A 540151-nucleotide genomic window follows, 5' to 3' on the forward strand; every position below is an offset into this window, starting at 1 on the left:
GGGTCCATTAATCTCCATGAGTCTACTCCATGAGTAAAAGTTAAAAAAGGTAAGGTAAAGGACCCCTGACAATTAAGTCCAGTCGTGAACGACTCTGGGGTTGAGGCGCTCATCTCGCTTTACTGGCCAAAGGAGCCGACGTTTGTCTGCGGACAGTTTTTCCGGGTCATGCGGCCAGCATGACTAAGCCGCTTCTGGCGAAACCAGAGCAGTGCATGGAAACGCCATTTACCTTCCCACATTACCTATTTATCTACTTGCACTTTGACGTGCTTTTGAACTGATAGGTTGGCAAGTGCTGGGACTGAGCAATGGGAGCTCACTCCGTCGCGGGGATTCGAACCACTGACCTTTGCATACCTACTTGGGAGTAAGTCCAATGGGGCTTACTTCTGAGCGGACAAGTAGTACAGTGGTACCTCTGATTACGAACTTAATTCATTCCGGAGGTCCGTTCTTAACCTGAAACCGTTCTTAACCTGAGGTACCACTTTAGCTAATGGGGGCTGCTGCGCCGCCGCCGCATGATTTCTGTTCTCATCCTGAGGTAAAGTTTTTAACCTGAGGTACTACATCCGGGTTAGCGGAGTTTGTAACCTGAAGTGTTTGTAACCTGAGGTACCACTGTATTGCTGCTTGAGATCTGAAAACCATGGAAAGAAAAAAACCCAAAAGATAAGCTGTTCCTTAAAGGACAACCGTGGTTGTAAGACTCTTGCTTGGGTAAATACCTCCACAACTCAACATAATCAGACATGGGTTACTAAGGCAAATGACCATTAAATCACCTGGGAATGTGCCAACACTTGCTAAAGCTCCCAACTTTTACCACACATTTGTGGAAGACAAAAGATTAGATGGTGTATGTATTAATCTAGTTGATCAACTATATGGTCAGAAGCCCGGCCACATGGTAATATGGTTGTCAGTACTGGCTCACTGGGGACGCAGGTGGCGCTGTGGGTTGAACCACAGAGCCTAGGACTTGCAGATCAGAAGGTCAGCGTTTCGAATCCCCGTGACGGGGTGAGCTCCCGTCTTTCGGTCCCAGCTCCTGCCCACCTAGCAGTTCAAAAGTGCAAGTAGATAAATAGATACCGCTCCGGTGGGAAGGTAAATGGTGTTTCCGTGCATTGCTCTGGTTCGTCATGCTGGCCACATGACCCGGAAGCTGTCTGTGGACAAACGCCGGCTCCCTTGGCCAATGAAGCAAGATGTGCGCCGCAACCTCAGAGTTGGCCACAACTGGACCTAATGGTAAGGGGTACCTTTACCTTTACTGGGTCACTGTTCCCATGCAGAACTGGGTCATTCAGTTCTTTATCAGGAAGGATGTTTCAGAAGAGGAAAAAGTGGATTTTTTAGTAGTATGCGGGCATCCTGAGACATGCAAGGGTATAATGATGAACATTGGTCCTTGCTGAAAATATCATGAGATTACATTGTTAGCTTGGTGTGTGAGCATTTGGAACTGTTAGGTTATATAACAAGGGGGCGTCGTGTGTATATGCCTTTAATTACTTGTGCAGAAGGGAAAATCTTAGCAGACACATGTTTTCTCATTGCAGTCATAGGCAGAGAAAAAGTGGGCGAGATATTGTTCCAGAGGGGTTTCTCCCACCCATGAGCTGTAGTCATCCCTTTGCCCATTCCTCTTGTCTACTTCATGTGTGTTGAATATGAAATCCTACTTGCTACTGAATGCACATATCATTACACAACTGTGTGAGTCTTCTATCCTATCCCAGAATGATAGGATATAAATGTAGTTATGTCTACGTCCAGGGCTGAGCTCCAAATTCCACAGTCCCCTTGCCCAGGCTAGAGAACTAGCACTGAAGAAAAAGGTGGGGCCTTGTGGACTTTTATAGTACTTGGTTGTGCCCAATATTTGTCATACTCTGGGCAGACCAATTGAAATTAATAGGCATAACTACCGGTAAGTTAGAGGACTTAGTTGGAGACAACCCATTGCTGCTGAAATTCCAGCAGAGAGACTGCTCTTTCTCAAAGGCTTTGGAAGCATCTGCTGCTGTCAAAAATCATGGTTCAAGTTTCTTCCTCCACTGCCATCAGTCTGCAATGGCTTAAAGTGCTTTACAGTGTTAAGACTGTAGGACCAGCCCCAAAGGAAAACTGGAAGAGTACCACTCTGCTTTGCCTGTTTGCAATTCATGGTCCTGAGAAAGCTGCCATTTGGCTTATCATCTGACATCAATAATATTCTATGCTTTAAACACACACACACACACACAATGCACAAATCAACAAATGTATTAATGTTATAACTTGTTGCTGGGCAACACCATTCCACCACCATTTTGTGTGCTCATGAGTACCTTGCTGAAAAGGTTGTCTTTTTGTCTGAAAAGGTCAACAAGTCTGGAAAGAATCTTGCAAATTGGGATAAAGTGCCCTTGTGGAAACGCTCTATTGAAATGGACAAGGAAATGTCCCCACCCACTATTCACTTGGGAGTGACCTCTTAATGTAATTCATAGGGATTATTTACCCATTCTCCAGTTCCTAATCTAATCAAAGAAACACAATCTCCCATTGGCTAGCTATGAAGAGTTCCAAGATTTTGAGTACATCTTCAAACTCCCATCTTCAACAGGAACAAGACAGTGGTTTCTCTTTTGTGTACCTGGTGGTCTTGTGCACATTCCAGGATCACCCTGAGTCATTGTAATCAAAGACTCGAGCTGCCTTGCAACCCCTGAACTCAACAAGTTTCCCTTTGAGTCCTCCATGATTCGCCTTCCCTGTGCTCAATATTGCTGGTAGACACTCTGCCCAGGTTTTTGGAGCTATCACTCGGGTGCTTATTCTTGCACCTCTGAAATCTTAAATTCTGGTGGGTTCCAGAAAAGGATTCTGTTTTGATAAACATAGCCTGACTTTGTTTGGAATCCCAACATTTGAGTGCAATCCCATTTCCAGTGGGTTCTGTGCAGGAAAACCTTGCTGTGTCTGAGGGAAGTATCTTATTTTTGCCTTCTTTGGGTATCTACCCAGATGCTAAGGAATGAAAGGGTTTCACAAATATTCCACCTTCCAGTGAATAGGAAGTTCAGGGAAGTTTTTAATGTGTGATATTTTAGTGTATTTTTTGTTTCTGTGGAAGCCGCCCAGAGTGGCTGGGGAAACCCAGCCAGATGGGCGGGGTGCAAATAATATATTATTATTATTATTATTATTATTATTATTATTATTGAAAGGCTTTGGGATGACTGACAAACACTTGGTGTGTGTATCGATTTTATCAACCCTGTGGAATGATGATTTCTTTTACTAATGAGATATTTATTTCACTAATTTATAAACCCATTCACAGCCCGAGGCCATCAAAACGGTGTGGAGTGGGATTGCAAATAAGATGGAACAAATTCTAAAAACAATTAAAACGATTCCTACAAGCTCTAAAAGCCAAAAACCTGCTCTTACAAACTAAAAAACCCCACCAACTTTCTCAGTCATACAAATAATGTTTTATAACTGACTGAGTCACACCTCAGTGAAAGCTTAAACGAAGGCATTTTCACAGAGCATTAAAGCAATTAACTTCTGTAGTGACCCAGAACATTCTGTGATTGACCAGAAGACAGCCATCTTTGAACAAAGGAACTTCAGAAATAAACTCCAATGTGGAAACTACTGAATTACAGTTTATCAAGAAGTTAAATTGGATGCATTTGGTTCTGAAGAGAAAGACAGTTTAGCACAGCCACTCATTATTGAGGGGACGTGCGTGGAACAGGTCTCTGTGTTTCGATTTCTGGGAATGGAGTTGAGAGATGACCAAACCTGGGGGGGAAACAGCAAAGACCTGATGAAGAGAGCACAGCAGAGGTTATATTTTCCGAGAATCCTCCGGAAAAACAATCTCTCAAAGGACCTGTTGATGGCATTTTACCATTGTACTGTTGAAAGTGTATTAACTTATGGTCTGTGTGTGCGGTTTGGGAGCTGCACGGTCAAGGAAAAAACAATGCTGTCCAGGGTTGTAAAGACTGCGGAGAGAATAATTGGGTGCACTCTTCCCAACTTGGATCAAATCTATGCTTCCAGGTGCCATAAGAAAGCTGCGGGATAGTGCGCACCCCGGAAATGATCTCTTTCAGCTTCTACCTTCTGGAAGAAGGTACAGGGTTGTAAAGACTAGGACTAGCCGCCTGAGAAACAGTTTCTATCCAAATGCGATTTTGGTTTTAAACACAGTGTAAGGAGTCTCTATGGGAGTATACTGTAAACGGCGTTTCCGTGCGCTGCTCTGGTTCGCCAGAAGTGGCTTAGTCATGCTGGCCACATGACCTGGAAGCTGTATGCTGGCTCCCTCGGCCAGTAAAGCGAGATGAGCATCGCAACCCCAGAGTTGGCCACGACTGGACCTAATGGTCAGGGGTCCCTTTACCTTTAACTTATACCACTTGCTAGAAACTCCAGGAGGAAAGAGTATCTAGTTGGCCACTGTGAGAGTAGGATGCTGGTCTAGGTTGGCCACTGGCCTAGGACCCTCGTACCTACGGGACCGCCTCTCCTGGTATGCCCCGTGGAGGACCTTAAGGTCCATAAAAGCAATACAGTGGTACCTCGGGTTAAGTGCTTAATTCGTTCTGGAGGTCTGATCTTAACCTGAAACTGTTCTTAACCTGAAGCACCACTTTAGCTAATGGGGCCTCCCGCTGCCGCCGCTGTGCGATTTCTGTTCTCATCCTGAAGCAAAGTTCTTAACCTGAGGTACTATTTCTGGGTTAGCAGAGTCTGTAACCTGAAGCGTATGTAACCTGAGGTACCACTGTACTCTAGTGGTCCCGGGCCCTAAGGAAGTCAGATTAGCCTCAACCAGGACCAGGGCCTTTTCAACACTGGCTCCGGCCTGGTGGAACGCTCTGTCTCATGAGACCAGGGCCCTGCAGGATCTGATTTTCTGCAGGGCCTGTAAGAAAAGAGTTGTTCCGCCTGGCTTCTGGCTTGGAATCAACTTGATCCCCTCTCCCTCCCCGTTTCCTTTTTCCTTTCACCTTCTGTGATGGAACTCCTATTTGGGGACTTCCCTGGCTTTTTTCCTGGCCCACATGGGACCAGTCTGGATAGTTGGCCTTGGTGAAGATTTGACATTTTCACTCCCAAAAAGTTTTTGATTTGAGTTTCTACTGAAATGAGGCTGCATTTTAATGTTGTTTTTTAATCTTGTTTTTAAGTTGTATTTTAATCAGTTGTTTTATATCTGGTGTTAGCCGCCCTGAACCCAGTCTTGGCTGGGGAGGATGGGGTATAAATGATGATGATGATGATTATCCATCCAGCTTTTCTTATGCTCTTATACCGAGCATACACAGTTCAGCAGACCAGATGCTCAAAGCAACTGTACAGGAGTTCTTTAATGTTGATTCCTTATTCTTCATAACATTCTCATTGATTGCTGCTTTGTAGAAAGAAGGGCAGGCATTATTCAATCTCAGACAGCTGCAAATGCCAATAAACTCTTGCTCATTGCAATGAACTATATGATCAAACCAACTGACGGTGCAGTCTTTTGTTTGGTATCTTCTCTATTGGATCCATAAGATCTCCCGATTTAAATTTGCTTCTTGCAAAAGTTGGTTGTTGCTATGCAGTGTTGCAGGAAAGAGTAAACTCACCCCGAAATATGATAATTCAACTGGTCTGCAGAATAATGTTCATGTGGCAACGTTCTGAGCTAAGAGAGAATCCGCAGCGCTCACCCACATTGAAGTTTAATGTGGATTTGAAACCTCTTCTGTCTTTTATATTTTTGTGGCATCCACACAACATCTTCCTCAGAATGGCAGTCCATATTTCCCCCCTGCTAAATTTGGATATTCCTGATCTATGGATAATCCAACAAGAAAACCCAATAAAAAATGTGTATGTCGCTTGACTGTGGACATACTGAAGTGAATTATCTGGGTGTCTTTTTAACTTGTGCTGTAACATTTTGTTGGGTGCCATCCATTGACATACCGCCCCCCCCCCACTTCCATTTCACACAAAGGAAATGATGCAGCCTTTCCTTTACAAGTAGCTGTTGCTGAAGGCACACTTGCAGTATTTTAATTTTTTAAAATAGCTATTTTGTGCCAAAGGCCTCTAGCACAAAACAGCTGCATTAAAAATAAAATTCATCCTTGCAGGTATCGGAGGCCAGAAAGGGAAGGAAAAGAAATACCTGTCTTTCATGGGAGTGACTATAAATCCTTTTTGTGCAAACATGGTATTTAAAATAACTTGTATTTATTCAAAATATATATTAAATGAAAGGTGTTCAGACACAGGTAAACAAATGCCCATGTGCATGTCTATAATATACCTCAGGTTTTAGGAACTTATGGTGGATAGGAAAGGATTAAGTGAGTGGAGAACAACCCATAGCATGAATATGTCCCATCACATACCATCCACCAAAGTGGATAGGAAACACTGAGATTTTGGAGGCATTGAACTGAAAGCACTTCTGCGTTGTTGAAGATGCACAAATGCACACATAGAAACTGGGGGAATGTTCAGGGAGGCAGGAGAGGATATATTGTTTATTAATATCCTTTCTAACTTGCGCTATCAAGTTCTTTTACTTAGCAGAGTTTTACATTCCCCTTTTAAATGCACAGTGGGTAGCTGGTTGCAGGCTTGTGTAAGCCTCTCACTATTAAGTTCCTGGTAAGATCCCTTATAGGGACACGGGTGGCGCTGTAGGTTAAACCACAGAGCCTAGGGCTTGCCGATCAGAAGGTTGGCAGTTCGAATCCCCACAACAGGGTGAGCTCCCGTTGCTCAGTCCCTGCTCCTGCCAACCTAGCAGTTTGAAAGCACGTCAAAGTGCAAGTAGATAAATAGGTACCACTCTGGCAGGAAGGTAAACGGTGTTTCTGTGTGCTGCTCTGGTTCGCCAGAAGTGGCTTAGTCATGCTGGTCACATGACCCGGAAGCTGTACGCCGGCTCCCTTGGCCAGTAAAGCGAGATGAGCGCGCAACCCCAGAGTCGGTCACGACTGGACCTAATGGTCAGGGGTCCCTTTACCTTTTAAGATGCCTTATATCCCTCTTAAAAGAATAAACACACGGCAATCTTATTTAAAGTCAATAAAAGACTTCTATTGGCTCCCTTAATGCAGACTTAGTTATAAGTAATATACGCATGTGGATCTACCCCATATGGGGAAATAATCCCAGGGACTGCAAGCTACCAGTCACTGCAGTTCACACGACGAAAGAAAGATGGGAGAGAGTGCTGTATGCCCTGTCTTTTTCTTACCTGGACAGGTAAGGTCACGCCCCCCTCTAGTCACATGCAAAGGAAGTATGTCCCAGCCAGGAGGAAACAGGAAGTTTTCGACTGGCTGGACCAAACATTCCCTCGCATGTCCACTCTAGGAAAACAAGGAATGTTGTACTTGACTGCTACTTATGTATCACATCCCACAGAAACAGCGACCCAGATACACATGAACACACTAGTGTGGATGCACCCTCAGAAAACAGATGGACATTTCCTGAAAATTAGCAAATACTGAACCCATTCAAACCAATGTTTCTTTGGGATGCAGATTCTAGCACTAATCCTAAACCAGGATTACCTAGAAACAAATTATGCTCATTTCAGGTAACTATGCTGAAGATTGCAGTCTCTGCTATTATTGCTTTCAGCTACTCTGTCTTATGTACATGTGGTGGTTATTCCTTCCAAATTCTTGCCCTTCTGCTTCTTTGTTTGCTGTCCTCCCAATACTTCCTGAATTACTCACCTTGAATTGACTCACATTGATAGTATCGGACTCACCTTGAAACTTCTTCTTACACCTTTCCAGAGGAATTGCAGGATACTGATCAGAAGCATCACTTCCTTAGATAACAATATATTTAAGAGCAGCTTGATCTGAAAAAAACCAGCAGGTGACATTTATTCACAGCACATGTATCTTCTAGGTATGATCTACAGACTGAGCTCCTGTTAAGGGGCTGGACTCGAAGGCAGTAAACTTTGGCAACTCTACTCAATAAAGCTTCTAGATAATGCCATCTAAGCCTACTTTATAATTAAAGGAATTACAGCCAGTCTCATATTATAAACCTCCTCTCAGATGATATAGCATTCCTGCTGATGAATTGCAAGGAGGCAATCCCTAATGAAACTGCTAAAGGAATGTGCAGAAGTTTGGTTGGCCCAAACACCAGCCATGATAAATCAGAACAGAAGTATCTGCATCATTCTGGTATGCCCCACAGAGGACCTTAAGGTCCATGAATAATCATAGTTCCCGGGCCCTAAGGAAGTTAGACTATCCTCCACCAGGGCCAGGGCCTTCTCAGTGATGGCTCCGACCTGGTGGAATGCTCTGTCCCATGAGACCAGGGCCCTGCAGGATTTAACTTCCTTCCGCAGGGCCTGTAAGAACGAACTATTCCGCCTGGCTTTCAATCTGAACCTAGCCTGATCTTTTATTTCCCTTCCTTCCCTGCCCCTCCCCTTTTTATGAAGATTACCCACTCTGGGATCCCACAGCTAATTCTCCTCGCTGGCCCAAATAGGACTAATTTAGCCAGCTAGCCCTGGTGATCATCTAATGTTTATTGGATGGATTTCCCCCCTAAATTGATTTTTGATTTTATTGTTATTCACGTTTTTATACTGTATTTTATGCTGGGTTTTTTGTAGCATCAATTAAGTGTTTTAAATTTGTTGTTAGCTGCCCTGAGCCCAGTTTTCTGAACCGGGAAGGGCGGGACATTAATAAAAAAATATTATTATTATTATTATTATTATTATTATTATTATTATTATTATCTGAATATATAAAAAAATACTTCCAGGTTTGCCATGTTTGCATCCTGAAAGATACACAACCAGAGGTGTGCGTATCTAGAGGTACCACCGTAGTTATTTATTGCCACCCCACCACCGCACTTACCTGACCTGGGGAGTTCGGATTGCAGGCTCTACTGGTCAAAATGGGAGCCTCAGTCCTTGTCCTCTCCCACTGGAAACAATCCAGGACTTCTCCAAGAAAACACATGTGGCAAAAAGGAGCATTAGGCCCTGGTGGGCCGCCCCCTTACCCACTTGTGATTGGCCAAACAGATAGCCAGTCAATCGGGATTTTTTTTTTAAAAAACAATTTTTTCCTGCCTCACTTCTCACGCCTGTCTATCTGTGGCTGCCTAGTCTTGTCCTGTGGCCCCCTGTTTATGTGATTTTCACCTGTGGCCCCCATGGAATATCCTGGGGGGGCCCAGGGGGTCATATGCCCCCCCAGTTGGGAAACACTGATCAGTCTCAGCTGATCTGCAGTCTGCCCTGTGGCGCAATAGCTACTAAACTATTTTGGCTGAAATCAGGGAGGCCAGCTTAAATTCACTTTATTGTTAGCATCTTAAGGTAAGGGTAAAGGGACCCCTGACCGTTAGGTCCAGTCGCCTACAACTCTGGGGCTGTGGTGCTCATCTCGCTTTACTGGCCGAGGGAGCCGGCATACAGCTTCCGGGTCATGTGGCCAGCATGACTAAGCCGCTTCTGGCGAACCAGAGCAGTGCATGGAAACGCCGTTTACCTTCCCGCCGGAATGGTACCTATTTATCTACTTGAACTGTGTGCTTTTAAATTGTTAGGTTGGCAGGAGCAGGGAACGAGCAATGGGAGCTCATCCCATCGCTGGGATTCGACCCGCCGACCTTCTGATCAGCAAGTCCTAGTGTCTGTGGTTTAACCCACAGCGCCACCCGCGTCCCTTTGTTAGCATCTTAACACCTCTCAAACTCAAAAATATTTGCAAGATTCCTTCTCTTCTGTGCTGATGAGGTTGTGAAACAACCAGTTACCAGTAATTCATTGCATGTGGCAGTTCCTTCAGAAAGATCTTACCACCTCTTTATTGCTGGCAGCTTACATGGAGATTACACAACACCAAACAATCTAGTATTGAGGAGTAATAGCAATGACTTTTCAGTATGGAATTTTACATTGATGGGAAAACTTTTGCATCACATCTGGTTGTCTTACTAAACCAGACTCTCTAAGTTTGTAAATGAGAAGCAATCTTACCACCAGAACTTATCCTGTTCATCTGTAATTCTAGATCCGATGGCAGAACAATTATGCAAGAGCTTTTCCTTCTGGACATGTTGCTAAATTACCTTTATTTTCCTATCCTTTATAAATTTAAATCCTCTACAGTGAAGTTTAACTTGCGCAGGATGGCCCAAATAAGTTCAGCGCTAACTTTCTTTTGCTTGGCACTTAGTTAAATACAACCCACACTTATTTAAAACTTCAGTTTTTAAAAAGCAATCTGTAGTTACAAAGTTTGGATTGTGTAGCATCCACAGTCCTTAAATCAGACAAAAAATGATAGGAATTAAAATTAATGGCAGTTGACCATTAAATAGTCTCTCCCAAATGTTGTAACATGCCCAAACATTATTTACATCCCAGATCTAAAAAATAGATGATTTTAAAAGATAAGGGTGGAAACTTCAAATTTATTTTCTACCTGTCCAGCAGGTGTCAGTGTGTGATTTAAAAAATAAAAAAATAAAGAAATGTGTAAATTCACAGCCATAAACCCACAAGAAACATTGACGAAAATATCCTTAAATAATGAATTCCAAAGGAATGTCTTGATATTATCAAATCCCATTTTGTTTTAGTGGCCAGAAGCGTAACCCTAAAGGAGTAGTTGTTGGTCTCCACCTGCCATCAGGCCCAGCCAACATGGTCAATGGTCATGGAAGATGGAACTTGTAGTCCATAAATTTTTGGAGAGCCACAGCTTCCCCATCCTTGTCCTAAACATTACTCAGAAGTAGCAATGCCAGTTTTGCTTCTGTTTCTAATTTTTAAGATCTTGAATTCCATTCTCCACATTTATGCAGCAATTCCAATTTTTTAAAAAAATCTGAATGAAAAGTCTTCACCATTTTAGTGCAAATTTCTCCAAACACATTTTTGCAACCGGTTTCTTCTTATATAATGTATTTTTGTATGTTATCTTCACTAATGTATGCATTTTATGCACACCAAATAAATATTTATGTTAAAACATTGGTTGGGGAATTGCATTGCAACATTTGGATAAGCATTAATTTTAAATAATCGCTGTGTTTTAGTTCTCATATTATTTCAGCAAGTGTGAATTTTATATAGTGCCTTTATTGTAAACTGGATTGAATCTCTACCCTATGTAGGTATAGGATTGTAGTTTCAGTCACTTTCTCTCAAAGGCAAATGGGACAGAACAGCCAACTGCACACACATTTACACTTCACAGTTAGTGAAAAGCCTCCCAAACTCTGGTGATCTAAAATAATAAAAAGCTACCACGAACCTGCCAGAGGCATGCAATTGTGGTCATGCTGTATCAAGACGCAGCTGTGAAGAGACGCAGAGACATTGCTGGGGTCAGATTCATCTACAGGAATTACAGCCGTACCTCAGAAGTCAAACAGAATCCGTTCCGGAAGTCCGTTCAACTTCCAAAACGGTTGACTTCCAAAGCGTGGCTTCTGATTGGCTACAGGAAGGTGATGAACCATTTGTTGTTGTTTAGTCGTTTAGTCGTGTCCGACTCTTCGTGACCCCATGGACCAGAGCACACCAGGCACTTCTGTCTTCCACTGCCTCCCACAGCTTGGTCAAACTCTTGCCGGTAGCTTCGAGAACCTGCTGTCCAACCATCTCGTCCTCCGTCGTCCCCTTCTCCTTGTGCCCTCCATCTTTCCCAACATCAGAGTCTTTTCCAGGGAGTCTTCTCTTCTCATGAGGTGGCCAAAGTATTGGAGCCTCAGCTTCACGATCTGTCCTTCCAGTGAGCACTCAGGGCTGATTTCCTTCAGAATGGAGAGTTTTGATCTTCTTGCAGTCCATGGGACTCTCGAGAGTCTCCTCCAGCACCATAATTCAAAAGCATCAATTCTTCGGCGATCAGCCTTCTTGATGGTCCAGCTCTCACTTCCATACATCACTACTGGGAAAACCATGGCTTTAACTATACGGACCTTTGTTGGCAAGGTGATGTCTCTGCTTTTTAAGATGCTGCCTAGGAAAGCCAAAAAGAGAGTGAGTTTGTCCCAGACAGCAGATGAGTTAGTTAGAAGACAATGCCAGAGTTTGAAGTAGAGTTTTAGAGTTGGCCTAGGGGCGAAGAGATGACAGGCTGTAGAAGGTGGAGAGGAAGAGCACAATGTTTGCTTTTCTGCTGGAATCCAGGGCTGCAGCTATGGGAGAAATAATACCTTTTTCGGGTGTTCATAGAATCATAGAATCATAGAGCTGGAAGAGACCACAAGGGCCATCGAGTCCAACCCCCTGCCAAGCAGGAAACACCATCAGAGCACTCCTGACATATGGTTGTCAAGCCTCTGCTTAAAGACCTCCAAAGACGGAGACTCCACCACACTCCTTGGCAGCAAATTCCACTGTCGAACAGCTCTTACTGTCAGGAAGTTCTTCCTAATGTTTAGGTGGAATCTTCTTTCTTGTAGTTTGGATCCATTGCTCCGTGTCCGCTTCTCTGGAGCAGCAGAAAACAACCTTTCTCCCTCCTCTATGTGACATCCTTTTATATATTTGAACATGGCTATCATATCACCCCTTAACCTCCTCTTCTCCAGGCTAAACATGCCCAGCTCCCTTAGCCGTTCCTCATAAGGCATTGTTTCCAGGCCTTTGACCATTTTGGTTGCCCTCCTCTGGACACGTTCCAGTTTGTCAGTGTCCTTCTTGAACTGTGGTGCCCAGAACTGGACACAGTACTCCAGGTGAGGTCTGACCAGAGCAGAATACAGTGGCACTATTACTTCCCTTGATCTAGATGCTATACTCCTATTGATGCAGCCCAGAATTGCATTGGCTTTTTTAGCTGCCGCATCACACTGTTGGCTCATGTCAAGTTTGTGGTCAACCAAGACTCCTAGATCCTTTTCACATGTACTGCTCTCAAGCCAGGTGTCCCCCATCTTGTATTTGTGCCTCTCATTTTTTTTGCCCAAGTGCAATACTTTACATTTCTCCCTGTTAAAGTTCATCTTGTTTGTTTTGGCCCAGTTCTCTAATCTGTCAAGGTCGTTTTGAAGTGTGATCCTGTCCTCTGGGGTGTTAGCCACCCCTCCCAGTTTGGTGTCATCTGCAAATTTGATCAGGATGCCCTTGAGTCCATCATCCAAGTCGTTGATAAAGATGTTGAATAAGACCGGGCCCAAGACAGAACCCTGTGGCACCCCACTAGTCACTCTTCTCCAGGATGAAGAGGAACCATTGATGAGCACCCTTTGGGTTCGGTCAGTCAGCCAGTTACAAATGCACTGAGTGGTAGCATAGTCAAGACCGCATTTTACCAGCTTCTTTACAAGAATATAATGGGGCACCTTGTCAAATGCCTTGCTGAAATCAAGGTAGGCTACATCCACTGCGTTCCCTTCATCTATCAGGCTTGTAATTCTGTCAAAAAACGAGATCAGGTTAGTCTGACATGACTTATTTTTCAGAAATCCATGCTGACTATTGGTGATCACAGCATTCCTTTCTAGGTGCTCACAGACTGTTTGCTTAATGATCTGCTCCAGAATCTTCCCTGGTATTGATGTCAGACTGACTGGGCGATAATTATTTGGGTCCTCTCTTTTCCCCTTTTTGAAAATAGGGACAACATTTGCCCTCCTCCAGTCTGCCGGGACTTCGCCTGTTCTCCAGGAATTCTCAAAGATGACTGCTGGGTGTTGATGCTGTGAATCCCTTCATCATAGCTAAGGTTGTATATATGTGTAAATAAACTATATATCCTAAAGACTCCACATTCCCTTCTGTGCTTCATTCCCAAAAGGAAACATGAACACTGGGTGAATGCCATAAACTCCCCCAGGAATCTCACACTGCCCAGAAATTGGGATTGTGCAACTATATGTTAAGCTCTACATTACTCAGGCAACATTGTAGATTTCTCCCTTTTATGAACACAAAATATCAAACTTAAGAGGTAGAAGTGGATTTTTAAATGATAATTAAGTAGAAGTGCAATTTCAGAAGATGGTTTAACATGGATGAGTAATAGTGAAATCATTACCAATGAAAATAAAATATGAAACACCACCCAACTTGTGATATTTCATACTGTTCTATCTTGGAAGAAGAGCAAATGTTCCCATTAAAACTAGGGCTACAATGTTTCATTACAAAAAAAATTCCTTCCAGTAGCACCTTAAAGACCAACTAAGTTAGTTCTTGGTATGAGCTTTCGTGTGCATGCACACTTCTTCAGATACATAATGTATCTGAAGAAGTGTGCATGCACACGAAAGCTCATACCAAGAACTAACTTAGTTGGTCTTTAAGGTTCTACTGGAAGGAATTTTTTTTGTTTTGACTATGGCAGACCAACACGGCTACCTATCTGTAAATGTTTCATTAGTTATTAATCAGGTAGCTGATTGGAAAAAAACCTACAAATTTATTTCCTACAGAAAGCAATAGCTCTTCTCTGATTTTTGCTTTCAGGCAAGCAGATGTGTCTACCATTTAAAAGCAAAACGAGGCTTTTGACTTCAGAACTATTGCTTTTACTTGTATGAAATGTAACCAACCAACAAAATACAACTTCAAAGTCCCTTACTTCCAAGTAGACATGGTTAGGCTTTCAGCCTGATGGTTCAGTCCTATACATATCTACTGAGAAGTACACCTTATTGAGTTCATTGGAGCTAACTCCTAGGTGCATGTGCATAGGATTACACTTACCTGGGAGTAAGCCCCATTTAACTCAGTGGTACTTATTTCTGCACAGACATGCACACAATTGCACAGTACAGTTTCTTTAATCAAGTGACACCTCTGGAGAAACCATATAGTTTCTTTATGAGTAAGATCTGTCTCTGGTTTTTTGTAATAATATTAGGGGAACTCTTCTTATATATTTGGCATTCTAAGGAGCACAAGCTAGAAAAAAAAACACACAGAATAATGGAAATCAAGCCTTCATTGTTGATGCTACACGTCACTGGATTAATAAAACTTTTTTCCCCTGGCAAGACTGCATGCCTTGGATGTCTGTTAATGGAAAAAAATCAGCTGAAATTTCTGCCTGTCAAGAGCCTTGTTAGAGAAACAAAATTGGCAACCCTACTGCATTACAGCAAATGTCATCAAATGTGATGTTTCAGCTGGGGAGCTAAATATGCATTTTAAAAAGAGAGAGCCTGAGATGGATAAATATTTGCCAGAATGAAAATCACAGGGCCACATTCCTTGCAATTCATTGTTCCCATTTAAGTTCATGATCACAGGCCTCATGTAATTATTCTCACGAAAGAAATACAGGGCAAATAACTGTATCCGGACGGCATTTCCTTTGGTTGATATTAGCAAATTGATTGCCTGTGTGCATGACTAATTTTGATTAAAATTGCTTCATCTGAATACCAAATCGGAGGCCTGCACTTTCATTAATCTGTGCATTTAGATAGCGCTATTGGATTGATATATTTTTATTTAAAATTCTAAGAAAGCATGTGAATATCATTCTAGTAAATTTTAATACTGGATAAAAAAGGCAACAGAAATATGAAGTAATCCATTGCAGTTTTGTAAGAGTTTGAGGTGCCAACTGACCAGAAGCCTGCTCCCATGTTATGACCTAAGTAAGATTATAAATTGATTAAAAAACAACAACCTAATAGCAGTTTTAAAAAAACAAAACCCACAGCTGAATGTTTTCAGACTATAATAAAATGGGGGAGGTTTGGCTATATTTCCCCCCTGCTATGTTTAGGCATATGTTCTATCATAAAACAAGACAACAATATGCACTAAAATTACCGTATTTTTCGCTCTATAACACGCACCCGACCATAACACCCACATAGTTTTTAGAGGAGGAAAACAAGAAAAAAAATATTCTAAACGAAACAGTGGCTGTATGATTTTTGTGGTTCATGCTGTGGCCACAAACATGTGATCTGACGGTGAGTTTGGGGTAGCCCAATGCAAAAATCCTGAGGATCCATGTGGATCTGTGCTTTGTAACCACGTTTTAAGTGGGGAGGGAAGGAAAAGCACTCAAGGGACAAGGAACATGTGTGGGGTGGGTGGAGAAGGATGCTGCTAATAATGCAGAAGAGCGGTATAAGAGGAGAAGCAAGCAGACTCAGCTTCTCTCCCTCCTCCCCGGCTCGCTGAAAAACTTTGCTGCTATTTAGCCAGCTGAGTGGGGAGGAGAGAGGGACAGAGACCCTGCTTGCTTTAAAGGAGCCAACCGGACAGGAGCTGCTTACACTCGTGTAAGCAGCTCCTCTCCTCTCCCACTTTGCTCCTTTAAAGCAAGCAGGCTCTCTGTCCCTCTCTCCTCCCCACTCAGCGGCTCTTCTCCCGCTTTGCTGTTTCAAAGCGAGCCACGGAGGAGGGAAGGAAGGGGAACCATGGATCCTCTGCTCACGACTGCAGCAGATCCCCCCCGCCACCCGTAGGCATTCGCTCCATAACACGCACAGACATTTCCCCTTACTTTCTAGGAGGAAAAAAGTGAGTGTTGTGGTGCAAAAAATACGGTAATTGTAGCTTTAAAAGGTAACAGAAGAGTTATACTTTTCTCAGTATTGGACTGTTATGATCTAATTCATGTGTGCATGGGTTGAATGTAGGTGCACAGGCCTCAAACATTTTCCTCTGTGAATATGTTTAGGCCGAGGCGGAGTCATTACTTGGAATCAGATACTGTTTAGGAACATCATGTGCACCTCCCAAGCGTGAGACGCAAGTAAGTTATTATGTTGTCTCTTATTTCTGACATTTACACTTTGTTCCATCAGTTTAGGCTTACGTAGCCAAAATGACGGCACCCACACACAAGAGGGAGATATCAGTAGGTGTGGAGGGGGACTCAAGTTTTGCAGAAGTAAAAAACACACCTTTCAGGGTTCCCTTTCCCCAATTAGAACTAAGCATGCTAAGTGCCTATGGAATTCAGACGGCCTGTTTGGGGTGTGTGTAATGGAAAACCAGATAGGAGGGGCAATGTAATGAAGTAACAGGAATCCTGAACAGACGCATACCACACTGCAATGTATTAGGGTTGCCATATTTCAAAAAGTAAAATTATTGAGCTTTTTTTGGGGAAATCTCCTCCCATAACAGCTTTCACAGCTGTTTCCATCACATTCCCATACATCCAAGTTTCCCCAGACATTTTGCCGATTTGCCAAAATTCCCCCGACACCATTTTTACACCAAAAACCAGGACATGTCAGGAATTTTCCTGACGTATGATAAGCCACACACTGTATATAGTAGAACCCACTTGTAATTACAGTGGTACCTCGGGTTACAGACGCTTCAGGTTACAGACTCCGCTAACCCAGAAATAGTACTTCGGGTTAAGAACTTTGCTTCAGGATGAGAACAGAAATCACACGGCGGCACGGTGGCGGAGGTGGGGGGCCCCATTAGCTAAAGTGGTGCTTCAGGTTAAGAACTGTTTCAGGTTAAGAACGGACCTCCAGAACGAATTAAGTTCTTAACCTGAGGCACCACTGTACTTACTTGCAAATTCCACTGTGCTATATCTTTGTATCTATTTTTAAAGTCTGATCATTTGTAATTGTAATACTAAAATAAGATATGCTATTACTTGCTGAAATCTAAATTATTCACATTATACTTATTGTTCATGTGTAAATTAGATACAGTAAGAGTGGGTTGATAAGCAAACTGAAGTTTGCTGCCAAATTTGGCAGCAAATTAGCTGAGTTTAGTAGAGATTGAGAGTGAATATACCAGTTGCGTCCCAGTGAATGTACTAGCGGTAAGGTTATTATAAATTCAATTTATTATCGCTTTATCTTGGCCAGGGCAATCCAAAGCGACTTGCCAACCAAGAAATAAACTAACAGACAGAGATATATACATTAAATATATATACATTAAAACCAAGAGCAAAAAGAAACACAGCAAGCCCACAACTTGCAAGCCCATTTAACTTGGGTGCATTCAGCTTCATGCACTTGGCAAATAAAAAAATAAAATAAAAAGAAAGGAAAGGACAAAAAGCAGGAAAAAGACTTTGGCAATCCCACCTGCCATTGAATCCAATGGATTTTGATAATATGCGATTTTGGCTTTAGGTGTGATTTCCATAACATAACCCCCACGTAAATTGCAGGATTGAGACATTCTCTTTTTACAGAAGCTTGATGGAATTAATGATCTTTTAGACCTTACAACTGATTTGTCCAGTTGCCCAGTCATTGAGGGGGATGGAATTACTCCAGGATTCCTTTTCCTTGCAAGGCCCCATGGGGAAGGCTGCTAACCAGCACCAGTCCAACTGACTGTAGTAGTTTCATTATTAGAGTTGTGGTTACTTAACAATTAATCACCTAGCAAATATTCACAAGTATGGTTGAACATTGAACAACAGCTGTCATTTTCATCTTAAGTTCAATCTTTTTCAAATTTATGTAAAAAAAAACACCACAAATCTCTCTGATCTTTCAATGCACTTACAGCACAAGACTTTATTCGCCCCTACTGAGTAGATACATATAGACTGACTCAACAAGCATATTGAGGGATCAGTGTTTTTCTGTACTATTTAAATGAATACAGTGGTACCTCGGGTTAAGTACTTAATTTGTTCCAGAGGTCCGTTCTTAACCTGAAACTGTTCTTAACCTGAAGCACCACTTTAGCTAATGGGGCCTCTTGCTGCTGCTGCTGCGCTGCCGGAGCACAATTTCTGTTCTCATCCTGAAGCAAAGTTCTTAACCCGAGGTACTATTCCTGGATTAGCGGAGTCTGTAACCTGAAGCGTATGTAACCTGAAGCGTACGTAACCTGAGGTACCACTGTATATGTATTGAGGGAGATATATGTTCAATGAAACTCACTGTATGCACTTGGACAGGACTGCAGCCTTCATTGGAATGAAGTCTCATTGAAATCATTTAGATTTAGTTGCAGCTAAGGTTGCAATCCTAAAATGAATTATCTTGCAGTTAGTTAGAAGTCTAGAGGTGGATTTAGTGGAGCGCTACTAATTTGGTGGCACTGGGCGCAGAGCCTCAGGGCCACTAAAGGGGTCCTGCAACTATGATGGAAGGCAAGAGGTAGTGTTTGTGTGTGTGCACCAAATTTTGGCATTGCACAAGGTGCCACTGAAAATTGAGGCCCCAAGATCTGCAACTGCTAAGTCCCATTCAGCACAACAAAAACTTATTTCTGAGTAACCATGCAATGGGTTGGGCTGAATACCCATTCAAAGGGGCTTTATTCCCAAGTCAGTCGGGTTAGACTGGAAGTTGCTACATGGAAGGTGTCATGGGCTTTGAAGACACTCGAACTCAGGACACAAGGGAGAAACATGCCAAGAGGAAGGCACGCTTGGGAAATCCACACCGTGATCAACTCCTGCCCGGAAACCAATGTCCCCACTGTGGAAGGACGTGTGAATCCAGAACTGGACTCCACAGTCACTTACGGACTCATTGTTAAAACCATGTTTATGGAAGATAAAGTTACTCGGCTACAAGTGATTGCCAAAGAAGAAGAAATGGAATGTAGAAATGCTTACTTCTGATTAAACATGCACAAGGTCAGGCTGCTGAAAAGGTGGCATATAAGTTTTAATTATTATTTTGTTTGCATCCCTGTTCCAAGAGACAAGGAAGTGCATCTCCAGGCTGCAGTGCAGAGACCACTAACTTGAAACCTGCCTTGGTTTTGCCTCTTTGTTTATTTGGGTTTTAACCCTTTATTGTTGTATTATTTTATTGTTAGCAGCCCTGAGCCTGGCTTCGGGCGGCGGGATATAAATAAAAATTATTATTATTATTGTAAACCGCCCAGAGAACTTAAGACAATTGGATAGTTTAGAAGCGTAACTGCTGGTGAATAGGCCAACTTATGTGTTTCCATCTTATCTATTGGGTGGACAAGATAAATAGGCAATTGTGAGGACCTTCCCTAAAGAATGCTGTGTCTTCCCAGAGAAGAGTCGGAATCTTCAGTTTGTTTTTATGCGTTTTTATTCATATTTAGGCCTCACATAACTTTATTCAGTTGCGCACGGATTCCTTCCCTTTCTAATGTTTTGTGTTTTAACTTCTGTTTAAGAGAGGATCCGTTCCTGGCTCTCCGACGGGTTCGCATTTTTATTTAGCTCGTTTCTTCCGCGAACTCGCCTGGGCCTCGGACTGGCGGCCCTTACTCTGCCCTGGATTCTTCACGAGGCCAAACTTTGCTTTTCGCCCCGCGAAAACAGACAGTTGAGGGCCGGTGAGGAAGAAAACTCCTGCCGAACTTGTCCGTGGCCCTGGGCGGCCTCTCCGCGCCTTCGCCTCCGGCCGGTGAACGCGACCCTCCTGCGGCCCCGGCCGGGCCCTGCGGCGGCCTCCTTTCTGGCGGATCCTTTCCCCTCAGAACGAGCCGCCCGGCGCTGGCTCGGGCCTACCCTCTTCCCGCCTTTCCTAGGCCGCGCTGCCTTTCGCCTTTCGGGAGGAAGGGGGCGAGAGAGAGGCCGCCGCCGCCGCCGCCGCCTGGGCAGGTGCTGGGCAGCTCCCGCCCTCCGGCCTGAAGGAAGCCGAGGCTCCTCAGAGGCGTTTCTGGGAAGGGCCCTGCCGGGGCAACGAGAGGACGCGGGGGCAACCGAGCCGGCCGCCGGCCATGTAAACCAGCGCAGCCCTCGCTGCGGGGCTCGGGCAGGCAGGCAACCTGCGTGCGCGGCGGAAGGCAGGCGGGCTCGCTCTCCCCTTGGCGGCCTCAGTAAGTAGAGCGAGGAACCCGGGAGAAGGAGGAGGAGGGCAGCGTGCATGTGTGGATGCGTGGACGCGTGTGTGCTCGTCGCCCTGCTCCGACGTTCTCTCTGGCGGCGACTTCCTCCTCCTCCTCCTCCTCCTCCTCCAGAAAGTCGTACCTGCCGCTCATCCAGCTCCTCACCTTGGAGGAGGAAAAGCGGCAGGCAAAACTCTTCGCCTAACTTTGGGGTAGTTGGCTCTCTCCGTCTCTCGGCAGTGAGAAAAGTTTGCTGAAAAGTTGAATGATCGGTTGGGCCTCTCGCTGGTCTCGTGTTGAAAATTAGTTTCATTCTGGTGCGCTGCTGCTGTAATAGGGAAATCGGGGGAAAAGAATAATAATAAAAAATGGATGTTCTAAAAATTAATCAAAACAAAAAAAATTCCTTCCAGTAGCACCTTAAAGACCAACTAAGTTAGTTCTTGGTATGAGCTTTCGTGTGCATGCACACTTCTTCAGATACACACGAAAGCTCATACCAAGAACTAACTTAGTTGGTCTTTAAGGTGCTACTGGAAGGAATTTTTTTTTGTTTTGACTATGGCAGACCAACACAGCTACCTATCTGTAACTAAAAATTAATGGTTGGAAGGGTGTTGTGTCAAAAAGGCACACACACACACGGAGGTTTTGGTAGATGTAAATGAAACTTTTTGCTGATTAAGACAACCCCCCCCCCCAACACACAAATTTTTCACTGCTATCCCTGGTCTCAAAGAGAGTAAGAAATAGATTGTGAGAGTAGTTCTGTATTTTTGTGTTGGAAGTTATTACAAATGTAAAGGGCACAAAGTGTTTTAGACTCTTGCCCTGCGTTTCTAAGGCTTTTTGTAGTCTCTCGAACTCTGCCCCATTATTTTAGGCTCCGGTTTAAGCTCCTGTTCCTGGAAATGTCTTTACACAATAATAATAATAATAATAATAATAATAATAATTTGTATTTGTACCCCGCCCATCTGGCTGGGTTTCCCCAGCCACTCTGGGCGGCTTCCATAGAAACCAAAAAACACTAAAATATCATACATTAAAAACTTCCCTGATGTCTTCTGAATGTCAGGTAGTTGTTTATCGTTTTGACATCTGATGGGAGGGCGTTCCACAGGGTGGGCGCCACTACCGAAAAGGCCCTCTGCCTGGTTCCCCTGTAGCTTTGCTTCTCGCAAAAGCAAAAGCTCTATCCAAGGGACTGTGGAGAGAGGTATAAGTATTTGCATGGCTAGAGATGGCATACATTAGGGCATGGGCGAATGCGTTTTTGAAACACAACTCTCCTCCTTGGGGTTTAGGAGATGTCAGGCACGGTTTCTTTGGAGGTATATTTTAGTAATAATAAAATTCAAATGAGCAGTAACATATTCAAAGTTATTTGTGTGTTTTGACATTCATTTCTACAAATGAAGACCAGTTTCCTCCTTGGTCAGTCTGTCACACTTACCAGTGTTCAATACTAACTTCATTAATGTTTTTCATAGCACATTAGAGGCACAAAAGAGAAATGTGGTTTTGCAAAATGCGTGTTCAAGAGGGGTGTTCAGCGGCTCTGTATAAGCTATCACAACTCAAACAGGTGCCTTGCAGGTGCTTTTTCTTGCCTAAGTCAAATTGTGCCTTTAGCAAGGTGTTCTGAGTTAGAGCAAGGACTCCCTGAAGGCCTTGCTTTTCTCTGTTGATTTGGGTCACCAAAAAAGCAAATTGAAGCAAATCGAAATTGATAAGGGAAATGCCCTGTGAATTGAAGTGCAGGAGAGGAGTAGCTTCTTTTGATGAACAGATCTAGCTTTTCATCGGAGGCAGTTATTTTACCAGGGCTCTCCAGTTACTGTACAGTGCTTTTGGGAGATGGATGTTGACATAAATAATTTGTTCCATGTGCTTGTTGCAAGTCCGTCCAGTCCCTGGCTTATTGTTCCAGGCACATGTGAAACTGTCAAATGTTTCATATGAACATAACCATGAGTAAGGCTCTTCACTTTATTACACGCTGTTCTATTATCTTAACAATACAAGTAACTGCCAGATTGTTGGGCCCTGCATGGAAATGCTGGAAGCAATACATGTGCATTTATAGGTTCCCTTGTCAATGGAGTATCTTGGTTGATTTGTCAGTGCCTTGTCTCACCTTACGATGAAAACAACCATTGCTCTATGACAGGGAGGATTCCTTGGCCTTGGTGCAGCAGTTTGGTGGTTGCAAGGATGAAAAGGACTAGCCTCCAGTGTTTGAGATCCAGGAGGCCTTTGGGTGCATTGAATATGCTTCAGATACATAGTGTGGACCTGCTAACCAGTGATGAGAGTAGCATCCCAGGTTAGATAAGAATTGCATCGCTCATATGATGAAGATGGATGTTCTGTCTTAGTAGCTGAGTGCGGGATCTTTCTGTATCCCTGTCAATTGCAAGAGATACTTAGCATTCACAGCCAAGTGCGAAGCAGAGTAAGGACCAGCTTCCAGACTTCTTAAAACATTTTAGTTACAGCCTTTAACCGAATCATCACCTACTCATTTTCTTTTCCACCACATGCTTGCCTCCTTCAAGGCACAGCCAGAGTTCATGCTCAGAGAGAAGTGGAAGATGTTGAGTGGCTTTAAATTATTGATGTTGCTCCTTGCTCCGCCTTTCTCTTATAAGGTAGAGAATACGGCTGAAATCCCTTGCTGTCAGGTGCCGGCTGGATCCAAATGAGTTCGCTGCTGTGACTGCACATTGTCTTTTGTTTTGTTTTGCTTTGTTCCCTTACAGAGTTGCCCTTGCAGGTTTTTATGTCAAGAAAATAAAGGTAAAGGTAAAGGGACCCCTGACCATTAGGTCCAGTCGTGACCGACTCTGGGGTTGCGGCGCTCATCTCGCTCTATAGGCTGATGGAGCCGCCGTTTGTCCGCAGACAGCTTCCGGGTCATGTGGCCAGCATGACCAAGCTGCTTCTGGCGAACCAGAGCCGCACACGGAAATGCCGTTTGCCTTCCCGCCGGAGTGGTCCCTATTTATCTACTTGCACTTTGATGTGCTTTTGAACTGCTAGGTTGGCAGGAGCAGGGACCGAACAACGGGAGCTCACCCCGTCACGGGGATTCGAGCCGCCGACCTTCTGATCAGCAAGTCCTAGGCTCTGTGGTTTAACCCACAGCGCCACCCGCGTTTCATATGTCAAGAAAATACTTTCTGTGAATATGGCAAATTGTTTCTACCACAAAGATTGTTTCCCTCCCCCGCCCCAGCAGAGCTTGTTAGCTTCAAAGCTCATTCTTGCCTCTGACAGAATTTTACTAATTGACAAAATCATTAGAGGTGACTTGGTTCATCTTAACAGCAAGCACTTTTTTTCTTCTGGGAAAATACAATGTTTCAGTGATAGTAGCAAATTCCGTAGTTCAGGACAGCAGTATTTTGGGACAGCAAAATATCTTCTTGCAAGTGGGCCCTCTTCAAGATTTTTTTTTGGGGGGGGAAGGGCACTCAGATTTGGGTGGGAATAACCAAAAAGCATTTCGTTGTGGGTGACTAGCTGTCTTGGTCTAGACTAGTACCCATCAATAAAAAAGCACATGTCTGGAACCTGTAATAGTTTTATTAAAAGACTGCAGATCTTCTCATCAATTGATGGTGTGTACCATCTATATTCTTGCAGGCCCCAAAATCTTCCCTCCATTTTTATTTCCCAGAGCAGTAGTCTGTAGATGCATGCTCTATTCCAATGATCTTGGGTGCTCTGCATCGCTTCTGTTACTAATAACATATATCAAAAACAAGCCCAGTTCCTCCATTTGTTGACTTCCTTAGATTGCTTGCTTAAAAGAGGAAATACTGGTTCATATAACACTAAACCATCCACATTTTTGGATGACTTAGGCTGCATATGCACCATAGATTTAAAACACATTGCTTCTTAAAGGAATCCTGGGAACTGTAGCTTTGTGAAGGATAAACTATAGTTCCCAGGAGAAGGGGGTGGGGCAAATGTACTTTAAATGTATGGTTTGTATGTAGCCCTAATGGCTTGCATGCTCCTCCCTCCTTGAGTCATGCTTGCTTTTAGTTTCAAATAATCTTGGTGTAGTGAGTCCTGGTTAGCAACAAACAGTGGTTACAGTAGTTGCTAGCCAAGCCAGCTGCATACCATAAAGGTATGGGTAATCAACCAGGCTTGTTTAGCAACTAACCATTGCTTGTTTTAAACCAGGATTCCTGGCTCGGGCATAAGTAGCAGTGTGGAATAGGAGCATGTACTTCAGTTAGGCTTGCTGAGGCTCATTAACGTGATGCTCAGCTTTGGTTTAGTATAATGATAATGATAATGATAATAATATATTACTTTTACCCTGCCCATCTGGCTGGGTCTCCCCAGCCACTCTGGGTGGCTTCCAACAGGAGATTAAAAATACATCTAGTGTTAGATCTGAACCAGACAGTTTTACAGCTTAAACAACATGGTGTGTGTTTATCCAATTACAGTAGTACCTTGGTTTAAGAAGAGTCCGGTTTAAGAATGATTTGGTTAACAAACTCTGCAAAACCGGAAATAGTGGTCTTGGTTTGAGAACTTTACCTCGGTCTAAGAACCTGAAGCAGAGGCTCCGATACTTTGGCCACCTCATGAGAAGAGAAGACTCCCTGGAAAAGACCCTGATGTTGGGAAAGATGGAGGACACAAGGAGAAGGGGACTGCAGAGGACAAGATGGTTGGACAGTGTTCTCGAAGCTACCAGCATGAGTTTGACCAAACTGCGGGAGGCAGTGGAAGACGGCAGTGCCTGGCGTGCTCTGGTCCATGGGGTCACGAAGAGTCGGACACGACTAAACAATTAAACAACAACAACAAGAACGGAATCCAAACAGTGGAAGGGCACCAGCGGCGGGAAAGCGCCTCAGTTTAAGAATGGTTTTGGTTTAAGAACTGACTTCCGGAACGGATTACGTTTGTAAACTGAGGTACCACTGTACTGGTTGTTATTATCAACAAGTTACTAGCAGGCCAGTGTTTCTCAGACTTTTTGAGCTCAGTCCCACCCTTCTAAGCTTGATTTAACATCTAGCTTCCCCAACCCAGTAGCAATAATTTGTTCTACACATAAGCATGTTGTGTGCATTCAGCCTGCTGCTATGTGCAAGGATCTATGGGTGGGCTCATGAATCCAACATTGGCATTAGAAAAAGAGTAGGACAGAGCATCTCTGATCCCTCCTACATCACACATAGGGAAGTGCCATTAGTACAAAGCAGATGCACTCTGCAAAATGTATTGGGATGGGACAGACTTCTAGATCCAACATGGATCAGGGAGGACTCTCTGTCAGGGGGCATTTAACCCAGCTAAATCTTGGTGGCGGTTGGGAGGAGGGCTGCACTTGCCTCAGAGTCGGATCCCTCCCTGGAACTTCACAGAATCCACTCCCAAGTGTTCTGTGCCTCCCAAGGAGGCATGGTGCAGTTGGTGATCCACTAAACTTAGAACAGTTTATTACCAAATATGATTCACAGTCTGCTGTTTTCCTTTATGCTGAATTAATTCATTTCCTATTTATTCTTTTGGGCAACTTTTAGCATATGTCTCCACATGTATGCGTGAAAAACCGGTTCCTCTTTTAAAAGTTGCTATTACGGTAAGCATGTATTTGACTGCTCGTAACAGGAAAAGCATCAAATATATATATATATATTGCAATCCTCTTTATAACCAAGTGGGTTAAAGTTTCCTTCCTGGTTACTAGAGCACTTCCTTTGCATCTGGTTATGAAGACAAACAAGAAAAGCGGAACAGCCTACAGAAACTACTCTTCATGTTGTGAATGATTGTCATTTTAAAGCAGCCAGACTTAAAATCTGTACAGATGAGTCTTTTCCAGGAGCTCAGTTTCTGCTTTGCAATTGGAGGTAATGTTTTGTTAAATGTTGCATCCGTGTTTTAAAATGGTGTTTCCTATCAGCTGGCTCTTAGAAAACTAAGAATGCTGTTCAGTAATTTATGCCATCCCAATTTGGGTTGGTTGTGTTCCCACCTTTCTTTTGAAAGCTTTCTGGGGAGTTAAAGTCGGGGAAGGGGTTACTGACAGGCAGGTTTGTGCATTTAAAATCCATTCTGGAAAAAATGCTATTGTTGAGCAACACAGTTCTATATAAGAAGGGGAAACTAAACCAGGGATAGTCTAGGTTGGATAACTTTCATTTCATTTGATGCAGCAGAATTGAAACAGTAAGGACATTAGCAGATAAGGTGAAAGACAGAATGTACTTGAGACAAACTGGGGGGGAAATCCAACCTTCTCTGCTTGTGGCTGCTCCTTGAAAATAATATACTGGACTAGATGGTTTTAGGTCTGATCTTAACTTTGTTGTTGTTGTAGTAGTTGTTTTAAAAACCTCTTGTCTGTGCATTTCAGATCTTCTGTGGAGTCTTTACCTCTCTTTGACAAGCTATGTTATTTTGACAATGTTTGTGTTTCATTGTAAATGTAGTCAATATAGAGAGATATACATGGGACAGCTAAATTATTAAGTACATACTTTCTGATCTGCATACCGATTCAATTAGTGAGCAAAGGCATTGTTAAATATTATTGTTATCCAGGAACACGAGGCTGATAATTCAAGAGTGCTTCTAGGGTTTTAGCATATCTAGGAAAGGTTGCCAACTTAAATATTTGGAAGGTTGTGCTTAATTTCCTATTAAAGAAAACTGACATAAATTGTGGTGTTGATGGGATGGGAAAGAATATTAACATCTCTTATGCAGGGCTGTAAAAATATTTTCAGTTTCCAGGCTTCAGCTTTAGTATTTTAGGAGCCAGAATAAAAACTGTGTGGCTGAGCACAACCAAACCCTGGGGATTATTTTTTTAAAAAAACTTTGGGTAATTATCACAGTAGCCTAGCAAACATTATTTGAATGAATGACTTGCGATTTATAATTTAACATTATTATAAGGGGCATTTTGGGGTGCTTTTTTGAGTGCTGACTGTGTTTTATTTAAGAACCAACCAAGCAGAAAGTCTAAAATTAAAAAAAAAAAAAAAAGATAACTGAAGCTGCTGAATAGCAGAGAAAATGGTTCCAAGATGAAGTTCTATTCCTGAAGCTAAGCAGGTTTGGGCCTGGTCAATATCTGGATGAGTATCCTGTTCTTCCGTTGTTTACACAGTCTTTCCCTTGATCTGGAATTTCTGTTTTAGTTGCTGTGTGGTGTTGTTAATGAGCTTGCTTTACTGTATATTTTAACAATTTAAATGTTTCTGTAACTTGCATTTATACTTTGCAAATGGCTTAGAAGCCAACATATGAGTTTGTTGATGATATAAATGAAATAGAAAGCATTCACTCAACCAAGAAAGAATCTCTTTAACCTTGAGGTTTAGGGTTCACAGACTCAAATCTGAAGTTTGAAGATCAGTGTAGTGTTGTGGTACAATCTGAAAGCTTTTCCATATGTCATCTGCTGCCGTTTTGAGGCAATAGATTATATATAAAAACCCTACTTTGAGTTGGATCTAGACATGCCCTTCTGCAAATTAAAGAGCTCCTTTCATTGACAGAAGGGATTCTGATCCAGTAGATCAGTGGTTTCCAAAGTAGGTGGGGGGCAGTGGGATTACCAGGCACTAGGAAGCAAGTGTGTGTGTGCTGTAAGTAAAAATGACTCTCAGACTTTGAAGAGCTGGTTTCACTGGTTTAAATTCAATTTTGTTGGATAAAATAAATATAAAATTCCACTGGATTTTCAATAAATGTAAAATTAATGTTTACTGTTTGAATTTTATTGGGTTATTATCTTCCCTCAGGGGGGAGGGTGTTCAAACTGCCGTTTGGAATAATGGTTTTCATAGGAAATTTCATAGGACAGGGGGCATTGAACCAAGGGGGTGGTGGTCCAAAAAAAGATTGGGACCAACTCCAGTAGAAGCTCCCTTTCAGCTGCCCCTTTCACCAGGGGGCAAAACAAAGACCCAGTTTGGCACTCCCCATGCACATTCGCATACACACAGGCTGGGAACCTCAAGGGCACCTCTCTGGAGTCTTCATCTGGGGCAGAAAACCTGGCTAGCCCCCACCCCACCTTGTACTACTCCCACCCTATCCCAGATGGTACCCCAGCCCTCTGATATGCTTTCCGAAGGGCATGGGATGGCTGCAGGGGAAGGCGAAATCAGGAAAAGTTGTGTCCTCTGTTGCTAAGAGGAGAAATCCATTAGTGGAACTCCACTTATGATTAGTGCGGATACAACCCATTCTATCCAGACTTTTTAGCTGGGTTGCATCCAATTTTTCCTGAACTTAAGCTGTTTTAAATACTATTGAAGGCACTCAAAGGGACTTAAAAATGTTTTAACTTTGGCTGGCTCATGTCTGCTGTCATTTATGTAAACCTGATGGTGAAGATTGAATTCAATGAAAATGCAGCAGCAAAAAATTAACTGAAAATTAAGCAGAACTATGCTGATAACGGGACGCGGGTGGCGCTGTGGGTTAAACCACAGAGCCTAGGACTTCCCGATCAGAAGGTCGGCAGTTCGAATCCCCGCGACGGGGTGAGCTCCTGTTGCTCAGTCCCAGCTACTGCCAACCAAGCAGTTCGAAAAGGTGTCAAAGTACAAGTAGATAAATAGGTACCGCTCCAGCGGGAAGGTAAATGGCGTTTCCATGCGCTGCTCTGGTTCGCCAGAAGCGGCTTAGTCATGCTGCCAACATGACCTGGAAGCTGTATGCCGGCTCCCTCAGCCAATAAAGCGAGATGAGCGCTGCAACCCCAGAGTTGGCCATGACTGGACCTAATGGTCAGGGGTCCCTTTACCTTTACTATTTAATAATTAACAGTTCATGCCTTTTTAAATGTGCTCCCTCGGCCAATAAAGCGAGATGAGCGCCGCAACCCCAGAGTCGGTCACGACTGGACTTAATGGTCAGGGGTCCCTTTACCTTTACCTTTTTATGCTGATAACAAAAGACTAAAAATGACCTGCTCTTTTCTCTCGTGTTCCTAGTCTTCCTGTGGTATGGAGTTGGTGAGCAGTGAACAACCTGTTGTTATGAGAGACGACAACAAACGAAGAAGGAGAAGGATGAAGCCACACTCCACAGCAAGCAACTTGTCTTCAACTGAATTGATATCCATCGAGTTCATTCTACCTACAAGCAACATGCTAATAGATATAGCCAGCAACTGTACAGTAGAGCAGATGAAAGCACAAGTTTGGATGCGAGCAATAGAGAGGAACCAGACCTCGGATTTCTACCATAAATTCACTCCAGATCAATTTGTTCTTCAGTACCAAAAGAAGGGACAGTGGTATGAAATTTATGACAAACATCAAATAATACAGACACTTGACTGTATATTGTATTGGAAAGTGCTACAGAAGAAAGTGGGCAAAATTCACGTGATCCAAAAGCAGAAGCCCACAGAGGACGTTCAGAAGTTTCAAAAGCAACTCAATTATTTGATTGGCTATGATGTTACTGATGTCAGTAATGTTCACGATGACGAGCTGGAATTTGCTCGACGCAGGTTAGTCACTCCACGGACAATTGAAGTAACCTGCAGAGATCCAAAATTGTATTCAATGCACCCTTGGATTACATCCAAACCACTCCCAGACTACTTGCTTAGTAAAATTGTCAATAATAATATTTTAATAAATATACACAGAGGGACAACTAGCCAAAAGATTAAAGTACCTATTGAGGACAGTCCAGATCTCATCCTTCAGAGTTTTTTCACCAAAATGGCAAAGAAGAAATCTTTGATGAATATTCCTGAAGATTACAGTGAGTTGAACTTTGTTCTGAGGGTGAGTGGCAGGGATGAGTATATTGTAGGAGACACACCTCTCAAAAACTTCCACTGGATAAGGCAGTGTCTCAAGAATGAGGATGAAATTCACTTGGTTCTAGATGAGCCACCTGACCCAGACCAGGATGAGGTGCAAAAAGAGGAGTGGCCCTTAGTGGACGACTGCACTGGAGTGTCAGGATACCATGAACAGCTGACAATCGATGGCAAGGATCATGAGAGAGTATTCACTATATCATTGTGGGATTGCAACAGGAAATTCAGGGTCAAAATAATTGGCATTGATATCCCTGTGCTTCCAAGAAACACAGACCTTACTGTATTTGTTGAGGCTAATATTCAACATGGCCAGCAGCTCCTTTCACAGAAAAGAACGACAGCTAAACCATTTACTGAAGAAGTCCTGTGGAATATGTGGCTTGAGTTTGATATCAAGATTAAAGACTTGCCCAAAGGGGCCCTTCTGACCCTGCAGGTATATTGTGGCAAAGCACCAGCTTCGTCTGCAAAGGCTAACCTCCATTTGCATGATTCCCCAAGTTCTGACGCTAAATGCAAAACCCAGCTTCTCTATTATGTAAACATTTTGTTGATAGACCACCGGTCCCTGCTCCGGACTGGTGACTACGTGCTTCATATGTGGAAATTTCCAGGCAAAGGGGAAGAGCAGGGGAGTATAAATGCTGATAAGCTTACTTCAGCCACGAATCCAGATAAGGACAATTCCATGGCTGTCTCCATTGTCCTGGACAAATACTGCCACCCCATAGCCTTGCCCAAGCACAAGGTAGCATCTGATCCACAAGCGGACAGGGCCAGAGCTGAAATGCCCAACCAACTGCGCAAACAGCTTGAAGAGATCATAGCCACTGACCTGCTTAATCCACTTACCCCTGAAGACAAAGAGTTACTGTGGCATTTCCGATATGAAAGTATAAAGCACCCAAAGGCATACCCTAAGCTGCTTAGCTCTGTGAAATGGGGACAGCAAGAAATAGTAGCTGAAACATACCAATTATTATCCAAGAGAGATGCTTGGGACCAAAGCAGCTTGGATGTTGGATTGACAATGCAACTTCTAGACTGCAACTTTTCCGATGAAAACGTGAGAGCGATGGCGGTGCAAAAACTGGAGGGTTTAGAAGATGATGATGTTCTTCATTATCTCTTGCAGCTAGTTCAGGTATGATGGATATATTCATTCCATTTTTTCTTTTCTTTTTAAGGGAACATGAAAAGCTTTGGGCAGCATGATGGGCATACATCTATTGCCTGGTGCACCTGAATGTGTGAACTGATCATATTGCTTTTCAGGTCCCACTATAAGTTGGAATGAGGAATCTTTTTCAGCTTGAGGTGGACATTCTGTTCTGAACAACCTCACAGGGGGGACATGTCAAGGGTGGGTGGTGCCAGAAGCAAAAGTGGGTGGAGCAGTTAATGTAAATTTCACCTTTATGCCAGCTAATTTCCACACACACTCAAGCAAGAAGCATTATCAGGGTTCAGGCAGAAATGCTCAGGTTGACTCCTGGACTTGAGGTTCTCCAGTACTAAGTGATATGACTTATCTCATGTCTGTTGTGTCCATTCAGAAGTCCAAGTTTCCAATTGATTTTGCAGCCATCCGTTGCTCAGCATAAATGTATGGAGTAGTCAGTATATCCAAAGTTCTCTTTTTAACCACAGAATCTTTGCCTGTGTAAGAGTAGTAGAACAGCATTCTACCCAACCAATGTGCTTTTGTATAAAAAAGGTAAAGGGACCCCTGACCATTAGGTCCAGTCGTGGCCGACTCTGGGGTTGCGGCGCTCATCTCGCTTTATTGGCCGAGGGAGCCGGCATACAGCTTCCAGGTCATGTGGCCAGCATGACTAAGCCGCTTCTGGTGAACCAGAGCAGCGCACGGAAACGCCGTTTACCTTCCCGCCGGAGCGGTACCTATTTATCTACTTGCACTTTGACGTGCTTTCAAACTGCTAGGTTGGCAGGAGCTGGGACTGAGCAACAGGAGCTCACCCCGTCGTGGGGATTCGAACCTCCGACCTTCTGACCAGCATGTCCTAGGCTCTGTGGTTTAACCCACAGTGCCACCCGCGTCCCATGTGCTTTTGTATACCTATCCCCTATAGGATTCTTGTTTTGCTGCCGGCTTTTCTTTGTATGTCAACCACCTTAGTATATCTTCTTGAAATGAAAGGAAGTATATCAGTTGTTTTAATAATTCCCAAGGGCATAATTTAAAGGGGGGAAATGCTAGCTTGTGTTTAGGTCAAATTAGCCTGTGTTACGCTAAAAAATGACAATTCCTCTTGTCAGCTGACAAATGTACCCTTGGTAAAAATGCCCCAATGTGGTAAAATTGCATGTTACATCTTAAAATGAAATGTGTTTCAGAACACAGCAGCTTCCTGACTTGTCTCTGTGCACACGTTTGCAAGGTTCTTTTAACACAAGAACCCTGTGGAGAAAAGTAATTTTGTGTTACTTTATTATCCTCAAAAAGTAGTCACATGAATTTGTCTATTATCAGGGCTTTGGAGATTATGAAATTGATGGACCAAGTGGCTCTTTACTCTCCTATTATAAAAGGCAGAATGCTGAGGAGTGGCATTGCAGTGAGAAGTTGAATAATCCCTGCAATTGCTGATATCACGTGGTCTTGTAACTTTTATTGGCAAATGAAGTTGCTCAATCATAAAAAAAAATGATGAAAATGCTTTTGAATTTGGTGAGAATTCTACTTTTGACACAATCCTGTCTAACACCCCCCTCCCAAGTATTTCATTTGGGCTGCAATCCTAACCCCACTTATCTGGGAGTAAAGCCTGTTGAGTTCAATAGGACCTCCAAAGTGGTGAACAACAGATCAAAATGCAGTAGGATAAAAACACATCCAAATTTACTAAACCAAGACAACAATCCATCAGTCAAAACAGCAGGAATGTGAAATTGGGGAACTCATCAATTGTGATAAAAAGGGAGAGTCAAGCCAGAAGAATATCTCTCTTTTTTTTATGGTGTTACAAGCTTGGTGGATCAGGGGAATGCTGTGGAAATAGTGTATCTTGATTTCAATAAGGCTTTTGACAAAGTCCCCCATGATATTCTTGTGAGAAAGCTGGTTAAATGTGAGTTTAATGAGATAACTGTTAGTTGGATTTGTAGCTAGTTGACTGACTGAACCCAAAGAGTACTCATTAATGCTTCCTCCTCATCCTGGAAAAAAGTGAAAAGGGGGGCACTGCACGGTTGTCCTGGGCCTGTTGTTGTTCAGCGTCTTTATAAACGACTTGAATGAATGAATTGAGGAGATGCTAATTACCGTATTTTTCGTCCCATAGGACGCTCCGTCCCATAGGATGCACCTAGTTTTTTGGGGGGGAAATAAAGGAATTTTTTCTCTCCTTTATTTCCCCCCCAAAACCAGGTCGGGGAAACCAAACCACGTTGGGGAACAGCGGGATGGCGGCGCTCCACCTCCCCGCTGTCCCCCGAGCTTGTGGGGCTGGCCGATGTCTGCAGCAGGCTGCTATCCGCAGCCTAGGGAGCCCTGCGGAAACTCCCGCGGGCTCCCCAGGCTTGCTGATAGCTTCCTGAAGCCTGGAGAGCGAGAGGGGTTGGTGTATTCGCCCTATGGGATGCACACAGATTTCCCCTTCATTTTTGGAGGGGGAAAAGTGCGTCCTATAGGGTGAAAAATACGGTAAATTTGCAGATGACACCAAACTGGGAAGGGGTAGCTAATGCTGCAGTAGACAGAATTGGAATTCAGTATGACCTTAACAGAGACTTGGACCTAAACTAACAAAATGAAATTCAATAAGGACAAATGTAAGGTTCTGCACTTAGGCAGAATATAAGATGTGTGACACCTGGCTTACTAGTAGTATATGTGAAAAAGATCTAGGGGGTCTTAGTGGATCACAAGCTTAACATGAGTCAACAGTGTGATGCAGCAGCAAGTAAAAGCTAATGCTATTCTAGGTAGCATTAATAGAGGTACTGTATAGTGTCCAGATCAAGGGAAGTAATAGTACCATTTTATTTTGCCTTGGTCAGATCACACATGGAATACTGTGTCCAGTTCTGGGTGCCACAATTTAAGAAAGGTGTTGACAAGCGGGAACGTGTGCAGAGGAGGGCAACTAAGATGATCAAGGATCTGGAAACCAAGCCTTATGAAGAATGTTTGAGGGAGTTGGGTATGCCTAGAAAAGAGGAGACTAAAAGGAGATATGATAGCCAACTTTGATTATCTGAAGGGCTGTCACATGGAAGATGGAGCAAGCTTCTTTTCTCCTACTCTAGAGGGCAGGACTCAAACCAGTGGCTTCAAGTCACAAGACTAAATGACTAAATGTCAGGAAGAACTTTCTGACAGTACGAGCTGTTTGTGGAACAAACTCCCTCAGGAGGTTGTGGACTGGCCTTCCTTGGAGGTTTTTAAGCAGAGGTTGGATGGCCATTTGTCATGGATACTTTAGCTGAGATTCCTGCATGGCAAGGGGTTGAACTAGATGACCCTAGGGGACCCTTCCAGCTAAAATTCTATGATTCACTCCCCCCACAGCTCATCGGACAAATTTGACAGGGGGTAGAGCTGTCCACCTGTCAATCACCTGAAGACACATTGACACCAGGTGATTTTTTATTTTTGCCTGCCGCTTTCAAAGCACTTCCTTGCCCAGTGCTTTGTCAGCCAGCTGACTGGTGGTGCCTGCAAACTTGCTTTTCTCTGTCCCACAGTTCAGGTGTAGGGCAGCTTGGCTGAAAGCAACTAAAACATCATTATTTGCTCTGGCATTTCCAGGATGTTAGTTGTTGACAAGGTACTAAGCTGTAGCTTTGCTAGAGCTTTAAGAAGTGGTCGTTTTACTTTCATATTTTTATCTGCCCTTGTTCTGCCTTGCCACACTTAGTAAAGGGACGATGGATTCTGAGTCAAAATGGTCTGCATGTTTAACTTTCTGATTGTGTCTTTAAAAATCAAAGCATAATCAAACTCATAAACAAATTGTATGTGTGTGTATTCTATCCTGCCATGAACCCCACCCCTGGTTACGGTCACCTTAATAATCTTACATTGTATTTGACATTAATGGTATGTAGACCAAAAAAACTGGAACTGGAAAGAAAAGAGGTCTTTGTCTCACATACTGCACAGAAATTAAATGAAATCAATCTCCCCTTACTTTTGTTATCTGTTTTTCAGGCTGTGAAATTTGAGCCTTATCATGACAGTGCATTAGCCCGATTTCTTCTAAAACGAGGCTTGAGGGTAAGTATTCTAAACTCCTTCAAGAAAATGAAATGTACAAATACCGCCAGAATTAAGACTTTTTAATTGAGAAGATAATCTCATCTTTTAATACGTTCTCTTCCTCCCACTCAATAGAACAAAAGAATAGGACACTTTTTGTTTTGGTTTTTGAGAAGCGAGATTGCACAGTCCATGCACTACCAGCAAAGGTTTGCTGTGATCTTGGAAGCTTATCTGAGAGGCTGTGGGAAAGCCATGCTGCAAGACTTCATGAAGCAGGTTCAAGTAACTGAGCTGTTGCATAAAGTGACAATGGACATGAAGTCAGTTTCTGCGGAAAAGCACGATGTCACACCTCAAGGTACTTGCAGATCTTCTAAGCGCAATCTCACCTGTATTTGAAGCTTTTATTGTGTGTAATGCAGGGATAGGGAAGCTGTGGCCTTTTGATGTTTCCTGAACTACAAATCCCATCATCCTTTGCTATTTGGCTTGGCGCTCGGGGGTTGATAGGAGGTAGAGTCTCAACAATTTCAGGAAGGCCACCAGCACCATACCTCTGGCGTAATGAAAGGTAACTTGCAAAATTCTGTGGTGCCTTTGCATCCTTGGTAGGCAGTGCAAAATGGAAAGTTGCAAATGGTTCGCTTTTTGTTTTTATATGGCTTATGAAGACCATTTCCCCCCCAACCAAGTGTTTCATTCATCTGCTATTTTCAGAACTTTTTATGGTCTGCTCTTTTTAAACCATTGCATTTTTACTGGTGGTTTAGTGCTGCCATACTAGTGTTGTGTGTGAAATGATGTTTTGAAACCATGTATGTTGTTTATTTGTTCTCTTGGATGTTTCTTTGGTTGTCTTAACAGAAAAGCAGGATTAAGAGAATAATAATAGCCGCCACCCCCTCATTTAGAGTAGCATCTTTGTTAGCATTTTCAATTCAGATGAGATGCTAATACTATGGAGTCCGCCACAATAAGTGTTCAATCTTGATTATGACTCCATAAACCAGGCATGTCCAAAGTCCGTTTCAGGGGCCTAATCCGGCCCGCCGGTCAGTTTAATATGGCCCCTGTGGCGGTTTATTTCCTAGGGTAAAATCTTCAACTTCAATCCAAAAGAAGCTCAACAACTCCAATCCTAAAAAAAGTTCAACAACTTTGGGGTAAAATCATAAGAAAAGCTCAACAACTTTGGTCGGCCCTTTGTTCGGCCCCCACGGCTCTTCACTACATCAAATCTGGCCCTCTTAGAAAAAAGTTTGGACACCACTACCATAAACAGTAGTGGGGATCCTCCTGCCCATGGGCCTAAATTAGACCCCCCCAAACCACCCTATTTGTCCCATGTGGTCATTTTGGCCAAGCTATGATGACCAGTTGTGCTACTAATTTGGCTAAACCAAAAAAGAGAAAAAAGCTGCAGCCGCCTGCAAAACCCAGGCCTTGTATAGAGATCTGTGTATTGCTTTGAAGTCCCACTGACCAGCTGATTGTTGGGGCTTCAAAGCACCGCACACCTCTCTATGCAAGCACTGATAATAAGCTGATAGTTGAAGTTTTCAGGAGCTCTGCACAGCAGGCTTGCACCCATTCTGTTTAATTTCAGACTGTATGGGACCAAGTTTGTTTCAGACTTTCATATTCTGCTTAATTTTCTGCAATTCTAAACATTGTACATAAAGCAATCCACACAAACCCCTACAGTAAAACGATAAAAAATGATCATAAAATGGATGCTTAATATGCCTTAAAATGCCTGCTGGAACAATAAAGTCTTAGTCATAAGCCTGAAATTTAGCCTGTTTAATCTCAGTTGGGAAGGAGTTCTGCACAATGCACAGCTTTCAGTGGGTCACCTGATGTTATTGTGACATTAGGTGATTGATGGGTGAGTGGTCCTGCCCAGTAGTCAGTGTTGGCCCATGGAGAGATGAAGTTCTATCGCTTTAGCTGGATCTGATTCTCCAACCTTAAGATTGGAGGCAAACACATCTTCCATTGGTACAGACTTTTATTATCCACTTCTGGTTAAGAAGTAGGCTGGCTGAGTGTTGCGTACCATGGGACTAGCAGTCTCTTGTCCAAGTTGCTGTCCACTGTCTCCTGACTAATGGTTTCTGACTGCAGACCTTTTTTTTGTTAATTGTCACTCTTCAGTAATCGCACAGCTCAAACAGAAACTTGAGAAGCTACAGGACAGCAAGTTTCCCGAATGCTTTAGAGTTCCATATGACCCTGGTCTGAAAGCAGGAGCACTTGTGGTAAATATTATTTTCTCAAATAATGAACCTGGGTGGTTGAGTTGTGAGCAGGACTGGAGAAGAAAGTAGGGTCCCTGAGAAGCATGAAGGGGAGGTATCAGCATGATCAGGTGAACCCTAGGATATGCAGATGTACAAAACATTTGGTTTTTTTTAAAAAATCCCAAAGATGTGAACAAATGAATGAATAATGAACAAATGAATGGAACGCCCTCCCATCAGATGTCAAAGCAATAAACATCTACCTGACATTCAGAAGACATCTGAAGGCAGCCCTGTTCAGGGAAGTTTTTAATATGTGACATTTTAGTGTATCTTTCATCTTTGTTGGAAGCCACCCAGAGTGGCTGGGGAAACCAGATGGGCGGGGTACAAATAATAAATTATTATTATTATTATTATTATTATTATTATTATTATTATTAACTGCTCAGTGAGGACTGAGCATGCTCAGTTGTCTCCAGGAGTCATGGAATGTTGAGAGCCAGCTGGAAAATAAAACCGGGAGAGAGTAGAGCAGGGATGCTAGTCTTTTTCGCGGGGCCCAAGGGCTACATTCAAAATTAGCTAACACTTTGAGGGCTGCATCTCTCTATGGCACCCTTCCCTCAACACACTTCCACCCTCCCCTTCAGCAAGTTAATGGCAAGAGCAATTTCTCCATTAACTTGCATGTAGGCAAGAGGAAGGTTGCAGCCCTGAAAAGGGGGGGGGGGCAAATCCCCCAACACGGACCTTGGGCAATGTGAAACACCCACCCCCCCAATATAATTTTGGCAGATAATTTTAAAGACAGTTTTTTACATTTATGAACTCTGGGGGTATATCCATTACAGTGGTACCTCAGGTTACATACGCTTCAGGTTACAGACTCCACTAACCCAGAAATAGTGCTTCAGGATAAGAACAGAAATTGGGCTCCGGCGGCGCGGCGGCAGCAGCAGGCCCCATTAGCTAAAGTGGTGCTTCAGGTTAAGAACAGTTTCAGGTTAAGAATGGACCTCCGGAACGAATTAAGTACTTAACCCAAGGTACCACTGTATTTCAAAATGACTGTTAGATTTGTTAATCTTTGGACATCGGTTCTGGCTGTAGGAAATATATGAATGTGTATCTTGCAGATAGAAAAGTGTAAAGTAATGGCATCCAAGAAAAAACCGCTTTGGCTAGAATTCAAATGTGCAGATCCCACGTCCTTATCCAATGAAACGATTGGCATCATCTTCAAACATGGAGATGACCTACGACAGGACATGCTTATTTTACAGGTATTATCTGCATTATGTTGTGTTGTGAGTTTGCAGGGGCGGAGGTAGGCCTGTACGCAAGAGCCTTCTAACCACTGGGTCCAGCAAGTGTTTAAAATATAAGCCAGGCTAATTTCCTGATTGCCTGGGTGATGGGCCATTAAGAGAACAAAGGAAAGGGAACTCTGTGCGAGAAAACAGACTGATGGGCCCCCTCCTCCAGCTTGCAGTTAGGGTTAGGGTTAGACAAAGCCAGAGTTTAGAGTTTGCATTGGTGTGACCTAGAAATAAAGCAGCAAGCGGGACAGAGAGTCAGAGCAACATTTGAAAGCAATGTTTGAATCCAAAAGTTGCAGGTATGGGAGAAACAAGACCCTTTTAGGGTGTTAATGCTGTGAACCGCTTCATTGCTGGCTCAGGTTGTATAGATGTCATTTTTTGGTCATTTTTTTACCACAGTTTAATGCTTTAAATCGTTGTTTCCAGACATTTGAGACTGGGTACATAATAATTACAATGGTACCTCAGGTTACATACGCTTCAGGTTACATATGCTTCAGGTTACAGACTCCGCTAACCTAGAAATAGTACCTCAGGTTAAGAACTTTGTTTCAGCATGAGAACAGAAATCATGCTCCGGTGGCAGCAGGAGGCCCCATTAGCTAAAGTGGTGCTTCAGGTTAAGAACAGTTTCAGGTTAAGTACGGACCTCTGGAACGAATTAAGTACTTAACCTGAGGTACCACTGTACAGGCATACCTCAGAGATACTGCAAGTTCGGTTCATGGGCGTAGCCAGGATTTTTGTTGCAGAGGCAGCCTTTATATGTTAGGAGGGGCAGAACCTCAGTTAGTGAAGTATTTTAATTGATTTTTATTGATTGGGGGGCAGCTGGCTACACCCATGGTTTCGTTCCAGACCACCGCAATGAAGCGAATATCACAATAAAGCAAGCCCCACAATGCTCTTGGTTTCTCAGTGCGTATAAAAGTTATGGTTACATGGTCTGTTAACCCCTTGGCTGCAGGGGCGGGGGGGGGGGGGGCAACTCCAGTCCCAGCCAGCTCCACTCCTGTGGTCAGAAGAGGTCCTGCAGCAGCTCCAAGAACAATGGGGAAGGAATCCTAGTTGCAACTGCAGGATAGCCCAAGTAGTATTGCTTTCAAGGCGCAGTGTTGAACCCCTTCTCTATGTTTGATGAGAAAGCATATGGTGTTTCCTTATTCTGACTGGCTTGGAATAGTGTAGGTTCACCCAGCTTCTGGTTTCATTTTTACGAGGAATGTCTCAGCCCTTCACACAAATCAATGTCTTATGCAGAAAGGTGACAATGAAATCAGGACAGAAAGATTTGTATACATTTCACATTTAGCTTTTTATTCTGAAATCCTCTGCTTCTCCGTAGGCTTGCCCCTTCTACAAAATGGATATGTCTTAAATCTTTTTTGTAACATTAAAACTGCTTCTTAATAGTTATGCTTAAACAGTGCAAGCCTAACCGTGTCTACTCGGAAACAAGTCAAGCTGGATTCAGTTAGGAATAGGATTGCAGCCCAAGTCATTGTTGTGTCTTTTGCTTTACCAGATCCTTCGAATCATGGAGTCCATCTGGGAGGAGGAATCCTTGGATTTATGTCTGCTGCCATATGGGTGCATTTCTACAGGAAATAAAATAGGTAGAGCATTTAACAAGATCAAAACCCCACAGAACTATCTGGAATTGGGATTTTATTTTTATTTTTGTGTGGGGTTCTGTTACACACCAGTCCTACTTGACTTCCCCTTGCACAAAGAGACCCTTAACCTCAGGGTCATGGGTTCAAACCCCACGTTGGGCAAGAGATTCCTGTATTGCAGGGGGTTGGACTAGATGACCCTTGTGGTCCCTTCCAACTCCACAATTCGATGAATACAATAGCAAGGTTCTATGAAAGGAGTATGCATGGAGGAGACTATGTTGAATGCTTTCTGTCGACACTTGCTATCATGGGAATTGGGGTTGCTTGTGTGTAACTTCCACCTGCTCCAAACTGCGTGAGGCGGTTGGGTTTTCCCCGGCTGAGCAGCCCCCCTTGGGCACGACTGCTTCAGTCGCTGGCAGAATCCGTCAGTGGGCGTTTCCTAAACTTCCTCCAACATAAAAATTCCTTAACGGACAGCCTCCTTCTCGCCTCTCTGCGCGGCAGCCTTCTGCGCAGAGTGGGCGTGCCTATCGGTGGTCCTCCACTCTCCTCACTGACCTCACTAGAAGAGTCTCGGAGCCTTCCCTCCGAAGAGCTCTCAATCCCTTCTTTCTTCCTGGTGTCACCTTGCCTTTCTTCCCCAGTGGAAGCCCTCTCTACCCCTGTACTGGTTCCCTCTCCGGCATCACTGGGGAGCCTAGCCTCTCCACTCTGCTCTGATGTCAGTTTCCTGACACTTGCCTTTGTGTAATTTTTTTCTCTGCTTCATATGTGCATCAAATTCATGTCGCTTGACCATCTTTGAAGTAAACTAGAGCAATGCATCAATGAGAGCAAGTTGTGCTTGATCTGTGTGTGTATCAAACATATTCCTGCTCAGGTACATTTTTTCAGCTATTGCTGTCATCTGTTTTGAAGTTGTTTTTTCTCCCAACGTGGAAGTAGGCAATGACTCTCCTTCCTCCCATTCTATTTAAGCTACACTTGGCAGAGTTCCATCTCTTTTGGGGGGAGTGTCTTCCGACTGTCCCAAAATCAGCTGCATAAGGACTTATGTTCTTACATGCAGATGAATTAATCTAATTTCACAGACATGCCTGGGTCTTGAACTTTTACTGGTTTTTATTTTTTATTTTTAAGAATCCCTGTTAATTGCTTGAATAGAGTAATGGGGTTTTCTAAGAAGGAGGAAGTTAGATATTCTTGTGCCCAGAATGACTGTAGACCTGAACATAGCATTTGGTTCTGTGAACCCATTACATGGGGAGCCTGGGGAAAATCTGCAAAGGCTAAATCAGACCAAAGTGTTGCATTTACCACCAACCTTTTTATTATGATTGCACAAACAGTGTGGACACATAACTGCTGTTGTCATTGCCATGACTGACAATCTGTAATATACTCTGCAAAAAAATAAATAAAATCAGGTTTGCCTTATTTTAAGAATCCTTGCAGGAGAAATAAAATATCTAGTATGAGAATACTAGAAATTTCATTTGTCTTTTACATTGTAATGTTTTTTTCTTTTTTGTTGCTTATTTTTGTTATAAATCTGAAAATCAATAACAAATTTTGAAAGAAAAAAAGAGAATACTAGCAATTTCAATCCTGGCATTGATCAGGAATTCAAAGAAGAAGAAATTTCTTTTGATCAGTTTTGAATCTGGTTCAAATCAGTTTTGAAAGGTATAGTCCGCTATTTTGATTCAAAAAGTTATCCTGTTGAATTCAAGCACAGGAAGAAACCTGCTCACTGATCTCAGAAACTATAATGCAAAACTTGGTCGCAATGTCTTAAGAGATGTCTAAGTGCATAGAGAATGGAAAAACAGCATTCTGAAATATGTAGTAGAATATTAGGATGCCTTTAATTTTTATAGGAATTATTGAAATTGTAAAAGATGCCACGACGATAGCCAAAATCCAGCAAAGCACAGGTGGAAACACAGGAGCCTTTAAGGATGAAGTATTAAACCAGTGGCTAAAGGATAAATGTGTAATTGAAGAAAAGGTGAGTTATTTCTTCTTTTCACTGGTTTAAAAAAATGTAATTATTATGAGTACAGTGGTGCCTCGCAAGATGAAATTAATCCGTTCCACGAGTCTCTTTGTCTTGCGGTTTCTTCGTCTTGCGAAGCACGGCTATTAGCGGCTTAGTGGCTATTAGCGGCTTAGCGGCTATTAACGGCTTAGCGGCTTTAAGAAAAAGGAAACAAACTCGCAAGAACTCGCAAGACGTTTTGTCTTGCGAAGCAAGCCCATAGGGAAATTCGTCTTGCGGAACGACTCAAAAAACGGAAAACCCTTTCGTCTAGCGAGTTTTTCGTCTTGCGAGGCATTCGTCTTGCAGGGCACCACTGTATGTTGTTTTTTAAACTATTTTTAAATAGTTAAAGTAAAGGTAAAGGGACCCCTACCATTAGGTCCAGTCGTGACCGACTCTGGGGTTGCGGCGCTCATCTCACTTTTTTGGCCGAGGCAGTGTACAGCTTGTACGAGTGTACGAGCAGTGTACGAGCCAGTGTACAGGTCATGTGGCAAGCATGACTAAGCCGCTTCTGGCGAACCAGAGCAGCGCACAGAAACTCCATTTACCTTCCCGCCGGAGTGGTACCTATTTATCTACTTGCACTTTGACGTGCTTTCGAACTGCTAGGTTGACAGGAGCAGGGACTGAGCAACGGGAGCTCACCCCATCACAGGATTCGAACTGCCAACCTAGGCAAGTCCTAGGCTCTGTGGTTTAACCCACAGCGCCACCCGCGTCCCATTCTTACAGTAGTTGACACAATTCCATTCCTACCAGGAGCACTCAAAGAAACCTTTGGAAGATCCCAATACCACTTTTCAGTGAAATGCCAATTCTTGTGTGAAGCAGACTGTATATAGAGTGTACTCTTTACAACCTCACTCTACATAACTATGTATAAAGTTATTGATACAAGAATTGTTACATTTTAATACATCGTACTTGCTTCAGATAGGTGCCCTTAAAACTTTCCATTTGAGTCTGACTTGGGACTTGAGGAAAAGCTCCCCATTTTCTTTCAGCTTGCTTTGATTAACTTCTCTGTCTTGCTTGTAAAATGGCCACAACGATGAGCATACAAAAATGTTAAGAGGTTGTATCCAACTCAGTTATACTCCGAGGAGGCCCACTGTAATAAATAGACCTTAGTCATGTCCACAGGTGGCGCTGTGGGTTAAATCACAGAGCCTAGGACTTGCTGATCAGAAGGTTGGCGGTTCAAATCCCCGCGACGGGGTGAGCTCCCGTTGCTCGGTCCCAGCTCCTGCCGACCTAGCAGTTCGAAAGCACGTCAAAGTGGAAGTAGATAAATAGGTACCGCTCCGGCGGGAAGGTAAACGGCATTTCCATGCGCTGCTCTGGTTCGCCAGAAGCAGCTTAGTCATGCTGGCCACATGACCCGGAAGCTGTACGCCGGCTCCCTCGGCCAATCAAGCGAGATGAGCGCCGCAACCCCAGAGTTGGCCACAACTGGACCTAATGGTCAGGGGTCCTTTTACCTTCACCTAGTCATGTCCATTAATTTCAACAAGCCTACTCTCCAAACAATTACTCATATTGGATGCAGCCCATAGTATTTATTTGTTGGCCTCCATCTGTCTCGGGAGACAATGGAAGAAGGCGACTTTGGGGATAAAGTCAAACTGTTGGAGAGGCTATAGAGGCTGGTAGGGGAGAGAAAGGTTTTGCTGCAGGTGGGGCAGCTGAAGGCATCTGGTTTTGCTTCAACAGCTGCATCAGTTCTTTGAAAGCAAAGTTTTGCATAAGATGACATATGGTTGTGAAAAAAGAGCATTTTATTCTTTATAACAGTGAAATTTTGGCACTAAAGTTGATCATGGAAACACAGAAAGCTATCTTGCATTGAATCAGACCATTTATCCACCTCGTTCAGTATTGTCTACCTAGGCAGCCAATTGCTCTCTCGGACTTCAGACGACGACGACAACAACAACAACAACAACAACAAAAACAACAACAACATATTATTATTATTTATACCCCACCCATCTGGCTGGGCTTCCCCAGCCACTTTGGGCGGCTTCCAGAAATAATAATAATAATAATAATAATAATAATAATAATAATAATAATAATAATAATATTTTTTTATTTATACCCCGCCCCTCCCCAGCCAAGGCCAGGCTCAGAGCGGCTTACAAGCAATAATAAAAACAAGATGAATGATTACAACTTAAAAACAAAAATAAAATACAACATTAAAATAATGGAACATTAAAATGTAGCCTCATTGCAGGAGGAGAAGGAAAAGAAAAAAGAAAGAGAGGGAGGGAAGGAATCAAATTGGCTCCAAGCCAAAGGCCAGGCGGAACAACTCTGTCTTACAGGCCCTGCGGAAAGAAATCAGATCCTGCAGGGCCCTGGTCTCATGAGGCAGAGTGTTCCACCAGGCCGGAGCCAGAGTTGAAAAGGCCCTGGCTCTGGTTGAAGCCAATCTAACTTCCTTAGGGCCTGGGTCCACTAGGGTGTTGTTATTTATGGACCTTGAGAAAATACTGTAATACATCAAACATTAAAAGCTTCCCTAAACAGGGCTGCCTTCAGATGTCTTCTAAAAGTCTGGTAGTTGTTGTTCTCTTTGACATCTGGTGGGAGGGCGTTCCACAGGGCGGGCGTCACTACCGAGAAGGCCCTGTGCCTGGTTCCCTGTAACTTGGCTTCTCGCAATGAGGGAACCGACAAGGACTTCAGCAGCCCAACGTGGAGATGCTGAGGACTGAACCTGGAATCTTCTGCATGCAAATCATGCGCTCTGCCTGTGAGCTTTGGCCCTTCGTTACAGCTGCTTTCTTTAATTTATTAGTTTCAGGCAGCCGTGGATAGATTTGTGTACTCTTGTGCTGGTTACTGCGTGGCAACCTTTGTCCTTGGAATAGGAGACAGGCACAATGACAATATTATGATCACAGAGTCAGGTGAGTGTGTTTTGCTTTTGTTCACACCTGAGTGGCATCTATTTCAATGTAATTTGAATGCAAGCCTGCATTCCACTGCTACTATTAATGTAAGTGATCTTTACTGTCTACTGTTTACCATGACCTCAGAATTATTATTCTTACTTTTTAAAATGCTGCTACATGCCTTGGATTAGAGAAGAGGTTAGGTGTTGGTTAAAACCTGTGGGGAAGAACTGGTGACTGGAACGTGGAGAAAATGAACCTGAAAGTACAATGTTTGTGTGAAGGCAATTGCAAGACCATCCATCATGCGCTCCTTGCCCATAACTTGGGGTTTGCTTCACAGCTCCCCTAACAGACAGACTTAGCAGCGAGCCAGTCTAAGATTTCAGCCCTCAGCAGTGGCAGAATCCAAGCTGCCTGTCTTTTTTCCTTTTAAAAATCCATCCTTTGTGTTGCTGAAACTGCAAACCTTTTAAAACAGTTAAGCAGTTGCACAACTGCCCTGGGAACTTGGTGAATGAGGTATGCTGATGTTTTGCATCCTGGAAGTGCTCTTTCCTTATCTGGCTCCCCTTTCCTGCCACATTTAAGCTAGCCCTCTCAAATCCTGCAGAAACATTTCCCACCCCCAGTCTAGAGCCTAATCCAGAGAAAAATGTCTTTTTAGAAAGCTGTAGATCCAATATGGGACCTCCACTTTTAGAATGTTATGTCTGTCTTTGTCTTTCATTATCAGAAAGGAGAGAGACCTGCAAATTTTCAGTCATTAGGTTGTAAGAAAAAGTAACCTTTGACAAAGTTAAGAGAGCTATTTCCATGGAAAGGTAAGGTCAGTAGAGTTGGGTGGGAGAGAGGCTGAAGAGGGATGACAGTTTTTGAGTCATACAAGACGCACTTTTTCAAACTATATCCAGGTCAAAAAAGCATGCAAGATCGCAAACTAATTTGCACCTGCAATGAGGTCTTTTTAATGACCACTAAGCATCATATTGATTTCTCCTTCCAAAGGTAATCTATTTCATATCGACTTCGGCCATATTCTTGGAAATTACAAGAGCTTCCTTGGAATTAATAAGGAAAGAGTTCCTTTTGTATTAACACCGGATTTTCTGTTTGTCATGGGAACCACTGGAAAGAAAATGAGTCCCCGCTTTCAAAATTTTCAGGTATAAAAACAATAACCCATGAGTGAACCTTATAAGAGAAATGTGCAGTACACCTTAGATTTGAATGTTAGCTGCAACATGTTATCATCCAACATTGCAAAATAAGTTGACCGAGATCCCTACATTTGAATCTGAAGGAAGGGGAAGAAGATAGCAGAGGAAGGATTTTAGGGGGAGGGGCAACAAAATTATTTAGCGGCTTCATGCTTTTTCTATTCAGCAGTAGACCATAATATTCCTTGAGTTTTTAAAATGACAACCCATCTATTCCTTTGTGGCAAGGCTAACTACCCTTTACCCCATATACTTTGTGTGGAGAGAAATGTTGTACAATCGATACTAGATCCGGACTAGCAGTACTGTAGGGCTGCATCCTACGCCACATTTCTACACAGCCATATGCAAATCTAAATGTGTACAACAGAATAGCACGTACAGATGCATGTCCTTGTGTGTGGGGTTGTCTTCAGATTCCCCCTGTTTATGCATGAGGTATGTGAAGAGACTCCCTTAATTATATTGGAGCATTTGGACTCCGCCTACCAACTGAAGCTCTCAACGCAGCTTGCAGTATATTAAAAATGCAATAAAATAGGCAATGGTGCACTAGTTACGAGAGTGGGGTGAATATGAATATACAAACGCAAGAGGCTGCGGGGGCACAGATATTAGAAACCTCTCTCCGTATCCTCTGATGTTCCATCTGCCACTCTCCCTGCTAAGAATAGAACTTGGGTGATGGGTGGGGTCTTGAAAAAGCAGTCTCTCCTCCATTTCTGCATCCTTTGACTTGGAAGCACCGACTGCTTCTGAAACTCTGGGTGCTTCCTTCCCTATTTCGTCAGTCACAATAGTTGACCCTCAAGTCATTAGCTGTAATTGTATGCACATGGGGATTCACATGTCAGTGGTTGACATGCTCTGAATTCCTAGCAGTCTGGAGTTCCATGGAAGTTTATTGGGGATTCCTCACAGGAAGCATCAGGAATGTTGGACAAGCTTCCTCGAAAAAGTCTTACATACTCTTGCTGATCTCCTTCAATCTGCAGTTGCAAATGGAGTCCTGATTGCATGCTCCACCCACCCACTCAGCTTCTTCAGGGCAATAGTGAAACCCAAAAAAGTGTGGCTGGCACCCCATGTGAACAGAATGTGCTCCTTCTAACATGCCTCTGGGTCCTCTGCAAAGCTCCAGGGTTCCTTGCCAGATAAATCCCATGCAGAAAACGTTCCATGATGGACGGAAGTTAGGTCTGTGGCTTTCAAACCAACCCAGAGCAATGGCTTTGCAGAAGCACAAAAACAACTGTGACAAAATTAGGTGGATTGGACTTTGTGCATCCTTTCTGGATCCTCTGGATCTATGTAGACTCTGTTCTCCAAAGTATCACTACACCCTAGGGCTGCTGTGTGAGAAGAATGGGTAGAGTCAGTGGGCGTAGCACCCATTGGAAGTGCTATTTCACACGTTTAGATAAGAGGACTGATTTTGGGTACCGTTTTTTCTGACTAACCACAAGTCTCTTCATAGCCTATAGTCATTTCAATGAGGTTTGTTTGTTTGTTTGCCTCTAAAGGATATCTGTGTGAGGGCTTACCTTGCTCTTCGGCATCACACAAACCTTCTCATCATCCTGTTTTCCATGATGCTGATGACTGGAATGCCTCAGCTGACTAGCAAAGAAGATATTGAGTACATCCGCGATGCACTGACGGTTGGCAAAAACGAAGAAGATGCTAAGAAGTATTTCCTAGATCAGATCGAGATTTGTAGGGATAAAGGGTGGACTGTGCAGTTCAATTGGTTTCTGCATCTTGTGCTTGGAATCAAACAAGGCGTGGAGAAACATTCTGCCTAATGGTGAACGGATGCACACATAACTAGAAAGTAACCTGCTGTTACAATCGGTTCTTAGCCTTTTGGGCCACCCCAGTTCCAGGGACTTTCCCCTGCCTAAAATCCAACTCTCATTAAAAAAAGAGAACTTTTTGTCGAGGTGTTGATACAGCACCGTGGTTGATTTAACATACACAAAAGCCTTGTTGAAATGGCCTTCATGCTCCCCCCTTATTTGCCACAGGTGTTTAATAACCTATTGTTAGAATTTAGGTGGTACCACTGCTTTGCTGATTGTTTTGTGTAGCTCCTGCAGCAGGATAGAAAGAAAGACCTTCTGAAAATACTGGACCATATGCAGAATAATTTTTAAAGTAATTTTTTCTCTTTCTCTTTTAATTTTTAAGTAAACTGTAATTTACAAATATTTTCTCTGAGATCAAATGTAGTGTGAGCAGGTGTCCCCTTGTGAACTTGGGGTTTCCTTCCTCCTCTCCCACCTGAAGCCCCCCAAGCCAGCTCCAGAGGTTGGAGGACCTTCCAGATAAGGAGAGATGGAGGTGGGCAAAGAGAAGCTGGAAGTCCTGCTCTCTGCTTTCATAATATTAGCAAAGGGACTCCGTTGTTTTAAGGGTAGGAAGTTGGAAGAGGAAGCATCATAGCGGTGTCATTCTAGGTCGAGAAATCCTCTCTGTTGCTGGGATGAATATTACACACAAGACGAATCATTCATCTATCTGGAAACTGAAGTGCCACTGTCCGTGGATTCCTCTGGTAGCCAATCACAGAGTGTTTCAGATCATCCCTTTGAAGAAAGAAGATGGAAGAGCAAATTGCAGGAGCCAATTTGCATTGGTGGGGGGACAGGGACTGCTAAGGTTGATAGGTAGTAAACAGCTGATCCATTCTTAAATTACTTGCAACCACTGCCTGTTAAGTCTGTACCTATTATTACTCTACGTGTGGAAGGATAAAATCTCTGTAACAGGGATTATTTGTCCAAGAGAAGCGCTGATTGGAAAGTAATTTTACCCATCTAAATTTCATTCTTGGCAGTGTCGGTTAGGTTTAAAGTTTTCAACCTTTCTTCCGGAGTTTTTTCCCCTTTTTAAAAAGTGAGTGGTAGTTTTCATTGCCTGGCGCAGTGATATATTTATACTAATTAATAGTAAACTCAGTGAAATATTAACTTGTATTTAAAAGCTTTATAATGGTGGTACTAGAAGAAACACTGTCCAAGAGCCTCTCCTTCATTTACCAAATGTTTTGACAAGCCAAAAGCTTATTTATTTTTCTCAGTGCCAGGTGTTTTAGTTTTCAAATACATACCACTGCCACAATCCAGAACCACAATGGTCATACCCAGCTTAAAAAAGAGTCCCCCCCCCCTTATATATAGTACTGCACAACAATCAAAACAGAATATAAAGAGACTATATATTAAATATAACTACTAGGGGTGGTATTCAGAGTAGATGCACTATAATTAATGAACTGAAGTTAGTTTTGTTCATTACTTTTAATGGGTCTACCCTGAGTAAAAAGTAGTTGAACACTACCCCTAGGTGTGTTAAGATCTTCACTAGGAAGATGGGGAGAATTTTATAATTGATTCTAGAACTGTAAAATTACAAGCATTGCTAATAATACAGATGTTGTCTGAATTGTGTTTATATAGCCAAAGCAAAAATGGCTTGAAATTCTGGCTTCCATGTGTTATGTAACAATTGGTATGTAACAGAGTATGTATGTTAAATGTTAAAAAGCGTAATAGATTTGGCTTAATCTTTTTCTCATCTACATGAGTCACTTAACATGGTGACCCAAATTAACAAAGTAATGTGTTGTGACTCTTTATTAAGAAACTCTTTCTTTCCTTTTCCATTTAAATTGTTGTTTTATGTGCAGTGATTTCTTATACAGTATTAAGTAATTTTGGCTGAAATAGGAAAACATATTCTAACAAAGTTGCTTGTAAATGTTTTAAAACTCAGAATGTGTACTGTAGGCTTACAGTTTTAAAAACTGTGTCCTAATTTTGAAATGATTTGCATATATGATTGATTAAACAATACTCATATACCTCTTTTTCTCTCATAATTTTATTTTAAAACTCTGTAACTATGAAAATATTTCATACTGATTAGGAAGAAGTGAGGTTTCTAGTTTGTCCTTGCACTCTTTCTGCTGCATTAACATTCACACACATGAACAAATAGCACAGGAACACTCACTATTGGCTGAAAATGCCCTAAATAATATCAAGTGCTAGAGTGCTAATATATGGTAAATGGCAGCAGGAACATTATTTCACCCTAACCACCAGATATCTACCAGTAACAATTACAGTAAGTTGAATAACTCTGCATAACTTTTCTAATTTTGCATTAAGTATTTTCTCATTTGTAATAATGTAATCTGCTTTTGTTTGCCCAATGGATACCTTACTCAGCAGCACTGCCTCTGGCTCCTAAGATTTCTCCAAGAATTCCTCATCTATTTCAATCTCAACCCTAGAGCTGGATATACAGGTCTTTAAAGCTAGGAGGCCTAATTCTGTAGCCAGTACTATAGGCTGTGGCCCTTGGGGCTAGATCCTTTCCCAGTAGTTGCATTGTGAATGCCCACGGCCGTTAGCTATGTGAGTTTGCACACTGCAGAGAGAAAGGGCTTGTGGACCCTTTTGGGTGTGACCTTTTGTCCAGCATTGAAGTAAAACCAGACAACAGACCAAAAATATTCTTTGGAAGGATTTAAAATGAGACATACTGCAAAGCTGAGGCCAGCTTAGCAACTTTGCTGCCAAGCTACAGAAGCAAGAACACTGCATAGGGACAAAGTAAAGTAAAGGTAAAGGGACCCTGACCATTAGGTCCAGTCGTGGCTGACTCTGGGGTTGCGGCGCTCATCTCGCTTTACTGGCCGAGGGAGCCGGCGTACAGCTTCTGGGTCATGTGGCCAGCATGATGAAGCCGCTTCTGGCGAACCAGAGCAGTGCACGGAAATGCCGTTTACCTTCCCGCCAGAGTGGTACCTATTTATCTCCTTGCACTTTGACGTGCTTTTGAACTGCTAGGTTGGCAGGAACTGGGACCGAGCAATGGGAGCTCACCCCGTTGTAAGGATTTGAACCGCCAACCCTACGCTCTGGCTTAACCCACAGCACCACTTATTATTTAATAAGAAGCTAATATTTAATAATTTTAATTTTATTCAAGAGGGACGCAGGTGGTGCTGTGGTTTAAACCACAGAGCCTAGGGCCTGCCGATCAGAAGGTTGGCGGTTCAAATCCCCACAACGGGGTGAGCTCCCATTGCTCAATTCCAGCTCCTGCCAACCTAGCAGTTTGAAAGCACGTCAAAGTGCAAGTAGATAAATAGGTACCACTCCGGCGGGAAGGTAAACGGCGTTTCCGTGCGCTGCTCTGGTTCGCCAGAAGCGGCTTAGTCATGTTGGCCACATGACCCGGAAGCTGTACGCTGGCTCCCTCGGCCTATAGAGCGAGATGAGCGCCGCAACCCCAGAGTCAGCCACGACTGGACCTAATGGTCAGGGGTCCCTTTACCTTTAATATTTAATAATTAACAGTTCATGCCTTTTTAAATGTGCTTGTGGGAGGGGGGCTATTGGTTATATTATGTGGTTTTATTCTGTATTTTACGTATGTTTATGCTGTGAACCGCCCTGAGATCTTCAGGTGAGGGGCAGTATACAAAATTAATCGATTAATTAAGCAGCAGGGAGACTAGGCCCCCTGGCCACGCTCCAAGCTTCATGAACCTCCTGTCAGGAGCAGCAGCAGCATCTTCTGCCACAAAAGACGAGCAGAGCTGCCAACTGGCCAGAAAGAAAAGGCGAAGGGAGGGGAAACAGGCCCGGCATGTTCCTGCGCCTTTAACAGCAGCCTGCTTTGTGGGAGGCAGCTTTTCAGGGAAATGGCAGCTCAGCCGATTTCTAGAAACCATGCAGCTGTTTCATAGAAAGAGGAGCTGGGGGGGAAATAGTAAAAAAATAATAATATGGCCAGCAAGCCCAAAGCAGTCCCCGGGGGACTCTTCCATTGCACTATATTGACTTATCATGTAAGGCTTTTCCCAGCGCCCCGATGCAGCCCCCCAACTCCAACCGGGCCTTGCTCGCTCGCTTGCTCGCGTGCCTTCCTCCGATTGCATTTGCAACGCTGCAGCAGCAGCAGCCGCCGCGCGCGCGGCGGAAGGTTGTCATGGTTTCGCGGGTCACATGCGCGCGAGGTTTCCCCCAGCGCTGGGGGGCGGGAGATGCGGCTGCAGTCGCCGTCGGGACTGGCTCGTTCCCGGCTGCTGCTGCTGCTGCACGGAGCAGGGCGGGGGTGCAAAGAACCCAAGGCAAGCAAGCAAGCAAGCAAGCCAGCTAACCGGCAGCAGCAGCAGCAGCAGCCTTGCAAGTGCAGCCTTGCAAGCGCCCGGTTGCAAGCTCGGCGGGGGGGAGCGGGTGGCTCGGGGACCCCCGCTGGGCTCCCCCCTCCTCCCTCTCCGCCCGCCCACCTGCCTTCCTGCCCCCCCCCCACCCCGCGCGCTCCCCCGGGATGAGCATCTCCGTCCCGGAGGGGCTGACGGAGCTGCTGCAGGGCTTCACGGTGGAGGTGCTGCGGAGCCAGCCGGGGGACCTGCTGGAATTCGCCCTCCAGTACTTCGGGCGCCTCAAGGCGGAGGCGGGTCCGGGGGCGGCGGCGGGGGGGCGGCAGCAGCAGGAGGACGGCCAGCGCCACTTCAATGCGGGCCCCCCCGAGGCGCTGCGCAGGGCCCCCTCCGAGGGCGGCCGGGGGGTCAACTTCGCCCAGGAGCCCATGCAGACCGACTCCGAAGCGGACGACGACGAGGAGGAGGAGGAGGCGGAAGGATTCGCCGGTAAGCCCAGCCTCCGTCGGAAAACGCCCCCCGCCAAGGGAGGGCGAAGGGGGGCAGCGGAGGCCACTCCAGGCCGGGGGGGGGGAGTCTGCTTCCAGCCCCATTTCCCCCAGAAAAGGGGGACAGGGCTGACCCCGAGGTGCAGGTGGGGGGACTGGGGTGCCGCCCCCTCGGGTCGCCTTGGGGTGGCTTCGCGGGAGGGAACAAAGGCAGCGGGTCGTTTCCCGCGAGGGAGTCTCTTCCTGCCCCCCCCAAAGCTGCATTTCTGCCAGTAAACTGGCTTTGAAGTCTATTTTTTTTAAATTAAGTAGTATATAAATAAAATAATAATAATAAGAATGCAGGATATTTGCCCCTGCAATCTTAGTCGTTTCTTAAGCTACATGAACCAACCTCCCCCCACCCCAAAAGCTGTCAGATCCCCTCATATTTGGCACCACCCAAGCAGTTAAAGGTTCCCAGGGGCTGGGTTGCCAGCTTTTGGGCTGGCCTCTGCTCCTGTGCCCTTAGAAGAATCGCTTGCCCTGCAGATCAGCAGTTGGAGTAAGTTGGGGAAGTTTTCTGGCCGGGCGCTTAGGTCTGGAAACCCAGAGAGGAAGAAGGTGTGGGGTGTCTTTCATTCACAAATTTGGGGAGGAAAAACAATTGTTTCCTTATGAATGAAACCGTTTGACACGGCTTCTGAGGCGGGATTTTTTCTTCTCTTCACCGTGTGAGCTGTCACTTGGCAGATCTCGCCATAGGGCAAGTAGCCATATCTTTGGTGATAGTCAGAGACATCTTTGGGAAGTGGAGGAGCAGGCCTTGGCATACCTGAGCAGGAAGCTCAGGATTTAGGGTACGAATAGCAGCATCTCCATACCACTCTCCTTTCCAGGGATGAGCTGCGTGAGAAGCTGCTCATGTGATGTGCAGCTCAGTTCTGCTTCTTTGGATTTCGAAAGCCCCCCCCCCCCAAAGCTGTCCTAGAGGCAGAGAAAGAAGGAGAGGCGTGATGAGCTTGCTGGCTTGTCACCATCCCTGCCCACTCAGTAATGAGGGGCTGTTAGCAGACTTATTCTTCGCAAACCAGCAAGAGGAAATGAGTTGCTGGATGCGGAGCTTTCTGTTTTCCCTTTGCTTCCTTGCGGATAATCTTCCCTACTTATCTCAAATAATGGAAGGACTAAGCTGAACCAACCAAGCTGGCCTTGGTGTGTTGAAGGAGAAGGCACTAACTTTTTGTTTTTCTCAGGTATCAGATGGGAGCAATGACTCCCTCTGAACACATTCAAATTCCCTTCCCTTGACAATTAAGGGACTCGGATGGCGCTGTGGGTTAAACCACAGAGCCTAGGACTTGCTGATCAGAAGGTCGGCGGTTCAAATCCCCGCGACGGGGTGAGCTTCCGTTGCTCCTGTCAACCTAGCAGTTCACAAGCACCTCAAAGTGCAAGTACAGTGGTGCCTCGCAAGACGAAATTAATTCGTTCCGCAAGTTTATTCTTCTTGCGAGTTTTTCGTCTTGCGAAGCACGGTTTCCCATAGGAATGCATTGAAAATCAATTAATGCGTTCCTAGGGAAACCGCTTGCCAGGCTGGCGGTGCGGAGAAGGGCTTTTCTCCCCACCGCAAGCCTTCAGGACAGGTACGGGAACAGAGGGGAAGGCGCGCAGCGCTTTCCCTCTGTTCCCGGGGCTTGCGTGGGAGGAGGGTTTTTCCTCCCTACCGCCAACATTCAGAACAGCATTCTGAATGTTGGCGGTGGGAAGGAAAACCCTCCTCCCACCCCAAGTCTTCAGGAAAGCCATCCGAAGCCGGGCGGCGGGAGAAGGTGTCCCCGCCCCCCCGCCCGGCATCGGAGCTTCGTTCCGATGGCGGGCGGCGGGAGGAGGTGTCCCCGCCCCCCCGGCATCGGAGCTTCGTTCCGATGGCGGGCGGCGGGAGAACGCGTTCCCGCCCCCCCGCCCGGCATCGGAGCTTCGTTCTGATGGCGGGCGGCGGGAGAATGCGTTCCCGCCCCCCCCGCCCGGCATCGGAGCTTCGTTCCGATGGCGGGCGGCGGGAGGAGGTGTCCCCGCCCCCCCGCCCGGCATCGGAGCTTCGTTCCGATGGCGGGCGGCGGGAGAACGCGTTCCCGCCCCCCCCCCGCCCGGCATCGGAGCTTCGTTCCGATGGCGGGAGGAGGTCCGAGGACAGTGGGGAAGACACGCTGCGCTTCCCCGCTGTCCCGGAGATTTCCCTATGGGCTTTCGTCTTGCGAAGCAAGCCCATAGGGAAAATCGTCTTGCGAAGCAACTCGCAAACGGAAAACCCTTTCGTCTAGCGGGTTTTCCGTCTTGCGAGGCGTTCGTCTTGCGGGGTACCACTGTAGATAAATAGGTACCGCTCCGGCAGGAAGGCCGTGCGCTGCTCTGGTTCACCAGAAGCGGCTTAGTCATGCTGGCCACATGACCCAGAAGCCGCACACCGACTCCCTCAGCCAATAAAGCAAGATGAGCGCCGCAACCCCAGAGTCGGCCACGACTGGACCTAATGGTCAGGCGTCCCTTTACCTTTACAACCTCCACAAATTTGGGATTTGGGGAAGATATAGAAGAAACAGGGATAACCCATATTTGTGGGTTTGTGCTCCAATGTATATATATTTCTCCCTGTCTCTCTCTCATGGGTTTCTCAGTTTTGGGGTGGCAAAACTATACCAAAATTCAGAAAAGTCTAGGAAAGTATTGCTTCTTTGTGCTTTGAATAAGCATAGCTAGGAACAAGCTGGCAGTCGTTGCAAGCAGTCATTTCAGGAGATGATGTTACTTGCAAAAGGGCTCATTGAGTGATGGTGGCTAATTTTTCCTTTGTTTTCCCTCCTCCTTGGAAACACACAAAGGGCTTTGCAACTGCTAGCAAACCTATATTGATCAACAGTTCCGTTAATGTGAAAGTTGACACTTTCTAAAAGGAGGATGAGGCTTTAAAGGGAAAGAGAACAAGCAAGGGTAGCGAGAGTGCTGGTGCAAAAAGCTGAGAAATGTATTGGTTGTGCAATGGGGAATATCCATTCAAGAGCTGCTGTTGGGGGGTTTGTTGACTGTAGGGGAATATGTCAATATTTGGCCTATGTCTTTAGTTTGTTGTTTTTCCAGAAATGGTTAGTTTTGTGATATTTATCTGTAACTGAGATCCTCTGTTCCTTCATGGTTACAGGAACCACAGTTGTTTATATGGTTCCCATGTGGATAAACTGCAATTTATTGTGGGAACCAACACTCATAGATGTTTTGCATGCCTTGGTTTGCTCCCGGGCGTCTGTTCAGCAGCGAGCTGAGGCCAACCCTGGCTCTGGGACTTGTGTATCTGTATGATGTTCAGGTTTATTGCATTCACATGCTACGTTTTAAGTCAAGGCATAGGCAAACTCGGCCCTCCAGATGTTTTGGGACTACAATTCCCATCATCTCTAGCTAACAGGACCCAGTGGTCAGGGATGATGGGAGTTGTAGTCCCAAAACATCTGGAGGGCCAAGTTTGCTTGTGCCTGTTTTAAGTAGACATATGAAACACCTTCCACTAGGCACCTCGGTGGTGCAGCACCGTGACTGTGAGGTTAAGAAAGCCACGGTTTTCAGGACTTTGATGCAAAATGGGAGAGTGGGTTTGTGGGATTTTGTACAGACTCGCTATGTAATATGGCATCCTCAAAACAGCTGACTTGCTTACCCTTGCAGCTTGGAAGATGGTGGTAGAGAGGACTGTAGGTGGCGAATCAACATTTTTGGAGGCTCCCGTGCATTAGAATCAACAACCCTGGGCTTCCCTGTAAATAGAAATCTAGCCTAGCTGGCTGTGGGTTAGAACCTCTTTCCCTGGTTACCATCCTTTATTTATGAGTGCCGTCTATGTGCAACGTGCACGAAGCTTACCACGAAGAGGTATGACAGGTCCCTGCCCCGGAGGCCTTCCATAGAAACTGAGAAATAACAGAAGAAGGGGGAAATGGAAGCACGTATGGATAGACCGGGGAAGAATGTGCGATCATTTCAGTGGCTTATACTTTGATTTAGTAGGGAGCAGCAGTTGGGAGGGCAATGGAGGAAGACAGTTAATAGGGATGAGATAAAGAGAAGTGGCAGGGTGGTGCAAAAATCTGCTTCCTTGTTTTAGTTTTGTTGCATATGCAGGCAGTCTTTTTTTTTTTATAAATGTGGGGAAGCATTCAGAAAATACATTCCCTTCTTGCCGCCAGAAGGGGCACAGCTTTCTCTATCAACTCAGGTTTGCTACCTCCTTCTACTAAGTGTGAGTCCATGGATTTAAGACCCGTTCTGCACATTCCATAGGTAAAATGGTTGGAAAATGGACCAAACCTTTTCACTTTGTAGGCATGGAAACCGATGCTCCTCTTCGCACACAAAAAAAGTTTCCTGAATGTAGTAAAACTGCAAAGCTATTCAGAGTTTTCCTCCCTAGTTTACTTAAGAGGAAGATTATTCAAAAGTACGGCACTCCCTCTCCCCCCCCACCCCACCCTGGTCTGAAGTGGCGCAGTCCAGAATTCTACCACATTCTGTGAAATGTGTAGAACTCTAAATGATGCAGGTATCAGAGCCAATGATATGGAAATTATTCTTCTTTTAGAAGCACATTGTTCCGTACAATTAATCAGCAGTAATGAATATTACACAAGTCAACTGGAACGAGTACAAATTGAAAATCAAATAGTCAAAACAAAAAGCAAAGTTGTAATTATTATTCTTTCAGGTAGCTAAATCTAGGAAGTGCACATATTTATGTGTGCAGCCAGTGGCGTAGCGTGGGGGGTGCAGGGGGGGCCGGCCGCACCGGGCGCAACATCTGGGGTTAGGGCAAATCCACGGGTTAGGGGGCGCAAATCCACGGGTTAGGGGGCGCAAATTACTTGCCTTGCCCCGGGTGCTGACAACCCACGCTACGCCACTGTGTGCAGCAATTCAAGCGTGCCCAAATTTGTATATTGAGAGTTTTTGGTGCCTTCATTCCCCCTCCTTACAATTGAGCGCGCATGAATGAGTTGTTATATCTTAAAATATTTACAGGTATTATTATACAACAATTTTCAGGCAAAGGTTTGTATGTTTAAAACATACTGACCATGCAATCCTATACTTGGAGAAGAAAGTCCCAGGTGGGGGACTCAGGTCGGTGTGTAGGATTGTTGCATTTTTTTGAATGTCTTTCCCCATATGAAATATTTCCTATAGCTAATTATGGCTCTTTACTGGAGAAAAAGTTTTTTTTTGGGGGAAAAACACTTTTCTTTTTCAGTTTTTGAATATACCTATAACAATCACCATACAGTGGTACCTCGGGTTAAGTACTTAATTCGTTCCGGAGGTCCGTACTTAACCTGAAACTGTTCTCAACCTGAAGCACCACTTTAGCTAATGGGGCCTCCTGCTGCTGCTGTGCCACCGGAGCACGATTTCTGTTCTCATCCTGAAGCAAAGTTCTTAACCCGAGGTACTGTTTCTGAGTTAGCGGAGTCTGTAACCTGAAGCATATGTAATCTGAAGCGTATGTAACCCGAGGTACCACTGTATACCGCATTTTCCCATGTATAAGACTAAGTTTTTTAACCAAAAAATTAGGTTTAAAATTGGAGCTCGTCTTATATACAGATAGTGCTGAGGGGTGTTTTCTTAATTTGGAGTCTCCAAAAATAGGGGGCGTCTTATACATGGAAAAATACGGTACCTCAACCGCTCAAGAAACAGTCCATGCGTATACAGTATAAACAATATAGTCAAGCATTAAGCAAGTGTTTGGTGTTTGTGTTCTTTGGTGTTGTGTTATCCTACCTGTAAGAGCTGTGCCTCTAGCGCTTCCAGTATTGTGTTAATATAATTCTAGCTGCAGAAATGAAAAAAGAAGAAGTAGGTCTTTAAACAGTAAATTCTTAGGATCATTTATAAACAAAATTTAATAAAGCTAGCCTTGGATCAGGCTGTATCACCAGTCCCCTAAGAGAAGGGAAACCACTTCAGCATGTGAAATTAACATTGCAAACTTCCCTTAGGTTTTGTTTTGTTTTTAATTAAAAAATGTAAATCAAATGACCATGCTGAATTGGATCTTTCTCAATTTAGGGCAGTGGACTGCGTTCCAGAAAGCATGTGTTGTCACCATTGATGGCACGAGGGGATTGCGTGTTCCCAACTCTGCTCAGAACGTCTCAGGTGCTGACAAGCTGAAATACTTTGGGTGCTGAAATTTAGTACTCAAAGTGATAGTAAAACACAGGAATGCATTAAAATCAAATATCTTTAATACGGTCAATGACCAGCAAGCAACACAGGAATGCATTATGGTGGCTGTGCGACCGTATAGAGCTAATGGGTCCCTAAGGGTCAAAAGGAGAACCAGGACTTGCCTTAGGGGAAATTGCTGTTTGCCAACCAACCAAACTATCAATGGCTGCTAGGCATGTTCTCAGCCTTCACACTTAGAGGCAGTCGTGCTTCTGAATACCCATTGTGGGGAACCACAGGAGGGAGAAAGCTCTTTTGCTCAGTCCTGCTTTTGGGTTCCCTGCAGGCATCTGATTGGCCACTGTGAGAAAGGGATGCTGAAATGGATGGACCATTGGCCTGATCCAACATGGTCCTCTTCTGTCCTTCTGGCTTATCACAAGCCTGGAGCAAGCTGTACCTTTAAACCACTTGTAACGGAATAAGTGTAAACCTAACATTCCCACAGCTATGCTCTCCGGGAAGGCAAATCCTCAGCTTATCATTATTGTTTCAGTTGTTATGCTACAGCCAACAGTTACAGTGGTGCCCCGCAAGACGAAATTAATTCGTTCCGCAATTTTTGTCGTCTAGCGAATTTTTCGTCTTGCGAAGCACGAAATCCCATAGGAATGCATTGAAAATCAATTAATGCGTTCCTATGGTCAAAAAAAGTCCAAACAAAGCCAAATTTGGTACAACAACAGTTTATTAACTGCTCTTTAAAGTCACACATACTGTAAAGAGCAGTTCAAAAATTGAAGGGAAAATAAATTAACTTTATAAACAAAACATGTCTTTGTTTTTAGACAAAGAAAACAAAGTCGCGAGACGTTTTCATCTTGCGAAGCAAGCCCATAGGGGAAATTCGTCTTGCGAGGCAAATCGAAAACGGAAAAACCTTTCGTCTAGCGAGTTTTTTGTCTTGCGAGGCATTCGTCTTGCGGGGCACCACTGTACATGTGCAGTTGGGTGAAACTGTGTAGGTCTTGATTGGATAGTGCAGATGTGCACAGCAGCTCTGAACACTCCTGAAGCCAATTATATCATCTGTGAACCCCGGGAGGCCGGGGGAGAAAGCCACCACACAACCTGAAAGTGGAGGTGCAAGCTTGAGAGAGAGAGAGAGAGAGAATGGATTAAAATATCTACATTATGGCTGTCAAATTTGTGACTTACGGTAATGTTAAGAACTCGGTTGATTTAACTGTTGGTGAGTGAAGAACCTTGTCACATTGTATTTGTAATGGTGGATTTTTTTGTATTTATATGTTAATTTCTTATTGTAGGTGGTTATGCTCAAGAATTGCAAGTGGACAGCAGTAAATTAATACTTTCAGTGACCTGATTCTTAGAGCACAGTTATTGTAAACAATGTCTTCGTGCTTCAAAACTATCTTTACAATGACAGAAAGCCATTCTTTTAAATTATTTGGTTTTCTGTAGATATGTTAGCAGCATTTATAACTTCCAAGAAATGATTTGGTAAGCACCACAAGCATAGGAATGAAACTGCCTTAAAATCCTCAATTTCCTTAAAGAGATTTATTATACAAACAGAAACTGACCTGGTTTTGAGTCTCAGTGGGACTTAACTTCTGAGCAGAAAAGTATAGGATTGTGCAGTTGAGCTTTCAAGTTCATAGACAGGAAATATTAAAATAAGGCGCTAGAAAATGGATTTATTTTACGGGGTTGTAATAAAGGTGTACAAATAGCCACTGATAACAGATATAGTTACAGTTAATTGATATATATTTAGCTTCAGTGGTGTTTAAGGTGCTATTCAGAAACTTTGGCCATTGATGCCTTTAAAATATGGGCCTAATTTAAAAATCATTTACAATGTGTGTTTAGACATACTAAAATGTCTGAAATCTGGATCCTACTCATTTTCAGTTTGTTTTACGTCCCCTGCTAGTTTCTTGTTGCTTTATTCTGTGCTTTTTTTCTGTAAAGACTGTGTAATAAATAAATTCATTTTTCTTTTGCCGTGTATTTCATAAATCCCAGAACTGGGCTTTCTCCATAGATCACTTAAATAGCAGGATATGGATGAGATTGTTAGTTTCAGTTTCATGCATATTCATCCCAAGATAAAAAAAAAACAACAAAATTATTTGATCAACAACTGCTGCCTTCCCACTGCACTCAGATTGTAGCTAAGAGATTATGAAATTAATGCTAGGATTTATAGAATTCTGTATGCATTTTTAAAAGCCAGAGTTTCAAAAACAGCACAAAAATATAAGTGTTTATGAATATGAATTTCATTGTGTATTTCTTTACTTTTAAATGGGCTTCTGTACTCCGGACTAGTAAGAGAAACGCTTATGCGTAAACATCATTCTGTGCTAATCATAGCAGGGACACAACTGGCTGTACATTCCTCATATGCATTACATTACTCTTCCAGGCCTCATTAAAAAATCTGGATACATCATTTAATTGAGATGGAGATCCTCATGTAGGACCCCACACGACTTGTTGTCTGCAAATGAAGTTGAACTGGGGCCATAGTCTTTTGCATTTCGGGGCTTTCAGAAGTAATTATTTGATGTTGTGCTGAATGTGTTACACCCGGGGTAGTCAACCTTTTTATACCTACCACCCACTAATGCATCTTTCTTGATGGTAAAATTTCCTTACCGCCCACCAGTGCTGGATGGAAGGAAGATTCAGCTTGTGCTGTAGAACCCACTACCGCCCACCTAGAATCCTGAAACGCCCACTAGCGAGCGTTAGGGACCAGGTTGGCAACCCCTGTGTTACACAAATTGATTGACTAGAAAGAACCCCAGGGCCAGGTAAACAAAGTGGTAGAAACGAATGCATTTCTTTAAAAAGTGGTTTAGCAAAATCATGGATTTTGTTGTTGTTGTTTTTTAAGAATTTTATTAGGAATTTCAACATAAGAATTTATCCAAAATACATAATCTTCTTCTCTCCCCCCCCTCATTCCCCCCCCAAAGAAAAACCCACCCCACCCCCAGACTTCCCTCAGCTCCTCTCTGATTTCTCAACACATAGGGTTCTCTGCATATTATAACATTGTATGAATCCTTAATTTATCTATCTATCTATCTATCTATCTATCTATCTATCTATCTATCATCTATCCATCTATTACCAATAAAAACTTTGTGAATGTTTATTCAAAACCTGCCAAGGAGTCCAGTTCATTTTGTTGTTTCTTTAAGTACTTTGTAAAAGGTTCCCATTCTTCTTTAAAGTCACAGTTGTCCTTGTCACGTAGTTTGTGTGTCAGTTTCACCAGTTCTGCATAGTCCATCACTTTCTCTTGCCACAGTTCTTTAGTCGGGATTTCCTCATTCTTCCATCCTTGTGTTATTAGGACTCTTGCTGCTGTTGTCGCATACATGAAGATGTTTTTTAGTTTCCTTGGCAGGTCTTTTCCTACAATCCCTAGCAGAAATGCTTCAGGTTTTTTTTACAAACGTTAAATGGAACATTTTCTTCAACTCATTATATATCATTTCCCAAATTTTTTGATTTTGCTGCAATCCCACCACATATGGTAAGCAAAATCATGGTTTGACTCTGGCTGGATCCTCAGGCTCACACAATCATGCCCTGGTTTCCATTACAGGCTTGCAAGGCAACACAAACCAGTATTTGTCTGAATGAAATGGCAGACTGGCATGACTCAAACCAGGAAAGGTGGGAGGAAATGGACACATGAGGGGAATAGCAAGGAGAAGAGGAATCTGAATGTCCAGCCAAGGTCTGTGGTTTGGTATTATGTCTGAGCTACCCCTGTGATTGGAATCCTCAGACTAGAGTTGCAGAACCGCTTGTCTTCTGGCTGTGCTCCTGTGCATGCTAAGAACTGTGTGACAGGGAGAAATTCAACAGTGTGCCTGCTGGAGATGAGCTGCTGTGCTCATTTGGCCTGACACTCCTGTTCAGATCCTGGTATTGCTAAGAAAGAGTTAACTCCAACTCGCTCAGTGTGATTTACTGCTGGCTTGCCCCTGACAGAAGCAGACTTTCCCCATCACAGTACTGAGCGGTACAGGTGGGAGCATTGCAGGGAAAGGGAGAAGCATCTGACGGACTTTCCCATTCTGTGCAACTCTTAAAAGCCTAGGTGTCCCCTGAGGCCTAAAGCAAGTTACTCGTTCTAGTCATTCCACATAGATGCGTGTATAAACCAGTATTTATCCATTAGTGAGCCAGGATCCACCAGGGGTCTTCGACCGCTTTCAGGTGGTCCCCAATGCCACTGTCTGCACAGTACCTTTTTCCTTGCCTGTCCTGCCCTACTAGCTTCTCAGCTGGACCAATGCCAGAAACAGCAACTCCTTGCGTCCTGAGTAAAGGTAGTTTCAGAGATGGAGACGTTTGCAGGCAGGGAGGAGGGGAGGAAGGTAGCTCTCCTCCGAGAGGAAAGGGACAGAGGAGTTGTTGAAGGAAAGTGGAATACGAGAAGCAAGGTTAATATTTAATAATAAACTGGGAATAGAAAAGGGTAAGAGGAAGTTTGCTGTAGGAGAAGGAAGTTCATGTAAAAGGACCAGGGAGGAGCAAAGAGAGAAACTGGCAGGGTGGGGGGGGGGTTGCATAGGGTACAAGTTAAGTGTGAAAGGAACATTGGAGAAGAAATTCCTGGAGATGGGTAAAAATACTTTGAGAAGCATGTAGGGATGTGCAGGGAAGATATAAAAGAAAGAAGCCTTCTCCACTTAGGCCTCTGGATTAACCATTTTGTGATTGGCAAACCTCAGTAATTTTTAGCCATCTCAAGTGGAACCTGGAGGTAGAAAGTGTGAGAACCCCTGTACTGTTGTTAGCCGATCTGAGCCTGGCTTCAGCTGGGGAGGGTGGGATACAAATAAAAGTTTGTTTGTTTGTTTGTTTGTTTGTTTATTATTAAGGTAAAGGGACCCCTGACCATTAGGTCCAGTCGTGACAGACTCTGGGGTTGCGGCGCTCATCTCGCTTTATTGGCCGAGGGAGCCGGTGTTTGTCCGCAGCCAGCTTCCGGGTCATGTGGCCAGCATGACTAAGCCGCTTCTGGTGAACCAGAGCAGCACGCGGAAACGCTATTTACCTTCCCGCTGGAGCGGTATCTATTTATCTACTTGCACTTTGACGTGCTTTCGAACTGCTAGGTTGACAGGAGCAGGGACCGAGCAACGGGAGCTCACTCCGTCACGGGGATTTGAACCGCCGACCTTCTGATTGGCAAGACCAAGGCTTTGTGGTTTAACCCACAGCGCCACCCGCGTCCCTTATTATTATTATTACTTCTGTTGTATTTTTATGCTGCGAATGACCTTGAGATCTAAGGACGAATGGCAGTATATAAATTTAAGAGATGATGATGATGATGATGATGATAATAATAATAATAATAGCTGAATATAGATGGAACAAAAATATAAGACAAATCTAATATAAAGAACGCGTGCATTTCAACCTGAATACATTTCAAGCACTGAGTTCTGCATCAAGGAACAACAAGAAGTTTGCTTTTCTGATTCCCCTCCCACCCGTTGTTGAACTAGTTCTAGGTGTTTGTTTTTTGTTTTTGGTGCTGCCTGTTTGGTATAATGTAAGTGAAACAGCATTTTTCTCTTCTAAAGAAGAAGTGCATTGTACAACATGATTTTTAGTTTACATTTTAATAGACCGGGATTTATCATGCGTGTAGGCATAATTTCAAGTAGGGCTTTCTTGCTTTTTAATTGTTGAACATGAGAGCCCATTTCAGCGGGTGCTTCTCTTCCACCAGGAAAATGTACAAATAGGCTGACACTTTACCTCCATCCCATTTCCCAGGAGGTCCACATGAGTGGGAAAGGAAGGAAGGAAGGAAGGAAGGAAGGAAGGAAGGAAGGAAGGAAGGAAGGAAGGAAGAAAGAAAGAAAGAAAGAAAGGAGGCTCTCTGTTCCAGTACATTTACGAGACAGTTCCCAGATCATAAAATAAAATGGTTGGGTTTTGGGTTGTATTCAGCATTAGACACTTAGGATAGACCCATTGAAATCAATGGACATGGCTAAATTAAGCCAGTTTTGGTGGGTCTACTCTGTGTTAAATCTAGCTGGGTAGGACCCATGGGTTTTTATTTTCTTTTTAGAAGAGAAGAACTGAAGGGAGGAGGAAAAGCTTAGAAGTAGATTTCCCCCTCTAGGACAGGTGGAGAAAATTGGTCGTCTGCAGTTCTCATCAGCCCCAGCCGGCATTGCCAATATTTAGGGATGATGGGAACTGGAGTCTAGCAACATTTATAGAGGTCTGCAGGTTCCCTTTCCCTGCTCAAGTGTAAATTATTTTTGCTAGGAACAGAATACTTTGGGGAGAAGAGACCACACATTCACATGTCTTAAACGGCACAGTAAATGGATGGTTAGGAGGGAACCATTATCGTCCTATGATCTAATTCTGCCATAGCGAGCATCTTTTAGGGAGTGCCATCTCTGTTCTTTCGTTTGAAAAGCTGTTGGAGGATAAAATGTGGTTGATCTTTGGGAAGTGCTTTTTGTGGATTGCTGCGTTTTAATTGCCTCAAGTGTTTACAGTAAGTGATAAAGGAGAGAGTATGAGACAGTGATGTCACCAAGTTCAGTGTTAGAGATGGAGGCAGCTGATCTCTTGCTGTTCCTCTCCATTTTGCCGCGTGTCTAGGGAGGTTTCTGTAAATCTCGGCCAAAGGGGAAGTGGCACAGCCATTACTGTTTCTTGCCTTATGGAAACGCAGGAAAATTGTTGCAAGATGCATGCAGTTCTGTTTTTCGCTTCATCTTAATGTGATCTCTCTTGTTACATTGCTCAGTTCCGAAGCAAAGCTTTTTTGAAATGGCCCCAGTGCAGGCAATAAATAAAACATGTTAAGAATGTCCTTGGTTTGGAGAAACCCAGTTCATATTAGATTGTTGTGCATGCCATAGAAGCGTTCGTCTGTTTCTCATTTCGAATTGGATTTTTTTTTGTTTTTGTATTTTTAATGGCCGAATTGTTTTGATTTTTTCTAAGCATTAAATTTTAACCTAAGCCACACTGTTGTAGTGCAAATGCAAAGCTCTGAACATCTTCAAGAATATCCATGTGTATTTATACCCTAGTTGGGTGGGGTATAAATAATAAAATTGTTATTGTAAGTTCTTGTTTTATTGAAAACAAGAAAAATAATTTTACAGTGGTACCTTGGGTTAAGTACTTAATTCATTCCGGAGGTCTGTTCTTAACCTGAAACAGTCTGGGAATCAGTGTGTTTTTACATGAGTAGAATGTGTCCTTTTATTTAAAATGCATCTCTGGGTTATTTGTGGGGCATAGGAATTCGTTCATTTTATGCCCTCAAAATATAGTCCGGCCCCCCACAAGGTCTGAGGGACAGTGGACCGGCCCCCTGCTGAAAAAGTTTGCTGATCCCTGTTGTAGAGCTTTTGTTACCTGTAGTGAACTTCATCATTTGTTTGTTTTTGAGGTCATGGTCTCCATGCAAATGAGTTTTGTGGGTTTTCATTGCATTTCAAGCTGTACCATGGGAAGTGCAAAACAAGTTTTCAGAGGCACAGCCATGCTGCAGTAGATAGGTGTATATTTTGATGTGGTTGTTCCAGGCACATGTAGGATGCTCTGGGGCATGAACTGGGTGTGGGTGCATATCAGGCATCGGTTCCTGGCTTCTTGTACCACGAGGGCTGCTGGTGATGGGATCTTCGCATAGTTCTAGCCAGAACATTGGCCCTGGGAGTCGGGTGACCTCAGAGAGCCTATCTTGTGCCACTGCCTGCTAGAAAACTTCCAGAGCTGAGTCTATCCTTCAGTCAAGACAGTTAATAGCTGATGAGACCTACCGGTTTTACTTCTCTGCACCATCAGCTCAGTTGAGCACATGCCTTTCTGCCTGAGAGCATTAGAAATATGCACCTTTGTAACCTGTCTCCTGTGAAACTCATGGATCTTTTTCAATAAATCTTTTGCTGTTTGCATATTGCCTTATGAGGAACGGCTAAGGGAGCTGGGCATGTTTAGCCTGGAGAAGAGGAGGTTAAGGGGTGATATGATAGCCATGTTCAAATATATAAAAGGATGTCATATAGAGGAGGGAGAAAGGTTGTTTTCTGCTGCTCCAGAGAAGCGGACACGGAGCAATGGATCCAAACTACAAGAAAGAAGATTCCACCTAAACATTAGGAAGAACTTCCTGACAGTAAGAGCTGTTCGACAGTGGAATTTGCTGCCAAGGAGTGTGGTGGAGTCTCCTTCTTTGGAGGTCTTTAAGCAGAGGCTTGACAACCATATGTCAGGAGTGCTCTGATGGTGTTTCCTGCTTGGCAGGGGGTTGGACTCGATGGCCCTTGTGGTCTATTCCAACTCTATGATTCTATGATATTCTCTCTCTCTCTCTCTCTCTCTCTCTCTCTCTCTCTCACACACACACACACACCATGACTCAAACACTAGAGTGAGCATCTCTTGATATGTATTTGTGTGTGTGTGTTTGTAAAGCATGCACAGGACTTACACCCTGAAGCAGTTACTACCTTCCTTCCTTCATTATTTTGTGTTTATAGAGTTATCGCTGTACTGAATCAGGATTGGAGTCTGTGCTCATGTAGCAAAATATAGTAGCAAAAGTCTGCTGTATATATTACAGGCTTAGCGCCTGAGAGCCCCAGTCCTGCCACTCACCACCTGGACTAGGGCAGGGCCTGACAGGCTCCATAATGGACTGCCGCCACCGCTGGGCAGAGAGGGCTCTGTTGTTGTTGTTGTTGTTGTTGTTAAATTGCTGTTATTTTTTACCAATGTCATTTTAAACTGTGATATTAATGCTGTATTCTTAGTTTTAGATTTTGATTTATGTGGAAATTGTTTCCCATTTCATTGTGCATTTTTTAAAAAATGTGGTTTATTTATTGTTTGTGACTTTTGTAATTATGTAAATCTTGTCGTGTTGTAAGCCGCCTTGAGCATTGTTTTTAACTGTGGAAAGGCGGCATACAAATAAAATGATGATGATGATTGTATGTACATAACCTGCCCAGAGCAGTATGGGGGGCTGGTTTCCCAGCACAAGGTACGGTTTTCACATAGAAGATCTTGGATTCAGTCCCTGGAATCAGCTGTTAAAAATATTTTAAGAAACAAGGTTGGGTACCTGGCACCTTAGACAGCAGTGGACAGTACTGGAATTAGGTAGACCAATGATAGGAGTAGGTATATAAGGTAGTAACTTCATATATTTTGGAAAACACGTCATGCTTCTGCCAGTCATGTTTAGGGAAATTACTGCATCTACATCTTGTGACCTATATTTGTTTGATATTACTGTGCCATACAGTGAAAATGCAGAGGCTACTTATGAATTTGTAGATCCCAGCTGTTTAGTGTGAGATTAATGAGCTTCCCCTCCCATAGTTTTCAGAACCGAGGCCCAATTTTTTCAATACTTGGCAGATTTTATTTTACTAGAATTGCCTTCTTTTATATTTATATTTAACACTCTGTCAGAGATCAAAGGGGTTGCCTAGTAATATTTGTATCTGATCGCTAGGGAGAAAGTTTCCAAGCTTTCGATCTAATTTGTCTGCTTCACATGCCTAGGGGAACTTATTCCTAGTCTTCCCTACCAGTTCCCCTCCTTCCTAAGCAAATGCAAAAGGGGATGAGAGCTGACAGCAGGAAGAATTCCCTGCAGGCAGGAGAGGCCTTGTTAATTTATCCTGAAAGTCTGGACCCTGGATTTTTAATTTCCTTCTGAGATAAAATTACTCCCCCCCCCCCCGCCGACTTGTTTGGGAGGATTGGACCTTAAGGATGAGGCCTTCAAGGCCTGACTTTGCACCATTGAATCTTCATGATACCAGTTTCTCCACTTGGTTTGGGAAGTAGGAATAACTGGTAGGGGATGCTGGAATATGAAGCAGAACTGAATTTCAGAAGGACGTTGGTGTCAGCTTGTAATGAGGATGGGATCTGGTGAATTCTGAATTTACTAGATCCCAACTATAAGTTTGCTGACACCACTAACAGGAAACAAAAAGTTTGTTTGTTTTTTGCTTTGTGAAGAGTGTGTGTGGCATGTACATGTTTGAAAAAGCAAGCTATAGGAATGTCAATATTATTTACAGAACACCTGATCTTTATTGTTGGCTTTCAAAGTCAACTAACTTTGTTTGTTTGTTTAGCAGCTCCACTGCTGTTGGATGCAAAATTATTTCTGTTCGGTGCCAGGAGTTGTATCATTGATTTAAAAATGGCTTCTATCTGAGTTTAAAACCAGTCTGTGGCCCAAAAGCAAATTATAGGAATCAATATGAATTCATGTTCATTTCAATATATGAAAAGGCTGCACTATTACTAAGAGTAGTTTTATTTCTTAAAAAACCAAATACATTCTTACTAGCTTATGCCCTATCAACTATGTGAAGTCTCCAGCCTTTACTACTTCCACAGAAGATGTTTTCAAGATGGCACCTGGTATCTGATGTGTCTGGCTTGGTTTTCTTTTTTATGGTGGTGCCATTGTGTTTTAAGATGGTGCTACTCTAGAGAAACCTAAGGGGCTGCTTTAGGCACCTACCACTGTCTTGAAGTATTATTATTATTATTATTATTAGTAGTAGTAGTATTACCTGTCCTTCACTAGGGCTGGGTGATAACAGCTTTTTAACACCACAGTGTATCACCAGCTAAACATCACAATATAGGGATACATCGCAATGTTGAAAAGCGGAGGAAGAAGGAAGCTGCGTTGGCCCCCAGCCCCACAAGGCCACAATGCAGCTCTCCCCCCCCCCCCCGGTGCTCTGGGCGCTGGTGGTGGAGGGACTCAGGAATGGCAGTGGTTTCACCTGTGATCTACTGCTGGGTGAAGATGCCATTGTGCTTTGACCCTTAAACCTGTCCTGGGCGAGGATCGCTACATCACCCAGGCCTACTTTCCCCAGCAGGTCCCAGGGCAGTTTACAACAATTTTAAAATTCAGTGTTAAAAACAGGTGAGACAGTCACAGGAATTCTGAAAACACACACCTCAGGTCTCAAAGTCCAGGGTGAAGAGGTGTGTCCTCAACATTCACTGAAAGCTGTGTAGTGAAGATGCCAGACCCACCTCTGTCGGGAGGGAATTCCACAATTTAGGGACAGTAGGGTTACCAAGATGGCCCCCTCTGCTGATCTGAACACCTGAGAGAGGGTTTGCCGGGAAGGAGGCAGTCTCTCGGATCATTGTGTTTCAGCAGTGGAACAGAGAGGTGTCAAATGGCTTGGAAAGCGTTGGGGTCGAATGCTAGAAGGGCAGTCCCTGTGGGTGGTTATTTGGTCTGGCACAGAACGGCCCCTCTCTTTTCCTTAACTTCATTCTGTTTGGGGGGCAAATTGACACAAACATCTCTGCATAGGCCTGTCTACCCCAATCTATTGTCTATGTACAATCTACACTCTATGTACAAAGACACACCTTGTGATATGGGCGCCATTTTGTTCCTAGAGCAATGTGAGAGGACAGCAGCTTTCCTATTCTAGATTACATCTAATAGTGAAGAACTGCATAGATCACCTGGAGCATTTTTGGCCCATTTTGTGTAGTTGGAATCAAACTCTCTAGTTGTGCTGATTTTAATTAATAAGTCACCGTTGTGACTTTCTTGTACTCAAATGGCTGCTATTGATACTGGCAATTGTAGATTTTTTTTTTACACCCTGGGATATAAAGTATAGGAGCAAAACTTGGGGGGGGGCAATAGAGGTCCTATAATTCATTACTTGTGAAGGGGTAATATATGATTTCTGAATCCAGGTAATTGCTTCTTTAGAAAAGACCAAATGAAGTTGTCAGTGACCTATGTCGGACTGCTACGGCTAATGTGTACAGTGGTGCCTCGGAAGACGAAATTAATCCGTTCCGTGAGTCTCTTCGTCTTGCGGTTTTTTTCGTCTTGCGAAGCATGGCTATTAGCGGCTTAGCGGCTATTAACGGCTTAGCGGCTTTAAGGAAAAGGAAACGAACTCACAAGACGTTTCATCTTGCGAAGCAAGCCCATAGGGAAATTCGTCTTGCGGAACGACTCAAAAAACGGAAAACCCTTTCGTCTTGCGAGTTTTTCGTCTTGCGAGGCATTCGTCTTGCGGGGCACCACTGTAGTCACAATGTGAAACTTCGTGACCATGTGTAGGTTCCTCCTCCTACTTAACAGATGGTTGGTAGTGAAGGATATTGAATGAAATAACATATACAAATTATATATATATATATACAATGGTGATGGTTGCTGAAAGAGATGTAGATGTTTGAGTTATTGCAAAGTTCCAGATCTGCCTAATAGAGTGGTGCCTCAGGTTACATATGCTTCAGGTTACAGACTCCGCTAACCCAGAAATAGTACCTGCTGCAGCAGCAGGAGGCCCCATTAGCTAAAGTGGTGCTTCAGGTTAAGAACAGTTTCAGGTTAAGAACGGACCTCCGGAACGAATTAAGTACTTAACCTGAGGTATCACTGTACTCCATAAATATTTATTAAAATTCTGCACAATAGCCAGGGCATTAAGTATATGTACTGAATTTCAACTTTCAACTGATAGTTAACAACTGAGTGGGGAAAGCACATATGCCATGAAAACAATGTAATGCTGGAGCTATCATGTTTAGCAAGTAGTAGAGATAGTGTTAATTGGAACAAAATGCACAAAGAGATAAGAACACAGTAAACCCTTTAAAAAAACATTTTCTCATTGAGCAGGGCAAATTCTAGTTGCAGCTGTCTATCAGTTGTGCTCTGTCAGGAAAATTGCAATGGGATCAAGCATGTTGCAGGAATGGACGGGCTCTTGGCATCTCTCACACTCTCCCCCCATCTCTGAGCTGTGCTTCCATGTTCCATGTTCTCCCTTCCCTCCTTCTGTTTCTATGCATAATATTAAATTTTACCCGCTTGGATTTGGCTGAGCAAGTGACGTCATCGGAAGAGATGAAGGCTACCCTCCCTCTCTCCCCGTTTATTATGCACTTCAAATACAGAAAGGGAACCTTCCTCCTGCTGCTGTAATATTTGCCTGTCTTGGAAGTGGCATGCATACAAGGAATTGCAGGCGCTGATGCAGTAGAAGCATGCCTGAAGCTTCCATAAGGCAGAGTAGATTTTCAAAGATTCTCAGCTTTATGCAGCCCTTGCTTAGGTATGTAAATTAGGTGCACTTTGGGGTCATGCTGTGGCATCCAGTTAGGTACTTGGGTAAGCACACTAGATCTGATAGCTCCTGCTGTCTTCAGTCACAGATGCTGCATGCAGAGAACTTTGAACACCTGACCCTCTTCAATTAGCTGCTGCTCGGGTGCATAGACCTTAAGAAAAAAACGTGGCATGCTCATAGGTGCAGAATACTTTTGATGACGCAAGTCAGTCTCCCTAGCAACGAAACAATAGCATAGCACTTTCTCTTTGAAAGGCAAGAACATGTGCCTGAAGAAAACTGTTTTGTAGTGTAATTATCAAGTTTATTTAAACAGAAATGCTTGGGTTTTTCACCACCATTTATGTACAGATGTCATGCTTTCGTTTTGCACATAAGCAGATTCAACAGTAAGGCAAAAGAACACAACAGAAATCATAACACCGGTTGAGCTATAATATTTCAAAACTGACTTCCTTGTCTAGTCAGTGAACTTTGAGGTTTGCTGCATCTTTCTTTTTCTACCGCTGTGCAGCCAGTGTTTCAAGTTAGAACAAATGTTTTTTCACCACTGCCATCACTTTTGTTAAACTTGGGTCTGAGAGGTCCTTTCCCCTTTCTCCAAACTTCTATGAATTCAGTAGCTGCAGTATGCATGCTGAATTGTCCAGCCTCGAGGGATTCTGTCTTCATTTCAGCGGGAGAGGAAAATTCGCAGGAGTGAAAGGTGTGTTTATAAACCTATCCTCTCCATTAAATTGAATGCAGACACCTGTTTGCAGAAGAAGCCTTCCTATGGACTAAGAGCCGGGTGACCTGGACTCCACCATTAAGCTCACTGTGTGAACTTGGGCCATTCACTGCCTCTTAGTTTAACATACCTCACATATATTCCACTGTGAGTACAAATGGAACAAATAAATGCTTTAGAATTCAGTGGAACTAGGACGACTGTGGAGAGATCCTAAGTAATCAATATCTCAGCTTCATCTGTCCCCGCAGTGAATGGGGATGACACTGACCTACTTAGAGGGGTTTTGTGCAAGGGAAAATAGAGACTGTTAAAGTCCAGTGAATGTCCTGGGAGTGTTCAGTGCTATAGTTTAGCTATGGAAGCACTGAACCCCATGAAAATCAATCTTTGCTTTCCGAAAGAATTTGTGGAAGTCTTTGTCCATGGAGTTTTCTTGGCAGGGATACTGGAGTAGCTTGCCGGTTCCTGCTCCAGGTAGATCATGTTTGGTCAAAACTCTCCACTATGACCTGTCCATCTTGGTTGGCCCTGCACGGCATAGCTCCTAGCTTCTCTGAGTTATTCAAGCCCCTTTGCCATGGCAAGGCAGTGATCCATGAAGGGGCCTGAGGGCACAAGGAGAAGGGGACGACAGAGGGCGAGATGGTTGGACAGTGTTCTCCAAGCTACCAGCATGAGTTTGACTAAACTGTGGGAGGCAGTTTTCAGACAGGAGTGCCTGGCGTGCTCTGGTCCATGGGGTCACGAAGAGTCGGACACAACTAAACGACTAAACAACAACAACTTGTCCCAAGTGATATGAGCGATGGACAATGCACTCTCTTGTCAAGGTCAAACCATTACCTGGTGAAGTTTGGACTGACAGTGGCAATTTCCCTCTGTAAGTGTGAGGGGCTACTCTGCCTCTGGAGACTCATGGAACCTGATGTGTTTCCTGAATGCTGGGGGGTGGGGGCTTTGCAGCCAAGAAAGCTGACAGACATGTTGGTGCTCTGGTCTTGCTGTGGAACAGTTAGATGAAACAGAAAACGTTCTTGCTCCTAAGAGTTCTCTCCAGTGTTTGGGTTCCTTGGAATTCTGGGGAGCCTTGAGCTATGAAGCAAGACAGACAAAGAGTAGAGAGCATAGGTGGCAAAGCCCACCAAACACTGGTTAATGCACAAAATTATGCTTACCATGTGGCAGTGTGGGTTGTGAAGATGGCTCATTTTTACAGCTGGCATTGCACCCTCTAGTAGCCAGCTGGCAGAGTTATTTTAGAACATCTGGAGGTCGCCGACTGTCAAGAACCGGTGGGGCTCTGAGGGGTGTGTGGAGGAGGCAAGGGAGCTGGAGGAAGATCTAGAGGGAGAGGCCAGGGACTTGTGGGGTTCTTTTCCCACCCATGAGGCAGGACTCGGGGCTGGGGGAAGAGGAAGAGTCGGGGCTGTCAAAGGCAGGGGAGGAGTTGAAGGAAGGATCAGGAAGGGAAGGAAGAGAACAGTCCCTGAGAGAATCTGGCCATTACGATCTTCTCCACCCCCTCCTCCCCTGTCTCCAAGGATAATGAGGGGCTTAAATTGCCAGGCGCAGCAGCAGCTACCATGCCAAAGAAGTCTCAGGCTGATTGCGCAGCGCACATTTCACTCTGGTGAAGGGATTTAAGTTCGCGAGAGGCGTGGTTACGCTGTTGCTTCAGTGGTCCACTTCAGGGCACTAGCCTGGGGAGTAGGTGCCTAGCTAGCTACATAGCAGAAATGGCTTGTATTTCCTGTGCACCTTGGGAGATGCTGTAATTGAGTACCTTGCCAATAAAGAATTAAACTACCACCCATTTGTTCTCCTTTGGCTAGGTGTGCTCCCTTTGCTGGGAAGGAACATCTGGAGCATTTGAGGACCTGATGTGGCTATACCCTTCGAGGAAAAAATTGCTCAACTTCAGAGTGACCTTGACGCTGCAGTTACAGATGGGTAGCCGTGTTGGTCTGCCATAGTCAAAACAAAAAAAAAAAAAAAATTCCTTCCAGTAGCACCTTAAAGACCAACTAAGTTAGTTCTTGGTATGAGCTTTCGTGTGCATGCACACTTCTTCAGATACACTGCAGTTGTTGCAATTCTGTTTATTTATATCCGGTCTTCTTCCCTGCCTGGCTGGACACAAGGCAACTTACAGGCAAAACCTCAGACGTCTGCCATTGTTTTAAACCACCACTTCCCCCTTCTTATTGTCTCTGCCTTCTCATTCCCATGCCATGGCTACTTCTGCTGTGCAACTTGGCTTCTCTTTTGCTTCCTTCTCCTACCCTGACCTCTTGTACACCCAGGATTGTGACGCTGCGCTACAAATCCTTGAATGGAGGTTGCACGTTGACAGCATTACGTTTTTATGTATATAGGAAGAAGGAGATGCTAATAAGAATACTTGTGAGGTAGGATGATGCGTTTCCCACAGCAGCCTCCTCATGGCCGTCCTGTAAAACGAGTTGCTGGTCTGGTGTATACAGCAGAGAATTGCTCTCCATTTCCCCCCCCCCCCCGTGTTGTTTATTCTGCCTCTCTGTGTGGCCCCCCCCACCCTGCCCTGACTTCCCTAAAAAAGATCACAATAGTTTCAACACCCTGGATATCTTTAAAAGCAGCAACTGTACCTGAGCTTTCTTGTAAAAACTGTGTTAGTATTGGAGATTTGCAATCCCCTCACCCTCGTATTGGAAATGGCCTTAATTAAAATGCCAAGAGGGTGGTTTGGTTTTCATGGCTATTCCCTTGCTGTCTTCGCTGTCTCTGCCTTTTGCTGCAAACAGCAGTCATGGTTTTGTGCAGCAGGACAGAAAGCAGTTCCCTGGGGACCAAAATGTTTCCCCTGTTTGCCAGAGTGAGTTGCGCTTTAAAGCAAACTGTCACTGAAGGTATCAGCTTGAATCTCTTAACCAGAGAAGATGGGTGCTGTTTAGTGGAAAACAACATTTGTCATATTTTGGTTTCTTGCAAAGTTCAAAATAGATATGAAGATGGTAAGGAAGTATTAGCTGTTGGGTTAGACTTTGCTCATTTGGAAGCTGTTTTCTATGGTGTCACCAGCTCTTAAAGCCTAAAATCACGTGTCAGCTAAAGTTATTGTTGTTGGCGTAATTGAATAATCTGCTTACATATAATACTGATGGCCAAACAGGGTTATATACTGTTGGTAAATTGAGAGTTTGAAAGGGCTGTATTTGATTGAAAGAATTTGGAATTCGTTATACATTATTTTTTAATGTGCTTCACAGTCTTGGTGTTGCCTTCCCAGCAGTTCTCTTGGTTATAAACAACAGAGTCTTGCGGTATCTTTTGTGTCATAAGCTTTCTTGGGCAAGAGCCCACTTCGTCAGATGTATGGTTTATGTACCCATAATACGGAGAGAAGGGGTGATCATGGGTCCTTCTTACAGAGCGAGGCCAAACAGTGAAGGATTACTTTGCAGAGGACAAATGCATTTGAGAATGAGATCAAGTCAAATGAATGAAAGACCCAGTCGGAATAAGCATCACCCACTCCCAACTGCTCATGAATTGGCAAAGCAAAATAAGAAACACACACACAAAAACCTACAAAGGAACAATAGTTCACTTGGAGTATTGCAGGGTGGGAGTCAGGCTGATGTTTGAGAAAGTACTTTATACTGGTAGTATAGTCCAGTAATATTTCACTCCTATGGTGCAGGTTGGGGATTTGAGTGATGATGAGATGGTACAGTCATACCTCGGGTTACAGATGCTTCAGGTTGCGTGTTTTCGGGTTATGGGCACACCGAAACCCGGAAGTACTGGAACGGGTTACTTCCTGGTTTCAGCACTCGCGCATGTGCAGAAACACCAACTCGCAACCTGCGCATGTGCAGACGCGGCGCTGTGGGTTGCGGATGCTGCGGGTTGCCAACGTGCCTCCTGTACGGATCACATTTGCAACCGGAGTGTCCACTGTATTCACAGCAACCCTGCAGTGTTGTCCATTGCTGTTATACTTCCCAGCCCACCCCCAATCACTGTATTAGCTTTTAAAGCCATAAATGCACTTGGTTCAAGGTACCCTTGGGAGAATGGGACGCGGGTGGCGCTGTGGGTTAAAGCCTCAGCGACTAGGACTTGCCGATCGAAAGGTCGGCGGTTCGAATCCCCGTGGCGGGGTGCGCTCCCGTTGCTCGGTCCCAGCGCCTGCCAACCTAGCAGTTCGAAAGCACCCTCGGGTGCAAGTAGATAAATAGGGACCGCTTATCAGCGGGAAGGTAAACGGCGTTTCCGTGTGCTGCGCTGGCTCGCCAGATGCAGCTTGTCACGCTGGCCACGTGACCCGGAAGTGTCTCCGGACAGCGCTGGCCCCTGGCCTATAGAGTGAGATGAGCGCACAACCCTAGAGTCTGTCAAGACTGGCCCGTATGGGCAGGGGTACCTTTACCTTTACCTTTTACCCTTGGGAGAACCTTCTCCATATACCCTGATCTGAAACATACACTAATACATTTTGGTTATGGCCTTCTTTGAGTCCTGTCCTTTATTTAAATTAGCTTTGCAGGAACAAGGCCCAGGGCATTCTCAACAGTGGCAAAATGCAAGTTGCCCATTGGGTTAGTGCATTGAAGAAGAATGGTGTGTCCAACAACTTTGGCTCCCCTAAAGAAAAAGCTCAGCATATAACATATTTACCCTGCACCCCCAAAACCTCAACAACTTTGACCTTAACCCCAAGAAAGGGGGTAGATCACTGCGCAGTCTCTTGGGAGTTGGCCACCCCTAAAAAAATCCCAAACCCCTTTAATTCCAGCTTGTGTTTTGCAGCTGCATTGTGTAACTTTAAATTTTTTTAAGGCTTCTAGATTGTGGGTTTCATTTATTCAATTATGTATTAATGGTGGTTGTTTCTTTTGAATGGTGATTGCTAGTTGCCATGAGGCTCTATTATGCCACATGGCATGATACATATTTCAAAATAAATATGTAACATTTTGATAATGGAAGGGGCTGTTTGTGCACCAGCCAATCCATTCAGTAGGGAATGGCCTGTGGGTGCAATCCTGAGGTGAGTATCCTATACAAGGGAAGGTGCAGATACTACAGGAAAGAGCAGCTGGAGAACAAAAAAGAATCATATTTTGCATTTTGTAACATTTCTCCCTTGGTAACATTTAATAGTAGTGTACATCTGTAATTAGAAACGGAAATTTCAAAGACACAGTTGAAATTCAGTGACCTTACTCATACTCTTTATTAAGTGCAGAGTGGGATTACTATAAAGGCAGAATGAGTATAAACACTTTAGAAATAGTTTGCTATAAAAAAAAGAGGGGGGAAATAGATCGTTTACTGTTTATGTTGCTACTCCGTGACTAGTTATCTGCTGTACCAAGTAACTGAAAATTCAAAATGTATGAAAGGTGTTTCATCACAAGTTTTGTAAAGGAGATCTGGCCATGGACATCTGCTGGTCTTTCCGGAGTGGTGGTACAGAAAATACTGTACATAAAGCATAAGTAAAATCTGAGAACAGGCCTGCCATTTCTGGTGCTTTGAGCAGGGGTGAAGCCTGGCTAGGCCTAGCCTCTGAGAAACTTGTATTCCAGGTCTATCCCTCCTTTAGTTCTTGAGAGGTAGACCTGGCAACTAGACCTTGGGTTTGATTCTACTAAACAGCTGGAGCCGGTACAATAGGACTTCCCCCCCTTCTCCTCCTGTGCTTCCCAAGTCTTCACTGAAACCCTCAATTCTCCCCCTTCATCCCTTCGGTAGTTGCAATGCAGCTACAATCCACTTCACAGCTCCCTCCCTCATTGCCCTAAAAAATGCAACTGCAGCACATCAGGAAAGGACCACTGGACTATAGGGTTGTTACACTACTCAGTCTCTCCCCGCCCCCCATAAAATGGGCTGAGCTACTTTGGTCATATGGATGGGAGGGGAGCTGGAGCCCAGAAACCCAGAAATCTGGAAAACCACAGCTTCCCCATCCCTGAGACTGAGAATTTGAATCTCAAGAGTTACTACTGGCTGCCTGAAGCCAGTAGCCACATTTTGAGGAAGTAAGGCTTTATTTTTTATATATATTTTTTCATTGTGCCGATGCTTTTTAACTCACTGCACTCTTCACATCATTTATGAAGTGATGCACATCATGGAACTTTTTCTTTCAGTGCAAATTTAATTGTGAGCAATACTTCACGTTGCAATACTTTACATTAAGAAATGCTTGTGTCAAACTTGCAGATAAATTTTTGCAACTATCCCCCTCCTCTCAAGTCATTGGAAATGAGGTCTCAGTGGAGGGTCACAGTGTTATAATGCTCTTTCAGCTGTCTGTGCCCTCACTTACAGCCCTCGAGAGATCTAGCATGGCTACTCTTCTGATAGAATGTGACTTTCCCCGGCCTGGAGTTCTGTTATTCAGGACCTAGCCTGCGTTAGCTGGCAAATGGCTGATTACACTCCTGAGTTAAAGTCCTTGCACATACAAACAATAAGAATGACATTGTGAATGAGTCCTTACATAGGCAGGGAAAAGACAATGTGGTTTTGAAGGTTGGCGGACTGTGGATTAGAGGGACAAAAGAGAAGTAAATTTCGCATGACTCACGCTGGTCCCCAGAATCGTTGCTTGCAAGTCTCTCGTTCTTTTAAATTTCATCATGAAGTGACATTTTGAGAAATTTATTTTACCGTTGTATCTATGTATCAAGTGCACATTTCAACAAATATATATATTTGTACACACAAACAAACTGTAGTAACTGCAGTATGTTAGAAATGTACTTCACATAGCTAAGAGATTGTATTCTGTAAAGTACTCTGTGAGAATTTTCTAACAAAACATCTTTTTTGTTTGTTTGTTTCTCTTAGCTCCAGTCATAAACCGGTTCATTAGAAGGGCGTCAGGTGAGTTTCCTGTATTTGCATGCTTTTGTTGTTATTGTAACAAAGCTCCCCCCTATTTTATTTAAGTATGCTAATATTGTCTTATAACGAGAGAGAGAAATCAAAACGCTAATCAAAGAAAGGGATGTAAAATCAAATATTAATTCATCACGCTTAATGGTGCTTTGTTTAGTTTTTAAAAAAAGCTTTATTAAAAACCTATGACCGACGTGTGACTCAGAAACTGCAGATGGTTCTTCTGATCCTTGTTGGAGTAGAAAGTGAAATGTCACTAGCCAGGGGACAGACTGATTGGGAAAGTTGTGAACCACAGCTCACGCCATCGACTGCTGTGACAGGCCAGCTCCATCAGGCCTCTTCTCCCCTCAACTGTCATTTGGGGGCAGCCAATCTAGCTGCCTAAATGGGGGAGATGGGAATTAGGTCTCATTTCATCACCTTCATCAGGTACCTCCTTCCTCCAAACTGTGCCAGCTGGCCATCATAGGAACATCCGGTGTTGGAAATTGGTGCCCAGGCTTCCTCCCCTCTTTCCTCACTGCCCCTTGGGTTTTTCTCATTTAAATCTAAGGCCTGTGGGTAGGGACTGTCTTGTTTTGATTGTATGTAAGCTGCTCTGGGATGGGACGTGGGAGGCGCTGTGGGTTAAGCCACAGAGCCTAGGACTTGCCAATCAGAAGGTCGGCGGTTCGAATCCCCGCGACTAGGTGAGATCCCGTTGTTTGGACCCTGCTCCTGCCAACCTAGCAGTTCGAAAGCACGTCAAAGTGCAAGTAGATAAATAGGTACCACTCCGGCGGGAAGGGAAACGGCATTTCCGTGCGCTGTTCTGGTTTGCCAGAAGCGGCTTAGTCATACTGGCCACATGACCCGGAAGCTGTACGCCGGCTCCCTCGGCCAGTAAAGCGAGATGAGCGCTGCAACCCCAGAGTCGGTCACGACTGAACCTAATGGTCAGGGGTCCCTTTACCTTTACCTTAAGCTGCTCTGGGAGCCCTTTTGGGCTGTAAAGCGAGGTACAAACGCTCCAAGTAAAATAATAAATAAAGCATTGGACATTTTGTAAGTTTACAGCATAGGTGTCCAAGTGGCATGAAGAGTTTTGAAGTGGCTGTTGTGCAGCAATGATAGAAAAACATGTTTGCACCTCAGAACGCTCAGATATTTTCATCATATCTAACATACAGGAGAACACACACACATATTTTCTTGATCAAGGAGACATAAACACATACCGTTCTCTTCCACAATTATTTTCAGAGTGAACAACTTTATCAACCTGCCACCTTCTTTCCCCAATGTCAGAGACCAATATGAAGGCTCACCAAGGATTGAACTTTAATACTTTTATTCATTTGAATCAGGCTCCTAAATACAAACTAAAAGCAAAAATATGAAGATGTTTCATTTGTGACTGAATGCTGAATAGATTTAAGCCTTCTGCTCTGTAAATTTTGATCTAGGCAACCTCTGCAAATCTAGTTGCCGGTTTATCATTTTTCTATATAGTCACCCAGAAAGTGAAGAATATTGCAGAGCTCATTATAAAGGATCTGTTGCAAAGTGCCAAGTTACTTGTGAAGGACCTCATTTGTATTGTAAAGTGTTCTTTACAGCCAATAGCATTGTTTCAGCCAATAGCATTGTTTCTTTAACTTAAATGAAGGTGAAGTTTAAGCACAACAAAAGCAAAGTTGGGAAAAACAATTTCTGTAAATCTCCTAAAATCAGAATGGTTGTTCAACTGTTGACTGCAAACACTTCACTGAGTCTTTCTTTCTTTCTTTCTTTCTTTCTTTCTTTCTTTCTTTCTTTCTTTCTTTCTTTCTTTCTACATTGGATCTGCTTTACTCTCTTTAAAACCTAGTGATATATTTGTAATATTTTTGCTTTGAGTTTCCGTATTGGATGCACGTTCAAGGATTTCTTGCTTTTTCTTGGCACAGCTACCAATTAAATAGCCAGAGGTTAATTGCAGAAGCACCTGCTGACAATAATGTAGGCTGTTAATTATTTAGCAGATATTCCAGTCTACATACTGTGACTATTAACAACTTTTTTTAAAATATTGCATAGCTATAATTGGTCTCAGCAGCTGTGATGGCACAGTTCCACACAAATCAATCCTCTGCAAATCTTTATCTTTCACCCAGTTTGCTTCCTTTAGCACTACTATTGCCAACCCCAAATAGTTTCTAAATCCAGGGGATTTCCACCCAAAATCATTTAGAGTTTAGGGTTAGTGTAAAAAGCTGCTTGACAGTGAAATGCTTGAAAACAGATCTGGTGTGCTGCATCGCGGCCTCAGGATTGAAAGTGCAAAAGTCATTTTCCATAGCTAGTTACAGACTTTAACGTAAGAACAGCAGTTTAAGAGAGGGGGGATTTGTAGAATAAGTGCCATTTGGTATAAACAAGAATTTCCCCTGTCCTGACTTTGACTTATGGAGCTTGAAATGGTTTAATAAGGAGACTGAGACGAAGTATGACAGCTATCTTCAAATATCTAAAGGGCAGTCCCATGGAACATGGAGCAAGCTTGTTTTCTCCTTCTCTGGAGCCAATGGCTTCCAAGTTACAAGAAAGGAGATTCCAACTAAACATCGGGGGGGGGGGGATTCTGAAAGTAAGAGCTGATTGACAGTGGAATGGACTCTCTCAGAAGGCGATGGACACTCCTTCCTTGGAGGCTTTCAAGCAGAGGTTGGATGGCCAATGCAAGATCTAGTTGAGATTTCTTCCAACTCTACAATTCTGTGAGTCTATGATTCTATAAGCCCCAGTGAAGAGGGATCTGATTTAGCATTAACAGCGGTTAAGATTGGTGTAGCTGTAACCCTTAACCATGGTTTAGGCATAGACTGTCAGGGAAGAATGAATGTGAGGAAAACGAAGTGTGTGATAACCTCTTGCCAGATTGAAGACACTGTGCACCATATCCTGTATACTTCCAACCTCGGGACTGATGCTTCTATTGATTTTCATAATTTTCTAGGAGATCAGTCAGATGACTTCGAAATTACATGGTTGCTGGCCAGGATAAACAAATTTCTTACCTATAGAGTAGCTTTATGTTCACTAGCAGTGAGAAACGTATTGTGAGCTACTTTAAAAAAATAATAATAATTAAATGATTTGGGGGAATGCTCCCATTTTAAGTTTTGATAAATTGTACTTCTGAAAATTGATATGTTTTAGCTTATTGTTGGATTGTCCTGTTTTGCTTTCTTGTGATCTATATTGTAATGGCCTGTTTGCGACAAACAAGAAAAATCGGACTGATGGATGCTACTCGCTGCTTCCAATTTCTTAGGAGTGGCAAGAGACTGGAAGCAATAGGACTGTACTGGGTCTGCATGAATTGTACTGTTCAGATGTAGCTAAATTAGATAAATGAATGGAAGCCTTCACATTCTTGTGCTCTTATCTTTCATGCTACATATGCTGCTCGTTTGTTATAGATTCATAGCTGGCACGACAATACTCTTCCCCTCTTAACAATCTTTTGATTCTATAAACAAGCTTAGTGAGGCTGCACAATATTGTTGGCGAACTGTTTTTTTTTTAAATTTTTGGTGGCATTCACACAAAGAATGAAACAATGTTAGGTGCTTCTGAAAGGAGTTGTTTAAAGTATGTGGCAGTCACAGTGATCACGATTGCACATTCACTGCAATAATACAAGACTTCAGTCAATACCATTCTTTCAAGGATACTGAGAGACCCATGGTACTCTGCTTTGCTGTTATAGTTTATTAAATAGTTCAAGAGGGGGGAAAGCTTGGCTGCTAGATTTCGCAGTTGGGGCTTTTCAGATTATTTACAATAGGTTGTAAAGGTAAATGTAAAGGTACCCCTGACTGTTAGGTCCAGTCGCAGGCGACTCTGGGCTTGTGGTGCTCATCTCGCTCTATAGGCCGAGGGAGCTGGCGTTTGTCCGCAGACAACTTCCAGGTCATGTGGCCAGCATGACTAAACCGCTTCTGGTGAACCAGAGCAGCTCACGGAAACGCCGTTTACCTTCCCGCTGGAGCGGTACCTATTTATTTACTTGCATTTTGATGTGCTTTCGAACTGCTAGGTTGGCAGGAGCTGGGATTGAGCAACGGGAGCTCACCCGGTCGCGGGGATTCGAACCGCCAACCTTCTGATCGGCAAGTCCTAGACTCTGTGGTTTAGACCACATCGCCACCCTACAACAATAGGTTGTAGTCCTACTCAAAGTAGGCCCCCCCAAATTAATAGGCATGACTAACTTAGGTCCATTAATTTCACTGGGTATACTCTCAGTAGGATGGTTTGATGTGCAGTATTCATATGAGTTTTAATGCATGATTAATACTAATAGCTCTATGTGCATCCTTCAGAATTCTTTGGTGTAGGGTCCCCAATAATTGTTAGATGAGGAAATGACAAAACCTCATTTGTTGTAGCTTTTTAGAGAGGTGTTTGCTGTTGAAATGAAATTACTTGGAAATTTTGTAGGAGCAAACGCCCCCTATTTATTTATTTGTCAGTTTGGAAGCCTGTGATATATCCTGAACATTAAAACAAGGAAAATAACTTTGGAGTAATCAGACAGTGCCATAGGACATTTGGGAGGAACACAGACCTCTGGAGAAACAGGGTCAGCATGTCTAGGTTAGCAACGCAAATGGAGTTTAATGTTAGCAGGAATTAATTTAAGCAGATAACGTTGTATAGATTTATGTCCCTGAGCTGAAACGGGGAAGATATAAATAGCGTTTGAGGGTTAGAAAGTAGGCAATGCTTTTTCTGTCATATTCTCTTGACGAACTTCTGAGTAGTTGAAGTTGATGTGATTCAGGTGCATTGCAGGTGGAGGAAATTGTTTCTAGCAGCTGTGCATATATCTCATATCAAGACAGTTACCTGTTAAGGACCTGATACCACCCTGGCAGCAGTGATACCAACTCAGGATCCTTGGCACCCCACCCTTGAGTGTCTTGTTCCATGACAGTGGAACGCTTCTTCATGGCAATGGTGACAGTGACCCCTTCTCTGGCCTTGAGCTTGCCATTTTGCAGACACTTGCTGGCAGGAATTCCATCAGCAGGAACCCCTCCCCACAACTGGCAGCCAGTGGTAGGGTAGCTTAGCCAGGAAAGCTGTGTGGAGGGATGTCTGCGTTCACTCTGTGTACACCCTAGCCCAGCACAACGGGGAGCAGGTTGGGTTGTTCTGTTGGTCTGTCAAGGTTTGTTTCATGAGTGGAAGCTAAGAGGGTATTCTGATTTGCTTTATTTTTACCTGTTCCTCATTACAAACAGGGAAGAAAAGTTGAAACACCTAGAATTTCCCCCTCAACTGTCAAATGGTGTAAAGTGAAATTATGTACAGCAGGAAGCTTCCCCCCTCCCCCCTCTCCATCCCTCCCTCCCCCTTTTATATTTCTAGTGGAAAACTAAAAACCTAATTAAACTGGATGAGTGCTAACAGCTTTCGAGGAAAAGCCTTGAAAGCAAAACAAACACAAAATGGAAGCCAACATTTCTAACTTGATGAATATGGTTTGCTGTTTTTTCATCACTCATTAGTGTGCTTATGTAACGTTTAGCATTAGTTTGTTCTAATTAATGTTCAGATGCTAATAGTTATGCAACCATGTGAAAATTTGCAGTTCCTGGTGTAGTTACATGTTTTCTCAACGTCGTTCAGATAATCGGCTTATTTGTGCTTACATGACAATTGATACTCAACCCACTTCTTCTGCAGTTTTTGCTCATCCTCTTCATCTGCTCATATTTTTATAACCATAACACCAGGCTAACATAAGAAGAGTCCTTCTGGATCAGGCCTGTGGGCCATGTAGCTAAGCAAACCGTTCTTACAGTGGCCAGTCACTGTCAGATGCCCACCGTTTCATTTTGTGAGCTTCTGCTTAATTTACACAGAAGTCTTCTGCATCTCCCAGAAAGTTTATTCCCAAGTATAAGGCACTCTAGGGTCCCCACAGTATGAGAGTTGGTTTCCAAAAGGATTTCTTTTTTTTTTTACTCCCCACCCTCCACATGAGCAGGAACAGCTCATTGGGTTTGAATTTTCTCTCTGTAAATTTATTATTTAACCTGTTAGACACAAAGCTAAATTCATAGAACTGGAAGGGTCCATGAGGATCATCTAGTCCAATCCCCTGCAATGCAGGAACATGCAGCTGTTCCATTTGGGGATTGAACCTGCAACCTTGGTGTTATCAGCACCATAGTCTATCCAGCTGAGCTTATCCAGAGTCCTGTAAGCCCAAATTGCTTAAGATGGACCATAGCATGCAGAACATCCCAGGTTCGATCCCTTGGCACTACCAGTGAAAGGAATTGGTTGATTTTTTAACACTGTACAGTGGTGCCTCGCAAGACGAAAAGAATCCGTTCCGCAATTCTCTTCGTCTAGCGGTTTTTTCGTCTTGCGAAGCAAGCCCATTAGCGGCTAAGAGGATTAGCACTATTGGCGATTTAGCGGCTTAGCAGCTATTAAAGGCTTAGCGGCTTAGCTGCTAAAAGGCTATTAGCGGCTTAGCAGCTTAGAAAAAGGGGGGAAAGCGGGAAAAAACGCAAGACTTGCAAGACGTTTTCGTCTTGCGAAGCAAGCCCATAGGGAAAATCATCTTGCGAAGCAACTCAGAAACGGAAAACCCTTTCGTCTAGCGGGTTTTCCGTCTTGCGAGGCATTCGTCTTGCGGGGCACCACTGTATATCCTGCCCTTCACCACAAGCGAAGTCTGGCCTTGATGGCTGGGGCTAACGTGAGTAAAAAAAAAGTGAGTCTGTGGACGAACTCCGGGCTCCCTTGGCCTGAAAGTGAGATGAGCACCGCAACCCCATAGTCACCTTTGACTGGACTTTTTTTTTTTATTGAAAAGTTTTTATTGTTAAAATAATTCAGCATTAATACACATATATTGCAAATATACAAGCATACAAACATACATTTCATACAATCCTTAAAAATGTTCAAACATACCTACACTCAATCCCACAGATAATTCCTTTTCCCACCCCCATCCACCACCCCTCACCCCACCTTTGTGTTAGACTTCCAATCTACTCAATTGCAATTTCTTTCCACTTCTATTACTTTCTTTCACACACCTTTAACCTAATTTCATACTTCTTTTTCTATCACACATTGTTATCCATCTTATTTAGTATTTCAGTATTTGAAACAGAACTTGTTTATTCTAATAGGAGTTCTGATTTTTCAATATGGTTTTGCAAGTATCCTTTAAACACCTTCCAGTCCCTGTCTATCTTCTCTTTTGAGAGCCTTCCAAATTCTCCCATTGTTTTGGATATATTATAGTACTCCAATAATTTGGCAAGCCACTCTATTATTATTTTTATTTATATAAAAGCTCTTTATTTATACAATAACTAAAACACACACAAAAAACACAAATACAAAATTACACACAAATTACAAACATAACCATAGACACATAATTTTCTTGGTTAAACAATACAACATCTATTGGTCTTAACACTAAAGACCCAACTTCCCGTCTATTCCATATTTCAGATTCGTATTACTTATTGCCAATACACATTTTCATAATTAAACTATATCTCAATAAATCTAATTTCTTCTATCTACCTAGCAACTATTACTGAAGTTCCTCAAATGCTGCAACAGAATTTAAACTACTATATTTATTTTTCAGATATTCTTTAAAAACCTCCCATTTAGAAACAAATTCCTGTTTTGATTTATTCTTTATCTTTTCTGATAAACCATCTAATTCGGCATATTCTGTCAGTTTTTGGATCCAATCTTGTATAGAGGGGATTTCATTACTTTTCCATTTTGCTGCGATCAAAACTCTTGCTGCCGCCGTCGCATATAAAAAGATACCCTTCCTCTTTTGTGGAATATCCAAATCTGTTATTCCCAGGAGGTAGGCCTCTGGTTTTTTATTGAAAGAGATCTTTAGCATTTTTTGCAGTTCTGCATGTATACTCTCCCAGAATACCTGTACTTTCCTACATATCCACCACATATGATAGAATGTTCCTGAGTCTCCGCATCTCCAACAATTACTTGACACATTTTTATACATTTTTGAAAGTTTCCATGGTGTTAAATACCATCGATGTTGCATTATTTGAAAAAAAAAAAAAAAAGGCAAGCCACTCTATTTTTGTCGGTATAATACCACTTTTCCAATTTTTCGCAATCAATAGCCTTGCGGCTACTGTTGCTTATAAATGTAATGTCTTATCTTCTTCCTTTAGGCTTCCTGGTACTATTCCCAATAGAAAACCTTTGACTGGACTTAACCATCCAGGGGTCCTTTACCTTTATCTTTAATGTGAGTCACAGTCCAAAACATCTGGAAGGCACCGTGTTCTTAAAACTGAAGGAGACAGTTATGCAGTGGGTGGACCAGCGATCTGACTTGGCATAAGGCAACTGTATGGTCATTGCAGAATATATTAATGATGAACACGAGTGCCCCGAACATAAAGTCCAGCCATTTCACAAAGCTGCTAAGTTGCTCAGCACCAATGTGCTGATTTTAGAAAATGCCCCTAATTGAAATGTCGGTGCACGCTGTGCTCCTTGATGGAGCTGTGGTCATCTGCATTCTGACTTCCTCAGTTCGTGATTTTGGAGGGCCTTAAGCAACTTGTGTCCTGTTCCCAAACACAGGTTCTTGTCGATGACCGTGATCAATGAGGGTCTTGTGGCCTCATCTTGCTGTGGAGCACCTCCCAAGACCAGAACAGGGCAGGATTAGACGGATGAGTCTTGTCAGAGGAAGCCCGCACAAGGACTTCTGCTTGTTTGAAGGGGCTTCTCCTTTCCCCTTCCCCTCTGTTGCCCAAAATGATCTTTGGAGGAATCCACAGATTGGATGATCTGGAGGGAAGAGAGTGGAGATACGGAAATGCTTGCTATGATGGAACCATCGACATAATTTTACGTTGCATTCCTTCCACAGTCCCCATTTACTATAAACTGTGCCTAGATTATTATTATTATTGTTATTGCTAGGTGTAGGGAGATTTGAGAACAAAATGGTACAGAAATGAACAATTGAAACTGAAGTATTGCTAACGTCTTGAGTGTTTTCAAAAAATATGCTAAAGGCATTCGTGTGGAACAATTAATGTTCAGCATTGGGGAGAACCCTTTGAGGTGATGTAAGCAGGTCTCTTGGATGATGTAAAAATTATTTCGTATAGAAATAGAACTCTTTTTCTATGAGCTTAAAGATGCTATAGGCATGTGTGGAAAAACACTTGAAGCAAGCAGTATGAGAGAAATCGTTCGCCATCTTCTGAGAAGATGCCCCTGATAATGAGGGCTTGGCGGAGTAGCAGCTCTCAAATTGCTTCCATCCAAGTAAGCCTAATTATTGTACCAGATATTTATAACCAGTGGGCATATTGGATTGGGAACATCTCCAGTGGAAATGAATGGGAGCGTCAGAAAGCAGATCAGCTGTGCTTTTGTATAATTCTCATTCTTTTAAATGAAAGGGGCTTGTGCATGCAAGACCGCTGCCCGCTCTGGATCAGTTAACAGATCAGCGTTGTTATGCCTGCACTGGGCTTAAAAGTAAGGTGGACAGCTAGTTTTTAAACTGCAGAGTCTCTGCCAAATATTTGCAGCTGGCATTGCAAATACATAATGGAAGAAATGTGTTGCTCACCTGATAAAATGTCCTGGAAGACGTGGTTTCTTTTATTGTTTCGGTAGAGTCTTTGCTTGCCAGAAATCCGCTGTCTCCGCTGAAATGGTATATTTCATATTTACTGCAGGCGTTTGGGTCAGACTGAATCCTCTCTTGTCTTGCACGTAAAACTGAATCCTTTCCCCCCAGCTCTTTACTGGCGCAGTAGAAAAGAGGCTAGAAATTGGGGGGCGGGGGGGGGGAAGAGAAATACTGTGTTTCTTGAGACCTGATGTGAAGGAAAAGTTTGTTTGCTGAGCAGTTTGAGTCGCCAAGTGTTTTTTCCCCTGCCAGCAAACATTTAACTTCCAACGGCTCCTGGTGGGCCACAGTTCCAAGGGAGGCAGTTGGCAGTTGGGGGGGGGGGAGTCACCATCGTGTATTGTGTGGTCCTTAACTGAACTTGTTCTTTAAAACTTGTGTGGTAATTTTTGTTGTCGTTATTAGTTAAACTGGCATGTCTAGAGCTTGTGGCAGCAGTGAGTGGAACTAAGCACAACCAGGGGCTTGACTTTTCCGGCTAAAATTTAAGTTATGAAAAAGTCTTAATTTACCTTGTTAATTCACAAAATTTTAGCGATGAAGGTGATGAAGTAAGCTTTTGGAAATCAAACTCAGTTTGGAAAAGCAGAATAATGAACTTAGCAAGGAACATCAAGATGCTGAAGGCATCAAGGACCAACTTGAAGCAGAACAGTATTTTTCCACACTCTATAAAACACAAGTTCGAGAACTAAAAGAAGAGTGCGAAGAAAAGGCAAAGCTCAGTAAAGAAGTGCAAAATAAAAAATGCCAGAGTTGCAGGACGAAAGAGATTCTTTGGCAGCACAACTTGAGATCACGTTAACGAAAGCCGATTCGGAACAGTTGGCTCGCCCCATTGCTGAAGAACAGTACTCTGATTTGGAAAGGGAAAAGATCACGAAGGAGTTAGAAATTAAAGAAATGATGGCAAGGCATGAGCAGGAACTTGCTGAAAAAGATGCCACAGTAGGATCACTCGAAGAAGCAAATAGGACACTAACTAGCGATGTGGCTAACCTTGCAAATGAAAAAGAAGAACAGAATAACAAGCCCATGTGTTCATTCCTACTCTATATCACTTTCCAACAAACCGTGAGGTTTGTATGAAGCCGTTACGGCGCATGTTCAAACCACCTCCTGCTCTGGAACCACACCACTGCCAGCAATTAATATGCAGCAGCACCAGTACCTGCTAAAATTATGTGAATTCACAAGGTAAATTAAGATTTTTTCGTAACTTAAATTTTGGCTGGAAAAGTCAAGCCCCTGGTTATGCTTAGTTCCGCTCACTGCTGCCACAAGCTCTAGGCATGCCAGTTTAACTGACAACAACAAAAATTACCACACAAGTTTTAAAGAACAAGTTCAGTTAAGAACCACACACTTCATGGTGGTGACTCCCCTCCCCGCCAACTGCCAACTGCCTCCCTTGGAACTGTCGCCCACCAGGAGCCCTTGGGAGTTAAATGTTTGCTGGCAGGGGAAAAAACACTTGGCGACTCAAACTGCTCCGCAAACAAACTTTTCCTTCACACCTGACAGCTGACAAGATCACGAGTAGAGACATGAAACACATGGAATTGTATAGTAATCTGCTAACTTTCAAACATGGCTATTTTAAGCTTTTAGAGCCTTGTTTATAACATCTGGAAGTAGGACAGTGTGAGTTACAGACGGGCCTTGGGACGCTGCAAGGGGCAGTGAGAAAATGAAGGGGAAAGGGCACAGAAAGGAATGTTACCCCCCACACCTACACAGCGGGTTGCTGTTAGTCCCAAACTAGGTCTTCTCATTAAATAAAAAGTAAACATAGGTTCTTTGATCAGATATAGTCATGGTATAGAAGGCAGCCCTGTTTAGGGAAGTTTTTAATGCCTGGTGTTTTAATGTACCATATTTTTCGCTCTATAAGACACACCAGATCACAAGACGCACCTAGTTTTTGGAGGAGGAAAACAAGACAAAAAAAATTCTGAATCTCAGAAGCCAGAACAGCAAGAGGGATCGCTGTGCTCTAGACATGCCAGCAATCCCTCTTGCTGTTCTGGCTTCTGGGATAGCTGTGCAGCCTGCATTCGCTCCATAAGACGCACACACATTTCCCCTTACTTTTTAGGAGGGAAAAAAGTGAGTCTTATAGAGCAAATATGGTATTTTTAATCTTTGTTGGAAGCCACCCAGAGAGGCTGGGGAAACCCAGCCAGATGAGCGGAGTATAAATAATAAATTATTATTATTATTATTATTATTATTATTATTATTATTATTATTTCTTCCTCCTTCAGTTGCAGCCCCTTACATACTACATGGGACCATTTTGTTACCTCACAGAATAGGTGGGAAATTAGCAGGGCACCAGGCACATTTTGCGTCTAAAAATTCTCCATTTGCGAGCACCTCATAAAGTCTGGGTGCCATTTTTTTGCGCCTGGCCGACACTCAAGGACTGCTTGACGCCTTGAAGTCTATGTTAAGGATAGACAATATGTTAAGGAGTTTAACAATAAGGAGTTGAGCGTTTTGAAAACTGAAGCACGGTACCAGTATTTTTATTGTAAACACGAAATTGCTAAAAATGTTGTCACTTATGTGAACTGCTTATTTTGCTTATCAAAAAAATAAATAAAAAGTGTTGCCGACCCAGTGGCGACTAGACATTCTGTTTTGGTGCCCACAACCCAAGTCCCAGAAGCTATTTGGCTCCTAAGCTTTTCTTTCCCAGTTTCTAACACTGGGCAGAACTGTGGATTCCTCAGGATAGGTGCCCCACAAGTGAGAAAACATCCTTCTTTCTCCGTTGGTAGGCCAAGCTTCATATAAAATGCTCAAACATTCATCTGTGTAGTGCTTTGTAGGTTAGACAAATGGTGTTCTGTTGGGTTCCGTGGTAAAGAACTCGTTTCAAATGATGTTGGCATCTGTCTGTCTCTTTGGGGATGAGGTCAAGCTGTTGGAAGGTTGCAGCACTCGCTGTGGCTCTAGAGACCAATACGGGAGAGACCTGTTTCGTTGCAGCTGGGGCAGATGAAGGCGTCCAGTTGTGCTGCTGCAGATGTACTATGGCGTTTCTTCTCTGCACTCCTCCTGGCAATCATTCCTCCTCTGGTCACTTGTTATGGATGCCTGACCTGACGCTCTCCAGGCACTGTGGTCATCTGCAAGGGATTCCCATAGGGCAGGGTTGACGTTGCCAGCCACACATCCTTGAGTGGTGTTGCTGTGCTTGCTGGTGAACGTTGGCATGATTCTGTGGTTGCGCATGCATCATGCTGATCTCCCCACTCCCTCACCCTTCCACCTCCCAGTTTGTGCAGCAACACCATTGGCAGGAGGCCATGTGCATGGTTGCACCCCCTCCTTTCCAGGCTCCCCTGCTTTCAGGTGTTCATAACATTGCAGCCTCAGGCTGGATTCAGCTCTATGTATGTTTAAAAATCTACTCTATCAAAATGAAACCAAAGACTGACCACTTACATGGAAATTTGCAGAACGGTATTCTGCGTTTAGTGGGAAACCTATTAAAATCACCAGGATGATCTGTTATGAGGAACTTATGATTTCCCCTCATCCTTATTTAATACTGTAGAAATTATGACATTCTTATTGATTCAGTTCATTTCCCCATCTTCTGATTATGTAAGTGATCTCATGCATTATTTATTGGGCATTGAAATTACCCTTAATTTTTCCTTTCCACCGAGAAGATGATTTACAGTATGAATAACATTACCTTCTCTGTATAACCTTAGAGCCACCTATTTCCATCTTGATTAGCTTCTAAAGTAATCTTATTTCCATTTGTTCTTGCGGTAAAGGACCTATTGTACTTCAGTGATTGATGCAGTTCTTTTTGAATTTCACCTTGCAGAAAAAAATGACTGCTAAAAGCCCCATTCTCCCCAAAATAGACACTGTATGTAGATGCATGTGCAATGGTACAGCTGCTTAAGCTTTGGGTTTTTATAACTTTCCCCAAATGTTTACATTATTTGAAGCTAGGTGGCTGATGACCAGACAGAGAAGGCCTTTTCAGGCAAGCTGTTTATGGAGTGGCTTGCCTGGTGCCCAACTGTGTTGTCTTTTTTTGGAGTTAGGCAAAGATTGTTTCCATTTTCCCAGGCCTTCCATCGTGGAATGTAACTAGGCTGATTAGCTTTTATCCTTTTGCTGAATATTTTTTCCATGCGGTTGTTCCATGTATATACTGTGACTGTTTCTATTATTTACCTGTATACCACTTTTGACAGTTTTATTAAAGGGTAGCCTAGAACTTTTTTTAATAAACAAGCAAACCCATCCTCACCTCATTATGATTTTTGTAGCCACTGCAAACATGATGTTTCCAAAATGGAATGCATGCATATACTCTTGCATACTTAAAATAAGCCATGGGAGAAAACAGTAGTTGGTGGTACAAGACTGCCCTCAAATGAGAAGAAGAAGAAGAGTTTGGATTTGATATCCCGCTTTATCACTACCTGAAGGAGTCTCAAAGCGGCTAACATTCTCCTTTCCCTTCCTCCCCCACAACAAACGCTCTGTGAGGTGAGTGGGGCTGAGAGACTTCAAAGAAGTGTGACTAGCCCAAGGTCACCCAGCAGCTGCATGTGGAGGAGCGGAGACGCGAACCCGATTCACCAGATTACGAGTCTACCGCTCTTAACCACTACGCCACACTGACTCTCCATGAGAAGTACATGGAGCCCCAAATGGCTAAGAGCCAAGGCTCTAAACAGAGTGACGAATTCAAACTGGGGAGCCCGGGGTAGCAATGTATCCTGCTTTTCAGAAGAAGGTCCTCTGTTTCAAGGGCTGTCTGGTCCAAGTCCTGTTGAAAGATAAAGGAGAACAGCAGGGCCTTGCCTACCAGCAGTTAACCCCTAGGCAGAAGAATGAGCAGGTCACATGATCAGAGTCTTCCCCCATGTGATGAGAGGTATTGCATTTCTGTTTAAATTCTGGTTTCTGAATTTGCATGCATGCATATAACTTAGTATATGCAAGGTTAAGTTCTTTTTAGTCCTGTCCTTTGGTGATGCATGAGGGACCTCCCTAGGGAGACTAGAATTCACATCTCAGCTCTCCTGTGCACTTTTGTCTTGGATATGTCAGTGCTTCAGCTTTAAATTTTGGAAAAAGAAACCTCACTTGCAGGACTGATGTGAGGATTAATGAGGTGAATGGTTGTGTATATGAGACCTACAAAAGAAAACTTATAAATGCAGTTATTTGGGACTGCTGGCTGCTAAGGCTACGAACGTGCAGCTGTCAAGTGACAACATAGGGGCTATGGCTGATGGTGTTAAAAATGCTTCAGGTCAGAGGTTTTCAACCCTTTTGGGTCCACGGCTCCCTTGGCCAACTGCATTCTTTCTGTGGCAGCCCTGTGGGACTCAGGAGTCCAGTTGCGTCACCCCTTGCCTGCAGAACTGGCAGCCTCTCACCCTTTTTAGAACACCCTCCCTTGTGGAATGTTCCCTCAGCCTCCCCTCTCCTTGGGAGTCCTCTGGGCAGCTGCTGCTGCTACCCTGGTCTCTGAGCTGCTCTCCCTGCCCAGCCCCAAAGAGAGGTGCCTCCATACACTGTCCTGCAGGGGCCTGGGACTTGTCTGTCCGTTCCCAACAGCAAGGGCTGGCGGACTGGTTGGCTGGGCCTACCAGCACCCCCTGGCCAGCCCCAGAGGCACCATTTACCTGCTGAGCTTGTAGCCAGGGCTGCTGCAACAAACAGTTGTGCAAGCCTTTGGGTGGCAGAGATGCAAGAGGGCATCAGAGGATGAAGGGAAGGGAAGAGGGACAGAGGCCAGTGTTGCCCGCAGCACCCCAGACCGTCATTCAAGGCACCCCAGGGTGCTAAGGCACACTGGTTGAAAACCACTGTTTTAGAGCATTTGATTTCCCTTGTTTAATTTATATCAGGAGCTACTGTTGAACATAAAATAACTTTTATGACTTCCTTCACATAAAACATATAGTCCTGGATATGCTCAAGGATTTGAATAAGAAGAAATTTAGCATTTCTAAGGCAAGGTAGTCCTAACGCAACGCTGTGCAGATTGACAAAGAAATACCTTCTGTGTGGAAGAAGTATTGGCTGAACTTTTATGTTACGATATATATGCAGCCAGATACCAGATGTGAGATATTGTAAGCAAACAACTACGCTTCTGGCGAAGTGTGCAAACATGGCTCACAGAAGAACGTAAACCTTGGTACAGCTTCAAAAATGGCGATACTGCCAGTTTGATAAACAAATAATTGGTGAGGAATGAACTGTGGTGACTTGAATCTTGGACTGCAACGTTTAGTTGGCTGATTGTTTCAATTTAAAATATTTTGCTTAAAAAGGTGTGCCTAAGTTGTGCTGAGAAAAACCCATACACAGAAGGGAATGCCTGTTTTAAGATGGTGCCTCTTGCAACATGTATTTAGTGACATAATGCTATGCAGACATTTTGTGATGGAATCTATTGTGTTACGGAATGTGAAATAGGAAGTAGGAGAGAAGATGCTTACGTAGACATGGCTGGTATTCAGACTTCTACACCTAGGGAATTAAAATAAAATCACAAGTTTTGAATATGGTGCTGTGTGCTTTCTAACATATGACAGACGGATATAGGCAAATTCCTGGATGTGCCCAGGATGGCCACACTAGTTTGATAGAAGGGATTTGTGCATTAGTATGTGGAGCCAACCCATTCCAGTCAGGACTCTCGGGGGCATCTGTTGTGTGTGTCATGGTTCAATCCTGGAAATGTTGGTGCTTAGCAATGGATTTTCTTCCATTGCTGGGACAGAACTCCAGCACATGCACAATATAATAATCAAGAACCAAGTATTTCTAAGCATTTGCATTTTGCATTTTTTTGTGTGGCATCCATCTTCCTACTGCTTCATTCACATGATGGCAGCAGTAGAAACAGGCACGCAAATGTCGCTTCGGTGGAGCATCTATTTTATACCTCTTCGCCTCTTGTTGCCATGCGCAAGCCAAATCATAGGGAAATAGCAGTGAGGTGTCTCAAGAAATACCGTCAAAACTTGTTCTTTGCACTGGGGAAAAAAGAGGGTTAATGAACCCTTTTGCCTGCATCTCAGCTTGCATGAGACAAGAGTGTTGGGTAATGGGATTGGCATACTACCAAGGTGCTCACTTTGAGGCCTGTGTTTGTTTGAGCCTGGTCTAAATTTATTGGAAGAATCTAGAAGATATTCCATAGGAAAGATTGAAGGAGCTGGCTTCTTTTGGCCCAATGAAAGAAATATACAAAGGGAATCATATATTTGCATAAAATCTCTCTTTCTTTTTAAATATACCGGTACTTGTTTTGATTTGTTCATTTCAGGTGCTTTTCTTTCGAGAAATGCAAGACGATAAACAACAAGCTACAACAAAATAACACAATTCTAAATGTTCACCATTGAATGTTGGTCTCAAAATAGAATTCTGAGAGCATTTGGTTTGAAACTCAGTTCATATTTTCATTGTTTTTGTAGTGTGCGCAGAAGCTTATAATCCTGATGAAGAAGAGGATGAAACTGAATCAAGGGTATGTTGACTTTGTAGACTAAATGTATGTTTGTATTATTGGAAGACAAATTCAGGAAATATGCAAACACACTCCTTAATAGAAGTTGTATCACATAAGTTTTTGAAAAATGTGTTAGAATATAAATTAAAAAACCCTTTTCTTTCACCGTCATCTTTATTGTAATTTCCCTTTGATAGGAATCAAAGACTAAAGTTTCCTTTCATCATTCCTGTGCTGTGTCTTTTTAATTTGAGATTGATTTAAAATTCTCAATTTTTCGCTGACAATATTTGTTTAGTAGTATGATTTATATCTCGCTTTCCAGGAGTGTTCATCTAAATTGTCCTTTGGCCTCTTTTAGGATCATTTTTCTTAAGACTAAGAGAAGTGAAATAGAAATTGCAATTATTTCTTCCAGATTATTCACCCCAAAACAGATGATCAAAGAAACAGACTGCAAGAAGCTTGCAAAGACATACTTCTATTTAAGAACCTAGATCCAGTAAGTGGTGACTTTATTTCTTTTAACGATCCCAGAAACACTTAAGAGATTCATCTTTCAGGGAAATTCTGAGATGAAGCATGATTCTGGGGTTTTGTTCCTTTAACAACAAATCATTGTGAAAGTTGGTGTCAATATCAAGAGAACAAACAATACCAACATTCTTTTAAGATAAGCTGTTAGAATTGGTATATTCTTTGTTTCCGAAGGCCCATGTAGTATGAATGTGTTTGCTTGTATGAACTGGATATATTATAAAAGTTGTTTAGAGTAACATTGATGTCACTTAATCTGTTTTGCATTTTTGCCTAGTTGCTCTACTCCAAACTTAATACAGTGGACGCTCAGGTTGCGAACGTGATCCATGCGGGAAGCACGTTTGCAACCCCCAGCATCCGCAACCCGCAGCGCCGTGTCTGCACATGCGCAGGTTGCAATTCAGCGCTTCTGCGCATGCACAAAGCGTGATTTAGAGCTTCTGCGCATGTGCAAAGCGCGATTTAGCGCTTCTGCGCATGTGCAAGCGTCAAAACCCGGAAGTATCCCGTTCCAGTACTTCCGGGTTTGGCGGGATGCGCAACCCGAAGCATCTGTACCCGAGGTATGACTGTATGCATTTATTTTTAACCATCTAGACACAATCTGCTGCCTTTCTGCTAGGGGCTGTGTGTGTGTCGAAGGCTCCTGCTTTGATGAAGATCTGTGCATTGTAGCAGAAAAGTGGAGTCCTCAAAGCTATAATAATCATGCTTATGAGCTGGGAATGGGCATAGCTCAAAGGTAGCTTTGAAAATAAAAAGGTTCCAAGTTCAGTCCTTGGCTTCTCCAGGTAGTGCTGGAACGCTGTCTGAAACTCTGAAGAGCCACTTTCAGTCATTGTAGACTCTATTGACCCAGATGGGTGAATGGCTTGACTCAGTACAAAGCAATTTCTGGTAGTCTGATATTCATGTATTGCAGGGAGTATTGGAGTCAGTTCTGTAATGTGGAAAATCAGTGCACAAAGGGCACTAGCATATAGCAAGTAGAGTTTTACCTTGGATCCCGAACGCCCTGGAACTCGGACGCTTTGGCTCTCAAACGTTGCAAACCTGAAAGTGATTGCTCCAGTTTGTGAACGTTCTTTTGAAATCTGAGCATCTGGCAGGGCTTCCGCAGCTTCTGATTGGCTGCAGTATCTTCCTACAGCCAATCAGAAGCCGTGATTTGGTTTTTGAACATTTTGGAAGTTGAACAGACTTCCGGAACGGATTCCATTCGACTTCCAAGGTACAACTGTATGGATTAATTTCACTCTGTTTTTGTAGCATTTGTGTCACTATTGGGTTGACTGTGACACCTATTAAATACTGTGTCTTCTCCAGGATCCCAAACTCTTAGTGGCAAGCACCTCTGCTACAACTGCTGACTGTGACAGCTGTCAGAGATGATTGAGGTGCAGGGATGGGTGTCTGAAGGACCTTTTTTGTGGATGGGTGTGCAAAACACTGGTGCAGGGAGCAGGCTAATTTTTCACAGAAAAAAACAGTGCCTGTGCATTTTGCCTTGTATCTCAGGTTCTAAAAATTCTAGAAGCTTACTCTTTTAAAAAAATGGAAGCTGGAAATCTGGGGGTTATCCAGGAGGCACATTGCTCCCTTGCACTCTCCCCCCTCCCCGCACCATGGATGCCCATGTGTGCAGGGGAGATTTAGGAGCAGCATAGGAAAAAGGAAAGGACTGGTTTCTCCCAGGGAGATGTGTCTCCCATAGTTGCAAATTATTGCAGTAGCAGTAGGTCACAGGATCCTTCCATAAACCTGAATCATCTGCTTTTGGTCTAGGGTAAACTGTATAGTAAGGCGAATATCCCTTTCCTGTGTACCTGCACCTCTTCCATTGCAGGCTGAATGCCAAATTACCACCAGAGTTGTATATGCTCAGCAAGCGTTGAACTTGTGTATAGCTACTGGATCTGTCTCAACATCACATCCACGTTTGCTGTGGAAATTTGGCACAGGCTAGATTTTTCTAACGCTTTGTGGAGGTAAATCACCGTGGAGGTAAATCACCATTATGACACATAAAAATTTGGAGACATTGATTCTATTTTACACAACCATACTTTTGAAACAAGAAGGAATTGTTCACACATTGTGGCTGCAAACTTTGTGTGTGTGTGTGTGTGTGTGTGTGTGTGTGTGTGTGTGTGTGTGTGTTGTATGTGTACTAAATTTTACCCCTCCCCATGCCATGTAGTATTTCACAGCATTTTGAAATAAGCTTGTGTATAGCTGAATTCTTTATAAAAACGTGGGCTGTGAGGCTGCTGAATGGAAGACAGCAACATTGCAGCTGATGTTCAGGGCTGGTGGTCATACGAAAGCACACAGAGAGTGTAACAAGGACTGAGAGATTGTGGGGGGGAGGGGGGGGCTCGTTTAATCTCACTGTAAACAAGTGGTACAGTGACAATAAAGTATTTCTATTCTGTTTCTATTCTATTACAGAACCCTGAATTGTAATTACTTTTCCTCCACTTTGAGGTCGAATTTTATCTGAAGTGCACAAGTAAACAGTGTTCCCTTGTATTAGCTCTTTCTTAGAAAGCAAGCAAATGGTGACTTACGGATTAGTCAGAACCATTTTGCTTCAGTGTGCAGTCTATTTGCATAATATGGGAACAAAGCATCATCTATACTGAAATGTGCGAAGGGATTTTGTGGCAGCAGCAGGGATGACGAAGCCCGTGGCATCTATTACTTGAACCGATGCGAGGTCTTAGAACATTTACAAGGCTTAAATGCAGGGGAATGAAACACAGGATGTTTGAGAAAGTGAAAGGTCAGTTTGGCTGGTACTGAAACCATAGGGGAGAGAAGGAGATTTGAGGTGGGGTAGGGAGGCTCAGTGAGCAGAGGCAGGGAAGGTAAGTAAGTGTTGGCAGAAGCAAAGCACATTGTTGGCTGCGGACCTAAATACAGGAACCTGAGGGAAGAATAGATGGAGTCAGACACAATTCTGCAGAGAAGATCAACGGTTTTAAATTAGGAAGGTGTGTGGAGCAGGCCGGGAGAGAGAAAATCAAGGGTACTGATCTGCACAGGGTCCTGACTAGGAGCTAGGATGGTGGAATAAAGGCAGGCTTGAAGACACAATGCAAAGCTGAGAAATAAGGTTGAAGAAAGTTGGGGAGGGGGATGTTGTGACTAAAGGACTAGAAACAAAAAGGCCTGTGAGGTGTTGGCAGAAGGGGAGTGGAAAGACCAGAGAGTTTAGAAAATGGGGGTCAGAAAGCCAATGGGGGAGCATAAGATGGCAAGGTCCACATCTTGAGAAAGCTCCTGTATTTTTAAGGGCCACATAGAAGGTGAAAATCTGCCAAGCATAACCTTTCCCATCGCTGCACTCAGTGACATCTCTCCTTCCAGTTCTGCTTTTATGGGTCTTGGGGTCTCCTCCTGGGGGCCATTTAATTCCAACTGTCAATGTTTACAATTGGGATGGCCCCTAGCATGAGGCAGGTAGTGTCGAAACCCAATGAAAAGATTGAGAGCAGGTCATTGGCGAGGAGCCAGGCTAGCTAGTAAGCACACAAGAATAAACATAATAGAAACAAATGAAAAATACAACAGGCTCCCCATCCCTTCATGTTATGCTGGTTAGCCAGAAGTACTATTTTCAACACACACACACACACACACAAAATGCCCTGCCTGGTATGCCAGAATGTTGAGATAGCTGGATTAGCTAGCTAACTCAACCTTGCTCTTTTTGCTTTCTCAATTTCAAATTCTAAACAGTTCTGCTGAATAGTTAAATACAGTATGTGGTTATTAAGAGAGACAGATTTATTACGTATTTTGTCTTGAATGCCTTTTAGTTATGGGTCATACAGTACCAGAACCTTGGTGCCTGCCCGTAAAACAAGCCTAGAATGAGAGACTTGGGTGATATGAGCAGGTTTTAGGAATTATCTTCGTTGCGAGATTTTGTAGGCGATCCACAAGTTTGTTTGGGTCTTGGGTGTGAGCCTGGTAGGTGAGAGCCATGAGGCTGAGAGGTATTGAGGGAGGAAGTGTGTTGGAAGAGCAGGAAAAATTATCTTTGTATATTTATTAGTAATTCATGTGAATGGTTTTATTGTGGATTTTTTTTTAAAAAAATTTTTTTTTATTAAATATTTTCTTGAATTGGAAAAGTGCATACAGTGTCTCAGTTTTCCATTAATGAAATCTTTTCTACAGATCAGTTATATTCGATGTGAGACACTAATGTTATAGACAGTATAAGTTTGCGAAGAACAGAAGGAGAGAGAGAAAGAGAGAGAAGGTTGGGGTAGCAAACTTTTTGTGGGTTTTTGTAAAATTTGTTGTTGTTTCCATTTGCTGTACAGTCAAACCTCAGCTCCCGAACGCCTAAAACCCGGAAGTAAATGCTCCAGTTTTCAAACGTTTTTTGGAACCTGAACGTCCGACGCGGCTTCTGCTTGAGTGCAGGAAGCTCTTGCATCCAATCGGAAGCCACGCCTCGGCCATCAAACATTTCGGAAGCTGAACAGTCTTCCGGAACGGATTACATTCGACAACCGAGGTTTGACTGTATAGTGGTTAGAGCATATGGAGCAGTAAAGAAATGGTCTAAGTAAATCATGATTATCCATCTTTGGGGATACTTTTTGTGTGCACAAAGCCCTCATAGTGGATGTTGCCGGAAATGTACTGTGCCGGCATCTTCTTATCTTGTACATGTGACATGATAGGACACACATGCAGCCCAAGGCTTTGCTGTCTGTCTGTGGTGTAGGTGTTATGTACTGAAGTTCTCACCCTGGGCCAGCAGAGGGATACTGTAGATAGTTATGCAAATGAAGGATCGAAAGTGACGTTCAGTGATTGGCTAGTTTGTATGCAAATGAAGGATCGAAAGTGACGTTCAGTGATTGGCTAGTTTTAGAAAGTTGCAACAGTTACGATTGTTCTGGAGCTCTATATAAGCAGGCTGACTGAGCTCCTCAGTTCAGTTCTGTTCCAGCTTACAAATAAAGAGCTGCTTTGGAAGAATCGCTGTGTCGTCTGATATGTAACAATTTTCCCTGCCTGAAAGTTGCCGCCTTTTTTGGCAGTGGGGATGAAACTCTGGCTGTGTGTCTCAATCTTCCCACAGCTTCTATATTATGGCTTTGGACCCTACCCTTGGCTCAGCGTACCTTAAACCCTTTCGCATTGCTGGTTTGCAGTGGTTTTTAAGCCTCTCTTTTTTTCCTTTTCATTGACAAACTGATTATTCTTAACTGCTTGTGTTTTGCAGACCACTTTTTCTTAAAATGGATAGCCAAATGGGTCTTTGAATCTACTGAAGCTGGTTGCACTCATAAAAAAGGCAATTTCCTTTGGGTTAAAATTTAAAATTTGAACAGAAAAATGGGCTCCCTCTTTGAAATGTGCTGAAAATTTTCATATGAACAAGTTTTCTCCAGCATTTTCCTCTTTATTTTCATTGGCACTTTTTTTTTTGGGTGTGTGTGGGGGGCAGTCCTAGGATGTGTCTAGCAAAGAACAAACAATGCCCTTTCAGTCCCCTTGAGAGGCTACCAGAAACTACCAGTGGGCTGCATGAAGTTTTCCTTTGTTGTAATTGATGCCACTTTTTTTTTTTTTTTTTATAAAAAGCACATCACTTCATAACAGTGTTCCTGAACTGAGTATTGTTGGGGAGTGTGGAAGAGGAAGATGATGAAGATATTGACCATAGTCTAGGAAAGGGTTACAGGTTACAGACCAAAATTTAGTGATACCCTTTCTGTGTGTTGCGTTTTGGTTAAATGCTGATTTCATGCTGCTGTGTTATCAGAGTTCAACCAAGCCATCAAGAGAAAGCAAACATTTAAACTCACTGGTGAAATTGGCCCTGGTAGATTTTTAAGGTGTGTTGTTTTTTTAGAAGTTACATTTTCAGTTATAATTTGTCACATACGATCATTGAAGAAGCACACTCCGAGTGCATTGTGTTGGAGAGGCCCTATCTATACTATAAATGGCCTGGGGGTCGGTTTGTTTTTCGTTTTCAGGTGGACAGGACCGCAATCTTACATCTAGAAAGTCAAGGAAAATAATTGTTCAGGTGCACATGAGCCCAAGACTGAAGCAAACATAATATACTGTACTGCCAATTTCTTAGTCATAGTTAAAAGATCAGGGACAGGCTGAGTGCTCAGACCCTGTTTCCTTTTTGCCTCTCTTCATCTGCATTATTATTATGTCTGCACTGTGCTGATCAGGTTTACTTTTACCCTTGGTAAGCCAGCTTCAGAATCTGGTTGGAGAGAGAATGCTATATCACTGCTGACGCTGGAAGAGGAAAGGAGCAGGAATTTCCTTCAGAGAGGGTAGGCATGAGTGAGAGGGAGTCTGTCTCCTCATCTGCATCATGTCTAAAACAGACCTAAGTGCCAGGGTAATAAACACAACCGGGGCTTAGGGAAGCAAATGCATGCCACAACTGGTCACAAAAATGAGTCATGTTTCCCCCCCTTCTTTTTTTAAGTCTTAAGTCATTGCATTTGAGAGTAGCCTTTAAATTAGCTTCTTGGATAGACATGGGGATCGTGGAACTGCTCTGCGCTCCTGGAAAGAAAAGTGAGCAATAAATGCAATAAATGAATTCATATTCTTGATTAACAGGAGCAGATGTCTCAGGTATTAGATGCCATGTTTGAAAAGTTGACTGAAGGAGGGGAGCATGTCATCGATCAAGGTGATGATGGAGACAACTTCTATGTAATTGATCGGTAAGTGTTTTTATTTTATTTGATGTACAGCGCGGTTGTGTGGAGGGCCTGAGAGTCCCAACATTATTTGGAGAAAATCTGCAATATTTTATTTACACTTTTTATTTCCCCAGTTTATAAACCGCTTCACGGCACTAAGCCATCTAAGTGGTCTACAATATAAAAATGAGATAAGTATTTCTAAAAGCAACAAAACCTTCCTTACAAACTCTTAAAACCAATAAAGGCATTTCTGCAGGGGGCCTGCCTAATTTCAGCTGGTAATTGATTCCCGGGTGCTGGAGCTGCAACACTACAAGCCTGGTTTCTGTTGAAAACTAAACACAGCTCTGGGGCATATAGTACTGTCAGCGGTGCCTTGGGCAGAAATCTATGGGGTTAAGTGGTCTCTTCGGTCTCAATGCTAAAAGCAAAACCTGGAAAAGGCACCTGGGAGCATACTAGCAGAAGTGTTTTATGATGTCAATGTGATGCCTCTAATTATCTAATAAGGGGAATATTATGCAAGTATCCATACCTGCACTGCCTGTGGTGGGTTGCTCCCTTTACAGTGGTGCCCAGCAAGACGAATGTCTCGCAAGACGAAAAACTCGCTAGACGAAAGGGTTTTCCGTTTTTTGAGTCGTTCCGCAAGACGCATTTCCCTATGCGCTTGCTTCGCAAGACGAAACGTCTTGCAAGTTCTTGCGAATTTGTTTCCTTTTTCTTAAAGCCGCTAAGCCGTTAATAGCCGCTAAGCCGCTAATAGCCGTGCTTCGCAAGACGAAAAAACCGCAAGACGAAGAGACTCGCGGAACGGATAATTTCGTCTTGCGAGGCACCACTGTATTTGGCCATATTTCCCTTTGCCCCTGCCAGAGCAATAGTTGCAGCATCTTCTTCACTGGCACCCAATATACAGCAAACAACCCCCCACCACACACAACCAGTGCTGAGTTACCAAACAGGCAGAGAAGGCACCGGCCTACGGACCCCATGCCTTTTAGGGGTCCCGCGACAACGGATCAAAATAATATTGATTTGATCTGGAAAGAAAATTGCAATCAAGCTTTCTTAATTCAGTGTTATCCCACTAGAGAGAGTGCACGAGGACACCCCCCCCCCGAGATTTCGACTGCCTCCATAGGGTTGAATCCAGCACTGCACACAACACACACTCCTTTGTGCAAATCACACCCACTCGTGCTCCTCTCACAATGCGCTTCCCAACCACAGCCAACCTGTGTCACTGACAGAGGACATCTGATTTGCCTTGGCTGTTTGTATTATAAACGGCCATGCATGGCAGAAATCAGATGAATAAAAAGTATACTCTATGAGCAATGTAGTGTGCACAATCCAATGCAGTGGTGCCTCGCAAGACGAAAAGAATCCGTTCCGCGAGTCTCTTCGTCTTGCGGTTTTTTCGCCTTGCGAAGCAAGCCCATTAGCAGCTTAGCGGATTAGCGCTATTAGCGGCTTAGCGGGCTTAGCGGATCAGCTGATAAGCGGCTTAGCAGATCAGCTGATAAGCGGCTTAGCGATCAGCTGTTTAGCGGCTTAGCGGATCAGCTGTTAAGCAGCTTAGTGGCTTGGGAAAAAGGGGGGGGAGGAAAAAAACCCTGCAGGAACTCGCAAGACATTTTCGTCTTGCAAAGCAAGCCCATAGGAAATTCGTTTTGCGAAGCACCTCCAAAACGGAAAACCCTTTCATCTAGCGGGTTTTCCGTCTTGCGAGGCATTCGTCTTGTGGGGCACCACTGTAAATTAACCATGCCAATTGTGATTATGTCCATAGATTGTATCCATATATGTATCATACAGACACTCTTGTAGTGGAGCCGGGATGGGCTTGGGGTTCCTACTGAATGTAGATCCGATAGCAAGGCCAGGTAGTTAAACATGTAAAGTGGCCTATTGCCAAATGAGACTATGCTCCACCTAAAAAAATAAGAAAAGTATCTGGGTGGTAGGGTTGAATTTATGCTTTATATGCCCATTAGAAATTTACTTTTTGGTGGTGTGAGCTTGGTTGAGATTAAGAAGCAGTTTAAGCCTGCGTGCTTTAGTAAATAACAGAGAGATAGAGCTAGGAGACTGGATTCAAATCCTTGCTCTACTGGTAACACTGTGGATCTCGTGGGTGTCATCATCTCTGCTGTGGTTCCGCATTGTACAGTGGGGGGGGAAAATGAATGCTGCAGAGTAAGTGTTAAATTTTGGGGCCCCACCCCGCCCCTTAATTCTGATAATGAAGAATGCATTTTTGATGTAAGCAATATCAGCATTTCTTTTACTTTTAATCTTTCCAGCATTGCACATGCAATCTGTGTTCACTTTATGTATATCTTATAGAGGGACGTACGATATCTATGTGAAATGTGAAGGTGTTGGAAGGTGTGTTGGCACGTATGACAACCGTGGGAGCTTTGGTGAGCTGGCTTTAATGTACAATACTCCCAGAGCAGCTACAATCATTGCTACCTCTCCTGGTGCTGTGTGGGGTTTGGTAAGTTTAATTCCTTTGTTTTTTTTTTTTTTTTAATAATGTTTATTAAAGATTTCCAAAAAAGTTAACAACCCAACAAAGAAAACCACAAGAAAAACAACAGCAAACAAACATCAAAAAATCTCAATAGAAAAAACACCCAAGAAAAAGAAAAATACAACAACAAACAAAAAAATTTAGTATAAAAAGAACACTCTTTCATTTTGATAACTTTCAATACCTTATTCTCATTTACTTCCACCCGCCTTCCCTTCTTGTATTCCAATTTAAAAATTAGTTCAGCAAGATCATTAACTATTCATCTTAAGCCTTTATCCTTCTCTTTATAATCTATTTATCTTGGCCACTTAAACCCCATCATTTCATTTTTAATGCCCTCAGCATTCATAGATTTTACAATGTTTTTGTAGATAAACTTTAAACTTCTTCCAATCCTCTTCCACCTGCTCCTCTCCTTGATCTCGGATTCTGCCGGTCATTTCAGCCAGTTCCATATAGTCTATTACTTGCATCTGCCATTCTTCCAGAGTGGGTAGATCTTGCCTCTTCCAATGCTTTGCAATAAGTATTCTTGCTGCTGCTGTGGCATACATAAAAAAAGTTCTATCCTTCTTTGACACCAATTGGCCGACTAAGCCCAGGAGAAAGGCCTCTGGTTTCTTCAAGAAAGTATACTTAAATACTTTTTTCAGTTCATTATAGATCATTTCCCAGAACGCCTTAATCCTTGGGCACGTCCACCAAAGGTGAAAGAATGTTCCTTCAGTTTCTTTACATTTCCAACACTTGTTATCGGGCAGATGATAAATTTTTGCAAGCTTGACTGGTGTCATGTACCACCTATAAATCATTTTCATAATATTTTCTCTTAAGGCACTGCATGCCGTAAATTTCATACCGGTGGTCCACAACCGTTCCCAGTCAGCAAACATAATGTTATGACCAATGTCTTGTGCCCATTTTATCATAGCCGATTTAACCGTTTCATCCTCAGTATTCCATTTCAACAGCAAATCATACATTCTTGACAATATCTTAGCATTGGGTTCTAACAATTCTGTTTCCAACTTTGATTTTTCCACCTGGAAGCCATTTTTCCTGTCCAAATTAAAGGCCTCTCTTATTTGAAAATAGTGTAACCAATCCCGCACCTTATTTTTAAGTTTCTCATAACTCTGCAATTTCCACCTGTCCCCTTCTTGTTCTAAAATTTCCGAGTATCTCGGCCATTTAGATTCCATGTTAAGCTTTTTCACGGCTTTGGCTTCCATTGGCGACAACCACCTAGGAGTCTTATTTTCTAAAAAATCTTTATATCTATTCCAGACATTAAACAAAGCTTTCCTTACAATATGGTTTTTAAAACCTTTATGAACTTTAGCCTTATCATACCACAGATATGCATGCCACCCAAAAGCATTATCATAGCCTTCCAGATCCAAAATGTCTGTGTTCTCAAGAAGTAGCCATTCCTTCAACCAGCAAAAAGCTGCTGCTTCATAATATAACTTAAAGTCCGGCAGGGCAAACCCCCCTCTGCTCTTAATATCAGTAAGGATTTTATATTTTATTCTGGGCTTTTTGGGTAAGTTTAATTCCTTTGGACTTGTCCTATCAATGGGTTTTTAAAATATGTGTGTGTGTGTGTGTGTGGTCCAAAATCAACTTAAGTATACACAAATGTTTCATTAGCTGCTGTGTTTACATAATCGTACAAATTATCGTTTTTAACCTGCCATTTTAACTTTGAACTTTAATACAGTTTTCTTTTCTTTTTTTAAAGGACAGAGTCACATTTCGAAGAATTATTGTAAAAAACAATGCCAAAAAGAGAAGAATGTATGAAAATTTTATTGAGTCGTTGCCCTTCCTTAAGTCTTTAGAAGTAAGTTATGTTATTTGTATTGTTTCATTTACTCTAACACAGTTATTTTCCTTTCCTTTCACTTCCGAAAAGGTGGGGTGTAGGTTTTTTGTGCAAATACATTTTGGTGTAATTGATTCAACATCTGGAATAATAATGGGGAATTATTTTTTAAAACAAACGCTGTGCATGCCTTTAATAGATTTGCTATAAAGAAAACCTGTTTTACTATGTGGTATGTTTTTGTAGTCCAGTGATCATTACTTATCATGTACGGATTCTGTTTCCAGGTATCTTGTCCATTGCAAGTCTCCATCCCTATTTTTTTCATTAGGTGTGCCTCTTTAAATGCTTTGGTTGGTCGCAGTTGCTTTTCTTCAGGTTTCAGTCCATTGCCCTAATTCTCCATGTCTGTAAGCCATGGGTAGCAAACTTCAAGCCTGGGTGCCAAATGTTCATTCTCCAGGCCGTTCGATCTGGCCCTCTCAACTCTTCCCAGGCCACAGATGTTCTTGCCTGGCTAGAATATGTCATTGAACTTTGATAACATCTTTTCCTTGTCTGGTTGGAGGGCAGAGATAGGTGTGTGACTGTGTGCAGAAACTAATCTGCTATCGAAACGTAACGTCCATCACTGACATGAGATCCTTGTGAGGTATCCTCAGGCAGTGGAAAAGAGAAGCACACATATCTCCATATTTAGCTGTGCAGTGTTGGAGGTTATGCATGTATACGTTAGCAAAATTCGTCTTCCTTTTTTTGGTTAAAGCTTTCGGAACGGTTGAAAGTGGTGGATGTGATCGGCACCAAAATATACAAAGACGGAGAACAAATCATTGCTCAGGTATGCCTTTGTGTTCTGTTTGGCTAGTTATTCAGTAAGTATAATGACTTTATCTGCAAGCAGATCACACATAAAAGCATATTGGACAGCCTCAAACGTTGAAGTACTGAATTATCTGACATACAAGAAATAGCGGCGTAATCTAAAAGGCAATTACAATGAACACCAGAGTTCTGGGAAATGAATTCAAAAGATAATTTGAATACCAATAATTAAACAAGTACATAAATTATGCAGTCAAAGGTGTCTCTTTATCTTATTGTATGAAGCCATGTGATAAACCACCTATGGTTTAGCTGCTTTTGTTTTATTTTTGAAACATACATGATAGCCTTTTAAATTCTTTTCCTCCAGGTGAAATTGCCTGTACAAAGCAGCAGTGTAATTACTTCAGCATCAGCTTACATAGACCTCCTACTTTGCTTCTCCACGGACTTTCTAGCCCACTGGACTACTTGATAAGGCCCCTTCCCATCCCTGACCCTGTGGAAAAGCAAAGACTGTTTATGCATCCATGCATGTGTGCATTTCTCTTTTTGTTTGGGGAGGGTGACCCACGGAAGGGAGAGAGAAGCAACCAGAGGGGGTGATGCCCATGGCACTCTCCTAAAACTTCCAAATGGGCCCCCAAAGGTTGGTGACCACTGCCCCATCCACTTCCTGTTTCATTTGACTTCATGCACAGGCTTTTAGCAGGCTCTTCTTCTCTTTGGGTGAATTATGCCACAAAAAGCTGTTCAGCAGAGTGATTTTTTTTTTTTGAAAAACATTTTGCTTTATTATATCTCTATACCGTACTGGCCAAGTTCAGATACAATGCTAAGCCAGGATTTAGCATTACGGGGTATGATCCTGCCTAAACCACGGGCCTAAGAAAATAAGAAGAGCGCTATTGGTTCAGCATTCCATCTTCTTCCACTGCGACCTGCCAGATTGCCTATGGAAAGCCACCAAGCAGGGCATGAGCACAAAAGTACAGTGGTACCTCTGGTTACAAACTAGTTCTGGAGGTCCGTTCTTAACCTAAGCCCGTTCTTAACCTGCGGTACCACTTTAGCTAATAGGGCCTCCCGCTGCTGCTGTGCCGCCACTGCCGGGCAATTTCTGTTCTCATCCTTGGGCAAAGTTCTTAACCTGAGGTACTACTTCCGAGTTAGTGGAGTTTGTAACCCGAAGTATTTGTAACCTGAGGTGTTTGTAACCCGAGGTACCACTGTAATCACTTATGATACTCAGCAAGTATTATTCAGAGGCAAACTCTAATTAGCTTTCTTTTAAAGTAGGTAAGGTAAAGGTAAAGGACCCCTGGACGGTTAAGTCCAGTCAAAGGCAACTATGGGGTGCGGCGCTCACCTCGCTTTGAGGCCGAGGGAGCCGGTGTTTGTCCACAGACAGCTTTCCAGGTCATGTGGCCAGCATGCCTAAACCGCTTCTGGCGCAACAGAACACTGTGATGGAAACCAGAGCGCACGGAAATACTGTTTACCTTCCTGCCACAGCAGTACCTATTTATCTACTCGCACTGGTGTGCTTTCAAAATGCTAGGTTGGCAGGAGCTGGGACAGAGCAATGGGAGCTCACTCCATTGCGGGGATTCGAACAGCCGACCTTCTGATCGGCAAGCCCAAGAGGCTCAGTGGTTTTAGACCACAGTGCCACATGCGCTCCTTTTGAAGTATGAACCATGGACTCAAGGAACTGTGGTTTCTTCTAACTGTGCTTGGTTAATGAACCAGGACATCAGATGGTGAGCCTAGTTTCTTAGCCAGACTAGCTGCAACAGCTCCTCTGTGTCATGATCACTGTTGCCCTTGGAAAAGTAGTCTCTCTGTTGTTCTGAGCAGGATGGACAAAGTAAACTTAACATTTTTCTTGGCGTAGTCCTTGAGAATAGTTAGCGAAGGAACACGTAGAGAAGGCGCTGCTTTTTCCCCCATTCGGCGCCTGTTTAATTTTTTGTTTCACCTGGGAGAATCTCATTGTTTGTGCATGGTTTATTTCCACCAATTCTCAGAGAGAACACTGTGAAGAGGACTCTTCCGGATTAGTTGCAGGCAGATGAAACTCTGGCAAGCTGCTGTATCCGCTGCCCCACCCTTCCAGGCCCTGGCTGTTCTGCCTCTGCTTCCTCCTTTACCCCAAATTGATATTTGAGGATTGACTGAAGGAAATAACAGCTGAATTACACATTATGCATTCAAAACACATGGGAACAGACCCAGCATTAATTAGGCTTGTTTTGATTATAAGGATGTGGAAGCTGCTCAGTTGTTTATGAGAAAAGGAAAGGATAATTTCACACTGTCACACTGATAAATGTTTTTGGTTTTACATTGTTCGTATGCTTGTTCTTTTTTTAAAGCAATAGAACTACTAAATAACTACATTCATGTTTTTCTTACGGTGTTTCTTTTTTTAAAAAAAACAGGGAGACATGGCGGACTGTTTCTTTATTGTTGAATCTGGAGAAGTGAAAATCACAATGAAAAGAAAGGTACATATTGTATTAATGTAACTGAAAAAAACTTGAAATTTTTTCTGCTTCTTTACATGGTAAAAAGAACATTTGTGCAACTTTAATGGCATATTTCATTTATCACAATGTATTGAATATTATATGGGCTGTAACCCATTGTTTAATGAATGTCTGACTTCTGTACCTTTTGCTTCTATACCTTTTAGGGTAAGCAGGAGGTAGATGAAAATGAAGCGGTGGAGATTGCCCGGTACACTAGAGGACAGTATTTTGGGGAACTTGCTCTTGTAACTAACAAACCTCGAGCTGCCTCAGCATTCGCACTCGGTACAGTCAAGTGTTTAGGTAATGCAAAGTTATTTTATTTTTGTATTTGCTTTATTTTATGTAGTAAAGAGAATACTGCAGTTTCTGTTGGCTAGCATGCATACTCTGTAATACGTATTTTCTTATACCATAAAGCCAAATTTCATTAGCTGCATTAAGTTCAATCAACATATTAGAACTTAACCTGTTCCTATTGCTATGATACCTGGTGATATTAGAAGAATCCCTTTATTTACAATATTATGAACACAGAAATATTTTAACACCTTTCAACATGTTGTTCGAAAGTTGTATTCATGTATGGAAACTGTACTCTGTGGTCCTCAGAAACCTTAAGAATATTTTACTTCCTTGACAAATTAATATTTGGACTCATTGCAAGCTTCGAGGGGTGACGTATTTCTCTAACAGCGGATTCAGAGCTAAAATGATTTGAGTAATTGAATACATATTTCTTCTTTTTCTTTAAAACAAGATTATAGACAGATTGACACATTAGAGCAGGAGTGGACAACTTTAGTTGTTGTTGTTGAGGACCGCATGATGCTGGTGTTGGGCAAAGCCAGATAAAATGAGGTTGCCCACCTTTGTGTTAGAGAAAGCAATGTAAACACCATCACCTGTATCTCTGTTAGTCTTCATCCTGAAAGTTTTGGAATACAAAGTTGGATCCAAATATCTGCACCTAAAACAGATTTTAAAAATGATGATGATGATGATGTAGCTATACTCATGAAAAAAATGACTCAAAAGTGACTGACAAACAAAATAGAAATACTTTTGGAGATGGACAGGGATTTCTCAGTTGCAATACCTAATGCGCTACTTCAGATGCTGCTGTAGGAGGTCTCCTGGCTTTTGGTTGAAGGCTTTTTTGAGGACCACAGAGACTGCAGTGGGAAAAGCACCGTTGGTGCATGCAAGGACATGGCTATTTTAATCTCGCCGTGCTCTTTCCAGTTGTAGTGATTTTAAATGTGTGCATTTTAAATAATCTTCCTATTATCGTCTAGATTTGGGACTTCTTCATTCTCTTTCTTTCCCCCCAAATTTTTAGTTATGGATGTACAGGCATTTGAAAGGCTTTTGGGACCTTGTATGGAAATAATGAAAAGGAACATTGCGAACTATGAAGAACAGCTAGTTGCTCTCTTTGGAACAAACATGGACATTTCCGATCCCAGTGCATGAAGTGCAGAACGAAGCCACACGATCTGTTCATGAGAAATAGCACAGTAGTGGTTAGTCCACTGATAAATGTGTCTATCTTTCTGTAGATGCTAAGCATTTTTTTGTGATTTTACAGGGGATTGGGTTTGTTGGCATTTTATTTTATTTTCCCAACTTTTATTTGCGTGTCTTTACACTGTCGTTCAAGTGTATAAGTGAACACGGCTGAGAAATTATTCTGTTGGCCTGACCTTAAAGGATTGAGCCCACCAGTAACTCAGCTTCTAGGTAACACTCCGAAAAGATCAACCCCATAAGTCTTTCATTTTTCAATGGGAATTTGCAATCTTATGTGCAGTTTTTGGGTTATAACCATTTGACACCTCTTAAAAAAAAGACCATGTCTTCTATAATAAAGTTACTAACATTTCTTTTAAATAAGTCCGTGATTGCAATCCAAACTCTTTGTGCATACTAGCATGTCTCTTTATTTTACCCCCCCCCCCCCGCCCGCCCCACCCAAAGAACGGGTCTTTGCTTTCTACTTTTGGAGAAACATGTTTGTTGGCAAATAGCAGTGGTGGCTGTTAAGAGAGCTCCGCTTCACCTAATAATTGAATTGCAGCATATCTGTGGAATAAATGCATTCCTACTTGTTAAATAGTTAACGGTTTTTGTTAAATATCTGGAGGTAAAAAGAATAAATAGGTGTTGGTGGGGTATTTGCCACTGACATAAACTAAAGTCAGGGTTTCGTCCATATGTCAGATAAATGTGGTATATTGAAAATGTTAGTGCACCAGTGTTCACAAGTATCTAGTATAGAAGGCTATATATTTGGCTTGTTGGCTCTTTGAACGGGCTTTATTTAAGGTGGTATTTATAAAAGTAGTTACCAGAAGCCTTCCAAACAGCAAACCATGGCTTTCTATTCATGATCAGTTTTATGAGCTAGGTCTGAGATTAGCTTTGTATTTTTGTTTTTAAAGTCCACTTGATTTTATAATAAGATGTCAGATTTCATTTAGGTATGTATGAAAGATACTGCAATACCTTACAAGATGTGGAAGATTTATGTAATGCATCTATTTTTAGTTGCACTTGATTTATATATGTGGTATTGATTATTTAGACTTGAGCTGGATCTTCACTGAAAAAAATTAATTTTGATTTAAGAAAAAGTAACTTTGCATAGGCAATGGTCATAATCGTGTATATAATTTGCATAAAACATAGTCTTCAAAGCAGTTTTAATCCTGGTATAATCTGGGATTAGTCACAAGGATTGCAGTGTCAGAAGAAGGATCCTCAGTTAAACTGAATTACCTGGATTTGGGGTGTCCTTATTCCACATGGTTTTTTTTCTATTCCCTTTTAAAAAAACAACAACACACAATTATGTTTACTTTTTTGAAAAGATTCCCCCTTGTTTCACATTCAGCGAACTTGGACAGTCCCTACCCTATAAACTGGTTTTAGCTGAAATAATGTAAATGGTGCCTTAGGCCACTGCAGCTAAAGCCAGATCTAATCTGGTCATGCTGTCCTCCACCTGTCTCTGGTGCAGGGATGTGCTGGTTTTCAGTGAATGGAGTGGTTCAAGGAACTCATGGAACAGGGCCACAAAGAATGTATGGAATGGTCTGCAAGGACAAAGGTCTAATACTGTAGCTAGATCTAATTTTTGCCTGCTACAGTCAATCTAACCAGTTTGATTCAAAATAACCATGAAGAAAGAGTACCAGTTTTTAAAAAGTGTCGTCTTCCTTGGAAAAAAGGCTATCACTCTGCTTTCAACATAGAATATTGTTTTAACCAGCCTTGTAAATAAGCTTACAAAGTGTTTAACTAGCCTGCTAGAGGCTAACAAAAGAGGGGCAATGAGCTCTGTCCCTCCTCCAGCAGCCCATTGCATTTCTGTGTTGTGCCATCTTGCTGGGCACAGAGTAGTCCACTCGCTTGTTAGCATAGATTTCCATGCACTCAACCACACAGAATTCATTGTCACCTATGGCTACCAGGCTAGTGCTTAAATACAAGGCTGGCACACAGTGATTTCTTCCATTTTGGGCTGGAGAGAGAGTATTAACCTTGCAGTGCATATGTACGTTAGTATAACAGTATATGGAACAGCTAGTGATTGGTACAAATGAAGAAGAAATGTACAAGGCAGATATTATACAACAATATTATCAGTGTTACATAATTTATATCATATGTTGTGATATAAATGACCAAGTGTCAACTTTTTACATAATCTTCCCGATAAAGCTCCTTTGTTCTTTGATTTGAAAAAGTGGTTGTGTTGTATCCTAGGAAGAAACATCACAAAGTAAACTCTGTGGCCTGGATGCAAAGAACTACACTACTAGTTTCATATGCGGAAGGGAGCGTGTTTCTTGAAAAGAAGTCGTCTGTATTACCAAAAAAGGGACTTTCAAAAGCCATAGAGTGTGGCAAGTTCGTTCTTCAAAGTAAAACAAAATCACACCTGCCGTAGCTCTTTGGATCCTGACCAACAACTTTTATGTTTCTAACTGATTATTCTTAAATATTATGTATTAGTTCAGTGGGGTGTTTTTTTGGGGGGGGCACATTATGAATTACCTATGCGATAGTGAGTTCCACTCAAAGCCTAAAGAAACACCAGTGTCACTTCTGTACCTTTGAAATATCCTAGACATACACAAACACTGTAAGTATTGGACACTAGATTCAACATTTCACAAACCACACTATGCACCATTAAGATTTCTGTAGAATTCCTCCACCTCCTGCAATGAATATTAGGGCTGCAATGCACAAATGCACGCTTCCAGTCACTGAAAGCTGGTTTGCTTCTGGTAGTGTGTGGATTTAAAAATTAAGCCACCAGGATCTTACTTGGTCCTGCCCCTTAGGAAGGCATGATCACACATTAAATAGGACAGCCATCTGTAAGGGGAAACAGGTTTACGTGTACAGAACTATCCTATCATGAGTACAAAAGACTGGGATTTTTGCGGGGGGAGGGTAGTTTGCGGGGGGGGGGGGGGGAGGTCCCAGCAGCTAGTCCCTGTCTTTTTGTGCTGTGTGTGTTAGTAGATGATCACCACTGTCAGCTTTGAGAGTATCAATGGTTTGTTAGGCAGGGCCCAGGGAAGTGCCTCTTCCCACCCACCTTCCAATGCTATCAGAGCTGGGAGTGATGATCGACTCTTGGGAGAGCTCCACAAGCACAGATTGGATGTGTGGCCATCTGTCTGGCGGCTGTTGACATTGAGGTCAACAATGTGAATAGTTCAGCTGGGAATGTAGAGTAGCTTATCTCGCTAAGGATGTTGCATGCTATGGTTTGGAATATGGGTACCCAAAGTAGCCTAGGCAGTGGGGCTTTGTGACAGTCCTTCTCAGCAGTGGGGTTGCCCGTGGACCTTGTTATGGCATAGACAGAATCAGGCCTGCCTTGGTTTGCCATTGTGCATGCTTCCTATCTTCCAGCTCTTTTCTTGGTATGGCCAGTATAGTGCAGAAGTTGAGTCTTCATCCACGAAAAAGAGTTACATTTCTAGATAAGCCATGAAGAAATTATCACAAGATGTTGTTGTGATAAATGAATACATAAATGCACCTTGGGAAATGTGGGGGGGGGGGGGGAGCCACACAATTGTCCTTTGACCAGGGACATCTTACATTTATGTGGAAAGGGAAAGTCACATCATGATATGTTCGTAGTTTTGTATTCCAAATGGACTTCTATATGTAAAAAAAAGAACATTTGTTTGTCTTTTTAAAAGTAAGATTCCCATGCACACATACCTGGAAGTGTGTACACCCAGCGTGCTTGGATTGTACATTGTACAGGGGTGCCAACTTGAATAAAATATTTGGGGAGGGCAGTTAAGCCCCACCCTGCATAATCAACCACAAGACGTGGCACATGCACACCATTTGAATGGCAATATCCATCAACTTTTGGGGGGTTACCCCCTCAAATATTTTATTGAGGGGGGGCGAAGGGATCTCAGCCCCTAGGAGTTGGCTCCTGTGACCCTAGTTGTGTCTAGCACACTCCCAATACCACCTGGAATCCTCCTGTTTTATGTAATTTTGGTGTAGAACCTGCACTCATAGGCCAAAAACTGCACAGTTGTTACACCTCAAAATCTGGGATTAAAGATCACATGGCTTGGAGTTGCCTTCATTGAAAAGTTATGAGATTCATTGAAATGTGAGATGGTGGCACACATGCATAGGGCTAAGAGTTTAAATATTCCAAATGATGGAAGATTTAAGTAAAATGGCTTGAGCACATGCGTTGCATGAAGACGGTTCAGTTGCTGGCACCCCCAATTTGAAAAAAGGATTTGGTGTAGAAGAATGCTATCTCTGCCTGAAGCTTTAGAAAGCCGCTGCTACTGTATCTCATACTGAACTAGGGGGACCAATAGTTTAATACAGTAGGTATCTTCCTGTGTACAAATGTCACTGCTGTAAAATTGTGCCACTTCTTCCTAGAGAAACTAGCTAAAGCCTAAAACAAGAATATATTCCAACAGCATCACAACACCTTCCTGTAAAGGATGATGTTTAGAGGCCTGTGTTAAATTAGCCATCCAGGAGCATATAGAGGAAATAACAGCTGTATTTTAAACCTAATTGGTTTTAGGAGTTATTGCTTTTGATACGTGTGTGTGTGTTTGGAATACTTTTAGAATATGGAAAATAACAATCTGCCCTGCACCTTTTGGATAGAGCAGAGTTTTAAAAACAACAAGGAAATATTCTTAATTTCCCTTAAAGACGTTTGTGTGCCACTCCCCTTTCCTGAATGTTAGTATTCTGTCTTTTTATTGATGCCTCTTTTTTATGGTACCTACAAATTGTGGAGATTTACAATGTACAAAATTAATAAATAATTTTGAATATAGAATATTTGTCATGAGTCTGTGGATTGCATTATCAGATCAGTTCAAACCTTTCATACATCTGCGTAGCAGCAGCCCTGGATCTTTTGTGAAGCAAAGAGCATGGTTGGTATGACGTTTATTCACATTGTTGTTGAATTTATATATGAACAAGACACTTGCACTCCCTCTGCTGGGCATGATTTGAGTAAGAATGTTTGAATTGGTGTCTTCCATTCTGAAACTTCCTGAGAGCCCATATGGAATGAGCCTTACTAATGCCAGTGAAATTTTAAAGGGTGATAAGGAACATCAACCACAGCTGTGTTTGAAATATTTCTTGTATTTTAGATACCTTGCAACTAGTTAGCTGTAGAAACCAAATACTAACATCTGTTCCAGTTCAACCAGCTAGCAAGAGAGCCTAATGACTGTTCTACTTAACTCCCAAATTAGTATGTCAGTCAGGGCACCTTCTCACGTTGCCTCAGGGACATGGATGACCATTTCTGTGACAATATGTTGCTGAAGTAACTCTCTGTGTATTGGAGCCAAGTGAGCAGGGGCCAATCATGTGGATCATTTGCATCTGATCATTGTCTTCATTCCCAGCCAAGTAATATGGGAAAGGCCCACAAGATTGAATCTGTGTTGGTGGTTCCTGTTGACAGTTAATGCACCCTGTTTATATTTGTGTGTGTATAGTAACTTTTTATTTTATAAACAATAAAATATAAAAATATATTTTATTTTTATATAACTTTTGTAAACAAAGATCATAGGAATAATGATACAAATGAATAGATTAAGTCTTCTATTTCATTTGTATATCAACTACAGAATGCACATTTAACTGGTAAAGTTAAAAAAAAGTATTTTAAACATTTCAAAAGAAAGCATTACAAAAGGAAGTATAATATAAAATGCCCATTTAAAACAGCACAATTAGTAAGAGAATAAAACATTATCATAAGCATAGAACGTATCTGCTGCTGTTGCTGCCAGCCCTGCCAGTGGTAGTTCTCAGCCAGGCTCCCAAGCCAGGTTGAAAAAAGCCCTGCAAGGCAGGGAACAGGTCTTCCAGGATTCACAGCCAAAACACACTCTCCTTTTTATAGCTTTCCTTTACTGTTCATCAATGATCCTGGCATATGCTTGGGCTTGTTTGTAACTTCCCTAAGCTGCTGTTTACATTTTAATTTCTATTATGTGCTTAAAAATAACCTTCAAGCATGCTGGGGTGATTTAATTCTCCTGACTCTCCTTTTCAACTTCCTTCTGAGATTTCTTCTCTTGAAATTTAGGGCCCCTCTGGACTGGTGGTTTTCGGTATGTGTATTCTGCAACATGCACTGATGGTGCATTAAAGATGGGTTCATACTGGATACATTGTTCTGGTTTAATAGGTGTCCCCCGATATTCCTGTACTGGATTATTGCCATCTGTGCTATAGCACAAAAATAGACCCCAGAACTTAGAAAAGTTAAAAGATTTTAGTGTGAAACTATGGGTCATGCACCTATTTTGAAAAAAGCAGTATGACCACCCCAAAACATATGCTGCTTCAAATGCTACTCTCAACAGAGAGAAATGGAGCATTCTGCATAAAACACTTTGGCCTTAAATAATCAAAACTGATCGGAAAACAATCTTCCAGCGGTTTGGTTATTATACCAGCTCTTCATTCCGGATCAATCTCTCTCTCTGATATTTTTTTTAAAAAAGTTTATTTGCATAATACATAATATTATGATTATTTAATTCAATAAGACTTCCTAAGCATACACATATAGAGAGTAATGACTTGCTTTCAATTGCCTGGAAGTCAGGGAAAACTCGAACGTGATTGGGCTTCTTTTGAGTGGTATTATCTGCATTGAACCATCTCTTTTCCTATCCGCTCCCCTTCTTCGAGACGTATCTACGATATGGAGAACAGGAGCGCTCCTCCTTGCTACTGTGTTTGACTTAAAGGGTCCCTACAGGGCCACAATATGCTGGTTGAAGAAATACACGTGTCCCTAAGAGTCTTGTTTACCAACGACCGAGAGCCTTCTGGGAAATGGTGTTCATCAGCCCTGCGCTTAGCTAGCTTATAAGGCGAAGAGAAACAACAAATCCCACTGTCCTCTGCGGCTCGGGAGGCTGGCCAACACCTATTTACGACTCTGCGTTCGGGATGACTGGCAGGGCCTCCCGTCCAACCGAAGGCGCGGAAGGACATCAAAACAAGTCTGTTTTCCACGGAGGAAACCTGACAGGCATTCGCAAGATCCAATGAGCAGAGAGAGGCATTTGATGGGCGTCCGCCGGAGCCATTAGGAGCCCAAAGTCCATAAAAAGGCGGGCGGGGCTTTCCCGAGAGAGAGAGAGAAAGAGAGAGGGCGGGGAAAGAGAAAGCTGAAGGGAGTCCTGTAATGGCGACGGGTTTGGTAAGTAGCGAGAAGTTTTGGAGCGAGCGTGAGGGGCGGTCAGGAAGGGAAGCGGACGGACAGTTAGGAAATAAGTTGTTTTGAAGGCTTTTCTTTCCCGCCTGAGGGCCGTCGCGGTGGGGCGGGCAGAGGGGAAGCTTTTTGTTGGCGGTCACTTTGTGAGGCGCCGAAAAACGGCTGAGGAGAAAAGGAGGGGAGGAAGCAGAGGGCGCGACTCCCCGGGGGGGGGGGGGAGAGACCCCCTCCAATACGGCAACGGGCAAACTGCCACAGGCGAGGGGGGCGTTAGACCCGAGGAGAGCCCCCCCCCCGCACTTCTGTTCCTCCTTTTTTGCCCCCTCCGCCTCGCCCTGCGTGAAGAGACCCGCTTGCTGATTTGGCCAGCTGAGGGGAACGGGCCCTTCTCTCGACGCCCGAGAGCGTTTCCCCCCTCAGCTGTGGGGCGCGGGCCCCTTTCCCCGCCCCCACCCCAAGCCTCGTCCTGTTGTTACGCACTTCTGAATGAATGGGGCCTTTGGGCGCATGCGCCGTGTCCTGCGAGGAAAAAGTTTATAAACAAGGGGCGAGGGGGGGGGAGAAGCGCTCCTCTTCCAGGCAATGGTCCACGTGACCAGAGAGGGGCGGAGGGAGAGGCGCTCCGCCCGGTTTTCGGCGCTCTGTTAAAGGGACCAATCGGAGCCCCGCGGCTCGTGCTCTCGCGCGTGACTCCCAACCGCCTCCCTCCCCTCTCGCCAGGCGCGTGACAGATACTTGGCGAACGGGCGGCGCGCGAGAGTCCTCCCCGCCCCCCCCCGCCTCCTGTTCTTGTTTTGCGCAGATCCCGAGACGCTGCGCGGGGGGGGAGGGGCGGGGGGAAGGGGCGGGGCTGACAGTGACAGAAACGCAGCAGGAGGAGCTAGCTGGATCAGGGCTGGCCGCCCTCTTCCACTTTCTCGGCTTGTATAACAGCGGGAAGTGGCATCAATTAAGTAACCGCACAGCTGTATCCAGCTTCTCTCTCTCTTCTCCCTTGTGCAAACCCTGCATGTTTCGTAGAGTCGTAGAACAGACTGTCGGGTTGGAAAGGACCCCCCCCCCCCCCAGGGTCATCTTGTCCAGCCTCCTGCAAATGCAGGAATCTCAACTAAAGCCTCTCCTCTACTTTAGAACCTGTTTTTTTTTAATTAAAAAAAGCATTGTGTGTTTGTGTCGTGAAGCATCCTGAGATCTATGGATGGAGGGTGGCATTCAAATTTAATAATAATAATAATAATAATAATAATAATAATAATAATAATAACAACAACACTATTCAAGGAAGGAGAGTCCAAAACCTCACGAGGGAGACGGTTCCACTGTCAGAAAGTTCCTCCTGTTTAGTCAGGATTTCCTTTCCTGTAACTTGAAGCCATTGTTTTGGGTCCTACCCGCTGGAGCAAGAGAAATTAAGGTTGCTCCATGTGACAGCCCCTTAGATATTTGAAGACTGCTGTCATATCTCCTCTCCAAGTCATTATTATTGGACTAGACATGCCCAACCCCCTCAGCTGTTCCTCATAAGGCTTGATTTCTAGACCCTTGATAATGTTCCTCACCCTCCTTATACTTTGAGCTGCGTGAAGATGGCAAACCAAATAGGAGCCAGAGGGGGTGCACTAGGCCAAGCATGGCTGTAGGGAGGGCCAGAGGGTCACTGGTGGCTACTGTTGTCTCTAGCTGTGAAGATACCATTGTTTCTGCACTGCCCCCCCCCCCATTGACCTTTTTGGGGGGCGGTGAGGGAACACTGAATCCACCAACTGAGAAGAATCTTTCTGTGATTTGCCTTGTGCAGCTTTGATGGTTGCTGGTGAATAAAGTGAGACAGGAGAAAGCTTTGTGGTGGTGGTTTCTTCTTCTTCTTTAAAATAAAGATGTGTGCATGTTACAGGCAGTGCTGGCTCACTGATACATGTAAAGGTATCTTTGACAGCGGGATACTTGTTTTCAAATGCACTTGATTTCCTTGCCTGTTACGATTTTAAGCATGCATCATTCACACGAGTGTCCAATTGGAACATGTGAAGCAATCTTAAGAGTGCACCTGTTGTTTGTTTATAATGTTGAATGAATTGAACACTGCCAAAACCTACCTGAAATGAAATGCAACAGTTTTAAAAATACAGTGGATATCTTAAGGTGAATAGTAATGTAAAATACAAGTTTATGATAAGAACTGCAATGTCAAGTAATATTGCATCAGATGGGAATCTCATCTGCTAGCTAACTGCACAACAGAGGTTGTGAACTCATCTGCAAGTTAAAGGTTTTAAAATATTAAAAGTTTTTATTTGTTGGCAGAATGCCATCAGGGAAGTAGCCATGCAGATCTTCTTTGGGAAGGCTTTCTTACAGTGAGTGGTCAGCAGCATCTTTCTACACTGTAATCTTGCCCATTTTCATATTGTGTACTGGCATGTGAATATAATTTTTTTCAAATTAAAGAAACAATATTCAATCAATAGTTAATTCTTTTTTAGAAAATTCTTAGGACAATGGTGGAAAAGCCATCTGGATGTTTATATAATGACTTACAAGTTATTAAGGATGAAAACAGCATGAGGAAAGAAAGAAAAATCCTACTCATATAATAATAACAATTAATAATAATAATAATAATAATAATAATAATAATTTATTATTTGTACCCCGCCCATCTCCCCAGCCACTCTGGGCGGCTTCCATAGAAACCAAAAAACACTAAAATATCATACATTAAAAACTTCCCTGAACAGGGCTGCCTTAAGATGTCTTCTGAATGTCAGGTAGTTGTTTATCGTTTTGACATCTGATGGGAGGGCGTTCCACAGGGCGGGCGCCACTACCGAAAAGGCCCTCTGCCTGGTTCCCTGTAGCTTTGCTTCTCGCAATGAGGGAACCGCCAGAAGGCCCTCGGCGCTGGACCTCATTTGCATTTTTATGCCTTATTTGCATTTTTTGTCTCAAAATTGATACCTATGTGTGAAAGCTGGCATTGTTTTTCTCTAGTGGATGGGTTCAGTTTCCTCTGTAGATCTGCGCACACCTGTATATTGCTTTCCGAGCAGTCTACTCTGATTACTGACTAGTGGAGAGCTTGGCTCTGTATCCAGCCAGTACGTGGCTCTTGAGCCCCTTCCACGGACCATTTTGATAGATGGGTGGGGTTGCCCACTTATCAGTCAGTTGACATCAAGTGACCCCACAATCCTCATTTTAGGCAGCAAATGACTGCACTATGGAATTCTGTAAGAATGATTGGAATTGTTACTTAAAAAAACCTTTTCCTTGTGGATAATTTCTGTGGGCAAATTTTGAATCACAAAGTGGAGGGGGACAAGATGCAATTCCTGCAGGGACTCAATTTGGCTCTTTGCCTTGCTACAGTACTTGGCTTTCTTTCTCTGAAAGGCAAAACAATATGCTAGTGAGACCTGAAACAAAATGTTGCAGTATGGAGTGTTCCTGCTCAGGTTCTAACCAGCCATGTCCTCTTCTAGGACACCCCATTCCATTTCCCTTCTCCCTCAGTTTTTGATTCCTCCTCCCTGAAAAAACACTTGGGATGCTCACTCGTCCTCATTGGTCTGTGTCTAAGTCCCCTCCCCCTGTCCCCCGTTAGGGTTTATTCCTATCTTTCTTTTTAACTAGTCCTGGAATTCCCTTGCGCATGTTCCCTCTTATTTCTTAGAAGAAGCCCCATTTTGGCTACACTGTGGTTAGCACTCACCAGCTGACTTTGTTGTTAGGAGTGATGTTGGGATATGAGTTTAAGTTGTGTATTTATTCAGTAGCTTGAAGATTGCAAATTTTGTCTTCCAGAGGTTTTTTTGTATAAATTATGGCTGAATCTTGCTGTTTACAGACTGATTCTGTATTTCAAGATGCATAAAGGAAAGTGTTTACACATGATGTTTGATTGTTGCTCTTCTGCCTTGGTTTTAATTTGTAAATTATCCATTGCTATCTGACATATGCAAAGACCTTATGGCTGGCTTTTGTTATTACTCAGAGTAACAAGTTATTGCTTTAGAAGGGTGTGTCATTTTAGGGAGTGAAACTTAATTTTTGCAAATTTCTTCAGTGAGCAGCCTTACAAATAATTTTTTGGGGTGTGAGGAATTCAAATCTGCCATTATGTTTGTTATTGGACAATATTTAGCTTGGTAAAGCTACTTTTGATTAAAAAACAAATAAATTGGAAAACCAAATAATTTTAGTTTTCCCTTCTGAGAATGTTAAGTACTGCTATAAAATTTTAGTTTTATATACATAAAACATCCTACTAAGTATACATTACCTTGAAATCATAAAACAACATTAGACAGTAATGACATCAGTTAATAAGAAATTTAAACAACAGGTTTCATCAAGTCTTGCTTTTATTCATTCTTGGATATCAGCCATTGACTTGCTTCTTGGCCTCTAATATAGCCCTCACTTTTCTCATGTGTATATACCCTGCCTGCTGCCTCTGTGACTTGTTTCTCACACCTCTCTATAAGACTGAGAATGACAGGGCCACTGTGGAACTTGCATTGGCTTGCCAGTAAACTTTTTTACTTCTGCTGTAGTAAGTTTACATGCCAAAGGAGGTTCATACACCTCGCCAGACCAGTCTTGTCAACTCCCAGCAGGGATGAAGCACTGGGGTTTATGGAAGGTGTCTTCCTCGGACATATAGGAAGATCTCCCAGTGTGTAATCTCTGCCCCTCAAGTCAACATCTGAGCACAAAAGTGTCTGGATTATCATTTTGCTGAATACATACTATCCTGCATGCTGAATGGTTGGCCAAGCAGCATCCACTACAGCCGTCTTTTGCAGCCTTAACTCACCACAGCTGAAACTCTGGTCTTTTTCAGTGATCAAGCTAGCATCCATAAAGGCAGCAGTGGTTATGGCAGCTGTGGCCACAGGCCAACACCATAGCTGATGCTTTGCGTAGCAGCATTATGTATTTCTAATGTGTTGCACTCTTCTTTTTATTAGAAGTGGAAGGTGTACTTGGTTTTCCAAATGTCAAATAATAACTTCCATCATTTCCATCTTTGGCATCAATGAGGGTGACAAAAGAACTGTTTGCTCAGTCCCACTTGTCAAGCATTTTAGGGTAAATGTCAGTTGCAAGACTGGCTGTTGGGTAGTTTCTGACATCCTCACCACTTTGTCCTCTTTGCAGAAGCCCATCACAAAGTTGGGAGTTCAGAGTTCCAATTAGGTTGCTCATATGTATGTTCCCAGCCTTGTTCTCTGTTTAGAAGCCATTGTAGGTCAAATCCCTATGGTTAGGATGGTTGTAGTAGTAGAATTATAGAGTTTGAAGGGCCCCTGAGGATCATCTAGTCCAACCCCCTGCAATGCAGGAATATGCAGCTGTCCCTTATGGGGATCAAACCAGCATCCTTGGTGTTATCAGCACTGAGCCAGCACTGATGTTTTTAACACACTGATGAAGATTCTTCAACCCTGTGAAAGAAGCAAAATACTCCCTTTTCTGCCTCAAATTCAGATAAATTGAATTTAGTTAGAATAGCTCTTACTATAAAACATACCATTCCATCATTTTAACCAATGAATGCAACATATTGTTAGCATGGTTGTATAAAGAATCATGCTGAGATGTTACATTTGATGAATTGTGTAGTCTGTGTAGAACAATAATGTCAGGCAAGAGTTAGCTATGAGTCTTGGAGACATTTTAATTGGCAAAAATTTTTATAGTGAATTGGGGGTGATAGATCTTGGTAATCCATCTTCATGCAGTTGTAACTGTAGTAACTTAATGCATGTAATTTTCTCATTCTGCTTAAGTCAGATAATCTGAAACATCCTACCATGGTTTGGGAAGTTAAGACTAACCAGATGCCTAATGCAGTGCAGAAACTCCTGTTAGTGGTGGACAAGAGAACTTCAAGGATGAATGAATCATTGGAATTACTGAAGTGTAATGAGAACCTCCCATCTTCTCCTGGATATGCATCTTGTGATGAGCACATGGAGCTTGGTAAATACTCTGGCTTTCTTAAAATAAACTGAGTATGCATTTGTGTTACACAATGAGATTCATATAGCATTCATTGGGTACCATTCAATTGTATGTAGAGTTGAGAGTGGGACTCATTTAGCCCAGATACTTTGGCCAAGATCTAGAGTGCATATTGGGTCTATGCAAGGGAATTAGGCAAACTTGCTGAATTTTTATTATTGCATTCCCTTGAATGACTTGATTCTATGCCAAAAAAACAAATGCGTTTGGAAACTCCCTTCAGTTTGCCATGGAGGGAAGGAGCATTGTCAGCTTGAAATTGCAGAGAATGCTGTAATAATAGCAACATGAATGTGCTGGAAGTTGGCCACAATTGGTGGATGTCTTCTGCTTCTTTGCTGATGCCATATGATTTCCTCATTTTTTAGAAGACTGTTCCCAAAGGGTGACAATATACCTTTCACTAGATGAAAATACCAAGATAAGGTTGGTTTCAAAGACTCTGGGCATTGCCAATTCTAGATATTCTAAATAATATAATATCTGTCCTATTTGAGGAAATTGCACATGAAGCTCCACCTCTGTCAATATCTGCTTCAGTCATGCAAATATGAGGTGGTGCACAAATGTTGGGTTGAGTTCTTCATTGCTTGATATTGTGTGTTCAGTGTAGTTTTTATGAAGGGACCCTCCAGAAACATACCAAGTTGCTTGCTCTGGAGACTCCTGTGTTTAAACATAAACTCAGATGGGACAGTTCAGAACCTACATATATCACCCTCCATTTCCAATGCTGCTGGCATAATTTGATAATCCCTGGCCTACGGGATAAGCAGTGTCAAAATCCCAAACTGCGTCAGCAAAAGCCTTTCCAGAAACAGACAATACTGGTGTAGTTAGAGGTGTGGGCTCCTTCCACCCAGCTCAGGACATTTCATGTTCCCATTTTGGTGTGATGGTGCAGTGATGGGCCTTGAAGGTAGGAAATGCCCATGGACAATAGGAAATTTGTCGTCATCCCCCCTGAATCATAATAGCCGGGGAGATCGACCTTAATTGACCTCTAGACCTTAGGTTGTGCTGGTCTAATCCGTAGGAATCAATCAGACCATGTGCTCTTCTTTGCAGATGATCTTCCTGAACTGCAGGCTGTTCACACTGATTCTACCCCACCTGCACTTTTCCAGCTGAGTGCTGATGTCTCGCATCAGGAATATTCAAGGCCTTCATGGAACCAGCATACCTCAAGCAGCAGTTCAGAAAATGCTTATACTTGTGAGAATGGAGTGAACTGGTTGACAGAATTGGCAAACATAGCTACTAGTCCACAGAGTCCTCTAATGCAGTGCTCTTTTTATAACAGGTGTGGTGCAGATTCACATTTCTTACATTTCTATCCATTTTGTAGCTTGCAGCATTATTCATATTGTTTAAAGAGTTTTATTTTGCATTAAACTTTGGGATACTACCCTTTTACAACTGGAATCTCCTTGCATGGGTGGTTGTCTAAAGGCATAGCAACTGTTTTAAACATGTAATAACATGAAACAAAAAATTTAATGGTAATTGCAGAGTCCCTGTTTTTAAAGTAGGCTGTTGACAATTATCACGTTTACTTGCTTTAGCAGTTTATTGTTTAAATTTATTTTTGCTCCTTCTATTTGTGTGCCACCCAGTCTACTTGCTTACGATCTAAATAAACCAAAATGTTGCTCGCTGTTGCTTTGGGCCCCTCAGTCACTGTTCTGTAGCTGAAAGGGTGGCAGGAGGCTGGAGCTTCTAGGCTGCCCTGCCATGTAGAACACTGTAGCTAAAGGGCTGATTCTCCCTTGTGTCCCCCAGCTATAGCCTGGCATAAGGAGGTCTTCAAGGAACTTACTAAGTTTATTCCCCAGCCCTCCTTTCTTTGTAGCAATGAGCATTGGTTGGACTACTTGCTGTGTTAACCTCTTTTTCATCTATGTGTTTTGGTAACACTGGGGCAGACTGCTGCGGTGTGATAATAGTAAAAAATAGTAAAAAAATTGAGCACAGTATTTGTTGATGAAACCAAGCACATCATAGAAATGTTAGCAGCATTATGTTCTATTGCCAAATACGCAAAGGGAGAAAAGACCTCGAAGTTACAGAGTATAATTTATTGGCCAAACACATTTAAAGATTTTTATTTTTTCAGGAACCACTGATTTTGGTCTGTTCAAAGAAGCAACTAAGACATTACTATCTCAGAATTGTCAATAAATTACTCTTGGTGTACCTGTGATGCTTTTCCTTCTTTCCTTCCTTGAGCAATATCTGCTTATATATATATATATTTAACAATTATTTCCTAGATCATCTCCTGTTCATCTAATAGCTACAAGCAAAAGTTTACATTCCTATGCACGTCCTCCACCAGAATCCTCTCAGAGTGACTCTGGTTTTCCTAAGCATCACATTGATGAAACACCTGTCAGACATGAAAGGGTAAGCTTTGTTTATTGAACTAGCTAAAGACCAGATTTAAACTTTTTAGAAATTGAAATAGCTTTACTTTGCCAGTTGCTCATTTAGATTTTTTACTTGTTTAGTGTTGGGAGCAATCTTTGTGGTAGCGTACATAGCTTGAAGAGCTCACAATCCAAGGGAGGTACAGAATGAACTACAAAAGACCAAGCTTTATGATGTTCACTATTTTATGCTTGGCAAGTAGATTAAAACATGAGAGAAGCTGTGAAACAAAACATCAAAACACATGGAACGTTGTCTTATTCATTTCTGCTACTGTCAATACAGAACATTGTATTCTGGTTCTTAGGCCAATTTAAAACATACATTTTTAGCATCACTTATTTTTGAGAACAGTTGTCTTGGCAGTTTTCTGTTTGCCTTAATCATGTTGCACGTGTCATTTTGTCTAGCATCAGGGGGACACACTAAGGTGGGGTGAGCTTTGTGTGTGAGAGGGAGAGACAGACAGACAGGCAGAAATGAGGAAAGTAGCACAGGAATGCTTAAATATGGAACTGGGTCTTTGGTTTGTGAAAGATTTGTTCCATAATGTAGTTGCTACAAAGAGTCATATAAAAGATGTAAAATTTAAGAATACTTGGGAAAAGACATGGCAGTGATTAAGTGAAATATTAGAAACCACATGCAGCTTGGTTTTGCAAGAAACTGTAAAATATTCATATTGTCCACCTAGAAATATTTATTTAAAAATCTTTATGTGGCTTTGTTTTCTCAACAGACAAATAGTGAATCAGAGTCTGGAATTTTCTGTATGTCATCCCTGTCAGATGACGATGATCTAGGATGGTGCCACTCCTGGCCTCCAACTGTTTGGCATTGTTTCCTTAAAGGTAAAATGCCATATATTACATGGCAGGATTTAATAATTGGTTTTGTCATTTTGATGACACTAATTTTCTTTTTAATAAAACTTTAGGAACACGTTTATGCTTTCATAAAGGACGCAACAAGGAATGGGAGGATGCTGAAGATTTTGCTAGGTCCACAGCCTGTAAAAATGAAATGGATGATTCAGTGAGTACTTACAAAGTAAGTTTTTCTTTTCATATTCTTTTGTAATGACCACAGCAATTTATCAACTGTTTGCCTGAGTTAATTTCTAAACGTTGCATGCTTTAAAGAGAGACAGACAGCAAAGGAAAGCATTTACATGCAGCCATCTTAGTAGGGTAGCCTGTGAGGAAGGGGTAGAAAGGTATGGTTGGCTACTTGGCTGCATATCCAGGAACAATGGCAGCTTGCGCAAGACAAGCAGCTGATGCTAAACTATTTGGCGATAGTGTCAAAGGGAAAGTTTCCTCGTTTGAAGTGCTGCTGCAAACTAGGCTGATTACATATGAAGGAACTCCTGCCTGGCACGTCTTGCCCATTGTGGCTGATCATATATGTAGTAAACAAATCTAGTGACTAAAGTGAAATAAATGTTAGTGGCTGAGCCAGAAATATTGTGAGAAGGAGAAAGTGACTGTTTTTGCCAAACAAATTACACACTCTTAGTTCTTTTAGGATGAGAGTAGTTTCAATGTCCGTAGACTCACGTGTTCCTTGAATAACCAAAGCTCGCCTGTTCTACAGGGATATGGATCTGATGGTTTGAAGTTGATATCCCATGAAGAAAGTGTTTCATTTGGCGAGTCAGTTCTAAAATTGACTTTTGATCCTGGCACAGTGACAGATGGCTTGCTTACTGTAGAGTGTAGACTAGATCATCCTTTCTATGTTAAAAACAAAGGTAAGAATTATTATAACTATTGTAATGCATGTAGAACATCACTGTACAGTATATTCTGGTAATCCAGCCATCCTCTTATTGCCATAAACTGTCAGAGTCTTTCTACCTCTGCTTTTAAAAAAACCAATCTATTACCATGTCAAAAACTTTCTTCTTCATCTCTGCAGTCTCTTCTGTCTCTGTGCAGAAAATGTCTAAAACTTCCATGTACATCCTCCTCAGTTCTTTCAACCTCCCAGCGTTAGTACATTTAGCGAACACCTCTAATACTAGAGACTTTTTTCTGAGGAAAATAAAACCTTGTTCCAGCAGGCTTTTGGGAACTGTCAATTTTTAATGGAAGGGCCAGTATCATACTGTTTTCATTATAATTATTTGTATGGTTTTACCAGATTTTTAAAGATATTCATATGTAAATGTTTGATTGTTTTTTAATTACTGCTTTTTCTAAGTTTCTAGCACTTCTTTATTTTTATGTTAGCTGCCTTGAGTCCCTGTCAGGAAAAAAGGCAGGATATAAATAAATATAGAACAGCAGGCTTATGTTAAATGCAAATACCTGCTGGAGAAGGAGGTCTGGAACTCTTCTGGCAGGTTCCAGCATGGTAGATACCTATGTGTAAATTAAAGCGTTTGCTATCTCTTGCAATGAAACTCATGTAGCATCCCAATGGTGAATATTTTGATTGCCATGATGTTATGCTGTAACGTTCGTTTGGTTTGTGCCATCTGAACTCCTTTATGTGCAGGCACAGCAGGTCCTAGGGTACTGGAAAAGTTTGATGTCTTCCATGATACTGAAAATCAACTGTTACCCTTGTATATTATTTGAACAAATGAAAGCATTCAACTTCTGGGAAGAGCTTTATTTACCAAATAACCCCTGATCCTACTAAACTCAATTGTGCTCAAGTTCCCTGGAAAATAGTGCTGTTTGCATTTACTCCCAGACATTATTCAGTTGCCTCACTGATTTCAGTAGGAGTTAAGCATGACTAACTTTAGATAACATCATACCCATGACTTTTTGGATATTGATATGGAGCAGAGGGAAAGCCGTAAGCTCTTAATTGTGCAATATTTTCCTTGCTGTAAGTGGTGAAGTCCTGTTAGACTATCCACTCCTTTGGTGGTAGGATATGTTTAAAATAAGCAATTAAAAAAATGATGTGAACAACAATTTTTTTCCTGTTCTGAAATACTGAGATTCTAAAGCCTCTTTCTCCCCTTTCTCTACATATGTGGTGACTCCATGGCACTTTGGGCAGGTTCCTTATGTGTTTTATTTCTAATTGTAAAACACCTAGGGGAACACTAAGGGTGCAATCCTGGAAACACTAAGGGTGCAATGCCCAGGGATCATAGGATATATTGGGTCTCCCTCTCTGACATTAGAGATTCGATGCCACACTAGAGAAAGAAATTTTGTGTCAGATTTTGCCCCCACCCTGGCGCAGAAACCTCTTGATGCCCTAGCCCAGCCCAGAATTGGGCATGTTGAAACTGGTTCAAAGGTGTGTCAGGGAGGGTTGGGGAACAGCTTGGATCAAAAGCTGTCCTGATCCCACAACATGCTCCCAAACTCTGGAGAGATAAGAGACCAGGTCAGTAATTGATCTAAATCTCTCTCAGTAATTGTTATCCCAGTGTTCACAATGGGAGGGAAACCGTGGAAGGGAAGAGAGCCTGCAAAACAGATGAATGTGTGCAAGAGCATTCCTCCAACTCACTTTTCCACTCTTAGTGAGAGCCTGGCAGATCTTTGTCTGATTGCTTAAATCGCCTTCATATTCTTGACATTTCGATTCTAAATACATTTGCTAAGGAGGAAGCCACATTTAACACAGTGGGGCTTATTTCTGAGCAGATGTATATAGAATTGTGTTTCGTGCTATTGGGACTCTAAATAAAGAAAATCTGAGTTGCTGGACTATTTATCTAATTCAAGGTTTTTTCCATTCAGGCTGGTCATCTTTTTATCCGAGCCTGACTGTGGTTCAGCATGGAATTCCATGTTGTGAAATGCACATTGGAGATACATGTCTACCTCCAGGACACCCTGATGCCATTAATTTCGATGATTCGGGTGTGTTTGATACATTCAAAAGGTAACTCTTAAGAATGGAGAGTATTTTATTTTATTTCAATTGTTTTTTTGCTACCTTGAGCACTGATTGGTGGAAGAAAGACACATGAATATAACTAATAGATAAATAGTGTAAGTATCAAGTTAACTATTTCTCCATGGTTTTCTTAGGTGTTACTAACAATTTGTTGGTTCCTTCTATTCCAGTTTAAATTTTAAACACACACAAAAAACAGTCAATGATGTTTCTCAGACTTTATGAATTTATTTTTCTTACAGTACCTTGAACAAGTAGCAGATGATGACAATCTTAAATAAAACTGATTGTGCGGGGTTTTGGTTTTTTTGTAAAAAAACTTTTAGAATGCAGTTTAAATACAATATTGGGTGTTATTTTTGGAAATGTTGGACACATGAACTATATTTTAGCAATTTGTTTTCTTTATTCATGGTTGACTGCATATCAGCTTTACCTGTAGTATCAATAAAAAATCTATAGAATTATCAGTTTTCTTCCACTAGGGGGTAGGAAACGACCAGTTTCAAGCCTTCAGTTAGAATGTGTGGCATGAATAAGAGATGAATTTACCTCTAATTGATATACTAAATGAGATGGAGGACAAGATCCAGCAAATGGGAGCATTGTTAGGTGTTATTTGAGAGTTGTGATGTTAAATTCTTGAGAATAATTTTTTGGAGAATATTCTCAAGAATATTCTGGATAATATTCTTGATTAATATGAATATTAGAGAATTTTAATTTAAAATAGGAGATTATTCATTTTAATGCATTGAAAATGATATAATTTTAATGTACTGAAAAAGTTATAATTTGCTAATATACATGTTTATTTCATGGGTAAACTTGTTCAGATGGCAACCAAAAACTGTACAGATACTTTTATTCAATGCAGTGAATTCGTATTCTTTGATATTATTATTTTTTTGCACCAAACTTGAAAATTCAACATGAATGACTCATGTTAATCACTAAGCCTGCCACTAACTTTGAATTCTAATTATGTTGTTTATGTATGAAATGTAGCTTTTAAAGTAAAGGGACTATAAAAAAACTCAGGTCCGCTACATGAGTATGTTATTTAATAAGCATATCTACATGGTACAGTATTTTCAGTGCAACACTAATACAATCAATATAAAGTTTAAAATAAATGCTATTATTTCCAGAAAATAAAACACAAATAATCAGTAATGACAAGTGACATAACACCAGAAATGCAAATTGCTATCTGCTTAGACAAGTAAGGCAACATACAATGTATTTAAATTATAACTGATAAATTGTCACAAGAAATAAATTTATTTTAAAAATAGGCTTTAAGTAACAAGTGTCAAATGTTTACAAATTTATATTGACTCCTCAAACATCTTAAGAGGATAAGTCACCATCTTCATCTCCACTGGTAACAGAGCTTTCAGTTCCACACTGATCATCTGATCATAGAACAAAATTGATGGTTGTGTAAAATTCACCGAGTTTGTTAGAAGCTGTGTTTTCTTCTTCTAGGAGTTTTAAGTTATTTACTAGATTTTTATAATGTGGGCTGTAAAACTGGTTCTTACATTAGAATTTACAGTTTGGGGAGAATAGTCTCATTCTCGAGATTATTCTCCGGAGAATATTCTCACCTCACACCACTATTTGAGAGTAAATCTAGACTTGAAAAATAAAACCAGCAACTTATTTTTTAAACGGATTTCTCCCTTTCAGTTATGATTTTACACCGATGGATTCCTCTGCGGTTTATGTGCTAAGTAGTATGGCTCGCCAACGCCGTGCTTCTTTATCTTGTGGAGGATCAGGAAGCCAAGACTTTGAAAGATCAGAATGCAGTACAAACTGTGGACCTGCGCAGTCATCACAGATTTCACCCAATTCTTTGTATAGTAAAGCCAGCAAAAGCCACAGCTCAGGGACTGCAAGTACTGTGAATGCCACTTCTCCCAACAAATGCAAAAGACCAATGAATGCCTTCATGCTTTTTGCCAAAAAGTACAGAGTAGAATATACTCAGATGTATCCAGGGAAAGATAACAGGTAAGAATGTGTATGCTTCTGATTGTGATTTACATTTTAAGTGCAGAGAGTTCAGATGTGGGTTGCTGGCCTGATAAACGAAATATTATTTTCATTGGGGTCCTTCAAAATTGCCTTTGAAAATGATTCCAAAATGGAAACTTGCATATTGATGTGGTTTGATGTAATGTTCTTTGTACAACCAAGGGTCAAGCAGTGGGTTTGTAGAAGTGCTTAAAACACAGTTTCCCGGTTTGCATCTCATTGGAAACTGTGGATTAACAAACAAAAGAAGTTTTCTCTAAAAGAGCAGAGAGTAAGAAGCACTCATCATTAAGGGACATCATGTCTGACTCAGTGAATATTGTCAGTGGCAGCATGCCCTATTACAGTGCTATCGTCATTTTTGATGGATGGAATGGGAAGCAGGCGGGAACAAAATTATGACGTGGCATAATTACAAAAAACTACATGATTGCTTGGCTTATTAGTGTCTATTCCTGGCTAACTACATACTTCCATGATTATGGGGCGTGTTTAAAGATGTGGTTGCTAAACCTCTTCTTCCCTTTCTTTTCTTCAATGAATGGATAGCTAACCTCTGGTCATCCAACTAACTCCCATCAGCCGGTCAGCGTGGCCAACAATTGAGGATGGTGGGAGTTGTGGTCCAGCAGTACTGGAGGGCCGTAGGTTAACCATCCCCATTTTAAATTTAGGAACACGTGCTTTCAGTTAGGAAAGTGGTGCTTAAACAAAGGGAACAGATCTCAAGATGCTTCATTGTAAGCTTGTCTCAAAGTATGCATTATATAAATCAGGCATAGGCAAACTTGGCCCTCCAGATGTTTTGGGACTACAACTCCCATCATCCCTAGCTAACAGGACTAGTGGTCAGGGATGATGGGAGTTGTAGTCCCAAAAACATGTGGAGGGCCAAGATTGCATATGCCTGATATAAATGGTAGGTGGTGTTATTGTCATGCATGGCAGAAATGTTATGTATTCTAGGCTGCAATCCTACAGACACTTATCTGGGAGTATGCACTGCTGAATAGCAGCAAAGGAGAACTATAGCAAGGCACACAACAAACTGGTGGTTGTATTAATGTTGAATTTATTTATCAGTGGTTTCTTATATACTGTTATTAAAGTAGCCACAAGCAGTATGTTTTGGACACATCTTTATATGCCTAAAGCAAAGTACATACATACTCTTCCAAACTCTGCAACTTTGGACTGGCCCAATGTGAACTTGCAGACACATACTGACTTCATCCATTATTTTAAGATTAGTTGTCAGGATAAGTGGAATAAATATAAAACACTTTATTGTGTGAATTATGGTAATAGATGTCTAATTGAAATGTATTTGTATTCAGCAATAAGGAGATGCAAGCATAATGGGTATTACTGTATTTTTCGCCCCATAGGACGCACCAAGTTTTTGGGGGGGAAATAAAGAAAAAAAATTCCCCCCCCCCAGGCGCTTGCGGGGCAGGCAGCGGGGAGAAGCGCTCTTCTCCCCGCCGCCCGCCTGCAGACCAGGTTCGGGGACAGCACGAAGACGCGCTGCGCCTCCGAGCTGTCCCCGGAGCTTGCGGGGCAGTCAGCGGGGAGAAGCACGCGTCTCCCCGCCGTCAGCCTCCAAACCACATCGGGAGACAGCGGGATGGCGGAGTTCCGCCTCCCCGCTGTCCCCTAACCATGTGGGGCTGGCGCTGCAGCTCTCCTGAAGCCTGGACAGCGAGAGGTGTCGGTGCGCACCGACCCCTCTCGCTCTCCAGGCTTCAGCGAAAGCCTGTATTCGCCCCCTAGGATGCACACACATTTCCTCTTCATTTTTGGAGGGGAAAAAGTGCGTCCTATACAGTGGTACCCCGCAAGACGAACACCTCGCAAGACGGAAAACCCGCTAGACGAAAGGGTTTTCCGGTTTGGAGGCGCTTCGCAAAACGAATTTCCCTATGGGCTTGCTTCGCAAGACGAAAGCCCATAGGGAAATCTCCGGGACAGCGGGGAAGCGCAGCGCATCTTCCCCACTGTCCTCGGACCTCCACCCGCCGCCCGGCATCGGAACCAAGCTCCGATGCCGGGCGGCGGGGCCGCGAAGCCTGGGCACGCTGATCTCAGCGCGCACAGGCTTCGGCATGCTGGCAACTCTCCGCAAGCAGCGGGAGCGCTCCCGCTGCTTGCGGAGAGGTCTGCGAAGCCTGTCCAGGACAGCTTTTGAAGGGGGGGGAAGCAAAGACTTTCGCCCCCCGCCCGCCTTCAGAAGAGGTCCAGGACCTCTTCTGAAGGCGGGCGGGGGGCGAAAGTCTTTGCTCCCCCCTGCCTGCCTTCAAAAGCCATCCGGGACAGCGGAGAAACGCGCTGCCTTTCTCCGCTCTCCCGGGAAGGCAGGCAGAGGGGAGCAAAGACTTTCGCCCCCGCCCGCCTTCAGAAGAGGTCAAGGACCTGTTCTGAAGGCGGGCGGGGGGCGAAAATCTTTGTCCCCCCTGCCTGCCTTCCCAGGGGCTTTTAAATCGCCCTGGACAGCGGAGAAGTCCTCTGCTGTCCCGGGCGATTTTAAAATGCCGCCCGCCAGCATTTTAAGATTGCCCCGGACAGCGGAGAAGTCCTCCACTGTCCCGGGGTTTTTTAAAATGCTGGGGGTGGGAAGAAAAGCCCTTGTCCCCCCCCCCCCAGCCTTCAGAAGAGGTCGGGGGACAGACTGTCCCCGGACCTGGTCTGAAGGCGGTTTCCCTAGGAACGCATTAATTGATTTTCAATGCATTCCTATGGGAAACCGTGCATCGCAAGACGAAAAACTCGCAAGACGAAGAGACTTGCGGAACGAATTAATTTCGTCTTGCGAGGCACCACTGTAGGGCGAAAAATACGGTAATTACATATGTAGAAGTCTTGAATATTAAGGCCCTGTAATGAGCTGAATGCTTTGCTCTACCATCATCCATGCTTACAGAAAAATAGTTTTCCAAATTTGACAAATTACTTACAAATATCTTCAAAATCATGTAGGACTTCCTGCCTTTCAGTTAATTCAGTGTCACAGGATAATAAACAATTGCACCTAGCTCGAACAAGGACATTATCTCTGAACACTTGAGTGTTTTCTTGTATATAATTTTTATCCTGTGCTATCCTCAGAAAGGAAATGGATACTAGAAAATGTTACATGTGTTGCTGGATTCTTGCATTGACTATTTCCTAAATATTTCTCCTGCAGAGCCATAAGTGTGATACTTGGTGACAGGTGGAAAAAAATGAAAAATGAAGAAAGGCGGATGTACACATTAGAAGCCAAGGCCTTGGCTGAAGAACAAAAACGTTTAAATCCCGACTGCTGGAAACGGAAACGAACAAATTCAGTATGTTTTTCCTCTACTTTGACATTTTAGTGCACATCTTGGTGCTTGGGAATTCACATAGAATACTTCAGAACTGCAGGGCACCCGTCCCTACATTCTCTGTGAAATTTGAAATATAACCCCATGTTTACCAGCAGGCTTTTCCTTTCATAGGGAATTCATTTGTCCATGTTCAAAGTTACCCTTTTCATGATACTGTATGATAATGCACAAAAGGTGGGGTAAAAAAGTCTCTCTCTTTTTGCATTTCCCCATGTAGATTTTAACATCTAAAGGTAGGGGCAAGAATCTGAGTTGCTTATAGCAAATGTCTAAGAAAACTAATCTGTGTATCATCCTCATTCAAAAAGTCCTGCTTTCCCTGGTCATATACCATATATTGCTCTGTTGAAAGAGCAATATTTTGGCACTGACCAAGTACTCAGCCTTATGGCAGTGCATCCGTCATCCCCACTCCCCCCCATCAATTTATTAAATTGATGCCAGCACTGCCTCAAGCCATAGAAGCCAGAGCCAACAAAGAGAAAAATATTTCTAACCAATAGGTGAAGCCGCAAACAATAGGTGAAGCCATAAACTAGCTAAAGTCTACACAGGACTATAGAAAGGCTCTGCCTTTTACATTCTGGGCAGGTTTTGAAACCACCTTACAATGGGGGATAGGAATAAAGTAACACTCATTTTGCGATAGGTGCTTTAAGGAAAACCAGTTGTAGAAAGTATTTATTATGAGTTGGATCCTTAGGTTCCCTTTTAGACCAAATATTTCTGTTGTAGGAAAGGAACCTGGATCCAATGCAATGCTTTTGGATTAAATATATTGGCACAAGATGACCTGAAAGTTCTTCCAACAGGGTTGCCATTGGGGGTTTTTGTGTGTGGTTGTGCTGAAGCAGGTAATATATGTGCAAACTGAGTCTCACACTCAACGCATTCATCTTAATTTCTGGTTCTCATTTTTACAGGGTTCACAATAACATTAGATCGGAATTCTTCTACAAATACATAGTGGAAGAAGACTTGATGATCAAGAATTCATGATTTGTTGTGAAGGTGCGACCATAAAATACTGGCAGCATTGAGTTGTTAGGAATGAGAATTTGCTTATTACAGTAGAGCATTAAGAAAGCTAAAAACTATCAGCATTTAAAAACCAAATTGCCTTATTTTTCTTCCAAACTACATATATGTCTATCAGGTGTAATAGGCTTGAAAATGGATATCCTGTGGTGCTAAAGAATAGTAGGAAGAGGAGCTTTGTATAAATGTTTATTTTTAAGAAAAAATGCAAAAAAGGGGAATTTTAAATATGTAACCTGTTTATACATTGATTCTTATTGCTGATTAATATGTATTGCACAAACTATGTAATTAACTACAAATCTGGGAGCTGGGATTTTCTGACATAATATATGAACTTCTCGTTTGCCCAGTGCCAACAAGTTACCAGAATGTGTGGCTAAGTGGATAGGAAATGTATATACTATATGTATACTATATGTAGCAAAATTGTTATCTTTTTGGGAAGATAACACATTTATAAATTATTTGAGGTGTGATCTCTTCCCAGCAAGAATAAAAAGGATTGCAGAATTGCCAGGGCTCTTGATAAAGGCCCAGGGTTAAATTCATTACTTGCATTATCCCAAAAGAATGGTGCTTCTTCTTGTGGTGTCACCATTTTATTCTTAAAGGGGTTTTTTTTGCCGGGGGGGGGGGGGAGAGACGGGTGTTCCTATGCTGCATATTTTAAAGATTTTATTTTGCCATAAGACATCTTTTATGGTGGGGACAAACTTTGCACTTACTGTAGGTGCAACATTTGCACTTTACTGTTTCCCCTCCATCTATCTAAAAGTAGAGGAAATATGTTAGATTTATGGCTACTTTTGCTGTGAACATTACAACATAGCTTTTAATGTTACTAAATAAAGAGTGTGTTTCTGTTTAAGAATCACAACAATAAATTTCAGCACCTGACATGTCTATGATGTTGCTCCTATGATTTTGCACACTATATTCATGTATTTCAAATAAATTTGTAAAATGTATTGTCTAGTATTATGTACATCAAATGAGTTGTGACTAAATGCCATTACCCACCTATAGGATTGCTACATAGGAGGAGCACTTAAAGCAAGAATGCATAGGATTTTTAATTAAGTAGATTTCCACTCAGAATATAGCATGAGTTTAAGATAAAAACATTGTTACTTCAATGTACATGGAATAAAGAATTATGTAATATGAAAAATGCGACTTTAAACCTCAAGGATTGTTGCCAAGAAGTAAATGTGTATTGTATACACAAAAGGTTTTTCTTGTTGTCAGCTTGGAAGCTCTTTACATGAAAATCTTGTTTCAGTGTCTCCAGGGAAAAGAGCCTTTTTGTGATACAAAATGCTTTGGTTTCTAAATTAAAAAGTGACATTAGAACAGCATTTAAAAGTTTTTTTATTATATATGGAAAGCTGAAGACTGCATAGTGCATTTGATTTCCAGACATTTAAGTATTGACGTCTTATAGTTCTTGGTAGGTTTTGCAAAAGTCAGGTGCTGTTTATATTAATTCTATGTATTACCCTACCAGTACAAATTAAATATGTCAGAGGAGTTTCCATACCTTCCAACGAACATTTTACTGAAGAGTAGACAGTGCCTTCTGTAGCAGTTGTACCATTATGGGATAGACTGGAGCAAATTCCTTTCCTTCTCTACTTCTTACTGACTGAACATAAGCTTCCAGTGCACCTCTGTTTAAAGGAAAAAAACATACTCATTAGAATCGGAAGTGTTTGTTATGTGAGCCTCTAACAACAAACTATATGGATCACACTTTCAATTTTGCACATGTTATTTTGTACGTCCATTCCAGCCCATTTCCACATTAAGCTGTGATTTCTGAAAGAAATGACTCTCTATGAAAATTTGTATTTAAAAAACTTACTTGATTACAAAACACATTTAAAGACAGTATTTTTCCTCCGTACATGGATTTATAAACTTCTTTGATCATGCAAAACTGTATCGAAAAATTCAGAAAGATGCAAAACCTAAAAGATAATTATATTCTCAACCACATTATTATGGCAGAACGTTTTAACTGGATCAGCTCACTTGGAAATGCAGCTTGAACACAATTTGGTCTGTAAACACCAGGATGCCACTAATGAAGGGACTGAACCTATGACCACCGTAGGTTTTGCAACTGAAAAGGATTACAGCTATGTTACAAGAACTACGGGCTTGTGAGGAAGGGCTGCATAAGGGTTGTCTGAAGTGGGTAATTCTGTGCCTTCCCTACACTGACAGCATACAGTTGCAGATATTACACAGCATAAATAGAGGCACTTGTGCTCCCAGTACAAAATTGTCCATAGACGACTCTCTAACATTCTGATCTCTGCTGCTATAGTGAAGAAGTAATCAACCAATTTTGTGGACTAAAAAAGATAATGAAAAGAAAAGCAAGAAATCCAAAGGAGATAGGAGGCAGTTGTGGCAACTGTTTAAGCAAGCAGTTTAACAGAATAACACACTAGTATGAGCCCCTGTTCTTTTAATCCAAATGATTACAAAAACGATTGTGCACAAGTCAGAAAGTGCAGTACTTAAGAGAAGTCATTTCAAACAGCATTGGAGCCTGCTCAAGACAAATAATAGCAAACTAGCAAGAAAATAATCATTTTATGAGCTAAAGATATTTTAGTCCGCTTTTGCTATCTGCCAATCCTGTTATGCACAATATACCAAGTAGGTTCATGTATAGGCAAACAGTCTAGAAAAAGTCATCATTAAAGCATGTTTAGTTAGACCAGGGGTCAGCAAACTGTTTTAGAAGGGGGCGGGTTCACCGCCCCCCAGACCTTGTGACAGGCTAGACTACATGCACGCGTCAGAGGGGTGCTTCTTTCCCCCTCTTTCTGCAGCCCCGCCCCATCCCCCGTTTTCCTACCTCCTCCGCCACTCTGCGGTTGGGAGCCGGCGGTGGTGGCAACACCTCTCCTTTCCGGGCCAGCTTTCCTGGGCACCAGGCGTGGGGCCAGCGCCCATCACGATGCCCACAGCGAGGCCATGGACGGAGAGGCTGGCGGGTGGGTGGCAAGTCTGAGCCACGCCTCAGCGCGCAGGTGACAAGGCTTCAGATTGGCTGGCACCAATCAAAGCCTAGCTCCCTCCGCAGGGTGGGGAAAAGCCGGGAGGAGGCACCGCCACGTGTGAGGGGGGAGGGATGGTGCCTGAAAAAAATTGCAAAAAAATGGCGCAGCCCGAACAATCGCGCTGACCCAAGCGGCGATTCCAGGACCTTCCATGGGCCGGATCCAGAGGGCAAATGGGCCTGATCCAGCCCGCGGGCCTTAATTTGCCGAGTTAGAGCAACCAATACCTCCAAAATGGTATCTCAGGTACGGCCAATCTAGGTTTCCTTAGATTGGAATTTAATGTCTCCCTTAGCTAGTCTGCATTGCTGTGTAACGCAGTCAAGGCTGCCAGACTGACATAACATCTCTTTAGGACAAGCTGCTCCTCACATTTCCAATAGCATGTTTTTACCATGTAGGCAGCTATGAGAAGGAATGGTGTAAAGGCTTATTTCTGACACACAAACAAGGTGAGGCCTGAATCTATATTTACTTTTTCTGCAACCACAATCACTAAAACCATAAAGCTGGCATGCCAAAACTCCCTCACCCCTGAACATCCTCACCAGAGTTTCCTTCCCAACATCCCCTCCAACAAAGCAGTGGCAGAGCTCACTGGAGTGAGATGCCACCTGTATGTAAGGTTTAGCATAGTCTCAAGGGGCAGCTTGCTCCACACTGCTTACCATGCTCCCTTTCTTTGACCAACAGCAACTAAATGGAGAACCACACACATTCAAAAATGGTCAGCATTCCACTACTTGTTTCTCTCTGTTTCTACCAAGTAACTGTTTAGCTCATCTGAAGCGTTTGCTAGCTGGTGGTCCTGTTTAGTAGAACACAGCTAACTAGATGGCACAATCGCCACAAGGAAACGGAAAATGCATATCCTACTTGGGCACGCAGGAATAACAGCAAAGCTTCTTGGGCACTTGGGAATGTAACAAAACGTGTCAGACAAACACTGTTGTAATCCCTGCCCCGGATAGGTACTTGGAAATGATTTTGAACCTCTGCCAGAGGCTTGAATAAGAATATTAATATTTCCTACGTATACAGTGGTACCTCTAGTTACGAACCTACTGTATTTTTTGCTGCATAAGACGCACCTTTCTCATCCTAAAAAGTAAGGGGAAATGTCTGTGCGTCTTATGGAGCGAATGCACTGGACGGCAGAGGGATCCCTCGGCTGCTGCTACAGTCGTGAATTGAGGGATGCCTCTGTAGCCAGAGCCATGGCTCCCATCTGTAACTCGCTATGAAGAAAGCAGAGCAAGTGCCGTTGACACTCTGTGCAGCTCTCGCTGTGTCAACGGCTCTTGATTTGCTGGCTTTACAGCAAGGCGGGAGGAGGGATGGGCAAGTGAGAGCTGCACAAAGTGGGACAGAAGCCATGTAAGCAAGAAAAGTGAGAGCCGCTTACACGCTCTGCGCAGAATATATTTTTTTCTTGTTTTCCTCCTCTAAAAACTAGGTGTGTCAGGTGAGTCTTATGGAGCAAAAATTTTGGTACTTCGTTCCGGAGGTCCATTCTTGACCTGAAACTGTTCTTAACTAGAGGCGTGCTTTTGCTAGTGGGGCCTCTTGCTGCCGCTGCGCTGCCGGCACACGATTTCCGTTCTCATCCTGGGGCAAAGTTCTCAACTCGAGGTAACTCTTCCAGGTTAGCGGAGTTTATAACCTGAGGCGTTTGTAACTCGAGGTACCACTGTACTCTTTTTCCTAAGTGTTTGCATCCTGTGAAATAAGCATTCAAGTATGATTCAGGAGGAGTCATCACTGCCCTTATTCTTAATTTTAGCTGCTACCTTAAGTAAAACAAGCTCCAGCAAAAACTACTGCTTGGAATCACAGCACTGCCTATATAGTTTCTTTCATTTGTTTAATTGTGTGTGCATGTGCATCTATACCTATTCAGAGATGTGTGTGTGTGTTGCAGTCTTTAAATTAATATATAAAGCCATTTCAAGAGTGCTTTAATTTTGTTCCGTATAGCTTGCTCACTAAGCTCCTTCTCTTCCCTTTTTAGTTTTCTAAACACTCTAGCGAAACAACCAACTTGATCCCAAACATACTTAACTTGGAAAGCAGTCCTGCTGATTTAAGTAGAGTTTCTGCTGCAATTCTTAGGATTACAGCCCAGGAGGCACTGTATCATTCAAAACATATCATAAGAGCCAGTACTGCACAGGGATACAAGTAGTTGAATCCCCAAACAGCTATAAAATAAGTAAGATGACATCTTTATTAGATGAATTTCTCCTGCAGTAGGAAATAAGAGAATTCTGTGTAATTTGAAATCTGGCTTGCTTCTGCACCAAAGAAGGTCTAATAAAAGACTACCTTGCTGGTCTGGAGTTAATCCCTGAAACCAATGCAGCTATAAATGTCTTGAAGAAGCCCTAATAGAAGTTGTTGCTTAGAATACACCAAAGCACTTCCACACATGGTTGGACAGGGACAGCAGGATGTACAAACGGTCAACAGCGGGGAAGAAAGAGAAAAGTTTCCAAGTTGCAATACTGCAGTATTTCGAAACTTAATTGGAAAAAAAAGAGTGTTTTACCGTATCAAAATGAGTCTGTCCTTCTCAGATGGATGGTCATCAAGCCACCGGGAATAACGTGCAATGGTCCACTCTGCTCTCTTTCACAGGAAATAAATCAATACAAATAAATATTATGTCTAGACATTTTCACATACTGGGCAAAAGTTAATGGCAACAGCCTTTCATGGGTTGGTATACAGTAATCAGTAGCAATTCATAGATTGTTTAGTGCTCATCCACATAGGACTGTAAAAAAATAGTTGCTTCTCCACAGCACTTTGGCTTGGGCAACTGTTCTGGAAACATGTAAAAGAACAGCTCAGAACAAATTAAATGGCCACTAAATTAGTCTTGGGACGCAAGTGGCACTGTGGGTTAAACCACAGAGCCTAGGACTTGCCAATCAGAAGGTCGGTTCGAATCCCCGCAACGGGGTGAGCTCCTGTTGCTTGGTCCCTGCTCCTGCCAACCTAGCAGTTCAAAAGCATGTCAAAGTGCAAGTAGATAAATAGGTACCACTTCAGTGGGAAGGTAAACGGCGTTTCCGTGCGCTGCTCTGGTTCACCATGCTGGCCACATGACCTGGAAGGTGTACGCCGGCTCCCTCGGCCAATAAAGCAAGGTGAGCGCCACAACCCCAGAGATGTCAGTGACTGGACCTAATGGTCAGGGGTCCCTTTACCCTTTTTAAATTAGTCTCAACTACGGATTAAACAAGAGAGGAGGAAGATGTGGCTCTACATGTTGATAGACTAGAGTCCTCATCATCCCTGACATTGTCCAGGCTGGCTGGGGCCGAAGGATCGCAGTATCATCTCGGATGATTTCCTCTGTGGCTGTTGAATTGCAAAAGCATTCTATTGCCAGAAGTTAACCAGGATGGAAAATGCCTGCAGCCTGCCGTGATCTCATAAAACCAGCCCCACAAGCTGCAACTTGAGTATAGCTACGAAACAGGATTGGCGACAGCAATTTAGGCAGCCCTGTTTAGAGAAGCTTTTAATGTTTAATAGGTTATTGTATTTTAGTGTTCTGTTGGAAGCCGCCCAGAGTGGCTGTGGAAACCCAGCCAGATGGGCGGGGTATAAGTAATAAATAATTATTATTATTATTATTATTATTATTATTATTATTATTAGAGATAAATGGTTTTCTGCCACTGGTGGAGTATATAGTGAGAAAAGGCTGCGTAAAGTAATTACCTGGAACGGGGATTTTAATTCAGGTGGTGCTCTTGTAAATAAGAACTGAATAACGGTACTGAATGGAATGATATCTCCCACGGCCGGACTATTGATGATATGCTCACTAGTCTGGAACAGCATTGGTCTGCGGGGGATAAAGAAGAAGTTAAGATGATACAGTTAAAAGGAAAGAAGATTATGCCTCCCTATAATTTATTAGGAAAATGCCTCTTGTGGTGGATTAAATTCCACATTGCAACAGGTATTTCACCTTTTCTCATAGGATTGAATGATGGCCGTTCACTTGCATGGGAAAATGCAGACACACAAACAAGGTTGGAATGGGAGTTGAACCTGCGGTTGCCTCTTCGAGTCTCCCATTTCTTGGCAAATGTTTTGCCTCCACCCATAACAGTGTTGCCTATTGCAGCTGATTTTGCCCCACAAAAAAGGGCCCACAAGTATCGGCCCACAAAAGGAGAGAACCCAAGGAAGGCTTCATTTTATCCATGCCACTCTAATAACACACACAGCACCTTAAAAACCAAAGCCTGTTCCTTTCCATGCAGCAGTTGTTTTCTGCTTTGCTTCATCGTCATTATGGAATTTGGTAAGTGATTGTTTGTAGTAACAGCAGCTTATTATTTAATTAAACAAAAACACTGCATCTCAAATCCTCTAATATCAGGGTAGGGGGCTCAGTGTAACCGCAGCTCATCAGCATAAGAACTGAGATCCACAACAAAAAGCAAAAAGGTGCAATTTAGCTGACATTTGCATGACAAAATTCTCCCAAGTTATAGTTACACTCTGAATAAAATGTTCAAGGAAAAAGCACTAATTTGTTGGTAATTTTCACATGGTGCTGCCAGAAGGTTTTAATTAAAAACCCAAATAAATTGGCAACGATTTAAATTCTTCATTACCTGGTGCCAGCTGTGAAAAATATTTTGAAGGCAATATACCTGAATGATCTTAGGAGTCTGTAGGATATTCCCAGATCAGAGAGCCGTCTGCAGAGGGGAGCGACTGCTAACTCCATCTGTCAGAGAAAACGAATTGCACTTCAGTCAGATATTCAAAGCCCTGGGCCAAACCAGCCAGTCAGGAATTGGGGAAGGCGGATTTTCAGCCAGCAGATTTCATGAACCAGAACCAGTTTTTACCAGCAGAATTTCTGGCAACAATCTGGCAACAACCTGCAACCACGGGCATGCAATCAGATGGAATGAACCCATTCCAACCATGGGATGAAGCCATGGAATTGGAAAACCAATGTCACTGCTGTTACCATGTAAACAGAACCACCATCAGCTATTTTAGGACCACCAGGAATGAATCTCATTTTACTGCCAAATTAAGAATATACCAAGAAAGAAAAGCCCACAGTTTATTCATTTATGTCAGATGAAATAATAACAGTAATATAAACAACCAGCATCTCCTCTGCATACACAAGAGTTTTTTCACTGGCTTTTGGAAAGAAGAGTATATCTGTACAATCAACCCCTTTGGTTTGTGTGTAATTTACTCTATCCAAAAGAACAATATAATTTCTTACAGTCCCTAGGTTAAACATTTGGCAAATGAAGAGTGGATCTTTTTATTCTAACTAATGGAGATGCGATTACTATTTTTGCTTGTTAACACGTGTCCATTTTCCCCTCTACACTAATCTCGCAACTCTTGTCTTAAAAGAGTATTTTTTTCACAATACTGAAAAAAATATTGTGGGGTTTCCTTCCTCGGTTCTGACTTCATTATGTTCACATTTCAGTCTCTTAATCATACAAAGCTGCACAGCTTTTAAAGTGCAAAATATGACTTGCAACCTAAAATACTCCAAATTACTGTAACCTTAGCACACTTGGCTTTCTTATACAGCAACAAAGCTCTTCATAATGAGGAGGTCAGAATGTACAACAATTCCCAGATGATGTCTCATGATATGTATAAATGTCAGGGAAATGTCATTTCAGAGTACCTTACTGACCCCAGCAAATTCTTTCCAGGCCAGACGGAATTGTGAAAATTGAGCCAGGCATTCAGCACAAGCCATTCCCCCCCCCCCCTTTCCCCATATCTTTCAAGTTCCTATCTTTACAGACATCAATGTTTTGACTGCTAGATATAAAAACAGTCAAATTCCCCAGTGATTAGGGTGCCCTGGATGTAACTTTAAACATTTTGGATATACATCCTGTCCACCATTTCTAAGGTGAGACTTACAAATATCTCCCTTTCACACTTTTCTAATTTAAGTTCAGTGTTACTAATAGTCTGTAGACTTCAAATGCAAATATTTGGAAAAAGAAACTTAAAAGCATAAGGAAGTTCATAATAAGATGATCTTACAACCCACACTTAGCATGTTTTATGCATTTTTCAGTGTTGGCGCCTTGTCTCCTTTACGTCATCCCAGCAAGGGATGCCGGGCACCAAAGTGATTTAGTACATATATATCCTGCCTTTCTTCCATGCTGGAACTTGAGCTAGTGAACATGAGGCTCCCATCGATGCACTGACTAGACTTTCTTAGCGTCAGAGAAGTAGCTGCATTATGTGTCCTCAGAACAGACACAACTTTATCTTTTTTAGAACCAAAATACCTATTAATTTGTTCAGGAGTTTCAATATGTGTGTATTTTCTTATTAACTATTGGTTTTCCGTAGTTTGTTATCTTGGTCACTAATGCTTTGGTGGTTTAATATTTTCAGTATGGCTGACTGAATGCTCTTAAGTATTAATCTCTCTGAGAATCCCAAGTGGAATACAAATGTATGTATACATAAAATTTAAAAAAGTACTGGAAGTAACATAGGTATCTGGCCCTACACTGTTTCAAGGACAAATGTAAAACAGAATGTACATTTATATATATATGTTCCAATAACTGGTGTGCCTTGGACTATGTTGTGTATCAAAATCAGGGCTCTAGCTTACTTTAGGAATTTCATTATCTCTCACGAATGAGTCGCCCAGGGTCAAAGAAGACATGGCTTTAATCATGTTTTTGGTTATTTTTAAGGATGCCCAAATACTAAGTCCCAGCTACCTTTCTTGAAACTGGCATGAAATGGGAGGGCTATTGAGAAATAGAAGGAATAAACCAAAACAAAGCAAGAAAAAATCAAAACAGTTTGCAATTCAGTTTTCAAATGTGTGCAAAAAAATGCCTCTTGAGCAATTTGCAGACCAACTGCTGGAGAGGCAAGACTGCAGGGAAAATGTAGGAGATGGGCAGGGGGAGAATTAGAAACTAGAGATTCACAGGTTTACTTAAAACTTCCCTCCCAAAGAACAAGAGCACAGAGACTGCTAGCGAGCGAACATAATAAATATGTTTTTGGAAAGATAATGGAAAGACTCATTTTATGGTTACAACCTGGGCTTTTTTTTCAGCCGGAACTCAGTTCCAGCACCTACAAATGCCATTTTTAATCTTTCTATGGAAGAAACTTGCCACCATTTTTTAAATTTAATTTTATAATCTGGCTCTCAGTTGTTCTCCACAGTCCCTCTAATCTATGTAACTGCCATAATACAGACTAAGGTTTCTTTTCAGCAGTACACTGCCACAGCCTCAAGGTTTCTGCTCTCAAACTCCAATTTTGGCAGCTGAAAAACATCCAACCAAATCTAACTAATCCTAATTTATCACAGTCATTATAACTGGACTCTGCTTGTTATGTACGCAGAATTGAAATAATTTTAGATGGAGAACAGCTTATGGAACAGCAAAGCAGCATGTGTTTGTATGTCTTGGGGCATAGCATTTCTAATTCAATGTGTAGTTCGGTGCATATGAGGAAATAAAATCAACACTGTCTCCCATTCATCTATCTACCTGTGCAAAATCAGCAGCAAGCCGCATTTTTCCGCCTTCGCCGAGAGGCCTTAGTAGGCTGGCATTGCGAATAAAAAGCTCAATTGCTCTCTGGGCAATGGCCTCTGTGCTCTCATAGACAAAGTCGTAGCATTCAAAGTATCTGAAGTAGTCATTCATGACTCTCGCGATGAAGCCCTGTAGTTCTTTCATGTACAGAGAACAAGGGACATCGGGCTTTTCTGAAGTGGGTAGCGACCTATAAAAAAACAAAACAAAGAGGATAACGAATGTTAATTTCATGTTTGTATCAACTTTAACCACGTCACTGCGCTGCTTCACCTTTGTCCTGTGACAGACAACTACAATGGCTGCATGCATCACTACATCATATTTATACAGGAATAAGCTGTGTCTGAAACACCTTTTCCTCACGTTAACTGCAGTTTTGCAAGGAAAATGTGAACTGTTCTAGTGGTGTTTTCTCCTCCTCTTCCCCCCCCCCTCCAAGTCTGGAGTATTTTCATCAGCCGGAAGCTGAAAAGCTCTAAATTTAAATGGCACAGCTGTTGGTATAATTCTCTAATAATAGACCACATCATACATATTGTGGTGTTAAAAGTCCAGCCTGCCTCAAAACCCTCACTAAGTCTGCTCTTGACTTAAATTGCTCAGAGATTATATGCACAGATGCCTCCAATCTGGGCAGAACCAGTCCTCCAGGATACAAGGTGTAGTAGCAACAAGGCAACAGCGGAGACCAGACTTCAAGCATCCATATCTCAGAGGATTTAGTCAGTAAAGTGAGTCAACAGGTCACATTAGAAGTCTTCTGGTCCAAGCAATTGACCTTCCCCCCCAATTCTGTTCAAAGTGGCCCCACTTTAGGAAGGACTGAGGGCCTAGGTAAGTTCCAGTCATATATAATAAACCAAAAACGTTTTTCAGAAGTCCATGTTCTCCCCACTGGATTCCTTCATAGAGGAGGATAAGCAATTACAGTCGTACCTTGGAAGTCAAACGGAATTCCTTCCAGAAGTCCGTTCGACTTCCAAAACGTTCGGAAACCAAAGCGTGGCTTCTGATTGGCCGCAGGAAGCTCCTGCAGCCAATCAGAAGCTGTGGAAGCCCCATCAGGTTCCAAAGAACGTTCGCAAACTGGAACACTCACTTCCGAGTTTGTGGCATTTGGGAGCCAAAACGTCTGAGTACCAAGGCATTCAGGATCCAAGGTACGACTGCACAGCTGAAGCAGAATGGAGCTGGGACAGAAAACTTCACAAACTTCTCTCAAAACTAGCATTCATTGTACTTCTGAGTACTTCTCCATACAAACCCACCAAGGCAAGATGAAGGGCAAAGCTACTAACATTTTTTTTGGGGGGGGGGGAGGGGAAACAGGCTAAGAACTAAAGGATGGAAGCCTGAGTAAGACTGCTTGGCTCATTCAACAAAAGACTTAAATGCCTGCAGTGGGATTCTCTTACGCCAACTCAACTAATAACCTGAGCAAAGTGATGTTCGCCTCTTAATCCAGAGATGGATTAAGACCTTTAGAGGTCCTTAGCACTTAAATTTTTTTGGTGCCCCATATATATCTAGCTCAAAATGTAAACAATAATAAACCGTAAAATGAAATTTTATTTCTCGAAATGAAATGAAACCTACTGGAAGATGGAAAATGTTGATTTCTGTATACTTCCACTTCATTTATATGTGAAAAATGTTCTCCTATTTTCCCTAACTAAAAAGTCTTTGATCAGATCCTCAAAACAAATCTTATGCAGCATATCTGCTTCTATAATTAGTAGAGATAGGGCGTCCAGCCTGGCTAGTTGCATAGTTGTTCTGTTGGGATTTTTTAATATACTTCAAGTCAGAAAATGAACGCTCAATTAAGCAATTTGTGACCATTAATGCTAAAATGCTAAAACCATTAATGCTAAAATTAATGCTAAAAGTCTGGCAATGGACATTATCTGTGCTGTCCCCCTTCCCCTGATGCCTTAAGCACGTGATTATTTTACTTAATGGTTAATCCAGTCCTGCAGACCTTCAGAGAAGGCCCAGGTTCCCCCAACACGCCCAAATATAAGTGATACGAAAAGAAATGCAAGTGGAATCCCTGCTCCCTATCAACACTTGGGAACTTTATAGGAGAAAATCTTTCAGGCTTGAAAGACCCAGTGAAGGGAGAGACAACTGAAAACCTGCTTCTACGTAAACAGAGATCAACCAGCATTTATTTCTTGGAAATAATTTTTTTTTTGCATCCAGTCAATTCTCACACTCTACTGTAACTTTAAATGTTAAAAACTAAATAATAAAAACAAGTGGCTTTTAAAAAAACCCTCACTGGAAAATCCTCTTCTCACATTTCATTTTAAAAAGTGTTATCCATATTTACTTTCCAGGCAGACAAATAATTTCGGCAGCCAGAAGTCCTGTTCCTTCCCCCACTAACAGCACAGGCTGGCCGCTGAGGCAAGCACTTTTGCCGCAAGGTAATAAATCTCCGGGGTTTTCGATATGGTGTCTGTATCGTACACATGTCTAAAACAACACTGAGGTAGTGACTCCATTACCCAGAAAAGTCCTCCTGATGCATAGTGATGATAATAGCCTCTATTGAGTCTCCAACCGAGTTCAGCAAAGGTTGCACAGCATTTCCCATCAAATCATAGACTGTCTACAAGAAGGATAACCAAGGAGGAAAAAGAATGAGTAAAAAAACCATACAAGACATCAATATGCTGTCCATGAATACCAAGAGATAAATAAATTAGAAAAACTTTGTCAAGTTAATTGTGAACAGTGCTGTTTTGTGCCATGACATAGTTTGTATATTCATACAGATATATCTATATAGATGTGTTGTGCAATATATTTTGAACCTATATATACATGAAAAGTTAAACGTACAGTGGTACCTCGCAAGACAAATGCCTCGCAAGACGAAAAACGTCTTGCAAGTTTGTTTCCTTTTTCTTAAAACCGTTAATACCCAGGGTGCATTGCTTGAAGAGGTGCAGTTGCACGTGGTGTGGTAGCCTTTTTTGAGGTTTTTGAAGACTTTGGTGATTTTTGAAGCTTTTCCAAAACTTCTTTTGAAACCGTGCTTCGCAAGACGAAAAATTCGCAAGACGAAAAAACTCGCAGAACGAATTAATTTCGTCTTGCGAGGCACCAGTGTATTGTGCAACTTAACTCGAAATCTTCCCAACTCCTTATGTGGAGCAGTGGCTGAACAAGGGCCAACAATAAAAGAGTCACTTATAACAGGACAAATTCTTCAGGGAAGTATAACATGATGTGACAACCGTTTCAAGAGCTTTCTACAAACTGAAGTATCTGACCGGTATCTGACCAGTTCCACCATTCAAATATGTGCGCTTCCTCTTGTGGTAGTTTTTAAATTATGCTGACAATATCGTTTGAAACTGGGGGCTTTTCCTGGAAAGAAGAGCAGGCCAATATATTCTACTATTATCTTAATATGTAATTAAAGATCAACGTAATGAGGTCTCGGCTCCATCCTTCAAAAGAGGCGGTGAATGTTTTTCTTTCAACCTACATCATTCACACATTGAAAAGCAGTGGATTGGGAAGACCATGGATGAAAGCAAATGGAAAGCTGTCTCCAGGGAGAAGTTAAACGTGAAAAATGAAAGCACCAGGAAAGAAGAATCATCACTTTTAATGGTGAAAAGGTAGGCAGTTTTCCTCTGCCTTGCTATCATTCAAGCGCTGCCTAACAGCCTCTGCTAAACGTTGAGCACTTAGCTAATTCATCCTCACCTAACACAGACAGCAAATTATCTCAAGAACAAACATGAATAGATAGGTTTTCCTGAAGGACACAACCACAAATGTTGCAAGCAAATGAATCTGGCTTAGTTTAAAGTGGGGGGACGGACACACAGCAGGTTTCAAATATACGTAATATTCGTGACTTTTAATATTCACCTACCTTCAAGGCTGTGCTAATAGTTTCCTCTGAAGAGGCTGGAAATGCACTTTGGCAGGATATTACCTAAAAAGAGAGGCAGAGATGCTCAATCATATAGTGAGACCCTGGTGAAGCCAACGTTCTCTTACTGCTGCTCATCGCTGGGCCCCTCCTTGGCCATGTTCTGGGTCCCAGCACATGTTGGTCACAGGCCTCCTCCCTCTAGATCAGGGATCAAGCGTCAGAGCGTGTGAAATAAATATCCTGTTTATTTGATTATGGATCTCCAGAGGCTAAGCCAGCAAGCAGGAATCTCCCATCACAATGGAACCCTGCAATCTCTATAGTCTCTGGCAACCATGAAAGCCACACACTGACTTGTGCATGGATAACTAACTGCATGATATACATAAAATGCCACAAAATGTCACTAATCACACAGTTCCTCTTGGACCTCCATGATTTTTAAATACAGAACTGAAAAAATTCACCTCCTAAATGCTTCTATATCTTTCCCCCCGGCTGACAGCCTTTTAAAAAAAGCTATGGAGCCAACATCTTGTGACACAAAAACCCATCTGTTCCTCCATAACTATTTCTAACTTGTTCAGCGTTCACATTCAAGTAAGGTCCCAGCAATTTCTTTTCCAAATTTCATATCAAGATTTATTTATTTAGTGTGTGTGTGTGTGTGTGTGTGTGTGTTTGTGTAAACCAACACAAACATGCCAAAGTGAAAGTGGGTAACACGAAACTCATGAGAATGATTTACACTCTGCCACTGCAATGTGAATACAGGATATAGAAATCAGTGATTTTAAAATATTTGTTTTTGTTTCTTATGGTTTTAAGGTATGGCTTTTAACGTAAACACTAATTTAAATGCTATGGCTGACATTTGAAAAGAAAACCAGCTAGTTCTGTGCGTTTGAGGGGGGTTTTGAGTTTGTGCTTTTCAAAACCGTGTGGCAATTCCATACGACAACTTTTCCCAACCCAGTGTCATCCAGATGTTGTAGACTACATCTCAGCATCATCCTTGATCGTGGCCAGACTGCCTAGGACCACAACAGCTGGAACACATCAGGTTGGGCAAAAGTGCCATAGGGCAGCCAAAGCAGTCTCAAAACGGAGGGGACTTTCCAATGAAATTTGTGACACGGCATAGGGGACGATTGTTTAAAGGGGCTTTGGAATCCAAAATACCAAGGCTTGGATCCGAGCTCGTATCACTTCTCATACAAAGCCCTAAGGGGTTCTTTTGTAATGTTCTGCAACATAATTTAGGCAAGTGAATTCAAGGACATATACAGTATTATCCTGAACTCCATTACAGTCTCCTAAATTAACAGAAAACTCAAAAGATAGCATCTTTAGGAGTAAAGCACTAATAAGCGAAGAAACAGTAAAGAAGGCAGACATAGCAAATATATGAGAGAGCGATTGGTGGGTGGGAAACTGGGTTCTAGCCCATTATTCACAGAGACCATTTCAGAAGTGTTTACAACATTCTCTCCAATTCAATTCAGGATTTGTGGAGAAGAATTAAAACCACAACTTAACAATGGTTATGTTTAAAGTATCCCTGCCACTTACTTTAAGAACCGACTGGTGTAACCTGTACAATGAATTCACTACAGCCACGTTTCTTCTTTGACCTTCTGTTAACGGCCCAATCACCTGGCTGGCTTCTCCTTGTGTCGACAGCTGCAAGTAAAGCATACAAGTCATGCAAACTATTTCCTTTTAAGTACACTAATCCAAATAAATACAATTCTTCCCCTTAAAATGGAATGGGAAAATCAGGTTGCATTTAAACCATCTTAATTCCCAGCACAGAAAAAGTTGTCGGAATCTCCGCTCGACCGAGCTCTTCCGACGTGATTAACGACCTGCGCCTTTGATAAGGCTCCAAGCACGTTCCCATTACGCAGAGTATCCAGCACAGGGACAGGGAAGAGACGAGAAGTTTGAGCTACATGCTAAGACTTTTATTGCTAACTACGCAGACAGAAAAGAAATATACATGCTCTCTCTGTGAAAGCAGAGAGTAACTCGAAAACAAAGGAACCGGAAACCAGTAATGTCACATCCGTCTCCTGTCTTCCGTGAGACTTCCAACAGTATGGAATCTCTGGAATGCAAAACAGAGTCTTGTGACTCCAAGGACTGCAAAGGCAACACATAGAAACCAACATCCTCCCCCTTTCTGTGAACACCACTGGGCAGTGTGTCAGTACAATCTCAGTACAAACCCAACAAAAGTGTCTTGAAACTGTTTGGGGTTTTTTATTTCTATGGAAAATAACTTCCTGAATTTCAACCTTTAGGGTTGCTTATTCTCACGAGCTGTACAGGCGTATGAAATTATTATCTAAACAATGAAAGCAAGTGACAGGTTCTCCCAGCAGATTCAGGACCTGCAGGACTTTGAAAGCCTCACAGGGACACACCCAAGAGCCGGAGGAATTTATTTTTCCGATGTTACGCAGGAACAGGAAAAATGCAGAACGATGCCACACTTCAGGCAGGACCATCTCTGCATAATATTGCCAGCAGGAAGAAAAATAGCAACTACAATCTATCAAGCGCGTGAGGCCACCCAATTATATATGCCACAGGGAACTTACCCAGTCAACCAGGAAACGTTAAGTTGAGAAACAGCCAGGCTGGTACAATTAAAAAATAGACTCAAGCATTCCGCACCATGGGCGACAGATACACTCACTGTCCCAACCTCCTAATAGGTCACCAGTAAAAAAACCAACCTAGCAACATTGAAACATCAGGGAAAATCCTGAATTAAGCTTTAGCAAATAAAAGCATTATTTAATATTATTTCACAGCAATTTTTCAGTTGTCAAATAATGTTCCAAAACAAAAATGTACCTGTAGTGAATAAAAATATTGCTCTCTCAATACTGCAACCCCATGTCTCAATTCCAAGATGGTTGTCAGGGGCTTACTAACACCAACCCGTTCCTTCAGGTGGGAATTAAATTCTGACAGAAAGTATCTAAATAGACATGCACAAATCTCCCTTGGAGTATTTCACCTTCAGGAATGTTATTCATTCTATTCTCCACATTGCTTCGGCAGAAAACACATTTTAGCAGAGCATACTGTGATGCAGATGGCACGTAGCACAGTTAAGACCTAGAAGCCTCAGGACCTCTGTCAGATAAAAAAGAAGAAAATCCACTCATCCATAAATAGGGCTCTATAGTTTCCAATAGCATTATCCTTTCAGGGACCATCGCTAACCTCAATCTGATTTGGGCAGACTTTGATGTTGTTTTGCGGTCTGAATTGAACGCTGCAATGAGTTTTGCAATGAAAATTAGGTGGGGCTCAAGTTTTTAAAAGGGAGGAAGAAAAAAGGAAGTTCACTAAATTTGCCAGTCATTTAATGCCATTAAGCATCTCAGACAATGCATCAAAACAGAACCATTCCTTAGACTAGATACTAATTTCAGTACCCTGAAATTCATTAATGTCTCTTCCAGTAATCTTCTACCGTTAAATCTCTTCATGACAAGAGTCTGAGAAGCAGAGACAGACTTCGTGGGGAATGCAAGCGTTAGGAGGTCCAGGAGCTGTAGAGTCCTTGGCTGGTGAACGGGCAAAATCGTTTGCAGTAGCAGTCAAGCTGATTTCAGACAAAGGCAAATGCTTTCTTTTCATCTGTTTCCAGGTCCACATATTTTGAGTAAAACACCAGTAGTTGCTCAAATGTTGACGAAAGAAATGCTGGAGCAGCTTTTGGGAGGGAGGTGAAAGAGCTTGCAGGGAAAATAGGGGACTATATCAGAAACCCAGAGAGGTAGGCAGGGTATAAATTATTATTATTATTATTATTATTATTATTATTATTATTATTATTACTACTACTACTACTACTACTATTCAAATGAACTCTGCTCGCAGGATGCTTAGGCCACCAGGATCTAGGTAAAATTTCAATATTTTATAAATGGTTTTTATGAAACTGTTGATAAATGTAAGTTTGGTCTTAAATTATGATGGGTTAGGGCAGTGCTGGACTGCCAAATAGGCAGAGTACCTATCTATGGGCCCCACACCTTTTAGGGGCCCTGCGACAACACATCAAAATAATATTGATTTCATCTTGATCTTGTTGGTTGGTAAAATAAAAAATATATTAGAAGATAATCTGCTAGGCTCCTTGCCCCGCAAGATTCTGACTGCCTTAGAGGCCTCCACAGGGTTAACTCTGGCCCTGGGCTAAGGCCTGAAAGACCCGAGTTCAAATCCCCAGTCGGAAGCTCATTGGAAGACCTTGGCTAGTATTTCTCTCTGATTAAATCCACCTCACAGGATTTTCGTGGGGAATTAAATGATGAGTGGTTGAACCCATGTACATCAACTTGAGTTTCTGGGGTTAAAAGGTGGAGTATCTGTGCAATAAATAATTTGCAATCCAGGAACGTTTGAAATACGAAGCCTAGTGGAGGAGGAGCAAAAATCAAGGGAAAAGCAATGCGGGGAGGGAAGGAAAGCGAAGCCCCGCTGCTGTTTTACAAGGCAGGGTCAATGTGGCCCTTGGGCAAAGCGGTGGCAGCAGAAAAGCAATAGCTTGCTGCTCTCCAATAGGCTTGCTGCTCTCATACACAGGCTAGGAGAAGAGCAAGTCTATTCGCCCACAGTGTAAAGCAGCAGTGAGGCAGCAGCTTCCTTCCTCTTCCACCTCGATGCTGCGTTTCCTGGGTGCTGCCCGAAGCAGCTAACTCACCCCATTCATTGATGGGCCGGCCCTGGCTAGATCAACAGATATATGAGAGAAACTCATCCTTGAATGTGTCAGATGCTAAATGTCTGAGACGTGCGCAGCAGAGTAAGAGCCCCATGTCGTTAATTAAGCGTTAATTGAGTCAGATAGAGACTCAATTTCATAGGCATCCTCAGAGAGTTTTGTGTCTACCCAACCGTATTCTCACATTTCGGGGAACTGTAAATCTTGATCGTGAACCTTTCAAGGTTTCATGGTTCTAAGGTTCTAAAGAGAATGGTTTATACTGGCATGAATCAATTCAAATTTCCCATTTTTTTCTATTTAAAACACACACACCAGTGACTTACATTTCTAAGTGGAAAGAGAAAGATGTACACGTGTTATTCATAATAATAGTAGTGCATGCATATTTCTGAAGTGTTCAGGGTATTTCATGCGCATTAACAGTTCAAGAAACCCATACAGTAAGCTAATGCAATTATTCAACATTACAGTTGAGAGGTTGAGACAGGCTGCCTGAGATAGGGAGAAAATGGCTGAGGTGATATTTTAACCTGGGGCGTTCAATCTCACAGGTCATTCCTTTCAATGATATTACACTAGCTCAATGCTTAGAGCAGATCAAGAAAGGCTTCTTTCATGTGAGCTGAACGCCAATGAGTCACAGTGAATTTAAATAAAATAGATTTTATGGAAATATTGCTTTTGCACTGTTTCTAGTAAAACAAACTTGAGTTTGTACTGATTCCTGGAACATATTGACTGTTTCCTGTAAGTCTGGATCAATTAATCAAGTTTTGTAATGGACTTGTTAAGAGTGATGATATTGCTGATATAGTTGTATCGGCTGCAAACCGTTTTGAGTGCAGGATTTCAGAAAACAAGGTACATAAATAAACATGACTTTATGGTCTTAAGAATATCTGTCATAAGACACTGCTGTAGAATTTAAGAATCAACAGATCACTTTGAAATTTGGAGGTTTATTTAAACTGAAAATGGTACAACGGCCAAATTAAGAGCTGGTGCTTCTGATTAAGATTGTTCTGCAAGAGACCCAGCATTGATGTTTATGGGGTATTTAAAGGGACTTGGATGTTCCAAACAGAACAGACCATGCAGAAAGTGGAAGTTCCTACCTTAGATAGATAGATCAGTGTTTCCCAACCTTGGGCCTCCAGCTGTTTTTGGACTACAACTCCCATCATCCCTAGCTAGCAAGACCAGTGGTCAGGGATGATGGGAATTGTAGTTCACAAACAGCTGGAGGCCCAAGGTTGGGAAACACTGCGATAGATAATACTTTATTCAGCTATAAGCCCACAAGGTAAAACCAATCAATAAATAAAATAGCATTTTACATTCTAAAATATCAACTAAAATATTTCAACGCATAATCTCCTTCACATTACATACAATCTCTAGATGTACCATATTGTGGCCTTGAATATAAAGATGGTGGATAGAGTTTACTAGATTTTTAATAGTCATGCAGCATTCCATGAAGTCTTTTATATGAAAGAACTGAATTCAGGAATCTGGCAACCTGTAATGTTCTATAAGAGTCAATGTCCTGGAGTAGATAGGCTAGATGTAATTCAGGTGGTTTAGCAACAGTTTCCAAAATGATTGAACTCAGAATCCTACCTTTAAGGTGGGGCTTCTGAAAGATGTGACCCACTCTGCTTTTAGGTTTTGCAGAACAAGCCTTGTAGCCGACCAGAGTGGCTGGGGAGGCCCGGCCAGATGGGCGGGGTACAAATAATAAATTGTTAAATTATTATTATTCTATTGCCTCACCACAATATTAGGGAATATTAGGTTGAATATATATATATATGTTTAAATAAACAATTGACCAGTTTATCTCCTGATGGTGCTTCCCCAAAAGTTCTTCCTTGTGACCCTTCTGGAGTTAAAAAAAATACAGCCCTTGACTGTGTGAAAATTATTTTGATAACTCATAAAATCAGCCTTTGGCAATCCACAATGTGTACAGTTTTTTAAGTCCGTACACTCCTATGTCTATGATTAAATCACAATGATGTGCCTTCATACGACATAAAAATAGTATTATGGATTCATTTTAACGTGTCAAATACAGAACTCCAATTCACACTACAATTGTTTACCACTCATAATGGCATATTAATAATAATCTTTATTGTGGTCCAACGACCCATAATATGGATTCAGAATAAAATACAGATTCATACAGACACCCCCCCAGGGAAGGGAGACCGAAGCGTTATTTGTTTAGTCATGGGTATGTTGATCTTTAATTTGTATGACAACTGAAAGAAACTTTGCCATGGCCACTGTGATATCATTGGACTTGTCGTCCAGAAGGTATTTGGTATAGTAGATTGACCTGGCCGATTTGCCAATAGTGGTTTAATCAATAGTTCCCTAGGTTGGTCATATTGTCCGCAATGCAGTAAAATATGCCTCATGCAGTCGACGTCCTGAGAGCATACACAGATCCTATTTTGGTAAGGGATACCTCTCAGTCTGCATAATGCCATATTTTGCCATCTTAAGCATGCCAGGTCTTCAAATTAAATACAGTATATGATATGGACAGTAACAGATGTGTCACCCAGAGAAAAGGACTAATGAGTTGGTGGCATTGACTTGTGGCTCAGTTGCTGCCCTTATGCTTATCTAAATATTTTCTGAAAATGTCACTTTAGGGCTTTTTTTTTCTTTCTGTTTGCAAGCTTGCTCAATTTTATTCTTTCTAGCAACTTGCAACATTGAGCAATTAGACAAGAGGATTAGATTCATTTTCCTCGAGCTGTCAGACAAATCCCACGGCTAAAATACAACCAGCATAATGATTCATCTTTGATCTGCATATAGCTTAATGTAGCACTTTAAAAAAAAACAACCAAATAATAAAGGTAACTCTTAGTAATGTATCCTATATGTGATGCTTCCTAATTTAGACATTATTTCTGTCTAATTCACCACTAAAAATCCAGGCTGTAATTTCCTTAAAACTGAAACTTGGCAGACAAAAGCAATTCTTCCAGCGTTCTTTCCTGCGCCATAAAATAACATTCCATAATTGCAACAAAATTATACCAGATAGAGGTCCATCCCAAATAAGTCACAGATGGCACTTGAGACAAGTACTCCTGAAATTAATCCAGGTGTAGAACTAAGGGAAACACTGAACCAAGAGAATAGTTTTCCAAATGCACAGACACTCAGGGCAGCTCTAGACGTGGTTTCAGACAAGTGGGTACAAGAGATACCAATATATCCAGCCCGTAGTCAGGAAGGGCCCCTAAATCTGAACTTTCAGTGAAAGAAAAAAAAAAAAAAGCAAGTCTCTAGTTCTCCTAGAAATAAAGTTATGAAACAAAATATGCAGGCATCATTCTAAGCTATTTCTGTAAGATGAACCAGCCTGCCTGCTTCCACCTTTCAGTGCTTTTAGCCAATGAGTGAAATCAGAGCTATGGCTGACAAGTGAGTTGCTGGACATCAGGTAATAGGAATCACTGATGTCCTAAAGAGCTGCAGTTTCCACCTCCTGTTTACTCTACTTTGACTCCTTCAATTTGCGGTAATTTCTCTGTTCTTGGAATCTCTGCAGTTTGACCTTCCTTCCTTCCTAGCAACTAGGATGCATATTTCTTGCGATGGGCTCCTCTGAGATCAGGTACTCCCTAAAAGTTTTTCTGTCGATACTACCACACAGTAAGAAAACCGCCAGCCCCAGCAAATTGCGAATGTGAAAATCTGAAAAGAGTTGGGAATTCCGATTTGAACAATGCGGGATGGGGCACAGGGGGCTGCAGGAAAATGTGGGGGATTGCCTCAAATTGGGCAATTTCTGCCCTCCTCCATTAGCTCCCTGCACCTCATAGCTCATTATTTAAAGGTAAAGGGGCCCCTGACCATTAGGTCCAGTCATGACCGACTCTGGGGTTTGTGGGATTTGGAACTTAACAGGTTAAGTTTTTCCCATGATGCCACAGCATTCTGACATCAGTTTTTAGAAGCTGGGAGGAGCTGGGAGGAGTTACGTTCAGGTTCTCTCTGTGTGTCTGAGAGAGAGAGGCATGTTTGCAATGGCTGCCAGCAGCGATGGCTGAACTGTTTCAATAAAGAGCTGTAAATAGACAAACCTGACTGTGTGTGTTTGGCAAAGGACGTGATAGTTTTCCCGCTGTGTCCAACTCTGCTAAGCCGTGAACTGGAGGGAGCAACAATGGCGCAGCTTTTGAAGAAGTGTGCCGGACCCGTAGTAAACTGCTGATTGACGTTCGTAAAGTAATCAGAGGTCACGGCTCATCGATCTAGCTCGGCAGATCGAATTTCGCCACAGGTTATGGGTACTTAATTACCGCTTGTAAAACTATCACGGGAGCTTTGAAGTTGGCGATCTGAGAAACGGAAGCTGGCCGGAGGTCGGAGGCTGCTTTCAGTGTGTCTCGCCTGATGTCGTGGTGTTTGCCTGCGTCTAAGAGGCAAAGAAGCTGCTGAGAGAGCTAAAAGCTAAGAGCAGCTGGAAAATCGTTTCTCCACGAAGAAGGGAGAGCCAGAGAAGCTGAAACTGATTGTAAGTACAGCTTGGGGCCCCTTGGGAGAACGGGAGAAGATGGCAGAGAGCCAGGACATACCGGTGGAAAAGCTCACTCTAAAGAGTTGGGCAACCTGGAGGCAAAGAATAAAGGGGTGGTTCCTGGTCCATGGGCTTTGGGAAGCAAGCCAGAGGGAGCCACTACCACCAACCCCCAGCGCTAAAGCGGCTGGAGACGTTGCAGGCTGTGAAGCTGCGTTGCCGGAAGATAGCCAGCAGAAAATGCAAAGAGAGCTGGATATGCTCAAGGCATGCGTTGATGCATCGCTGAGACCCCACTTGGAGGGTGTGAAATCAGCGTGGGCTGCCTGGAATGTGCTGAAAGGTTTGTGCGAAGTTTCAGCGGGAGGCCAGGGCCCTGCAGACGCTGGACTAGAAGCCCCTATTCCCCAATCAGCCTCAAGGAGCGCTGATGCGCAGATCGGGGGGGCAAAGAGTTCCAAAGGCAAGTTTAAAGGACTTTCCACTTGTGCTGAAACGAAGAGCAGCTTCAAGGGGGGCGAGGCTGGTGGGAGGCGCCGTTCCAGAAGGAGGAAGGCCAGGCCAGCTGGGAGCCCCGGGCAGTGTTTTTCCACTGAAGTTCGTTGTTGCTACATTTGCAAGTCAGCTGACCACGTACGTCGAGATTGCCCCCACCGGAGCAGAGAGGCAAGGCAGGAATTTGCCAAGGACACTTCTCATGGGAACCAGTCGGGTTTCCATGGCAACAGGCCTGGGAAGACAGGCAGGCGTGGAACTGAGTCTGGTGGACGTGACAGACACCAGGAGGATTCTTATCAACTCACAGCTAGTCTGGCTTTGTCTGAGGCCAGCTGTGGGACAGGCTCAGAGCTTTGTTTTGTAATTGACTCTGCAGCAAATTGCAATTTGATTCCAGATACCCCTGCTGTCGAGATGTGGAATTGCAAGGCAATTCCGGCTGGGAAAACTGTACTTTTTGCAAATGGACAGAAAAAGAATGTAACTAATGCTGGCAAAATGTATGTTTCTATTTTACAGGAGAAGTTGGACTTTTGTACCGTTCCTGGGATGCACCACTGTCTTTTATCTGTGCCTTATTTGTTGAAAAAGGGGTTTAAGGTTTGTTTCGAAGATGCTGTCTGCACAATCTCCAAAGGAGGGAGGATATTTGCCAAGGTTGAAAAGGGGCAAAATGATCTCTTTGTTCTTAAAACACCTCTGGAGGGTGAGGGGAAGGTTGGGAAAGCACAGGCTTTACGTGCAAAAATCAACAACCACGAGCAATGTGCCCATGCGTGGCATACAAGAACAGCTCATGGTTCCCTAGAGGAACTACAGGTGCTGCCGGAGGTTTCCAAAGGTTGTAAAATTACAGAATGTGGACATGCTGTAAGTTGTGAAACCTGCAGGCTGGCAAAGGTAAAAGGGTGCAGTTACCCAAAGGTGAAGAGGGTAACCGCAAAACCTTTTGAACTGGTCCACATAGATTTGTGGGGTCCTGTAAGGGAAGCAAGTCTGGGAGGTGCAAGGTTTCTCCTGACGGTGCAGGATAATTTTACACAGAACACTTGGACCCATGGTATCAAATCCAAAGATGATGCAGCACAGCTGATCAAAAGATGGATTGAGGAGGTGGAACAAAGATTTTCCACCAGAGTGCAAGCGGTGACCAGTGATAGAGAAGCTCAATTTACAGGGTCTGCTTTGCAGAAATTCTTTCACAAGAAAGGGATACGTCACACAGCGACTTCACCCAATCAGAGAGGGGTGGCAGAGCTGAGAAGTGAGGCTCTGGTTCAGGCTGCACAGGTGATGCTGGCAGATGCTGGGTTACCTCCAAGGTTTTGGCTGGAGGCAATCAAGTATGTGGGCTTCACCTGGAATCGTACCTACAATTCACTGGTAGGTGACACACCTTTTGGGTTGTTGCATGGCAGGAAACCCCAGGTTCATTTTTTGCGAATGTTTGGTGCAAGTGCGTCTGTGCCGGTACCTACTGCTTTGCAGGGGCCAGATGGATCCAAGTTCCAGAAAATGATCTTCTGCGGGTATGAGCCAGCAGCACGTGCATGGAGGTTTGCATATCCATCAGGTGATCAGAGTAAGGTGCTGATCAGTAAACACGCTGAGTTCTATGAGCAGGATAAAAGGTCAAAAACTGCTGTCCAGCGTGATCTGCTCTCAGAATGTCTGTATGATTCTGAGGAGGAAAGGGAAGCAGAGGCTGATCCCAGTGATGAGGACCAGGTCCAGGATCAGGGTTCAGAATCCGATGATGACGATCAGGTCACTGACCAAAGTCAGGAGCAAAGTCAGGAGCAGGATGAGGTTTCGGTAGCTTCTCCACAAGATGTTAAGAGAGCACCCAAAAGCGAGCCTAGTTCTCCTGTGAGTGTAATGGAAAGGATTCGAAAACGCTTTAAGTCAGAGGGGGAATCCCGTGATGCTGAGGACACACCTTCTGGTGGCGGTGAGTCAGACGTAACATCTGAGTTTGTGCCTAGAAGGTCCAGTCGCACAACAAAGGGTGTTCCACCTGAAAGATATCAGGCCACAAGTGCGTGGATAAGTTTCGCACAGTGTGATTCTGAGAGTGTTGAAGGGGTTCAACAGGTGCCTGGGAAAAATGCTGGAAAGAGGCACAAGGCAAAGGGAAAGGTGTTGAACTCAAAAGGGTCTTGTCAGAATGTGCGGCAAAGGGGGGTGTGGGATTTGGAACTTAACAGGTTAAGTTTTTCCCATGATGCCACAGCATTCTGACATCAGTTTTTAGAAGCTGGGAGGAGCTGGGAGGAGTTACGTTCAGGTTCTCTCTGTGTGTCTGAGAGAGAGAGGCATGTTTGCAATGGCTGCCAGCAGCGATGGCTGAACTGTTTCAATAAAGAGCTGTAAATAGACAAACCTGACTGTGTGTGTTTGGCAAAGGACGTGATAGTTTTCCCGCTGTGTCCAACTCTGCTAAGCCGTGAACTGGAGGGAGCAACAATGGCGCAGCTTTTGAAGAAGTGTGCCGGACCCGTAGTAAACTGCTGATTGACGTTCGTAAAGTAATCAGAGGTCACGGCTCATCGATCTAGCTCGGCAGATCGAATTTCGCCACAGGGTTGCGGTGCTCATCTCGCTTTATTGGCCGAGGGAGCCGGCGTACAGCTTCCGGGTCATGTGGCCAGCATGACTAAGCCGCTTCTGGTGAACCAGAGCAGCGCACGGAAACGCCATTTACCTTCCCGCCAGAGCGGTACCTATTGATCTACTTGCACTTTGATGTGCTTTCGAACTGCTAGGTTGGCAGGAGCAGGGACCGAGCAATGGGAGCTCACCCCGTCGCGGGGATTCGAACCACCGACCTTCTGATCGGCAAGCCCTAGGCTGTGTGGTTTAACCCACAGTGCCACCCGCATCCCTAGCTCATTATTTAGGAAGGCCTTAATTGAGTGGGACATGGTTTCATGTCAAAGCAAAGTTATGCCTTTACCCGACAAACCGTTTTGAGTTGGAAATCTAATCTGGCCTGGTTGCATGCAAAATCACCACCAACTAATGAAGATGAAGGAAAGGTGAATCTGAGAAGGAGCAAGTGAGTTATCTGTTCTCTCTCACATTTAACTGCCTCTGCACGATTCATTAATTCCAAAGCTGCTTTTGGCCTCCCTTTGCAATGTTCCCCTTATATAAAGTGAACACAGCAGAGTTTTATATATATATAAGAGAAATAGTACTGTTTTTTTAAAAAGGGCAACTAGAACAGCATGCAGACAAGGCAAAAAGACAGCTCTGTGGAGCACTCTCTGTGGAGGCTAAACATCAATGAGCTTAAGAGAGAGAAATAACTTAATTGACAGAAGGAATTTCCCTTTTACTGCAGACACGACAGTAATTCAATAGCCATGTTCTCCCTGCTTTCTTGGAAAATGTTCACAAAAGCTTATAGAAAAAAAAAATTCATATATTCTTCAAAATATTCTGCTTTTTTTTTTGCTCACTTGTGATGTTGGGCAGATATTTATCTCTTACAGAAGGATAGAAAGAAGCTAAAGAAAATACACGAGTAACGAGTACCTAAAAAGCAACGTGGCAATAATTATTTTTGTTTATTTTTGTATCCTTGGGGAAAATGGGGAAGGGTTTCTTAGACTCTAAGGAAAGCGTTCCTCATTTCTAGACATCTGAATTTTCGTCTTCCCAGCACAACACATTTTTTATCTATGTGCAGCAGGTGGGCATGTTAGTGTATTTCAATCCACCCACATGGGAAGCTTAACAGAAATAGCATCAAAGTAAAAGAACATACAGTACTTATAATACCACTCACATACTGCAAGCTAACTGCAGACATAACTCAAAATGAAGGAGAAATGGTTTCTTTTTTTGTTGTTAAGGGTAGTCATTTGGGGAACAATCCTTCATTGACAAAGAGAAATTGGGTTACTTTGTCCATTCTGACTCTAACATCTAAGAAATCACTGTATGCTTGTTTGCCATTTTTGCCATATTATGTAACCATTTTCCTGATTAATGCTTTCCATCAGGAGGGAGATTTTGCCACGGAGGCACTCCCACTGCCAAGGAGCCCAGCGCAATCTGGGTGGCATCTGCTACAACGCTGCTGCTCTGGAAAGTTTAAGAAGTGCTTTGCGGGCCTGATTTGGGCCCTGCTGTGGGATGCGCTCAGGAGACCCTTGACCCGCGTGGTGGATGCTCTCGAAAATCCAGAAGCAGTGTGAGCCCGCACAGATGGCAAGATGGCAAGTGCATTGGCAACATGAGACCATCTTGGGGCAAAGTCCAGCAGCCATCCTTCCATCTTGCCTTTTGTTTGGCCTTGTCGGCTACCAGAGGCTTCAGACACCTACCGGCCCAAAGACACCATCCAATTCATGAGCAGCTAGATGTGGTGGTGGATGGAGGGTGAACATCCATGTGCCAGGGAAGGACACGGTGGACAAAGAGGGACATGTTTTGGTGAGGCCATCTGGGTGTGGCCTACAAGCTCTGTCTGGGTGTAAGGACCCAAGTATTGGCTTCTTCTTCTTCTTCTTCTTCTTCTTCTTCTTCTTCTTCTTCTTCTTCTTCTTCTTCTTATTTATTTATTTGTATCCCACCCATCTGGCTGGGTTTCCCCAGCCACTCTGGGCAGCTTCCAAAGATGAAAAATACATTAAAATGTCACACATTAAAAACTTCCCAGATGTCTTCTAAATGTTAGGTAGTTGTTTATCTCTTTGACATCTGATGGGAGGGCGTTCCACAGGGTGGGCGCCACTACCGAGAAGGCCCTCTGCCTGGTTCCCTGTAGCTTTGCTTCTCGCAACGAGGGAACCGCCAGAAGGCCCTCGGCGCTGGACCTCAGCATCCAGGCAGAACGATGGGGGTGGAGACACTCCTTCAGGTATACTGATCTGAGGCCGTTTAGGGCTTTAAAGGTCAACACCAACACTTTGAATTGTGCTCGGAAATGTATGTGAGATTGTTGTCTCTGGCAGAGCGTGAGCAGGGGGAGGCCGCAGGTAGACCAAATGTAATACCTTCCACTGAAGGCAGACCGTCGGGCAACAAAAAAGAAAGAGGGGGGCTTTTTGTTTTAGTTTTAGAAGAAAGGTAGGTAGGTGGGAAGGCAGGAAGGGTGATTGAAGGCTGCCACTCCAAGGGCAAGGTTTCAGATGAAGGGGGAAACAGAGGAATATGACAGAAGGAGGAGAATAAGGCCAGAAATGAGAAGAGGAAAAACAAATTTAAAGCCCGAAAGAGAAGGAGAGTGAGAGCCAAGAGCAAGAAAACTGATTGGGAGCCGCCCATTTCCTGAATCGTCCCCCACCCCCCCGCTTTGTCATCAGGGTGGAGCCAGAGCCCAACTCAGCGACTCCATGACATACAAATTGGTCCAACCAAAGACAGACCACAATCCAATGTTGCTTATTTCAAACGGACGGACCAGAAAACACACTCAGAGAACTCCCCCTCTGAGCTATACTTGTGTGGCACTGTTTTCCTGTGAGGAAGCCGAGACAGGTCTCAATGACAAAAATGGATTGGAAAATAAATTAAAGTGACCTGGATCTATTTACTTCTGGAATCAGAAGAATTCCCCTTCTCTCACCAGTATTTGTGGGATAAGCAGCCTCATAACCAACATGCTTACATAAGCTGTCCTGCCAGGCTTAGCTCACCTTGAGAGACTATATAATCAAGTCTTTGTCCGCCCCGCCCCCTGAAAAGCTCAGCATGTGTTCCATCTTAGCCGCATGGCTCTAACAAACCTCCCTTGAGTTCCTATACCAATAATTTAGGAACTTTCACCACTTTGTAAGTAAGCCACGTTTTACAGCCTGTGCAACTTTCTGAGTGCTGTTGCTGTACGGAAAAGCACATGAATCTGACCTTTGGAGAGTTTTAGACAATTTTAAGCTTACCAAATGTGTTGTCCTTTAGAACACACAAGGGCATATTCTAAAGGTCTGTATTCCCCCACTTTGCTTGTGTCCTCACCATGGAGTACTTGCCCCAAACCTGGATCCTGGCATTCAGGAATTCTTTCTTTATATACCTATTTTATCCTTCCACCAACAGAAGTAGTCTTCATTAAACAGCATTTAGCCAGCATGAATGGTAACTGCAACATCTGAAAAAGAACCACCACTCACTCCTTCTGACTTCCAAGGATATGGGCCAATGGAAGACCCAATGCCAGAGCCAGACATCTGCCTTCACCGTCTTCTCACATCAGCTGTGGAGGCCCAACTCAGCGACTCCATGACATGATGTAAGTAGGAAATGAGCCAAATCAGTAGGGGCTTTGGAAAGGACACCATCAGCCATGTTTCTATTGGCAGCACCTCCCAATAAAGCTACATGACAGCCGCCAATTTACAAATCAGGAGGCATCTAATCGTTTGGGTGGTAACACTTTTTATCGTCTCCCTTCTGTCATGGCAACCACGACCTACACATATAGAATTCCCCAGTCGCTTTCAACCCATGGCTAGGGGGTGCAGAGGCGTCTTCTCCTGCCAATTTCTTTCCCCGTGCTGAATTACAGCACAGCTCAACAAGCAGACCGCATAGTCTACGTTTGTCAGAAATTAATCCTAAGTAAAAGCGGTGACAAAAAAGGCTGGGTTCTTAATTAAGTGTGCACACTCAGAATGTAAGCAACAGGCTTAATTAAAAGAAGATCAATGAGCGACTGTGCTCAAAGAAAATAATATATTAGGATGCACAAATGACAAGTGGAGCAAGCATTAATATTTTAATTTGAAAAATTGCATGCTCGTTACTACGTTGCCGGCACACTCTGTACACACAACTAATGAATAGCCCAGACAAAAAAATGGCACTTTTGTGCGCATTCTGATAACACAAAGAGGCACATTGTTTAGGAACATAGAAAGCTGCCTTTTGCTGAGTCAGGCCATAGGCCCATCTAGTCTAGTTCTGTCAACACTGACAGGCAGCAGCTACACAGGATTTCCCAGATAATTTTGAACTCTGATAATTTTGCCTAAGTGTAATTTTAAAAAAAGAAAAAAAATGTATTTCAAAATGTTAGTTTATTTCAACATACACAATAAAGAATGGTGGGAGGGTTTTGTTTTTTGTTTTGCAAGGAATTGGCTATATTTATGGAGGATGGGTCTATCAATTGCTGTGGTTGCCAAACAGAGCTTACATGTACAAGGACTGTACAACTGACTACTAGCTGTTGGGAAATTTTGAAGGTTGCCAACACCATGCCTTGCTTATAAGCATCTTTGAGGCACTTTGCTCATGGGGAAGAGAAGCCTGGACGGACTGGTGTTACCTATAAATTCTCGTGTAAATCTATCACAGATTTCATTTGTGACAAAGTGTGTGTGTGTGTGTGTGTGTGTGTGTGTGTGTGTGTGTGTTATCAAAGCAGGTTGCAAGGCAAAAAATAATATATGGTAATTTACAACAAACATAATTTCCTCCAGGCTACAACTTGACTTTGAAGCAATTAGCTCAGGCTAATCTTGAAAATCAGATTAGGCACACCAACTTGATTGATGATGGTGACATATTAGCACCTCACTTCCTAGACATTTTCTTCGCATTATTTGTGTTCTCACTGACTGTGCTTTCAATAGGCATTTCCTTGCTTTCCACACCCTTGGCAAAAAGCAACACCGTTTTCTACAGACCTGTAAGAAGAAACCTACTGGAGGCTACATAATGAAGCACATCTACCTATTGAACGCAAACTCTTACAGCGTTTACAGCCACTATTATTTCCTTAAGCCACATTATTCCCTTAAGCCTCCATTGAGATCACAGCACCAATAAAATGGGTTGAGGAGAGGGAAAGGTTAAGAAAATGCATCCCTCCATTTTTGAGAATGAGCTGCTATGAATTTCTACCATTCTAACCCTACAGGGACAAACATTCCATGTTGCCTTTTTTTCTATAGGTTATCATATTGAAATAGTTAAGAGACCGTATACAAGAGGTCCTAGGTCCCCAAGTGTTCACTAGGGTCAGTTCCTCAGCTACTCCACTGAATCCAGACTTCTATTAAAATATCTCCTGACACCATTTACGGATTCTCCCTGTATATTCTTACGCAGGTACACCAGACATGCAGGGTTAGATACATAAACCTGAGAATACGCTCAGACCGGAACACTGAGAAGCAAAATGCAAACATATACAGGCTTAAGGGGGGAAAGCAGCCAGAACAAGGAGCCATTTAATGCAGAAGGCTCCTATCCTATCTTAACATACCTGACCTTTTCTCCTTAACTCTTTCCCATATCTATTTCTCTCATCTCGCTCCCTCTGTCTCTGCCACTCTCTGCCAGCTGACACAGTCACAGTGCTCAGGTTGTTCCAGCGAGAAACTTCTTCAAAAACCAATCACTAGTGGTTGATTAATTTGATTGCATTTTATCCAACTCTTCCTCTAAAGGACTCAGTGTGGTTTACATGGCATGCTTCTAAATCACCAGGGTAGGTTAGAGAGTATATTGTATTTAATTATGGGGTATCAGAGTTTTTAGGGGGCTAACCAGGCTGGGATAGCAGACTTGTTGGTTTTTGAATGTCTGGTGTAGATTTTTTTCAATTTCGTTGTTCTGTATGGGACAATGACAATAAAGATTATCGTATCATATCGTAACAAGTGGCCTAAGCTTTCCGGCACGGTGGGGATTTGACGGTGCGGTCCCTTACCACTCTGTGTGCAGCAACACGCACAGGAAAACACGGCAATCGTGCAAAACTGCAAACCCTTCTACTTCAGGGGTAGGAATCAGATTTTAGCAGGTAATGCTCGAGGCACTATGAAAACTCTGCTAGTTTGGATGCACCTGCTCTGTTCTGACTGGGTCAGGCTTTTCATCTGCTTTGTGTCTCTGTGTCTGAATGGCTACTGGCACATGAACACGAGTCTCTCGCAACAGAAAGGCAGCTAATACATTTTAAAAATAAAAGCATAGGATTTAGAGGAACTGGCTTGTCAGTGACTGTGTAGTACAACCAGGAAGGATGGGGGCATGCACAAGCATTTTTTTCACGCAACCCGAGGCGCTTCTACATATGTGTCCCCTGTACAAGCCCAGTTTCCTGGATTTCGAAGGCTGTTACTGTCACATGCTGCAAAAATATCACCAATATAAAGCAAAATGGAAGCAAATTCAATGCAGCACTAAGAAACGTCCCATCAGCTCAAGGATTTCTCCACACACAACAGAATGTTCTCTCCCTCTTTGCACCATCCCTCCACCATGCAGTCATACCTTGGATCCCGAACGCCTTGCAACTTGAACGTTTTGGCTCCTGAACACCGCAAAGTGAGTGTTCCAGTTTGCGAATGTTCTTTGAAAGCCGAACGTCCGATGCGGTTTCAGACTGAGTGCAGGAAGCTCCTGCAGCCAACTGGAACCGTGCCTTGGTTGTTGAACGTTTTTGGAAGTCGAATGGGCTTTTGGAACGGATTCCATTCGACAACAAAGGTACGACTGTATATTCCAGGTTTTTGTCCAACCGTCTAGAGCAGATGGGGAGGGGGTGCAGGGTGCATATTGGGAGAGAATTGATGGATGGGGGAGTCATGTTACACTAGCACTGATTGCTATAGGCATTAATTCCCTCCCAGTGGCACATTGGAACATTGTAGGAACACGGGATAGATCATGGGTAGGCAAACTAAGGCCCGGGGGCCGGATCCGGCCCAATCGCCTTCTAAATCCGGTCCACGGACAGTCCGGGAATCAGTGTGTTTTTACATGAGTAGAATACATCCTTTTATTTAAAATGCATCTCTGGGTTATTTGTGGGGCATAGGAATTCGTTCACCCCCACCCCCCACAAAAAAATATATATAGTCCGGGGCCCCCACAAGGTCTGAGGGACAGTGGACCGGTCCCCTGCTGTAAAAGTTTGCTGACCCCTGGGATAGATGTGTTAGTGTTCCTAGTCTGAAGATGAGTTTAAAGTGTATGGTGTTTTCCCTACCAAAGTTATCAGGATTTCCCACCCCAAATCCCTCAAAGTTATCTTTCAGTGATGGGCGTTTGGCAGCTTAGAGTCACAACAGCTTTGAAGGCTTCATACTTCATCAAAGCTAGCCCTGAAGAACAGGGCCTTCAGAACAACTGATGTGAAACAAAAGCAGCAGCAGCAGCTCCACATTCCTGTCAGTGTTTTTTTACAATTTGTTTTTATTCTGAAACCACTTGCCTCTTTTGAAAGCAGGCTTCTTTCTGAATCACCCTCAACATGGCTCTGAAGACTGAATGACACATGCAATACGAAACTCCACAGGCCCTGAGGCCTTCTTAGCATTTATGGCTGCCATGCCTGCTTTGACAATTCACTGACAAAATCATCTTGGCTTGTCCTTAGAAATATTTTGTATTACAGAAACTGAAGGCTGTTTATTTATTTGCAGGAAACTAGTTTTGTACTATTCTAATTTTTCAGGTTTAAAACACTGTTCGCCAACATGGCATCCTCCAAATCATAGAATCATCAAATTGTAGAGTTGGAAGGGACCCTGTGAATCATCTAGTCCAGGGGTGGGCAAGGTTTACCTCGCCTGGGCCAGTTTACTCCAGCGGAGATACCTCTGTGGGCTGGATCGTGCATGCCCGCAATTTCCGGCACCTGCGCAGACATGATTTCCGGCACCACAGAAGCGAGTCTCCGTGCCGCGCTGGTTTAGCAAGGATTTGCCAAGCAGGCAGCTCGGTTTGGGGGCAGCTTGGGGACCAGTTAAATGATCCCCATGGGCTGCTTGTGGCCCATGGGCCTTAGGTTGCCGACCCCTGATTTAGTCCAACCTAGTCCAAGGTGCAGGGGTCGAACCTGCAACCTTGGTGTTTCCAGCACCATGCTCTAACCAACTGAGCTAGCCAGGCTCATAATACTATTTGGATTACAAGTCCCATCATCCTTGACCATGCTGACTGGGGGTGATGGAAGTTGGAGTCCAACAACATCGGGAGGAGCACAGCTTCCCCGGCTCTCCTACAAAATGCAGTTGCAGGTCTCTGTGTTCTGAGTCACAGCCTCCATTATCACTACATCTGTAGGATTGGTGAGAGGCATTGCAAGTTTACTTAACACCACGCCACCCTTTCTAGCAAAATCTTTCATGATCCACCATTTTGGGTGGGGAGAGTTTTCCATGCCTGCAACAGAGAAGCTTTCTGTAAGTAGAGAAGGAAATCCACCACTCAATCCTGGGAATAAGACTGTGCCCCGAGTAATTCTGATCCACAAAATTTGAAAATGCATAACTGGAAGTATTTAAACGTTTCAGCTGTTCAAACTGCACTGCTGTTTTTGAGGAGCACTGATGACAGAAAGAAACACATTTTTAAACCTAAAATGATTTCACAACTGAGAATTACTTACAAGCTGTTCAGACTTCACACTAAAGAGCTGTATGGTCTTTGCCACATTTTTTGATACCGCCAAGGTGAGATTTGGATCTACAGCAGCCACATTCAGCTCACTAGAAACAAAAGGCCAAAAAAATTTGACTGTTTAATCACGATTCTTCAATTGTTTTCTTGCTATTTTAGACACCAAACAAGGGGGAATAACATCTTCTACACACACTATGTTAGGATAATGAATTTAATTCATCTAATTCTGAATGAGGTTATGCACCATTCACATAGTGACTTTCTTTTGTACTTTTTTACTTGTTCACAAATAAACTGTGCTTTAAAATTTGTTCATAAATGATCTAGAGTTAGGGGTGAGCAGTCAGGCAGCCAGATTTGCTGATAATACCAAAACGTTCAGGGTGGCTAAAACACAAAATGAATTGTGAAGAGTTTCGGAAGGATCTTTCCAAACTTGGTGAATGGGCAGTAAAATTTGATCACAGATTTGTTTCTCATGTGCAGGAGAACTCTAAGGTATCTTTCATACGCTCTCCACATCGTAATGCAATACCACCAATGCATCTATGTTAGCATTCTATAGGTCACAAGAGCAAATATGGATACCCTTCTTCATCAGGTCTAAATTCAATCTATGAAAGGAAATATTCTTTTTTTAAAAAAAGAACAGCTTCATGCTTTCAAAACAGTTTGACCAGCACTTCACGTTCAAAATTGCAGCACAGCCACCCATGTGACCAGAGAGAGGTTATGATATAGAGACGCAGGGGTCAAATAATTCTTCTGTTCTGCTTTTTGGTCTTCCCATCCACATAGCTTTTTAAAATTTTATGCCATAAGTTCAAAGCTCTGTGCCACTCTAGATCAGCCTTTCCCAACCTAGTGCCCTATCCAGGTGTTATTGAACTACAATTCCCATTATCCTTGACCACTGGACATGCTGTCCGGGGATGATGAGTCTCGCAGTCCAAAACATCTGGAGGGCATCAGATTGAGTAAGGATATTCTAGACTCTTCTTAGATCATGATTATGTCTATACTTTCATCTCCCTTGGAACAATGTGGCATATCCTGAAGGGAGGGATAATGTTCATATTATGAAGTTTTAATTCTTCCAAAGACATTTTTCTCCAGACCTCTCCCTCAACCATTACCTCACAATTACTTTCACACAGTAACACATGGTGAAACATATAATGTAGGGCTGGGCTCTAACAATGCGGCTGGAACGTTTATGTCCACTCCCAGGCCAGGAAGGGCTTAGACACCTTTTCTTTTTAAACTACCTTCAAATTCAGAACAGCAGCAGAAATGTCCAGAACAACATCTCCAGGAAGTAGAATCTAACGTGTGCAAACACAGAAAGAAGGTCCAACAAAACTACCTGGGTTTCTCCAGTTTGCACAATAAAAATGCATGAGATAAGCTCTGATTTAATTTCAATGCTAATTGCTTGGATAATTAATGAGGAATCAATCATTTAGCAGTAATGAGCTTCCATTTCCTAAACTATAATTTAGGGAGAGAGGAAAATCACGCTGCATGTTACGTCCCAAAATTTATTACCAACACTTTACCTTGCAATGGTTTTGATGATGCTGTCAAGCTCGTCAGCTGAAGGAGGGTTGCGACCTCCAGGGGGAAAGACGAGGTTGATGGGGTCAAAGAGCCGTGATAATGACTTTGACAGGTAGGCAGCTTCATAAGGTTGCAAAGAGTCTTTCAGGGATATTTCTGGACTGAGTAGTGGGGAAAACGGGTTAAGATAAAATATATTTCCTTTTTTCAAACAAAGCAACAACAACAAAAAAAGCAACCAATTTGGGGTTGGACTAAAGTCTACCTTAAAGGAAGACCATCCCTATTTTCTCAGCTCTTACTCAAATTATTCTGAAGGCATGCAGAACCTTTAGAGTAATTTCTAGTGGGAAAGTATGCAAAAGCCTATAAAGCAAGTATCCCGACTTTAGGAGCAGCTACACTTACTAAAGCGTTAATTGGCAGAGATGTGTGTAGCTCTAGGAATTACCGTATTTTTCGCTTTATAAGACGCAGCAGACCACAAGACGCACCTAGTTTTTGGAGGAGGAAAACAAGAAAAAAAATATTCTGAATCTCAGAAGCCAGAACAGCAAGAGGGATCGCTGCGCAGTGAAGGCTTCTGGGATAGCTGCGCAGCCTGCATTCGCTCCATAAGACGCACACACATTTCCCCTTACTTTTTAGAAGGGAAAAAGTGAGTCTTATAGAGCAAAAAATACGGCAATCTTCTCCTTCAAAATGCATGAAATGTTCAATTAGCAAGCAATTTTTCTAAATCAAGGTCTTTCTTTGAGACATTCAATGTTAAAAACGGAACATTTCCTAACTTAAAGTTTGCTGTAGTTACATATGCCATACACATTATATTGTTCTGCTTTTAGTATAAGAGGCAAATTTGAGTCCCTGACCCCAAATGATACTGAGGAACTCATACCAGCTTCTAACCCGGAAGTGAAAACCCACTGAATACATTACCCCCTGTCTTTTATTACCGACCCACACATAAGGACCCCTCAACCTGTACTTTCAGGAAGCACTGTATAACAGCAAACTGTTGTAAGGAATTTTAGAGATTTCCCAAGACACTCCAGTGGGTGTCTTGCACGGGCCATGAGACAGAAAACAATATAGCATTGCAATCTCTATCAGAATTTTAATAAAGTTTTTTTAATTCTCTGGGGACAGTAATGTAGAGAACCTGCAGCCCTCCGGGTGTTCTGAAACTCCCATTAGTCTCAGTCAGTATGATCAATGATCAGGGATCATGGGAGTTCAGCAACATCTGAAAGGCTACAGGTTCCCCAACTCTACTCCAATATCTACAATGGTCAAATGGTCCCCCCTCTGGAATGAGATCAACGTTTGACACAGTCAGGCCAATGGACGCATTCAGTCCCAGAGAGATGTTGCTTTGGGGAGCTTTAGTATGACACAGTTTGAGAACTCCAGGAATAGAGTGTGTCAGAGACAGCCCACTGATTCAGAGCCTCGCATACGAAATATCTCACAAACTAGACAGGTGGGAGATCAGAAACCCATTTAACGTTTGTCTACTTCTGTCCAAGCCCATCAACACTGTACAGTACATGCTATCAGGAGCAGATTCAGTGGTCTAGTTTGCACATCACAATATATATCAATTAATGGTTTACCATGAATGTTCTGAGCAGGGCTGTTGTGCTCCTACTTGCTACCGCACAAACGGAAACAAACAAAAACCCCTAGCTTAGTGTTATGTCCGAGCCACATATCGTGGTTTGTTTTGCTCCAAAAAGCCACCATCAGTGAGCCAACAACAAACTTTGGCTATAGGCTGAGCTTCATTGGAAGTGAAACAATCCCCAGTTCTGACATAATGCTAAGCCATGCTCATGGTTTGTTTCCTCAGCGCATTGGGGTGTTGAGCATTCAAGGTAAATCATTTACTCGTTTGCGGCAAATCATTACCTGTGGTTGATTCTAGCTGTGGTTAAAAATCATGTGCACTGTAAAAAATAATAATGCCCAAACTGGTAGAATGAAATAGCACACTGTTGTTAATTAAAATGTTAAAACAAAATGCTCTATGTTATGGCCATATGGGGAATACAAATCTTCAGAGTCTAGAATTTTCTATTTTCTAATTATATATACACAATATACATACTCATAATCCTGTTTCTTTTGCATGAAAATGTCCTGCGTATCATCTTCTATCTGTTGAAGTTCTGCAAAGTGCTCGGCAGTGCCATTTGTAATGAAATTTCTTTGAATATTTTTGCTATATTGTTGAATACGCTTCCAGAAATCATTGTAGAGCCTCAGTAATTTAGGGTATTCGCCTTCAAAAGCTTGTTTCAAAAACATGGAAGCTACAACACAAAAAAACCAAACAAACCCATAAATATTACTTGGAACAGCATATCAGTTTCTGTAATACCAACAATTCTTGTCATTTAAATTCAACATAATACGGACACATAATATTTAAATAAAAGCAGTCCTTATTAGAAGGCCCGTATGGGTGAAATTTCATCCCAGAATTATTTTCAAGAGGAAATTGGGTGTCCCTCACAACCTTACAGGATTGCTTTACAAAACACTATTCAGAGTTTTTTTGCAGTCCTAATACAATGTTCCATCCTGATCTTCATTCCTTCTTTAGTGTTAAATCTGCTTCTTTATAAAATAGTTGCCAATCTCTCAATGAGAAATAATTTTCATTAACATTAGCAAAGGAAAATAAAACTTCTTGTCTTCTAAACTACTGGATGGTTTGCGTATAATGCTAAGCCGTAGTTTGTTTAACAAACCATGTGTTAACAATGAATCATCTCACAGATGATTTAAAAATGGCTTCAATTTGGTGAGTGTCCTGGGGAAGGGGTGGTAACCAAAAAACTATGGTTAAGGAAGAGTGCTTGACACACATGTTAAACAAAACAAAGTCTGAAAGCCAACAACGTGCCATGACTTCACATCAGAGTTTGTTGCCAGTAAACAAAACATAGTGAAGTCAATGAACAGAGTTCCCACATACTACTAAGTCATGGTTCAATAAACTATAGTTGAATAAACCATTGTTTAGCATTTTGTGGTAACTAGGCCAGTATCACTACCTTCTCTCAGGGCATAATTTGACTAAGGATCTATTTTCAATATAATGACTCAACTCTGAAACACAAGAAAAGATTAAAGTGTCCCTGAGCAAATGTCCCTCCCACTACTGAGTAACTATAGAGACCCAACAGATACAGCTAAGAGGTAAAGTCTCTGAAATCAGATGGAAGGATTTCTAGATAGGTTTTCCCCCTGCAAATTAAACACTGTGTCCCTTCTCAGTCACCAGCAGAATTTCCACATATTATTTAAAATATCATTAATCAGAATATATAGACATGTACCTCTCTTCACAAGAGAGGCTGATTTACAATTTGTTATATTTTTCTGATTTTGAATAGAGCTACTGCACTTATTTTGCTAAACCCTACAGATTTATTTCCAAGGTTTAGATTTCATACCTTTTCGAGATGGATTTTGCCAAGCGCACGCTAAAGTTAGGAGTGTCTGAAAGCGGGCTTGTCTGTATGCATGCCTAGTGTGTTTGTTGGTGACTAAATGCTCTTAAAATTACTAAAAAGAGCCCAGCAGCTTCATTGGATACATGTATAATAAACAAGTTAAAATACTCAAAGAGTGAGAGAGTAACAAGGAAATGAAATATTATTGCAAAAGACATAGGATGTACAGACACAGCTTAGGCCTGAAACATTTGTGGGCCAAGTAAGGATGGACAGTTTTTACATTTCTTTATAATTTACCTTACAACCCTTTAAAGGAGGATTAGACAAATGGCTACGCTCTCCCTCTACTGCTGGAGGCAGTAATACTTCTGAATATCTGTTGCTGGGAAGCAGAGGAGTGGCCCTGCATTCGAATCCTGCTTGCTCTTTTCCCACGAGCAACAGTTTAGCCATTGTGAGAACAGGATGCTGGACCAAATGGGTCATCCGTCTCATCCAGCAGCCTCTTCTTATGATTTTACAGCCACATTGGGGGGTGGGGGGAGAAGGAATAATAATTGGAACCACAGAAAGATACGAGTTCACTGTCCCAATCATAAAAATCTCCCCCTCCCTGAATTTGCTATTTGTGCCGGCAGGAACACTTTACAGGCAGAATTTCTGGAGTGGGGAGTAATTTGTGAGAAATGTGGTAGGGTTTTTTTGGGTGGGGGAGAGGTTAACACCCACACCCATGGCCCCAATTTAGATCGGAGGCCCTGTGGCTGCTACTGATATCAAAAAATTCACACATCTCCCTCATGACATGTAGCTTGATCCTGAGGAGGGAACTGATGCAGCCTGAGTCCAGGACCCGGCAGCTATGAGGAGTCCTCTGCGATTCCAATTTCTTTCCAGCCTGACAGCGTATTTTTTATTTAGCAATGGCGAAGTATATTTGACAGTATTAGGCAGTCACTCAAATTAAATTAGATCACTTGGTTACTTAGCAACTATACAAAACAACTGCGTACAAATAGAGCAATAGGCAACTTTCACCGTTTTTAAAAGAGGGGCTTGAAACTTCAAAGTTGGTTACAGAGATGCTGTGCAGTTGCACAAAGTTAAGATTTATCTATAAGCATGAAGGAAAAAATGCTAGTAAATTCACAAAACTATTGTTGTGCGGCTTCAGTATCCGTTTCACCTGAAGAAAAGATACACAGTCTTTGACATTCTTTGACTAATGTGGAGCAATACAAAACAAAACAAAAAAACCTTTCCAAGTTGCCTTTTTGTCCTGTTTTCTCCGAAGGATTTCAGGACAGACTACACAGTAGGTCAGGGGTTGCCAACCTTTTTTTGGGGCCGTGTTTCAAATTTTGGGAGAGTGCAGGGGATGCCAGTCACAAAATGGCTGCCACGGGCCACGTGTCATAGCAACCACCCACGACAACCTTGTGTTTACCACAGGAATGTCCCGATTGTGGAGCTCACACAATACTGCATAGACTGATGGTGCTGCTGTCTAATAACAACAGGCAGTGTTCTTCAGTGCCATGAAAAATACACATGGTGGCCATATGACACTCACTCTCATTTCAAGGTACCTGAACATTTTGCCTCATAACTTTCTTTCTAGAGACTTCTTTATTTTAATGAAAGCTCAGAATCTGGGGAACTTAGCCAATGAAAGCCTTCACGGCACCATGGCATCGATGGGCAAAAGGGTGGCAACCTCTGTGGCAGAAAGTAATGGTGAAATAACTGGGGGGAAAGTCGCACATGTCCAAGTAGTGTTTTGAACCCGTATCCCCCTAGTTACACCACATCAGCTCTCACACTTTTCAAATGTTCTTTGATTCTTGACATGTGAACAATGATCTCTAAATGGGTGTTCAGAAATACTGATACATATTCAATGACAAATATTTATCACTAATTTTCCAAGAGATTTTTTTTTAATTGCACATACCACACAGGGGCCAGACAAATGTTTTAGTATAAAGGGGGGGGGGGAGTAAACTGCCATTATTCAGTTACTGCAGTGTGTCCTGCGCATTTCTTCAAAGTAGCATAGCTGGTACTCAGGATCATGCAAAACCCAATTTCCTCAAGGCAGCGCTTCTGTTGTAGGAAACGTGATTTCCTGAGCACTGAAACTGCGGCATTTTAATGTTGAAAAAAGATGTTTTCTCTTTCCACCTAGTGCCACCATGAATGCTGCGTGGATATCGTGGGCACCTAGTAGATCAGCAATGCAACTCTTCACTACCTGCATTATTTTGTGCAGATTTCCAAGCAAGCAAGCAAAAAAGGCAGCCTATTAGTATTACTGTTGTTATTATTATCACTATATTAATTTATATCCTACCTTTCCCCCGAAGCTCAAGGTAGCTTACAGCTAAAACACCACAGAACCACCTCCTCCCTATTACATTTCCACAGGTATTTGTTTTTTAAACTCAGGTAGGTAGCCGTGTTGGTATGACGCAGTTGAAATATATTAAAAAAACCTGTCCAGTAGCCCTTAGAGACCAACTAAGTTTGTTCGTGGTATAAGGTTTCGTGTGCATGCACACTTCTTCAGATACACTTCTCTTTCAGTGTATCTGAAGAAATGTGCATGCACACGAAAGCTTATACCAAGAACAAACTTAGTTGGTCTCTAAGGTGCTACTGGACAATTTTTATTATTTTTATTTTTTATTTTAACTCAGTTTGTGAAAGCTACATACTCTGCTACTTCAGCAGAGTAGGGGACATCTTCCCTGCATGCTAGTGAAAAAGCTGCTTCCTGCTTTTGCTAGCGCATGGGAAGTTGTCAGAAGCTCTGAAGACAGGCATTCCTCCCCCATGCTGAACCGAAGGAGTGGATATATTGCTTTGAAGGAATTGCAGGAGAGGAGACAGTTACATATTTTTTTTAAGGGGGGGGGGGAGTGTTGATTCCTACCAACCCACACTGGTATTTTATTGAGCACTATTTGGCTGGGTAGCGGGGGCGGCAGCAGTGGCGAATTCTACAGAATTAACATATTTTCAGGATAAATGTAGAAAACAAAAGAATCACACAGGCCGGACTCAATACTTACAGTCGGTTGCCTTCTGAAACTGGGAGGCAAGAGTCTGAGTCACTGCCGTCCAAAACGTGCACAAAATGTCTGACAGGCCATCCTGGGAGAAAAAGAGGACGAGAGAGACAAGTCAGAAATGCCCCAAATTTACAACTAGGGATACTGTACTCTTCCTGCCTCCCATGGAAGGACCACCAGAAGCTGCCTTAAACCGAGTTCAGGCCATTGGTCCATCCAAGCAGTATAAAAACACAATCTAAGGATTTGGCATATTGACTGTAACCAGCAATGCACTTGACCAACAGCACTCAAAAGCGAGAGCATGGATGGGTAGAAAGGTTTTCAGAATGCACCGAAAACACACCATCGCCGGCACAGGCCTTATTTCCAGGGGGGGAATTATTTCATGAAGCTTGGAAGCCAGGTGAAAATTACACACACACAAAGAACGTTAAGTCACACAAACAGCGACTGAGAGAAACATTTGTAATGCTGTCTGTGAACTCAAGTAACAGACCGATTATCATCTTGTAATACAATCCGCTATAGTGGAAGCCGCTGACAAGATGAGTAATGGACTGCATCCGATTAACTTTTCAGCTCAGTGGAAATCGTTTCAATCAAACTCCTACTCTTTTAAAGAGCAATACAGGACGAAGGGCATCAGCCTCTTGTGACCTGTAAGTGTATTTCAAGAGCACGGGAGGCTTTTTGCCGAGTCTGGTAACCCATTTCCCTCAGAGCAACACAATGAGTTCTCCCTTCCACCAGCAGCACACACAGGTGCATATATAAATGTAGTTTCAACACACACACACACACACACACACACACACACACACACACGGGTGCGATCTTATTTGTGTGCTTTTAGATGTCCTCTTCCTTGAGTCTTCTGCTCTGCAGGCGATGTTTTGCTCCTTTCCATGGCCATGCTCCCCTTTACTGCTCCCAATTACCATATTTTTCGCTCTATAGGACGCACTTTTCCCCCTCCAAAAATGAAGGGGAAATGTGTGTGCGTCCTATGGAGCAAATGCAGGTGCGCACCGACCCCTCTCGCTCTCCAGGCTTCAGGCAGCTATCCGCAAGCCTTCAGAGCGCTCCAAAGGCTTGTGGACAGCAGCCTGCAGCCTGGTGAGCGCTGTGCCAACTCCCGCTGCGCTCGCCGGGCTTCAGGCAGCCATCCGCAAGCCTTCTGAGCGCGGCGGGAGTTCGGGCTTCCCCCTTTCCTAGTCCCGCAAGCTCCAGGAGCGGAGGCGAGGTTGCGCGCAATCTTGCCACCGCTCCTGGACCTGGGGGGGGGGATTTTTTTCCCTTTTATTTCCCCCCCTAAAAACTAGGTGCGCCCTATGATCTGGTGCGCCCTATGGAGCGAAAAATACGGTAAGTTGTCTTGAGACACTTATGTGCACTTAGAGGTTATTAAGGTTAGTATTCACACATCAATTGAATCAATATTTATCTTTTGATTTATGCTTATGACCACCCAATATTATTCCACTTTGTACATTTTTATCCTTCTGTTTTTACGGACTGGACCGCTATCCTATTTTATAGTTGAATGAGTCTATATTTTTCCTGTATTTCACTGTAAGAATGCAAGAAGAGACTGGTGGATCAGGGCCTTTCTAGTCCAGTATCTTGTTTCCCACAGTAGAAAATGCTTACACAGAAGCTTATGTCTGCATAATGCTACATAATGCACATTGATTGACTGAATCAGATGCCCAACCTTTTCAAAAAGCAATAACTATAAATATAAGAACGGTTCAACACAACAACCCGTACATAAAATCAATTTGGATCCAGGGAAGATATCAGCTGGGATAAAGAATTTAGAAGCCTTATTGAAAGAGGAACGTCTTTAGCATGTGCCCAAAAGCCAATGGTGAAGGCGTTTGTTTGCAATGCAAGGAGTGGGAGTTCCAAAGTGTAGGTGCTGCCACACTATAGATGTTTCTTGGGATGGTATCTGCAGGGTGCCATCTCCTATAAAACAGAGATATAATTTAGGTATGTAGGGCATGGGTTGGCAAGCTTTACCTCACCTGGGCCGGTTCACTCCAGTGGAGATCCTTCCGTGGGCTGGATTGCTCATGCGCCCACAATTTCCAGCGCCGTGGAAGTGAGTCCCCGCGCTGTGCCGCGCCGGTTCAGCACAGAACGCGGGGGCTTGGTTCGGGGGCGGCTCGGGGGCCAGTTAAATGACCCCCATAGGCCGCTTGTGGCCCATGGGGCTTAGGTTGCCTACCCCTGATGTAGGGGGTGAGGTGATCTTTCAGGTATGACAACACTTTGATGACTTGCAACCAGCAGATAACCCCAAGAGTGGTCTACAAGTCTCCTTTAGCTCACTGACTCATTGAAAGTCCCAACTATAATCCAAATGTGCTCTTAAATAACTACAGATATGCAATGTGTGGCAATGATAGAGAGGTTCCTAATCCACTGGCGCATGTTCACTTGTGAAACTAAAATTCTCTCACTATTCTGATAAATCACAGAACAAACGAAAGCCATAGGAACAAAGGTTCAAAGTTACACATTTCTGCATTATGCAACATTATGCAATGTTGACGGTTTTGCCCAATAAATTTCCAGCTGGAGGTTCCAAGCAAACCAGAAGTACTACATCTGCTGCAAGCATTGTATCACATGCAGATGCAGATGCTCACATCAACAGTACAGGCTCCAAATTTAGCGTACTGCTGCCTAGTCACAGGATTATGAGATTATTCCTGAAGGCAAAAACGGCTGGTAGTGACAGAAATGTGAACCTACTTGTTCACATTAATCTATCCTGATGCCACTGCTCTAAAGTATAACTGAATGTTCCAGTCAATTACTACCAAAGAATCAATGAATTCCTCAGAACCAGCCAAAAACCTGGCATACTGTGTCATCTGTGATAACAAGCAATGACATTACAGCTGCAATCTAAAAGTCTCATTTCAAATTATTTCTTCAACATTAAGACAGAACAAGTATCCTATTTTTAGACAAAACGTATTTATCTGCTCATTTAGAAAAATCACAAGCTTGCTGTCTGTCTTTTGCAATTAATCTATATTTGAAAGGAAAACCTAGTATTACTAGTGAATTTCTATCTATCAGTCCTCTTCAAACAGGCAGGTGGTGCCTATCACTAGTCTACTGGAACGCTAAGCAACGTGGATTGACAATGCGAATATTCACAGAGGTCTCCCCTTCTTCTTTAGTTATGGAAAGTTGCTTCTTGTACAACAACAAATCTGCAACAGAGCTGGAATCCTCCAGGACTATTTGTCTAATGCATCACCTTTTAGGCTCCATCCCTTAAGCAGGTGGGACAGTCCAGATGATCAGGTTACGGTAAGTGTGAAATGCCACACACACACCCTTTCTCAGGTAGGGTAGAAAAGAGGCAAACCGCCTGACGAAGCAGATTGTGGGCCACCAAAGCTTAGGCCATAATAGACGTGTTAATTCTATTAAGGTGTCACAAGACTCTGCTGCTGTTTCTGCTGCAAATGACAAAGATGGATACCCTTTCTGGGGGAAATTACATCAGCGGTGTGAACAGGGCTCACCAATCACATTACTCAATGAGTCCATAGAGGTTTCTCAATAAGAGCAGGAAGAGGTTTAATTGCAGAAGCAAGATATGACTGCCCTCCCCCTCGAGGGGACGGGGAAGGAAGAGAACCAGCTGCAAAGTAAAGAGACTGGAACACTACAAGTAGCTTCCAAACAGGAGAAAAATCAAAAGCCTTCCAGCTTTTTTAACTCCCTCCAGCTGATGGTGGAAATTTACTACTGGGAATTGAAACAGAATCATAGAGCTGGGAGGGTTGTAGAATCGGGAGGGACTTCAAACGTTATCAAGTCCAAACCCTGCAAATGCAGAAATCTTAACTAGATCATGCATGACAGATGGCTATCCAACATCTGCTTAAAAACCTCCAAGGAAGGAGAGTTCCCCACCTCTCATGGGAGTCCGTTCTACTGTCGAATAGCCCTTATTGTCAGAAAGATCTTCTTGATGTTATGCCGGAATCTCCTTTCTTGTAACTTCAATCCCTTGCTTCAGGTTCTATCCTCTGGAGCAGGAGAGAGAACAAGCTCGATCTACAGTAGTACCCCAGGTTACAGACGCTTCAGGTTACAGACTCCGCTAACCCAAAAATAGTACCTCGGGTTAAGAACTGTGCTTCAGGATGAGAACAGAAATCGTGCTCCAGCGGTGGGGCAGCAGCGGGAGGCCCCATTAGCTAAAGTGGTGCTTCAGGTTAAGAACAGTTTCAGGTTAAGAACGGACCTCCGGAACGAATTAAGTACTTAACCCGAGGTACCACTGTATCTTCCATGTGGTAGCTCTTTGTTGTTGTTGTTGTTTAGTCGTTTAGTCGTGTCCGACTCTTCGTGACCCCATGGACCAGAGCACGCCAGGCACCTCTGTCCTCCACTACCTCCCGCAGTTTGGTCAAACTCATGCTGGTAACCTCGAAAACACTATCCAACCATCTCGTCCTCTGTCGCCCCCTTCTCCTTGTGCCCTCCATCTTTCTCAGCATCAGTGTCTTCTCCAGGGAGTCTTCTCTTCTCATGAGGTGGCCAAAGTACTGGAGCCTCAGCTTCACGATCTGTCCTTCCAGTGAGCACTCAGGGCTGATTTCCTTAAGAATGGATGCGTTTGATCTTCTTGCAGTCCATGGGACTCTCAAGAGTCTTCTCCAGCACCATAATTCAAAAGCATCAATTCTTCGGCGATCAGGTTAAGAACAGACCTCCGGAACGAATTAAGTACTTAACCCAAGGTACCTCTTTAGATCTTGGTAGCTCTTTAGATCAGAGCTTTCCTAACTCTTTGTCGCGACACGTTAGTGTGTCGGCTGCAGTGTGTAGGTGTGTCACGCAAACGCTCCCTGCGCTCCTCCCAGAGCTGGAAAGGGGTTAGTTTGACCTCTGGGGTGTGTCGCCAACATGAAAAGTTTGGAAAGCTCTGCTTTAGATATTTGTAGATGGCCATCTTATCTTCCTCCCAGTTTCCTGTTTTTCAGGCTAAACATATCCAGTTCTCTCAACCGTTCCTCCTAAGGCTTGGCTTCCTGTCCCCCTTGATCATCTTGGTCGTCGTCCTCTCAATAAACAGAAACAGCAAAACTCAAATTACTTAGCACTGGGTAGGAAAAAAATCCTGTGGATAAGTTCTTCCATTTTGTGCCAAGTGACTACTTGGGGGTTGTGATTGTCGTGGAGAACATGCTTGATAAATAGACCCTCTGGTGAGCATTATGACAGATCAATAGTTAAAAATACAGATAACCAACAGCTACCATTACATCCTGGGCAAGGTTTAAAATGTAAAATTAAAATGACATTCCACTTGTGCATTATTAGATGACTACTTGCAAGTGCTCAACAGTGTTATTTATATATGAAAAATACCAACCCTTACTATGACACACTGATTTCAGTCCTCCTTTTTATACAGCACATAACACAGCCTCCAGGAGCCGTTTGATTAAAACAATGAAAAACATTTATTCTCTAGCCCCTTTGAAATGTGAAGCTATACAGAGAATATTACTGTGCAGTTCATCTGCTACAGGGTCCCAAAACAAAGCTCTTAATACTAATGTGGACAGCGTTTTTCTAATCACCGAGGCCCCAAAGGCAGGTTTGGAAAAAGCATCTTGAAGACAAAAGACCTTGGAAGTTACCCCATGAATATTTGCAAGCCATAACATAGGGCTGCAAAAGATTTAACAATTCTGTATCGCAGGCCTCGTGGGACTGAGCGAAGGAAGATCCGTACACGCTATTTCTATAGCAACGTGACTTCCAAATGTGAGACTCCGAGCAAAAGATATCATTTGCAGTAGTAAAAAAAAAATGTCAGTAGAGGAACTGTCAAGTTCCCAATCACCTCAATCCACCCTTTATTTCTGTTTGTGGAGTTTTGAATCAGATTTTATATACATATGTATAATGCCTATATATTTATGCTCTTGTGTATATGAAATATAGTGTGGTGGTCACACAATCAATAAACACCGCCACAGTTTTGAAGAGGGTCTTTTGTTTTGTTTCACTGCAGGCTACGTTTCATTATATTCAGTGCTTTCCAGTGGCAAAATAACATTTTACAAGGTAATCTCTTTATGTAGGTACCAGGGAGAACATGGTTTATATATTTTTGAATATTGCTTTTCAAACTAAAACGAAAAAGTCAGGTGTGTGTCTTTGCTTTTTAATCTGCGTACAGATGATTCCAGGGGGATATTATTTTTATACGGCAATGATGTCTAAATCAGGGATGGGGAACACTTTCCCGCCTGCTCCTTGGCAACGTTCTGGGGAGCACATGACAGTGATGGGAAGGATCAGAGGCAGAAGTGGGGGTGGCCAGTGACCAATGTGGGTGGAGCTACGGCCATTGACTTGCATTGCAGAGTCTCCAAGGAGACAGATGGGCATCTAAAGTGGAATCGCAGCTGTTGAGGAAGATAGATGTAATGCTAGAGTTGACCTCGCCACCAGTAATTAGCAAACAGAATGTAAAATGCAGGGTTTATGTTACCATCTCCTGTGAGAATGGGCAAACGGCCCTTTAAAAATGGACAAGTTCCAATGTGTTTTGTTGTTGGATCAACTTTCTAATGTGGACACACAAAAATCCAACCTTCTCTCCTCTTCCAGACACTTTACGTAGAGTGGAAACGGATAGTATCATATGTGAAATTGCTTTGGCTTTTTAAATGAGTATTAGAATTTCCATGATTTATCAGCTTATTTTTATCTACTGGCAGCAGACTCAACAGATCCTGCACTCCCATCTGGCTGTCCCTATTGCTCAACAGACACTGAGGGTATGCTTGCATTTCTAGATTTTAGCGGCTTGTTAGGCAGTTCCAAAAGTCCTACCTAGCAGCTTGTGACAATACAGTGGTACCTCGGGTTAAGAACTTAATTCGTTCTGGAGATCCGTTCTTAACCTGACACTGTTCTTAACCTGGAGTACCACTTTAGCTAATGGGGCCTCCCGCTGCTGCCGGACCGCTGCTGCGCGATTTCTGTTCTCATCCTAAAGCAAAGTTCTTAACCTGAGGTACTATTTCTGGTTTAGCAGAGTCTGTAACCTGAAGCGTCTGTAACCCGAGGTACCACTGTATGTTAGATAACTAGGGGACTTAAGAAAATACATGATAGCCTTATTTCAGTAGCAGGAGCAAAAGGCAGGTTTTCAGCACACAATACCAATCCATTTGTGAATGTTAAGGCCAGTGCACATTTGGTTTGGGGTTCAAATAAAACTGCATTCTGTTAGAAGTTCAGAGAAATAAGCACTGAGACAGAATAACGACCCGCCCCTCAGCCAAATAAATGCCAAATTATGGTATCGAAATAGACATGCAAATGCAAACATGTTCATTTGAATGATCAACACTCTTTCTTCTATTGAGTTCTCTTGACTAGTATTACACACTCTACGTTCCACATGAGCATGAATTCACAATAAAACAAAATATTGTTGAATTACTTAAACTAGGATTTACAGTGGTCCTCTCTAGAACAATATTGCTAGGGAAGAGCAGGAATTTTTAAGGGCATCTCCCTTCAAGCCATCAAAAGTGGGTTTAGGGAAGCTTTAAAAAGGGGGTGTATCAGTCTATTTAATCACCCACCCATCTTCTGGTCCCAAAGACACATCTTTGGACATACAACCAAACCGAGCAAATAATATTTTTAGAAGTGCGGTGTTCATAGTGACCAGCCATGAAAAAAAGCCAACCCTATTCCTCATCACTTAGATTTTCACACATAAATGATTTGAGAATACTGAGCAGCCAGAGAGATCTAGGATGACACCATTTTGCAGAGGGAGAATGAGCATGTGTCACTGAGCTATGAAACGTCTTCCTCTATGTGCCAAAAAGAAACTTACAATGTCAAACACAGAGACATTTTTTGGGGGGGGCATCTCCCAGAACTCCAGAAAATGAGTAGGGCACAAGAGCCCTTTGCAGTAGCAATGCTAATTCTTGCAGGGCAAGACTTATGCTTCCCTTTCCCTTGCCATTCTACCCTTGATCATGCTTCCCACTAGTTTACCCAAGGCAGGTCCCTGGCCTATAATTTCCTGGCATCAGTGTGTAAGATAAATTACTATTACTATTACTTGAAGAAACCAGAGGCCTTTCTCTTGGGTATGGTCGGCCAATTGGTGCCAAAGAAGGACAGAACATTCTTTATGTATGCTACAACAGCAGCAAGAATACTCATCGCAAAGTATTGGAAGTTACAAGAACTACCCACCTTGGAAGAATGGCAGATGAAGGTGATAGACTATATGGGACTGGCAGAAATGACTGGCAGAATCCGAGACCAGGGAAGAGAGACAGTGGAAGAAGATTGGAAGAAATTTAAGGACTACCTTAAGAAACATTGTAAAATTAATGAATGTTAGAATGACGTTGGTTTAGAAATTATGTGGTTTCTAGCGGTAATGGTTAAGTAAAGAAAAGAAAGGTTAAAAATTTAAATGAAAAACAAGGGTGAGGATTTGCTGAATTAATAATTGGAAATTGGAATACAGAAAGGGGAGGTACGAGGAAGTCGGGGAAGTAAGTTACAAGAAAATAAGGGATTGAAACTATACTTGTTTTTGTTTGTTTTATTGTTCTGTTTTGTTTTTATATAATCTTTGAAACTTCAATAAAAATCTTTAAAAAAAATAAAATAAATTACTATTACTCAGCCCAATGCCTTGGGAAGGGCAGGCTGTAACTCCTAACAAAGACCACGTAGCTGTGAGAAGCTTCTCATATAAAGAGGGTATGTTTCCTAGGGTTTTTCTTTTAAGTCGATTCATATGAGAAACTGCAAAGAGCATGCAGCCGCAAGAAACAAGTTTTTGTTTCTCTGTTTAATATTCATATTGCAAACTATTTGCATAAACGGTCTCTCCTCTCCATTAAAAAAAATTGAATCCGTTGGAATTTATAGTCCAGCACATGGAACATTTTCTCTTTCCCTTTGCATAAAATTTGAACTTGAACATGAAGAGAGGAAGGGGCTCTCCTTCACAAATTATGATAGATGAACTGATTGGCTAGCACTGTTATTGGCCCTTGGGAAGATCATTCATCAAATTTGTCTAAATAAGAATACAGCACAATACAAGTGAATGGATAAGAATAGGTATTCAGAGGGGAGCTACTGTAGGCAAAGGACAGCCGTGGATTGTTTATCAAAGAGGGAATTGCCAAAAAGGAGAGAAGCAGATGGCTGGATCATGTGACAAACCATACAAAGACACATTATTATCTTACTAATACATAAGATTAATTAGCCAATGCACACAGTATTACGGCGAAAGATAACACTGATCATTAATAAAGGCACGTAATGATATTTTATTATTCTTTCAAATATGACAAAAAAGCAGTCATCCCAAGGGATTGGGCCCAAATGCTGCCATGTGGGGATGGGGCAGTGTTTATGCACATCTCTTGTTGGGTTATCAATTCCTCCCATACTTCAGTCTCTTGCACTCCCTAAAAGGCCATTCCACAGAGTTCCCCATCTACAAGACGGATGGGGCTTTTTTGCAGATGGATACCCTATCTGAAGAAGCGTGCATGCACACGAAAGCTCATACCAAGAACTAACTTAGTTGGTCTTTAAGGTGCTACTGGAAGGAATGTTACACTAGTTTGCATCCAAGGCAAGGAGAACAAGCAAGCAAGATATTCCTGGTGCTTTGATGAAACTGGGCTACTTCATCTACAACTGCACACAAGGGATTCATAGACCAGGCCATCCCTGCGCTAGCAGGCTAACACCGTACACAAAGCGACAGAGGTCCAGACACCAGTCCCACAAAACATCAAATGGTTAAGTTCTACTTGCCTGAAAGGTACACATACAAGCTAGCCTTGTCTCTGTGCCCAAGAGACTATAGATCAGTCGTAGGCAAAGTCGACCCTCCAGATGTTTTGGGACTACAACTCCCATCATCCCTAGCTAACAGGACCAGTGGTCAGGGATGATGGGAACTGTAGTCCCAAAACATCTGGAGGGCCGAGTTTGCCTATGCCTGCTATAGATCTTGAATCATCCATCAATGCACACTGTTCGGGCTAGTCTATGTGTCACCACTATTTCATTACACACTGAAATACCAAAAAGTGAACACTCCCTGTCTGCTGACATAATTAAAAAAGGCAAGTTACCTTTGCAAGAATGCACTTAGTTAGAAGGAAGAGATGTGGTGCAGAGGAAGGGGCCAGGAGAGAAGCGTTACCTTTGCTAATTCTTCAATGAAGCACACCTGTGTAACTGGATCTCTTTTCATGGACAGTACTTTCCGCAGATGCTGCACCTGAAAAGGAAAGATGTCATTTTCAGCCCAACTCGCTTCTGCATTTCACGGTGCCCTCCAAACCGTGCCAAGCCAGAAGAGGATGTTTAAATAGCCAAATACCTGCCCACAAGCTGCACAGATTTGATCCATCAGCTTTTCCATATTGGTCCACAGAGCTGCTCTAAAGGCCGCCGTGTTTCCTGGTGTTGGCATAGATGCTCTTCCAGGGCCACCTGTTTTAAGAACAACCTGTCTCAAAAAACCTAAACGACAACAGCTCAACTTGGGGAATTGCTACACTTAGGATTTTAAATATCTGGATGCACAAGAAGGGATGTACTGGAACTGGTAGAGAAATGGAAAGAAAGAGGTCTTGGTTCAGAATGGTGCTAGAGCAGAAATGGGCAGCCTGTAGGCCTCCAACGTTGCTGAACACCAGCTCCCATCATTCCCTGATGGCTAGCCATGCTGGCAGGGGCTGTTGAGAGTTGGAGTACAATGACATCTGGAGGGCCACAGGTTCTGGGCTAAACTCCCAACTCTATGACTGCATAAAAGTCTTGGATTTATACCTAGGAGTTTGGGGCACAGATCTCCAGTGAGCCATGAACTCAGTGGATGGCTCTGGGCAAGTTAACAGTCTTTGGACCTCGTGAGGATGTTGCAAGGACAAAACAGGGTAACTCTCATATATACTACCCTGAGGTACTTGGGGCAACAGCGGAATATAAATGTGGCCAAAGTAAGTAACAGCTCCTTCTTCAGACATGGAGGCCTCAATAAATCTCTGCCAGCACACAGTGAACAGCTAAATCGCCACGTTTTTCCAATGCATGTTAACTAAAGGTAACCATTTCTGAAGTGTGTCCATATATCAGTGCATTTTTTATTACAGTGGTACCTCGGGTTAAGTACTTAATTCGTTCCAGCGGTCCGTTCTTAACCTGAAACTGTTCTTAACCTGAAGCACCACTTTAGCGAATGGGGCCTCCCGCTGCTGCTGCGCCGTCGGAGCATGATTTCTGTTCTCATCCTGAAACAAAGTTCTTAACCTGAAGCACTATTTCTGGGTTAGCAGAGTCTGTAACCTGAAGCGTATGTAACCCGAGGTACCACTGTATTTTGGATTTTATTTAATTTTGAAGTTCACAAACCACCCAGAGGATCTGGCTGATATGCAATATAGAAGTGTCATGAATAAATAAAGTTATATATTTGATATGTTCAGAAGTAGAACAGAAAGTCAATATTACACTGCTATTTAAACACTTTCACAAAAGGAGCTCCAAACTCCGTAGTATAGAATGGTAGAGGAGCTATTGCCTCCTTCCATTGTATTTTATTTTTAATGGGGAAGAATTATAAGCCCTTTTGGCACATGCCAAGAGAAATTCCAAGAGCTAAAGCAAATGTCATTTTAGCTATGATGAGGGTCACAAGTCTAAGCGCTAAAAATGCCAGCTGAAAGCGATGCTGTGCTATGTGTGTGTGTGTGTGTGTGTGTGTGTTTCTCAATTGGGGGACGTACTTCTGAGTAAATATTGTGCTGTTGCAGTTACTATGAGGCACCAGCTGTTGACATTACTTGAAATCTGGAGGGAAGGAGAATACCGTGCTGCAATATTAAGTACAACACGTTTGAAGTGAGAATGACTTGGAAATGGGCCAATTCATTTACCTCAATGTGACTTTTCCACTTCGCAGCTTGCAGTATTATCACATCCGAAGAAAAGAAACAGCTTACCAAACAGTAAAGTGTGATGAAGACGAATATGAACATGAAGAACTGTATTAGATTCTGCTTATGGGAATATAATGTCCAATTACCAGGCACTGTATTAATACAGAAGGGAGAAGGCATAGTACCTCTAACCGCTGTCTGAGAGGGCTGAGTCAAAACCTTAATATCCAAGGCATTGTTGATGTTCTCCTCCAAGGATGTGCAGTAACCATCCACAACGTTAGTGACGGTGACTTTCAAAGTGCCAAGGTTATAGAAAACCTGAAGAGCCGTTCCAACTTGGGTAGGATTCTAGACAGGAGATGGAAAGAGCCACAGAAAGCAGAAAGTGTCAGTACGTTAACCATTCATTCATTCATACGTACAGAATTTGCGTACCACTTAAATGTAAATGTGGGTAAAACCTCAGCGCCTAGGACTTGCCGATCGCATGGTCGGCAGTTCGAATCCCCGCGGCGGGGTGAGCTCCCGACGTTTGGTCCCAGCTCCTGCCAACCTAGCAGTTCGAAAGCACCCTTAAGTGCAAGTAGATAAATAGGTACCGCTTTATAGCGGGAAGGTAAACGGCATTTCCGTGTGCGGCTCTGGCTCGCCAGAGCAGCTTCGTCACGCTGGCCACGTGACCCGGAAGTGTCTGCGGACAGCGCTGGCTCCCTGCCTCTAGAGTGAGATGAGCGCACAACCCTAGAGTCTGTCAAGACTGGCCCGTACGGGCAGGGGTACCTTTACCTTTACCTAAATGTATATAAAACCTTGAAGTGGTTTACAAAGGATATAAAATATACATTCAAACTGTCAATAAAAAGACCAAAGTTAAAAGCAAGTTTTAACCCCCCCCCAAATATAAATAAAATAAACCTGTAAAATGTACATTACAAACTAAAATCGCAGATTAAAAGACACACCAACTTTACAGTTAAAAGATTGATTCCTTGTGTATGGGGAATGAACACTATAAGGCACTTGCAAAAGTTGTAGTTTTACAAACAAACAAACAAACAAACAAGCAGTTGAGATGGGATAAATAGCGTAAGCCAATACTCCAAGTAAACCGGTCCCAAGGCATTGGGAAAATGCAAATGGGACAGGCAGTATCAATAGCCCCAACCACCTAAAAGTAAAGGAATTACAGTGACCAATTCACAAGACAGTGTTCATCACAACACAACCCTGATATTGGTGAGCTCCAATAGACCCATTGGTTTCTACTAAGAAAGAGATGATTCAGAACTCTCCTACACCCATTTCATTCTATAATGACGTTTCTGAACATGTGGACTCTTTTCTCAATGGCAAATAAAGCAGTTAGACTGTTATCTCAGTAACTTAATAACTGGCATCCTGATCCTAAACACATCTGCCGCCAAATAAAGACTGGTTCCCGTAATCCTCAGACTTACAGGCTATTTTTAAAATGGAGTTCGCGTTCATTCTCTCTCATGCTGGTAAGTGAGATCACTGCCATACATTTGAACTGAGCTGTTTTGCATGTCGCAGCAAATGCTTATTTATTTCAGTGCAACTTATTGAATGAAAAGATCCTTGGATTGATGCTTTGCCGTCCTTTACAACAATGTCACAGGTACTGCATTCATGAGAGCACAACTCGGGGTTCCTTGGCAGTCTTCATTCCTGAAAAACTCAATAGCAATATAGCTAATCTTTTTACCATATTGACCTGAATATAAGCTGCACCTGAATACAAGCCGCATCTTTAAAATTGGAGGGGGGGGGACACAAAAAAAGGAGATTATATCCGAACATAAGCCACTCCATGTTACGATATAGAAGCAATGCAGCTGCAAACTGCTAGCTTGAAAACAAAACATGATGGGAATGTTGGGACTGTCTGTGGGAAACAGAGGGACAGTCAGTTCACAGGGCAATGCACCGGAATTAGCTCAGAGTGTAATATGAGCTCTTCCTCTTGTGTATGTACAGGAAGTAGAGGAAGTCTTTGTCACTTGACTGCTGGAGTTTGAAGAGAGCAGACATGTTTTCTGTAATGCTGCAAAGACAGAAATAAAAGCATGTAAATACATTTCTGTCTATCTCCTTTTCCCTGCCGGGGGAGCAGGAGGGAGGGGGTGTGTTCTTCCCACGTTTGGGAAGAATCGCCTATCGAGACCTAGCCTGGATCTTGCTGGGGAATGCAGCCAGGGAGGTCAACAGGAGACCAAGCCGGGTGCCTGGGAGAGTTGCCAGTTTCTCCTGATAAAAGCTTGATTTCCGACACTCCATTCCTCGCTGCTCCTGGCTGCGTACTGGGGGTGGGGGAGCCGCACTGCATTGCCAGTGAACTTTCCCCTTTCTCACTCTCTCCCTTCCCGGCTTTGGGGGAAAGGATGGGGACTACACACAGGGCAGTCGCCACTTTTCCACGCTCCTGGCACTGTTTGCCCTGCGCTCCTGGCTGCATACTGTAAGGTTGCGAATATAAGCTGTGCTTTAACTTTTCATGGTCGGAATTTGGGGGGGAAAGTGAGGCTTATATTAAGGCCAATATGGTACAGTGGTACCTTTGGTTACAGACACTTCAGGTTACAGATGCTTCAGGTTACAGACTCCGCTAACCCATAAATAGTACCTCGGGTTAAGAACTTTGCTTCAGGATGAGAACAGAAATCGTGCTCCGGCGGTGTGGCGGCAGTGGAAGGCCCCATTAGCTAAAGTGCTGCTTCAGGTTAAGAACAGTTTCAGGTTAAGAACGGACCTCCGGAACGAATTAAGTACTTAACCTGAGGTACCACTGTATTTGCAGCCACCCTGACGAAAAGGTTGGCTCTATCTGACAAAACCCTCTCCAGGAATTCTTCACAGGTCTCACTTTTTTTGGAATCTCTTGCTGGGGACAAAAAGCTTTAATGATCATGCTGCTGTGACTAAAACCAAAATGCCTCCTGTGTTGCTTAGTAAAAGCAGCAGCAGCAGTTTCAGGGGGGGAAAACCCTCTTTCAAGAGATCACTGAAAGAACACACATCCAGTGCCTCAGCGGGGCCAAAGCACAAAGGGAGCAGAGCTACAGTCGATTTCACATGCACACATACCTGCGCATGCAGAAGTATCACATACGGACTTTCTCATCCCCCGTTAGAATAACAGAACTGCAGAGTTTGAAGGGACCCAAAGGGTCATATAGTCCGAAAAGGATCTAGGAGTCTTGGTTGACCACAAACTTGACATGAGCCAACAGTGTGATGCGGCAGCTAAAAAAGCCAATGCAATTCTGGGCTGCATCAATAGGAGTATAGCATCTAGATCAAGGGAAGTAATAGTGCCACTGTACTCTGCTCTGGTCAGACCTCACCTGGAGTACTGTGTCCAGTTCTGGGCACCACAGTTCAAGAAGGACACTGACAAACTGGAACGTGTCCAGAGGAGGGCAACCAAAATGGTCAAAGGCCTGGAAACGATGCCTTATGAGGAACGGCTAAGGGAGCTGGGCATGTTTAGCCTGGAGAAGAGGAGGTTAAGGGGTGATATGATAGCCATGTTCAAATATATAAAAGGAAGTCACATGGAGGAGGGAGAAAGGTTGTTTTCTGCTGCTCCAGAGAAGCGGACACGGAGCAATGGATCCAAACTACAAGAAAGAAGATTCCACCTAAACATTAGGAAGAACTTCCTGACAGTAAGAGCTGTTCGACAGTGGAATTTGCTGCCAAGGAGTGTGGTGGAGTCTCCGTCTTTGGAGGTCTTTAAGCAGAGGCTTGACAACCATATGTCAGGAGTGCTCTGATGGTGTTTCCTGCTTGGCAGGGGGTTGGACTCGATGGCCCTTGTGGTCTATTCCAACTCTATGATTCTATGATTCTGCCATGCTCTCCTCAGCGGGTCTGTGCGGAGGCCCTCCTTTCCCTAGGAGCTCGATTATTTACTTTAGAAACCTTTTCAGGGACTAAACACACACACTCTTCAAATGTGAGCAGGGGCTTCTTCATAGCAACGTTAAGAAGCAGAGCACTTTACTGGCAGCTGCGGTGGCTCCTGGAGTTTCTGGAGCACCAGAAACGGCTTCCAAAAACCCGCAAGAGCAGCAGAAGGTCACCCAGCTGAGTGCTTCCACATCTCCTAAGCACAGAGGAAGAATCTGGAAGAGCCACGAGGCCCTGAAACTGCCAGAACAGCGTTCCATGGCCAACGTTACCCTCAGTCCACCACTTTCACATGCAGCACCGAGAAAGAGGAAAGAAATGAGAGGAGGCAGCAGTAATGTGGAGAAAGAGGGAGGCAGCAGTGAGATGTTAGAAAGCGACTGGAAGTGGTTTCGGGATACTGGGAGAGACGTGGTGGGCTGGATGGGAAGGCCTGGCAGGTTAGGTTTGGCCCATGGACAGGAGGTTCCCCGCCACTAGTTTAACATGTACCACCAACACCTGCGGGACGCGGGTGGTGCTGTGGGTAAAACCTCAGCGCCTAGGACTTGCCGATCGTATGGTCGGCGGTTCGAATCCCCGCGGCGGGGTGCGCTCCCGTTGCTCGGTCCCAGCGCCTGCCAACCTAGCAGTTCAAAAGCACCCCCGGGTGCAAGTAGATAAATAGGTACCGCTTTATAGCGGGAAGGTAAACGGCGTTTCTGTGTGCTGCTCTGGTGCCGGTTTGCCAGAGCAGCTTTGTCACGCTGGCCACGTGACCCAGAAGTGTCTGCGGACAGCGCTGGCTCCCGGCCTCTTAAGTGAGATGAGCGCACAACCCTAGAGTCTGTCAAGACTGGCCCGTACGGGCAGGGGTACCTTTACCTTTACCAACACCTGACTAAATGAAACATTTCCCTGGTTCTCAAGGAAATGAAAGAAGGCCCACAACATGCAATCTCTAAATCAGGGGTCAGCAACCTTTTCCAGCTGGGGCTGGTCCACCGTCCCTCAGACCTTGTGGGAGGCCGGACTATATTTTGAAAAAAATAATGAATGAATTCCTATGCCCCACAAATGACCCAGAGATGCATTTTAAATAAAAGGACACATTCTACTCATGTGAAAACACGCTGATTCCCAGACCATTCGCAGGCCAGATTCAGAAGGCAATTGGGCCGCATCCGGCCCCCTTACCGGTAGGCTGCCTACACCTGAACTAAATCATGTGCTAATTAAATTGAACTAAAGTGGGAGCTGTGGGCACACTCTATGAAAAGCAACTGTCCCCTCTATCCGGAATCGCAAGCATTTCTTAAAAAATGGTATCTAACAAGCAGGCTTCCTTTTGAAATCCTATTGAATTTGTTAAATTTGTTAAATTGAGTAAGCGTTGTTCTGGCAAAATCTTTCCTTTCCCCCTGAAATTCCAGCCTTAGAAAAAGTTCTGTGTGACTTGAAAGCTTGATTCCAGCATTCCATTAAAAAGAAAACTGCAGTTATTACATGATGGCCTAATCACGTACTACTCTCATCATTTGATGACTTCTAGCAAGAAAACAATTACATCTCCACAGCAAGGCAGGTTATTGATGAAAGGACATTTTAAAAGTGTGATAAAAAGGTAAAGGGACCCCTGACCATTAGGTCCAGTCGTGACCGACTCTGTGGTTGTGGCGCTCATCTCGCTTTATTGGCTGAGGGAGCTGGCATACAGCTTCCGGGTCATGTGGCCAGCATGACTAAGCCGCTTCTGGCGAACCAGAGCAGCACACAGAAACGCCGTTTACCTTCCCGCTGGAGCGGTACCTATTTATCTACTTGCACTTTGACGTGCTTTCAAACTGCTAGGTTGGCAGGAGCAGGGACCGAACAACGGGAGCTCATCCCGTTGCGGGGATTCGAATCGCCGAACTTCTGATCAGCAAGTCCTAGGCTCTGTGGGTAAAGGTTATTAACTGTTTGTAAATGTTTGTAGATTGCAATCCACCTACAATCTACACTATATGCAATTTTAATATAGTGATCCCTATGGGTAACCAAAAGTTTACTAACAGCTGATTAGTAGCATTCAAGCTCTTTACCTACTTTGTCAAAAAGTCAAAGAAATAATACAGGAGCATTCCCGCCCCCTCCCAACCAATTCCATTCACACTTATAGGGAGAAAGACAAACTTAGGGTTCTCATTTACATTAATGATTTGAGCAAAGATTAATATGGAGTACAAAGATGTAATCTTGTGCATGTGGCATAAATTTCACCAAGAGCACTTCTGCCTCAATATGCAATTATTCAGAATTTAATGAGCAGCCTGGAGAGAAAACAAGATGGAGAATGTATAGGTCTAAAGGGGATCATGCAGTAGAATAAATAAGTGAAATCAGATTATCAACCCAAGGAGAAAAAGGAAGAAGAATTATATTATTTTCCCTTTGCGGGACCTCAAGGGTCATCTGACAGAGTTTTGACTCTGCTGTACACAGATGTGGTCTACTAATGCTGCACATGTAATCATAGCTCACCTAATTTAATTACTTCAGAACCTGTTAACAATCAAACAGTCAACAGCCCAAGACACAAATGGAATTACATAGACTGGGGGAGAAAATAATTTAACACAATACATCTTATCAGGAAGGGATGAGCTTTAACAATTATAAACCTTATTTTTGAAATGAGCCAGAGAAATACAGAGGTTGCCAGATTAAATTACTGGAGTAAACTACACAGGAATATAAATCAATGGACGAGGCAAACAAAGCTCTACTCTTTATGCCTGGTAGGAGTGTGTGTATTTCATGTAAAAGCGGGGAGAATTTGAGGATGTGCTTCATCTTTGGTGAGGTGAAAGGTCAGGAAATATTGGTCAGAACTTGGGTAGCAGCAGCTACTGCATAACATCACAACTCATAGCACTGGGCTGCTTTCGAAAGCACTTCCAGGGTCTAGTGCAATTATACAAGAAAGGGACACTATTGCTAAAACACAGAACTACAATGTCATTCCAAGCTATGACTAGTAACTAAATGATTGGAGATGAAACACATATAGGGACGCGGGTGGCGCTGTGGGTAAAACCTCAGTGCCTAGGACTTGCCGATCGCATGGTCGGCGGTTCGAATCCCCGCGGCGGGGTGCGCTCCCGCCGTTCGGTCCCAGCGCCTGCCAACCTAGCAGTTCGAAAGCACCCCCGGGTGCAAGTAGATAAATAGGGACCGCTTACCAGCGGGAAGGTAAATGGCGTTCCGTGTGCGGCTCTGGCTAGCCAGAGCAGCGATGTCACGCTGGCCACGTGACCCGGAAGTGTCTGCAGACAGCGCTGGCTCCCGGCCTATAGAGTGAGATGAGCCACAACCCTAGAGTCTGTCAAGACTGGCCCGTACGGGCAGGGGTACCTTTACCTTTACAATGTCATTCCAAGCTATGACTGGTAACTAAATGATTGGAGATGAAACGCATCTTAAAAGCAGCCACTAAAGAACAAGCTATGCCCATGCAGACCCAAGCACATAATTTTTGGCGATGTGTTTTTGCTATATTTATACCACCTTGACTGCAGAGATGAGACAAGGTATAAATTAATTAGTTAGGATGATAAATCAACATGAAGCACAGCAGACAGACCTGCCTGCTTGCCTCATGTGGGATGCTAAGAGAGTTACTAATTATATTTCTCTTTGGAATTGGGGTGAGGAGTGTTAATAAAAATCTCATTTCATTGAACATCCAGCTGCGTATTTGTATTTCATGTAATGCTAAGATGATTACACAAACTTGCCTTCATGAATAAGCTGAAAAAATGTGTTTGTTCATCTATCTATAAATAGACACTGCTCATGTCAGGAAAGTCTTTGTGTAGCTTTTAGATCAGAAAGGGATCCTACTTTTAATACTCTCTAAAGCAATATCTCTAAAGCAGGCTGTTAGCCAATATTTCTTAGGGAAGCTCTCTCATTCTTAACATTTTTCAGGCAGTGTGCCCGGAGCAGTGCAGATTAACCCCTGGGCAAAAAGGAAAGCAAATCTGGGCAAGACTAGGACATGGAATATATATGCAAGCATTTCCCAACAAGTTCTCCAAGAAAATCAACTGCTAAATTGAATAAAAAGTTTTTTTTAAGTTACTATAAATAGTTAAAACAAATATTTTTTAAAATCAGTGATTTGTCTGATATTTTTAATCACAAAAACAGATGAATGTTGTTATGATTAAACTAGAGAGGCTTACCTATTTTGCAGGTGGGGGAGGAAAGGAAGGTATCGCAAAAGTAGAGTGGGGGGAATGGAAGGAGTTTTGGGAACAATGAATTCTTACACATGAATACTGAAGCACGAAGAGGTATTTGCTAAGCAGCATGGAAAAGAACAGACCAGTATTTGCAAATGCCCCATTATCCACTCCCTAAACCTTTCGTTCTAAATTTGAATTTATGAGTCACAGACACCTACTACACAGACATACAAACCATGCCTCTCCATTTTTGTTGAAAAAGTGACATAAAGGCTTGGGAGTAATAGGATGGAGAATCTCACTAGCCTGAGAAGAAATGAAAAACACTGGGAAACAAATGAAATCCTCATTGTTCATTTAGATTACACTAACCAACATACATAGGGCAAAATGGCCTTATCAATTCATGAAAGCAAATGAAAATGTACTTTTACAGTTGGGCTGTTGACTGAAGGCCGACACATGACTGCATGATTGTTTTCAATTCACTGTCCCACACAAGCTGACATTCCCACTCAAACTGGGGTGTAGGAACTGGTCTTATTCATTTCTGTTTTATTTATTTGGGTGGGATGAAAACGTAGAACAAACAGCATATAGCTTGAACTACAGGTTTTGGTAAAGTATCTTAAGAGCTGTCTCCTCCTATACAAGTCCATGTGAACATGGAGGTTAGCTCCTGAGGCTCTGTCCCTCTACCACAGGGGTCAGCAAGCTTTTTGGGGGGTGGGCTGGTTCACCACACCACAAACCTCCTGGTGGGCAAAAAGGGGCTGCTTTCAGGCTGCTCGTTCCTCCTCCTCCTCCAGCAATGACAGCGGCAGAGGCGGTGGCAGAGGAACAGCAGCCCGAAAGGACTACTTTCAGGCTGCTCGTTCCTCCGCCGCTGCCGACAGCCTCTGTCGCTCGCAGTGGCGGCAAACAACTTGCTCCAATAAGGGGCTGCTGGAAATGTGCCCCCTTCCTCCTCTCGGCCACACGCAGCCGCTGCTCGCCCATTGGCCAGGGCGATTGGCTAGTGATTGGCTACACCAGGAGGAAGGAGGAAGTTTCACCGTGGTGAGGGAGAGGAGGGAAATGTCAGCGGGGGGGGGGGGGGATGGCGCCCGCGCCTGAAAAACAACAACCACAGAATCCCCACGCCAATCCACGGAACCGGCCATGGGGCTTAGGCTGCCGACCTCTGCTCTACCACCATGAAGGACTAAGGCAAAGATGGAGAACATGTGGCCCTGCAGATGTTGCTAAACTTCAATCCTCTTCATCCTTGACCATTGGCTATTCATCCTTGACCATTGGCTGGGGAAGATAGGAGCCTGAGTCTAGCAACAACTGAAGGCCATAGGTTCCCCACCACTGGACTAGGCCTTCTTTCGTGTGGAGGGCTGCCTGGCTTGCCTTCCGGTGGGAAATTTACATTTTTCTATTTTGGCAGGCTTTCTAGGAGCTGTATTTTAATAGTTTGCTGAAGTATTTACATATTTCAAAACTTCTGATTGCTTAAACGGTCAGGATAAATCAAAGATGGGGAACCTTCCGGGGTGCATGGGATCTCCCACCGGGGACATGGGAGATTTGGTGCTTTGAAGTCCTTTAGTTGGGACCTCAAAGCAAGTAGAAGATAGCAAGGTGCTGCTAAAGAGAACATTTCTGCTCCTTCTTCCTTCTGAAGGAAAAAATACCCTTCTAGTTAGCAGTGCACTGTTGACTGCTACATGTGGGGCCAAATGAAGCAGGTTTAGGTGCAAGAGAGCTCTCACATGTACCTAGGCTGCACAGCATCACCCTCACATCGTATCAGGGATCCTGCTCGCGCCAGGCAAGAGGAACTGCGAGCAGCCAGAATTATGTGTGACTTCTCGGAGGACCAGACCGCTGATTTCAAGGCGGCTTTCCAGCTCTTTTACAGAACTGGAGATGGGAAGATCCTGTACAGCCAGTGTGGCGATATCATGAGAGCCCTGGGCCACAATCCTACCAATGCTGAAGTCATGAAAGTTCTGGGGAACCCCAAGAGTGATGAAATGAATGCAAAGACACTGAGCTTTGAGCAGTTCCTGTCCATGATGCAGACCATTGCCAAGAACAAAGATCAAGGCTGCTTTGAGGGTTATGTGGAGGGGCTGAGGGTCTTCGACAAGGAGGGCAATGGGACGGTCATGGGAGCAGAGATACGCCATGTGCTTGTCACCCTAGGGGAGAAGATGACCGAGGAAGAAGCAGAGATGCTTGTGGCCGGCCATGAAGACAGCAATGGCTACCTTAACTATGAAGAGTTGGTGCGGATGGTTCTGAGTGGCTGAAGACCACCTCTAGCTTCTCCCGAGAACCTCTTCCAGTTTATCCTTAAAATGTTTGTGCCTTTTTATCTGTGTCTGAAACTACTTTTGGTTCCTTCTTTCTCCAACCTCTTGGTTTAGTCCTTGAGGCGAGGGCTAAGGAAAGGAAGAAAAAAGCATTTGTCTGAAGGGGGTGTTCCTGAAGGGCAGGGAAGCAAACTGCTGGCTTGTCTTGCATCACTTTATTTCCAGAAGAGTTCAGCTTATTTCCTCTTGGTTGCTTTAATAAACTGTTCCCAAAAATGTCTTACTAAAAAAATAATAATCAGGGGTCCTGTTCAGCATTGGGTATTGTTGTGAAACAAAGTTCCCTGCAGAAAGCTCTCTCACACCTCCAAGACCAATCCTGCTACATTGGCTACATGATCCAAGTACGGTTGTATGAGCTGATGGGCAGGCGAGCATGATAGGGGGGAAATTGGACCCCCCCCCCCAGTTGGCCAAGATGAGTCAGATTAAACAACTCAAAATGTAGGAAGATGGCCCCTGTTAAGTATTAACAGTTTTAACGACATGCCTTATGATGTATTTAAGTGACCCATTTTAAACCCTTTTTCTGGGATGGTCAGAAAGGGTTTTAGGCCCCACAAAGTCTGCCAGATTGGGTAGTTGGGAATTATGCACCCTAGGCTCCAACAGATATTCTTGTTTCATTCATATACCTTATGACAGTGATGGCCAAACTTGGCCCTCCAGCTGTTTTGGGACTACAATTCCCATCATCCCTGACCACTGGTCCTGTTAGCTAGGGATCATGGGAGTTGTAGTCCCAAAACAGCTGGAAGGCCAAGTTTGGCCATCACTGCCTTATGAGGTAATATCTAGCTCCAGAAAGGAATTTTGGTGGCCTGCCACCCCTTAAGAACCCAACGGTTGCTCATAAGACCGGTAGTTTGGGAAATGCCATAACCTTTGTAAGATGCCTAGATCACGAACCCTTTTGATAGTACAACCTGGGCTCTTAAGACTATATGGGAGATTACGGCTTTGAGAGAAGCTGAGCATGAAAGCATTTTCTGACATTTGTGAACACCATTTTTCTACGTGTCTAACGATTGTTGGATTTTCTATGCTTTGTATAAAAGGTAAAGGTACCCCTGCCCGTACGGGCCAGTCTTGGCAGACTCTAGGGTTGTGCGCCCATCTCACTCAAGAGGCCGGGGGCCAGCGCTGTCCGGAGACACTTCCGGGTCACGTGGCCAGCGTGACAAGCTGCATCTGGCGAGCCAGAGCCGCACACGGAAACGCTGTTTACCTTCCCACTAGTAAGCGGTCCCTATTTATCTACTTGCCTCCGGGGGTGCTTTCGAACTGCTAGGTTGGCAGGCGCTGGGACCGAGCGACGGGAGCGCACCCCGCCGCGGGGATTCGAACCGCCGACCTTTCGATCGGCAAGCCCTAGGCGCTGAGGCTTTTACCCACAGCGCCACCCACGTCCCCTTATGCTTTGTATATGAGCCAGTAAAACACACTGGAAAGATCACAGAAATGCACCGAAGATTAATTCCAGTACTGAACTCACGGATCTCTAGCCCTCGGGGGCACAAGTTATGCTGCTGTCAATGACCTGTTTTCCCCGAGTGAGTTATTTAAGTCCAACTTGTAACATGCCATATGGACAATTTAACATAGTTAAAACAGAATCCCAACTTCTTTGTTTAATTATGCTGAAAAAGAGGGAGGGGTGAGATCAAGTACTGTCCTCACTGAGTATCTGCCTATCCCAGTCCTCCTCCCCAGCTCTACTGTCAGAGTAGATGCTGAAAATCTGGCAAGCAACATTACTTTTTAAACAGCTCATGATTCTCTTTCGTTTGAAATGCTGTTGTCGTGACAGGTTTCTGTGGTACTTGCTTGCAACAGTCGCTACTTTCGCCTTCTCCATTTCTATTTTAAAAATGTAACTTGTAGCAACGACAACAGAAAAACCTAATTGGGGCGTGTGGCTACAGAAGCACCGAAAGATCAGCAGGGAAACAGGGGGGAATTACTTCAAAAAATGCCAGGGGGCGAGCTGTTCACATGCAGTCCACTCCTCTCCTATTGCAACTTATAAAGAACTCGAATAATTTCCAAGTCCCAGATTTCCCCCATGGGTTTCAAGACTCTAGTAGAACATCGCAGAAAGGGGATGGAAAATTAGACCATATGAAGAGTTGAAAGACAAATTAGATGGATGGATACAATATCATCAAATTAATGCACTGTGGTATGACCATAAAAAAACAGGGATGAGTGGAAAAAAGTCCAGATACCAGGTGGAAATCTTAGAAAGTAACACTAGACTTCTATCCAAAATGTATAACCAACTGTTGGATTGGGAAACTAAAGATGAAGAAGTGAAAGGAGTCATGGTCAAATGGGCCAGAGACCTTGGATATAACCTGGAATATGACAGATGGGTAAAACTTTGGAAGAGAGGTATGAAGTTCACAGCATGTGCTGCCCTGCGAGAAAATATGGAGAAAATGATGTATCGTTGGTACATCACCCCGGCAAAACTGGGGAAGATGTACAAAACCGGAAACAGCACATGCTGGAGATGTAAAACCAAAGAAGGAAATTTTTTCCACATGTGGTGGACATGTGACGAGGTGAAAAGATTTTGGGGACAAATTTATGATGAGTTAAAGAAAATATTGAAATACACCTTCCCCCAAAAAACTGAAGCGTTCCTTTTAGGTATGATCGGAGAGGAGATTAAAAATGAAGACCAAACATTTTTTCAATACGCAACGGTGGCGGCCAGGATTTTATTAGCGCAAAACTGGAAATCTTCTAACACCCCCACCGTTAGAGAATGGCAAATGAGACTATTTGAGTATATAGAGTTAGCGAGAATGACACAAAGAATTAGGCATCAAAAAAATGTGAAGTTAAAGAATGATTGGAACAAATTTTTAAGCTATATTGAAGTTAATTTGGGAATTACTAAAATCACAGTGGACGGAATCTAATACCTGCGATGTATAGAGCTAATATAATACAACTGCAGAAAGGTTACAAGACTACCTAACCCAAATCCGAGATGGAAGGAGGTCAAATGTTTGTAAGTTTGTCTGTTTTGTGTTGATATGTGTTATTTCGATTGTTCCGTTTTGTTTTTCTTTTGTTTTTCTTTTTTCTTGCTTTTCTATATCTTTTAAATGTTTGTGCGTTTCTTTTTTTGTTTTTTCGATGTAGCTTTTTAAGAACTTAATAAAGAGGATTTAAAAAAAAAAGACTCTAGTAGAACATCACAAAGGGACGCGGGTGGTGCTGTGGGTTAAACCACAGAGCCTAGGACTTGCTGATCAGAAGGTCGGCGGTTCGAATCCCCGCGACGGGGTGAGCTCCCATTGCTCAGTCCCTGCTCCTGCCAACCTAGCAGTTCAAAAGCATGCCAGCGCAAGTAGATAAATAGGTACCGCTTCGGCGGGAAGGTAAACGGCGTTTCCGTGCGTTGCTCTGGTTCGCCAGAAGCGGCTTAGTCATGCTGGCTGTACGCCGTCTCCCTCGGCCAATAAAGCGAGATGAGGGCCGCAACCCCAGAGTCGGTCACGACTGGACCTAATGGTCAGGGGTCCCTTTACCTTTACCTTAGAACAGAAAAGCATTCACTGAAGCCCGTGACTGCAAAGGAATATGGAGTAATTTAAAGATAGATAAGGACAGACATCTATCTAACATAGATGAGGATAGAGAAGGGTTGTAAGGGCAGCGGAGGGGGACCTGAAAATTCCCCAGCCTCCCCCCCACCCCCGGGCTTCACCTTTCTAGATATGGAATAGTTCATACATTTGGGAATGATCAGAATCCACTTAGTGCAACCTGGACATTTAAGGCTAACACTCACAGAAATATTTGGCCGTCAAACTTGTGCATCTTTGTAGAGGAACTTAGATATATTTGTTTTGCTTTATTAGATGGCTACTAGATTAAAGGGACGCGGGTGGCGCTGTGGGTAAAAGCCTCAGCGCCTAAGGCTTGCCGATCGAAAGGTTGGCGGTTCAAATCCCCGCGGCGGGGTGCACTCCCGTTGCTCGGTCCCAGCACCTGCCAACCTAGCAGTTCGAAAGCACTCCCGGGTGCAAGTAGATAAATAGGGACCGCTTACTAGCGGGAAGGTAAACGGCGTTTCCGTGTGCGGCTCTGGCTCACCAGAGCAGCGATATCACGCTGGCCACGTGACCCGGAAGTGTCTCTGGAGAGCGCTGGCCCCCGGCCTCTTGAGTGAGATGGGCGCACAACCCTAGAGTCTGTCAAGACTGGCCCGTACGGGCAGGGGTACCTTTACCTTTACCTTTACTAGATTAAAAGAGGAAAAGAGATGCGGTTTCTATTAATAATTTGCCCCATTGATTAGAACAGGGGTCAGCAAACTTTTTCAGCAGGGGCCGGTCCACTGTACCTCAGACCTTGTGGGGGGCCGGACTATATTTTGAAAGGGAAAAAACCCAAAAACAAATAACCCAGAGATGCATTTTAAATAAAAGGACACATTCTACTCATGTAAAAACACGCTGATTCCCAGACCGTCTGCGGGCCAGATTTAGAAGGTGATTGGGTCGGATCCAGTCCCTGGGCCTTAGTTTGCCTACCCATGGCTTAGAAGAATGTCCAAAATTCTAGAAGACTGAAAACCAGAGACTGCAAAACTAGTTGCAAAATTTTGCACAACAGCCTACAAAACATGGCAGTTATTCTTAACTACTGGATCTACATAGACTTTTTATCTCTCTTTTAAATCACCAAGCCTTCAATTTTGCTTACTTACGATTTTATTTTATTTTATTTACCGTATTTTTTGGCCCATAGGGCGCACCTAGGTTTTTTGGGGGGGAATAAAGAAAAAAAAAATATTTTCCCCCCCAAGCGCGGGGCTGGGGTGGGGGAAGCCCGAGCTTCTCCCGACCCCAGCCCCCAGAACAGGCAGCTCTCCAAAAGCTGTGGGAGAGTTGCGGGACTTCACACAGCTCTCCCATGGCTTGCGGATAGCTTCCTGAAGCACCGACCCCTCTCGCTCTCCAGGCTTCAGCGAAAGCCTGCATTCGCCCCATAGGACGCACACACATTTCCCCTTCATTTTTGGAGGGGAAAAAGTGCGTCCTATAGGGTAAAAAATACGGTATATCAGTACCTGTGGTATTTGTTGTATTAAATAGAATACAAACTGGTTTTTAACTGTATGATCACACACACACACACACACACACACACACACACACTCTTCTCCATGGTTTTAGGTCTTTGTTTAATGTTTTTAGAAGAACACCTGGGATGTTCTTCAGTGTACATGTTGGAGCATAGGAAAAGGATGACCGATCGATCAGCTTATAACTTTATGAATTTTTACTCTTTATAGAGTGCTACAAGAAACTGTTGCTTTTGTTAACTCAGTGAGAGATTTACCTAATGGAACACAGAAGGGTGTAAATTCTAAGGTAAGTATGTTCACTTCAGACAATCTTCTGAACCATCATTTGGAAGACTGGAAATAAGCTACAGTCGTCCCTTTCTTGTCCTTGTATGTGCAAGTAACCTCCTTCTTAGTTTGTTGTTTAGCACTTGGCAAAATTTGCTGCTAAATCCAAATGAAAAATGATGGTTTGTTTGCGTCCTCTGAACCAGAAACTACTTCCAAACCATCATACCTGATTTTGGCTTAGAAGATTCTCTTTGTGACGCATAGGATAAAATTGGTATCACATAGTGCAGGCACGTCCAACAGGTAGATCTACCGGTAGATCACTGGACGTCTGTGGTAGATCACTGGTAGATCACTGGCTCTCCCAAAGAAGCTCAACGACTTTGACTCCCCTAAAAAAGCTAAACATTTTAGCCCTGCACCCCCCAAAAAATGGGCGCTTTTCTTTTTCTGTAAAAAAAAAAAGCTCGCTAAGTATGACCTGAACCCCTAAAAATGGACCTTCCTCCTCCCTAACAAAAGCCTAATAACTTTGGCCCAGATCCCTAAAAAATAGGCCTTCGTCCTTCCTAAAAAAAACTCAACAACTTTGACCTGAACCCCCCAAAATGGGGTAGATCACTGCCAGTTTTTAACTCTGTGAGTAGATCGCAGTCTCTTGGGAGTTGGCCACCCCGACATAGTGGACCATTTCATGGAATACCCTGACATCCATCATATAATATGCTTATGGTTATAATTTCTGAAGTCACTGGGAAATGAACCCAAGGCTTGATTAAAATTGTCTGGCACAGCATGGTTGTTAATGGGCCTGTTCCAGAAGATGTCCACTTCCTGTTGAGTTTCCGGTGTTTACCGAAGACACTTATTTTAGCAGGCATTTAGAGCAAGCTTTTCTGATGTTAAGCTAATTTAATTTAATGTTTTCATTTTTTTGCAACGTCATTGTACTTTCTTTAGAAACCACAATGTTAGGTGTATGAAGTGATGAAACAAACAAAACAAGCAAGTAGGGAGATGAGATCTGCCCTCCTCCCATTACCTGACTCTAACCTAGATAGCATCTTAAAAAGCAGAGACATCACCTTGCTGACAAAGGTCCGTATAGTTAAAGCTATGGTTTTCCCAGTTGTGATGTATGGAAGTGAGAGCTGGACCATAAAGAAGGCTGATCACCAAAGAATTGATGCTTTTGAATTATGGTGCTGGAGGAGACTCTGGAGAGTCCCATGGACTGCAAGAAGATCAAACCTATCCATTCTGAAGGAAATCAGCCCTGAGTGCTCACTGGAAGGACAGATCATGAAGCTGAGGCTCCAATACTTTGGCCACCTCATGAGAAGAGAAGACTCCATGGAAAAGACCCTGGTGTTGGGAAAGATTGAGGGCACAAGGAGAAGGGGACGACAGAGGATGAGATGGTTGGACAGTGTTCTCAAAGCAACGAACATGAGTTTGACCAAACTGCAGGAGGTACTGGAAGACAGGAGTGCCTGGTGTGCTCTGGTCCAGGGGGTCACGAAGAGTCGGACACGACTAAACAACAACAGACCTACAGCAATTGAAAGAAGCCCCAGGCCCCCACTGATCAGAGCACATAATTTCTGAGCCCCTCTGCAAGAAAGCCCAATTTCTCCAATCCCACATTTTTTAAGACTTCAGTTGTGGCAGCATTTATCTGATTTGGAGACATGCTTGGAATATATAGCAATGAGGGATCTGAAGTGGTAATACATTTTTCATGTCCAGGGAATACATGGACAAACAGTTGATGCGGCCATGCCAAATAATGTTTTTCTTCTGACAGATGTTTTTAAGTGCAAAGTCAGAACAGATCGGGGGGAGCAGAGAACAGTATGCAATGACAAGTCAGTGCCAGGATGCTGTCAATCTACTGCATGCAATGTCTGAAACAGTGATTTCTTTCCCCTAATGTAAGGGAACACAAAAAGCCTACCAGCTCAATGTGAATCCCCTCATATAATAATATGGGCAGCTGTGGTTAACCAATGCCAGTTCTGCCACGGGCACTGCAATCTGTTCTCGGTAAAGTAAATTCCATACCCTATCTTGAAACATTTGCCACCTTTCACAAAACTCTTGGGATTAACAGAACCCTCTGGCTACATGAATCAAATTTAAAAAAAAACCCCAGCAATGCGAAAACTGTTGGCATCTTGGATTAGGAATCAGCAGTTGTTGGCTCAGATGGGACGCGGGTGGCGCTGTGGGTAAAAGCCTCAGCGCCTAGGGCTTGCCGATCATAAAGGTCAGCGGTTCAAATCCCCGTGGCGGGGTGCGCTCCCGTTGCTCGGTCCCAGCGCCTGCCAACCTAGCAGTTCTAGCGGGAAGGTAAACGGCGTTTCCGTGTGCTGCGCTGGCTCGCCAGAGCAGCGATATCACGCTGGCCACGTGACCCGGAAGTGTCTCCGGACAGCGCTGGCCCCTGGCCTCTTGAGTGAGATGGGCGCACAACCCCAGAGTCTGTCAAGACTGGCCCGTACGGTCAGGGGTACCTTTACCTTTACCTAGTTGTTGGCTCAGGGCTGCATCTGATGGAATAGCTGCCCCCAGATGACAGTTGGGGCGGGGGGCTGGCCTTTCACAGCAGAGCCGATGGAGAGAACTTTGCTTCCCAGCACTCCTGCTAGCGCTCAGCACTGGCACTCAAATGGACAGGAAGCCTGAAGAGGGACTTCCTGTAGTCCACAGCAGCCCCCTCCCTGACCCTCAAGTCTTTGCTATTATTGACTGGTACCCAGGACAGCATAGTTGGAAAAGCCTGATACTACCCATCCAGGTTCCAGTAATACGTATCAGTCATTGACAATCAAATCATGGATAAGGGAGATTTTTAAAACTGATCTAGCACTCAAGATTAGCACCGGCAGGCGAAGGACAGTTTGGAAACTCAACGAAGGCCAAAAGGCATAATCAATCTTCCTCTTACCCATGTTGTTACACCCCCCAATTCCATCTCTCCCACCCTGCGACCAATATGGCAGGGACATTCCCATCCCATCATGTCCATTACCTGCATGGCTCAATATCCCCAAATCAACAGAAACAATAAAACCTAGGAAGGGGAGAAAGCTCTTTCTCATTTATGGCCCCCCCAGGGCCCAATAAGACTTCCCACCATCCTCATCTCGCTAGGAAGCTGCCAGTTATAACCCAAATATCAAAAAGATTTGCTGCCGTTTTTCAAAGAGGCCCAAGGCAAAACTTGGACAGCAGCAGCAGCAGCTGAGAGAAAAGTAACTGAAGAATCAGAGTGCCAGAAAGCTGAAGCTGAGGAGCTCTTGTGCAAAACCAAGTGTAGGGGGCACCCATTTCTCACACCCAAGATTAATAATAATAATAATAATAATAATAATAATAATAATAATAATACCTTTTATTTATATCCCGCCCTCCCCAGCCGAAGCTGGGCTCAGGGCGGCTAACAACAATAAAGCTGTTGAGCTGGAGAAGCCTGGTACTTGTGAGTACAGTGATACCTCGGGTTACATACGCTTCAGGTTACAGACTCCGCTAACCCAGAAACAGTGCTTCAGGTTAAGAACTTTGCTTCAGGATGAGAACAGAAATTGTGCTCCGGCGGCGCGGCAGCAGTGGGAGGCCCCATTAGCTAAAGTGGTGCTTCAGGTTAAGAACAGTTTCAGGTTAAGAACGGACCTCCAGAACGAATTAAGTACTTAACCCGAGGTGTCACTGTAACACCTGGCATGCTTCATAGCTTCAGTAATTAAAGTGAAGTCAGCCTCACATCTTCAAAGATGAGCACCTTAAGGATTTCCCTTTCAGATGGTTCACAGTTGAAACTCAAAAGATCTTTTGCACCAAAGGCTATGAAGCTTAGCAGACAGCATAGCCAGAGGCAGAGTCTGACTCACTAGGAATTTTAGCAATGAGTATGGACAACTTACTCCTGAAATAAGAGTGCTTCAAACTATGTTTTCTCTAGAGCTGAGCCAAATTAGGGAAGGGTAGTTTGCAAACTGATTTTCTCCCCTCTTCAACAACCTGGAGGGAGGCTGGGTTTTTTCCCCATGGTGGACGTGACAACTGCAGAGAGAAGCTCCCTGAACAACCCATGCCCCTCCACCTGTCATTCAGACAGGCTGCTCTTCACAGTTCCAGCGGCACTTGCTCACTTCAAATCAATCTTTTTTTCCTAGCAACAGGGGCACCGTCACATAACCAGTTCTGGCAATGTAACAGTTGCCTTGCCGCATGACAATATCACTGTCACTAGGAAGAAAGCCAGGGGTGCAACCCCAGGGGGTCTTGGGGGGGAAATACTTTAGACTAAAAGTCCCTATTTCCATGCCAAAACGTTGAACTAGAGCAGGGGTCAGCAATCTATTCCACTGTCCGTCCCTCAGACCTTGTGGTGGGCCGGACTATATTGTGAGAAAATAAAAAATAAACAAATTCCTATGCCCCACAAATAACCCAGAGATGCATTTTAAATAAAAGCACACATTCTACTCAGGTAAAAACACACTGACTCCTGGAACGTCCGCAGGCCGGATTTAGAAGGCGATTGGGCCGGATCCAGCCCCCGGGCCTTAGTTTGCCTACCCATGAACTAGACAATGCTGTAAGCTGATATGAAAGTCTGCACACTTTCAGAGTTTTGCATTACACGAAATAAATACAGCTCAGCTAATGGAAAATATCCTCTGCTAAGGTCCAAGCTATATGAAAGACTGTAGTGGCTCAAATGAATCTGCTCGGGTTTTGAGATCTTCGGGGAAGACCCTTCTCTTAGTCCCGCTACCCTCATAGGCATGCTTGGTAGAAACACAGGAGAGGGCCTTCTCAGTGGCTGCTCCCAAACTCTGGAACTCCCTTCCTGGAGAAGCTAGACTGGCTCCCTCCTTGTTGTCCTTCCCTGGGCAGATGAAGACCTTCTTGTTCCAACAGGCTTTTGGAAACTGACTGCTTTTAATGAAAGGGTGCTGCCATACTGTATTGTAATTTTTGGTATGTTTTAAACAGATTTTCATATATGTATATGGTATGGGGAAGGGGGGGGTTATTGGTTCGTTTTTGTTTTTATTATGTATTTTGCGTTTTAATCTTGTACTTTTATGCCCAGAAATCTATATATGAAGGGCGGTATATAAATTTAATAAATAATAATAACCCTATCAATATTTAATTGCATTTTCATGGTGGATTTTAAAAATCACTAGTGGTTTAGCTTTGAGTCCCATCAGGGGAAAAGGCAGGGAATAAATAAATATGATGATGATGATGATGATGATGATGATTTGTCTTCAGGAAGCTTCAAGACACAACTGCATGGAAATTTATTTAAAAGGGTCTTTCAACAGGCATGCCACACACACCTGACACTATAAGCACTAAAGCCTTCTGCCTGTACCTGGCTCAATGGCTGGTCCCGTGGCTGAGAGGACACGTTCAGAGTTGGTATGTTTTCTAGCCCAGAGGCAGCTAACAAATTCTCAGGGTGGTGATTTCATGGAAATTCCATTTTCTGCAAGTTTGGTTTGCTCCATGACGGCATACTGTCTTTTTTCATTTTCTTTTTTTCCCAGCTGGTATAGAAATACCTTAACCATTCTGGGATACAACTGTGCATTTCTCATTCCAAATGTGAGATGCAAAACACCTTTTGATACTTCTATATCAACAAGGGAATTTGGGGTGATGTACACAGCCAATTTCATGTTTCTAAGTGATGCAGAGTTACCCTCACAATGTTGAGGCACCCACAAATGAGTCAGTCAGTGTGGCTAAGGCTAAAGTGTCTTTAAACTACACAATAATGAAAAGAATCTAATATATATATATATATATATATATATATATATATATATATCAGGAACTATTTTTATCTTTAGTTCTTCTTCTATGGCACAGCTCTTTTACAACGTTTTCCAAGAAGTACAGTCCCAATACTTAAAGGAAAGCGATAAACACTCGCTTGTCTCATGTCTCATTTAATAACTACTGTAGGCAATTTACTTTCCCCTTAAGTATAACCAATTTTTAAGTGAGTAAAGATTTTTCAAGAGCCCAAAGGTTAATGTTTGTTAAGGTTGGCATATTCCAATAAAAGGCATGGTTATTAATGCTTGCAGGTAGCTTACTCTTTTTCTGCCCGAAACGTCCTGTCACCATTTGCTTCTAGGGAATATATAATTCAGATATTTAACAAGGTTTTTAACTGGTTCATTGTAATGCAATTGCTATTAACAGGGGATCATATTTTATTTTAACCAGACAAGGTTTTAAGCCTTGTCTGGTGATTATGCAGAGGTGGACATTAAGGAAGCCTGTTGTGACTCATGGGACCAAACACATTTTGTCTTTTAATCACTGAAAATATTTGGTTGTTAGAGCTGCATGATGCAGTTTAATACACGTGGCTATAGAGAAACGTGAGAAATCACTGCTCTTCTTAAATGCTAGTACTAGAAAGGACTAGCAGTAAACGTCAGTGGTATAAATATATTAAAATGTGGTATTCTGAGTTTTAAAAGTTAAATATATATTTTTTGTAATACGGATTATCCATACAGGAACGTATAGCTAATTATGATAAAATAATGCTGATCATACTTGAAAGGTTTTTAACTCTCATGAGCTGTGGTTGCTATCGACTGTAGCAGCTGCTTGAAATATTCATAAAACTTCTTAGCCAACCTAAACCACACTTTATATGTTTCTCAACCATTATGAGTTAGTTGTCCTATATTGTTTCATCACACTGCTCACCCCCATTTCAATTTTTATTTTTATTTTTTAAACCTCCTAAGCTGTCAGGGGTTAAATTGATCCAATTCAAATGAATGGGAAAGTACCAAAAACTTAAAAGAACTGGGATTCCCAGAAACTTCTCAAAAATAGGGTGGGGAAAATAACTCCGCACATTATTTTGCCTGTATCATATATTCTGTTTCATATTTATATTACTTCAAGAGTACGGGAGTAGATTTTCCCCGTTGCTGTGTTTTTCAGTTAGATTACTGCACACACCAAAACAAAACTAAGAATCATTCCAAAGTCCTGCAGGAGTCCATAGACTCTTAGTCTGTTAAAACAGGGCACTTTTTTATGTATTACTTGAATTTGTTACCTGCCCTTCCTCCAGGAACTACAAGGCAACACATGAGGATCATCCGAGCAATGTCCACATCCAAACTTGCTTGGCTTTCACAAGATTGCTCTATCATATGCATTCAAAGCATGCCTTTGGTTGGTTTACATGTGGAACATTTTCTTCCCTTCCCTCAGAAAAAACTGGAAACTGTTTAAAAGACCATGGGCTCTGATTTTAGTCTAGAATTTTGATGGAGCTACGGATAGTGAAAAGACATGTGGAGAGACTGAGAAAGGGCAATCATAAAGGCCTCCCTAAACTCCCCTTATCTATTTGATTCTCCCTAAAAAGTCCTAAATAATGACCGTTCAATTAATTAAATTCCTCCGATAAAGTATCACAGAACCGTGTGTTTCATTGGGTTTCAAATGCAGTTTGATGTGACAGTATAGCCAAATCTACACCAGCCTTCACAGATGATCTACAGGTAATGTGTGCTAAGTTAATACGAAAAAGCAGTTTCTAAAGGAAAATGATTTGTAGTTTTTGAAGCCCTATTCTCCCCAAGCTAAAATTCAGGACCTCTGTCTGGTCTGCAAACAGGGCACATTTTTTTAGATTTCAACAATACAGAAACATGGATAAGCAAGGATCCCCCCCCAAAATTTTTTTATTCAACCTAGAGTCAAACATTCTATCATCTGTTCCTATGGAAACTAAAAAGATATTCTAGGTTATATCACTATCAGCTGATTATACTGCAGAGAAATCTGTGGTTTATTTTAAGCCCTGGTTTGGAAAGAGATGTATTTTCAGTACATAATGTTAGTCTGGTTTTTAACTCCCATACTTGGCATCTCAGATTCATTAGGATGGAACTTCAAAATGAGCTTTACAATTTTCAGATTATAACTAGTAACAAACAAAATTTTACATCTACTCAGGTCCTATGAATAACACAATTAAATCCCTCTGTCAAAGAGTACGGACAGAGACCAAAGTATACGTTCTTGCTAGGAATTCTCATTGAAACCAATGAGATTGCTTTACAAATAGATATCAGGTTACACATACGTTTTGGGATACAACTTAAGCTATGTGTAGAATGCTTAACTTTCTGGACATGGTTCATACACTCCCCAAAAGCTGCTCATCCGTGTTTGTGTGTGCAGTCCAGCTCATTTGCACTGTAATGTGCAATGCTTGCTGCCATATACACAGTACCCCCCACAGGGATACAGATTCTGATTTGATGGAAAGGAATGAGCAGGCCTGCTCCTCAGATTATTCTCTTCTTTGACACCAGAAGCAAGGAGACAGCGACTGGAGCTTGTCTACAACTGCAGCACTGTTTCATGAATGGAAGTTTGCACAGTTCTTTCCCCCCTTGACATAGGAAGGTTCAAAATGCCATTTAGAATAATTGCAAGGTACGAATAATTAATTGCTGTTGGTTGTTTTTTGAAAAAGGAACCATGTACTAAGAGGCTAAACTTAAACATTCTTCTGGAATGCGGGAATACCATTACTAAGTAAAATCAGTTTAGTGTAGTGGGCAGAACTAAATATTAATCAGGGAGACTGGGGTTCAAATGCCGCCTGAGCCATAAAACTTACAATCTCAGCTTCACCTCTTTCATAGGGTTCAGAGGACAAAATGAGTTGCCCTGCCTATTTCACCCTGAAAACATTTGAGGAAGGCAAATTACTTTAAAAGTAATAATCTTAAAACTTAAACTTTTCTCCCTATGCTTAGTTAGAGCTGTAGCTGAACCTTGCCATTTCAGAATCTAATAAAGCCCAAATGCAGCACATTTTCTTCTCTCTTTCTCTGCCATTTCATTTAGTAAACAAATAATAATGTACACTGGGACGCGGGTGGCGCTGTGGGTTAAACCACAGAGCCTAGGACTTGCTGATCAGAAGGTCGGTGGTTCGAATCCCCACGATGGGGTGAGCTCCCGTTGCTTGGTCCCTGCTCGTGCCAACCTAGCAGTTCAAAAGCACCCCAAAAAGTACAAGTAGATAAATAGGTACCGCTCTGGCGGGAAGGTAAACGTTTCCGTGTGCTGCTCTGGTTCACCAGAAGCGGCTTAGTCATGCTGGCCACATGACCCGGAAGCTGTACGCCGGCTCCCTCGGCCAATAAAGCGAGATGAGCGCCGCAACCCCAGAGTCGGTCACGACTGGACCTAATGGTCAGGGGTCCCTTTACCTTTAATAATGTACACTACAATGCATACATGAAGAGCTCGTTAGCTACAATTACACATAAGAGGCTGCCTATCATATGAAAACTTACAGCACAGTGTTTTTTTACATGGGGCTTTTTCCTTGTGGGGGGGTCGGTGCTTGTTCTTGCGCAGAAGAATCTCTGGAAGGAAAATGTCACGCAGAACGCGGTCCTTTGCTTGGAAGACTAAAATGCAACAAGCACCCTTTCCAGCAGGTTCAAACAACTGGCTTCATAAATTCTTGCCAGATAGGCCTATCTAAATAATTTGTCTAGCTACTGGTGCTAAATGGAGACAGCTATTTGATTACAAGGATCCCATTGAGAATTGTTAGGCAAATAACAGTAAGTTTCAGACAGCGCTGCTTAACAAGCAAACCATCGCCAAACTTTCTGATGGTGTCACGGAGTTAAGTGGCACTTAACCAGGTGTTTAAAAGGTGTAATGCTCTGAGCCCTCCATCTTTTAAATAAAGAAAGTGGCAATGATGGATGTTAATGAGTGCCACGTTGAGTCTCTATTCAGCACTGCTACCTATTTTAGTCCAAGTCTTTTTAGACTTTATTAAGTGTCCCATTCTCTCCTGGAGGACAATAAGCTGCTTAGCAGTGGGCCCAAATTAAGAGTCTTCTATTGTACAGCAAAGGGAATGGAGTATAATAGCCATAATGTTGCAAGGACTGAAAAGTGCTTTATTGATAATAGGCCAAGTGCTATTCTGGCTCACCTCAGCCCTTATATGTCTGAACTGGGCTTGAGTCCAATTATATTGATCGCTAATGATGTGAGGGCAAGTTTAACACACATTTTGTGGTACAACCCCTTGCAGGGATTGTAGAATAATGAGCGGGCCATGAAACACAGCGCGTTTCAGAAGTTTTAAGGTGAAAATATTTCACGTCTGCAAGGTTAATAAAAGGTAGTATAAAAATATAGCATCAATTTGATTAGCCAGAACCTAAGCCTTGAATGCAAATGTTACTGGTTTATTTTATCAATCTCCTTTCTGTCCAACCCTGTTTTTATATACACGCTTGCCAGCCTGGTAGGCTTCAGATGTTTTGAACTACAAGTCCCATCAGCCACAGTCAGCGCATGTCTTATATAGCTAGAAAGTTCAATTACAATGTTTTTTATTATTATTTTTAAATACAAATATCATTATCCCTTATAAGCTGCAAAAATCACACGCTAAGAGAAAATTATTGAAAAATAAAGAAATCATTCGCAGATTAAACAAATTTGATAGAAGAACATCTGAAGGCCTTGTCTGGGATCTTTAAAAGCCGTTTGCAAGTATTGTACTCAATAGCTTTCATATCAAGCTTTAATTCAAAAACAAAACCAAGTCTGACCAACGTTACAAAAAATGTGAACAACCTTTGAGCTCTCCACAACTCTTCATCGCGGAAGATGTTAGGCAAAGCAAGGGGTGAGAGGACCTTTTCTGACACGTAAGCATAATTAAGTAAGCAGCAAAATATAAATCTCAGAAAAGGTTTTCTGTTCTAATCTGTTCTCTTGTGAATTTATATGGGCACCATGATAAAAGCAGCAGCACATGGCAAGGCAGTCAACAGGGAAGATTCTGTTGTCGTTGTTGATTTCTATACCGCCCTTCATCCTCGTACCATAGGGTGGTTTACAATATAAAAATACAAAAATGCCATAGTAACAAACAAAAACAAACAAAAACGCCATAGGTAAAGGTAAAGGTACCCCTGCCCGTACGGGCCAGTCTTGACAGACTCTAGAGTTGTGCGCCCATCTCACTCAAGAGGCCGGGGGCCAGCGCTGTCCAGAGACACTTCCGGGTCACGTGGCCAGCGTGACAAGCTGCATCTGGCGAGCCAGAGCCACACACGGAAACGCCGTTTACCTTCCCGCTAGTAAGCGGTCCCTATTTATCTACTTGCACCCGGGGGTGCTTTCGAACTGCTGGGTTGGCAGGCGCTGGGACCAAGCAATGGGAGCGCACCCCGCCGCGGGGATTCGAACCGCCAACCTTTCGATCGGCAAGCCCTAGGTGCTGAGGCTTTTACCTACAGTGCCACCCGCGTCCCCAAACGCGGGTCCCCAAACGCCATAGTAATAAATAAAAACAACAACCCCACACAAAGTTTAGAAGGCCATAAGATGGTTTAATTAGCCTGGGGCCTGGGAGAAGAGATATGTTTTTGCCTGCCGCCTAAAGATATGCAATGGAGGTCCCAGGCAAGCCTCCTTGGGGAGAGCATTCCACAAGCAGGGAGCCACTGCAAATAAAAATAAAAAAGGCCTATTCTTGTGTTGCCACCCTCCGGACCTCTCATGAAGAAGGCACACAAAGAAAGGTCTCTGGTGTTGGTTGCATGGTCCAGATCGGTCCATATGGAAAGAGGCGGTCCTTGAAATATTGCGGTCCTGAGCTGTGTTGAAGGCTTCGTAGGTCAAAACCAGCACTCTGAATAGGCAACAGATGGTCTTTCTAAAAGGGTTCTTTCTAAAACATTAATCATCTACGAGGAGGGAGACCAGGAGGGTGGCTGGACTCAAGCATGTGTGCCCCAATCAACAAGTAACCAACATTGCTGTGGATTTAAGACTAGTGTGGAGAAAAGACAGAAAATTCCTAGCCCTCAACATGCCAAGCATCAGACCAGTGCTAAGAAAAGCTTCTGTGCTCCAGCCCTTGTCAGTCATTCTCTTAGAAGCCAAGGGGCAGCACTAAGCACACAGCTTCCAGTCTGAAAGCATAACAATCAGTTCCCAAGTTACGATTCAATATAGTCATACTAATGCAAGCAAAGTGAACTGGTGAACCCCTGTTCAATGAGTTCCATTTCACCACACTTAAAGAGCAAAGTTTTATTCATCTGCTTTCAAAAGAAAGCGAAAAGTATTTTTACCTGAGTCTCTATTCCTTGCTCCAGCAACCGCTTAGCCTGGTTTTCGACCTCCAGTCGAGCTCTTGCCATAAAAAGCAGTTCGTTTTCAATTACTTCTATTCCAGAGAGATCCACTCCTTGGGAAAGGTAATCTATAAAAGCAACAGCATTTTTACATGTTATTAGAAAATTCAAGCAGCAACGATAATGAGAAACATTAAATCTGCTATGTATTGTTTCCCGTTGCATTTTCCTGCACAGAACCTGACATCAGTATGCATTGCAGGGTTTATTCTGCAAGGAATGGAAGAAAAGCCGCTCATCAGTATGTGAATATCCCAACGGCAAAAATTGTGCACTTATTTATCAGCTTTTCACTAAGAAAAGGAACTGTAAGTAAGTGTTCCAATGCTAGTACAGTAAAAGTGGGCTGGATCCATTCACAGAAGGGATGTTTTAACCAGCCACACTAGTTTATCCATTGCCTTGTGCAGGCATAGGCAAACTCGGCCCTCCAGATGTTTTGGGACTACAAGTCCCATGATCCCTAGCTAACATCATCATCATAAACTTTACTGCGCTAGCCAAAGGCCATGGCATCATTCACAAAGGGAGCAAAAAATAAAGCAACAATAACCATAAAAACATCAGGCACTGCAGACACAATAAACCATGATCACTCTCCTAAAAATTATTTGTTGCATACGACAGAATAGCAACAGGTTCTCAGGTAGAATGTGCCAGCTTAAACGTCCGAATCACCTTTGCAATTGACCACTATTTTATCCCTAGCTAACAGGACCAGTGGTCAGGGATGATGGGAATTGTAGTCCCAAAACATCTGTAGTCCCAAAACATCTGGAGGGCCAAGTTTGCCTATGCCTGGCCTTGCGGGACATCTTCAACCCTACACAAATTCAAAGTGGATGAAAAAGGTTCCTCACCCCAGTATATGGGAAATGAAAACAATTTTTATTTAAATGTCCATGCAGTAATATGAATCAGAAGCGTCCTTGCAGGTGCAAATCATGATGCATGTTGACTTAACCTGCAGTCTTGCAGCTGTTGTAATGCATGCGCAAATCCCACTGAAAAACCACCTTATCTTACACACATTAAACTGTCACACAACTGCAATCAATGTTCTAGAAAGAAAAACAGCAATATCCTTATCTTTGGCTGAATCATCGTAAATGTTACTAGCACCTTGTACCTGCCAAGTTTCTTTAATAGAGCCATTTTAAAAAAAAGTTTCCTTCAATAAACAATTCCATATTCATGTTTTAAAAGGTCTCTCGTAAAAACAGCACAGCCTCGTCCGCTAAGGTCCCACAAGATTTCATTTGTTTTGATGCATCAGGGCTTGCTTTTGCCCAGAAAAATAAATGGCCATAAATGCAAAAAGATTCAGAGTGGTACCTTGAGAAAATTCTTTTTTAAAAATAATAATAATGTTTATCAAGTTTCCAATTTTACATTTCAAAATAAACATTTTACAAACTTTAAGATATCCCAGTGACCTCCCTTCTTCTCCTTCATGGTTCATTTTACATATCATACTTTCCTGCATATTTTAATGTAACCATTCAAATCAGTTTTCCACTTTTACATCTATCAAAAATTATTTAATCTGTTGAATTTATCTTGGTGCTGCCACTGTTTTCAGCTGTATGCAGTTATTTTCCATATATTCAATAAATGTTTTCCACTCTTTAAATACATGTTCTTCTTGCTCTCTTATTCTGGGTGTTAAATATTCAAGTTCTGCATGTTCTGTCAACTTAAGTTGCCAAACGTCTTTAGTTGGGACCTCACTCACTTTCCCTTTGGGGGATAACAGAACATGGGCCACGGTTGTTGCATACATAAATAACCTTTTCTGACACCTAGGAATTTCAGTCTGGGTTATACCTTTACCTTTTTACATGTCCACCACATGTGAAAAAAGGCTCCATCTACTTCTTTACACTTCCAACACGTATCTGATTCTGTTTTATAAATCTTAGCCAACCTACTCAGAGTTAAATACCATTTATAAATCCTTTTCAAATAGTTCTTTTTCAATGAATAACATGAAGCAAATTTCAGGTCGCGTTTCCAAAGTTTCTCCCACAATCCATATTATGTCCTATATCTATTGTCCAATGTGTTACTGAAGCTTTAACAAGCTCGTCTTTTGTTTCCCATTCTAATAAAAAATAATACATTTTAGAAAGAGGTTTATCCTTATTTTGTAAGAGTTTTTTCAAATTGTGAGTTTTAGAAATCCATTCTTTCTATCTAATTTAAACATGTTGTATATCTGGTGATATTGCAACCAATCCGTAACTTGACTCCTTAAGTTTTCCATTGATTTCAGTCTGGTTCCCACCCCACCCCCACTCCATAAAACCCAGCAGTTCCCAATGTCTATCCATATTAACTCTCTTAATTGTAATTGCTTCAATGGGAGATAGCCACAAAGGTGTTTTTCTTTCCAGCAGATTTTTATATTTCTCCCAGACTCTATACAGATTATTCCTACGAACGTGGTTCATAAAACTCTTATGGGTTTTAGCCTTCCAATAGCAAAGACATGCATGCCAGCCAAATATTAAATTATGATCTTTCTAAGTCTAAAATGTCCGCATTGCCCAATACAATCCATTCTTTTAACCGACAGAAACAAGTTGCCTCATAATACAATTGCAAACGTGGCAAGGCAAAGCCTCCTCTTTCTTTTGTATCTATTTAATTATTGGCTTTTTCACCTGCCAGATGAATTTAGAGATATTTTTCCCATCCTCTGAAGCAGCTTAAATTATTTACAACTAGGATTGATTGGAATAAAAACAGCATATTCTACCTGAAATTCTGCCTAACAGGGAGAGATTCATTCTCCCCCATATCTCCAACTCCTTCTTAACCTCTTTCCACAGTTTAATATAACGCACCGTGAGAAATTCCATACTCAATTCTCCACTTTGATTCTACAGGAAATATTACGATCCAGCATTTGGAGCATGAAAATAATTTCCTCTTGCTCAACACTGCTTAAATGGATGATAACTGAATATTGCCTGTTGCTCTGAAGGCACTGAAGTGCATCATGGAAGATAGAGTAAATAGCCTTTACACTGAAGACAGTGAGTAGCACCTCTCTGCAGAAACATGTTACAGCTACATTTCTTCATGCTGCAGATAATATTCTTCACACCATAATATGCCATTAAAAATATATTAGTCACTCCATCTGTGCCTTCCCCGAATATTAAAACTGTGTACTTCACCAGACGGAACAAACTTCAAAATTTGTGTCACCTTCTGCAAATAGATAGTGTGCCTCTACAACCACAACAAAACCATAATCTGCCTCCCAATCAATGCCTTCTACTGGGAGTGGGGTAGACACCAATCACTATATATTTTCAGTATTAAAGGAAGTATAATGTGAGTGCGTATGTGTCCTGAGTACATCCAGCCGCAGGAGGAGAAATGGCTGATAATTTAATTCTTTATTAATAATAATAATAAATGTTATTTATACCCCGCCCTCCCCAGCTAAGACCGGGCTCAGGGCGGCTAACAACCAATACAGTGGTACCTCGGGTTACATACACTTTAGGTTACATACGCTTCAGGTTACAGACTCCGCTAGCCCAGAAATAGTGCTTCAGGTTAAGAACTTTGCTTCAGGATGAAAACAGAAATCGTGCTCTGGAGGCGCGGCAGCGGCAGCAGGAGGCCCCATTAGCTAAAGTGGTGCTTCAGGTTAAGAACTGTTTCAGGTTAAGTACGGACCTCCGGAATGAATTAAATACTTAACCTGAGGTACCACTATAATAAAAACAAGTTGATTGAAATACAACTTAAAAAACAAGATTAAAATACAACATTAAAACATTAAAATGCAGTCTCATCACAGGATGAGAAAGGAAAAAAGAAAGAGGGGGAGGGAATCAAATTGATTCCAAGCCAGAGGCCAGGCGGAACAACTCTGTCTTACAGGACCTGCAGAAAATCAGATCCCGCAGGGCCCTGGTCTCATGAGACAGAGCGTTCCACCAGGCCAGACCCAGTGTTGAAAAGGCCCTGGCTCAAGGACTACTTACAAAAACAATATAAGTTGCATGAATGTTAAGAATTTGCACGATTCAGAAAATTTCAGCTCCAGCAAATAGATTTTGTGAAACAGAAAATTAAGCTATAAGCAAGAAAAGGTCGAAATTTAAGGTAACACTATGTTTAAATTTAAGGTATGAGTAATTGATAAAAACTACTTTAAATTTAGAAGTATAATATTTGGAAAGTACAAAATAAGGTATGAAATAAGGTAATAATTTGCTGATATTTTTATTATAAATAATGCAGGGTAAAGGAGATGTGAGGAAGTCCAGTTAGTTATAAAAAAAAAATGTTTTGAATGGTTGGTTCTTCTTAAAATTTTTTTATTATTTCTTCTTTTTCTTATTACTTCCTTTCTATATTGCTTCTTGGTGTATTTGTCTTGTAGTCCTTTTTTGTCTTTTTGTTTATTCTTTCTTTGGTGAAGGGATTTCGTATGTATATTGCTTACTGTGTATTTGAAAATTCAATAAAATATTTTTTTTTAAAAAAAGAAAAGGCCCTGGCTCTGGTTGAAGCCAATCTAACTTCCTTAGGGCCCAGGACCTCTAGGTTGTTGCTATTTATGGACCTTAAGGTCCTCCGTGGGGCATACCGGGAGAGGCGGTCCCGTAGGTACGAGGGTCCTAGGCCGTGAAGGGCTTTAAAGGTCAAAAGCAGCACCTTAAATCTGACCCTGTACTCCACCGGGAGCCAGTGCAGCTTGAAAAGCACTGGGTGAATATGCTCCCATGGCAGAGACCCCGTGAGGAGCCTCGCTGCAGCATTCTGCACCCGCTGGAGTTTCTGGGACAGCTTCAAGGGCAGCCCCGCGTAGAGCGAATTACAGTAGTCAAGCTTGGAGGTGACCGTCACATGGATCACTGTGGCCAGGGCGGGGCGGGAAAGGTAAGGGACCAACTGCTTGATGCGGCGAGGGTGGTTTATTGACAAAGCACATGCTTATGGGAGCTCCTAAGGTGCACAGAATATGCGCACACACTTTTGGCGACTAAGTAGCTGGCAGCCCCTCGCCAGGCTTGCGATCCGAGATGGATTGTTGGCACAACAGTATAACCAAGCTTCCATCCAAACTTAAGTACCGTCCTCTGATGATGGCCTGCACAAGCAACCTGCAACTTCTCCTACACAGCAGTCATAGCTGTCAATGTTTCCCTTTTATTAAGGGAAATTCCCTTACAGTGGTGCCTCGCAAGACGAAATTAATTCGTAACCTCGTAACCTGAAGCGTTCATAACCAGAGGTACCACTGTATGCATGTTGAAAGTCAAATGCACATGCGAGCAGTATTATGAAGACCAGATTGGAAAGCATAATAGCTTTCATTTATACAGGCATCTAATTATATGGAGAATTTGAATTATAGCTAGCAAATTAATGATTTATTATTTATGCATTAGGTCGTCAAATGCCGCTTCATCATAAAATACTTTCTATGATACTCACAGAACAGGAAAGCATCATCAAGAAAAGCAGCTAATGCTTTTGAAATAGTTGTTCTGGTTTCCATGACTGAACATTTCACTGGAAATAAGGGCATTCTAATACCAGCTCTCCCCTCCCACCAACTCATCCTGTGGTCTTGCTATGTCACTCCTCTCCTCCTTGGTTGTTGAAGGCGTTCTGTCTTTAAAACAGGAAGGGTCTATGGCGCACTACAGCGAACAAATAAGAAGGATGTTCTGGGCTAGAGATTAAAGCAAAATGTGAACAGTAAGGACAAACCCATAGAGCCTCAGACTTGGTGGTTTCTTCCCAACTTTGGAATCCCACACTCCTTGAGGTTCAAATCAGGTGGGAATTCAGGAGAAAGATGAATTGCAGAATTAGGGAATTTCCAGTATTGCCTAATGGATGCTACTGTGAAGGTACAGCTTTCAGGATGCTGTAAGTGTGCTGGTCCTAGCAGCAGCCACCATTTAAGAGCGTCAGAGGTTGCATCTCCAGGTCTGCCTAGACCAGGAGCCCTCTTAGACTACTCATCTTCTAAAGCCCAACCTGGACCATCATGTATGTGTCAAGGTAGGCCAGAAAAAGGATCAAGGAAAAATACCCTGTTCAACAGGTAACTTCTAAAGGTTGCGTGTGGCCTCTCTTCAGCTGCCCCTCAAAATTTCCAAAACACCTCGCCAATCCTTGAGAAGTAGTACTGGCGGTTGAAAAGAAGCAGTTCTCTTAAAATGTAAATAAGGCATGGCATCACATTTGTTGTAGAACATTCACTTTGTCCTGCAAGCTGAGTAATAAAATCCCCCCTTTTGTTTAATTCTATTTTGGTATGCACAAATAAAAGTATCCAGCTTCGGTTTAACTGACCTTGAAACATTTTCAGGAATGTTTAAAACAACCAGCTTTCTAATGAAAGGGACATCTAATCTAAATTCATTCCTAAAGGAACACATCCAATAAGACACTGCCTGAGATTTATTCCAGTGGCTTTTGCGGCCTGAAAGCTCCAAGTTATCTAGCAGTAATTTAGGGGAAGTTTCCTGAAAAAAAGAGGGCATCAGCAACATATAAGGGCAATTTTAAAAAATGGATTGCCAGATTTTTCTGGTCATGTATTTGGAGGGTTGCCTGGTGATGCAGATGAATACCAGCAACACTGCCAAATACCACCCATGGTTGACTGGGGAAGGTGTGAAACCTCTAGCCATGACTGGAGGGTGATTTGTAAAGTAAGTGTACCTGGGAGGATTCACTCCGCTGGTAAGCCAAAACTGTAGATGGTATCTGTGAAGGAACTCCCAACAGAATATATTAAAAGCCTTCTATGAACCCAGCAATGGTACCTGTGAAGAAACCTCTTGTTCTGCCACTGCTGTCATATTCAGAAGAAACCTATGACCGTTTGCCCTTTGACAATCCACACCTAAATCCTACCCAAGCAGGGTGAAGCATGATAGTGGTTCATATACTTAAAAAAAAATTGCTACATGGAATTGCTTAACACCTAAGCCGAGGAGATAATTCAACTCTAACTTGCACCTCCATATGGTTTCCAGAGCAGAGAGATACATGCCTCATTCATTCTCTTGGGCTCTCAGAAATTGTCAAATCTCCCAGCAATAGGGACAAGACTTCTGATTACTACTTCTTTTTTTTTTTTTACATTCTGTACAATAGCCACCAGGACCAAGGTTTTTCCCAGCCCTATTAGCTTTATGCTCTGTTCTATTTTTAGATGTGTTAAGGAAGATCTCAAAAGAAACTGCGCTGCGCTTCAGACAGATGAGAAAGTTCAGACTGACAAGGAGAATTTCCTTGGAAGAAAATCCGTTGTTGTCCCTTCTCTTAAGATATTGTCCCCTTTGTATGGGTCTGAATAAAACTACTTAAACAGTCCATTTATATTTTCAGGGTTTTTTTTTGGGGTTTTTTTAACCTATAAGCTAAGTGCCTGTCAGCACGATCCCCAGACTCCCAGAACAATTGCCAGGTGTGTTTAATTAGGAAGGTTCCCCTGCAGAACCTTAACTATACTTAGAGATTACGTCTTCCTCTGTGTTGGACGGCGGATAAAAATGAGTTCCTGTTTCCCAACAGATCTTTGTATTTGTAATTTGAATCAGGTAGGTTCAATTCAGTGTGTACTGAATTGTCCCTTGTATGACAGGCCAAGAAAAAAAAAGTATTGGGAAATATTCGGTCTAAATTAACAACCTATTCTGACCAAGATCATCATTAGTTTTTTATCAGAAGATCTTTACCTTTTTGTGACCCATAGAACAGGTCTGTCTGCTTTAGCTGCAAGGAAATACTGGGTGGGGAAAAAAGGGGGAAATATCAGGATGCCTAGGGGGGAGCTTCCTAAACTGATAATAGAACTTTTGGGAATTTTGTTATATTGCGATACTTTTTAAAATAGCATTATTTTATTTCATTGTAATTTGTTTAACAGAAATTGTATATGGAAGCCGCTGCTGATAATAATGATGAGGACGTTGGTTTGCCCTGCAGTCAGTTTGTTTACGGCAAAATTACTTGGAAACAGTTCATTTTTGGGTCAATGGTATTCACCTAGGCCAGGGGTCAGCAACCTTTTTCAGCCATGGGCCGGTCCACCGTCCCTCAGACCATGTTGTAGGCCAGACTATTGGGGGGGGGGGGGGATGAACGAGTTCCTATGCCCCACAAATAACCCAGAGATGCATTTTAAATAAAAGGACACATTCTACTCATGTAAAAACACGCGGTCTGCGGGCCGGGTTGAGAAGGCAATTGGGCCGCATCTGGCCCACGGGCCTTAGGTTGCCTACCTCTGACCACCTTTGATTTCTCCATTCTGATACAAAAAGCTCTTTAGCCCTAGTTTTCTCCTAGGAAAAAGGAAAGTAAATTATGTATCGCCATCAATGGTAATAGCCAGGGAATCAGTCATTCAGCACTCAAAATTCCTGAACGCACAACATCACAGTATGAAGACATGCAGCAATGATGTATTGAAGTGCCATAGAGGTTTTTTTTGCTCCACAGCAATGCTTCCCAGGTCAACAGATAGAAGCATCAGAACACAGGCAGAAATTAGAATGGGCCTTACAGATGCTTGCAGAGTCTGCCTGCCAATGGGAATCTGGAGACAGTTTTCCAGGCACTGTGACAAAAAGATGCAGTCTCTATTAATAGGAAGCAACTCAGACAACCCAAGAGCCCAGGTGTCACATGGACAAGTGCACGCTAGCCCACGTAATGGATCGGGTTCTACCCAGCACATCTTTGTTTAGGAGTAAATCCATAACTTAATCATCTCTCTTTTGAGACTGTAATATTTTGATACTTATAGGAAAGTATGGTACCCTCTCTTACTTGGCTAGACATCGGCACCAAAAACTTGGCCTAAATCTTTTGCAACCAATTTACATTTGGTTTTGGCACTTGTTTTGTGTAAGGAATCAATGTCAACTCTCTTTTTATGGATATCTTAGTAGTTGCTTGTAGGCTGGAAAAAGCTTTCACGTTCCTTGTTAAAATTTTAAGGAGGAGCCTTCTTATGTTGCAAGAGGGTTAAATGCTGTATCAGAACATTATGGGCCCAGGATGTGTATTGGGGTTTACTCATCCAATTTTATTCTGTAGCATGCATCCAAGTGCAATTCTTTATTTTCTCTTCTGATTCTCTGTGAAAGAAAAGAAACCTGAAATCTAAATTTATATGAAAGTACAAAACCAAAGATTGAAAAAGAAAACAAAAATTAAAACAAAACTCAGAGCAGAAACACCCCCAGAACTGAGGGTCCCATTCACTCTCCTATGACACAGGTTGGCCTCATGGAAAAGTCTCACCTGAGATCCTCCCCTATAATAGCATGCTTACTTCTACAGAGAAGGTTCCCGAGGACACCAAAGAATCAATGGATTGCAACCTATTAGTATCATGATGCTCTCAACATGACAAGGGAAATGGGGAGGGAGAAGCAAAGATGGATAGCTACCCGACCTCACTCTCCAACCCTTCTGTCAAGCATCTGTTTCAGATACCAGATCCAACCCTTAGATTGAAAGAGAAAAGTCAGAAGGAACACTCACACGCTATCATACTAATCTGCAAGTAATGTCTTACATTGCTGAAAACAGCATTTTCACATTTACATTACATTCCTTTTTACATGCATGAATATTATATTTTTTTAAAAATATTTTTATTGGTTTTTAACATACAAAATTATAAAACATACCACACAATTTATCCCAAATACATTCTTATTGGACTTCCATCAAAACCTCTGATGCATTTCCTAACTTAATATTGCCTTTACATTCTTAACTTATGACGTCTCCTTCTCCATTTTTGCAATATTTCTAATATTATTCCTCACAGAACTTCTTGCAAACCTACAAACACCGTCTGGTCGTCACAAATACTTTTCAAATAATCCGTAAATTTACTCCAGTCCTTGGTAAACTTCTGGTCCCGCCGGTTTCGGATCCTTCCCGTTAGTTTGTCAAGTTCCGCACAGTCCATTAATTTCATCCTCCATTCTTCCATCGTTGGTAATTCTTCTTGCTTCCATTCTACATCTTCTACATGCATGAATATTATAGGCTAAAGCAGGCTTCCTCAATCTCGGCCCTCCAGATGTTTTGAGACTACAATTCCCAGCATCCCTGACCACTGGTCCTGCTAGCTAGGGATCATGGGAGTTGTAGGCCAAAAACATCTGGAGGGCCGAGGTTGAGGAAGCCTGGGCTTAAAGCAAGATGTAGCAAACTCTAGAGTTAGCAGCATTCATAATCTACAGTCTGGGAAAGGGACAAGACTTTAGGTCTCTTAGGGGAAAGGTATTTTGGTAATTAAAATTACAAATTTCTTGATGTGCTAACGCTAAACAGCTTTTTAAACCCAACAGCGGAGTTGCTGCTTAATGATCTATACACATTTTAAAGCAACATTTCAAAAAGGTAGTTACATAACAGGCTTAGCCGGAGGAGATAAAACCAACAGCCACACAGCAAGTTGTACAGCAAAAAACAGTTTTCTGAGTTGGCAACTATCCCTCCCCCCCCCCCCAAAAAAACTTGCCACTTTGTCCTTCCACTTATCACAGTCATAGCCTCAAATTCTACACAGTGACACTTCTGAAGACTGCAGTGGAAGGGGTGGGGGGTTAAGTGAAAAACAAAAAATGACACTGAAAAATAATCTACTAGCAACAAATTGTATTAAATTTCAGTTCTGAAGTAGCGGTAGGAAATACTTCTGCCTGTGTGAGGCAAGGGCATCCAATTTTCTACAATTCCCCCAACTTCAGCCATCCGTGCCCCCCGTAAAGCTATTCCAGAACAGAATGGGATATGACACAAGTGGGGATCTGTTTAAAGTCTAAGGGTGGCGTTCCCTTCTCGCCAGGGGAGAGCAGCGCCAAGGGCAAAAGTGACAGGAGAGATCAATGGGTGCGAGTGCAGTATGTTAGTTTCTGCCCACACACGAACACACACAATGTGCCCCACTCTATCCTCCATCTGGGCAATCGAGGGGCACAGGCAAAAACACTTCAGAGGGGTACAAACCAGGGCTAGTGAGGGGAGGAAAGAAAGGTGGCCAGAGGAGAGTCAAGAGGATCAGACAGAAAGGCCTGGAGGACCACATGGGGGCTGAGTGGGCCCCCTGAGTGGAAAAGCTTTCTGCTAAAAGGACCACTGGATACAATCCATTGTGCACAAGCTTACATTTCCATGAGGACCGCTTCTAATAGATAACTGCATTATTCTGAGATCTTATTAGCGACAGGCTGCCAAAATTCTGGGTATTTCCGGATGAGAGTGTTCATTCACTTGGGGGGCAGCTATTGTTGTTATGGGTTCCCGGCGGTTTTGGATTTGTACACAAAATGCAGTACTGTGCCCTTCCCTACCTCAATAACACCTTTGCTTCAGAAAGTGTATAGTGTCTGTTGGAAATATGAGAAAGAAAGGACATCCAATGCCCTTCTATAATGTGTTTTTATATTGTGATTTTATGTTGTTGTTGATGATGACGACACCTTTTGGCTGATGTCCACTAATGATGGGCTACAAAACCAACATCCCAAACGTTGCCCAGTTTTTGGTCTTTTTTATTTATTTAAACAATGCCGTGGGCTTCATCCCGCTAGTGTGCTTTTGACAAATCTCTCTACCTTGCAAACTGTCCCTGCAGGAGATTTCGTGACAAGAAGAAGGGTGCATATTATTTCCCCTAGGAAGGCTATGGAGACTGTCTAAATTGCCACCTAGTCAAGGCTACCACTAGCCTAAGAGGAAACCATGAAAATCAAACTAAGCCACTAATGCTATGATTCCATTATTATGAAAGTGGCTTAAAATAAGATAAAAGTCGCTAATTACTGAACTTATTCCAATCTGTTATCCACTGTGGAATTTTCCACAAATAATGGGCTGGTTGGAACTGTAAGAGCTTCACACTTTGCAGCTTAGCTTACTTAGAAGAAGATTCAGGTTTTTGAAGCCTGTGTTTGAGCTGGTGCACCACAATTTACTTCTGCTCTCAGGTGATGACACATTGAATCATGGGTTAAATCAATAAGGTGGCTTGACAGAGCCCTGGGGAAGTAGCTCTTACTTGAAACTCCCCAATTCCTTCCTTCCTTCTGGGTGCGGGTTGCAGTTTGGGTAAAGGAAAAATAAACATTGCCGCTTCTGGCCAGCTGGGGCTTCAAAGTTCATGGAGCTATCATTTCTCACAGTGCCAGACATAGTATGTTTCTTTCTCTCTCTCTCTCTCTCTCTCTCTCTCCCCACCTCAAAAGCTACTTGATTTGTGTGGGATCTTTGGCACTATGGACCAACAAGAGCCCAATCAGTCTTACTGTGACATGCTCCATATAAAGTGCATATTCTTTATGATTACAGAGCAGTCCTGAAACTAAAAAATACAAGTATCTTTTTTAAAAAAGGAGGTACTCTTGAATTTTTTGTGGAAATCTATTGTGATTGGCTGAGTCACATGTTTCTCTTGTTGAATTTCAAAGATTCAGTTTCCCATAACTACTGTAGAGTAGACTAGTAGGTCGACTACTGCATCCAGCCAAGGTGCAAGGTAGGGTATAGTCTTCCTTCCTTCCTTCCTTCCTTCCTTCCTTCCTTCCTTCCTTCCTTCCTTCCTTCCTCTATGGGAGCTCCAGGCTCTTCTCTGGGAATTGAAATGAATTAGGATCCAGCAGATCATAATTCAAGGCCCTATTCTGGCTACTGCTGGCAGTGGTAACATTTGATCTTTTCCCCTTTCCATGGCTGCAGCGAGGAAGCCACTCATCGGTGGAGGCAGAAAGAGGTCAGGAGGCAGGTACACCTGCTATATATCCTTACCTGCTGCAGCAGCAAGGATTCGGGACTAGGTCTGCAATGCCCAGTGTGGAGAACATGCTTTGCACACCTAACGTACCTGGTGTAGTAGGGCTGATATAATCCTCTCCTTAAGACCTTGAAGAGCCATTGCCTGTCTGAGCAGAAAATACTGAGCTAGATGGAGCTATGGGTTGACTCAGTATAAAGCGGGTTGAGGCACATTTTGTTTATATTTATTAGTGACTTCATAAACAGCACTCTCTAGGCAACATACGAATACACTGAATATAAAACAAGATTAAAAACACAAAAGCAGTTGAAAAACAGGATCCAAACCCAACATAAAAAGAATGCCACCCGCAACATATAATTTAATACATAAAAGAGGCAAAAGCACCTCACAAGTGAAAAGGACTAAGACAATACAGTGGTACCTCAGGTTAAGTACTTAATTCGTTCCGGAGGTCCGTACTTAACCTGAAACTGTTCTTAACCTGAAGCACCACTTTAGCTAATGGGGCCTCCTGCTGCCGCCACGCCGCCGAAGCCCGATTTCTGTTCTTATCCTGAAGCAAAGTTCTTAACCTGAAGCACTATTTCTGGGTTAGCGGAGTCTGTAACCTGAAGCGTATGTAACCTGAGGTACCACTGTACTAAAATCCTTGCCTGGCTGCTAGCAAGACACTGATATAGGTGGCAAATAAGCTTCTCTGCAGACAGTGTTTCACATACAAGCAGCCCAGAAGACCTTCTCCCTTGTAACCATTTTTGTCACCGGACATTATCAACCGCTGATTCCTCTCCACCACCCTGCCTCATAACTGAAAATTATGAGGTAAAAAGGTAAAGGTAAAGGGCCCCTGGACGGTTAAGTCCAGTCAAAGGTAAAGGTAAAGGGCCCCTGGACGGTTAAGTCCAGTCAAAGACAACTTTGGGGGTGCGACACTCATCTCGCTTTTCAGGCCAAGGGAGCCAGCGTTTGTCTACAGACAGCTTTCTGGGTTATGTGGCCAGCATGACTAAACTGCTTCTGGCACAACAGAACACCGTGATGGAAGTCAGAGTGCACAGAAATGCCATGTCCCTTCCTGCCACAGCGGTACCTATTTATCTACTTGCACTGGCGTGCTTTCGAACTGCTAGATTGGCAGAAGCTGGGACAGAGCAACAGGAGCTCACCCTGTTACGGGGATTCGAACTGCTGACCCTCTGATCAACAAGCCCAAGAGGCTCAGAAGTTTAGATCACAGTGCCACCTGCTCCCCTATAAATCACTGCTATAAGTAATGCCTGTTTGATGGCTAACAGATATTAAATTCTGGAAATAATGAGGGAAGAAATGGATCTGAGAAGCTGATAGTTGAGAAAGTAGATATAACGTGCTTTTTGGAAACATGGGAAGGAAAAGGAAGACAGGGCAATGGAACAAGGAAGAGAACAACAGGCTGAGATAATCAAATAACATAAAACTAAAATGAGTATGCACAGCCTGGACTCATCAAACAAGAGTCATACATAACAAGTCATTTTCCACTTCAAATATTCCCTCCTCCAGATATTCGAGCAGTCTCTATTACTTGTTAATATCCCATGCCCACTAAGTTCCCACTCAAACTTCTGAAGAACATCTAAATAATGCTTTAAGCATCTCAACAAAGCTTTTATATAAAACTACAGGTTGCAAATAGATATTACCGTATTTTTTTCACCATAACACTCACTCTTTTCCTCCTAAAAAGTAAGGGGAAATGTCTGTGTGTGTTATGGAGGGAATGCCTACAGGTGGCATGCCTACGGATTTTCCTCCTCTAAAAACTACGTGTGTGTTATGGTCGGGTGCGTGTTATAGAGGTCCTTATGGAGCAGAAATATTTGTTCAACTCCACTACAGAGGCATTCTTCCTAAAATGATTCATATAAACATTAAAGTGAAGGCAGAGGGCTTATCTACACTTGCAAGACAGATTGCTACGTACCATCTATCCATAAAACTATAAACAGAAAATATGAAAATCTGTGTAATCCAATGCTTCAGTTTGGCTTAAGGCTAATGCCATTTTTTCCAGGAACTAGACAAAGATTGGGAATGGATCCATGCACATGCCAAGATTGATAAACTGAACAGGCAATCTTCTACAAAAGATACATATGGCTGGATCCAAAACTCTGCAACTTTTACAAAATGCAACTTTGGGGACATTATTTGTGATTTGTACTATACAGCACTTGTGTAAAATCAGGAAAACCTCCCAGTTAAGATTTCCTTAGACGCAATGAGTGGAGAGAGTAATAATTTACACATTTGTTTTGGTTACTCTAATTTAATTTCTATTTAAAGCCTCCCATCTTCCCCCAGTTCAGTACTGTTTAATTAAAACAGTAATTAAAACAGAATTGCTCTAAAGAACCCATTAAAATGTTTTTTTAAACAAAGTAAGCAGTATTTAATATTTTAACAGGCTTTACTAGAATCATGTACGACTGACGGAAGGCAATCAAGTAGTAGAAGACGACAATGGATACATTTTCTACCTCCAGAATCTCTCATTATAAGTGTACTAGATGCATTGATCACAATATATTCCTACCATCACCATTAGCTGTCCGTTGGATCTTCAAGAGAAGCTAGTTAAGCACTTCCCTGGAAGTAAGTCTCATTTAACTGAGTGGTGAATACTTCTGGACAGTCATATACAGTGGTACCTTGGGTTACATACGCTTCAGGTTACAGACTCCGCTAATCCAGAAATAGTGCTTCAGGTTAAGAACTTTGCTTCAGGATAAGAACAGAAATCGTGCTCCGGTGGTGCGGCGGCAGCAGGAGGCCCCATTAGCTAAAGTGGTGCTTCAGGTTAAGAACAGTTTCAGGTTAAGAACGGACCCCCAGAACGAATTAAGTACTTAACCTGAGGTACCACTGTATAGGTAAAGGTAAAGGTACCCCTGCCCGTACGGGCCAGTCTTGACAGATTCTAGGGTTGTGCGCCCATCTCACTCAAGAGGCCGGGGCCAGCGCTGTCCGCAGACACTTTCGCAGCGCTGTCCGCAGACACGTGGCCAGCGTGACATCGCTGCTCTGGCGAGCCAGAGCCGCACACGGAAACGCCATTTACCTTCCCGCTAGTGAGCGGTTCCTATTTATCTACTTGCACCCGGGAGTGCTTTCGAACTGTTAGGTTGGCAGGCGCTGGGACCGAACAACGGGAGCGCACCCCGCCGCGGGGATTCGAACTGCTGACCTTTCGATCGGCAAGCCCTAGGCACTGAGGCTTTTACCCACAGCGCCACCCGTGTCCCTTTTATAGGGACCACTGTCCACTGTATAGGATTGCACTATAACTAGCCATGACCAGTTTGCTAATGCATGATAAAATAATACAGAGCCACAACGATTATTCAGTCACTGCTTGGCAGTACCTGAAACTGAGCCACGTACAGCCACAACAATTTAAAAACAGAAAGTACGAACTGCATCCAGACATAATTCTCTGCTAGTTGACAGCCAAAGCATCTGTAGCTATGTACCACTGAATGTTAGATAAAATATATTCCAAGTATAGATAGGATAAGAAGAAAGGAGGACAGAGAGCATCAAATCACTCCCCTGATAAATCATATTCTTACATGCAGTCACATTGTTTCTAACTGTATAAAAGCCACCAATAACCTGCAATAGGACTTAAATAACAGAACTTAAATTTTAGGACGTAACTGGACAACCTTTCTGCCTCTGCAAAAAGCAAAAGGAAGTGCAGCAATGGGAAACCAATGTGTTATTCACATCTGCTTGATGGAAGTGAAAAAACGCCAAGAGGACAACATATTCTGAACAGAATTTGCAGCAGCAGAAACTGCCTCATAACAGAGTCAGCCCACCTGTCCATCAAGCTTAGCATTGCCTCGACTGACTGACTGACAGGAAATAGCTCTCCAGGGTTTCAGCCACGAATCTTTCCCAGCCCTTTCTGCAAGATGCCAGGGATTGTTCCTCCCTTTCAACATCGTGATGTATCGCCGGGTCGCAATATTTGGCTGGTGATACATCGTGATGTTGAACACCTAACATCACCCGGCTCTATCTCTCACAAAACTATGGTTCATCTGGCCAACAGGCCAGGAAGCTACCAACCTATCCTGCTCCCATCAACTAGAAAAATAGCACTGGTTCCTGGTATTAAAAGCAATATTGTCAATTAACAATGCACAATCTGTTGGAGGGATTTGGGGATACATCTTGTAGATAACACTGGAAAACAAGTTGATGAGATGGAAAAGAGGTGGACTAGGTTTCAGAAATATATTTCGCACAATTAGATGACTGAGCGCTTGGGGAGTGAATGGGGTAAACAGGAAACATTTTAGGAGAGCATTTGTTACCCTTCTCTGTCATCCGCATTGTAGGCGACTGAGATGTAATAAACACTATGACCCAAATTTTGTGTGGAATCTGAGTGTATCCCACAGTTCTCCGCAAAGCAGAAGGGCCCCATGGCAGGAATATCAATGTGAAATGATTCCCTGACAGAAAGAAGATTTGAAAACTGTCATAATCAATCTCTGATACCCTCAAATAGGGAATGCTTTGAATCATTCATGCGAAATAAATAAATAATAATGACGATTTATTTAAAATGCAACACTGGAAAACCTATTAAATGGGGAACTACCATGAAGCCTTGTGGGACAATATATGTGTTCAGTATTTTGTGCCAGAGGATTCCAATTACCGTATTTTTCTGTGTATGAGACTAGGTTTTTCCCCTAAAAAATAATGTCAAAAATTAGGAGGTGTCTTATACACGGATACATCTCCCCCCCATTTTCTTAAATCTGAGTCTCCAAAAATAGGGGGTGTCTTATACATGGGGGCATCTTATAGACAGAAAAATATGGTATATCAAAGGATCTGGTACAAATAACAAAATCAAATTAGTCCTACTGAGACTTAAGAGCAAATCATAAGCAATTCTAAGTGCTGTGGTCTAATTTTAGTATGACACGGGCAATGAAAGCTATTCTGTTGTTTTGATGACTGATTGTGGGGGACGAGCTTATTCATTCAATGGATGCTTCAGAAAGCAGGTGGTGAAGAAGAGTATTGAGGGACAAATAATGATTTGATTTGATTTTTGCTGGGAACACCAGAAGCTTGTGTAAAGACATGTAAACAGAAACAAGAGATAAAATAATGCCATGGATTGCATTACCAAAATGTTTCAAAACCTGCAGTACAAAATGTTGTACGAAGTATATATTTCATAGACAGAGAAATAGGTAAAGTAAGATTTTCCTGAGTTCTTGATAAGGGGAGAACATCAGATATAATTAGCATTTTAAACTGAATTCCACAGGAAATAAGGCATATGGGGCTTTCATGCAGGGGACCTTAACAAAATTAAAAGGAAGGAAAAATTCTTTGAGAATTGGATATGAATTGTAAGCATGGTCTAAAGAAACGAAGGGGAAAACAAGGGTTCAACATGCTCAGGCATAAATCTCACTGGATAATGTTGGGCGGTCACTGTCTCACAGCCCAATCTGCCTGAACAGGTTTTGTTTTTTTTTTGGGGGGGGGGTTGTTGTTTTTTTAGGAAACACCACATGTACCTCGTTAAACTCTACCAAGAAAGGGTGGGATAGAAAATGAAAAAAGGTAAAGGTACCCCTGCCCTTACGGGCCAGTCCTGACAGACTCTAGGGTTGTGCGCCCATCTCACTCAAGAGGCCAGCGCTGTCCGGAGACACTTCCGGGTCACGTGGCCAGCGTGACATCGCTGCTCTGGCGAGCCAGAGCCGCACACGGAAACGCCGTTTACCTTCCCGCTAGTAAGCGGTCCCTATTTATCTACTTGCACCCGGGAGTGCTTTCAAACTGCTAGGTTGGCAGGCGCTGGGACCAAACAACGGGAGCGCACCCCGCAGGCGCTGGGACCGAACAACGGGAGCGCACCCCGCTGCGGGGATTCGAACCGCCGGCCTTTCGATCGGCAAGCCCTAGGCGCTGAGGCTTTTACCCACAGCGCCACCCGCGTCCCATAGAAAATGAAAGATGACTGCAAAAAATCAAAGAAATCCACAAAATGGAACACATAATGGATACAATATCCATTGGAATTGGGAAAAGTTCAGAAAAGCGAAAGCAAAATGATCAAGGAGATAGGATGGCTCCCCTATCAGGAACAATTGCAGCATTTAGGCCTTTTTAGTTCAGAAAAATAAGGCGAGCAAGAGGTAACATAACAGAAGTTTAAAAAAATATGCATGGCATGGAGAAAGTGGAGGAATTTTTTTCTTTTTTCTCTCAAGACATTAGCAGGAATGTCTTGAGGGAAAATGATGAAAACAGGTTATTTATTGAGACAGAGTGACTTTTGCAGCTGTTGTTAAAGTGGCAAAACAACGAAGCACGGGACGGGGCAATGGAGATATTTCCGGAACAACAATGGGATATCCGCTCCACCCAAGGCATGATGGATAACAGCAACAACAATAATGTGTAGAAGTTATTAATACTGCAGTTGTTGTATAATGGATTATTATTATGACCGGAATGTAATGGAAATTAATAAGATTTTGGAAAACAGAAATAAAGCAAAAAATCAAATCACGCGGGGTGGGATTTATCTAAATTATATAATTCAGTATTTGAACGATTGATATTAATAATTGTATTATAAACTGGTACTGTTATAATGAGGCTATTATTGGATCCACTGTCAAGAGGCAGTACGCCTCCAAAAACCAGTCACAAATGGACAGAATACTGTTGTACGTTTCCGAGCACAATTCAAAGTGTTGGTGCTGACCTTTAAAGCCCTAAACGGCCTCAGTCCAGTATATCTGAAGGAGCGTCTCCACCCCCATAGTTCTGCCTGGACACTGAGGTCCAGCGCAGAGGGCCTTCTAGCGGTTCCTTCACTGCGAGAAGCCAAGTTACAGGGAACCAGGCAGAGGGCCTTCTTGGTAGTGGCACCCGCCCTGTGGAACGCCCTCCCACCAGATGTCAAAGAGAACAACAACCACCAAACTTTTGGAAGACATCTGAAGGCAGCCCTGTTTGGGGAAGCTTTTAATGTTTGATGCAATACTGTATTTTAATATTGTGTTGGAAGCCGCCCAGAGTGGGCGGGGTATAAATAATAAAATTATTATTATTATTATTATTATTATTATTATTATTATTATTATTATTATTATGCTGCTCACGTCTTGCTTATGGGCTTCCCACAGACATTTGGTCGGCCACTGTGAGTTCAGGATGCTAGACTAGATGGGCTACTGACTTGTAGCAACAGACTCTTCTTATGTTCCTAGCGTACGTGTTGCAAAATTCAGTTCAAAGTTCTGCCAGCAAGAATTCAATCTGAGCCGCTATTCCTGCCATTGCTTCTGCCCAATCTCTACTGACAGAGGCTGATCCGTCTCTATTTTTCCGTATGTTTCCAGATACGCAGTCTTTTATTAGTCACGCCGAGTTTAATGAATCTGCCGTGTCCTGCTAAGCGCCATTTCGAAATAGTGTGAAGATAAACTTAAAACTCTGGGGGGAAATAGAGGAAAAGAAATTTGTGAAGGGAGAATTTAAAGAGAAAACTGGATGCGTTTTAAACAGCTGTACCATTCTTTTCTATCTCTAACCCAGTTACTCCTCCACCACCACCCCACACAACAGATTTGTAATAAAATAAAATATTGTGAAGGCTGCAATGGTGATACCCACTAGCACTCATCTTCCATCTGTGCAGCCTTTTCTTCTTCTTCTTTCCTCAAAATGACTTCACTATGAGCATCTTCATGAGGGGAAAGGCGGAAAACGTACTCAATAAAACATGAGCAAACAACAGAGATTCAAGGTATGTTTTCCTAACACCTGTTGGAGTCCCTAGCACAGTTTGCTTTTATACATGTGAATGGTGTCTAGAAATCAATATACTTGCCTGAAGATGATATCTGCCACCTTATATACCTGCCCATCTCTAGACTCAGAGGCTTAAGCGGAAAATCTGATGTTCCTGCTAGCTGAGCTATTGGCAAAAAAGCTCCTGAGCAAATAATCAATGTGCTGCCGCTGAGAAACTGCCAGTGGACTTGCCTCCGTTCTACAATATCCTAAAGACAAGATCTGATCATCTGGTGCTTACCATCACTATTTCATAGCTGGCTTATATCAACAGATAAGAGAGAATCTCAGCCATGAATCTACCCTATAGTCTGTGTCGTTTACAGCTCTTGAAAATGCACAAATAAATGTACTGTTCGTGTACTGTGTGCTGCATATGAAACTGCAGTTATATGTTGTTCTTGCATTTACATGAAAACCAATAAATTTATATATATATTTTAAAGTTCCCTATAGGTAAAAGTTACAGTGTCTGGGCTTTTTAGGTAAGAAAAAATGAGAAAGGCAGAGGTATAAAAAATAATAATAATGCATGATATAGAAAAAGTAGTACTGTGTGGTAACAGTGCCAGTTGTGACAACTCTTTCATGATAGCTTATACATTTGTATTGTTCCAAGACTGGGTCAATTGTCAATTGTAGCACAAAAGTTTATCTGCCCAAGTGTGCATAGTTCTAGCCATGTACATGGTACTTTACAAAGAATGAGCAAGCAGGTCGCTGCCTCGAAGGACATGCAATCTAGGAAGTGTATGGTTGAAACCAGCAACTGAAAGTAGAGTATAAGGTATCAGGAGGGGAACTGTGATGACACCCTCCCTTTTCCCTTCGCTAATGCCTGAATTCATCCACCTATTGCCAAATTGGGTTAAAGTGAAACAGAAGAGGAAGCAAATTGACACAGCAACATGGAGGCTTGGTGCCCCAAATAAACCAAGCGGTTAGAGCAGCCCTTCTCAACCTGTGGGTCTCAAGATGTTGTTGAACTACAACTCCCATCACCCCTAGTTAGCAAGGCCAGAGCTCAGGGATGATGGGAGTTGTCGTCCAACAACATCTGGGGACCCACAGGTTGAGAACCGCTGGGTTAGAGGCAACCTTTGTAGTGGCAGTGTTATCTGATCACAAGGTGTATGCTCCAATCTATATCCAATCCAAAACCTGGGATCCATAAAAGTACAGCTTTGGACTACCCTCAATGGTTTTGGTCTATCATTTTTCTGGAAGCACTTGAAGTTCAGAACATAAACCAACCTATGAAGCCACACGATCCAGAGAAACCGTATTGATTATCTTGCTTCATCAACAGCCGATACAAGCATGCTGAAGAAAGGGGAAACCACCAACTTTATAAACAAGATGGCCACACAATTAAACTGTCAGCCATTTCACTTTACTCAGGCAACAAATGCATTTGTCAATATTCTGATTTAAAGAGGACCATTAATGTACAGCATCTGAACGTATTTCCAAAAGGCAAAGAGATTCAAGTTATGGTTATGTTTCTGACATAGAAGCCCAAGTGTTTCACACAGCAACAAGGGTAAGGATGCTCACTGAATCTGATGGGAGAATTATCAGGGACGATCAGAGACCTGCTGCTCTTCTAAAAACCCAGAATTAGAACTAGAGCAGTTCTAAACAGACGTTTCCCCCCCTGTATGCAACCATGTGAATAAATGCAAAGAGATCCAGCAACAGCCCCCGATTCAGCTTCCCTTGGTTACATTTGTCAAAACTAGATTAATTACTGCTTAATTCCTCAAATCCGTCTGTTTTGACTCTAGCACCCAGCAAATGTAGTGTCATCTATTTTCCTTAAAAGCCTTATGGACATGGATGATGTTTCTTGTACAGAATGTATATTGAAGACAATTGACTTTATATTAAAACAAAGTAAACTAGGCAGTAGACACAGAGCACTCAGTATAAATGTACTGTTACTGCCATTCTAGGAACAAAGTGTGAGAATACTAGTAATAAATATGGATGGACGAGCTCATAGATTGAAACTGAACACAAGATCTGATGGATGGTTTTAATTACTTTTACTCATCAGTTAACAAGAGAAAATTATTGCCACCGATACATTTTATTTGGTTGCCTAAAGTAAAACAAGGCACACATTTGTCATGGACAGACACATGCAGCAACATGGGTTAGTCAGTGAATCCCATTTTAAGAGTTACTTTTAAATTCCGTTTATTTTTCCTCATATACTGCAGGGGGAAATGGAAAGATGTATAGACATGAGTTCTGCCATCTATACTTCAACACACTGCGATGGGAAGTTGGAGATTGTGGTTCACTATTTGCAAACTGGGTCAAATTAAAGGATAAATCTATATCCTTTACATGCATGTTAGTGAACACTGTTGGACAGTTGAGGTTGTTGCCCAAGATCTCCATAACGGCCCCATGTCACATTAAAGTAGGATGAGCTCTCCATTTCTCAGTTATCCCCCAGTTACTGGGTGGTCTAAATGGGTCACACTAGTATGTGACCAGGAGACAGGATAAGGCAAACACAAACAGTGTGTCCCCACGCTGGCTTGTGGCTCTATATTATTTTAGTATGACAGTAGCCAATACAAGGGTCCACCAAATATGACCATTTGGTACTAAAGGTTCAAATATGAAGATTTTCTTCTCATGCGTGAAAGCAGCCATCACATGTGATCAGTACTTCTCAAAAAAGAAGCATTCACAGAATGTTTTGCACGCTTTGTGTTGACTTGAAGGACCGATGTGGCTTTTTCAGTGGAGAAATTCTAGGTTTCTATCAAAATACTTTCATTCCTAGAAGAAACCAAATGACATGCAGTGCGATGGCAACTCATATGAGGGCCACGTTCCAGAGGCAGTGCACATACGCAAAACCGTGCATAGCCCAAAGCTGCCTGCTAAAAGCAGGGGAAGCCCCACGCAGAGGACCTCCCTATGTTGTGAGATGAGTGGAAAGTGGTGGAGCCAGAAAGAGGAAGGTTCTTCTCTGCTGTGGAAAGAAGGAGGAAAGAAGGAGGAAAGAAGGAGGAAAGAAGGAGGAAAGAAGGAGGAAAGAAGGAGGAAAGAAGGAGGAAAGCAGGCAGGGAGAGAAGCTGAGGCTCCATTCCATATTCATTCCAGCTTTTTCTTTGCCTGCAGCTCTGTCAGGCTCTTTCCACTTTCTTCTTCCTTAGCTGCTTCCAGCGGCGTAGCTAGCCGCTGGGTGCCCAGTGCGGCCCATGCGTCCTGCAGCGGGGGGGTGGGGCGAGCCAAGGCTTGGAGTCCTGCAGCCTCCCCCTCAAAAAAGCAGCATGGAGCTCGCAGGCTCAGAAGAGACGTGTGGCTCAGGCACGCTGCAGGCCCAGTGCCCCCCACCTCACCTAGCTACCAGTGGCATAGGAAGGGTGGTTGGTGGGTGCGGGAGTTTGTTTCCCCCCCAAAATAGTATCATGAGCCCAATTTTTAAGATGCTTTTTAAGACGCTGTCTAGGTTTGTCATTGCTTCTTGGGGGAAAAGCAATGACAAACCTAGACAGCATCTTAAAAAGCAGAGACATCACCTTGCCAACAAAGGTCCGTATAGTTAAAGCCATGGTTTTCCCAGTAGTGATGTATGGAAGTGAGAGCTGGACCATAAAGAAGGCTGATCGCCAAAGAATTGATGCTTTTGAATTATGGTGCTGGAGGAGACTCTTGAGAGTCCCATGGACTGCAAGAAGATCAAACCTGTCCATTCTGAAGGAAATCAGCCCTGATTGCTCACTGGAAGGACAGATCCTGAACCTGAGGCTCCAATACTTTGGCCACCTCATGAGAAGAGAAGACTCCCTGGAAAAGACCCTGATGTTGGGAAAGATTGAGGGCACAAGGAGAAGGGGACGACAGAGGACGAGATGGTTGGACACTGTTCTCGAAGCTACCAGCATGAGTTTGACCAAACTGCAGGAGGCAGTGGAAGACAGGAGTGCCTGGCGTGCTCTGGTCCATGGGGTCATGAAGAGTCGGACACGACTAAACGACTAAACAACAACAACAACAACCTCTTCTGCCACTGCCTCTGGGAAAGCCGTTGCAAGCACCTATCACTGAATTTGCACCAATAAAATGTGTGTGTGTTGCAAATGCACCATATTCCCAAATGCACATGACTTGGGAATACTGTAATGAAAGTGATCATTACTTTTTTGAGCTCTGAAAATTGACACGTGGGTAAGAACGTTAGAGCCAGCGCCAGTTTTATACAGCACGAATAGCCATGCTTAACATGTACTAAACAGAAATGTTTCGTACCACCGTGTCCCCAATCCACCTAAAGTTCGTGGGGTTTAAGATTGTGGTTAACACGCAAAACTACAGACACCAAGCTTCCTGATATGGAAGGTGAAGGATCCTATTCATGTAACCACAGGGTAATAGACTATTTCGGTTCTGTTTTTATTTTTATTTAGATTTCTGAAGCACCCACCCAACACTCCAATTGGTTTCATAACCATTATTAGAAAACCCACACTAATTAGATTACAGTTGTTGGGAGAGTCTGTAGAGCCCTTAACACAAGGTCAAAAGCACTCTGCACAGAGAACATTGTTTACTAGAGGGCCCGAGCACAATGTTGCATGAGTCCTGTTTTCTAGAACAGCAGTGATCAATAATAGCAGAACAACATTCAATATAAGACTGTACAGGGAACATGGACTAAACCCTCCTCTCTACAAATATATGCATACTAATAGCCTAGTGGCTATTATATGTAAAACAGCATGCATCTAAAATGTTTATGTGTTGCATGAGAGGTCACAAATTTACTCATGGGGGAGTATTCTTTCAAGAACAATGCTCAATAATACTTTACATCTCCTCATCGTCATACAATCTATCTACCATTTACACTGAAAAAATCAGTATAATAAAGTATGTCAAGCACCAGCAAAACAGGAGAACTGTGACAATTTGACAAGAGGAAGAAACTTGTTGAAATGTTCTTGTAGTTCCACCCCCCCCCCCCCAGCTTTTCCAGCATAACAATTGAGCTCATCTCTATTGAATGATTTACTCAATAACATAAAATTTCCTGGCTAAATTGCCCTCCTACCACAAAATCTCCACTTTGAACCAGAAAATGATTACAGAGTCAAGAAGAGAAGCACTAATATGTGTGTGTTTGTATATGGGTATAGAAATTATTATTATTATTATTATTAATTAAATTTGTACACCAACTTATACCCGTAGATCTCAGGGTCGTTCGCAGCGTAAAATCACAAGAGAAAGGGTTTTTATCCTAGCCTATGTGCCAACCCAGACTCTAAAAATCAATTTCTCATATATTACTTATCTACACAGACAGTTAGTTGCTACCAATTCATTTGCCAAGCAACCCTAGGAATCATGGTGAAACTGCAATTAAATGTGCAGGAGCAGTTTTAAGGAGGCAAATTCTACACTAGGGGGAAATTGGAGTTGAAGAAGAAGAAGAGGAGTTTGGATTTGATATCCCGCCTTTCACTCCCTTTAAGGAGTCTCAAAGCGGCTAACCTTCTCCTTTCCCTTCCTCCCCCACAACAAACACTCTGTGAGGTGAGTGGGGCTGAGAGACTTCAGAGAAGTGTGACTGGCCCAAGGTCACCCAGCAGCTGCAGGTGGAGGAGCGGAGACGCGAACCCGGTTCACCAGATTACGAGACTACCGCTCTTAACCACTACACCACACTGGCAGTAATTGAAAGTATTACTGCTAGTGACCTACTGCTCTTAAAAAAACAAACCTTGGAATATTGTAAAATTCTGGTCACTTATCTCAAAAAGGATACTGCAGAGCTAGAAAAGAAAACAAAATGATCAAGGGTCTGGAGCACCTTACATACTAAAGTTTGGGGGGCTTTTCAGCTTAGAAAAGGTAGTGGAAGTGGGACACGACAAAGGTTTTAAAAATTATGAATAGCATGGAAATTTATGGAAGTAAAAAGACAGAAATGTCTCTGTTATAACAGTAGAACTCACTGTAATCTTCTGAAATGTTTTGGTAGTAGAGTTAGGACACACAAAACGAGGTACTACTTCGCCAAGAATATACTTTATGCAATTTACCCCTGTAAGATGTGGTGGTGTCCTTATCTTAGATTTCTTCGAAAAGGGCGCTTTAAAAGAGGATTAGACAAAACCATAGAGGAAAATCAATGGCTATTAGTAAGGATGGATACCGGGAGCCTCCCAGTACAGGGGGCAGCATGCCATGAATTCCAGTTGTTGGGGATGACTGCTGTTCTCATGCTCTGCCTGTTGGATTATTTTTATGTTCATATACAGTGGTACCTCGGTTTACGAACTTAATCTGTTCCAGAAGTCCGTTCTTAAACCAAAACCATTCTTAAACCAAGGCACGCTTTCCCTAATGAGGCCTCCCGCCGCCGGTGACCTTCTACCGTTCGGATTCCATTCTTAGACCAAGATAAAGTTTTCAAACCAAGACACTATTTCTGGTTTTGTGCTCTCACTTCCATACATCACTACTGGGAAAACCATGGCTTTTACTATACGGACCTTTGTTGGCAAGGTGATGTCTCTGCTTTTTAAGATGTTGTCTAGGTTTGCCATAGCCTTTCTCCCAAGAAGCAGGCGTCTTTTAATTTCGTGACTGCTGTCACGCAAAAGCTTTGACAGTAAGCCAAAATCTGGGATGGCCACTTATCCTACTCCATTTGTGTTGTATGTCCCAATCATAGCTGAGGGTGGGACAAGAGATGTGGCAATGACATGCTTTGGCTGACTACTAGCTTTCCAACTTCATGAAAAAATGGATGTTCAAGAAAACCTGGCCCCACCAAATTGATGTCCATTTGAAAGAAAACTACCATTGTAGTATGTAAAGACATCTTCCATTATACATACATTGTAGTATGTATAGACATCTTCCATTAGCAACTCCTTTTCTCTTTACAGAGTATTTATTTTTTAAAATTTAAAAACTAGCCCCCTTACAAATGTGCTGTCTATTGTGCATTTTTCGGTTTTTCCAGCAGTTTACAGCTGTGATCCAAAGAAAGCACTCCTGTACGTCTGCAGTTCTTCCAGTTACAGTACCTACACCTAAGGAATCAAGCCAACCATTAAAAACAGATAACAGGTCCCTGGGTTTTTTTTAATGCCTGCAATGAATTGCAACCCACATCTACATACCCACTAACAGAACATAATTTTAGACTAATCTATTCTTAAACCTAATAAAAGGCATTTTCCAGGTGTGTCTTATCCACATTCTAGATTTAATAGCACATCCTGACTCATTCAAGATGGTCCTAACAGAACATCCTGACTCTCTGGTTTAATTGCTCATCATATAGCTACCACTACTCAAGTTCCTACTCAGAATTGAGCAAAGATTAAATATTAAGTTAAATGAACATGAAGCTGTAAGACAGATAAGATGTGCCAAAGAAAATAGAGTTTAACAGAATCATGCATAAGAACAATATTCAATGTCCTGCACTGAAGGAGAAGTAATATTCACAGCTTTCACATTCAATACATTTCTCAGTGAAATCTATCAAACTGCAATATGCCAGAACTTCTGGAAACCACAGTTGACAGACTATATAAAATCAAAACTAAATGAAATTCATTTTCCCTACTAATATCCTAAATACCCCAAGTGATTCCATGCCAAACTCTACTTTTTCAGTTCCTACTTCCCATAAATATACGATATTGGCTAAGATTTAGTGCCATTAACTGAAGAGAATAGATTTTCACCTGAGAGGTAGATGTAAAGCAGACCCTAAAGCATGTGCGAACAACACATTCGTCTAAATATAATATATGCAATATGATATATACCTGCTTTCCCCTACTTGTGTGGTCTCATGTAGCACATCCACTATTCTGCACCACACACACACACACTGTGCAAAATGGGGATACTAAAACTATTATTCTTTAATCTATTCAAGGCATCACTTTAAAAAATAGCCCTTTAAACAGAAGCTTCCTCTAAAAAGAGAAAAAGAAAATTCACTCCCATATGCATGAAGCACAGTTTAAGCCGAACATCACTGACCAATCAAAATTAGTGAATGCACTGCATCTCTCTGCAGTGAAGGGAAGCGACAAGGTAGGCTGTCATTCTGCTCAGGCTGCCCGGAACAAGCTTTCCTAGGCAGCCAAAGCGGCTCCTCTTCCGAAAGCCTGCGCTGCCTCTGGAGACAAGAAGCCTTCAGTATGTTAAATGACTTTCATTATGCATTTTCAGATGCTTATTGATTCTACGGTGGGAAGCGGGAGACTGCAGCAGGCTCAGAAAGCAGCACTGCATGCTGTGTGCATGTGAACAAACAGCGCGGAAACAATGGCACAGCACAAGCGCAAATTTTCATTAAGGTCCTTTTTCGGAGAAATGCTATTCACCCTCTTCCCCCTGTACTCTGCTAACAAGTGAAAAAACCAACAACAACCACCAAAAAACAAACAAACTATGAATCCCTCCAAACTGGAACTGTTCCACCGGCTTCGGGAATTTATTGAATCCTCAATAGAGGTAAGGCACATTCCTTTTTACAATACAGAGCCTCAGCGGTAGCTAAGAAACAATGTTTGTGAAGGGGAGAGAGACGACAGGAGGTTCAGCTTAAAATTCTGATTTGGCTTCCTGCTTTTATTTTTGAGGACACACAGCATTCAAATATGCCTTCTTCCATTTAAAAGGATGAAATCCTTCAACAGTGTTTTGCCTGTAAATTCATGCGATCTGGAAGATTACAGTGTCTGTACCTCTTAAGGGATGGCACAGCTTAGGTTTCGGCTGCTAAATAGTTCTTAACGCAGTTAAAATGCTTTCTTCTGTCAAGGCCATTTGAAAAAAATATATATTAGGCAGCAGCATATGTCACTAACAAATTCAAATATCCCATAAAGGATCATAAATGCTTTTTTGTGGGGGATGGGTTATATGACTAATCCCAGGTTGCCTATGGGGAAATTGTGTGTGTGTGTGTGTGTTTCTGTTAAATGCTTTGCTACTGAAGGTATGTCTGAAGAAGTGTAATGCAAATAAGCTTACACAAAGTAAGGAAATCAAAATGCTACTTATAATTCCTACGAAGCAGTGGAGACTTTTACGTGGTCACATGAAGCCAATACATTAGTATGTAAACTAGTCTATTGTTAAAGCTGCATTCCACAGTACTTATGAATTATTGGTTTTTTTAATTGTAGAAACATTCCTCCCCTAACTACTACTGTATCCTTGGCTTTAACGTAATCTTAAAATATATCCAGTCTAAATGGATCCAAATGGAAAGGTATTTCAGGATGGGGACGAACAGAAGAGAACTACCATATTCGGAAGTACTTAAATAATTTTGTTAATGTTATATACTCCTACAGAAAACAATTTCACACTGTCTGACAGAAGCCATCTTTCAAAGTGTGCAATGATATGATACTAGAAGCATGTATTCAGTCATAATTGTATTTAAATGATTATAGAATCTCTGCTTTTATCATGTTTCATCTTCCTTTTCAAGGGAGCATATAATCTGATTCGGTTTTATTACCAACGACAAGAAAAACACAGTCGCCTGCAGATCTTCACAACAGCTATCGGGATGTGCTTATTATAATATATGTTTTTAAACCCAAGGAGTTACAAGAAAGTTATGGATCTACATTCCCCCTTGAATGGCGTGTGATGCATATATGGACACAGGACTAACAAAGGCACCTGCTCAAATACTCAAGGAGAGAAGATTAATTCAGTGGCTTATTGCTGAAGCAAAATGGTGAGCACCTCTTGCAAACGGATTTATAACATAAAACCAGAATTGTGGATTTGGCTGACGAATGAAGAAACAGTAACACAAATTTTCCCTGAAGGAATATCTAGATAAATACCAGCATGCTAAAATTTGGCTCCAAGTATGTCATATACAACAATAAAAACGCCATTTGTAGCACTTAGTACAGTGACTAAAGTTTAAGGGAACTATCCTAACCAGCTGATGTAGTTTATGACCCGAGTTATAGTAGCTGCAAATGAGCACACAGTAACTGGATTAATGCAACACACAGCAATTTTTGTGGCAAACCCAGGACTCCACACTAACGAACAAAAGTACCACACAAGCCATTGTACAACTCTAACAAAAGGGCATTTTTGAAGTCCAGTGTTAATTTCTATCCTGCAGCTTACATTTTTAGAAATGTAATTTTTAGAAATTAAAAAGTGGTGCCAAACAATGGAGAAGAGGCTAGAAATTATGAATCACTCACAAATGAGTTGCTGTCCACCGGTGGCTTTTAAAAGGGAGAGACAACTCATATACACCAGGCTCTGGTCTGTAGGAACCTATAATTAAGCCTTTTTGTTCAATTGTGCTTTTTTTTTTTTCATCTGCTGCTGATGTGCTGAAAACAAAAAGAAAAACTAAAATATTCTGCAAGGCTGGAAACAGATCGCAGCCATCTTTCTGTTGCCAGGTGAAAACGCATGTCAAAATCTGTCAGTGACACCATGTATGAATTTATGAGAAGCTGCTATAGTGAGCTGAAAGGCCCCTGAGGCAACAGAAAACAGGTAGGTCAGATGTTGCATGCACCCAACCTCTGTTTTAACATTTGCAGAAGAAAAGAGCACAGCTCTGGGTATGCGTTTCATTTTAATTACCTTCCCATCTTGACACCTCTGCTTTTATTTAACTGAACATCTATCTAACTGACTGGTGTGACAAAGACCTAATGTTTAATCTGTCTGTCTAAAAGTTGGCACATGGGGAATTTTTCCATTTTTGTAAGATTTCAGTTTGCATGTTCCTGCAGCTTAGCCTAGTAAAACAGGCTAGGTTATACAGTGTGCCTTGCTTCAGCTAAACTACCTCTAATCTTTCTGTTAACCACTGCAAAGGGTATATAATTTACAATACATTTAGAATAGCTGTAAACATGTCCCTATGGCTAAGACCTCATAAACAGAAGAAATTGCCATCTAAGACATTCAAAACTTGCATCTGGTGATAAGAGTAACAGCTAGTATTTTTTAAAAGGTTTTCTGCTTTATTTCCTAACCAAAACTCTTATAGTATAAAAATCATTGCCCTTCTTCAATAAATATGCCAGCTAATAATTAACCAAAACCCCAACCTATTATTGAAATTTCCGAGTGAAAGGACTAACAACTGTCATTTTATTTTTAAAATGTTTATTTTACAAGGGTGTAAACACGGATATGAAACAACCAAGACAAATCGGTTTTTGCCGAAATATCTTGCGCAGCAACTCTATGCACGTTTACCTAGGAGTAAGCCCCAGTGACCACAATGGGACTTACTTTTGAGTAAATAGCACTGTCAGAAGGCCTAAGGCACAGAAAGTGGTTCACCTTTCAGAAGCAGTCAATTAGCAAGCACCTAAAATTATTATTATTAAATATGTGACACTGGAATCATAAACTGCCCAGGGTGTGGTCATAGCAGAAGTCATATTGCCACAATTAATGCTATTTCAGTAAACTGTAAATCTTCAACATGGGATGGAAGACGACTTTTACAGTATTTTGTGCAGAAAACACACACAAATGCACCACCCACTTGACCCTGCCTATGTAACCCCACCATGACAAAATATGTATTCTTGTCTAACAAGATGACAAAGATGTTGTGATTAAATTCTCCTGCTTCATGCAGCTCAACAACTCAAGACTATGAAGCCAATCTCTCTGCTAGCAGCTTGAATTTCCTTGCATGGAACATGCTGGGCACATAAAAAAGATGTATCAATAGTTTATGAAACCAGTGCAAGAGACTGTGCATACATTTGCAAATCTTTGCGCATATGTGCAAACATTCAGTTATAACTGCACAATCAATTTATATGCACCCACAACATTTTACACGTATTGATACATCAAAGACAATCACTCGATACAAGACACCTTCCAAAGAGATAGCAGTAGACCATTCCAATAACATGACTGTAATCTAAATAAATGTTTCAAGGTGGAGTTATCATCCAGAGGAAGAAATGCAAAACGCATGTTTCTTTGAAATAAAGCCACCTCCCTTTCCCCACAAAAGCTTCATATAAAATAATATGGCTTAGTTTCCAACAAGTACAAAGGTCAAAGCTGTGCATGCAGTTTGCATTGCAAATGTTACAGCCTTGTTTTAAAAAAAATTCTTTTTTTACTGCCTTCAATTCCTGCAAGCTAAGTACAATTCCAAAGTCACCGTGTGTTAATTAAAAGCTAATAAAAACCAAAACCTGCTTTTCTGTAGACGTGTAAATTATGACGAGCATCCAAAAACCAAACAGCTTTATATGTTCTCTCTCATCTTTCAGGGCAAAACAAACTTCCAACCAAAGAATGTGTTTCTCTTCCATTCTAGAAGTCAACATGCAGTCTGAATCCAACATTACAGTTCGAGATGCCATTGACGACATCGACACAAATATGTACCAACCACTGTCTTATCCATTAAGCTTTCAAGTTTCTCTGACTGGATTTCTGGTGCTAGAAATTGTATTGGGACTTGGCAGCAACCTCACTGTCTTGGTACTTTACTGCATGAAATCCAACTTAATCAACTCGGTCAGTAACATTATTACAATGAACCTGCACGTCCTTGATGTAATAATTTGTGTGGGATGTATCCCTCTAACTATAGTTATTCTTCTGCTTTCTCTGGAGAGCAACACAGCACTGATCTGCTGCTTCCACGAGGCTTGTGTCTCCTTCGCAAGTGTCTCCACTGCAATCAACGTCTTTGCTATCACTTTGGACCGATACGATATCTCTGTGAAGCCTGCAAACCGGATCTTGACGATGGGAAGGGCTGTGACGCTCATGACATCGATATGGATCGTCTCTTTCTTCGCCTTCTTAATTCCATTCATCGAAGTGAATTTCTTCAGTCTTCAAAGTGCCAATACTTGGGAGAATAAGACGCTCTTGTGCGTCAGCACCAATGAATACTACACAGAGCTGGGAATGTACTACCACCTTTTGGTGCAGATTCCTATATTTTTTTTCACCGTTATAGTAATGTTAATTACGTACAGCAAAATCCTCCAGGCACTCAATATCCGAATAGGCACAAGGTTCTCCACGGCACAGAAGAAAAAAGCAAGGAAGAAAAAAACCATTTCTTTGTCCACGCAACATGAAACTACTGAAGTATCCCAAAGCAGTGGAGGGAGAAACGTCGTCTTTGGCGTGAGGACTTCCGTTTCTGTTATAATTGCCCTACGGAGAGCTGTAAAGAGACATCGCGAAAGGCGGGAAAGACAGAAGAGAGTCTTCAGGATGTCACTGTTGATCATTTCAACTTTTCTTCTCTGCTGGACGCCAATTACGGTTTTAAACACTACCATTTTATGTTTGGGCCCAAGTGACCTTTTGGTAAAACTGAGGTTATGTTTTCTAGTCATGGCATACGGAACTACCATTTTCCATCCTCTACTATACGCATTCACCCGACAGAAATTTCAGAAAGTTCTGAAAAGCAAAATGAAAAAACGCGTTGTTTCAATAGTGGAAGCTGACCCCATTCCAAATAATGCTGTTATACACAACTCGTGGATAGAGCCTAAGAGGAACAAGACAATTACTTTTGAAGACCATGAAGTAAGACAAAAATGCCTAGTACCTCAGGTTGTCACAGATTAGATTTCAGTATGCACTGAATCATTTAATAGGAAATGTTAAGAAGAAGCTGAAGGAAATACTGCCAAATAAGGATCTTTTTTTTTAAAAAAAATGGACGATAGAATTGGGTAGACTGTAAATGTTTGACATGTGCTAAATAGATAAGGCCTGTATATTCTATTTCTTCATTAGTCAAGGTGTGTGTTGCATGGCAGTTTGTTAAGAGTAATACCATGGAAATATTTTGTCAATATGCTGTCCTCCAATATACATCTACGTAAATATTTTATATAAAAATAGCCTTAAAAGGTGTACACTTTTAAACATATATATATATTTGAGTTGCTGTAAATATATAAAGCTTTGTTTTTAAGCTTTCTGCCACCAAAAGAGTTTATTGGCTTGACATAACTTGTGTGACATTAAGGTTTTTAAATCTTTCCAGATGGCTCTCTTCTGATATATCAAACTATATTAATGAACACCAAACTTTTTTTTATCGGAGCCAGAAATTATAATTATGTGTCCAATGCATCCCACACATGTTCATCACCCACCACATCTCTGACCTAATCTAAGGAATTATTAAATTTTAAGTTTCTTTAAAGCCGAAACAACCTGCCCTTACAACTAGTTTTCACAGAAAAAATAGACAACCTCTCTCATAACATAATGTTAATCTGTTACAGAAATGGTTATACGATAATGCACTTAAGTGTGAAGTAAAATGGATGAAATAAGGAATGTTCTTCCCATGTTTACTAGCCACATAAACAAGCCTTAATTATGCTATTCTGATTTTAAAACAATATTTTCTTCCTTCCAGCACTTTCTACTAAGTGTAGCATTGCAATCAAAATGCCAAATTTCCAACAGTTATTTTCCACAAATGCATCACAGGGCAGCTACACAAGTGTTATTATGAGCCCACCCAGACATTAAATTTGCAGTACAGCATTACTTCATTTGATTTGTAGGATCCAGATATCTGCCCTCAAGGAAGGCAGGATATTGCATTTTCCTACCGCTCAAACTAGCACGGCACCTTGTCCAATAACTAACAGGGTAATTGCAATTTGGAAGGTTATCAGAATCATAGCTGGCTGCATGATTCCAACTCTCCCCCACTCAGCCTGAAAAGAAAGGAATTGCGTAGGGACCCCCATTGATCCTTTATCATTCTGTTCTTACTACCGCTAGTTAACCCTAACCCTTAAAGTACTGTGTAGAAGAGACATTTGAAATGGTAAACTTGCAGTGATCCCTTAATCTTAAACCAGATGTGATATTGCTGCATTTCTGCCAGTTACCGCACTGATCAACACTGGGCGCACCCAGCTGTCATCATCGCTTAGGCCAGGGTTTCCCAAACTTGGGTCTCCAGCTGTTTTTGGACTACAACTCCCATCATCCCTAGCTAGCAGGACCAGTGGTCAGGGGTGAGGGGTGAGGGGTACTGCAGTCCCAAAACAGCTAGAGATTTGACTTAGGAAAACCCTGGCTTAGACCAACTGTGAGGTGTAGAACCCAACACTGTACTTGGGGTACAGTAATTTGGATCCTTGTCCCTTCAGAGCTGGGGGACGCGGGTGGCGCTGTGGGTAAAAGCCTCAGCGCCTAGGGCTTGCCGATCGAAAGGTCGGCGGTTCGAATCCCCGTGGCGGGGTGCGCTCCCGCTGCTCAGTCCCAGCGCCTGCCAACCTAGCAGTTCGAAAGCACCCCCGGGTGCAAGTAGATAAATAGGGACCGCTTACCAGCGGGAAGGTAAACGGCGTTTCCGTGTGCTGCGCTGGCTCGCCAGATGCAGCTTGTCACGCTGGCCACGTGACCCGGAAGTGTCTCCGGACAGCGCTGGCCCCCGGCCTCTTGAGTGAGATGGGCGCACAACCCTAGAGTCTGTCAAGACTGGCCCGTACGGGCAGGGGTACCTTTACCTTTACCTTACCCTTCAGAGCTAATAAAGACCAATTTCTGATCAGGCTCAGCAATGCTTTTGGGAGAGAGGTGAACACAGCCCTCTTTTAAAGAGGGGTTTCTTATATTTCTTCCTCAAGATGTTTGGGTGACCAATCTAGGATATTTTCCCCTGGGCAGCAGGAGTGAAACTGAACAAGTGATGTTGTAAGAACTCCACGCATTTCCAGATAAGACAGTTTTCTCTGCTTAACCAATTTTAAAAAGACTTGGGCAGCCTTCATGTGGACATTGGAAGGAAAAAATCCAACCCACTGCCCTTTCCTTCCAATGATCTTTGTGCACTGATTCTAGAGTGGATTTAGGATAATCTTGCAAATGAATCAGCTACCTGGTGTTAGGTCTGTTTGCATCAGAAGTCCTGGTGCAGACCCAAGTTGTCAACCAATCTGTCCTGACCTGGCACTGCTCTGATCTCACCAAGAGACTATAAAGCCTAGCACCAGCCAACATGATGCTTTGTGAAACGGGGTGTGTGTGTGTGTGTGTGTGTTGAATTTCAATTAGCACCTTAAATTAAGCTCCCCCCCCCTTTGTCACGGGTTTTCAAAGGACACCCAAAAGGTACAGATCAGTCAAGAGGTTTTAAAAGTCTTATCAAAGGCAGTGTAGTAGATGTGACATACCGTATTTTTCCATCTAGAAGACTCCCCCATGTATAAGACGCCTCCTATTTTCGGGGAAACAACCAATCGCCAGTCCACCCTCGGCACTATCCGTGTACAAGACGCCCCCGAATTTTTGACATTATTTTTAGGGGGGGAACCTAGTCTTATACACGGAAAAATACGGTATATGGCAAAACCAAGATAGTGAGATGCATACTGCAAACACCCACACACAGTCACTTTCAATTTAATGGGGATGCTATGGAATGGTGTCACCACCGTCCTGGCACATTTAGAGGCACAGTCTTCTTAAAGGTTCCTTGCCTGGCCCTGTAAACAAGGGAAGGTGTATGATGTAGCCTCTGACCCCCTGCTTAAGCCCAGCCTCAGCTATGTTCTGCTTCTCTGGCTGCCCAAGCAGCTTCAGAAAGTTGAGAATACTGGACTTAACAAGGTAGTCAATATGTACATGGAATTGCAGCCTTCACAAATGCCAGCTTTTATGAAGTCACCCGAGGGAAGATCTACCCCATCCATATAAAGCACAGCCAATGCACATTTAAAGCACACAACGTGCCCCAAGGAATCCTGGGAACTGTAGTTTCCCCTTCAGAGCTACAATTCCCAGCAGCCTTAACAAACGACATTTCCCAGGATTCTTTGGCAGAAGCAATTTCATTCATGGCTTAGTAGGTAGAGTATGAGACTCTTGATCTCAGGGTTGTGGGTTCATGTTGGACGAATTCCCACACTGCAGGCGGGTTGGACTAGATGACCCTCGTGCTCCCTTCCAACTCTACAAGTCTATGACTCTAAGTTATGCGCTTTAAATGTGTTTTGGGTGTGCTTCCAATGTATGCTGCGGATCTGCTCTGAATCCACCCTAGGTTTTCAACACGGAAAGATGACCAAGCTGTCTGTAAGATGTTGCGTTCTGGAGACCCGCAAAACACACACACTGCCTAAGTGTATTGAATAAATATTAAGCCTAAGTTCCAAGAGTTCTGGACAACAGGTGGCACGACGCAAAGCGCACACACACAAGCTGCAGCTTGCCAAGCCTAACACAACCCACAGGCCACATCCTGCGGCTTGGCAAGTGATTTAACTATCTGTTTTCGCTGCCTACCTACAAATTGTCAATCAGCGATGGGCCATCATGCATGGATGGCAAGATGCATTCACTCTGGCCACAAGTTAGTCGCGCAAGACGGCCTTTAAAAGCCCTGCATAAAAATTACTTATGCAGCAAAAGGCAGGTCTTTTAAAAGACAATACGGTTACTGAGCAATTGCAGCAGAAATTATTATTAAGAATATTTGGCAGGCAAGCTAGCATTAAAGACGACGTGATGGTAGAAGTGGGAGGAATCAATGTATCAGAGTCTCAAGTGTTACCAAAACCTAAACTAAACTAACTAAATGCTAATGCTAACTAAAACTTATCAACCATAATGGTAGCTCCTATAACCCCAGGAAGGTTAGGGAGAACTGGTTCTTCTCATGGCAAACAAAACAGATTAAAGTAATAACAATGGCTCAGCATTCATCAAGCATTCGTCATAACCTTCTTTGGAGCAACTCTAAATCTTTCATCTGACAGAAGGCAGACAGCACCAGTTCTCAGTTATCTAGAAAGCAGGGCTCCACATCAATGCAAAATATTCTCAATCACTTTAAATCTTATCCCTGTCTTGTCTTTAAGGGAGACTGAGGTACAGCTACTGTCAACTTACAATTCTATGGCTTCTCACACGAGAGATAATAGCCACCTTACAATGACAGGCACAGATTTGTAACACAAGCAAGTGTAAGTTAGCCTTTAAAAGCGACGGACAGAATTAACAGAATTCGCTAGCACCCCTTTCCAATAATTTAGTCAAGAGGCAATATGTGTAATTAGATGTACTGACAATAGGGAACCGGAGCAGGTTTTGGTAAGAACTATATCACAATTAGCCAGTACTGTACATACAGATAACTATACAGGTCTTCCTGGTGAATATACCGTTCTGGTGACGGGTTCATTCACTGCCATTGTATACTGTATGTTGTATTTTTTTTTTATTTCACAACAAAGAAACGGAACTCTCTTCTCTTCCCCCACAGCCACCTACAACCCCCCGCCCCCAAATCCTCTCACGGGTCCCCGTGAAAATGTGGGGCTGGGCTTGGAGGGGCTAGGAAAAGTCAGTCCTGTCCCAGCCTACAATGTTCAGGGAGGTCCCGGACCTTCCAGAGAGGCTTCTGAGGGTGAACAGGGAAGTGCAAAGGGAGACAGGATATATACTTTCAACAACTCGCCTGCATTAATTCCTCTTACGGTCTAAGCCAACGATACCAATTCAACAAGACTAGGTTTCCTATAAGCAACTGTTTGGATCTTGCATGTGATTCTATCATCATGTATCCGGTGGCAAAGCAACATCTCTACGGTGGAAGGAAATTAAATGTTGTACAGTCGTACCTTGAAGTCAAACAGAATCCATTCCAGAAGTCCGTTCAACTTCCCAAACATTTGGAAATCAAAGCGTGTCTTCCGATTGGCTGCAGGAAGCTCCTGCAGAAGCCGTGTCAGATGTTCAGGTTCCAAAGAACATTAGCAAACCGGAACACTCACTTCCAGGTTTGCGGCGTTCAGGAGCCAAAACGTTCAACTTGCAAGGCATTCGCAAACCAAGGTATGACTGTACAAGGGTTATAATCTGAAACAGACACCTAAAAAGAGGCAGCTACCGGATCTGACATTAGATTGTATGTACTAAAACACTAGATTTTTAGGCGGACAGCCTCCTTAAATGTTTGATAAATGTGTTGTGTTTGCAATATCATTTTTCGCCAGCACTGCTTTTGCCTCAACAACTCTGCAATCGCTCATGGTTAAAGGGAACAATGGTCATATCAGATAGCAAGTCCTTGTTCCTCTTATCAGTCAGATGAAGGAAAATAGTTGATTGCTCTTTAGTTATCTGACTACCATCTTTAATTCAAATTTCCTGTCCTCCTCTGACAGATGGTTTTAACTCGATAAGTGTACAGCCAATAATAGTGCCATATTTTACTACCAAACAACATTTTTTAAAGTGTTCTAGAGTTGCATTGGGTTGTTCCAAGTGCCTGCTGTAACAATGTTAGCCTAGGTACAGCATGCCTACTAATAAGTAAATTGCATTGAGTTCAGTAGGATTTACTCCAAAGTAGTGTGTTGCACAAGGCAAATTGTGAGTTGCATAAGACTGTTCAGCTGATCATATTTTATCTAATCAGCTAAATATATGAACAAGTATTTCGCTCTTGTAGGCAGCTCCTTTCTTCACAATGGGAACAAAATACAGTCATACCTCATGTTAAGTCCGCTTCATATTACGTTCTTTCAGGATAAGTCCTGCAGCGACCCAGAAGTACCAGAAAGGATTACTTCCGGGTTTCGCCACTTGCGCATGCGCAGACGCGCAAAATGACGTCACGCGCATGCGCAGAAGTGGCGAATCGCAACCCGCGCGTGCACAGACGCAGGTTGCGTTCTGCTCATGTTGCGAACAGGCCTCCGGAACGGATCCCGTTCGCAACCAGAGGTACCACTGTAATAAGTAGAAGATCAGGAAGTAGTTTCCCTATCCGAACAAAATAGGAAACTGTACTTAACTGAAGACTTCTTAATTTCTCAGTTTGTTCTTTGTTCCCCCCAAGAGCTACATGAGTAACCAAAAGACTTGTTCATGTCTCAGCTTATTAAACAGAATTAGGATCATCCAAACACAGTGTCCCAAAGAGCAGGTTGCTTCAGCTGCAACGCCAAACCAGTTCGGCATTTCTGGAATGAGCTCGGCGCTTGCACACTCCCCACCACCGAATTCACTTGACTAGCAAATTCCTGGGTTTTGGAAAACCATAGTTTGCCCCCTGAACAAGCCTCACAAACTTCTGGAGCATCCCTGTACCATTTTGTACCCTTCACAGTCAAGGTTACGAACTGTGCAGAGAGCCACCAACTTCAGAAGAATGCTCTTCAGAAGATCTCTCCACTATAGATTCATCAGCCTTCACAGCAGAATCTATGGAGATCGCAAACCTGTCGTCCTCCAAACACAAGGTGGGTTTCTTACATCGAGAATTTGTCTTGTGTTTAACAACTTGCCTGGTAGCCAGAACCAACTGCAACTTCCATGCAGGCAAGTAAGCAAGCTGGCAGAGGAGACACAACCTGCTCTACCGCTCTTCTGCCAGCTTGCTTAGTTTCCATGCCAGCCACAGAGGAAGGGAAGTCTCTAACTTCCTCCACAACAACCATGGAATTGCACTGGGCAGAGGGGGTGGGGGAAATGGAGTCATTTTTTTAAAGTCTTCTTTCTAAGAAGCCAAACAGTCTAAGTAGCCAGGTTCACCATGTTGGAAGGGCAGCTTGTGCAAGCTGTTGTTTCTTGTGCAAGCTAGTAACTCTTGTTGGGTTCATCTGCAAGGCTGGCTCACAGAAAGATGCTCCCTGTCCATTTAGGTCTATACCTCTGAGTTTAAGCACATTAAAAAGTAGTGCTCAGGGTAGCTATTGATTATCTCCTCGAGACTCACGCAAAGATTGCCTTACAGAAGTGGGGCAGATCAATTTTTTAAAGATGTGACTATCCAGGATCAATATATTTTGCCAACAAGCTAAAATCACCCTGCACAGATCTTCAAATAGAACAAAAGCATTCTGACTCAAACACCACCTTGACAGAGCTATTCAGCTGCTATGTGTCGTTAAACACAGGCATCCATACCTTAGGGGACATTTATAATGATGCTTCTTTCAAATCCTTTGACACTCTCTGGTGTGAAAATGGGACTTTCCAGCGGTCAAGCACAGCAGCACTATCAGATCAGAAACTGTTTTGGAATGGTTTAAGGATGAAACTAAACCCAAAACCAATCTTGTATGCCATCTGGGTTGCAGTGACAGAAGAATTCAAAAACAGCGACAGAGAAACAGGTTTCCTTTCATGCTAGTCAGCTGAGTATATGTTCCCCCAGAGAGAATAAGGGGTTTGAAAGAATACTATTCTTGCAATTATCTTAGCAAAGATATGTCTCATACAATATGCTTTAGCACCTATCGCTTGAGACAACACACACACACACACACACACACACACTTGGGTAATACATCTCATTTGGATTCAAGGCAATTTCAAATGATTAAATCTTGTTAAGCCACTAAAAAGACAAAATGTTTGCTTACACAGAGCAATTTAAAATCTTCAGTTGTGACATTCCAGCATATGAGCAATAGCCTGTAAGATTCCATTCCACCATTTCAAACAGGCTCTTCAGAGGAGTGAATAAACCCTATTCTAATAAACACATTTTGAAGCAACCATGAAAGCTAAAAAAATAATCTAGTAAACACACACAACCCCAGGTCTCAGTTGCTCTCCAGCACAGAACCATTATTCAACGACCTTTTTTTTTTTTAGTGATGGTTATAAATGTTTGTTTTTTTGTGCATTAAAGGGAAAATTACATAGTTCATATCATACAAAATTATACCAGGAGGCACTTCCCTCAAAATTCTATTATGGATTATATTCTGAGTGATTTCATGTACATAAATAGCTTGTGTGAAGGACAAACACTGGAGTGATATGACTTTGGTCTTAAATACTATTCTACTTTACTCGAAATGAACTAACATGCTACACTGGCCCAGTCCTGGATTAAACCAAATTCACTAACTGAAAAACGCAGAAGCTACTTTCTCTCCCATTACCTAAAATTTAAAGGGCTAAAAAGGATCTATGAATTTCTGGTGCTTTACTACACTGATAAGTGCACAGATATTTTGATTCGACAACTGAAGCTTTCCATAACATCATTGATAGAAAGTGTCAGTGGGACAGGGAAAACTATTTAGGGTACTTCTATTTGCTACTTAGCTTCCAGGGATCCTGGTAATCCAATTAAGGAAAATCATACTTTGGGCTCACTTTGGGCGGGCCCAGTTAAGCACCTCCACCTGCCTGAGGGAAGAGATTGAATGTTGCCATAGGAACAACAGGGCAATGATGCTCTCCAGGAGTGGGTAGACATTACCCCAGTCCCTTGCCTGGTTGAAGGTGCCATCATCTGGCAAATAGAACAGCCTGGGTTAGTCTGTGTATGAGGCGACCTGGGAGCTGGGGCTTTCTCTGTGCTGAAACCAAAAATGATGGCTTTGGGAAACGTGCCATAAACCTGATGGGGAACCAAGATCTATTGGAGTGTTAATGCTGTGAGCCCTTCCATCTTACGCTCAGGTTGTACATACGTGTAAATAAAACCTGCCTGGAACATGTGAAGAAATAATAATAATAATAATAATAATAATAATAATAATGATGATAATAATAATTCTTTTGAGCATGTCTTTGAGAAATAGAATCCCAAAGGTTTTCTGGATGTGTGGAATTTTGAGATGGTTAAAAAAAAAAACACCTCAACATGGTGGCACTTTGAAAACAATACAGAACATATTAAAAATACAATAATTAAACAGACAAACAACCTTCTGTAATCAATGGTACCATAACATACCATAATGGTACCAAACATAACTGCTTAGTGCATAGGGTGATATATAGCATTTATACCCCAATGTCGAAGCAGCAAGAGACTTCAGAAGTCCCAGGACTTACCCAGGATTCTGTTTTCTTACAATCAAGGTCAGTGGAGACTGTGGTGTCTTTAAGATGTATGGTTCACTAGTAATCACACCTCCCACCCCTTGCAACAAATCAAATTCACCTTAAGATGAACCGGCAGGGAACTGTAATAATAGCTGGACATTCTTCTCCCCCACTACAGCTAAGCACACTAGACTGATATGGGCAAGTGTGAGGGGAGCTAGCCATAACGCTTGTGATCTAGTACATATTGTGGGCTTCTTTGCAAGTCTGGAGCCAAGACACAGCCCTGTATTCAAACAGGTAAGTTTGATGAGGTCTGAGGACACTGCTCTTGCTTGTGGAAAGGGCGCCAGAAGATTTATCAAGGCTAGTCAAAGATCAAAGTTAACCGGCATTGTAATGGTCTTAGGGGGAATCTCAGGGGCTGTGCTACATTCATGGCATCAAGACAGGGTGTCAGGAGTGCGTGCAGGAGCCAGGCCCTGGGACCAGCAGGACTTCGCAGGACTGGGGCCTTCCTAAATTTGTTCTGAAGAGGCAAGGCGCGGCTGCACAGGTGAGGCCGATTGGTAACTCACAGCACCTGGTGGCAAGAGCCAGGAATGGATATAAGGTCAGCATTTCCCTTCGGCTCTTTGCCACAGCAACGCGTTTCCTGCCTTGCTGCATTTGGCTCCTTGACCCCTTGCCTCTTGATCCTCGGACCCTTGACTTTGTGACTCCTTGCTTCTTGATCCTCAGACCCTTGGCATCTTGACTCCCGGCTCTGTGACCCTCGGACTCTTGGCTTCCGGACTCCCGTTCCTGCTCCCACCTTGCCATCTTGGACCCGGTCCCGATGTCCCCAGCCAGGACTTCATTCGCCCGTGAACCGGACCGTGACACAGGGGAATCCCCTCTTACGCAGGGGTTCTGTTCCCGGGACAAGAGCAAGTGGGGATTCCCCCATTCCATTCTGCCCCCTTTCGGCAAGGAAAACGGCGCATGCGTCAGCAGGAGTGTGCTGGTTGCATGCAACTGGGGAGACGCCCGTGCCTAAACGATGCTGCCAATGTGCTACTGTGCGCATGATACAGAGCTTCCTTACAATAAGACGACCATGAATGAAACAAGTTATGCCCAGGCCTGTGAAATACTAGCAAGCCACCAGATTTTATTCAAGGAATATACCAAATGCATTTGGCTCCATTTATTGTTAACACCATAGTGTTTTGAGCCCTTCATTTGGAGGTTCTTAGATATTTCCGGCCTCATCCTGTGAGCAGCATGCATCAGACCTGCCTTTTATGTAAGGTTCTGTTTTTAGCTTTTAATCATTTTGGTTTTAATCTAATTCTATAACTTGCTTTGGATTACTTTTTGTAAAAGAAAAGCAACTAATAAGTGCTAACAACAACAGTAATAAATAATAATTGTTGTTGTTGTTGTTACTCTCCTCCCTATTCCCCTCTTCTTTTCAAGCCACAATTTTTAAGTTTTGAATTGATGTTGAAAAATCCTCTTTAGCCATACATGCTGAAAACACATTACCTGCTAGTAATTGATATATCCCTCGTTTTTAAAGAAATTTATCAAACACATAATTGCTCCAATTTGCATTCTCTTGATTACTTTATTCAAATCCTTCTCCATGATTTCCTCCCCCTTTCCCTTTCCTTTCCTTTCCTTGTGTTCTCTTAATTAAATTATAGGGGTTATTTTTAGACTCAGTGGGCCTTTTATTTTATATCTTATACAGTAGTGCCAAGTATATGCACTTAGCTAATAAATACTAACACTGCATTATGCTGGAAGCCGTTTCAGTTTCAAATTTCAATTTCGCTGCAGGATCCTGGACGTAACCATGGTTCTCAAATCCACAGCTTAGGCGCATACTTGCATTCATTTTATCTCAGGCCGGCAATGGCCATACACAAGTGGTGAAGGATGTGTAATCTTGGAGCATAAGATTCTCCTAAACCACATCTGTTTTTCCTTGTTGCGCACAGACGATAGAGCAGGGATAACCAACATGGGACCTTCCAGTTGTTGTTGGAACTCCCAATTGCCCGCAGCCTCAATCAAATAGCCAATGGTCAGAGATGAGGGGAACCGTAGTTCAACATTTGGAACGTTGACTACCCCTGCTATAAAGTGTAAAAAGGTAAAGGGACCCCTGACCATTAGGTCCAGTTGCAGACGACTCTGGGGTTGCGGCGCTCATCTCGCTTTATTGGCTGAGGGAGCCAGCGTACAGCTTCCGGTCATGTGGCCAGCATGACTAAGCAGCTTCTGGCGAACCAGAGCAGCGCACGGAAACGCCGTTTACCTTCCCGCCGGAGCGGTACCTATTTATCTACTTGCACTTTGACGTGCTTTCGAACTGTTAGGTTGGCAGGAGCAGGGACCGAGCAACGGGAGCTCACCCCGTTGCAGGGATTCGAACCGCTGACCTTCTGATCGGCAAGTCCTAGGCTCTGTGGTTTAACCCACAGCACCACCCGCATCCCATGCTATAAAGTGTATCTGATGTCAATAAGCACTTTGGACTGCAGATCACACAGTTTTAGCTTCCTTTTAGATTCCCAATGTGGGGGCACTATTATGTTTTTTTTGGGGGGTGGGGGTCTTACAGGGCAATCCTATGCATTTCTGCTCTGAAGTAAGTCTAATGAGATATAGTGGTACCTTGGTTCTCAAACGCCTTGGTACTTGAACAACTTGGAACCAGAATGCTGCAAACCCAGAAGTGCTCCGGTTTGCAAACCTTTTTCGGAAGCCAAACATGCTCCGTTTTGAGTGTTTCACTTCCAATTTGAGTGTTACGCTGAGGTTTGTCTGTTTTTGCTATTTCTTTTGCGTTTTTGTTTTTGTGGTTTTTTGTTTTGTTTTTGTGACTGTGTGGAACCCAGTTCAGCTATTGATTGATTGATTGATTGATTGTGTGACTGCAGTACATTGTTTACTGCTTTCATTCTATGGATCAATGGTCTCATTGGATAGTAAAATTCATGTTAAATTGCTGTTTTAGGGGTTGTTTTTAAAAGTCTGGAACGGATTAATCCATTTTGAATTACTTTCTATGGGAAAGCGCGCCTTGGTTTTGGAACGCTTTGGTTTTGGAACGGACTTCCGGAATGGATTAAGTTTGAGCACCAAGGTACGACTGTATAAAACATGCATAGGATGTCAGCCAACTTATTATTATATTTATTGTTATTTATGAAATCTGCATACCACAATTCTTCCGAAGATCACAGGGCAGTTCACAACACGAAAATACAAAATGAGAACACAAAATACGTAATACAAACAAAAACAAGGCAATAACCCCACTCCTACAAACACATTTAACTTACCCAGGAGTAAGCCTCATTAAATTCAATGGGACTTACTTCTGAGTAGATATGCATAGGCTTGCACTGTCCTGTTAAATTTCTCAGACCACTGTTTATCCTCAACGCACTTTCAATCTTGTCAGTGTATTTTCTCATCACAGAGGCCAAAGATGGTTAACATGCAGCTTGGCACTGTTCCAAAACTTTCCTTAAGTATGCTGCAACTAACCTGACCACTAAGGATAGCTTAGTAACTACTCCACAGATCACACAAAGGATGTATGTTTCCTCTTGAACATAAGCTGCTTTAGACTGCAACCCTAACTTCCCCTCTTACCTTTAAGTAAGCCCCACAGAATCCAATAGAACTTACTTCTGAGTGGACGTGATTGGGATTCCGTCGTTACTCTCAATTAAAGTACACAATGACCTTGTTAAATTTTAAATGGCACACAATGACCTTGTTAAATTTTAAAAACAACGCACAAACATTTATAGGTACATGTATATCATTTGGAAACTGGTGGGAGTGCAGACCCAAGAATGCACGTTCTTGACTTCTTGAAGTTTGCCCCCACAAAACCTCCTCTCAAAGAGAAACGGCAAAAGTACGGATGCACACACATGTAATGCAATCACTGATTTGGGATCCGGAAAAGGGATACTGATTTTGAATGATTAAAGCTGAGGCTGGATTATTATTTTTTTACTAAGATGCTCACCTTCTCCCCCACCCCCACACAAAAATATTCAGGAACCCTGGATTCATTATTTTATTAGTAATAAATATGAATTCTGCCAGGAAAGCCAAAATTCTGCTTGATAATGAAATAGAACACCAATATGATTCATTTAGTAACTCAGGCTTGGTTTTCCCGCCCCCATCCTCTGGTTAAACATCTTTCTATAGTTAGGCTGAACGGAACACTCACATTCCACCAAATGCATTAATTGGCAATAAATCCCTTTGGGTCATTATACCAATCATATCCAAAATTCAGCTGCACAAAGAATACACTAGCTAAGCCAGCAAATATTATTCATGTGATAATCATTGCACATTACAGGCATCGTCGTAGTTTCGGTTCATTGAACAGCTAGTAGCATAAGCTTAATTTTTGCACAACGCTGCGATAATTACATGGTATGCTTGCTGTTATTTCCTACAATCTAACAAAACTATAATGAACATTTTACTGTACAGCTAGATGAGTAACCCTCTTGTTTTTGTTTACAATCCATCCTAAGGAGTTTTGTGAATGTGAAACATCTGAATGGTGAGAAGGATGTGGTATTTTGAGCAGAAGGGAAGGAAAGAAAAGTAAGAAAGTTATGGGGTGCTATGGAAAAGATCCCCAGCTTATACAGAACATCACAGTTTAAAAACACTGCCTTGGAGGTTGCAATCCTATCCCCGCTTACCTTGAAATAAACCCCACTGAATCATTGGGGCCTATTTCTGAGTACACGTGGTTAGGATTGTAATGTTAGTTATTGTACAACCTTGACCCAATGGAAAAGGAATTCAGTCAGTTAAGCACCTTGAGAACCAGTAGCCGATTTCTGTTTTGCTGCCTAGTACCTGCTGTGATAGGGACGCGGGTGGCGCTGTGGGTTAAACCACAGAGCCTAGGACTTGCCGATCAGAAGGTCGGCGGTTTGAATCCCCGTGACGGGGTGAGCTCCCGTTGCTCGGTCCCTGCTCCTGCCAACCTAGCAGTTCAAAAGCACGAAGTGCAAGTAGATAAATAGGTACCGCTCCGGCGGGAAGGTAAATGGCGTTTCCGTGCGCTGCTCTGGTTCACCAGAAGCGGCTTAGTCATGCTGGCCACATGACCCAGAAGCTGTACGCCGGCTCCCTCAACCAAGAAAGCGAGATGAGCGCCGCAACCCCAGAGTCGGTCACGACTGGACCTAATGGTCAGGGGTCCCTTTACCTTTACCTGCTGTGATAAAGGGACACAGGTGGCGTTGTGGGTTAAACCACAGAGCCTAGGACTTGCCGATCAGAAGGTCAGCGGTTCAAATCCCCGTGACGGGGTGAGCTCCCGTTGCTTGGTCCCTGCTCCTGCCAACCTAGCAGAGATGAGCGCCGCAAACCCAAAGTCGGTCACGACTGGACCTAATGGCCAGGGGTCCCTTTACCCTTCACCTACCTGCTGTGATTCTTGCACAGCAATTCATAAGGGGTTTGATCCTGGCACTGCTGTGTGCTACACTAGAAACACCCTACCTGCTAATTTTTTGCTCAACTTAAGTAGGATACTTGTGCAGCAGGTCAGAACCATTGGTTATATGAGGCATAGGAACAGTAGAAGCATTTGCCCCCTTCACACTTTATAATCGCTTGAAGGGGGTTTGCTGCAATTAAGGAGGAGCTGGGCTGCACTGCTGCCTCTGATGCTACACAACTTACTTCCACCACACTCAACATCTACACAATGACTTCAGCAACGCCTTTTTATGCAGGCTTTCCAGGCATCATGGAAGCCTGATAATGAAGTTTCCATTCATAGTCTTCCCCACTACACACATCCACACATAAGGGTTGGAGAGGCCATGAGACACTAGGGGGGCCATCCTTTTAATCACGTGAACCTGGTGCTTTCAGATCAAATGGAAGCTTTCCTGCACTAGGACAGCTTGAAAAAGAACCAAATATTGGCCAATTTCAAGGAAGACATTGAACTTGCTTGTAATACACCTTGTGATTGTCAAAGACCGGAAACAAACCGTGGGAGGTGGTCAGCCGCATTATGCCTTCTGTATGGACTTTCTGAAAGCATTGGGTTTGACCGTGGTAGAAAACAAAATCCTGAGCCTTCATCTAATAAAGCAAGGCGATTATTACGTCAAGAGTTGCACCCTTGTGCATCACTTGATACAGGCAAGTTACAGTGGTGCCTCGCAAGACTAAATTAATTCGTTCCGCAAGTTTTGTCGTCTTGCGAGTTGTTCGTCTTGCGAAGCACGGTTTCCCATAGGAATGCATTGAAAATCAATCAATGCGTTCCTAAGGAGACCGTCGGGGACAGAGGGGAAGCGCCGCGCGCCTTCCCCTCTGTCCCCGGACCTGTTTTAAAGCAAGGGGCAGCGGGGAGAAGATTGCTTCTCCCCGTTGCCTGCCCCTTGCTTCAAAAGAGGTCCGGGGACAGCGGGGAAGACGCCAGCATTTTAAAAAACCTCGGGACAGCGGGGGACCTCGCAGCGAGGTTTTTTAAAATGCTGGCGGGCGGCAGCACTGCCGCCCGCCAGCATTTTAAAATCGCCCCAGACAGCGGAGAAGTCCACCGCTGTCCCGGGGTTTTTAAAAAACCTCTCCGCCCCCCCCCCCCGCCAGGCTTCGGAGCAGCCTTCCGAAGCCTGGCGGCGAGAGGAGGTCTCTCCGCCCCCCCGCCAGGCTTCGGAGGAGGTCCGAGCACAGTGGGGAAGACGCACTGCGCTTCCCCGCTGTCCCGGAGATTTCCCTATGGGCTTTCGTCTTGCGAAGGAAGCCCATAGGGAAATTCGTTTTGCGAAGCGTCTCCAAAACGGAAAACCCTTTCGTCTAGCGGGTTTTCCGTCTTGCGAGGCGTTCGTCTTGCGGGGCACCACTGTATATGATCGCTCTGGAGAGATAAAGGGTTGTTTGGTGCTAGAAATATATTAAAGTGAGTTCTACTCAAGTACTTTACCATGCCTTCCTCTTCATTTCAACCCCCTGTGGTTCCTCAAAATCGACTCTTCGGAACTGAGAGACCCTCCAGTACCACCTGGGATGTGATAAAGCGGTGCAGCAGGACTGGGAGAACTGGCAAAACTCGGGGAGAGGGCTACCGTACACATGCAGAAGTATCTTTCTGTTTTACAGAAGGCTCACTTAGATCCAACTCACACAGCACACATTATTGCATTGTAAGTATAATAGATAAAGGTGATTAAAGACAAAAAAACAAATTGCCCACAGATGCTTCTTCATGTTGATCAGTTCACTGCAATCTAAACTACTTTACCAAGGTGGCACAAACCACAATTTGAGCAGATATAACACCAGAGAGGGATGCTATGTCAGGCAAGCAAGCAAGTCAGCATCTTCCATTTCCCCCCCTGCTGATCAACTTTGTTGAATTAAAACATCCAAAACAGAGGGTAAGGTTTAAAGAACTCCAAGATTAGTTCAGCAGTCATACCCTAACGGCAGTGTGCAACTCATTAAAAAGACAGCAGTACATATATATAAAACCAACTAAAGCACGGATACACTATCTTCTGTTATTTAAGTTTTTACTGAATTTAATTTTGTAAGATAAACGGGTACCATACACTAACCTCAACCCATTCCATGTCCTAACCTCCGAAGGCCTGACTGAGGAGGTATGTCTTCAATTGCCTCTCAAAAAAGTATAGCGCTGAGGCAAGATGTACCGTATTTTTTGCTCTATAAGACACACTTTTTCCCTCCTAAAAAGTAAGGGGAAATGTGTGTGCGTCTTATGGGGCGAATGCAGGCTGCGCAGCTATCCCAGAAGCCAGAACAGCAAGAGGGATCACTGCGCAGCACTCCCTCTAGCTCGTCTAGCTTCTGGCTTAGCCCCTCAGTCCCTTCCCCTACCTCCAGCAAAAGCCCCCAAGAGCCACGCTCTCTTTAAAGAGCCGCGCAGAACGTGTGTGCGGCTCTTGGGGGCTTTTGCGGGAGGTGGGGGAAGCACCGCACATATGCTCCATGCGGCTCATGAAAGGGAGTGCTGAGCACAGCCTGGGATGCATACAGGCTCTGCTCAGCACTCCCTTTAAAGAATTTTTTCCCCCTTGCATTCCTCCTCTAAAAACTAGGTACGTCTTATGGTCAGGTGCGTCTTATGGAGCAAAAAATACGGTATCTTAGTGAAAGGATGGTTTTGGAGCAGTTACCGAGAAAGCCGTGTGCGCCTGCTCTTCACAGTAGGTCCCCTGCCCCATATCCCAAGCACCCATACTGGGCAGCACCCAACACAAAACAGGAGTCTGCAGCAAGCAGATCAGGCGCCTGGGGCGGCACACATTCCCTGCCCCCAGGGGTGGAGCCAGCCACCTGAAGGACGGGGCGAGCTGGGGCAGGACACTCCATGGGGCCTCCGAGGAGTCTGCCTGCCCCCTCCTACTCAGCTGCCCTACAACTGAGGGGGAGGTGGCGGGCGGACTGTTTGGGGCAGCGTGGAGGCTGCGGGCGCCCAAGTCACCGCATCACTCCCAGGAGAGACGTGTGGCTCGGGCACACTGCAGGCCCGCAGTGAGTGCCGCCCGCCATTTTGTCACCCCCCCTCAATGGTGACACCCGGGGCAGCCCACCCCCCACCACACCCACCTTCCTCTGCCCCTGGTCTGCAGCCAGAAAAAAAAGCAAATCCCTGTGTGTGCAGACAGAAGTGCTTTAGGTACATGCACATGAAGTTTTCCAGACCTCAGCCATGATCTAGTCAGTGTTGAGGCAACAGTCACTGAAAACTCATCATGCTGACTGTGGACAACAATCTCTGAATGTAACATATAAAAACAGAGCTTAAAACGTATAAAGGCAGCTCCGAAATATCTGAAACCGGTCTGCATCCATCAAATTCCCACCTCTAGAAAACTGAGAATGTCATCACCATAGGTGTTTTCATTACTGCTGAATAAACCCAACTTAAGAATTGTATTTTCCATATAGTCCATTACCCCTGTAAGAAATAAGGAAACTACCGTATTTTTCCGTGTTTAAGACTAGGTTTTTTTACCTTAGAAATAATGTCAAACATTAGGGGACGTCTTATACACGGATACATCTCCCCCCATTTTCTTAAATCTGAGTCCCCCAAAATAGGGGACGTCTTATACATGGGGGCGTCTTATAGACGGAAAAATACGGCACATTTCCCATACCATTTTTTTTAAAAGGAAAAAGCATTTCACATTAGCAAATAGAGCACCACTAAAAATGACCAAGTCAACTCACCAAGCTCATTGAGGCTCTGAGCAGCTTTTGTTATCTCTCTGCTTCCTCCCTGCAACTGCCCTTGAAGTCTCTTGCTGACATACAAGATGCGCATTATTCTCCGCAGCAAGTCACAGGAAGCCTTGATAGGGAACACAGTTTAGGAATATATTCAACATGTTACATTATTATACAGTTGTTAAGTACCAGCTGTGGAAACACAGTACACATTTCTGGCCTGACAATAGGCGTATAAGATCACATTATGGTTCCGTTCATGGTTTGATATCATCTGGAATACACTATCATAAAAACACGCCACAGAGGGTTGTAACTACAAGCTGCTCTGCAGGGAGGGAAGGGCATTTAGTCACAAATGCACAGTGAGGGAATTCTACAGATAAAGGCTGCAATTCTGTTGTGATAAAACCATGGAGAGTCTTGCTACAGACTTCAAAAAGAAGCAGGCGAAGGCTTAAAAAGTGCAAGTCTCTCTTCAAAAAAGCCCAACCCAAAGCAATTCTGGGGAGCGGGATCTAATTCTGCATGCAAATTTTCACAAATCAGCACAACAATCACATTATCAATCCTTTTATGCAGGAGCCTGAAGTATACATATATACAGTGTACAAACTTTAAAATGACAGTAATCAAATTTAAATTCAATCTTGGTTTTTTTATTTCCTGAAACCAATTATTGTAAGTGCCTGGTTTAAAATGGTATCTGAATGCAGTGCTAATAAAATCCCTACTCAAAATCTCTCAAAACAAAATTTACTTATTTCTCCATCAAACATACTAAGTTATAGCCAACTTTCCGCAGGTTTATAAGAATAAACCAGGGGTATAAATGTGTGGCTTTTGACGTCCAAGTTCATAAATATGAAAAAATAGATCATAAATTTTACCTAAACTGGGAACTCAATGGCATGGACATTTATATCTGGTTTGGATGGAATGCCAAACCATAGTTTAGTTTTACTTTTGCTTCCCATCTCCTCCCCAGCACATCCAACTGCTTCTCAAACCAGAAACTATGTTAAGTTTCAGCTAGGTTTATTCCAGGGACAGCCAACATGGCAGCTTCCAGAGGTTATTAGATTATAACTCCCATCGTTCCTAATGCTGGTTGGCTCTGATGGGAAATGGAGCCCAACAGTATCTAGAGGGCCACAGGTTTCTCACAGTTCAAATGAAATTAGAACTAATTCGGGGATGGGGAACCCATGACTCTCCAGATGCCATTAGAATACAATAGCCATCATCCCTTAGCCAGCTGGCTGTGGCTGATGAGAGCAACAACATTTTTTTGGTTTAGGTTCCCCAAACCTGAATTAATGCAGGTTGCTTGGTGACCTAAAATGTGTAGAAAGAGAACCAAACATAAATCCACAACTGCTATTCTACCAATATCTACTCTATGATATGTGAGTGACATGACCACTGGTTAATGGAGTATCATAAATTTTAGATCTAGTTTCAAAGAGTATCTATTCCAACGGTTCCTGCATCCAATTAGTACTATGCATGCTTGTTTGGTAAATGAACTAATCGGCGGAAAGCTATTTAAAGTAACCCTTTTTTGTGGGCGATTTAAGTCACGATTTAAACCAATTATTTATATCCATCCACTCTGCGTCACATAAAAATATGCAAATTGGGGAACATTTAATTTGGCAGCTGAGTTTCTGCACGCTACAAATATGTATAGGCTCTATGCAGCAGAGATACATGGAGAAAAAGTGTGAAGCCACAAGGAAAGAGCCCTTCTCTCCTCCAAGGCCCGTTTATATTATTTATTATTTATTGAATTTATATACCGCCCTATCCCAGAGGCCTCAGGGTTGTTCACAGAACAAAATCAAAATATAAAACCGCAAAATATATAATCAAAATAAAAACAACCACCCAATAACACACCCCTTTATAAGCACACTGAGCCATTTGGCAACTGCCCTGAGATCTGAGAATGAAAGGTGGTATACAAATTTAATAAACAAACAAACAAACAAACTACATCTCTGTTATCACTGTCCCAAATTGCCACAGAAGATGCATGAATACTGCAATCATGTGGGCCGGGCTGATTACATGAGTGCTTCCTATAAAAATCACTATGTTTACTTCTGGCGCAATTGGCCCACCCTCAAGGCTGCAGGATTCACACACCCTTCAGTTGTTTGAGACAGAACTATGGAGAAGCAGCACCCAGAGAGTTGGTGTGGGAGTGAGCACAAGTGCTTAAATGCTCTACCGATGTTTAATGTGTATTTTCAGCTATCTGATACAGTGGACGCTGGGGTTGCACGTTCGCAACCCTTAGCATTCGCAACCCACGTCTGCGCACACGCAGATTGCAATTCGGCGGTTCTGCGCATGCGCAAAGAGCGACTTATCGCTTCTGCGCATGCACAACCGCCGAAACCTGGAAGTAACCTGTTCCAGTACTTCTGGGTTTTGGCAGTCCGTAACCCAAAAAAACACAACCTGAAGCGGCTATAACCCGAGGTATGATTGTATACTGAAAGATACGTCTGCAAGTGGACCTACAGAGTGCTGATGACAGCAAAACTCTGCTGGTTTCAGATTCTACATTACATATTCCATGATATGCAATATTTTTGTGCATTGAATTAAAGAATACCAGCAGTCTTTAACAAACTACAGTGGTACCTCGGGTTACAGACGCTTCAGGTTACAGACTCCACTAACCCGGAAGTAGTACCTCGGGTTAAGAACTTTACCTCAGGATGAGAACAGAAATTGTGTGCCAGTGGCGCAGCGGCAGCAGGAGGCCCCATTAGCTAAAGTGGTACCTCAGGTTAAGAACGGTTTCAGGTTAAGAACGGACCTCTGGAACAAATTAAGTTCGTAACCAGAGGTACCACTGTACAATCATGGTCCTAAAACATTCAAAGGTGAACAACCTATTAGAACAAGTGATTCAAAATCTGATGCCTTGGTAGGATTTGTGGTCTAGACAAGGCAACTTTCGGTAAAGCACAAGTCTCATATGTTTAAAAAAAACCACACCCTGAAATTACATCTGAGCTCTGTGCTTCATCTAAAGTTGCCTAGTGACAAATATTCCCTTCAATTTCATAACAGTTCTATATTATATAACATGCACTTCCGACATTTTGACTGTTAATGTAATCTGTTGAGAGCACTATCTATGCTGCTGGAAGATGGGGGAAAAAGAGGCATGTGCAGATTTTTTAAATATATTTTCACACAACTCAAAATGTTATTTTAACTCATTACAGACACAGCCTGGAATATGGTTAACTGACATAAGCTCTTAATCACTACACAGTTCGAGCATAGTAAAACGCCTGCAATTTCAGGGGGAAATACGTATTACAATTTTCAGGAGTTCTAGAAGTGCCAAAACATGTCAAAGAGTAGATCAAGCAAAACCTAAATGTTAGGGCAATTGTCTAGAGAAGAGATTTGGGGGCTGCTGAAGCTGAGTGGCTAAATTAAAACAGAGAGTGTGTTATGCTTGTTATACAAGCCGCGAATTATTCTGTTAAATCCAAATAAGCATATAGTCAAGCTTTGCTACCTCTGCACCACCAAAGGGCATCTCTGTCAATGTCAACTCAGCACAATATCTATTGGGTTCAATGCTCAAGAGGCCTGTAATTTTATTTTATTTTAAAGCGAACAGGAAACATTCTGCTCTATGAAGGTAACTATGGTTTTGTGCATGAGGGACAGAAAAGCACCGACTAGAGTTTTGGTTGAAATAGTCAGAACTGTGTCCACAAGTTGCGGTAAAAAAACACAACTTGGTGAAAAGCATATGAAGCTGGGGAAAGCTTGAAAATTTGTTTTGAACTATCTAAGACTTGAAAAACAGCAGCAGCTGAGGAATCCAAGTTCATTGCTGATTAGTCAATCAATTTTTAAAACATTTTGCCAAGTAAAGAAAAAAATAAGGAGTGCTCCCGGCATGAGAAGGCAGCTACATAACCCTAGACAAAGGATGCTACAAGGGAGACACAAGAGGAGATAACCCCATATAAATTACCTCAGTTGAAATGAGCAATTACAGATATGGAAGAAAGTTTGTGCCAAGCGCAAATTTGCTTTGTGAGAACTTATTTTTCCTTTCCACAAGGATTTATAAAGTGCACGTATTCCGTGGTTTCAAGACAACACTCCCAGAATAAATATTATTCTGGGAGTGTTGTCTTTGGAGTCCGGTCCCCACCACTTCCAACCAGTAACCATAGCAACACTCTGTCAGAAGAAAAACTACAGAGTTCTCTCTGGCCACCATTAAATCTTGTTCATATATCGGCTCGACTGTTGCAAAGTTGCAAAGAAACACTGCCTGAAATGCTTCTGAACAACGCATCTACTATTCTCAGCAGTGTTGCATTCCTGTCTACAGGAAGAAAACCGTCCTTTTGACAGAATCGGTAGATAGTTCTTTGAACCGCTTTCCCCCTCTCCAATCAAAAGAAATGTTATTCCTGGAGGGTAAGGAAAGAAAGATGCCTGTAAACTTACCTGAAGCCTTGCTAACTGTGCCGTACGGGACACAATTTTGTTGTAAGGATCGATTATTTTGGCTCTGATTCTGATGAAAAACGAAATATGTTTTAGAAATCACTGGAGTGCAGAAGGACTTAAAACTACTAAATCATTGCTATAGGGATGGCATACCTGTCAACAGTACTCTGCAATGCACTGATTCTGGTCTGCATCATTTGAAGAACACCTGAATAAGAGAGCAAAAGCAGCATTTCAGAAGCACACAGCTGACAGAGAGAACGCACCTTTCCCCAGTAAAACGCCACATTTTAAAACCAAGCGAGGAACTCAAAATGGTAGTGGCAACTTTGATCTTTAATCCTTCCTATACTGTTTTTCGGCGTACAAAGTACTTTATTACTGCAATGAGTAGGAGCGCTTTTGAAGATGGCTTAGAAATGGTGTTACTAAGGGCAGAATTCAGTGGACATATTGCTCACTGAGGCAAGATAGTCTGAGTACACAGCACCAATTCTGGCCCAACTAAACCGGTTACCAACTAGTTTCTGCGTACAATTCAAAGAGTTGGCTTTGACCCTAATACTTCAAAGACCCCCTCTCTCCATATGAACCAACCCAGACCCTGGGTTATTCATCTCTGAGGGAGGTGCACTACTTGTTCTTGGTGCACCAGGTATAAACATTACTATTCACCCAGACCTTTGGATTTCAATTTTCTATTTATAATTTAGTGGGGTGAGGTAGAGCTGGATCTGTTTTCTATTTCTATTACTTGTATATTTTTAAGTTGTTTTATCCTTCTTTTTACCCTTGCTTTTAATGTTCATTTTTGTAAGTCTCTCTGAGGTTCATCTTCCGGGGGGGGGGGGGGGGGAGCAACTAATGAAGACAATAAATAAAATAAAACGTATTGCTCTTAACACATTTACAGCCTCATCCTAACCATTTATACACAAGTGCAAGTACCACTCAATGGGATGTACCGTATTTTGCGCCCCATAGGACGCACCGGCCCATAGGACGCACCTAGTTTTTTGGGGGGGAAATAAAGAAAAAAAATTTATTTCTCCTCCCAGGTGCGGGGCTGGAAGAACCAGGTCGGGGAACAGCGGGAAGGCGCACTCCGCCTCCCCGCTGTCCCCCTAGCTTGTGGGGCTGGCGATGGGGAGAAGTGCGCTGAGCCCGGGACTGGAGGCAGCTCTGCGCAGCCATCGGGAACCGGGCGGGACTTCGCGCCCCGCTCCCGATGGCCGCGCAGAGCTGCGCTGAGCCCGGGACTGCAGGCAGCTCTGCGCAACCCTCGGAGCCGGTCTCCCGAGGGTTGTGCAGAGCTTCCTGAAGCCTGGAGAGCGAGAGGGGTCGGTGCGCACCGACCCCTCTCGCTCTCCAGGCTTCAGCGAAAGCCTGCATTCGCCCCATAGGACGCACACACATTTCCCCTTCATTTTTGGAGGGGAAAATGTGCGTCCTATAGGGCGAAAAATACGGTACTTTCTGCCAAGTACATTAAGGATTGTAGCCTTAATAACGGCAGCGGCAGCAACAACAATATTTCTTATTTATACCCCGCCCATCTGGCTGGGTTGCCCCAGCCACTCTGGGTGGCTTCCAACACATATAAAAATAATAATAAAACATCAAATATTAATAACAAGTATCTGATCCAATATAAAAGTCACAATCACTTTAAAATAAACATATCAAATGAAGCAATATTCAATAATCCATTAGAATCCAATTGTTGTCGTTGTCGTTTAGTCATTTAGCCGTGTCCGACTCTTTGTGACCCCCAATAGTAAACAGTAAAATTAAACATGAGCAAAAAATAAACAGTTTACACCTATCAGTTACAATAAAGAATTACTAATTTATAATAAATAAAAGTAACAGCAAATCACAATGCACAAAACACCACAAAGCCATGAAAAAGGATCCAATTGAGAAATAAGGACACACAACTTACAATTTTTACAAATATATATATCCCTGAACTCCAGCAGCTTCTGCTGTTTCTAAAGTCATGGTCTAGGAAAGGCTGCCTGGGCTGGAGGGCGGAGCAAGGCAGGTGGGAAAAGCCGTTGCCTGATGACCAACAGAAGGTCTCTCACCCTTAATCACTCAAACTACTATTGTGAAGGAGGTCAAGTAAACAAATGACAAGCCACCAAACACTACCCAGTGAGCTTTATGGCCAAGTCTGAATTTGAACCCAGGACTCTCAAATATCATCTATAAAACAAGCCTAGCAATTACTCTAGTAATCCAAGCTGAAACTTGGCAGGCTGAAATCTGAGGCCGGTTACTCGAAAGTGCCAAGTTCTCTTGACATCTCTATAGCTACTAATAGTATTGTGCTACATTTAGAATCTGTTTAGAATCCATTATTGCCTAGAATTCATTACTTCCTAGAAAATCAATCAAGGCCATTACAAAATAAGTACTAAAAGAAAATCTGAAAACTGATTAAAGACATAAAGAGTATACTGAACTCCCTACCACCACGACTCAATATATTTGTATTCAACATCACTAAGAATATTTCCTCACTCCAGAAATCCCAGAATTTTTGAGAAGATGACATTGCTAATATGCCAGAAAATCAACTTTTTTTTTAACCTTACCAGCTGATTCTTTTTTTAACTTGGAGAGTTCTACTGAATTCAGTATAAGTAGTCTTAGGATTACAGTGGTACCTCGCAAGACGAAGAACTCGCAAGACGAAAGAGTTTTTTGTTTTTTGAGTTGCTTCGCAAGACGAATTTCCCTATGGGCTTGCTTCGCAAGACGGAAACGTCTTGCAAGTTTGTTACCTTTTTCTTAAAACCGTTAATACCCAAGGTGCATTGCTTCGCAAGACGAAAAATTCGCAAGACGAAAAAACTCACAGAACGAATTAATTTCGTCTTGCGAGGCACCACTGTACAGCCTAGCAGACCAATCCTTTTCATATTTAGGGCACTTATGTACCTATGGAGTTATGTTATCTAAGGGGGCATCACAATTTCCTCCCAAAGAGAACAGCCAAATTTCAGCATATCTGAAGCAGTGCTGATCTTTTGTTGTAAAAGTACATGCTGCAACTCAGAACGTTACATTATCTGTTCAATCTCATGTAGGAGTCCAGTTCTATATATGTATCTCTGTAGGCTCGGCATGCCAGGGTGTCTCAACAAGAATTTGTCATCCCACACATTTGTCAAGGCTTAGTCATCTATACATCAAGGAGTTAGGATTCAGATAAAATATTATGCATTATTTCATTAGACAGGGGGCATAATCAAATTAGGGTTGCTCTCTGCTCATAAGCTCAGAATCTTTAAGGAGTGTTCAGGCTTCAAGAGCTGTGTCCATAAAAAGTATGAAAGTTTTAATTTTTTTTTTTTTAAGCTACCTTCTCCCCCAAGGAGCATGAGGAACAACACATGACCCAACATCCTTCTATCCACACATCAATCTTTCTTGTGGTCAAACACCGGACAGTATCCACACCGTATGGCAGATTCTTTATTTAACACTTCTAGACTGCCTAGGGCACCACTGAATGATTTAAAATGCTGTAATAAACATCTTACACCCAGCATGAGCCATACTCATTGAAAAGCACTGAAAACAAGGAACTAGATATAATCCAAAAGATTAAAAAACAGATTGGAGACACTGAAACAACTGGCTTCTCTTTTTTTTGCTTGTCTTTTTCATTTTCGTTTTGCAAACGGAAATGAAATTCCATTTAAAAACCATCAGGGATGGAGCTAGTTTCTTTCAGGAAAGAACTCAATAAGCAGGACACTGCCACAAAAGCGGTCCTATCCCAAGTTCCCTCCAAGAAAACCTCTTCTGGTGATGGAAGCAAGGACTTGGTACAAGGTCCCTCAGCAAACTGGGCCTTCTGGCGGTTCCCTCATTGCGAGAAGCAAAGCTACAGGGAACCAGGCAGAGGGCCTTCTCGGTAGTGGCGCCCGCCCTGTGGAACGCCCTCCCATCAGATGTCAAAGCGATAAACAACTACCTGACATTCAGAAGACATCTGAAGGCAGCCCTGTTCAGGGAAGTTTTTAATGTGTGACATTTTAGTGTATTTTTGGTCTCTGTGGAAGCCGCCCAGAGTGGCTGGGGAAACCCAGCCAGATGGGCGGGGTACAAATAATAAATAATAATAATAATAATAATAATAATAATACCACAGATCTCCCTCCTCTATGCCCAAAACCACACAATTTGCCCATAATTTCTTGCGTGGCTGAGGAATCATTTCCAGAAATATTGAAGCCGTGTTTTTTCCATTGGGGTATTTTTTTAAAAAGGGGGGGGGGATGCAATACTGTAATGTTCTTTTCAGCACTTTTTACAGACTGAAAATCACTTTCTTGTTTTAGGAACATAAAAGGCATCATGTATAACCAGAGGCGGCCACCTCCAACTCCCCAATGGTGCCCTCCCCTTTCACCATCCAAATGCCCTGGCTTTCGGCAAACTCAGCAGGAGCCAGGGAGTTCTGCAAAGCAACACCGCTTGGCTTCTCCGCCTGGGGAGAAGGGGGTGTTCTAGTGGCAGCAGAAGCAGTGAGGCAGCTGGAGAGCCACCTCTTGTCCTTCCACCACCTGAGGCAGGTACTTCACCCTCTTCATAGGTGAGCCGGTTCCCTGTATAACTTGGGTTTGCCACAAAATTATCACGTCTGGTATATTAAAAGTAGCTTATTCAGACTATAGGGACGCGGGTGGCGCTGTAGTCTAAACCACAGAGCCTAGGACTTGCCGATCAGAAGGTTGGAGATTCAAATCCCCGTGACAGAGTGAGCTCCAGTTGCTCAATCCCTGCTCCTGCCAACCTAGCAGTTCAAAAGCACCCCAAAAAGTACAAGTAGATAAATAGGTACTGCTCCAGCGGGAAGGTAAACGGCGTTTCCGTGCGCTGCTCTGGTTTGCCAAAAGCGGCTTAGTCATGCTGGCCACATGACCCGGAAGCTGTACGCCGGCTCCCTTGGCCAGTAAAGCGAGATGAGCGCCGCAACCCTAGAGTCAGCCACGAATGGACCTAACGGTATAGGTAAAGGTACCCCTGCCCATACGGGCCAGTCTTGACAGACTCTAGGGTTGTGCGCTCATCTCACTCTAGAGGCCGGGAGCCAGCGCTGTCCGGAGACACTTCCGGGTCACGTGGCCAGTGTGACAAGCTGCATCTGGCGAGCCAGCGCAGCACACGGAACGCCGTTTACCTTCCCGCTGGTAAGCGGTCCCTATTTATCTACTTGCACCCGGGGGTGCTTTCAAACTGCTAGGTTGGCAGGCGCTGGGACCGAACGACAGGAGCGCACCCCGCCGCGGGGATTCGAACCGCCGACCATGCGATCGGCAAGTCCTAGGCGCTGAGGTTTTACCCACAGCGCCACCCGCATCCCTGCCAGAGGTCCCTTTACCTTTACCTTTATTCAGACTATAACAACAAACTGAAAATTTAGTTTTTGTTATAAATGGTGCTATAAGCTGCTCAACTATAAATAACCTGGCATCTCTTGGGTTTTTCCAGTTAATGGGAGGGGAGCAGGCCAAAAAGAATAAAAACAGAAACAATCAACATTATAGTAAAACATATTATCATTTATGCCTCCACAGCATCAAGCAAACATAAAGCACTCGTTTCCATAAATAGCTGACCAAAAAAAAAAAAAAACAAACAAACAAACAAACAGAGAGAGAGAGAGAGGAGGGAGAAGAAAACTCAGTGAATGCTACATGACATTTAATCAGTCGCTTTTTCTAAGCTATCCCTGTCCGTTTCTGTTTCTTCGTAAAGAAGCAAATCTTTTTCACAGATCTGCAATCCGGTATACTACCATAAATATCAGCGCCTGCTAAGCGCACTTTTAAAAACTTGCATTGGGAAATCAGCATTAAAGTGTTCACATAATAATGCCCAGTAAACGGAAGTGCTGTTTACACGCAAGTAATGGCACAGTGAAATCCTACTCCAAATAAGTCTCACTGAGTTCAATGGGTCTCACTCCCAGAAAGGTGGATCTAGGTTTGCAGCTTCAGTGAATTCAGTGACTCAAATGAACTGCAAATGTGAATAACTGAAATAAAAGGAGATGTAGTGCAATATTTTTTCCAAATGGTAAAATATCAACGTACACGTGTGTGTGTGTGTGTTGATTCAGGTGGGTAGCCGTGTTAGTCTAATGTAGTCAAAATAAATACATATTTTTAAAAAATTCTTTTTAAAAAAAACTTTTAAAAAACTCTATTTCTTTACTCTGTTAATTCTTTCGATTGAAAAGCTGCTTAATTACCCAAATCTGCAGTTCATTCAGGTTCTCAATGGTTTTTGATGTAAACAACACTTCTATTTAGCCACAAGTGACTATTAGACAGCATTATATGAACAGCTCCACCTGCTGACGAGTTAAGGAAGTATACTTTAACCTGACAAAAGGAAACCCGACGGTATGTTAACAACTAGTAACAAAACGATGCAATTAAAACTCCCAATAGTTTGATAAACTTTTTCCGTAAGTCCACTATACTATGATTTCAGGCCTTTCAAGGTTTTCCAATTTTGTGATTTTTTAAAAATGTAGTTGTGCAGCATTATAACAAAGGTATAGTGATTTACCTGAACTATTGTTCAACTAAGTTCTGCTCATTAGTTACGTACTGTGTCACGAGTTCAGTGTTTAAACATTCCCAGCCTTTTAGTATTATTTTTATTAATCAAATTTGTTTACTGCCCTGCATCCGAAGACCCCAGGGCGGTTCACAATAGAAAAATACAAACATATATATATATTATTTCAGACTCTGGATTAAAACATTAAGGATAAATGGAAGAAAAAAACCTTTTCAAAAATGTTTTATCTTTGGTATTATATCCACATTAAGATCCTAAAAATGTAGAGCTGTTAATTCCAATGATTAATGATACAATCAACTTAAATTGAGTTTTAAGTGCATTTGACAGATATGTAAACTATATAAATTATTATTAATTTAAACGATATCGTAGGCTGATTTACTTGTACTTCTAAGCTACATTAAGAACACAATTAGGAAAAACTAGCAAGAGCTAACTAGAAAAATATTAAATAAACACTCAGATAGTAATCAGAAAGTACTGGAAACAACATAAACTCACTGGAAGAGTGGCAAAGGAAGTTTTGGTATAGCATGCTAATAAATAAGCTCATATATTATAAGGGACTTTGAGAAGATATGGAACCTGACCATCGTTTATGGGAAATTGGCATAGCTTTGAGATTCATTAGAACAGAAGCAAACTACATAATTTTGGTTCCTCTTCCAAAGCCCCACCCCTATGCAAATGGAAAAGAAACCCACTCCTAGGATAAGAGATTCTTTGTTAATATTATAAAGTTAATAAACCATGCTTACCTTCCAGAGATTCAATGCCAGTTGCTTGGGCTAGCAAGTCCTCATGCCTTGCAACTACCTATAAAATAAGACTATCAACTATTATCAGAAGAAGAATACAAAACAAACACTGGTTTGCCATGCGACATGGAGCATGCTATCTCAGAAATGCAAGTTTAAACTGCCCTTCAGTTTGCTGAATTTGTTGCATGGTTGTCTGGATCTTGGCCTTTCTAATTCGCATTTCTAACGCAAGTAGCATGACATAAAATTTTAGGGCAGCCCTGATAATATTTCACTCATTATATAACGACAGAGCACTAAACCACTAGCATTAAACATACAAGCAGCAGCGAGCCTCAGACTTGAACACAATTGCAAAGGAGGAGATCTGAAACTTCCACTTCCAGTTTTATACTAACCAGAGTTTATTGTTACATACAAACCAAGAGGTTTCGTTTTAAACTATGTTTAATTAACAAGTGAGGCTTATAAACCATGGTTTGACCCTGGCTTGTTTGAACAAATCATCATATAATATACAGTTTACCAGCAAAATTGCCTTACCCCGTATAAGGCCACTCGGCAGCTCTAATCTATTACAGATGTCACATATCATTTGTTCCAAATTTGTAATAAATTTAGCTTTTAGAGTGGCAGTACCCACACTCTGAAACTTTCTGCCTATGAACATCAGGCCTTCACTGTGGCTTTGGGTGCCTGCTAAAAACATTTCTGTTTAGGCAAGCCTATATAAACATACGTTTTAATCTGGCTTTTAGCTTATTGTTGATTTCAATTATTTCTGAAGATAGTCTGTAACTGGTTTTTAAACTAATAATGTCATGTTTTATTCTTTTTTGTAAAATGCTTTGAGGTTTGGCTTTTAGTTTTGTGGAATGAATAAATAATATAAGCAGAGTTCCCTCACACCAATTTAGATATAGCAAGAAATTCTGATTAAAAATGTAAAACAGAAGCAGAAGCACCCAATCGAAAGCACCCAAATTCATGGCCTGCTGCTACTAGTGCACGTAACTACTAGTGTACGGTTTGATATTGCATGTGAAAAGCGTCATAAGAGTAACTGGGCTTCCAATGAAGCCTTACAATAAATACCTTACAAAGTATCCAGACTCCACAGAAAGGCAAACCAACTTGGTTTGCGGCACACAAAGGATCACTGCCTGCCTTTTCCTTAATAACTATTTAAAGGACACATGTTAGAGCTGGCAGGAAATCAATATTGCACCGCACTGCTTACTGACAGCTTCCATTCTAAACCAGAAGCACTCAACCTTGGCTAGACTCAGAGTAAATATATTCAGTTATGAGAAATGCACCTGCACATTGGTTAAAGGATAACCTCTGGCAGTTGTTATAAACTGATTGAAAACTGACATTTTATATCAAAATCAAAGAGTGATTATTGCCTACTATAGGTTTCTAGTCACCAGCAATAAACTGTTAACCCAAAAAGTTAACCTATGCGATTCAATTTCTGTAAGTTGTGTGATTTGTGCTTATATTGTATTGTGATGGCTATTGGCTATAAACAATAAAAATCTATTGATTGACTGGTTGATTAATTAAGTGTGAATACCAAAGTGAAGTTCAATTTCCCATTCAATACAGAATTTCCTCAACAGAATCTACTCATGTTTACTTGTTAAGATGCTGGCAAATATTTTAACAAGGATAACCGTATTTTACCTATAAAGGTAATTCTAACTAATCCTGAATTCTCCTGTCTTCTCAGTTCAAACAATAGCCACAATTAAATCACATGTTCTACCATCACAAAGCATATTTCTCCTGTTCCAAATTGCATTGCACAGCTCTTACATCAGGACTCGGGCATTCTGTTAACAAACATTCCAAGAATTCATTTACATGTAAGAGGACAAACCACATTCTTAAAAAAAGAATACTAATAAGCAAATACAATTGGTTTTGTGGATTGCATGCTGGGTCATAAGAAGAAATTCTGTTTTCCAGCACTGGCACAGGCTCCCTGCTCTGTGCTCAAGGAAGATCCCATAAAGGCTCAGGAGTTTATGTAGCAAGTACAAATATAACTGCATATCTTGGAAAAGTTTTGTGTGCCCAATAAAGTTAAGTGAGCTCTGAAGCCTCTCTTTAAGGCTGAATGAACCACTTGGATCATCCCAATGTATATAAGGCAAACCAATTATCACTATTCACATTGTGTGGACGGGCACCTTACATTCACAGCTTAACTTTGCATTTATTTCTCCATTACCAACACACAAACATGTATAGCTATAGATTACTATACACTTACAATAGCTACAGCCCATTTTGGGGAGCTTACACACTGACAATTATCATCATAACACTGGCTATGAGCCAACCATATTAATGTTGCCTGTGCATGTTTTTTTGAAAGCTTTCTGTAGGAGGCAAAATTTAACCATCAATTTCCCATATATACATTCATTGACAGAAAGCCTCTTCAATTAGTTAAGTACAGTGGTGCCTCGCAAGACGAAATTAATTCATTCCGCGAGTTTCTTCGTCTTGCGATTTTTTTCGTCTTGCGAAGCACGGTTTCGGAAAAGTTTTGGAAAAGCTTCAAAAATCACCAAAGTCTTCAAAAACCTCAAAAAAGGCTACCACACCGCGTGCTATGAGTTGCTCCTCGAAGTCAAGTCGCAACTGTATTAACGGTGTTAAGAAAAAGGAAACAAACTTGCAAGACGTTTTCGTCTTGCGAAGCAAGCCCATAGGGAAATTCGTATTGCGAAGAACTCAAAAAACCAAAAACCCTTTCGTCTTGCGAGTTTTCCGTCTTGCGAGGCATTCGTCTTGCGAGGTACCACTGTATGACATTCCTTTTGGGGCAGGTCTAAAAGCTGTAGAGTCGAACAAACAATTCAATGCCGTTTCAGAATCTCAGCTGCCTTTATGTATAGATTTGGGTGATACGCGTGGCACTTACTTGCAAGTGCAGCTCTTTATCCAGCTGACTAATCCCTTGAGCAAGTTTCGCTAACTGTTCGGCTATCACAGCTTGATGAATCGATTGCGAGGTGTACGCCTTCACGTCAAAATCTTCCTTCAAGAAGTCCGCATAGCATTCTGAAAGAGACGCAAGAGGAGAGAGAGGGGAGGCTTGGCATCTTCTTTTCCGGACACAGATAGTCCACGCTCTTTTTTATTATCATTTCGCTCTTGAGCAGGCGGAAACCTCCACCGAAAAAGAAAAAAACCAGTAATAATCAAGTAGTTCCCGGGGGGGGGGGTCCTTTCTGGCCACTCCATCAGCTGCACTCTGTGAACTTTTTGCAAAGTTGCAGGAACTCAGGTCCCCACCTAAAAAGGAGCCCTCAGTAAAAAACCCTGAACACCCTGAGCCCTTCTTTGTCCAGAGTCAAGGGCTGCTTTTCTCGGTGGCATCCCTTCAGGGTGGGAAAGGAGGCGAAGCTCGGAGAGAGCAGCGCCAGGGACTGGGCGCAGAGCCGCGCAACCCGCGCTGGTCGCAATCCTAAAGCGCGCGCAGCCGGAAGTTCTCCCCACCGAACCCCACGCGAGGCCAACGGGGGTCTCCCTCCGCCCCGGCCGCCGCCGCCGCCTCCTCCTCCCTCCTCTCGCCCAACTTGCCCCCTCACCGTCTCCTAGCAACTCCCCGGCCGCCGGGTCCGGGGCTTCAGCCGCCGTCGCCTCAGGGGCGCCTCTCTTCCCTTCCATGCTGGCACAGGTGGGTGAGCGTCTCCGCCGTGACGCACTCAAGCCGCGACGGCCGCCCTGTCCTTCGGCCGCCCTCACGGGGCAACCCTAGAGATAGGAAAGTCTAGAGGCGGAACAAAGCCTTTCTTCTCCGGGCATCTCTCGCACGGCCTCTTTCCCCCCTTCCGCCGCAGGTGGGCGAGTGGGAAGAGCAAAGAGGCGCCGGGAGCAGCGGGGGGAGTCTCTGCATCGGGCTTTCCCGGCCTGGAATCGAACGCTTCAGTTTCCAATGCGAACTGTGTGGGATTGTCAACATAGAGGTGCTAAAGGATAGAGCGATGCCACCCTCGCGCTGATTTCAGTTATAGCCGTTATGGATCACCCCTAAAGATCACCAGTGTTGAAGCAACGATTCTTCAACATCAACTTCGTTGGACTGGTCATGTTGTCGGTGGTACCTCGGGTTAAGTACTTAATTCGTTCCGGAGGTCCGTTCTTAACCTGAAACCGTTCATAACCTGAGGTACCACTTTAGTTAATGGGGCCTCCTGATGCTGCGCAATTTCTGTTCTCATCCTGAAGCAAAGTTCTTAACCTGAAGCACTATTTCTGGGTTAGCGGAGTATGTAACCTGAAGCGTCTGTAACCTGAAGCGTATGTAACCTGAGGTACCACTGTATTCCAAAGCAACTACTCTATTCCAAACTTTAAAAGGGAAAGCGTAATGCTGGTGGTCAACAAAAGAGGTTTAAAGACTGTCTCAAGGCAAATCTTTAAAATGTAGTATAAAGGTAAAGGGACCCCTGACCATTAGGTCCAGTCGTAGCCGACTCTGGGGTTGCGGCACTCATCTTGCTTTGTTGCCAGGGAAGCTGGCGTACAGATTCTGGGTCATGTGGCCAGCATGACTAAGCCGCTTCTGGCGAACCAGAGCAGCGCACGGAAATGCCGTTTACCTTCCCGCCGGTGTGGTACCTATTTATCTACTTGCACTTTGACGTGTTTTCAAACTGCTAGGTTGGCAGGAGCAGGGATCGAGCAACGGGAGCTCACCCCGTCGCAGGGATTCGAACCGCGACCTTCTGATCGGCAAGCCCTAGGCTCTGTAGTATAAACACCGACAATTTGGAAACACTGGCCTGCGAGCACTCCAATTGGAGAACATCCTTTACCAAAGGTGTCATGGGCTTTGAAGACACTCGAACTCAAGACACAAGGGAGAAACGTGCTAAGAGGAAGGCACGCTTGGCAAATCCACACCGTGATTAACTCCCGCCCATGAACCAATGTCCCCACTGTGGAAGGACATGTGGGTCCAGAATTGGCCTCCACCGTCACTTACGGACTCATTGTTAAAACCGTGTTTATGGAAGACAATCTTACTCGGCTACGAGTGATCACCAACGAAGAAGAGGTGTCGTGCTATCCCTGGACTGCAGATTCCTTCCCTGCTTGTTTATATGGTGGGTGAAATTAGGCAGTGAGATACTAAGGCCCTCTTCACATCACAAAGCCACTATGATACCAACTTAGGATACATTCTGAGGTTTATAGAGTTGTAAGGGGACCCCAAGGGTCATCTAGTGCAGCCTCCTTCAATGCAGGAATCTCAACTACTGTAGATCATTCATGAGAGATGGCCATCCAACCTCTGCTTAAAACCTGGTAATTACCTGCTTTCCTGGTAATTGCTCCTTCCTGTTTACTCACCATCTCTAGCGGCTTCCCAGAACTATTTTTAAATTGTTCAAGGTCACACCTGCAATTCTCAGCTCAGCCCAAGAGTGAGATTATTTCCTCTCTCCCAGACTGAGCAACCAATTTCCCTTTCCCTTTCGTCAACCTTCCCCTTCCCCCGTACAGCAAATCAAAGTACAGTAGCAAAAAAATTAAAAGGAAAAAGAAAACAAATAAGAAACTTCAAAAATAACTCAAGTAAAATACAGAATTAAATTTTGTTACAACCACAACAAAAAGAAGAGAGAGGGGGGAAACACACAGAGAGAAATAAAAATGCAAGTCAAACTTTATTTCTGTAAAACAAAATTATACTTGTCTTCTCCATACAGTGGTAATTGAGAATAGTTCCAAAGTCCCTATTTCGGCTTCTTAGTTTTTGTACTCCAAATGGTTTGAAAGTTAAGTCCCAAATATGCTGGAGTTCCAGTCCTTAAGTATTCCTAGGCTGGTAAGCTGGTGGCACTGAGGCTGGTTCTGAAGCTGTCCAAGGATCTCTTCTGCTTTGGGGATTTTCCCCTCAAAATACCGAGAGAGTTCTCCTGCTTGCTCCAATTATATGCCTCCCAAAATCTGGGTGCTGTCTTTCTTCAACAGATTTTTTTCCACCCTCATTCAAGGTCTTCTATAATTATGTCCTCTGGAAGTGAATGAAAAAGAGAGATTGAATTAACAGCCTCTCTCAACTAATCCTGCCAAACAATACCCAAACCCAAGGGTCCAACCACCTCAGCTTTTGTAGCTGGAGTCAGTCAGGGCCCTGCCTACTGAGGCGAAGTGAAAAAGGCCTGCAAGGCACAGCAAGAAGGCCTGGGAGATCTTTCTCAGGAATGAACCATAACACTACTAAGTGAAAAGTCCCCAGGGTGTGGAGATTCATTTACCTTTCTCAGGTGCTGGACGAACATGGGACTGGTGTCGGGCTATTGCCTTCTGCAGAGGAAAGAAAAAGCTGGATGAGACGCCTTTTGCGAAACTACAAAACCCACCATTGACAGGTGCAAGGGATGCACCTGTCAAAACTAAGGATGACATGCTTTTGGATAATATTTTTTATTTAAATTTCTAATAAAAAACTAATGAAAGAAAAAGAAAATATCAACAACCAGGGCTGTAGCTGGGGGGGGGGTGAGGTGGGCCCCTGCCAGGGGCACAGGCGAGGGGGGGGGCGTAAAATGGGCGTCAGCCATCGCTCCCTGCCCACAGCCCAGTCAAGGCGGCGAAGGGGGCGCGCTTCTGATCACCTCAATCGCGGCGTAGCTGGCGCACAGGAAAGCTGATAGCTGCCACACACGTCCATTTGTGATCCTTTTATTTCTTTAAACCAGATGGGGTACGTGTTAAGTCCTTGCAGACTTTAAATAATAAAAATAAAATTAATAAGAAGAAGAAGTTCCCCTCCCCTCTTCTCTCCATTTTTAATCACGGCAGGACATTCAAATTTCATCCCTCCACCTCGATAGTCTCATTCAGATTGCAGCTCACTGTCCACATTTCCTCTGGAGGCGTCTTTAATTTTGATCCAATATATCAAGAGGTGAAGGAGCTTTGCCTCTTCCAAGGGCAGCCGTGGAGCCTGCCTCAGCGGCGCAGGGCTTGAAACCAGCAGGAGCAGCCACAAAGACGTCCACAGGTGCCTTGTCCCCCGACTGCCTTCAGGGGTTTTTAGAGGGTTTTACAACCTCAGGTAACCCCCTCCCCTCCGTCTGAGTCTGGTCCCAGAATGGGAGAGATGTTGTCATGGCAGAGACCAGAACCGGAAACCCTACAGATCTTCAATAATGATGTCCTCTGGAAGAGAACGGAAATGAGAGACTCTCTCAAGAAAGCCCTCTAAACATTACCCAAATCCAAGGGTTCAGCCACCTCAGCTTTTGTAGCTGGAGTCAGTCAGGGCCCTGCCTACTGAGGCGAAGTGAAAAAGGCTAGCAAGGCACAGTAAGAAGGCCTGGGAGGTCTTTCTCGGGCACGAACCATAACGCTACTAAGTGAAAAGTCCCCAGGGTGTGGAGATTTGTTTACCTTCTTCAGGAGCTGGCTGAATACGGGACCAGTATCGTTGGGCTATTGCCTTCTGCAGAGGAAAGAGAAAGCTGGATCAGGCGCCATACACGTCCCGGTCAGGGGGTCCAGGGGCATGACTAGCTGCTGCAGGAGGAACAACGCTAATTTCAGTCCTGTTATCTGCGGAGCTCCGAAGCCTGCTTGCTAAGCCATCGCCATCTTGGAACCACTAGAAATGCTTCCTCTCCTCTCTCAAGTCAGTAGCATCTTCATCAGCCCCACTAGGGTGGGTTTCCGGATGCTGGACCAGATGAGCCTTGGGTCAGTTCCCGCAGTCTGGCTCTTTTGGGGTTTTTTTACTAGCTCCCCCCCCCCCCACAAATCCTATACCCTGAGCTGCCCCCCTAGCCTATTCCTGCCTTGCCCTTCCCAAAATGGTGCAGGGGGGTTACTTCCTCTCCTGGTGTCACAGGCTCCTCCTTGGGCTACAGCGGGGCCACTTTATTGCTCCTTTTCACCTGAAGAAAGCTCATTCTCCTGAGCCTAAAAGAGGTGATGCAGAAGAGAAATACGTTTAGCCTAATAGAGAACTGCCAGCACATTCTTCCCTCTTTCTGCAGTTGAACTGTAGGACTTCATAACAGCTGCAGAGAGGCAGCCAAGAGCATTCAGGGCTTGGAGAGAAAGGAGGTACCAGCTCCTGCCATTCCAGGACGGAGAGAGCCTGGCTACCCTAGTTCAGGCCCTGATTGCTTCAAGACTGGATTGCTGCCATGCACTGTATGTGGGGCTTCCCTTGTGCTTGGAAGCCGCAGTTAGTGCAGGACGCTGCAGCGTGAGTGCTGACAGGAGCGAGGCCTTGTCGACATACGTTGTTTTACCTTGTAAACTGCTTCACTGACAACCTTTCAGTGTATGGCCAGTAACTCCCATATACAAACCCCTTTAAGAGGGGACCCTGGAATCGCCACCACAGGGGGGGGTGAGTCACTATTTCAGCCCCCCCCCCCCCAATTTAGGGAAGATAGACTAAAGGATTCTGCAGGCAGTGCAGCTGTCCCATGCAAGGACCAAGCCTGCAACCTTGGCATTATCAGCACCATGTGATAATGAACTTATGGGAATAATTCTGGGGAGAAGGAGATGGGGCAAAGAATAGGATGGGGCCCCACAAACTTACCATTCTGTCCCACGAAGGACAAGTCCGCTGATCCTGCCTTCCTCCTGGATTTCTGGAATTGACCGCATTGTTGCTGCTGCCTCCGCCTCCTATTTAAACAGTCCCTGCCTCTCCTAAACCAAAGCCTCTCCTAAATCTCCTTCTGCACTCCCACCTCTCTCTCTACCTCTCCTCACTATCCCACAATGGACACCTGTAGTTGGTGGCTCTTAAGGGAGAAGCAGGAGATGTCACAAAGGAGGGCAGCTAATTGTTCCCATGGCAACCCACCCACCTGGACCCTGGGCCAAACTCCCCCCCCCCCCATGTTTCTTCAGAACTTTGAAGCACCTGCTGATCTTCTCTTTAGGAGTTCATGTTTTTATATCAGATCATTCTTCATTCAGCCCCATTTCTAAAAGGGAGACAATCCCAACGTCCCTTGAAATTTCTGCTGGGTTAAAGGGTGGGCAATTTCAAAAGCCTTTATAGGGGCTTGCACCCTTGCTCTGGGTCTCTCCAACCTCCTTGCAAGGAGGGGGAGGGAACTCTGTTGCAACAGGAAAATAAAGATCTGCCTTGCTTTCGATGGATCTTGCCTCCATCCATTCATCTCTGACCGATCATGGACTTAGGGGAGACAGTCCCTTGGGAAGTTGGGCAGCAAAAGCCAACCCCCCCTTTTTTCTATAACACTGTGGAAACATTCCTCTCTCGGCATCTGGGCTTCCAGTATCACCTTATGAAGCAGAGGGGAAATAACAGGCAGGGATGTTCGTGAGCCTGCCTGGTGCCTGAGGTCCATCAATATTTTTCCAATAAATGCAATAAGAGCTGCATTGGCAGTTGGTACATCCAGGAGGCTGGGGAAGAGACTTGCCACCATTGCCTTCTCGGACATTTGATTTTGCTGCCGTCAGCCTCTTCTGGTGTAAGGATATGGGCACCAGCTGTATGTCCATCTGCACCGCTTCTCTGAACTGAACCAGACTGCTTGGAGTGCAGCAAGAGCAGTACCAGATACTTCCTTGTGAGCCAACTCTTGTTTTCCTATGTATTTATGTACTTAAGCCTAGATTGTGGTTTGTTTTTGCATTATTGAATTTATTCCATGTTTGCCAAATTGTTGGTTTTTGTCCTTTTTGGAATTTACTGATGTGTTCTGTATTTTGATGTTTTGAAGACTGTGTCCAATTCTGAGCAACGCAACCTTAAGAAGGATGTTGACAATCTGGAACATGTGCAGATGAGGGCAACCAAGATGATCAAGGGGCTGGAAACCAAGCCTTATGAGGAATGGTTGAAGGAGCTGGGTATGTTTAGCCTGGAAAAGAGGAGACTGAAAGGGGATAGGATAGCCATCTTCAAATATCTCAAGGGTTGGGCTCAGGCTATATCATCTACATATAAATTGAATTTAGACACCTTCCTACCTTAACAGCCTCTAGTATTCTGGTAGTTCTTACAGCTTAGCTAAGGGCTATATGGATAAAACAAATAGCAAAGGTGAGAAAGGACAATCTTGTCTGGTGCTTCTATTCAAATAAGCTCTATCCAAGTTAACTCCATTTTAGTGACACGTAGGCAGATCACACTATCCTAATAAACAGTTTCCAATAAAATGAAAACACAATAGTAAGCAAGAATAAATATGCTTTTGCACTTTACTATAGCTTTTACTTGCTTGAGCATATCATGTTGAAAATTTTATATTTATTTATTTATGAATGGAACATCTATAAGTATATTTTTTTCATTCTATAATTTTTCCAATTCCCTGCTATGTTTCATGTTTCATTGCTTGGGAGTGGGAAGAGTAAAAAAGAGGAGCTCAGAAATATATTGTGTAAAACTTTTATTATTTTTAATATAGACATATACATTATACATATTTATGAATGAAATGGTGGTCTTGTATAGCTGTTGAGAAATATACTGACAACAGCTTTCTTCCTTCATGCTGTTAAATGAATTCAGCAGAACCATTAATTTGAATTTGTTTTCACATAATAAGGCACTTGTAAGAGTGGTGCTTTTTTTAGATACACATGTGATAGGTGGCCTAGGAATTCTTGGATTTTGATCCTCAAACCATACAAAAAAACCACTATTCACTAACACAAAATACATGCCGTTAGAATGCCTTGGTGATTAGTTGCTCTTTTGTTTATCTCCAGTTATTATTACTAGCTGTACATTTTTTAAAAAAAGTATTACCAAATCAAGATTTTAATCCGACATTTTAAGTTGACATAATTGTACCGAGAACTAATATAACACCGTCATTATATGCCCTTTACAACAGACTTCACCCTAAATGCTTATTTGCTCATGTAGCTCCATTTAGGGACATGTAGGAAAGTAGTATTTCATTCCAGATATATCATAAATGATTTTTTAAATAGCAGAACAAATATTTGTTATTTGCTGGAATATTGTATTGATTAATGGTTAAAAGAGGCAGGGCTGATTACAAGACTGAAGCCACGGGTAGCCACAGGTGCCACAGGAACCAAGAGTTTGTGGCACACCTGAGCAAGTAAATAAAGGCACCAAGTCTATTATGGCACAGAGCAAAACCTGGGCTCCAGGCCTGTCCTTCCAAATATGTGCAATTGCCCTCCATGATTCGGTACACAAGGGGCAAAAATACACCAACGCTTGGAGCAGGGCAATGGGAACACTAGGTATGTACCATAACAGTACAAACTAGAAATGGAACTGCCTTATAATTTGGATTTGACTTAGAACACACTTTCCAAAAAGATTCGCCACTGCTGGTTTAAACCATCCAAGAAAATCAATGATTTCAGACTGCAAGGCATATCCTGAACTAATGAGTTAAAGGCATCAGGTCACCAGCTCAGAAATAAATGATTGGTGTATCCCAAGCATTTTTATGCATACTTTTGTGTTAGCAACTTAGAGCCCACTGTTGCTCTCCAGGAAAAAGGTTCCTAGAGCTTATTATTGCATTCTTTATTTGTCATAAATAGTGTTGCCTTCATGGCAGTAGCACCTAAAGGCAGCCCTGAGAAATAGAGACATCACATTCTGCTTTGTATTCTACAAACAGAACCTTAGAACGTAATCCTAAACAAATGTGTGCTCAGAAGGAGTCCCATTGCACTCAGTGATGCTTACTCTCATGTAAGTAAGTTTAGGATTGCAGCCATAATTGTCTTCCAAATCCTATGAAGATGGACAAGAGGCACTTAAGAGATTGTCTTAAGAGATTTAGATTGTCTCTTTAGGTCCAATGCAGAAAGGGATCTAACCATGATCTCGATGGCCCTTGTGGTCTATTCCAACTTTATGGTTCTATGATTCTATGATGGCTTCTACCAAGAGTTCACCATGGTTCCCACTTATTAAAACGGAGCATACCCTGGCCAATTACCTGTCAAAACTCTCACTTGCCATGCTTAGAATCACTTTCACAGAATTATGATTCCAATCAATGCCCTCGGCGGTGTTGGATGGACGCTACGACAAAGTACATTATGAAGAGAGACTTTGTCTGTGTGGGCAACCCTGTGTAGAAGACCTGCGCCAGTGCCCTTTATATATAGACCCAAGAGACCGATTCATAAAACCCCTGTTTCCAAATGGAACTCACTTGAATAGGGTGGAAAGGGTGAAATGGCTGCTGAGTGATACTGATGACTTTGTAACTTATAAAGTAGCACTCTATGCATTGGGAGCTAAGAAGATCGGGAGGAAAGAACTAGATAAAATAGTGGTCAACTGCAAAGGGGATTCGGATATTTAATTTGGCACATTTTACTAGAGAATCTTCTGCTATTCTGTTTTATGCAACAAACAATCTTAGTAGTTGTGACCGTGGTTCATATTGTATGTGTGGTGCCTGATGGTTTTTATGGTTATTGCTGTTTTTCCTTTTGTTATTTTTCTGAATGATGCCATGGCCTATGGCTAGCGCAATAAAAGTCTATGATGATGATGATGTCTTCCAAATTCATATCAAGTTGTTTTTTTGTTTTCTTTCTTTCTTTCTTTCTTCTTTCTTTCTTTCTTTCTTTCTTTCTTTCTTTCTTTCTTTCTTTGCTTCTTGTTTTCGGTTACGTGCATTGGAATAAAATTAGGACACAAATACAGTTGTGTGTGTGTGTCCTCCTCACTTAGAAGCTGGGAGCCAGTTTTGCTATATCTATAATGATCTTTCCATTTCCCAAGTAATTGAGATACAAATTTACCAAATAATGTTAATCAAGAATACTATGTAAAAAGAAAAATTAGAGTCCGAGACACTTGTAGCATAAGATAAATATTTTCTTCTAGTGCAAAGTTAATTGTTTCAATGATAAATATGCTTTTAATATTGCTTCCGCTTTGCCAGAGTTCACAGATACGATAAATTCAATATCCTTCCTTCATGAAGCAAGCCTGCGCATAGCCTGGTGAGATTTTTTTAAAAAAAATAATGAGAGAAACATTATTTCCGAAATGACCTTCTGATTTTCAAAACTCTTACAATATTACACACTTACACTATATTGTATACTTGTACTATATTACAAACATACAAATATATGATTTCCCCCAAAGAATCCCGTAAAAAGTCTCTGTTAGATATTCCTATTAAACCTGCTTAGGTTTGTGGTATACATTAGCCTTTAATTACTCTTTGAATGTAAGACCAATCTCCAGAAACATCCCTGTAAGCAGCTCCATAGAAGTGAACAGAAGATATGTAGAAGCTCCTGGAAGATCGTGGCCTCTGAGATGAATGAGCTATTTTAGACAAGCTATAAAGCCAGAGCCATTTCCCCAACCCAGTTGACAAAATTAAACCTCAAGGTCATCATGTATGACCAAAGCAATATTGCAACCAGCTAACATCCCCTTGGTACACAGGTATCTAGATATAAAGCCATCTGGTGTTTTTACTAAACAGGCCCTGTATGTTTTATCACCATTTTATGAAAGGGGGGGGGGGATACGTATGCTTTGTACTAAAGTAAAACATACCTCTTCCTGAACATCAAGCTCTTCATTCTGGTTTGTTTCTGTAAATTCTATCGGTTCCTTTGACTCCTGCATTAGTGAAATCTGTACCAAAATGTTAAGAGTTGTTATGAATGTGTAGACAGGAAATGTACCACAATGCAGTTGATTAAGGGACTAAATATAAATCTCTGATACACTTTTCGTTAGTTATTTAATCGTATGAATATATCGCATCACAAATCCAGAGGCATCCTGAATGATTTGCAAGAAAAACACAAAATACAGAATAATTTCAGTAAAACAATACAAACATAAAATAGTGAAAGAGTTCATCCAAAGAAAAAGAACAAAAAGCAATCACTGAAGCCTTCAGATGAAGTTATTAGGAGCTCTGATGTCATATCTTTTTATTCCCTAAATATGACTTTGCCGACCTGGTTAAGTTTGCACAAAATCAATAATGCCAAATGCTGAATCCATTTTCATGATTTCTAAAAATATCGGTGAGCTATGGGTGAAGTCTAAGGGATTCATTTATTTAAAAAACAAACAAACCATGCTGAATCCAAGGTTTTGGAGACAGCAATAACAAACAATATTGAAGTAGCTTGCGATGACAATACTATCCATGGTATGTCCACAAGATTGTAATTGAACTGGTCCTTAGAGGCCAACTAGAAGAAAATATTACAGAATGAGGAAGGGTTCCTCATAAAGGTTTGCAATGTACCATCTGGAGTAGATAGATAAGTTTTATGACATTCTTATACAAAGCACACATTTGTCATACAAACACTTTGCACATTTTTAGGTAAGCCAGGTATAGGTTTTAAAAATAAATAATAACTAATGTTTTCTTTGTTGAACAAGCCTAGTTCCTTGTGGATGTTGGCCTTTCCTATAAAACGAGGTTTATTTAAAGTGGCTTGGATTCAAAGGTATGAATAAAACGACATTTGCACTCATGAAAGGTGGGAGTCCTGGCCAGACCCCTTGCTGCCCTGAAGGGTCCTCCGATTCAAAGGACAAGGTTTAGAGGGGCATTGGGGTGAGGGGCTGCAATGCGAGGAGGAGATAAGAAAGCTTTGTTCTATGAATGGAGCTCTCTGCTCACAAAAGTTAGGCTCCAAGCCAGTACAAATAAATTAATGAAAACGAAGTTATGTTTGCTCCCTACCTTTTCAAATATAGGATCCTGGATGTCTCTCTGCATGCTCTGATTCTGTATGTGGAGTACGGCATCATGTACGGTCAGGAAAAACATGTCCTTTTGAATGGAATCATCAAAAAATGCGCAGTGGTCCAGTGTTTTGATAATGTGCTCTGAAGAGTTGAAAACAGCAACAACAACCAAATAAAAAGCAAATTGCATACTCAGATCAACCCCAACATCACTGTGTGCAGAACCTATTCAATTTTTTCCCCCTTTTAGCAAAATTATAAGTTCACAGCCAACCTCCTCCCGCAAAAATAAATAAATAACCAAACAAACAAACAATAAATAAACATAGCCCTGTATGGTCAAAATGATAAATAATAGCTCTCATCGTATTTTCAGTGTCTCCTCATCCTATATGCATCAAGCTGTTTTACTGTATTTTATTAAACTCACACAAAAGCCACAATCAAAGACTAAAAAGAAATGTTCTTCTACCCCATATAATAATACATATGGATTAGTAAATAAGTTGGTCTTTACAGGACCCTTATACAAATCTTTCCATAGAAAAATAAGCATTTACAGGACACTCACAACTTAAATGCATTTAACTTGTGCACATTCAGTTTTACACAACTGGCAATAAAAAAAATATTTTTTTAAAAGGGTGGGCACCCAGGGGAAAAACTTTGGCAATCCCACTTGCCATTGCACATAATGTGTTTTGACTATGCAATATGTGATTTTGGCTTTAGGCACTATTCCTGGAACATAATTCCCATGCAAGTTGAGAGCTTAGTAAAGGACCCCTGACCATTAGGTCCAGTCGTGGCTGACTCTGAGGTTGTGGTGCTCATCTCGCTTTATTGGCCGAGGGAGCCGGCGTACAGCTTCCGGATCATGTGGCCAACATGACTAAGCCGCTTCTGGCGAACCAGAGCAGCGCACGAAAACGCTGTTTACCTTTCCGCCGGAGGGATACCTATTTATCTACTTGCACTTTGACGTGCTTTCGAACTGCTAGGTTGGCAGGAGCAGGGACCGAGCAACGGGAGCTCACCCTGTTGCGGGGATTCGAACCACCGACCTTCTGATCGGCAAGTCCTAGGCTCTGTGGTTTAACCCACAGCGCCACCCGCATCCCTAATTGAGAGCTTACTGTATGGTAAAAACCCTAATCTGTATTGCAGGGTCTATCTCCTTAATGATTATTTCCCCAATGAGCTTAGTAATTAAGTTCCAAAATTCAGTTAGTATCAGGCATTTCCACCAAAGGTGCATGTATGTGCCTCTGACACCGCTCCCTTTCCAACAGTCACGATAGGCTGCAGACATTGTGTGCAAGATCTGCATGGGGCTGCAGATCCCCTTGTATGACAGTCAGTGTATCTGCTATTTGTCCCATGGTGAGTACCCTTTGGTAAATAGCAGTTTAAAGATTATTTTAATCAGGAAAACATCAGAAGTATCCCTGGTCATTTCTGACCGCCATGGTCCTGGTTGGATTCTGCCTCTCCCCACAAACTGGTGACTGCTAGCAATCTTTTCAAAACAGCAGGAGATCCAGTCACAGATGTCCAGACTTCATGTCTAATTTGGTTCTGAGAGCGAAAATATCCCTTTCCAAGCTAGTAATGCACCAGTCCCTAGTAGAGGCTGTCTCTTTGTTTCCCTTCTGTTGGTTTATCATTAATATGCTGTTCACTCCAACTAGGTCTGCAAGATACTCAGTAATTACCGTATTTTTCCATGTATAAGACTAGGGGTTTTTCCCTTTAAAATAATGTCAAAAATTAGGGGCCGTCTTATACACGGATAGTGCTGAGGGTGGACTGGCGGTTGGTTGTTGCTGCAAAAATAGGGTGTCTTATACATGGGAGTGCCTTATAGACGGAAAAATACGGTATGCAGAATCATGAAGAAACCCACACCTCTCTATTATATGAATGTGAATCTGCCTTCAACCAAGTCAAGCTTTTGGTCCAACTAGTCCACTATTTACTCCAACTGTCAGAAGTATTCAGTGGTCTCAGGCAGAGAACCTTCCCAGCCTTGCCATATGAGTCCTGTCTAAACCAGTCCTTTCTACCAGGAATTGCTAGGCCAATGATGGTGCGTGCAAAGAATACACTCTGCTATGTGGCTTCTGCACTTAGTTTGCTACTCTGAATGAACACAGTCCATTATTAGCAAATGGGTTGATATCTGTTTACCTAAATGTGATGCGATGTACACTCTCACATCAATCCTTTCAAATTCTTTGACAATCTGAAAAGAAAAAGGTTGGGGTTATCTTAAATGTATACTCAAGGACATTTTCTGTAAGTAGCCTGTTCCTAGAACTGATTGACACCACATTTCAGCCCACAGTTAGTGTAGAACAAAATATGGCTCTATTAGGGCCATGCAGGCAATTAGGACTTGTTCAGTTGTGTGCCCAATTCACAACTGTATGAATGGTCTTTTAAAAAGTAAACAGCAGGTGTGGGGACCATACCTCAACTGGAAAGGAGAGCTTTTCCTCCATTGCAAATTGCAGGTGGAAGGAGACAGTTACTGTGGATCAACTTTAGCGTGGGGAACAAAGTGTTTAAGCCCCTCACTCCTTCTCATAGTCACAAATTGAGGTTCAGTCCCCACACACCTGCTATTTACAATTTTTATAAAATGTATGATTGCTTTCTTTGACACCACCACCACCACTATCTGTTTCATCCCATGCAGGGATTAAGGCAACTAAATACTCCACAGCAACAGAAAGGGGCACTCAGGAGCAATTGCGCTATTAGCGCATCTCACCATTCCACAGGTCAACAGGAGCACTAACCATTTCAGCCAGAAAAACCCACATATTGCACATGAATCACAGAATGGTCTAGCAATCCCATAAATTCAAATTATTATGTTCTTTAAAACTTTTTTTTTAGTAAGGTGATAAAATATTCTTACTGTTTTCATAACTCTCACTGCTACTACATCCATGAAAGACACAGCTCCAAAGTCGAAAATCAAACTGTGAAGAGACACTTTGGGAACATTGACTTTGACGGGGAGTTCTGCATTCCAGTCCACTTGGATTTCTACTTCTCTAGTTGGAACATCAAGGTCTTCAGGATCTTCTGGGTCCTCATCAAATTCAAATGCTTCATTAGTCCTACCAGAATCGCTGATGATACCATTCTGATAAAAAAAATAAATCATAGTATATTCAGCAAAATTCTGATTAACAAACAAAACTGTAGACTCCCCCCACCCTAATAAAATATTTTAAACCGTCTTTCAGGTTTTCTTTATATATGACCCGAATGGGCATTGGGACTCAATATTGAAGCCACAATTATTTAACTGTCATATTGTGTTTATGCGTATAGGCACACATCATACACACAATTGCATAAAAGAATTACATTTGCTATACTGCATGCCAGGAAAAAAGGAAAACAAATCATTGGGCTGTTTCCAACATAAGTTAGTCTTCATTGACTTAAATTCATTGATTCCAGTGAGCCCCCTCTAAGCATGACATAGTCAGAAACAACCTGTTATTTATACAAGCAAGCAAACATCAAATTCTGTGCCCAGAAAAAAAATATGGAGATATAAACGTTGAAATTCTCAGGAACGTAGATCCTTCACTGTTTTCCAGTCTCCACTATGCACAGGTAGATGAGCACAATCCTGACTATATTTCATCAGTTAACGAATTGTCATTGAACATATACAGTACAGAGAGGCAGGAACAAAGCTCAGGAAAGGCATTAAGACAGCAAAACAACAATATAAGCTTAAAGTGGAGAATTGCCTAGCCGATTACAACACGAAACAAGTGTGGCAGGGACTGCAGCACCTAACCAACTACAAGGGCAATACAAGGAACACGGTTAAGGCTGATGATGAACATCTTCTTCGCCCACTATGAGGTAGAAAGATCAAGTATCACGGCTCCTGCCTGCCAGCCTATAAACTCTCAGCCATTTATTCTATATGACCATCAAGTGAAAGCTGCATTGCGGGCGGTGAATCCCAGTAAAGCTACTGGTGCAGGTGGGGTGCTGGGGATAGTGGTAAAAAACTGTGCTGATCAATTAGCAGGGGTCCTGACAAGGATTTTTAACATCTCCCTGCAGACTGCTTGTGTACCACCATGTTTGAAAGCAGCCTCCATTGTCCCAGTTCCAAAGAAAACAGCAATTAACTGCCTAAATGACTACAGACCCATTGCATTGTATGGGGGGGGGGTCGTTTAATTTCACTGTACACAGGTGGTGTAGTGACAATAAAGGTTTATTTGTTTATTTTTATTTATTGACCAGATTCCACTCTTGAACCAGCCAGTAAAGTTGAGGTTGCTGATCCTCTCACTTGCCAGGTTAGAAAAGGGACCTGCTCTTCTATTTGAACTCTATCCACAGCTCAGTTAGTTGGGTCCTGAGGATCCAGGCTACCTACATATGTGTCTAACACTGTTATCCTATGCTCACATATCTGGGAGCAGACATGCACAGGCCGAGTTACCTTCTAGCTCTGACCCTAGGATCTCTAATTTAACCTGGTTGCCTGACTTGCTTGCTCCAGTTCTTGTAGCACTGTAGCAATGCTCTCTGTCTGTCTGTCTGCCCCTCTGTCTCTGTTCATTCCGCCAGAACTCCCTGTTTTTCTGCTCAAGAAAAGCGTAGTGAGTAGATGTTGTCCAGAAAATGTACAGTGGTGCCCCGCAAGACGAATGCCTTGCAAGACGAAAAACCCGCTAGATGAAAGGGTTTTCCGTTTTTGAGTTGCTTTGCAAGACGAATTTCCCTATGGGCTTGCTTCGCAAGACGAAAACGTCTTGCGAGTCTTGCGATTTTTTTTCGCTCCCCCCCCCCTTTTCTAAGCCGCTAAGCCGCTAATAGCCTTTAGCCGCTAAGCCGCTAAACCGCTAATAGCGCTAATCCACTAAGCCGCTAATAGGGTTGCTTCGCAAGACGAAAAAACCGCTAGACGAAGAGACTCGTGGAACGGATTATTTTCGTCTTGCGAGGCACCACTGTATTTGGTAACAGAGTTGGTCTCTCTCAGACGACACTCCATTTTTATACCAACAGAAATCACAGAGCATCTCCCTGGCAAGATCAAATTTCTGATCCATCCCCTCCCATTTAGATTTCCTGCTTCCTGTTACAAATATTAGTAATTTCTTGCTGCATTCTTGCTGCATAAACAAAATAGGGAGGCAGATACAAAACCAGCGCTTATATTTCAGGCCCGTTGTTTATGTTTGAACCATGGAGTAAAGAGGGAATAATGATACTTTACTTTGGTCGCTTTCAGTTTTCCCTTCTTGATTAGCTTCTGTATCTTCCTCAGAGCCTTTAGCCTCTTGTTATATACCCGCATGGCATCAAATCCCACCTGCAGAAAGCAGAATTGAACAAATATATTCTATTATTTGTGTTAATGGTAAGCTGGGGGGGGGGGACACTGGCCACAATCCATTGAAATCAATGGGCTTAAGTGCATTGTCTTTTTAAAAAATCCATTGCTATCCCACATTTCCATTATGGAATTCAAAGCAGTATGCATAATTGAGACACTGACTAGATCAGACCTGCTTAGCTTTAGCAAATTTAACACATCCTGTTTCTTCAGACTGTCCCTGGCGATTCTGCCCTGTCTTGTTTTTAGAGATGGACAAATCACTATTTCTGGTCTGTGTCAGTTTTGCAAGTAGTTATTCAAAAGTCAATTCAGTTCCACTTCCACATTAATCTGTGCATTTTTTTTAAAGGAATCTGTATGGAAGTTCATATTTAAATAATACACACCATATTTTTCCATGTATTTGAGTAAAAAAGGAGTAAGAAATTATATTTTTTGAATACAAAATGGGGGGTTGTCTTATACATACATACATACATACATACATACATACATACATACACAATCCATACTTGGATTGTGGCTGCTGCACATAGGAAGTGTTCAGAAATATCACAGGCTACTCACAGTGGATTTGATGCTGCTTCTCAAACCATCAATGTTAGCATAAAATATTGGACTTGAAAATTTGAGAATCTTCACTCCTTCTGGTTCAACAACCTGTTACAGAAACCATTTTTCAGTTGAAATGAGCATGGATTTGTGTGGGTTTTTCTGCCACTCTGCTAGAGCCGGGCTGCTAAATTGACTCCTTTCCCCTTTTGATCCCTTTTAACCACTCTGCTAACATTATTACTTCCCTGACAGCCTACCTTTCACCTCTGTCTCCTGGAATACCACAGATCTCTTCTCCAAGGTCTGTTGCAAAGTCATCAGGTGCAGTTTTAACCACTGAAAGGTTACCAGAAACTTGGGGGATAGGCCCATTTAGGGAATGGGTTGGCCATTCCATCACAGTTGCTCGTACAAAAAAGTGTACTTTATTGCAGAAGAAGGATTCTAAATATTTGAAGAATGAGGGCACCCCCCGCAACTCTTTACGCAGGGAATATAGACGTTTCTCCACTCAAATCACAAATCATGGTGCAAAAAAAAGTTGATGCAAGCAATACCACTTCATCTTTTGCAACGATGCCCTTACTTCAGCTAGCTAGATGGATCACTGCATTCCTACCCCATCCAGCAAGACTTCCCTTCCTCACTATAATATTTGAACAATTGCCATCCTATCACTGCAGGATAAAGACTAGTAAACCCCCAAGCAACTCTAAAAAAATAATAATCTGATGAAATATTAACTTATTAGAAAGTCTTACATTTTTGTATTCTTTGATGTTCTTATATAGGTCTGTGCCAGGAATGCTGCCAAGGCTACCCCAGGAAGGACTGACAAAAGCAAAACAAAACATTGATCAAAGTACATAACCTAATGTTAAATTAATGTATTATACAGAACAGTTTGTTGCAAGTAAACATTGGCTGAACTGCTATTAATTACTTAATCTGTAAACTAGATAGCAAGACATGGAAAGTATTAAAAAAAAAACTCATTACATGTGAATTGACAAGGACTTACTTATTTTAGTAGTGGAATGGTTCTAAAACCTGATTTTATGAGGACAACTATTCTGGCTTCCTTGTTGTTTGTGGACTACCACGTTGTCTTACTTTACAGCCAGCTATGAGGGAGGATCATGAAACACTTTAGAATTAAAGCTCAACCAGGGCATTGATCTTCTGTGATCATGATCCAATTTGTTTGCACAAAACACGTAGAGCAGCACCCATGTTTCTTGAGTCTTTTTTTTTTGCCCCAGTTTACACCTCCAGCGAAATCAAGTGGTAACACTTTCCCTAGATTCTTCCACTTTGGATAGGTGTTTGAATGCTAACCCATAAAAAAAAGGATTTATACCCTTCTCACAGACACAGAAATTTTCTTTGTTGTTATTATTTTTACAAATGATTCACCCCAAGATCCCAGGTCAGGTTGCAACAAATAAAAGTCAATATTAAAACAGTTTGAAACAACTTAAAATGCAATTTGTTGCAGTAGAGAAGTATTAAAAAACAAAAATCCTCAACATCATCTAAAAGTAGAAAAACAGAAAAATCTCCCCAAAGATACAGAAAGGTGACTTTGATTCTGCAAAATGCATAAACTGTGCCCTAATACTTTGCTTTATTTACACAGCTCAGAGTTTTTTCAAAACAATTCCCCACAACCTGGTACCCTCCAGCTTGAACTCCAACCTGCCCAGTCCAAACCAGTGTAAGCCAATGGTCTGGGATGATGGGAGTTGTAGTCCAACAGTACCTGGAAGCACCACATTGAGAAGCCTGGTTTAAAGCATCCATTACAGCCATCTGCCTGGCTGAAAAATATGCAACTTGTAATTCTAAAATGAGAAGTGGTGTCATGTTTCTGTGCCCCTTAGGAGAGCATTAAACCACTGGTATTTACGTAATAATAAGTTATCAATTAACCGGACAGTATAATTTTTGCCATGAAGGAAGTGTGCCTTCCTGAGCTCTGTGGTGGGATCCAACACAATCCACACTGACAACTCAGACATCCAAGTGCAGCATCCTTTAACAATTAACTATTAATTTTACCATAATTCTCAGTCTTTATCTCAAATAATACTTTCCCCGGCATCCCCCACAACAATAGAGCCACTTCAAGTTTCTAAAGTGTGTGTCAAAGCAATTGAACTATTTGTTGACTTCCATTCCTTTGACACCCCCTGAACTTTCTTTGAGCTAGCCTAAGCACGAACTGATTTAAATTCAGTTCACTCCCCCAAATATTCCACCTAATCTTCCTTCATTTACATTGGAGATGGGGAACTTGCGGTCCTAACAGGTGTTGCTGGACTCGAGTTTCCAGGCAGCACAGTCAACAATGAGGGGTGATAGGAGTTTGAGCCACAACACCTGCTCTACGTCATAAGCAGAATATGTTAACAACAGGAATTCTTAAAAAAGAGCAGCCAATGCAATGGAACAGTGCAGGGCTGCTGCCCTCTCAACAGCAGTAGCATCAGCAACTACCAGGATGAGGCAGGGTGGCAGCAAGGACAGAGCTGTGCAACACCGCTGGAGTTATGAACTGGCTTTGCCAATGCAGCTGTGCTGCCCCAACCTCACCCCCACACTGCCTTGCCCTGATACAAAGATTTCTGGTACTAAAATGAATCTGTTATGCATCACAGTGGGTCATCTCTTTAGAATGTAAACGTTCTTCTTCAGCGTTTTTCTCTACGATTATCACTGTAGCCTCTAGGAGCACTTCAAAGAAGACCAAATGTCAACAGTGGTACCAGAACAGAACAGATCTGTCTATGCTTTCTTTCAGGAGCTTACTGTGGTTTTGACTCAAACTATTTACAGCCTGTTGGCCTAGTTCTGTCTGCACTATTCCAAATTATCATATCTATTTATGCATTTTCTATTTTCTCATTCGTAACGGGCTATGGGGAAGTAATTTCAGCTGTGTGCGGCGTGATTTGTATTTCATGTTCCTTTTCCAATTTTAAAACTAGTGACACTGTTTGCTTGCAATAGCAGAACAATAGTAACTTGTGTCACTCTTCTTCTTTTGTATTCATTTATTTACTTGTCTTCTTGGGAGTGCAATGGCAGAAACTGCCCCTGCCTATATAATAGTTACTTACAATTGAACTCTCAGGACAACCGTCAGCAGTGCAAACACCAGACCAGCAAGTAACCCCAAATCTAGTCCCAGAATGATGGACGCTATACATGTGAAAACCCAGATCATCTGGAAAAGAAAACACAAGAAAAGTCCCATTAGTAGACAGGGTGATTCCAGCCAACCACCGAAAGCAGACTTTTGTAGAGCAGAGAAATGAGAAAATGCGAGGAAGCAGCTGGGGCTGCCTAACTGACATGGGAGGAAATCCCACAGGCATGGCAGGGAGTGTTATTTCAGAGGAAACATGCAAACCATGCTAATAATAATAATAATAATAATAATAATAATAATAATAATAATAATATATCCCTCCATACAGAAATCAACCATGTTAGCCGAAAGGATTCTAATCTAGCCTTCTTACTAATTGGTTGTTTTTCTGTGTGTAGTGAATTTTGCTTTATAAAAAGGAGTCATGTGAATCTCCCAGTGCCATGCCCAGCCTTGACTTGTTGCCAGACAGTGACTCATTGGAGGATAAATGTGACCTCCAATTGACTGAATACTTGAGGGATCTAACAGAGTCTGCCATCACCAGTCCTGAAGGAATCTGTCTGGAACTTCCTTCAAAGGATCTTCTTGACGGACCCTCAGGATGGATTCCAACCCAAGTGTAGGGTTGCCATATTTCAAAAAGTGACAATCCTGTAATGCATCCTCACTTTGTCAGATTTTTTAATGCAAAATCTCCCCCCTATTTTTTCAGGAAAATCGCCAAAAAACCAACACTTCCAATATGGACTGCCATACACCCGAGGTTTCCTGGACATTTTAGTTGTTTTTTGAAAATTCCTCCCAGGCACCATTTTGGGCAGATGAATCCCAGCTATCTCCGGGAAATTCTGGACATATGGCAGTCCTACCCAAGTGCAAAAATGTCCCCGGTGGGGTCTGAGGGAGAGGGCAAGCCACCCCTCACAACCCTTTAGAGCACAGAAATCCAAGCATTCAAGCCACTGTCAAAAGTCACTGTGCAGCTAAGGTCTCCTTATGAAGAAGGGTGCTCTCTAAGAGGAACAGCTTTCAGAACAGCCTTAAGCCCCAGCAGCAGTGGGAGGCCAGGCTATATCAGCCCATACATTGAGCTTCCCAGTTGCTGGAGCAACACCAGTTTCTAGATCTCTAATCCTGAAACTTACCTTGTCTATACTGGATGAGTTTTGTTTTTGTTTTACTCAAACCGATTGCTTGTCCCTAAAGCTGGTTTTGTCTTTAGCTGTTTACACACCATACATTTAAAGGACAGCACTGCCCTCACCAAATAATCCTGGGAACTGTATTTTGTTAAGGATAACTGGGAATTGTAGCTCTTTGAGAGATGAACTACACCTCCCATCATTCTTTGCAGGAGAGGGAAGTGCTTTAAATGCATGGCGTGTGTACAGCCATTGGCGTTGCATGCTTGGCTTAGCCTATCATTGTCTTGGCAATCTCATAGGGGAGGCCTTTGCTTCAGTGGATTGGGCCTACACACCGGGGGTGGCCCAAGGTGTTTTGACACCTGAGGCAAAATGCCCCACTGCTGCCTCCTGAGGTGGATGCAGCTCAAGTACTGCTGTACCACACCAGTGAGAACTAGGTCTATGTACAAACATCAGAAGAAGAAGCCACAGGAAATTGTTTGTCTCCTGAACCCTCAATGATTTGGAAACCAGACATAGTAACCAGGGAATCCAGCACTGTACATTGGTGCATTTGTTCTATGCAGGACATTACCCGCCCCCCATGACTTGAGATTCTCAATTATTTATTTATTGTGAATTAAAATGAAAAGCAAAGGGTAAGCATTTAATTCAAAATATGAGTTGACGGTTCACACGTTAAAGAACTCACAGCATCTGCCTTGCTCTGCCTCCACAAACGGGGTACGTCAAATATTTGCATGAACATCCCTTTCAAGTTGGCAATGACCACAGCTGCCAACACAGACTGCAAAGAAGGAAAGACACATTAACCTGTATTGTTCAAGGAAAACACGGGCAGTATGTGTATTTGCATGTTAGTCTTTGTGTGTGAGCAGGAACATGAAGATAGCAGGGGGATGCGTTCTGTTTATCAGGAAGCGGACTAAAACATTACTTAAGTTTATGCACCCAAAAACGGTGCGATGACAAGTGCAATAATAAAATACCTTCTGCAAAGGTTCAAGCAGTTTCCCCAAGGCTACAATGGCAATCAGCACAATTCCAGCTGAGATTATTCCAGCAATCTGAAAAAGATGTTTTAGACAATAAGGAAACAGAGTTTCTATAATGTATGTTTTTTGTATAACAGGCTTTAGTAGGCTATTTATTCTTATTATAGACTGTGGGTTGTTGTTGTTTGGTGGGGGAGCACAGGGACAAGTTCAAAAGCAATTCAGTTACCATAAGCAAGTTTTTACCTAAGTGGTATAGTGGTAATTTTTTAAAAAAGTGGATGTTTTTAAACTTTCTTTCATAGGGGTATGCCAAATGCAACAGCAGAGTCTTGTATGCATTTTAATGTCCTTCCTAGCTGCAGCTGCTTTCTTTTTAAAGTACTACTGACTGACTGTGAATGTGAACTTGCGGTCATCTGATTAGGTAAAGGTAAAGGGACCCCTGACCGTTAGGTCCAGTCGTGGCCGACTTTGGGGTTGCAGCGCTCATCTCGCTTTGTTGGCCGAGGGAGCCGGCGTACAGCTTCCGGGTCATGCGGCCAGCATGACTAAGCCACTTCTGGCGAACCAGAGCAGCGCACGAAAACGCCGTTTACCTTCCCACCGGAGCGGTAGCTATTTATCTACTTGCACTTTGACGTGCTTTTGAACTGCTAGGTGGGCAGGAGCAGGGACCAAGCAATGGGAGCTCACCCCGTCACGGAGATTCGAACTGCCGACCTTCTGATCGGCAAGTCCTGGGCTCTGTGGTTTAACCCACAGCGCCACCAGTGTCCTCCAAAAAACCCAGGTTCCTACTTGAGACGGGCCCCGCAAACTTTCATTTGAAACCCCCTTAAGCTACATACTCACTTAATACCTGAGTGATCAACGAGGCATTCAGATGACTGCCCCCACCCCCAACATCACTGTATTTAATCTGGGCTCAGGGATATTATTTATTTATTTATCTATCTATGGAGTTCCTATTGCATGCAAGTTAAGGTAATACCATTCAGGTGCTATAGTCTTCTCTTAATGTGCCCCCTTCGTTTTATGTCAGGGAAGCTGGTGTCCAGGAAGTCAATGAAACGTTTGGCTTTCCGTTCAGAAACGCCACCCACAAAATCGGTAACAATGAGATTTCGAAGAATCACTGTGCGCTAAGCAATACATGGATTAGAATTGTCTTTATTGTTTATTCTGCTCGAGCGGAATTACCTGGGTTTTCCCACCAGTGCTTTCTTGGACTGCTGTGCGGGACAGAGCAGTGGTGGCAACGAAGCAAGAAAACGCCCCTGAAAAAATATTGCTGATCCCAAAGGCAATAAATTCCTAGAAGGTTAGAAGATCTTGGTGTTAATACAATTTTTTTCCTAAAAAAAAAAAAGCTTTCTCTTACACAGTGGCAGAGCTCCATGCTCCAGCACCGGGGGCAGAGAACAGGTGGGGGCGGTGTGCTCCCCCTGCACTCCTCTTCCTCTGCCAGTGCTCCTACACATAAACATTATTTTGAAGTGTAAATTGGGAAGGACTAGATCCAATTTCAAAACTGAATCAAATGAAGTTGTAGCTGAGCTTTTATGGTACATTTGAGGTGCAGTAATTTTTCTTAATAGTGTGGAATTATCCAACAGCATACAAATCAATATGGCTAACCTGATCCAAAACACCCACCCGCCCCACTCACACATGAAAACAAAGACCACCACAGCCAACCACAAACGAACAACCACACCCTGGGCCAACCCCAACCTCTCTCACCACCAAAGGAACACAAGTGAACAACAGAGAACCTGCACAAGCAACGCTGACACCAAACCCCACATATAGTAAGTAAAATAGAAACATTGCCACCCCACCCCACCCCATCTCCCCCCACCTCTTTCCCCCGTTTTCTTCCTAATGTCTCAACAAATGAAACTGATTTGTAAAAATGTCACAGGGGGCGGGAATACGAGAGAGAGACATTGCACACACTTTTGTAAATCAAGAAAATCTTTAATAAAATAAAATAAAATAGTGTGGAATTATGGAACAAGTTCCTTTTTAGGACTTGACCAATGGCAGAGCTCTGTAGGCTTATGCATAGCTGTTCCTTGAAACAGACATATAAATGTAAAGACACAGCTGTTAAAGAAGAAACAATGGGAAGAAGAAGAATAAAAAACCCTAATTGCCTTAAGAAAAAAAAATATGCTTGGCAATTCCAATTGTTTAATTTGTACTTGCCCTAGTTCCAGATACAATATATTGAATATTGCCATAGAAATAGCCTTCATACCGTCTCAGATATGCATTCTTATATACTACTCAAAAAAGATAGCAAAGATAAATGCTCCATTAGAAATCTGGTTCAAGCAGAATCATAAAAAATAAAAAAAATATGGAGAAAGAAATACTTCTTCCTAGCAGCTAATGTGAAAGTGAATTGCATAAAATGACAGGGCAATCAAAATGATCAATGGGTGGAGCAATTCCCCTGTGAGGAAACGATGCAGCATTTGTTATTTTTTTTTAGTTTAGAGAAAATATGACTAAGAGGTGACATGACTGAAGTTTATGAAGTTATACATGGCATGGGAAAGTGGATAGAATAAAAGGTTATCCCTCCTTCATGGCACTAGAATTCATGGATATTGAATAAAGCTGAATGTTGGAAGATTTGGGGCAGGCAAATACTGTAATGTACTTCATCATGCAGCAAATAGTTATACTGTGGAACTCTCTCCCACAAGAGGCAGAGATGGTCACGGACTTGGCTGACTTCTAAAGAGGATTGGACAAATAATACAGAGTTGGGGGAGGGTTCAACATGGGTCTGTTACTGGTACCAATTCCATGTTGCTCTCAGATCTAGTTCCACCCTTGATGAGAAACACTGGTGCCATCTGTGGGGGAGTCCTGGGTGCCTGAGCATACACAAAATTTTGTTGGGACCTTCCTGAAGCTGTGATGGGTCCCATTGGGCCTTCCAGAGGCTGCTGTGGGTCCCATTGGGCCTCTTCCTGCTGTGTGACATCACACACATGCCATTCACGTGATGTCATAGGTGTGCGCCGGGCACCCACAAAGTGAGGCAGAATCCGGCACGCCTTATGGGAAATAGTCTATTACTCATTTAAATCTGACAATTGAATTACTTATTTTCCTAATAGAACCACTAAGTTACTTCACCTATAATCACCACCACAATGGCTGAAAAATAAGTGTACTCCTCTCCATAAATAAGATTCAGCTTTCGCGTCACAGTTTATAAAAAGTAAGGTACTTTAGTTTCACATACCTGATTTCCATCAATAGCATAGTCGTATTTGGTTGCATACACTTTGCCCACAGACACAGCTATTGCATAAGCAACAATGGCAATGGAAAAGGCAGATGCTATCATGTCTCCAAACATGCTGACCGCTGGAGGTTCGGGAGGCAAAAACCTATATATAAAAAAGGAGGAAAATATATGTGTGTGTGCATTTGTGTTTTTTCTACAAATACTATGACTAACAAATTATTATGATGGCATTTTTCGACTCTATAATGAAACAATTTGGGGAGGTGGGGATGTAACCCATTGGTGCTTCTCCCTGCAGTAAACAGACAATATTTACTTGTAAAATTATTTGTTGCAAAATACGTTATATATTCTTCATTTAGTTGGAGAGCCCCAAAAGGCAATAGCCACTTGTAACATGAAAGTCCTTCGGATAAAATGCATTACCAACTGTTCATAGTAAATGTGCTTGCAGTAATGGCAGCATGATTCCACTTGTCTGTCCCACAGCCATGCCCCCATGTGTTTACCCTACTGCCTGAATTGTATGCACCTGTGTAGTCCAACAAGCACAACTATCTAATAAGGTTATTCTCTCCATCCAGCCAAATACACCAAACATGTCTTGGATTCACGTTGGGTGGAAACCTTAACAATTTATTTGCCAAGCTGCTCCTTTTCCCCGCCCCAACACCCCAGCCTCTGCGTTTTCTCTTACAGCTACTTCTAATATTTTACCATACACAGAGCAGGGGAGGGGATGTGAAGATTGGACCTGGTTTTGTTTCAGCATATGTATATATTCATTGTGCAATTCTACCAGCTGGAGTTTAGCACATGATGTAGTCAAACTGACTCCACTTTCACTTGATACATGACTGAGCTGTCCTTCCCCCCCCCCCCCTACATTCGAGTTCATCTATGTCAGCTGGTTTGGGTGTGGTGCTGATAATGCCAAGGTTGCAGGTTTGATCCCTGTCTGGGACAGCTGCATTGCAAGGGCTAGATCAGGCACCCCCCAACTCGGCCCTCCAGATGTTTTGGGATTACAACTCCCATCATCCCTAGCTAACAGGACCTGTGGTCAGGGATGGTGGGAATTGTAGTCCCAAAACATCTGGAGGGCTGAGTTTGGGGATGCCTGGGATAGATGATCCGCAGGGTCTCCCTTCCAACTCTACAATTCCATGATTCTATGTAGACAAAAAATTATGTATGAAGTGGCTAAACAGTTTCTATTAAAAGCTGAGCCATTAGTGTGTCCTTGAAATGTAGCTGCCCACCGAATGAACAATCTGCACTCACCCGCTAGGAATAGATTTAACAATGCCTGCATTGTACTTTTTCTCCAGGTCAACACCATATGAAATGCCAGCGGCGACTATTGTCTAGAATAAAAAGAAATAACATCATGTTGTTGTTATGAGTTCAGGGTGTTACACTGACTGCCAGACCCCTCTCATCCCTGGATCCAGCAAGTGTTAATCAAGGCTTCTAATTCTTGGAATAGCCTAGCTAGCTTCCTGACAAGGCGATAGCCTGGGTGATGAGCCATTACAGTGGATTAAGGGGATTACGGTGCTCGGTGCGAGATGGCAAACGGGTGGGGCCCCCTCCGTGAGCTGGAGAGAGAGTCAGAGAAACATTTGAGAACAATGTCTGATTTCTTTTTGAATCCAAGGCTGCAGCTATGGGAGAACCAAGACCCTTTTGGGGTGTTAATGTGCAAATAAACCATATATCATAAAGACACCACAGTCTCCACTGTGCCTCATTCCCGAAGGAAACACAAACCCTGGGTAAGCACTTGGGACCCTTGGAATCTCGCACCGCTTGGAGATTGGGGTGGATTGCGACACTACGAACAGAGAAAACAGATATTGTTCTCCTGTCAATCGAATCCCTTGAGCTTAAAGTAGTTGTCTTACCACAATCACTTCTATAGGAATAGGAACAGGGATCTTGTGTCTGAATCGATCGTTTATTTCCTTGACTACCATACAAATAACGATGGTCAGCAGGCCAGCAATGAGATCGGCAATGTTGGTTTGTCCAATATTTTTAAATATATCAATAAGGGTCTAAAAATAAAAAAAAGACAATGTGAAATGCTGCCATTCAGATTGAATAAACCACATTCTCATCTAAGGTCCCATCTGCACTATTCACTTAAAGCTGTATATTACCAGTTATGACTTCACTGGGAAGAGTGATTGGTTGTCAAACCTGTAAGAGAAACAGGGATCTCCTAACAATTCTCAGTATCCTGAACAAACTAGGGCCTCCAACATTGTTTTAAGGGAAAGCCATGACTGTGGTATTATACCACCCTAAATTAAATAGTGCAGATGGGACCCAAGACACAATAACGATTACAGGTTCAGGAAAGCTCAGAAACTAATATCTGCCAGCTACTAATATCTAGAGCTGCAAATACTAAAAGAAAACAAGAGCCAAGGCTGCAACCCTATACCTGGGAGTAAGACTCCTTGACGTACTTCTTAGAAGACAAGTATGTGATTGCGCTGTGAATCTCTTGTGTCTGTATGAGTGTGTTTATCACCTTATATACGAATAGCAAACTCATTCTTTGTGTGTGGGTGAGACCAAAGCACAAGCAAGTGGTATCACAGTACAGTGGTACCTCGGGTTACATACGCTTCAGGTTACATACGCTTCAGGTTACAGACTCCACTAACCCAGAAATAGTGCTTCAGGTTAAGAACTTTGCTTCAGGAGAAGAACAGAAATTGGGCTCCGGTGGCGCAGCAGCAGCAGGAGGCCCCATTAGCTAACGTGGTGCTTGAAGTTAAGAACAGATTCAGGTTAAGTACGGACCTCCGGAACGAATTAAGTACTTAACCCGAGGTACCACTGTATTGCGGGGAAGCCCAAGGCTTGCAGAAGTACAAAAGAAAATTAGGAGGGAGGGGATGTAAGATGGAGAACCCCATAAAACTGTTCAATGAGGACTGAGCATGCTCAGCTGGCAGGGAGCAAAGTGGGCATGGCAGGTTGACCAGAATCCCAAAGACAAGTGCTCCAAAATGCAACATTGTGCTGCAAGTCCCACTTGTGTCAGGTAACAGCAAACTCAGGTAAAAAAACAACAAATGGCTGTGTAGCCAAAAACATATCAACATGTTTGGGAAATCCTAAAGTCTGAAGTAGAAGAAAAAATATTCAAGGGAGCAAAACCAAAACTAAACCCAAAACAGCCAAGGAGGAATGAGTAGGCTCACTGGTCACAGAATGATGACTAACTGTTGCAGGAGGCATAGAAAACGGGAGGGAGGGGGAATGTAGTGGAGCACCCTGAAAGGAGATATGGCTGGCTGAAGAACTCCACGCTGCAGCATTTTGTTGCCGGCTCCACTTGTATATAAATGCATACAGTGATCTAATAGCTAAATTAACATCCACTTGGCTGAAACGCTAGCTCCAACAGTCTCCTCCCTCAACTGTCATCTATAGCAGCCGTTCCATCAGGCCAAGCGCAAGCCCCAGCTCAGCAAGACACACTTACATAGATTATGGAAAGGACCCCATTGTAGTTTTGGGTTGGGACATTTAAGACTATCTTCAGCTGTGAAACGAACACTTGAAATGCTGCAGCTGTTGTAAAACCCCCCACCAGTGGGTCAGCAAGATATCTCACGATAAAACCAATCTGAAGAAATCCGAACACTAGCTGGAAAAAGAAGAAGCACGGAATAGTTTTATGAACAGTTAGAAAGCATTAGAATAGCCCACGATTTAAACAAAATTCAGGATTTAGCCACCTAACATAGAATGATCAAGACTCTTCTTTTGTCTGTTTTAATCTCTTAGCTCCAGTTTATGCAATTTATTTATTTATTTGTATTCTGTTGTATAAAAACAGTAAGGATGAGCACTAAATAAACAGCAAAAAAATTAAAACAATAAATAAAACTAGCAGCATGGAATGTTCTCACCATTTAATAATTGAAAGTCTAGGAAAATATCTAGGTTTTCATGTGGCACCCAAGACAATCAAGTGGGTGCCGGGCAGAAAGACTCCCCAAAATGGGGTGCCACAACTGAGAAGGCCCTGCTCCCAGTTTTAACCCACCACCCCTCTGCCCATTGGGTCACCCAGAGGAGAGCCTCCAATTATCATCTCAGTACATGGCCAAGCTGGTGAAAAGATTTCTCCACGTATCCTGGTCTCAACTTATATAGGACTTAAGAGTAAGTACCAGAATGACCAGCTGTATGGATTTACATGAAGGCCTTGCTTGTTGTTTTTAAATAGATTTTCAATAGTTCTTTTCTCTTTTAATGGTCTGGCCTTTAAAATGATTGTACTGAAATGCAAGAAGACTAAAAAGCCATTTTTTTCTGGCTGCAGGAAACAAGAAACAAAATCCAAGGCTTTAATCCCATGACATAGGTAAAGGTAAAGGGACCCCTGACCATTAGGTCCAGTCGTGACCAACTCTGGGGTTGTGGCACTCATCTCGCTTTATTGGCCGAGGGAGCTGGCGTACAGCTTCCGGGTCATGTGGCCAGCATGACTAAGCCACTTCTGGCGAACCAGAGCAGAGCACAGAAACGCCGTTTACCTTCCCGCTGGAGTGGTACCTATTTATCTACTTGCACTTTGACGTGCTTTCGAACTGCTAGGTGGGCAGGAGCAGGGACCAAGCAACGAGAGCTCACCCCGTCGTGCGGATTCGAACCGCCAACCTTATGACCGGCAAGTCCTAGGCTCTGTGGTTTAACCCCATGTTTAATCCCATGACATAAAAGGATACAAATGCTTGTTATTCCCAAACTGTGCAGAACAATAAATGTGAGGCAAGCAAACTTGCATTCTACTTTATTATTTGAGTACATTTTGGCTCTAGTTGAGGAAAATAGTGAGTGTTTAGCATGAAGCTGTTTCTTCTGTTACTTCACCAGTTCTTTCATAAAGTATAAAAGCAGCAACATTTGAGACAGTTTTATCCAATCCGCATTACCTGGAGAATGCCAACCAAAAAAGTGATGGTGCTGGCAATAATCACTCTCTCGGCATCTCTTGATGCGATATCTATAACTGTTTGGTTCAGCCCTGTCATGTTGCTGCTGACCATGTGGAATTTTTCATCCGGCGCCATGCTCAGCACTACTGAGCCCACCATCAAACTGACCACTGGAAAAGGTCCTGTTGGGAATAATTTTATATATTTTACATAGCATTTCTTCACAGTGTGTTTCAAACGGCTAACAATAAAACAACAAAATGAGCTTAAAATGTAGAAACACTGAATTATACTAAACATCCAAAGGAATAATAAAACCAATGTTTCATGAGATCCAGAGCCGAGGGCCTTCTGGCGGTTCCCTCAGTGTGAGGTGTGAGGTTGCAGGGAACCAGGCAGAGGGCCTTCTCAGTAGTGGCGCCTGCCCTGTGGAACGCCCTCCCATCAGATGCCAATGAAATAAGCAACTATCCTACTTTTAAAAGACATCTGAAGGCAGCCCTGTTTAGAGAAGTTTTTAATGTTTAATGCTGTATGTGTTTTTAATGTTTGATTGGGAGCCGCCCAGAGTGACTGGGGAAACCCAGCCAGATGGGCAGGGTATAAATAATGAATGATGATGACGTTGCTGATGTTTTGTCAGTTTAAACAATCAGGGTGCTGCTCAGTGTTAGCCATACACAGTGCAGACCCATTGAAATTAATAGGCTCGAGTTGTCAATTGATTTCAATGGGTCTACTCAGTATACCTGAAGGAGCGTCTCCATCCCCATCATTCTGCACGGACGCTAAGGTCCAGTGCCAAGGGCCTTCTGGCAGTTCCCTCATTGCAAGAAGCAAAGCTACAGGGAACCAGGCAGAGGGCCTTCTCGGTAGTGGCGCCCACCCTGTGGAACACCCTCCCACCTGATGTCAAAGAGATAAACAACTACCTGACATTCAGAAGACATCTGAAGGCAGCCCTGTTCAGGGAAGTTTTTAATGTGTGACATTTTAATGTATTTCTAATCTTTGTTGGAAGCTGCCCAGAGTGGCTGGGGAAACCCAGCCAGATGGGCAGGGTACAAATAATAAATTATTATTATTATTATTATTATTATTATTACTCAGAGAATGGCTAACATTGTCTATCACCCAAAGCTACCACAGAAAAAAATGATTTAAGATCCAGATTGTCATACACATCATAAACTAGAGTCCCTGAGTGTGTGTATTTTCTGCATTATTGTCACAGCTGTCTGTCATACAGAATTAGCAATTAATGCGCTGAAGTCATCATGCTGAGTTTAAAGTGCTTAACTATTACATTTGGACCTGTGTGAACCTAAATGAATCAAAACTGGCATTGAACCTGATGTCTTGTAAAAAACTCTGCTAAGGAGCAGTACCAGCAAAATAAGAGATTACAGACATATAATGTAGGCATCAAAGCTATTTCCAGTAGTCATGGCAGAAAGATAGCTCAGTTGGTAGCGCATGAGACTCTCAATTTCAGGTTTGTAGGTTAGAGCCCCACATTGGGCAAAAATATTTCTGCATTTTGGGGGTTAGACTAGATGACCCTTGTGGTCCCTTGCAATTCTACAATTCTACACTTTGTGAAAATTATAGTATAAAGGTCTACTCAAACAAAATAAGAAGATGTCACCATAAAAGTATATTAGTAAACTGGTTCCACTAAAACTACTGTCTGAGATATTCCAATACCTTTGAACAAGTTTAGCATTCTGTAATTAATAGTTGGCCGATAGTAACATGAGAAATATGTAATTACCAACTGAGATGTGTCTTGATGTTCCCAAAAAGAAGTATGTCAGGATGGGGAAAAAAGCAGAGTAGAGACCATATCCGACAGGAACTGCAACCAGTAGTGCATATGCCAAGCCTGAAATGATAGAAAATAAAGTATTGTATTGACTAATCTTACAATAGACTCTTTTGATATCTACATCAAGTAGTACCTTTCTACACAGGTATTATTGACGTCTGTATTCCACATTTTAAACAAAGTTCCATGTACAAATAGGAGCTGTTCGTGTTTTGCAAGTTAGCCAGATTTTCAGCTGGATCCTAGCTTATTTTGCTCCAAATGAAGTTGCAGCCCTGAACTTCTCCAGATTGCTGACGAGTCTTTTAAAAAATGGTTAAGTAAATCAGGGCAGTGACCCACAACTGAAAGACAGAGTTTAGGCAACTTCATTACATTCTAATCCCCACCCCCCCTCACCCCGTAATAATAATAATAGGAGAAAGACTGGATCTCTCTTACCTTGTAAAGTAGCCACAAGTCCAGTACTGACACCGGAAATTATATCGCTGATGAGCCATTCCTTCACTCTGTACTTAGGCAGCCATTCCAAAATAGGGAACAAGGTCTTGGTTACCTGAATGGCTTTTCTTCTTGAACAGCTGCCAAGGACAAAATGTTAAATTGCTCGAGTCGTACTGTGAAATGCACCTGCTCCCCTGCCATGGCCCACCCTCCTTCGATCCAGGATTCTTTAATTTCTTAGGTGTCACCTGCCCCTGCCCCCCGCCACCAAACCCGTGATGTACGGCCAGCCGGTCAGTCACCTGCAAGTTTTCTGGACTCGTTCCCGGAGTGTTTTGGGCACCACCAATTTCCTCTCATTCTCCTCTTGAAAGGTAGGCTCATTGTACACGGGCCGGGACACCACATAGCGACTGAGATCCGGGAGGGCTCCATCGCCTCCACCACCTGCGGCCATGTCCCTGCCCTGCCTACAGGTGGAAACAATGAAGGAGAAGGACAACGTCCCCTAAGCACACGGTCTCCAGAGGCAGCCAGCCATCAAGGACAGCATGCCCTGCGAACTTCGCCCACACCTGGGAGAGCCAGGTGAAGCCGGCCTCTGGCAACACAAGCATCTTCCCAGGGGATGGAGCTTCCCAGACGGCCGGCTCCTGCTCCTCTTCAGGGAGCCTCCAGCCAGCTTCTCCCTTCTGGTCAAGGGAGCCCCATTATTTTGCTCTGAAGGCCGTCTGACACCCACTCCCCAAAAAAGACACCCCCAAACTCCTCAATCTGATCACTAAGGCCTCTGCTTCTTCTTATTTTCTTTCCTAAAAGCCAGAACATTCTGCACATGGGGGGGGGGGGGGAGAACAGCCTGAGGAACTTCCTCACATGGAGAGACACGGGTGAGCCATTCTGACGATATTGTGGCGCCTCTTCCTTTAAGGAAAGGGCCAGGGGGGGAAGCAAATTCTGTTTTGTCTACTTAGGATATAAGCTCCCTCTTTCTTTCTTTCTTTCTTTCTTTCTTTCTTTCTTTCTTTCTCTCTTTCATCTCCCCTGCCCCTTTCTTGTGTGTCAGCCTGCGCTAGCCTCCCTCCCTCTCCTTGCGCCACAGTCTAGCCTAGACCCGTCTCCCCCTAACGGGAGTCTCCAGCTGCTTTGGGACTACAGTTCCCATCATCCCTGTCCGCTGCTTTCGCTAGCTGGGTATGACGGGAGTTGTAGTCCAACCGCAGACCACCTCGGCCTCCGCCCCGCGCGCTCCCTTCGCTCCCCTTCGCGTCCCGCCAAATCCGCGCTAACCGCGTCAGCTGCTCCCGCGCGCTCCGTTCCCACCGCTCGCCACCGCTCGCTGCCTCTTCGCCTCAGCCCGCTCTTGCGCGCCAAGGCAGCGCCGCTGTCCGGGTCCTGAACTACTTCTTCTCCTTCTCCTTCTCCTTCTCCTTCTCCTTCTCCTTCGTGCCTTTGAAAGAAATATGGGAGCGCACCTCCTTCTCCTCACCTGCGCTCGCCCCCAGAGCCCCCAGCTTTGGCCGAGGCGTGGGACCCGCCCGCAGCATTTATACAGCCCGCCCAGCCTCAGCCGCTTTGCCTTTATTTACAGGCAAACAGAGGCGATGTGACAGGTTGCCTCGCTGGCCGCCTCCCTGCCTGCCTCCCGTTACCTGTTTCCCATTCTCAACCCCATGAACCTTTGAAGCGGAGCTGAAGGAGCAGTTTCAGGGACATGACTTTCTCTGCCCCTGGTGCGTTCCAAAGTTAAGCTCTGGGCTGGCCCATATTCATTCATTCATTCATTCATTCATTTGCAAAAATAAAAAAAAAATAAAAAAGCTGTGCTACCAAGTTTAAAAAAAAACCAAGGCAGCGAACAGTGTAAAATCAACAACAAAAGTGAGTTCATAAAATATGAACAAAACACATCACAGATCACTAGGTCGGATTAATACATTGAGATGGCTGGATCCATAGGAACCAACTCCTAGCGGCCAAGGTCCCTTTAACCCCCTTCCCCCAAATTGAGGGAATCAGGGGCCCCAAAATTGATGGACATTTTGCCACATCATGTGACTATGTGGATTACCTGAGGCCCCATGTTTTATTCAATGTGGCACCCCTGGGATCACCTCCTGACAGAAAGCGTGGGTGAATTGGGGAGTTTTAAACAGGGACCTAAATGTCAATTCTATAAAGGCCCTGGCCTTTATATCTCAAGATACTCTTAGTGGTGCCATATTATCTCCATGTCCCCTTTGAGGTCCACAATAAGGATCTTCAGTCAAAATCCAAAATCTGCTTTGCCACTAAGAAGCGGGTGCACACCCCACCTTAAGTTTTGAGCCACCGCAAATCAGACACCCGCAAGTCTAGGAGGGAGTCCTCTATGAAAATCCCTGCGCCACTTCATTTTGGCCAAACAACCTCCCCTAGTGACCATGTAGAATTGAGAAAAAAACTAGGAGAAGGGGGCACACCACAAAAACCTTTTTGGCCAGCTCATATCATGGACGTAACAAGGAGGAGATTGTAGTTTTGGGGTACCCTAGCATCACAACTGGCCCAATGCTTGCTTTGGGTGCATGACATCGTCAAGTATATTACCCCATTCAGTAATAGTCAACGTATGGGGGGGAAATAACAAGGAACTGAGGGTGCACCCCCAAATTAAGCTTTCAAGTGCTTCACATTATACACTGGCACCAGCGAACATGTTTCCTCTGTGAAAAACCCTAGAAAAGCATCCAGCCCAAAATCTTCAGTTTCACCCAGAAATCACTAGCCTACTGCCTTTGTACCAATAATTGCCAATGTATATAGAAAGGAATAAGGAACTGGGATGCATGCATACCCTAATTAATATGCTGAGAGAATCAGGAGGTTGTTGCCTTCAAAACACCAATATTTTGTGTATGCTAATGTATCCTTGTCCTCATGTTTGTTTATATTTTTCTTCAAGTGCACGGGCTCCTTTTCCTTTCTCTTTGTCCTGATACAAGGCATATGATAACAGGAACTATAATACAGTAGCTATTAGTTACTTAGACTTTTGCTAAAGGAAAAACTGGATACCAGTTGTACAAATCAGCAGTTTTATGTGTTAGCAATATATATATAAGTAAGTTGCACATTGCAGTTAGTGTTTTACTATGTATCAAGGAGACACCACGCTTCGTCATTGCAGAAATACTGTAGAAGGTAGGCTTGTAGTTACTGGAACTGTGGCATTTGAAACTGGAAAATCCCAACCCTACATTTGGTCCCAAAACAGTCACCACTTCTACTCCTGCGTATTTTCTGTTATGGTAGCCTTTCCAGTTTGGCTCTCCACACTACCACTATGACTCAAAGCCCAAATTTAACAATTCTTCCATGTGTTTGAACTAGTATTCTTAATTTGTATGGAAGTTGTAGCACAAAGTTGAGCCATTTCATAGTTGCATGCTTAACAGATCCTTAGCTGAAAGGGACTCACAAAGTCCCCTGCACAAATTGCTTATGGAAATAATATTTCCCCAGCTCTTGCAGTTTCCCAGGGTTGTCAATGCTTCTTTTCAGTTGGCAGTGACCCTATTAGTAAAAATAAGTGGACACTCTGCATCTTTACTTTATTTGTTCCTTATATGGTATATTCACAAATCTGCTGGCTGAACCAGATGGATAAATGTAAATATAGATAGGAACTGTCCCAATAGTAGCAGAATTTGAGTTTTGTTGTAATAAATATATACATGCAGAACATTACAATAATGGGAAGTTATCAGAGTACGAGTTACTGTGGCCAAACTATCCCTGCCTAGGAACAGGTGTGGCTTGAAAACCAGCTACAGAAAGGAAAAGACACTCTATGTCACTGGAGATTGTTGGGTCTCTAGTGACAAGGTGGAATTCAGGAGAACCTTTGCTACACGCCTGCTTCTTCCAGAGGAGTGCAACAACATAAAAAACAGAGCATGTTTCTTAATATTGGACTGTTGTTCATGTTTATAATAACCGGATAACCTCTTTTGGACTTTCTGCTTGGAAGGAAAAATGAATGAAGTTGAGATGCCCAGATGAATGAAGACTGGAAAAAACATCGCCTAGCAGAGGAACAGCTGGAGTTTAATTTGGATTTAACATCTATTTGGAAGAATCCTTGTAGATATAGCTGGCAGATAGTGGGAAGTCCTTTTTACTCATTTTAAATATTTATTTTCCTTTTAATTCCTTTTCCTCTTCTGTTTCTTCCTTCTGCCGTTTTTGTTTCTGTTCTGCCTCAGACTTTTGTATTTTGAATGTCCTCTACTCAAGAGTTAACATGCAGGTGATGGTTAGTTGATAAAGGACCCTGTGTGAGAGACAAGGAAGGTCTCCCAGGGTGGGAAGGTGGGAGAAGAAAGGGAAGCTCCCAGGTGAGAGCTGGGAGGGTTCACCTTTCTCTGTGTGGGACAATAAATAAACCTGTGAAAGAGGACTTTCTATTATTCTCCCTCCCTCTTTTTTGTTTATATTAGTTTGGTTGACATGGAGAAATAGGGACTGATTATACGTAGACAAAGATATCAACATACTTCCATGTGTAGAAATATATAATAATTTGATTCTAAATTAGATCCTACAATTAATTTATAGATGAGAAAATTTACTCATTACTTCAAATCACAACACCTTATGTAAAACTTTCTGTGTGTTTTTTAAATAGCAGGTTCTTCTTACTGTATTCAATAAAAATAGAGCGAATTGTCATAAACTTAAGCTTGTCATTCTCTTCTCTCTTCTTCTAATAGTCTTTTTCCATTATGACTTTTTTCAGTTTTTTTCTGCCTGTTCACCTACAGAAGGTATTGTTTGTGGTGCTGAATTTTATTTTGTTTCAAATATGTGATCAACTACGATGTTTACTAGCACATTTGTATGACGCCCTTCACATGGATAGGAAAGCTACTACCTATTTATCACCACAGCCAACTTTTGTATCACCTGCTGCTAACATCAGAATAGTATCTTTTTCAGGAGATGGGACAGCATTTCTCAAACGGTAGACTGAGGACCACCAGTAGTCCTCAGTGGCACAGTCCACCCAGTGCCTCCTCATCTGCCCTGTCCCCCAGGCATGCTGCAGCCTTGGGGCTGAGGCAGAGGTTCAGGAGGTGAGGAATAGAGGGTCTCCCTTCCCTAAGAGAAAAGGGCCAGAGATGAAGGAAACCAGAAAAAGATAAAAGGCTGGTCTTTCAACTGTGAATAGAAATGCTTTTATTTAAAAATAAAAGTAAACTGTGAATAGAAAAGAACTGGGTGTAAAGTTTTAAGAACTCCTGCTGAGTCAAAGAAACAACTCCATAGCCACACATATGTAAACTATCCGTCTGTGTACATCCATCTCAGTTTGTACATTTTTGTACAGTTCCTGAGAGGTTTTTTAACCACTGTATTCATGTGATGTAACTACTGAGGGCCCCATAAGAGAGGGAAATATCAGTACAGCAATTCATGTCCCTACTGGGAGAAAACTGACTTTTAAAGAAACCAATCCCTTTGTGACAGATGAATGGGAGAGCAATTAATGTGTGTGTGTGTGTGTGTGTGTGTGTATGCAAAACAATTGACCAGGAACTTCTTATAAGCCATTTTCCTTTATATTTATTGGAATTACATGTGCAGCTGCAGTTAACTTAAATGGAGTCTGTGCCATTGTGCATACAATAAAACCACTAAAGGCAAAGTATTTGGATAAACTATTATCTTGTCTGGGACCATCTTGTCTCATCATATCAGTTTGCTTGGCCTTCCCTCATTGATGTTTCACCCATGGACAAGACCTTGTAGATAATCCCCTGCTCCCCTGATTTCAGGTGTGCAAGACACAGTGGGATTGTGTTGTTCCATATTACTTCAAAGAGTAGCACGGGGAATTGGTGGGGAAAGGACAAGAGCTAGCGCAAACGGAAGTTCCATAAAATCCCAAACAAATGCACTTTCCACTGGTTGAGATTTCAAGTATTGCACATAAAAACACAGTGGTAGGCAAATTTCATTGTGAGGGGGATCATATCTAACCAGATCCTCAGGTTGTATCCTCATCCTTCAGACTAGCAGTTGTCACAGAAAATATATATTGTCACAGCAATATATCACCACTACAGGTCATGGAGTAGGCAAGATCTTTAATGCAAGAACTCAACAAACGTATTGTCATAACTTGGCAGTGCCTTTACTAAGTTTTGCAATAAAAAATTTGGTGTTCAGTACAGTCCCCAGAATTTGCAAGATCAGCTTATTGGAGTGCATCGTAATGGTATTTGAACAGCAAACATTTGGGCGCAGGTTTCAAGAGAGAATCAGCAGGCTCAAATGCAACAGATTTCAATTTTCTCTCATATGCTGAAGTAACTAGAGAAACCCAAAACACAAAATTTACTTACACAAACAACATTCTCCCCAACAAGCTCAGATGCATATAAACATGAAACTCTGCATACTCATTGCACTTTTTGGTATTAGTATACAGAAGCACCATTCTAAATCTTTGATTGTTATAAATTAAAAATACCAGTTCCTCCCTTACAGAGTGTACTATAGTATTTATTTGGGCTAGTTTTGCCCAAATTAATTCTTATGGAATTATTTCACTGTCACAGGAGCAAAGTAAACACAGCAGTTTGTTGTTTATGAATTCCAAGTTAAGACACGTAGGAAGATAAACCAAGCTTAAACAATCTCTTTTATTAACAAATCAACATCCAAGCAGCATACTGGAACCAATGTAAAAAAAATAAAAATAAAACCTTTCAGTTGCAGATAATGAAGGTTTTAAGAAAGAAACAATGTCACAAATAACTAATCACCAAAAAAAGCCTGTTTTGTAAGTTACATATATGTGTTTTTCAGGGGTATCGCCCACTGCAGAAAGAAAATACAACATATTCAAATTCTTGAATACATGAAGTAAAGTATACTATAGTAAAAATCTAAAGATGGGGAAAGAAGAAACTCTCAACTATAAATAACTGTGCAATTAAATGTGAAGTCCTTTAAAATTTATTTTAATTCTTTTTACTGTTTGTCAAGTTATCTGGATGTAGCATGTTTCACTATGCTTATTCTTCTAGCATCATGGTTTGATGTAGTTAAAAAAGCCTCTTCTACATTACTATAGCTGGCGGTTGTACAATCTCCTGCCTTTTTCAGTGTAAAACAGTGGATAGAAGCTGAACAGTGGTTAATGGAAATTTCCATTCTAAACTGCTTTACATTTTCCTTATAGGCTTAAAAAGATTCTTCACAGTATACTGACAGCACACCGCTTACTGGTCTGCATCCAAATAACCACACAAATAAAGCTGTGTGCTCAAAGGAGGTATGGACTTGTATTTCTTGAACGCCAGCCCTCCATGAGACATGGCAAATCTCTTTTGCAGCTTAATGGAGTTTGTGTGACATGCCATGGGAATCTGCCATTCAAATAAGAACAAGAACAAAAATCAAAGCAAAACTTCCACTGCGCCTTTGACACAGGTAAAGTAGGTCTTTGGATCCTAGCCACTATTTCCATTGCAAAATAAAATATGTTTGGCAACCTAGCGTTTCAGCTACAAACGCAGAGCATTTCCCTTTAAAGAAAATAGACCTTGTTTTTACAAAGCTTAGGAGAGTAAAGACAGGAACAAGAGACGATTCATGTTGATGCACGTGTATTAATGATGTCCTTGTGCTGCATTTACTGGCCTTTCTTATCACGTTTTCCGCCTGAAGAACACTGTAAAGGTAAGGAGACACATGTGAGAAAAGGAGTGAAGCTATCTTTATACAGGGTAACTTGTGCATCAGGATGACCACAGAGTTAATGTGTGCACTATGGGCTGCCAATCCCTGGCATGTTTGGAAACCTGAGAAACTATTGTGGGCACCACTCATCCTCCACTGCAAACACACACACACACACACACACACACACACACACACACCAGTGAAACCTCTCACACATGCACAGTCCGCCTCTCCATCTCCCCACCTTAAAAAAAGGTTTGAAAAAGGCTGCAATCTTGAGGAAGATGCGAACTCCCAACAATGGCTTGGGATAGGAAAAGCTCTCTGCTGTAGCCAATAAAATATTTCATTCAAGCCTAAGTGTGGCAGGGGAGGGGGGTTGCAGCGAAGAAGGGAAGGCTAAGCTCTCCAGCTGTGACTATCCCCTCTGAAAATTGTCTCCTCAACAATTAAGCTTCAAAGAAGCCTTCTGTTGGCTCCAATAGAAGGCTTTTTCAAGTCTTATTGCAGTATGAAGGAGCACTGTCAGCATAAAGGTGTCACAAAATTGCCTCTCCGCCAGTGCAATTAGCCTTGTAAAAAGTACCCTAGTAGCTACAATTGATGGTTTTGCTCAACTCTAACTTGTTTATTGTGAATATTCCTATCTGGGCTGTTTTGTTCCTCCCAGCTAGTGGGCAGAAGAAACAAAACACAATCCCAGGTTTAACATTATGTTGGAACCAGGGATCAAAGCATGATTAGTAAGCTGAGAGCAAACCTTGGCAAAGATCATGGCTTGCTGGGAGTGAAGCAAACCATGATCTTGAGGTTTAAACCTATCTCTAGTTGACTTTTGTACTGATTTCAAAACTATTTTCAGCAGTTTTCATGGTATGTTTCCAAACTGTCCTGAGACGCACATGAAAGGCAAATTATAAATTAACAAAATTAAGAAATGGTTTAGGCATACTGTTGCTTGTTTCCTCCCCATGTGAGTGGAAAGAAGGGGTGACATACTTGCGTATTGTAAACCATGATGGTTTATGGTTTACTGTGACATGTGAACCAAATTCAGAATCTTTTTAAAGAAGGGGAAACCCCCTTTTTGAGTTTCTTCCTCTTCCTCAGTGCTACTATTCAAGGAACATACAATATTATTGATGAAATAATTCACGTTTGTTTTAAAACAAAGTAGGTTCCAGTTCAACAACTGTTCTGGGAAAACTTAAGAGTTAAGTATTCTCATTATTCTGAAAGAACATTGTCCAGACGTACACAGAATTAAAGATTGTTGTCTGATAAATTTTCTTTTGGATCCAACACACACAACACGGCTAGTCTAATTCCAGGAAGTCTTGCTCGAGCAAATCAACTGCTTCTACCACCTTACCTGCATTTTGTTGTATTCTTTTGTAAGTTGGTCATATTCTTTTCTAAGGCCTTCACACCGCTTCTGAGTTGTAGAAAAGTCATCTTTGGCCTTGCTGAGAGCTGCACAACACAGGAGTAGTATTATTCAACACATGAATAACAGCATTAGGACAAAATATTTATTTGTGCATTAAACGATACCTGGTTTGGTTTTCGTTTTGTTAAAAAAAGATTACAGTGCTATATAACAGGATAACAAATGACTGTCACATGCCAGGAAATCCTTGCCAATGGGTGAGCTGCTTTTACACAACACATATTAACTGCATAAGGGGGATACAGCAGAATGCTGAAGTTTGTGTGAAAAATGTGAAAGGTCAGCTTGGATGAGAAAAACGTCACGTCTAGAGACCTGTGTGCTGATGGGAGGAAAAAGGAGCTTCAGGTGCTGAAAGGAAAGTGGCGTAGGGAACAGATGAGATAGTGAAGCATTGCTGCAAGTTCTGTTATAATAGCATGGTTTTGGTGGTGCAAGACTACTATATATGATTTAATACATCAAAGCCTTCCTATTTTATAATACATTGTAAAAAGTACCATTAAGAACATTATCCTCCTATTTTTAGAATATATCACAAGGTGGTGTAAATCTTAGAAGCAATTGAGGGTTAAAAAAATAATAAAAGTAATTGGCTCTATAGCATTTATTCATGTTAAAGAAGTTGCTATTATATTAGATTGCAAAATCCATTTTTCGGTAACTTGATCCAACAGTAACTAATTACCGAGTGTTTTATGAAGGACTGGCAAGGTGCTCTAGTTGTAACTAAAAACAATCCTGTCTTTAATCATAACCAAGATATCTGGAGATAGTTGAAGGTGAGCACAGAAAAACATTTATTGCATTGTTGCTATGTTTTGACAAAAATACACTTGTGACAGGATGGGTGAGGTCTTCTTAGCAGAAGAATGTCAAGGTCCAGCATACGAAAAACCTTCCTCAGTCTAGACTCAGAGCTGTAAGATGACATTCTGGGGGAGTTAGTGGGATGTGGGTGGGCAGGTAAGCACTACAGTGCCTATATAAAACTGCATGGAATATTTCTTTTCCGGGGCTGTTTTCCAATGATACCAGATTGTGAGCAGTTCAGAATTCCTAGCTTCTTCTGTAGCCTGCCTGTCTGTCTCCTGGCCCCATTCCACTTCAATCTCCGCTTCACCCTGTTACCTCTACAGTTTCCAACACCTCCTCCTCCCAGTCTTCTCCCTCTAACTACTCCTCTCTCTTTTTTAAAAAAATGATATTTATTAAGAATTTTAAAATTACAAAAGAGATAAAGAGAAAAAGAAGGGGAAATAAATAAAAACAATAGAAAGACAAACAGCAGTCAAACAACACAAATTGATAAAGGTCAAAATCAAAAACCAAAGGAAAACACATAACACATAAAAATCACAAAACAAGAATAAACCACAAAAATTTAAAAACAAATCCAATATTCCCAAATCCTTAACTGTCATGTCCTTATTTCATCGACCTCCTCACACCTCCCTTTTTTGTATTCTAGTTATTAATTATAACAGCAAATACTTTCCATTTTTCATAATATCCTGTCATTAAATTACGTTGATCTATTTTAACCTATATTACATAAAAAACCCTAAAATTTAAAACTTAAGTCTTATTCATACCAATTTCTCCTAACCTTAACATATTCTTGCAAAACTCTTTTTAACATTTCTGCTAAAGCCAAATAATTTCATTCCAACATTTTTCTAATATTCATTAATTTTCCAGAACAATCCTAAATAATTTTTTTTTTAACTACTCCTCATTGCCCCCCCACCACTTCCCCAGCTCTGAGCCTTCTTCCCCTGGGGTGCCCCTTGGGGGTTCCCCAGCTGGGGTCTTCCACCAGCATCCAGCCAGCCCATGGCATTATGCTAGGCTCACTTCACCCTATATCCTAATATTCTAATGAAACATAACATAAAATAGTGTTTAAGTGTACAAAATGGTTATACACACAAAAATACAACAAATTTAATACTGGCATTCCATTCTCTTCAAATATACCACGTACAACATGATGACACCATTTCAGTTAGATTTTTCTGTTCTCAGTGTCCTTAGAAATAGGAAGCAACCTTCTGCGGACCTACTCACTGAAATGGGGTAGAATTGCCCTGAAGTTGCCATAAGGCTGGGTTTTCATTTTACTGCATCTGAGTGGCGTATTTGAACAGCTTTTTACATGCTATGAAAAGGTTATTTGTCCCAAGCCACATTTAGCAGAGTAAAATAGATGCACTTCAGTAGAACTTGCATTAAGCTTCAGTCGAAACAAAAGGAAGTTGTTCGGCAGTGCCTGGAACACTGCACCCTAAAGTCAGCAGTGAGTTGTAGGTCCCTTGAAGGTGAAATATTTTTGCTACCTGTAACAGAGTGCTTATTACCACATATACCCTATAATAAGCATTTGCCAATGTAGTTCAAAAGACAAGCATGCGTTACAAATGCATGTGAGCTGTACAAATAGCCCAGCCGAATGTCTAAGGATTTTACCCGGGTATAGGAAAAACTTATTTTCAAACTCAAACTAGGAGTGCCTACTGCTTGCTAGTGTTGGTTCACCAGCTATGGGCCATTCCTGGACTGGGATAGTCTGGAATCAGTAACCCAGGCTCTAGCAATCTTACATTTGGGTTACTGTAATGTGTTGTATCTGGGGCTGCCCTTGAAGACTGCCTGGAAGTTGCAGAATGAAGCTGCTCAGTCAGATGGGAACGTGTAACACCAATCTGAGAAGCACTGCAATGGCCATCTGTGTGCTACTGGGGCGGGTTCAAGGTGCTGGTGAAGGCTTCTAAAGTGTATATATTACAGGGCTTATATATCTACAGAATCGACTTCTATAAAATAAGCCAAGTCAAGCAATAAAATCAGCAGGGGGTTCTCTTATGCCCTAACCCCCAAGGATTCACCATACAGGGATGCACAACAAGGCCTTCCAATTCTGGAAGCCCCTTCTCCTGGGATATGTTTGTGTTGCTTGCTTTATTGTGATCAGATGTCAGTTGGTGGGGTTTTTTTACTCTGGCATTTTACAAATACAGTGGTACCTCGGGTTAAGTACTTAATTCGTTCCGGAGGTCCGTTCTTAACCTGAAACTGTTCTTAACCTGAAGCACCACTTTAGCTAATGGGGGCCTCCTGCTGCTGCTGCGCCGCCGGAGCACGATTTCTGTTCTCATCCTGAAGCAAAGTTCTTAACCTGAAGCATTATTTCTGGGATAGCAGAGTCTGTAATCTGAAGCGTATGTAACCTGAAGCATATGTAACCTGAGGTACCACTGGAGAGGCTAGATTATTTCAATACTGAACAGCAACAGATGGCTTTGCTGTGTTTTAATGGTTCTGAATTTTATAAATATTTTCAAGTATGTTGGCTATTGTACCTCTTTATTGTAGATATTTTGTACATCGCCCCAAGCTCTTTTGGCATAAAAGGAATGAATAAAAATGTTTCGGCTATCTGATGCAGAGGCAATGTTGGCAATTTAGTTGCCAACTACTGTAAGACTATTAAGACTGACATGAATCTTTAGGATGCCAGAGCACAATTCTGCTTATATATAAAGAGTGAATGGACTTTGCATTTTATATGTAATGCTGGGTTTACATATAATACACGTTCATGAAAGAATGTATAACCTAACACCAGTGGCGTAGCGTGGGGGGTGCAGGGGGTGCCGGCCGCACCGGGCGCAACATCTGGGGTTAGGGCAAATCCACAGGTTAGGGGGCGCAAATCCACAGGTTAGGGGGCGCAAATCCATGGGTTAGGGGGCGCAAATTACTTGCCTTGCCCTGGGTGCTGACAACCCACGCTACGCCACTGCCTAACACACTACAGAGAAACCAGAGGCCCACAGCCCAGGCTTTAGTTAACAAATTCCCTATGCACTAAATGGGCCATCAATAGACTGTGGGAAAATCTCCTCTCCCCAAGCTGTCTTCTGCTTGCCCCCCTCTTTCTCCAACCTCCAGCCCATGCTTTTCTCCTGTCTTCTGCCAGTTACTACTCACCCCAACCACACTCTTTCCACCCTGAGCTTTAACAAGATCCCCTATCTGACACTTGCCCTTCCCTGAGGCACATGCTGTTTCAATGTCTGTCCATCCTCTTTCGTGGATTTATTGCCTGCTGAGAGGTTCATGGTTGCCAGCTCAGTAAAACGTAAGATATGGTTATATATTCCCATGGCATGTTTATATGACAAACAGAAGCCTTATGGGTAGCTTTAGGTTAATTCCCAGTCATTTGAGAACAGGACATGATACCCATCATTCAGCCCGCACACTGAGATCTAGCTCCAAGGGCCTTCTGGAAGTTCCCTCACTGAGAGAAATGAGGTTACAGTGAACCAGGCAGAGGGCCTTCTTGGTAGTGCAACTCCCTTCCATCAGAAGTAAAGGAAATAAATATCTGACTTTTAGATGACACCTGTTTGGTGAAGCTAATGTTTGATGTCGTATTGTGTTTTAATTTGTTGGAAGCCGCCCAGAGTGGCTGGGGTAACCCAATCAGATGGGCAACATATTATTATCATTGTTGTTATTATTTTTATTATTATACCTGCTGCTATATATGGGACACTTCCTAGATGATTTAGAGCTACTGGAGAAGTCTGGAATCAAAGCAACACAAGTTTTACATGATTCTTTATCATTGGCTCAGTGAGAAAGAACAAACCGCAGTCCATATGTAACCTTTCTATGCCCCCTATTCATAAAGTAAATAAGCAAGTTTGTCAACTTTTATAAAATGACTTTAAATTATTTGGGCCCCCTCTGATGCTGAAACTCTGCAACATAACTGTGCAACCCACCTGTGTACCCTCAAAATCAGCTGGAAATGGTTAGGTGCACATTTGGAGAGCTGTTGGAGGGATTGGGGCAGAGAGAAGATAAAAGTCTTGTTGTGCCAGCAGAACATAATTCAATCCTTTAAATCTGAATTTAAGAGCCTGTTTTTAAACTTTAAATAAGACAACTGCCTGCCATTGGTTCTTTAGAAAAATGTCAGTTAAAAAACTGAACACATTCAGGAACATCAATATTTTCCCTCTCTTGTGTCAGTTCTAGTGTCGAATTTTACAAAGCTACTTTCAATTTTGATCATAAAAATGACTTTGTTGTTGCAACATTATAGGTTAACTTGCTGCATAGCTGCCTGAATGAACAGAGAAAAACTCTATAGGAAAGAGTTCATCAAGGAGAACAATGTTATTACATTTATTTTGTATACAAGCTATGTCTGTTTATAAGAGCCAGCAAACATTGTGTAAACGTTACTTTTCCCTCCTCATTTGAAATGTCATCTTTTTTTGAGAACACCCGATACACAGAGGCATGTAATTAAAACTCATAATTAAACAGGTATACCATTGTGTGTTGCAAATATTTATAAATGAACACAGGCATCAATACTGCTGCTATTAAGCATTTTTATCACATATTTCAGGGGCTTAAATGCACACATCAGCAACCTTTATAAAATCCCAATGGGCCAATATTCCCATACAGTATTGCAGATAGGGATGATAGACTGTGAGAACAATGACTTGCCAAAGGTGTCTGAATTCAGAATTGTCTAAAGTGCAGATGGAGTTCCTAATCATAACAAATCATAACAGCTCTCATGCTTACATGATTATCTAGTAATTAAGTTTGCGTGTATATCAGGGAGGGACAACATCGTCTGACCACCTTGACTGGAGGAGCTGGCAGTGTTACAAGTGCCACATAATACCTGTTCTGCATTTGTAAGAACTTGATCTTTTGGTGGCAGCACCTACACTTTGGAACTCCCTGCCTATTTATATGAGACAGGAGACTTCACCGTACAGTGGTGCCTCGCAAGACGAAAAGAATCCGTTCCGCGATTCTCTTCGTCTAGCGTTTTTTTCGTCTTGTGAAGCAACCCTATTAGCGGATTAGCGCTATTAGCGGTTTAGCAGCTTAGCAGCTATTAAAGGCTTAGCGGCTTAGCTGCTAAAAGGCTATTAGCGGCTTAGAAAAAGGGGGGGGAGCGGGGAAAAAGCGCAAGACTTGCAAGACGTTTTCGTCTTGCGAAGCAAGCCCATAGGGAAAATCGTCTTGCGAAGCAACTCAAAAACGGAAAACCCTTTCGTCTAGCGGGTTTTCCGTCTTGCGAGGCATTCGTCTTGCGGGGCACCACTGTACTCTTTTTGCCACCTACATTTTGTTTGTTTGTTTCTTTATACAAGTCTAGTCATATGTTTAGAAAGTAGATGCAAGTTTTACTCTGTTTTTAGACTCTTTTTAACACCCCCTTCTTGGGTAAGATGCTTAAGAGGGTGACAGGCAGATAGCACCAGGTGCCCTTAGAAGTGAAATAACTAGACCTATTTCAATCCGGGTTAGGCTCACTTCTAGCCCTGAGATGACCTTGGTCACCCTGACAGGCACTTTTCGTTGGGACAGAGGGAAGATATCCCTGTTGATTTTCCTTGATCTTCCTCAGTGGCTTTTGTTACCATCAACCATGGTATCTTACTGGATTGGCTCTACAGGTTAGAAGCTGAGGGTGAAATGATACAGTGGTTCCATTTCTACCTACAGGACAGATTTCAGAAATTAGCAGTGGGTGACCTGTGGATCCTCTAAGGCAGTTGTAGTTTGGGGTCCCATAAGTTTCCATCTTGTCCCCCATGATCAACGTCTATAAAAGCTACTATGGGATGCCGTCAGGGGATTGGAAGAAATGTGCCAATGGTACGCTGGTGACACCCAGTTCTAATTCTCCTTGAAAATGATTCAGAAGCCACATTTAGTACAGAACATGGCTGCCAGAATGCTGACCAGAGCAGGTAGCTAGAATCACTTTCACACTGATTCTGAAAGATCTGCATTGGCTACCCATATATTTCAAGGCTGAATTCGGGGTACTGACAATAAGTACCTTTAACAACTTGGGACCCAAATATCTGAAGGAATTCTTCTCCCTGTATCAGCCTACCCATATTTCCTTAGTTTCAGGGGAAGCTGTGGTTGTTGTCACACCTTTTGGAATAGTACACTAAGAGGTGATTCATGGTGGCACCCTGAATTTGGAATGCCCTCACCCTAGAAGTACACTTGGCATTGATGCTTTCATTATTACAGGGCCAGATAAAGACTGATCTGTTTGCCCGAGCCTTTGCTGGATGCTCTCAATGGTGTGCTGCTGCAATTAAGGAGACTGGGGGTGGCTCCATGGGTTTTATGACTTATAATTTTAAAGATGGGTTACCCTCTCTTTAATTCTAATGGAATTCTTATGCATTTTTAACTATATTGCACTCCTCTCTGCACAATCAATACACTGTTTTACTTACTAAGGCTTTAATGTTTAAAGCACAAAATTGTAGTTCTGGATATAAAATCCACAGAAGATGCACAATTTCTCACAAAGAAAATGCTTTGTTTAACTGAGATTCCTGGCCATGGGTCCACTGAATTTCGATAGTGCTCTTGGGCACTTTCAGAATTCTATGGATGGAATTGTAGCTTTAGTTTCACTTGGAAACTCTTTCCACATAGAATAAAAATGTGATGGCAGCATTATTTTAAAAGCCTCCAAAATCTGGATACAATAATCTGTATTCAGCTGAGAGATTCACTTGCAGGGCTGGTAGTATAAAAAAAAAACATTTTGAGCTTCCTGAATGAAAATCAGAATGCAAATGTTCATGTGTTCTTATTTCTAATCAACCTCACAATTAAATATTTGTAATCACTCATGCTAACTGGCAAAAATTTGAAAGTGTTCACTAAAGTCAGTATAAACTAGGATAGAGAGTTGTTCCAGCTAGGATTTTGAAATGGATGCATTTGTAAGTTTGCTTTAAAATACATAATGGTTATGCAATGTTCTGCACACAGCCAAAGAAGTACATTTTAGTTGTCTGGGCTTCACAAGGTCAGGAGCAATGCTATACAAGACCTTCATTTCAGCCTAGTAAATATACAGAAGGTTAACAGATCTTGCAAGATCCAGAACTAACACACACGACCAGGAAAAAATCTGCCTTATCTCAGTGTTGTTTCATCAAGACAGCCCAAGTCAAACACAGAAGCAAACAATAAGTGAGGGAGGGTCTTGTTACGAGAGGAGGAGAACAATTTTGGGTCTCTTCTGTTCCTCTTAAAGAAATGTGACTTTCAGTTCATAACTTCAGACAGTTTCTTATGTTGTACATTTTAAAAGTAATTTCTTCATACTAGCACAAAGACCTGACCTCAGGCCCAATCTTTATGTCTTTGGTTTTTCTGTTATTGGTTTTCTTCTGCCCTTGCATGGCACAAATCTGGGCCATCACCCAGCACTTTACCGACAAAGAACCTTTTATACAATCTTTTATGGTCAAAACCCTCTTTTGGGGGCTTTCAACAAAGAAAACCACAAGATAAAGCAGTGTGAAATGGCAAAAAGTACCATGTGAAGTTTTCTTTAATTCGTCTTTCAGCTTTTTCACTTCTTCCTGTAGCTCTTCATCGGACACTTCTCCCCTGTCACATTTAGCTTTCATTGACTGGTAAAAGGAAAAAATATTAGTTACTTTTCCTGATTACAATTACCGTTTCAAAATAATTGTAACAATAAGAAAAAGTGAAACAGGTGCAATAAAAATCAGAGCCAAACCTACATTTTGCTTTTTTCCTTCAATGGTGATTTGGAAGAAACACAGTAATTTGCATAGCACACATTCTGCTCCCCTAGACCCATCATTTTATAAACAAAGGTTCTCATTTGATTTTCCCTAGTGCTATGAATGCTTCTGTATTAACCTTTACCTGATACCGAATAAAGGCCTTTGCTGCTATGGACTTCTTATCAATTCAAAATATTAGAGACCAACCCAATTTCTAGAATAATATATTTACATATGCTTTAACAAAAAATACATGAAAAAAGCATTAATTACTAACTTACAGTTACAGATATATGTTAAAATCTTTATAATTAGTAAGTCAAAATGTTTGGCGTCTTCTTCATTTTGTTCAATTTGACACTTTAACTATATTTGACACATTCATCTCTTCTTGGCCTTGCCTTTTTGAGCCTCCATTTAATTGCCACCGTAACTTTCAATTAAGAGCTCTTTCAAGCAGGGAATCTGGACAACATGCAAGGATGTCCAGCTGCTTGAGTAATAGGACTTTTGGCTTCTCCCCCCCCCCATTCCCCCCAATCTAAACTGGAAGGTCCCCCAACCTTCCAGTGCAAGTTTTGGATGTGCATAGGGAGTGAAGAGGAAGGATATGCCTTACTGTAAGGCTATCAAGGGGTTACTTGAGAGCAATCAGGCAAATGCCTCCCTGGTCGGCTGTAAAGCCTCATTATTGGTGCCAAAAACCCTTCACCATGCAGAGCGCCACTCTCCCGTGGCTGGCTCATTCACTGGCAGAATCTGTGAGTGGGCGGTCCTTAAACCTTCCCCAGCAGAGTAGTTTCTTGACGCCCAATCTGCGCTTCCCCTCTCGGTGCGGAAGCCTACTGCGCAGGGAGGGTGTGGGTAACGGAGGACCTCTCTCCTCCCTGCTTTCGCCAGGCAAGGTGTCCTGGCACTACCTCGCCTCCTCTGAGCCCTGAAGCTCCTCTCCACTGGAGGCGTGGTTACTCTCCTCCGCTGAGGAGGTGCTGCTTCCCACGATCTTTGGGGGCTCTCTGTAATCCATCCGGCTTTTCCCCTCTCGCCCCTGAGCTGATGGCAGTTCCCTGACACTTACTGCATGACTGGATCTCACCCCTGGACCATTTTACATATGCTGTAAAAAGCCATGAGGATTCATATGCATTTCTTAATTAAGTATTTGCCTTCGCCTGCATATTGACATTGGAAAGCTCTTGTTTCCTGCGCCTAATAGTGGCTACACAGAATTTGGCAACATTGATCGTAATTTCAGGAACCTTATCTTCTACCAAGGCTCTCATACGTTGGGGTTCTGGTACATTTTTAAGCTTTTGTAGAACTGGGGCAATAAAGGTCAGGCGTAGATCCTCGTAGTAACTACAGTGCAGCAATACATGCAGACTTGTTTCCACTTCCGATGAGCCACATGGGCAAACACGTGACTCATATGGTTTGCCCTCATATCTGCCTAGCAGCAGGGCAGAGGGCAGAACGTTAAATCTGGCCAGGGTAAAGGAGTGTCTGTACTTAGGTATTTGTAAATCAGCCAGATAATTTGCGGGTGAGAACCCTCTTCCAAAGTCTCTAATTGTGGCATGTTTATCCATTTTGCCCATATGACATTGCAGCTCTATGTCCCTAATGCGTTGGAGCACTTGACTTCTGGCTCTCTCATATCCTGCCGCTATCAAGATCTGCGGGGAGAATCCCAAGCTTCTTATCTTTTCAAACAGGGAAGCTTTCCAGGTAGAATGAAAGGTGTCTAAGAGTGTTAAAGGAGCCAAACCGGCCGGGGGAAAAATAAGTTTTAACCAGTAGTGTATCTTTAGAATCCACAACCGCGCGTTAACGGGTGGTTTTCCAACTTCTGACAACTCACTTTAATCACACTAACCCTAATCTTAACCTAGCACATCTCAAAACTAATGCTAAAACAATCTATTAGCTGCAGAGATTAAGCTACTGTTGTGCTCTCCCCCCCCCCCCAAATTGATTTTGTGCAGGTTGAAAAAGACAGAAGAAGCATAGAGGAAACACTGGAGGATGATTTTGACGGGAACAACATGCAAATGACCCATAAACAGCAAGCAAACAAAGCAATTCTACAACAAACAAACACCTAGTGTAGAATCACTCTTGGTTTACACATGCAGCAGAATGAATGTGACCACCTCAGAATATGAGACACGCTGAAGAGAGGGGGGGGGGGGAATGAGTTGATCAAATTCTGAAGATCAGACCTTTTTAAATGATTCCCTGTATTAAGAAATCTCTGTACGAAGAAAACAAGCACAGAACTGGAGTCCCTCTCCAGAAGTGACTCCGTGTATTCTAGCATCATGTTCCTCTAGACTAGGCCCATGAGGAAACAGCGCCAAACAGATTCTGAGCTGCTGAGGGAACTAAAAAAACTTTGTTCCACTTTTATACTGCTTGAAAAGTGATAGAGATATGGATTTTAGTGTGAGCTCTCTAAAAAAAAATCCATGAGGTCTGAGGGTCTTGTAAATTACTGTGCAAAATATATTACAAAAATTCCAAACAAGCCTTTCAGTATCTATACAGAAAGGTGACGGATGATTAAACAATATCACCTCAATACTGCAAAATGTTTGCTTTATGGCTTTAGGACAAATTGTTATTGTCATGGGGGCGGGGGGCTGGATAGCACCCAGGTCTAATTTACAAGGCTAGTATGACTTTCTTTAAAACACACACACACGCTTAATACGATGGCCAAACTACGAGTTGTCATTGGTTTACCTGAAGTGGCTTGTATGAAGTGGGACAAACCACAACCTGCAGTCAGGTGACATGCTAAGCCAAACCATGGCTTAGCTCACATCAGCAACACTACAGACAGATCAACGCAGTCCCTTTCTCCTCTCCAGGAACTCTCATACTCACGCATTCACGCTTAGCTTAGAGCAGCATGCGAACCGGGTCAAAGTGGTAAAATGCACTTAAAAACAAAACACAACCCATTCAACTGTGAAACATACTTGAAGTTTTTCATTCTCTTCCAAGCACTTCTTGGCAACTTTGTTGATATTTTCTACTTCCATTTCTAGAGCTTTCTGGTCTCCCATCTTTTTTGCCAATGAAGTGATAAGGGAAATGGTACGTCTCAGTACACTGTGGAAACCAGAAAAGCCATGAACCCATTAGAAAAGAATACAATATCAATGTATAAGTTGTGTTATAATTTTTTTTAAGTCTTCAATAACTTTTTACTTTAAATGCTGAGAAAAGATGCTCTTTTATGTGAAACATGAACTGCTTTATTTTTTAAGATGCTATTACAACGTACAGCTGAAACAGGACCTAGATTGGCCAGGTGCTTTGAAGTCATTTTATCTAAACACTAAATGTGAGCCCCAGTTATTGCCGCATAGCCACCGCTATTCAGAAAATAAAAATACTTTCTGATAATGTTAAAAATACATCTCATTAGCCACCATTCTTTCCCCTGGTTTAGTGTCTGAACTCCACAACAGTAAAGGTAGTTTCAGTTTCGCTAGTTGCAGTTAAATCAGAGAGCATAGAAATCCTATACGTACTCACATTGTGCTCGGGGAAAGAGATACACCAGTTATGCCAACGGAATGAACTTAGTATGTGGAGAAAGGAGAAGCAAACAAGGAAATGCCAAAACTGACATGTTGTGGCCCTAGACTGCAGGAGTACAGAATGGGTGAGGAACCTTTTTCAGGAGGAGTGCCGCCTTATCCCAGAGAAAAACTATCAGTAACTATTCCACCCACACAAAATCACATGCAAAAAAAGCTATTTTTTCATTACAAGAGATGCATACATTTAATTCTTAGTAGCTCCACTAGAGTTTCATCTTTTACTTTCCTCACAGGCTTGAAAGAAAACAAAGTTCTCTGACAACCTTTCTTGGGCCTGACTGTGCGCAAGGTAGAATCTCAACAGTAATCCCAGAAGAGTGCAAATAAGGTCAATGTACTGCTGAACTCCAAGCTCTGTTTTATAGCTATTTAAAATGCAATTGCAGCCTGAAAATTGCATGAAATTGCAACATGCATGTACTACTTTTTCTGTACTACTTTTTCCTATACTTGCGAGGAATGCAAGTCTGCAGAGACATTGCTTTGATCTACTTGCGGAGGAATGAGCTGCAGTTGCACAAAGGCAAAGCCCTTTCTCCTCCCTACTGAACCATCAGGTTATGATTGCAAGAACTGGAGGCCAGATAAAATCTGCCTGTGGCCCACATTCAACCTATGGGTTTCCCATGCTTGCGACATACAATATAGTGTTGATTTCTCAGTTTACTTGCCAAAGATCCAGGACAAACCGCTGCCCTCCGGAAATCCCCCCCCCCAAGGCATCACATCCTTTGAAATCCCGGTAATGTCCAGGACAGGGGTCAGCAACCAAAGGCCCATGGGCTGGACACGGCCCATGGAGGTCATTTGACTGGCCCATGAGCTGCCTCCGAACTTGCTTCCACGGCACTGAAAATCGCGTCTGCACATGCGCAGAAAATCGTGGGCGCGTGTGCAATCTGGCCCACAGAGGGATCTCCACGGGACCGATCCGGCCCAGGCAAGATAAACCTTGCTGACCCCTGGTCCAGGACATAAGGCAGCCCTAAACTTCTATACTGCCCATGTCCTGCCCATGTCCAACCCGAGACTCTAACCGATTTTGGCTGCTTTGCTAATGTTCTACCTGTGCGTTTGGGGTATTCTATCAGAATATCTGTTGTGTTAAATCCTAGAGTCATCCAGCTTCAGAATAGGATTTTAGAATACAATCCTATTCAAACAAACAGGATCATAGTACCATGGGAGGTACATATGAGAACCTTACTAGCAAGCCTTTCATCTGCAGAAAAATTATGATGCAAGAGGCGGTGTTTTGAAACAACCGATACTACCATCTGTCTTCTGAAATACAGTGGTACCTCTGGTTACATATTTAATTCGTTCCGGAGGTCCGTTCTTAACTTGAAACTGTTCTTAACCTGAAGCACCATTTTAGCTAATAGGGCCTCCTGCTGCCGCTGTGCCGCCGCCACACAATTTCTGTTCTCATCCTGAAGCAAAGTTCTTAACCCGAGGTAATATTTTTGGGTTAGCGGAGTCTGTAACCTGAAGTGTATGTAACCCGAAGCGTATGTAACCCGAGGTACCACTGTAGTACAATTCTGTGAGAGGACTGTATAAATTCAGAATACAGCATTTGGGGGAGTCATATTCATTTCCCCATATTCACTTTAATATATCCTTTTTAATTATTTACTTCCATTAGTAAATCTGTCTCTCTCAAACATGCATAAATTACCATTAACCTCCATTTTCGCTCACCCAACTTGCATATTATTATGTTTACAAACTTGGGGTTTGAGTCATGCTTCCCCCCCCCCCCCATTTTGGACCAAGTTTCTTACAAGAGGCACAAAACAGAATTACTAAGTAGTAAGTAGTACATAACTATACTTACAGCCAAAGAAACAGAGAGAATCCTGAGATATAAAGATTTCGTTGTGACCGAAAAAGTTTCATCTGAATGTGATCCAATGCATTGCCACTTCTATGTGCAGTTTTATCACTTAAGTTAACATTTGAGTATTTCCTCACCTCTCTTACAGCATCTACGAGTAAAAAAGAGAGAGTTACTTGCCTTTGTTTTCCGTTGCCTTCTTTTATCAATTATTGTACACAATGCTTCTGCATCAAAAAGCTTTTGTACCCCACCCCACCCCCCGATAAAACTTCTTTAACTTTTATTAGTATAGCTGCCCTGTTCTGGCTACTGGCAGTGGGAATCCCTCTGGCAGTAGATTTGTACTTTCTGTGGGCACAGAGCAAAGACTTTGACTGTTTATCTAGTAATGACCACGGAAATCATCTGTAACCTACAGCAAGCTTTATGATTAAGCAATTTTATAAAATAGTAATGTTACTTATATTTTAAAAGGATGGCTTTTCTTAACAGATGTTTAATATATAGCACTTAAAAACCACAAGCTACAAGATATAGCTAACTTTGTAATCATCAGGGAACACATTCAATTCCATATTTAGCAGTAGCTTTAAAATGCAATGCTCTTTCCCTTCCTCCAAAAAAACAAAGTCAGTGATGACAGAGCTCAGTAAAATTCCCAGAAACCTCACTGCACAATTCTCTTAGTTCAAGCATTAGTCCAAAGAGAAATAGCGCCACCTACTGATTACTTCAAAATCACTTCCTACCACAAGTGTTCACTGGGTCTCCCATACCAAATCTGAATTCTGTTTTGTTATCTGCTAACATGCTAGCAGAACACGGCTTGTTACATCCTCAGGTTCTAAAAGTGTAACATTAACTTTTTTGTTTGGTTTCTCAAACTATTCACAGCAAAGATAACTCACAGTAAATATAGTAATCCCTCAAACACATTAACTTTGTTGGTTCACTTACATGCATACGAATACTAATACAAACAAGAGAGATTTCCAACTCACCCAGAAATAAAACAATTAACAGAACTATAATTGTAAGGAACCCCTTGTTCCAATAGTTTTTAATTCTGCTCCACACAGAGATCATAAAAACCTTCTCCCATCTGTAAAACAAAATTGAAGTGTTTCAAAGAAGCTTCATTTGTAAAAAGACTACTGTACTATGTAAGCATTTTTAAAGTGCACGCTATAATCCACTGAATAATTTTTCAGCACCTTTTAATATTACAGTACAGTGCAATGGCATCTTGCACAGGGGTTATGCGTGGAGGGGAAACATATATGCAAAAATATGTACTGTATATTCAAACCACCCCCTTGGAACCGCCCCCACATGACCATCCTCACCATCCAAGCAAGACAGAGAACTTTTAAACGGGAGGTGGGGTGTTGTTTTTGTTTGTTATTGTGGCATGCATTTTATATTGTAAACTGCCCTGTGATTGTTGGATGAAGGGTGGTATAAAAAGTTAATAAAACATCATCATCATAATCTCTCTGCCTTGCTTACCAGGCTCTGGGGTGCTCTCACAGAGATTCTGGGGTATTCATACAAGATCTTGCAGGACTGCCCAGGATTTCATGAGAGCATTACAGAACCCGGTAAGCAAGACAGAAAGCTTAAAAGCTCTTTCCGTGCTGAGAAAACCCAGTGCAAAAGGCGTTTTAAGATGTCCGCCTTCTGTGTAATTAATTTGTGGGATTTCAGCTGGCCAGCTTTCAACTGCATAAGGCTGAAATTGTGCAAGTTAATTGCACACAATATGCAATCGTAATGTACAGCTTGAAATGAAAATGCAATTTCTCTGTAGTTGTAAGTATACAGTACACGAAAACTCTGCAATATAGTACAGACAGTATTACTGGGCCCAAACCCTGAGGAGGTTCCTGTATCTCCAAGAACTGACAGAGAGAAAATCCCTTTGTTCATCACATTACAGCTACAATGATGGTAACAGGTATAACTTATGGAATTCAGAGTCTAGACCTGCTAAGGCTGCTTGCTTCTAATGAGATAGACTAGGTATCTTTAGCATCCAGGTTTAATGAGACTAATTTGCTGCTTTCAGATCCTCTTAAAGCCTTATTCTGAAGACGAAAATCCCTTGATGTGTGTATTTAAATCACACCTTCAATTATCTTATTAGTAAAACTATCACAGTAACATGCATAATCAAACCTTCAACTGGTGGCATTGATATAGGTCCTTTATTGCATCTAGTCACTTTTAGCAAAAACTGTTTTTTAAACAAAGCTAAAATTATACTAAAGGAAAGAATCTGAGAAGTAGGCTTTATATTGCCTAACTCTGGATGACTAGCAGGAAAAGCAGCTCTGAAACTACAGTCCCTGGAAAAGGACAAAGGTCTCTTAATCAGCAACAAGCAGTTAAGAATGAATGTTGATGACCACTGCTGTGAACATACCAACATATTATAGATAGTCTGATTAGGTTAGCATGCATGTAATGGCTCTTTTCTTGGCTTTTAAAAAATTGCTTTTATTTGTTTTATTTATCCTGTCAAGTTGCTTTGACACTTTTCTTTTGTATAAAGCGACTGGTAAATGCTAATGATATAAATAAATAACACTGATCTTCAAATCCCAATCAGTGTTCCTTCCTAAGTCTTAGGATAAGGTAAAGGTAAAGGGACCCCTGACCATTAGGTCCAGTCGTGACTGACTCTGGGGTTGCGGCGCTCATCTCGCTTTATTGGCCGAGGGAGCCGGCGTACAGCTTCCGGGTCATGTGGCCAGCATGACTAAGCTACTTCTGGCAAACCAGAGCAGCACACGGAAACGCTGTTTGCCTTCCCGCTGGAGCGGTACCTATTTATCTACTTGCACTTTGATGTGCTTTCGAACTGCTAGGTTGGCAGGAGCTGGGACCGAGCAACGGGAGCTCACCCCGTCGCGAGGATTCGAACCGCTGACCTTCTGATTGGCAAGTCCTAGGCTCTGTGGTTTAACCCACAGCGCCACCCGCGTCCCAGTCTTAGGTTACTGGTGGCAAAAAGAGCAGCTGCTGAGTTTTGAAAACCCCTTTAGAAATCTGAGGTTGCAATTTCTCCTAGGAATAAGCCCCATTAAACTTAATGAGACCACTTCTGATCCAGCTTTTGACTATGAGGCATAGTCAAAATTCCATGTGAATTATCTTTGCTTTATCTTAGTTTTCATATACACAACCCTTTATTAATGTTGATGATATAACTTACTTAGGGAATCTAAGATGATTAGTGTTTGGTCAGCTGGCAACTTGTCAAGGAGAGTTAAGAAAGTTCCGCCTGTGCTAAGAATTTGTGGCAGCCCAAAGTTGTGTGTCTTTGTTTTCGCAATTTGATCCTTTTACCCCAAACCCGGCCCTCCAGATGTTTTGGGACTACAATTCCCAACATCCCTGACAACTGGTCCTGTTAGCTAGGGGTGCTGGGAGTTGTAGTCCCAAAACATCTGGAGTGCCAAGTTTGGGGATGCCTGTTTTACACGGTTTTGTAGTATTTTATGCATTGTGATTTGCTGTTATTTTTATTGATTGTAGATTGGTAATTCTTTATTGTGGCTGATAACTGTGAACTGTTTAATTATTATTTATTGGTGTTTAATTTTAGTGTTTACTATTAGAGTCTGATGTATTGCTGAATGTTGCTTTGTTTGATATAAGTTGTTTATTTTAAAGTTATTGTGACTATTAATGTTTGGTGCTTTATTATGTTTTTATGTGTTGTAAGCTGCCCAGAGCGGCTGGGGCAACCCAGCCAGATGGGCGAGGTATTAAAAAAATAATATTATTAAGTTACTATTATATAGGTTCTCTTCAGAAAATATATACAAGCAAACAGCACGGTATTTGTATTCTACTTATTGTGATGCAAAGAAGAACACCGCTACCATGACCAAAGATTCTAATACGTCACCTCTGGCAATGGACCACTATCAATTACTGTTGTCAATGCAATATTAATTCTGATCAAGGACCACACTTGTAAGAAGCTCCTCTGAGCATCATCAGCAAAACAATGGTATTATCATTACCACCATGTGACAGATGGAATTGTAAATCTTACAAATTTTCAATGCCTGTTATATGCTTTTATTAAGATTATTGTGGGAGCTGCATCAGACTTTAAAGAGGTAGAATAAAAAAAATTAAACAAAAACACACACACACACACAAAATTAGGAAAAAAAACTTAACAAAGGTAATGCATACAAATAATAAATAAGAGTTTTTAAAGTTGCCATTTTGATTGTTTTATCACCAGCAGGCATTCTTCTCACTGGAAGTAGTTCAGCTTATTTTATTTATTGCTTTGGGGAGATTCAGCACAGCTATTTTGTCTGTTATGCAAAGATGAAAGATGTGAATACATATCGGCCCCTGGAGTATCAAGTCAGCTTTTTAAACGCTCTTATAAATACCGATGAATGGAACCTGTGGGCTTCTAGCACAAAACAATTTGCAAAAGGCAGTCCTAAACCCCGCTGCCAATGTTGCAATCCGACCTGTACTTTCTCTTTCCATTTATTTTCTGATGAAACGGGCGGTCATTTCCCCTGCGGCAATATCCTTACCTCAGAGGAGAAATAATCGGGAGGCAGAGCAAGAGTAAGATTGCTATTTCGGCATAGAGAAAGGCTGCAACAGCTGTCCACTGGAAAGTCATCTTATCTGTGAGGGATCTGCAGAGACGGAAAAGCCCCGGTTAGAGATCACCATGGTTTCAAAACAGACAAGGCAGGCTGAAGAGCTTTGGATTAATGCGACCCCCAACACAAACAAGGGCTTCCGGCGTGACAGTTCAACATTGGGCAAAATAAAAATAATATAATATTATAATAATATAATATAATATAATATAATATAATATAATATAATATAATATAATATAATATAATATAATATAATATGATAATATAATATAATATAATATAAAAAATAAACTAAAATAAATAAAATAAAATAAAATAAAAGGGACCCGCCCCCCCCCAAGAGAGCGATCTATGGGATATGGGGAAGCCCTGCAGTCCGCGTTCAAACGACCCCATTGCCGCCCCCGAGTTTGTCGACCGGAGTACAAGGGATGAATCCGATTCTGTCACGCCGTAACTGCCACAGATACGTGTCGGGAAGAGATTTCGTTCTCCTCACACGCACACGCGCCCCTTCCCCACCGACCCCGGGGTACAACACGCCCCTTCCCCACCCCGGGGTACACAATACTCATGGCCCTTTCACGCTTCAAAATTCCCCTCCGCCACCAATTCTGAGGGGAAGCCTCTGCAGCCGTTGTGGGCGGGGGGGGGGGAAGGACCGACCCCGGGTTAACTTTCCTCTCTTTTACCCCGCTTTCCAAAGAGGCGCTGCTGCTGCTGCGGCCTTTTCCCTCCTGCCTTCATCACCCGAAGGGGGAGAGGCGTCCTCCGGGGTCCTGCGGCCTCGACCCGCAGCTCCGCGAGCGCTTTCTGCCCGCCACACGCGAGTCGTCGTAGTCGACGGCGGCGGAAACTGCGGGACGAAGGGAGGGGAAAGGGAGCCGCGGCTGCAGGAGGCCGGGCGGGCCGAGCGGCGGAGCCCCAACAGGCGGCTGGGGAGAAGGCGGGGAGCGCGGGCCTGGCAGCGAATGGGAGGCCTCGGCGGCGCTCGAAGCCCCGGCGGCGCTTTCGCTCGAGAGGAGGCCCGAGCCCGGCGGGGAAGGCGGGCTGCGTGTGAGGGGACCGAGGCGGACCCCGCTCGGGGTGGCGTGTGGGGAAGACGGCTTCCCGCTCCGTGGGGAAAAGCGAGCAGGCCTCCCTTGCCAGGAGAAAAGCAACAGGCCCAGGGAGATGGTAGAAGCTTACTCTCTCATTCCCTGGCCTGCTAGTTTTCTTCGTGCAAGGGAGGCACGGTTTAAAACAGGCATCCCCAAATCGGCCCCAGATGTTTTGGGACTACAACTCCCATCACCCCTAGCTAACAGGACCAGTGGTCAGGGATGATGGGAGCTGTAGTCCCAAAACATCTGGAGGGCCGAGTTTGCCTATGCCTGGTATATGGCAACTGAGCCCACAAGCTATTAAGAGGTCAGTGGAAACATAAATAGGACAATCGCTTAACTGCAGTTAAGAAATCAAAAGCAGGCTCTCTCCTCTTTTTCCACCACAAATCCCACCCATTCATAAAAAGGTCAGGGATGTTGGGAATTGTAGCCCCAAAACATCTGGAGGGCCGAGTTTGGGGATGCCTGGGTTAAAAGTTACAGCCTCTGCATTCGCCGGCTATTCTTATTTATTTCATTTATTGATTGAATTTATATTCCGTCCTCTACATTGCTGGATTTACGTATAAGCTAAACAAGCTATAGCTTAGGGCAGGATTCTTCAACCTGCGGCCCTCCAGATGTTTTTGGCCTACAACTCCCATGATCCCTAGCTAGCAGGACCAGTGGTCAGGGATGATGGGAATTGTAGTTTGAAAACATCTGGAGGGCCAAGGTTGAGGAAGCCTGGCTTAGGGCCACACACTCTTGGGGGCCCCAAAAAAATTAAAGGGGAAAAAACTGGATGTACATTTCCAAAATATAAGATAAAAAACAAATAAAAGAAAACCTACATACAGCAACAGTCTTTTGTGCTGTGTAGGCTCCTATGATGTAAGTCCAGTTAAAATATAGAGTTTGGGATATACTCGCCGTATAAGATGACCCCCGACTTTTGAGATTTTCCTGGGTTAAAAAGTTGCATATGTCTTGCATATATAGAGAAGGCCTGGGTCTTCTCTATACCACCATACCATGACTGTCCTGGTCCAGATCTATCAACCTGACCTGCCCCATAGCCAGGAGGGCAGTTATCTCTATCCCTATCCTTTCTCATTGAAACTCCTTCTCAGATCACTTAAACATACCATCTTTTCTCAAATCTCTTAGTCAAATGTATTTTTCAACCGTTTTTTATTCCATTGTTTAATAAGCCACGTGTATACCATGTCAGATACACGTAGGACACCAAAGGAGTGCTTGGTTCTAAAAATCTTACAGATATCACTTTGAAGGAACTATATGTAACTAAATGATCACTGAAGATTTTAAATTGGCTATTAGCTACGGGTCTCGAGTACACCCTATTGAAACAAATGTCGACGTGAAGTGATATTGCATGGACCTTAATAATCTCAGGCACGACTGCGTCCAATGTGACATTTGTACAGCTTTATTATTAAGAACATGTTAAAACATTGTAAACACATTCATCTGAGGGACTCCGGTAAGAACAATTCAGAGATAAAAACATTTTTCATATATAAAATAAAATATTCTGAGTTTAACGTCCCATTGTAGAACAATGAAATCGAAGTCTTTATATTTTAAAGTTAGTGCACACCGTAGTTATTTCTAAGGTAGTCTAAAACAGCCGATGTACTTGATAAAACATTGAAAACTTTCTTTTCTTGCTTTGAAGTAATCCTTTCCAGCATGTACATTAAATGGTGGTGAAAGCATGCAAAAGGAGTCCCATGTTCAAGAGCAATATCGACCCAGTCTTGCAGGCACCGCAGAGGCGTTTCTTCATAGCCTGCAAACATGGCAGGATTGGCTAAAAGCCCCCTAGCAACCATGATACCTAGCATGGAAAGGAATACAAACAATAAATTAAAACTACACATGATTTATCTTATTTGTTTAAAGGCCCTGTTTTGGACACATTACCATGGGAGTTTAGTTAAATCAGATCCCCTTAGAAGGTGCAAGTCTAATAATATGACAGTGGCATTTTTGTCAACAGGGCTTAACAAAAGGCTTTGGTTATACGTCTAAATGGGAGGGAGGGAGGGAAAGAAAGTAAGAACAAATGAAAGATGGAACATACTGGAAATGGGAAGAGAGGATGTAATTTGGGAGACTCCCTTCAAACACTTAAGGTAAAGGTAAAGGTACCCCTGCCCATACGGGCCAGTCGTGTCCGACTCTAGGGTTGTGCGCTCATCTCACTTAAGAGGCCGGGGGCCAGCGCTGTCCGGAGACACTTCCGGGTCACGTGGCCAGCGTGACGAAGCTGCTCTGGCGAGCCAGCACCAGCGCAGCACACGGAAACGCCATTTACCTTCCCGCTATAAAGTGGTACCTATTTATCTACTTGCACTTGATGTGCTTTCGAACTGCTAGGTGGGCAGGAGCTGGGACCGAAAGACGGGAGCTCACCCCACCGCGGGGATTCAAACCGCCAACCATACGATCGGCAAGTCCTAGGCGCTGAGGTTTTACCCACAGCGCCACCCGCGTCCCTTCAAACACTTACTTGTGAGCAATTTCTATTGAAAACAGTGGGAGTTACTTCTAAGTAAACATGCATAAGACTGTATTGCAACACAGTGGAAATTTTTGTAAGGCACTTTGAGTCTCCAGCATGTACTAACTCTGTACAGTGCCAAATTAAGTCCTAGGTCATCTAAATATATTTCAGCCCCACATCGGTCCAATTTAGAAATACTGCGAACACAGATTTTTTTTGCTTTCAATTACAACCGCACTTATTAACATACTTATAACTCTGACCTAAAGTTAATTTTGTCCTCAGTTCTTTCGCAGTGAAAAATAAAGCGATAATCTCTGTCGCAAGATCACTTTCCCACACGCCTGCCAGATAACCTTTCCATCTGCTACAGTTGATATATGCATATTTTATGTTTAGCCACTCTGTTCTAGTTCACAGATTTACTTTTTGACCTCCCAGTATGCTACACTTTTATGTATTCACACATTTACTTTTCTTACAGTGATCCATGCGACAGTCACCTCCAGGCTTGACTACTGTAATTCGCTCTACGCGGGGCTGCCCTTGAAGCTGTCCCAGAAACTTCAGCGGGTGCAGAATGCTGCAGCGAGGCTCCTCACGGGGTCTCTGCCTTGGGAGCATATTCACACAGTGCTTTTCAAGCTGCACTGGCTCCCGGTGGAGTACAGGGTCAGATTTAAGGTGCTGCTTTTGACCTTTAAAGCCCTTCACGGCCTAGGACCCTCGTACCTATGGGACCACCTCTCACGGTATGCCTCACGGAGGACCTTAAAGTCCATAAATTGCAACACCCTAGTGGTCCCGGGCCCTAAGGAAGTTAGATTGGCTTCAACCAGAGCCAGGGCCTTTTCAGCACTGGCCCCAGCCTGGTGGAACGCTCTGCCTCACGAGACCAGGGCCCTGCGGGATCTGATTTCTTTCCGCAGGGCCTGTAAGACAGAGTTGTTCTGCCTGGCCTTTGGCTTGGAGCCAATTTGATTCCTTCCCTCTCTTTCTTTTTTCTTTTCCTTCTTCTCCTGCGATGAGGCTACATTTTAATATTTTAATGTTTCAATGTTGTATTTTAATGTTGTTTTTAAATTGTAATCATTCAACTTGTTTTTATTATTGCTTGTAAGCCGCTCTGAGCCCGGCCTTGGCTGGGGAGGGCGGGGTATAAATAAAAATTATTAATTATTATTATTACAGTGAAATCTTATGCATGTTTACTTGGAAATAACTGCTCCCAAGTTCAATGGCGTTTACGCCTCAGTAACTCTGCTTAGAATTGTAGTTTAACAGTGCCATCCTACGCCTGTTTACTTGCAAGTAAATTCCGCAGTTTTCAATGGGACTTCCTCCCAGGTAAGTGGGCGTAGGACTGTAGCTTTAGAAACATTGCTTAATAGATACTAAGTGAACCAATCCATTAAAACTACCTTCCATCTTAACTCATTTCTTGCAAACAATTCAAGTTTAATGCCAGGGATAAAATATACACATATATTTCCCATTTATTGAGAGGGCAGAGCCCAAATGAGCCCACAAGTTGTTCTTACCATCTGTTCCTGTTTTTTGATGCACGTCCTTCACATCTTTTAAAGATTTAATGTCACCATTAGCTATAACCGGTATAGACATACTTTGTTTAATTATTTTAATTGCATCATAGTGTACTGGCTGGTGTCTTTCTTCTACATTTCTCCCATGGACTGTAATCCAGGACACTCCAGCTGCTTCCGCTTTCTGACAAAGGTCTACAGTTCTCTTTAGGTCATCATGAATCCTAGCATTACAAATAACAAAAACATCAAAATTCAGCATGTATTATCTGAATGGCATGGAAAAATGGCACAGAGTTAAGAACCAAGGAAAAATGGGGAATGTTCAAAAATTTAAGAATTATATTTCAACTGATTAATTAAATTTTTTAAACCTATTTTAGTTGTCATTGTTTGCTTTTAGAGTGCCTTGAGACTTATGTGAAAGGTAATTAATAAATTAATGAAATAACACCCGCCCCCCCTTTTCATTTTATCCTCACAAAAGTCGTGTGAGGTAGGTTTGGCTGAGTGACAAATAAGGAACTTCCTCTACACTTGGGTCAATTACACTTTTAATGTATTTTTTATGTAGGTGGTATCAAAACTTACCTTATCTTAATAGATACTGAAAACATGGGGTTTTCCACTTGATTTCTGACCAGCCTCACCATCTCTTGCACCAGTTCTGGTTTGTTTATTAAGCAAGCACCAAAACCTTCTGCCATAGCCCACCTTGAATTGAAATAACAAAATAATGTTTGCGTATTAGAATAAATGGCTTAATTTTTCCTTTTACCATTCTTGTGAGGAAGCAAAATGACGACATGAGGGTTTCAGGAAATTCAGACTACTTTTCTAACAAGTTTCCTTTGTTATAGAAGAATTAAACTAGGGCTGCCATATGTCTGGATACTCCTGGACATTATGGGGATTTCAGAGGCAGAATTGACGTCCGGGGGAATTTCCGAAAGGCAGTGCTTTGTTCTGGATCTTAGACAAGTCAGTTGAAAAATTGTTGGTTTTTTGGTGTTTTTGTAAAAGAAAGCTCAACAACTTTGAGGTTCGTCTAACAAATTTTAAGGTAAAGGGGACCCCTGACCATTAGGTCCAGTCGTGACCGACTCTGGGGTTGTGGCGCTCATCTCGCTTTATTGGCCAAGGGAGCCGGCGTACAGCTTCCGGGTCATGTGGCCAGCATGACTAAGCCGCTTCTGGCAAACCAGAGCAGCGCACGGAAACGCCGTTTACCTTCCCGCTGAAGCGGTACCTATTTATCTGCTTGCACTTTGATGTGCTTTCGAACTGCTAGGTTGGCAGGAGCAGGGACCGAGCAACGGGGCTCATCCCGTCGCGGGGATTCGAACCGCTGACCTTCTGATCGGCAAGCCCTAGGCTCTGTGGTTTAACCCACAGCGCCACCTGCGTCCCCTCATAAGTTTATAGTTAGCCTCTATTTAATGGTTGGTTTCAGTCAAACGTTGACACAGAAATGCTCTTCCTGAAGTTAAATCATTATCAACCAATTACGTTAATTGTGAATTCATAAAAAGTTATATAATTTGAGGCCAGATTATTCAGAGGCTTGCCTGTACCTATGCAAACCTGTAGGCCTCAGAGACCATGCTTGTAGGCCCACAATTAAGATCTATTAGGCTGGCAGGCCTGTTCAGTGGTAGCTCTATTTTTGCAGCTCTACTGGTTTAAACTGTACCTTTATTGTTAAAATCTGCATTTTAATGGATTTATGCAAATGATGCTAGGCTGTATATTGTTTTTGGACTGCTCTTTAACATTTTGTAATAGCAATGAGATGTTTTTCTCGTGTTTTATACTTTGTTTATGTCCAGAAATGCAGGATATAAATACCTGAAATTTAAAAAGTTAAACAGTTTACTCATTGCTCCCTGAGTTTCTTAAAATTTTACCTCTGTGGACAGCCACAATTTACATCTACGCCATCGGCAAAGGGACTGATGATACAAGCAGCATCGGCTAGAACTTGTGCATCTTTAGCGGCAAACTGAACAATCAGAGGGCGATCACCTGATAAAATGACATTTCATAATCATGAAAAAATACACCACATATACACGTACAATGTATTGGGTTTGATTCTAAGATTTATGGTTAATTTAAGGATATTCATGGGAGGAAAACTTTTCTCACACACCCCAGCTCTGCCACCCACCAAAGGGGCAGGGACACTCTTGAACAATATGGGATGGGGATCTGCTGAGAGAGGGAGAAATCACTCAAAAGTGGGCAGGGTTCGGGTCAAAATTGGGCAATTCTTCCCTTCTGCAGGAATGGGGCCTGCCCCCCACATGCTACTTTGATCAGGACGACCCTCTGGGAAAGTGTTCAGAGGGTGCAGGTGGCTGTAAGAGGGGGAGAAAATGGAAAACTTTCCTTCCACAAATTTATTTCAATTACCTTAGGATGTAAATCATGAAGTCTTGATAATTTTTCAAAATAAGATGTTGCAGATGGATGGCTGAGGGTGCAAGACAGAGGCTTGCTTAACGTCGCTTACTGATTTTGTGCGAGATTCGATTCAGGAATGCCCGGATTTCAGGCACAGTCTCTTAGGCTACCACCCTATGCACCAGGGGTGGAGAACCTCTGGCCCTCCAGATGTTGAACTACAGCTCTCATCCGTCCCAACAAGGATGGCCAATGGCCAGGAATGGCAGGAGTTGTACATCTGGCCAAAGGTTCCCTGCACATTTCCCTGGGAGTAAGTCCCAACTCATTTAATGAGACTTACTTCTGAGTAGACATGCATAGGACTGGACTGTTAGCTGTTATACTACATTAACACATAGAACCTGCGGGTAAATAATAAACTGAATAATAATAATGTTGCTAATAATAATAATAAATAAGTGAAGAAAGTGGGGAGGGGGAAGCTGGGGACATTATCCGCAAAAGTTCCCTGCTATGCCAGAACAACCATCTATAATTCCGTGTCCTTACTCAAGCAGTCAAGCCTCATAAAAATGCGGGCATATGTAGGGTACAGAGAGGAACAGCATGCCATGGGCTGGAGCATAATGTGTGTGGTAGTAAAATGTGTTCTATCAATTATTGCATGGCAGCTAGAATTTGTGATGTCAAAAACATGTCTGGATTTTGATGGAACTAAGGAGGGAATCCAGCTGTTCTGGTGATGCTGCAATCCTATGCATGTTTACTCAGAACTATAAGTCTTAGTGCTCATTGTATATAAGACTTTAGCTTAAATAAAAGTAATTTCGTAGGACTTTATACAAACCCCGAGCTAAAGGAGCATCAAAAAATGGCTCAAAGTGGCCCTTGCATTTTATCTAATGAAATCTGAAGAAATGCAAAGACAATACCCTGGTTTGTAGTAAATTCACTGTGTCTAGCTTTTACAGATCTGACAAAATCGGCCGCAACAATCATTGGAGTGTAGCATAAATCACAGTCGTATTTCCGGACTAACGTTCTGAAAGGCAATCTGAAAAACACAGAAAGATCTGAGAAACAAGAAGTACTAATTTTAACGAAAACACTTTTCGGATAAACAAAATGTATGTCATTTTGGTGTTTTGTTCCGAACAACACTAAGTGCAACAGAATCACTTCTCGTATAAAGAGAATGAATTTTTATAATGGCTTCCAAATGCTCTTTTTCCATAAGCGGCCAAAACGGGGGGGGGGGGGGGGGGAGCTAAGATAATGCCATTCTCAAACCGCGTATTGTGGAGTTAGCAGTTCTGTTTATATGTTCAAATGATTCAACAGGCTGAGGCACATTACGTTTCATTGTGTGGCAATTGGAACATTTATTTTATGCGATATCTCAAAAATAAAAAAAATTCATTAGGCTATTCCTGGGCAAGTGTTCTGAGTACCTTCCAGCTGAGCTGATAGCACAAAAGGAGCTAAGAGCGAGGCACCCATCCATCATGCCTGGACTCAGCTCCAGCCAAAAACTATACAGTAGTACCTCAGGTTAAGAACTTAATTCGTTCTGGAGGTCCGTTCTTAACCTGAAACCGTTCTTAACCTGAGGTACCGCTTTAGGGAATGGGTCCTCCCGCTGCTGCCGCGTCGCCGCCACATGCTTTCCATTCTCATCCTGAGGTAAAGTTCTCTACCTGAGGTACTACTTCCGGGTTAGCGGAGTCTGTAAACTGAAGTGTCTGTAACCCGAGGTACCACTGTAGTCCCTCCAGGTTAGCAACTGTCATAACAGGAGCTGTACAGTCGTACCTTGGTTCTCAAACTTAATCCATTCTGAGTGTCCATTTGACTCCCAAAACTGTTCAAAAACAAGGCATGGCTTCTGACTGGCTGCAGGAGCTTCCTGCACTCAAGCGAAGCCACGTCGGACGTTTGGCTTCCGAAAAGCATTTGCAAACCGGAACACTCACTTCCGAGTTTGCGACATTTGAGAGCCGATTTGTTCGGGATCCAAACCGTTTGAGTACCAAGGTACCACTGTACTTCTAAGAAAGGGAGGCAACTATCTGACATCATTCTGGTAACCAAGTTCAGCTGTCTTTCCTGCTCTAGCTGCTGCCATATTGAAGGAAAGAGATTAGATGAGTTTCATCTGTGCAGCACAGTTCTGATTAAAAAGTACATTCCCACCAAATTGTCAAAATTGGGAATATCCTGCAGGCAACTGCAAAATACTTAACACATATTTCTTTGTTGATAAAGTCCTAGAGGAGACTGTGAATCGGCCTCCATGTGTATAGAAGCCTCCAGCAATGTTTAGAAATTATCAATTTTGACAGTTGCTTCAGCCACTCTAGCAACCCATTGCTGCTGTTGTCACTGCTCACCTACTTGAATTACTTGCTGCAGTCCGTAGCATTCACATCAAAGTAGACCAATTGGCTCAAAGCCTTGATAAAATGTGATTCACAAACAGAACGAAGTACTCACAGCTAAGCGAAAGCTAAAGCTCCTCTGCTGGCTAGCAAGGCCGCTCTTATACCTCAGTAACTGTTGCTATATTCCATTGCTGTACTGTGTACTTTGGGACAATGGACCGCAATAAAGCTGTGTGTGTACTCACAGCTAAGCTAATTTAAGTATAATTTTCTTGGATAGAATTGTTTATTACAGCCCACGAAAATATGTGAATAGGAAGCAATCTGCAAATGGCACTTACTTTGAATATCTAACCATAGGAGCACATATTTTCACAATAGTCTCAGAGTGAAACAAATCAACTGGATTTCTTAGCGGACATTGAAGGATTTCTCTGGACTGACTACTCACATAAAAGTTATCGGGCCACATCTGCAAAACAAAAAACACGAGACAACTGAGAAAAAAGCAAACTCTTTTAATCTTGCTAAGCTTGCAGCATTACCCTATTAATTGCAAACAATTGTGTGTGTTTTTTAAAAAAATCCCCTTTGATCAATAGCTTCAGTAACTTCAAGCTCTATAAGACACTTAAAACATATTTTACAGCTTCATAGCAGTGTCAAAATAAGCCAGGCTATAGTCAGAAGGGATTTTGCCCCTATGAGCCCTCACCACAAAGCTTTTTTTCTTTTAACTATTTGCATACACATCTGAAGTCGTCCCTCACCAGATACCAAAACTGGCTAACAGAACTGACAATCTGACATCCTGATTCAACAGAGCTGCATGTTTCAACGGATTGGAGTCTCAATGGCTGAAATTTCAGAGGGCCTACTACGTTGGTCAGTTGCAGCAAAAACAAAGTACCGTATTTTTTGCTCTATAAGACTCACTTTTCCCCTCCTAAACAGTAAGGGGAAATGTGTGTGCATCTTATGGAGCGAATGCAGGCTGTGCAGCTATCACAGAAGCCAGAACAGCAAGAGGGATTGCTGCTTTCACTGCGCAGCGATCCCTCTTGCTGTTCTGGCTTCTGAGATTCAGAATATTTTTTTTCTCGTTTTCCTCTTCCAAAAACTAGGTGCGTCTTGTGGTCTGGTGCGTTCTTATAGAGCGAAAAATACGGTACTTTTAAAAACTAATACATTTTATTGCACATAAGCCTTCACGTACTACGGCCCGATTCAAGCACCACACACTCTTTTTATTCTGGTGAAGTGCTCCACTCCTTGAAAGCTCATGCTGCCAAAATAGCGTTGGTTCGCCATACAGGGCCAGCCCAAGACAATTTTGGCAACTGAGGCAAACCACAAAATATTGCCCCCTCTCCTTGCCAGAGAAGAAGTGGTGAGTGAAGATCCACTCCAGGAACAAAGGGATGGGGGATAAAAAGGGTTCCTGGGATAAATCAGTCAATAGAGCTTGAGACTCAATCTCAGGCTTGCAAGTTTGAGTTCCACGTTAGGCAATTGGACAAAAAAGATTCCTGCATCGCAGGGGGGTTGGACAAGATGATCACCACCACAACCCACCCTTTGGTCTGGGTTTCCCTTCCAACTCTATGATTCTGTGATCTACATCAGGATCTGCTGCCCCCGTGGATTCTGCTGCCGGAGGAGGTTCCCCCACCTTGCCTCAGGGTGGGGCCGGCCCTAAGTAGCCACAATGCCCTTGTCAACTTGCTGAGGCTGCTTTTAATGGACGAGACTCTGAAATCGCCACAAATTGTACGACCACAGAGCCTAGGACTTGCTGATTGGAAGGTCGGCGGTTCGAATCCCCGCGAGGGGGTGAGCTCCCGTTGCTCGGTCCCTGCTCCTGCCAACCTAGCAGTTCGAAAGCATGTCAAAATGCAAGTAGATAAATAGGTACCACTCCGGCGGGAAGGTAAACGGCGTTTCCGTGCGCTGCTCTGGTTCACCAGAAGCGGCTTAGTCATGTGGCCACATGACCCAGAAGCTGTACGCTGGCTCCCTCGGCCAATAAAGTGAGATGAGCGCCGCAAGCCCAGAGTCGGCCACGACTGGACCTAATGATCAGGGGTCCCTTTACCTTTAGGAGCCTTTCAATAGCCCTAACCATTCATGGGGGTGGGTGAGAATGATGGGCAAACGCTTGATCAAAACACAGCTTCTCCCCTAAATAACAGAAGAAACGTCCTGAGCAGCAAAGAAAGATGACGGAAAAAGAACCAGGACGTCAGCAAAAAAAGAAAAAGCCCGCGAGAAGCTCCTTTGGGGATGTGACGGCGGATTCTTCCCCGCGCCTCCAAGCCGTGGAAGAACACTACGGAACGCTACCTTGACCCTTCTGGCCCTTCCGTCCTTCCGTAGGGCCGGAGAGCAGCCGGTTTCAGCGGGAAGAGAAGGCGAGCGTCCTGAACGAAACTAAAGGGAGACCATAGAAGCAAAAGTATAGAGGGAGCAAACAGCCTCGATTTCCGAATTATTATTTTTAAGGCGCTGCTCCTTTATTACCTCGACATTTCTCTCTCTCTCTCTCTTTTGCATTGGGAGTTACCGCGGAAAGTTACCGATCGGGTTTAGGGCGGAGGTAGCGTTAAATATAACGAAGAAGCGAAGTCAAGTCAGGACCTTAGTAGTATATACGTCTAGGGTTTGGTGTATCTACGGGAGGTCCCGGTTGGAGCTTATGTGAGGCGTCTCAGCGGGGCCGGCCGTAGACTTACCAATACTGCAGAGTTACGCAAGGTCTGCGAATTCTGGGTTCCTTCGGAAGCGAGAGCAGCCCTCGTCTAAACAGGGACATCGTACGGTGGTGATAAAGCCGCGTTGCTTCGGGTCGCGTGGGCAAGCAGGGCGTAAAAGCATTTTGGTGATAAACTGTTCGGGTTAAAAAGCAAAAAAAAAAAAAAAAAAAAAAAAAAGTTTTGGAAGTATCTGAATCCTGCACACAACGGACCGCAGGGATTATTAGGCTGGAGTTTGGAGCGAGACTGAAGGGCGGCGACTCTGGGCTGGAAAAACCGAGCCATGCTCACCCGGTCCTCCTGCTCAAGAGTCGGACGGAGCTGCTACGGATGAAGCCTCCTTCGCTGAGACACAGCCACGGCAACGAGGCCCTGTTGACACCTGCAGGGCAATTTTTAGAAGGACTTAAGCCGCGTTTTCCTTAAGAAGCAACGCCCGCTGCCGCATTATTTTCACTTTCCAATTCATTCATTTCATTTAAATACAATATAAGTACAGCAGCTTGTCCAGCGGCGCATACTTTTCAAGTTTCGTACGCAGCACATGACCAAGGGAGCGCAAACATCCATCCTGCCTCTGTAGCAAACTTCTTCTTGAAGGAGACGCCCGATTGCTACCCAGTCACATTTTGCACTAAAAAAAATAGATATATCAGATATATCTATTAAATTTCCAAAAATTTCACATATACATTCCCATCCATAATAAGATCTTCCTTCTGTTTTGTCGACTTCCCGTTCCATTTTCCATGGTGTTTTCTCTCCCCCCTTTGCAGCACCCTATTTCCCCCCTCTCTCATTCCTTCCGCTGCTCAGAGTTTAAATCCTTCACAGGCTCCCGTTCCCTACATGGCACTGCCGATGGACATTCCCGCCCGAAGGAACCAGGAAGCGGCCCCTCCGGCGAACGGTTTCGCCTCTACTTTCGCACCTCTACGTTCCCCGCCGCCTCTCGCGCTTCCGGTCCCGCCCATCCTGTGGCCCGGAGGCGACTTCCTGTCCCAGAGTACCTTACACCGAACCATGGACCACAATGGTGAGTTGGGGAGCGGGCGGGGGACCGGGCGGGCCAAGCGGGAGCCTCGCAGCTTCCCCGCCCGCCCGGCGGCGGCGGCCTCCCGCTCCGTCTCCGCCCCGACGCGGAACCGGTAGCCGGAGGAGGGCGGCGGGGCCTCGAGGGCCGCGGCCTTGTTTCGAGCGGGAGGGCGGAGCGGTTCGAAACGCGAGGCCTGGGCCTCGGGGGGCCGTCAGGCTGCGCTAGGCCGCCCGCTCCCCTCAGCGGCGAAGGCTCGCGGCCCTTACTCTCAAGTAGGCCCGCTCCCCTCAGCGGCGAAGGCTCGCGGCCCTTACTCCCAAGTAGGCCCGCTCCCCTCAGCGGCGAAGGCTCGCGGCCCTTACTCCCAAGTAGGCCCGCTCCCCTCAGCAGCGAAGGCTCGGGGCCCTTACTCCCAAGTAGGCCCCGCTCCCCTCAGCGGCGAAAGCTCGCGGCGCTTACTCCCAAGTAGGCCCGCTCTCCTCAGCGGCGAAGGCTCGCGGCCCTTACTTCCAAGTAGGCCCCGCTCCCCTCAGCGGCGAAGGCTCGCGGCGCTTACTCCCAAGTAGGCCCATGTCGGGCCGCCGTCCTCCGACGGGGGTGTGAGGGGAGGCTGCTGACCTGCCCGCCTCGCGCCTTGACAAGCTTTGCGAGGCGCCGCCTTGGGCCGCCTCTGGAGGGAGCGGGGCTTTAAGGCTGCCCTTTGCTGGCCTCCTCTCTGCTGAGCCCTTCAGTGGTCCTCCTAACTGGGGTGGCTCCCCCTTCGCTCCCTCTATAGCAGGGCAGGCGCCCCTCCAAGCAGGTTTCCTCCTTCCGCGTGAAAAGCATCAAGGAAAGGGGCTTCCCCGCTGGCCCCAGTGCCGGATTTAAGAATCAGCCACACAAGTGATAGCTTAGGGGCCCCATTCTCTTGGCCCCCCCCCCCAAAATTAAAGTAAATAAAACCTGAATGTGCATTTCCAAAATATCAGATAAAAAGCAAATAAACTTTGTACAGCTTTCCAGCCCAAAGAAGCATCAGCTGCTATATGATTTATGCTTAATTTCCTGTGTTTTGATAGCTTTTTCCGGGGGACCGACCGTGCTTGCAAATACTGGACGCCTCTTTTCTTTGGAGCTTCTGCCGCAGGGTCACTCCTGAAGTCAGGCTTTCTCTTCGCGGGGAGGGAAATCTGTGGTCTCCTTCAACTGCGGAGACCCCTCCAACGCCACAGCGTGTCCTTTTAGATGCAGGAAGCTCTCCTGAACCTTTTGGGGGTTGTGAAGCCTAGCAAGCCCCCTCTCTCACCCCTTCGGTGAATGCTCACCCCTCGGAACTCCCGAGACGAGCGTCCAAGAGCAATCAGCAGCAAAGTGGAAGTCCTAAACTTTGATAAAATACATATTTTGTTATGTGCAAATGGTTTTAGATACCTATTAGGTCCATAAGTTACCCTATAGCATATATTCAACGCAAAAAAACAGCGACAATTTGTTGTTGACAAAGGACAGCGGGACATATAAAGGGCCCCGTTACCTTCAGTAGCTTAGGGCCTCATCAAACCCAAATACGGCCCTGGGTGGCCCGTTTTCTGTACGTGCAAATGGAAGTAGTAGCCCATCTCCCCACCATCACCACATTCCCTGCTACATGTGGGTTGAACATGACTCTGAAAATAATAATGATAATAATTTACGGAGTTTATATGCCACCCAATACCCGGAGGTCTCGGGGCGGTTCACAGAAAAGATCACAACATATATAATCAGAATAAAAGCTACAACCCAATAAACAACACCCCTCCCCCAAGAAAAGAGCCACATTTTAAAAGGATGTTAAATAGATCAACCAAAGGTTAGCAGGTTTTTTGGGGGGGGTTATTGGTTAAGGGTTTTGGGGCGAAATGCCTGGTTGGAATTGCACAGCAGGGCAAATATGGCTTCTCCGATTCCCCACCCCATGAGTTAGAATTAGTACAGGAGTTTGGGAGGCAACGGCTTGAATCGGACAGGGGCAGCCTGCAAAAGTGTCCCTGTCGCTTAATGGGTTAAGCTTACTTTTGTTGTTGTTGATTGACTCATGCTGCTTTAAAGCATAAATCATTCACCACGAATAGGAGTTATTAATGTTGCAGTTGTTGTGACCGGAATGTAATGGAAATGAGTAAGATTTTGGAGCACAGAAATAAAGCAAACCATCAAATCTAGCAAACGGGGAGCCACTTTTATCTAAATCGTATAATTTGGTATTTGAACGATTTGTATTAATAATTGTATTATAAATTGGTATTGTTGTAATGAGGCTATTACTGGATTGTAATTGAAAGCTAATAAAAATTATTATAAAAAATCTTGCTGCTTTAAAACAGAAAACACAAACAAACAAAACAAAACAAGGCAAGGTTTAAGCATCTTTACTAGATAGATAGATAGAGAGAGAGAGAGTATTTATAGAAACTCCTTTTATCTCTCATGAAGTAAAATGTGTAAACATTGGTAGCTGTTGATCTACTGCAGCATTTATCCAGCTGCTTTTGGGCTACAATTCCCATCATCCCTGACCACTGGTCTTGCTACCTAGGGATGCTGGGAGTTGTAATCCAAAAACAGCTGGAGAATCAAGTTTGGGAAACACCTGTTAGGTTGCTCATGCCCTTTTAAAGCCTGCATCTTCTCATAGGTCTACTGATTTTGTTTGCCATACTGGAATTTATTAAAAGCAGCTGAGGAGGCTGTGCTCCTCCATATGCTGCTGTACTACAACTCCTATCATCCCTGACCATTAGTCATGCTGGCTGGGGACAAACGCTGAATTCATCACAGAGTTATAAGATGTATTTCTGAAAATGTCACTGTCAGCTTATGTGTACGAAGATGGGCTAGGACCAGGGAGACCCTGGTCAAATCCCCTTTTACCTGTGAAGCAAATCCCCTTTTACCCTTTTACACTGAGTAACTCCTGGCCAGTCATTCTCTTTTACCCGTACCTAGCTCACACATCTGTTGTGGGAATGTAATAAAGGAGTGGACAGCCACCCAGAACTCCTGGGTGGAAGGGCAGAATAAATATACAATAAAATAAAATTAATTTTAGGCACATTTGCTGTGGGCTTAAACTATCAATCAGTTCTAGTTTGAAGCACTTGCAAAGAAACACATCTGATATGGATTGGGATCTACAGTGGTGCCTCGCAAGACGAAATTAATCCGTTCCACGAGTCTCTTCATCTTGCGGTTTTTTCGTCTTGCGAAGCACGGCTATTAGCGGCTATTAACGGCTTAGCGGCTTTAAGAAAAAGGAAACAAACTCGCAAGAACTCGAAAGACGTTTCGTCTTGCGAAGCAAGCCCATAGGGAAATTCGTCTTGCGGAACGACTCAAAAAACGGAAAACCCTTTTGTCTAGCGAGTTTTTCGTCTTGCGAGGCACCACTGTATTATAACAAGGAACAAAATTCTTATTTAGAAGCAGGTGCAATTTAGATAGAATTATAGAGTCACAGATGTGTAACTTGGAGTTGATTTCCAGTTACTTCATTATACAGTAAGAGAGATGAGAAATGCTAACCCTTCATTGATTTTTTTTGTATGTTTTGCTCTTTTTACTTAGAGCCAAATAATAACAATACTTGATTGTAATCCTCACCCTACTTACCTAGGAGCAATCCCACTTGAATTAAGTAGGATTTACTTCTGAGCGTACATGGCTAGAATTGTACTGTAAGTGGCCTAATTTGCAGGCAATAATTAGTTTCTTCAACACCTTTACATGTATATATAGTTTCTAGTATCAAAGCTTAGCTTTCCTTACTACATAGGACTGTATTAAGAACAGAATAGACTGTGTGTCTGATGAGATGATTCCACATTATACACTCTAGATTTGAATAACTTTAGGCTTATCCACATTTACCTTTTGCCCTTTGCTTTCTAGGCACAAGTCTGTGCTTTCCCAGTCTGTAGCCAAGCAATTATTTATTTATTTTTGCCCTGCCATTACCCCCAGGAAAACCCACTCTTTAACACTGAATTGGAGTATTTTGGATTTTCTGTGGATTGCTGTTTGCTCTGATGCAGCAGCAAAGAGCGGGTGTTCATGGAGGAAGTACTCAGACATAGAGCTTTATAGTGTGGCCTAGAAATGGGGCACAAAAAGGAAGTCTGGATGAGCCTTCTGTTAGTTTGATTTGTGATGATGCTATAACTGCTCCAAAGATTCTTCCTGTTTTCCTTGCTGTTGAAACCACTGAGCTGCTTCCAAATTGAGTCTAGAGAGGTACATGTGAAAAGTGCAGGAAATCCTCTTTGAAAGTAAGATTGCATCTTTCAGAGGGTGAAGAAGAGAAGCAGTCCTACTAATTTGCAGAGTTCTTTCAGCTAATGAAGCTGGAAAAATGAAAAGCGTCACTTCAGTTTTTATCAGGCATGTATTGTGCAAGAAAAGACTGTTCCCTTCCCAAGCCGTTCATAGTCTACAGCAGGCTTCCTCAACCTCGGCCCTCCAGATGTTTTTTTGCCTACAACTCCCATGATCCCTAGCTAGCAGGACCAGTGGTCAGGGATGATGGGAATTGTAGTCTCAAAACATCTGGAGGGCTGAGTTTGAGGTTGCCTACAATATGGCAGGCAACAAGGAGAGATGGGATAAGAGGCCAGAGTAACCAGGGAGGAATGCAGTTACATTTACCATATTTTTTGCTCTATAAGACTCACTTTTTCCCTCTTAAAAAGTAAGGGGAAATGTGTGTGCCTCTCATGGAGCGAATGCAGGCTGCGCAGCTATCCCAGAAGCCAGAACAGCAAGAGGGATCGCTGCTTTCGCTGCGCAGCAATCCTTCTTGTTGTTCTGGCTTCTGAGATTCAGAATATTTTTTTTCTTGTTTTCTCCTCCAAAAACTAGGTGCGTCTTATGGTCTGGTGTGTCTTATAGAGCGAAAAATACGGTACTTCAACTTTATCTCATTTGGGAATTAGGACTAAGGAATTAATCTAGCCTTCACCAACCTGGCACCTTCCAGATGTTTTGGATTACAACTCCCCATTGGCCACAGCAAACATCTGGCGGGAACCAGGTTTGTTGTTAAGCTAAAGGTGTCACAGAAAACTTGAGTTTTGAGGAGATCTCATGTAACAACTTTGTTATGCTAACCTTTCTTAAAAGCAATGGTTTGCAAAATGCAGAGTTCTTCATGAGAGGATATTCAGAAATGGTGCTATTTACCTGTTTTATATTCATTCATTTATTTGAATTTATAGCCATTAGGTCCAGTCGTGACTGACTGGGGTTGCGGCGCTCATCTCGCTTTATTGGCCGAGGGAGCCGGCATATAGCTTCCGGGTCATGTGGCCAACATGACTAAGTCGCTTCTGGCAAACCAGAGCAGCGCACGGAAACGCCGTTTACCTTCCCACCAGAGCGGTACCTATTTATCTACTTGCACTTTGACATGCTTTCGAACTGCTAGGTTGGCAGGAGCTGGGACCGAGCAACAGGAGCTCACCCTGTTGAGGGATTCGAACCGCCGACCTGATCGGCAAGTCCTAGGCTCTGTGGTTTAACCCACAGCGCCGTCCCTTTACCTTTTACTATCCTTCACCAGATGGTTTCGGGGTAAGGTCCAAAAATAGCTCCAAGTTAAAACAATTAGAAATAATCTTAAAACATTATAAAACAACTCTCCCCACCCTTCAAAAATGTATGCTCGACATATAGAATCTGTGTGATAAAAATTATACTGTTATTAAGTACATACTGAGACGGGAAGAGTCTTAGAAAATTGTTGAAGTCTGCTTGTTTTATGATTGGCACAGTAAGTCAAATAATGTTAATTGATTATTTGACTGTTGTCCAATACTCATTAAAGATATGCTGATGATGCTTCAATAATTGACTGTACAGTGGTGCCTCGCAAGACGAAATTAATCTGTTCCACGAGTCTCTTCGTCTTGCGGTTTTTTCGTCTTGCGAAGCATGGCTCTTAGCGGCTATTAACGGCTTAGCGGCTTTAAGAAAAAGGAAACAAACTCGCAAGAACTCGCAAGACATTTCGTCTTGCGAAGCAAGCCCATAGGGAAATTCGTCTTGCGGAACGACTCAAAAAACGGAAAACCCTTTCGTCTAGCGAGTTTTTCGTCTTGCGAGGCATTCGTCTTGCGGGGCACCACTGTAATTACCTTTAATGAAAGTGACATTTTCTTTTACTAGTTACTGTTCCTATTTCTTTATTTATTTTGTTTTGGAAATGGAATGGAATGCTTCAAACTTTTTTTAAAAAAGTAGAAAACTGCATTACAGGGTGGAGTTACAACCTAGTCTATTCCTTGCCATTTTTAATATGTAGGGAGTTTTGCGTGTGTGAACTTTCAAACAATGTTTTCCCTTTGTAGTCCGAAGTAGTACACTCTAGGAATATGTTTGCCACATGGTGAGTTTTGTCTAATTTGGGCCTTTTTTTAGCTATGCCACACTACTAATAAATGCTTTAGTTTGGCTTTGTTATTGTGGTTGCTGTTTGCAAAAGGTTATCTATTAAAGCATGATTTTGTCACTTGCTATTGTAATCATTCCCGCAGAAGCACCAGGCGAATACATTTTTTAGTACTATTCAACAAAAATCCATTCTTCAGGAGAGAGTCTAGTGTCAGAGAGAGTTGGTTAATAATAATTTTACATTGTTTTTATAACCTGTTGTTCTGTAGAAATTCTTTGAAAACTGCTCATCTGTGAATATTGGGTCAATTTGAAGGGGTAAAAATTCTTTTTAGCATTTGGATAAATCAAAACAGATACATATCTTCTTCTTTTTTACATAGACAATGATTTGCAAGGTACAAATAGTTCTGGATCATTGGGAGGTCTTGATGTTCGTCGACGCATCCCTATAAAGCTAATCTCTAAGCAAACAAACAAAGCTAAACCTACACCACCTCGTCCTGCGAGAAGTATGAATAGGTTGCCATCAAAGGCTGGTGAAGAAGGTAAGAGAGAAGCTGTATCATAATTCCAAAAGGCTTTAGCAGCTTTTGCCATTTATAAAAGGTATTTCAGAATTGGCGGTTTGCAAAAGATAAGCTGAAGGGTCCATGGGGCAAAAGCAGGGTGGATTTGATTTAAATCAATTCGATTTAAATCATTATTTAAATCACTAGTCAGTAAGACTTGATTTAAATCATTTTTTTACAGAAAGACTCTTTCTTGCTTGTATAATCTTAATATTTACAACCAGATGAAGGTTTCGTTTTTGGAATAATAAATTTTCAGAGTAGTTTTTACAGTTATATCAAAAATTACTGATTTGGTTGTACAATTAGAAATACATAGATTATTATGAAATTATCGTGAGGTTTAACTGTATTTGGACAACTTTTCTGCTGTACTTGATTGGAAGGAGAAAAATAATCATTTCCTTAATAACAATTTAAACAATTCATTTAACTAAAACAATGACATTATAGCATATGCATCCATGTTTATTAACTGATGTGGTTAAACAATTAAAAACAAAACCCTAGACTGAGTTTTAGCACACATGAAAAACTTAAAACAAATCCTTATTTCCTGATGGACTATAATGAAACTTAATTATAAAACTATCTATAGAAGGATTTTTCCTCCAGAAGCTTTTTATTGTAAAAATCCAATTTAAATTTTAAAAAATCCAATTTAAATTTTAAAAAATCGATTTTTTTCAAAAAATAATCATTGATTTTTATCCACCCTGCTTGCTTGTCTTTATCCAATCTGTTGTGCCCTTCCCAACAAAAAGAACAACCTTCGGGATCAGACCAAAGGCCTGTCTAGTCCAGCATCCTGTTCTCACTGTGGCCAAACAGATGCCTTCGGGAAACCTGGGAACAAAACACGAGCCCAAGAGCATCCTCTCTTCATGTGTTTTCCAGCAACTGGTATTCAGGAGCATCCCTTCCTCCATTGGTGGAGTTGGAGCATGGCCAACATGGCTAGAGGCCATTGATAGTCTTCTTCTCCATGAATTTGTCCAATGCTCTTTTTAAAACCATTCACATTGGTGGCCATCACAGCCTCCTGGGGGAACGAGAGCCATAGCTTGACTATGTGCCGTGTGATGCACTTTCTTCTATCTGCCCTAAACCTTTCAGCATATGACAAAATGGCATTATGTGTCAGTGTGAGTGTAGCTAAAACCCCCCACCCACAACCAGTTACCAGCAAGGTTGATCTAAATTTTTGGTTTGTTCCTCCACAGAAGAATTTGACTACAACGAAGAAGAACGATATGAATGCAAAGGTGGTGATGTGTTTAGTAATCAAAGAAGATTTCCCGGACACCTCTTCTGGGACTTCAAGGTTCAGTAATTGACTCCGTAGTTCTGAAATACATTCTGATTAAATAAATTATAAAGTCAAAATGTTGTTTTTAAACAGGGATTTATTTTTTAATACCTTGGTTCTCACACTTAATCCGTTCCGGAAGTCCATTCCAAAACCAAAGCATTCCAAAACCAAGGTGTGCTTTCCCATAGAAAGTAATGCAAAACGGATTAATCCGTTCCAGATTTTTAAAAACAACGCCTAAAACAGCCATTTAACGTGAATTTTGCTATCTAACGAGACCATTGATCCATAAAATGAAAGCAATAAACAATGTACTGCAGTCACACAATCAAATCAATCAGTAGCTGAACTGGGTTCCACACAGTCACAAACACAAACAAAAAAAGCCGCAAAAGCAAAAACCCAAAATAAATAGCAAAAACAGACAGACCTCAGCGTAACACTCAAAACGGAAGTGTAACACTCAAAGCGGAGCATGTTCAGCTTCTGAAAAAAGTTCGCAAACCGGAACACTTACTTCCAGGTTTGCAGTGTTCAGGTTCCAAGTTGTTTGAGTACCAAGGCGTTTGAGAACCAAGGTATCACTGTACCGTATAGTGCCTAATCTGTTGCTATTACTTAATACAACTGAATAGAAATTTTTGTCCTCTTCACAAAAGTTATGGGGGGGTGGGGAGAGAAAGTGGCTTCGTATCTTCTAGAAAAACGTACCCAGCATTTTAGTCGATTTCTATGCATTTAAAATATGCAAGTGTATTGTGATAATCAGCTGATGAAATACGATGCTTGCCGTTTTGACAGATAAATTTACTAGGAGAAAAGGATGATACTCCAGTCCATTTCTGTGACAAGTGTGGGCTGCCAATCAAAATGTATGGACGCATGGTAAGCAGAACTATATTGATCAACTCAACACAATCATACAGCTATGTCATATGGATAGCCATGTCTTCTCAATGCAGCTAACTTACAATATATGCTCATTTAACTTGTGTGCATTCAGCTTTACGTGCTTGGCAAATTTTTTAAAATATGCAAAGGGGCAGACAATTGGGTGGGGGGACAGGGAATCTTTGACAATCCCACCCACTATTGAAGCCAGTGTGTTTGGACTATACGTGATTTTGGCTGTAGGCGCTATCCCTACAATGTAATCACAGCGTACGTTGAGAGTCACCTGTTGGATGAGCTGTAAAATCACTCTTGCTTCTGTATCATGCAGAGCCCTGTTAAATTAAATTTGATATGGTGTTCATTGAAAGATATCATGGGAAAAATATTTTGATGTTCTTTTTCAATAGTGTGTTTTCCAAAACACTGGCCTATACATATGATTTCAGTTTGCTTTTTTGTGTAAAAGCTCTTCCAGTTTAGCAAACTGAATGTAGAATTGTCGTTGGTTTCGTTCGTCTCTTATTTTGTATTCCATTTGTATCCTGCCTTTCCTCCATTATTCCTTCCCACTCTGTTTTATTCTCACAAGAACTGCAAAGTGGGTTAGGATGAGAGATAGTGTTTGGAGTGGAGATTTTAACCCACTTATCAGGTTTTAGGATTGTCGTTTAGGTGTAGACAGTTTCCTCCAACCATAGAGTACTCAAGTTAATGGAAGTTTGTCATTAGCTTTGAAGAAGCTCAGATTGCTCTCAGAACTGGGTTGTTAAAATTAAATCCTAGTACTGGATATTGGATGTTTTAGTTCCATTTGTACATGGAACAATCCAGATTCTTAGCCTTGTGGTTATGTATTTTAATTGGGAGACACTTGCAGAACCAAAGAGTGTCCAGCAGATGGAAAGGGAAGCCTATATAATAAGGAAATGTATGAAATACAGCACCACTAGGTATCTAATTTCTCTGCAGCTTCATGGACATTTTAAATGTAAGAATTATATTTTCAGCAACATACTTTGGAGTATTCTTACTGTTATTTGCTTATTAGTGTGCAAAACATCTTACAGTCCTGGTAGCTGGGTAAGAATCTATTCTGAACAAAGCATTGGATGGTATCCTATTTAAAAGTTTAGTGTGCAAAACATCTTACAGTCCTGGTAGCTGGGTAAGAATCTATTCTGAACAAAGCATTGGATGGTATCCTATTTAAAAGTTTGCAATTTAAGAGTTTGCAAAGCATTGATTTGCTCATGTGCTTTTCTTTCCTGGTTTTTTAGATACCCTGCAAGCATGTTTTCTGCTATGATTGTGCTATTTTACATGAGAAAAAGGGTGACAAGATGTGCCCAGGGTAAGTTAAACTGACGAATCTGTTTTTGTGGATTGGGGAAATACACTGCTCATTTTTTCTGGTGATCAGTTGTGTGTGACTTTACTCCATGTGTTCCCTCACTAAGAGGTAACATGTAACTCAGCTATTGACTGGGGATGAGAGGAAGGAAGATGCTGGTAAATTGGACAGGATCTGCAGTTACCCATGACAAAAGGGTTTGTATCCAGCAATTATATTAGATAGGCAACACAGTAGTCTGCAACAAGGTTAAGGGATTATTATTATTAGTAATAATAAATAATAATAAAAAATTCTATTTATTTCCCGCCCTCCCCAGCCGAAGCCGGGCTCAGGGCGGCTAACAACAATAAAATTATTATTATTATTAATAATAATAATAATATAACAATAATATAACAATAATAATAATATAACAATATTGTTATATAAACTTAATATAACATTATTATTATTATTATTATTATTATTATTATTATTATTATTTATACTCTGCCCATCTGGCTGGGTTCAGTTCTAAACTTTACCTTGCAAAATTCAGTGTGCTTTCTTTCTAATCAAGGGCGCTATCCCTGCCACAAATTTTAAATTGATATTAACGGAGAAAGATTGTGTTCAGAATATTATCCCAAGGTATACATAAGCTATTACAATACGAAGCAGCTAATCTTGTCCGTCCCGTCCCCCATGATTGTTTGTTTATGAACTTGTACAACTCGTAGTAATGCCTGCAAACCGCTTTCTTGTGTCTCCCCCCCCCCCCCATATAGCTGTAACGAATCCGTGCAGCGAATTGAGCAGTGTGTCCGGGGGTCTCTCTTCATGTGCAGCATTGTGCAAGGTTGCAAGAGAACCTATTTATCCCAGAGGGACTTGCAGGCTCACATCAACCACCGCCACATGAGAGCCGGCAAGCCAGTCGCGCGGCCCCCGCTGGAACCGGTCCACCCTCCGATCGCTCCTCCTCCTGCCGAAATCCCGGAGCGCTTCATCCTGCCTCCCGATAAGCACCACCTCAGCCACATCCCACCAAAGCAGCACATCCTGATGCCGCCCCCGCTGCAGCACGTCCCTCACGAGCATTACAACCAGCCTCACGAAGACATCCGGGCCTCCCCGGCGGAGATGTCCATGGCTCCCCCGCCCCCTCGCTCGGTCAGCCAGGACACCTTCCGCATCTCGACCAGGAAACACAGCAATCTGATCACAGTCCCCATCCAAGACGATTCGAATTCCGGCGCCCGAGAACCGCCGCCGCCGGCCCCCACACCTGCTCACCACCACCCCGAGTACCAGGGCCAGCAAGTGGTGTCCCACCCCCACCATATCATGCCCCCCCAGCAGCATTACGCCCCTCCCCCTCCCCCTCCGCCGCCAATCAGCCACCCCATGCAACACCCTCCCGGGGCAGGAGGCACTCCTCACCTGGTGTATAGCCAAGCTCCGCCTCCGCCAATGACCTCCGCTCCTCCACCCATCACCCCTCCCCCCGGACACATCATTGCCCAGCTGCCACCATACATGAATCATCCTCCACCGGGACCGCCCCCTCCTCAACACGGCGGCCCGCCGGTCAATGTAAACGCCCCCCCTCCCCATCACTACAACCCGAACGCTTTGCCAAAGTTCAGTGAAGACCAAGGAACTCTCAGCCCTCCGTTCACTCAGCCGGGGGGGATGAGTCCAGGCATGTGGCCGGCTCCACGAGGGCCGCCGCCGCGGATGCAAGGCCCGCCTTCTCAAGCTCAGCTTTCCGGACCACACCATCCTGATCAAGCCAGATACAGGCCATACTATCAATGATATTAATAGTAATTTGAACTAAGAAGTAAGACATAGGAAGGATAACTTTCTAAACAGCAGCCTTTTAAGAGCTCTCTTTTTTTTCTGTTCTGCTTCATTTATTTGAAGAAATAAAAAAGTTTTAAAATGTGACTGTAAAAGTCTGGGGACTTAATTCTTAAGGTAAATTTTTCAAACCTTGATCGTAGGACTCTTTGAAGACTGATATACTGTAGTGCTGTATGGCTCTGTAGTTGACAGTGACATTTTAACAGACGTTGTGTCCATAGTCCGGTTGAAGTACCCCAGAAATGAACATTTGTAATATTTCCCAAACAACCGAACACTTACTGTACCACTTGAAGGTATTTTTGTTAAATCTGATGGTTAGTTTTATTTGTGATACGTTTCCTTTTTTTGTCAACCTGTGTATAATTAAATTTAAAATATGGTCCAAAAAAGTTTGCTTTTTTGCATGAATTTTAAATGTTGGGGTGGAGTGGGGAGTAAGAAATAATGAATTTGGCGTTACTGTTTTTCATGCAAGCATGATGGCATTTTCATGTAGGAAATTTGTAGTCTTTTCGAAGTGTGAGAAAAAAGAACAGTTAAAACAGACCTTTCATTGCGTTAATATCTTTTGCTAAGCAGGCACAGACATTTTGAGTCTCATGAAGGTCTTAAAAATTTGCACTTTAAAACCTCAGACTTGTTAAATATTCCAAAACACCCCTTTATCAATTTTAGTGCTTCAGTTTTCCGGCGATAACATTGACCTTACAGCAATGACTTTACAGCAGAAGGTTTTCTGTTTATTTGAAACTCAAACATAGTGCCAATGCCATTTATGGGTAATTCATGTTTAAGTCATGTTAGTGTTGGAATCACAAATTCACTTGTTACATGTTAAAGAAATCAAAAATCAGTTTTGCTTTATGGAGAATATTCCTTATGGACATCGTTGAAAGGTTTATAAACTAAGGGCCACTTCCTATGTTAAACTTTTAACATGCAGAATATTTAATATACTGCCCGAAATGTAAATTACACATTCAGAAAGCTAGTGTTTTCCACTGTGTGCATCATAGAGGCAACTGTTAACTGCAATTGGCTAGATTTGATGTGGTAAATACATTTAGCACCATGTAATACACAACATGGAAGAAGGTTTATGTGGATAAATAACAGTGCTTAGGAACTCGAAGGCAGTTCTGCTGATATGAGGAACACCACGCTGTAAGGCTGTGATGCTATATGCATTTTTTAGGGAGGGAGTTTTCTAAAATAAATAAATGGGAGTGCTACTTCTGTGTAAACATGCCTAGGATTGTACTGCATGGCTGCAATCCTGTACACAGCTGGGAATACGCCTTAGACTTCTGAATAGAAGTACAGGATTGCACCGTAAAGAACTTTCGGCTAATGATACAAAGAATTCTGGTAGACTGGAGATCTTTCACACTTCACACTTTTACTGGGGCATGTACAGAGAAAACAGGCAATCTGTCTACTGGTATTATAAATCAGGAGATCTCCCATCCCATCTACGAAATTCCCCTGACCGTCTTCACAACGCTTAGTTGTTACTTAGGCACCAGCAGTGGTGTCTTTTGGGACTGAAGGCAAGGAAACCAGCAGTCAGTGGAGGCAGAGGCAATGGCAGGCAGAGGCCATACTCCTCGCTGCTGAATTCTACAAGGGCAGCACCAAGCCTAAGCAAGAGGAAGCTGATGGGTGGTGTCGCCCCTTGGACTGATTCTAAGAAAGAAAGTGAGTAGCTGTGGCCAGGCTGATGCAGAGGGGACACCACCCCATTCACACTCGTGGACCAGCCTCCGTTGCGTACCATCACCCGTGATTCAAGAGTTATCGGGATTTTAGCTGCGTTTGAAGCCATTCAACGAACTTGTCGGGAGAGAATCATAGAATCATAGAGTTGGAAGAGACCACAAGGGCCATCGAGTCCAACCCCCTGCCAAGCAGGAAACACCATCAGAGCACTCCTGACATATGGTTGTCAAGCCTCTGCTTAAAGACCTCCAAAGACGGAGACTCCACCACACTCCTTGGCAGCAAATTCCACTGTCGAACAGCTCTTACTGTCAGGAAGTTCTTCCTAATGTTTAGGTGGAATCTTTCTGAACCTTGTTGGCTGTTCACTGCAGTTGGTACCAATTCATCACCCAACTTTTTATGAATGGGTGGGATTTGTGGTGGAAAAAGAGGAGAGCGCCTGCTTTTGATTTCTTAACTGCAGTTAAGCGATTGTCCTATTTATGTTTCCACTGACCTCTTAATAGCTTGTGGGCTCAGTTGCCATATACCAGGCATAGGCAAACTCTGTCCTCCGGATGTTTTGGGACTACAGCTCCCATCATCCCTGACCACTGGTCCTGTTAGCTAGGGATGATGGGAGTGGTAGTCCCAAAACATCTGGAGGGCTGAGTTTGCCTATGCCTGCCATATACCATGTACAGTGGTGCCCCGCAAGACGAATGCCTCGCAAGACGAAAAACCCGCTAGACGAAAGGGTTTTCTGTTTTTGAGTTGCTTCACAAGACGAATTTCCCTATGGGCTTGCTTCGCAAGACGAAAACGTCTTGCGAGTCTTGCGATTTTTTTTCGCTCCCCCCCCCTTTTTCTAAGCCGCTAAGCCGCTAATAGCCTTTTAGCCGCTAAGCCTTTAATAGCCGCTAATAGCGCTAATCCGCTAATCCGCTAATAGGGTTGCTTCGCAAGACGAAAAAACCGCTAGACGAAGAGACTCACGGAACGGATTATTTTCGTCTTGTGAGGCACCACTGTACTCCAGTGGTTTGCATTACTCAACTGGATGGGGATCTGAAATTCATGTTGATACTTGCCTATTCCAGTTTTTTGGTGTAGGTTTTGTACAGTAGCTGTAAATATTTAATACTGTGTTCTGCTTTTTCCATTCGTAATTTCAGGTGGTTGTTCTCTTTTAATGATAATAATAATTTCTGTAAGGCAATAATTTTTGGGTAATTTTCATAACTGCATCTGTCACTTTTCTAATCAACCATCGTGATTCAGAGGTAGTTAGGTGCACCATAATATTGTCACAAGTTTCCATAGCCATGTTTCTTGGCTGTAGCAGCAGCAAGATTGCTGTAACACTTGAAAAGACTGGTGTTTTTAGTATGGCACAAGCTGTTTCGGGCTAGAAGATGACTCTAGTTCATAAATGCCTATGGTATAATAGGTGTATGAGTTTTTAAAAACTTTTATGGTGTGTGGAATGAATTGTGACCCTGAATGGAGATACATACCATATTTTTCTGTGAATAAGACTATGCTTTTTGCTTTTATACTATACGGCCTCGGCCCAGTATACCTGAAGGAGCGTCTCCACCCCCATCGTTCTGCCCGAACGCTGAGGTCCAGCGCTGAGGGCTTTCTGGCGGTTCCCTCATTGCGAGAAGCAAAGCTACAGGGAACCAGGCAGAGGGCCTTCTTGGTGGTGGCGCCCGCCCTGTGGAACGCCCTCCCACCAGATGTCAAAGCGATAAACAACTACTTGACATTCAGAAGACATCTTAAGGCAGCCCTGTTCAGAGAAGTTTTTAATGTGTGACATTTTAGTGTATTTTTGATCTCTGGAAGCCGCCCAGAGTGGCTGGGGAAACCCAGCTAGATGGGCGGGGTACAAATAATAAATTATTATTATTATTATTATTATTATTATTATTATTATTATTATTATTATTATTATTGTTATTATTATTATTATTATTATTATTATTATTATTATTAATAAAAAGGCAAAAATTGGGTGTTGTCTTATACATGGATAGGGAATACAGAGCAGGGATGTGTGATTAACGGCAGCAAGCAGGAGATTGGCAGCGGCGATTGGGCGGGTGATTGGTGGCTGCGGCAAGGCCTGCTGGTGATTGGCTGTGGCTGCGGCAATTGGGCAGGCGATTGGTGGTTGCGATTGGCTGCGGCAATTGGGCGGGTGGGCTGTTGGTGACGGCGAGCGGGCAGTCAATTGGTAGCTGTGGCGAGGTGTGCAATCGGCAGTGGCGGGCAGGTGGGTGAGTGATTGGCAGAAGTGACCTCCCCCACCCCCACCCCAAAAGCTAAACAACTTAATTTCTTAATTTTGGGTTTAAAAAAATAGGGGTCATCTTATACATGGAAAAATACAGTACTCTCATCCGAATAATAACAGATAAAACTAGCAAATTCAGTGGTGCTCAGATTATGAAAATGCACATCTGCTTTTGGCTTGCATTTGTTTGCCGGTTGTCAAATTACACATCTGCCTCCCCATTGCATGCTTTGCCCTTCCCTCAATTACAATAATGTGGGGCAGAGGGGATGCTTGCAAATGGATATGATGTTTAAACCCTTATTCCCTTTCCGTTTTAATCCTTACTTTCAGATTCTTTTTTAAACCTTTGTGCTGATGTGTTTCGATGAAGTTATTTTTCATGCGCTGTTTGTTGCTCATACTGCAAATTGCCTTGGAAATGATTTAACTGGAAAAACGAGGTGTGCTTTTAATGAATGATTTTACTGTACATGGTATGGTCCTTGCACTGCATCACTTCAGACTGCAGGCGGGTAGATCCTGCTTAAGGCAATACCTGGTCAGTTAATAGCCCAGGGTATTTAGGGTGGTGGCTTTCCATGGGACCTGATTGTTAGACAATTGCCCCTTGACACAGGATCACCCCGGAAGGTAGTTTCTGAGGATAGAAAGATGCAGAGAGACTCCGCAAGCTCTGGAAAGTGCCTTTTGCAGGGGACTCTTTCTGATGATACTATCCATGTGTATGTCTACTGTCAGAAACAGTATGCCTCTGAATGTGTGTTGCTGCAACTCACAAGCTGGGAGAGTGTTGTTGTGCTCAGGGCCTGCTTTTGACCTTTCCTTAGGCATCTGGTAGGCTACCATCTTGAGAAGTAGAGACGTCACCTTGCCAACAAAGGTCCATATAGTTAAAGCCATGGTTTTCCCAGTAGTGATGTATGGAAGTGAGAGCTGGACCATAAAGAAGGCTGATCGCCGAAGAATTGATGCTTTTGAATTATGGTGCTGGAGGAGACTCTTGAGAGTCCCATGGACTGCAATAAGATCGAACGCATCCATTCTTAAGGAAATCAGCCCTGAGTGCTCACTGGAAGGACAGATCGTGAAGCTGAGGCTCCAGTACTTTGGCCACCTCATGAGAAGAGAAGACTCCCTGGAGAAGACACTGATGCTGGGAAAGATGGAGGGCACAAGGAGAAGGGGGCAACAGAGGACGAGATGGTTGGATAGTGTTTTCGAGGTTACCAGCATGAGTTTGACCAAACTGCGGGAGGTAGCGGAGGACAGAGGTGCCTGGCGTGCTCTGGTCCATGGGGTCACGAAGAGTCGGACACGACTAAACGACTAAACAACAACAACAAAGGCTACCATGAAAGTGGATGCCATTGGTCCAATCCAACAGCCTCTTATGTTCTTTAAGGTTTTATGTGGGTTTGGCTGTTAGTAGGAGAGCTACTCTCTGCCTCCACCTATGCCCAACCGTTCCAAAGCCCAATAAGACCCCAGTGATCTAACAAAAGAAACGACACTTGCTTAAGTTTTACCGTACTTTTGGCTCCATTAGACGCAGTTTTTCCCCTCCAAAAACTGAGGGGAAATGTGTGTGCGTCCTATGGAGCGAATGCAGGCTTGTGCCATAGCTGCGCGCAACCCCTCCGGCAGGGAGAGGCTGCACGGGGCTATGGCTTCTTTAGCTCCACGCAGCCTCTCCCAGCAGGGAGGGATTGCGCGGGGCTAAAGAGGAAGCCAAAGCAGCCAGCGCGATCCATCCCGCTAACTGCCTTGGCTTGTGCCATAGCCGCGCGCAACCCCTCCGGCAGGGAGAGGTTGTGCGCAGCCTGTACGCTGCTCTTTGGGGCTGGGGGGGGGGAAAAGATTTTTTTATTGATTTCCCCGTCTAAAAACTAGGTGCGCCCTATGGTCCGGTGCGCCCTATGGTGCGAAAAATACGGTACATTCTTGGAATTTCTGACCCCTGGGAGAAAAACATGGCAAGGATAGCAACATTAAGCTGTCATCATATTTACTGCCTGTTTTGAAGCTATTTTAGGCAGTGTGGAATAATAACTAATGCATTGGAATAAAGGCATTAAAGGATACAATCCAATATGCCGTATTTTTCTGTCTATAAGACAATGTATAAGACGTCCCCTATTTTGGGGGACTCAGATTTAGGAAAAAGGGGGGGAGATGGCCTTGTGTATAAGACGCCCCCTAATTTTTGACATTATTTTTTAGTGGGGGGGGACGTAGTCTTATACACTGAAAAATACGGTACTTTGTTACACACTGGGCTTTTTTGGTAAATCTTTTCATAGGACTGTGCTTTTCTTTTGGCTCCTACATATTAAAAGTTTAGTAGGAAGCCATGATTTTCACAGTTTCTTTTAAGACTTACATCAAAACAATGGTAATAATAATAATAATTTAATAATAATAATAATAATAATAATAATTATTATTATTATTATTATTATTATTATTATTATTATTATTTTATTTATATCCCGCCCTCCCCAGCCGAAGCTGGGTTCTTGTCAGTGGGAAGTTAGGATTTGGGAATACTCGTTAACTAACAAATGTGTCAATTGTTTGTTTATTTTCCTCATTTGGAAACTTAAATAACTGGATTGGTATCCAATGCTGTATATTAGACGACAGAAGTTTTGAAAAGTTAACTATTGAAAACAGGAATGGCATTCTCTGTAAAATGCTGTTTAATCTACGCTAGTGTAAAAATACACACTATTTTAAACATAGTTGAAAAAGCAATAGATAAAAAATTAAGAGTCCTGAAAGCCTTTTAAAAAAAACCTTTATGCAGGTCAAATATACAAGATAAAACATAAGACAGTATAAAATAGAAAATATTTTGAACTGTCATATAAACAATTTTACACTCGTGAGTGTACAATTTATCTTTGAATTATTTACAGATATACATGTTCTATGAGCTGGTGCTGAATTTACATTGAATTTTTGAGATGGCAGATTGACAATTCAGTATTTTATAATATCAAACTTCCACTTTCTCATTTTATGCATTTACAAGTGCGGCATTTTTTTAATAGTATACATATACAAAATGTTGCCGTGAGGAGTGCTTCTGTTCAGGGTTCCAGCTACATGACTCCATTCACAAAAACACACACCCTTGGTTATTGGAACTCCCCTCCTCCATCCATGCCCACGGGATATGCTCATAGCTGTCAACGTTTCCCTTTTTTAAAGGGGAATTCCCTTATTCCGAATAGGATTCCTTGCAAGACAAGGGGAAAGTTGACAGCTATGGGTATGCTTAGTTCTCCTGTTTCAAGTATTTCCCCCCCCCCCCATCTCTTTCCCCTGCATGGGGTGGGGTTCTGTTGTGGGGTGGGGTGGGTGAACGTACCAGTGCTCAATCCTAGCTATGTTGATTTTTAAATGTTTCTCCATTGATTTATAAGCATAATTCTCTCTTCTGTCCACTGGGACACTGAAAAATATATTACCAGTGTGAACTAGGAAGTCACCTAGTTTTTCAGCTGGAACTCGCCGGAACTCAGTTCCAGCATCTCTCAGATGGGCGCCATTGCCATTACAGTCATACCTCGGGTTACAGAAGCTTCGGGTTGTGTGATTTTGGGTTGCGCACCTCGCCGAACCCGGAAGTACAAGAACGGGTTACTTCTGAGTTTCGGCGCATGCGCAGAAGCGCTGAATTGCGACCCACGCATGCACAGACGCACTGCTGCGGGTTACGAACGTGCTTCCCTCACGGATCACTTTCACAACCTAAGCGTCCACTGTATAAGAGAAGAAGAGGTGTTCATGGTGATTTCCGGCACCTCATTTTCTTAGAAAAATAGCCCTTGCAGACAATGAGGTGATTCTTTCTACTCCACATTTTTCTGTCTTCCTGTTCCAGCCACCTGACTGACTAAGTTGTCAATTCCCCCCTCTCAACTTTCTGTGCCCCTTAGCCATCACGGAGCTTTTTTTTTTAATCTTCAGACTTTTTGTACCTGTGCGTCCTTTGTCAGCCGGTACTTCTCTCTTGTGTCTCAGTGGTACAGTTCTGGTTACATTAGCACAAGGGTGGGAAGAGTCAAATCAGAATTAATATTGGCATATAGATACACACCCATGGTATAAAGCGGTTTCTTCCAAGATTGAACTGGTTCCCCCAACAGCGACAGTGCCTAGATGTTTTTCCAGCGGTTTTATACTCCCAACAATTGGCTTCCTGCTCATCAGTTGGTACGACAATTAGAATTTTGTTTCTGATGGTGCCTGTGGGGTGGAAAGAAGCAAATTAAAAATGGCTCAGCTTTTGTAAGTTGCTTTTGAGTTCGCCTTTCGGGAGAAAAAGGCGAATAAATATTAATATCAAAAATAAAGTAAAAAACACCTTCCCCCATCAGTCTCCCAAAATTTCAAGTTATGTTAGGAGTTGACCGTCACTATGCAGTTGTGTCTTCTGTTGACTAGATAGGCAGCCACTGCTTAATTTGTCGCTGCCGTAAGGTATAGCAATATTGATGGAGCCAGTCAAATGGAAGGCATAAGGTAAAGGTAAAGGGACCCCTGACCATTAGGTCCAGTCGTGGCCGACTCTGGGGTTGCGGTGCTCATCTCGCTTTATTGGCTGAGGGAGCCGGTGTACAGCTTCTGGGTCATGTGGCCAGCAGGACTAAGCCACTTCTGGAGAACCAGAGCAGCGCACGGAAACGCCGTTTACCTTCCCGCTGGAGCGGTACCTATTTATCTACTTGCATTGCATACTTAAACTGACCATACCTATTGGGGCCTCAGTTCTACCTTCCTGTAAAAGGGACTGCACTTCTTTCTTTTAGCAGATCGGTTTCAGGGCAATAGCCCCCCCCCAATGCTTCTATCTTTACTGATGATTTAAAAAATTGGGTAGGGAAGTGTCCCTTACCATGAGCTCCCGACTGCGTAGTCCATTTGTATTGATTACATAATGATCCTTGTCTTCTTTTTCCTGTGACGGAATAGACGTATTAAGAGTTAGTAAGGATATGGGTTTTTAAAGAAGTAGCTGGTAGGGTTAGTGACATATCAGTATATCATCCAAAACCGGTTTGAAGTCCGTATTGTGATAGCAGTTTCTTGATTTTTGACCTGGCAATATATCGCGAATCATGTGGGCTATTCAAAAATCACAATGTGGGGAAAACCAGGAAGCCATCTTGCTCTGCGTAGCTCCACCCTTATTCCAGACATTGCGATATATCGGCATATCACAATGTTTATCTGGTGATATATATCGCGATGTTGAAAACCAGATATCGCCCAGCCTTAGTAGTGGGCGCTGGTCCATTAGGGCAAGTGGGGTGCTGCCACACCACAGAGGCGGGTTTAAGGGAGCGCAACCGGTTCACCTGCCAAGCCAAGAGGGTGCCACAGAGGGCACCTCAACAATGATAAACAGTGGGAGGTGGAGGGGGCACTAAGTTTTGGTGTGGCACAGGGCTTCACTGAAATTTTAAAGCCCAAGTCGGCCACTATCCATCACCTTTAGTCTGCACTCAGGCAATCCCTTCCTGCCTTCTTTATATCCGGTCCAGGAGATGGCACAGGTTCAAACTCGTCCGTCTCTGTGCTGTCCCTTGTAAAACTCGGCAGGGAGGAACATGGGGGCAAAACGTAGAATAAATTGGCTCTGCCTACAGCGCCACCTACTGTTGGGCTCCCTGCTTTTCACCCTACCAGCCCTAGCCAACACAGCATTTAAAGTATCAGTTTGTTCGTAGTTTTGCCAAACTGACCTCAGTAATTCAGTTTGAGATTCTGCTCACAACAGGAATTACTTTTATCTGTCTCCAGGCCAAGTTACTGTGGATGGAGGGATGGTCTTAGAAACCTGCCTATATGCAAATGTACAGCTGTGGTTTCTAATATGAACAAAAGGTAAGACGTTTGCCCAAGTGAAGAGCAGTTACTGCAGCCTTTTTCTTACCATATTGGGTTTGTACTTTGGTGCGCTGAGCTCCAGGTCCTTTTTTAGCAATATGTATAAAACTGCATCATGGATAGTAAGGAAAAACATGGATGGTTTAATTTCATCATCAAAAAATCCACATCTTTCCAGTTTATCCAGAACGCCATCTAGAGGGGGAAAGAAAACAGGTTTCCAAGCCAGGAAAAAAGGTTAGTAAAAAATCTCAAGCACAACACTCAAATTTATAATAATAATAATAATAATAATAATAATAATAATAATAATAATAATAATAAATTATTTATTTATACCCCGCCCATCTGGCTGGGTCTCTCCAGCCACTCTGGGCGGCTTCCAACAAAACACTAAAATACAATAACCTATTAAACATTAAAAGCTTCCCTAAACAGGGCTGCCTTTAGATGTCTTCTAAAAGTTTGGTAGTTATTTTTCTCTTTGACATCTGGTGGGAGGGCGTTCCACAGGGCGGGTGCCACTACCAAGAAGGCCCTCTGCCTGGTTCCCTGTAACTTGGCTTCTCGCAGTGAGGGAACCACCAGAAGGCCCTCGGCGCTGGACCTCAGCGTCCGGGCAGAACGATGGGGGTGGAGACGTTCCTTCAGATATATTGGACCAAGGTTGTTTAGGGCTTTAAAGGTCAGCACCAACACTTTGAATTGTGCTCGGAAATGTACTGGGAGCCATTGTAGGTCTTTCAATATTTTATTTCAGATTCAGGAACTTGGTCGCGGGCTTCCCAACCCTTCACTTTCAGAAATGTTTCTCTTTGAAACAAACAGAGGGGCAAACCCAGCACCTGACAACAATTGTCAAGAGTCAAGCTGGCAGTAGATTTTGGAACTGGCAACCAGAGAGATGATAGGCAGGGACGCATCCATCTTGCTCTGCCTAAGAAGCTCTAGGTAGATAAGCCTCCACAGCAAGGAAATCTCTTTACACTAACAGGCCAGAGCAGATCAGTTGGTATCTCTCATCATTGCAATAGGCTTACTCCTATGAGCGACTAGAAGATTCAGTTTTAATTGCTCATTGTTAGCTGTGCTCTGCCTTTCTACATCAGGCAACATCACCCCAAACTCCACAGGACCTTGGTTTAACATTGATGCCGTTTGGTACAAAGCAAGAGTACTCCATGTGACCCTAAAGCTTAAAATATAGATTAAAAAGGGTAAAGGTAAACCACCCCTGACAGTTGTCCAGTCGTGAATGACTCTGGGGTTGCGGTGCTCATCTCGCTTTACTGGCTGAAGGAGCCGACGTTTGTCCGCAGTTTTTCTGGGTCATGTGGCCGGCATGACTAAGCCACTTCTGGCAAAACCAGAGCAGCACATGGAAAAGCCGTTTGCCTTCCCGCCAGAGCGGTACCTATTTATTTACTTGCACTTTGAAGTGTTTTCAAAGTGCTAGGTTGGCAGGAACTGGGACCGAGCAACGGGAGCTCACCCTGTTGCGGGGATTCGAACTGCCAACCTTCCAATCAGCATGCCCTAGGCTCAGTGGTTTAGACCACAGCGCCACCCGCGTCCCAAATAGCTTCATCCTCAGATAGCCTCTGAGGAAATTGTTCTAACTGCGTATTGTAAGTAGCTGAGATCTATTTCTGGGTAACTATATTTAATATTGGGGTGCCAGGCTACACTGTGTTCATCACTTATACAACTGAAGAAAAAGTGCCACTGAAATTTCTGGGAATTATGCGTAAGTAAGTACTTTTAGCATTTTAGGGACAGGCTTAAGATAAGACACAAACTTTGAGCATGCCACTGCTGTTCTTTAAATAATCAAAAATAGAACGGGGTCAACTTACCGTGTGCTCCCACAATATAGACATCCACATCAATCCGGACAAATTCTTTCAAAGTCTGTTAAATGAGAAATTTATAGATATGTTTACGGCAGGATGAACTGTTAAAAGCTTGCTTCTGTCACAAGCTTACTAGGTGACCGTAAGCAAGTCACCACTTCCAAACTTCAGAGTTCCTCCCCACTCTCCCATTCCTTTCTGCAATATTTGGATGGTAATTCTGGCTTTCCATACAGGATTAATGAAATAACATGCCCAATGTGGTTTGAACACACCAAAGTAATATATCCATGCTGTGTCTTATTGCTACAGTATACAGTTGTACCTTGGATCTCAAATGCCTTGGCTCCCGAACAAATTGGCTCCCGAACTATCGAAACCCAGAATTGAGTGTTCTGGTTTTTGAATGTTCTTTTAGAAGCCGAATGTCTCATGGGGCTTCCGTGGCTTTGGTTTTCGAACATTTTGGAAGTCGAATGGACTCCCCGAACAGTATGACTGTAGTAATTTTAGGTTGGATTTTCACATTTGTGTTTGACACAGTAAAGTAAACTTTTGCCCGTCACTTTCATATGCTGGTAACTTTGCCTGATTTCTCGCTTCCTCTTGCCACATGGTGAGATCTAACACGTCCTGAAGAATGCAAACAATCGATGGATTTCTAAAGCATGCCTGTTCTGTGGCTCTTTAGGGTTACAGGTTTTTGTCCATTGAATTAGCTATGCAGAATAAATATGTATTTTGTTCCAGCATGATATAATGTCAGACTAGGACTTGGGAAGCTCAGGTTGAAATTGTTACTTGGACTAAATTCAGTTGTTCGCCATTTATCAGTCTAACTTATCTCACAGGTTTGTAGTGCGCATTACAAAAAGGGGTACAGGAAAAAGCATTGTACAGTGGTGCCTCGCAAGACGAAATTAATCCGTTCCGCGAGTCTCTTCGTCTTGCGGTTTTTTCGTCTTGCGAAGCACGGCTATTAGCGGCTTAGCGGCTATTAACGGCTTAGCGGCTTTAAGAAAAAGGAAACAAACTCGCAAGAACTCGCAAGACGTTTCGTCTTGTGAAGCAAGCCCATAGGGAAATTTGTCTTGCGGAACGACTCAAAAAACGGAAAACCCTTTCGTCTAGCGAGTTTTTCGTCTTGCGAGGCATTCGTCTTGCGGGGCACCACTGTACACTGCGCTTTGGGATTCTTAGAGTGTGAGACACAAATGTAATAAAATGAATGAATAATTAGCTTTACACTTGTTGGCTGGAAGATGTACGGAGGACCATTACCTGTCCAAGGACTCTCAAAGCAGAAACGTCAAGAAACGACACAGCCGAGAAATCAAGGATGACGCTGTGTGTGTCGATTTTCGGAACTGTGATGTTCGGAGGAAGGTTTGAGTTCCAGTCTATCTGAATTGGCAAGTCTTTGGTATATGTGGGCTGGTCCAGTTCTTCAATTCTGTTGTTGTCCAGCTCTTCGTCAGAGTCGCTTATGCCATTAACAGTGCAAATCAAACCTTTCTGTATCAAAGGAAGAAAATGATCAGAATTCCAATTATTAACGAAAAGATAACTTAGTACACTTGACTGCCGGTTCTACTGTTAAAGGTAACCTGTTTGCCTATAAGTTGCTGGGCAGGGGAAAACAGAAATGAGAGAGAAATTCTTTAAGACAGTAACGGTTTGTAAATCTTAGAAGAACGTAAGTGAGAAAGAGAAAGCACTATTTTTTGTGATTCCTAGGCTCTAAGCCCCAAACTTCATTTTGTGCCGCTCCCAATGCTTCCTAAAGCTGGTCTATTCTTCAGTCCCTTAAGAGTTCCTTCTTTCCTGTTCATTCATTTCCTCCTTGTTTTCCCTGGTTTTTTTAAATGTCCCCCCACCAACTTCCTACATAGTTTCAGAACAGTTGGCAGTATTTTATTTGAATATATATATATATATACAGTGGTACCTCGGGTTACATACACTTCAGGTTACATACGCTTCAGGTTACACACTTTGCTAACCCAGAAATAGTGCTTCAGGTTAAGAACTTTGCTTCAGGGTAAGAACAGAAATCGTGCTCCGGCGGCGTGGCAGCAGCAGGAGGCCCCATTAGCTAAAGTGGTGCTTCAGGTTAAGAACAGTTCCAGGTTAAGAACAGACCTCCGGAACGAATCAAGTACTTAACCCAAGGTACCACTGTATAAACAAAACATTTTTTCCTGGTCATATGACTTAGTAAAAGTACATTTTCCCACCAGCTGAGAACAAAGTGGCATACTTTTTCAGAGTAGTAGGCGATTGGACTATGTTCCAGATTAGTTAACCTAGAGCAGGGGTCAGCAAACCTTTTCAGTAGGGGGCCAGTCCACTGTCCCTCAGACCTTGTGGGGGGCCAGACTATATTTTGGGGGGGAAATAATAGTGAACGAATTTCTATGCCCCACAAATAACCCAGAGATGCATTTTAAATAAAAGGACACATTCTACGCATGTAAAAACACGCTGGTTCCCGGACCGTCCACAGGCCGGATTGAGAAGGCGATTGGGCGGGATCCGGCCCCTGGACCTTAGTTTGCCTACCCACGAACTAGAGCAACCCCAAATAGATTATTCATGAAGGAACATGATCCTGGACAGAAAAAATGTTACACACCCCAATCCAAGAGATCTTAGGGTTTGTTTGTTTTTTAAAAGAAATCTTAGTTTTAATTCAAAAATATGTCAATTTGTACAGGTTTATACAGGCACTTTCTTCAACTGCCAGCTTTTTATGATCTCAGGAATGCTCTAAAAACTGCCGCTTTCCGTCTCTTATGGTAAAATGGCATTGCTGAACATTGTGTCACTTGAGGGAAGCCTGGCATGTGTCTTACACCTGAATGTACTGCTAATGCCTACTTGTGTTAAGTATATGTAATATTGGGAGTATATGTAATATTTGTTTTCCCAGTAGTGATGTATGGAAGTGAGAGCTGGACCATAAAGAAGGCTGATCGCCAAAGAATTGATGCTTTTGAATTATGGTGCTGGAGGAGACTCTTGAGAGTCCCGTGGACTGCAAGAAGATCAAACCTATCCATTCTTAAGGAAATCAGTCCTGAGTGCTCACTGGAAGGACAGATCCTGAAGCTGAGGCTCCAAGACTTTGGCCACCTCCTGAGAAGAGAAGACTCCCTGGAAAATACCCTGATGTTGGGAAAGATGCAGGGCACAAGGAGAAGGGGACGACAGAGGACGAGATGGTTGGACAGTGTTCTTGAAGCTACCAGCATGAGTTTGACCAAACTGCGGGAGGCAGTGGAAGACAGCAGTGCCTGGAGTGCTCTGGTCCATGGGGTCACGAAGAGTCGGACACGACTAAACAACAACAACAACAACATTTGGGAGCCCCCACGAGCCCCAGTGACTTTCAAAAAATGATCTTCAGACTCCTGCAAGGTTTGTTGACTGGGATGAGACACTTGTAAATTCAGTGAGAGGTCTGCACCATTGAATGAATGCAGGATACTTACAGGTGTGACTTGAAGCTCTCCTTTCTTCAGCATCCTTCTGATTTTCCTCAGGGCTTTGTTGCGCTTGCGTAGCACCCTCAGTGGCTTAAACCCAACCTGAAACATTTGATTTGATTCGGTTTAGCTTGTTAAATTCGCCGCTCTTGTAAGTCTTGAGTGTTACATGCACCTTGCACACAGCTACATTAGTCAAAATACAGCGTTATACAGCATTATACAGCGTTATAATATACAGCGTTATATTAACACTGTGACACCAGACGGCACCGTACAGCTGAAATCGCAACTCAATGCTTTTTTCGGTTGTGAGCTTCCCAACCGTTTTTTGTATAGCGTTTTCACAGCGTTTTTTAATAGCTGCGTAGATCTAGCCTTTGGTTCACTGTCCAATATCCAATATTACATGAAAAATAATTTCTGTTAAGGAATTATCACCCACTCTCTCCCAGATTCCTAGGGGTTATGGGCACTCACCCAGGGTCTGTGTTCTTTTGGAGAATTGAAACACAGTGGAGACTATTGTAGATTTAAGAAATATGACTTATTCACACAGTTACCCTGTTAACCTTCCAAATTCCCAGTCTCTGTTCACACCTCAGAGCAAGGGGGAAAGAATTCTCTTGCATTGCCAATGGTCCTCAATGGCCCTGTCTGTTTCTTAATGGCCCTAGCATGGCCAGGTCATCTTGCATAGGCTATTCCAGGAATTCTTCTGCAGCTTGTATTTCTCCCTTCACATCCCAAATACAGTGGTACCTTGGTTCTCAAAATTAATCTGTTCCGGGAGTCCATTCAACTCCCCAAACCATTCAAAAACCAAGGCGTGACTTCCGATTGGCTGCAGGAGCTTCCTGCACTCAAGCAGAAGTCGCGTCAGATGTTCGGCTTCCAAAAAATGTTCACAAACCAGAACACTTACTTCCAGGTTTGCGGCATTTGGGAGCCAAGCCGTTCAAGAACCAAGGTACTACTGTAATCAAAATCCTACCATTTATTAATTTCTAGAATTTCAGGGTGTCTCCTCCCCAAATCTATAACAATATGCTTACCGCTGCAATCAATTTGTCCTTGAAGAATTCAATATTAGCAAAGAAGATTGGGGATGGGCATCTGAAAATTTTCACTCCCTCTGGCTCATATATCTAGGTCAAAAATACGCATATTAGTTTAGCACATCGTTTCACAATCGACAGGCAGACACCAACTACTGCAACCAAGAAACAGGTTCTTACATCTCTATAATCCTTCCTGTTTCTGTAGATGTCGCTTCTTCCAACATTAGCCAAAACTGTGCATTTTGGACTGAAAAACAAATAGAAAAATCAAATGAGTTGACTAACACACTGTAAGGGGTATTCATCAGACTTCCATTTCAATAAAGATGAACACCTTTGATGGGACTTGCAGTCCAACAACTGTAGGGCCATAGGTTCCCCATGTATAGAACGGTATTATTAAGTTTAAACCAACTTAGCAAAGTAATTTCCTTGCCCTACGAAGCCCTGATAGCTGCAATTCTGTAAGGGGATGTCGTTCTCTTTCTAGCAGTAAGTTCTCCATAGCCTCATCAAATTATAAATTTCTGGGTTTTTCTGGGTTGGGGAGCCAGCTAGGATATACTGGTATAAAACTGATACGTGTTTATGTTTGACCAAGTCTAATACTCACTTATATTCTATGGGACTTATATTCTATGGGACTTATATTATATGGGACTTATATTCTCAAGTTAATGTACATAGGATTGCAGCATTATGGGAGTTTGGTAGACACTCAATACATCCTGCAGCATTTTACTCTACGAAAATGTTTGCTGTGATGCAGGGGTGCCAACTTGCATAAAAAATGGGGGGAGCAGCGGTGTCAGGCACAAGCTCCGCAGCTAAGGCGCAGTTCCTTCTGCCGCGGAGCCAGGTTCCGATGAAGGAGCCTGCTGTGGGGGCGCTAATGTGCGCCCCTCTCAAAATTGTGCCTGGGGCCATGGCACCCCCACGCTATGCCTCTGTCTTCTGGCCGTTAATCTTTTTTTTTTTTTAACCATTTAACTGTATGGATTGCATTTTAAATTATTATTTTTAAATTAATAATTATTACATGAATCTGACAAGTGGGAAGATGGACTCACAATTGTGCACGAAATATAACAGTGAGGAGTTCGAATCCTACTCCAGCTGCCAACCCAAGATCCAGACCCAGCAAGATGCCAGCAAGGAAGGTCACGATCCAGATAAGCTGAGAAACATAGATAGATATTGAACAATCAGGTATCATGGACACATTTATCTACTTGCACTGCATGCTTTTGAACTGCTAGGTTGGCAGGAGTTGGGACTGCGTCTTATGGTCAGGTGTGTCTTATGGAGCGAAAAATACGGTACATATCATGAATGCATTCCAATTCTATTGAATAAGTGCAATTGCATTAAGTGGGTGCTATGGATTTGTGAACCATCTCTCCTAACAAATATAAAACAAAGCTCACTACAAGGGGACCAATGAGTGCAAATTATTATTATTATTATTATTATTATTATTATTATTATTATTATTATTATTATTACACCGCCCTATGCCCGGAGGTCTCAAGGGCGTTTCACAGAATAAAATCAAAAGATAAAACCACAAAATACATAATCAAAATAAAAACAACAACCCAATAACCCCACCCCACCCCCAAAACCCCACATTTTAAAAGGGCATAGGATCCTCACAACATTTATGCCCCCCCATGTCAGAATTCCTTGTTCTGTCTGGCGAAACTCAAAAGGCAACAATTTTCTGAATGAACACCTTTCACAATCAGTTTTAAAGGAGGGATTTCAAGAGTCTTTCACAGCGAGGTTTCTGTTGTTACGGATACTTACGCAGTCGTATCTGTCCTTGCCCCACAAAATCTTGATCTCCTTGAACTGCATCAGCATTCCTTTTAAATTGCCCAGAGCCAAAGCTGCGAGGACTGACTGTCAATGAAAAAACAAAACACACTTCTTGGTGGAATCTAGACACATATTAAAAAAAACGCTGTGAAATTGCTTTTTTTAAAAAAAAGCTTTTTGAAAAATATTTGGAATTTGCCATAAGCTCACCATCGCCACCTAGTGTCACATTTGAGTAATGCACTTAAAACGCACTTAAAACGTTATATTTGCAGCTGTATAGCTGAGACCCATGTTTAAGGTCAGATGGGGTGTAGTACTGTGTGTACTAAAATGCTATGACTCCTGGGGTGTTGCTACTTCTCTCCCCTGTTTCCCCCTTGCTTCCTTTCACCACTATGATGTCAAACTTCGCTGTGTGTCATGCATATACTGCAACGTGAAATATTCACCATGAGGGGGGGGGGAGTGGCACCAAATATACCTTTTTTTTCAACTTGTCCGCACTGTTTTCCTCAATCCACGATGAGGAAAGTGCTAAAATATTAAGCAAGGTCAGAATAACCCAACAATACATTTTATTTTTTTTAAATTGGAAATGAGAGGCCTTCTTACACACTTAATTATTCCATAGAAGGGCCTTGATTCTCTCTAAAACCCTGTGATGAGACTAGTTGTTCCATCCACACCAGAGATTTAAAGTTCATTTCCCAAAGAATTCTGGGAACTTCAGTTTGTTTGGGGTGCTGGGATTTGTAGCTCTGCAAGGAGTAAACTACAGTCTCTAAGATTCGCGACGGGGGGTGGAGAGGGAGCCATGACCAGTAAAGCGATATAAATTGGATTTAAATGTATGGTGTAGATGTCAAGTAAACCATGTAGACCCCAACAGAAACACCTATACTGTTAGGCAAAACAAAGTTCCAACTGCACCAGGTGGCAGATTTGGGGCATCAAGACATGGCAAATTGCCTGTTATTTTTACTATTACCATTGTTATTGGGAAGTGGGGTGTTGTTTTTATTCTCTAGCTCAGGAAGTGAAAAAATGTGGGCCATTTCGGAGCCTTGCTTTCCTGCTGCCAGGTAATTCCTTGCACAGAAAATGACTCTATGTAGATCTGGGGAATATCAGGCAAGCATGGCGTTAGGTTCCACTGGCGATGCTACAGTTTTTGTTCTGTGCCATTGGAAAGAATGGCATTATTTGTTGAATGGCTGTTATGCACATAGAAGTCTGTACCTTCTGCAATGGTTCCAAAAGATGACCTATGGCCAAGATGACAATCAAGACAATGACAGCTGAGAGGAGTCCAGCAATCTGCATAAGAAAAGCCCATTGTCAGTCTGCATCCTAGAATACTGCTTTCTCGAATTCAGTTAGTTCAGGATCTTTTCTTATCCAATACCTACCTGTGTTTTGCCTCCCGTACTTTCCTGCACACCTGACCTGGACAGCGAAGTGCTTGCTGCAAAACCTTTGAACGCACCGCCAAAGACATTGCCTATTCCAAAGGCGATTAATTCCTTCAAAAACACCAAAAGGATATTTATATATTATGACCAGACAAGGCATTTCGTAAGCCTTCTTTCTCTGGCAATTTATTTATTTTCCACAAAAGTATTCACATTCCACTCAATATCCTAGGTTCTTTAAATGTAGAACTGGCATCTGCAGCGATCACTTACCTGGTTAGCGTCGATGGGGTAATCGTGCTTTATGGAATATACCTTCGCCACGGAAAAGGCCACAGCAAAGCCAACGATCGCGATAGCGAAACCGTCACCCACACAGCTTTCAAAGATACCTACATCTGGTGAAAAAGGAGCCTGAAACCTGAAAGCAAAGGTCAGAGGGGGGGTTAAAAAAGCAGGGCATAAAGAACCTTTGTAGCATGTTAAGAAAGATGTGGTGTGCTGTGTGTGTGTGTGTGTGTGTGTGTGTGTGTGTCAGTCACACACAGCACAATCTACAGGGTTTGCAGGTGTGACTGACTTTAATATGGACAGGACAGAGTGAATTGACTCCACTTTTGCTGTCTCTTAATGCAGGTCAAGCTGGGATGCGGGTGGCGCTGTGGGTTAAACCACAGAGCCTAGGACTTGCTGATCAGAAGGTCAGCGGTTCGAATCCCCGCGATGGGGTGAGCTCCCGTTGCTCGATCCCTGCTCCTGCCAACCTAGCAGTTCGAAAGCACGTCAAAGTGCAAGTAGATAAATAGGTACCGCTCTGGCAGGAAGGTAAATGGCGTTTCCGTGCGCTGCTCTGGTTCGCCAGAAGCGGCTTAGTCATGCTGGCACATGACCTGGAAGCTGTACGCCGGCTCCCTTGGCCAATAAAGTGAAATGAGCGCCGCAACCCCAGAGTCAGTCACGACTGGACCTAATGGTCAGGGGTTCCTTTACCTTTTTAATGCAGGTCAATGAGCCTAAGCTTCCACAGCCATGAAGCAGCACCAGCAGGATTGTAAACAACAGCAGCAGATACGTTCTACGCTATGATAATAATGGCTCTCCCCTTTCCTCCTCCCCAAGGCTGGCTTTTGTGATGGACTTTTCAAGAAATAACTGGAAGGTCCTGAAATGACACTCCCCTTTGTCTCTTTCCTTCCACCCCCAGCTAAGGAGGATATACTTCAGTCTCCGTGTGAAAAGAAACAGTACAAACAGTAGTTTGGGTCAGAAAACAAGATGGACCCAGGGAGCAACAGAGAAGAGGAAAACAGAGCATCGGGCCCTGTGAGATAACAGTATAGAGTGGTACCTTGGTTCTCAAATGCCTTGGTACTCAAACAACTTGGAACCCAAACACTGCAAAGTAAGTGTTCCAGTTTGCGAACTTTTTTCAGAAGCCGAACGTGCTCTGTTTTGAGTGCCACACTTCCGTTTTGAGTGTTACACTGAGGTCTGTCTGTTTTTGCTATTTCTTTTGCGTTTTTGTTTTTGCGGCTTTTTTGTTTCGTTTTTGTGACTGTGTGGAACCCAGTTCCGCTACTGATTGATTGATTGATTGTATGACTGCAGTACATTGTTTGTTGCTTTCGTTTTATGGATCAATGGTCTCGTTAGATAGTAAAATTCATGTTAAATGGCTGTTTTAGGGGTTGTTTTTAAAAGTCTGGAACGGATTAATCCATTTTGCATTGCTTTCTGTGGGAAAGCGTGCCTTGGTTTTGGAACGCTTTGGTTTTGGAAAGGATTTCTGGAATGGATTAAGTTTGCGAACCAAGGTACCACTGTAATGCATTTGAGGGGGCTGGCTGTCACCCTCTGGAGATCCTGTGTGGGAGCAAGTAGGCTTTGGCTGTCTCAGTCTGTTTCTTTGAAAATAAATCCCAAGACTAGAAAGCCTCCAGAGACCTCCTTCTGAAGAATACCATCGGAGATGGTGAATTTTTTTGTTCCGAAGGTGACTGGTCATTAAACTCATTAAACTCATGGATGACCGATAGCTCAGGACCCATTTACAAAGCATTTAACTGTCCTTCTATATTTGCGTCAAGGTGCGGGAAATACGTTCCCCAAAACTTCACTTGGGATGAAAAGCTTTTTATCTTAAATTTGTGGCACTACCATTCCCATGCAAGAATAGGGTGTACTTACCCCTTTTCAAGCTTTCCAACAGTGTCTACCTGGAATTTCCCTTTGAAATCCAAACCATAGGATAACCCAGTTGCGATGACAGTCTGGAAAGAAGCAAAGTAGCCGGCATAAGATTTCAGCAAGGTGTTTCTCAGCTAGCGAGTGGACATATCTTCCATTTACTAACCCTTTGCCATAATACTTGCCTCCATATTGTCATATTTATCTTAGCTACTTACATTTATATTAGCTGATTACGCCTGAGGCTCCAGAAATAAAGAGTTCACTAAAATGGCCAAACAAGCCCAGGCTATATTGAAATATATCGAAATGGGGAGGGGGGCTGGCACCTTGTTGTAGTCCATCACAATAAGAACAGTTTGGCATCGTTTTTGCGGTGACCTTGTAAAAAATATTGTAACACAGGGCGGAATTCAGTGTCGCACCATGACAAACGTTCCATCTGCTTTGTGCATCCCAAGCCCCCTGTGGCAATTTTGGGTTGTTTGGAGGGGACAGTGGGGTAAGCTTTGTTGCACAAACAGAAGGATTCTGCTGTGCCCATAGTTTGCTAAACCTAACTTGTTAACTATAAAGGTAAAGGTACCCCTGACCGTTAGGTCCAGTCGCAGAAGACTCTGGGGTTGCGGCGCTCATCTCGCTTTACTGGCCGAGGGAGCCGGCGTACAGCTTCTGGGTCATGTGGCCAGCATGACTAAGCCGCTTCTGGCGAAACCAGAGCAGCGCACGGAAACGCCGTTTACCTTCCTGCCAGAGCAGTACCAATTTATCTACTTGCACTTGACGTGCTTTTGAACTGCTAGGTGGGCAGGAGCTGGGACCGAACAATGGGAGCTCACCCTGTCACGGGGATTTGAACTGCCAACCTTCCGATCGGCAAGCCCTAGGCTCTGTGGTTTAGACCACAGCGCCACCCATCTTGTTAACTATAGTGTGATGCAATTTTAAATGAGCTGTATTTCCTTATAAAAGACAACCTGATACAGCAGGAAAACACCAACCGAAGAGGATTATAGGTGGCTCTCTTTTTCTTTCTTTCTTTTTGTATAACAATATTATTTTCCTTGAGCTGAACAGAAGTGTAATGGTTTGCATCAGTATGTAGGACCAGCTGTGTAAACCATGGGTTGGCAAACTAAGACCCGGGGGCCGGATCTGGCCCAATCGCCTTCTAAATCTGGCCCACAGATGGTCCGGGAATCAACATGTTTTACATGAGTAGAATGTGTCCTTTTATTTAAAATGCATCTCTAGGTTATTTGTGGAGCATAGGAATTCGTTCTTGATTTCCCCCCCCCCCCCCCGCCCCAAAATATAGTCCGGCCCCTCACAAGGTCTGAGGGACAGTGGAGAGGCCCCCGACTGAAAAAGTTTGCTGACCCCTGGTGTAAACAAATAAATAAATAACTCTTGGGTCCCCCTCCTTTTAAAAAAAACAACAAAAACAGAGAGAGAAAAACAATTACCACAATGAGTTCAATGGGGATAGGAGCTGGGAGCTTGGTTTTGTAACGTTCATTCAATTCTTTCACGAAAAAAACAATGACCAAGATGATCAGCGAAGTGACAAGGTCTGCAATGTTCGTTTTTGTAATCTGCTCGAATATACCTTTCAGCGTCTGTTGCACACACAAGAAAACAACAACAACCATGATGCAGGAAAGGGTTGCGGTAATTTACTTTAGCAATTGTATGTCTTGTTTCAAGCACTACTAAGGTAGTAATGATACTGGATGCCTCAGAGTCCATCACTTATAGGCGGTGGAAGGAGGAATAAAGAATACTGCACAGAGCTGCTTGGAGGAAGCTGTATATAATATATAAATTGATATTGCAAACGTTGGGCTGGGGACCCTGACCGTTAGGTCCAGTCTCGGACGACTCTGGGGTTGCGGCGCTCATCTCACTTTACTGGCCGAGGGAGCCGGCGTACAGCTTCCGGGTCATGTGACCAGCATGACTAAGCCGCTTCTGGCGAACCAGAGCAGCGCACGGAAACGCCGTTTACCTTCCCGCTGGAGTGGTACCTATTTATCTACTTGCACTTTGATGTGCTTTCGAACTGCTAGGTTTGCAGGAGCAGGGACTGAGCAATGGGAGCTCACCCCGTCGTGAGGATTCAAACCGCCAACCTTCTGATCGGCAAATCCTAGGCTCTGTGGTTTAACCCACCGGCTGAGCAAAAAGGAGCTTGCAAGGGCTGGAGACAAGTTTTTTAACTGCAAAAAGTCACCATTTAAAAGCATTTCTTGTGATTACTTCTCAAATACCTCACAATAGCTAGAGAAAGTGGTGGCGCTCCCGAGGGATAATCGGGTGCAGGTCAGAAACACTCACCCATATAATTCCCAAAGGTATATTATATCCAGGAACCGTCAGCTGAAAGATGAATTTCAGTTGGGACACGACAACATGGATGGCTGCAGCTGTTGTGAATCCGCTTATCAACGATTGGGATAAATAGATAACAATGAAGCCGACTCGCAGCACACCCAACAGCAGCTGGAAGAGACATAAAGAAACAAACACTGCTTTTATGGGAGCAGAACAGAAAAGAAACATGATGGGATTTTTATTACTTTTACCTGCAGTGGTCTCCTTTTTGGAGTGACAAACATGTTTTTAAAAGGCCTGTTTTTCCTCAATACACCTTTAAAGGTTTTTAAATTGTTTCATATCTGGTGAGTTTGGATTTTTAAGAACCTCATTTTTAATTTGTATGAAATATACACCTGATTTTTTCAAGTCAAACTGCAAGCATCTCTTAATGGGGGGGATGGGGGGGAGAGAACAGAAAAGAAACAGCAATCTCGCTAGTCTCCTGATATTACTGCTTAGTATCTACAAACCGGGCTTTTTAAAAAGTGCTTTCCATGTGCATTTTCTTACATCATCACACTCCCTCATGTGGGGCTAGGTGCTGCCACCCCCATGAGAACACCCTGTGGGGGCTTCACAATCACACTGAAATGCTCCCTCCCTGATCTGTTGTCCAACTGCATGCTGGTAACTTAAAACCAGAAAAAGTGTCAAAAGACATAAAATGCTCACATGGTAAAATATTAATGTGAACAAGTCCTGTCCCCCTGCCTGTTAAAAGATAAGCACTACCTTTGGAGGCAACATAAGACCTGGGTAAACAAAAAAGATCTTAGCCTGGTGCCTAAAGACTGACAAGGATGGTGCCAGGCGGGTCTACTTGGGAATACATTCCGCAAATGGAGAGGCCACCATTGAAAAGACCTGTTCTCATATGGTCACCCTCCGCACCTCCCTTGGGTGAGGCATGTGAAGAAAAACTTCTGACGAAGACCTCAGAGTTCAGGCTGGTTCATGTGGGGAGAGGTGGTCCTTAAAGTATTATGGTCCATAACCATATAGGGCTTTCCATCCATTGGAACAATGGCCCATGAACTGACTCGTGTCAGGTGCAAAGGGAGCATCTGGGCATTAGAGTGACCTGTGTCACTGGCCCTTTTCAACAGTGTGCTTGCTTTCTTCTCGCAGGACACTGTGGAGTGATTTTGTGGCATGATCCAATGCTTTGATGGATTGGAGCATCAGGGATGGATAAACAGATGAAGACAAGAGTTACAGATATTGCTTGGAAACACTTACCTGAAAGATGCCCGCAAGCATAGTCACCGATGCGGCCACCACGACTCTCTTCTGATTTATCTCATCCATCAATGTACTGTTTGCTAGCGTGCTGTTACTCACTGGATCTGGGACTATTCTTATAACGGCGCCTCCTACCATCAAGCTCAGGACAGGGAAAGGACCTGTGTGGACATTGTTAGCATTGTAAGAGCTTCAGCTTAAAAGATCCTATCAATAAGAGAAACTTGCGCCATGCACTCTTAAGTGTGTGAGCACAGAGTCAATAGGATTAGAATCCCCCTCCATTCGTTAAGGAGTTCTTCAGCCATTCAGATCACACCATGTTCTTCATCTTGAATTTTGTTTTCTGGGTAACCTCTTGATGGTTCAACAACGAAGCCAATTACCTCAAACGGAGATAGGGAGCTGTTGGGTCACCAAGGTGCTGTTGACTCCAACTCCCATCAAGCCCAGCCAACGTGGCCAATAGTCAGGGATGATGTGTGTTATAGTCCAGGAACATCTGGAGTGCAAAGGTTCCCCACCCTTGACCTAGAGCAGTGTTTCCCAAACTTGGGTCTCCATCTGTTTTTGGACTACAACTCCCATCATCCCTAGCTAGCAGGACCAGTAGTCAGGGAAGATGGGGACTGTAGTCCAAAAACAGATGGCGGCCCAAGTTTCGGAAACACTGACCTAGAGGAATGGTGGGCTCTCCTCCACTGGAGGTCTTCCAACAGAGGCTGGACAGCCATTTTTAAAGGATTCTCTGCTTTGAGATTTCTTTCATTAAGTGGGAAGTTGGACTAGATGATTCACGAGGCCCCCTCCACTTCTGTGATTCCATAACAAGGTTGTTGATAAAAATCCACTGCATTTTAATTGTGGCTGCGGACAGATCACATCAATGGGACTGACTTACGTAGGCCTCTGTATGACTAGGCCTTTAGTCAAATCACCTCTGACTGAGTGATCTAAGGTACATGAGAGCACCTTTCTGGTGTGCATGCTCCATGAGAAAAAGGAGCTCTCCCCTTAAGTGGTAGGAAATGCTTTGTAGACATGAAATATTTCCCATCATGAAAGTAGATGGAACATTATTGGCTCCTTGCACATAACTCTGAATTACGGTCCTATTCTTTACCTGTTCCATGTTTCTTTCTGTAATACCCACTGAAACCACCTTGCTCCTAAATATTTATGGTGACATATCTGCATGTGATTCTATCAAAATATCACCATGGTGGTATACAATCTTGTTTTATGGTGTTATGCCAGTAGGACTATTCGCTCCCTATCACACAATGTACTGGAGCAGCCATTCTTAGAAGTGATGCATAGCTACAGTATGTTCTATTGGAAGAAGTCTAGGTAAGGTGAATTAAAATCTTGGAGAAGGTGGCACCGTGCCAAGGTCCCTTGGAATGCAGTTCAACTTACCAACCGATATATGTCTGGAAGAGCCGAAGAAAAAATATATAATCACTGGGAAAAAGGCTGCATAGAGTCCGTAGCCTGGAGGAATATTTACCAGCAAAGCAAATGCTAGTCCTAAAATTAGACAGAAGAAAAAGTGCATCAACTTGGAGAATTTGATTGCATGTAGGGGAGAGGTGAGCAGTTGGCTACCTTCCAGAACTAGTTGGACTCCAACTCCCATAACCCCTCACCAGTATGGTCAATGGTCAGGGATGATAGGAGATGTAGTCGAGCTGAACATCTGGAGAACCATGGATTCCCAACCAATGATATAGAGGAACCTCTAATATGAAAAGAATTGATGTGCCATTTATGAAAGAATTGAAAATATTTACCTTGTAGAACAGCGACGAGCCCCGTGCTAATTCCCGAAACAATGTCGCTGAGAATCCAGTCTTTGAAGCGGTAGGCAGGTAGCCAGGAGATGACAGGAAACAAATTAAAAGCTACTTTCTTTGCTTTTTGTGGAGTGCAGCTGAAAAGAGAATGATTGAATCATGCAAAAGTTAAACTACTGATGTCCCCAGCTGGGTCTAATAAAAGGATGAGAATGTATATAACAGAAAAAATGTTTGCTACCAAGACGACGATACCTTTTTCATCAGGAAACTCTAAGCAGAGACAAAGAACCTTCAAATACCCAAACTTTGTTTTGAAGACAATAAATCATACCCTCCAACATTTATCTGATGAAAATAGGAACATCTAATTCAACAACAACAACATTTTTTATTTATACCCTGCCCATCTGACTGGGTTGCCCCAGCCACTCTGGGTGGCTTCCAACATATTTAAAAACATGATAACACATTAAACATTAACCATACAGGGCTGCCTTCAGATGTCTTCAAAAGGTTGTATAGTTACTTATCCCCTTGGCTCCGGGGTCACATAACTTCCTACCCTCAAACATTTCTCTGATGAAAATACAAAAGTCCTAAGGAAAAGTGGGACATTTCAGGATCAAATCAGAAACCGGGATAGCTTCTGTAAATCCGGGACTGTCCCTGGAAAATAGGGACACTTGGAGGGTCTGCAAGCCCAAACCCACTTACCTGGGAGGGAGTAAGCCTCATTGAATTCAGGAGGTCTTACATACTATGGTTAGAATTGCATTGTTATGGCCCCATAGACTGGTGTTTTATTGTGGTATTATTCGGCAATGCATTCTTAACACGATACCAGTGCATTTGGAGTGCATTAGGTCTGGGGCTTGCTTGTTTGTTGATCTCTTAAAACCTTCCTATGTTGTTCTCCGGTTCAAATATTTCCAGAGTGGTTTACGATAAGGAATGCTCAGGGAGGGCAGAAACTTCTGATAGCGCAGAAGGGGCCGATAGCTCACTTGATCTTGGTTTTTTGATCTTGGTTTTCTGTCGGCTCCTCCTGCGTTGCCATCTGCCCATGGGCAACGGCTAAATCAAACGCACACACCTCCGCTTAGCTGTGAAATGAATGTGGCTTGAGGTTTCCTTTCAGATCGATGCTGGTTTGAGAGAAAAAGGATCGAGCAGCACAGCAGCATTTAAGAAACTACAGGTTAGCTCTGGGCAACACTGTGCGTACATGCACTAGAAGTGCAGCCAGAGTAACTGGCAATGTCTACACAGCCAAAGATTCAGGCGTCAGCCCAGCCAGCTTCTGAACAAGGAAATGTAGTGGAAATCTCTTGTCTTTCATCTCAGGTGGCAAAAGGTCCTGGGCCAGCCCTGACGTGTAGGGATAATATTATATAGTGGTACCTCGGGTTATAGATGCTTCAGGTTACAGAGGCTTCAGGTTACAGACTCCGCTAATCCAGAAATATTACCTTGGGTTAAGAACTTTGCTTCAGGATGAGAACAGAAATTGCATGGCGGCAGCAGGAGGCCCCATTAGCTAAAGCGGTACCTCAGGTTAAGAACAGTTTCAGGTTAAGAATGGATCTTCAGAACGAATTAAGTTCTTAACCAATGGTACCACTGTATTGCCTCCCACACTCTTCAGGATTGGTTTTGCCTCCTTGTTTGGATGGGTCACAGAGCATTATGCGAACGGGATTGATTTGAGTAGTTATGTGCATTGAACTAGGTAAAGGTAAAGGGACCCCTGACCATTAGGTCCAGTCGTGGCCGACTCTGGGGTTGCGGCACTCATCTCGCTTTATTGGCTGAGGGAACCGGTGTATAGCTTCCGGGTCATGTGGTCAGCACGACTAACCCGCTTCTGGCAAACCAGAGCAGCACACAGAAATGCCGTTTACCTTCCCACCGGAGCGGTACCTATTTATCTACTTGCACTTTGACATGCTTTCGAACTGCTAGGTTGGCAGGAGCAGGGACTGAGCAACGGGAGCTCACCCCGTCGCGGGGATTCAAACCGCCGACCTTCTGATCAGCAAGTCCTAGGCTCTGTGGTTTAACCCACAGCGCCACCCGCGTCCCTTGTGCATTGAACTACTCAGAGAATTAAGACGAGTCCTTCAAGCTGGTGGTTCTTTCTTGTTTTCTCCTTTAACATGCCAGAATGCTATATGCAGGACCCAGTGGGAAACAAATGATTGGAAATCTTTTCGGAAACCAGCTGAAAAATCTGAATAATAGTAGAAAATCCTGAATAATTACCCCATGGCACCATGATTATTATTTTTATCCATGTTTACAAAAGAACGTATCTTACCTAAAGCATAATCTGAGATGGTCCACAAAGTTTTTATGGTATCTGGGCACTTTCTGATGCTCCTCATCAAATGCCAGGTCTGAGTACAGTGGCCGAGCCACAACATACTGGTTGCCAACCGGTTCCACCATGTTTCCAGAAAACACTCCCTTAGGAGCTTTTGGAGTCCTCCTTAGCGCTAATCCCGTAAAGCCCTGAAATCAAATAACAGAGTGTGCTTTTAAAATAGCTTAGTATTACGAAGCCCACAGATGAGTGAACTCTAAATTAAGCATTACCACCTTTGAAGATCAAACGGAACAGTATTGAGGCGTTATATTTTTCTCAATGGCCTGCTTCCTCCTTCCTCTTCACACTGCAAAGTGGTGGATCTCTGGGGCATCCCCTTGCCCCGAAAAAGAAAGCTCAAGAATAAAGGAGGCAGGCTGCTTATAAAGGAGCCAAAAGTTTGGAATTTGAAATGGCCAGGATGTGTGTGTGTGTGTGTGTGTGTGTGTGTGTGTGTGTGTGTGTGTGTTTGTGTGTGTGTTTCTTTAATGTTTCCTGTAATAATCACGAGAAAAGGGAACACTATTGGCTTTCATTGTTTTTACACTTCAGCAAATTTTGGAACCTGAAACTTGGTTTGTGGGTGAGTTTGGAGTCATATTGAGATTTACAGTAAGCAACAGTCAAAAGGCTCATTCTCTGTAAACTGAGAATTCCCAAACATGAGGAAGAAACCTATTAGTTATAATTGGGGAGATTTTGGCTTGTTCCAGTAATTTATTATTATGGCCTGTCCTTAATACTCTGGCTTTACAATAGTTATTAGTTCTTCTCATTTGCCGCTGTTTTAAAGTGATCATTCTAAATATTTGTGTTGCTTCTAGCTTTTAGATGTATTTAGATGTGTTAAGAAGTTTTTCTTCTCCTAGATGGGCTCCCTTCCCAGGTGGATGAGCCCCATCTGCCCCTCACTTTCCTCCACAGCCCATGTAGAAGCCACCTTCTTGACCGTTTTACACAACACTGGCTCTTTTATATGGTGGGAAAATGGAACACTAACATTTAAGGCATGTTATAAATACCGTTTCATGATTACTTAAGTGGCAGTCCTGCAATTCCATCCTTTGGTGAGACTATTAGCAGAAAGAAGGAAATTATCCTAAATCATTAAGGCCCAATGAAGAGAAGGGACCCTCCAGTGCTTTTTTTCTTTCTTTTAAAATAATGTTTAGGGGTACTCTCATTTTCCTACTCATATTGAAATACTGTCCCTCAATGAGGCCAAACTTAGATTCACAAAATGTTTAGGGGTATGCGTACCCCCAGAAAAAAGCACTGGACCCATCTTCTTATGCAGGGCACCTTGCAATACATAATAATAATAATAATAATAACAATAATAATAATAATAATAATAATAATAATAATAATAATAATAATAATTTTTATTTATTCCCCAGCCAAGACCGGGCTCAGGGCAGCTAACAACCAATAATAAAAGCAAGTTGATTAAAATACAACTTTTTAAAAAAGATTAAAATACAACATTAAAACATTAAAATTCAGCCTCTTCACAGGAGGAAAAAGGAAAAAAGAAAGAGGGGGAGGGAATCAAATTGATTCCAAGCCAAAGGCCAGGCGGAACAACTCTGTCTTACAAGCCCTGCGGAAAGAAATCAGATCCTGCAGGGCCCTGGTCTCATGAGGCAGAGCGTTCCACCAGGCTGGAGCCAGTGTTGATAAGGCCCTGGCTCTGGTGGAGGCTAATCTACCGTCATTTAGGGCCCGGGACCTCTAGGGTGTTGATATTTATGGACCTTAAGGTCCTCCATGGGGCATACATCAGCCGTGACAGTCACTTCAACAGGACTACTCCAAAATAAAGGATCAAGGACGTGGCACTTACACTGTCTAAAACATTTTGGAAACATCAAAAGATTTTCAAAAAGTTATTTCTATGATGTTAGATGTTTTAGAGCATCCTTCTCCAAACTGATATGGAGGGCCTATATAGGATAAATCCTAGGTCTCTTTTTCTGATACCTTCTACTTTAACTTCTCCAGGAATGAGATGGTTTGGCTTTTAAAAACGGCTTGTTGAACGATTAGGTTTGGGGATGGACTGCTCCTCAGCAAAAGCATCCTGTTTGCATGCAGAAGGCACCTAGTTTAGTTTCAGTGTCTAATGCTGCTTTTTTTTAAGGATTTGGGGTCACTGGGCTGGAAAATATCTTGAGACCTTGGAGAGCAGCTGCCAATCTGTACATGCACACGAAAGCTCATACTAAAAACAAACCTAGTTGATTCTTAGGTGCTACTGGACAATTTTTTTTATTTTTATATATACCCGTATTTTTCACTCTATAACATGCACCCGACCATAACACGCACGTAGTTTTTAGAGGAGGAAAATCCGTAGGCATGCCACCCGTAGGCATTCCTTCCATAACACGCACAGACATTTCCCCTTACTTTCTAGGAGGAATAAAGTGAGTGTTATGGTGCAAAAAATACGGTATATATTTCTACTGCGTCAGACCAACACGGCTACCTACCTGTTCTAACACTGAGCATTAGCTGTTCTCATCCGGAGACTTGTAATAAGGGAGCTTTGTGCGTTCAGACTTGTCCTCAAGACGGAAAGTAAAAAATACAAACATGGGGCAAATATTTGGAACCCAAAATATGATCTAAAGTAAAGTCTTTCTCTTGACTTTCTATTAACTGATAGAGCTTTGGGAGGAGAGAGAAAAGCAATTATACAATAACCGGTGTGGAAAAGCTAAAATTGCATCCCTGGGGGTTTTGAGCGAGAGGTGTGTCTGGGCAACGTTCAAAACAAATAACTTTTCAAGACGACGGATCACATCCCATTGCATCTCTTTCTAAACGTGTGGGATTTTTCATGATCCTCATGGGCAGAGCAGAGACTTTTCTGCACACTGCCAGCTACTCAAGTCTCCTTATTCATGTCCCAACATCTCACAATATCAAGAACCCTTGGCGTGAGAGATGGAATGACCCAAAGGCATTGAACAACAAAACAACAACACCAGAACTGGCTTATGAATATAAAGGACAATTTCCCATATTCCAGGCTGTGAAAATGTGCCTATTTTAAGCAAAAGGCATACTAGATTGTTTAGGGACGTTCTTTCCCACACTGATCTACTTGAGTACCATAATGATGACCCACATACAACACTGAAATGTGCAGTCATTGCACATGTTGCAGATTTGTGTTGCCCGTGAAATCATTTACCAACACAATAAATGGGCGAAAGATTGTTTTGCAACAGTTTACAAATTGTTCTACAAAAAACTGTGTGCACTGTATCCGTTGTGCTTGTGGGCTTCTATATGTAGGTAGTACTACCCGTCCAATCAGGACTAGAATTTCTGAACATAGGTCCAAAATACACAATGCTTGTCTAGACGCCTCGTTAGTCCAGCATTTCCAGCAAGAGGCTCATACTGAAAATGACCTGAGGTTTTTTTTTCATTCTGTGGACCTTTAAAAAACTACCTTTTAGATCTGTTGATGTACTTGCTACAAAAAGAGTACAAATTAATATTTCAGCTAGGAACCTTGTTTCCAAAAGGCTTGAATACTGAATTTGACCTTGGTTGTTATATATAATCAATTTTTGTGCCTTTGTTTAGCAATAACAGAGAAGTGTTACTGTACCTTTAACCATGTATGAATGTGATGATTGATTCTATGCACCTGAAATGTATTTAAATGTTTGGTATTACAATTGCTGTGCCTGTGAGCATTTTGTGTGACCTTTTGTCTTGAGCGAACCGTGTTGTGTGACTAGGTAAGACACAACATGAGATGGGTATTGCATGTAGTTTGTGGTCGTTCATTTATTGTAACTGGAATGCCATCCTGTATTATTTAGCATTATTGACTGATGAAGCTTGCTGCGAAACCTGGATAATATCCGGAGAACAGGTCTCATCAATTTGGCTTCAACTGATCATTTGGCATTGCGCTTCCTGCTAATGACTACTTGAAGAAGGCTTTCTGGCAACTGCTCCTATGTTCATGGCTTTGTGCTTCCAGTGAACGACTACTTGAAGAACGTCTTATTTGTTCCAGCGTGTTATTACATACTGTATTTTTCGCTCTATAGGACGCACGTTTTCCCCTCGAAAAATTGAGGGGAAATGTGTGTGCGTCCTATGGAGTGAATGCAGGCTCCTTGGCTTCAGCGATAGCAACACTAAGCCTCCGAAGCTCAGAGGGAGCACTCTCTCCATGCTCCAAAGGCTTCATGTTGCTTTCGCTGAAGCCTGGTGAGCGAGAGGCGTCGGTGTCTAGGCAAGACCCCTCTCACTCTCCAGGCTTCAGGGATAGCCTCACACAGCCCCTCCGGCAGGGAGAGGCTGCACGTGGCTATGGCTTCCTCTTTAGCCCCGTTGCGTGGGGCTAAAGAGGAAGCCAAAACAGCCAGCAGGATGGATCCCGCTGGCTTCCTTGGCTTGTGCCATAGCTGCGCGCAACCCCTCTGGCAGGGAGAAGCTGCACTGGGCTATGGCTTCTTTAGCCTGTATGCTGCTCTTTGGGGCTGGGGGGGGGGGGAAAGATTTTTTTCTTGATTTCCCCCCCTAAAAACTAGGTGCACCCTATGGAGCAAAAAATACGGTACTTACTACATACATAACCGATATAGCAACGAGAGAGACACTGGTTCGTTTTATGTTTATGAGTATATCCAGGCTTGGTTATGCACATTGCACTTTAGTTAGTTCATTGTCTAGTAGGTTATATATTTATTCCAGTATAATTGTCCTTTATATTCATAAGCCAGTTCTGGTGTTGTTGTTTTGTTGTTTAATAATTGTTACTACACCTGATACAAAGGCATTGAAAACATTGAACATTTGTTCCCTGTTCTTATCCTGGTTTAACTTAGGCCTTGGAAACGTGTTCCTTAGATTTTCACCCACAAATTCTAAGTTATTTAAACATCTTTACTCTTTTCTGCTTGCATCCTTGTCCCCCCCACCAACAAAAAAATGTTGTAACCAGAAACTATTTAGTGCTGTGTCCTTACACAACACTTTTGCTCAATGTATCTGTTTGCTTAGCTCCAGTTTCAACTTTGAAAAGGGGAGAGAACCACAAAAGCTCCTTGTAGTTTGTTAATTATTTTAAAGCGCCATTCCCTCACTTCTTTTCAGTTATTCTGTTTATTAGCATGTTCCCGCCTGCACATATTTTTCCTAAAAGTAAGTCCTATTGAGTCTGATGGAATTAACTCTCAAAAGTAAGCATGCTTAGGCTTACGTCCTTATTTCAATTTCCAGTTTATGATTGAATTACAATTAGTATGCATATGTCCTTCACATAACCACAGGGGTTCAGCGATGAATGTATGGGTGAAAGTGTGATCGCTTGTGCTCCCTCATTCTACTGTGGCACCACATGTGGGGATTAATGGGTCCCTGTCTCCCCGCTGCTTTGATTGGAACATCTTTACTTCTGAAAATCCCCTTAAGTTAAAGAAGCCGTGAGCCTGTGCCACAGAGCTCTGTTTGAGACAGGGCTGGTTCAAGGGCCTTTTCCTCCTCTCTTTCTCTCCTCCCCCAGTCCAATTAAAAGTTTTGCTGCCCTTTCTGATTTGTAGTACCGTATTTTTCGCTCCATTGGACGCACCGGACCACAGGAGGGGGAGAACAGGGGAAATTTTTTTTTCTTGTTCTCCCCCTCTAAAACAAGGTGCGTTCAAGGTACATTCACCCAGGCTTGTGGGGCTGGTGGTGGGGGGAAGCGCTGCTTTCCCCCACCGCCAGCCTCAAAGATCCCTGAAGCCTTTGGAGCGCAGCGCCCGCTGCCCTGGAGAGGCTGTGCGCACAGCCATCCCCAAGCTAGAACAGTGAGACAGAGCCCTCCGTCTCGCTGTTCTGGCTTGGGAACAGCCTTCTAGCTTCTGCAGGACAGCTGGGTGAAGGCACCCCGCTGCCCTGGAGAGGCTGTGCGCGCAGAAATCCCCAAGCTAGAACAGCGAGACGGAGCGCTCCGCAGTGCTCCGTCTCCCTGTTCTGGCTTTGGGCTTAGCGGCGCAGCCTGCATTCGCTCTATAGGACGCACACACATTTCCCCTTAATTTTTGGAGGGGAAAAAGTGCGTCCTATAGAACGAAAAATACGGTATGTTGAACAGCAAAATAGTAACACCTGACTGGGCAGGCCCACCTATGAGGCAATTTGAAGCGGTCACCTCAGGGAGCCGCTCTGGGCCTGAGGAACACGCTACTCCCCGTGGCCGCCACCTCCACAGATATGCACTTCCACCACAGCTGCCCTGATTCTGCTGTGGCAGGATGTGTCTGCAGTGGCACTAGGGCATGCCCATGGCAGCAGGGGCATGGCATGGCCACAGCAGAGATGGTGCTGGTGAGGCATTTTGCCCCAAGCAGCAAAACATCCTGGACCAGCCCTGGCACCTTGAACAGAGTTCAATGGGGCTTATTCCCAGGAAAGCGAATACAGTGGTACCTCAGGTTACATACGCTTCAGGTTACAGCCTCCACTAACCCAGAAATATTACCTCGGGTTAAGAACTTTGGTTCAGGATGAGAACAGAAATTGTGCTCTGGTGGCACGGCGACAGCAGGAGGTCCCATTAGCTAAAGTGGTGCTTCAGGTTAAGAACAGTTTCAGGTTAAGAACAGGCCTCCAGAACTAATTAAGTTCTTAACCCGAGGTACCATTGTACAGGATTGCAGCCTTCACAATCAAGGATTTGAAGCAATACTTCCCACCTTTCCTCATTTTCATTTGACTCTCTCCTCTGCCATTACAACTTGCCTATATCCCGGGCGGTCGATTGGGATTAGAAAGTTTTAGATGGCTTCCCAGGGCATACAGGGATCTATAGATATCACCCAGCTAAAGACTGGCCAAGCTACCTTTGTGAACCTCTTCCAAGAAGTGCAGTAGTGCTTTCTCCATTGACATCTTTGAGGCCCATGTCCCTGAATTGTGGGCACCCCATGCACATTCTGAGTTTGCCTCGAAGGCTGGCACAGCTCTGTTTTGGGAAATGCAAACCCCAAATTGAAACAACAGCATAATCAAACCAGCAGCAGTCTAAACCCAATAGCCGCACAGAGCTAACTGTGTGTGGTTTGGGAGTTGGTGTCCGTGCAAATCTAAAAAAATCAGTGCATCAGTTTAACCAGGCTTCTGATTATTTAAACACATTAGATGCGCCACTTGCCAATCTGCTAAAGTTTACATGGCCTCTATATGTGTAAAGTAGATCTCTGCCTGTATCTTACCTGTGGGATTCTTCGGTGAAGCTGGCCGGAAGCATGCAGATAGGAGGAAGGCAGAGACGAGTCAGAAAAGGTGACTGTCCATTTAAAATGCCTCCTTTTATACAGCTGTGGAAAGCACAATCACATACAACTTTAATAGCTAACTTCCATTAACTTTTACAGGGTAGGAAGACTTCATTGTGGCCTTGACCTTTGAGCCCGTGATCAATAAGGATGATAAGGAACCCTCTCATGCTGATTGCTTCCACGTTTTCTTGGCGATTGCCTAACATTGCAGGATTGGTTTGCATAGGTTACAAATTCTGCTTAAGAATGGTGGTAATGATATATCCCAGCCTAAATTGCGTTAGAACAACAAGGGAGCAGAAGGCCGCTAATAGGGACAACCATAAATGTTGTGAAAGAAGAGGCCCTCACTTCCTGTAAGGATAAAGGGATTATTTTACTAAAGATGCCAGTTTATGGATTGCTGAATCTTGTTTCCTAGTCCACAGTTAGTTAAATCAGATTACAAAATTTCAGCATCTGCCTGTGACAAATGTATTGATTTTTATTAGATCTCTATTCCACCTTTGCTCCAAGGAGCTGGTGCCATTTTATCATCACAACACTGTGAGTTAGGTTAGGCTACAAGATAGTGCTTGGCCCAAGGTCAGCCATGGTTCATTGTAGGACAATGTGGAGCAGGGCCTTCTCTGTGGTGGCACCTGGATGTTGAATTCTCTCCCATCGGAGATGCAGTTGTCTCCGTTGTTACCAGCTTTTCAACATCAAGTTAAGACATGGGGCCGTATCCAATGCTGCAGCTCAGCCTGTGTGCAATGGAACTTCTTTTCCTGTCCCCTCCAGCCTCCTGCACACACTCACAAACAGCTCTGGAGGGTTGGGGAATCATCTGGAGAAGATTGAGGGGGCACAGGGTGGAGGAAAGGAAGTCCAATTGCACCAAGAGAACCCCCCTGGCACAGCGCTGAATCCCATTCGGTTGTATTCAGTATTAGTCATGCTCAGGCTAAAGACATTAAAATTAATGGACATGACTAACTTTGTTGTTGTTGTTTAGTCGTTTAGTTGTGTCCGACTCTTCGTGACCCCATGGACCAGAGCATGCCAGGCACCCCTGTCTTCCACTGCCTCCCGCAGTTTGGTCAAACTCATGCTGGTAGCTTCGAGAACACACTGTCCAACCATCTCGTCCTCTGTCGTCCCCTTCTCCTTGTGCCCTCCATCTTTCCCAACATCATGGTCTTTTCCAGGGAGTCTTCTCTTCTCAAGAGGTGGCCAAAGTATTGGAGCCTCAGCTTCAGGATCTGCCCTTCCAGTGAGCACTCAGGGCTGATTTCCTTAAGACTTATTTTTTAACAGGTCTACTTTGAGTAGAGTTTTGCTGGAATTAAGCCATTTTTTTTTTCTTATGGGCCTTTGGAAATGACAGAAGTCATGACTTGGCTCTTTCTGCTCTTTTAACTTTCATTTCTTGGTTTTATGGTTTTATGGAAAGTTTGCTCTGTGGTGTTTGAATGTAATCCTGTGCACTCTCCTAGGAATCTTTGGGTTGAAGGGTGTGTTATGTAAGAGAGGAAGCAACAAGAGCTTTGGGTTCAGGCACCGTGATCCCTACAGACAGAATTGGCCTATCAGTGTGCCAGCTTTTAAAAAAACCCAAATAGCCAGCAGGTGCAAAAACATCCATAGAGCGGAGAACATTCAACTTTACCTGGAATGCTTCTGGCACCTAGCAAAGATCATCAATAACTACCATTCAGCGACACGATCTAATTGCAACGGAGAAGAAGTTCCTGCTGCCAATTTGTGCACCTGTGCATGAAATAACACTTCCTTTAACACCCAATTCCCCCCCACTCACCAATTGACTGGTAATTCACTCACCGTTTGTGTGAACCAATGTGGTGTAGCAGTGGGAACTGGAGCTGTTCAAATTCTTGGCATGATTTTTTGTTTTTAGTGTAGTTGTCAACTCTTCTGGAAAGTAACATAGGGTGGTTTTCAACTAAGATTTACAGAGATCTTTTACTGTATCTTTGGTTTTTATGGAAGCCGCCCAGAGTGGCTGGGGAAACCCAGCCAGATGGGCGGGGTACAAATAATAAATTATTAAAATTATTATTATAGAGAGTAGATCTGTTGAAAGGAGTAAACTAAATTTTGCCATGTCCTTTAATTTCAGTGGGTCTGCTCTGAGCAAAACTTTGTTGAAGACCACCCCTGACGCATTTCTCCAACACAAAGTACAATGGCGTCTTCCTTCTTAACAGCACATTACTGCAAATGCTAAGTGATGATACTAGATCCAGACTAAATTAATTGCAGTTAGTTCCCACTGAAAGAAATTGGACTTACATTGCTTTTTTATTTATATATAAAATTTTTATTACATTTTCTGATTTACATTTCAAAATATTCATTTAAACAACCTTAAATCAATGGCTTCCCTTCTGCTCTTTCCGTGGTTCATTTTGCATACCATACACCCCTGCATATTTTACATGAACTAAACCTTTCAGTAATCCATTGTTACATCCATCAAAACTGATTTATTCTGCTGAATTTACCTTAATGCTGCCAGTGTTTTTGAATAAACACAATTTTCACCCATATATTCAGTAAACATTTTCCAGTCTTCTTTAAATGCACATTCTTGTTCTCTTATTCTAGATGTTAAATCTGCAAGCTGCATGTATTCCATCAGTTTAAGTTGCCATTCTTCTTTGGTTGGGACCTTGCTTGTTTTCCATTTTTGGAAAACGGGCCACAGTAGTAGCATATATAAATGGTCTTTTTTGACACCTGGTAATTTCCCTCTGAATTATCCCCTACAAAAAAGACTCTGGGTTTTTTTTTTGGGGGGGGAAAGGTACTTTAAAACATTTTTTCCAATTCATTATATATCAATTCTCAATATTCTTTTACAAGTCCACCACATATGATAAAATGTACCCTCAGACTTACATTGCTAACTTGTCCCCATGATTAAAATAAGATCTGAGTTCAACTAACTTAGTTGGACAGCAATCCTATGTTTTGAAATTATGTTTATTTAAAGCTATATTAAGAGATTCTATCTGATTTTGAACCAATTTCCGTGTAGTGACTTTTGCACATATACAAAATAAAATAAAGAAGAAATCCCACAGAGAGGGTGAGAAAAGGGGGAAAGGGGTTTGGGGTAGATGGGATTCACTCAGCGATCCCACTAACACCATTGAAAACTATTGGCCAAGCCATGGTCCCTTCCAACTCCACAATTCTATGATTCTATGAAGAAGACAATACAGTGGTACCTCGGGGTACATGTGCTTCAGGTTACATACGCTTCAGGTTAAGAACTTTGCTTCAGGATGAGAACAGAAATTGTGCTCTGGCGGTGCAGCGGCAGCTGGAGGCCCTATTAGCTAAAGTGGTGCTTCAGGTTAAGAACAGTTTCAGGTTAAGAACGGACCTCCGGAACAAATTAAGTACTTAACCCGAGGTACCACTGTACAGGCTTAAGGGATCCTCAGTTTAGGGCAATTCAAACTTGCCTGGTGGGCAACGTGTAATGTTTCTGTTATGCCAACTCTTATAAGTATGGCCAAATTAGTAAATGAACCTTGACTGGCCTGTCCAGGGCCCAAAAGTAAAAGTTTCCAAGCTTTTCTTTTTGTGGATTTCTTTCCACGCCACTTCGGCAAGGTCCTCCTAAATTGTTTGCATTTTATTTTCCATTGAATGAATCTGTTTCAGTTCTCTGTGTTTCTCATTTTCCCCCCAATCATAAACTCAGTTCTTTCTCAGTTCTGTAACAATTAAAATGTATCGGCATTTTAGTGTGAATTCCTTGTACAGTGGTACCTCGGGTTTACATACGCTTCAGGTTACATACGCTTCAGGTTACAGACTCCGCTAACCCAGAAATAGTACCTCGGGTTAAGAACTGTGCTTCAGGATGAGAACAGAAATCGTGCTCCGGCGGCACAACGGCAGCAGGAGGCCCCATTAGCTAAAGTGATGCTTCAGGTTAAGAACAGTTTCAGGTTAAGAACGGACCTCTGGAACGAATTAAGCACCTAACCCGAGGTACCACAGTATGCAGTTTTGACTTGTGTGCACATTTCCCCCTAAAATAAGACATGCTTGTGTGAGATTGTGGCTAATATATGCATTTATATGCTCACTTTACCTTGGTGTGTGCATTTCCTTACTTGGCTGGATAAGTGAGAATTTTGAAAGATGGCAGTACACATCTTTTCATTTTTTTCAGAATGTGCCTTTAAACACAAATTAAATAAAATTGCTCTTCCATTGCTACCACAAACAAATATGCAGAGGCACAAGGCTGCCAATTTGTGTACTTAAGCATGGCAGAAACAGACCCCTGAACCCCAATGAACCAAGTGATTCATAGGTTCCCCTGGTAATTTATTACCTTTTGCAGTAGCCAGTGTAGTAGATCAGATAAGAATGTTGGGTTTCCAAGTGTGAAACAAATGGCTGTTTCTTCGCAAGGGCAATTGGATAGTCTTCAGAAAACCACTCTTTTGATGTGTTACTTCCTTGCATATTCATTACACATGTAATAAACGCAACTTTTCAGTGCCAGGGTAATAGATAAAAACAGAAGGCAAAGGCAGAGATGGACTTATTCAGAGAAACAAGTGCCATTCTTCGTGCACATATGTTAAATTCTAAATTCCCATCATGTACAGTGGTACCTCGGATTACAGACGCTTCAGGTTACAGACTCCGCTAACCCAGAAATAGTACCTCAGGTTAAGAACTTTGCTTCAGGATGAGAACAGAAATCGTGCTCCGGCGGCACCAGGAGGCCCCATTAGCTAAAGTGGTGCTTCAGGTTAAGAACGGACCTCCAGAACGAATTAAGTTCTTAACCTAAGGTACCACTGTATTTTTGTAAAAAGCCAGTGGCGGACTTTGGGCTCTCAAATTTCAGCGGTGCCCTGTATGACACTAAAATTCGGTGCCCACCCGCCTCTCGCGTCCCATTCCTCAGCACTGTTGTGGCGCCCTCCTCCCGGCAGCACGGCTCCCAGTGTGGCCAAACCAGTCATGTTGCGTGGCGAGTTCCCGCCCCCCACCAAGGATAAATAAAGACACCAGACACCAGAATTTAAGGTTAAATGGGCGAATTAGGGCCACAACTTTATTGAATTCAGGAATGAGAGGCAATGGCTTAGGCATTGGTCCTATCGCCTATCCGGCTCCAGCCCATTTGCTGGAGACACAGGAAGGGTTAACACCATAGTGGGGGAGTCTCCTGCTGAGGCACGTCAACTAGGAGCTCCCCCGGGTCACCGCTCTCGGGGGCGTGCCTTAGGCCCACACCTCCATAGGCTTCGGACAGGGCCACGCCCCCCGGAGTCCTTTACTGGACCACCCTTCGTTCTCTGGGAGGAGGTGATGGCATTCCTCCCCCCCCCCCACATCCTCTTAACCCCTTCTTACCAATGCCTAACCGCCAATGCTGAAGAGTTGTGACAAGTTGCTACGAGGTAGGCGAAAAACCAAATGGCTGCAAATTGCCAATTGGGAAAAATTCCTACCAGGCCCCTTGCGGCGACAGACCAAAGTCCATAGCAAAGTCAGAGACCTACCTAAAGGGAGGGAGGGTGGGAAAATGTGGGGGCTAGCTGGCAAAAGAGGGCGAGCCCCGGCCGCGCCGGCCCTAAATAGGGCAGGCCACACTCCCCCAGCCACCCAATTGGCTGGCTGGGTGGACGACACGGCCGGGATTTTCCTGCTCTCGCGGGGGCTGAAACCAGCCCCCGCTTACGTGGGGTGGGCGGGCGTGAAGCCCGCAACCCCACCTCCTGGGCCAGGTCCGGAAGTGGCTTTATCCTAAAACCACCTCTGGTCAAGCTACAGCAGATGCATTCCCTGCTTTTCAATTTGGTACAAGTTGTACTGTGCAAGCACAACTTTTTGGGTTCACTTCTCTCAGGGGTACTGTCACAGGAAGCATTTTGCCACCTCCGCCCATAAAGTTGGACAGAGCTGCCTTTTCTTTTCTTTTCTTTTCTTTTCTTTTCCTTTCTTGTCCCTTACAGGCTTCAATGTCATCAAGTATGGACTCTCCCGCCCCATGTCCGATCATGTTGCTTCTGGGCTTGTAAAGCAGACAGAGGATAACGCTTTTCCTATATCACACAAGAACGTTTCCCCTCACTTTTACAGACTCTTGCAAGCTAGCTGCAATTTGACCCATAGCCCCTTTAAGGATGGGACGCGGGTGGCACATGGGACGCGGGTGGCACTGTGGGTTAAACCACAGAGCCTAGGGCTTGCCGATCAGAAGGTCGGTGGTTCGAATCCCCGCCACGGGGTGAGCTCCCGCTGCTCGGTCCCAGCTCCTGCCAACCTAGCAGTTCGAAAGAACCTCAAAGTGCACGTAGATAAATAGGTACCGCTCTGGTGGGAAGGTAAACGGCGTTTCCGTGCGCTGCTCTGGTTCGCCAGAAGCAGCTTAGTCATGCTGGCCACATGACCCAGAAGCTGTACGCCGGCTCCCTCGGCCAATAAAGGCCAATAAAGCGAGATGAGTGCCGCAAACCCAGAGTCGGTCACGACTGGACCTAATGGTCAGGGGTCCCTTTACCTTTAAAGAAGCTTGCAATTGGGAATCCGGGACATTGCGTGACAAAGAGACAAGCAGTGATGGCTGAAGGGTTTTTGTGAAGGTCCGGGCATTTTTGTGGCAATTGGAGACTATGTCTTGCTACTGCATATTAAGGCAGCAGGTTAGCAGGGCAGGCAATGATGTCAAAGCAATGATTCTTCAACATCAACTTCGTTGGACTGGTCATATTGTGCAAATGCCTGATTATCGTCTTCCAAAGCAACTACCCTATTCCGAACTTAAAAATGGAAAGCGTAATGCTGACGGTCAACAAAAGAGGTTTAAAGACTCTCTCAAATCAAATCGTTAAAAATGTAGGATAAACACCAACAACTGGAAAACACTGGCCTGCAAGTGCTCCAGTTGGAGAACAGCCTTTACCAAAGGTGTCATGGGCTTTGAAGACACTCGAACTCAGGACGCAAGGGATAAACGTGCTAAGAGGAAGGCACGCTTGGCAAACCCTCACTGTGATCAACTCCCACCCAGTAACCTATGTCCATAGCTGTCAACGTTTCCCTTTTTTTAAGGGAAATTCCCTTATTCCGAATAGGATTCCTCGCAAGAAAAGGGGAAAGTTGACAGCTATGCCTATGTCCCCACTATGGAAGGATGTGTGGTTCCAGAATTGGCCTCCACAATCATTTACCAACTCACTGTTAAGACCATGTTCATGGAAGACAACCTTACTCAGCTATGAGTGATTGCCGAAGAAGAAGAAGAAGCAGGGCAGGCCAAATTGTTGTTGTTGTTGGGCCAGAGGTTCTTCACTCCTGCATTACCACACCTTGGCTCAGTGGCAAACATGTGAGGACAACCACGGGCCTGCTTCTCCACCAGCGATTCACTCTCAAATGCTGTGGAGAGCTTCCATGCCCCTGCAATGTGTGCCAAAGCTGCCCAACCACACACCTAGATTCAGGGTTAATAATTGCTGTGTTCCCGTCTACACTGCTATTCATCTTCTGCCCTCGGTTTGACCTGCAAATCTGGCCCAGTTCCTTAGAAATATGAGGGGCATATGTGGGTGGGACACAGTAATAGAAGAGCCTTTTGCAGCCATATGATGGAGCCTTGACATTCCAATGTCTGCTCTCTCGCCATGGAAATTTCCAGACAACGGTAGTAACAAAACAAGCCCATCCCATTGTCTTGCGGGGATTTTAGTTCATTTTATAACATGATGGAATGTAATAAACACTCGAAGGCTGCAATTTTGGTTTGAGTTTAGATTAGAATATGTTTGCATTATAAAACCATCAAGAAGACAAGTTTATTTTACTATTGATGAGGGTTTTTAGCTCCTTTCTCTTTGCTTTCCTTGTAAATCTTTACGTTTCCACCCAGCGGTTGTGTGTGAGAGTTGGGTTGTGTCTCTGACAGACTAGTCTTGGTAGAAGAATCTGTGCCAGACCCACAACCCAACTTCTACGCACGCAGCCGCTGCATGATCAGCAACCTTACTTTTTTTTACAGGGTTCCTGATTGCCAATACAGAGTCTACGGGTTGTATCTAGCTTGTACTTGCATAGGCTCTGTATTTGCAAAGTTGGAAAGCGGGTGGAGGTCACAGGTAGGGTAGGCCTGTTCACCATCTATATAAACAACTTGGACGAAAGAAATGAGGGGATACTCATCAAATTTGCAGATGGCGCCAGACTGGGAGGGGTAGCCAATGACGCTGAAGACAGAATTGGGATTCAAGATGACCTTAACAGATTGGAGAACTGGGCCCAAGCCAGTGGCGTAGCGTGGGGGGTGCAGGGGGGGCCGGCCGCACCGGGCGCAACATCTGGGGTTAGGGCAAATCCACGGGTTAGGGGGCGCAAATCCACGGGTAAGGGGTGCAAATTACTTGCCTTGCCCCGGGTGCTGACAACCCACGCTACGCCACTGGCCCAAGCTAACAAAATTAATTTTAATAGGGACAAATGTAAGGTTCTACAGGATCCTTTAAAGTAATCCTATTATTGCCCCCACCTTTCAAATTCAGTAGAATCCTCTGGCCAACCTTGCATTCACATGTTGGGTTTTGCCAACATTGCAACCACAGTTTCTTTGTGGTTTGACTTCTTTATGTTTCACAAAATGCTGGACATTTCTTGTTCCAGCCCATTAATAACGAGTTAAAAGGCATCATCATTTATTATAGTCACTTTGTAAGTAATTTAAGCTGAAGCAAGGACAAATAAACATTTGTTATAATACAGGAAACAGAAAACCTATTAAGAAGAAAATCAATTCATGAAATAGTCACCAGTGACTGAGCAAATGGATAGTTGCTGGAATGTGTTGTGAGTACATTCTGAAATGAAGAACGAATGTTTCTTCTAGACAGTGTAGTACACTATTGAATCCTGATTTCAGATGTTCTTCTAGTAGAAACATTGATGTATCTTTTATTTACTAAAATGAAACACAGGTACATATGTCATAATGGATACAGATATGTGTTTACTAAAATAAAACATGACATGTATTAACAGTTAAGATTTCCAGGTGTAATTTACTGCATTTCTAACAAAGGACTGTTTATAAACTTAGGGGCAATGCAACCCACAGGGAACAATTATTATTATTATTATTATTATTATTATTAATTATTAGCATTTGGGCTAAGGGCCAATGCATTTAGATTCCCTTAATCCTATTGATTTCAGTGAGCATACACACATCTGATTCTGCATCGAACAGTGGCCATCCAGAGGTAATGACTTTACCTGTTGGGCTGGAGAGATCATGCCAAAGGTTTCTCTGGGAGGTCATTTATGGTGTGTGAACATATTTCTCAATATCTTCTCACTAGTCTCCTTATCTGCACTCATTTCCCTGTCTGTTTCTGCTTGCTTTGCAGAATGAAAGCTATGAAAAGCCTGCTTCTCCCCATCCTCAAAGGCTGCTTCAATCTGACTTTTCCAAGAAAATGTATTGCAACCAGATGAGGTTGACTGGCGTAGAACTTCCACAGGACGTCATCATAAGTCTAAATTGTCTGGAGGGGAAAATAATGTTTAAGTCATGTGGACATATGATGATGATGATGATGATGATGATGATGATGATGATGATGATTTATTTATACCCCGCCCATCTGGCTGGGTTTCCCCAGCCACTCTGGGCAACTTCCAACAAAACACTAAAATACAATAACCTATTAAACATTAAAAGCTTCCCTAAACAGGGCTGCCTTCAGATGTCTTCTAAAAGTTCGGTAGTTATTTTTCTCTTTGACATCTGGTGGGAGGGTGTTCCACAGGGCGGGTGCCACTACCGAGAAGGCCTTCTGCCTCGTTCCCTGTAACTTGGCTTCTCGCAGCGAGGGAACCGCCAGAAGGCCCTCGGCACTGGACCTCAGTGTCTGGGCAGAACGATGGGGGTGGAGACGCTCCTTCAGGTATACTGGACTGAGGCCGTTTAGGGCTTTAAAGGTCAGCACCAACACTTTGAATTGTGCTCGGAAACGTACTGGGAGCCAGTGTAGGTCTTTCAAGACCGGTGTTATATGGTCTCGGCTGCCGCTCCCAGTCACCAGTCTAGCTGCCGCATTCTGGATTAGTTGTAGTTTCCGGGTCACCTTCAAAGGTAGCCCCACATAGAGCGCATTGCAGTAGTCCAAGTGGGAGATAACCAGAGCATGCACCACTCTGGCGAGACAGTCCGTGGGCAGGTAGGGTCTCAGCCTGCATACCAGATGGAGCTGGTAAACAGCTGCCCTGGACGCAGAATTGACCTGCGCCTCCATGGACAGCTGTGAGTCCAGAATGACTCCTGGTCCTTCAGGGGCACAGTTACCCCATTCAGGACCAGGGAGTCCTCCACACCCGCCCACCTCCGGTCCCCCAAAAACAGTACTTCTGTCTTGTCAGGATTCAACCTCAATCTGTTAGCCGCCAGCCATCCTCCAACCGCCTCCAGACACTCACACAGGACCTTCACCGCCTTCACCGGTTCCAATTTGAAAGAGAGGTAGTGTGAATGTTGTTTGCTTTGTATGGTGTTGTTGTACAGGGTTTTATTCCCCGTGGCTCATCAAGACTACCATGCTTTTCCATAAGTTATGAAGCCCCTACTTTATAGCAATAGTATCAGTAATGCAGTATTATAAAATTCCTAGATGGAATTATTCTGAATAGGGAATAATGTGCAAGCTGCATGAATAAAAAGTGCAGAAAACAGAAGAGGGACATATTTGAACATCACATTCTGGTTCATGTATTCTTTCAAAGTCAGTTTACGCACCCCAAACCTGACTTAAGTTTCGCTTCCAAAAACATTTCGGCAAAATTTGAACAATAGCCGAACAGGAATGCGACTGATTGTGACCAAGCCGGGATGGCATGGAAATCTCTGCTTCCCTAAGTATCTGCTGTTTTCTGTCCGCAGCCTTATGGACGGCACTGGAATTATGCAAAATGTTCATGGAGCTGGTTGGTTTAACCCTTGGAGCAGCGCTGAATTTCATTGCCACGGCTGCTAATTGTAAACTGAAGACGGCATTTCTTACTGGCGGCCAATGTAAGTGAGAAACAACATTACTTTATCTTGATGATGGCTTGCATTAGCTAGAGTAGAGGAAAATAAGGGGAAAGTCCATGAGCTAAATTTAGCATAAGAAGGGAAACATTGAAAAGAAAAGGGCCACAGACAAGTGCCCAGGTCTTGTTTTAAAAGATACTATTCCCTCTAATAATATAGTTCATGGTTCCAATCCATTCTAACCAGGAGGATAGCAACATGGGGTGAATCTGCCTACCCTGGGTTACATACGCTTCAGGTTACAGACTCTACTAACCCAGAAATAGTGCTTCAGGTTAAGAACTTTGCTTCAGGATGAGAACAGAAATCGTGCTTCGGCGGCGCGGTGGCAGCAGAAGGCCCCATTAGCTAAAGTGGTGCTTCAGGTTAAGAACAGTTTCAGGTTAAGAACGGACCTCGGGAATGAATTAAATACTTAACCCGAGGTACCACTGTACTTGGACTTTGACGTGCTTTCGAACTGCTAGGTTGGCAGGAGCTGGGACCGAGCAATGGGATCTCACCCCGTTACGGGGATTCGAACTACTGACCTTCTGATCGGCAAGTGCTAGGCTCTGTGGTTTAACTCACAGCGCCACCCGCGTCCCTAAGGAACCCATAGGTATGTAGGAAAAAAAGAAATATCTGGGAATATAGATGGGTGATAAATTCAGCTCAGTTTGCATGAAAGGTTAACTTCCAGTTTCCAAAACAGTATGTGAACCAAAACACCGCCATCCTTCACAATGTGCGTGCCTCTGAATTTTAGTGTCTTATCTGACAGGGCAGATAAGAGATCAATCAAAACAAAAATTCAAAAATGATTGGAATATATTTCAACAATATCTGAAAGATCATTATGGAGAATTAAATTTTTGACTGGTTTAGAATAACTCTTGTAAGAAAAAATATTAAAATATAGTGGGAAAATAGTTTGACTAAGTAAAATTGAGGGCCCAAGTAAGAAGGGGAGGGAAGTCAAGTGTAAATGGAGTACAAATGAATCAAATGAATAAGTATATATTTCGTTTTCTTTATTATGTTTTAGAATCACATGTTTAGTTACAGCAGAATTGAGATGTTACAACGTGATTTCATGAATGTTTGTCAAAAGAAACCAATAAAGATGAATGGCAAAAAAAGAAGAATTTTACAGTGCCAAATAAAATATCCTCGGGTAAATATATTCGTGAGAACTACATACAAAATGCCTCATAGCAGAGAAAGCTGCTTTGCAAAAAAATGTGCACGTTAGGAAAAAAATACAAAGAGAAATTCATATACTTGGGAGAAATTCACATTAGAATTTTCACGAGGACTTCGAAAAAACCATCATAGCAAGCTGGTGTGGAAATGTGGGGAATCAGATTTAAGACTGGAAAAAACAGAAACTGAAATTGACAGATTTCACTGTCACCCATCCCTATTTAGACCCCAGAGCAGGAATGCTGTCATGCTACATTTAGCCAAATTAGACAGCTCAGTCGGTGAAGCATGAGACTCCCAGGGTCGTAGGTTTGAGCCCTATGTTGGATGAAAGATTCCTGCATTGCAGGGGTTGGACTAGATGACCCTTGTGGCCCCTCCCAATGCTACAATTCTCTGATTCTACACTGTGGAGGATACAGGTGGAATAGTTCATTGTGGGCTCTCCTGTTAGATATCAAATGTGGTGGCAATGTGCGGGCGAGCAAGACGGTGAAGCAGGACCTTCCATCAATATACAGAGAAAGGGATTCTGCATATTTGGGGCACTTCTTAGGTACAGTGGTGCCTCGCAAGATGAAATTAATCCGTTCCGCGAGTCTCTTCGTCTTGCGGTTTTGTCGTCTTGCGAAGCACGGCTATTAGCGGCTTAGCGGCTATTAATGGCTTAGCGGCTTAGCGGCTATTAACGGCTTTAAGAAAAATGAAACAAACTCGCAAGAACTCGCAAGACGTTTCGTCTTGCGAAGCAAGCCCATAGGGAAATTCGTCTTGCGGAACGACTCAAAAAACGGAAAACCCTTTCGTCTAGCGAGTTTTTCGTCTTGCGAGGCATTCATCTTGCGGGGCACCACTGTACTGAGAAAAATATTATATTGTATTTAAAAATTGGTGTGTGTGTGTGTGTGTTTTAAATAATAACAACCCAACCCTATAAATGGTGTTCATGCACAAAATCCTCTTCTAGGAGCCGGACAGATATACTGTATTTTTCGCTGTATAAGACGCACCCGACCATAAGACGCACAAAGTTTTTAGAGGAGGAAAACAAGAAAAAAAATATTCCGAATCTTTTATTTCTGTAGAGCCTCTTTTCAAAAGCTTGATTTTGCAAGTGAACAGTAGAGGCATTTTAACAGGCATTAGTGCTTGGATTTCATTCTCTCACAGAAAGCCCCAGGAAAAAAATGGGATCATCTGGCCGTTTGGAGAGACAAAGGCACATGGTTTGGGCAGTGATGGAATCCAAGACTGAGTGAAGAGGGAAAACAAGAATAATGTTCTCCTGTCTGTTTGTCAAGTCGCTCAGGGGGCTAAACAAGGGCTATCACACAACAACCTCACAACAACCCAGTGAGGTTAAGGTGACCCTCTCTGCGTAGCACCTCTTCAGCGAAGCGGGAAGAGAAATGGAGCCCCTTCCATTTCTCCTCCCACTTCGCTGAAGAGGCGCTGCGCAGAGAGGGAGAGCTGCGCAGCGCCATTTGCTCCATAAGACGCACACACATTTCCCCTTCCTTTTTAGGAGGAAAAAAGTGCATCTTATGGAGCGAAAAATACGGTAGTTAAAAGCACCAAGTGATGAAAACCAAAATCAGTTCCGTGATGCCAGATCTAGGGGCAGGGGGGCTGTCTGTACAGCTTGGTACACATCAAACCTGGACCTTTTCAGTCCAACATAGGCAAGGGAGGGCTGTCTCCTGAGAGTCCTTGCAGGCCACATCCTTTATTCCAGAGATAGCCTGCTCTTTTCATCTTGGAGTAACTCTTTTCTCCAAAAAGGGAGCCCAGGGTATGGAAGCATTTCATTCCGTAATAGTGTTGGCCCCAAAGCACAGCATCACATAGTTCCATAGAAATACATGCATTTCTATATTACATGGCCAAACACAAAAGAGGGCTTTTGTGTGTGAAATCAGGACTCCTAGCAACCTGGCCACACTTTTGATAGAGTCACCAAAAGGAAATAACATTGGACTAACCGTAGCCTGGCCTCTGCTCTGTAGTAGTGGATGATCACAAAGCTGCTTTCTTAATTCATAGTCACATTTATTTTTACTGGCATAATTCTTGGGGTTGTTGTTTGAAACGCCAACACACAAAAAGGAAGCATCTCAACATTTCTTCAAGAATTCTGGGACCTTTGTGACCTTGCGTGACATCCTATGAAATAGAGGAAAGAGCAAGCCTTTGATCACGTACCATTGGGACACGGCTCTTTCTGGCCTCATACATTCAGAGCACTGATGCTCTTGCCAAAAATGTTTCCGCTGAGGGGATGAAACTATGAGTGGGCATTTGGCTGAGGAGTATGTCTGGGATTGGACTTGTCTAACATCAAGGCTTGTCTCAGGCATTCTGATTTCCTGCCACTGCTTTGAATCCTATGGATCTGAAACACTTGATCAGCATTGGTTGTGTGCCATAACTATGGTTGGGTGATACTTCAGAACGCAAGTGTGGGACCAGGGCTTTTTTTCAGCCGGAACTCAGTTCTGGCCCCTCTCAGGTGGACACCATTGCCATTCTAAGAGAACAAGGGAGGCATTCATGGTGAATTCCAGAACCCCCTTTTCTAGAAAAATAGCCAAATCCTGACATGTTCACTCATGTGTGTGTGTGTGTGTGTGTGTGTGTGTGTGTGTGTGTAAGAAAAGACTACCTGCAAGTACAGGGATGTGGGTGGCGCTGTGGGTTAAATCACAGAGCCTAGGGCTTGCCGATCAGAAGGTTGGTGGTTGGAATCCCTGTGACTGGGTGAGCTCCCGTTGCTCGGTCCCTGCTCCTGCCAACCTAGCAGTTCGAAAGCACACCAGTGCAAGTAGATAAATAGGTACCGCTCCGGCGGGAAGGTAAACGGCGTTTCTGTGCGCTGCTCTGGTTTGCCAGAAGCGGCTTAGTCATGCTGGCCACATGCCCTGGAAGCTGTACGCCGGCTCCCTTGGCCAATAAAGCGAGATGAATACCACAACCCCAGAGTTGGCCACAACTAGACCTAATGGTCAGGGGTCCCTTTACCTTCACCTGCAAGTACAAAGTACCATATCAGGAATAAGCCTTTTTAAAAAAAATGTGAAGGAGCCTTCAGACATTGAATTCTCCAACTGCAGTCTGAAGTGGTACAGTCCTATCAGTAGTGCAGTGAGTAGGGTGGCAGCAAAAAAGAAGTAATATATATATATATATGGTGACAGATATTTAAATATGTTCTATTTTTAAAAGGAAGGAAGCAAATTTTGAAACAGTTACTACAATTTAATTACATTTTTAATACCGTGCATCTTGCTATAGGCAGGAAGCCTGACCACGTGTCAACTCAGTCTGCTGTTCAGGTGCTAAGCAGTCAATGGTAAGGACCCTATTCTCCCCTTTTATGGTTCTTTGTTGGAGCCAGTGTGGTGTAGTGGTTAAAAGCGGTGGACTCGTAATTTGGTGAACCGGGTTCGCTTCCCTGCTCCTCCACATGCAGCTGCTGGGTGACCTTGGGCTAGTCACACTTCTCTGAAGTCTCTCAGCCTCCCTCACCTCACAGAGTGTTTGTTGTGGGGAAAAGGAGATTGTTAGCGGCTTTGAGACTCCTTAAGGGGAGTGAAAGGTGGGGTATTACGTCCAAACGCTTCGTCGTCTTCTTTCAAATTCTTCAGTGTAAAATTTGACACATGGTCATCCTAGCAGTTAGACCTCCAAATCAATTTCCATCGTGCAACCTCCATTTGCTGGTATGTGGTTGAATCCTGCCCCAAAATGCTCTGGGTTTAAATTTAAATTGCTACACCAGGCCCGTGCAGAGAGCGGCAGGGGCAGCCAAGGACACTTGCCCCGAGCCTAGGAGAAGTAAGCTGGCCAGGGGAGGAGGACCTTTTCGTTCGAGATTATTCTAACCAGACTTTTGCCCCGGACCTCAGACAAGCTCTGCACGGGCCTGGCTACACGTGTGCAATCTGAAGTTTATGCACTGTTAAAGTCTTGTAAAAACAGAGACTAAGACGAACCCATGTTGTCAAGCGTGGCTGCTGCATGTGACCCTGCGTGTGATTTAGGTGAAATACTTCGTAAAAGTACTAGTCAACTGTTGTCACGCTGTCCTATAAACTATGTAGGATAATGCACTTTTTTTACAAAGAAAGTGCAAATTGCATCAGTTATATATATGTGGGGAAGGACTGGCAAATACCCCTGTTTGGAAGGTGGTTTGCATTGGGAGGAAATACACCACTGGCAATTCCAAAGCATGTATTAGTTCCTTATCTGATCTCATCAATTACCAGTTGCTCCATCTCTCACAGCTTTGCACTTAAAAAAATCCCTGCCCTTATCAGGGTCGCCATAGGTCCAGAATTTGGCCGTTGGAAACAGTGTCCAGGCGGAAATAAGTGAAATGTCCGGGGAAATCCGGATATTCGCTTTTGAAATATGGCAACCCTACCTTAGATGCAAAGGGAATGTTACCTGTGTCACCTTTAGAGACACTTCAAAGCCAATTCTTACGCCGACTTTTAAAATTACCAACATGCGTAAGTAATGCGGCCATTCGTTTAGAAATGAAGATCCCCTCAGTGGAGTTAGTCATATGGAGGAGAGTTTTGATCTATTGGATATCCCTATGGCATAAACTCCCGAACCACTATCTAATTCAATGCATGTGGCGGGATGACTTCACAAATTTGTGGTCAGGAAAAATCCATGCCAAATTGCTGTCCTATGAGATCTCGCCCACTGAATTGCTCAAACTGGATCTAAATGTGGCAAAAAGGTGTATAAACCAAAGGCTGGATGATGCGGAGCTATACCAAAATTTCGTAGCTGGTGGTGGAGCCTGCTCGCCATTAAATCTCAGCATAACCCCTATCTACCGCGCTCCGTCCTACTTAACATTGCTTATGGCCGCGTCTCACCGATATGCCTTCATTAGAGCTAGGTTCAATGTTTTTCCAACAAACGTGCTGAGACATAGATTCACTAAGGGCCAAGTCCCTTCAATGTGTGCGTGTGAAATGAAAACATCTGAATCTCTACATCATGTTATGTTTATCTGCCCTTTGTACAGTTCAGCCCGTGCTAGTATACTAAACCCCATAATCCAGCCTATGGCTGACAAACCAGTAGACCTACAGCTTGCCTGGGTACTTCAAGATGTGGATCCTTATATTACCCTACAGGTTGCTAAATTCCTAACAGCCGTCCTCTCATACAAGAGACGGAACGGAATGTTAGCTGATTATTGATAGTCATAAGAATTTTCTAAAATGACATCATATATTGTTTTTAGTGTAGTGCCAAATTTTTTTAATCTTAAACTTTTTTATGAATGGCTAATATCCGTCCTTGTGAGTTGTGAACTGTGTTATACTACTTGTGGTTTGTGTGAGTCCGCTGTTTTATTTTATTTGTTTTGTTGTGTTGTGCTTCATGATGGGCGTAAAGCCGAATAAACAAACATTTGATTTACCTGTAGTTTGGCACGGGTGGCGCTGTGGGTAAAAGCCTCAGCGCCTAGGGCTTGCCGATCGAAAGGTCGGCGGTTCGAATCCCCGCAGCGGGGTGCGCTCCCGCTGCTCGGTCCCAGCGCCTGCTAACCTAGCAGTTCAAAAGCACCCCCGGGTGCAAGTAGATAAATAGGGACCGCTTACTAGCGGGAAGGTAAACGGCGTTTCCGTGTGCGGCTCTGGCTCGCCAGATGCAGCTTTGTCACGCTGGCCACGTGACCCGGAAGTGTCTGCGGACAGCGCTGGCCCCCGGCCTCTTGAGTGAGATGGGCGCACAACCCTAGAGTCTGTCAAGACTGGCCTGTACGGGCAGGGGTACCTTTACCTTTACCTTTTACCCTTGAAGTATGGAGGGACAGTCCTGGAATTACAGAAGCTGTCCCGGTTTCTGATTCGATCCTGAAATGGCCCGGTTTTCCTTTTTCCTCCCCTCCATGTCTTGGAGAACAATTAAAAGTGGTGTGTGTGTCTGTGTAGGTGCAAAAAATGAGTCCTGTTTATCTTGAAAGTAAAATCCCTGCAGCAAATGAAGGCTACAGTGAAGCTGGCATATAAAGCCTGTTATGTACTGAGTTGAATAGGATCCAAAATGCAGCAGTCTGATTGGTCCTAGAACAATAGGATTCAGAATGCAGCAGTCTGATTGGTCCGCAGGAGCCACCCAATCCAGCGCCAGGTGGAAGTGAATCCACAACCTGATTGGCCTACAGGAGAATCCCGGAATTAGCCAATCATGTGCAGCCCATTGTGTAAATAATGTATCTAAAGCAGATATTGTGGGGGAACTTACATTCCTCCTCACCACTATGAGCTGAATAAAGAGCATGAAATCCACTCTCGACTCCGAGTATATTTCAAAGCCTTCCAATAATTTTGAAGGGAAAAGTAGGGGTAGAGAAGAAATTCTGTTCAGTTTGCACTGAAAGGTGAAACTTCCCAAATTCATACTTTTTGGAACACTGTGCAAACCGAAGCACAGTCACCTTTTCGAAATGTGCACTTCTCCAAATTTTTGCAACACAGTTTCCCAGCCAATAATGTGTACAAAAATGCATCTGATGCTGTGAAGGGTGCAGATAAATGCATATATGGGCGAAAGTAATCTGCAGAAATGCATTGGGTATGGGGAAACTGCTTCCAGAATGTGCGAAATCAAGTCAAAACTGAATAAAAAAAGTTTCATCATGAGAAATTTGCACAAAAATACTGAATAATTTTTATGACATTTGTTTTTAAAACATATATATTAAAAAAATAGCAAATTGTTGCAGAAATATGAAGAAGTGGATTTAAGATTGGGAAAAGCAGAAGCTCGAAGAACCGAAATGGCTAGATTTGTCTATCCCTAGATCCGAGTAAATGTTGTGTGAGCTTCCGGGGAAGGAAACAGTCCACAATCTGCCTCTGAAAAGGTGAGAGTTGCTGTGTGTGGCATTGCAGCGTGCTGCCATTCAAGAAATTGCAAGTCCAAACTCCCCTGGGCCTGTAATACTACTGACTGCATAGATCCTTGGAAACAAGCCAGTTCTAAGTGGAAGGAACATTATTGAAGATTGCGTAGTATCCGACAGAACATAGCAGAGCAATCTTTTTATTAGCTAGACGAAAGTTAATAAACCTTTAATACTGATATACTTTGATACACTGAGCAATACTTTCCAAGATAATCTGCCAACTCTTTCCCTCCCTTCCCTGTCTATTTACCAGCTGCGTTCTGCGTAGTAATCAGTTGTGGCTTGCTTTTCGTCGGGACATATCTAAGTATCTCTCTCCCAAGGTTGTAGGATAATCACATTTTCCAGCACTGAGTACAATACTTTGGGGAAATTTGTTTTCCCTCTCAGTTACTATAACTGTGTGGAGCTGTGTGGAATACAGTTGCATTATAATGGGACAAAAATTGCAAGAAAAAATGAGTTCATCCTGCAGAGCAAGTGTGCTTCTCCTCATAGGCACTAGCCAATAGATGCCCACGACAATCACGTAGCAGAGACGGCAAGATGGGACAGCAGCGTTCAGCTGACCTCTGGTCACTCACGTTGTTGCTGCATACCAGGATGGAGAAAGGAAGGGATGAGGCAAATCTGACACGCCCACCAGTGCGTTTGTACTGTGCCAAACTCACTGCCAACTGGCCCTCTCTTCATCCCAGTATGTGGCAGTGATGCAGGTGATCAGAGACCAGGTGAGTGACACTCCCACCTATAAAGTGCAAAAAAGAAGGGGTTCCTTTGGGCTAAGAAAATGGGGTAAAATATTAATATGTATATAAAATTGTAAAGCTGTTCCCCCCCCTCTGTGACAAACTATTGGAGTTTGGGTGAAAATGTTGGGTTTTTTTGCTGGGAAAATGTGGTTTCTCTGTAACAAGGTGTGTTAGAAGACCGTTGTACTCCTTGCAACTATTAAATGTTGGGAATCAGCAGGCATGGTTTCCTAGCAAATCCAGCATTTACCTAGGTAAATTTAAGGCATTATTTAAACTTATGTGCCAATAGGCCACAGTTAATGTTTCACAATAAATAGCTTTTTTCTAGAGCCTTAAGAATGGTCACAACATTTTCTTTAGCAATTCTCATGGAATGATCTCAAGGTGATTGGCTTTCCTTTGCAGCAGGAGATGTAATAAGGATGGTCCCTGACTGGGGTGTGTGAATAAACGGAGTAAGAAAACAACCCACACTCACATTAGGCTTGACCCAAAGATATACCAGCAGGACAGCCAATTCGTTTTGATATAGTTGCATTTTTATGGACATTCTCCCTAGGTACCCATATAAAGAAAGGTTTTTAGATGATGATGATTGCCCCATGGCACCCAGCATTCTGTACCCACTGGCACTGCTCTAAATCCAAAACTGGAACACTCCCCACATTAACCGATCTGGACCCTGAGATCATCATCTGAGGTCCTTCTTTGTGTGCCTCCTCCACAGGAAGTTCGGAGGGTAGCAATACATGAATGGGCCTTTTCTGTGGTGCTCCCCATTTCTGGAATGCTCTCCCAAGGGAGGCTCGCTTGGCGCCTTCATTACATCTCTTCAGGCACCAGGTGAAAACATTTCTCTATCTCCTGGCCATTCTATGTGGGACAGGGGTTATTGGCTTGCTTTTGTTTTATTATCTATTTTGTGTTCTCATTTTTATGTTGTGAGTTGCCCGACGTCAGGGACTGGGCAGAGGAGGAATGGTGGAAACGGCCTCCCCATCCTGACCCTTCCAGGGATGAGGAAGAGGAAGATAGTACAGTGGTACCTCGGGTTACATAGGCTTCAGGTACATACACTTCAGGTTACGGACTCCGCTAACCCAGAAATAGTACCTCCAGTTAAGAACTTTGCTTCTGTATGAGAACAGAAATCATGCTCCGGTGGCACAACAGCAGCAGGAGGCCCCATTAGCTAAAGTGGTGCTTCAGGTTAAGAACAGTTTCAGGTTAGGAACGGACCTCTGGAACAAATTAAGTACTTAACCTGAGGAACCACTGTATAGATTTACACCAGTGGTTTGCGGGAGGTTACAGCTTATAGGCAGATAAGGGGAAAAGTTGGAAAATAATAGGAGAGGAGGAGGAGGAGGAGGAGGAGGAGGAGGCAGAATCGGAGCGGCAGCTGGCTAACACATTGTCTTTATAAAGTATTCCACACCTTCCGTCTCCCAGAACCCGGCGAGCCTTAAAAGTAGGAGAGCAAAGAGCTCAAAGACAGAGGGCACATAGCAGCACCCGTAGGAGAGACAAATGAGGAAGTGGGAGAGACGGGGGGGGGTGGAGATTCACTCAAGACAACGCCATTATCCAAGAGGCTGGGTTTTATAGCCTCTCTCTGTAAATATTGAAATAAAAAAGGACAGTAAGAAACTTTTCCTTGTCTGTATACTTTCCTGGGCAACCAGCCGGGAGCCGCTGACAGCATCCTGACACCCTATCGCCTTCAGATGGAGGGCAGTATACAAATTTAATAAATAAAAATAAATAGAAGAATAACATGCAAGTAGAAAAATATATAAATGGTGCGAGAACAGTAGACATGCCATCAGCATTCCTGGAAACTCTATTAGTGGCCACTAATCAGATATCGTGCCAACCTTGATGATCCTATGCCACCCACAAATGGGCCAATAAAAGCACAATATCACCATGCACACATCCTGTTAGATGATGCAATTGTGCCCTCTCTCCATTCAGTACTGCTGTATTATATTGGGATTTAAGTAATGCCGACTTTTCTCAACAGATTCAGTGGACCCAAATGACTAAATGTGACCCTCTCAAGCCACCTTCAATATTCTTCCTGGCCACACCATATCTTGACTGGCCGTGCTTTGCACCTCCTGAACTGCTTTTGCTTGGCTGGGATGTTTTCTGGAACTGTGATCATGCGTCTTGCTTGCCTAGATGGAGAACCAAGTCGTGTGTTTGTCTGTGTGGAAACTTCTGATGGAACCTACTGTGCAAATGTAAGAACCTCCTCCACTCCCTCTTGGCCTCTAGCCTTGGCCATTCTTATCCTCTGGACCTGCTCGTGTTGCTCCCAGAAGGTTGCCTGGAGGGAATGTGGCCTGTGAGCTGGGTGGAAAACAAATCCACCCCTGAGTTTGAAGGTGTTTCTTCAGTGACTTGTGATAGCTGCTCTTTCCTGTGCACGTAGAGAAAAACAAGTTGGGCCTTGGATTGCAGCTGGGGGGGGCGGTTCTTTTTTTGCCAGGGAGGGAGAAGAAGTGGATTGCTGCTGGATTTCAATATTTGCCTGCTCCTCCATGTTCAATGGCTGTAGTTGTAAATAAACACATATTACACGCTAAGTTTCCCGGAGTCTTTCTTTCCAAGGAAACGGACCCTGTGGCAGCTGTTCCTGGATCTTCCTACCGATCGGGTAAGCAGGGAGCCAGATTTAATATACTCTAATAACAGAAGATGTTTACAGGAGACGTCCCTCGGTTGCATTATGCGTACATGGAGAATGTGGCTTCTGTTTGGACCCTGAATTCCCACCTGCCTTTTCCAGCCCGCTGGTTCCACCCACGCAAATGTCTCATCCAAAACAGGGCCTGCGCATCCCACTTGCAAAGATCAAGTCAGGCTGCCCCAAAACTTTCCATTCCTCTCCCATCCCACGCCGCCATTAATATGTCACGTAATGATGCTCTTGGTGGCTGCGGAAAGCTGGTTGGAGGTAGGCACCGTGGTGCAACTTAAGTACAGAGCGGCCGCGATCCTGCCTGCCGAGAGATAATCATTAACATCGGTTCCCTGGTAAACCTTGCAAGCGTGTTACTGTAGCACGGCTTGCAAGGTTAACAGCAGCTATTATGTTTGTGACCCTTCCTGCTTATTGTTTGGGTGAAAGGAATGTCCCTCGATGGCTACATTCCAGTGGATTCCTGCACACTGCCTTGTCTTTCACTTCAAGATCAGCTCAGGTTCAAAGGGAGAAGAAACAGAAAAGGAAAAGCAGACGACACCACGTAGGAATTCAGTTGTACCCTCACTGTGGACTATGCTAGATAGAATGTGTTAACCTTAGTAGCATTATTCTCTGGGCTCCTTCAGATGACTTGTTTTTTTAAGCATTCTTCCAGCTTCATTTGCACAAACCTTACACAGAGGTTAGACCATGTTGTTGTTTAGTCATGTAGTCATGTCCGACTCTTTGTGACCCCATGGACTAGAGCACGCCAGGCACCCCTGTCTTCCACTGCCTCCCGCAGTTTGGTCAAACTCATGTTAGTAGCTTCAAGAACACTGTCCAACCATCTCATCCTCTGTCGTCCCCTTCTCCTTGTGCCCTCCATCTTTCCCAACATCAGGGTCTTTCGTGCAGGGCCACCCAAGACAGACAGGTCATAGTGGAGAGTTTTGACTAAACGTGACCCACCCAGAGCAGGAACTGGCAAGCCACTCCAGTATCCCTGCCAAGAAAACTCCATGGACAAAAAAACAACAGGTTAGACCATGCCCAGGCCTTCTTGAGCATTTGTTCGGGTTTGTCTGATGACAACGAGCATCCATCCTGGGGTGTTCATTCATCTTCCTGTTAATCGTTTGCTCTGTCCATACTTTGCAGTGTATTTCTGTGTCACTTTCCTACCTGCAAAAAAATCAATTTTTTAAAAAAGAAATAAAATTAAATATGGATTTGTTCCACTAGGGCAACAGAGCACTTTAATCCACTTCAGTTGTGTAAACCCAGCTTCCCAGCATGTGCTTGGATTCCTCCCATAAAATATTGACCATTTAGTCAGTGGGTATTGCCCAGTCTTTGTCTAAGTGGGCTTGATCACAATGTGGGATAAATATATCAGAAGTGAGTGTCAGAGGTGAGCCAGCAGTGAATCACACCATGCAAGTTGGAATTAACTCTTTATTAGGAAACACGTGATCGACACAGAAGCATCAGGCCAAATGAGCAGAGCAACTCATCTCTGGTAGGTCTTGCCCTCAAAAAGCAGTTGCTGAGACTGAAGGTCCCTGCCTTCCCACAGCTGCCTAAGTCTCCTCCTCTGCAGGGGTTTCCCCCCAAGCAATCAGAGACTGCGTCTGCACACAGCTAATCTCCCCTCCATCCTTTTCATGCCTCTTCTGGTTCTGGGAGACAAAGAAGCTTGTCTCTGCAGGAAGAGGAGACACCTGTGAATCTTCACCAGCCTGACTCATCTCTGCTTCTTGGTCTCTCTCCTCCCACCCTCCTTGCTTCAGCTTCTGCCTCTGATTCTGAACTTCTCTCTGCCACAGAATCTCCCAGCTCACTTAAGCCCTGTTACCTCTTCAGCTTCCAACACCCCCACTTCCCAGTCTTCGCCCTCTGACCTCTCATTGTTGTCCCACTCCCAGGGCTCTGAGCCTTCTTCTTCCCTGGGTGGTTCCCCAGCTGTTTCCTCCCACCACTTCCCTGCATCTAGCCAGTCCATGACATTAAGCATGTAGGAAATCCCTTATATGATTGCTTTAGCATGGCCCAAACTACTTATTACATGGTTTCCACAACAGAGTATTTAGATTGTTCAAACTACTTATGTTGAGTGATCAGAAAGAGGCAACATTGGCGGCACATGATGGTGTTTAAGCCTTTCCTGTCCCTGTTTCCCTAATTACCCTGCAAACGGTTTTCCCTCCTGGCTTTTTAACGTGGGAAAACATACCTTTAAAATCCCACAAGAGGAGGAGAAAGCTGCTGGGGGGAGGATGCGATTTGGAGCAAGGAAGCAGCAGCTGGATTAAGTTATATGCTCCCCTGAATGCTTTCTGCCCCTGAAATGGATGTTTGCAGGCCCGTCTTACCCATAAAGGCTAGTTGTTCGGCATGCCAAGCTCTGGAGGGCACCAGGCAAGAGTCCGGGAACACCGAAAGAGCACACTGAGTGAGCGAGGGTGCATGCGCCGCTCCTGCCGAGTGTCGGCTCAGTTTTTTCCCTTTTAGCCTGCAGGCACCGAATTCTGTGGTGCGCCTTGCTCGGCGTGCTGCCTGCCATGGCCACTGTGGCACGAAGCGACCAGCTGAGCCGGGAGGTGCTGCGTCCAGCCTGCGCCTCTTCCAGCCACTGCCCGCTTCCTCCAGCCCTAAAAAAAGGTCGACAACTGTGGGAAGGGGGACGACGACAGAGGGATCTTTGCACCATAGCACCGGATATTTTTAAGACGGCCCTGGATGTTTGTCCTCTAAAGGGGCTGTGGGCTACAATTACATGTAGAAGAAGAAGAGTTTGGATTTGATATCCCGCTTTATCACCACCCAAAGGAGTCTCAAAGCTGCTAACATTCTCCTTTCCCTTCCACCCCCACAATAAACACTCTGTGAGGTGAGTGGGGCTGAGAGACTTCAAAGAAGTGTGACTAGCCCAAGGTCACCCAGCAGCTGCATGTGGAGGAGCGGAGACGCGAACCCGGTTCCCCAGATTACGAGTCTATTGCTCTTAACCACTACACCACACTGGCTCTCATGTAGGTAGTTTGAGTCTTCACCTACGAAGGGTGCCCAAAGGTGGGTTGAATAATGGTGTTTGTAAATGTAGGTGAATCTGTAAAGTGGCTGAAGCAATTGCACAAACATTTCATCAGCGCATGCCACTATTTGCACAGGTCAACTCAGCCTCTACTCTTACATGCCAATTTGGCCTACACAAACCACTCAAGGATGGGTGTGTATCCGTGGTGGAACGAATTATAAACCTGAGGCTACGCAGAAGGATGGAAGTGGAATTATACCAGGAGAGCTAGCTCTTAAAATCTAATTTAGGAGCAGCAGAGTTGAAAAGTCATTTATATCCATACCGTTCCCACTGTTGTTGCACTAAAATCCTGTATGCACTGCTCTATGAAAGGTATGTTTATGACTCAACAGCAGTGATTCGGCATCATAAAGTCTGACTCAGCACTGGACCAAAACTCAATGCATTGAGCATTCTCATCCTCCTATACGCAGATGATATGATTTTGCTTTCACAGAGAAGAATTGGTTTAAAGCAATTAAACTCCTGTATTGACTATCTGTCCAGAATGAAATTGTGCATGAACTTTGACAAAAGCAAAATAATGGTTTTGGGGAATTCACGCAAGAGCTATAGCTGGGTCTTTGGTGGGAAATTCAAATTCAACTATCTGGGAATTACATTCCATCATAGGCTTCTCTGGTTCACACACTGTGCAACGGCGGTGAATGCCGGTAAGATGTCTATGCAGGCCATAATGCGTTTTTTCATAACAAGAGGTAATTCACATATCCCCCTGCCCTCAAGGTCTTCAATGCCAAAGTTATAGCTCAATTACTCTATGGTATTCCAGTCTGGCTGCCAGGGTTTACCCAGTTCGTAGAACGAGTGCAGGCAGTTTTCCTCTTCAAGATTTTTACTGTCCCATGCTGTGTACCCTATGCAGCCTTGTGTCTAGAGGGAGGTCAACACAAGGCAGAAACTGTCGCCAGGCGAGATTTCTTCTATGCTGGTTAAACATCTACCTCACATTAGACAAAGATCCTCTCCTCAGCAAAGTCTTGTCAGACCCCTTTCTTTCCCCAGGGCTACAACAGTTTAACAAGAAGGTACAGCAACTCAGGCTATCAGTGGAACTTTTGTGACCGATGTCCCTACCATCTGCCAAGGCTATAATAAAAACTAGGTTGTGGGATATTGAACGCCAAGAACTAACAGCAGCAGCAGCAGCAGCAGCAGAGAAAACATGTTCCCCTCTTTATTTTCAACTTTCTTGGGCACATGAAACTAACCACAATTACCTTGAATTTCTGCTTAACCCTCAAGAAAGAAGGGCATTTTCGCTGGCCAGGTTTAATTCAAATCCATCAAACCTCCTTTGGGGAAGGTTCTCAGTCAGGGTGGAAGGAGAAAGAACTTGCCCATATGAAGACCACCTGGTGGAAACCCTTATACACATGGTTCTTAATTGTAAACAATATTCTGATCTCTGTCAGCAATTTCTAGATCAACTCTGTATCCCCAAATGGAAACCAGAGTCAGAGGTCATACATTTTCTATTACTGGGGAATGATCAGGAGCTCACCAAGTTATCTCTATTTGGTTTTTTGTTGTCGAAATACACTGCAGACATCTGATCTCCCTGGAGACCAAGAGATGTGATGATAGACTGCTCTGCCTCCTTTCTTTTAGCAAATGTTTTGTGTTTTGTGCCACTGGGGAAGTGGTAATTCTGTATTGATTTGTTTTGGATGTTTGTATGTCATAGAATCATAGAATCATAGAGTTGGAATAGACCACAAGGGCCATCGAGTCCAACCCCCTGCCAAGCAGGAAACATCATCAGAGCACTCCTGACATATGGTTGTGATGCCAATAAAAGGATTGATGATGATGATGTAAGAGGATGCTTGATCCAAAAATCACAGGTGCATTTGAAAACATTTCAGCGATCGCTTGGGAATCTGGATTACTACCATTCAGAGCTTACCATGACGCTTTGGCCACTTTAAATGTCACCATGCTCTCCTCCAGCTAACGTAGGGACCCCCCCTCCCAATTTAAATAAAAAGTCCTCCCCCACCTACCCAACTGGATGTTGGCCCATATTACTTTGATGCAACCTCACAAGTATCTGCTCAACCTGACCGACTGCATTTCCTAACTGTGCCCCTCACCTAAATGTGGCTTTCCAGGAAAACTCACAAGGAGATTGGAAAACCTTATCAGCCTCAGCAGTGCCTTTTGATGCACAATTGCCAGACACACTTGTACATGCTGTTTTGAAGGAAACGCTAAGCCACAACTGATCCACATGCTGTTTTGAAGAAAAACCCCAACCCGCAACCGACCCACCTCCTTGGAATACCGGTAGCAGAATGGGAAAGGGGATGAACGAAGTTCTGACAGCTGGGTCGGTTTTAATAGGCAGCAGAGAAGAAGAGGAAAGGTGAAGGAAATCTGCCATGGCGAAGCTGAACATGGATTTCGTCTGCACTTCTCTGCAGGAAGGAAAGGGGGAAAACATGGGGGGGGGGGGGAGTCATCCCTAAGTATACACAGCTCTAAATGTGCTTCAGTTAGAATACACATAGTGACAGAAAACAGAGAAATGGGAGTATGCGATGCAGTTGAAAAATCAACATTCGTGCCTGGTTATCTGATAGAATTAAGACACCTACTACAACGGCCTTTAAAACTGCATTTCCATCTTCCATGTGTGCATTCCAGTAGCACAGAAGAGACTCAAAAGCATTCTGAGAGGCATGTTTGAAATCTGTATGGAGCCCCATAGAGATGTGGTCAGAAGACAAGGAATGGAGGAGCTTGGGGAGTTGGAGTCCAACCCAGGGGAAGGTCCTAGCATGCTGGGGTGCATGGATCAGGAACTGTGAGAGGAGCCTGATCCTGGGAAAGGCCCTGGCAGCTTGAGCAGCGAAGATTTGGATTCTGGGCAAGGACCAAGTGGGTTGTCTAGGGAACAGTCCACCTCTGTGTCACCGGATATCTGAAGTGCTACATCACCACCAGTCAAGCGAGGAGCCAGCCCTATTTGGGGAGCCACCAAGGGATAGACCTGACAGTGGGCACAAATAACTGTTTAGTTTGTCTCTGGGGTCTCAAGGCAAAGCACTTATTAGGGTTCTAAACAGAAAAGTGTTAGCAATGTGAACTCGGGCCACGTACATCGTGAAGCCAGGCTGTTCTGTGTAAAGAGCCTTTTCTCTCTTGTTTCCTATTGCCAAAGTTCGTCCTTGGGAGCATTGACTGTGCATGATGTGGGGCTAAGGAAATATAGTCTCATGGAGACTAGCAGTCTCTCTCTCTCTCGGGTGGTACGCTGGGTTTTGGTGTTGAGTTATACCATATCCTATTCAAGGTCGGTAGTGTAGAATTGAGTGGTGAAATTGCTGACTGGGGTGAGGCGATCTGAATGCATAGCATTGATTCTTGTATAACTGTACTGGTTTTAACCTATAGTACTGGTTTTAACCTATAAAGCCTTATGCCAGAACTGAGTCAGGATTAATTCTTGATTAATAAAGTGTCTTCACGAACTACTGGAATCAAAAGGGTTGCCATCCCTATGTATTTTTCCTTATATCCTGCCGACTACTAAATCACAGCATTCTAATTTGTCTCTGGCTATTAAAAGCTGAGGAAGGGAATAGTAAGAATATTGCAAATTGGCATATGCTGCCACCTTATGGAAGACTCTGTCATGTTGAGATAACTAAAAGATGAGTACCGGAAAATCTATTTCGCTCTTTGAGGAGAGTTCCCCCATGTATGAAAAGACGGATATTTTGAGGTCTCTTACAAAATCACATTTGTTGTATTCATGATAATTTTAACCCCCTTGCTTTTTATACAGAGTGGTTCACTTGGAGTTTTGACGTGTGTGGTTGGTAATACACTATGATATGACGTCTGCTTATCCTTTAGTTTCTGCTCTCAGTTTGATGTGTTAATTTTAACCTACAAAGCTTAATGTTCAGGACCTCAATCCCGCAAGGGCTGCCTTTCCTCGTACGAACCTACTTGGACGCTGTGGACTAATCCACACTCGTCATTTAAAACATTATAAATGCGTTATTAAAATGTGACATCAGACAGCTCTGCAGTGAGCCAACGACAATGGGAGACTCCTTTTAAACTTTATAAAACTTTTTTTTAAAAAAAGTTCATCAGATCAATGTAGATCCAGCCTCTGTTTGTTATCAGAGGTATTTCTCAGTGTGCCTTCTCTAAGGGAGGTGCAGAGGGTGGCAACATGAGAATGGGCCGCCTCAGAGATGGCTTTCCATTTGTGCGATGCTCTCCCCAGTATGCCTGATACCATCATTGTTTGCTTTAAGCTGCCAGGCTAAAATATTTCTCTTTATTCAGGTATTTGACTATGAATTGGGAGTACAGTGTTTGATGTGTTTCCCCTCATATCTTAAGTGGTCAGTTAATCATTGGCAGCTGTGTTTACTAGGAAGTTATTACTCGCACAGTAAGTGCAATATTCCTGAAGGTTGCAGCCTTGAAACCACAGCAGATTTTAATTAGTATCTTAATTGCCCAGGGACCCTAGCTTGTTTCCTGCTGCTGGGCGCAAGTGACTAATACATGTGTTAACCTCGACTCGCTTTTGTTTTCTTCCCGCTGCCAACAAGCTAACACGGCTATCCGTCTTGAAATGTAAGTGCAGAGCCGCGCGCTTAAACCACATAGTCCCTTCCCAGGCGCTCCCTGGGACCCTCGGAGGCGCAAGGCCCACTCAGCATCCCAGGCGCCTAATCTCCGCGGGGGCTGCCCTTTGGGCGGAGCCGGCTTCACATTCCCCTTGTGCGCCTGCGCGAACCGCGCTACGCGTCCTCCTCTGCTAGGAGGGTGGGGCACGCTGCGTGCCCTTTTCCGGGACCTGGCGTTCGCGAGTGGCCGGCTACGCTTCTCCGCCGCGCGCCTGCGCTTAGAGACCTCCTCCGCCAGGGGGTGGGTTGGGTACGCTGCGTGCCCTTTTCCGGGACTTGCAGTCTGCGCGAGGCTTCACGTCCCCCTCCTGCGCCTGCGCGGGCTTCTGCTGCGCTAGGAGATTTCCTCCGCTGGGGGGGGGGGGAGCGTGCCCTTTTCCGAGACCTGGCATTCGCGCGGAGGCCGGCTTCGCTTCCCCGCCGCGCGCCTGCGCGACTCGTCGCCGCAGCCGCCTCGGAGAGCGCCGGGCGGAGAAGGGCGAACCTTGAAGGTGCTTGGCGCTGAGGCGGCAGCGACGCTGCCCGAACGAGGCCGACATGCAGAGCTGGAGCCGCGTCTACTGCGCTCTCGCCCAGGTAGCGGCCCGGAGGCGGGCGGGGAAGCGAGGAGCGGCGGGCCTCACCGCTGCCTCAGCCTCGGGGCGAGAGGGCGGGCGGGAGCTGAGGCGACGCCCCGGCGAGGCCGCGCTCCGACCTTGGGCCCGGTCGGGTCTTGGCGCCTCTGGCAGGCAGCTGTTCAACAGGGGAAGCTCCGAGGCGGAGCACCTGCTTCGCCGGCGGGAAGCCGCTCCGGGTCGCGGCTGTGAGGGGGAATCGGCCGCCCGCCCAGGAGGCCGCTGTGCTCCCCCCTTGGGAGTCCCGTCGGGGCCGGTGGGCCAGGGGTCGTAGTGCGGCGCCGTGGGGCGCCCCAAGGCCGAAGAAAGAGCTGTGCTTTAGGCGGTGATCAGCCCGTATGGTCTGAATTGCGGAGTTGGAAAAGGGACCACGGGGGTCATCTATTTTTATTTTATTCAGTGAATTTATATACCGCCCTCTACCCGAAGGTCTCAGGGCGGCTCACAGAACAAGGTCAACATATAAAGCCACAACAGATACAATCAAAATAAAAACAACAACCCAGTAACACCCCACAAAGAGCCACATTTTAAAAGGGCCTGGCATCTAGTCCAACCCCCTGCGCTACAGGAATCTTTTGCCCAACGTGGGACTCGAACCCACTGCCCTGAGTTGAAGCATCACTTGCTCTACCAATTTAGCCATCCCAGGCCAAACACTGTTTGGTGTAAGATAATTTTTGTGTGTTCCTTTATCATGGAATTGTAGAGTTGCAAGGGATCCGGAGAGTCATCTAAATCCAATTCTCTGCAATGTAGGATTCTCAACTTGCAGGCCCCCCCCCCAAAAAAATCCAGTTTGAAACCATACTGGACGCTGCTTAGCTTTGCAAACAGCGCTAGCTGTTTTATTGGGGCACCAATGTGAAGTTTTATTCGCCGCTATGAAGTTTTTATTGCTGCTGCAGCAGCACAACAACAACAACAACTGTACGATGTCATCTGCTCCAGAGCGGCAACAAAACGCTGCAACTGTCCCAACAGTTTGATTTCACCCCCAAAGACGCACAACTCAATTGCCTCCCGAGACAGATGGATTTCAACAAGAAGATGAAGCTGTCCGCTCCGGCTTGTTATGCACATGGAGCTTTGGGACAGGCCAGAGGGAATAAGGCCACAAAACTTCAAAAGCCCAACAGCTGTTAGTGCTGTGGTGGCCATTTCAAAGAATTGCAGCGTTGGAATTGAGCTATCCCAGCAGGTGTATTGCACCTTGCATCTCGTGTAGGCTGCAGTATACCGTATTTTTCGCTCCCTTAGACGCACCGGACCATAAGACGCACCTAGTTTTTAGGGGAGGAAAACAAGAAATAAGAAAGCAACGCAAAGTATCCAGAGCTAAGAGGGAGCGCTCCTCCCTCTTCGCTCAGGAGGCTTTGCGGGGCTATCCCTGAAGCTAGGAGAGCAAGTGGGATCGGTGCACACCGATCCCTCTTGCCCTCCTGGCTTCAGCAAAAGCAAGCCTCCTGGCTTTCCCCCCACCTCCACCTCTCTTTAAAGGGAGCGTGGCTCTTGGGGACCCACCTCCCGCAAAAGCCAGGGATAGCCGCACAAAGCCTCCGCAGGGCAGTGGGATGAAGGCTGCCCTGCGGAGGCTTTGTGCCGCTAAGGCAGAGGCTAGAACAGCTAGAGGGAGTGCTGTCGGGGGAAACCCGGGTTTCCCCGCCAGCCCCAAAGAGCAGCTCAGGAGCGTGCCGCACTCTGGCAATTTAGCTCCAGGGACCACACAATCGCTCCGTAAGACGCACAGACATTTCCCCTTAGTTTTTAAGAGGAAAAAAGTGTGTCTTACAGAGTGAAAAATACGGTATATGCTGCTGCTTCTCTCTGCTGGGGTGGGTTTTAAGTTCCCCCTTAGCGGAGGAGAAGGTGTCAGGGTAGTCTGAGAGAGGCAAGGAGGACTCTGCTACTGTTTTGACCACCAAGCCATGCTGCCTGCACTGGTGGGTGGTGAATGGGCTTGGCATCTTTGTATGTGGTTGCAGCAAACCTAAGCAAGAAACATGGGCTGGTAAGGGGGGGTTGCAGCAGCTTCCTGCAAATTTATTATTACCATCTCTTTAAAAAACAGACAAGAAGCCCCCTTTGACTTGGCAATCCTTTGATCTACTTAATTCTACTTTGCATTACTTGTTTCTTTTTATGGCTTCTGCGTCTGAGCCTGGTAGAGAGGCTTATTCCTTTGACTTTTCCAGGAGGAGAATTCAAAAAGAAGGGGCTCTTCTTCTGTCGTATTCTGAAGTAAAGGACATATTTTGTTAGCTGTTCTGCACTAGAGAGTATCACCTTATGATAAGAGATGCCAGGCGGTCTGCGAGGCCTTTTGCATTCTCCACAGAGACCTTTAGTGTTCAAAAGTTGTCAGTCTTTGTATTTCTAATAAGTCAGAGGTCAAAAAGAAGTGAGGAAGTGTTGACTTGTGGATTTATCTGTACATAGACTTTGCCACTTCCTATCAGCAGTGAAAGGCAATGTTCAGAATAGGTGCTCATTAAAATAGATTTCTGTGGAACTTTCCCAACATTTATTTTTCTAACTCCAGCAGCTAATGATGCATAGTAAACAAAAGTGTTGCTCAGTGTGCAGAAATCACACAAGTGAGGCAGGGTTTTTACCAATACACTGTGATAATTTCCACCCCACCCTAGTTGTTTCAAATGATAAATACAGATATTGAGGATCTGAAGAAGAAAATGACCCACAGAAAATATGTCTCCTTAGGAACTAAAGTGGGAATACAAGTGAAGGTTTTAAAATGAATGTTGAATTTTAATGAGTTTAGTTAATCCTGTGAGTAACAATTTGTGTGTTTTTTTAATATATACACTATCCTTATCGGAGAACATAAATTTATTCTTGTTTTTCAAATCAGAGAAGCCATTTTAACCGGATCCAGCCTGGCTTACAAGGCATTTCTGTAGTGCCTTTAAGAACCTATGCTGACCAAGGTAAATATTATGTAACTTTAAACATTACATTCAAAAGTCACATCAAACTGTACATTTAAATATTTTGGGTCATTGTTTCACCATTTCTGCCTATGTGATGTTCCTCAGGATTATTAAGATGTTACTACGTTGTGAAAAGTTGCATCATTGCCTGACCAACACATGAAGATTGCTTCTCCACATTTTTTGTGGTAGCAATGCAGATTCCAGAAAAGGGGAGGGGGAATTGTTTTCATTCAAGATACATGGAAGTAGTGACTGAAAAGAATCAAGCTCCTTTTCCATGTATTTAAAAGGAAAATACAGCTGAGATACCACAAACATTGTGTTACAATACCTCAAGCTTACCGTTGTATTTTTGTGATATTAGCTATAATAAAAAAGATGATGATAAATAACAATTCTGTAGCCATGGAAGACTGATCGGTTAGATTGCTTACTTGGATTGTTGTATCAGTTGTTATTGTTCCTGTAGGCTTTTTTTTACTGAAATATCTTTTAGTGGACTATCTTGCATTATTATGTTGTACACTGTCTTGGTAACTTCTGGTTTTAAGTCAGTATATAAATCATTTTAATAAATATGTAATAATGTAAATGTCCTCATACATCTCTTAAGTATGTGCAATTAATTGCATTGGAACACATGCAAATGGACTTTGATTGCATTCCAATCAAAATTAATGCAGCACTTGTACATGTTCAGAAACTTTCTTCTTTTTAAATGGAAAGAATTGCATTGCTTGCTTTCTTCTCATTTTAAAGAATAGGTAGAGGGATTGTATCCAAGAAAGATACTCTGGGCAGACCCGCTGAAAAAAATGGACTTAATCATGTCTGTCGATTTCAGTGAATCTGCTTCTCTTTTTCTGTCCGTGAAATATTTGACTGGAAAATTTTTAAATGTAAAATATTTTCTTACATCTTCCACATCTTATAAACATCTGACATCTTTTTCTGTCAGTTGATGCCGATGTTACTGTCATTGGATCTGGCCCTGGAGGGTATGTTGCAGCAATCAAAGCTGCTCAACTTGGCTTTAAGGTAAGGAAACAGGATGAGAAGAATCACATAATGTAGCCGTGGTGCAGATAATCTTGCAGTTGTGGTTCTTGCAATTATGTCAAAAGGAAGACGACCATTTGTAGCTTGGCTGTCTGTACCTTGAAGATGCAAATTGGATGGCTTTAAAAGAGGATTCCAGGCATGGGCAAACCTGGTCCTCCAGATGTTTTGGGACTACAGCTCCCATCATCCCTGACCACTGGTCCTGTTAGCTAGGGATGATGGGAGTTGTAGTCCCGAAATGTCTGGAGGGCTGAATTTGCTTATGCCTGGATTAGGCAATTTCATTGAAGGCAAGACTATCAGTGGCTAATAAACATGATGGCTATGCTCTGCCTGTTAGAATCAGTATGCTTTTGAATACCAGTTACTGGAAACTGGAAGGGGGAGAGCGCTTTTGGGTCTTACGGGTTTCCTATCATCATCTGGTTGGCCACTGTGAGAAAGCTCAACTAGATGGGACATTTGCCTGATCCAGCCGGATCCCTTGTGTTCTTCTGAATTGCCTGCAGTCTAAAGAACCTGCTATACAAACTTGGGGGAAAGAGTTGTTTGTTGAACAAAAGCTGCATCACATTGGAAAGGTAATGTGCAGGCTTCACTTGGCACAGATAGGAGGAGGCTAAATATGCCAGATAAAGGTAAAGGTACCCCTGCCCGTACGGGCCAGTCTTGACAGACTCTAGGGTTGTGCGCTCATCTCACTCAAGAGGCCGGGGGCCAGCGCTGTCCGGAGACACTTCTGGGTCACGTGGCCAGCGTGACAAAGCTGCATCTGGTGAGCCAGCACAGCACACGGAAACGCCGTTTACCTTCCCACTAGTAAGCGGTCCCTATTTATCTACTTGCACTCGAAGGTGCTTTCGAACTGCTAGGTTGGCAGGCGCTGGGACCGAACAACGGGAGCGCACCCCGCCGCGGGGATTCGAACCGCCGACCTTTCGATCGGCAAACCCTAGGCGCTGAGGCTTTTACCCACAGCACCATACATCTAATAAATAGAGAATACACATTATAGCAGGCTCATTTTGAAATACAGTGGTACCTCGGGTTAAGTACTTAATTCGTTCCGGAGGTCCATACTTAACCTGAAACTGTTCTTAACCTGAAGCTCCACTTTAGCTAATGGGGCCTCCCGCTGCTGCCGCAACGCCGGAGCACGATTTCTGTTCTCACCCTGAAGCAAAGTTCTTAACCTGAAGCACTATTTCTGGGTCAGTGGAGTCTGTAACCTGAAGCGTATGTAACCTGAGGTACCACTGTTAAAGCTTTAAGAATAAACTCTTAATCAGTCTGTCTCTTTCATATAGAGATGTGGCTTTTATTATGTAGTAGACAATAATGGTGTCTTCGAAGCAGATCAGGTTATATCAGACATTTCTTCAGGAGATCTGTGATGCTCTGTTTCTCTCTAGCAGTGATGGAGAACTTATGACTCGCTAGATGTTGTTGCAATCCAACTCTGATCAGCCCTGGCCTGGTCAGAATATCCCTTGGTTAGGAACGATGGGAGCTGTCTAACAAGATGAACGTTTTGCCATTAGAAAAAATGCTTATAGGAGTGTTCTTAAAAAAGAAAGAAAAAAGAATGAATTGTTTGAAAATAAAAGTGTAGGAACCCATTGTGGCCTATCTGATCTACGGAGGGGAGACTGTTTTATGAAAATTCATTTTCCTTTTAATTCTTAGACTGTCTGTGTGGAGAAGAATGCAACACTAGGAGGGACTTGTTTGAATGTTGGGTGCATACCTTCTAAGGTAGGTACAGTTTTTAGTTCTCACCTTGAAGGCAATTGGGCCTGATCTGGCCCGCTGGCCTTAGTTTGCCAACCCATGGTCCAGCTGCATGAAAGTTACAAAGATGTATCAGTGAAACTGATCACTAATGGAGCATTGGTTCACACATTCACCTATGTCACTTGATTACTTCATGACAAGCAGCTGATTGTGTGAACTGACTCCCTTTGAGATAACGTGAATTGATAAGGAAGTTCTTTGTGGAAACTTATGTAGTCCATTCAAGCTTCCATTCATTCATTCATTCATTCATTCATTCAGGCATCAAGTGCTGAACATGGTGGTGTTTTCCTGAAGACATATTAATAACCAATGTGAAATTACTTCATTCAGATCTTAGGATAAATAGTAGTGATGTCATACTATAGCAAGGGTGACTTAACCCATGCTCATCCAAATGTTGTTGGACTCCAACTCCCATCAGCCCCAGTCAGTCCAACGATATCTGGAAGGCTGCAGGTTAGCCACTCCTGAACTTCAGTCATCTTTTACTACAATATCCCCTGTGGAAATTACATGCTTAGTTTAATTTTGTTTTATGTTACAGGCCTTGCTAAACAATTCACACCTGTATCATTTGGCCCATGGAAAAGACTTTGCTAGCAGAGGAATTGAGGGTAAGTATGAAATACCATCTGTTGACATTCCAAATATCCTGGTTCTGCTGTGCTAGTGCATAGTGAGATAATTTACCGGATTGGATATTGAGTTAGACTGCTGCATCCTCTTAAGATAGTGTAAAGCCCTAAATATAGGGAGTCTACTCTGCATATTTAACAGGATGCAATGCATTAAATAATGTTAATTAAATTAAAATTATCTATACCCAGAAACTTGCCAGCCAGGCCAATACTTAGCTGGAATCCTGTACATTACTTTGGTCTAAACTACTGGGTAGAATATTGTCCGTGAATTGCTCTTGTCCATAGAGGAAAGGGCAAAAGACTTAAATTTTGATAGAAAGAATTGTGCTTAACATTCCCTGCGGACAGCGGGGCTTTCACTTGCTTCCTGGTGAAGCCCTGTGTTCTGTTCCCCAAGCCGCTCCTGTGGGTGGGATTTGATAAATCACTGCTTGATTTAGAGCAGGTAGGAGAAAAAACAATGTTCTTCCACCCTCTGCATGAAAAAGCAGAATGTTCTTTGGCTTTTGAAGCCCTGCCTTTCAATTTTGTTCTAAATGAAAATAAAAATTCAGGGAAGCAACCTGAAAGAGTCAGGTCATTCCATGGCTATGGTCTTGATTCTGATCTAAGCAAACTTAAATCATTAGAAAATATATATATATTTAAGCCAATTTTATAGGCCTGCTTCTCTTTCTTTTAGTCACCATGCCATGCAGTATGTATTAACCTGTCTTTTGAATACACAGAAATAACCATAAGATTTTAAAGCAAGAAGCAGACTTTATTTTTAGATTAAGTTTGTTGCTACAGGCATCTTCTTTGAAGAAGCATGCTCTCCTGTGTGAAGGAAAGGGGAGGAGGGCTTTATTTAAGAAAAGTGGTGCTGGTGTATTACACCTGATTAATCAGAGACACCTTTTAAATGGATAAATTGAAATGATAAATAGACTGAACATTGTTTTATTATTCAAGACATTTGTATTCCCCCCTTTTAATAGTGCTTTCAAGGTAGTTAACAAATGAAAACTAAAACAAATTAAAATTACTAAGTCCAAAATGTTACAGAATTGTCTATCAATAAAAAAGCAATTAAGATATAGTGCGAGTTTGACGGCACCTCACACTTTTCAGTTCTGGTGCCATGAGAATATTCCTGGGGAAGGATCTGCAGAACTGGGGCCCAGCCACGAGCCAGTCCTTGTCCACAGCCACCACGTTTTATCTCAGAGCAGGGTCTTTTGTGGAAAATCTCAAAGGAATCCTCTGATACAACTTCAGTATTGTAGGGTACACCCAGGGGAGTAATGGAGATACATGAAGGATGGAGATATTGGTGTCTTAAGTTAATAAAACTTGCTAGATGTTTACTGAAGCATCGAATAGAACTGTAAGAACTTTGCTATGTGCTCAAGTCTACAAAAATAAAGTATTTGTTACGTTTGCACATATTTATATAGTTACAGGACTCAAATTGAATTTGGAGAAGATGATGGAGCAGAAAAGTGGTGCAGTCAAGGCCTTAACAGGGGGAATTGCTCACTTGTTTAAACAGAACAAGGTACGTCTGGACTCTGAACCAAAAGCAGTTTACTGCTTGCACTATTCCTGGCCATTTCTCAGTCGCTTTAGAAGTTGGTGCTGGTGTAAGTTGCCGCTTTTCTATAAGTGGTTGCCAGGAAGGCAGCCCAATTTGCAATTCATCACATGGAGGATGATACCCAAGTAAGTCACACGGGGAGTGGACCCATTGAAATCGATGGATATTGCCTGAGGGTGATTAACATTGGCTATTGCCCGGAGATTAGTGGTTTTAATCCCATCTTCAAATCTAAACTGATAGTTCTTGGCGAGAGAAGCCAGAGCAATAATTAACTCCTTTTGCTCAGAAATATAGTCTGAACATGGTCAAATACATCCCCGAAGAACCACAGGATGAAGTTTTCTTAACTTGGTTAGGATATCATGGGCTGCATATCCACTAGCAACTGCTGAAGGTGGAAGCCCCACCAATATGTGTGCTGTTTACAGTTTTCCCTGTTCTTTAAAGGCTTGACAGTCATTTAATCTGCTTCATATGTAGGCCAAGCTTCCTTTCAAAGTGAAGATACTGATTTATATACCGTATTTTTCGTCCCATAGGACGCTCCGTCCCATAGGACGCACCTAGTTTTTTTGGGGGGAAATAAAGGGGGGGAAATTTCCTTTATTCCCCCCCCCAAAAAAAACCAGGTCAGGGAACAGCGGGATGGCGGTGCTGCACCTCCTCGCTGTCCCCCGAGCTTGTGGGGCTGGCTGATGTCTGCCCGGCGCGCGGGGCGCTCTGCTTCAGGGCGCCCCGCACGCCGGGCGGCAGGCTGCTATCCGCAACCTGGGGAGCCCTGTGGGAACTCCCGCGGGCTCCCCAGGCTTGCGGATAGCTTCCTGAAGCCTGGAGAGCAAGAGAGGTCAGTGGGCACCGACCCCTCTCGCTCTCCAAGCTTCAGCAAAAGCCTGTATTCGCCCCATAGGACGCACACAGATTTCCCCTTCATTTTTGGAGGGGAAAAAGTGCGTCCTATAGGGCGAAAAATACAGTACTTTCTTCACACTTTAAAAAACAGGTGGCTGGCTGGCCTCCTCTTGGGTGTTCTTGGGAATCACTGGGACCTGCATGCTGGTAGGATAAAGTTGAACTCATTAAATGCACGGAAACTTAAAGAGTTGTTTGCTTAGATTAAAAACACTGGTGTGTGCCACAATAAAAAACTGAAACATCTCATGTTTGCCCTGTGTCACAAAAAATAAAAAAAGTGTTTTAATCCATCAGCCTCTGTGTATCAGATTTCAGTACCTCCTTTTAAACAAGGTAAAGAATAGCATTGCTGCAACCTGAAATGTTTCTTAGTTAATTTTGTTTAACAAGAGCTTTCTTTTTTGAAGGTGACACATGTTTCTGGGTTTGGAAAAATAACTGGCAAAAACCAGGTCACCGCAACGAAAGATGACGGCAGCACTCAGGTCATTAATACAAAGAACATCCTCATAGCCACTGGCTCAGAAGTAACACCTTTCCCGGGAATTACGGTATGACTTTATTTTTAAACTTTTTTACTAGTGTGCTCACTGTTTACTTGCCATTGATTGACTGCAAAAAACCCCCACATTTTCAGCTATGCTTGGCATGCCCTGAGTCAAGAAATCTTCCCTCCTCTCCTTCCCTCAATCAGATACATGCCTAACATTATATTGGGATCAGAAATTCTTAACCCTTTTCTACCCCTGCAGCAGATAGCTCTCAGGTGCCATTGTTTGGTCATTTAATATGTTGCAGTAACAAGTTATAATTTTTCAGCGACAGGGAATGTCAAATAGAAACATTAGTATTCTTTGTTGCTTCTGTTTCCAGTGTTATTTATGTTACCTTCCATAGGAGTAAGAATCATGCTAGTTTGCTAGGACTTGAGTTGTATGTGCTGGCAAATTAGGCTGAGGTCCCTTCACCTTGCACAGCTACAGCAAAGGTAGACCGGAGGGCTTGTGTGATGAAGGGAGCCTGTTGCTAGGCAAAGAGTTGTATCCACTTAAGTCCATTGAAATTAAAAGGCCAAGGCCCAAGTTAGTTCTGCCCATTCCATTCAGGGGGTCTCCTCTGTGTGACTAATGTATACAATCCAGAATGAGGAGGATCATTTCTGGAAAAGTACCAGCAAGAGTTGCTTGGTCGGGAGAACGGTTTCATTTTCTAGCTGCTTCTGTCCTGTGCTGATGTAACTAGTTGAATGGCAAGAATAATGCACTGAAACAACAAAGATTAAGCCAGGCTCCTAAGTTGAAATGTAATAGCAAACCACACTTGATAGGAAGCCAAGATTTGTAAGCCAGCATCAAAACATGGTTTCAAATGGTGGTTTGCTGCCCGGAAATAAACCATGGTTAGGTTCAGAAGAACCATAATTAGGCCAGGTCAAACTTTTCTTGCTTGTGGCCAGAGGTGTTTGCAACATGCAAACTAGCTCAAATATATAATGTGCAACAAATCCCGTTTGCAAATACAAATAGGCTAAACACACCATGGTGTGGTAGCTGTTAGATATTCACTTCTGAGGTCAGAGGAGATTGGGTGTGTTAATGGTGGTATGGCTGCTGTCTTACATATAACCTTGAAAAAAATGTTGGCATTTTATACACAGTGTATGCTTTTATACAAAAGTCTCATATTTGGGGGAATTTATTTTTCTTTTGTTTAGATTGATGAGGATACGGTTGTATCATCCACGGGGGCTCTTTCTTTGAAGCAAGTCCCTGAAAAAATGGTGGTCATTGGTGCAGGAGTCATTGGTGTGGAACTGGTAAGAAGTGCTCTACCTCCTTTTAATTTTTTCCAGCGTCTGTCAGTATTCCCAGTTGGCATGCGAAAACATATTTCTGGGCCTCATGCAGTTGCCTGTAGGGGTCTATTGGGATGTCGGCAGTCACACAAACCAGTCAAGGTACTAAGGAAACATGGGTTGAATAAACCAGTGCTTATACGGCTGTTACGATTCTTGCAATTGCAGAAATAGTTTTCCATATGGGAACAATTGTGCAAATGGCAGCCGCTCTCTGTCCACTGGCACGTGGAGGTGCCACGCCATCCAGGCTTTATTTCCAGGCTGTTCTGGTTTGCAGCCTTGCATGCTTGCACGATCGAACACGTGGGGCTTAGTGAATATTTGCACAGGGCTGATATATAGTAGGGCTTCTGCAGGACTGGAAGCCTTTGAATTACGATAAAAAATTCTGCTGTTATTCCAAGACCTATTGGGGAAGTTACCCTCCAGAAGATGTTGTAATTGTAATTTATTATTTGTACCCCGCCCAACTCCCTTCAGGCCCAGCTAGCATGGCCAATGGACTCAGATGATGGGAGTTACAATCCAATAACCTCTGGAGGATCACAGGTTCCCCATTCCTGGTTTATTGTGTTCCCAGTTAAGGAAATTTATCAGTCAGTGAAATTGTCATGAAAGTGTAGCAGGCGTTGTGCAAAAGGTTACAAAACATTCCCGGGTTGTTTAAAGATTTCTGGTGGAGTTTAATCTTCCATGGTTGCCATTAGTCAAATGAATTTTTAAAAAATAAAGTAAAAATGGGCTTGTTTACATCGCAGGGTTCAGTCTGGCAGCGTCTCGGTGCAGATGTGACAGCTGTGGAGTTCTTGGGCCATGTAGGTGGATTGGGTATTGATATGGAGATATCTAAGAACTTCCAGCGTATTCTCCAGAAGCAAGGGTTTAAATTTAAACTGAATACTAAAGTTACCGGTGCTACCAAGAGACCCGATGGAAAGATTGATGTTTCGTAAGTATGTACGCAACTATGTAAATATGTAACTTAAAGAAATGGGTTGTCTTCTCTTTATAAAACCTAAATTAGCCCCAGATCAGACTTGGGGTCAAGGGAGTGGTGGAATTACTGGCATCTATATACAGTTGTACCTCGTTTTGTGGCCGGGGTCTGTTCGTGGAGTGGTTTGTGCTTCTGTGCATGCACGAAGTGCGATTTAGCACTTCTGCTCATGCGCAAGCAGCAAACCCGGAAGTAACCTGTTCCAGTACTTCCGGGTTTGCTGCGGACATTCGCCGGAATGGACACTAGACAAGGCAGACGTTCACAGAGGTATTACTGTATATGAGACTGGTTCTTAGGCTACTTCAAATATATTTTCATCCCTGGAAACATGTTTACAGAACTGTAGTTATTGGCATGGAAAGTGTATATTGTAGAATCAAATATACTGGGTTGTATCCCTGCTGACCATTGGCTAGGCTGGATGGGGTTGATGGATGTTGGGAGTCCAACATCTGCAGAGCTACCGCTGACATAGGTGATGTAATCCATTAGTTCATGCTTAAAAAAACATACAACACAGACAAGTCCTCTTGGAGCTGCTAATCTTGGATAATGACAGTTACTTATGCCTTTTACACTGCACAAATTGAAATGTTTCTAATGTAATAGGCATTGGCATCCTGTTCAAAATCTTACATGAGTTGCATGTTTTATCCTTCAGAATTAAAGTGGCTGGATAAAAACCACAAAGTTTAAACTTGCATTTGTTACTCTCTCGATGTGTGGACTCTATGCATTTCACAAAATTCCTATGCCGTTTGATTGTATTGTTTGTGGCACAGCTGGCAAGATTCAGAAAAGAGCTGGACAATGCGCAGTCGAAACAATTCAGAGGGGGGTTTAAGAGATAATCCCACCTATTCATTATAGACATGTTGGTGTTGTAACAGTTATGAGATGATTATGACATTTCTTTTGTTTAAGCTGTTTGTTGGAGAACTGCTGTAGTCACTTACTGTGACATGAATGTAAAAATGTGTAAATTTAGTATGGCTTAACTATAATTTGCTGTAGTTTTGCAGGGCCTTGACATATTATCCGTGTAACGACCCGTAACTGTTAGATAAAAAAGGAGTGATCAGGATTCAGTGACAGCAGGTGTATTAGCAGTATGTTGCTTCTCCATTCATGAGCACTCTCCTACTCCTTTCTCCCCAGAATTGAAGCTGCTGCTGGTGGCAAGGCAGAAGTGATCACTTGTGACGTACTTCTGGTTTGTATCGGGCGGCGCCCATTCACTAAGAATCTTGGCCTGGAAGATGTGGGTATTGAACTAGATAATAGGGGAAGAATCCCAATCAACAACAGATTCCAAACCAAAGTCCCAAAGTAAGTGAAGTAATCAGATGGGTTGTTGGGCTGTTGGAAATTGTTTTTTTCTGAGTTGCTATTTTGAGTTTAAATTTAAGGTTCAGTTGTATTCAGGGAAGTTTTTAATGTATGATATTTTAGTGTTTTTTGGTTTCTATGGAAGCCGCCCAGAGTGGCTGGGGAAACCCAGCCAGATGGGCGGGGTACAAATAATAAATTATTATTATTATTATTATTATTATTATTATTATTATTAGCAAGATGGGTATAAAAACTGGTTGTAGTTTAGCACGGGAGCATTGGTTAAGTCGAGGAAGATTTATACTGTGTCAGATTGTTACAATCTCCTCTTTTGGCTTGTGTTACTCTTGCTACAATCATAATTAATATATGCTAGAAGATGATGACAAGAACAAGCCTGTTTACCTTGGGCCTTCATTTACCTTTGGGGTAAAACAAGACTGTAGCTCAAAGTCAATTTACCTTAAAAAAATGAAAAGTTTCAAATTAGATTAGAGATTTGGCTCTTCGTTGTATTTTTTTTTTTTTTTTTTTAGCCTATTCCATGTATATTCAGGACAATGGGTCAAACGCTGCTGTTACAGTGCATGTTTTTATGTCTATCTGCTTGTTTTTCTTTACTTGTCAGCATCTATGCTATTGGCGATGTAGTTGCTGGACCGATGCTTGCTCACAAAGCGGAAGATGAAGGTATCTTGTGTGTTGAAGGAATCGCTGGAGGTGCAGTTCACATTGACTACAACTGTGTGCCCTCGGTCATTTATACACATCCTGAAGTTGCCTGGATTGGAAAATCGGAGGAACAGCTGAAAGAAGAGGTACTATTTGTAGTTTCTTCTGTTCGCTCATAGTAGAGCAGTGTGTTTATTCCCTGGTTTAATGATTGTGCAGGTACTTGCTGCAAATGTCTCAGCCAGTTTGCTCCTCACCCAGTAGTCCTGCTGCCCAGAGCTAAACCATAGCTTAGCTTAGAACAGTGGTTCTCAACCTGTGGGCCCCCAGATGTTGTTGGACTACAACTGCCGTCATCCCTGAGCTCTGGCCTTGCTAGCTAGGGGTGATGGGAGTTGTAGTTCAACAACATCTGGGGACCCACAGGTTGAGAAAGGCTGGCTTAGAATATCATCCAAACCCCAGGCTCTTGCTCCAGACAACCCATGAATTTTAAGAACTTTTCAAACTCCTGAAGGTATTTTTTGCTTTCAACTGCTTTGAGCTTCACTAAAGAATTATTAATGTCGTTTAGTCCTGCTCCCAGAAACAAACCACTGTTAAAAGCTTGCGGAAGTGAGAACCCCATGGATGTTGGAAACAATGCTGCTGCAGTTCTGAATGTTACATACGTGGTGTCATACGTGTCTTCTGAGTGCTCTTCAGTTTTCCTGCCTTTTGTCCCCAAGTAGCAAGTGCTTTTCTGTAAGGTTCTGCTACAGCAGCCTCAGTGAGGAGAAAACAATTTGGAGAAAGGGGCTGTTTTGAGAGTGCCACTGCCTTAAATCAAGTGTCCACTCCCCACTCCATATTCTTAAGCAATTGCAGCAATTTCTGTACATGGATCTATAATGGTCATGTCTTCTTTGGAACTCACGGAAATGTAAACTGGGCTGCACAACATCTGATGGCAGGGTTGCAACTCCAGGACTGAATGCATCTCCACCCAAAACATTTGTGTTTGGGTAGAACCATCTCCCGGACACCTAGTTTTCTATGTAGGAAATACTTTTGTGTGGAGCAGGATGTGAGCATCCCCTCCCTAACTTGGCCTTTCGGAGCTCAGATGCAGCGAACTGCCAGAGAAGTCATACTTTAGTTTTTCTGCCAGGTGCAGGAGATAATGTCCAGCTTATCATAACCGTCTTTTGCTTTTTAGGGGGTAGAATACAAGATTGGCAAGTTTCCTTTTGCTGCCAACAGCCGAGCTAAGACCAACGCTGACACAGACGGCTTGGTGAAGATGCTAAGTCACAAAACAACAGACAGGATGCTGGGAGCGCATATTTTAGGCGCAGTGAGTACTATGTGGAATCTGCACGTAGTGCTTCAGAATCTTGAATGTATTTGGTTCTGGTGGACAGGAGTTCATAATATGCAACCATGCATACTTCTGGCCTCTAAGCATTTGCTGGTGGCTTGTAAGACTTCAGAAAAGTGTTTATATCCCCAAGACTGTTTTGTTCACCACAGCTCAGTTGCTCTTCTTACATTTCTCTTGGTGTTCTGTGTACCTTTTCCTTCCATAATTCAAGAAGATAACCTAAGAATGCCACAACAAATCATGGATTCATGGGCATTTTAAATAAATAAACACATGCCTTCTTGCATAACTTAGTCCACTGCAGAATTTGAATTTTTTTTGGATTGCAGATTTAAGGCTTTTGACATGCTGGCTCCTAAATCCCCAGTCATGTTGTGCCATTACCATGTGCCACTACCAACTGTGGCACAGTGGACTCGGCCACAGTTTTGTGTTGTATGATTTTTCTCTTACTCCGTGCTTCTCAGTCTGAGGTTTTAACAGAACAACAAAAGCAAACCAGAACATGAAAAAACCCATCATGCACACTGCGTTCAGAGCACTCTGTGTGCAGTGATAAAAGCATATAACTTAGTCTTATGCACAACTTTAAACATCCTGAGCGTCTCAACTTTCATGGGGGTGGTGTTTTTTTAAATAGCATGTCTCCAGTCCTTATGTCTATGAAGCTATGCTTGAAAGCATGCAAACAGGCACCCAAACCCAGATTTATGATACTATTACATACAAATATAAGCCAATGGCATCTTAGAAGTGCTGTTCCCCAGTTGCTTTCTCTCACACGGTAATAACTCTTCAAAGATGGCAGCTGATGAAATATGCACATGTATAATATGTAAAACTTGTTTTTTTTTTCTAATCAGTACTTGCATAATTTAATGAAGATTTCATTGGTAGCCCTAAGCCTTTGCTAGGTGTATAGTTGCTTACCGTAAGCATTTAACGCAAATCAGATTTGACACCAAATTTTGATAATCTTTTTAAAAGCACAAAATACAGAGAGCTCTATTTATAGTTCTCTGTACCTCTGCTTTTAATTTTTTCTCATAGATTTATTACTTGCATCATAATAATTTCTCTCCCTCCAGGGTGCTGGGGAAATGATTAATGAAGCTGCTCTTGCAATGGAATATGGGGCATCATGTGAAGATGTTGCCAGAGTTTGCCACGCACATCCAGTAAGTTGGTGTGAGCTGTCTAGTCATTTTTGTCTCTGTGGGTTAATTGAAGATCCAGATAATTGCAAGGTCCCCCCCCCCCCATTGTTGTTTAGTTGTGTCCGACTCTTCGTGACCCCCCATTACCTTTTCCTAATTACTTTCTTTTGTTCTCAACAGACTGTGTCTGAAGCCTTCAGGGAAGCCAACCTAGCAGCATCATTTGGCAAAGCGATCAATTTCTAAAGCAAAAGGATACAGTTAACGCACAAAGCATATTTTCCTTTGAAAACTGACAGAAGGCTTTGTGAAAAGCTGAGTCATTTGAAAACTTCTGGGACTTAACTAAGTGAACTTTTCTTTTCAACATGAGCTATTTAAACAGATTTGGGGTTGGGAAATCATCCAACAGCTGTACATTAAGTATGTTTGCTTGTTTGTACATTCTAGGTTTCTGCAGAAGACAAGCTACAGCAATGACAGCTTAAGGTTGTAGCGTGCTTAAAAAGAGTCCATCATGTTCTTGGGCAAAATATAATTGTTGATACTATCCAGTGTTGCTGTTCTGTCATTGCTGAGGAACTGATACTGTAATATCATGATACTTAAAATATGCCACTGTCACCTTTGCACAATGCTGTCGTGGTAATTTCAGTGAGAGGGATAGCAATAGGTTTCAACGCATCACAATCTTTTTAAAGTTATTTTTTAACCACGGCTAGTCTTTGTCTTGGCTCTTCTTGATATGTAGGACAAAATGCGTACAGCTGGTTTTGCTCTGTGAACAGCCATTTGTATCGATACATTTTTTTTAAAATGGAAAAACACCTGTGTTTTTGTGAAACTTATTGAAAGAAAATCAAGTTCTTTTGGAGAAACAAAAATTGGTATAAAAAATACACTGTGTGGAAGGCAAGTGGAAGAGTTCGTACAAAGCTGTTGCACAAGCAAGCCAACATTTTTGGCTTTAGCGCCATTGTCCTCTCACAGTGTTCTGACATGAGGTGCAAGCAGCAGTCTCCTTCCTTTCTGCTTGTATGCACAGCTGAATCCATGATGCAGTTTCCCTGCTTCTCTCCCTGTGCCTGCGCTTCACATACTGGATTTCATGACCTCTATTGTGGTGGAGGATCACTTTTCTTATCCCTAGAGTTGCATAAAAATAATTCATGGTACATTATCAGCTCATTTATATGGTGGCGTTCTTAACACTTCCTTTGTTAGAAATAGTGGGGGAATGAATCTGTTCAAACAAGGGGGAGATCAGAAAAAAACTCTAATACTAGGATTTGCTTCTTGGATGGCACTGGTTCAGGGATCTTATGGTCCTAAGGGTTCACACACACCCTTTAACTTATGCAGACACCTCAGCTAATGTAAAAAGGGTATTTTATTTTCTACTGTTTTCCAAAGAGTACAAATACATAATATCAAAACTCATGTCTTGCAGGGAGTGCTAAGGCAAGCAAGCACCTGATACAGTGACAGTCAAAACATAATGAAATAAATTACGTTTCTGTCTTGTTTCAGGCATCTTTTTCCCTCACTCTGATTCTGCAAATGTTTGGTCCTCTATGGCTTTATTTTATGAACTAAGCGTTTCATTTTCCTAACATCTGTTGACATAGCAGAGGAAGTTCTGGAGCTGCATTCATAAACTCTTAAGCAGAACTCTTTAAATTGAAATTAACTTCCTATCTTAAGATTTTATTATCAGAGTACTTAAAAGGGTTAAAATACCATTTCGGGATAATGAATGTAACACTGGTTAAATGAATCATATGCTTTGTTACAAAAGTACTGTTTATTAAGTAAAAGAGAAAGTCTTTGGTTTTAAGATATTAAAGCTGGTATTTAGTCAAATTATCAGGTCTTAAGGTATGAAAAGAATGTATATCAGTTTCAGTTTAAGACTTCTCTCTCTTTGGATTTACATGTTCCCCTTCCAAAGGTTTTTTTTTTTCCTGGTTCCATTTTCCAATCAGTTACTAGCAAGTGCTGTAAACAGCGACTTTTTGGCTGATGGCCTGCAAGAGGCTGCGGACTGTTTCTTCCAGCTGCACCACTTGCTTGGCTTTGTCTTCCAGAATTCTTTGATTCTTCTCATATGTGTTTTCCAATTCTGCAAAGAAAGAAAAAACGGGGGGGGGGGGGGGGGGAGAGAGAGAGAGAGAGAGAGAGAGAGAGAGAGAGAGAGAGAGAGAAGAGTCAGGTTATTCCAACAGCAGACACTACATGTTGGGTAGTTTGAAAGCCCAAAGTAAAGGTGGAATTGGAAAGAAGCAAACCCCATTGTACCCAGTTATTTGGCTTTACAGAATGTGAGATGCTGCTAATAAAAAGGAGAAACAGCTGTCTTTGATGATGACGATGATGGTGTTTTACGTCACGGTGCTGCGGAAATGGGCTTAGGAGGCGGGGAAGGAGTGCTCAGCTGTAACTGAGAACATATGGCAGTTCTAAAGAAATATTCAACCCCATTTTCCATATTGGACTTTACCCTTGAGCTGCTGAAGTTTGCTGTTTGCTTGTTCTAGCAGGGTTTTAGCTTCATTCTGTAGTGCCTCTGCTTTCCTCCTGGCAGCTGCAGACTCGCTTGATTTCTTGGCAATTAAGCTTTCTACTGTCCTATACTTGTCGTCCACATCGTTATCCAGTACCTGCGATTTGAGACACAAGGTGGCAGTATTACTCAGAACACAGAAATGGAACACATTCTTTGACATGCTACTTTCACTCTTAACAAGGATCTACTGAGCAGAGACCACACACATCCTGAGTGGAGCCCATGGAAATGGATCTCTCTTTCAGTATCGTTCAAAGCATCCCTTCCCTTCTACTCTCTTTACCCAATGGGAAGAAAAAAACCTGTGGTTTGTTGTTCCCAGCCTTTAAAAATGGGTCACAGCTGTAGAAGATACATGCACTAGTGTCCATACTCTTTGAAAATGAAAATAAAGGTCCTGCTCCCTTATTGGCAGCAGTTGACTTCCAGTTTTAAGAATGGACCAAGACTTCCTTCAACAGACAAGGCTTGCCAGAGCTGTTTTTAAATAGAAATAAACTACTATCCAATCCTGCAAGCAGGTGTTTTCATAAGCCATTGCATTACATTGGTGCTGGATCCAGCAGGTGAGACTGATCCAGAACTGCCCCATCCTCAGGCCCAGCCCCCCATGAGGCAAGGTGAGGTGACAGCCTCAGACATCAGGATCCACAGTGGCAGAAGATCCTGCCATTCTCTATTCCCTTGTTCCTGATGTAGATCTTCATTACCACCTCTTCCTTGACGGAAAAGGGGAACACCATATAGTGCTTTGCCTCAGATCCAAAATGGGGAGGGGCGGTGGCTCTGCCCAACCTCCAGAGTCAACTTTGACAGGTGGGTGGCTTATCAAGTGGTACAACTTAAAATGAAGGATCGAGAGCGTACTCCACGGTTCCAGTACTTTCTCTGCAGCTCTAATTCAATGCCTTTTTCAAATTCAGTACCTTACTTTGTTGCCGCAGGGCATCAGAAAAGTGCTGAATACGATTGGTACCAGTGACTGCACAGTTCTGACCCTGATGTTACAGAAAGTAAGGTGCTGAACAGTGGGCATGGCTTCAGTCAAATAGTGAGGCGTAGTGGGCCTAATTAAGCCTACTAAGTGAAGCTTCTTTACTACTGTCTTACATCACCCATACACATGGCCAGAAAATCTGGAGCCTTCGTAACAGGAACAATTCTTTGCTGTTCTTGCTGTGCTCTTGAGGTGAAGCATGTAACTAGATGTGGCTTCCAGCCATCTTAGTTAGAGGTCTCACTGAGTTGTGCCTGGTTTAGCTAGCTTCCTGCCCCAGGAATTACACAGTCCCAATAGCCATGCAAGCAAGAATCCATAGCTCACCGCTGCATAAAGTTATGTGTGCTCTCAAGATGTGGAGCACTTTTAACCACCACTGAAAATGGAATGTCAGATGCCTGCCTCAAGAAAACCTTATTCAGTTCCACGGGATAGTGAGATGCACTTCACACAACAGTTAAAATGGCACATGCTTTTTACAGTCTGATGGTTTGCATTGTGTTATGGCCAAACTGCTTTGATAGTATCTTTGGCCAGGCCTGATTTTACTTACAAATTCGAGGGCAAACCAGACAACACAAGCTGGTACCTAAGAAAATGCCTTTGTTTCTTGAGAACAAAGAAAGTAATTTCAAATGGAGAGCCTTACTCTTTTGATATCTGTGGTACTTTGATTCACAGTCGCAACAGTTTCTTCGGCTGCTCTAATGTCCTCTATGTTTGTAGCAGTCTTTTGTCGAAGCACTTCCACGTTCTTCTCTAGCTCAGCAATGCGCAGAGTGGCGTTGTTCAGAGTTTCTTCCGAAGCTGCAGTTTCAGATTCAATCTAGCATTGCAAATGAGAACATGATGCACAAATTGCTTCCCAAACCACAGTACTTTAACGACATACTTTTCAGCTTACAAAGTTTTCCAAACGTTAAGTCTCTGTGTTGTGGCAGGCTTATGCTTTCTCTCTTCGTTTCCCCAGCTTTCATCAACTGCATGAGGTGACACTTGCCTTCCCTTCCTTTCCACTGACCTGGGATGTTGCTGCTATACAGCTGATAGTTTTTCTCCGGCCCAGTGGGAAGAGGTGGTTGTGGTCTTGCAAAAATGAGGGATTAGTAATGGAAGACAAGGGTACCCTGTCCAATAATTATTTTGTTGTTCTATACCAGGCTTAGGCAAACTCGGCCCTCCAGATGTTTTGGGACTACAACTCCCATAATCCCTAGCTAACAGGACTAGTGGTCAGGGATGATGGGAGTTGTAGTCCCAAAACATATGGAGGGCTGAGTTTGCCTATGCCTGTTCTGAACAGTACACTTCCATGAGACACTGCTGGGGAATAGAAGTTGGGATCATCTGCATGCAAAGCAGATGCTCTACTGTTGAGCTGTGACCCCCTCCATTACAGTCTTTGAACTAACTACAGTTAGATGCTTAAACCCTATTGAGTTAAGTTGCTGTGCTACCTTTTGGTGCACTGAATTGTGAGCAAAACAATTGGAGGAAGGAGGGGTTTCAGGGGAAGGGAGTGTAGATGGTAGCTTTGCTGCCTGTTAACAGTGTCCCAAATCAAATTCTGTAGTAAATTGCTAAATCCAGCTTACTAAGGAAAAAAGAGAGATCCTATGATTTGAGCAAGGGCATGGCTACCAATCTGCCATATATCACCAAGGTCTATCTAGTTCAGAGCTTTCCAAACTCTGTGTCACAACACATTAGTGCGTCGGCTGCAGTGTGTAGGTGTGTCGCATTAACGCTCCTCCCGGGACTGGAAAGGGGTTAGTTTAAGCTTGTGTTTCCTAGTAAAACTGAATTACTATGTCGAGAAGTGATGCATGTCGAAAAAGTGTCTCACCAACATGAAAAGTTTGGAAAGCTCTGGCCTAGCTGGATGAAAGAAGTAGTACCAAGATAGGCCTAAGTGCAATTGCCATCTAGGCAGGGCAGGGACCACGCTTGCAGGAGCTACAGTTTTTATTTTACTATAAGGCCAAGGTATCTCAATCAGCCTGGGGCAAAAGGCACACTAAGAATTAAAAATGTTTGAGACTACAGCTCACCAATCCTTCCAGACAAAAATCCACTCTCTGTTACCCAAGCTTTCTTTATTTCAGCAGTGTAATTTAAGGGGCGGAGAGTTGTTTTGCTGCTGTCATGGTTTAAAAAATGCCCTATTTCCAGCAAAAGGTAAAGGGACCCCTGACCATTAGGTCCAGTCGCAGATGACTCTGGGGTTGCAGCGCTCATCTCGCTTTACTGGCCGAGGGAGCCGGCGTACAGCTTCCGGGCCATGTGGCCAGTATGACTAAGCTGTTTCTGGCGAACCAGAGCAGCGCACGGAAACGCCGTTTACCTTCCCGCCGGAGCGGTACCTATTTATCTACTTGCACTTTGATGTGCTTTCAAACTGCTAGGTTGGCAGGAGCAGGGACCGAGCCACGGGAGCTCACCCCGTCACGGGGATTCAAATTGCCGACCTTCTGATCGGCAAGCCCTAGGCTCTGTGGTTTAACCCACAGTGCCACCCACATCCCTAACATTTCCAGCAACTCCCTGCCTAAACCAACAGCTGTGATGTACAACCTGATATAAGGGGAGTATTGAAAGTTTGCTTGCTATGTTGAGACCATCATCATACGGGGTAAAAAGCTGAATTGCAATCTTAATTCAGGGTGCAGATGGGCTAGTCATAATGGTTCAACCAATGTGGTAAATTGGTTGCCAGAGTTTTTCACTGATTTCTTTCCTATCATTTGCCTTTTCTGTCTCTGGACCCGACTGCCAACACAGATCACTGACACAGGAGCCCCTTGGAATCCCTTCTGACCACCTTTGCATTTCCTCTACCATGGTATAAAAGGTAGATGAGATTATCGAGGCAGCAAGACAAACAACCTGGATGCAAGTGATTAATGTTTGTGGCACCGTATCTGACTGAGCATGTAACAGTACATTAGCAACAAAGGCTTTCTTCCATTCTACCTCCACTGCTTTTGTACAAAGGGTGGTGAACGGATTTTCTGCTTCTTGTCCATCCCACCCCAAATCAGCCATCAACCACCTGCTGTTTTTGTTTTCTCGGTTTCTGTACTTTTCTAGACAAAGCCTAGCTATATTGAAACACTGATTTAAGGAACAGATAGTATTAGGTGATAATAGAATGAACCAGAAGATAAGATTATTGTGTATCCTGTACAAAAGTAAAACAGCACGAGAACATACATGGCCATAACTCTGCTTCCAAAAGCAGATTTAGGTGACTGAAACTCACAGAGGTAAGTAGGTCTTGTGTTCCTTGTATGTCTTCATCTGCTAGTTTGATGGCCTTTTCAGCTGCATCTTGGGCTTTTTCGGCTTCTTCCAGAGCTTCTTTCACCATGTCTGCAGTGACTTTGACATCTGTTGCACTTTTACTGTGGAATGGAAATTAATTACAAAAGGACTGTGTTAAACAGGCTCTCCTTAAAAAGGATTCTTTTGGGTTGGCCTTTTCAAAGAATATGCAGCAGGCTAAACTTACTCCCAGTTTCTCAACATACTTATTAAATACTGAACGCTTTTCAGGGCACAAATATAGTCTCCTAGGATTCTGCTGAAAGGTAAAAAAAGACAGCCTGTTTCAGAGCAAGGGGGAGTAAAAAAATTGGTACCTGGCTTTTTTAGCTTCATCTAACAGCGTTTTTGCCCTTGCTATGTCTCCGGCACTCTGCTGTAGGACAGTCTCGACATCCGAAAGGCTCTCCACCCGTTCACGAATATTATCTGCAAGTGTTTGCAACTGCTCAGGTGTGCTGGGCATCTCCATGTTGAGCACTTCGTTAGCAACTGCCTCAATGCTGTCCAGATCAGCACTGTCTTCTGTTGAAATGGTAAACAGAAACAGTGAGTGAGATGGCTCCCTTCCTCATCATGGTTTTTTTCCTATAAAGCCAAGAAAAAACAGGATCCAGGTGGCACTTTTTTATCATAAAAAAAGGTATAAAAGTCCACACTCTTTAGAAGTGCTTTAGCTTTGATGAATTTCTAAGACGTCTTAAGAATCTCGCATCTGATCAGGCAGTTGAGTATTGGGAAGGAATTCTTGCCAAAGGGCAATGGCAGATGGAAGTAACATCAAAAATAAATGATGGCCTCAGGCATGTGGTGGATTTTGATCAATAATGTATCATAGCAAATGTAATGAACTTTCTGTCATTGACAAAATTACTTTTGAGTAATATGGAGAGTTAAAATTATGCAGGTCATTCCATCCTGCATTCAACTTACTTCAATTTCTGATCAATTGATATAGCATTGTAGCTTATATAACAAAAGGTGCTCGTGCATTCTATGACTTATATGGATGAAGAAGTCAAGAGAGAGAGTGTATGTGCATGCAACACGGCATGGAGCAGATAAAAATCCTGTTTCTGCATGCATATATATATATATATATATATATATATATATATCTCCACTAAAAGTGAACGTCTATCGTGTTGCATAGCCATTTTTTTGCCTGTACAGGAGTGATGCTAGGCAGTTAATCAGGCTGGTGTGATGAGCTGAAGCAGTTATATAAGCTGTTCCACATGTTGTGGGCCAGCAATCTTGGATGCTGTTAAAAGGGAGCAGCATATTCCAACTTCTTCAAAGAATAATGATCTTACTGCTCTTTGTTGCCACTAGTTAAATCTTTGTGGGTGGATTTATATCTGTTCTCTGCAAACTACTTTCCTCCTAGATAAACCCAAATACTTTGATCCAGGTTCTCAGCGCACAAAGTACCATGAATAAAGTCACTTCAGCACTAAGTGTACTGATCGTGGAATGTGAGGAAAAACAGTTCTTCGCGTTGCCCCATCGCAGTTTCCTGCCTTCAGAGGATGTTCAAATCATCAGTACACTTTTGTATGGTAACACAGTAAGGGTTGGAGTGGGAGAAGTGAAGTCACTACCAGTGATTAGCTGAGCTGCCCTGATGCCAGAATTGGATGGGGCAGTCATAAAGCTATTGGCTAGAACAGGCAGGAGAGACATAAATGAAGGAAGTAGAAACACACCCAAAGCAGGCTTGGTCTGCCTGTCCAGCAGCAACAGGGAGGCATGGGAACTTAGGAAAGGAGGACATGGTCCCAAGGAAGAGAGAGGTGCTTGAATGGGAAAGATACTATGGGATTCCCCCCAGAAAACTGTTGCAATGATTTAATCTAGGCACAAAGTGAAAACCCTTTTGTTTACGCATGACTTTGGAATGTCTCATATAAGTACATGCAATTGAATAAATGTGCATAATTAAAATACTAGGTTAAGAAGAGGAAGCGCTTATTCACAACAGTCCCAAAACAGCAGGCTAACCATATTAAAACAAGACTTACTCATCAGAAATTCCCTGATTTGCTTAATAAGATTCCGCAGATCCTTGTTGCTCCGGTCCACTTGCTCTTTGGTGGCGTTGGTTTTTAGGAGAACCTCTTGTGCATTCTGTTTTGCTTCGTCTGCTCTCTGTTTTGCCTCTGAGACCTAAGTGAAATAAATGGGCCATTATTTTCTATTTCTGACCATCTTTAAAAAGGCTCAGGGATAAAAAGAAGAGACATTGAGAAAGCAATTCGTCAGCATTGAAGCTGTGTGAGAGCGACTGTCATAAAAGTCAGAGAACACTCTTAAATTGATGTAAACACAACAATATTTTAAACAGCCCAAGATGCTATGTGTAGTACTCATAGGAATCTCTATTTAAGCCAGACCTTCTTCTTATTAAAGAAGAAAGTCTGGCTTAAATAGAGATTCCTATGAGTACTTAGCAGGATCATGCAAACTGTAAAGAACCAATTATTTTGGGGAGAAGTTTTGTTTGCAATTGTCCAGACTTGCCCAATCTGCTGATTAAGCTTTTTATTACTCTTCTAAAATTCATTCTGGTTGATCTACCTTTTAAAAACAACAGTCAATAATAAAATCACCATTCTGGAGAGCTGTTCAACTTCTGCCAAAGCGCTGAGTATGTCTCTGTCGAAATCCATCGCCTTCTGCCAGGTATTGTGGGCCACAGTAACCAACCCATCACAGCCTGGTCCTCCACATTTCCTTTTTCCATCTTCTGTGCGGCAGCTCAGGCCACCACATTCTGAATCAGCACAGGAAGCCCCGAGGGGAGTTCCGCACGTCTGCAGCAGACAGGATTAGACAGAGGAAAGAGTGGGGTGGCGGTGAGGTTATCAACCTTTCCAAACAAATTTCCGAGCCAGCTCCCTAAAGCCCTATCCTATTAGTTGCGGCTTGACAAATTTCCAGAGCCCCATCGAGAACACAAAGGCTGTTAGAAAATGTTTATTCTCCTGCTACTCTCTATGATGCTCCTTTCTATACTGGCCTGTTTTTCTAAACACAAAAGCCCCAAGCATGGTGACCTTTCCTCATAGGGGCATTGCTCCAGCTCGGGCAGTGAATAATTATGCCCCCTCAGTGTTTGTATTGACCTTTGAGACGCAGGTAACCAGGATTTGCATGTGCAGTTTTCTTTCATGGCTATCTCGATTTGAAAAGGAGAAGGGGTTAGCATGAAATTATTCCACCTTGGGAGAGCGGTACCTTGGCCACACTAGTTTGCTTTAGGGAAGTGATTAGCCACCTTATGCATACAGTATGTTACTTTTAATTATAACTGACAGCAGAATGTTGACAACAGCAGTTGCCTCTGGGCAACCCCAAGAAAGAATGAACAAAAGTGAAAGGTTAGCATTTTCTTAAAACCAGGGTGGGTGGGTGAGGTTGCTAGACAGAGCAGTAAGTGTCTCTCCATTTACCTAGGTTAGCTATCTTGTCAGGTACAGTGCACAGTCTCAAGAAAATGATATTGTAGAGTTCCAAATGGTTCAGAAAAGGGAAACCAAAATGATTAAGGGGTGGAATGACGATGAGGAAAGGTTGCAGCTTCTTCGGACTTTTGAGTTTAGAGAATTTTAAGAAATTCTGCATAGCATGGAGAAAGTGGGTAAAAGAATCCAATGAAGCTGAACACTGGAAAATTCAGAACAGATAAAAGAAAGTACTTCTTCACTCAACACACAGCTAAACTGTGGAACTTGCACCACAGGAGGCAGTGATGGTCCTCAAACTGGATGGCTTTAAAAGAGGATCAGGCAAATTCATGGAGGGCAAGGCTATCAATTGCTAGCAGCCATAATAGCCATGTTCTACCTCCATTGTTATAGAGGTATTGTGCTTCTGATTACCAGGTGGTCAGATTTCAGCTGTTGCACTCATGTTCCACTTGCACATGCATCTGGTCAGCCACTGAGAACAGGATCTGGCCTAGATGGGTCATTGGCCTGAACCAACAGACTCATCTTATGTCCTTACTAATTTCCAGTAACTGAAAAAAATGAACTTTTATTAGATATTCTCAAGCCAGTGGCTGTAACCCAAAACTCCCTTCTTGTGGAAAACATTGGTCCCTTCTTTTTTAAACTTCGTTCCAATCATTACTGAATGGTCCAAAGGTGTGGAATTCTCATTCTTTTTTGTTCCAGAAAGTGGTTGCCCGGTTAGACCCTCTTCTCATTTATGTTCTCTTGTTATGCAGGAAGGATTTTATTGCCCCCTTCCACACTTCAGCACCCAATACATGGGTGGATGGGATCAGGGACTTGACATGCCCACCACCCCACACAGAATAGCCCCTCTCTCCCTGTTACGCCATACATGAAGGTGACTGCCTAAATAGGGCTTTAGTTTTCTATATATGTTCCTCATTTGTAATGTATCTGTAAAAGAGCACATTAGCCTCTGTAGTCCATTGCAATGTGCCCACTGCAGCTCTCACACTTTTCCATTTACATGCAGCATATTCAACGCTGCTCCTGTCTTTTAGCTCTTCTTGTTTTATGACCATTCTCTGGCCCTTTCCTGCAGTCACTGGCCCTTTTCCCAAAGGCTCTGCACTTTACCTTCTCAGACACTTCTGCAAGATCCAGACTTTGGAGCTTGCCTGCAAGTTCATCCAAGAGGCGTGACTGCTCTTCTTGCTTAGCCTTGAAGCTGGCCTCAGTCTCATTCATCAAGCTCTCCACCTCTAGGCGCATCTCAGCTGACTGCTCTACTACACTACCAGGAAGAAGAGTTGAGGCATTGGCTCTCCTTTCAGCATCCAGGGACCTCTGGAAATACTGGGTGATGCTGTCCAAGGCTCCTGCAAAAATCCAATGTGATGATTATTGAGTATTCTGGCTGGCCTCATTTGAAATTGTAACATGAGAAGCAGCCCTATGTACACAATACACTGGGTGTAATTGCCCTGGAAGCCAACAGACCCAAGATCTCTGCGTGCTCTTCCAAGAAAATGAAAGGCATGCTACAGCCATCGTTAAGCACATATAATTGACTGGGCGTATTAAGCACAAACTTAATTTTGTTGCTCTGAAATAAATGATAATGCAAAGCACTTAATTTTGGTTGGACCCCCCCCCCCCAATTAAACTTATTCCTTTCTCCTTCATATTAAAAGCAAAACACAAGCATGCAGACACTGACCTCGAACATCAGATATTTTTATGAATTCTAGTTGCTCTGCAAGTTCTTTCACAACATTGTCTAGGCTCTTTGCATCTGCCTCCAGGGTGCTCAGTTGAGTGTCTGTGGTATTGCTTTCAGAGGCCACCTTGGATACTTTTTCTTCTACTTCAGCTATCTTTTCTGTAACATCTGCTGTTAACTTCCTGTGAACCAAACAGAACCAACATTTATTGTTACAAAACAAAAACCTACTGGCCTTGAATTTAAAATATAAATAAATCCAAATGATAGGTTAATTCCTTCCTTTTCACCCCAAGAATGTGGTTAATGAGTTTGTTACAACTTCCCTACTCAAAATACTCATTAATCAGAATTTGTGGCTTAAAAACAAAATCACATTTTATAAGCAGAAAGCAGCAAAGAGCTCAGAGAACAGCTGTTTTGTGTGAGATTTAACTCAATCTGGATTCCAGAAGTCTGCTGTAATGTGCTTGAACTTTGCCAACTGCATAGGTCATAGCATTGGCTCATAGAATCCATACATAATTTCTTTTGTATCCCACATAGTTAACAAATGGTTGTTAATTTATTTTTCACAGACGAACTAGTTATGATTAAGGGGTGGGAGGATCAATGCATAATAGATTATTTTATTCCGTAAAATATGAGACAAAATGGAAGCTGGCTGTACTGAAGACTTCCTCCACGTTTAACACAAAGTAGGACTCATCATAATGAACACAAACAACATTTTGAGGGAAGTCGCCAAGCCTAGAGAATCAGTCCTTGGGCATGTGCATTATCTGCATGGACTCAACCTCTGAACAAATGAAATGAGATATTAATGTATTTGTGCAAGGTATCCTGCTTTAAAAAGGGGGAATTCTCCTTAACCCTACTATAACAACTGTCCCAGCATTTGTGTTCTTCTGTAGTCCTCAGTTACACCAAATGCACATACAGCAAAGGGAACAGGACCCACTTTCCCTAACCCTCACATGTGGAAAATGCCTGTGGAAAATGTTTTGTGCAAAAGCTCAGTAGGAATTTTTAGGATAGGGCAACATGATGGCTATATTATACCGTATTTTTCGCTCCATAGGGCACACTTTTTCCCCCTCCAAAAATTAAGGGGAAATGTGTGTGCGTCCTATGGAGTGAAAGCAGGCTCCTTGGCTTCAGCGATAGCAACGCAAAGCCTCCAAAGCGCAGTGGGAGCACTCCCTCCGCGCTCTGGAGGCTACGCGTTGCTTTCGCTGAAGCCTGGAAAGCGAGAGGGGTCGGTGCGCACCGACCCCTCTCGTTCTCCAGGCTTCAGGGATAGCTGCCTGGAGCCTTTGGAGCACGGCGGGACCTCGCGCTGCACTCCGAAGGCTTTGGGTTCCTTTTGCTGAAGCCGGGAGAGCAAGACTCTCCTGGCTTCAGCAGAGAGGGAGAGCTGCGCGGCGCCCCTTCAGCGAAGCGGGAGGAGAAATGGAAGGGGCTCCGTTTCTCCTGCCGCTTTGCTGAAGGGGCACTGAGCAGAGAGGGGGAGAATTTGTTTTTCTTGTTCTCCCCCTCTAAAACAAGGTGCGTCCTATGGTCTTGTGCATTCTATAGAGCGAAAAATACTGTACTTCCAGTGGCCAAGGGAGTATGCCTTCATATACCAATTGCGGTAGAACCAGGTGGGGAGAGTGCTGTTCAACTCAATTCCTACTTGCAGTCTTCCCATAGGCACCTGGTTGGCCATTGTGAGAACTAGAACTCGATGCCCCTCTGGCCTGATCTAGCATGACTTCTTTTGTTCCTAGGGTGGTACCAACAAGGGCAAGTAGTCAGAGTTAGGCCCTGAATTAAGAACACTTCTCTCCATCAGGCATCGTTTGAGATTGATTTGTTCTGCAAATGAAAACTGAATGTAGAAAACTAGTCTTCAAATGCTGCTGCTTATTATAGCTTTAAAAATGCAAAAACAGTTTAGCAAGGAAGGGAGAATGTAGTGAACTCTTTCTTCAAAGATGCATATGAATTAAGGAGTTGTTAGGGCATGGCAATTGTTTTGTTTTTGCATTTTTAACTCTCCAGGATATTTTCTTGGGAAATTTCTCTGTGTGTGCCTTAAAACTGCATAACTGAAAAATAAAGAAGATCCAGCAGTAAGATCTATATTATGGCAAGCAAAACTCACAAACAGGGTAGGCGAGTAAACCAAAGCAAGACCACACTGATAATACTGGGGAAAAGTTGATTCACACAGGCTAATCCATACAGGAGTTGCTTATAATTTGGCACCACCTGAAGAATAACAGCGCCAGAAAACAAAAGGTACTGAAAGCCCTTGCGAGACAACACTTGGGCAAGATTGTGCTGTGGTCGTCTGCCAAGCCTGAGATTTTGAAACTGCAGTTCCTCTCTTTTGGCATCCATATACAACAGGTCTTCGCAACTGATAAAAGTACAAGTCAGGGTGGGTATAAATTATGTCTAAACATGTTCAACAGCGCTTAATTCTTAAATTATCATCTGCAGTGGGGGGAAATTATTGCACAGCGCTCCAGGGGAAATGGTGCCAAATGCGTGCAAAGTACTAAAACAGGTAATGTATTTTGGTTTTTCTTATGCAGGACCAAGTTCTGCAGGGGAAAGGGCACAAGCTGTTAGGTTAAACAAAAAACCTGAAAAGATTGTATGATAATCCATTAACAGAAGTTGGTACAGTTAAGTTACCTAATTTGTACCCAATTAAGTTGCCTAATACAGTTAAGCTACTTTAATTGCTCGACTGTCATTAAGGCTACAAAAACAACTGGTGGTATCAAGAAACCAAATCAGTCTTGCAGTTTCCCTTCCTTAGACTGAAAGGAGGGACAGGAAGGAGCAATTGGCTAGAGGCTGAACATTTCAAGCACATCATTTCTCATCCCACATTCCTTCATTTTAACGGAAGTCTCTATCCTATACTCAGGGAGAAGATAAGGAATGAACAGGTGTGCCACCTTGTTAATTGAAAAGCAGTTTCATAGTTTCCTTCAACTTTTCCATAATCACTGTAAGGCACACTTCCAACCTTCTTTTTCTTTACTTTCTGCTTACAAGTCTAATTAAAATTGCAGAATGATGAGATCCCCACCCCCATGTCTGAGCAAATGCAAAAGAACACTATTTGTGTTTTATGCCACACTTACTCTGCTTCCTCAAATAGATTTCCAATGTTCTTAAGAGGCTCGGCAGCAGGATTTTGAGCAATGATACTTTTAATCTCATTCAGTTTTTCCTCCACAGAGCTGAGCGTCTGCCGGTAAGGACCACTGAGCCCTGTGATTTTCAGGGCTTTCGCTCTTTCTAGGAATCTCTGTGTCCTGTTAGTCAGCTCACTAATGATGACATCCCAAAGAGCAAAACACTGGTGACATGGTGCACAGTCTGGGAAGGTGCCGGAGTAGCCTCGGGTGCACTTATCGCAACGGGTTCCCTCAACCCCTGCGTTACAGATGCACTGCCCAGTCGTGCGGTTGCATTGTGGGGTCTGGATGCCACGTTGATCACAGTCACAAGCTGAAAAGAGACAAAAATAAATGGAGACACCACAAACCAGGGGCGGGGAACCACCAAATAAGGCGGCGGTTTTACAAATGAACAGAACCGTGCCAATTCTCCTGAAAAATTGCTACTCCTGCAGCTTGGGGATTATCCATCTATTTGGTGGGCCAATGTCCAGATCACACTCCATAGCTGTGCATGCTAACGCCAGCGAGGTCTGCATTCAAATCCCTATCCAACCATAATGTCCCTACTGAAGCTTGTCATACACCTTAGCCTGTCCTGCTCCAGAAAGTTGCTGTGAGGCTCATGTTTGCTGCCCTGAATTCCTTGGAGGAAGGTTGGAATAGAAGTGAAATGCGTGCAAATTAAATGTGAATTAGTGAATTGACACAAGGGAGTGCTTCCCTGTTCCTGACACTCCCAATTCTCCTCCCTTTCTTGCTTCTGCTCCCCACACGTGGGTCAGAGATAAGCCACAGGGTTTAAAGTGCAGTACTAGTTAAGTTAGGGACGCGGGTGGCGCTGTGGGTAAAAGCCTCAGCGCCTAGGGCTTGCCGATTGAAAGGTCGGCGGTTCGAATCCCCGCGGCGGGGTGAGCTCCCGTTGTTCGGTCCCAGCGCCTGCCAACCTAGCAGTTCGAAAGCACCTCCGGGTGCAAGTAGATAAATAGGGACCGCTTACTAGCGGGAAGGTAAACGGTGTTTCCGTGTGCGGCTCTGGCTCGCCAGAGCAGCGATGTCACGCTGGCCACGTGACCCGGAAGTGTCTGCGGACAGCGCTGGCCCCCGGCCTCTTAAGTGAGATGGGCGCACAACCCTAGAGTCTGTCAAGACTGGCCCGTACGGGCAGGGGTACCTTTACCTTTACCAGTTAAGTTTAGCTGTTTTATTTCTCATCAAAAGTATTTGTACTATAGTCTAAAAACCAGTAGTCTGCAAGCTTTTCAGACCTTGGAGCCATGTTTCTGAATTTACTGAAATATATTTGCATGATGGTATGGTGTATGGCTGCTGTTGTGACCCACTTTAAATCAACCCATGACCCATTAGCAAATCCTGTCCCACCAGTCTGAAGACCACCAGTCTGCACTATGAATGCACTTTACATCTGACTAAGGTCAATGACAAAACTCCCATGGATATGAATGGCTCTGGATCACGCTTATTAGTGTAGCAGAAATAGAATTTACAATCAATAACCCCAAACAGCCAGGCAGGACAAGAAAACTAGAAGCTACCAGTCATTGTGCCATGGGTGTGGTTGAGTCCACCGAACACATTCTCTTGACTTGTCCTTCTTATGCAGAGCTTAGACAAAAATTTTATAGACCCACTCCTATGTCAATTTAGCTTCCTACCCGGAGAAAACCAGGTTTTACACTTGCTGAATAATGTCACTAGAGCTATACCTTCCTTGGTGGCCAAATTTCTTTTTTTAGCTTTTAAGCGTCGCAAGACTATAATTGACTGTATTGATATGGGGCTATCTGTTTAGCCCATTTTAGTGTTGGCTAAGCTCTAAAATCTTCCTGGATGTTTTAACTGTGTATTGACAAATGTACTTTTTTCTGACTGACGGTCGAATAAAAGGTTGATGATGATGTTAAAAAGAAAAGAAAAAAAGAAGCTACCAGTGTTGAATACCTTCATTTTAACAAGGGATGAGACAGTTGGGAGAATCCTTTCCATCACAGCTACAGGTGAAATGAAATGAAATGATTTTAAAAAGGCACATGCTGCCAACATCCAAAATGACAGGAGTTTGACTCCCAGCAATGTAAAGCCCATAGGAAAATGCCAAATCCTTCAAAAAGGCTTCACAAATTTAACATATGCAAATGATCCATCAATCAGGAATCCTGTAAGGTATTGTCTGGATGTTGTGGTCTATTGTCAAGGTTTCTTCCACAAATATTCAAACTTCCCATAAGAATATATGAGAAAGGGAAGGGAGTACCACAGGGAAGGGCTAATACTTTGGCACATACTGTTATTTAAATATTCACATCTCTTGGCCAAGTTTCTTAAAAACCCTTTAAAAGAACAAGTTACCATAAACAAAACCAGCTTTCTTGTAAAGAGGAATTCAATACATAGGATACAAAAAAAATGTGTTGTCCTGCTGTTCAACTTATGTTGGTGCAATTTAACAAAATGGCCTTTTTGTTCTCAGAATTATAAGCCAACACAAGGGGTTTTATTTCCATCAAAGAGACTTCAGCATTCCCACAGTGAATTGCAATGGAACATAAACCCCCTCTTAAACCCCCTCCGGCAACTCATTCCTCTTTGAAGATTGAAGGGGAAAGGAGGCACTTAACCCTTTCCACCACCAGTAAACTATTATTAATTTGTGGGAAATTAGACTATCTGGATAATGGTGAATTATTCGGATTCCTTACATGGGTGTAACAAAAACAGAAGCCCACCAGTATATGGCTCCCTTCTCTTGAAGATCCCAAGATAATATCACATTACACATTCAATCCATTTTAGCATGTCAAGTTCTTTTTTGTTTCGTTTTTGAGCACACGATCCTGATCACACTGAAATGAATGGGCATTTATATTTATCTTTTCTTTGAACAAATTGGGATTTCCCCTCAAATGCCGGTGATTCAGAGGCATTTTTATGAATATAATAAACAGAACACAAAATTGCATGTTCATTTATGGTATACGAAAAGTCCAAATTCCTGTTGTAACGAGGAAAATACAGAACTTTTAATACGTGTGTGTGTGTGTGTGTGTGTGTGTGTGTGTGTGTGTGTGTGTAGTTGAATAAACTATAATTTAGTGCTATGTATGAACAGGTAACTACAGAAGAATTAAAAGCGATAAATAATTTGATCCCTCTTCTGCTTATATGTCAAAATAAATCTGTCAAGATAACCAATCAGCCTGGTGCAGAGCTCTGTAAATGATCCAGTGCCCCTAAAGAACCTAACAATGACATTTCCCTGGTGTAATGGTTAGAGTGTTGGGCCGGGGTTCGAATCCTCAATCAACCATGAAAGCTCATGGAGTGACCTTGGGCCAGTCACCATCTCTTAGCCTGACCTACCTCACAGGGTTGCTGTGACGATGAAATGGGGAGGAGGAGAACCATGTACCCTACTTTGAAGGTGGTATATAAATGTAATAAATAAAATATAAGTAAATATATAAATAAAAAGGAGTCCTATATGACTAGCAGTGAATCGAGTGCAATCCTATTTCCTACCTACCGTATTTTTCGCACGATTGGACGCACCGGACCATAGGACGCACCTAGTTTTTTGGGGGGGAAATAAAGGAAAAAATTTTCCCCTTTATTTCCCCCCCAAAAGCAGGTCAGGGAAACCGAACCAGGTCGAGGAACAGCGGGATAGTGGCGCTGCGCCTCCCTGCTGTCCCCCAAGCTTGTGGGGCTGGCCGATGTCTGTCCGGCGGGCGGGGAGCTCTGCTTCAGGGCGCCCCACCCGCCAGGCAGCAGGCTGCTATCCGCAGCGTGGGGAGCCCTGTGGGGAATTCCTGCAAGGCTCCCCATGCTGCGGATGTGTTCCCAAAGCGCCTGGAGCTCTGCTTTCAGGGCGCCCGGCGCTCCGGGAAGCAGGCTGAGCGGAGCGCTAATCCCGAAGCCCCAAGCTTCGGGATTAGCGCGGCGCTTCGCTAGCCCTGGGAGAGCCACGCAACGTCGCGGGGCTCTCCCAGGGCTAGCGAGACCTTGCCGGCACCCAGAAGCTTGGGGCGCGCTGAGCTCCGCGCCCCCCAAGCTTCGGGATTAGCGCGGCGCTTCGCTAGCCCTGGGAGAGCCACGCAACGTCGCGGGGCTCTCCCAGGGCTAGCGAGACCTTGCCGGCACCCAGAAGCTTGGGGCGCGCTGAGCTCCGCGCGCCCCAAGCTTCGGGATTAGCGCGGCGCTTCGCTAGCCCTGGGAGAGCCACGCAACGTCGCGGGGCTCTCCCAGGGCTAGCGAGACCTTGCCGGCACCCAGAAGCTTGGGGCGTGCTGTGCTCCGCACGCCCCAAGCTTCTGGATTAGCGCAGCGGTCCGCTAGCCGTGGGAGAGCTGGGTCTCCCACGGCTAGCGGATAGCTTCCTGAAGCCTGGAGAGCGAGAGGGGTCGGTGCGCACCGACCCCTCTCACTCTCCAGGCTTCAGCGAAAGCCTGCATTCGCTCCATAGGACGCACACACATTTTCCCTTGCTTTTTAGGAGGGAAAAAGTGCGTCCTATGGTGCGAAAAATACGGTAATTTCTGTGTGCTACAGTTCTTCAGGGCCCCCAATTTTTCTCTTGCTTTTATTTTTGACTTTTGAATAAACACTGAGAAGCTATTCCACACTCCTCAGAAACTTCTTCAGAGGATCAAATCAGGATAGCATGTACTTGGAAAATTCCCATGCTAACTTCCTAGTGATGGACACACTTGGGAACACTAACTGTTGCTGGATCATCCATTACTTGATTAGAACAATACACATGTGGAATAGAGGAATGTTTTTTTAAAAAAAACAACGTCAGTGCAAATCCCTAGGTAGCACATCTGGATGCCTGGAGTAGACAATCCTAATAAGAAATGTACAGAAGCCAAATCTCATACATTCCACAATTACAATGTATGTAGCTAGAAAACTCTTATTGTACGGGATCTCTAGGACACCAAGTTCCATAGAACATGATGAAGACATTGCAAGTCTCTTATCTTACCTACCAAAGTGCAAAATCCCCCTTGGTTTTTTTCTCATTTAGATATGACAGCCCCTGTAGCACACAGACATCTTGTAGTCTATGAAATTTATGCAAAATAATTAGGGTTTTTTTATATAAAAAAATATGTCCATCGTATTTTCCCAATGGAGGACAAAAAACACACTGGAAAGACATCTGGCTGTCTGGGGCTTATGGGAGTTGTAGTCCAAAACATCTGGAGGACATCAGGTTGGTGATGGCTTATGTAGTATATATATTGGCTTAGACATAGGTCTGAACTGAAGTGTCAGTAAAATTAAACTATGTATGCTTCAGTTTCTTTTACCTAATGCTGTATATCCTCACATGTAAACAAATTTGAACAGCATTCAAGCTAAAATATAGTTTATGCTGAATGTTTGCTACCCTTCAAGTCATAGTTTATAAAATCTAGAATTAAATGCTGTATTCCTCCTTGTGTGTTCAGGGTCAGTTACTTCCTAGTCCAGGCAAACCATATTTTGTCATTACACCTGAACTGACAATCTATGGTTTGTTCTTGCCTTTCAAACCAGGCTTGGAAACCTGAGATAACCTTGGAAGGTCACAGAAACAATACCTGTGAACCAGCCTGTGAATACCTGTGAGCCAGGTCTCAGTTGATGGGATGCTTTAGAGTTTTGCAAGTGTTTACATGTTTTCTAAACCTGTTTCATAGAAACAGACCTGCACCTACCTTAAGTACACCTTTGAGAAACTTCTGAAAATTTCAGAAATCCTACCTTCAGTAACTACTATTTTGTACAATAAGTACAAAACTTTCCCCCATCTCTTCTTCCTGTTCTTGAGGTTTTTATTCAATAATACATACAATGCAAATATTAGCAGTTGTGTTGAGTTAAAACAAGCACAACTGCATTTTAATTTAAAACAATACTCCAAAAGCTCCTGGCAATAAGCCCTATTTTAATGCTAAATCCCAAGCTCACCAGTATTTTTGTCTCTTAGGCATGCTCTTCCAGATAGAGGAAATCTGGGGGATTCAGTAGGATTTGGACTCTTATAACAAAGTCATTTAGTCTTGAAAGATAACAGAATTCTGATCTGATTCCAGCCTATCCATTAAACACAATTTCCCCCCTGTGTAATGGCTAATCCTTTATATGCTTGATGCCAAAAAAATGAAGTTATTTGGGCCTTTTTATTCAGCTGAAACAATTTTTAAATGCAGATACCCAGATACCTTTCTCTCATATACACAGTTAGGCAGGAATTGGTTTGAAATCCATTGAATACGACTAGATCTGAATTTTTCAGAAATTAAGAAAATAAGTCGCACCCTGTAGGATCACGCTAGAGGCCCATCTGGTGCAGCACTCTCTTCTCCCAGTAAACAACCAGATGTGTATGGGAAGCTCACACGGACCTGAGTGCAATCGTCTGCAGTTACTAGACTTGCCGTCTCTATTCAGCAGAGGCATATTGCCTCCAACAGTGGAAGCAGAACATAGCCGTTGTGGCTTGTAGCCATTCAGAGCCTTTACGCTCCATGAATTTGTCTAATCCTCATCTTAAAGTAATTCAAGTTGGTAGCCATCACTACCTCTTCTAAGGGCAAATTCCATAGTTTAACTATACACCGTATGGAGAACTATATTCAGTCTGTCCTGAATCTCAGCTTAATTGGGTACTCCAGGGTTCAGGTTTTATGAGAGAGGCAGAAAAGCTTTTCTCTATCCCCTTTCTCAAGACTGTGCATAATTTTATACACTTCTATCATGCCCCCTATGGGACGCGGGTGGCGCTGTGGGTAAAACCTCAGCGCCTAGGACTTGCCGATCGCATGGTCGGCGGTTCGAATCCCCGCGGCGGGGTGCGCTCCCGTCATTCAGTCCCAGCGCCTGCCAACCTAGCAGTTCGAAAGCACCCCCGGGTGCAAGTAGATAAATAGGGACCGCTTACCAGCGGGAAGGTAAACGGCGTTCCGTGTGCGGCTCTGGCTCGCCAGATGCAGCTTGTCACGCTGGCCACGTGACCCGGAAGTGTCTGTGGACAGCGCTGGCTCCCGGCCTCTAGAGTGAGATGGGCGCACAACCCTAGAGTCTGGCAAGACTGGCCCGTACGGGCAGGGGTACCTTTACCTATCATGCCCCCTCTTACTTACCTTTTCTGCAAACAAAAAAGACCCCAAAGTTGGAACCTTTCCAACCCCTTGATCATTTTGACTGCCCTTTTCGGAACCCTTTCCAGCTCTTCAGTAGCCTTTTTGAGGTGAGGCAACCACCATAGTTAATGGCAAAATGTGACAGCCTAAGAGGCTTTCCCCAAAGAATGATGGGAACTGTATTTTGTTAAGGGTGCTGGGAACTGTAGCTCTATTAAGGGTGAACTACAGTGCCCAGACTTCTTTGGCATAAGTCAGGTGCTTTAAGTAGCATTAAATGTGTTCTAAATGTATGGTGTTCTGGTTTGGATAGCAATTGAAGCGACCAGGCATATTTACAAAACATGCCTCAGTAAATGAGTTCTTAATTTCTTTATACACCTAGGTGCTGCTCCCCTTTTATTCTATGCTGTGCTTTTCTTACAGAACCGAAACGAGAAGACACTATTCTCCCCATATGGAAAACTGAAAATACTCTTTTCACATTATTTTTGTTAACAATATGAAAAAAAAACCAAATACTAGAAACTAGAAAATGAACATCTAAATCTCTATCATCTAAAGCCAGTCTGCCATTTCTGTTACAAAGCTGCAAAAATCCACTTCAAAACCAAACTCTTACTAGAATTAAATTTAGCTTCACAAAAATAGCATTTTAAAAAAAGCCAGCTAAGATCAGTGAGCTTCTTTTTTAAGTGCTGTATAGTAACAAACATTGCAACATGAAGAGGCTAATGGATGCACTATAGAATCATAGTTCTCTAGTGTCTCTAATTCCTTGCAACATAGCATGAGGGAGCCAATATGAATGCTGCTTTGACTCCTTTCTACACGCATAGGCACAGGGCAAGCTATCAGCAATTATCTCTAGGCTCCCAACCGCAGCAGAAGCTACAATATGGGAAACGCATGCAGATTTCACATACAGAAGTGCTCCTTCGAAAGGCTAATAATGCACGTGGAACAAGGAAAGTAATGTGCTCACCTTGGCAGTCCACGCCAGGATCACCCCAGAAAAACTCCTGGCACTCGTTGCATGTGCGCCCTCCAAATCCTGGCATGCACTGGCACTGCCCAGTAAACTGTTAATTCAAACAGATGCAACAAAAATAAGCTGAACAGGGTGCATTTCACAAAGTGAACAAGCCACAGGGACTTTATTAGGCCACTAGAGCCATCTGTCAATACGATACATTAAGTGTCAAAAGAGCTAAAAATGTTAACTGGCCACCTATCAGAATTATGGACATAGTACACATGACTCTGGAGATCCTTAAATAGGATCTCGGTTAGTTTTGTTAAGAGTCAATAGCAGCTCGGGAAGAGGCTACTCAGAAAACCAATACTTCTTGCACTGTTTCCCCAAGAAAGGATGTTCCCCTTGCAGCTGAGACTGTAGGTCAAAGATCACACAAAGACATATTCCTTTGGAAAAGTGGAACAGGAGAAAGGATTAAGCCCTTTCCAGTACCACAGTGTCAATTTAAATTCTTCTCCCTCGGTTGCAATTCCTTTTGAAAATATGGATCTCCCACACCAAGCATTCTCTGTAACTTTCATATCTTTACAATAACAGAAGTTGGCTAAACAATAGATTCCACTGTTTCCGACTTCATATCAGTTACTTGCAGGGTTTCAAGCTTATGGTGAAGAACACTTTTAAGTAGCTGTATTAGGGCCTTTAGTATTAACAGTTCATCAGATTTTCAAAGGAATTACAATGGTTCATATTAATTAATACACAAATATACATAATATATCACACCAACATAGAGTTGAGCACATGCTCTTCCCATTATTACCCATTGTGGTCTCTGAATACTTGCAAAGGCTCAGTAAATAGAAAAATCAGGTTGAATGTCACATTAATAAAGAGAAAAGGAACTTGAAATATCAGCAAGCTTCTTGGTTTCATGTAAGAATTAGGGAGCAACCCATTATGTGTGACAATTACACGTGTGTATTTTGCTGCATATAACATGAGTTAGCGGATCAGTCGGCCGCTGCTTCCTAGTACTGTATACCAAGTGCAAATGTATGGCACACTAACTCTGTAGAGAAATGTTTTCAACTGTTAATGCAACCTTCTATGGAAATCATCAGGTGATTATGAATGAATTGTAGCTATTGCTGCAGCAATAGCTCTTCAAGAAACATCTAAAGCATCATCACATCTGATGGGATATTAAATTTTAACCATTATCCTTGATGTAACTTTTCAGCACCACTCACAGCTGATTGCCATGTCCCAGAGCACGACAATCTTATGTACCAGACCCTGATTCCCCTGGTAAATTAAGTCAGGTCCAAACAGGATTTTGCAGGCAGCAGGCACCATGTACAAATGATGCCAGCAGAACAAGCAACTATAGATTTATGTAAGCAGGCAAGTCAAGCTAAAGCAAACAGCCCACAGGGCCAAAATAACCTGTTGGAAATTCTCTCTCAACACTAATACAAAGCAATTTGTCATACTGCCAAGCACTGTGATACAATAGTCATCCACTGTACTCAAATAGTGTGACTTTTGCAAGAACATGCATTTGAATGCTCCTCAATATTAAGACAACAAACAAAACTGGTACATACAAAACTCACAGAGCTCAGTATGCACAGAGTTGCTTTCTGTTGGATTATTTAAAATCCCTGTGGCATGTGAATTTATTTAATTCCTAAACACGTTTCTACACCCTCTATTCAGATGAAATATCAAGGCAGAATACAAGTTTAAGCGAACGCAATAAAAAAATTAGATAAAACTGCCAACACTACCATTAGATCTCATACTATTATTGTTATCTCATATTCTTACCATTATCAACATCATATGTTCTTGCTGCTATTAAACTTCTCAAATGTGTGATAGTGTGCTAAGTTTAATTTTACTGTTTACTATTAGATTTTGATGTATTGTTGAATTTTGCTTTGTTTGATATAAGTTGTTTATTTTAAAGTTATTGTGACTTTTATAACAGATCAGATTGTTACTATTAATGTTTGATGTTTTATTATGTTTTTATGTGTTGGGACGCGGGTGGCGCTGTGGGTTAAAACCTCAGCGCCTAGGACTTGCCGATCATATGGTCGGCGGTTCGAATCCCCGCGGCGGGGTGCGCTCCCGTCGTTCGGTCCCAGCGCCTGCCAACCTAGCAGTTCGAAAGCACCCCTGGGTGCAAGTAGATAAATAGGGACCGCTTACCAGCGGGAAGGTAAACGGCGTTCCGTGTGCTGCGCTGGCTCGCCAGATGCAGCTTGTCACGCTGGCCACGTGACCCGGAAGTGATTCCCCACGTGACTCTACAGCGATCAGCTTTTCTTACCTCGTTACAAGATGAGCCAAAGGAACGTTCAGAATCACAGCCACATGGTTCACATCCTGTCCCACTAGCCAACCTCCAAGTATTGGGGGCACAGTGGTCACAGTTCTGTCCAATCACATTAGGAAGGCATTGGCATTGGCCAGTTTCTTTCTCACACTGACATTCTTCAGTGCTGTTGCAATGCTCACGCACTGTTCCCAAGTAGTTGCAGACACACTCTGGGGGGTGAAAGAGCAGAGAATGTAACGTGTTGCAGTACACTTGGGTGATAAATATGTTATCTAACTGCGACATGTAAGAAGGTATTGTAGCAGATTTGGAGAAGCTTTGTGAGATATCAAGGGTCACATTCTCTGGGGATAATCTCTTCCAGGCTGCACAACCAGGGTGGGCAAGGCCAAAGCCAGTGGTAGGAAAGGTTGCCTCTTTTGCTTTTGCTTTACAGGGGGGTGGTATTTTGTCAAAATAAGAGTTCGTGGGAAGAGAAGGGTTAACCCTTCCCTTACCAGCTTCCACTCCAAAGAAAAGTGCCTTGTGTGGCAATCAGACACGGCAACAAAGCTCCCATTGGCAGCATTGGGATCTTGCCTGCTCTCAACCCCCAAAGCATAATTTCTCTGAGTGCAGGGAAGGGAGGATGAATCCTTCCCTGCCACCATCTGGGGAAAAAGAGCAACCATTTCCCTCAGCAATTAGGCTTAGAGAAAAGCTCCCATTGGCATAAGTCAGTGGTGTCCAAACTTTTTTCAAAGAGGGCCAGATTTGATGAAGTGAAGGGCCGTGAGGGCCGACCAAAGGGCCAACCAAAGTTGTTGACCTATTTTAAAAATAGAAGTTGTTGAGGGTTTTTTTTAGGATTTTACCCCAGGAAATAAACTGCCACAGGGGCCAGAATTAGGCTGAATTAAGCCCCCGCAACAGACTTTGGACATGCCTGGCATAAGTGGATGGCTTTAGTCAGGACTGCTCATTCTAAGAGGAAAAACAAGAAACATTTATTTCTCTACAGCCACTTTTATATTTCCAAAAGATTATAGGAAGGGTGAGAGTTTCGTGGGCCGGTATATACAATGGTGTGAAAATGTGAAAATGAGGTCCTAGTATGGGGTGTGTGTGTGTGTGGAGAAAAAGAGGCCCACCAAGCATAAATGTCTCCAGCAGCTGTCATTTCCCTGCTCCAGACACAAGAATATAAACAGCATCTGTGAGTCATTTCCTACAGATCCCCCACTTGCTCTCTACATGTCAAAGCAAAATGAAGTTGCTGGGCTGAAGTCGGGTTTCAAAATTTAATTATCTCAATGAATTCTCACAACTATCTGCATTTTTCAAAAGCTCAGCTTCTCATTTGTGAACATCGCCTGATCCAACAAACTCACTCTCTTTAGGCCTTTCATTCTTGGGGAGCAAAACAACCATTATCCACCTGGTAGGAACTATGAGATTTGCATTAAAATACTGCATCAGCCACGGACTCATAAGAAGGCACAGAGCAAGCAACAATTTCTCATGGTATATTCCCAAAGTTTAAAATGAGAATGATACTGATCTATTTCAGGAGATTGTTTTGAAAAGATTAATAGATAAGGAAGCGTACCTGAAGTCTTTGGGATGGGGCAGTCAATACATCTAAACATTAAAACAGTGCTAGTTTCTAGGTTATACTTCACAGCATAAAACTTTTAAACACACACTTTTAGGCGTTTTTCTTAACACATATAGTTCTATACCTATCAGCTGAGGTTATTCACTACTGCCTGATGCATAAAATATAATAAAAAACAAAGAGTAGAAGAAGGGGATTTCTGAATATTGTTGCTTGTTATGGTGCACATTCTCTCCCCACCCCCTATGACTTTTGAGAAATCCACTTCTACTCTTTACCAGGAATGTCTCTGTAAACAAAAGACAATCCCCTCTTCTTCCTCCAAAGCCTGAGGGGCTGCAGGAAATGGCCTGGGCTTTTCTCCTGATAAGAAGAAAACAATGAAAGCTAACAAGAAAGCCTTCTCTCACACAAAAGCCTCATCTTTTCAAGATCAGGCTTGGAGTTCTTCTTCACTTAAGTGCCCCATTCAAACTAGGTTTGAGTTATCTGTTGACCTTTAATGAAGGATTATGCTCCCAATCTGCAAATTCCCAGTGCACCAAAATAATACCTTGGTGCTTAAAAGAAGACAAAGTGATGCTTGCAAAGGTCAGCAGCAGAGACCTTCCCCTACTTACTTCTACAGTCCTGCTGAACAGCCCGGCCATAATAACCGTGTTTACACAGTTGGCAGTTTTCACCCTCTGTGTGATACAAGCACTTCAGGCACAATCCAGTCTTCTTGTCGCAGGCCTCCGGATCAGTTGAGTCAATGTTGTTGTTGCACTGGCAGGGCTGGCAAATTCCACCAACATCCTCAGGGTTTCCAAAGAAACCAGAAGCACACTCGCCACATCTGCTCCCTGCTCAACAAGCCAAATCAAAGGAAGAAGAAATCTCTTCAGCTCACTCAAACATAAACATTAGCTAGAAATGAAAGCATGATAAAGGGGAGGAAAAGATCAAGGTATGTGCTAAGACCTAGGATGGAAGTTTGTCTGGAGAAACTTAACACACAACAAACAAGAAAACCATCAGAAAGATTTCAGATAGATTAGCCACTATCAATTCACATGCCAAAAGAGAGAGTATTACTTAGGCTGGTTGAGAATCTGGCTTTTGTGTAGATTTTGAAACCTAATATGTTGCAATGTCTGTGCTCCATTCAAAATGTTTCAAAGTTTCTCTTTAACAGAGGCAGATTTAGGGGAACATGACCAATTTGGTTGCACTGGGGGTGGAGCACCTGAGTCACCAAGAACTGTGATGAAGAATGGAGGGAAATGAAGTGGGTGGGTCTGCCAAATTTTGGTGTCACACAGGGTGCTGCTCAAATTTGAGACCCAAAAGTCTGCCACTGCCTTTGGTGCACAAAGCATCACATATTATTTATAATGCATCACTTATGTGGATGGCACATTTGTTGATGGTAGAATTATTATTACTAACAAGTGAACCATTCCTAAGATTGAGCAACTGATTTAATAAAATAGCAATAATAATAATTGTAAGTGTAAAATATGACACTTTGTGATAATCAAAATATGTATGCTCATTGAAACGGCTTCAATTTAATAGCATTCACTATACTTGGTTTCACAAAGTATTTTACCTTTATATCCTGTCTCGCAGACACACACCACCTGCAGAGTAGAACGTTCTTGATAACAGCCAGAGGCAAACTGGCGGCCACTTTCTGGCCCATCTGGGCAAGGACAAGGGCGGCAGTGATCCCCAGATCCCAGGACAGGATCTCCATAATAACCACCAAGGCATCTTAATTTTACAACATAAAAGTCTGTTAAGCATACCCAAGGAATAGAACACATATATTTGCATATCTTTTATTATTATTTTTATAGTAAAGTTTCATTAAACATTCTCACAATACAAAAAAACCCACAAACTAATCTACACAAAGAAAAAGAAAAAGACTGAAAAGAAGAAAAGCGAAAGAAGAATACAAGATCCTCTCTCACAGATATACCTTAACTTTTATCCCATACAGAAAAAGGTGAGCCCTCCCAGCTCTTACCTGGGAGCACCTCTCTCTTCTCCCAGTCTCTCACCCTGAGTGAGCTCCCCTTCATTGCCACACATATATTTGTATATCTGAGATGGACTGGTGACAGTACATAGCACACAGTTCAGCAAGTTTTTTGCAGCCCTCCATAATCACAGCCTGAATTTTATAGATGTTTTCATTGGCTCTTCCTTGATGTTAGTGGAAGGCGTGCCAAACCAAACCTATTTATTTCAGGTATCATATAAACACACTTCAGTTCACAAGCTAATGTGCACTGCTGAAAGTTTTGAGAGTTTTAGAAGAGCTGCGTTTCTAAGATCTTTCAAATAAGGTTACTTTGCTGTCTTTCCCCCCTTCCCCAAACTCCTGATGGTTCTGGAAATAACTGTGCTAGTCCTAGAGCAGTCTTTGGACCTGTGTAAGCAAGTACTCTGGGAGCAAAAAAATAAAAAAGGAATAGGCAATTGAGGCAGAGTGGCCAAGCTGGAAAACTATACAACAGGTGCCAATTAAAGTGTGTGCATGCTCAAGATTCAGAGCCATTAAACAGGCAGGAATCATTTTGAAATGAGTAGTGGTAGGAGTAGGAGGAGTGGAGATCAGTGCATCTGATCTACAAAATATCCTATGCAAATAAGTGCAGCCTAAGTAAATGGGTTAGATCTCAGCATTTCAGAGGGCAGCATGATAAAATCTTGCTTGAAAAGTAATATATCATTTAACGACTATCCCAGTTAATCCAAAAAGAAGGCATACCTTTCACAGTTGTGGCCAGAGGTATGATCACGGCAATTAAAACACTGTCCGCTGTACGGGTCACAATCATCCGCATGACCATTGCACTGGCAGGGCTGGCAGCTTGGAAATCCCCAGTAACCGGGCAAGCATCTGTCACACTGACGGCCATATATTCCATGGAAACAGTGGCACTGACCAGTCTCCGGGTGGCAGAAAGCATTAACTGATGCTTGGACATGACACTCACAAGCTAAAAAGAACATAGGTATCCATCTTGAATGATACTGAAATTGGATACATTGCTTACATTCATGACGTTATGATGACACTAGGACATGAAGCCTCAAATTACTTAAAAATAAAATATTTGGAGAGTGAAGGTTTTATTTTTTTAAAGGATTCTTACAGATGTATGCTGAAACAAAGGGGCTCAAGGGATTTTCCTTCTTCCTTTCAATCAAACTTACTGGGTAAGGGTTAAACAACAGCAACATATGACATTTTGATTAGAATAAAGCAGCAACGTACGTTTGCATCCACTAGGTCCGAATCCAAAAGTGCCTGGAGCACATCTGTCGCATCTTCTTCCAACAACATTTGGCCGACACTGGCAATGGCCTCCATTGGGGTCACAAACAGAACTTAATGAGCCTTGTGGGTCACACTGGCAAGCTGAAAGAGGGAAAGACACAGGTTTTGCAGGAGTGGCAAATGCACAAGTGTGGACAATTCTTGGCAGCAATAGTATTATGCAAGGTGCCAATGGGTTAGTAAAGAACTGATCTGCATAAACCTGATTGGACAGATATTAAATATTATTTCTGATTAAGATGATAATAATTTCATTTATGAATCACTTCTTGTGATGCTACATATACCTAGTATATATATATTTACCCAGGGTCCTGTTTTCTGTCAATGGGGTTGTTCAGATGCTAAGTTTAACAGGGGCTGGGAAACCTGTTGCCCTGCGAGTGGTGTTGGACTACAACTCCCCTCATCCACTGGACATGCAAGCCGGAATAATGGAGTCCAACAACATCTGGATGGCTACTTATTTTGGTAGTAAACATGGCCACTGCCTTTTACTCCTAGTTAACCCCAATCCCACTTTGTGAAATCAGTTACATCTACTTACCTAATGCTGTCTCATGCAGCAAGGCTGAGATGCTAAAAATGATATTCCTGCAAACATCAGTCATGGGTGTTTTAACAACACTCCTGCTGTTCTCCAGGCACCGGTATCTCTGAAAGGCTTCCCAGGCACTGTTAGTCATCACATCATCACCTCTGCCTCCAACTGAGAATATGTCCAGGGATTTGCAAAAAGGCATGAGAACAAGCTGTGGGTTGATTTTAACATGGCAAAATTACTATTTAGATCTGTAGCCAAACCTTGTACAGTGCCACGCGATATTGTTAGAAAAAGAAATCTACAATAGTTTAAAAAATTAGATGGTTGAACATTAATATGCACAGTGTCACCTAAAAATGCTTTCCAAGGAGTGTTTAGGGCAGTGGTGGCCAAACTTGGCCCTCTAGCTGTTTTGGGACTACAATGCCCATCATCCCTGGCCACTGGGCCTGTTAGCTAGGGATGATGGGAGTTGTAGTCAAAAAACAGCTGGAGGGCCAAGTTTGACCACCACTGGTTTAGGAGCACAAAAGAGCTACTACATAAGCAGCAGGGTGTTTTGCTTTCCCTCCCTCAACCAACACTGTTGGCGACAGTTCCCAAAGTTTCCCCTGACACACAAGATGTTCTTAGGGAAAGTTACAGGTGGAGGAAGGGGAAGAACAATCCATCCCTTCCTATGCTCACAGCTTTCTGAGCGAAGTGCAATGGAACTCATTCTCCTGCCCCTTTCACCTGCTGGCACTCAGCAAGGCACGCAGTGTTCCAGGCATAAATCACAGCCATTGCCACTGAGCCTTTCCTTCTCTCATGGGGAGGAATCCGTTCAAACTGCTTCTCTCAAGGCTGCCCCTGCAGTCTACTTGTGCTCATGGAGAGGAAGCACAATGCATGTAGTTTTATTTAACTGGGTAAAATTGCAAACTATGTAAACAGATTTTTATTTAAACATGCACTTACAGAATCTATGAGTGTGTATGGATTTTCCACCTCCGTATCATGGGAATACTGTGGCAGCTCCAGACGAACCGTGTAATTCAGACCCTTTTCAAAGCATATGGGATGTGGAAGGACCACGTATCTGCAAGACCAGGACAGACACAACGTTCATGAAGAGAAGGGTACATTGGAGATAAAACAATGGGATGTTAAAACAACAAATGATTAGACTGAGATTGTTGATTATGTGGAATCAAACCTTTCCTTCTCCCTCTGCCTCCCATCATGTCTTCATTGCTCCTTTGTTTATCCTTCTGTTGTGATACTCACCTTGAACCAGGAGATAATGATACGTCCTGGTTGTCATCATCAGGAACTGTATTGCCACATCTGCTGCTGGTTGGAATCTTGTCTGGGCGAAATACGGTGATGACAGCTTTCTCCCATTGATCTGGTAACTGGAAAAATTGGCACACATTAACATATTTTCTTTGCTGAGCAGTAATCAAAGTTCTCTCCATGGAGATGAACCATTTTTTTCTCCTGATGCAGGAATTGGGACTGTATTAGCAACCATGGTAAGCTGCTGTAAGTACATTGAAGGAATTCTCATTGGACAGTGGGATACACTTCTGAGTAAATGCGCAGGGTTGCTACTTGTAGCTATCTCTGCTATCTATAGCAAACAATCACCAGATTTTATCCAGTATAAATGGCAGTTAAAAGAGTAAAGGACCCCTGACAGTTATGTCCAGTCGCGGACGACTCTGGGGTTGCGGCACTCATCTCGCTTTACAGGCCGAGGGAGCTGACATTTGTCCGCAGTTTTTCCAGGTCATGTGGCCAGCCTGACTAAGCCACTACTGGAGAAACCAGAGCAGTGCACGAAAACGCCGTTTACCTTTCCACTGGAGTGGTACCTATTTATCTACTTGCACTTTTTGGCATGCTTTCAAACTGCTAGGTTGGCAGGAGCTGGGACCGAGGAACAGGAGCTCACCCCATCATGGGGATTCGAACCGCCGACCTTCTGATCAGCAAGCCCAAGAGGCTCAGTGGTTTAGACCACAGCGCCACCCGCGTCCCCTTTAAATGGTTAATAATCTATAATTAATAATCTATAATTGATAATCTATAAATAGGTCTGGACATTTTCTGAACCTCTGCAAATAGGAGGGGGAACATCTTAGGCTTGGGGGGGGGAGAGGGGGAAAATAAAATAATGTTGCAGCCCTCATAGTTTCTTAGATAAATCTAAAAAGAAAAGAAAATAAATTCTATGCTCCAGCATTTCTGAACTCTGCATGATTATATGCACTTGACTCCTTTCCCTTACTCATACAACTGCTGTTTATTTACTCATCTTCTCATAACAGCATACTACTACGTGCAGTATATACAAATAAAATGCTAAATATATGAAAATTTGGAATATTTATGCAAAATAGGAACAATAGGAACAGTCACTTTCACCACATGTGTGCAGAGGTCTATTGTTAATGATGAACACTTGAGAGATTATTATGCCTAATATAGACTTAAGTGCTTTTAAAATAGCCACTGGAATATCTGCGTGATCTTAAGACAAACGAAAAGCAAGCCACATCAACCTATATAGGCAGGCTTTAAACCTTCTTGAAAACTCCATCACTCAGATTCAACACTATGAAAGAGCATGGGTCTAGGGTTGGTATTTACCTGTGGTTCATAGCGAATCAGAACTTCATACTCCATAGAGTAAGGAATATTGTCTATGTAGAATTCCAGGAATGCTCCTTCAGGAACTCTCACAAATCCTATTCCAGTCCATGAAGGTATGCGGTCCTGGGAATACTGACGTTCAACTATGCTCACTCCCTGTGGAACAGAATCAGGAGTTATTACATATTATTTTAAGTTGGCACATGCACCTTCTAAGAATTGAAGGGAAAGACACAGTAGAAGAGTGGCACTTCAGGTTATTTTGACCTTAATTTCTTCTTGCTTCCTATTCCTATTTGCTGATAAATGTTTTTTGTTTACATCTTCTCCTACATTTACATAGGCCACTTCATTGAGATAAAGTATACTGCACAAATTCACTTCTGTTTAGCGTAATGAGACGTGAAGTGTAAAAATCACTTGTACTATTAACCACTTTATCAGGCATAATATAACTGTAGAGAAAACAGAAATGCCTAATGTATGTGAAATAACTAAAGCCAGGAATCTTCAGCTGCAGCTTAGTTCCAATATCTGACAGTTTCAGGGAGATACCTTACCTAACATAAATGGACTGAGCTTCCTAAACAAGAAGTTAGACTTAGCAAGTGATCTTCAACTTCGATAGACACACAATTATGCTTTAATACTTTTTAAAAAATCTTATACCATTAATATTAACCTTTACTCTGTTTAGACCCATCTTTCGACCCTTGCTCTCTGTACCTTTTTCCTTCTCTCCCTCTGTCCAAAACATGGTCATTCAAGATGGCTGCTGGTATGAACCAGTTGTGGGTTAGAATCTACCAGCTGAAGGCCAGTGTTCTAGATGAACCTGCCTCTAAGCAGACCCTAGCTCTGGTACATGGCCCATATACCTTCTCAGTGTAGACTGCTAAAACTCATAACCATCAAGGTCCAGTGGCCCACTCTCTAGTGGCCCATTAGCACACTTGTATTTATTTACTTTTATTTTCACATTGTCCTTCCTAAACAGATCACCTAAGTTCATGTTTATTTCAGACCATGTTTGGTAGGTGTAGTTTAAAAAAAAAAAAAGTAAAGGTAAAAGACCCCTGGACGGTTAAGTCCAGTTCAAAGGCGACTATGGGGTGTGGCGCTCATCTCGCTTTCAGGCTGAGGGAGCTGATGTTTGCCCACAGACAGCTTTCTGGGTCATGTGGCCAGCATGACTAAACCGCTTCTGGCACAACAGAACACCATGACAGAAGCCAGAGTGCACGAAAATGCTGTTTACCTTCCCGCCGCAGCAGTATCTATTTATCTACTTGCACTGGCATGCTTTCAAACTGCTATGTTGGCAGGAACTGGGACAAAGGGACGGGAGCTCACCCCGTTGCGGGGATTCGAACCACCGACCTTCCAATTAGCAAGCCCAAGAGGCTCGGTGGTTTAGACCACCCGCGTCCCTCGGTAGATATAGTGTAAAGCCAACAGGCTAGAAACAGAACAGAATACCGTACATGGAAATATCAGAGCATTAGAAAAGGGCCTGTGGAAGTTTAACCGAGTAGGTACTCACAGGGCCAAAGATTCCTTCCTCAGCCTCATAGACATAATGATCTAAAGAAATGAAAAAATACCCCGGTTCCACTTCGTTGCACTGGCGGCCAATCATATGAGGCCTGCATTGACACTGACCAGATTCACTCGAGCAGCTGAAAAAGAGAATGCATTTATATTGCAATCTTCTAAAAGCAAATACAGACAGACAAATTTAAAAGAACCTATAACCATTCAATGCACAAAAGGAAATTAGGGTTGAGAATAGGATCCACTGACACTGTAGCAATACAACCTGAATTGCTGGGGGTTGGACTAGATGGCCCTCATTCAAAGTCCCTTCCAATTCTACAATTATATGATTCTATAAACCATCACAAATTGTACTGCTAAGTCCCATCACTGTTTGGACGACACAGGGAGATACCCTGGCACAGATGTTTAGATTCAAATACAAGTGCATTTTCTTGAATTTGAGTCAGCTTAAAACTTTGGGGGCAGAATACAAATTATGGTGGAGGGGAAAATTCCATGGGGGAAAACTGTTGTAATTAAACATTGTTCCTTCCTGTGAAATTTCTGTATTTATCCCAGATAGATTTTAACAAATATGGGAAGTACCCTATGGTTGAACAACAACTCCATCCTTTGTTTTGCTTCCCTTGTATTTTTCCAGCATTCAAAATCACATCCAACCCAGATGTGCCTTTCAGGTGCTGTATCAAGACACCATGATCTATGCTGGATAAAACTGCAGTTGGAAACTTTTTGGAATAAGACCCTCTATCCTTCCTGACAGGCTGTTGTAAAAATAGAAAACAGGCTTGTAAGAATAGGCATCTGAACTGCAGCCGTTTTAAAAGCAGAATCTTCGGGATGAATGAGCCCATTCTCTTGGGAGACAAAAAGGAAAAGCGAATTGGCTTGACTTCTGCTAGTGGGCAACACCCACTTTCAGATGGTTTTGCAATCAGTGTCATTAACATTCAAAGGGTAGGCAGCTTCGTGGTTCTATCAAACAATTTTAATAGTACTTCTGAGGACATCTGATGCTTGCATGGGAAAACAAATAACTAGGGGCCAACAACAGGGGTACAAACATGAGCCTGCTGGAATTATCTTCTTTGTGATTACTTCAGACAGATTGGCAAGTAAGTTTGAAATGACAGAAAGATTTGTGTTGATGTAATTTGATTGTGCAATAGTTATTTCCCAAGTGTAAACTAACTAACTGAACGAAATTAAGAAAAAAACAGGACATTTACTTGGCCCTTGAGGTTTATCTAAGTGCAATCAGATCTTCGGCTCATGTATTCTTCCTCCCTTCCATTCAACACATGTAGAAGTGAGTAATTAAACAGGAAAGCTTTAAATGATTATCTAACTATCTAGAGATGGAGCTGGGAAACATCCTGGCTAGGCGAATTGGCCACCAGCAGATTGTATTCAGCCATGCTTAGAGAAGACCTACTGAAATTTATGGAATTTAAGTTAGCCATGACCTAGGCAAGAGTTACGCTACTCAAAATATGACTAAATTTGGATCCATGCCCTCTCCCATCTGCAAAATAGTGATAAAATTTTCGATGTACTTTACAGGGCTGTTGTAAGAAATACTAACAATGATAACAATGGTGAAATGCTTTAAATACTTGAAATTCACTATGTAAACACTAAGTATTGTTTTTCTTATCATTATTGGTTTTAAAAACAAGAGGTACGTTGCAGATGAATCAGGTGCTTCTGAAAAGAAAAGAAAAACCAAGTACCGTATTTTTTCGCTCCATAAGACACACTTTTTTCTTCCTAAAAAGTAAAGGGAAATGTTTGTGCGTCTTATGGAGCGAATGTGTCCCTGGAGCTTTTTTTTTTTTTTTTTTTTGAAAGAGGAAAGTGGGTGTTGAAACAAAGCCCTTGATTGCAAGTGATCCGAAGTGAGATAAGGGACACTAGCAATAAAGGAGGCTGCCTGGGAGGGGGGAGGTAAAGACAGCAAACTTGCAAGGAGAAGAGAAATTAGAAGAAAAGGAGGACCAAAAAAAACTGCTCCAGCTAAGGAAAAGACACTAAGGCAAACAAGAGGGAAGGGAGTGTTGAAAGGAAACAGCTGACTGGTGGGATCAGGAGACAGATAAGGGATACTAGCAATAAAGGAAGCTGCCTGGGAGGAGGGAGGTAAAAGCCCATGGATCCTCAGAATTTTTGCAAAAAATGGTTACAAAGCATGGATCCACATGGATCCTCAGGATTTTTGCATTGGACTACCCCAAACTCACCGTCAAATCACAAATGTCTGTGGCCACAGCATGAACCACAAAAATCACGCACCCACTGTTTCATTCGGAATACTTTTTTTCTTGTTTTCCTCTAAAAACTAGGTGCATCTTATGGTCAGGTGCGTCTTATGGAGTGAAAAATACGGCAAGTTGCTTATTTTGAGACTTACTTATTGTTCAGCGCCCCTCCTTGGTCACAATCACATGGTCGGCAACCATCCATATCATTGCTCAAGCCCCAGTGCTCAGGCTGCAAGGGAAGATTGAGACTGTTACTGCCATAACAGGATGTTGCGAAACTCAAGCATAGTTCAAGCTCAAGGTTGTGCAAAAAGGTGGACATGTCCAAGTCTAACACCAATGAGTAATGGCAGAACTATCTGCTTCCTTAAGCTACGTGGGGTAGTGGCTAAGACTGGCAAGAGCCAGATTCAACTATCTGCTCAGCTGTTAAGTCACAAACTCTCACCATAACCTACCTCACAGGGATGTTGTGAGATTAAATGACTGGGGGAGGAGAACCAAGTGTGCAATCCTGAAGGGAGTTCAGGAAGCAGTAGTCATAGCCAGGAAGCTGCTGACCAGCTCTGACATGAGGATGGGACACTGCAAGCAGAGGGGTCACAACCCCAATCACTGTTATTGGCTTTGGTGTTTTGGTGTTACAGAGAGCCTGTGCGTGAGGGGCAGGCCTAGCACCTTTGGCTGCCCATGTGATGTAACAGGCAGCTGAGACCGAAGCAGGATGTCCCAGGCCTAATAATTTGGCATTCCAAAATAAATGTATGCAACTTTCTTGAATTTAAATACTGCACCATGAAGTATCGAGAATGCCCTTTAGGCATTTGAGTAGAGGAGCTTGGTGTTGCAAATCAGTTTGATTATTTTGAAGTTTTTAAATGAAGCTTACCAGACAAATGACACTTGTCGCCTTATTTGGAAAGGGTTTTTTTTTATAAAAAAACATGCGCGCGCGCACACAACAAAAGCTCTGTTCTTTTAAGCAAGGCGACTTACCAGACATTGATCACAACGTCTTCCTGTAACAAGACGTTTACAATAGCAGCTTCCTGTCTCTGAGTCACAAGGATTCCCTCCAGGAACTGTGCCCAAAGGATTACATTCACAAGCTATATTAGGAAGCATAAGTAAATAAATCAGGATATAGTTGTTTAAGTTATAAATTTGCACAGCATTTAATACAAATATTTACATCAACACTATCCCTCATTTTTCACTGCAGACGTACTGACAAATGGCTTTTCTCTCTTACCCAGCTCACAAAAACACATTCACACACCATCCTGTGTATAAGTAAAGCCAAGGAGACAGACGTATTGCCTGTTGACCAAAGGTCATACTGAACAATACGAAATAAAAAAAAAAACCAGTCAGCATAACCTACAGTCAGTGATAAAAAATAGCACAAACAACAAAACAAAAGCTGTGAAGTAGAAGCGTATACCATAAATTGAAATCCTACAATTAGAAATTTTGTGGCGTTTTCTAAGGCTCACAGCTGGCTCCACAGTGTGGCAAGACTGGCAATTTCCCAGGTCCCCAGGACCAGAAAAACAGCCCATCACCCTAACAGAGTATTCAATATGGTTGGCTGAAGCCTATGAGAATTCTCAGTCTGCAAACACATCCCCCTCAACTGCCCCAATTAAATCGGGATTTCCTGTTTCGCAGGGGCCTCAGCCTCAAAAGACATGGGGTGTGATCTCATGCAGGTCATGTGACTTGCATGGGAGAGCGTTACAGTAGACACACATCCCGGTTTTCTGCGGCAACCTGTTTGAGGGTATGCATCATCCGCCTCTTCCAGGTTAGGACTCCAAACGTGGGTGTTGTGGGGCCCTCAAAGTTCTAGAGCCAGCATTGCTAAGGAATAATTTATAAGGGCATTGTAATTAAATATAACCCAGTAAAAAGCAAACTGCAAGAAGTCTGATATATTTAAAGTGAGTCACTTAAATTTAATACAACTCTCTGCCCCCAAATGCTCATGTGCTTATAGACCATCCCAGCACCTTTGCACTTGTTGGCCAGAATACTGAAAGGTGATGGGTTTCCCCCTCCGGTGTGCAAGGAACAGGATAAGAGACTTCCGTTGCTTGGAAAACAAAACAAATAAAAACAGAAAACAGCCCTTGTATCCCCACACCAAAATTAAATTTGAATGTACAGGAAAGGCCAGGAAAGTAAACAATGCAAGATAATATGAATTTATACCTTCCTGATCCTCTATGTCAGTAAAACACACACACACACACACACACACACACAATGGCAGACAGGGCAGGCAATGTACTTACAAATACAAAATATAGCTCTAAACTTAATAAGATTCCGTTAACATAATCAGTGAGGTGCAGCATTAGAAACACTTCTCTTGTTCAAAACTACAAAGTGGTTTCTTTTTTTTTTTTTTTTTTACTTACACAGACAACCAAGTGGATTATCGGAACTTAATCCATAGAATCCTTCCTTGCAGAAATCACAGCGCTCCCCTTCCACGTATAATTTGCAACGGCACTGTCCAGCAATAAGGCCAGTTGAGTAGTCAGTGTAGCGATCACAAACCCCGCCATCCTGGGAGCCAATTGGATCACAGTTGCACGCTAAACGAAACAGCAGCTCTTTACTATGTAATCATAGCTACTGGGCAGGAAGCAATATGTTATAGCCAAATACAACACCAATTCCATTTCCCGAAAATTCTGTCATCAAAGCCTCCCACTGCCTGAAGCTGCTGTGCCCCACCAAATGGCAACTAGCTTTCCCAATTAGCCAAAATCTTATGCTATACCACTTTGAATACAGGAGCCTCTGCTATTACAAATTACACATAAGTGGCCATATTCAGAGCAGACCCAATTTCATGGTATAGCATAAGATTTTGGGACCAAGCAACGGCTAATTTAAGTCCATTCATTTTGAAGCACATGAATGGACTTAAATTAGCCATGCCCATTGATTTCAGTCTAGGGACGCGGGTGGCGCTGTGGGTTAAACCACAGAGCCTAGGACTTGCCAATCAGAAGGTCGGCGGTTCGAATCCCCACAAAGGGGTGAGCTCCCGTTACTCGGTCCCAGCTCCTGCCAAGCTAGCAGTTCGAAAGCACTTCAAAGTGTAAGTAGATAAATAGGTACCGCTCCAGCGGGAAGATAAACGGCGTTTCCGTGCACTGCTCTGGTTTGCCAGAAGCGGCTTAGTCATGCTGGCCACATGACCTGGAAGCTGTACGCTGGCTCCCTCGGCCAATAAAGCGAGATGAGCGCCGCAACCCCAGAGTCGGCCACGACTGTACCTAATGGTCAGGGGCCCCTTTACCTTACTATTGATTTCAGTGGATTTACTCTGACTGTGGCCTGCATCAGATATAACCCACAATGTTTCTGGAACATGCAGTAAGTCTTCCATTTGTACATTTTAGGATAAAAAAGAACTACAAAGTTTTATTCATTATTTCAGAATCACACTTGTATATTAAACGACAGAGGAATTCTCATTTATCTCAACAGGCTGTCTTTGTCTACACTTTGTCTTTGTCTACACTTTGAAGACAATGTACTTACGTTCACAAATGTTGGGGTCCCGAATATCTTTCTCTGGATGCTGGAAGTAGAAGGGTTTGCACTGCTCACAATTACGCCCCACCGTGTTGTGCTGACAGTCATCACAAACTCCACCGCTGGTATTTCCAGTTGCCATGTACACGGCCATGTCAAAGTGGCACTGTGCAGAGTGTTCGTTGCAATTGCATTCTAGGATAAAGATAAACAAACTAATTCTAAGCGACAATCCATTTTTAAAACTAAAACAACTACATTAACTTATTTAGAAAGGAGTGCAGCAGCAGTTGAGTATTTTTATTAGCAAAATCGGTTAAAAGTTGGGTAATCTGTGCCATTTATAAGACAGAGAGCACAGTTTCTCATGAAAGGCTCATCAGACATTAGTACCGTAGATTTTACAAAGCAGAATTTAAATTTGTCACACCTACTTTTGCATGCATTGCTGTTGCGACCCTCGGCAGGTCGCCATGGCAAGTCATGGTAAAAGTCCAAGCACTGTTCACAGTTTAGGCCCTTGGTGTTGTGCCTGCACATGCAGTGACCATGGACCTTTCATTGAAAGAAAGAGAGAGAGATTGGAACATACATACAAAGACACAATATGTTGAAAATAAAAGCAATGCTCATTTCCTCTCATTGACTAAGGGTTCATATAAAGAAATAGTAGTCTTTGATTGTTGCGAGAATTTCTAGGGACTTTTTTACAAAAATCCAGTGGCTTGGAAATAATGGAACAACAAGAAGAACAAGTTACTTCATCTTTGACTGGGAAGATGTTGACTGCCAGGGCAGCAGTGGCTCCTTTCTCACCTGTCTAATGTAAAAAGGAACTACAGAACACCCTTAAGATGAGATGCTAATTTGGCTCTAGGGCCAAATTAGATTGTGGCAGCTCAGTTTGTTTAATCCAGAGGTTATACCAAGTAGCTATATACAAGTTTTAGAGCTGTTCTACATCCAAGCTTTTCAGGGACTGAAACATGGTTGTGCTAAACCTAGCTACTGATGTCTCATTTACTTTGACCTTCAACAATAATTTAAATTGACAGAAAATCTAGTTTTGTTACCTTTGTTTACGTTGGTAGCGCTCCTCAATGAGGGAACCTCTTAGAGTCTGAGTGGCAGAATTGTAACCTATCTGACTTTAACACTGCTTGCTATGAAAAATATATAAAGATTTACCATTCCTTCCACCTCTTCATCATATCCATGCACCGGTGCGCACTCACTGGCATGTCCATAACAGAAGCAATTTCCACGGACCACCATGTCATAAATGGCATAATAATATTTTTCTCTGATTTCCATTCTCGAATCCAGAAGGTTGTCTCCCAGTGTGTGCAGTTTGGTAAATTTGATTCTTAAATTTGTGATTTTTAACATATCTGAAAAGCCAAAGATAAATAAAGTAAGGGTGGTGTTGTTTTTTTAAAAAAAGAAATTTAGTTTCGTTGCAAGAGACATATTAAGAATATATATTATGAAAAGCTTATGAGTCTAAAAAAGCGTTTCTCAAACTTGGGTCCCCAGCTGTTGTTGGACTACAACTCCCATCATCCCTAGCTAGCAGGACCAGCAGTCAGGGAAGATGGGAGTTGCACATATTTATCACCTTCCATTCCCCCATCAACTGCAAGCAGTAATGAGCTGGGGGTGGGGATGCAACAACTGGTGCAACTTAAAGACACCAGCAACCATTGGGGACCTCTTCTCAATTAACTGTTTCCATCCCAGCTGATCACTAGAAGGTCCTGCAATGAATATCTGGTGCCTGTGTTTGCTCATTTCTTTCTCCACACCCCCAATCCATTTTCCTTTTGTTTTGTACCAATTAGATGCAGGGTCTATCTTGTTTTTAGTGTATAAGCTTTCCTGGGAGCCTCTTTTGGCTAAATAGTGAGGTGGAAATTCATTAAAAGAATATAAATATACCAGCAAGACGTTTCCCTGAAAATACACTTAGGCTAAGGCAATTAAGTTTAAGCACTATACAAATTCAAAGTATTATTATTAAAGAACTGTTTTCCCACGTTAAATCTATTTTATTACATCTATACCCTGCCTTTCTTCCATCACAGACACCAAAGAGGCATAAGTAGGGTTCCCAACCAGTCTTCCATTCAGTCGCTGAGCAGACTTGGTCAAGTTACTGTATCATGAACCTTAAATACATGCCCTGGGCCTAGCCTGATTTTAATCAACCTGAAGCTCTGCGATAGGAAAGGAAGTATGCTCTATTAAATAAATACATTTAAATGTATGATTCAGCAGCAAGTTTCTTGTAAATGTCACTCATTAATAGTATATGCTGAAATGAAGCAGGAATTTATGTAGCTGAAATATTGATTTAAATAGACTTAGCTCTATTGAGTCATTTAAAATTTCCGTATGTTCATCACCACTGTTGTTTGTGATGGGACACCTGAGGACATTTCAGCCTAACCCTTTCATCAGCTTCTAAGCATGCATGTTTAAGAGCGCCTTTGATCCTAGTGGGGATCACAGGTTGGTGTTAATGAAAATTCTTCAGGCACTCCAGTCTTGCAAACACATACATTTCCAAGCTCACTTGAAATCCATCTGAAACGAACCTGTGCTCTGAAATGTTGAAACATACTGGCTCCAACAAGCCAGTACAAGGATGCAAGTTTTTCCATATTCTGTAACAACAACTTGTAATTCTTTTTAACTTTCAAGACTAAGAGGTTGTGCAATCAGTGCAAGTAGTATTAAAACATGAGTCTGCAAGGAACCTACAATCTGCCAGCTTGGTGACAGAATTATTGAATAACCTTGAATAAGTAACTATTTCTCACCCTTCTTTCTCTGTCTGTAAAAAGTGAAGAGGACTTCACCACACAAGGCTGACATGTGAGGTAATTATTGTAAAGCATTTAATGCAGTTCAAGCACAATCCTAAAAATGTATAGGAAGATAAGAAGCTTGCATACTTACTCTGAATTCTTGGGCTATATGGGTCCTCTATTCTAAAAGCAGGGTCCAGAGCACGATAAATTACCTGAAACAAACATGAGGATTCATCAGCGTCACAGAGATACAGCCTCACTAGTAAGGCAGATCAATTGTAGATAAAACTACGAACCTCTCCCTCAGTTGAAGGTTCAATATCAGAGTAACGGGAATCACAAATTATGTCATCTACTTTCTTCATTGGTCCATTGTAAACACCTGGGAATGAAGTCTCACAGTCATAGGCAAAGTATCTATATACTTGCCAAGTTTTCCCAAAATCTGAAGATCTTTCAATCAGCATTGCAGCTGGGCGAAACGTCTAAGAATCAAGAAGAGGAATAGATTTTAATGAATGTTAAGCTACAAATTATTTGAAACAATGTTCATCAGATATTTGAAATAATTTTCCAGTATCATTTACGATTTCCTGAATGTTTATTTGACTTTTCTGCCGCTGCTTCTTCTTGCAATGATTATGTTCAGATCTGTGTGGCCTATGCATGTCAGTCTACAGAATATGCTTTTAAACAACAATAAGCCTCTTGTAATTGCAGGTGCTCCAACAGGTCAAGGCCCCCTCATGGGCCAAGGAGCGTGTTAATAGTGATATTCATTCATTCGTCCAGGCTGTACCAGAAAAAGGCACAGCTGCACCAGATTGTATAGGAATGGTGTTGCTTGATGGATGGAGGACTCATGAAGTCACAGCGCGAGCAAATGTATCAGTAGCAATAAGGCTGCGTTGCAGTTTAATTTGCCACAAATAGATCAGTACTGGGGGGGGGGGTATCAACCAGACTAACATAATAAGGACCATTGCTCAGTAATACAGCAATTGCATTTTGAGGAGGTTGTTTGGATGTAGGGTTTTTTTTATATAGAAAAAGAGGTGTTGGAACTTGTGTAGCTTTTTTTAGGGGGAGCACCCACCCAAAGAAGTTGTTGAGCCTTTTATGGGGGTGGGACATTTCTTCTTTACCCGCTCACCCCACCGCCACAGGAACAGGAATATATCTCAACCTGTTGCCCGCCGCCTCTGTCACACAGCCCAGAGTGCCATGCAGGGGAATGGCACCAAAGAGATGCCAGAATGCAATAAACAGTTGCTGGACCTCATTTCCGTGAGTTCCAGCTGAAAAAAGCCCTGCCTGCAGTTTGTTTGGTTCAGGGAATGTTTTGACTGCTGTTGGGGGGGGGTCTCTGAGCATTGCCAATTTATCTTCTATGAAATAGGTGTTCTGTGATGGTCATGAGTGTTTCTTGGATTTCCTGATGACCAAATATTAGGCAGTTTTGTGTGTTCATAGAAAGGCACCTCTATTGATGCTTTGATAAAGATGGGGAAAAGTAAGTTAAATGGAAGAGATTGATTATATCAGTTAAAAGTCGGGTATTCAATTGATTAAAAATGCTATACTGTACAAACATAGATGGTGCTTTTTGGGTGTAGGTACTGATTATTATTAGGTACTGCTCACTTGGTATGAAATTAAGCGTCTAAATTATTTTCACATAAGCAATGTATTAAATGTAATCCCAGAACAGATTTTCTGAATGCAGATCTCAGGAGAGTCAAACTATTGTGTACCTCCCCAATGAAATATATTTTAAACCATATGGGCGCATCTGTCCTGCCAAGACATCTGTTCAGAAGGAAACAAAAGAACTTTGTATACAGATGTTCTTTTTTTCCTGGAGATTATTTCAGCTGCCAAATTTGAGAGAATTCTAAAGCCAATAATTTTGTTGTCTTAAAGAATCACATTCCCAGGGTTTGGATCTGATACAACTATAAGGAGAACAGAGAAGGCTATGTGGACAAAACATCCTACAGAACTCTCAACTTTATCAACAAAAATTTAGTGATAGACCAGCTACTGATTACTGCTGCAGAGGGCACAGATGAAAAAGCAACAGTAAGACTGCAACCCTAACCATGACCTTTCAGTGGTAAATTTTACAAAATTCAGTGGGGCTACTGAAATTGCAGTCCTAATCTTTGTTTTTCCTGCTTTCTGAGTGTTTGGAATTTCTTTAAAGACTTACCTAAGAATGCAGAAGAAGCCAATTAGCCTGCATCGTAAAACTGATGTGGTTTATCTTACCTCTTGCATTCCAGTTTTAATAGCTTTTAAAATCCTTTTTTAAAAGATCTCCTCAAAACATGGGGTGCTATGCATTTTATTCTCAAGCAGCTAGTTAACTGCCTCCCATGACCAGTACCAGATTACACAAGGGTCATTTGTGATTTGCGAGAATGTTATGGATTCTTTACCTTGAAGGTCATAATGAGATGAGTGAAATGGAATTCAGCTTCCAGATCCAACTGGATGGTTACATTTTCTACTCCTACAGGACCAAGAGAAAATGGAGAGGAAGTTGCACAGTAAACAAGAACATTTGTCAAAAGTCTAATTTCATCATTTCTTTCCCTGGGGGTATGTGTTTGGTTACAAAAAAGCCAGTTTTGTTTTTTGTTTTTGTTCTCTGTGAAAGGGTGCAATATAGAGTAACATAACAACAAGGTACTAATCAGCTACTTGTTGTAGAAATTAAAAATCACAGGGTTTTTATTTTTAAAAGATCTCTAGCGTTTATATTTGGGAACATTCACAGAGTTAAAAGGAAACCAGGGACAAATTCTACATAGGGTTCTTATCCTTAAGCTCAGTTGTTTTGAAACAAGCTGTATAAAAATCAATGGGAGACCTGAATAAAACTGTGAAGAACACCATCATTTTAAAAAAAATTCTCACACAGCACCAATGGAATATGTAATGTGCTTTTTAGACATCACTTCAGAACCTCTTTTCCACAGTAACATTAGAATACTATGCCTGAATACCACAGAATACTAAACTTGGTATAGAATGCTTTATATGATTAAACAGCAATAACTAACTATGGTATACCAAAGTTCATTGCTATGGCCAGAAAGGCTTGCTTGCTTTATTTATTTATTTAGTAGGAAGTACCACTTAACTATAGTTAGTTAGTACCACTTAACTCTAGTTGTCTCTAAGCAGTGTACAAGAAATACTATATGGAAAAGGCAGAAATTAGTTAAAACTGTAAAATCAAATTTCAGTTAAAATGCCTGTTGGAATAAAAAAAAGCAGTCTGTAAAACAGGTGCAATAAAACAGGTGCAAAAACTTCAGCAAAAAAACATAGCATCAACACACAACCAAATCACTTTATGCTTGTAAAATATCTGGGACAGGTGGGTCTCACTAGGACGAATATTTGACAACCAAGGAGTCACAACTGAAAAGGCCCTCTTCCCTTATCACCACCTTCTAAATCTCTCTCAGAGGGAGCACGCGGAGGAAGACCCCAGTTAACACCTTGTTTGTTCTGGAAAAATGTGGTCTGAGGCCTTGTCATTCACCCTGCACCCAGGTGACATTCCATTCTTCCCAGTGCATGGAATAGGTCATGCCAGTTAAAAGTCCGAAATGTTAAAGGATTCTTTCATAGAGGCAGCTGGGGAAAACAGGGTATAATATGCCCACTTGGGCATGGCACTGAGAAGGAAGGATTGGTTTGTCTGATTTACTTGCCTCTGCCTTCCCCTTTATGGTGGCGCCTTCAGCCAATGTAGCCACACCATGTCAGGGGATGCCGCTGCTTACAGGTTACTAAGCCTAAATAAGTTTCAAGTTTTTCTCAGCCAATGGCAGAAGTTTGATGTCTCTCTGCCATAAAATGTAAGCCTGTGAATCCTTTTAAGTACAGGAGACAGACACAAGAAGAAAGGAAATAACTGTGCTCTCAACATTTTAGACGACAGTAATTTCCATTGAACTATGAATCATTATAAATGACCTTACTGGAGCCTGGTCTAATGCAAAAAAAACAAAACAAAAAAAAACGCAACAAACAAAGCAAGCAAGAAGAACCATGTGTTATTTATTTCTGAGGGATACTTGTGTGAACTTTTATGCTGAAACATTTATGCGCTGCTGCTGCCAAGTTTAGTACAATAAAATTACATGACGGCTGTTTAGAATACCAAATGGAAAATACTGAAGATAGAGAGCTCAAGTTACTTAATTCTTAATGATTTTTTTCCTCTGTAATCTAAGGAGGAGTTTTTCTGAAGAGTACTTACTTATAAGTAAGTTTCACTGAAATCAATAATACACTTGTATTTGTTCATGAAAGAAACTCTGTGTAAACTAAAATCGTAGGAGTTTCACAACCAATCACGGAATTGCCTAGGATTATTCCTGATGAAACATTTTCTCATATGCCTCATTCTGATCTTAAAGGAGAAAAAGATTGAGGGCAATATGTGAAAATTTCTCCTTTTAAAAATAACTAGATAATTGGAACTATTAATTCCTGCCTTCCAAGCATTTTGAGACGCTGCCTGAAAAAACAACAACCTCTAATTAAAGGATATAGTTTTACACACACACATACAAAAAAAAACCATGTTCAAAAGACTGAAACTATGAAGCAGAAGTAATTACAAGGCAAACAGCTATATAGATGATTATGAATACAAAGCAACATTTTAAGATCAACTGAGGGCAACCAATTAAGTGTTGGGGAAATTCTTCCCACATAAACAGCTTACCATTTTCTGACTGCCACCATAACTTGAGACGGTTTGGAGCAAAGGTAGTGACCACATTTTCAATACGATGGCTGTCAGGATTGAGTGTCTCATGGAATGGGTCCCGTGAAGAGCAGGTGAAACACTTTTTATCCTCCTGAAACAAACAAGACAGATCAATCTTGTGGAAGTCACTGCCTTCCCCTAAATTCCACCGACCACCCAATTCACAAGTATGCTGCACTTATCCTTACAGTCAACAGCAGCACATGAAAGGGAGGGGCAGCAGTACTCCTCTTCTGACTTGAATATGATACCTTATGGCCATTTTTCATCTTGTCTTGTAGTTGTTTAACCAGAGCTTGTGTTTTGTATGGGCAAGACTTCCATTTTTGGAAATCCCCATCTTGCCTTTTGACATGCTCTTGGATTTTTTGGAACCTTTCCTAATCGATGGTATTAATTCTATCTGAGCTTCTCTTACTAGGGTTTTAAAGAACCTGCAAGTTTCCTGAATATATTTTATCATTCTAACTCTTACTTCTGACTTTCTTTTAATCTCATGTCTGTTTTTGAAATCAAACGTTGGAACTCTCTGGGGATTTTGCCACTGACATATATGTTGCATTTGATAGCATTGTGGTCACGTCTCAAAATCCATCTGACAACACCTGCACCAGATCCTGAGCACCATTCAGAATAAAGTCTAGGGTCACATCAAAGGGAACTTCACATTAAGTTCAACTTGCTGGGGGCTCAAAATGGTTATAAAAAAATATTTATAGCATATTTATCTGAGCTATTTGCATGCAACTCCTGCAAGCATTCCTGGAAACAGGCATTCAGTCGACCCAACATATTTGTCTTTTATTGTTCTCTTATCTCACTTCTGCTACAGTCTGAGCTAGGATATGCATCGGACAAAAGATAAATACCCTTGCATGCCTCTTTCTTTTACATGGACAGTCACTATGCTCTAGCGCAATGGATGGTTGCTTCATACTATTGTACTTATCTGTGCCTTTAACTTGGGGGAGGGGTGATGGAGGAGCAATCTCTGAATGTCTGGTTCAGCATCACTGAGTCACTTGAGAGACTCCAGGGATTGATTGCTTTGCAGGTGGGGGAGGGATCCAAAAGCCACAAGATGCGACTGCCTTTATTAGGGTCTAGCAAAAACACCATAAAGTTATGAGAGAGTTTTTGAGCAGAACAGAATGTTAATTAAAAAGGGGGTAGAGGAGGGCAGTGGAAAAGGTGGGCATGTCGTTGGCCCAAATTTTGTAGCTTCTAATAGTCAAAGAAGAACTGCAGGATAAGTTGGATATATGTCTTTAGATTAGCCTCACCAGGTGCAAGACAGATCACAGGAGGCACTAAGGGCCATTGAGACAAAGAAAAGATAATGGGTTGTTTCCCCAGTTTCGAAAATATAAAATCCAGTAGTTACTTGGTTCAGTCTGCCATGCTAATTAGAACACATGGGTCTCTTGGAAGGCAAAGGGCTTGTTCACATGTACAGTGGTACCTCGGGTTACATACACTTCAGGTTACATACGCTTCAGGTTACAGACTCCGCTAACCCAGAAAGAGTGCTTCAGGTTAAGAACTTTGCTTCAGGATGAGAACAGAAATCGTGCTCCGGTGGTGTGGCGGCAGCAGGAGGCCCCATTAGCGAAAGTGGTGCTTCAGGTTAAGAACAGTTTCAGGTTAAGTACGGACCTCCGGAACGAATTAAGTACTTAACCCGAGGTACCACTGTAATGCTAAACTGTGGTTTAGTGCAGGGGTCGTCAACATGCTGACTTGCAGGTGTTGTGGATAACAACTCCCATCTTCCTTGACCATTGGCCATGCTGCTTACTGAGGCTGTTGTGGGAGTTTGAGACCAAAATATCTGAAGGGCAGCCTGTTGGCTACCTGGCTGGCTTAGCACTACACTGATGAGCCTCAGTGATTTGAAGCAAAACGCCTGGCTCCTTCCTGCTGAGATTGTTATCAGTTTTGGTTTCTTTAAATCTTGGCTTAGCATTATGCATGAAACTGAAATCCCGGTTTAAAACAAAATATGGCTAGTTTAATAAATCAGCTTTATAACACATGGATTGAAGCTGGCTTATCTTGAAACTGATCAGAATTTAAAGCAGAATTTATGCTGCATTCATAGCACTGAGCTGAGATTCAAAGGAACTGAAATGTTCCTTCTCCCAGACGCGTGGGAAGAAGAGAGGGGGAAGGGGGTGAGTTGGTACTCTGCCACCTTGCCAGAGCTTTAAGGTTTGTCTGCATAGTGGAAAACCATGGTTTAGCTTTACATGTGAATGTACTCAGAGAGCAGAAGTAAAACCAAACATGCTAAGTTGTAGAATAATTGTAGAACAAAGTTGTAGAATAATCTAAATGGTTTGGTTGCTTTGAAGTCTGTGTTTGCTTTGAAGTGCTTTTACTGGCTCAAGCTTTTTCTGCCTAGCATGAAACTGTCATTTGCGAGATACTGGGCAGTCTACCAGAGTGATACTTCATTCCTGGATGCCTTGACATTGTCAGTCCGACTCAGTGTCTCTTACAGAATGACCTAATTGCACAGGGTTATAGATCCATAGCAGCATCTTAGAATGTATTTAAAAGTGTTTAATTCTGAATAAGTACTACTTTTAAATTTTATTTTATGTCCCACCTTTCTCTCAGTGCATTAGCATAAATTAAAAGAGATACAACTAGAAACACAATAAATCTAAATATTAAACATATATATATGTCAGGGAACTGACATCGGAGCAGAGTGGAGAGGTTAGGCTCCCTGATGATGCCGGAGAGGGAACCAGTAAGGGAAGAGAGAGAGCTTCCGCTGGGGAAGGAAGTCCAGGTGACACCAGGAAGAAAGGAGAAGCTGAGAGCACTTCGGAGGGGAGGCTCCGAGACTCTTCCAGTGAGGTCAGTGAGGAGAGTGGAGGACCACCGCTTGGCACGCCCACTCTGCGCAGAAGGCTTCCACGCAGAGAGGCGAGGAGGAGGTTGTCCGTTAAGGAATTCTTATGCTGGAAGAAGTTTAGGAAACGCCCACTGACGGATTCTGCCAGCGACTGAAGCAGCCGCGCGAAAGGGCTGCTCAGCCAGGGAAAGGCGCAACCACCCCAAGCAGTTTGGAGCAGTTGCAGGTTTACACACAAGCAACCCCAATTCCCATGATAATATATATTTGGGAAGGAGGCATGAGGCTCTGAAAGGGTCTTAGGGTCCTCCTGTCTCCTTCCCATAGCCATGTGCCTCCTTACCCACCTTTGGGAAGGCAGCGTGAAGACAGAGGGGCAAATTTTGGCCTTGCGCAGGGTGTCCTAGTGCCCAAGTCCGCCACTGCTGTGCTTCCTATGTGGTGATGGGTCCTTTCCAGATTACTGTCTGCTGGTTTTAGTTATGCGGTGAGACAGATTTTATGATCCAGTTATTCGCTAGAGACTGGAGGGTAATCAGTTCGCATTAATGATTAGCATCCCCTCTGCAGTTATGTTAGGATGGTTTGGAGGGATTCTCCTGAAGGAGCACTGATGTCATTGTCAACAATCGGCTATGGAAACCAATGTGGCATATTGCATTGCAGTGCTGTCAATACAGTATAAATGCCCTAGACAGAAATTTATAGTGAATGCAGGGGCAGCAGCAAAAAGGTATTGATTGGGTAGGAGAACACGTTAGTCTTTTTGTTGACAAACCAGACCCATAAGAATGCATCTGACCCAGTTAGTTTCCTAACTGCACATCTCTCTATTAAAAGTGATGGACCAAATGCCATGAGTCTCAACACTGTCATAAACTTATCCAGGTGGTTATAAGGAAACCACTATCCCATCTGATGTTCTCTATCTCTAAAATGTGTGAATGTTTTCTAGGATATAGCCTGCATATTTAACTATGTGCATATATTTCTGTATTGAGTGACATTTTTTTCTTGAGTTATCTGCTCTCAAGACAAGTTAATTCATTTTTTGTTGATAGTGGTACAGTTGCAATCTGCATTGTGTTCCTCTGTGGTGGCCTAATATCATGTGTGGATGGCAAGGAATTTATACGCATGACCAATAGCTATAAATCTTAGATTAACGTATTTTCTGTGCGCTGTGTCCCCTGACTAGCTATATTCTGCTGGTGGGAGTGGAATGGCAGAGTGGGTAGACTTGTAGCCAACCTTTGAGGGAGCACCAGATGCCATTACAGTACATTCCAAGGCACAGCTATTTGTGCTATCCAGAAAGTTTGCCTTTTTCTTGCAACATGAACATCTATTTTGCATGGTCACTGTGAAGGTTTTTGAAGTCCCTCATTACTGCAAACCCTTTCTGTCTCAATTATTCCCAATTTCTTTCTTTATCTCACGATAACATGATTCTCATATGCTCAGTATTATCCATGTTCTCTTTTCAACCGGAGCACTCCCTCTTCCCCAGATTGGCTTGTAGGCTTCTAGTATTACATATAATCCACCAATACACCAACTCCCTTTTTGTTTATAACTTCCTCTTACAATTGGTTTCTTCAAGTAGATATCTTTACTTTCCATATGCTCATTGCCCTGTTCTCACCTGGATAACCAGAAACATTTTCACCATCATCTCTAAGGGTTGAGTCTTCCAAAACTGGATATTGCTTTTCCCCATAATTCATAATTCATTTTCTTTTTGGCAAAATTTGTTTTCTATCTGAAAAATGTTCTGGGAAAAGACCTTGTTTGCTTAACTGTATTTCCTTAGTCTATATCTACAACCACACTGAAATTGCTAAAATTTTAGCTATATATCTTTCCAGAGACTGTAAATGAAGGAAGTAGTCTAGACCAGTGTTTCCCAACCTTGGGCCTCCAGCTGTTTTTGGACTACAACTCCCATCATCCCTAGCTAGCAAGACCAGTGGTCAGGGATGATGGGAATTGTAGTTCAAAAACAGCTGGTGGCCCAAGGTTGGGAAACACTGGTCTAGACAGCTCTCATATATCATGCTGGGGGTACTGCAATCAGCAGAATGTTTTTATTAATATATCTGGACACATTACACCATAAATGCATTAACCATTAACATTCCTAGTCTATAAACAATTATAGTTTAAGAACAAGTAACTTCAGCTGAAATTTTGCATGTAATTCACAATTCATTGGGAATTAAGGTTTGCTTAATTGTGACCAGAAATACAGAAGAGAAATTTGACACTGATGCAGAAATGCCACCCCACTCACACACACAAGTAATGGCTAGTTCTAAGAACCATCTTATCAGTATGCAGAATATGAACTATAAATGATAGTTTGAGGGAAATTAGTAGCCATTAACATCAGTGTGGTCCCAATACTAATCTCAGTATAAGTAGACAGCACACTCCTATGAATATTTAATCAAGAGTAATCCTAATGTGTTCTATGGGATTTACTCCCTTGTAAGTGTATACAGGAACGCAGCCAGAGTTCTGACCGGTGGTCTTGATCCATAGATAGTGAGATCTATCCATTCAAGGAGGCAATAACTGACTTTCCCAAACAGTAGCTACTCTGTCTGCAGTGCACACTTGGCTTTTAAGTATAAAATTGTTGATGTTGGTGGTGGTATTTTGTTTTCTGTTTAACAATATCTTAGGCCAGCATCATCCAAACGACTTGAAACACAATTAAAGAATGGGATAGCCCACCCACATCACTTGCTTCTTCCTGATGTGACTTCACTTCAGCACTAAAAAAAGCTGAATCAGAAATGGGGTAACTTCCCATGCAGACACAGGTATTTTGTTAAAACTAAGAGCCCTGGGATTTATCTGCATTTTGGACAGAATTCCCAGAAGTCTGAGATAAGAATTTTGTTGGTGTCACAGCTAGGACTGCGGGAAAGAAGGGCTCGCGCTCCTAATGATCCTGGGAGAAGGTGGTTTGGTGCATTCAGGGAGCAAAAACAAACAAGAGCAGGAAACAGCAGGACACATGCAACTGTACAAACAAATCTGAGCCAGGGGGATGGTGTCTGCTTCCTCTCAAAGCTCTGGACAGCACCAGATGTTTCTACTTATCTAGAGAGGGTGTGGGGCTGCTTGGTCAGCTAAGGGGGCGGGGGGAGAGGAAGACCCAGGACTGTTATGATCAATTGGCCTTCAACTACACTCAACTGAATTCCTCTTTGCTCTGAGACAGTCTTCTTCTGCAAAAACTTACCTGGAGGTGGCTCACAATGCAGTATGGTTCAGGCTTTTGAAGCCCACATGTGGACGTGACAGTTAGCTTGTCAGCCCGGCCAATCAGCAAGTCTCCTGTGGCTGGATAGCAGCTCCCCTCTGCACATCCGTAGCTGAATTCTGGTTCCTGAGCTACTACAATGGTCCAAAGGCCTAAAAATGGGAAAGAGAAGCAAGGGCCAGGAGCAGATCAGCATTTGGAAGAGGAGATGTTTCAGTGGTGGATGCCATGATTAGCATCACCTTAAAGGTAAAGGGACCCCATACCATTTGGTCCAGTCGTGACAGACTCTGGGGTTGCAGCGCTCATCTCGCTTTATTGGCCGAGGGAGCTGGCGTACAGCTTCTGGGTCATGTGGCCAGCATGACTAAGCCGCTTCTGGCGAACCAGAGCAGCGCACGGAAACGCCGTTTACCTTCCCGCTGGTGTGGTACCTATTTATCTACTTGCACTTTGACGTGCTTTCGAACTGCTAGGTTGGCAGGAGCAGGGACCGAGCAACGGGAGCTCACCCTGTTGCGGGGATTCGAACCGCCGACCTTCTGATCGGCAAGTCCTAGGCTCTGTGGTTTAACCCACAGCGCCACCCACATCCCTTAAATCAACACATTTCATAAATCAACACATTTATAAAATTGCCATCTGGCAATTACCCCGTGTGTAAGCATCACCTTACACACACGGTAATTGCCAGATGGCAATTTCATAAATGTGTTGATGCTAACAATAATAAGGGATAGACACTAAACCCTACGTAGTTGTGCCAAATCATTTTCTTGCTGAAGAATAAGCAATCTCTGTCAATGCTCTTGTGAACTTGCAAGTAAGCAGGCGATAGCCACCGATTCCTGTCCCAGATTAGAATAAAAGGAATCTGGATTCTATGGTTATTTAAGCTGGGCAAGTAGCAAAAAAACAAAACAGATTTATTGAAAATATAGGGGCCCCTCAGCACCACAGGACAAATCACACAACTCTGTCTCATTCCTGTCTGGGGAGAGCTGTGGTTTAGGTTTGTTTATTTTTTTCATTTAGGTTGCCACAAATGGGACACCCAGGTGATGAAAGAGAAACCAAAGTGATTCACTTCACAGTGAGGCCTCAGTTGAGTGCACCACTGAAAATACTTCAGAAAGTTATTTGAGCAAGATGCAATAACTTGTGAAATGGATCTGTGGTGGAGCATCCAGACCACAATTCCTTTCATTTTTCATCCACGACACATGCATGTCACCATAAAAATTAAATAGAAAAGGAGCCCAAACACTTATAGGGGAGAATGGTTATCTACCCACTGAGTTATTTGAACTTAGTACAGGATGAGCAAAAGGTGACAAGCATTTGTTATTAACTACCATTTCCCCCTTCAGTTTAAAGCATTCAGTGATACTGGAAAAAAAGACAGCAGGCACAATTTTACACTGCCTCCCATTTTTTTACCTAGAAATAAGAACAAAGAAGGCAGTATGATAGAATACCAGTGTAGAAAAATGGTTACAAAAGGAGCAGCCAACCAGGTGCCCTCTGGATTTGTGGATTACAGCTCCCACCAGGATGATGTGAGTTGTGGTCCAAGGGATCTGGTGGATCCCTCATTAGCTACCATTGGATTAGTGTGTCAGGCTGTGAAGCTGACCAGGGTACATCCACATTCAAAGCATTGTTATTATTAATTATTGAATTTATATACCGCCCTATAATACCCAGAGGTCTCAGGGCGGTTCACAGAACATAATCAAAATATAAAACCACAAAATATATAATCAAAATCAAAACAACCCAATAACCCTCCCCCCGCAAAAAGTAATAATAATCCCGAGAACTGTTGTTTGTTAAGGGAGCTAAAAATGGCAGTTCTGTGAGAAGTTAAATACAAAATTCCCAGGATTCTTTGGGGGAAACCATTCCTGTTAAAGTAATATGGCTGGCGTGGATGTGACCAAGGGGCCTTAGGCCAGGGATTCTTTCTTCAATCTCTTGTTTGAAAAATAGAAGGAAGCTTGTATTGTGCCTTGAGCCTTGGACGAACAATGAGATGCACATGAAATGAATATACTTCTATGTAAACGTACATTTGTTGTTTAGTCGTTTAGTCGTGTCCGACTCTTCGTGAACCCATGGACCACATGAACGTACATAGGGTTCTGTTTTTAGACTGAATCCTAGCCGCTGGGCCAGTTGTACCAAGCTTGCACATGCGCAACCCATAAAGGCTGCAGTCCCAATGAGACTAACTTTTGAGAGTCTGTGTGGTTGTTAAAAAAAACAACCCGAACCAGGACCTGGGGGACCAGGGTTCAAATCCCCTTTCAGTCACAAAGCTCACTGGGTGGCCTTGGCTCAGTCGCCATCTCTCCACCTAACCTGCCCCACAGGCAACCCTGGTTTTAGGACAGCGAGAGTGGTTTGCCCGCACTGCGCATGAGCCAAAGGGGCGCATAAACAGCACCCTTGAGAGTATGTGCACAAGGCGAGGGGCTTCAACAAACTCCATTCCCAAAGGAACTGTTGCGAAAAGAAGTTTGGCCATCTTTTGCAAAACTGTGCGAGGCCAAAACTTGGCGCCCCCCAAACGGGACCGTCTCCATATTGTGCCCTCTCTGCTCAATGCAGTGTGTGTGTGTAAATCCGCCTGCACCATCCTGAATAAGAAATCAGAAATATTTAGAGGGCTCCACATTTTTGTCCTTGCTCTGGACACACCATGACCAAAGTCACAGGGTTGTCCTGAGGACGATATGGAGAGCAGGGAAGGCCACCTTGGAGTGGGATAGGAATATAAATATGTTAACTGGAGGGTCGTGAGGTGAAGCGTGCCCCAAAGAGGAGGCCAAGTCTGAAGGCTTCGGAGGGAGCCACGAGGCTGAGGGGAAAGCGCGGCTGGCGGAGGGGGAAGAAGTTCCCGCCAATTTCCCCCTCACGGAGCCGGCGCCATTCCCTCCCCTCCTCGCCCAGCGACGCGGCCGCGACGGAGACTCTCCAGCGGCGGAGAACAAGCGGGCAAGGAAAGCCATATGGCGCCAGGAGACGACTCTTCCCAAATCCACGCCGGGCCGCTTCTCCCTCTGGGGAGCTGAGCGCGGCGGCGAGGAAGAGCGCGAAGAAGGCGGAGCGAAGAGCCAAGGCCTCTTGGCGCTTACCTGGGAGCAAGCGCGCCGCGGCGGGCCTTGCTTCCGAGTAGACCAACCTAGGAATGCGCTATGGTAGGGGGGGGGTGCGTGCGCGCAAGGTTTCTGGAGGCTGAAGCGGTTCCAAGCACCACCAGGGCATCATTTCACTTTGCTAACAGGGGGCTTGAGCAGCAGGCGAGGCGCTTGCGTTTCCCCGCGACTCGGGTGTCACGCCATTCTCACGAACGCGCCAACGGGCGTCGTCCTCCTTACTGGGTTCCGCGGGGTTTTGGATTCCCAGGCTTCGCGCTTGTCTACACGCCTGCAAGCTAGCGAAGCAAGCTGATGCTCGAGGAACGCGACCCAATTTGCTTTCAATGGGGTTTACAGCCTGGGATGGAATCGCGGCATAAAGCGGGTTGGGTTACACACTCTCTCTTACCGGTTCACAGAACAAAATCAAAATATAAAACCACAACATGTATAATCAAAATAAAAACAACTGGGGACTTTTCTGCACTCCCCAGACGTGTGGATCTGTCTCTATCAGCGTGTCCGTTGGGGTTGTGGGGATTCTTTTAAAGGTCCGAGTTTGCCTGAATTGTTCACAGGCTACTTTAAAAATCGGTTCTTAGCATCTTTCAGGACGGGGCTATGAGTCACTGCGAAAATGCAGGCAAAAAAATCGTAATATAGTACAGTATTAACTTATGTAAAGCGCAGTCCGATGCCCGTTTACTCGGACGTAAATGCCACTGTGTTTGATGGGACTTGCACCATGAAGAATGCGCACAGGATCGAAGCCTTATACAGTCCCATCCTATGGGAAGTAAGCCCCAGCGCAGGCACACACCCCAAACTCGGCCCTCCAGGTGTTTTGGGACTACAACTCCCATCATCCCTAACAGGACCAGTGGTCAGGGATGATGGGAACTGTAGTCCCAAAACATCTGGAGGGCCGAGTTTGGGGGTGCCTGCCCTTAGTGGATTCAATGGGACAAACTCCCAGGTGGGAGTTGGAACTTCAGCCTTACATCCTGAGCCTATTTGCAGCCTCATCCTATGCAGGTTTACGCGGAAGTAAACCCACGAAGTTCCGTAAAAAGTACTCTCACATCAACGTGCATTCCTGCATTGCAGGGGGGGTTGGACTACATGGCCCTTAGGGTCCCTTCCAACTCTCCAACTCTTTGATTGCCAGCCGATCCCACGCGCACTTCCTCGAAAGTAAGTCTGGCTTGCTCCCCTGTAAGTGGGCGCAGGATTGCAGCCTTAGCCATGCAAATGCCCCAACTTCCAGTGCATCCTTACAGCTGCAAGGAACTTTCGGAGGAAACAGCCCGCTTGATCGTTCGTAAGACATGAGTAACATAAAGGCGGATGTAGCTAGAAAACCGGTCTATGCCCGCAATGAGCTTGCAATCTCTAGGGAGAGGAAGGGGAAGAGATGAGGCTAGCGAGAAGCGAGAGGAGGGGGGTGATGGTTAAATTGCAACAAGGGAGTTTTCTAAGTTACTTGGGCAAATGCCATCGCTTGCAAAAGTTCGTGCTGCAGCCCCTTTTGTTGCTGCCGCACATCTGAAATTTGTTAAAACGGGATGGTTTGAATGAAAAACAAAAGTTCTGCTCCGGGACTAACAAAGTTCTTCTCAGCTTGGGGAACAGGGAACACACCGACCGCTTAAAACAAGAAGGCAGTTCATAACAACATTAAACAATAATGTTTAATTACCTAGGAAACAGCCAAGAAGATGCACCTGGAGAAGCCCCATCTCATTACTTCTGCCAGGAAAGAAAAGAGGAGGACAAAACAGCCACCCGGATTTCACCTTTCTTTCTGCAAAAGGGAGAGGGAAAAGAGTAAGTTGCAGGGTTTTTATCTCCCCCAGCAAAGGCAGCAAGGCATGCAGTTTTATCTCCTTACCCTTTTCTGCTCCTTCCTTCCAGCCGGGATGCAAATCTGACACTGGGAGAAAGGAATCTCCGCTTGCCCAAGAGAGGGAGGCTCCACTACGCAGGCGCTAGAGGGAGGGTCGGGGAGGCTGCAATCCGGGCAGGGCAACTTTCGGGAGAGCTCCTGCAAAGAGACCCTCGAGGGTTGCACAGGAACTTCTGTCCTTTGTCTCCGCGCCGAAGCACCAGTATGACAGTTGTTTACTTTACAGTCGGGCAAAGAGCTTAGCGCCTTCAGGTTATTTCTGCTGCAAATATTTAGACTCGGGACTTGACTTTGGTATGCTCATCGGTTGCTTCATAGCTAAAACAGAGGACCTCCAGAACTCTAGAAGGCAATGTGAGTTTTGGGTTATCAGTTAGCGTTTGGGAGCACGACTTAGGAGGACCAGGTTTCAAATTCCCACTCACTTGGCGCCCCTGGGTCAGTTGCTGCTCTCCGCCTAACCTACCTCGCAGGGATGCTGTGACGAAATGAAATACTAGTCACAAAACTTCTGGATTTACTTGGATCAAATATGATTTTGTATTCCACACCGACTGGGACCTAGAAGCATTTTAAAATGTTAACAATTCCGTCAGAAATTTCCTTAAATGATGCAGTTTCAATCCCTGATTCCCACCCATCCAAAAAACCTCTGTGTTGGTAGCAGTTTACTGATACAAGTGAAATAAGCTGTTTCCTCTTACCAAATATATGTGAAAGCTATTGATAGACAAAATGTTTTGGGTTCCATGTAAGTCATAGTTGTCTATAGTAACTATCAATGGCAGGGGTGAGTAGATCTACTGGTGAGTAGACCTACTGGTGATCTACTGGTAGATCTCTGGGTGATATGAAGTAGACAGGCAAGGATTTTTCACCCCGTTTAACAAAGGCAACAACAAAACAAACCCTTATCTCAAGTTACATTGGTGATTTGAAGACCAGGCATGGGGAAAATGCATGATGTAACAAAGAGTGTATTTTTGTGTGGAAGAGTTGGAAAATTGCTATTCAGTTTAGTTCTGGTACTCAGAACCAGTTTCTAGGCTGAGAATTCTTTAATTCTAAATATTTTGCACCTGGATCTGGTTGGTAGAACTCAGGGTTCTAGTAAAAGGCAATGTTGCTCCTGTAAGGCTGAAGTCTAGCTACCCCCGAGGTATGTTATAAGTGACAATAACTCACAGCACTAACCTACCCATCTTTACTCAACAGTAAGTCACACTGAGTTCAATGGGACTTACTTCCAGGTGTGTATGGGATTGTAGCCTGAGTATACTTATTACATCCTATGTACTTCATGTCAAGTCTGTAACGAACTGCAGAGTTTTGGGCTCCAATATCATGCCATCCATGTTTTGTTTTGTTTTTTGACATCCAACCTGAAGAAGTTCTGAAGACTGACATTTTAACTGTTCCTTATAAAACATATTTCTCTATGTTGTCCTGAAGGTTTGAGTTTTTGAACTTTTCCTTCACAATTACATAGTTTGGGCCAAATTGATGATGAAGTAGAGCATCTGTTGCATTGATTGAATGGCTTGGTCTCTGAGGACTATGGGCTGTTGTTTTTTAAAATCACAGGGTGCTTTGTAGAAGAAGAAGAAGAAGAAGAAGAAGAAGAAGAAGAAGAAGAAGAAGAAGAAGAAGAAGAAGAAGAAGAGTTTGGATTTGATATCCCGCCTTTCACTCCCCTTCAGGAGTCTCAAAGCGGCTAACAATCTCCTTTTCCTTCCTCCCCCACAACAAACACTCTGTGAGGTGAGTGGGGCTGAGAGACTTCAAAGAAGCGTGACTGGCCCAAGGTCGCCCAGCAGCTGCATGTGGAGGAGCGGAGACGCGAACCCGGTTACCTAGATTGCGTGACTACTGCTCTTAACCACTACACCACACTGGCTCTCGATTTATTATGTGCAACATTGACCTTACCATCTGTAGGCATTATGCTGAAGGTTTATGATCTGTTCTGTGTTTGTCGCAGGCAGTATTGTGGATTATTGGGTTGATGTGTGGGGTGCTGAGGTAGGAAAGGCATGAGATTCTAGTATTCTAGTCCTGTCCAGCACAAAAATTCCATAATGTGTTGTAGCTAATACCTTTATCTTGAATACATGGCAGATTATCTAATCAAGAATAAGGTGTCTTTCGACAAATTAGTTGATAACACAACCCTTGTCTCTTCTTGTCAGTAGAAACCTACCTTTTATACAGCCTTCAATTGATTTAAACTGTATTTTTCACATTCAGAACTGTGCCCCAGTAATTTCCATGCAAGCACAAATGACAAAAAAAGTCTGAAAGGTGCATTTAATGTTCCATATTCTATATTACTGGGGAAATACCTTTATTATGCCAACCAAAATATCATACAAAGGTATTGCCCTATTATGGTCTTTAGCATCTTGCTTATGGGTCAACACAGCTACCTTCACTCTGTGTGTGACTTTTAATGCTGTTTGTGAAAAACAACCTTGGATACAGGTCCCAGAAATCAACTGATATGGCCACTTAGCTGGTGTGTAAAGGTAAAGGTACCCCTGCCCGTACGGGCCAGTCTTGACAGACTCTAGGGTTGTGCGCCCATCCCACTCAAGAGGCCGGGGGCCAGCGCTGTCCGGAGACACTTCCGGGTCACGTGGCCAGCGTGACAAGCTGCATCTGGCGAGCCAGAGCCGCACACGGAAACGCCGTTTACCTTCCCGCTGGAGCGGTCCCTATTTATCTACTTGCACCCGGGGGTGCTTTCGAACTGCTAGGTTGGCAGGCGCTGGGACCGAACGACGGGAGCGCACCCTGCCGCGGGGATTCGAACCGCCGACGTTGCAATCAGCAAGTCCTAGGCGCTGAGGCTTTTACCCACAGCGCCACCCGCGTCCCCTATAGTAGCTGGTGTGTATAGTAGCTGGTGTGTACAGTAGCTGGTGTGTACTCCTTATTAAATCTTTAACTGATTATTGTGCTGATCAATATCTTGAAATTTGCAACCCTACCATTTTTGTAACCACAGTTTAGGCAATGCGTGAGCTTGTAGGCTTGCCAACATCTTGCTTAGAAAACCTGATTTAGCATCTCTTCCCGCCCCCCCCCCCTTCTGCCCATGGCAAGAGAATGCAACAACACCACCACCCCCAAAGCACTGGGAGATGGGTCTGCCTGTTGGATACAGTTTATGTCCTGGAGATGTTTATAGCCTGGGGGGAAGGGCAGCCACCCACTGATTAGGCCACCCACATTTGAGAGAGGCGAGTCATGAGGAAACGGCTGGAGGCTCTTAAAACTCACAGGGAGCCAAGGCTACTTAACCCTTTAAGTCAGGGCTTCCCAAACTGGTCCACAACCACTGAGTTCAATTCAGGTGGTCCCTGGGTGTGCCTGTGAACAACTGAATCTGGGGCTTCTCCGGGACGGGCTGGAAACAATTTGAAAGGGTTGTGAAGAGGATTAAAAGCAGCAAACACATTATGTTTTATTGTACAGGCAACAATCATTTCATGCTTGTCCAATAAAGGTAAAGGTAAAGGGACCCCTGACCATTAGGTCCAGTCGTGAACGACTCTGGGGTTGCGGTGCTCATCTCACTTTACTGGCCGAGGGAGCCGGCGTACAGCTTCTGGGTCATGTGGCCAGCATGACTAAGCCACTTCTGGTGAACCAGAGCAGCGCACGGAAACGCCGTTTACCTTCCCGCCGGAGTGGTACCTATTCATCTACTTGCACTTTGTGCTTTCGAACTGCAAGGTTGTCAGGAGCAGGGACTGAGCAACAGGAGCTCACCCCGTTGTGGGGATTCGAACCGCCGACCTTCTGATTGGCGAGTCCTAGGCTCTGTGGTTTAACCCACAGCACCAGCCGCGTCCTACATGTGTGTGCAATTGTGAGAGACATGTACATGTGAAAAGGATCCAGAGACTGGATGGCCATTTGTCATGGAAGCTTTAGTTGAGATTCCTGCATTTGAAGGATGTTGGACCAGATGACCGTTGGGGTCCCTTCTGACTCTACAATTCTATGATTCTATACTTGGGAGTAAGTACCATTGACTACAATGAGGCCTTCTTGGTAAACTTGCATAGGGTTGCAGCATTAGAGTATGATTTAACACAGAGGATTTTTTAAAAAAATGTACTGGTATTCTCATACACCACTCAGTTTGCATCTGATGACTTGTCACTCAGTCAAAATATGTGAACTCCAAGGAAAAAACACTTTTATTTGATTATGCAAATACACAGTGATACAAGAAGTCAGTGTCTATACAGTGGTACCTCGGGTTAAGTACTTAATTCGTTCCGGAGGTCCATTCTTAACCTGAAACTGTTCTTAACCTGAAGCACCACTTTAGCTAATGGGGCCTCCCGCTGCCGCCGTGCCGCTGCTGCACGATTTCTGTTCTCATCCTGAAGCAAAGTTCTTAACCAGAGGTACTTTTTGTGGGTTAGCAGAGTCTGTAACCTGAAGCATATGTAATCTGAAGCGTATGTAACCTGAGGTACCAGTGTATATCCAGACTATAAAAATAATTTTGATAAAATTATGAATTAGAAGTATAAATTGGGTTAGAAACATTTCTAACGGTGAGAGAACAGCCTCATTTTGTCTCACATCTAACCTAACTGAGGCTTTATTTGCACAAAGAGCAGCTAGGGTGGAAAACATGTGTCTGGACAATGCTACTTCAGATTGCAGTCACATGAGTGAAGGCTGCTTGTACATACAAAGTGGAAAGTCAGAAGGTTTCCAGCTTAGTTGTGTCCCTAATAATCTAGCTTTCTGTTCCCAGCCGGGAACTGGGCCTGAGTGGTGGTAATCTTTTTGGGTGACACATGGTGCTTCAAGACTTGAAATCACACTGTTTCAGACTCCCTATCTTTCAAACCCCACATGAGACATAGTTGTATGAGGCCCACCAACTGGAGTCTGTCACAACCACCAATATCTTTCTTGCATAGTTTGCATATTAGTCCACAGATAAGAGTCGCTATGATGCATGGAGCAACATGTCGAGCCAATAAAGTTGCAGCTAGCTTAGTACGTAGAGCAACTCTGTGTATGCATCTTCCAGAGTCTGCAGAAAAAGTAAAAGTCTTGTGGCACATTAAAAACTAGAACAAGAACTAGCTTCTGTGGAGGGCAGTGCAGTTGGTCAGATGATCTGATGAAGTAGGCTGTACAAAAACAATAATTTTTTTGTTTTTAAGATACGGCATAAATGTTAACACACAGAGTCTATTTTCACAAAACTACAGACTGTTATCACTAGCTGGGTTCACAAAATTAGGCAACTGCTGTAAAGATTGCTGGACAAAACATAGAAAGCAGCCTTATAGTCAGAGGCCCTCTAGTCCAGCCAGTATGGCCTCCACCAGTGATGGAGAAGCTCCGGCTTCCCAGACGTTGTGGAACTACAACCCCCATCAGCCCTAACTCTTGTCCATGCTTGTTGGGACTGCTGAGAGGTCAAATGGCATAACAACCGAAGGACCACAGGTTACTTCTCCTTGATCAATGCCAACTGGCAGTGGCTATCCAAGGTGTCAGGCAAAATTCTCTCTCTGCCCTGCCTGGAGATGTCAGGGATTGAACATGTTAACGGAGGAATCCGAGGGCTCCCTTGGACAAAAAGACAAAGACACCAACCAGGACAATTTGGAGCAAAACAGCAGCCTGTAGGCTTGGCCTTTATTGAAAACTGTCGCGACAGGACTCCCACCCACAACAAGATGAAGCAAGATGGAAGTCCCGAACAAAAGAAGACCCCAACTTTTATTAGCTACTAATCCCCCAAGCTACACCCCTAGAACTACATCACAACTACATCATTGACACATCACAAAAAGGAGGGGTTGAGGGAGGAGTTGTGGAAGTAACCTGAGTATCTTGTCACCTGGCTGGTTCCTCCTTTCCCCCTCACCATGAGGACAAAGGGGAGTTGGCAGTTTCCTGCCCCCAGAGGGAAGATCTGATCATTGTCCTTTTTTTCCAGTCCGTGTTGAATCCACTCCCATATGCAAGTCCATTGTGTCCTTGATGGTCTTCTGTCTGGGACCATCAAGGTTGCCATGCCAACTGGGCAGGGCTCCTGAGTACATGTTGGTACGGTTAAGGGATTATGGCCATCCTGTATCAAACCATCCCCCTTTGATAGTCCTTCCTTCATGGAGCAAAATAAAAGTGGACCAGTGTAAATCCGATGTACGGTTGATTTACTATGAATTTATAACAGAAACGTCGCGTATGTTGTGTGTGTGTGTACAAACTGAATGATTGGGGGGGGGGTTCCTGCAAAAAACTTGGAACCTTTTGGTACAGAGCAATTGCTCTGGCGCTGAGCAGCATCCGAATAATTAATACATAAACACCAGTGACAAAGGAAAGTCTGAAATATACTCCGAATAATGCAGCCCGGGACAAATATAGCAGCTGGTTTGTCACAGGTAGCGGAGAGATTTAGATGTTGAGGTGGTTTAGGAGGGACATCGACCCACTTCTGAATACCCAAACATTCATGTTTTAGAGATCTGAATGTAAACACAAGCTGCTTTGAACAGCCTTGCTGGAAATCCTTCCAGAGTATTGCACATGTTTTCTTCTTTTCCCTGCACTTTGCGTCGGGGCAGGAGGAGACGTGATTGGGAGAGGGAATTTATTATCGCAATGTTTAAAAGTTCTTGCTGCCTCATCAATCAATCTGGGAACGGCATTGCAGGGGTAGGGTGAGGGGTAGGAGTGGAGTCTAGCAAACCACTCCTCAACCTTTCCTCCCGCTTCCCTGACCTAATTATTAAGCTCCCCAGGCTCCAGAAAGAGGCATATGGGTTTAATCATTAGGCAGCGAGGTTAGGGTATTACCGAGGGAAAAGTGGTCCGCTGGTAAATAAATGTTGGTAGGTATAGATGAAAGCATTCCCCTCCTGCTGTGACTATTGAGGCTTTCTGGAAATTAAGAGGGAGGGGAAAGATTTATAATTGAGAAAATAATAAATATAGGTTGTGAATTCTGAGAGTTATTGCGTGTGAAAGAACTCCAAGATAGCTGACACCAGGTGTTTAAAATACAGTCCAGGAGGTCTCAAAAGCATGAGGTCACCTGGAAGGGCATGAGAATGTTTTATAGAACAAAGCTTGCAGTCACACACACACACACACACACACACACGTACGTGTACGTACCTTGGCTTATCCAGACAATCTGTTCAAAGTGTGCCTTCACAATATTTTAGGCTTCTGAAGGATAATTCAGAAAGCCCTAATTATTATTATTTTATTAAAGATTTTCTTGTTTTACAGAGGTATGTGGAATGTCTCTCGTATTTTTTCCATGTAACATTTTTACAAACTAAGCATCTTCCAAGACAACAATGCCCATTTACACCACAAAGCACTCATAACCCACCTACTTTCAGCAGCCAGAAACACCATAACCAGACACTGGAGAGACCTGTCAGGAGTAAGCATGGACTAATGGTACCAAATAGTATGGGAAACAGCCCTACTAGAAAAATTACCCAATACAGTGATACCTCGGGTTACATACGCTTCAGGTTACAGACTCCGCCAACCCAGAAATAGTACCTCGAGTTAAGAACTTTGCTTCAGGATGAGAACAGAAATCGTGCTCCGGTGGCACGGCGGCAGCAGGAGGCCCCATTAGCTAAAGTGGTGCTTCAGGTTAGGAACAGTTTCAGGTTAAGTACGGACCTCCAGAACGAATTAAGTACTTAACCCGAGGCACCACTGTAAACTGAAACTGACACGGGGACAAACAGAAGAAGACGCCTTTACCCCGGTATGGCTCCCCTTTATCACATACACAGCCCAACAAGACAATGACAATAATCCACCAACAGCATACAAATCAATATGGCTAACCTGATCCAGAAAGCCCTAATTTAAAGGCAAAATATCCCATCTGCCCTTACTGAAAGAAGAAATAGCTTTGGATCCAACCAGCACACAGCCTTGCTTCCGAGGAGAGGAGAGGCAGATAGCCAGGCTGTTGTTTGGTCTCTCTTTAACAAGGTGATCTCAAGAAAGAGAACACTTGACCTGTGGAGGAAAACAGCAGGGAAACGGAAGGAAACTGATTGTGAGGGGAGTGGTGAAAATCAGTGGTGAAAATGGCCTATGTGCCCCAAGGTAAAGTCTGAACATACGGGGCGAAACTAAGCCAGGACATGCCTACATTTTGAGACCAATCTGTTTTCGCTCTTGTGAGAATTGCCTCTTTGCAGGTTCATAACTCATACTAGCCACAGAACATGGTAGGAGTATGGCAAGGGAGGAACAGTCATCATCATCACTGCTGCTACTATCAAAAAAGTACGTTGCACTTGAATAAATTGGCCCTATTTAAGAGTTAGGGTTATAATATAACTGTAAAAATATACAGTGGTTAAGAACTTTATTCGTTCCGGAGGTCCATTCTTAACCGGAAACTGTTCTTAACCTGAGGTACCACTTTAACTAATGGGGCCTCCTGCTGCCCCTGCACCGCCGCTGTGCGATTTCTGTTCTTATCCTGAAGTAAAGTTCTCAACCCGAAGTACTACCAGGTTAGCGGAGTCTGTAACCTGAAGTGTTTGTAACCCAAAGCGTTTGTAACCCGAGGTACCACTGTACTATACTTAGAATGCATTCTAAGTAACACTCTAATTTTTCTTGTTTCATCAGCTGGGATATTAAGGGACGTGGGTAGTGCTGTGGTCTAAACCACTGAGCCTAAGGCTTGCCGATCGGAAGGTCAGCAGTTCGAATCCCCCAACAGGGTGAGCTCCCGTTGTTCAGTCCCAGCTCCTGCCAACCTAGCAGTTCGAAAGAACATCAAAGTGCAAGTAGATAAATAGGTACCACTCTGGCGGGAAGGTAAACGGCGTTTTCGTGCACTGCTCTGGTTTGCCAGAAGCGGCTTATTCATGCTGGCCACATGACCCGGAAAAACTGTCTGCAGACAAACGTCGGCTGCCTCGGCCAGTAAAGCGAGATGAGCGCTGCAACCCCAGAGTCGTTCGCGACTGGACTTAACTATCAGGGGTCCTTTACCTTTACCTTTAACACTCTAATTTTCCTTGTTTCATTGGCTGGGATATGAAGAACCTAGTTTGATAGATACAATCTAGTTTGATAGTTTGATGAAGAACCTAGTTTGATAGAACATGAAGAGATCTGGGTGCTGATCCGGCTGCCTATCACAGCACAGCAAATTCAGCCATGACACAAACAGCTGAGCTACGCAGTATATTTTCTCTCTGATCAACTCAGTCGAATGAAGAGCATATAATCTGACCCAATGGACCCCAGTCCAGTGCTTGGAAGACAATACATTCTTCACTTCACGTAACAAGCCTTTTACTGCTTGTCAGTTTTTTTCTGCATATAAGTTCTTAGAACGCATGACACTATGGGTTGAATTACATTTAATCCTATGCATGTCTTTTTAGAAGTAAGAGCTGCTTAGATCAACAGGACTTACTTCCAGGTAAGTATGTATAAGATTGCATCTCAAGTCTTTAAAATCCTTTAAAACAAAACAGAAACCCCAAGGTTTCTTAACTGCCATTCAGTGTCCTTGGGACTTAGGCAAATTAGGCGTGTAATTTTATACCTGACTCTGCATCCCTTCCCTAACAAACCTAAGAAACAACCATGGCAATTTCATTCTTCTGTTGCAATGTATTCCTTATTTGCTACCATTTAGTCTAGTTAACTTACTTTTGTTTCCATACGAGTAAATGCCACTCCATCAAAGCATACAGAAGTTTCATAAAGAGCATAAAAACTAGTAGAGTCTCAATCTCACTTTCCTCCAATTAACTGGAAACGTGAAAGTCATCATCTCAAAAGAAAAACTTGCCCTTTAAAAGTCTTCTAGCTAAAAATAATTGACCAAGTTAACATTTTTCCTCCACTTGCTCACTCACAGAAAGATATACAAACTTTTTTAAAGGTCTCTTAACCAATATTCTACATAGGTTTGGCCGCCTCTTGACATATTGTCACCAAAATTGGCATAGGGGTTCCTGAGGTGGACGTCTATATCAACGTTTGGGTGCCAGGCACCATTTTGAATCAAGATGGCTGACCAAAACATGACTTGGGCCTTATTGCAGCTGATTTTTGGCACAGGTTTGGCCACCTCCTGAATATTTTCCCCAAACTCAGCAGGAGGGTTTCCAATGTGGGGGTGGGAGGGTCTTTACTGATGTTTGGGTGCCAGGTGCCATTTTGAATCAAGATGGCAGACCAAAAAGGGATTTTAGTGTGACTTCAAGTGATATGTAGTGCGATGGGCCCAAACTCACAAAGCACACTATCCATTTTAAAGCATCTCAATATTTTGGGGGTTCTAAAAATTCCTAGGCAGTGCTAGGCACTCTCTGCTTGTGTCTGTAAAGTTCAAAATTTCTTGTTTATTATAGTAACACTAGAAACAAAATAGCCATACAGAATAAACATGTGACCTTAATTCACAACCCCACTGATCCAAATTTGTCCATCAACCATAGCTTTAATTGATTTAATCAGTAATTTAAGGCTGCAATCTTAGCCCCATTTAGCTGGAAGTAAGTCCCATTGAATTAAGTAAGACTCAATTCTGAATAGGTATGTCAGTAAATGTGTTGCATGTAGATAGAACTGCAAAGCATGGCTGGTCTTGTATTACTGTCCAAATGTGTAGCTTGTAAGGGATCCTTGTAGACTAATATTTTTAAATAGGGGGAAATGCAGCAAAGTTGAAACCACACATATTTTGCATTCCTGTGCTGAGAATGCTTTATTAGATGTAATCAATTCTTTTGTTCCACTGCCTTCACAACAAATGCATATTGTCTGTCCATTGCCCTGGGGGACATATAATTAGAATACTTTTACATTTAATTTAATGTATGCCCATGCCTGCTATAAATTCCCTTCTCTGACTTTAGATGAGACAAATAATACTATCTCAGCTCATAAAACCACCATGCTGTGCTGTGAGCGTTTTATCTTTTCTGGATCAAACTCTTGGCTTACTAGCTATTTAGGAATGTTTCAGACAACATTCCCAGTGTTATAGCTTGTACTTGGAGGAAAGAAACTGTTGTAACCTCCTGAATTCTACATCTGGTGATTTGATAATCTATGAACAAAATCTGTCGGCTGGAAACCATTACTGTCAATGGGGCAATTTTTTAAACAAGTCTAAAGCTATGGTAATGATTTCAAATTATCAGCCAAGTCAGAACAAGAGGCAGAACAGGACACAGATTTCCCATCCCACAGGAAATTCCAACCTCTCAGTGACATAAATTATTCTGAGTTGAGAAGAAAAAAAGCTTAACTTTGGGGTTGGTTTTAATCAGTTTTGTTTCTGGGTTTTTAAAGGATATCTATAGTTTCAGAGGGACGTGGGTGGCGCTGTGGGTAAAAGCCTCAGCGCCTAGGGCTTGCTGATCGAAAGGTCGGCGGTTCGAATCCCCGCAGCGGGGTGCGCTCCCGTTGCTCGGTCCCAGCGCCTGCCAACCTAGCAGTTCGAAAGCACCCCCGGGTGCAAGTAGATAAATAGGGACCGCTTACTGGCGGGAAGGTAAACGGCGTTTCCGTGTGCGGCTCTGGCTTGCCAGAGCAGCGATGTCACGCTGGCCACGTGACCCGGAAGTGTCTCCAGACAGCGCTGGCCCCCGGCCTCTTGAGTGAGATGGGTGCACAACCCTAGAGTCTGTCAAGACTGGCCCGTACGGGCAGGGGTACCTTTACCTTTACCTTTATAGTTTCAGAAGCAACGGGAAGATGCCATTTCCAGATGCAATGAAAGGCCACAAGAGGCCACTCGTGGATAACAGTCATGGTGGCGTAGTGTGGCTGCAGTTAGTTGCTACTCTGTGCAGAATTCCCAGGCCTCATCGAGCAGAGTGCATTTGCAGTGAATTTCTACTCAATAGCAAAGGACAAGACAGTTACCTTACAGAAGCATCATTTTGCCAACTGGCAACCCATGCTTGAGGGACGTAGGTGGTGCTGTGGGTTAAACCACAGAGCCTAGGACTTGCTGATCAGAAGGTCGGCGGTTCGAATCCCCGCGACGGGGTGAGCTCCCGTTGCTCGGTCCCTGCTCCTGCCAACCTAGCAGTTCGAAAGCACATCAAAGTGCAAGTGGATAAATAGGTACCGCTCCGGCGGGAAGGTAAACGGCGTTTCTGTGCGCTGCTCTGGTTCGCCAGAAGCAGCTTAGTCATGCTGGCCATATGACCCAGAAGCTGTACGCCGGCTCCCTCGGCCAATAAAGCAAGATGAGCGCCGCAACCCCAGAGTCAGCCACGACTGGACCTAACGGTCAGGGGTCCCTTTACCTAACCCATGCTTGAGTTGTATGAGCTCTGGGGTTCAGTCCCTAGCACCTCTAGGAATAAGGTAGAAGCTGCTGATGTGAAAAGCCTCTGCATAAGACCCTGGCGACCACTGCAAATCAGACTAGACAATATTAGGTTATACGTACAAAAAACCTGACATGGAATAGCATGGTTTCCTGTGTTTCTAGCCCAACCATGATTTGTGAATTGGTTTTGGGTTAGGTCCAGGTGCAGTTATTAAAAGCAAAATTGGCTTCCATGGGAAAATTAACGTCTCAATGACAAGATGAATCTAATTCCATTGAGCACATGGATCGATAATATGGACAGATTAGCTACATATGATCGAATTGCATGTCGACATAAATTAAGAATGGATAAATATGAAGAAATCTGGAATGAATATTTAAGCGATAAGTGGGGGGAAGTGGGAGGAGAGAGAGGTGGGAAAATATTGTTAAAAGTCATAAGTATATCAGTATATTTAAATCTGAGTTGTCAAATTGTGTTATCATTGTTATTATGGTTTTTGTTGTAGTGTCTTTTGTGGTTGTTTGTATAGAAAAAATGATTAAATAAATTAAAAAAGAAAAGATGAATCTAGTTCCTATGGGATTAATCAACTAATCTAACTAGTTAGGGATATAACATGGACTGAGATTTTGTCATGCAAACAAACAAAATCCCACTCTACAAATGTTTTAGCCACCTGTACTGCAGAATCGTAGAGATTGAAGGAACCCAAGGGTCATCTAGTCCAACCCCCTGCAATGAAGGAATCTCAGCTAAAGCATCCATGACAGGTGGCTATCCAACCTCTGCTTAAGAACCTCCAGGAAGGAGAGTCCATAACCGTATCTTCTTACTCTCAAATAGAAACTCAATCGCTGTTGGTGTTTTGAGTCTTCTGCAATACAGTATTAACTTAAAATATACTGTATACTCTTTCCAAAGTGCTTATAAATGCCATTGATTTAAGACATTGTACAAGATTAAATTGCAGATTTATTAGAAAAACATTTGTCACTATTAGGTGCAGCTAAACAGAAGCCCTAGCTGTCAGCATTAGTATGTGGTGCAGATGAGTTTTCTCATCCCTTGAGCTGGAAATACATCTGTTTTCAGTTGTGGGTGAATTTCAGATAGTGGTAGCCTTTGTAGTATGGCTGACTGTATTCCAAGCAATGAGGCATTTGGAAACAAAGAAAGGATAATTGTCTAAGTACAGTGGTACCTCGGGTTAAGTACTTAATTCATTCCGGAGGTCCGTACTTAACCTGAAACTGTTCTTAACCTGAAGCACCACTTTAGCTAATGGGGCCTCCTGCTGCTGCTGCGCCGCCGGAGCACAATTTCTGTTCTTATCCTGAAGCAAAGTTCTTAACCTGAAGCACTATTTCTGGGTTAGCGGAGTCTGTAACCTGAAGTGTATGCAACCTGAAGTGTATGTAACCTGAGGTACCGCTGTATGAGCATGAGAGCTGATGGGCTGTTTTACATGTTACTCAATGTGATTAAAAAATCACATGTTGTGGAGTTTAAGCATGGCATCCTCATAACCCACTCTGGCCATTTGAAGCGAAGTGTAATTTGGATTGCATGTGTAATCTGACTACATCAGGTACCCAACAGATATTGTGGACTACAACTCCCCTCAACCCCAGGTAGCAGGGCCAATGCTCAAGAATAATGAGTGTTGCTCAAGAATAATGAGTGTCATATGCATGACATTGCCTCACTTATGTATGACATACCAGATTAGCACAATCAAAGCACACCAGACCAGAACAAAGATAGATGGAAGGAAATCAGCAAATATTGAGCATGCAATATTGAAATCAGCAAAATATTCAGCATGCAATATTGAAATCAGCAAAATATTGAGCATGCAATATTGAAATCAGGAAAATATTCAGCATGCAATATTGAAATCAGCAAAATATTGAGCATGCAATATTGAAATCAGCAAAATATTGAGCATGCAATATTGAAATCAGCAAAATATTGAGCATGCAATATTGAAATCAGCAAAATATTGAGCATGTACCACTTCCTACAGGTGATGGAACACATGCCATCAGAATTTCAATATTGATGAATATTGATGAATTGGCCATCCCTATATGGGTGAATATCCTGTCCATTTGGACAGGAGAATGTAGCCCATTGGGATTAGCCATTTCCTTGCATGTAGCTAAGTTCAGCTGACAATTCATAAAATGCGGCTATAGTTTCCATTTGATGACTATTGCTCCGCTTCTGCTGTTAACTGATCCTGGTACTGATTGCACAACTGGACATGATGTAGGGCAGAGGTAGATCCAACTCCCATCTGCCTTTTCCACCATTGCCAATAGCCAGGAATGATGGGATATGTAGTTCATCAACATCTGGATGATTTGCTGTGCTTGCTGTGGGGCTTAAACAGTTAAAATACCTTTACAAGTAGCACTCTGGTGAAAGAGGAGAGCGCAAAATATGGTTTGAAGCTCAACATCAAAAAAACGAAGATCATGGCCACTGGGCCCATCACCTCCTGGCAAATAGAAGGGGAAGAAATGGACGCAGTGAGAGATTTTACTTTCTTGGGCTCCATGATCACTGCAGATGGTGACAGCAGCCATGAAATTAAAAGACGCCTGCTTCTTGGGAGAAAAGCAATTACAAACCTAGACAGCATCCTAAAAAGCAGAGGCATCACCTTGCCAACAAAGGTCTGTATAGTTAAAGCTATGGTTTTCCCAGTAGTGATGTATGGGAGTGAGAGCTGGACCATAAAGAAGGCTGATCGCCAAAGAATTGATGCTTTTGAATTATGGTGTTGGAGGAGACTCTTGAGAGTCCCATGGACTGCAAGAAGATCAAACCTATCCATTCCGAAGGAAATCAGCCCTGAGTGCTCACTGGAAGGACAGATCGTGAAGCTGAGGCTCCAGTACTTTGGCCACCTCATGAGAAGAGAAGACTCCCTGGAAAAGACCCTGATGTTGGGAAAGATGGAGGGCACAAGGAGAAGGAGATGACAGAGAACAGGATGGTTGGACAGTGTTCTCGAAGCTACCAGCATGAGTGTGACCAAACTGCAGGAGGCAGTGGAAGACAGGAGTGCCTGGCGTGCTCTGGTCCATCGGGTCACGAAGAGTTGGAAACGACTAAACGACTAAACAACAACAACATGCCATTAATTTGTGCTAAAAGAGTGAATTGTCCTAAATTGCTAATATGCTGTTGAGCTTATGTCCAGCCTGCAGGCATCTCACAGGCATCTGTTTGGCCACTGTGAGAACAGATGCAGTACTAGATGGGCCAGTGGTCTGATCCAGCAGGATCCTCTTGTGTGGTAATTTACTTTTAAAAAAAGGAAATAATAATATGCTTTAAAATCATTCCTAGATGAAAATTTTAAATAGTTTCCTGCTGCCACCTAGTGTGTGAGAAGAAAACTATCCTTAAGTTTCTAAATAACAGTGTAGCACAGGCACCCCCAAATTCGTCCCTCCAGATGTTTTGGGACTACAATTCCCATCATCCCCGACCACTGGTCCTGTTAGCTAGGGATGATGGGAGTTGTAGACCCAAAACATCTGGAGGGCCGAGGCTTGGGGTGCCTGGTTGTAGCAGCAAAGCAATCCAT

At 43.0% G+C, this 540151-nt stretch overlaps 12 protein-coding genes, 2 long non-coding RNA genes, 1 other non-coding gene and 1 pseudogene across 38 annotated transcripts; 8 read left to right on the forward strand and 8 right to left on the reverse strand.

Annotated features, from left to right (window-relative positions):
• Nucleotides 1-20200: 20200 nt before the first annotated feature.
• PIK3CG (phosphatidylinositol-4,5-bisphosphate 3-kinase catalytic subunit gamma) lies at nucleotides 20201-51066 on the forward strand. Of its 4 annotated transcripts, none has more exons than XM_028747435.2 (11): nucleotides 20201-20761; nucleotides 29767-31758; nucleotides 35791-35856; nucleotides 35974-36199; nucleotides 37999-38102; nucleotides 39224-39370; nucleotides 40935-41025; nucleotides 42912-43042; nucleotides 45885-45996; nucleotides 46990-47147; nucleotides 48725-51066. In XM_028747435.2, the coding sequence occupies exons 2-11, from the start codon at nucleotides 29779-29781 to the stop codon at nucleotides 49004-49006; spliced, it is 3297 nt and encodes a 1098-aa protein (XP_028603268.2). In that variant the 5' UTR covers nucleotides 20201-20761; nucleotides 29767-29778; the 3' UTR covers nucleotides 49007-51066. The 4 variants fall into 4 exon arrangements, with proteins under 4 accessions (XP_028603268.2, XP_077791912.1, XP_028603267.2 ...); XM_028747434.2 differs by lacking the exon at nucleotides 20201-20761 and adding an exon at nucleotides 25960-26393; XM_077935785.1 differs by lacking the exon at nucleotides 20201-20761 and adding an exon at nucleotides 26487-26664.
• A 2241-nt stretch (nucleotides 51067-53307) lies between these two features.
• On the forward strand, nucleotides 53308-119498 carry PRKAR2B (protein kinase cAMP-dependent type II regulatory subunit beta). Of its 2 annotated transcripts, XM_077935798.1 has the most exons (11): nucleotides 53410-53871; nucleotides 80859-80894; nucleotides 98112-98164; nucleotides 98565-98648; nucleotides 105311-105417; nucleotides 107752-107905; nucleotides 109689-109790; nucleotides 110539-110613; nucleotides 113042-113107; nucleotides 113296-113434; nucleotides 114474-119498. In XM_077935798.1, exons 1-11 carry the CDS (start codon nucleotides 53550-53552, stop codon nucleotides 114605-114607), a joined length of 1272 nt encoding a protein of 423 aa, XP_077791924.1. In that variant the 5' UTR covers nucleotides 53410-53549; the 3' UTR covers nucleotides 114608-119498. The 2 variants fall into 2 exon arrangements, with proteins under 2 accessions (XP_077791923.1, XP_077791924.1); XM_077935797.1 differs by lacking the exon at nucleotides 80859-80894 and having other exon boundaries at nucleotides 53308-53871.
• A 2303-nt stretch (nucleotides 119499-121801) lies between these two features.
• On the forward strand, nucleotides 121802-141678 carry HBP1 (HMG-box transcription factor 1). 2 transcript variants are annotated; one of them, XM_028747462.2, is made up of 11 exons: nucleotides 121802-121904; nucleotides 127715-127907; nucleotides 129018-129252; nucleotides 130223-130355; nucleotides 131119-131230; nucleotides 131317-131429; nucleotides 131976-132132; nucleotides 134096-134240; nucleotides 135951-136277; nucleotides 139486-139627; nucleotides 140593-141678. In XM_028747462.2, the coding sequence occupies exons 1-11, from the start codon at nucleotides 121890-121892 to the stop codon at nucleotides 140602-140604; spliced, it is 1584 nt and encodes a 527-aa protein (XP_028603295.2). In that variant the 5' UTR covers nucleotides 121802-121889; the 3' UTR covers nucleotides 140605-141678. The 2 variants fall into 2 exon arrangements, with proteins under 2 accessions (XP_028603295.2, XP_028603296.2); XM_028747463.2 differs by having other exon boundaries at nucleotides 121826-121904; nucleotides 127719-127907.
• COG5 (component of oligomeric golgi complex 5) lies at nucleotides 130039-293196 on the reverse strand. Of its 4 annotated transcripts, none has more exons than XM_077935793.1 (23): nucleotides 293043-293196; nucleotides 292373-292512; nucleotides 289432-289489; nucleotides 282212-282266; nucleotides 282056-282125; nucleotides 277556-277676; nucleotides 224683-224813; nucleotides 196775-196940; nucleotides 195029-195141; nucleotides 194849-194926; nucleotides 184576-184657; nucleotides 180145-180349; nucleotides 178034-178195; nucleotides 176461-176560; nucleotides 156874-156984; nucleotides 155299-155361; nucleotides 153914-154017; nucleotides 151350-151587; nucleotides 148467-148543; nucleotides 147520-147646; nucleotides 146336-146415; nucleotides 142251-142380; nucleotides 130039-132115 (listed from the first exon to the last, which is right to left on the reverse strand). In XM_077935793.1, exons 1-22 carry the CDS (start codon nucleotides 293119-293121, stop codon nucleotides 142266-142268), a joined length of 2475 nt encoding a protein of 824 aa, XP_077791919.1. In that variant the 5' UTR covers nucleotides 293122-293196; the 3' UTR covers nucleotides 130039-132115; nucleotides 142251-142265. The 4 variants fall into 4 exon arrangements, with proteins under 4 accessions (XP_077791919.1, XP_077791920.1, XP_077791918.1 ...); XM_077935794.1 differs by lacking the exon at nucleotides 130039-132115 and adding an exon at nucleotides 135303-136527; XM_077935792.1 differs by lacking the exon at nucleotides 130039-132115 and having other exon boundaries at nucleotides 142065-142380.
• TRNAS-GGA (transfer RNA serine (anticodon GGA)) lies at nucleotides 175880-175962 on the reverse strand. Its single transcript has one exon. It is a non-coding gene; the product is annotated as a tRNA-Ser (tRNA).
• Nucleotides 206584-207340, forward strand: LOC114605834 (myosin light polypeptide 6 pseudogene; annotated as a pseudogene).
• On the forward strand, nucleotides 253571-259760 carry GPR22 (G protein-coupled receptor 22). 3 transcript variants are annotated; one of them, XM_028747465.2, is made up of 3 exons: nucleotides 253571-253963; nucleotides 254952-256000; nucleotides 257761-259760. In XM_028747465.2, the coding sequence occupies exon 3, from the start codon at nucleotides 257786-257788 to the stop codon at nucleotides 259085-259087; it is 1302 nt and encodes a 433-aa protein (XP_028603298.2). In that variant the 5' UTR covers nucleotides 253571-253963; nucleotides 254952-256000; nucleotides 257761-257785; the 3' UTR covers nucleotides 259088-259760. The 3 variants fall into 3 exon arrangements, with proteins under 3 accessions (XP_028603298.2, XP_028603301.2, XP_028603300.2); XM_028747468.2 differs by having other exon boundaries at nucleotides 257808-259760; XM_028747467.2 differs by having other exon boundaries at nucleotides 255068-256000.
• Nucleotides 293197-299840: 6644 nt separating the features above from the next.
• On the reverse strand, nucleotides 299841-327428 carry SLC26A4 (solute carrier family 26 member 4). 2 transcript variants are annotated; one of them, XM_077935796.1, is made up of 21 exons: nucleotides 327240-327428; nucleotides 326219-326386; nucleotides 325914-326053; nucleotides 325419-325529; nucleotides 323642-323826; nucleotides 322183-322347; nucleotides 320585-320737; nucleotides 319962-320044; nucleotides 318672-318819; nucleotides 316607-316720; nucleotides 315398-315475; nucleotides 315100-315195; nucleotides 313226-313332; nucleotides 310865-310934; nucleotides 310116-310208; nucleotides 309426-309521; nucleotides 307080-307310; nucleotides 306344-306398; nucleotides 304149-304294; nucleotides 302993-303073; nucleotides 299841-302418 (listed from the first exon to the last, which is right to left on the reverse strand). In XM_077935796.1, exons 2-21 carry the CDS (start codon nucleotides 326371-326373, stop codon nucleotides 302395-302397), a joined length of 2331 nt encoding a protein of 776 aa, XP_077791922.1. In that variant the 5' UTR covers nucleotides 326374-326386; nucleotides 327240-327428; the 3' UTR covers nucleotides 299841-302394. The 2 variants fall into 2 exon arrangements, with proteins under 2 accessions (XP_077791922.1, XP_028603000.2); XM_028747167.2 differs by having other exon boundaries at nucleotides 327207-327428.
• A 5158-nt stretch (nucleotides 327429-332586) lies between these two features.
• BCAP29 (B cell receptor associated protein 29) lies at nucleotides 332587-354810 on the reverse strand. Its single transcript, XM_028747185.2, has 8 exons — nucleotides 354526-354810; nucleotides 353756-353863; nucleotides 350183-350283; nucleotides 349179-349329; nucleotides 346709-346841; nucleotides 343508-343604; nucleotides 335023-335123; nucleotides 332587-333639 (listed from the first exon to the last, which is right to left on the reverse strand). The coding sequence occupies exons 2-8, from the start codon at nucleotides 353845-353847 to the stop codon at nucleotides 333601-333603; spliced, it is 714 nt and encodes a 237-aa protein (XP_028603018.2). The 5' UTR covers nucleotides 353848-353863; nucleotides 354526-354810; the 3' UTR covers nucleotides 332587-333600.
• On the reverse strand, nucleotides 336288-343501 carry LOC144329133 (uncharacterized). The gene is made up of 2 exons (XR_013394550.1): nucleotides 338907-343501; nucleotides 336288-338718 (listed from the first exon to the last, which is right to left on the reverse strand). It is a non-coding gene; the product is annotated as an uncharacterized LOC144329133 (long non-coding RNA).
• Nucleotides 354811-356355: 1545 nt separating the features above from the next.
• Nucleotides 356356-368427, reverse strand: DUS4L (dihydrouridine synthase 4 like). 12 transcript variants are annotated; one of them, XM_028747184.2, is made up of 8 exons: nucleotides 368131-368161; nucleotides 366830-366920; nucleotides 364237-364257; nucleotides 362337-362458; nucleotides 360903-361020; nucleotides 359587-359709; nucleotides 358993-359219; nucleotides 356356-356782 (listed from the first exon to the last, which is right to left on the reverse strand). In XM_028747184.2, exons 1-8 carry the CDS (start codon nucleotides 368144-368146, stop codon nucleotides 356532-356534), a joined length of 969 nt encoding a protein of 322 aa, XP_028603017.2. In that variant the 5' UTR covers nucleotides 368147-368161; the 3' UTR covers nucleotides 356356-356531. The 12 variants fall into 12 exon arrangements, with proteins under 12 accessions (XP_028603017.2, XP_028603012.2, XP_077791915.1 ...); XM_028747179.2 differs by lacking the exon at nucleotides 366830-366920 and having other exon boundaries at nucleotides 364127-364257; nucleotides 368131-368427; XM_077935789.1 differs by lacking the exon at nucleotides 366830-366920 and having other exon boundaries at nucleotides 368082-368161.
• CBLL1 (Cbl proto-oncogene like 1) lies at nucleotides 367460-380351 on the forward strand. Of its 2 annotated transcripts, none has more exons than XM_028747170.2 (6): nucleotides 367460-367574; nucleotides 374363-374527; nucleotides 375778-375875; nucleotides 376665-376748; nucleotides 378035-378108; nucleotides 378879-380351. In XM_028747170.2, exons 1-6 carry the CDS (start codon nucleotides 367562-367564, stop codon nucleotides 379909-379911), a joined length of 1467 nt encoding a protein of 488 aa, XP_028603003.2. In that variant the 5' UTR covers nucleotides 367460-367561; the 3' UTR covers nucleotides 379912-380351. The 2 variants fall into 2 exon arrangements, with proteins under 2 accessions (XP_028603003.2, XP_028603002.2); XM_028747169.2 differs by having other exon boundaries at nucleotides 367466-367574; nucleotides 375775-375875.
• Nucleotides 380352-386748: 6397 nt separating this feature from the next.
• Nucleotides 386749-409660, reverse strand: SLC26A3 (solute carrier family 26 member 3). The gene is made up of 20 exons (XM_028747168.2): nucleotides 409429-409660; nucleotides 407106-407245; nucleotides 406732-406842; nucleotides 405310-405473; nucleotides 404029-404193; nucleotides 403158-403310; nucleotides 401692-401774; nucleotides 399778-399925; nucleotides 399502-399615; nucleotides 399332-399409; nucleotides 398078-398173; nucleotides 397339-397445; nucleotides 396446-396515; nucleotides 396263-396355; nucleotides 395214-395309; nucleotides 393001-393234; nucleotides 391723-391777; nucleotides 389913-390061; nucleotides 388872-388934; nucleotides 386749-388222 (listed from the first exon to the last, which is right to left on the reverse strand). The coding sequence occupies exons 1-20, from the start codon at nucleotides 409557-409559 to the stop codon at nucleotides 388199-388201; spliced, it is 2274 nt and encodes a 757-aa protein (XP_028603001.2). The 5' UTR covers nucleotides 409560-409660; the 3' UTR covers nucleotides 386749-388198.
• Nucleotides 409661-447618: 37958 nt separating this feature from the next.
• DLD (dihydrolipoamide dehydrogenase) lies at nucleotides 447619-464708 on the forward strand. The gene is made up of 14 exons (XM_028745777.2): nucleotides 447619-447790; nucleotides 450701-450776; nucleotides 451741-451820; nucleotides 453531-453599; nucleotides 454186-454255; nucleotides 455722-455822; nucleotides 457184-457327; nucleotides 458491-458592; nucleotides 459393-459583; nucleotides 460793-460963; nucleotides 461595-461784; nucleotides 462837-462974; nucleotides 464090-464179; nucleotides 464339-464708. The coding sequence occupies exons 1-14, from the start codon at nucleotides 447752-447754 to the stop codon at nucleotides 464402-464404; spliced, it is 1527 nt and encodes a 508-aa protein (XP_028601610.1). The 5' UTR covers nucleotides 447619-447751; the 3' UTR covers nucleotides 464405-464708.
• Nucleotides 464709-465530: 822 nt separating this feature from the next.
• LAMB1 (laminin subunit beta 1) lies at nucleotides 465531-524085 on the reverse strand. Its single transcript, XM_028745771.2, has 33 exons — nucleotides 523985-524085; nucleotides 519122-519294; nucleotides 512958-513093; nucleotides 510649-510722; nucleotides 508504-508692; nucleotides 508356-508419; nucleotides 506583-506785; nucleotides 505829-505949; nucleotides 505401-505589; nucleotides 504263-504442; nucleotides 502836-502948; nucleotides 501989-502068; nucleotides 499562-499697; nucleotides 498016-498174; nucleotides 496648-496775; nucleotides 496339-496459; nucleotides 495382-495586; nucleotides 494772-494915; nucleotides 494262-494493; nucleotides 493092-493255; nucleotides 492118-492342; nucleotides 489892-490109; nucleotides 487557-487653; nucleotides 479379-479748; nucleotides 476230-476414; nucleotides 475647-475888; nucleotides 473661-473864; nucleotides 473073-473217; nucleotides 471366-471573; nucleotides 470987-471128; nucleotides 468374-468550; nucleotides 466659-466818; nucleotides 465531-466280 (listed from the first exon to the last, which is right to left on the reverse strand). Exons 1-33 carry the CDS (start codon nucleotides 524022-524024, stop codon nucleotides 466147-466149), a joined length of 5358 nt encoding a protein of 1785 aa, XP_028601604.2. The 5' UTR covers nucleotides 524025-524085; the 3' UTR covers nucleotides 465531-466146.
• LOC114605037 (uncharacterized) lies at nucleotides 524025-525635 on the forward strand. The gene is made up of 2 exons (XR_003708479.2): nucleotides 524025-524112; nucleotides 524200-525635. It is a non-coding gene; the product is annotated as an uncharacterized LOC114605037 (long non-coding RNA).
• Nucleotides 525636-540151: the final 14516 nt, after the last annotated feature.

Source organism: Podarcis muralis, chromosome 10 (genome assembly GCF_964188315.1).
Source record: "Podarcis muralis chromosome 10, rPodMur119.hap1.1, whole genome shotgun sequence".
NCBI classification, from domain to species: domain Eukaryota; kingdom Metazoa; phylum Chordata; class Lepidosauria; order Squamata; family Lacertidae; genus Podarcis; species Podarcis muralis.

Excerpts from the sequence above, each read along its gene's own strand:
- CBLL1 (XM_028747169.2), top strand. Across the intron at positions 374,528-375,774 it reads ATCAAAGGCTGGTGAAGAAG|AAGAATTTGACTACAACGAA; the intron begins GTAAGAGAGAAG and ends GTTCCTCCACAG. Across the intron at positions 378,109-378,878 it reads GGTGACAAGATGTGCCCAGG|CTGTAACGAATCCGTGCAGC; the intron begins GTAAGTTAAACT and ends CCCCCCATATAG.
- SLC26A4 (XM_077935796.1), bottom strand. The coding sequence starts at position 326,373 with ATGGCCGCAGGTGGTGGAGGCGATGGAGCCCTCCCGGATCTCAGTCGC. Across the intron at positions 322,348-323,641 it reads TTTTGGTTGGCATTCTCCAG|CTAGTGTTCGGATTTCTTCA; the intron begins GTAATGCGGATT and ends TTCTTTTTCCAG. Across the intron at positions 310,209-310,864 it reads ACATCAAAGAATACAAAAAT|GTTGTTGAACCAGAAGGAGT; the intron begins GTAAGACTTTCT and ends TTTCTGTAACAG.
- SLC26A3 (XM_028747168.2), bottom strand. The coding sequence starts at position 409,559 with ATGGTGGAACCGGTTGGCAACCAGTATGTTGTGGCTCGGCCACTGTAC. Across the intron at positions 395,310-396,262 it reads AGGACAAATTGATTGCAGCG|GTTGGGTTTAAGCCACTGAG; the intron begins GTAAGCATATTG and ends CAAATGTTTCAG. Across the intron at positions 388,223-388,871 it reads TACGCAGTCGGGAGCTCATG|GCACCATCAGAAACAAAATT; the intron begins GTAAGGGACACT and ends TCCACCCCACAG.
- PRKAR2B (XM_077935798.1), top strand. The coding sequence starts at position 53,550 with ATGAGCATCTCCGTCCCGGAGGGGCTGACGGAGCTGCTGCAGGGCTTC. Across the intron at positions 53,872-80,858 it reads GGAGGCGGAAGGATTCGCCG|CTCCAGTCATAAACCGGTTC; the intron begins GTAAGCCCAGCC and ends TGTTTCTCTTAG. Across the intron at positions 113,435-114,473 it reads CGGTACAGTCAAGTGTTTAG|TTATGGATGTACAGGCATTT; the intron begins GTAATGCAAAGT and ends CCAAATTTTTAG.
- HBP1 (XM_028747462.2), top strand. Across the intron at positions 129,253-130,222 it reads CAGTGCTCTTTTTATAACAG|ATCATCTCCTGTTCATCTAA; the intron begins GTGTGGTGCAGA and ends ATTATTTCCTAG. Across the intron at positions 132,133-134,095 it reads TTTCTATGTTAAAAACAAAG|GCTGGTCATCTTTTTATCCG; the intron begins GTAAGAATTATT and ends TTTTCCATTCAG.
- LAMB1 (XM_028745771.2), bottom strand. The coding sequence starts at position 524,024 with ATGGGGCTTCTCCAGGTGCATCTTCTTGGCTGTTTCCTAG. Across the intron at positions 499,698-501,988 it reads GGAGGGGCGCTGAACAATAA|CTGCTCGAGTGAATCTGGTC; the intron begins GTAAGTCTCAAA and ends TCTCTTTTTCAG. Across the intron at positions 493,256-494,261 it reads TCTGGCCACAACTGTGAAAG|ATGCCTTGGTGGTTATTATG; the intron begins GTATGCCTTCTT and ends TGTAAAATTAAG.
- GPR22 (XM_028747465.2), top strand. The coding sequence starts at position 257,786 with ATGTGTTTCTCTTCCATTCTAGAAGTCAACATGCAGTCTGAATCCAAC.
- COG5 (XM_077935793.1), bottom strand. The coding sequence starts at position 293,121 with ATGGAAGGGAAGAGAGGCGCCCCTGAGGCGACGGCGGCTGAAGCCCCG. Across the intron at positions 194,927-195,028 it reads TCTGTGCAGCTTGTGGGCAG|GTGCAGCATCTGCGGAAAGT; the intron begins GTATTTGGCTAT and ends TTTCCTTTTCAG. Across the intron at positions 151,588-153,913 it reads CATCAGGAGGACTTTTCTGG|GTCGCTACCCACTTCAGAAA; the intron begins GTAATGGAGTCA and ends GTTTTTTTATAG.
- PIK3CG (XM_028747434.2), top strand. The coding sequence starts at position 26,352 with ATGCGTGAAAAACCGGTTCCTCTTTTAAAAGTTGCTATTACG. Across the intron at positions 35,857-35,973 it reads TTCTAAAACGAGGCTTGAGG|AACAAAAGAATAGGACACTT; the intron begins GTAAGTATTCTA and ends CCCACTCAATAG. Across the intron at positions 41,026-42,911 it reads TTCTACAGGAAATAAAATAG|GAATTATTGAAATTGTAAAA; the intron begins GTAGAGCATTTA and ends TAATTTTTATAG.
- BCAP29 (XM_028747185.2), bottom strand. The coding sequence starts at position 353,847 with ATGACTTTCCAGTGGACAGCTGTTGCAGCCTTTCTCTATGCCGAAATA. Across the intron at positions 343,605-346,708 it reads AAGAGAATGAAAAACTTCAA|TCAATGAAAGCTAAATGTGA; the intron begins GTATGTTTCACA and ends TCCTTTTACCAG. Across the intron at positions 333,640-335,022 it reads AAGAATACAACAAAATGCAG|TGTTCTTCAGGCGGAAAACG; the intron begins GTAAGGTGGTAG and ends TTACCTTTACAG.
- DLD (XM_028745777.2), top strand. The coding sequence starts at position 447,752 with ATGCAGAGCTGGAGCCGCGTCTACTGCGCTCTCGCCCAG. Across the intron at positions 455,823-457,183 it reads ACTTGTTTAAACAGAACAAG|GTGACACATGTTTCTGGGTT; the intron begins GTACGTCTGGAC and ends TCTTTTTTGAAG. Across the intron at positions 457,328-458,490 it reads CACCTTTCCCGGGAATTACG|ATTGATGAGGATACGGTTGT; the intron begins GTATGACTTTAT and ends TCTTTTGTTTAG.
- DUS4L (XM_028747175.2), bottom strand. The coding sequence starts at position 366,338 with ATGCAAAAGAGAGAGAGAGAGAGAAATGTCGAG. Across the intron at positions 362,459-364,126 it reads CCTATGGTTAGATATTCAAA|ATTGCCTTTCAGAACGTTAG; the intron begins GTAAGTGCCATT and ends TGTGTTTTTCAG. Across the intron at positions 356,783-358,992 it reads TCAAAAAACAGGAACAGATG|GTATCATGGTTGCTAGGGGG; the intron begins GTAAGAACAACT and ends TTTCCATGCTAG.